Source organism: Ascaphus truei, chromosome 1 (genome assembly GCF_040206685.1).
Source record: "Ascaphus truei isolate aAscTru1 chromosome 1, aAscTru1.hap1, whole genome shotgun sequence".
NCBI classification, from domain to species: Eukaryota; Metazoa; Chordata; class Amphibia; order Anura; family Ascaphidae; genus Ascaphus; species Ascaphus truei.
Window position 1 is genome coordinate 434,048,060 of NC_134483.1, and position 576,716 is coordinate 434,624,775.

A 576,716-nucleotide genomic window follows, 5' to 3' on the forward strand; every position below is an offset into this window, starting at 1 on the left:
TAAATTAAGTGCCGGGGGAGCTGCAGGGCCTCTGTAAACCTTTATTTACCTAGGCTCCGGCGGCTTCCTTCCTGCGTCGCCATGGCAACGCGGCGAGGTCATGTGACGTTGCGTTGCCACGCCGGAGCGCAGGTAAGTGGGGGTTAGGGGGGGTGCGGGAGTGAGGGGACAGCCGGCAGGGGGGCGCAGGGAAAAAAGTTTGCTCCCCCCTGACTTAAACCATACTAATTAACAAATTAATTCATTCGATAATTATAAAGTGGGTGCAAACTGTGAACTGAATGTGAATCAGTGAAGTGAAGAGTACATAAATAAATGTACCCAGAAAATACACTGCCGCCACGTGACCTCTACGCGTTTCGCACGTAGTGCTTCGTCAGAACCCCTAAAGATAGCAGGGTGGAGAATACCTGGTATATGGTCCAATATTGCCTAAAGGGAATGCTAATGATTCAAGAGTGCCAAATTAATAGATTAGTACTGCTAGATGGTATTAATTTGACACTCTTGAATCATTAGCATTCCCTTTAGGCAATATTGGACCATATACCAGGTATTCTCCACCCTGCTATCTTTAGGGGTTCATCTGGGAGTAGGCAACAATTAGCTATGATTTATTCATTAGCTAGTCCTTTCCCATATCACTACTTTGACCAAATTTACTGAGCAATTTCACTGATCTCTGGTGGATTATTCCACCCATGCGGATCTATACCTTATATTCCCCACCACCTCACAAACTGTACTAATGTGTTTGAGTGGTTATATATCTGAGGGGATTTAGGTACCTTGTTTAATTTCTTTTTAATGTCGTTACACCAACACTCAGTAATATATGTTTTAAGTAATAACATTATTAAAGGTTATATTTTAAATTAGTGGTGTGCATTTAAGTGAATTTTCTTTGGGGTACATTTACTTATGTACTCTTCACTTCACTGACCTCTAAATAAGAAGCTTACCCTGACCAGGACTTGGCCAGAAATGTCCTGGAACTCAAATCGGCATGAAGTTCTAGACGCCACCGCTCCCTTCTCTCCTAAGGATTTGATTTTGCTTGACCAGGAGTTAGCTCCAAACATCCTGGAACTAAAATTGGCTTGAAATCCCAGCCTCGACCGCTTTGTTCAATTCTCAGAACCTGGCCACAAAATGTGGGACTTAGAAATATTCCTGACAGACTTTTCTGAAGCTGGTGCTCAGCTAATCGCGCAAGAGCACTTTTGAAAAGCCTACCCGTCTTCTTGCGCCAGAGATCTCAACGTTCATTGGCTTAGGGGTTTCTTATGGTATTTTGGAGTTCATTCATAAAATACTACAGCCAATCCGAGCGCGGGAACTTTCTCAACAGCCAATCAGAGCGATGCCGGTTTGGAAAGCCGGGTAAGCGGGGAATCTGAATCTGCCAAGGGACATGCGCGAGATTGTCACCTTAGTCCTTTGCTATTTAGATGCCACCCTTTGGGTCAGGCTCCTCCAAGTCTGGTGGGGCAAATGGTAGTCCGGACGACTTCCATTCATCCCAGGACGTGGGTACTTGAGCCCTTCCCTGCTACCCAAATGGCTTTCACACTCCTGGCATCCTCTGGTAGCTAAAATGTTCAGCAGACTCACTGGAACCAACTTGGTAGCCCTGGTAGCCTGTTGGATCATTGGTTCTGAAAGTCCCAGCTCATATACAGTGCACAACAGTATATACCACTTTAAACACAATGTTAATAAAAATATACTTTAATATATCCTAAGTCTCTGGGTATGGGGAATGGAATAGAAAGCTGCACTTTATTTTCTACTAGCCTTTATTCCCCACACACTATCTAATAGCCTTGGACTGGACTTTAAGAGTCCCCTCACAAGCTTATACTTAGGTTTGGAGTGCCCATGAACCCCAATACAGGTTTTGGGATACCTGGAAATTAACTGGGTATCCCCCTTAACCTAGGGACACCTCATAGTTACCAGGACACTTCACTATGCTCCATTTACCTTTCTGGGCTGTGCTGATGCAGGGGACCCTAGCGGTGAGCCGCACATGCGTTTTCAAGTGGAAATATTGCTTGGACAATGTGACTACATGTATCTGAGAACCAGGCATGATTCTCGGGTACATTTTTAGGGGAACCGATAACTCCAGACCCCAACTACCTAGGCACATTCTGACAACAATTTCTCCAGAAAAACCCCCTTGACACTCCTGCCCTAGCAATCCCTGCTCCCTGGCATCCCTGGAAAGGTAAAAACACAAAAAATACTTTATTTACGCAAAGTGCAAATGATGCATATACAGTTGCTGGGCTCAAGAGCTGACAACACTGCCGAACCCCCATATACGGGTCATGGGTAACCATTCATGGGCTTGACCTTTATTGAGAGCCTGGTTACCCCTCACCGTCACAAGTTCCCACAAGTAAAAAACGCGAAATAAATCTAGTTTCCACTGGAGCCGCCCCTCTCCTTCTCTTACACCCCCCCTTCTCCTTCCATTCACACACTTCCTCACTGTCTCAATCCCCTCTATTTATTTCCCCCTTCTCACACTTCCCCCTCTTTCTCACTCCCCCTCTCTATCAGTCTCTTACTCCTCTCTTTCTTACTCTTCCTCTCTCTCCTCCCTCTCTCTCCTCCCTCTCTCCTGGGGTTAGCAGCACTGTGGTTACACCAATGAATATTGTAATATTATTTTATTTTTACAATAATATCTGTGTTCGTTCTGCAAACAATGGTTCGAGACAATTAACATACTGTATGGCAAAAAATACAGCATGTATGTAAATAGCAGTTGTTAACATTTTATTTGTGAAAAAGCATTCTCATGTTCAGTTTCCCACACACATCTTCCGGACCCTAAATGCTATTCTGGTGAATTGCCCTAGTTTATTGTGATTCACAAATAGAGCATGAGTAATTTTTACAGCTGTATATCTAGCCATTATCTCAATTGATAACACAAGCAGGTCGTACTTTCCGAAAACAGCATTTTATATGCTGCAAAAACAACTAAAAATAATTTCATTATGGGATCATTTTATCTTTTTTATTATCGTAATGCTACAAGGAACATTCATGACTAAAACATACTTGCTATAATTTCAGGGATAACTCATGTGTGCCGGTGAATTATGCTATGAATTATTTGGGATAAAGTGGGCTCTTAGAATGGCTATTACAACGACCTTTGCAATTTGTTTTTATATTTTGCATCACGTTGTCTGGTAATCATGCCATTACTGAGTCTGCAGACATGACAACCCAGAAGCACCGAGATGTAGTTTATTGCAAGATTATAAATAAAGCTTACGAATGAATATACTTAAAACAGCCCGCAAACATAAAGGGGATTTTTTTATATCTCGCATTCACTACTTCACTACAATTGTCCTTCATCTGTCTTTTTATAAATACTGTAATTTATGTAACTGGAAAGACATTACGTACTAAGGAAGGCACACAATGAGAAAACATAGTGGTTTTATGCATGTGGCTCCCTAATTTCATTATAAATACAGCAGATAAATAAAACATCCCTCTTCTTACCTGCCCTGTCATTTAAAAACAGACTGGTTGGTGCATTTAGTTAGACTCATAATCAACACTGCACAGCACCATTAATCTTTTGGCTTGTTTGGGTGCTTGAGTTGGGTGTGTTCATTTGCTGGTGTGTGCTGTACTATGCTGCCACCTCCAGGCTCTCAGACAAACTTCCCAAATGACTTCAGTTACAAAAGGAATGATAAAAAAACACTTACAGTATGATGAACACATTCACATATCACAGGCAGATCCACACATCTGACTTTCCCCGTAATCACGCCGCAAACTGTGCTTCTACTGCAACTATGGACTATGGGTAAAGACGGGAAAATGAGAGCTTACCGTGTGTCACTGTGTGGCAGGCTTAACCCTTGTCCTCTTGAGGTCAATATTTTGATAAAGCATCAGGCTGCAAAGGGAATCAAAAAGGCTAGGTGATTGCCTCCCACTATATTTATTATTACTTAGTATTTATAACTACTCACAGCAATGTACAATAATATCACGCTGCATTGATACCCTGCTTGACTTACCCATGCCTCGAGCTGCATCTATCCATCACATTTTAATCTGGTCTTTAACTGTGCATGCAATGTCTTATTCATAACAAACAGCCAACATGATAAATATAACAATTCAACAAATCACAACTAGAGACCCAGCCAGATTGCTCCGCTAACATCCACCAAGAGTTCAAGGGATACCCTCAGTTCGTGCTTCTTCCGCCATTCGGCACCTTAGGCCGAATGTCACGGAGCCCCCTTATGAAATGTTACCACCATTCCGGCTGCATAAATGGAGAATGGTACCACCTTCCCCAAATGCCATTCGGAAGTCACCACCATTCCTGTCCCCTAAACTTAGAATGGTACCGCCTTCCACAAATGTCCACATACGAGGTCTGACACCTCCCACCAGGAGCCAATACTCCCCTCCCAACTACTCCCGTCACCAGCAAGGTGATTTAACAGACCTTACACTGGCCTTGCGGGCCGCTACAAGACTCACCGCCTTGTCCAGCGCGCCCTGCCATGCCAAAATCAGAATATCATTCCCGATATCATTCAGATAGCTGAACCTCATCTTCTTTAAACAAGCCTTTCAGTCACCCTTCCAAGTCCTCGTGCCTCATTGCAATACCCCCTAAATCCAGCACTAACGCCACCATCACATTATGGACTTTCTTCCTGGACCTATCTACTGCTGCGCCACCCTTGGCCACCGCATCCTAAGTGACACCTCTGACCACACCAACAACATGGGCCTAAATCTCACCACTAACTGTGATATACCCAGCTGCATGTTCCATATTAAATCCAACGACTAAACCAATGGCAAATTGTTTCCCCTCTCCCCTCCCTCCCCCGCTCCCCCCTGCTCCCACACAGCAAAAATTGCCGCAAAATGATATCAGGGGGAGCCCTTCCCCTCTTCCTACGCAACATCCCAGGAAGCATTTGGTCCCAAATCATGCCAACCCACAGCATCCTGGCCAAATCTGCCCTTACCCCCAACTGCCTTCCTCCTGGCCTATGCTCTGCTCAGTTTCCTGCAGAGTCCACGCACAGCCAAATGTCCAGAGGGGCCTGACCTATACAAAACACAAATAACAAACATCAACCACTAACTCTTTTAACAGTTTACACAGGGTCCAACATAACCTTTAAAACATCACATGACCACCTGTCTAACTCTTTAATAGCTGCCTCCTCTAGGGGGTGATAGTCACAAAAGAAATTAAGGGGTTACTGGTGTTTTAATGGTTGGGCATCAGCCCTTTCTTCCATGTTGGTGAGGAGGAAGAGGAGGAGGACGGCCTTCATCCTGGCAGGGGTAAGTAAAACATTTATTAATTCCAGGGGGAGAAGGGGGGGTGTACCGGGAGGGGTTAACCTCTTCATTACCTTAGCGGCTAGCCACTAAGGTAATGAAGCTACTTTAATTTCATTTTAATGACATAATATTCCGTATCTCCTGTAAATTTAAATGTCCCGGTCACATGGGCCGTGACGCGGGAGAATTAAACTTGTATAGTGTTGCTTCAATACTATGTTATTAAGATACAGTAAATACATAGCGATCGCCTGGTAGAGCTGTGCAGGGAGATGGACCAATTCCTTCTGCCCTCACTGCACAGCTCTTCCAGATTGTGACGGCCCAGTAAAATAAACACAGAGGGACATTCAGAAGCAGGGACCCCCGCTGGGTCAATTGTGATGGGAAATTCCCCCCCCCCCCCCCCGCCTGCACTTCGATGTGATCAGGCCTCACTTGGGCCGCGGTTCACCCGCTCCAAGTACACGACAGGGTGGAGATAAAGCTGACTGCATTTGTATGTCAGATCAGTACAGTATGCACACTGACTTGTCACTCTGACTCTGTCTATATATATATCTATCCCCTGATGTGTTACACTATGTATCTATTTGTTCATTTATTCCACATACTGTATAACCATCCCACGTGACCCACGGAGAAAGAATACCACTCCCATAGCAGACTGATTGAAAAAGCTGCAAGCTGATGTCGGGTTGGACTTTGCATATTATTATTTCTTCACGATTATCCTAAAGCGCCATTTAAAGTCATTTCCGGGTCACTGACTATTCTGATTTCCAAAGAAAATTTGTGGAGTTTATAGGCAGCTAATGGACTTTGTTCAGCACTTGAATTGTCACGTTATAAGTTTGTATAGTTACATTGTATCACAGCTCATTTGCATTACTTTTGTGCACACACAGACACATTAGTGTTCAATTACTGAGAAGAGCGCTTGGCACCAGGTGTGAGTTTATGGTGTAATTGTTCCCAAAGTACTGTCTTAAGAAGATATTGAAATAGGTGTGAGGAGTTATTATGGTATGTGATAATTACAGAAATATTAAGCGATGCTTTTTTCAAATAACATGTACTTCATACTTACGGAAAGTGTCATACTCCTGTAAGTTATATGCACCGTAATGCAATAGCATCAGTAATCTGTCCATATGTGGAACTTGTCTGTTGCTAAGTATTTACAGCTGTCATTCTCACACACTTTGTTACATCTATATCGTTCTCAAAGTATGTGACTAATGAACAATTTTGTGAATAACACAATCACGTATTTTTGTCTTACCTGGTGGAGACTGGCTCAGAGGGGGAGTTGGGTCTGGCACAGTACGCACGGATGGACCTATAATAAGGTGAGATGATACAAACTATTGCTTTAATGTTTACAATGCATTAGTATGTGTTTTGCGTTCACAGGTTGACATACAGTCATATAAGTACAGGCATTGAAATGTGAACTTTAATATTGTACTATGATGTGTTTAAAAGTGTTTGGTATGTTCTGTATAGTTACATGTACAGATGTAGCAAGACTTACAGTTCTCGTAGCCGCAATTTTGACTGTTCCGGTGCGGCTGCACTGTAGCTGCAGCTCTCACGGTCTGAGAACAGTAAGCTGCATAGGAGGATTAACTCGGCGGGTTCCATGCTTCTGAATGTGACCCGCAACGTTAATTCTTTTGACGCATCTGCACGGAGAGAATACACGGCCCCAGAGAAATGGAGACAAAGCTGCAGAAGTCTGCGTAATTCATCTAAAAGCCGAGTATCGGTATTCTCACTGCCATCAAGCAAAGGATTAGCGCAGTGGGGTCCCATTGGAAAGCATGGACCCCCGCAGCGTCAATCTTTCCACCCCGCAAACCTTGCTGTCCTTTTGGCCGCAGAGGAGCCACAAGGACAATAAGTCTTGCTACATACTGTATGTACTAATATTGAGATATACAGTGTATTATAGACAATTAAAATTAGTAATATACACTTACATGGATAAAAACTTTATTGATCCTGATCACGATCGTGACTTCTATGGTGAGGCAACAGTAGGGATGAAGGGGGATGATTTCCGTCTCTGCAAACAAGCCCCGCGCGCTGGGACTGTGTCTCTGGCTATGCTGCGTTTTCAGCTCCACACGGTTGTCAGCGTGATGGCCTGCGTGACGCGCATGCGCGGCGGATAAGGCCCCCAATAGTAGTCCCGAAGATGCCTGCCCGTTTTCAGTCTTAGATCGTGATTTGTGGAAAAAAGCACTTGTGTGAAGACTGGCTGTATGGGAAACAAGCCAGCAACACCCTTCGCGACGCGTTTCGAATACAAAAGTATTCTTCCTCAGGCGATATCCTATATCGATATCGCCTGAGGAAGAATACTTTTGTATTCGAAACGCGTCGCGAAGGGTGTTGCTGGCTTGTTTCCCATACAGCCAGTCTTCACACAAGTGCTTTTTTCCACAAATCACGATCTAAGACTGAAAACGGGCAGGCATCTTCGGGACTACTATTGGGGGCCTTATCCGCCGCGCATGCGCGTCACGCAGGCCATCACGCTGACAACCGTGTGGAGCTGAAAACGCAGCATAGCCAGAGACACAGTCCCAGCGCGCGGGGCTTGTTTGCAGAGACGGAAATCATCCCCCTTCATCCCTACTGTTGCCTCACCATAGAAGTCACGATCGTGATCAGGATCAATAAAGTTTTTATCCATGTAAGTGTATATTACTAATTTTAATTGTCTATAATACACTGTATATCTCAATCTTGGTGCGCTTTTGTGTTTTTCTTTTTCTTGGAACTGGGTATCGCTGTTGGAGTTCTCTGCAGAGATCCACATTGGAGGTGGGGGAAGACACCTTCAACATCAAGAGCTGCAAAAGATTAGAGAGGAACTACTATTCCAATTTCTTAAAGAGCAAGAGCGCGGACTGGACACTCTTTCTGTATGTACTAATATGTTACTGTACATTATATGTTCACAACAGTTATACTGTAGGTAGAATAAGTAAATGTTATAAGAAATATTATTTAAGTTCAATTGTTGGTTGTTACAGTACTCACATTTTGTCAGTCACTTACTGTATTTTACATGTCAATAATGTTTAAACTACGCAAATATTTAACAATAGTGTACTGTATGTGCAATTGTGACATGTGACTAAAGTTGCCACCGTTTGAAAGTATTTGATATGAACATGATCCGAAGATGCTTAAATCCTGAGACTACATGTGACATACATGAGTTGCTTACCTATTAGAGACTGCCTAAGATGCCCAGGACCCCATGAATTTGGACGGAAGGATGGACCCAAAAGAAGGTTACATACATTTTATTCATGTAAGGTTCACAATACAATGGTATGTGTTATGATGTCAAATGTTTACATATACAGTAAATTTATATAAGCATATGTATGTTTTTCCTCATATGTGCTTACCTGGTTCTTCATCTGACATTGGTCGGCCAGTGTCTCTCAGGTTAGTTATGCCTACAATTAATTTGGGGTGCATTACTGCAATCAGAGCAGTGTCATAGGGGGAGTAGAATAGATTCAGTGCTGGCCCTCCACCTTTTCCTCCAGTATGCCTATGTTCCACTGCCATTTTCTCCTTCAATTTCCTTTTGATGTCTGTGTATCTCTTCTTGCAATTAGTCACAGTACATGGCACTGTGCCAACTCTGTTCACAGCATCAGTAATGTTTTGTCATTTTGCATTTGTAATGGCCATGGAACTATTGCTTGCAACCTACCCAAAGTGAAGTTTAGCAGGCTACTATTTTATTGATCAATACAATATTTTCCTGATTGGAAATGTAAGGCTACGTAGCCACTGCTTATCAGCTACTTTTCTGCCCTGTGCAGGTTGGGGAACCTGTAATGTTAGCTCCCCTGAGCCTTGCTGCTGTGCCCTGTCTCCCTCACAGCTCCTCCTGCAGCCCTCTGACCTGTCCCTCTCTCCACTCCTCCCCCATCCCCTACCCTGGCCTCTTGCTACACTCACCTCTGTACCAGCCCTTCTAGTCTGCTCCCCAACACTCCTCCGCTCACCATGACTCCTCACACTGCCTCCACTTCTCACTCCTCCACCGCCCATCATCACTCCTTGCACTCCTGTGCTCATCAGTCCTCCTCCCATCCCTCCTCTCACTCCCTGCACTCCTCACTCCTCCTCTGCCCACCATCACTCCTTGCACTCCTGTGCTCCCCAGTCCTCCTCCCTTCCCTCCTCACTGCCTGCACTCCTCCTCTGCCCACCATCACTCCTTGCACTCCTGTGCTCCCCAGTCCTCCTCCCATCCCTCCTCTCCCTGCACTCCTCCTCTGCCCACCATCACTCCTTGCACTCCTGCGCTCCTCAGTCCTCCTCCGCCTACCATCCCTCCTTACTCCCTGCACTCCTCTGCCCACCATCACTCATTGCACTCCTGTGCTCCCCAGTCCTCCTCCCATCCCTCCTCTCCCTGCACTCCTCCTCTGCCCACCATCACTCCTTGCACTCCTGTGCTCCCCAGTCCTCCTCCCTTCCCTCCTCACTCCCTGCACTCCTCACTCCTCCTCTGCCCACCATTACTCCTTGCACTCCTGTGCTCCCCAGTCCTCCTCCCTTCCCTCCTCACTCCCTGCACTCCTCCTCTGCCCACCATCACTCCTTGCACTCCTGTGCTCCCCAGTCCTCCTCCCTTCCCTCCTCACTCCCTGCACTCCTCCTCTGCCCACCATCACTCCTTGCACTCCTGTGCTCCTCAGTCCTCCTCCGCCTACCATCACTCCTCTCACTTCCTGCACTCCTCACTCCTCCTCCGCCCACCATCACTCCTTGCACTCCTGTGCTCCCTAGTCCCCCTCCCATCCTTCCTCTCACTCCCTGCACTCCTCCTCTGCCCACCATCACTCCCGGCACTCCTGCGTTTCTCACTCGGCCTCCCACTCCCAGCACTCCCATCCATCTTTCACTCTCACCACACAGTACAGAACACAAGCACATAACAAATATGAACATACAGACAAAAGACAAACAAGTTCAACATGACAGAAAAATATGCACACACTCAAGCACACAAGCACACAAGCACACAAGCACCCACACAGACAAACAACAAATATAACAGTACAACTCAATCAGATATCAGTATAAATCAATCAATCCTGCAACGCCCGGCAGCCAATTTGTTCTCTCTAACCTCCCAACAGCAATGGCAATGTGTATGAGGAGATAAAGGCTTAATCTAGTGCGCTGCCTAGGAAATTATCGCGATTTTCGCCTCCATTTAAGAAACATTTTGCGAGGTCAGTACCATTTTGACGGCAACGCGATCGTTATGTAAAGAAATTAGTAAAGTTTTATTGCCACATCGCGTGTTTCTAACGCGCGTCTTAAATATTTTAATGAAACACGAAAATTATGGGGCCTACAGTAAGTGTTTTGGGGAGGTTATAAGAGGAGATAGAGGAGGAGATATTCACAGCAATATTGCTGTCTCTTACAAGTGCACTTTTCATTTATGCTTGCATCAAATTAGTCCGCAAGCTCTGAGGTGCTGCTATTAACCTCTGCTCCTAAAAAATTTTTTATCTCCTCATAGCAGGGAGATCCTCCTCCAGATCAGTTTGGTTTTACAAATACTGGTGATAATTCACAATAGATCCTACTGCATTAAGTTTACAAGCTAAAAATAAATATCAAGCCAATTCCCTATGGGAGATGAGGCAAGTGACATCTTGTTTGTCTTTCCTCTGGGAGAGGAGGATACAAAGCAGTATGATAAAGTCAAAGATGCCTTCAATGAGCATTTTGTGGGAATGTACAGTGTGATTTATGGACATGCCAGTTTTAACATGAGACAACAACTAGGTGAGAGTGTGGAAACATTCATCACGACAGCACACACATTGAACACTGCAGTTTGGCACTCTCTGGGGACAGAAACAGGTTTGCAGTTGGTGTTAGGGCTACTAAACTGTCTGAGAGCCTTGAGCAGGCTTCAGAACTGACTTTAGCCAGACCAACACAACACGGACTACATAACACTGGATGTGGCTTCATTCTGGCAAGTCAAAGAAGGTCTTCCTCTTATAGGTGACCTTTTCTTAAAATTGGAAAGGTTGGCGATTCCAGTCGACTTGAGACAAGAAATATTAGATAAACTCAATGAAGGACACCATGGCATAACTAAATGTAGAGCCCAGGCACAACAAGCAGCTTTTCATCAAAGCTCTTAAATACTGTGCATGTTTGCAAGATATGGAGTTCCAGAATTTGTAGGTTCTGACAATTTTAGTGCTGCATCCTTTCAGGCTTTTGCTAAGGACTTTGATTATGCAAATATCACTTGCAGTCCAGGGTACCCACAATATAAAGTGGCGTTACTTCTTGTTTTTTGGGGGGGGACAAGGTGGGAAGCAAGGGGTCTCAGGGGCGTAACCACAATAATTTCAGTTCCGGTGACACCCTGCTTCCTGAGCCACATATACGTAAGGGGGCTGTCGGTAGCAGCTCTGGCTGGGCACAGAAAATGTCTGTTTGAAGGTCCCGCGGAGCCAATAGAAAGCCGCAACATTTCTGCAGACTAGTTTAGAAGTCAGATTCATAAAAAGCTCAGTATATTTTGACCCCCCACATTTTTTTTATAAGTGAAACTTCTTTTCTGGCACCTAGAGTTTTGTTAGGAAAAATTCCTTGTGTTGTAACAAAATTTCACGATGGAAGCGACTTCACTGCTGGCAGAAGAGGCCATTAGTGATGTCAGGCGTCGGGGGGGGAAGACACTGACTGACACACACTGACACACACACTGACACACACACAATGACTGATACATACACAGAGACACACACACACTGACTGACACTCACATACACACACTGACTGACCCACACACACACACACACACACTGACTGATCCTCACACACGCTGACTGATACTCACACACTGACACACACACTGACACTGAAACACTGACACACACACACTGACTGACCCACACACAAGGAATTCACAGTTACTATAAATATAGACGTGCAAATTGCTAAAACGCGTTCTAAGTCAAACTTCTTTGTGTTTTGACTTTTAATTAAGAACATCACCATCACAAATACAATTTCTGTGACAAAACAGTGACAAAAGACAAAGAAGTTTCACTTAAAATGTGCGTGCTCGGCACACACACACTTTTGTAAAATATTATGTAAGACATGTTTATTTGCTTCCATGGTACAAATATAGCCATGTTTGTTTACAATAATATACATACAATGATGAACAGATCATGTGTTTCCGAAACATCTCTTCCTCTGTAGTGAGGAAACTAACAATAATGTGAACAAATGTTACATAGTTGGAAGTCTATAGCCTGTGTTTCTAGTATGATGGAGTTAGAGGTTCAGTCCAGGCTTTCAGACTGTCCTTACATATCAAAGCACTTTGCAGCCTCCTTTGATTGCTGGAAAATAGACTCCCCTCTTCCTTTAAATGAGTCTATAAATAACTCCGCTTTACACATACTGTGAGGTAGGAAAAGCCAATGTTTTCTAACTCAATAATCTCAATTAACTGTCACGGGAGTAGCATCCTTTTAAGCAAATAAAAATACAGGATTGCCATTTCAGCAGAATTTGCAAAAGTATTTAAGCAAGTGGAAATGAGCATGTGCAAATCTGTGTACTGTACATCACTATGTTGGCATTAGTAGCTACAAATGGGTCCTTTAACCACTTTGCTGCCAAAGGGGCCAGCAACACATTTCTGATCCCACTGCCAGTGAATGGGTTTCTACTTGCAAAAAAATGTTCCCTGTCTGAATCTCCTGACTATGGCCACAATCTTTATTTCGTTACTTATGTAGCCCTGCCCCCCACCACCCCTTGGGCTCCCAGTAGTCACCTTACCTCCGCAGCGGCGGCGAGTGCTGGGGGAGGCATGCGATAGTTGGAGGGGCGAGCACATCGCCAAAGGCTCCCGGCGGGCTCTGGTAAAGGACGTCGCCATCTTTAGGGTGCGTGTGCATGCGTGGTATGCTTGCACATGCGCAGTATGGCCAAAGTAACGGTGGCCATTAGAAGGGAGCTCACGCATGCGCAGAAGGTAGCGCAAGCGGTGGCCAGGCAGGGAAAGACTCCGAAGAACTACAACTTCCATGATGCCTAGGGGCATTGCACCAGGTGACTCACAGCAGCTAATTGGGCATCCGGGATGTCCTGCAAGGAGATAGATACATTTGGCACGCTGGAGAAGCCACGTTAGTTGGGAGCTGGACACCGAAGGGGTAGGGTGTGAGTGTGCAGGTGCCTACGGCATCTGCACTAGGCCAGAGACCCCTGATAGGCCCCAGCTAGGCCCAACTCCCCTCAGTTTATGGCTGCTACAGGGACAGGCCCATAGATAGGGATACTGCCCCTGTAGCTTGTAGTGAGGGACACATCAGCATCCTGGCCCTTGGTGGTCTTGGACCAGACCACCGCACGGAAGAGACTATCCTTGAGGTGGACATCCCACGCGGGGATCACCCCAACGGAGGCGGAAGCTCCGGACTCGCGGATCATCATTGGGTCCTTGTGCCCCACCGCAGGACGCAGCACGCCCAGGTGCGGACGCACCCGGCAGGTACCCCACACACAAGTTCACCAACACACACTATAGTGGCAGTGCTGACCACATATAAGGGTGAGGGGTTATATCCTTGTAGACACCAGGGTGGTTGGGTGCCTGAGGGCCCCGTCGGGTACTGTGGGGACTGTAAATAGGAGTGTGGGATACTTGGCGGGTGGTTACGGCCGTGCGAGGTCTGACGGGTAGGCTGTAACCAGTAGTCATACTCTCGTCCTGCAGTAAAGCTGTAATTTATGTTTTACCCAGTGTGTGTGGTTATTGTATAAGTGTATATACTGTATATAGGTCCTGTAATGGGTAATTCCACACAATAGAATCCGTTACAGGTGGAGACGCTGAAGAACACCGTACCAGTATACACCCCAGGCTCCCTGCAGCGGAGGCTCAGACCTCCTGTGAGCCACAGGTATTGTACCACACACATCCTTCAAGGGGGTGGGGAAAAGTGTGTTACACTTAGATACACACCGTTTCAAAATGCAGCCATAAATAAAAGCTTTGCAAGAGGTAATCACATTGTAAGTAGTTGTTATTTATATGATTTCAGTATAAATATATAAGTATTTCTCCACACATCTGTGACTTGTACCTTGAATTTTTGTTGTATCCTTCTCATATATAAAAATTATATATAGACGGTTCTATAATAATGTTGATGAATTGTTTTAGGGTGTTGGGCCGTTGGGTTTATAGTTTCAGACAACATTCATTTAGCATCTCAAAAGAAAACACTTTACAGTGCATTACATTTCTCAACATTCTTTATAAGGTTGAGAGTGCAAGGGATACAAGGTCTTAGGCCCTGATCCACTACCAAAGGCATGCTAAAGCTTAGCATCCTTTTGTGGATCTGGGCCTTACAGTCCTTCCACTATTTACAGTACAAGCATATGGGCTTCATACATTGACAGACAGTCAAAGAAAAGTTAGCACTCGATCCCTTTCATCAGGAAGGAAAAGGTGGAATCCATATGTCAGAACATCCCCTCTGTTTCTTCCTCCCATCCTACATAGTTTCATAACTCTCCTCCTGCATTCCTTGACTCTTTTCCACTGTCTCAGAGGAGGATGTGTCACTGCTGATCTCCTCTTCTCCCTCTACCACTTGCCCTCTTGACCCTATTCCCTCCCATCTCCTAAAACCTCTTGCTCCTGCTATAATCCCTACGCTCACACACATTTTTAACTCCTCCCTGTACTCTGGTACCTTTCCCTCCTCCTTCAAACATGCAACAGTTACTGCACCGACACACTTTATTCGAGCAAATACCCATTATGTACCTGGCAGATACCTGGAATGCGCCGCTCCTCACCTCTGACAAGCCCCGTTGCGTTTGCCTTCCCAGCCTGGGTTCATGCCTGGCTGACGGGCGGCTGATCTGTTAAATGATAATGATTAGGATTTAATAGGCTGCAATGCTTCGCGTGTCTACCAGATGGCATAAATTCATGAATTGTAATGCAGTATATATATATATATACTGTGCAGTATTGCAGCCAGCGGGAATAAAATGCTTCAATCCCTGCCTGGAAAATACCTCAATGCACTCAGGCAGAAAACAGTCACAAACCTCAATACACCCGGGTATACCCGAATTCGTGGGACTAGCCGAGCTCGAATAAAGTGTGTCGCCAGTGTATACCATTACTCAAAAACAGCAAGCTTGACCCTACCTGTCTTTCTAACTATCAAACTGTCTCCCTCCTGCCTTTTGCCTCTAAACTCCTTGAACATCTTGTATTCTCTCGCTTGCTCCATTTTCTCAACATCTATTCTCTCATAGACGCTCTATAATCTGACTTCCGCACTGCTCACTCAACTGAAACAGCCCTCACTAAAATAACTAATGACCTCAATGCTGCCAAAGAAAGAGGTCATTACACTCTGCTCATACTGTATTACTCAACCTCTCTGCAGCATTTGATACCGTGGATCATCCTCTTCTCCCACATATATCCAACAAGCTCTGAGAAACATCAAACATTACCACATTATATATATAGTGTCAAAAGGAGTGCTAGTTGGCGTGGCTAAATGTATACAACAAAAAACAAACAAAGATGCCCAACACTACTTAAAGTGAAACTGACCTGCCAACTTGGAAAGTGGGGAGGAGCGAGCTTAAACCTTAACTATGCACATCTGGTCTCAGCTGTTTTTGGGAGGTTAGTACACCCTCCCCCCCCCCCCCCCCAATGTTTAAGCTCTTCCCTCCCCACTTTCCAAGTTGGCAGGTCAGTTTCATTTTGCTGGGTGTAACAGGGGACTTATCCCTGTTCACAAATGTGCCTCTAATCCAGCAGTGTGGTGGTTAACTGCTGGTAGCAAATTAACTAACACCACCTGCCTGATTAGAGGTGATAGAAAAAGCCTGCCTTTGAGACAGGAAGTGACTCCTTAGCTCTGACTTAGAGCTGACCTTTGGAGACAGCACATGTCTTGAGCTCTGCCCAGCATAGCTGATTGCAAGACACCAAATAAGACTTCTAAACCTGGATGCTGATATTTTCTGTGCACGCACGGGTGCGTTTCCAGGAGAGCAGAGAAGCTTACTCTACAGCAGCTAACAGATAAGACTTTCAATATTAAGAGACTGCTTATATCTGCTTATTTCATGCTATATGTTTTGGGGCTGCGAGAAATGCTTGACTAAGGGAGATGTGAATTAATTGCATAGTGTTTCACTAGAAATACTCCCAAGTGAATAGAAACTTTGTGTCCCCCCCCCCCCCCCCTCCTTGTTTGGATGTTTTCCTGATGAAAAGGAAAAGGCACAATAAAGCCTATTATAATTTCACCTTATAAAAGCCTCCTAATTGTGTACCTCTGTGAACGTTCCGTCTACATTTGGTGTCAGAAGTGGGATAAGAGGTGTCTTTGAAGTTAAAAAGGACCAGATATTTTTATGTGAATTTTTTTTGTTATGCTTTTTGCTACAAACAGTCTGAGGAAAAAACAAAAAAAAACCTCATGCAGCAGAGATCAGAGTTAAGGGGATACACACCACTGAAACCACACTGCACTGAAACTTACAAAACCACAGATGGACTCTTTGCCCCAACCCCTAGAGGAGAGAGACTGCTGAAGTAGCTAAACCTTATTTTGCCTATCACAAAGTGTAATATGGTCATTGAAATAGGGGTTTTGCCTTTCAGCCATAGTCGGGGTTCAATAAGTGAGTCAGCCCTTAAAAAGGGATAGGTGTTTGTTGTTTTCAAAAGTTTCGCTGAAGCAGTGAATACAGATGGTGACCCACGAGTGCTACTAATTTTGCAAATAAAGGTTGCCACACGGCATAGGGCTACCAGCTGTGAATGGAGTACATGCAGAAAAGTGTGAAAATTGATACAAAACTGTGCTGAAGCAGGGGAATTTTTAGCAAACAAATGCTGAGTGTTGAGTCACCCTGCCGGGAATGAAAGAAATAGTCCACTGCAAAGAATGTTTTTTTTTCTGCAAGTAAAAAAGTCTGCCTATATATATATATATATATTGGGAGCAAACCCCAAAGTGTAAAGTGTGAATGCCATAATACCCAAAGATGAGACTGAAAATTACTGAACTCAGGCAGAAAACCAAATTCTGTTGCTGAAGCGGAGAGATTACACCTAGCAAGTATAAATGGTGTAAAGCAAATAGACTTTTTTTCCCTAGCAACTGCACATCTTGTATACCTGATAAGAGAAAATGCATACACAGTACTGCTGATATTGAAAAAAAAAAAAGAATTACCCAAGAAAGAAAAAGTCTGTGAGAGCTATGACCTCTACAAGCAAAATATACCCATCTGTAGGACTACCACAATTAGGGGTTCTAGCAAATAGTGGCAACAGCTGCAATAGCGCCTCCTGAGGTCAGGAAGAAAATTACACCTGTTAGCCTAAAAATGGAGGACACTGTAATGAACCCTACCCCACGGAAGAGTGGCCCTTCCAGTCCAATAAAGAGGAAGACATCTCTTATGGGGAACCCGAACCGAGTCACACCCACAAAACACCCCAAGAATGGTGGGGGTGCCTGAGCTCGGCACGAACAGAAAAGACCGCTCCCTTTGATGATGAATATGATCAACAGGAGACAGAGCGGGAGCAGCAGATCACCCAATATTTCTGTCAGCTAAAGCAACTGCAAGAAAAGCCTGGCGTATATAATGAAGCTGCTAAAATTTCAAATGAAGATGGAGACCCCAATATCCCTGAAGGGACGGTGTCATCCAAATCAAAAAGGCGGAAAAAGAAAAAGAAAAGCAGTTCTTCACTTACCGTGGAAGGAACAGACACGTCCGCAGATCCTGTGGAGGAAAAGGGGGACCGAGTTGCCCTGCAGCCTAGAGAAAATGGAGAATTCGTCCCGCGGGTAACCGAATATCCAGAGGGCCCAAGGCAGGAATCGTGTACCCCAAAGAAGTGTCTGTCCGTTGCCAACAGTAAGGAACCCTCGGCCAACCATCCAGGGAAGTGGAGTCGGAGCCAGTGAGTGACGATCCCTTGACCAGCCCTGAAGATGCACTGCAAGCTGCCAGGCATGACTGTGATCTGCTCTGTGAAGAATTGGAAAGGGAGAGAGAAAATAATGCTGAGCTACAGAAGACTGTGCTCGCAATTTACTCTGCGGTCAAGACCGAATTGGAGGATCTCAAGACTGAGCTAGATACTGCAAAGGCTACTATTTCTGCCATTGATGAAAAGCAGAGCCAATCTGATAAAATGGTGGCTACTCTAAAGCGGAAGTATGAGGAGGCATTAAAGAAGATGACAGTCTTCCAGAAAGAGGTTCACACTCTTTGTATATAGTTGAATGCCTCACAACAGGAGGTCAACAATGTCCGGACAGAGGTGGATGTATCTCAGAAAGAGGTTCAGACACTCCGCAGAGCACTTGATGCCTCACATCATGAGACCAACAGCTGCCGCACAGACCTGGAAGTTTCCAGAACGGAACTACACAGTCTCACTGAGGAGTTGGACATTGCTAAAGAAACTATTGGTAATCTTGATACAGATCTCAAAGTCTCTCAGAAGGAGGTTCAGACCCTCAACCTAGAGAAGGAAGTCTCACGCCAGGAGAGTGTCATTCTCAAAGCAGATTTGCGTAAATGGAAGGAGGACTGCAAAGAAGCCCTGAAGAATGCAGAGACTGAAAAAAGAGAAAATTCAAGATTAAAAAGAGAAAACTTAAAACTGAAAGAAAATTTTCAGTTGACAGAAGAAGTCAAGGAAAAGTTTGAAGCAGAGCACCGACTGCAGAACCAACTGCAAGGTCTGCATACACACCTCCAGTATGCTGAGGAGAAGCAGCAAACGCTACAGGAAGAAAAACTGCAGGCTACTAAAGAGGTACAAGCGCTGCAGGAACGTCTGAATACCCAGTACGTCCCCACAGAGCAGTATGAGAAGCTAAAGGCCACGCTGCATGTCTTCAGAGCATCATTGGAAGCGGAGATTCGATACCAGGTGACTCTGTATGAGAGGGAGCGTGAGAAGGCTCAGAAACTGGAGCAAGAGCTGGAGAGACAGAGACTGTTCCATTCCCTTGAGTCAGTACACCAAGGAGAAAACAGACGCAGCGGCAACCTTGACGACAAAAATCACAGAGCTCCAGAATATGAAGGAGACTCTGATACAGACTCAGAGGGAGCAAAGTGCGCAAATAGATTCCCTGAGAAGAGACTTGCAAGACGCACTCAAACAGGTTGAGACTCTGCAGGCCAGTAACTTACAGATTCCTCCAATACGGAAAAAGGTATTGGCTCTGCCCAAGCACCAGTATCCCACAGTAACTAATGCCCGTGAGGACAAGGGTACAGTGAGAGTTGGTGACTCCACACAACTTCAAAACAAAATTACGAAGTTTGAGCCACCTAAGAAAGCACTAGCCAAACCTACAGCTGCCCAACAGGCAACAAACAGAGGTAGGAGTGCAGAATCAAAGCCAGAAGAATCCTTAGCTGAGGAAGCTGAAAAAATAGGACGTTCTCTGGAAAAGGAGGTGGAGGTGCAACTCAGTCCCAAAGAAGCTGAACTGGTGACTCCGTGGTGTGGAGAAACTGCAGAAAGACCGCTTCAAGAGCAGAAAATTCTAAGGGCTAGTCCTAACTGCTCTACAACTGTTGCCATACACTTTGTCTACAAAAAGAGGAGTGCCCGACGCAACAGAAATCTCATGACCGCGCACGCGATAAAAAGACTTTATGTGGAAAAAGTCCTCCTCGAGCGACTGAGGAGTGCTGATCTCAAGCACCTTCGGGAGGAGACAAAAATAAACTGGAGAAAGGGCTCCAATCCCAGCGGGACAGAGGGTTCTCTTCCTCCATCCACTCTCATTCAAATCACAGAAAGATCTCGAATGAGAGTGGAAGGATGGGCTTTGGCTGTGGTAAGCCCGAGCTTCCCACAAACAGGGGAGGTATGTAACAGGGGACTTATCCCTGTTCACAAATGTGCCTCTAATCCAGCAGTGTGGTGGTTAACTGCTGGTAGCAAATTAACTAACACCACCTGCCTGATTAGAGGTGGTAGAAAAAGCCTGCCTTTGAGACAGGAAGTGACTCCTTAGCTCTGACTGAGAGCTGACCTGTGGAGACAGCACATGTCTTGAGCTCTGCCCAGCATAGCTGATTGCAAGACACCAAATAAGACTTCTAAACCTGGATGCTGATATTTTCTGTGCACGCACGGGTGCGTTTCCAGGAGAGCAGAGAAGCTTACTCTACAGCAACTAACAGATAAGACTTTCAATATTAAGAGACTGCTTATATCTGCTTATTTCATGCTATATGTTTTGGAGCTGTGAGAAATGCTTGACTAAGGGAGATGTGAATTAATTGCATAGTGTTTCACTAGAAATACTCCCAAGTGAATAGAAGCTTTGTTCCCCCCCCCCCCCCCCCCCTTGTTTGGATGTTTTCCTGATGAAAAGGAAAAGGCACAATAAAGCCTTATTATAATTTCACCTTATAAAAGCCTCCTAATCGTGTACCTCTGTGAACGTTTCGTCTACACTGGGTTACGACAGGTCCAATGCTGATCATTCTTCCTGTAATAATACAGGTAAATAAGAATTTTAACTCCGGAAGTGTTAGGACCTGCTAACGATCATGCCTTGAAGTTGGCTAGCAGGCTTAAGATGCTTTGGCCAAAGGGTTGAACTAAATTACCCTTTTTCAAGAAAATATATAGGTATTGCACTTGTATTTTTGTCACATTGGAAGTAGCTTTGGGCATCTTTGTTTGTTTATTGTTGTATACATTTAGCCATGCCCACTAGCACTCCTTTTGACATACACACATATATATATATAAGCTGTTTTTGGGTGGTTAGTGGCCACTCCCCCACGGTTTAAGCTCGTCCCTCCCCACTTTCCAAGTTGGCAGGTCAGTTTCATTTTGCTGGGTTACGACAGATCCAATGCTGCTCAGTCTTCCTGTAATTATACAGGTAAATAAGAATTTTAACTCACGGAGTGTTAGGACCCGCTAACGGTCATGCCTTGAAGTTGGCTAGCAGGCTTAAGACGCTTTGGCCAAATGGTTGACCTTAATTACCCTTTTTCAAGAGAATATATAGGTATTGCACTGTGTATTTTTGTCAGATTGGAAGTAGCTTTGGCCATCCTCTTCTCCTTCACATTCGCCATACTCTTGGTATTCGTAACAAAGCTCTATCCTGGATCACTAAAATAACTAATGACCTCCATGCTGCCAAAGACAGAGGTCATTACACTCTGCTCATACTACTTGACCTCTCTGTAGCATTTGACACCATGGACCACCCTCTTCTCCTTCACATTCTCCATACTCTTGGTATTCGTAACAAAGCTCCATCCTGGATCTCCTCCTACCTCTCCCATCATACTTTCAGTGTCTCTTCTGCTAACACCTCCTCCTCTATCGATCTCTCCATGGGGGTACCCCATGGCTCTGTCCTGGTACCTCTTCTCTTTTCTTTGTACACACTTTCTCTAGGTGACCAAATCACATCAATTGGGTTTAAATATCACCTCCATGCTGACGACACACAAATTTACCTTTCAACCCCTGACCTTACACCTGCTGTACAGAACAAAGTTTCAGAATGTCTCTCTGCGATATCATTCTGGATAGTCCTCCGCCGACTTAATCTTAACATGGCAAAAACAGAGCTCCTCATACTTCCTCACAAACCTGGCCCTACTGCCTCCTTCCACATTACTGTTGGAAGTACGATCATTCACCCAGTAGCCCAAGCACGCTGCCTAGGGGTCACATTCAACTCCTCTCTCACATTCTCCTCAAACATTCAAAACATTTCTAAAACCTGTCGCTTTTTTCTCCGCATTACAAAGATACTGTACTGACTCAGGCCCTCATTCTCTCCCGTCTCGATTACTGAAACCTCCTGCTGTCCGGCCTTCCTGCCTCTCACCTGTCACCCCTACAATCTATCCTAAACGCTGCTGCCAGAATCACTCTACTCTTTCCTAAATCTGTCTCACCGTCCCCCCTGCTGAAATCACTCTCCTTCGCTTCCTATCAAATCCCGCATCTCGCAATCAATTCTCCTCACATTTAAAGCTTTTTAAGCACTTTTAAAACTTTTAAAGCACCCTGCAGACGCACTTACCAGAATGCCCTCCTATTGTCTCTGTACATTCTTCCTACCTACCAATTAGATTGTAAGCTCTTCGGAGTAGGGACTCCTATTTCTAAATGTTACTTTATGTCTGAAGCACTTATTCTCATGATCTGTTATTTGTATTTATATGATTGTCATGTCTATTACTACTATGAAGCGCTATGTACATTAATAGCGCTATATAAATAAAGACATATATACATACATCAGATAAGTGTTATAAAAAGGCAGTGTATGGGCTTGAAACATTGCTTGCTTTGTGGTATGTTCCTTTTCGGAATAAAGGTAACTTTTTTGCATCACCAAAGCCATGTGTGCTGTTTGATATAAATCTGGGTTAAATTACTAAAATGTGAGTGACACTCTGCTCATGGGATTGAGTGCTGCCTTTTCTTTGACTGTCTCTATATACTGTTTAGTGTGGCCACGCACTATAGGGTTAAGCACCTCTCCGGTTGAAGATATTTTGACTCCATGCTGTGGTATCTTGGGACTGTTCCTTCATTGCTTCATACAGGAAGAGTAACAAATGGACATTCAAGTGAGGCCAAAATCATTTGTTTCATGTTCCTTCATTGCGTTTTGTACCCATTTTAATCCATGTATGTCAGTGAGTGATTTGGGAATTTACTTTTTAGGTGTTAGGAGAAGACTTGCTCTGTAGAGTATTAAAATCATGTGTATCAAAGTGTGTATGAGTAAGTGGTGCAGTTTCCTTGGCTGGCATTCTCAACTGTCCTTTTTCCTTGTGTCTATATCACCTACATAACTTCTTAAGGCTGCGCTTATAGTGCCGGCGATGCGACGTTGCAGCAAAACAAATGTATTGCCGCTGCGTGCGCTTATAGTAGGAGCGACGCAAAGGGGAGACGGCTTGGTCGTGATCGCTGGAAGTCAAGTCAATTAGATTTTTCCAGCGACCACAGTGTGACGTCCCCGCTGGCGATGGCACTATAAGCGCAACCTTAGTTTCACTCCTACACACAACACCAAAACACAATTGTGGGTGAAAATGGCCACTGCCTTTTATTAATCATTTTATACATAAATGAAGAGGATCTTGCCAGCATTATACTGTATCTGCAGAGCTCCACCTAACTAGTACACCAGCCACCAGCTGTACCTGCTCAGTGGGCCAATCTAAATTCCATAGCCAATATTCCATGAGCGTCACCACCATGCCCCTATGTTCACAAATCTAGAATCTCTCAACCATTCCTTACTAGGTTGGATTCTATCCTCTTGTCCCAACAGAATCAAATCCTCTGGTATCCTACATGACATTTTCAGTGACCACGCGTAAGCAAAATAAAACCCAAGGGAAGCCCTAAAGTTCTACTTACTAGAACATTTAGACATTTTAACCCTGGACAATTTCTGGCTGATCTTACCAACTGCCCTTGATACAGAATCAACTTAATACCTGACCCCAATGCTGCACTCGATTACTGTATTTCCAATCAGAGTTCTTAAAAGTCTGTGGTACCCATACTCAGCTACGCAGAATAAGAGTAAGGCGGGCCCATCTGACCTTGGGCTACATCTGACCTTATTGCCCTTTACCATTTTAGGGATGCCTTGTGGAAAAGATACTAAGTAACTGGCACTGCTAAGGATCTTAATAAATACAGATGCCATTTAAATAAATGCACAAGGCAAACAAGACTAGCAAAAGCCCAATATTACTCTGATAACCGTTACAAAAATACATAAAACCCAGCAAACTTTAATGATATATTCCAGGCTTCTATCCATCAATAACCATCTACTATCCAAAAGGATGATACTACTCTGAAAAATCCCACTGACATTGCAAACAATTTAATTGAATATTTTGTGGCGTGTGCTACTTCCCTACTGTCAGAGCTCAACCCTAACTACTATTGTGAAGCTTAATCTTATCATCATCATTTATTTTTTAAGTAAAAACACGCCTCCACTTAAGGGAGCACAGCAATACTTTACAGTTAGTTTAAGAACAAACTAAAATTATACACAATTAATTTTGTTCGACCGGAAAAGTCAAAAGGAAGAAACAAGTTTTACACCATGTCCAAAACAGTGGTAATGCTGATATACTGTACATATTAACTGTGCTCCTTCCTTTATGACGTATGCTGCTGGTAAAAGGATTGGCCTTACATATATGTCATGTTGATATACCCCTTATTTCTGGTGGCAGCGAGTTCCAAACCTCTGAAGCTGTGAGAAACGCCATAGCTCCACCCCATCCCAACAGTGCTTATAATATTTAATTTGTCCCAGTATCTGAAAAGATTACACAGGCACTCCTAATATTAGAACTAAACAGCCAATATGGACATGACCTACTGCAATCAATGTTCCTACGACTCAGTGCCCCATACATTGCTATACCGTTGGCCTCCATAATCAAATCTATTTTGTCTTCAGGCCTTATCTCAAAGACCTAGAAAACTGCCAGACTTGTGTCAATCTTCAAAAGCTGGGACAAAAACAATGACCAATCTACAGACCAATCTCTCTTCTTCCAATACTTACTAAAGTCGTGGAAAAATTTGTCCACTCCCAATTAAGTGATAACTATACCAAGACAAATTTCCTTAGCCAGCTCCAATCTGGTTTTTGCCCTAACCAAACCATGGTAACTACCCTCTTAAAAGTTAAAAGTGGAATGGAACAACTTACTGGAGCGATATTCCTAGATTTTGCAAAGGCTTTTGATACTGTTGATCATGCTATCTTGCTAAACAAACTTCAGTGCTCTGGAATTGGGAAGCATGCTTTAAACTAGTGTGACCATGGCTGGTCCAGGTTATATTTTCTGACCCCTGTCACGTAAATCCTAGTAGCTACAGGCATGGCAGGCTATCCTGTGAGGTTTACCCCCCCCCCCCTCATGCAGCCTCTCTGAGTGAGAGGGGTGGAGGTTAACTGGGTCTGTGTGCAGCCAATCGGTGCAGACCTTGTGCCCTCCCCCTCTATAATTTAGGATGCAACCTCTCCTAGTACAGTCAGTTGGAGTTGAGTCTGAGTCCCTTCCAGCTGGGAGTGAGAAGTGCTCTCAGCCCCTTAGGGGGTTGAGCTGAATAAGATCTACCAGACTGCAAGGCCTCAATTGAAAGAAGGCCAGGCACCATCCAGAGGCCTGGGATCCCATGCTGACAAATGTATTCGCTGTAATACCACCTGCAATGGTTGACTCTCCTGGACCCTCACAGGTATTAAGCACCATGACACCTGTAGCTTTAGCAAGATCTCCGGGGGGATAGCAGTGCTACACTAGTTTCATTCCTACCTATTAGGTAGATCCCAATATGTCTCTGGCTCTTACTCCAATCCCGTAGATGTCACCTTTGAGGTCTCACCAAGTCTCTGTTCTGGGGCCCCTACTCTAGCTTGTAAGGGAGCTTCAATGCATATATATGCGGATGTCACAATCTCATATGCACACAGCCCTAACCTCTCTGACCTTGGACACATACTTTAATTTGTTTTTTGAAAGTTATGTAGCGCACTTTCCCCCACCCTATGGAAGATATGGCGGCTACGGTGTGTGTGGTGCGTTACCTGTGGCTCACAGGAGGCCTGAACCTCCGTCGCTGGGAGCCTGGGGTATACCCGATTCATCTGGTGACAGTGCCTCCATCTGCAAGGGATCCCAACGGGGTGGGATAAGCCCCTTACAGGAACAATACCAATAATACACACACTCAAGTATATACAAACAACCTTTACTGAAGACAATAATATCGGTACCCTGTACCACACAGTAAATAGACGCCAACCTGATACCACCAGTGAGTGTCCCCAAAGTACATTGGGTGCTAGGCACCAACACCCTGATATCCCTTTTCCCCAAAGTCAAGTGTTGGAGATAGCACTATCCCGTGACGTGTTGGTGCCCTTAGTTGGGTACCTGCCCGGGAGCTCCAGCACCTGGGTGATGCAGATTAACACAGAGGATCCGTCTGATCCTTCGTGGTCATCCATGATGGCGTCCGCCTCTGCTTGGGGTTAATTTCGGCGTGGATAATTTCATCGTGCAGTCTCTCACAGGGAGGTAGTCTGGTCCCAGACCACAGGCCGCAATCACTGTGCGGCATCTTCCCTGTGTTCCTGACACTAGACAGTAATTGGGGAAGCGTCCCTATCTAAGGGGCCTTCCCTGAAGCAACCACAAACTATGGTGAATCGGGTTCTAGCAGGGGCCTAAAGGGGGTCTCTGGCCTAGTGCAGGGGCCTACTGACTCCCTGCACCTACACCCTAACCCTCTGGTGTCCCAGCTCCAACTGGCTAGCATGGTGCAAGCGTGCCAAATGTATCTTCTTCTGTCAGGGGAAGGCTGCAGCCCTATTGGTTGTTGTAGCTCACATGTTCGGCTGCCCCTATGCATCATAGGGCTTGTAGTTCCCTAGCGGACCTGTCTGTGCAATGGCCGCCGCAATACTGTAGCACTGCGCATGCGCACCTCTGTAATGGCCGCTGCACTGGCTTCTGCGCATAGGCAATCTTAACAACATGGTGGCGCCCTTCCAAGTGAGCCGCCGGCGACTCGGTCACCTCTCCATACCCCCTCCTTGCTCCAGCAGTCTCCCAACCGTGCCGCCATCTTCCCGACCGCAGCAGAGGTAAGCGGAGCCTACGGGAGCACAACGGGAGCCCAGAGGGGGACATGGGCTATACTTATTTTAAATATTAAAACATTGCCATTAATCCTGCATTACGTACTGTAGTATACAAAGTTAGTACTGTAGCATGCTTGCAATAGGTTCCCCATTCCGCAAAATCTTTACACTGCCACTTACAGTACTATCTAACCACTTGCTACCTAAACATAAATCCATTATGTTAAGGGCGGGAGGGTGTTACCACCTGCTCAGACACATGAATACGAAAACATTTCACATCCTCATATCTCACTTCCCCTTTGTGCTCCACCACTCCCCAGCAGCTTTGTCTGCTTTTAACCCCATGCTTTCCACTTCTCCAGCCACATCTGATCTATAATTTCCCCCCGTAATCATTATCTTTTTTTGCCTGGCTACAGGTCACTGAGACCCAGTCATGTCGCCCTTCTGCTTAAGGCTCCGGAACGTCCTTCCTTTTTATTGGTTCTGTTTACAACATTTGACTCAAATGGTTAGCCAGGGAAGTTGGTGAATTTATTTGATGGTTTTAAAAGAAGAAAAATGACCCACGCTGACATACTGTATGTGTAAGTCTCCTTCTTTCTATTGATCCTGTCTAAGGCTGCGGCCACGCTAGCACTGAGCCTGCTGACCACACGGTGCTTGCCAAGTTTCGTTTTGGCAATTGAAATTGTCCCGCCCCCGCGGTGCGCGGGCTCACACGCTCACCACGCTTGGTGTTTAGATAAACAAAAAAAGAGATTTTGACGCGCGCTCAGCATGCCTGCAAGCTCACACGCTCACCACGCTTGGTGTTTAGATAAACAAAAAAAGAGATTTTGACGCTCGCTCAGCATGCCTGCAACATTGCTTCCCTTTTGCCCTGATACATATGCCCCTACATATTTAGCTTAATGTTTGAGCTCCCTCGTAAAAAACCCTGTATCAACGCAACAAAATGAAGTATAGCAGATAAACAGGATGTGAGTCAGTCACATTGCGGTCATCTAAACCTAACTGATCCCTCTACCGAGTCTACCAGCACACAAATCCTCTGACGCTTTCCCCTGACAACCTCTTCCAGTTCCCAAATCGTCCTTCTAAGCACGATCAAGGATTTTGTGAGCGTGTGACTCATTGCGCGTATTTGTTATATTGATAGACTTGTTATTAATGTATACCCAGCATATTGTACATTAAGCTGTTATGGTCTTCCATACTTTTGTAAATTACCCTATTGTATCCTAATTACTGCACTATTGTGAGATCCAGGCATTTATTGGGAGCAAAGGGAATAGCTACTAATAGCTAGAATTAGAGAAGTATTTAAGCATAGAAAAGAAGCAGACGGCCTGGCAGGTTTTTTTTAATGTTTATGTTTTCTTTTTGTTTGTTTTTTTGTTTTTTTTGCATACAAAAGGTACAAAGCCTTTATTTTCTTCTAAACTCCTGGGAATTAACATATGAGAAGATTAAAAAAGTAAAGATGCACCTCTTCTGGTTCGCGTGTGAGGAGACTGTAATGTCATTTCACAATACAAGCTGAGCAAGTCTTGGGAATAGAAAAAAAACGTGACTGACTCACTTTTATAACATGAATAAACTACAGTAGGCAAGGTCAGCGTGCAGGTACTGCCAGGGTTACAATTAATACTAGGGAAGTATGGGGACCAGATGGTGCAGATTACCAGAAAAAAGCAGCCTGACCCTTCTGCTAGCATGCTTCTACTCTTCTTAAATGTATTATTATTTTTATAGCCATCAAGCATACAGCCTGCACATACTTTTCATAGCAGAATCCAAGAATTGACATATTGAAGTTAGAAAGGGGATAAAAGCACAGAATCATCTGTTCATGTATTTTTGTAAAAAGGTAACATAGTACTTATATTATACAAGCAGAATATTTTCATATTAGGCTTAAAATGCTATATGCTGCTTTTAGGGTTGCCAGGTGGCTTGTCCAAAAATACTAGACACAATGGTGAAAGGTGCGACGCGCGCAAGAATCGTTGGTGGGGAAGAATGTTATTTATAAATTACCTGACCGTTACGTAATTTTTTCTAAATTTCACTCCCAAGTATTCACCAATTTGCACCAATTTATATTCTATTTCGTAAAAAATCTGGGAAGGGGTCTTGGGAGGGAGCGTCTTTCCGAAGATTGTTTTAGGAAATAGAATATGAAATAGTGCAAATTGATGCCTGCTTGGAGTGAAATTTAGAACAAATGACGTAATGGTCAGATCATTTATAAATAACTGACCTGCAGTCATACTGTACATGGCGAGCAATACTGATCTTACTGCTCCTCCCACAAATTCCAAGATTGTTGCACCCCTCCTCATCCTCTCTCTCCCCCCCTGCCTTCTCACCCTCCTACCCCCCTTGTCCTCTCACCCCCTCCCTTCATCCTCTCATCCCCCCAATCCCCCATCCTCTCTCACCCCCTCCCTTCATCCTCTGTTACCGCCATCCCTTCATCCTCTCACCCCTCCCTGTCATTATCTGTACAGTAGCTTTCAAATTTAGACTTCAAAATCCAGCTTTAAATTGAATATTAAATCATGCCATTGAATAAGTAACTTGCTCTGCCTTCTTGGGGATGATCTGTTAGTAACAAGGGTGCTGCAGAGATTGCAATGCTGCTGTGATGAGAGCTGAGTTATGGAGCCTTTCTGAGAATTTACAATGGTGGTTATTTTTAATAGATCTTGAAAATGGGAAGACTGTTAGTATAGTAAAAGAAAAGTATGGGTGAGTGAGCAATTAAACAAAGTTGCCAGTACTGTATGCACTATCTGTCAACACACACACACACACACGCGCGCACACGCACGCACACACACACTTAGACATACAAACACACAGAAATACACGCACACACACACACTGAGATACACACACACTCACACACTCAAACACACACACACTGAGGCACACACAAGGACACAGGACACAGACAAAGACAGACACACACACTGAGATACACACATACACTCACACACCGAGATACACACACACACTGAGACACACTCACACACACATACACACAAACACATAGACAGACACACACATACACAGACAGGACACTGAGACAGACACACACTGGCAGGACACTGAGACACACACACACAGCCTCACCTCTCTGCTGCATGCTTTTCCTCCGCTCTTTGGCCCCACCCCCAGGCTCCTGCCACCTCCTGATTGGCTGAATTACACAGCAGCAACCAATCAGAAGCTGCCCAGCCCCCTAGTAGCAGCAGCCCTGCTCTATCCTATGTTCAGTATTATCTCTCATATTTTACGGGAAAGGGGAACCTAATACCAGCCTGTCCGGTCCAATACCAGACACCTGGCAACCCTAGCTGCTTTATATAATGCACACAGCTTTTGTTTATGTGAAGCAATAAACTAATACAATGTGTAGGGAATTTTAACATGGCTAATATTGTTCTTCCCCAAGCAGCCCTGAAACATACAGTTAAACAGCGCTCACTGACTCACTTTTATAACATGAATAAACTACAGTGGGCAGGGTCGGCGTGCAGGTACTGCCAGGGTTACAATTAATACTAGGGAAGTACGGGGACCAGATGGTGCAGATTACCAGAAAAAAGCAGACTGACCCTTCTGCTAGCATGCTTCTACTCTTCTTAAATGTGTAGTTATTTTTATAGCCATCAAGCATACAGCCTGCACATACTTTTCATAGCAGAATCCAAGAATTGACATATTGAAGTTAGAAAGGGAAAAAACACAGAATCATCTGTTCATGTATTTTTGTAACAGGGTAACTGTGACGGTGAGGGAGAACCCAGGTCAATAATAGAGGTATTATGCCCGGCTGGGTGCCCCTGAGCCATATTGGGGATTGTGAAGTGTCAGCTCTGCAACTCAGTTATGGGATGTGCACTGTATTTTAATGTAGCCATGTGTAAAATTGGTGTACAGATCTCTCTCATACTGAGCAGTAACTCCTGTTAAAAGGGCAGGGTTGCCAGTAGTCATCATGGAGGTTTGCCCTCAACCCCTGTGATGTGTAAGATAGTAGCAAAGGAAGTGACAGCATGCACTGTTAGTTACACAGAGGCGGGTCTTACTGGAACCTATATATTACATCTGACTTCCTAAAGTTAGTGGTTCAGAGTCAGAGTTGGAGTTCAAGGTGTTCATCCTAAGTGTCTGCAGCAGTTCAAGTCTGTCTGTCAGAGTGGCAAAGGGACAATCTGATTACACACTGTGTCCAGGGCTCTGGCACAGCTGGTGGTCTCCATTAGGGGAGAGGTGGAAAGACAACTTGATTAAAGAGTCAGGAGGAACCTTCGGAATGGAGTGCCACTACAAGATGTGCAGCTAAGTGTCGGCCGCTATGATGGGCAGTCTACCACACGACATGCTAATAAAGATGCCCATGAAAAGACCCTTCTTGCCTGTGAGTGGAGTTACTCAGGGAGAAGGTGCACCCAGGAGTTCCCTTTCAGAAACTCCTCCCTGCTATCGTGGGGATCTGGATGAGATGGAGGAGCTGTACCAAACGTGAGTAGGACTCAGCACACTACCTCAGACGCCTGTCATGGTGAAATCCCCATTACCAACAAACGGGAGACTCAGGAGTCCTGTGAGCCAGCAGGTGCACCACACTACACTGACATGTAACGGGGCAGTTTCTCACATAGGGGTAGGATCAGAAGGGCCCTGAGGAAACACCGTTACAATTGGAGGCACTGCTGAGAGACCTATCATCAGGACAAGCTTTTGCTAGGCACACTGGGAAACAGGAGAATGTATGCTGCCAGGAAGTGCTGTGAAAGGGACGGGAGCCTAGGGGTAGTCAGGAGTGTGACGGTCCGCTCGCAAAGTACACCCTAAGGCCTTGAATGGAGTAAAGTGGGTCTGGAGACAGGACTATAGCTGTTCTAGTCACTTTGAGGCAGCTAGTCGTAGGATGCCTGAGGGGATAGCCTGGTTAACATGGGTCAGGAATTCCTGAGAGGGTCTGCGCTAGGTGTAGCCAACAGTAGGTTGACGCCCCAAGTACTGCATGGGAGAAGCCAGAGTACTCTAGCCAGTAACCAGATCACTTACCACAGAGCACATACTGGAGGAAAGCAGATACAGCATGCAGAGAAAGAGTGAGCCTAGCCTCAGGTAGTGCATACATGAGTAAGACACACATGAGATACATGTAGAGGTGCACTGGCATTCTTTATTGCATCGAAATGGTGGCTGCCCAACAAAGAGGAGCACCATGTGCGATTGCAATAACCAAGTAAAGATGGCGACCGCAAGTGATAGTGTTCCGCGCGGTGCGGAGAGTCCAAGATGGCGGCTCGCGCCTGATGGAGAGAGCGCACGTGGAGTGTGTACCACGGAGGTACCACATACAGAAGGGACTTTTGCTAGTCTACTATGGAGTGGCGCTAAAGCAGTGTCTGCGCCGTTTTTGTCCTGCCTAGGAGCCCGGGTGTCACCCTGGAGGAAAGTGTTGAGGACATTGCTATTGTGTGTAACAATGATGGAGTGTCTGATTGCCAGATGGTGATTACCAAACAAGTAACCCCTGCTGCTAATGTGAATGGCCATGTAATCCAAGATGGCGGTTCCCGCTTGCCTGGGAGGCCGCGTGGGCCGTGTGCTGACAATTTTGCAAACCATGAAGTTGCAAGAAGTTGACCGGGAGAGGCGCGAAAGAAAGAACCCCACCCTGATGGGGAAGTGGCGCGAAAGCTGTGGCCGTGCCCTCCTGGACTGTGACAGGCTCAGAGCCATTTCTGGGTCACCAAGTGAATCTGTGGGACCCTCCTCTAATCTCTACCAGGGGGAGGAGTCCTTGTATCTGCCAATGGTGAACGGAGCTGACTGAGGGAGGAGCAATAGATGTGCTTCCTGCCCCTCAGTTGCGAGGAGCTGGTGAACAGGAGAGACTGCTGTGCCAAGTGTCTCCCTTAACCTGTGTGACTAAGAGTGCAATGGACATTGCTGTACACCCCTACCTATTGCCAGGAGGCTTCCTGGTAGTGAAGGCGGGTGACAAAGAGACTTTGCGGTGCCTGTGCATGCAATGCAGGTTACCCGGCGGAGAAGCCAGCACCACTGCAAGATGCCCCCAGTGTGGCATACACTATCTGTGGGCTGTGGAGTCGTTTGTGCCTGGGCACGCCACGGAGGCGGGAGGAGAGACAGCCAAGCTGACAGCTGGAGCCTCGCCCAAAGTGAAAACAGAAACGGCTGATCCCGGAGAATGGGGATCCCTACTGATGATAGCACCGGGAAGGAGTGAAACTGGGGCCTGCAACCACAGCGAGAACCCGGAACCTCGCTGTTGGTCCCCTGCGGAGGTACCCCTACCAGCGTCGGAGTCTGCCTCGTCGGATGAAGAGCAAGCAAGTCCGATATCGGTGGTGATGCGCCTACCGGCGGGCCACTACAGCAGTGCTGAAAAAGAGCCAGCATTTACCTGTGATGTGGAGGAGCCGAGTCTCGAGAGTTCTCGATTACCTGCGCTGATGCGACCGGAGTGGATGAGTCCCACGGCCGTGACGACATCCATTGTGAAAGGAGAAGAGGACCTCATCGCAAGCCAGTGGAGTGGTGAGACACCCTCTTACCTCCCACAGGCTCTGATGGAGGCGACGGAGAAGGAAGACCCAGCCAAGGCCCAAGCAGAGCTGCGGAGCGAACCATCACATCCGGCGCTGGACGTCGAACTGAAGGAAGAAGTTCCGGTGGGGGACCCCACCCAAGATGGCACCTTGTCCCGCGAGATCAATGACGTCACTTCCGGCGGACACAGCGGAGCCGGCTGGAAGCAACCAGCATCATCGCGACCGCCGTGCTGCACCATGTTGTCCGGAAACGAGATGGGCAAGTGTCGGCAGGCCATGAGGAATCCGGGGAACCAGGAGAAGGGTGAGCCTGACCTGCCCAACGCTGGCACCGGCCGGCGTATTGCCAAACTACAGAACGTGGTACCGCATCGCCAGCACCCTTCCCCCTTTGCCCTGCCCCCGGCCATTGCTCAAACCCCTGCCCCTGTCACCTCGTCATCCGGGTCCCTATCTAGCCAAGGGTGGTCTGGGGAGTACATCTGAGGAACGGACTGGGTCAGCTCTGGACTGGGGGGAATGTTTTACCTCTGATGAGGGATCGGGGAGGGAAATTATTCCGTCTGGGATGTCTTCAAAAATGAGTTCTACCGATTTTAATACTAATGTGAGGGGTAGGCCTAAACGTATTGGGTCAGGTTCTAGATCTACGGGAACATCAGGTGTTTCTTCTGGGGGAGAGCCGGAGGAAAGTGAAATAGCTGTTTCAGTGAGGGAGCAGGCTGTAGAGCAGGAAACCAGATGGTGGGCTCCCATGTTTGAGGGGTATGAGGCTTGGCTGGATCGTACTCGATTCATATTGATAAGAGGAGAAGTAGTTGACCACTGGTGGGATACTCGAATATTCCGAGGAGGAACGCCTGGAAGAGTTAAGGAGGCGGTGGTACGAAATTCAAAGGGGCCTAGTTACTCCACGGGGGTCCTCTATTTTATATGATGTGATTGCTCCTGAAGAGCCATTGTCATGCGTACTGCCAGGCAGGGCAGGCAATAAAAAGTTAATTCGTATCAGCAGGGCTGAGAGGGCCATAGTTGCACGCTACAAACGGTCCCATGGTCTAGAATACCCATATGTACCAGAACCTCTTATGCAGGAGATAGACGACAATAGGGATGCATGGTTGAGGGAGACTATAGAGGACTACATCAAGTCTAAGGGCCTCATGCAGTAAGCGACGATTATGTGAAATCGGCAAGCTTATCGATTAGTCATGTTATTGGCGTTTTTCCCTCTCCGTATGCAGTAAGTGCCGAATACATTCAAAATCAAGCCGAAAACAAATCCGCCCACTCTCACGATGATGAGCCGATCACACACAGGTGTATCGGCGTGCGTGGCGGGGTGCTGTTAGGTTGCACAATCACAAATCTTGCTGAATCAGGCGAAACAAGCATGTTTTTGATTGCGCGCCATATTTAAAGGCAACGTGTACTGCTAATCATTCTCTGTGTTGTTGGGAGTGAGAGAGAGAGAGAGACGCACAGAGCTGGACGATTGAAGATTTGCATATTGACTGAGAGACTTGTTGTGTATTGGGAGAGCTTTGTCCTTTGTTGTTTTGTTTACATCTTTGTCTTGTTTTATATGTGGAAGTGGGTCGTGTGATTGCCTGTACATTTCTTGTCTGTTTTTTGTGAGTGCTGGAAGTATGCCCGCAAAGCGTGGGAAGAGTGATGCTGGTGGGAGTGGGAGTGCTACTCGTGCGAGTACGCGTCGGAGTGAACGTTCTGTTCAGGGGAGTGATGTTGCTGGTGCACCGAGTGGTGTTGCTGGGAGTGGGAGTGCTGGTGCTGGGAGTGGGAGTGCTGTTGTTGGGAGTGGGAGTGCTGGTGCTGCGAGTGGTGTTGCTGGGAGTGGGAGTGCTGTTGTTGGGAGTGGGAGTGCTGTTGTTGGGAGTGGGAGTGCTGTTGCTGTGAGTGGGAGTGCTGGTGCTGGGAGTGCTGGTGCTAGGAGTGTGAGTGCTGGTGCTAGGAGTGTGAGTGCTGGTGCTAGGAGTGTGAGTGCTGGTGCTAGGAGTGGGAGTGCTGGTGCTGGGAGTGCTGCTGGTGGCGCAGTTGCTGATGGGGTGTCTGGTGGTGGCGTGCTTGCTGGTGGCCAGCTTTTGGAGGCTCTTCCATTGGAAGAAGGAGAGTCCAGTCAGCACCAGCCAAGCTCTGACCCTAAACCTGCTCGGAAGAAACGTGTGGAGAAGCCACGTAATCCTCGCTTCAATGACCAGGAAAATAGGGCTCTTGTCACTGGCATTCTGGAGCACTATGACAGTCTCTATGGACATTTAGTAGGTAAGTGTACCTTTACATTTATTATTCAAATACATGTGATCCTAGGTCATCTGAGTTTTGTTCATATGCAAATATGGGTACACAATATCTTTCTATGTTCATTAGTGTGGAAACACAGCTTTTTATCATGCCTTACAAGGACAAATAAACACAGGCGGTCAATTTGCCAGAACTGTATACAATATGAATGCAACCTTGCTTACATGTATAGGTTTAGTAGTGAATGCTCATGTGCTTCACATATTACACATAAAACAGCATGTTTGCTATCTCTTGGAACAGCTAGCAGTGTAGGAAACTGGTGCTTATATTATTATTAATTTACCTCATATCTTTTATATGTTTTTCAAGGGCGGACAAGTGCAGCAAGCAAAAAAGAAATGTGGGACACAATAGTCATTGGTGTCAATGCCTGTGGGAATAGTGTCAGGGACAAGTATCATTGTCGGAAAAGATTTGATGATATTAGGTCCAAATTGAAAAAGAAAATACAAGACCAACGCGTGCATGCTACTGGCACTGGAGGTGGGCCCACACCACAACGTCTCATATTGACTCCATTGGAGGAGCTGCTTCGGCCAAAATTACTTACCGTCGTCGTGGAAGGCTTGGCTGGTGACCGTGACATTGGAATTTATCCGTCACAATTTCCAGCAGGTGATAAATATTACTGTACTAGGCGTGTCGTTGCTTACAGTTATTTTGCATATTTACACTGCTTTTTATACTGTCTTCACAATATAAGCATACCTGCATCTATATATGTATATGTCTGATTCTGTATATATATATATCTCAAAATAGACATATATGTAGTAGTCCTACTAAAAGCAGTAACTAATATAGCACGTGCCATTGCGTGCTCATTTACATGTGAATTCCCAAAATGCATAGCTGCAGTGGAAGCAATTGATGGTGGGCGAAGATGGGGAACAACAGGGTAGTACACATGTGTAACACATGTTCATGAGAAATTATTAGTAGCTACAGGTACAGAACAGAAATATGTATCATATTATTGTGTATTTTATTGATTTTACTCCGACAAACATGACATTACTGCCTATTTTAAGCATGCATCAAAGAAATTGCATGTAACGGCCTACAAACATCACTGGCACTAACACATCTATAGTTGCTTATGAAAAGGTCCATTTTTGCTTTATGTCATATACAGACAGCATAATGAGGCACACGTATCATATGTTATGTCATTGTTTTCATAACTTAAACACTGCAGATGACTACTTAGCTCATCTACCATTGTGTTAAAGCAGCTGCAATTAATATCTCATCACAGCATACACTTCAACAGAGGGGGTGGGGTTCAGCACACACACTAATTACAGCCTCATTTCACGGTCAACTTAGTTCACACCATTTTCACCTGTTTCAAGTAATTGAAAGGTGTGGCTGATTAGGCTTTTTGGGGAAGGGAATACCTTTCTTACAACCTGAATAGCACAACTGAAGTTAATCACACTCATTTGAAAGCTTAACTCTAGCTACTAAATGCCCCAACAACTCATTACTTATCAAAGCGTACGTCACACATTAGTTCACTCATATCTATAGTTGAACTACTATCAAAGACACATTATCACACACTGCATGTGTTGTCTTGTTGAGTCACAGCCACATTCAGGTGTGCCACATCTTCGATTAATGTACCACACATATCCTCTACCAAAAACAACACTTTTTGCAATATGACCACCTTCATGATAACCATTGTGAATGGTCATCTCATGATAGTTATGTACATTATGATACTGATATCACTACACAACATATGATTTTTATGTACTAATTTAATCTATTTATCCTCACGCATTACTGCAGAAACATAGTATGTTGTATGTTAGGGAACTCAAAACTTCTAAGTACACAGGCATGTACAGTGTTATTACAACTATTTATGTTCACTTTCACACACATTTTCGGTTAAGGAACTGATGTTGTTAGTTAATCATAAATACAGAACATACAATAAGTGTTTGTTCAATATTTACACATGTAAATGTAAAACTTATGTTATTGTTATATATAGTTGCCCCTGGAGGACATGTGTCACCTGAGATGGAACAAGTGTCTTCACCTGGGTCAGCCAGCTCAACACAACTAGAAGGTGAGTGTATCATTTGCTGGCCATATAATATGTGCTCTTCTATATGTTATGTTGTCATGTTCATTATTTGTTTTGCACATCTTCTTTAAATAGGATTACTTAGTGTCAGTGCAAATTAAGTGTAAGGCAACATGTATTGTGTTAGTGATGTGAACTATCATGTAGGACTTCGGAGTTTAGAGCAACTTTTCATTCATTCATATTTCATACTGAGTCCAAACATTATTCGTAAGTCAAGGTAGTTTTTAATGTGAGGTTATAAAACGTATGCTAACATGTTAGGTGTTACTTAGGACACAGTACAATTACATAGTAACACAGCATACATTAACATGCCATTTAATAATGTGTACATTTCTTTTTAGAACATCATGGTGATGAGGATGATGAGTATGATGAGGATGACGCCGCAGAAGAGACTGAAATACAATCATGTGACCATGAAGAGGTGCCAATAGAAACTGTTGTACCGCCAAATCGTCCATCAACTTCCACATACGATGCAATTGTAGCTTCAGAGGGAAAAATAGTGGACGCAGAAAATCGTCGCCATTCAGACATGATGACAGTGCTGGAAAGGATGATTGGACTGCAGGAAGAAACAGTATCACAATTGGCACATCTCCACAGAGTCTTCATTGAAGTGCCTAAACAGTTGCAAAAAATCCACACCTCATTCGAAGCATTAGTTGTTCAGCAAACACAAGCTAATTACTGGAGAATGACTAATGTACCACAATTCAACACCTCACAGCCAGGATCTGTTCATGCAGGTCAGTTTTCACCACATTCATCTGATATTCATTCACCAGGCCAAAATGTTACCGGTCAAGTAGCAGACATTGCTGTGCAGGTTCCTGACGACATCCTACCGCTGCCATCTGTACAAATTCAGCAGCTGACACCTACAAAGGAGGCCACAAAAAGAAAACACAAGCAGTTACTACTGACCAGTTTTTGGTCAAAAACAAAAAAAGACTCACATGAAACAGACCGACCATCACTTGTGCAGTGTCTACCAACTTGCTCACATGTGTCAGTGGGCACAAGCTCTGTCGGTGAGTCACTTGCCATAAGCCCTGTCCGTGAACAGTCAGTACCCACAAGCCCTGTAGGTGAGTCACTGCCCAAAAGCCCTGTAGGTGAATCGCTGCCCAAAAGCCCTGTAGGTGAATCGCTGCCCAAAAGCCCTGTAGGTGAATCACTGCCCAAAAGCCCTGTAGGTGAGTCACTGGCCACAAGCCCTGTAGGTGAGTCACTGGCCACAAGCCCTGTAGGTGAGTCACTGGCCACAAGCCCTGCCCGTGAAGTGCCAGAGGCCACTCAAAGTGGCTCTGTTGTGCCTAAAGTTGGTGGCAAAAGAAAAAGGAAAATTCAAGAGACAACAAGCAGGCCTGTTACTCGCTCGCAAAAGGAACAAAAAAAATAAATGTTATAATTCAGAAAATATGTCTTTGGCCTTGTTTTGTTGACTTCAGATTATCTAATTACTATTGTATGTATGCTGAAGACTGTGTTGTTTCCAAACTTTCAACTATGTTCTTGTACACGTGAAGTTTTGGAAATGTTAACACTCATAATTAATTGTGTTATAAATATTTATGTTTTAATCGTCTGTTCAGTAATGGTCCACCAGGAGCCAGTTGCTAAGTTTAGAGAAGCTGCCATTGACTTTGCAGCAAAACATTGCATTTGGGTGTGTTAATTGATGTAAGAATTGCATATGCATATTAGTCACATGCAATTATAAAAACACCTAAGTAAGTGCAAACATCTTTCTTGTACGTGTACAGCAGGATTATGTGTAAATTATTACTTACCTTTGCCTTGCTTGGCCATTGTAATTTTGTCCTTTAATCATTTGTGTGTTCGTTTCAATAACATCTCAGAATGTATAATAATATATATACACACACACTGTGTGTGTGTGTGTGTGTGTGTGTGTGTGTGTGTGTGTGTGTGTGTGTGTGTGTATATATATGTGTATATATATGTGTGTATATATATAGTACTATATAGTACTATATAAACTGGTATACATGTATTTTACAAACTAATACACTTCATGCTTCCTTGTGAAAACACTATTTTAATAATACAGGCCTAATGTTTGAGAAATATCCTAAGTATGAGACTCTAACAGTATTGTGCTTAAACAAATGTTTATTACTTAATTCAATCATGTTTCTCACCATTTAAATAGGTTTCATACAAGGTATACTTAATGCCATCAATGTTGTGTGTACTCCTGCAATATTAAAAAAAATAAAATATAATATATAAATATATATATATTTTTATAAGAGAGATATATTTATATATATATATATATATACACACGTATTTAAACTCATGCAGACAGGGAGTTAACCAGACTTTCACATACACACAGAAATGTAAGCGGGGAAAAAACATTTCTTTTTGCAGGTGTGTGTTTTTACTGATATGCCTGGCTAAGAAATATTTTCACACAGTGGTCTTTGTTAGTTTTCAAAAAAACACTATGTGAACGCATTCAAAGTCTAGGGATGTTTTTCACAAACGAGATAAAAGAAGGAGAAATGTTTCTCCCACAGTCCCATATCACGAACCACAACTGTTAACCCAATTAGACAAACAAATCCAATTGGCGTTTGAAATAAGGAGTCAAAGTAGTTAGTTTTGTTGACCTTGACAAGGAAAAACAGGAGTTTGTTAGCCATTCAGCACATTCATTTTGATGAGCAAATAACACAGACCTGCACACAGCTTTTGTGCTACTCAGACATGGCTGATGAATTCGTTAACAATATTAATCCCCTTTTAGGGTATAAGTACATGATCTGTGAAGCCATCTTGAACAGTCGCGGACAGAAAGCAAGCACACGCCAAATCGATGATTTCATTCGAGCAAAATATCCTTATTACCAAGACCGTAAGCATGCACGGAATTTTAATTCCTCAATAAGATTCACTTTATCAAGTAATGACTTTTTTGAACGTGACCAGGATAAGCTACAACACACCTATGGTTTCTGGAAGATTGCCCCGGAAAAACAATTTCTCCTGAAAGACGGCACTTATATTGTCGTGAAAGGCATATTTATTCCTAATGGCAATAGCAATGTATCCGCTACTACTGATCCGTTTGAATCGATACGTGCTGCAATATCTGCAGCCTCCATTCCTGAAACCCACATTGTACAAGAACAAAAGTACTATGATTATGTACCAAGCCTTTCAGCTGAAAATGCATTGGAATGGGAACCCGAAGAAATGAACCTACCTCCCGACCAATTATTTGAAGAAAGCAGTGGCGATTCCTATGAGCGCATCCTGGAGGAGATATGTGTCATACTGGATTCAGCGGTTGGGTTAAGCGTGGATGAAAATGCCTTGCATTTCTGGAGCGACCAGTTGCAGCCAGGCGAAGAGTTAATTCTAGAAGAATGGTAAATATAACAATCGTTATGCGTTGACTCTGCGTTTAAATTTTTTTTTTTTTTGTAACCACCATTTTCACTTTCAATGCGTGGATACAGCGTAACATTGCAGACTGCATAACATGTAGCGATCACAAACAAATTGTTTCCTAATACAATATAGTAGAACCTGAAAGAGTAGTACACATTGCTGACGGAATAAATATACGTACTTTCCTATCCCTTTAAACATTTTAGCAACATTTTTCCATTACTCTAACACATACCTGTTTTGTTATCATGCAACATCTACAACATTGAAAACCGGGTCCACCACGTATGACGTGGGACCCTTGTCATGGGCCAAGGCGTCCTTAAAAAGGATTACTGATGTAAGTCCCGCCCCCAAGCGACGTGCGCGCCTCAAAGCCTATTGGCTGTCATGTTTTGTTATAGTAACGGTAACTGCAGTGTGTGATGTGTGCGGCTCAGTGTTTGTAGGCGTACCCTGGGCGTTAGCCGAATGTTAATTGAGTGGGAGGAGTGTTAGCGTGCGTTTCACGCTGGCTTAACATGACGTCACACGTATTGCATTTGCGCATTGTGTTATCGGCCGTGCTTTCTGTTCAAACACGTCTGTTTAAAAAGAATACAGATGTACTCGTTTAGAACGAATGTAGTTTCGTCTTCATTGTATTTGAAATAAAGATGTTATGTTTACTGGTATTTTCAACATGTATTGAACGCACAACGTACGCTTTGTTTTGCGCATGCGCTAACAGTTAGTGGAGCCAAGCGTGAAGTGCGTGCGCACACAAAGATGTGCGCGCACATCTTTCAGTATACAGGCAACGTTCACTTCTTATACATAGTTATGCCTGCTACAAATTTAAAGAAACATTACATACTGATGAACAGTTTTACTTCTAACATATAAGTGACTGACGTGTGTATCTACACAATCATATAGAGCTGCGTAACGCGTTGTCACGGATGCATATCTAGTAAGGTGCCATCTTTGACCATCATGTGTTTGCTGTATTTCAGAGATGTCGGGGAAGATACAATCGGATCAATGTATGATTTCAGAAGAGTCTACCTTTATATGAGATGATTGTGAGGAGGAGCCACCGACTACTATACTACATATGGAACTAATTTTATATTGCTTGCAGCGCTTATTAACAAACAATTAAAAATGTGATACCCTTATGCCTATATTGCATAAGCACTTAATTAACATAATGATGTTGCAAAAGAGTGCCTCATGAATTTTTATTGAGTGTTCTTTAATGACTACTAACATTTTATGACATGGTGTGTTTTATATATAACAACCATTCCCACTCTGCTAACACATTTGTGTATTCTAATATGTAATGGAACGTATGACTGTCGAAACTATGTAACAATAATAATAATAATATGAGCATGTTCATGTATAGGGCTGCTAGTTGTACGCAGCGATTTACAGACACATGTTTCAGCCTGAGGTCCCTGGCCCGTGGAACGTACAAATGTTTTTTTGCCGCATGAGGCACAGGGAGATAAAGTGACTTGGCCAAGGTCACAAGGAGCCCACACCGGGAATTGAACCAGACTCCCCTGCTTCAAACTATCAGTGCCAGTGTGTGTCTTTACTCAGTGAGCCACTCCTTCTCCCAATGTAAAGGACACTTACAACCAAGTAGCCATTTATTTTTAAAATCTCTTGTTACATGGGTATGTAGATAAAATGGTTTGGGACTGTAGCAAATAATGTTACTGGCCAGATGTTATGGTCCCCTCCAATGCATGATGTTCTGAATATGACATCACCATCATGTTATGAAGTACGTTTCTGTGTATATTTCATTAACCTAACTAACTATAGTTTACTGTGTTTATTAATCGTTTAGAAATACATAGTATAGTCAATATGATGATATAAGCTACCATAATAAAGCTGGTGTTATCATTTGTCGGTGTTATACATGGATCCTACACCAATTGATACACACACAAACAGTTGTCTTAAAAAGTGTGTCTATGCTAGTGATGAATGTGCTCCCGTAAGTAAACAAATAAGTACAGTTATCCCCTTTTCTCCAAACACCTCTATATTACATTAATGGAAATTATAAGGAAACATACATAAAATGTGATGAAATGTGAGTAATCATTTTGTAATACAATGCACATGAAACCTCAAGAGTAGCTAAATGCATATACATGATACAGAAAGTACATATATGTAACATTTGTGTTTAAACCAATATGTTGGGTTTTTAGTTCCAATAATTATAGGAAGATTGAGGTAGCCACATCTTATGAGAGATGTCAGCAAATATACATACCATGATCAGTCATACTGCAAATATACCTATAATGCAAAGGAACAATATATAAATTGCAAACATTGACATGCCATCTTCAGTACCGTAAAGAACACATCAAAGTGTGTATTTGGTGTTAAATGTGCAACACCATGTATATTTAATGACATTCAAAATGTAAATCAGCCTGGTGTACACATCATCTGGATGTACATGTTACACTGCACCAATAACATTGTATGTAAGCATACTAGAAGCATGAATGATTATGGGCATAATATGTGTTTTGTCTTAGCATAAGGAATAACACAATGCTAAAATATTATTGCTTTGTTACCCAAGTTGTATTCACATACACACAACTAAAGTACAATTGAAGAGGGATTATATAACCTGTGCAACAATAACATACCGGTGCCACATCCCTTTGTGCACACAGCAGAGAAAAGAAAGGTGTGCAACCCATATTCATCTGTGTCCTAACAGAAGGTTATATAAAGAAACATTATTGTTAATATAACATAATTAAACTATAAAAGTAGTACTAGGAACATATGAGTTTGTGCTTACAAGAAAAAAATGAATTGATGAGATTCTGTCGTGTCTGGCCACCACTGGCTGTTTGTTCATTTTCAGCAGCTACATGGGTGGGATGCTCGTCTACCAAAGCCTCAGCTAGGTCTGACTGTACATTGTGCCTGAGTGCAACATTGTGCAAAATGCAACAGGCAAGGATAATATCAGACACTTTTTGAGGCTTGTATAGAAGAGCCCCACCAGTTCTGTCCAGACACCTAAACCTGGTCTTGAGTAGGCCAAATGTCCTCTCTATAACAGATCTTGTAGATATATGGGCTGCATTGTACCTCTCCTCTGCTTCAGTTTGAGGGTTTAGCACCGGAGTCAAGAGCCACGGCCTAATTCCGTATCCTGAGTCACCTATAATGAATGGAGCACACATAAGCTGACATTAGTGATCAAATTGTACAATGCCAACATTCCTAAATCAAAATGTGTTTTGTGTTAGAACATGTAAATGTGTACTCACCCAGCAGCCAACCAGGTTCAAAATGACCCTCTTCGAACGCATGGAAGACTGAAGAGTTCCTCAGGATAGAGGAATCGTGACTGGAACCAGGGAACTTGGGTACCACATGCATTATCCTCATCGTGGCATCACATACCACCTGTACATTGAGTGAATGGTAGTGCTTCCGATTGCGGTACACATGCTCACTCTGACTAGGTGCAATCAAAGCAACATGTGTGCAATCGATTGCACCCAGCACAGATGGTATCCCTGCTATATTATAAAAGCCAGTCCTGACTTCCAGCCACTCTGTTGCCTCTGTAGGAAAATGAATATAATTCCTAGCGCGTCTATTGAGTGCATAGAGAAACTGGGTCAAGGCCCGCGAGAATGTAGATTGCGAGACCCCGCCCACTATGCCCACAGTTGTCTGGTATGACGCGGAAGCAAGATAATGTAATGAGCACAGCATTTTAACAAGCCCAGGGACTGCACGACCTCTGGCTGTGAAAAAATCTAAATCCCCCCTTATCTCCTCATAAAGAGATAAGATTGCTGCTGAACTCAAACGATAGCGACTTACAATCTCCTCCTCACTCATCCCATCTAACAGGGTTCTCTCCCTGTACAGACGCGGACGAGGCACAAGTTGTCTCCTCTGTCTTCTCCTCTGATCTCCTGTCCCTCTACCTGTCCCTCGGCCTGTCCCTCTCCCTGTCCCTGTCGTATCCGCGTCACTGTCACTGTCCCTCGGTGTGTCCCTACCTTGCCCTATATCATTCTCTTGATCAGCAAGCATGTCATAGAAAAGAATGTTCCTGCGTCTCCTAAACATTCGCAACATTTTGAAATGAGTAGCTGTGAATGAGCAGGTAATGTGCGTCCTTTAAATAGGTATGTGATGATGTCAGGTGACATAGTAAAATGCAAGGTGTTACATTAACATAATAAAGTACTTCTGTGGCAAGCTGTGTGCACTTGTTGTTCTAAGTATTTGTTGTGTGTATTCTGCAGGGAATGATGATATTTGGCAATGATGTGACGTGAAGCTTTGTACAAAGATTGCTTGCAAATAAATAGTTGCATGTGCAATGCATGTAACACTTGTGAACGCAAGAGTCAGTCATGTAATGAGACAAAAAGGCTGAGATTGACGTGGGAAAAGTTTTGTGTAACATGTGTAATTATCCATGTTATTGTCACATGTTGGCAACAATGAATAGTCGTGTGCATATGCATGCATTTGTGTAAGGAGGATAGTTGCTATAGAATGAGTTTACAAGGTGTCCCAATGATGAATTACTGTACATGTGTGTATAAGTTAGGTTGAAGTGCTTGTAATGCAACGGTTACAATGTAAACATGCAATGTGATTGAGCGTCCAATAAGTGACGTCATGAAAATAGGGAGGACCCAAACGTAGATGTAAACATGAGAATTTAGATGTACATGAAGGTTTAAAGATGCGTGACACATTACAAGCATTGTGTAATGTAAAGGAACATGAATATACGGTGTATGTGTGACATGTGTGACATCATGTAAATAATTGTCGCTGAGTTGAGTAAAATGTGTGATATGATGTGAGGTTCTCCTTTAAGAGTGTAGTATAGTATTTTCCCTTGCCACATCATCACATGATGAGTAATGTGACCCGCAAATGCTGAAAACATGTAAAAGTCGAATGTTATGCAAATAAGACACATCAGCTGTGACACAATGCAGGGAATGCCCCCACACTGTAATGCAAATCCCCCTTGTATTGTGAGCAATGAAACGTAAACAGTACTATACTGTTATACGTCCCCGCTCCATTGACTTCCATTGATGTACAGAAGATTTTTTTTTTCTAAGTGCCGTTCCGGCAGCCTTAGCGATCGTTCTCCCGTCCAAAATGCCAACTTTAGTTGGCGGGAGAAATCGGCCATAACATCTCAATTTCGTAGTGCCGATCAGCCCCGATAAGCTGTTTTTTTTTGTTGAATCCAGCCGATTTAAAAAAGTGGCGATCAGTGTCGAAAACAGGCTTATCGGCAGCCGACTGGCCATAACCAAATTATCGGCTCCGAAACCTGGCGATATGAAGCACTTATCGGCGCTTACTGAATCTCAAACCCAATTTTGGCTATAAAATGGCCATATTTCCCTTATCAACGCTTACTGCATGAGGCCCTAAGTCTGATCATATTGAGCATAGGACAGAGGAAAGGATCTGCTACCTCATGAGGGTATGGAGTGTTGGGCGCAACATATACATGCACAAAATGGAGTACATGCCAGAGAGTGGGCAGCCTAGATGTTACAGCATATCAGTGCAGGATGCTAATGGAAGGGAGGTGAAGAAACCTGATCCCAGGCATTACTACTGAGGCTTAATTCTCCTAAGGAGTAGTTCATTATTGTGATGCTGTGTGCCAAATTCGTCTATATGATTATGTTCGTATGGGAAGATGTATTCCTGGTAATGATGGTACTAATGTATATTGTTTATGTTTTGCAGTTGCCTCTGAAGGAAGGTTCCACAAATTTAGGTCCCAAGCGGGGATGTTGGATTCCACCAGGTGGAGATTGTAGCCAGTGTAAAATTGGTGTTCAGATCTCTCTCATACTGAGCACTAACTCCTGTTAAAAGGGCAGGGTTGCCAGTAGTCATCATGGAGGTTTGCCCTCAACCCCAGTGATGTGTAAGATAGTAGCAAAGGAAGTGACAGCATGCTCTGTGTCCACTGTTAGTGACACAGAGGTGGGTCTTTCTGGAACCTATATATTACACCTCACTTCCTAAAGTTAGTGGTTCACAGTCAGAGTTGGAGTTCAAGGTGTTCATCCTAAGTGTCTGCAGCAGTTCAAGTCTGTCTGTCAGAGTGGCAAAGGGACAATCTGATTACACACTGTGTCCAGGGCTCTGGCACAGCTGGTGGTCTCCCTTAGGGGAGAGGTGGAAAGACAACTTGATTAAAGAGTCAGGAGGAACCTTCGGAATGGAGTGCCACTACAAGATGTGCGGCTAAGTGTCGGCCGCTGTGATGGGCAGTCTACCACACGACATGCTAATAAAGATGCCCATGAAAAGACCCTTCTTGCCTGTGAGTGGAGTTACTCAGGGAGAAGGTGCACCCAGGAGTTCCCTTTCAGAAACTCCTCCCTGCTATCATGGGGATCTGGATGGGATGGAGGCGCTGTACCAAACGTGAGTAGGGCTCAGCACACTACCTCAGACGCCTGTCATGGTGAAAACCCCATTACCAACAAACGGGAGACTCAGGAGTCCTGTGAGCCAGCAGGTGCACCACACTACACTGACATGTAACGGGGGCAGTTTCTCACATAGGGGTAGGATTAGAAGGGCCCTGAGGGAAACACCGTTACAATAATAAAGATGTATGTGTGTGTTTTACTGTTCTAGGAGTGCTAACCAGCGGAGATTCGCAGGGCATGAGTTTCAGGGATGATTTTACTGTAAAGTGTTGTTAGGGCGTGTTTGGGTAGAAGGGGGCCAGACTTGCTGATTACCCCAAAACATGTACTCCGGAATCCTACCAGATTCCTGGGGACATGAAGACACAGACCACCGGACAAAATCACCTCTAGGAAGCAGTTTGCAGCTCATTGCCAGATCTTCTTGCTTCAGCACAGACCAGAACAGTAAGACCAGGGAGGGGAAAATCACATTCCAGGGTCCCCCGGTATATGCCCAACCCCCCAGAACTCAGTATAGGGGTTCAGTGTCTTTCCCACCAGGTCTAAGGTGGCGAGAGGAAAAATGTTTTTAAACGCAGCGCATGAGGAATAAAAGCGGCTGTTTGCTAACTTCTGCTAGGAAGCTCCCAGTGCGCTGAAACTTGCTGTTCGCGTAGTTCAGGGAGAAACATAAAAAAACACACATAGCGTAATTTGTATACGTTTTTATAAAAATTGATGCATCAAAGTCCCCCTCAAATAGTGTATCAAACATGTTAGGCACATTTGGGCTTTCATTCAGACAACAGGTGACCGGGGATTACTCATTTATTCTAGCCCCCACTTAGTATGCGTCTAGTGACTCACTAAAGGCTATAAGGATGTGCAGCTCCGGACTTCTAAGACATCCCGCTGGCTTGGTGCCACGATGTCTGTAAAAGCCCGGAGTTGAAAGGGCTCAGTGTCCCCAAGGTGTTAGTTGGGGCGGGGATCCTCAAGTACCCCCATCCTAGTGTAAAGTCTGGGTAATTTGGCAAATGGTGGCCAGCCAAGACTTTGTGTCGCCAGGGAGAGGGGCTGGGTCTCATATGCTAAGGAGCAAAGGTGCTAAGTTGCCGCATGCTCTTAGCAGAATGAGAAGCCCCCTCTGCCATGTTTCCAAAGTATTGGCAACTCCAGGATAGGTGGGAAAACTTTTTCCCACGGAGGGATTGGCTGCACTGGTTAGAGATAGGGATTTAAACTCTATAAGAATTCATGCAGCCCATCGGGAATAAGATTCATGAAAGGTTCTACAAGATTCATCTAAAGATTGACAAGATTCATGCAAGCACCCTCTAAGATTTCGGAAAGGTTAAAGATTCCAAGTGCCATTACAGCGGCGGCAGAAAGAAAGAAGCAGCTCCGTTGGAGTACACAGCAGTTGCAGGTAGAGCTGCTGACCGCGGACCGTTTCAAGCCATTTTGCGAGCAACGCCCGCTCCTGGGATATTGCTCCGAGAGACTATGGTTTTCAAGATTTCATTTTGGGAACATTATATTTTGTTTGGCCCCGTCCCAGTAAGTGTATTTTGAGTGTAATTGTGTAACATTGTGTGTATGTCCATTTGTGAAATAAATTACAATTTATTTTATCTCCTTGCTTTGCTCAATCATATGATCCCGGTTATAAATGTGTTAAAAGTGCTGGTCTCCCGTGACAGTAACATACAGTAGTACTTATATTATACAAGCAGAATATTTTCATATTAGGTTTAAAATGTTGTATGCTGCTTTATATAATGCATGCAGCTTTTGTTTATGTGAAGCAATAAACTAAAACACAGTGAAGGGAATTTAAACATGGCTAATATTGTTCTTCACCAAGTAGCCCTCAAACATACGGTAAAACAGTGCTAAAAATATCAAAATGATTTTACAGCCAAAAGATTTTTAGCAGTGAACCTAACATACAATGAACCCTAACATGTCCTTTTCGGACCACGAAAGTTTTAAGTACGATGTTAATGTATGATCCATATGTAACCCTTGTCCCACCCCCCCCCCTAGACTCATATGTGGTGTCTAGGGTGCATGAGGGCAGATTACATGCGTAGTGGTAGTGCATACCTGCGTGGAACAGGAGGGCCTGAGCTTCCCGCGTTGTTATTGGGGAGACAGGACCAGGCTTCTGGGGTGGTAGCCTCCATCTTCTCTCAGTGGTGCAGCACCTCCATCTTCTAAACTCCTAGGAATATGGGATAGGACCTGTATAGAAGAACCTCCCTGGTCCAGGGTTGAATGCTCCAGTACTCACACAACAGTCTTTGTATAAAAGTATTGTCTCTTTATTGGTCAGATCAGCGACTCCAAATGTAGTGGCGACCAGCAGCCACAACAACAACAGCAAAGTTCCGTTATTCACTCTCCTCCTCTCCTTCCATCCAAGTCTCTCCCCCGACAGGATGGTCTGGGCTGGGGCATCAATACCCGCAGCCCACCTCAGAGGTTAGCCTCTGGGTGGAGACTGGATTCTCCCCATCACCCCCAGCAGCGGGGTGAGGGGCATTGGTCCACCGGGTCTATCGTGCTATCAGCTCTACTCAAAGTGGCTGAGTCTCTCCGCTCCTCTCTCTGCGCCTGTACGGCTGCACAGGTGAGACCGCACTGTCTCCTCCAACTCCTCGGACAGAACAGCTCTAACAGACCAGGACTAACAGACTTGTCACTTACAGGAGCGGCTGCTAAATCTAGTGTCAGCCCCACCCCTCATGATGTCAGCAGAACCTCCCCTCTGTCTCGTGCCTGCAGCAGAGTCAGGGGCCTGCATCTACCACTCAGGGCAGGGCTAGGAAGGGGGAAAACCCATGATGACTACTGGTGCCTGCCCTTAACAGGACTTACCACAGTAGGAGGAAGATAGGTATAGCCCGTGCTGTTTACAGGGGGCTACACCTACTACTGATTTTAAGTCAAAACCTTACAATTAACTTCTATGAAGGCCTTCCAGGGGCTCCATTATAACTAAAAACCACAAGCCATTAACATAGTAAGTGCATTTAAACTGTGTCAGTAATGACACTCCATCCAAAATATATTTTGCAAAAACTCACAATACTTAACAGGCTGTTTGTTTTATTAAATGTTAATGTGAACGCATATATATTTATATGCAATATTGACCTATTTATTATCAATTGGCATACCCATAAAACATTTGCACATATTGGTATCCAGATCAATATAACTAACCTACTTCCTCCCTCATTTATTAATAGCCAGCTCCTCGTCCTGAAGTCAGCTCTATTAAAATATATTCAGCATGGTTACTATTTTCTTTTTATAACCATAAGACTCCTGGAGTTTTCAGAAATTACAACAAAGTTCTACAAAGTAGAAAAGGTGTTTTATTAAGTATGAGACAAAAGAAAGACTGAACCAAGTGCTGAATGTGCTGGAGAGATGGCACAGTGTGTGAGTAAGGTATAGTGTTTAACCTTTATTCTAGCTGATAGAGGATGATGCAGTATTCTATTATCCACACTGACAGATGATTTATTGGGATAGTTTCTTTTCCAGCAAACTGCTTTAAACCATTATTTCCTCTGAAATATAAAGGCTTTTTTACCAACCTACAGTAAGCACGGTGGGTAAACATTTTTCAAGAAAAATTATATCACAGCTGCAGAATTGTTTAGTGCATAAATTGCAGTTTGCAAATTTATCCAAGGAGATTGGAAAAGTCTAATATGAATTACACAGATTTTAAGCATCAGGTTAACCATTTAGGAGCATGGAAAGTACTGCTTGGCTATGTTATTCAGGCCTTTTTGGCTCCGAAAGCGTACATTATAAATGTGTTCCAGTATTTATAATGAGGTTTCCTAGAAGGTTATTTTATAACTTAGATATATAAAAACTATATTGCCATCATGCACGCTTCTCAAAGTCCTAGTTCAAAGATGTTTTGCTCCCTACCAATACTCGATATATACAGTATGCCCTGATCTTGTGTCTGCAAGTTAGAATATTTGGTAAAAGAATAACAGGAGAGCCTGACTATTGACATATATTCAATTTCATTCTTGGACTATTGATTTTCATAGATAATATAAAAGCGTAGGCCATCTACAGAAGGACAAAGCAGATAATTATATTGGATCTTTTTCTTTATTGCCTCTTATTAGAGGGACATAAGGATCACATTTCCAGACTACTACGTTTTATGGAAAGGAGTTTAAATGCTAAAATGGCCTTTCCCATGAAGTCTTGTAACACAGGCATTAAATGGTCCACCCAGAAGAATGTACTGATATAAACGGAAGGTTCATCTTGCAGATGCTTGAATGCTGATAAAGCTGCCGACAGCTTGGGGCCTGGACTAAAGTTTACACTGCCTCCCCCCAATCTCCCCTCCTCACACTCATTCCTTCCCTCCTCACACTCATTTTCCCCCTCCCCACATGGCAACACACAATTCCCATTCACAATACACACTACAATAACCCTGCACATACTACAATGACAGACACAATACCCCTCCACAACAACACATAATTCCACACAAACCTCCCCTACAATACACATAATAAAATAACCCCACACACACAATAATTACACCCCCCTCCCCCCCAAAAAATAACCCTTCCACAGACAAAATACAATAACTCCCCCCTACACTGAATATAATAACCTCCACCACACACAAAATACAATAACTCCCAACATACACAACCACAAAATACAGTAACCCCCCCCCCCACACACACACACACACAACATACAATAATACCCCCACACACATACAAAATACAGTAACCCCCCCACACAAAAGACAATAACCCGGTCCCCCACACACAACCACAAAATACAGTAAACACACACACACACACACACAGAATACAATAACCCCCACACACATATTAAAAATACAGTAACCCGTCCCCCCACGCACACAATATACAGTAACCCCCACACACACAGAAAATTCAATAACCCCACACACAAGATACAATAACCCCCCCCCCCCATACACACACATGCACAAAATACAATAACCCCTACACACACACACAAAGTTCAGTAACTCCCACACACACAAAATACAATAACCCCTACACACACACACAAAGTTCAGTAACTCCCACACACACAAAATACAATAACCCCCCCCCCCCCACACACAGACAAAATACAATAACTCCCTCCCCCCCCCCACACACACAATAAAATAACTCCCCCTCCCCCTCACACACACACACACAAAATACAATAACTCCCTCCTCCCCCACACACACAAAACACATTATGATGCAGAAGCTGGGCCCAGTTCCGGCACGCACCGAAGGGTAGGAGACAGGCCGTGGACCCGGCAGGGAAAGAGTTGGGGAGAAATGCCGGCTATGCCCCCCACAGCCACCGGGCCTGGGTCAGTTGTCCCAGCCCCTCACACCCCCCCACCCCCCCCCCCACCCCACGCCAATGCTTGCATGGTGATGCTTTCATGTTTGTTAATATTGCAATATGTTGGCAGATAATTTTGAAATTATTGAAACATTTAAAACCAAGTGAGGGATGCTTTTGAAATAGGCTGAATCTCTGTCATGCAGCCACTCTGTTGATTAGTTCAAGCACTAGAGGACCAATGCATAGAAAGTACAGTAAAATGATAGCAACACATGCTGAAATAGATAAATATGTGTTAAGGATGGACACGTCTCGGGTTTGAAATCCCAATTTTGAGGATATGATGTTCGATTGAAATTCCAAGTCGGATTTTTGATCTAATTTTTGAATCCGAGTGAAATTTGAGCCAAAACCCAAGGCAAGCTCATCCTCGTACTCATTTTTTGTTGTTGTTTTCATATATTTTTTTGTGTGTATATAGTAAGTGTATTAGGTAATTTATCAAGTTGTCCTGTTAATCCATATCATTTACCCCATGTAAGTAGCAGACTCACATGGAACAAAAATTATGTCAACATCAGGTTTATTTTTATATATATATATATATATATATATATATATATATATATATATATAATCCAAAAAACAGCCGGCACTCCACTTGAACGTAAACAAAGTTTGATGCTTATCCCATAACACAATAATAGACCCTACGATACCGGTTGAAGCACGACATCAAGGGACAGCACTCAGGTAAGTTGATCACAAATTCTTTATATTGAAAAAGAGACACAAAAACCGACGTTTCGGCACCACCTTGAGAAAGGTCCCACTGGGAGATCGATACGTCGTTTTTTGTGTCTCTTTTTCAATATAAAGAATTTGTGATCAACTTACCTGTGTGCTGTCCCTTGATGTCGGGCTTCAACCGGTATTGTATGGTCTATATATATATTATATATGTAACGGGTTTCCCCCCCCCCCCAATCTCACATTGGCCCGGGTGGTCTAACCATTCCCCATTACGTGTTCGTGTCTGGTGGTGCACCTGTAGGCAACAGGGCTCCTGAGTCTCCCGCTTGATGGTATTAGGGGATGTCATCGGGACAGGTAGCTGAGGTAGTGGGTGCGAGTTCAACTTACATCATGTGCAGCGCCTCCACCTCATCAGGATCTGTGCTTCCGCAGGGAGATGGTCCTGGTGAGGAACTCCTTCTTGGTGGTGACTGCCACTGTTGAGTAATCTCACACTCACACAGTGGGGGTTTCATTAACAAGGTCATCTTTATTGTAGATTGGGATGTAGCAGACTGCCCCATGCAGCTGCCGGCTCTAGCCGCACATCTCTTCGTGCTGTCCCTTTGCCAGGTACGCCCTCCTGTATTGAAGTGGGATTCCCTCTTCTCTTTGAGAGATCACCCCTGTGCCAGGTCCCTGGTCACAGAGTGGCTTATGACAGACTTGATTGGTCAACTTGCACCACTAGTTACTGCACTAGGGTCACAAAGTGTTCCTACAATCCCTTATGCAGGAGAATACAATTTACCAGCTACTTCACATAACTGCTGGAACACACTACTAACTGACAGTGTTGTGCCTTATATACTTCAGGAGGCAGGCGCATCCCTGATGTCACTATCCAGGGACTCAGAGCATACAGCCACTCCCCTCCATACATAGGGCACCTCACCAGGGTGTGAGGGAAAACCTCCATAACTACTGCTGGCATACCTGTACTTATCAGGACTTACTGCCAACAGAGAGGAAAGTAGTATAACCATTATTATGCATGGCTATATACTCCCCCTGGTGAATCCCCACCGTCCCGGCTGGGGCATAAATTTGGTGTACCTTGCGCCAGGAAACACTGTAAAAGAACACACAAATTAAGCGTCAAACATTACCACATTTACATAATAATGTCAGAACATCACGCTCACTGACCAGCAGGGGCGCTAAGGAAAAGATCAGACCACTCTTGTCCGGGACCTAATAATAGTGGCGAGGGTCTGGTTCCTTCACCTCCCGTCCCGCTGCATCGGTGACTGTCACACTATACTCTCGAGGCAGACCTTGCTCATTACAATACACCGCTTTGTGCATGTAAACACTGCGCCCGATTTTCCAAACCCTCATCAGTTGGGAAACCCTCTGCTCAGCCTGAACTCCCTTAATGGCCCCTCCCTTATTAACAATGTAGTACTCTATGTCAGTACGGAGCCACCTCTCTCGATTGTCCTCTATCTCTCGCATCAGAGGTTCGGGGACATAAGGGTACTCAAGCCCATGAGACCGCTTATACTTCGCCATAATGGCTCGTTCAGCTCGGCAGGCCCGGGTCAATTTAGTTTGCCCAGCCCTTCCCGGCAACATCCATGACAGGGGCTCATCTGACTCCACCGGATCCTCCAACCCTTCAGAACCTTTTGGTTTAATAAAACCCCCTTTAATTCGGTTCCACCTCACTCTCAACTCTTTGAGGTATGCCTCATCACTGAACTCCCCGGGCGCCCACCAATGGTCCACTATCCCATCCCTTTCTAAAATGAAACGGGTGCGGTCTATCCATGCGACATAACCCTCATATAGTGGTGCCCACCATCTAGTTTCCCGTACCTCCTCTGAGTTGGATTCTAGTGGCTCTTCCTCTTCAGGCCCGCCCGATGATACCCCTGAAGTACCCTCAGATGGCGTAACCTTTCCCCGAGGCTGTGATCTGTTTCTACCCGTGATACTCAACACACTAGTACAATCACTGGGTACCGACCCTTGTCGGGAAATCCTCCCTCCACCCTCCGATCCATCATCCGAAGTTCCCCAGTCCAGGCTTTCAGTCCGATCCTCGGTAGGACCCCGGGAATCCCTTGACATCCCCAGGCTAGAAGTAGACCCGAATGAACAAGTGACAGGGACAGGGGTTTTAACTAGGGCCTTGGGGCTAACTTTGGGAGTGGACGGGGTTGGGGGACGGGGCCGGACGGTAGGTATTGGCAGGGTTACGACCTGCTCCTCAGCAATACCTGACTCGCTTCCGCCACAAAGTCCGTTCTTTTCTCCGGCAGCTGGGCTTCTCGCTCTCCGGCTCGAGCGCCCATTCCGTCTGTCAGTAGGAGATCGACTTCCACTGCTCGACCGCAGAGACGCGATCATCTCCCACTCGATGCCGCTCTGGTCGTCCGGAACTGCCTCTGGACACGCACGTGCATCTTGGGTTGGGTCCCCAATCGAGACCTCTTCCTCCACGAGGACATCCGGCAACGCCCGTCTGCTACGCGGTCCAGCCTGGCCCTGGATCCGCTCTTCTTTCACCTCCACCCCCTGGGTCTGCGACGAGCACTGGGCTAGCCTACTGCTTCACAGCGTCGGGGTGGATCGACCTCCTTCCGACCCGCTAGTCACCACGGCAGTGGGACTCCGGCGATCGGGTTGTCGCGGTACTGGAGACACTCGACTCCGTGTCTCCACACCACGAGGGATAGCATCTCGCCAAGGTGTACCACTGGTATGGTACTCTGTTAATAAGTCCTGTGTATCCGCCAGCCTGGCACACTCCTCGTCCGAGGACTCCAACTTACAGTTCGGGCGGGGCATTCCAGTAGGAGACCGCCGATGGGCTCCTTTCCGGTCACCCCTCCGATATGCTGGTTTTCTCTGACTTGAGAACCCGGCCTGATTCCTGCTCCGCGGGACCTGAACTCTCACTCCATAGTGCACCCGGAAGCTCCGCTGCCGACATCGGGGTAGAATCGTTCACTCCCACGGCTTGTACTGGCACAAACGTCGTCATGGGCCACATATACTGCAGTCCACAGTGAGGGTATCGAGCCTCGCTGCCCACAGCTCCACCCGGCAGTCTGCACTGCAGGCAGAGACAGACCACTGTCTCCACACCCTCTACGCGGATAATCAGGAAGCCTCCTGGAACCGAATAGGGATGGGTAGAGATCAAGGTACTCTGTTCCACTCTCTCAGAATTTTCAGCCATAGTTACCAACGGAGGCACTCGTCTTAGAGGTCTGTATCGATCAATGGCTCTTCGCAACTGAAGGGCAGGGGCTGGTTGAGCAACCCTTCCTCCTACTTTCTCCATCGGCATCCGGCGGAACTGCAAACCACTCCCCCTGGTTGAAACTAGGGGGATGTCTCGTAGACTTGTAGGCTGACCCAGCACAGGTGCAGAGTGAGTCATAGTCCATGAGGGCGCGGCTCCAGCTTTCGCGCCAGACTCCCCAGCAGGGTGGGGTTTTCTCGTTGCTGCCAATCCTGGCCAACAATTAGCAAACTGCAAAGTTGCAAAACTTTCTGCAGCTGGCCCACGCGGTGTCCAAGGAACGCGGGAACCGCCATTTTGGTTAGTACTGTCTTTCTTCATATTTGAGGTAGCGTCTGGCTGTTTGTGTATTGGTGTATAACAAAGTCCATTTCGTTCCTCCCATCTCGCAAGACTGTCGTCCTCACTAGTCTCGAGGGTACTTTCCCGAGAACATAGACAGGACAAACACGGCGCAGCCACGGCTTTCACGCCATTCCATAACAAGCTCACAAAAGTCTCTTCTGTAGCTTGTTCTTCTTCCTCAGTCCGGCATCCTGGACCTTCTGCTCTTTGCAGATCCTCCATTCTGACGGTTGTTTCTCGATCACTGTATACTGGATTATTATACATGGAGCTCCGCTCTGCGGGGCAGCTACCACATCAGTACAATAAACATGCCTTGTGCACCACCTTGTGTACCTAACGTAGATCTGACTCGTGTTTGCACTACCTCAGGCTAGGCTCACTCTTTCCGTGTCTACTGTAGCTCCTTCCTCCCAGTCTGTGCTCCCTTCGTTAAGTGATCTGGAATGGGCTAGATTACTCTATTTCTTCCATGCAGTACTTGGGCGTCTACCTACTGTTGGCTAGCCTAGTGTAGATCCTCTCCAGAATTCCTGACCTCGTTAACAGGCTATCCCTTCAGGCACCCTACCCCTAGCGCTACCTCAAGGTGACTCGGACAGCTATAGCCCCTCTCCAGACCCACTAACTCCTCTCAGGTTCCCAGGTCTTCCCTGCGGTTCCATCCCAACACAGCACAAAGTGGCAGCATACACTTTCCCTGTTTCCTAGTGTGCCTAGCAAAAGCCTGTCCTGTTGACAGATATATATATCTCAGCAGCGCCTCTAATTGTAACGGGTTTCCCCCCCCCAATCTCACATTGGCCCGGGTGGTCTAACCATTCCCCATTACGTGTTCGTGTCTGGTGGTGCACCTGTAGGCAACAGGGCTCCTGAGTCTCCCGCTTGGTGGTATTAGGGGATGTCATCGGGACAGGTAGCTGAGGTAGTGGGTGTGAGTTCAACTTACATCATGTGCAGCGCCTCCACCTCATCAGGATCTGTGCTTCCGCAGGGAGATGGTCCTGGTGAGGAACTCCTTCTTGGTGGTGACTGCCACTGTTGAGTAATCCCACACTCACACAGTGGGGGTTTCATTAACAAGGTCATCTTTATTGTAGATTGGGATGTAGCAGACTGCCCCATGCAGCTGCCGGCTCTAGCCGCACATCTCTTCGTGCTGTCCCTTTGCCAGGAACGCCCTCCCGTATTGAAGTGGGATTCCCTCTTCTCTTTGAGAGATCACCCCTGTGCCAGGTCCCTGGTCACAGAGTGGCTTATGACAAACTTGATTGGTCAACTTGCACCACTAGTTACTGCACTAGGGTCACAAAGTGTTCCTACAATCCCTTATGCAGGAGAATACAATTTACCAGCTACTTCACATAACTGCTGGAACACACTACTAACTGACAGTGTTGTGCCTTATATACTTCAGGAGGCAGGCGCATCCCTGATGTCACTATCCAGGGACTCAGAGCATACAGCCACTCCCCTCCATACATAGGGCACCTCACCAGGGTGTGAGGGAAAACCTCCATAACTACTGCTGGCATACCTGTACTTATCAGGACTTACTGCCAACAGAGAGGAAAGTAGTATACCATTATTATGCATGGCTATATATATATTAAAATCTGTAAATTTTTGCACCAGTATTCCCCCTAGTTTTGTACCAAGAGGCTTCATTAAAAAAAAATCCCCTTAGTGACTCTGTCAATGTATGTTTAGTAAACCTATCATCCCCAAGATATAGGACCACATTTACTAATCAGTTCCACAAGACTTCTTCCATGGACTGAATGAACTGTGAGGTGTTTTGTGGAGATGGGCGGTGTATTGTGGAATAGCACAGCTCAGTAAACACTGTGTGAGCAATAGTATGAGAAGTCCTTATTTTGTGTTATCCAGTGAATGCAAAACTGAACTGGAGACTGATTTATAAACGTATGCTGTATATGACACGGCTGTGCCATTCGGGGGTTAAATGTTTTTATTGCACCGCTTGTCAGTATGTTAATGAGAGGCAGGCTTAAATCTTTCCCGAGATATATTGATTTCCTTTGCTAGAGTGCTATTAACTGTAGGAGTGCCTCTGTGCTGGATGTCCCCAAGTGCTTCTAACGCCTCCACTACTTATGTAGGAAGAAGCATACTGTATGTCCATTCAAGGACAGAGTGTTGCAATCTGTAGGCTGCATTCAAACAGAGACATTCTGTTTCACAGCACTTTGCTGAATTAAATAAGTCCATCCTAAATGTTTTTACTGTTAAAAGCAACCTGCATGTACAAAAGAGAGATAAAGTCACTACAGTCTTGAAATGAAGAAATGTTGGAACTTGGGTCTCACTGAGAAATGTCTGTATTATTTGTGCAGTTAGTAGTTCATGACTAGCAGACTGCCTAATTTTGCATTTTCTATGCAAATTTGCACTTACATGTTCGCTACACAACTACTGTATAACAAGCCAGAGAAACTCACATGGATGAACTGTGGGTGATTCTAATCTCTTTGATTAATCTTTTAGACAGCTGTCTATTTGTGTTTTATTCCCAACGTGCTTTTTCCTCAATGATTTTGCTTAATCCTTTTCCTTTTTTTTTTATGGTGAATAAATTGGGATAGCATTAGAAGGAAATTGATAATAAAGATCTTATATATTTTGATACAGCATCTTATTCTTCGTCATTCTGAATTTTTAATAACTTGAAGGGTGGAATATGCAGTTTTTTTTAAATCCTTATAGTATGTCCGTAAAAAATTTACTGACTATTTGAAAACATATTTCAATTGTTGGTATACTTTGCAAGGAAACTAGACTGGAATCTGGTTTTATATATATATATATATATATATATATATATATATATATATATATATATATATATATATTCCATACCCCTCTGGCAGAAAAAAGGTTCATATTTAAGTTGTTCATGGCTTTGCATTGGGGCTTTTTGTTGTACGGCATAGTGTGTGTGTGTGTGTGTGTGTGTGTGTGTGTGTGTGTGTGTGTGTGTGTGTGTGTGTGTGTGTGTGTGTGTGTGTGTGTGTGTGTGTGTGTGTGTGTGTGTGTGTGTTTCTGAGCTTGCAGGGATTGTGTGTCCGTCATCCAAACTAACTGAATGTCACAAGGCCTGGTACACTAGTGAACTCAAGGGAATATCATGCTTTTTGATTGTGTCCAAAGGGTCCTAAGCTTTTGAACTCGTTTACTCCTATTCAGATGAAAGTGAGTTGAGGCATGCTAACGCTTAGCACCCTTTTCTGTATCTAGGCCCTTATTCAGCATGCTGTGAATTCACCTCTACGTGTCAGAAAATGTTATGGGGGTTATTCAATAAACCGCTCTAATACCGATCCTGGCACTAGTGCACGGATAGTGAGTGGGTCAAGACCATGGGATTGGGTTCAAAGCATTCCTTGGCTGTACATGCACGTAGCACTATTACATGTAGTTACCATGCACGTAGCACTATTATATGTAGTTACCATGCACATAGCAACATCACATGTAGTTACCATGCACATAGCACCTGCTAGGGAGAGAGATTCCTGTGCATGTACAGTGTGTGTATATACAGGATATATCCAGGAGCTGAAGCAGCTTTTCTGAAATATAAGGACCAGGAGGCCTGAGGAAGCATTGGCGAAACGCGTCTGACGTTTTTTGGTCTCTACAAGCCACCATAGCGAGGAGTTCTGATTTCCCTGGCCCAGCGTCTCACCGTCTGCGCATGCGCATGCACAGCGGAGCAGGGAAGCCTGGAATTGTCTGCACGGGGAAGATAGGCGGCCGGAGGAGGAGGACATAGCCTGTGCACGGGCTCTGGACATCCGCACTGCGGCCACCTGCAACCCAAGCCACAGACAGCACACATCTGCCAAGCGGGAACCAGCCGAGACGGGACACCACAGCCCAGAAAGGGACAAGCTGTGGAGCCTGGCGGCATCTCCTTCCTATGCTCAAATTGATCGGTCGCTTGTAAGTTTTAAATCTCTAGTTTTTATTCGTAAATAAACTGTATTGCACTATTTTTTCCCTTTTATTCTTTTACTAAGGAAGATATTAGGAGGCATTTCCTCGGCCTCAATCCATTTAACTGCACATAGAAGAGAAGACATCTGTTCAAGACACCAACTACAAAAAGAGGAGGAGACATCAAATCAAGTTTTGAGAGTTTTTAATGTGAGTGTGTCCCCAGTCAACAAGTTTGATTTAATATCAGTCATCCCTTGTCTTCATCTCTCACCCCTCCCAACCCCCCCCCCCCCTTCTCTCTACCCTGATGAAAAAGTGTGCAAAACTTTGAGCTGTCTTTTTTCACTGTGGCCCTTCTCTCTCTCCTTTGCCTTGCATATAATACACGCCGTGGAGCCGCAAGCAGAGTGACGCGCCCGAGGACATTTCACCCTTTTTTCTACTCAAATCCACACAGAGGTTGGTGAATAACCTCTGAAAGACTCAGGCAGCGAAATCACTTTGTGGAAAGGACTGGAACCACATATTGAACAGTAGGCAAAATTATTTTATTGGCGCAAACTTTCCCCCTTTTTTCCCTAATACATGTAGTTACCATGCAAATAGCACTATTACATGTAGTTACCATGCACATAGCACTATTACATGTAGTTACCATGCACATAGCACTATTACATGTAGTTACCATGCACATAGCACTATTACATGTAGTTACCATGCACATAGCACTATTACATGTAATTACCATGCATGTAGCACTATTATATGTAGTTACCATGCACGTAGCAACATCCCATTTGGTTACCATGCACATAGCACTATTATATGTAATTACCATGCACATGGCACTATTACATGTAGTTACTATGCACGCAACACTATTACATGTAGTTACCATGCACATAGCACTATTACATGTAGTTACCATGCACGTAGCACTATTACATGTAGTTACCATGCACGTACAGTAGCAACATCACATGTAGTTTCCATGCACATAGCACTATTATATGTAGTTACCATGCACGTAGCACTATTACATGTAGTTACCATGCACGTAGCACTATTACATGTAGTTACCATGCACATAGCACTATTACATGTAGTTACCATGCACATAGCACTATTACATGTAGTTACCATGCACGTAGCACTATTACATGTAGTTACCATGCACGTACAGTAGCAACATCACATGTAGTTTCCATGCACATAGCACTATAACATATAGTTACCATGCACATAGCACTATAACATATAGTTAGCATGCACGGAGCACTATTACATGTAGTTACCATGCACATAGCACCAAGTGCTAAAAGGCTATATGTATAGAAGAAAACAAAAAAGTGTCTTGGCACAAGCCCTAATTAATTTAAATATAAAAAATCTAGTACAATGTCAGTTTCTCTATTCTTCTGCTCAACATCTTCTATCAATATGCAGCCAAATTGCAAGCTGACATCTGGAAAAATTAGAGCAATATACTCACAGAAACAGACGCCAGATGAAAACGTGGGCATTAGCATAATTTTACAAAATGTCCTTGATGCATGGGGTCCGTTAGATTTTAAATGACTGTTTTTACAAAGTAGTGGTTAATCTTTTCAGAATGAATTCAGGGAACATATTAAGCTTCAAGCTGATATAAAAGAACGAAAGAAGGCAACCTGGAGGCTTTCAGAGATACCTCCATATTGAGGCTTAATTAGAAAATGTGGGAATGATAATAAGAAGGATAATGAAGAATGCACAGATGGAAAAAAAAAACAGGAGTTTCTTAGACAAATCATGATTAGTGTCTATCTCTCTCTATTGCAAACCAGACATGAGTACAAATGTGTACAGGACATTTACTGTTAAAGGAATAGGTGATATCACTATGTCTGAAAATACTAACATTTTGTTAGCCAAAGTCTTCCCCCTGTTTCTGCGATGCTGGATTTTCTTGGTTAGCTATAGAAATGCAGTCCCACAGCTGGACATGTCCTCAGGTGCCCACATCGGGCCATATCAAAGGGCAAGTGGTGCAATTCTAGGGCAAGTGGTGCAATTCTGGGGCAAAAAAACTGCATCAAATGTATCAAAGATAATAATTCACTCGAAATGAATAGGCTTTTTTCTTTGCTACATCTGGAGCAGTGTTTTTGTCCCCAGCACTGCACCGTGTTTGCTTGGATACCTAGACCCCAATGTATCCTCAATGGGTTCAGAAAAATGGGGTGTAAGTCTCCCTGCTGTAAAATTCAGCCCATAAAAAAAACTATTTGGGGCACATCTTTCAAGGCAAAACTGGTACAATACAGGGGCAAAATATTTGCTTCCGAGGTACCGTATCAAAGAAAACAATTCTATTGGTTTCAATGGGATTTTTTTCTTTCATATATACGGTTCATGTTTTTTGCTCCACTTTTACCTTAATAATGCTTTTGAGTGTTTCTTTTGCTAAATCTCGTGCTTTTTTTTTTGCACTGGTTTTTGCTCCAGTTTTGCCGTTAAGACTTTACGAAAACGAACCCATGGGTGTAAATATGGACGTATGCTACAGTACTCTATGCACAGAGGGCTGCATCCAAATGTACACCTAAGACATTCGATTTCACAGACTATTTCAAAATGACAATACTCACAGTGGTTCATTGTAAAGTAGTCTCATGAACTGAAGTGCAAATTACTCACCTACAAAATGCATTGGATCGGTCTAAGGTTTTTAACATGTTAATAGGGTTTTGTGGTGTTCACGGTTTTGTTCAGAAAAATGGAAATGTTAAGAAGGTGAATAACATATGTGAAGACTTTAAAATGGTCCGTATATTGCATGCAAGTTCTACAGGGGCTAACTATGCAAACACTCCAAAACTAGTATGCGGGAAACATCATTGTGCAAGTTAATGTAAGTAATGAACCTTTCATGTGAAATGATGTAGTGTCACAACTCATTTACATCCCACTTAAAGTGTAATTAAGATTCTCTGACAGTGTTGCACATAGTTGAAAGAACAAGGATAGCTGTTAAATGAAACCAGAATCCATTTAGTTAACAGTGTGCAAGGAAATCTTTGCAATTTTCACTTGCTAAAATCCCCCTTTCAAATGACCGTTAATCAGAATGCTTTAAAGCTTGAAGTATAATTGCAGCTTTGTTAGGTTTTAAGCTCTACAGAATGTTACATTGCAAAGCTTTCGCAGCCATAGGACAAAGCCAAAGTTACTGTAAGGTAATGCAGACGTTTGGTTATTTTATTCTTCAGCCACATTTGCCAGATTGCGAATTCCCAGAGCATTTTAAGGCTGCGCTTATAGTGCTGGCAACAGCGACGTTGCGCAAAAACAAAGGCACTGCCGCCGTCACGTGCGCTTATAGTGAGCGTAACGCGATGGCTTGGTCGCGATCGCTGGAAGTCTTCTCAATTTGATTTTTCCAGCGACCGCAGCCTGACGTCACCGGCACTATAAGTGTAGCCCAAGGGAGCATCAATATGGTACTGTATTTGTTGTATTGATACAGTATATGAGGCTGCTGAAATCAAGCAGTTACCTAATTGAGGCATGATAATCAATAAGAAAAAGAAGAATTGTTAATGCCATCTATTAGCAAACCTATTTATGGTTTATGCTGTGATTCTTGCTTTTCTTTCTTGTGCTATACTGTATCATACGCTCATAATATATATTTTCTTTAACTGTGCACGCAATGTCTTGTATATAATGTATACCTTGTTCATTTATGTAACTGTACTTGTAACCATGTATTATTTGTTTTACTCTGTGCCCAGGACATCCTTTAAAACGAGAGGTAACTCTCAATGTATTACTTCCTGGTAAAATATTTTATAAATAAATAAATAAATCACTCCTGAGCTAGTACAGTAAGTAATAATAGTAACACAGGAGGGAGAGGAAGTAGGTGGTATGTATGTATGCATATCTTTATATAGCGCCGACAGTGTGCTCAGAGCTTCACAAAGACAATACATTACAGGGAATTATAATAATACAATATGTGCAGCAAAGACAAACAATAGGAATGATTATCTGACTGGTAAAAAAGTGCCCTCAGCATTAAGAAGGTGTGAGGGGGAGTGTATGGGACAAGACTGTGAATGTGAAAATACATCAATCAAATAAAAATCACAATAGTTAATTTATGTCTGGTGATCTGTATAAAGAATGTTGTCAGGGAATAGTGCAAATGTGCATATGTACACACATATACAGACACCATACTGTACATACACAGAAATACATACAGTATACATATACTGTACGATATATATATACACACACACACACACACACACACACACACACACACACACACACACACACACACACACTGGAGAAGCGCAGTGAATATATATATATATATATATATATATATTTGTTTTCCATTTTCTGTTGGGCCGAATCAAATCCCTAGCAGCACGTTTCCATGGGCACCACTATTAGGGTGCGTTTAATGTATTCAGCCAATCCACCTGTAACTGCTTATTGAGCAGCTTGTGGGAGGTTAGTCCCTCACTTCAAGGTATATAATCTCCCATTAAGCTCCCTGTAAATTCACTTTCCTACATGTAAGTATCTTTACTGGTATATACCAGTGTTTAACTGTACTAAGTTACATAAGCTTATGCTTTATTTATTAACCCATTCAGGGTATACTTCACAGAACATTTGTACTGTATGCATTTAGCATAGGGACCTGCTATTGATGCTTACCTTGAGGTTTGTTAGCAGGCTTGTCATTATTTGATCAAAGGATGTAACCAAAAGTCTCCTTTGTCTTACAGACTTAGGTTTCACTATGTATATTTATTTCCCCATTTATTGTTAGCCCAATGGGAGAAGCGCAGGGATTCACTTCACTTTCTGTTTTTTCACATATGTATCACCAGTAGCATGCTCCTTACATGGAGAAGTTCAGTGAATATATAGATGTAGCCAGGTCCCCTCTGCCCCGTGACCCCCCCCCCCCCTCGTTACCTCCGCTGCCGGGGGTCACTCGACAGACCCGACGGCACTTCTGGAGGGTGGGGGCCATGCAGGGAGCGCTTCGGCGCTCCGGAGGTTCCCGACAGCTCCGTGCAGGGCGCCGCCATCTTGGAAGAGTTCGAGCATGCGCAGAGAGAGCTCGGGCGGTCGGATCAGTTGCGCATGCGCGAGGACAAGCGCGCGAACCCTAGCCTACCAGGGAAGGCTCTTGGACGGGACTACGAGTCCCATGAGCCTTAGGGGACCCCACGTGATGCCAGGGAGCCAATAGGGCTGTAGGATCTCCCTGCAGAGGGGATTTAGATACATTTCGCGCGCTGGAGAAGCACGTTAGTCAGGACCAGGAAGAGCTAGGGGAAGGAGGTGAGTGCAGGGGTCTGTGACCCACTGCATTAGGCAAGCAGCCCCCTAGGCCCCAGTTAGGTCCTGAGCCCCTCACAGCTTGTGGTGCTACAGGGACAGGCCCTAGGTTAGGGAGCCTGCCACATTAGTACCAGTGTTAGTTAGGGACACAGCGGACGCTGCGCTCCCCGAGAAGAGGCTTGGGCTCAAGCCTATGCACCAAAGAGACAAGGATTATCTCCAGGGTGGGACCGCCCCTGGCGGACCCTCGTGCAAGGAAGGGCCGGATTGCAGACAGGATCATCAAGCGGCGGATCCTTTTTGAAGTTTATTGCAGGCCCGAGTGCAGGAGCACTCGGCAGGTACCTTTATAAGTGCACCAACAAATCACCTATATATTCTCACATAGTGGCAGCACTGACCACGGGACAAAGGGGTTAGAATGTGGACACGGTGTGGGGGTACATGGTGGTGGGAGCAAGGTACACTCCTAGTGGAGTGAATGACAATTGGGACTACGGTGCATGGTGTGGAGTTACCCCTAGGGGGAGTAGTATTACAATTACACAGTAGTGGTTACTGATAAGCATGTAAAGTGTATGATTATCCTGCATATATATAAACTGGTTATATACATCTCAGTGTATGTACTTATTGTGTATGTGGGTCCTGTGTAGGCAACCTTCTACATTCCTAGAACCCTACACAGGTGGAGGCGCTGCAAACCAGATCGATCCAGAAGACTCACCCCAGGTTCCCAGTAAGCGGAGGCTCAGGTCTCTTGTGAACCTACAGGTATACGCACCACATCTGGTAACACATAGGTCTCCCCTCACACACACTATATCTGTGATTGGGATAAGGGAAGTACCCGTGACATTTGGAGGCACTGCTGAGATCAGACCTGGGGTGCCCTATTCAATTCGGTGTCATAAAAGATCAGCAACATGCCAATTCCCTCAGTCAAGAGGTCCAGGCATTGGCCGTCATGGCCCGGGAACTACCTAGCTACGTAGTGGCAGTAGGGAATGTTCCCCCGCTAGTAGCGGAATGTGACATCCGGGACTCTCTGAGGAAGCTCCTGGGCCTAGATGCAGTATGGTGCCAGGGCAGAGTGTAAGACTCTACTGCTCATTGGAGCAGCATTCTATTCACTGTGGGATGGGACATATGCCAAGAAACGTCCCGGGCACCCTATTAGCCCCCGAGGCCCCGCCAGAGGGCTACCCCCTTGTATACTCGGACTTACCAAAAATACAGGAAATGTTTTCATCAAGGGACACTACCCAGGTTCCAGATGAACCGTCCACCAGCACTTGGCCACCTCCTGCAGCGGTGTCAAGTACCCCAAACCGGGTAGACCCTCCCCCACCCAAAGTTGCTTTTACTCCAAGCGCTCTCACTGGAGCTACTAGTTGGGCTGACAGTCCACCTACTTCACCAGCCCGAGCTCCCAATGGGATGAACTCCCGACCTAGCAGGGACAGCCGGGGAACTAACGAAAGTTCAGTAATGGGGGTGACTTTTTGGTGCAGTTATTTTCATCTGCTAAGCATTTAGTACCAGCTTTTCATTACATGTTTCCACATTATAGTTCAGTAATATGTTCTCCTCTGAGACCAATTTAAATTTAGTAACAGCCTATTTCAGTTTGTTATGTTTGTCTTTAAGGAGTTTTAGTACTATCCCACAGCAGGCAGGACACCACCGCTCCCCTTTTTAACGTATTGTATTGTATTGTATGTCTTTATTTATATAGCGCCATTAATGTACATAGCGCTTCACAGTAGTAATACATGTGGTAATCAAATAAATAACAGATAATATAAATAACAGATCATGGGAATAAGTGCTTTAGACATTAAAGTAACATTAAGGAAGAGGAGTCCCTGCCCCGAGGAGCTTACAGTCTAATTGGTAGGTAGGGAGAACGTACAGAGACAGTAGGAGGGAGTTCTGGTAAGTGCGTCTGCAGGGGGCCAAGCTATATGTATCATGTGTTCAGAATATCTACAGTGCTATTCATATGCTTCTTTAAGCAAGTGTGTCTTAAGGTGGGTCTTAAAGGTGGATAGAGAGGGTGCTAGTTGGGTACTGAGGGGAAGGGCATTCCAGAGGTGTGGGGCAGTCAGTGAGAAAGGTTTACAACGGGAGAGGGCTTTAGATACAAAGGGGGTAGAAAGAAGACATCCTTGAGCAGAATGCAAGAGTCGGGATGGTGCATAGCGAGAAATTAGGGCTGAGATGTAAGGAGGGGCAGAAGAGTGTAAAGCTTTAAAAGTGAGGAGAAGAATGGAGTGTGAGATGCGGGATTTGATCGGAAGCCAGGAGAGGGATTTCATGAGGGGAGGTGCTGAGACAGATCTAGGAAAGAGTAGAGTGATTCTCGCAGCAGCATTTAGGATAGATTGTAGGGGAGACAGATGAGAGGCAGGAAGGCCGGACAGCAGGAAGTTACAGTAATCAAGACGGGAGAGAATAAGGGCCTGAGTCAGAGTTTTAGCAGTCGAGCAACAGAGGAAAGGGCGTTTCTTTGTTATATTGCAGAGGAAAAAGCGACAAGTTTTAGAAATGCTTTGAATGTGAGGGGAGAATGTGAGAGAGGAGTCGAGTGTGGCCCCTAGGCAGCATGCTTGGGCTACTGGGTGAATGATCGTAGTTCCAACAGTAATGTGGAAGGAGGTAGTAGGGCCAGTTTTGGGAGGAAGTATGAGAAGCTCTGTTTTAGCCATGTTGAGTTTAAGGCGACGGAGGGCCATCCAGGATGATATAGCAGAGAGACATTCAGATACTTTGGTTTGTACAGCAGGTGTAAGGTCGGGTGTTGAAAAGTATATTTGTGTGTTGTCAGCATAGAGTTGATATTTAAACCCAAAAGATGTTATTAGGTCACCTAGAGAGAGTGTGTACAGAGAAAAGAGAAGAGGTCCCAGGACAGAGCCCTGGGGTACCCCCACAAAGAGATCAATAGAGGAGGAGGAGGTGCTAGCAGAAGAGACACTGAAAGTACGATGGGAGAGGTAGGATGAGATCCAGGATAGAGCTTTGTTCCGAATACCAAGAGTATGGAGAATATGAAGGAGAAGAGGGTGGTCCATGGTGTCAAATGCTGCAGAGAGGTCGAGTAATATGAGCAGAGTATAATGACATCTGTCTTTGGCAGCATGGAGGTCGTCAGTTATTGTAGTGAGGGCTGTTTCCGTGGAGTGAGCAGTGCGGAAGCCAGATTGTAGAGGTCTAGGAGAGAATAGGTGTTGAGAAAATGGAGCAAGCGAGAGAATACAAGACGTTCAAGGAGTTTAGAGGCAAAAGGCAGGAGGGCGACAAGTCGATAGTTAGAAAGACGGGTTGGGTCAAGCTTGCTGTTTTTGAGTAATGGTATGACTGTTGCATGTTTGAAGGAGGATGGAAAGGTTCCAGAGCAGAGGGAGGAGTTAAAAATGTGTGTGAGCATAGGGATTATAGTAGAAGCAAGAGGTTTTAGGAGATGGGAGGGAATGGGGTCGAGAGGGCAAGTGGTAGAGGGAGAAGAGGCGATCACATCCTCCTCTGAGACAGTGGAAAAAGAGTCAAGGAAGGCAGGAGGAGAGTTAGGAAGAGGTGTAGGATGGGAGGAAGAAACAGAGGGGATGTTCTGCCGTATGGATTCTACCTTTTCCTTAAAATAGTCAGCAAAGTCCTGAGTGGAAATGGAGGAAGGAGAGGCAGCTGAGGGTGGTTTGAGTAGAGTATCAAAGACAGGGAACAGTCGGCGTGGGTTAGACTTGTGCATGTTGATTAGTGCAGAAAAGTAGGCTTGTTTAGCTTGCGAGAGGGCAGAGTTGAAACAGGATAGCATAAATTTGTAGTGAAGGAAGTCTGCAAGAGTGTGAGACTTCCTCCAGAGGCGTTCAGAGGAACGAGTGGAGGAACGCAGCATGCGCGTGTGGGAATTTAGCCAGGGTCTAGGGTTAGAAGGGCGAGGGCGGCAGAGAGAAAGCGGGGCATGTAGATCAAGAGAGGAGGACAAGGCAGAGTTGTAGTTCCTGACCAGGTTGTCAGGGTCTGTAGAAGAGCTGAGAGAGGAGAGGGAGGAGTGTAAAGTGGACTCAAAGTCAGGCAAGTGAATAGAGCGCAGGTTTCTGCAGAACCGGGGGGTAGATGGAGGTGGAGAAGGGGAGAAGCGAGATAGAGAGAATGAGATGAGGTGATGGTCAGAGAGAGGAAAAGGGGAAATGGAGAAATCAGAGAGAGAGAAGTTTTTAGTGAAAACCAGGTCTAAGTAGTGGCCATCCTTGTGGGTGCTGGCTGCAGTCTACTGTTGAAGGCCAAAAGAAGAGGTTAGAGAAAGAAAGCGGGAAACCCAAGGGAGAGAGGGGTCATCAATGTGGCAGTTGAAGTCCCCAAGGAGAAGAACAGGGGAGTCTGAGGAGAGAAAGAAAGAGAGCCAGGATTCAAAGTGAGAGAGAAAGGCAGAAGGGGGATGAGTAGAGGTTGGTGGGCGATAGATGACCGCCACATGGACAGGGAGAGGAGAGAAGATCTGGACAGTGTGAGCCTCAAAGGAGGGGAAAGCAAGAGATGGAGGAATAGGAAAGGTTCGGTAACGGCAGAAAGAGGAGAGCAGGAGCCCCACGCCTCCACCCCTGCCATCAGTGCGCGGAGTGTGGGAGGAGGAAAGGCCACCATAGGAGAGGGCAGCTTCCAGAGCAGTGTCAGACTGAGTGAGCCAGGTCTCAGTTATAGCAAATAGGAGCAGAGAGTGAGAGAGAAAAAAGTCATGTACAGAGAAGAACTTGTTAGAAAGGGAGTTAGCATTCCAAAGGGCACAGGAGAAAAGGAGAGAGGAGGGAGGGTGACAGGGGATGGGTATGAGGTTGGAGGGGTTGACACTAGAAGGAGTAGAGGTTGCAATTGGCAGACGAGGACGAGCGCATGTAGAAATAAGGCAGGGACCAGGATTGGGAGACATATCCCCAGAAGCAAGGAGGAGAAGCATGGATAGAAAGAGGATGTGTGAGGATGATTTATGTATGTCTACTTGTGATTAATACATTTTGTTATTTTGTTTGTTTTGTTGTCATTTTGCTAGAGTACTATCAGGGAATTATTTTTTTCTGTGTTGGTTTTTATATGTGTTGGTGTGTATATATATATATATCTACACACGCAGACACACAATGCCGCCAACAGATTTCCTGGCGCCCAGGACTAAAATTTCACCCCCCGATCTGTGTTGACGGCCTTGCAAGCCCTCCCCTTTCACACCTGTATTTCTCTCCCCCCTCTGTCTCTCACTTTTCCCCCACTCACTCTCTCCCCTCCCATGGCACGTGTAGCAGCGGCCACCGGGGACAAAGCCTTACACCCCCTCTCTCCCCCCCTCCATTGTCACTCAATTACCCCCTCTCACTCAATCCTGCTCCATCAATCCCCCCCCCCTCCTCACTCATTTCCCCCTCCTGCCCTGGCCACACACAATCCCCCTCAATACCGATAGAATTCCCCCTCCCAATACAGAAACAATACCCCCTCCCAATACAGACACAATACCCCCTCCCAAAACAGGCACCACAACTCCCCTGATGCAAACACCACTACACCCCCCCCCCCGATATAAACACGCCTCCCACCAGATATAAACACCATTACCCCCCCCCCAGATAGCACTAGCCCCCTGAAACAATTACAGTACCACCACCCCCCCCAAATATAATTACCACCACCCCCCAAATACAATTACCACCCCCCTGATGCAAACACCACTACCCCCCAGATACCACTTCCCCGATACAATTACCACCACTACCTCCAAATATAATTGCCACAACACCTCCAAATACAATTACCACCACCCCCAAATACAATTACCACCACCCCCTGATGCAAACACCACTACCCCCCAGATACCACTACCCCGATACAATTACCACCACTACCTCCAAATATAATTCTCACAACACCTCCAAATACAATTACCACCACCCCCAAATACAATTACCACCGCTCCAAATACAATTACCAACCCCCCAAACACAATTACCACCGCCCCCAAATACAATTACTACCACCCACCCCCCCATATACAATTACCACCACCCACCCCCCATATACAATTACCACCACGCCCAAATACAATCACCCCACACCCAAACTATAACTACCACCACCCTCCAAATATTATTAGCACCCCCACCCCAATTAATATAATATTGTGTCTGTGTGTGTGTATGTATGTGTGTGTGTCTGTCTGTCTGTCTGTGTGTGTGTGTATATATATGTGTCTGTGTGTGTATATGTGTCTATGTGTGCATATATGTGTGCGTGTGTGCGTGTGTGCGTGTGTGCGTGTGTGCGTGCGTGTGTGCGTGTGTGCGCGTGCGTGTGTGTGTGTTGTATGTGTGTGAATATATTTATCAAAGTTGCACAATGTTAATAAATAATTTATTCTCACCACATGTCTTTTTAATTTTTAAAATATTATATAATATACACACACACAGGTTCCCCAGTTACACACAAACACACAGACCACTTCAAAGTGACACACACACACACACTGACAGCTACCAAGTGACACACACACACAGTGATACCCGCCTCCCAAGTGCGCTTGCTGTCTCCTCTGCCAGAGCAAAAAGCAAGCAACAGCGAGCAGCAGCACAAAAGTGTTTACTATGTCCAAGGCCTAAGGTATGTGCTGCCATTAAGCAAGCACTATTAAGAGTCCCCCCCCCCCCATAAGACCCCCTGCTTCAAATTCCACATGTATTAAAAAAAGGAAAGCAGCAATGCTGTTACACTCTTTCTCTTGCTGCCCCCAGAGACCTGCCGCCCCTAGGCCGCAACTTACCTGCTTAACGAAATTGTGGGTAATCAGCGCATTAATAAAGGCAGTATGCTCGGCTGGTTACCCCTATTTCGTATTGGGGATGAAGGGGTTAATTTTATGTGCACTGTACATGTGTTATTTTTCCCTCTGTCCCTTATTGTCCCCATTTTGCAGGAGTGTATGTGCCTGCAATAGTGTATAACCTAGTACACTGACGTTACTGGCTTTGGACACAAGATGCCGCTGCGAATGCTAAACCACAAGTTAAGTGGATAAGCGTGGTGCAGTCTCTTTGTTCCATTGCCAAGTATAGGTATCCATTACTGAGACTGGAAGCCATAACCGCAGAGTCAATTGAATCAAAGGGCTGCGGTTTCCCGTCTCAAGTGGTACTCGGATACAATGTATCTCCGTCCCGGTTAATGGCGCGTCTTGAAAAGCAACTCGCAATTGGCGTGGGAACTCGGTCAGTTCAAGAAGAAGCAATAACTCGGGAAGGAAAAGGGCCAGCAACCTGAAACTTGGTATGCAGCCCCAGTGTAACACCCGAAGCACCCACATATTGAAAATATATTTGTAGGATAAGGGAAACATGTATTTTTAATAAAGTGTATTTTTGCTGCAGTTTTAAAAGGGCAGACAGGATGATCCTTTTTTCTACTGTCATTGAAATGCACATAGGGACCAAATGTTTTGACACCTATGAGCTAGGACACTTTCCTATGCAAGCTTCTTAGACCACATGCTGAGGCAATGCCATGAGTCTAGGGAAGTGATGCATATAAGAGCCCCAGAGTCAGGATGTGTGAATTAGCCAGGATGGTTGCTAAATAGGAGATCCTGTTAGCCATCTAGGCTAGCTCACACCCTGAGTTTCAATCCCAGTCTGGAAGGCACCAGGTAGAAGGGGGGGTACACATATGCTAAGCACGCAAGGTAGCAATGTCGCACAGGTGCGTGTTAGGAGGATATCCCTATAGTGCCCCGTGACAGAGTGAAGTCAACTCCTATCAGTTACGCCTGGGAGACATATGTCTGAGTGCTTCATCCAGCACTCATAGGGGTTAACTTAGGTAGTCAGGAAGTAAGCTGACACCTGAGAGCCAGAAAGATAGAAAATGATCTTGTTACCAGCAGTAGCTGGCTCTCTCAGACAAGAGCACATGGATAGATGTACTGCTAGCCAGAAGGATACAACACTACTTACTGCAGCCAAAGTAAGATTTGTTTCATTTGTTTTCATGACTGCTTAAAAGACTCTGAAGGTTTGGTTATGGTTTAGCCAGCCAGCCTGCTAGATAGGTCTGCTGTGTTAGTCAGTTTTTCTCCCATCATGGAGCAGAATTTATTTTGTTAAAGGGACAGTGTACCCGCATGTTATGTTACTGTGGAGAAATAAAGCCATTGAACATTTTTCATTATCCTGAAACTACACGTGTGGACTGTTCCCTGACCTCGGCTACAGGCCGTCCTGCCACAAGCCCACTCTCCAAACTGTGGGAAAGTTGGGGATTGGGAATGGGAAAATTCCCACGAGGGGGATTGGGTGTGTATGTTGGAGATAGGCTCTCAAACCCTATATATATGCTGCCCAAGCTATCCCCGTTGTCTTTCGTTTTCATTCTACAATGTGAGCGGACTTCCATCACGCTTCTTACAGCGGATAAGAGCAGCAACGAGTGTGGGACGCAAAGAGTCTTATCACATCAGAACCAAGGACATATCTCTGCGCCAGGACTCCGTTATTGCTGGGGGTATCTATCAGACCCCAGCGGACCAGAAAGAACTTTGCACCGTTCACAGAAGGATTGGGCTGGCAATATGCGCTCTTGCAAAAGCACTGCATTTTGAAGGACAATATTCTGGTGCTTTGCACCTTTCTGGTCATTCTATCCCATTTCTCCTTTCAGTAAGTTTTTTTGTTAAGTATATTCTGAGGTTGTCGTGTGTCTGTCTAGTAAGGAAATAAATGACAATTTCTTTTGCTCAACTTGTGTGCTCAATCTAGTTCCCCAAAAATATAAAATTGTATTACAAGTCAGTCCCCGTGACAGACGGGCCTGTTCGAGGAGTCAGGGTTGTTGGGGTAGGGGGTAGCAGAGGTAATGAAGGGAGTAGTTGCCCCTAGGAAGGGTGGTTAGGCCCTCCTGGGTGGTTTGTGGTAGGGGTTTAACCCCTTGTTTGTCTTAGTAATTAGTAAAGCATTGTATGGAAATGCTTTACTAGCCACTTTGGTAGCCAAGGGGGAAGGTAGTCTGGTTTAATGTTAATCTTAACCCCTTTGGTGCCTGTGGTATACCTTAGTAGCTATAGACATCAAAAGGGGTTAATGTAATGTCTACCATAGGTTTTTGTAATAATAGAACCAAATAATTGACATATTAGTAATGTGATCACGATGCGGTAATTAATGTGCTATTAACAGTCGCATTAATTCCCGCATTGCGTCAAGTAAAAAACTATCACACCCGGGTACATTATTACCGACATCTTGATGACTTAAGTCATAAAATTGTGGTAATAAGAAGTGATACCTTTTTTCCGGGTGCAATATTAACTCAATTTTAACGGAGTTTGATGACTCCCAGCCACGATCTCCCTTTATTCCTATTCCTCTACAAAAAGATGGGCATATATGTGTATAACTAAACAAAAATATGTCTGCAACACAAAAAGTAGGATTTTGGTTGGATAATGTATGGCTCTTTTCCGGTTTTATACAGAATGCCGTGGGGAGGGGGGGGGTCCCAAGTTCTATACTAAGGAACTCAATGAATATCATTGCAAGTATCTGTCTGTACGTTGTAGATTTTTGGAATTGGAACAAATGGTTGCCATTTCATCTCTTAAGAAATAATAGGTTTGCTGCTTTAAGATTACATGTAAATTATGCTCTTTCTAAGGAGTACCTGAGTTTCTGAGGAATTGCCATTATAAAGGGACAGACTGCAACAGAAATGTTGAAATTAAATTCTCCCTGTGCACAGCCACAATTATAATAACCAACACAATTATAAAATATAATGGATAGAGCACAATAGGATCCCTATGAGAACAGCCACTCATGTTCCCTGATGACATCACATAATCTGTAGTGCAGGAAAATAGATAAGAGTAACATTGTGCCTTAGGCAACATGTGCTTTGAGTTACAACGCTTTTCTAAGACAGTTCAATTCCCTGTTCAAGTTCTCACTGTCCTTTACCTCAATGCATATTACATTATATATAGAAAACTTAATTCACACAAGAATCCATGGCATTTACATTCTTCACCTCTAAAACATGCATGCAGTGAACTGGAAATGTATATTTTTAAATTGAATGAGGAAAAAAGAGATTAATTCATCTCAACATTGACAGCATCCACCTTCCTTTTCCAACCCTCTCCCTCCCCCCTCCCTTCCCATCCCCGCTCCACAGTCCACAAACTATGCTGGTACCTAATTCTGTTAGACAAAGGTTGTGGCTAATATGTCTGGATAATGTGTTCAAAGCATTAGCAGTAGCAGTTAGTTGCCAACGAGCATGTAGCCATATTGCAACATTAGCAGCATTATCAATGTCTCTCTGGCTACATGAGAAAGCAGGGGACCATGAATACAGTATATTATAGAACATGCCAAAATATTAAGCTGTCTGGCGGAGCAAGGGGTGCAAAATGCTCATGCAGAGTATACACATTTCTTGCAGTGCTAAGCCGTTTTCAACTGCAATGTAATAGGGCATAGTACTGCATGTACAGTACAAATCAATCTTGAAATAGCCCTAAAGCCAGTGGAGATGGGAGGAGATGCCCACCCTGTGGTTGTGAATGCTTCCGATTGATGCACAATTGTCATAATCCTGCTGCTCAAGGATATTACTGCTTTTTTGTATTTGTGGTTGAAATAATCATGCTACTCTGACCCCCACTACTTACCAGGACTCTGAGATAAACTGGGTGATTTTTTTTAACTCACTGCAAACATCCCACCTTTATTTAGCAAACCTAGTCGGAGCTGCTCAGAAAGTAAGTAAAGCAATTGCAACATTCTAGATCCATTTACTATTGTAGTTTTCCAGATTCAGAGTGCTATGTTCAATGTGCCCCAAATCAGTACTGATTACTTGACCACTTGGCAATGTACGTTGCCACATTTATGGTACTTTGGAGGGGCAGCCATTTATGCTGCTTGTGAAGATCAGTATTCTGCAACCACAAGGTCATATGCAGGATATGAGTATGGCCAGATAGCTGAACTCATCCCTATTTGAAAGCACAGCGAGTCCTTTATTATATTCTTAACTTTATTGAGAAAGTCACAGCAAAATAAAGGGTACATGTAGATGTCACTGAGTGGTGAGAGAGTGCTTCTCTATGTGAAGGTGCTTTTGTATGAAGGGAAGGTCAAACGAATGGCTTTGCAAGGGAGTAAATAGCACAAGTACTCACTCAGCCTGCTTGGATGGAAAAGGAAGTGTGATATTACTGTCACACAGGAAAAAAGTGACAGGACTGTGCTAACTGTGAACACAGACAGGGGAGTAAGGGAAAATTCACTTAGCTACGGGGATTAATGAGGTTGTCAAGGCAACCAGCTATTGACAGTCTGGAGAGGGGAATGTAACTAAAATGTAGCAGTTCCACATACACTGGGAGTTACAGGTGCAGGGAAAGCTTACATCCAAAATGGAGAAGCCTGGCAGTCAAAACTGCAAAGGGAAACAGAAAAATAAACAGTCCTGTTCCAGGACAATCAGTTCTGAAGAAAGGATTTCAATCTGCAGAAGGATACACGTCTGTAGGGCATATCCAAACTGGGCAACTGGTTACAGACCCTACATGCTCAGAGGGCATTCTATTCATTATGAGGCTTTGGCATGTTACTCCATTAACATTATATCTGTCATGGTTAGAGCCCTCAGTTTCCCATCAACATCTATAGTTCATTGGCTGCCACTGTAGTGAAAATGGGCTAATGTTCAAAAACTATGCCCTGATAACAACTACAACTTCTTCTTGGGAGATTCAGTTTGTGTCAAGATGAGTAAAAAACGTGGTTTATGCCACGTGGTCTATATATAGGGTGACCAGGCGTCCCCGTTTTTCCGGGACAGTCCCGGTTTTTCATGTGCTGTCCCGGTTGCCGGTCCGTCCCGGAAATGTCCCGGGTTTTCCGCCATGTTCCTGATTTTTTTTTAATATATATATATGTGTCGGCGGTGCGCGGGGGGCGGCGGCGACTAGGAGAATGCAGCAGCCCGGCGAGTATTTTTTATTATTGCCAGGGGTTGGGCTTCTGTAAAAACATGCTGGGCTGCATGTGATTGGATGGAGGAAGTCGAGGGGCGGGACTTTGGCTCTCCCTGGCTTTTCCTCCCCACTCTACATCCCCCCCAGAACCCGCTCACAGCAGCTTGCGGCACTTCCTGTGCCTGCTGCTATTGGCCGTGCCTCAGTCTGCCGCCTCCGCTAAACCCGCAGCCGCCTGAGGTAGGCATAGGGTGGGAGAGAGTTGGAGATGAAAGATGCAGGGGGGGGGAGATGAAAGATGCAGGGGGGGAGAGATGAAAGATGCAGGGCGGGGGGGAGAGATGAAAGATGCAGGGGGGCAGATGAAAGATGCAGGGGGGAGAGATGAAAGATGCAGGGGGGGGAGAGATGAAAGATGCAGGGGGGGACAGATGAAAGATGCAGGGGGGGGCAGATGAAAGATGCAGGGGGGGGGGAGAGATGAAAGATGCAGGGGGGGGAAGATGAAAGATGCAGGGGGGGACAGATGAAAGATGCAGGGGGGACAGATGAAAGATGCAGGGGGGGGACAGATGAAAGATGCAGGAGGGGAGAGATGAAAGATGCAGGAGGGGAGAGATGAAAGATGCAGGAGGGGAGAGATGAAAGATGCAGGGGGGGAGAGATGAAAGATGCAGGGGGGGAGAGATGGGAGATGCGGGGGGGAGAGATGGGAGATGCAGGGGGGAGAGATGGGAGATGCGGGGGGGGGGAGAGATGGGAGATGCAGGGGGGAGAGATGGGAGATGCAGTGGGGGAGAGATGGGAGATACAGAGGGGGGAAAGATGGGAGATTTTAATTAATGTCACCCCTATACACACAAACACACACTGCAGCCCCCACCTCTGTATACAGAAATGCACACTGCAGCCAAGGTTGCCACCTTCTATTGAAGGCTAACCCCGAGATAATTTTTCTTAGATCTTTTTATTATATATTTATCTTGCCTTTGGCTGTATCCTCCCCTCCAAATTCCGTCAATATGGCTGCGCGACGTCACGTAATGCCCATTGCCCTAACAACGAGATGCTCTGTGACGTCACGTGGCACCAAGTTGTCATGACAACGGGATGCATTATGGGGACGAGGCATCACATTGTCATGGCAACATGTCACCACCTGACGTTAGAGTGTCTCGTTGTCATGGCAACAGGGGGCGTGACGTGATGTACATTGTTTTAGAAATATTTTTTTTTAAGTGTCCCGGTTTTTCATTTTGAAAATCTGGTCACCCTATCTATATAAAAATGTTATCCAGATATATTAAAGGACCTCAGCATGTACCATACAACCTGGAAGAAACATGGGAGTGTGGGATCTGACTACAGCTTTTAAACACATCTAAGATTTCTACAGGTTTCAGGAGGGAAGGACATTTCAGAGAAAGAGAAATGCTACAGGTGATTCTCTGAAGCTGCAGGCGGATGGTGGGGTTAGGGGAATTGGGGGAAATATGGTGGTGAAATCCTGGAACAGCCTCCCAGCAGAGGTGGGAGAGGCTGGGAAAGTAAGGGAATTTTAAGACTGCTTAAGCTATCCAATATATTAAACAAAACCAGGAGCAGAAATACTTAATAACGCAGAAAAGAGTAGTTAAGACATTGGAATAGCAGTGTGTGAATATTACAATTTGTTCTGTACTCACAGGACATCTATCGTTACAGAATCTGCAGAACACATTTTATAAGTGTAGCCAGGTCACCCTTTGCCCCCTGCGACCCCCTCGGGAGCCTCCGTGGGCACAAGCGATGCCGGGTACTGCCGGAGGCCAGCGGCAGACCCGACGGCCATCCCAAGGGTGGGGGCCGTTGCAGGGAGCGGTGCGCTGTCTCCGCGAGCGGGCCGGTTGCCGGGGACGCGATCGGGCTGTTGCTAAGGCCGCGGTCGCGTCTCTAAAGTCCCGGCGGCCGGCGAGGAGAGCGCCGCCATTGCGCTTCAAGTCGCGCATGCGCAGTGATCGCGCGAGGGCAGGAGAGCCCCAGATAGCTTGCGCCTGCGCAGGAAAGGCGCGCACGCGGCCCCAATGCCAGGATAGGCTCTATGGGACTACAACTCCCATGGAGCATAGCGAGGGAGGCACCAGGTGCCTCATGGGAGCCAATAGGGCTGCAGGACTGCCCTGGAGGAAAGGATACATTTCGCGGGCTTGCACCACGCTAGTCAGTCAGCGGAGGGACCCTGTGAGGGAAGGAGGTAGGGTACAGGAGAGAGGGACTCCCCTGTATTAGGCCAGCACCCCCCTTGGTCCAGGATAGCTCAGCTCCCCAGTAAGGTGAGTGTTGCCAGGGGCAGCCCTCAGGTTAGGGACCCTGCCACTTATATTAGTGGGAGCTGAGAGAAGGAAGTCTGCAGTTAGAGAGTTGGAGTCAGGGAGCTGTTAGGGAAGTAGGGTGTAGGGAGCGAGTGCAGCTTCTGCCCCATATAGGTACCTACACTCCAGGTAGACCCCAACTCCCCACTAGTTGGGTGGGTAACTGTTCAGAAGGTGATAGAGAGTTGGAGCTAGGGAGCTGTGAGGGAAGAAGGGTGCGGGGAGTGAGAGCAGCTCCTGCACCCCATAGGTACCCACACCCCAGGTAGGCCCCAACCCCCCGCTAGCGTAGTGGGTTAAGTACTGAGGGAGGCCCAAGATCGGGACGCTGCCCTTAGTGTTGTTAGAGTGCTGCATTGTCAGGGTCACAGCGAGCAGTGCTGTGAGGTCTGATAGGCAGGCACCTTGTTGCGCAGCACGTTGGCTGCAGCCTCCAGTGAGTTACAGCTTGCTGCGGTAGGCGCTGGGACTAGTCAGAGAGTAGTGGGTCTGGAGAAGGGCTATAGCTGTTCTAGTCACCTTGAGGTAGCGCTAGGGGTAGGATGCCTGAAGGGATAGCCTGTTAACGAGGTCAGGAATTCTGGAGAGGATCTGCACTAGGCTAGCCAACAGTAGGTAGACGCCCAAGTACTGCATGGAAGAGTACTCTAGTCCATTCCAGATCACTTACCGAAGGGACTTGGGTAGTTGGGGGAGTGGGACAGGTCATTACCCCTGCAGGCCCTAGGAGTTCCCCAAGCCACTACAGGTTGCTGTACTACAGGGACAGGCCCTAGGTTAGGGTTCCTGTCACGTTAGTACCACTTATATAGATAGGGACACAGCGGCTGCTGCTGTTCCTGTGGAAGCGGTTGGACCCACGTTGGGGTCCTCAGAGACGATTCCAGAGTGGGACCGCCCTAGTGGTCCGCACGTGCAAGGAGTTCGGTTGGAGGATCAGACGGACTCATCACACGTCTGACCCTTTGAGAAGTTTGTTGCTGACCCGAGCACCGGAGTGCTCGGCAGGTATTATACCATCACATGTGCACCAACAGGCCTAGAGGTTCCTAGTGACTGCGCAGTCACCCATTGACTATCTCTGTAGGAGTACGGGACATTGGGTGGGGTTCTTGGGACACTGGGTGGGATCACCTAGTGTTTGGGAATCGTCCTGCGAGACGTCACTGTTAGTGTCTCACCGTGAGAGAGACACAGGTTATCATTATTATTCGTTAGTAAAGTCCTTAGTTATATAATCACTGTGTGTGTGGTTTCTGATTGGGTTCCTATGTAGGGTCATTCTACACTTCCATAGAATCCTACACAGGTGGAGGCGCTGAAAGAAGATCTGTTCCAGAGGATTCACCCCAGGCTCTCATTAGCGGAGGCTCCGACCTCCTGTGAGCCTGCAGGTATACGCACCACACCGGTAACACCGCATGTTCTACTCACCCACACTATATATGAGATTGGGTGGGGTGGAATACCCGTTACATAAGCAATCAGTGCAAAAGAAAGAATAAGTTACATTCACTGAACACCAAAAATAGATGAATTAAACTAAGCTGTGGTGGAAAGCTCATTTTATTAATTTGCATAATTATATAACTTTCAGTCATGAGGAAGAATAAGAGGCTTGTTAGGTATTAAATGCCAAAAGGGATAATCTTTTCCACACGGGTGACACAAAAATAATTTGACAGGAGACTTTTAAGGAGCGGATTCCCAGAGGTTTGAGGAGGGTTTTTCCCAGTCTTCCCCCATAATCGATTTCAGGTTGAACGCCTTGAAATATTCCAGACGATGGCTACGAATGTAAACAAATATAAATTAGGGGTGAACCATAACAAATGTTTAAAAAATAAAACTCTTTAAAGCTGCAAAACAGTACATCTTTTTGTTGTTGTTGTAGGATTGAAGCAGGGAGTCTCCACAGCTGAACCCTGTCTCTGGGGACCCCCTGCTTCAGGAGATACCTCCGTAGAGGGTGCCGGAGCAGGTACATGAAGCACAGATTGTAATGTGATGTGTTCATTCTACACGTAACTTTTTTATCTTATATTTGTGCCAACTCTAAGGCCTTGGGCATATTGCCTCGGGCCGCACTGATCAGTGCTCCTGCTCTGCCTCCCCTGCTCAAACTGGAGCTTTTTTGTGTCCTGGCAGGCGAGGCAGTGAGCGCGCTTTGGGGGCGGTGCATAGGCGGGGCGGAGGCGGGGCGGGAGGCGGATCGGAGGCGGGCGGGAGGCAGGGCTAGTCCCTCGCTCCCATTGGATGTGAGCAGTCACTTGACCGCTCCTCCGCTTCCCTGAGCGGCAAATTTTAAATTTGCCTGTCTCTCCAAAATACCTGAGCCTCCGCACGCATGCGGAAGCGGCTGATAAAGCCACGCTGATGACAGATGCAGGGGGTAAGTGCATCTGCTCAGCGTGGCTCAGCACGGCTCAGCAAGGCTCACCCTACTATGTCCCAGGCCTAAAGTGGCATAAACATGTCTGGCTAACAATTACACCACATGTAGAAAACTCTCTTACATTTGAACCTCCATTTGCACTTCCTTTATGATGATACCTCTCCCTCCAATTGCTTCCCATTTGACAAAAAAAAGAAAAGAAATGGTGCTATTTAAGCACTGATTTTGCCCCAGTTTTGTAGTCCGACTTTAGTAAATGCCCCCTTATACTGTGTCTAATGCCAAATTGTGTAACTGTGGTTACATTACCTGGTTATTAATCAATGACTCTGAAGAAGCGTGCTTCCACACTGGTGAAGCATAGAATAACCACAAGATATTTGCATTACAATACTTTCTATGTAATAGTATTTTACAGAAAAATCAGAAATGTAAGTGTGAAGCCTTTCCATGTGGTGTTAAATTGGTATAAGGCTCTGTTAAATAAAAGACTATCATGCCCACGCCATCCACAGAAAAGGCCAACCCTAAACCAACATTTGCCTCATCCTATGTCCAAGCCTTATAAAGTAACTAGGGGGGGAAAGGGGAGCGGAGGGGGGGGGGGAAGGGGAGCGGAGGGGGGGGGGGAAAGGGGAGCGGAGGGGGGGGGGGAGGGGAGCAGAGGGGGGGGGGAAAGGGGAGCGGAGGGGGGAAAGGGGAGCAGAGGGGGGGGAAAGGGGAGCAGAGGGGGGGAAAGGGGAACAGAGGGGGGGAAAGGGGAGCGGAGGGGGGGGGAAAGGGGAACAGAGGGGGGGAAGGGGAGCGGAGGGGGGGAAAGGGGAGAGGAGGGGGGGAAAGGGGAGCGGAGGGGGGAAGGGGGGGCGTTTTGGGGAGCAGAGGGGGGGGAAGCGGAGGGGGGGGAAGGGGGAGCGGAGGGGGGGAAGGGGGAGCGGAGGGGAGGGGGGGGAAGGGGGAGCGGAGGGGGGGAAGGGGGGGAAGGGGGAGCGGAGGGGGGAAGGGGGGGGAAGGGGGAGCGGAGGGGAGGGGGGGGAAGGGGGAGCGGAGGGGAGCGGAGGGGAGGGGGGGAAGGGGGAGCAGAGGGGGGGGAAAGGTGAGCGGAGGGGGGGAAAGGGGAGTGGAGGGGGGGAAGGGGGAGCGGAGGGGGAGCAGATGGGGGGAAGGGGGGGGAAGGGGGGGAGCGGAGGGGAGGGGGGGGAAGGGGGAGCGGAGGGGAGGGGGGGTAGGGGGAGCAGAGGGGAGGGGGGTAGGGGGAGCGGAGGGGAGGGGGGAGGGGGAGCGGAGGGGGGGGAAAGGGGAGCGGAGGGGGGAAAGGGGAGATGGGCGGGGGGAAAGGGGAGTGGGCGGGGGAAAGGGGAGTGGGCGGGGGGAAAGGGGAGTGGGCGGGGGATAGGGGAGTGGGCGGGGGATAGGGGAGTGGGCGGGGGATAGGGGAGTGGGCGGGGGAAGTGGGCGGGGGATAGGGGAGTGTGCGGGGAAAAAGGGGAGTGGGGGAAAGGGGAGTGGGGGAAAGGGGAGCGGAGGGGGGGGAAAGGGGAGCGGAGGGGGGGAAAGGGGAGCGGAGGGGGGGGGAAAGGGGAGCAGAGGGGGGGGGAAGGGGAGAGGAGGGGGGGGAAAGGGGAGCGGAGGGGGGGAAAGGGGAGCGGAGGGGGGGAAGGGGAGTGGGGGGGAGGGGGAGAGGGGGGGAAGGTGGAGTGGGGGGGAAGGGGGAGTGGGGGGAGTGGGGGGAGGGGGAGTGGGGGGGAGGGGAGTGGGGGGGGAAGAGGGAGTGGGGGGGCGGGGGAGTGGGGGGGAAAGGGGAGCGGAGGGGGGGAAAAGGGGAGTGGAGGGGGGGGGGAAAGGGGAGCGGAGGGGGGGTGGGAAAGGGGAGCGGAGGGGGGGTGGGAAAGGGGAGCGGAGGGGGTGGGAAAGGGGAGCGGAGGGGGGGGAAAGGGGAGCGGAGGGGGGGGAGAAAGGGGAGCGGAGGGGGGGGAAAGGGGAGCGGAGGGGGGGAAAGGGGAGCAGAGGGGGGGAAAGGGGAGCGGAGGGGGGGAAAGGGGAGCAGAGAGGGGAAATTGGAGCAGAGAGGGGGGAAAGGGGAGCAGAGGGGGGGGGGGAAGGGGAGCGGAGGGGGGGAAAGGGGAGCGGAGGGGGGGGAAAGGGGAGCGGAGGGGGGGGATAGGGGAGCGGAGGGGGGGATAGGGGAGCGGAGGGGGGGAAAGGGGAGCGGAGGGGGGGAAAGGGGAGCAGAGAGGGGGGAAAGGGGGGGAGCGGAGGGGGGGAAGGGGTGAGCGAGGGAGCGGGGGGGAAAGGGGGAGCGGGGGGGAAGGGGTAACGGAGGGGGAGTGGAGGGGGGGAAGAGGAGGAAGGGGGAGAGGAGGGAGGGGGGGAAGGGGGAGTGGGGGGGAAGGGGAATGGGGGAAAGGGGGAGTGGGGGGGAAGGGGGAATGGGGGAAAGGGGGAGTGGGGGGGGAAGGGGGAGTGGGGGGGAAAGGGGGAGTGGGGTGGAAGGGGGGAGTGGGGAGAGGGAAGGGGAAGTGGGGGGGGAAGGGGGAGTGGGGGGGGAAGGGGGAGTGGGGGGGAAGGTGGAGTGGGGGGGAAGGGGGAGTGGGGGGGAAGGGGGAGTGGGGGGGGAGGGGGAGTGGGGGGGGAAGGGGGAGTGGGGGGGAGGGGGTGTGGGGGGGGAAGGGGGAGTGGGGGGGAAGGGAGAGAGGGGGGGAAGGGAGAGTGGGGGGGAAGGGGAGTGGGGGGGGGAGTGGGGGGAAGGGAGAGTGGGGGGGGAAGGGGGAGTGGGGGGGAAGGGGGAGTGGGGGGGAAGGGGGAGTGGGGGGGAGGGGGAGTGGGGGGGGAGGGGGAGTGGGGGGAGGGGGAGTGGGGGGGAAGGGGGAGTGGGGGGGAAGGGAGAGAGGGGGGGGAGTAGGGAGAGTGGGGGGGGAAGGGAGAGTGGGGGGGAAGGGAGTGTGGGGGGAAGGGGAGAGTGGGGGGAAGGGGGAGTGGGGGGGAAGGGGGAGTGGGGGGGGAAGGGGGAGTGGGGGGGGAAGGGGGAGTGGGGGGGGAAGGGGGAGTGGGGGGGGAAGGGGGAGTGGGGGGGAAGGGGGAGTGGGGGGGGAAGGGGGAGTGGGCGGGGAAAAAGGGGAGTGGGCGGGGAAAAAGGGGAGTGGGCGGGGAAAAAGGGGAGTGGGTGGGGGAAAGGGAAGTGGGCAGGGGAAAGGAGAGTGTGCGGGGGATAGGGAAGTGGGCGAAAGGGGAGTGGGGGAGAAGGGGAGTGGGGGGGGAAAGGGGAGTGGGGGGGGAAAGGGGAGTGGGGGGAAAGGGGAGAGGGGGGGAAAGGGGAGAGGGGGGGAAAGGGAGAGGGGGGGGGAAAGGGGAGAGGGGGGGGGAAAGGGGAGAGGGGGGGAAAGGGGAAAGGGGGGGGGGAAGGGGAGTGGGCAGGGGAAAGGGGAGTGGGCGGGGAAAAAGGGGAGTGGGCGGGGGATAGGGGAGTGGGGGGGGAAAGGGGAGTGGGGGAAAGGGGAGTGGGGGGGAAAGGGGAGTGGGGGGAGGTGGAGTGGGTTGGGGAAGGGGGAGTGGGGGGGAGGGGGTGTGGGGGGGAAGGGGGAGTGGGGGGGAAGGGGGAGTGGGGGGGAAGGGAGAGAGGGGGGGAAGGGGGAGTGGGGGGGGAAGGGGAGTGGGGGGAAGGGAGAGTGGGGGGGAAGGGGGAGTTGGGGGAAGGGGGAGTGGGGGGGGAAGGGGGAGTGGGGGGGAAGGGGGAGTGGGGGGGAGTGGGGGGGAAGGGGGAGTGGGGGGAGGGGGAGTGGGGGGGAGGGGGAGTGGGGGGAGGGGGAGTGGGGGGGGAGGGGGAGTGGGGGGAAGGGGGAGTGGGGGGGAAGGGGGAGTGGGGGGAAGGGAGAGTGGGGGGGAAGGGGGAGTGGGGGGGAAGGGGGAGTGGGGGGGGAAGGGGGAGTGGGGGGAAGGGAAGTGGGTGGGGGAAAGGAGAGTGTGCGGGGGATAGGGGAGTGGGCAGGGGATAGGGGAGTGGGCGAAAGGGGAGTGGGGGAAAGGGGAGTGGGGGGGGGGAAAGGGGAGTGGGGGGGGGAAGGGGAGTGGGGGGGAAAGGGGAGTGGGGGGGAAAGGGGAGAGGGGGGGGGGAAAGGGGAGTGGGCGGGGAAAAGGGGGAGTGGGCGGGGGAAAGGGGAGTGGGCGGGGGAAAGGAGAGTGTGCGGGGGATAGGGGAGTGGGCGGGGGATAGGGGAGTGGGCGGGGGATAGGGGAGTGGGCGAAAGGGGAGTGGGGGAAAGGGGAGTGGGGGAAAGGGGAGTGAGGGGGGAAAGGGGAGTGGGGGGGAAAGGGGAGTGGGGGGAAAGGGGAGAGGGGGGGGAAAGGGGAGAGGGGGGGAAAGGGGAGAGGGGGGGGAAAGGGGAGAGGGGGGGAAAGGGGAGAGGGGGGGGAAAGGGGAGAGGGGGGGGAAAGGGGAGAGGGGGGGGGAAAGGGGAGTGGGGGGAAAGGGGAGTGGGGGGGGAAGTGGAGTGGGGGGGGGGAAAGTGGAGTGGGGGGGGAAAGGGGAGTGGGGGGGGTTGAGAGCAGGGGGCATATGTATTGTCATAATTTATGTATGTGCATGCCCTCTCCCCCCCCGTCCGGGCGTCCGTTCCCCCGCTGTCTCGGTGGCTGGCTGGCCGCTCCCCCTTCTTGGTTCCCCGATGGCTCAGGGCTCGCTCTTCGCTCCCCCGTTCCCCATTCCCCGTGACTCGGGGCTCGCTCCCCCGTTCCCCGTGACTCAGGGCTCGCTCCCCCGTTCCCCGTGACTCGGGGCTCGCTCCCCCGTTCCCTGTGACTCGGGGCTCGCTCCCCCGTTCCCCGTGACTCGGGGCTCGCTCCCCCGTTCCCGTGACTCGCTCCCCCGTGACTCGCTCCCCCGTGACGCGCTCCCCCGTTCACCGTGACGCGCTCCCCCGTGACGCGCTCCCTTGTGACGCGCTCCCCCATTCCCCGTGACGCGCTCCCCCGTTCCCCGTGACGCGCTCCCCCGTTCCCCGTGATGCGCTCCCCCATTCCCCGTGACGCGCTCCCCCGTTCCCCGTGACGCACTCCCCCGTTCCCCATGACGCGCTCCCTCGTTCCCCGTGACGCGCTCCCCCGTTCCCCGTGACGCGCTCCCCCGTTCCCCGTGACGCGCTCCCCGTTCCCCGTGACGCGCTCCCCGTTCCCCGTGATGCGCTCCCCCGTTCCCCGTGATGCGTTCCCCGTGACGCGCTCCCCGTGACGCGCTCCCCCTGACGCGCTCCCCGTGATGCGCTCCCCGTGACGTGCTCCCCCATTCCCCTTGACGCGCTCCCCTGTTCCCCGTGACGCGCTCCCCCGTTCCCCGTGATGCGCTCCCCCGTTCCCCGTGACTCGCTCCCCCGTTCCCTGTGACGCGCTCCCCCCCCCTGCGATCGCTTGGTCCCCTGATGTGTCGGACTGAGGCGCGTGCAGGCGGCGGCAGGAAGCTCGTGCATGTGTGGGCCTGTGTGGGCCTGTGTGGGCCTGGGGCCTGGCTTGTGTGGGCCTGTGGCGCTAGGCTGAAATAGGTGAGTTACTGGGGCCATCAGTTGAGGCGGGACGCGCAATGGTGTGACTTACCTGGGCGGGCGGACGGGGGGGGGGGCGTGAGTGTGTGTTGTGTGTCCTTTGGCCCGTCACTCCGCCTCAGGCCAATGAGAGGCGGGCGGGGCCGGGCGGGCCAAGGGACCAATCAGATTTCCCCTAGGGACAGAGGCCATGCAGACAGGCATACAGTGCTTTCACAAATATAGTATAAGATGTATTCATACTTACAAGTTGGCGCTTTGTCCTTCACTGATATCCTCCTGAGGTATTGGATACAGAGCCTCGTATACTCTTCCAATACCAGAACCATGAATAGCATAGGAATTCATCATATCAACATCAGGTGGAAAATAATGCCACGGAATAAGAGCTGTGCCATGCCATTTCCCCCAGTTTAATGTCGTATCTGCTTCAAATTTCAATTCTAGTTCTTTCTAATGAAAAAGAAAGTAATTGCAATTGTATGCTACATTATACAGAAAATAAAAATACAATTTGTGAGCTCATTCACATGTCTCAGACAGGCCTGCAACCTGCTTTTCCCCATTATCTATTAGCATACAGTGCTTCCACTGCAGCCAAGGATTCTGGGTAATGACATGCAAATGAGCACTCGCAGTGCTACATTACATTCATTAAATAACTATCAGATGTAGCCAGCCTTATTGTTCCTAGTGATAATACAACACATTTGATTATAGTAGAATATAACAGAGCTTCTAAAGGATCCAATGGCAAAGCTGGTGCCCCCTACAGCTATATATCCCAGCATACTGTATCTCACCAAAAAGAACAATGAAGCTGGCTACAGCTACATTGTAAGCTCTTTGGGGCAGGGACTCCTTTTCCATAATGTTACTTTTATGTCTGAAGCGCTTATTCCCATGATCTGTTATTTGTTTTATGTGTTATTTATATGATTGTCACGTGTATTACTGCTGTGAAGCGATACTGTATGTCCATTAATGGCACTATATAAATAATGCCTAGTCACTTGAGAAAGACCTGTTGGTCGAAACGTTGCGTGGCACAATAAATTAGCTTAATTTAGAAAAACGTAGAGCGTTGGATCCTTCTTTTCCTGAGTATCACCCTGGAATATACCTAACAGATACTCCTTGAACCAGCAGCACCGGTAAACTGTACGTATTTATTCATTGTGGAGTGCAGCATACCCTTTTATTTCACTATATAAATAAAGACATACTGTGCATATAATACATTAGGATGGCTTTTCTGGCACAAAATTGGATCAGGGAAATCTAAATTTACATTTTGCATAATCTGCTCAATCAGTAACAAAAATGATATATTTCCCCCCTGTTTTTGGAGCACAGAAATGGACTGCATTTGCTGTACAGTAAATGAAAGGTACTAAACATTAAATGTTTCTGCGCAGCAAAAAAGAAGAAAGGGCATCAAAATAATCCGCCAAGTTTAACTTGGTGTAAACTCCAAAAAGAATAAAGTTACTATGTGAAAATATATTTGGTGCAGATGGGATGTTTCATTATGCAGTAGGGGTTAAAGAAAGGTATTATTTTCACAGTATGGCTATTATACCTTATATTACAGTGGTAATTTATATTCACTAACACTATAAATAAATAAAAAATCCACATCATTCTGTTTTCATTGGGATTAAATCAATCAGGTATTTAACATGACTCAACGTGTCACAAATCATATAAAACCACAAATTATTCATCTTATTTCTGAAGTCTTCTTACATATGACGCACATTTTCTGAAGGTTTGTAATACTTGTTAGCACTGAAAGTTTGATGCAAAAAATAAATGTTAAATATAATCTTAGTACATAGAGCCCCAAAAACCTTTTCTGTTATTTGGGCTTAAGCTACGTTTATAGTGCCGGCTACGGTCGCTGGAAAAATCTAATTGAGATGACTTCCGGCGATCGCGACCAAGCCGTCACACCCCGCTTACTATAAGCGAACAAGACGGCGGCAATGCATTTGTTTTGACGTGATGTTGCGTCGCTGTCACTATAAGCGCAGCCTCATGCTTACTGATAAAGAAGAAAGAAAAGAAGAAGAAATAGAAGCTGTCCCAACATTCACTCTACAAGACCATGTCTCTCTAGCCTAGAGTCTCCTACAAGAATAGGTTCACAATATTTTTCAACTTTCTCAGTAGTTAATAAAGATTACAATAGCAGCTCAGTAAAGAATTCTTAAAGTTCTTCCATCTACATCTGTGACAGGTGTCCTAGTTCGGTTGGAGTTTTGCAGAAATAAGTGATTGCTACTGTATGTGATAACTTACACAGAATGTATTTTTTAGACAAGTTTTTGACAGCTGCACAGTTAAGAACATAACGAAAGATACTGCAGTTGGGTATTATGTTTCAAATGCAGATCACTCCAGAAAGCATCTCAAAATTCAGGTACTCAAATGAATGTTCAAATCCACTCAAAAACAAAAAAATGATAATGCATTTTAGCACCAGATGAAGGGAATTTAAGAAGGTGACTGGATTTTTGACTCTGAGGAAGACAGCATTGCTCTTCAAAGCTTGCATTTAAAATACATTCTGCTAGCCCAAAAAAAGGTATCACCTATTAATGAAGTACAGTACTCACTCGTGCGCAAAAGCAATTGGGCTTACACAGCTACCAGATCAGATTTCTGATCCACTAACATCTCACTTCATATGTGTTTGCCACTTTTTTTTGCATGAGTCTTACCTACTGTATGTATATGGATACTTTCTCACTACAGTATGTCCTTCTAACCATCCCCAATCATGTTCTCATTCTTTAATACATCTTCTAACCCTCTTCATGTTTCTTTGTGTTCCCCCCATTCTCCTGATCTTAATACTCATTGCTTCTCTGCTTCTCTGCGTACAGTAACTCAACACATTTGATGACCAGTACTGCATGACGCGAGGAAGAGAACAAACCTCTGGAAAGCGTGACTAAAAATACATCCTGTTAATTGAATATGTCATTAAAGTATAATTAAGGAAGGGATCGCCTTAACATAATGTATGTTTTTGTAATGGCTTATTTTTACACAGCCCCACTACAACAATAGCCGCAAAACATCCATGTTTTGCATATGTTTCCTTAATCAGTTGTTTTTAAAGTGTTCTAACCGAAAACACACCTGAATAAATTACCTAAAAAGAATGGACACTGATTACTTGGAGTCATTCAAACTGAGATGCCTATTTCCCTTCCCAAGTCATATTATCAACGAGACACTTGGGATGAATTCAGTGCCTCTGAAAGGGAAATCTAATTCCACTGATCTAATCCTTTAACTCTATAATCAATCCTCCTGCATTGGGGCCCTTATGTTTTGAAGGATGAAGCCAGCTTTAAATGAAAGTGTATTCATATTTTAATATCAGAGATTCCCATGATGGCTGCAATATGTCACTAAACTTTCAATATAAACCTCACCATTGCATAACATTTTTGATATATAAAAAAAAAATGGATGTTAAGAGGACAAGCTGCCACTGAAAAGAAATGGGGGAAAAAAATATGCCTGTGTATTTTGCAAGTTCATTTCTTGTTTTTATCAGGCACAAATTGCAGAAGACCATCAGGAGGCTTCTTTCATGCTAAAGGTTAATGATTTTTAGGGAAACTAAACCGGACTGCAAGATTTTTAAGGATTACATTTTTCTTTCTCCAAAAATGGTTAAAAAAAAAATCTGTGTGTGCTGTGCACGCGCATGTTAAGTGAAACTTCTTTGACTTTTGTCACAGAAATTGTATTGGTGATGTTTTAATTAAAAATCAAAATACAATTTCATTGTCAAAACGATATAAATTTGACTTAGAACGCGCGTGCTCGGCACACATCCTCTGTATTTGCTATTTGCACTAAGCGTGAATTCCTCGTGTGTGCGTGTGACTGTGTGTGTGCGTGTGACTGTGCGTGCGTGCGTGTGTGACAGTGTGAGTGTGTGTGTGACGTATGCGTGTGACAGTGTGAGTGTGTGTGTGACGTATGCGTGTGACAGTGTGTGTGTGTGTGTCTGGGAGTGCGTGTGTGTGTGACACACTGGGTGTGGGTGGCTGGTCTGTGCTCCGTGTCCTATTCTCCTCTGGTGCTGCTGCTGCCTATGTGCGATGCACGCCGGAGACCTCTGCTTGTGCACCGGCCTGAGTATTCTCCTGCGCATGCGTTGAGGGGGACGTCCCTCACTGGCTATGGACAGGGCCTCTGCGCATGCGTTGAGGGGGACGGCTGCCGGTGTGAATGTGTATGCGATGGCAGGCGGCGCCGCTGTCAGCGGGCGTGTGGGGGGAGCGGCGGCCGTTAGGAGCATGACGTCATTTCCGTTTCACATTTTCGTCTCCATTAAGGAGTTTTGTTCCATCAAAATTGACTAGGTGCCACTAAAGAAGTTTTACTTCAAAAACAATAAATTGGCATTGTATATTTTTATATGTGGGCTTTACAGAAAGTATATGGTAATGCTAATGATATATGGTATTGTATTGTATGTCTTTATTTATATAGCGCCATAAATGTACATAGCGCTTCACAGTAGTAATACATGTTGTAATCATATAAATAACAAATAATATAAATAACAGGTCATGGGAATAAGTGCTTCAGACATAAAAGTAACATTAAGGAAGAGGAGTCCCTACTCCGAGGAGCTTACAATCTAATTGGTAGGTAGGGTAACATATAGAGACAGTAGGAGGGAAATTTAGTAAGTGCGTCTGCAGGGGGCCAAGCTTTATGTATCGTGTGTCCAGGATTATCCACAGTGCTATTCATATACTTCTTTAAGCAAATGTGTCTTAAGGTGGGTCTTAAAGGTGGATAGAGAGGGTGCTAGTCGGGTATTGAGGGGAAGGGCATTCCAGAGGTGCGGGGCAGAAAGTGAGAAAGGTTTAAGGCGGGAGAGAGCTTTAGATACAAAGGGGGTAGAAAGAAGACATCCATGAGAAGAACGCAAGAGTCGGGATGGTGCATAGCGAGAAATTAGGGCTGAGATGTAAGGAGGGGCAGAAGAGTGTAAAGCTTTAAAAGTGAGGAGGAGAATTGAGTGTGAGATGCGGGATTTGATCAGAAGCCAGGAGAGGGATTTCAGGAGGGGAGACGCGGAGACAGATTTAGGAAAGAGTAGAGTGATTCTGGCAGCAGGGTTTAGGATAGATTGTAGGGGAGACAGGTGAGAGGCAGGAAGGCCGGACAGCAGGAGGTTGCAGTAGTCGAGACGGGAGAGAATGTGAGAGGAGAATGAGAGAGAGGAATCGAGTGTGACTCCTAGGCAGCGTGCTTGGGCTACTGGGTGAATGATCGTAGTTCCAACAGTAATGTGGAAGGAGGTAACAGGGCCAGGTTTGGGAGGAAGTATAAGGAGCTCTGTTTTTGCCATGTTAAGTTTCAGTCGGCGGATGGCCATCCAGGATGATATTCCAGAGAGGCATTCAGAAACTTTGGTCTGTATAGCAGGTGTAAGGTCAGGGGTTGAAAGGTAAATTTGTGTGTCGTCAGCATAGAGGTGATATTTAAACCTAAAAGATGTGATTAGGTCACCTAGAGAGAGTGTGTAAAGAGAAAAGAGAAGGGGTCCCAGCACAGAGCCCTGGGGTACCCCCACAGAGAGATCAATAGAGGAGGATGAGGTGTTAGCAAGAGAGACACTGAAAGTACGATGGGAGAGGTAAGAGGAGAACCAAGATAGAGCTTTGTTACGAATACCAAGAGTATGGAGAATGTGAAGGAGAAGAGGGTGGTCCACGGTGTCAAATGCTGCAGAGAGGTCGAGTAATATGAGCAGAGGGTTTCCTCCTTTGTGTTGCTTTGCCAGGCCTTTACTGCAGCTGTCTTCAGTTGTTGTTTGTTCGTGGGTCTTTCTGCCTTAAGTTTTGTCTTCAGCAAGTGAAATGCATGCTCGATCGGGTTGAGATCAGGTGATTGACTCGGCTATTGCAGAATATTCCACTTCTTTGCCTTAAAAAAACTCCTGGGTTGCTTTCGCAGTATGTTTTGGGTCATTGTCCATCTGTAAAGTGAAGTGCCGTCCAATCAACATCGCTGAATTTGGCTGAATCTGAGCAGACAATATATCCCTATACACTTCAGAATTCATCCGTCTGCTTCTGTCTTCTGTCACATCATCAATTAACACTAGTGACCCAGTAAGCCATGCATGCCCATGCCATCACTCTGCCTCCACCGTGTTTTACAGATGATGGGGTATGCTTCGGATCATGAGCCATTCCAAGCCTTCTCCATACTTTTTTCTTCCCATCATTCTGGTACAGATTGATCTTAGTTTCATCTGTCCAAAGAATGCTGTTCCAGAACTGGGCTGGCTTTTTTAGATATTGTTTGGCAAAATCTAATCTGGCCTTTCTATTCTTGAGGCTTATAAATGAATTGCACCTTGTGGTGAACCCTCTGTATTTGCTCTCGTGAAGTCTTCTCTTTATGGTAGACTTGGATAATGATATGCCTACCTCCTGGAGAGTGTTCTTCACTTGGCTGGATGTTGTGAAGGCGTTTTTCTTTACCATGGATAGGATCCTACGATCATCCACCACTGTTGTCTTCCGTGGACGTCCAGGCCTTTTTGTGTTGCAGAGCTCACCAGTGCGTTTTTTTTCTCTCAGAATGTACCAAACTGTTGATTTGGCCACTCCTACTTGCTATCTCTCTGATGGATTTTCTTTTTTTTTGCAGCCTAAGGATCCCCTGTTTCACTTGCATTGAGAGCTCCTTTGACCGCATGTTGTGGGTTCACAGCAACAGCTTCCAAATGCGAATGCCAAACCTGGAATCAACTCCAAACCTTTTACCTGCTTAATTGATGATGAAATAACAAAGGAATAGCCCACACCTATCCATGAAACAGCTTTTGAGTCAATTGTCCAATTACTTTTCGTCCCTTGAAAAAGAGGGGGCTACATATTAAAGATATGTATTTCTGAAACCCTTCCTCCAATTTGGATGTGAATACCCTCAAATTAAAGCTGATATACTGCACTTTAGGCCCATATTCATTATTTAACTGTAACTTGAATTTATTTTGGTACACAGCCGAAATAACAAAACTTGTATCAGTGTCCAATTATTTCTGGACCTAACTGTATATAAAAAATACACCCATCCCCAATACATATAAAAAAAATATACCCCAACCCTCCCAAAAAATATAACAAATACACCTCCACCCCCCAATACAAATAAAAAATATACCCACCCACCCCCAATACATATAAAAATATACCCCCACCCCTCAATACATATAAAAATCAGACTTACCTTGGGGATGGTCTCAGGTTGGGCCCAGTGGCTGCGGGATGGGGGGTGGGCAGGTGGCTGCGGGTAGGCCAGTGGCTGCAGGAGGGCCGGTGGCTGCGGGATGGGGCTGGGGGTGGGCCTGTGGCTGCGGGAGGGCCGGTGGCTGCGGGTTGGGGGTGGGGCAGTGGTCATTGCTGCAGGGGCTGGTGGTTGTGGGATGGGGGGCGTTGGCTGTGGGGTGGACGTTGCTGCGAGGTGGGGGGCTGGTGGCTGCAAGGGGGCCATTGATGCGCGGGGGCATTGCTGCAGGGGGTGGTATCTGCGGGATTGGAGGGGTGGTAGCTGCAGGATGGGAGGGGCAGTAGGCTGGTTGCTGTGGGGGGACGTTGCTGCGGGGGGGCATTGCTGCAGGGTGTGGTAGCTGCGGGATGGGGGTGGGGTGGTGGCTACGGGGGGAGGGTTACTGTGTGTAGAAGAGAGAGGAGGAGACAGAGGGGGAGAAAGTGTGGGGGCAAGAGACAGGTGGTGAGAGGGTGGGAGGCAAGAGACGGGAGGGTGAGGGGGGGTGAGGGTTTGGATTGCCAAGAACTTCACAATCAAATTCTGGGTTTCCTTAACCAAAAAAAGGTTGAACACCACGGATCTACACAAATAAGGCTTTCTTTATCAGGCAAACATGGGTATTTTTCCCAAATGTGGCTGTACATGAGATTTCAAGTCCTATTTCAGATGCTTTATCTCAGAACTAATATTATCAACATAAAATGTTTCAGGGTGAGTTGTTTTCATGCAAACAGATGCCAGCCCAATTTCTCACTGTGATTGGGTGGCTGCAGCCTTGCTGAATTCATCTCACTGCCAACACCAAACAATCACAGCTAAACTAATGCTTAGCGTTGAATGTTTGTCAGCAGCAACAGCAATGCATATTGATCAGATATTTGCCCTAAACCTTCTGTCTAATCAAAAAATGAAGTATTAATATTCTTCTGGGCAAAGGGAAACATTATTGCCATATATTAAAGGAATACTTCAGTTGGAGACAAGCGTCATTATATATCCTATAATATCTTATGCAGAATAAATTACTTCATTATTCAAAAGATGATGTGGCCGGAGGGGAAAAGTTCAGATGTTTAAAATGGATCCTGTGCTTTATGTAAGAAAATCCATATGATGTGTCTCAAATCTGTATTCTACAGGCCTTTTGATTAATTTGACTGGACAGAATCTGTGAAACAAATTTACAAGGAATCTGCAGATTTTCTTGTATTATTCAAATAAATGGTTCACAATTAACATGACATACAGTATGTTGCCAGCACTAACATAAATGATTAGATAAATTTACCATCCTCGATTACCATAGCAAAAAAAGAAAAAACATTGATAATAAAGCACTGATTTGCAGTAAGCCAACTGTCAGTAGTGTCAAAACGGCAGCATGTGATAATGAAAATCACTCTGAATAATGTTATCAATGCAATTAAAATTATGACCTTGAAAAATTACTTAGCGTATCAATCCTATCACCTTCCCCATTGGCTTTCAATAAGTTTTTTTTTATATCTGACAACACTTCATTATTCATTCAAACATCATCCCCCATGCTCAATAACCTTTTCCTAATATCCATTTTAATCTGCATCTCTTGGCTGTCGGGAATATCATTCGCAAGACATCTACACATCATTGAAATGGCACGAGAAAATATCAGCAATGCTTCCCGATTGCAGAAATATTTACAGCAATCCTGCAGCACAGCAGAATTCAACACTGCATCTCAAAAAGTGTCAGTGTTGGTACTGTAGCATTATTAAAGCCCTGCAGATGCGTCGTACAGACAAGACAACAGCAGGTGTTAAAGCAGCAAGTTGAACATAGAACTTTCCGTTGTTATCTGGACATGGGTATCTGTATTTCATGCTCAGGTACAGTGTTGTTTCTCTGACTGTAACGAACTATGGAAGTTACTGGGCCTTATGCTGCTGTAAATGTTTCACTTAACATGAAGCAAAAAAGTATGATGATGAACAAATAATACAAGCATTGGCCACCTTGCTGCTCCGCCACACCAATAACACCACCTCAATCCAAGCAATACTAAATAAACACTGGTCTTTTTTTTAATATCGCAGAAATAATAAATGATATAAAAGTAAAGTAAATAAAAAGTCACAACATATTCTGACATTAAGAAGATGGTAAGAAAATATAGGCTCAAATGCATATATCTATAATGCATCTAATAAGTATTTGCCGTTTTTTATGTATGGTATATACTGTACAGTATACTGATTTAAAACGTGTACAATATTGTAACAAAGTCACCCAGATTTGCCAGTAATCCCGTGTTCCAGGCACTCTACAGAAGCTCCTCCCAAATAGTGAAGGCTTACCGTATAAAACATTTCATAAATGTGTTATCATCCTATCCATGGATAACTTCCACACAAAGAAATTAGGGCCAGGTAATTACGATTATCCTTGATGTGCGTGTGGCCTGGACTGACAGTGAGTTTTACCCTTTCCTTTATAAAGCTGCCTGGATAACCTGTTTTCCTTCCTTTCTGTATCTTTCTTCTTCCGTCTATTTTTGTACATACTGTATCCAGTCCACAGTGGCCCACTACAGAACTCAGTCAAGCTGTCCCCAGATTTGGGCTACTTTGTCACCCTAATTACCTCGAGTTGTGATGTTGCCAACAAATTTAAGAGAGTTCTGAAAAATGTGGTATGGTTGGCAATACCAGAATCGCTAACAAAAAATCAGCTGTAGTGCGTCTCTGCTACAGTATATGATCTGTTATATGTGTCAGTTTACATCAGTGTATGTCCACGTCAGCATAGATTTACCTTGTCTCAGGGTGCAGGAGGTAGTTGGCTGAGCGATAATGATGGGCGCCAGAAGCTTTAATGGTACAACATCAATCTTTATTTAGTGTCCCCTGACATGGGCACACTTCACTCACAAATACCATCATATTGACTTAGCAGTGTGGATGAGAAAATGTACAACTATCACTCTTTACAGACTTCTTCTCCAATTGCCCACTCAACAGTCCTTCGGAGGTGCATTTACTCGTTACGGTATTGACTTCTTCACTGCACCAGTCCTCCCTCTTTCCTCCATTTCTATGGGGTCCCGCTTACTTTGGGCCCTTGCTTAGATCCTGGCCTGTTCTGTGCAGGATACTCTAAATCTCCAGCCCTGTTTTGGAACTGCCACTTATTCAGGGACTATTGTATGAACACTGTAGATGGGGATCCGCTTGTAGGGCTGACCCCCTGGCATCCTAGGGCCTTCACTGCATAACCCACTGTCGCCTGTCTGTATTCCCTCTCTGGGACCTGCTTGTCTCTTGTGGCCATTGTATAGAAACCAAACTAATAGGGCACTGTCCCTAGCTAAAACACAATAAAAGCGGGCCTGAAATCTTCTAGAACAGTGGGAACATTTCCTCCCAAACCTCTACTGCCGAAGGCCCTGCTCCTCTCGTGCTGGAACCTAACCTTCCAGAACTCTCTCTCCCTCTTTTCTACCTCTTATGACACAGTACTCCTATGTTACCACAGGGTGAAGCTTGGCATTTACTGGTTACCATTAATCCCTTGGAGTACACTAGTAAACCCACAAAGTGGAGGAGGGGGAGGGATTACAATTGAAAAATATATATTTTTACAGCGACCATTCCAAAATATGAAAAAATATTAAAAGGTGTTATCATCAAAATACTGTAAATAATTAATATATTGCACCTTCTATAAGGAGTAGCCTGGGCATAACTACTAGGTTAATACAGTATAAGGACAACATTAATGCTAACCGGGGTTAACAAATTAGCACTCTGCAAATGTGTTTTTGGCATTACAAGCACAAATGGGATTAATATTTTTAATACCTATCTCCCAAGTACTAAATATTGTCTGTAATTTGAATTGCATATGAGTTTTCCAGTGTATAATATAGTAAATACCTGTGACCTGGTTACATCTCATGACTGGTTATTGCCAGTGGGAAGGAAGTGTTAGAAATTGAATGTGGATGATTATTGTTTCACCCCGTGAAGAAGCAGCACAAGGCACTAATGTCCTTTTGAATTACCTCCCTCAAAGCAACACTTATTCAAAGATGGCAGATTCAAGTTTTAGGTAACGGATGAATCATGAGCGATAATAAATCAGTCTTGTTTATCACGTTCACAGTGAGACAATGCCACGTTAAGGTGTCAGTGCCAATGTACTCCATTGTCTACTAAACATAATGCCTTTTGAGATGTTTTTTGTTTGTAATCATTGTGAATGGTTCTGTGATGCGGTACTCACTTTGAAAGCATTTCCAACTCCTGAGAGTAACAGTACCAGGTGCTGCCCGTGCCTAAAAATAAGGTACAGTAAATGTAGAACTGTGATTAAATGATTGGCAATACACAATGCAGACTATTTAAGATCTTTATCACAATACGCAAAAAGAGACCAATGTGTAAAGTTGCGAAGTGCCCATTTCACATAACGAGTAATGAGACTATGCAACTTGTACTGACTGCCAGGCTATAGAATAGACTGCTAGATTATAGAATAGACTGCCAAACTATAGCATAGACTGCTAGACTATAGAATATAGTGCTAGACTATGGAAATTGCAATAACTAGAGAAGTGCCAACTTGACACTTATACCTCCCAAAACACTCCTCTATACAACACGTGGAGAGTGTTGAACACCTGTGAACACCCCTTAGATGCATGCAAAATCAACTACTTTGAAAGTGCAAATTAGTTCATTTGCTAATTAGCTTCTCTCTCTCTGTCTCTAAACGGGCAAATAAATGTACAGTATAAAACCAAACCAGCCTTGGCTGTTTCTGAATGAAAGTGGTATGGGATAAAAGGCTACACTGAAAATAGTAATATATGTTCTGACTCTAGTGATTTATTTTACTCTAGTTTATTAGAAGATTACCCTGATAATGTTTTAGAGGAATGGAACATGTATTCAAATCTGTTTAAAGTAGATAGAATATGAGAGCTAAGAAGGTTTCAACATAGAATTTACATTTTACCAGCACCCCTCCACAAACTGTGTCACATAAGAGAACGATTATATAGATTATGGGTAATAATAGGTTAGGGACTTTCACAATTTAAGACGAAAATCTCTTTTACTACAGAGAAACAATTTTTTCACAATTTGCTAGGTCAGAAAAAGGCAGCACTTATGCATTAAAGATTTTCTAAAACAATGTTTGAAAGCAAATACAGTAATTAACAGCAAAGTCTTAACATGAAAATATTAGAACAGCAAACAATCAAGTGACCCAAAAAAGCAACGTTTTGGTAAGTCATTCCAAAGATGGAATTGGTTATACATTAGGGTGGGGTACCACACTAAAGATTCTGCAATTGGGGTACATGTTTCAGATAAAAAAAGGAAGGGTCTGTGACTATCAGCAAACCAAATTACACATTTGGTAGAGAAATGTTTAATATTAAAATAATTAGTAGATAGAACACGAGTAAGAAAATAATTCAGTTAGAACATGTGTTATTTCCAATTTGGGAAAAGGATATTAGATTATCATAAACCAAAAGGTTCTCCTAAGCAGTTAGGGGCCAAACGTATCCCTTTTATATTAACTGTTTTGTTTTTTTAAGTGTCTATGGTACAATTGTGAAGGAAAGAGCAATAGTGAATGATAAAACCATGACCAATAAAACATTGTAACAAAATGAAGTCATTTAGAACATGCCCGTTCAGCCCATTGGTTCCAATGTAAAACCTCTTGGATTCTGCAGTTTCCGGAACACAAGTGGCAACAGTGCCTAGATTTTCCAAATCACTGGAATAGATCTTAGGTATATGAGGTCCAATTCCTTTCTTCTTTTTTTAGAAACCCTTGAGATACTAATCTTGCCATTCAGGGTTTGGAAGCTTGCCATCCCTGCTGTTGGCTTCTTCTTTAAAATAGAAGCACTCTTTCATAGCCAAATTTATAGAGCATGAACATGGGTATACAGGTGCAACCAGATGTATTGTCGAGATGTATTTGTTTGTGGCTTCCCCGCTGCCAGTCTAATTGTCCGTCAGGATTAACACAATTAGGGTCCCTGATTCTGAATGTTACTCCTGCTCTGTTAATCCTACCGGGCTGCATGAGTCTGTAAGAGCTGCGCAGTGAGAGCAGACAGAAGCGGTCCCTCTCCCTGCACAGCTCTACCAAGCGATCGCAATGTTTTTCTTTTCTTTTAATAGCAAGAACGAAGAGGCCCTGTCAGACAGTTAACTCCTAGGTGAGGAGATGACAGCAAAATCAAAGTTGCTGCACTCAGACTCCTAATATGTAACAATGGTAGAATAGATTGTAGGTGGCTGAGTAGAGGAGAAAACTCCTAAGTTAATTCGTGTATTCAGAAAAGAGGGTGGTGCATATGGAATAAAATTGTTTGCTGATTGCCCTAGTAGACTACAGAACAATCAGCTATCCCCGTTAAGTATAGAGTGAAAAAGTGGGTCAGGGTTAAAATCACTATTTAAGATAACATAAAGATGCAATTATTTGGTATATACTGTTGAATACAGTCACATAAGATCATACTGTAGACGATCAAAGCTGAGTAATAACAATAATAAGTGTTTGTTCTAGTTTTTACGTAGCGCTTTACAGAGACATTTTGCAGGCACAGGTCCCTGCCCCGTGGAGTTTTCAATCTATGTTTTTGGTGCCTGAGGCACAGGGAGATAATGTGACTTGCTCAAGGTCACAAGGAGCCGACACCAGGTATTGAACCATGTTCCCCTGCTTCAAACTCAGTGCCAGTCAGTGTCCTTACTCACTCAGCCACTCCTTCTCGACAACTAAAATACACTGACAAAATGCAAGTCCAGAGTGATACACTGAAACCAAAATATACAGTGTACATCAGTGTTTTGTAATGAATTTTCTGAGCCAAAACCATATGACACATCACACGTGCCAGCATCTTTACTCACTGAGCCACTCCTTCTGGTCAACCGCAGAAGAAAAGGGGTTAAACACAATGTATGCCTTTAGACCACTGGTAGTGAATAAATCATTGCAATACCACTAATATCCCATGTATGCTTATGGATCATTGTTTGTGAACCATAATAATACCCCACTTGTGCTATTAAAATTCTTAAAACAGCAGAAGGTGTTTAAAGCAGGGTAGTGGTACAGCTCCCTAGGAGTAGTTAATGCTGAAGACTCTACTTATGGAAATAATAAATCATATGCATATCCATTGTTGTAGTCCCTTATGGGAATGAATGAGATGGGACACTGGCTTGCTAAAGTGCTATGTGAACTGATACACAGATGGGGTTCAGGAAGATATTATGCCTTACAAAAGGTATACACAACCCATTTGTGGTAATCCGCTAAGTATGCGCTTGCTTAGTAGATGGGCTTAGGAGGTTAATACGCCTTACAGATGGTATATACAGTATACAACCTATCTGTGGTGATCCGCTAGATTTGCGAACCGCTGACTAGATGGTCTCCCATTGTGTAACTCTATGGGGTCCCTTGTGTATACACAGCAGCGAAGTGTGGTCACAGCATAATGGTGAGGAGAGTTTGGTCGACGGTTCACCAGCACATGTGCAGTGCAGGGTGGAGATAAAGCTGGCTATTGCACATCTGTACAATGTTCATCAATAATGAACTTTGCACATCTAGGAGGTGTTCTAAGATGTTTTTAAAAAATCAGGTCTATGCAGGAAAATTGGCTGGATTAAGTTCCAAGAGCCTGGATGGTCCTTGGATGCAGTAAACAAAGGAAAAAACTGGCGCACAGCCAAGAATGGGTCCCAAGAATGTAATAAAATCTTCTCCTTTATTGAACCATCTAAAAAATGGAGGTGATCAACCTCCTACGCGTTTCATGTGAAAACACTTTATCAATGCTCCTTGATAAAGTTTTCACACGAAACGCGTAGGAGGTTGTTCACCTCCATTTTTTAGATGGTTCAATAAAGAAGAAGATTTTATTACATTCTTGGGACCCATTCTTGGCTGTGCGCCAGTTTTTTCTTTTGTTTGTCTGTGAAGATTTGTTTCATCTCATCCTACTTGGCTGCACGCTCATCAGGATTGGGACAAAAGGGGCATCTGTGAGTATCATTCATTACTCTCTTCAGCACTTATTGTGAGTCCAGGATCTATCCTAATGAGGGTTTGACTGGGTTTCACAGCCCTTGTCTTGCTCTTCAGGGTATATTGGTCTGTTTGGGGACTTTACTACAAGCATCAATCAGAATATCTCCCTGTCCCATCCTATTTATCTGTATATTATCCATACTATTATATTGAAAAGATCCAGCGTTTGAGCGCCTTTGTCACTTTTATCCTTGGATGCAGTAAGGCTTTAGTTGCACAGAATTTATTTCCCCCCCAAAAAAAATTGGAGTGATAACTGGGAGGACATTCTCCTGAATCCAATCAGCTTTTAATTGAGCACAAGGTTAGCATTTTGAGTGTTTGATCTTAAACATGTGCAAATGTATGTGTTACCTCCTATTTTTGGGCTTTAGCGAGTAGTTGGGATGGGTAGCTTCTACAGCATCCCAAGATTAAACGCTTCAGCAGGATACATTTTCTCACCACGTGAGACGAGTTTTGAGTCAAACAAGCCACTGGGTCTCATCAGGGGTATTCAATCTTCTGGATCACTAATACTTTGGTGACAAGTTAACCCATAAACAAATTCAGACATGAGCATGAGCTGCGCCAAAAGTGCGGGAATCCAGGCCACACAGTAGGCCACAAAATGAACACTAACACAGGTGCGATGGGAAAGATCTGTCCCAACTGAGATGATTCCCCTCTGGCCAGTACTTTTGACCATAATATGTAGCTTTCCGTGACCAGCTGAGAAGGATGGCAATGGATAATTAACAGAATAAGGAAAGTTAAGCGGCCATCTTGAAGGCACGCCACGTCTCAAGACCCAATATGTTTTTGTTTCAAATATTTTTATTGATTTTTTTCAGCATATGAATATTGACAAAATACATCTGCAGTCAGGTGCAGAAATTCGGCTAACAGTTTCCCCGCATTGAAGACAGAACAGAATAACATAATTTTAGATATAAATCAAAAAGTTCCAATTACAGAGTGACACATAGCCATGAGTCTAACATTCTTCTATCTCGACTAATGCAGAGTATTACATAGCTTTTGAATAACAGTTGAACTTGGTGTGATAGACAGCAACAACAACAGAAAAATGAAGTTAAAACCAGCAGGGAATGTAGGGGGAGGGGGGTAAGCAGGAGGGAGGAGAAGGATTGTAACACCTATCTACCCAGTCCGCCACCCGGCCCAGACAGCAGTCTCGCAGAGTTCTCTTAGCTGATTCTGGTCAATTTTGTTTTGTTCAACCAGAGCAAATAGAAAAGGAAAAACCCTTATCCATCGCTTCTGGGTCTGACCCATCCGGTCGATTCCTGGTACTTGGGTCTCTCTCTTCTCTTCTTACATTTCAAGCCATGGTTCTCACGTTCTGTAGAAATTATCAGTAGACTGTTTCAGAAAGGCCGTCAATTTCTCCATGGTCATATCCTCATTTATTCGCTTCTCTACTGTATGTCTGGAGGGGGGGGCAAGTTTTTTCCCGGCGGCCGCTATCCAGCACCTGGCTGCCATTAATATAAACAAATTCAGCCATCTCAGGGGATGACATATCCTCAACTGGTTTTGCTAATAGATATATAAAGGGGTCTACAGGGATTGCCATTTCTGTTGTGTCCCTAATTATCTCCTGAACAATAAGCCAAAATTTTGTATGGCGGGGCAGGTCCACCATATGTGAGCCATATCCCCCTTCTGTCCACAACCCCTCCAACACAAATCAGGGACCGCCAGATAGATCTGTCTCAGCCTATCTGGTGTAAGATACCAGTGGAATAGTACTTTATATATCTTTTCTTTTGTCGTGGCGCACATAGATGTTTTGGCTCCGTACTCCCAGATGTCCTCCCATTATAGTTATGATCTGGAGTATCTATTGATGCCTCTATCCCAAGGTATATTCTCATAATTAGTCCCTTCTGATAGATTCCCCTTTGACAGTATGATTCAAAACATCAAATTCCAGGGAAGGCTAGGTTCCGGAATATTCTATGTATGAAATGCCTTAATTGAAGATATTTAAATAAGTGGAGATCTGGGGCCCCATATTTACTACGGAGTTCTTGGAAGCTAAGGAGATTCCCATTGTTCAGGAGGTCTGCAATTGTTCTAATGTTTTGAGTTTGGAACTGATCAAATTGCTTTTGCTTACAGCCCAGGGGAAAGTCCGGGTTTTAAAGACGGGGGTGAGTTGAGAAAGGTGAGGTGAGTTTGTATTTCTCTATTGTTTTGCTCCACATATTCCATGTGCATCTCATTTGGCCCAATTTGAACATTTTGATATCAGCCTGCTGCCTCCCGGTGGTCAATAGAGCCATTGCTAGCGAGGTATCCCTCAAATAGTGGGATTCGATACCCAGCCAGCAAAACAGCCTCGGGCCGGCATTCTAAACCACAGCCTGCCACAACTGGGCTGCTTGATAATATTTTAATATATCCGGGACCCCCATACCTCCTCTTGCTCTAGAGCAGGGGCCTCCAAACCCAGTCCTCAAGGGCCAACAGGCCGGCTTTTATGGATATCCCTGTTTCAGCACAGGTGGCCCAATCAGTTTGGAGACCCCTGCTCTAGAGGCTAGCATAACTGACCTTGCCGTCCAAGGTCTTTTGTCCTACCAATTGAATTGGAATATTTTACTTTGCAGGTTTATATTATTTTCAGACCCTTCCGGTCTTACAGTAATACCAATCTCTGAGTTAAAGACACAGTATGGTTAATGGTGCCCTTACAGTATAGTCAAATTCTGAGTGTTGATTCTCCTGGGTGTTCAGTAAAGTGGTAAAAGTGCCGTTAAAATGAAGATTATCTGTACTTTTAAAATAAGAATATACAAACCTCTACAATAATGGGACAAACTTTATGAACACTAAAAGGTTTATAGTACAATTATTATAATGGTATATGGTTACAGTTCATTCAGGTAAATGGGCTTAAAGTGTCTTCCAGCTAAAAAGCTGTCTTATGGAATCGCACCACTTAGGAAATATGGCCCGGGGTGACATATATGTCCCTTTGTGATATAACTGGTAATCTTCGGTATTTTGAATATCAATGTCTGGGAATATATATATACAATGTAACATCGCCGGAAGACGAGATCAGTGTATCTCGAAAGCTCGCAAGAATAAAAGCATTTAGTTAGCCACAGAACGGTATCGTCTATTCCTTTTTGATTATTAAAGCTCGGCTAACACGGTACTGATACCTCTACATATATATATATAAACACATATATATACACACACACACACACACACACACATATATATATAATCAATATTCCCAGTGGTGGAAAAGGTCAACCCCCATTTTATGGGCTTTGGCTGGTAATTTTAAAAGAACATAACCCTGATAGTTTATTTGATTCCTATGAATATATTTGTGCTTCTGTGTAGGTAATCATGTTAACCGTTCAATGAAAAATCAACAACTATGTTTAGCTTATGCTCTAAAGAGCTGAAATATATTTGCTATGCTTTGATTTGTGGTATGATATCAGTCTGAAGATTTTCCAGAAGCTGCTTCTAAATCCCCAGAGGTTCGCCTTCACTGTATATTTTGTGCATTTTCTGTTTATACTCTAACGCACCAGAAAACTGATATAAATATCCGCCAATAACAATACAGAGACTAGAAACTAGCAGGGTTTTTATAAGAGAAAAAGGGAGGAAATTACCCCCTGAATCAGGGCTCTCTAGAGCATGCAAAAATTAGGCAACTAACATAATATATATATGTAGCCCTGTGTAAAATCGGGTTACATGCTTTCCCATTCTGTGCTGTAATTCCTGTTAAGAGGGCAGGTTGGCCAGAAGTCATCATGGAGGTTTGCCCTCAACCCCTGTGATGTGTAAGGTATAGCAAAGGAAGTGACAGCATGATCTGTGTCCACTGTTAGTGACACAGGGGTGGGTCTTCTGGAAACTATAAATTACGCATCACTTCCTAAAGTTAGGAGTTTAAGCCTATCTGCAGAGTTCAAGTGTTTGGTGCAAGAGCTGTGAGTCTGTGCAGCTCAAGTGGCAGAGTGACAAGCTGACACCACACTGTGTCCAGGGCTCTGGCACAGCTGGTAGTCTCCCTTAGGGGAGAGGTGGCAGAAATATCCCTGACTCTATTACAGAGTCAGGAGGGAACTTCCTAATGATGTTCAGCTATATGATGTGCGGTTAAGTACTGGCCGCTATGATGGGCAGTCTCCCATACAAGATGCAAATAAAGATGCCCTTGATTAAAGGACCCTTCTTGCCTGAGACTGGAGTTATTCAGGAAGAAGATGATCCCAGGAGTTCTCTTCCAGAAACTCCTCCCTACTATCTTGGGGATCTGGAAGGGATGGAGGCGCTGTACCAACTGAGAGTAGAACTCAGCACTACCTCATACGCCTGTCATGGTGAAATCCCCACTACCAATGAGCGGGAGACTCAGGAGTCCTGTGAGCCAGCAGGTGCACCACACTACACTGAGATGTAACTGGGGGCAGATTCAGACCATAGGGGCCCATATGAGATTGGGTAGGGGTCGTACCGTTACATATAATATAATATTTGACAAAGTGCTTGTTGCTCGAAACGCTTCAGAGGTTCTTCTCGAGGTTCCTGTCGTCTCTGTATGCTTCAGTAACAAGAATAAAGTACCCCCTTTTTTAGTGGTGCGGCAGTTATCAGCTTTTTTTGGCAAGCATTTACATGCAGTGCACAGCCGTCCCTTACTACGTGGGAGGGTTTTTATAAGAGCATAAATTGTTTTGCTCTTCCATGTTAAAATGGATAAGAAGTAAAGAGTGACATGTTGTGCTTATATGCATGTCATTACCCAGAATCCCTGGCTGCAGTGGAAGCACTGTTTGCTAAGCGATAATGGGAAAAGACAAGCTTTCAGACCTGTCTAAGACGTGAATGCACCACAAGTGGTATTTTTATATACTGTACCCTTTATTAAACAGATCCCCTTCCTCTTTAGAAAATAAATTGAAGTTTAGGTTTGTAAATAAAATATTGCTGACACTAAACAACAGCCCATAACACTTTCATCCCTTATATCTACTAAACAGTGCTATTCTATTAGACACCTTACGGCTGTAAACCATTTCTACTGAAGATATCTTATGGAATAGCACTGGTTACAGGGCCGTCTTTACGTATGGGGACGCTGGGCAGTTGCCCGGGGGCCTCACAGCATAGGTCCATGCGTGCCCACCAATGCTCTCCCCCCGCCCGGCACCCGACTCGCTCTTAGGGTTGCCAGGTGTCCGGTATTTGGTTCCCCTATGAGAGATAATACCGGACATGGGATAGAGCAGGGCTGCTGCTGTTTGGGGGGCTGGGCAGCTTTTGATTGGTTGCTGCAGTGTAATTCAGCCAATCGGCAGGTGGCAGGAGCCTGGGGGGTGGGGCCAAAGAGCGGTGGGAAAGCATGCAGCATAGAGGTGAGGCTGTGTCTGTGTCTCAGTGTGTGTCTATCTATCTGTGCCCTGTCTGTATATATAGTGTGTGTGTGTGTGTGTGTGTGTGTGTGTGTGTGTGTGTGTGTGTGTGTGTGTGTGTGTGTGTGTGTGTGTGTGTGTGTGTGCGCGCGCGCATGGTGACAGACAGTACATACAGTACTGGCAACTTTGTTTAATTGCTCACTCCCCCTTACTTTTCTTTTACTATACTAACAGTCTTCCCATTTTCAAGATCTATTAAAATTAACCACCATTGTAAATTCTCAGAAAGGCTCCATAACTCAGCTCTCATCACAGCAGCATTGCAATCTCTGCAGCACCCTTCTTACTTACAGATCACCCCCAAGAAGGCAGAGCAGGATACTTATTCAATGGCATGATTTAATATGCAATTTAAAGCTGGATTGTGAAGTCTAAATTTGACAGCTACTGTACTGATAATGACAGGGAGGGGTGAGAGGATGAAGGGATGGGGGGTAACAGAGGATGAAGGGAGGGGATGAGAGAGGATGAAGGGGGGGTGAGAGGACAAGGGTGGTGGGGGGGTGAGAGGACAAGGGTGGTGGGAGGGTGAGAGGACATGGGGGAGAGAGAGAGGTTGAGGAGGGGTGCAACAATCTTGGAATTTGTGGGAGAAGCAGTAAGATCAGTATTGCTCGCCATGTACAGTATGACTGCAGGTCAGTTATTTATAAATGATCTGACCATTACGTAATTTGTTCTAAATTTCACTCCAAGCATGCACCAATTTGCACTATTTCATATTCTATTTCCTAAAACAATCCTCGGAAGGGCTCTCCCTCCCAAGACTCCTCCCCGGATTTTTTACGAAATAGAATAGAAATTGGTGCAAATTGGTGAATACTTGTAGTGAAATTTAGAACAAATGACATAACAGTCAGGTCATTTATAAATAACATTCTTCCCCACCAACGAGTGGGTTGCACCTTTCACCATTGTGTCCAGTATTTTTGGACAAGCCACCTGGCAACCCTACTCGCTCTCCCCCCTCCCAGCACCCCGGCTCAAGTCACAACCGCTCGCAGCCTAGCAGTGCAGCACTTCCGGTGCCTGCTGCTGCTAGTGAGCGCGTGGGAGGCTGGGAGCGACAGTGTAGACAGGGCCCCGTGCACTGCTTTGCCCGGGGGGCCCTAATGTTGTTAAGATGGCCCTGACTGCTTAGTAAATTTGGACCTGGACCAGTGGCGAGTGCTGATCAGGGACGGGCTGGCAAGGGGGGCAGAGGACAAATTGCCCACCAGTGTGGTCGGAATTAACATTTCGGGCCGGTGTCAGAGGGGTGGAGAGGGATTTATGTGCAGCAACTGACTGACTCTGGCCATTAGGTGGCGCTGCAGAGCTCACTTCACAGCACATCCTCCATCAGGGCTGGCTCCTCTCCTGTACAATGTGCTGGCAATGGGAAGGTAAGTGTATATCTCTATGGTGTGTGTGTGTGTATACATGTATGCAGGGATGCCAACAAAAATTGTTGGGCCCAGTACAAACATATGAAACAGGCCCCCCTTTGGTGCACTGGGGGGCGGGTATAAGGAGGGAATGGACTTTGATTGTAAGGAGATATAAGGATGTAATGGGTCAGGGTCCTGAGGAGGTCCTAGGGAGGAGATAACGGGGTACTGGGCCTGTGGAGGGAGGTTTAAGGGGATACTGGGCCTGGGGAGGGGTGATGTAGATTGTACTGGGCCTCTGGAGGGTAATATAAGGGGGTATGGGGCCTGGGGCTACTGGCCTGGGGAGGGGGTACTGGGCACGGGGAGGGAGGTAATAGGGGCACTGGACATATAGAGGGTACTAGGCCTGGGAGGGGGGAATAAGGGTTTTCTGGGCGTGGGGAGGGGGGTAAAGGGATACTGGGGATGTAGGGGGCAATAGGGTACTGGACCTGGAGAGGGGGTAAAGGGGCATACTGGGTTTGGGGGTAATGGGTCAGGAAGCATAGTGGGCTTATCTGGGGCCCTCGGATGGGCTTGCAAGCCCGGTGAAGGCACACAGAATGAGAGCCTGGGGAATCCCCCCTTCCAGATGAGCATCAGCCAGCAAAGGGGAAGAGGAGGGCCCTTATTACCTGCGCAGGTGCAGGCAATAAACTCTAGCATCGCTGGCAGGGCAGCGGGCCCCCTTGACTCACGGGGCATGGGACAGCAGTCCTAGCTGTCTCCATCTGTTGGCGGCCCTGCAAGTATGTGTCTAAGTGATGTGTGTGTATGTGCATATATGATGATTTGTGTGTAAACTTCTGTATCTGCTCTGTGCACCTCCAGGGCAACTCTATCGCGTCTCATCAAAATGACAGGCTCTCAAACTCAACGCGTTTCGTTCCATGGCTTCATCAGGAGTTCCTTACTGTCAGTCATTCATTGTTTATATACCCTTCAAAAAATTGCTTTTTAATTCAGACCTATCTACACTCAATCGGAATTGGTTATATGATTGACAGAAACGGAATAATATGCATAAACTCCTGACGAAGCCATCGGCGAAACGCGTTGAGTTGAAGAACCTGTCATTGTGAGGAGACGCGATAGAGGTGCCCTGGAGGTCCACCGAGCAGCTACAGAATTCAGCCCACGGTGTAATTAAACCCGCGTACCGGCAAATCATGCCTGCATGCCGGGGAGTAATAGGGTACTACCAGTATCTTTGGCCCCCCCACTCCTGCAAACAAATCAACTACATTTTGACCCAAATATCCCACCTAAAACTTACACCCAGAAAGTTTCATGAGTCTGAAGCAAAGGAAAAGTGGAAAAGCAGAGGACACTTGAACTTTTGCGTGTTATGTTACCTGGCCCCTGGCTTATGGTGTTATGTAGCTACCAGGGACCCCACGGTTTCAGGGGTAACCAGATGGGCTTAACATTTATTGTGTAGCCTGGTTACCCCCTACCGTCACCCTCAAAAGCGCTCCCACTTTTCACCTCCGCAGAGGTCCCTCAAATGGACAATATCTTCTCTGCAGGATAAGGGTCAATACACAACTTGCAAGCTGCCCCACTCTTCACCTTCGCAAAGGTCCCTCAAATGAGTTATATGTCTCCTAAATCCATCCCAATATACCACCGTCACGAACAGCACACAAGTGGGCACCTGACTTAGATATGCACCCATGGTTAATACACACGGCTACTCTAGCCAACTCCCCTTGTGCCTGCACAAGGTTCCGCCAAAAAGTTAATATAAACGTCTTCACTCACTTGCAATCATATCTATACACTGCCACCACCTGGGGTATGCAAATAAGATAAGATTAATATTTGCAAGGGCCCCAGGTCCCTGTTTATTATAGAAACTATGCACTTTAACACACACAAATCAGTTGTAGCAAAATGTGTCCACAAATGTAAATACTCTCCTGAGAGCATGCAACAGTTTATTCAGAGCCCAAAGCATTACTTATTAACTGTTTTAATATATATAACAATACAGTGCTTAGGTTACAGAAAAAAGGATTACAAGAAACATACAGTTAAAAATAAATGCAGACCAGCTTCTTAAAATAAAAGGATAAATCATCAAATAGAACTCCGAAATATACATTACCGAAATGTTATAGGTTTTCTCCCAGAGAGGGTACAGAGGATGAGGTCTCATGTGTTTGGTCCCAAATTCAGCTCTGATGAGATCTCATTTTCATAATCTTTGCTCAGACTTAAATATTTTTTCTTCCCATGTAAACCACATAAACTCCGCCCCCCGTCGTAAATCAACTGTGAGATTGACTGTTTTATGACAGAGGAAAAAAAACCTCCTTCCAATGACGTTTGGATCTGTGCCTCAGGATATACATGCATTTATAACGTCACTTCTGTTATACTTACACACACGTGAGCTACATTACTAGATTCGGGCGCTCATGGCAGACGTAAAGAGACTGAACATGACCATCTTAATCCTAAATTTAAACGACAAATTAATATCTGTCCCTTATTACCTTACAGTGTGTGATGTCAGAACGTGCCCCTCAGTGACACAATTATAGATTTGTATCTTTTATTATGCAGAGGAGATGACTTCACATGATATTCGCATTTTTAATAAAGCCACTCTTGGTTTGATACGTTCTTAGCCACGCCTCCTGGCCATCCATAAACTCCCTCCTGAGAATGTTTTGACGTTTAGCTGTAAAACAATCGTGTTTAGAAAAGCTGTCACGGGCCATATTTTATTCCCACTTCTGCCCTTATCTGGAGTCTATCAGCAACATGCAACGCATCTGGCCCGTTTAGGTGAGCCATACAGGAAACCCCAATACATATTGTATTTTTAACGTCAAACTGTAGCTCATTAACCCCTTAAGCACCAGAGGGATTAAAATACCTAATATCTCATGATTTTATCATGACACTCCATATGTGCTTTTGTTACATCAGTCCACAGGCCACATGAATGGCTATATACGGCTTTCTTTTACTCTGTGCCCAGGACATACTTGAAAACGAGAGGTAACTCTCAATGTATTACTTCCTGGTAAAATATTTTATAAATAAATAAATAATATACAACTATAATTGTTTGACATCAGTGGTCCTCAGTATTAGGCACTGGGGTGCTGCTGTAGATGCAGCTAGTAGCAGTTTATTTAGAATACTGTATTAGGTACAAGGTTCTATGCAGCTGTTATGACTATAGTTAGTAGCTGATATACAGTAAGGGTGTGTAACAATTGCACAGTGTGTATAGACTCTGATAACAGCTGGTAGCTGGGATAACATTTTAAGCCCACAGTGGCCACACAGTGTGTGTGCGTGTGTAGGTAACCTATGGCAATTTGGCAATATAAGAAAGGAATACAATGAATGTACAATGTGTATTGACTCTAATAGCAGATTGTAATATTAAGCCTACGATGGCCACACAGTAAATACATTTAACCTATAGCACAGTGTGGCATACAGTGACTGGACAGCTAAAGCCTAGGAACAATGAATTCCCAAATGACTGGTGGTAATCTCGCCCTACATACATACCCCTACACACATGGGTTGGAAACATAGGGAACCCTACTCTTAATGGCTAAGATGTCCCTCAGAATAATGTCCAAATTAACCTGTACGGTGGATGTGGGTAGTTGCTCTGAGTCAGAATCCTCCGGCTTGGAGTATCACCTACGGATAAATCCACTGTCAGTGGTACTGCTGGGCTGGAGGCCAAGGTAGGAATCCTAGCTTTCTGAGTCAGATGTCCACTAGTACATTGGAAAGAACGTGGTTACATGTATATTGACGTCGTGACGCTTCCTCCTGAAGCACGTTTCGATTTCTCTTCTACTGAGGACCTTGCCTAATACTGAGGACCACTCATGTCACACAATTATAGCTGTATATAGACATTCATGTGGCCTGTGGACTGTTGTAACAAAAGCACATATGGTGTATGAGTAATTCCACTTCTGGTGATTAGTGGTCACCTTACTCTCTTGTACGGATTTTGCGCCGTCCGTTTCATTGGGAATTGGATATAGGATCAGTGGAGGTCTAGACTTTAGGGCACCTTCCCTTCCTCCATTTGGTTAATTCCCTTCATCCACTTGTTTGTAGGGGTATGTATTCAGGGTCAGTCTTGTAATTTACGATTCCCCACCCACCGGACATTCGCACATTGGTCTCGCTCACATTATTCTTAGGCCACCATGCCCGTCTAATTGAGCCATAACTTCTGGCCTGTGAGTCGTGTTTGACGATTGTTGTTTAAATGTGCTCCCAATTATTTTATTCTATTATTAATAAATTAATTTAAATATATATTCATCATCACATTTCAATTGTTTGGGACGTACCCAGTCCCATTTACTGTGGACCTGTATTTAGTGCTTTATAGGTTGTGCCGAAAAAGAGGCCAATTCTGTGTGTCATATTAATTCCACCTTTTACATTGGACCATCAGCAATATGCGATCATTGAACATTATTTCATTACTTAGAAGTGCCAGGAGATTGAAGCACTATATCAGATGAACTTTGTGTTCATGTAAGAAAAAATATATTTGTTTCACTGTCCCTAGTAAATATCTAGAGAAAGGAAGGAAAACAGCAATTAGACCAAGCCCTAACCCTGTAAAATGTGAGATAGCCAATCTGGTGGTATCACATGGAAAGCTGCATTGACTTCAATGGGGCTTTATGTGCAACACCGCAAGATTGCCGCTGATATAATCAGGGCCAAAGGCAGTGATAGCAAAATAGTGCAAAAGGAGCAGGAGTAAAAGAAAGGAATAACAAGTGAGAAAAAAACATGGAAGACAGAAATAGAGTAGGAAGCACACGCTGGGGAATGTATGTCTTAATCATAAGCATCTTTTTCCTTAAAACATCAACATTTACAACGGTTGGCTGCCAAAGACTTTGCAGTGTTTGGATAAAGAAGTGTGTATATGTCATTCAGAGTCTTTCTCAGTAGCAAGATTTAAAGACTTCACGCTCGCTTGTACATCAGCCAACTAAAACATGTCTTAATTCAAAATGCTTCCCTCTTGGCTGAGTTTCACTGACAGTGTAAAATAGAGCCATTTTTTTTCTGGCTTACAGTGACGAAGGGTCAGGGCTGTCAAGGCTTAACAGTTTATAGAAACTCTGTACATTTACAGTCATTGTTGTACCTGTTCTATTGCTAAATGTCTAGAGCATTCACAGTCCAGTGCTGTCGGGTTGAAGTCATTGTTTTTATCACTTAAAAATGAAATCCTACATAGACATAAAATGTACTTACGGGCACAGTTCTACTTCCAGATATTGAGTGGTCCTGCTGTTCAGAAAAAAGGATTCAACCACTGCAAACAATAAATAATGGAAGATAGTGTAACAGAGATATGAATTTGATGGTAAGATCAAAACCAAACTTTTGGAGGTGGTGGCCTAAACACCAAGAGAGTATCTTAGTGTGACGGAGATACTGTCCTATTCCTGCCTGTGACCTCTTAGGTCATATTTATTAACTTGCTTGTCTGCTCCTGTCGATATCTCCCATCAATGCGGATATGCTGGAGGTGAATAATATGCCCTGCGATAGATAGATAGATAGATAGATAGATAGATAGATAGATAGATAGATAGATAGATAGATAGATAGATAGATAGATAGATAGATAATGTGCAGCACAAATTACTGCTTTGAAAATCACTACTCAGCTTATTGCAGAACATATCTTTTACTATGTACATCATTTCAATGTGCAGATTTCATGGCATCTTTAAGACCAGAGAAAAGATTATACTGCAGTCACTAAGATCAATATAATAAAGAAAGCATCAAGATGATAATCTTTTAAGTAATGCCAAGCTGATATTCCACTGACTAGCAACAGATTCACTCATGCGTATTTGTGGAGCTTAATGTCTTACTAATGCACATACATTGTATTTGTTCATTCTGTACATGTATCTATAAATGTAAAAGGTCTATTACAGTGCAGGAGACAGATGCTAATAGCTTAGATAATATTATCATATAATTAAAGGTTTGATTAACAATTAAAACAACAACCTTGAAATATTAAATCCTTCAAAGGGCAGATATGTTTAAAAAAAAATTAAAAAAAACCTGCTTATAGGATTGTAAACTTTTACTCCTTTCTAAACCAGTGCAGTTTCCTATCAGATTTACCAAATCATAATATCAGTAATGGTTCAGATGGTTAGCTTGTCTCTTCCAAAAGACAACACCCTATAACAACAGACCTAACCAGGGCCAAGGATACAAGAGAAATATGAATGCTGAGATCATGACACAAAGTAGAGGAAGAAATAAAAAACCCAATGATACAGTATATGAGAAAGAAAAGGAAGTCATGGAATAATTCACAGTGATGCTTACAGAAATATACGGAATTCTTGCCTATGTTCACTTGACAAAAAGAAAACAGAAAACCCTCTCACCTTCAAAGTCCCAAAGTCCATCAAAAGGTTCACCGGGTTCACCAGGAGGTTTTGGAGGATCGTCGAAAAACAGAGCATGTACTTCCATCAGCAGCCCTTCCTCATGTGACTTAAAAGTTATGGTCACTGGCTCATGCAATACTGGCTTGCTGTCCCATGTTGTAGTTATTTTGTAAACCAGCTAGGTAAAAGCAAGGTAAGTAGTTATTTTGTAATTCCTTCTTCACAGAATGTAGTGTCAAAATACAACCAATTTTTTTTACGTTTTACTGAAAACATCATTGTTTTATACACATTATTTAAAAAATTGCTAATTAGAAATCTCTTGTTTTTACCCTACAAGTTGGTCCTGATGTACAACTCCTGCTTTCCAGATGTTCTTTTTCACGATTTATTTTTATACACCAGGCACTGCAGGAACCATGCATTTCTTCATCGACCCAATATTTCAACAGTGCCAGCACCTTTAGGTTGTACCAAAAGATGCTTGGGGAAACCAGTTACTTTGTTAGAATACCGGATTCACCAGCATTCTACCGAAGTGAGCCGAAAACCAAAAAGCTGGTTTGAAATAATGCCAAAAAGCATGCGTCAGAGAGAAGAATAAAATTGACCCGAAAGTCAGCCACTGTACAACACTGGATCATGCTTTTAACATACCTATATGACAAGATACAAAAATCAAGCAGGCATATCGGTAAATAAAAATAATGATAGATAGGCAATCCATAGTAACACTGTTAGTCTAAATAAAAATCCTATTGCAACTATTTAAATTAATCAGAGTACCTGATGTAACCCCCCGGTGTCTGCAAGAAACACAGGCTAACTGCCCCCTAGCAGGTTCCTCTCTACAAGCTATGTGACTGTGGTAAGTCAGTAGGAAGGCTGGAAAGCCCCAACCTCAGCGACAGATCCTATAGTCTGAGGGAAAGAGGAGTTACACTGATGTGGGATTGTAAATTTGGTATGTGTGACCCTTATTCATCTCTAACACAACACCTAGACCAGTGGTTTTGACTTGGCAAACAAATGTTCTGTTTGTATACTGCATCCAAAGGTTGCAATTCCATTGTTGCACCTTTTCTACAAACATTATATTATACTGTATTAAATGTTAAACTATTAACTGTACATATCTTGTCTACTGAAAACGAAGTGAGGTTATTTACTAAATTTTGAAAAACTAGGATAAAACCTCGTCAAAAGAACTGTACCAGTGTAACCCCTCTTTATTTCCCTATACTGTACAGATGCAGCGGCCGTTATTTGAACACTTCACGCGTTGTATACCTCGGAATACCCATGTCATGATGTGGGATTTCTTCCTACCGTACCACCTTTAGACGCGAGTGCAGGCGAGTGCATAAAATGGCATTTTAGAATTCTGGTTTTTAAACACCTGAAATTGACACAGTAGCACAGTGCTGTACACATTACAATTCATTCATTTCATTGCATGTAATTGCACACAATCCATGAAATTCGAACAAATCAACCGCGATAAACACGTGTGCCTGGGGCGATTCGCCGCATTAGTGCCACGTGGAGTACAGCAGCGCACACGAAAACGGCTCCGTGATTTGTTCGAATAATGGCCGCTGCATCTGTATGTATTAATATGTATATACTAGGGCCGGGGCCTGAGTCCACTTCCCCTGTACATGAGAGAGTGTATTCAGCTTGCAAAGAATCAGTCTGGGGTCAGACAGACAATGCAGCAGGACACATAGCTTATAAATAGTACTGCTTTAGATAGGGATCACAGGAATCACATGCAGTTTCCTTCAATGTCAGGCAAAGACTATCTACAGTATAACAACAAACCTCGCTGCACAAATGTCCCACAGAATCACATGTTCAGTCCATGTGGCCATTGAGCTAACTAAAAGGGCCACTGTAGGTGCCAGACTGCATTGGAGCTTGTGTAGTGTTATATAGTTGCAGGCCTGTTACTTTACAATGGGAGTTATGCAGAATGCACTTAGAAAGGACACTGCTCTGTTTGTAGGAGTGATCTCCCAGTTGCTTTCTGGCTTTATGACTCACAGCTTTGAAGGGTCTTATTAAGGGCACAGTTGATGGGATCCGCCGTTACATATTTTTCTGGTGAACCCCTTGGAGATACCTCACGAGCCCCTAAGTGTTCATGAACACTTGTAAGGGAATTACTGACCTAGGAGATTTAATTAAAACAAGTATAACCCCCCTCTGAGGTTACTATATGGGTTTAAGGGGGTAACAGGGACTTGAAGAGTTAACTCTGAGTAATGCCCCATCTAATAGTATGTTTTGAAGTGACCAGGCAGGGAGGGGCCTGGCCACATCCTGCTTCTAGAATATGCAGGATGAATCACTTGGTCTAGGGTGACTCAGCAGAGGCCCAGCTCTGCCCCTTTTCTGCCTAGAGACAGGAAGTGGAAGAGAGGTTATAAATAGGAGGGAGAGAAGCAGAGGAGTCTCACAATGTATATAGCCCTGTAAATAGTTAAGAAAAGGGTAGATTATCCTTTTCTTATTTTCTCAGATAGGGAAGTGCCCTTGTAGTTAGCTCCATTAAGAAGATGAGAGAAATAAGTACAGGCCCCCAGCGGGGAGGCCTGGGTCCCTTAGTGGTTACCCCAAATGGTAACTGTGAGACTCTTAGAAGAGTAGCAACTCATGTCTTAGGAAAAGAAACAGAAAAAACCAGCGCAAACGCATATGGTGAAGTATGTTCAATTTGATTAATATATATTAAAAGGTAAGATTTCTGCGTACATCAATGTGGACAAAAGTAGGCATATCGTGCACTTACGCAGAACCGCAGCAATCGCCGTATCACCAGGATAGGTGGAGTAGCGCTGATTGTCCGCCGTCTTGGGTCGTCACGGGCTGTCTTTAGGAGACCCTCCTTCTGGCTGTGTGGAGTCTGTAGAGACGTCTCGGTACTGTGCCCGTTGGAGCCGCTGTCAAGCTTGTCTCTCCGGAGCTCCGTGTAGTTTTGCGGCTGATTCGCGACTTGCCGTAAGGCAATCACTGCCACAAAGTATACTGATAACGTCACACGAAAAAGTCCGGAAAAAGTCTCTCAAAACCTCATAAGAAGTAAATAGCAGCGATAAATGACTGTAGGGGCTACTTAGTTAGTTGTATCCAACGCGTTTCATAGCAGAAGCTACTTCATCAGGGATCCCTGATACGGCGATTGCTGCGGTTCTGCGGTTCCTGTGCTTCTGGTGGTGCCGGGTAACATGTTAACCTAAGTGCACGATATGCCTACTTTTGTCCACATTGATGTACGCAGATATCTTACCTTTTAATATATATTAATCAAATTGAACATACTTCACCATATGCGTTTGCGCTTGTTTTTTCTGTTTCAGTTCCAGGGGTGTTTGTTCACTCCTTTATCTACAGCTGCAGACCTTAACCTTCAAAGGTTGTGTTATATTTATATCACAGAGGTGTTTATGGGGTATATTCCCTTTTACAATAGAGGGGTTTTTGCGCACTTTAAATTTGTTTTTCTTGTCATGTCTTAGGAAAGCCTCCCGCTGTGAGCCTCTGAGGGGAGTATAAGATGACACCCTTCTCCTGTGAGCATCCCAGGGAAGTGTAAGGTAGGGCCAACAGCGAAGGAACCCCTCCGCCATCCTAGCACTGAGGCGCTACCCAAAGAGGATGGCCAGAGGAAGTTACAGAATCCAAGGTCTCACTGAGCAGATACAGTATAAAGGGGTAGCCCAAGCAGGACCCCAGAAGATATAAAGAGTGTGAGAACCATGTGGAATAAGTTATATGTTGAAGCAACTATTTCAATTGTTATAAGACTGTACCCCCCCCAGGACTGCAGCAATGCATCTGGGGGAGTTGTGTTTCTAAGAACCTGCTAATAAAAACAATCCTGTTCATAGCTACAAAGTTCCTGGTGCCCATCATTTCTCCATCACCACCCAGCTGCATGGGCCCAGCACCCTGTAAAGGTAAAACACTGAGGAAGCCAAGTACATAGACTATCCGATGGAAACTCCTTATGGAGACGGGCAGGAAGGGTTACACAATGATGTACACAAGCAAAACTATCAGAACTGGTGAGAGTTTTCTGTATATTCTGGCCCAGGCCCACTGTGGCAAGTGAGTAGGATCAGCTAGCTAAATGCACACAGAGACAGAGTCCTTCTATTTTCTGTAACTTTTATTGCAGGGGGTATACAGAGGGCATAAAATAGCTGTTATGTTACATTTGTGGGGAGAAGGTGAAAATTAATGCTTTTCTGGGGGGTGGGGGGGGGGGCAGTGAAAGGTTTATCTACTCACTATGTCTGCTGGATGTAAAAGGGAGCATGCTTTCCTGTCCAGGCAGGAACAAGCACTGGACTATACCACTAACAAAGCATAGCAAGGGAGGATAGGCAAACCATCTTACTGGAAAAAGAGGGGCATTGCCAAGGCAACTGGGTGAGAATCAACAAGGGGAAGCAACATTGTTGCAAACTAGGCTGAGGAGCAACACTGCCTCAGAACAGAGAAAACAAACAGACTGGTTCCAGGACACTGTATTTGTATTTTTCTGATATTGAGCACACAGTGTTCTTGCTAGATTGAATTAGTTATTTTGAAGATCGTTTTTAAGCATTGTAGCCACAACAGTGCTTACCTTTCAATGAAATTAGACTCAGAAATTGTACGTTTAAAAAAAAAAAAAAAAAAAAAATTGCATAGCAACAAAGGTTCATTCATATTTACCTGTGTTGCTGGGTGCTTCTCTACTTCTTTTTCTGAAATGACACTGGAAACTTGACTCCTTTATGTGTAAAATGAAAACAAAACATTAATGGCAAAGAATGCAAAATATCATACAATCATGTCTGTGAATGATACATCGGCTCTTCATTTAAATGTGTTGGTCCTAGCAAACATGGGAAACCTGAGAATGAAACACTGTGCATGTATTCCACATATCTCCAATACGTGCTTCTGTCGTCTCATTGTCAGATATTGTCCAGTGATTCAACTGCAGACAAGGATTCTGGGTAAATACATGCCAGGGAGCATACTGAGAGTGTCACTTATTGCATTCGTTTTTAGCTTCATATCTTCATAGCTTCATATCTATGATAAACATGGATGTTTCCTCAAGAGCTTTGCCTGTCACATTACATGTATACCGCAAAGGCCGAAATAAAGAAGAAAATCCACTCAAATAATCTCTAAAGAAATCATGATATCTCAATATGATATTTCCTCATAAAGATGTATTGCATCTTTAAATGTGTATTTCATGAATCATTAATAAACTCTTCCTCATGTTAAAACAGTGCAATATCTGATTTCCTATACTTAGAATGTACTGCTGCATATTATGTTTTGTAGTTTGCAGCAAGATTTTCCAATGAGACCCACAGGCTGAACTTAATGTCCCATGGTGTGTTTTTTTTTCTAAAATAGATTAGATTGTACATGTGAGAAAAATGTCTAATTGTAAAAAATATATATATCCAAGCTTCTTTAATATAAAAAAATAAAGCCATTAGCCTGGTTGACTTGACAGTTCTGTGACATATACAAGTGATTTCTGTATTACTTCAGAAATTGCATTAATATGCAGCTGTTATAGGAAGTCATTTTAAAAAACAGAAATAAATGAAAATGTGCTTTGTTGATCTACTTCTTCCATCTAGTGGCAAGACGAAGTAATAAACAGCAGCTATTATTGTCTAATGTATAGATATAAATTAATTTTGGCCCCTGAAAAGCCAGATAGATGGGAAAAACATTGTTTTTAAGAAGCCGTAGAATCTTTTCCTGGTTAGTTTGAGAGAATTCAAGCTTGTGTTTTCAGTTTTCATTACTGAACATAAGCAGATCAGTACTATAATCAAGTTACAAAAACGATCTTTTGTACTGTGCACTCACTCTTGAATGCCGTTTTAGATCATGCTGTTAACGTTTTAAAGCAGCATTGTTCTTGGGAGTAAAAGATTCATCAATAAAAAATATGAGATCCTTATTTATGGAAGATAAAAACAGGCCAACGTACAGTTAGGTCTGGAAATAATTGGACACTGATAAAAGTTTTGTTATTTTGGCTGTGTACCAAAATAAATTAAAGTTACAGTTAAATAATGAATATGGGGTTAAAGTTCAGTCTATCAGCTTTAATTTGAGGGTATTCACATCCATATTGGAGGAAAGGTTTAGGAATTACATTTCTTTAACATGTAGCTCCCTCTTTTTCAAGGGACCAAAAGTAATTGGACAATTGACTCAAAAGCTGTTTCATGGACAGGTGTGGGCTATTCCTTCATTATTTCATCATCAACTAAGCAGGTAAAACGTTTGGAGTTGATTCCAGGTGTGGCATTCGCATTTGGAAGCTGTTGCTGTGAATCCACAACATGCGGCCAAAAAAGCTCTCAATGCAAGTGAAACAGGGCAATCTTAGGCTGCAAAAAAAAGAAAATCCATCAGAGAGATAGCAGGAATATTAGGAGTGGCCAAATCAACAGTTTGGTACATTGTGAGAAAAAAAGAACGCACTGGTGATCTCTGCAAAACAAAAAGGACTGCACATCCACGGAAGACAACAGGGGTGGATGATCGTAAGATCCTTCCATGGTAAAAAAAAAACCCTTCACAACATCCAGCCAAGTGAAGAACACACTCCAGGAGGTAGGCATATCATTATCCAAGTCTACCATAAAGAGAAGACTTCACGAGAGCAAATACAGAGGGTTCACCACAGGGTGCAAACCATTCATAAGCCTCAAGAATAGAAAGGCCAGATTAGACTTTGCTAAACAATATCTAAAAAAGCCAGCCCTGTTCTGGAACAGCATTCTTTGGACAGATGAAACTAAGATCAACCTGTACCAGAATGATGGGAAGAAAAAAGTATGGAGAAGGCTTGGAACGGCTCATGATCAGAAGCATACCACATCATCTGTAAAACACGGTGGAGGCAGCGTGATGGCATTGGCATGCATGGCTTACAATGGCACTGGGTTACTAGTGTTTATTGATGATGTGACAGAAGCAGCCGGATGAATTCTGAAGTGTATAGGGATATATTGTCTGCTCAGATTCAGCCAAATTCAGCGAAGTTGATTGGACGGCGCTTCACTTTACAGATGGACAATGACCAAAACATACTGCGAAAGCAACCCAGGAGTTTTTTAAGGCAAAGAAGTGGAATATTCTGCAATGGCCGAGTCAATCACCTGATCTCAACCCGATCGAGCATGCATTTCACTTGCTGAAGACAAAACTTAAGGCAGAAAGACCCACAAACAAACAACAACTGAAGATAGCTGCAGTAAAGGCCCGGCAAAGCAACACAAAGGAGGAAACACAGCGTTTGGTGATGTCCATGCGTTCCAGGCTTCAAGCAGTCATTGCCTGCAAAGGATTCTCGACAAAGTATTAAAAATGAACATTTTATTTATGATTGTGTTAATTTGTCCAATTACATTTGAGCCCCTGAAATAAGAGGACTGTGTATGAAAATGGTTGCAATTCCTAAACGTTTCATACGATATTTTTGTTCAACCCCTTGAATTAAAGCTGAAAGTCTGCACTTCTATTGCATCTCGGTTGTTTCATTTCAAATCCATTGTGGTGGCGTACAGAGCCCAAATGATGAAAATTGTATCAGTGTCCAATTATTTCCGGACCTAACTGTATATGCCAATTCCAACAATTCAGTCAAGAAATGCTATGGGGCACATGTATCAGGGCAAAAGTGTCTAAATTCTGGGGCAAAAACTTTGCTCTAGATCATGGGTGGGGAACGTCAGGCCCGAGGGCCGTATAAGGCCCCCAAAATCATTTGGTCTGGCCCTGCTAAGGCAACTGCTATAACCGGGGTCACTCTAATTTTTAAAAAATGGCCGCCACGCGCCCGATCGGGAGGAGGTTGTGTGAGACGCTGGCAGCCCTACACGATCCCCAGCAGTCACTGTACTAGCCCCAGCAGCCACCGTACTTTCCCCCGCACTCCCCCCGCAGCAGTCCCCGCACTTCCCCAGCAGTTCCCCCCACACTTACCCCAGCAGCCGCCCTACACGATCCACCCAGCAGCAGCAGCAACTACCAGAGGTAGGGGGGGGGGGAATCTGTGTGCCTGCATGCCTGCTGTGTGCCTGCATGCCTGCTGTGTTCCTGCCGTGTGCCTGCCTGTCTGTGTCTGTATGGCCCGCGAACGATGTTATAAATATCCAAATGGCCCTTGGCAGAAAAAAGGTTCCCCACCCCTGCTCTAGATGTACAATAGCAAAGAATAGCATTGTATTGATTGAAAATAGACTTTATTCTTTGATAAAAAACACTATGCTAATATTTCCCTCATCATTTCACCACATTTGCCTTAATACATAATGACCTTTATATGGAAAATGTCAACAATGAATGACTTGACTTTCAGTAATGTTTCAATACCCCAAAAGGTAAACAGCCCTTTAATAACTCATAAAAACCCCATAGAAATTACGTCATGCTTCCTATAGTTATTTCTGTACAATGTCCAAGACAAGTAGAAAGCTAGGTCTGTATTTGTTGTCTGGGTCAGCAACTCTGGTCCTGGCTTTCAGACTCCCTCCCTGCAGCAGGCTAAATAAGGCTATGCTTATAGTGCCGGCGACGGTCGCTGTAAAATCAAATAGAGATGACTTCCAGCGATCGCGACCAATCCGTCGCACCATCGCGTCGCGCTTACTATAAGCGCACGCGATGGCGGCAATGAATTAGTTTTGCCGCAATGTCGCGTCGCTGTCACCGTCACTATAAGCGCAGCCTAACTAATCTCAGCTGAACTATGCCTTTAAATATCAGACACTTCCCAGTCTCCAAGGCTAGCTGCAAATCAGAATGCTAACCCACACTCTACCATGCTTTCAGCTCAGCTCTGAATCATTTATGCCTTCTCTCCTGAGGCATCGTTTGCATAGGACTTTACCTGACTGTGTTGCTTTCGGTTACTGGCTTCAGCATGCTGCCTGTCCCCTCCCCCAAGGCTGCCAGGTGTCTCTTTGCACCCGGGTTCTTCCCATTGTTGTCTCCCCTGGCTCTGGCTTCTAGCTCCAGGCATGCAACACCTTGCAGCCATCCTCTCTCTCTCTCTCTCTCTCTCTCTCTCTCTCTCTCTCTCTCTCTCTCTCTCTCTCTCTCTCTCTGGTGGGACCTCTCCCAGGGTACTGTGTTCAATTCTGGAGACCATATCTCCAATAGAAAATAGAAATAAATGAAGAGGGGGAGTGACAGAGTATAGAAATAAATAGAGGGGGAGGTTGGGGAGAGGGAGGAGATGAGGAAGAGAGGGGGACAAGTGAGAGACAGAGGGGGCTAGATAAATACATGGGGTGAGAAGGAAACAGAGAGGGTGAGAGCAAGGTGGTGTGAAAGAGGGGGAGATCACAATGCTGCCGACACGGGGCGGGTGGGGGGCTGTGCAAACTCTAGTACTGGGCCAGGGAAACCTGTAGGAAGCCCTGGCTATGGGCATGCCTTGCTGTCCAGTCACAGTCCTTTTGGACCTCATGAATTCCTATCCCTGATCATAGTGTTACATCCTTTAGTACCAGTTCCACAAAAGGGTGCTAAGTTTTAGCACATCTTTACCCCCAATTCAAATGACTGGGAGCAAAAGTGTGCTAATTCTTAGCACCCTTTTGTGGATCTGGGCCTTCGTTTACCCCGAGGAAGTCCAGTGCTGCAGACAAGGTTCCTCACATGTTTTCTCCACAGCAGGGCTAGAATGCTAAAGAAAAAAGGCGCAGGAAATCTTTTTTTTTTATTTACCCACAATGCCATCTTAAACACAGCAATATTTTGAAAAAATTCCCATGTTTTAATTTCATTTTCATAGCACAATAAAGTAAACATAATAAATAGAAAATTTCAGGATTACGCATGCTTCCCTCCCCACCAAATTATCCACAACATGCTCCCCTCCACATGTTACCCTGCTGCCCAGCCTCTCCACCACATGCTACCCTGCTAAACAGCCTCTCCCACACATGCTACCCTGCTAACCAGCGTCTCCCTCACATGCTTCCCTGCTAACTACCCCCCCCCCCACATGCTCCCTTCCTAACCAGCCTGTCTCCCACATGCTGCACTGCTAACTAGTCTCTCTCCCACATGCTTCCCTGCTAACCAGTCTCACCCCCCACATGTTGCTCTGCTAACCAGCCTCTCCCCCTCAAGCTTCCCTGCTTACCAGCCTCTCCCCCACATGCTCCCCTCCTAACCAGCCTCTCCCCCACATGCTCCCCTCCTAACCAGCCTCTCCCCCACATGCTCCCCTCCTAACCAGCCTCTCCCCCACATACAGCCCTGCTAACTAGCCTCTCCCCCCTAACCAGCCTCTCCTCCACATGAATCCCTGCTAACCAGCCTCTCCCCCACATGCTGCCTGGCTAACCAACTTCTCCCTAACATGCCCCCCTCCTCTTCTGCTTCACCCCTTTTGTCTTTTCTCTCCTCACCTGCTTCTCCCTTGCCCCCCCTTTTTCTCTATATTCCTTCTCTCTCCCTCTCACTTCATCTCTCTCACTCTACCTCCTCCCCCCATGTAGCAGAGGTGCAGAATTCGTACTGGCCCTACCTGGTGCCAGGGGGACCCACCCATACCCGAAGTTGGCCCTGACTATCGGTGGAACCTACAGTAACTTCTGGTTTTGGACCACCAGGGCAGGCAGACCCTCACCACCCGGGATAGCTGTCCCTGTACTTCTACCCTGGTAGCTGAAGAACTGCTGGAACGATATTCCTGTTGATAAAATAAGTACCGGAAAAGCTCAACTCTAGCCCTGGCTTAATAGTAATGTCACTGCCTTTGATATGGGTGAACCCAGTGCCAGCTCTCATTGTGATCTTTGGCGAGTCACTTTACCTCCTTCTCTCAGCCACCAAAACAGTTTTTTTAATATACATATATACAGCTCCGTCTTTAAATAAGCATTCAATCTCCATCTGTCTTTAGGACATAAATATTGTATTAACCTTCGTAAAATAAGGTCAAGAGAGTTTTGTCTCAATATTTAGCCAGTTTAGAATTTCTTGTAATCATACACCGTTCCATTACATATAAAGGCACTTTAACCACATTGGTGCTGTATGAGTAACATATTGCATTTACTGTCCTAACAGTTAACAGGCCCAGTAGAATTTTAAAATGTCATGCGGGGGATTTCTCATGAACTTGTTCAGTGCCAGAGTGGACAGCAAAGCAAATTGTTTAGATTCTAAGTAGTTTAATTGGTCACTTTGCTTTTGATCAGAACTGTCTTTTCTATTTATCACACTTATTTTAAATGTAACACACATGGGTAATGTATGTTGATAGACATGCCCTCCGGCCGATGGCTGTGAACCAAGGAGAGGACTAAGATTATAGTACAATGAGAAAGATGACATCGCGGACAGAGGATTAGAGAGATATAGGCTGATCCACTTTCTGTTACTTTTGCAATTTCCACCGCGTGGCTCATGGTGTTCATCCTGGTGCAGGTGCTGGTGCCTGAGCTTCCCATAGCTGATGTATTGGAATAGAAGAAAACGTGATGACGTAGCACTACATGCAAACAGGAAAATTCAAATTGTCACAGATGTGGTCCCAGACTTAGTGGATATCCAAAATCTGCAAGCTTTATTTGACAAACACCCATAAAAAAGTGTACATGGATCCATCACACACACAAAAATATGTGGAAGAAGACCTGGCTCAAGCAGGGATGCTCGAAAGAGGGACTGAAGCATGGATTAGGGCTGACAAATTGGGAAAGCCCCGTAAGGGAATGTATAAACTCATGGCAACCATGTGGATGGAGAAAGTGCCAGGAAAAGACACTCAGACTGATAGACAGGAAAGGCCCCGTGGGCCCCCAGGTGATAAATGCCTAAAAGGAGGGGGATGAACTCAATGGGATCCTCTGCTTTAATGGAAACAAGCCCAGACGTCAGATATATATACGGAGAGGAAGGGCATTATGCCAAGCACTGTAGAAGGCGAGAGAATTTGCAGCACGTGCTCAAGAGGTTTATTCAATACAAATCTAATCAGGAAAATGACAAAGGGACTTAGTGAAGGAGCATACTGGACCCCATGTGGAGAAAGGCTCTACAAAGGCTATCCCTGCCAAAAGATTAGAACAATCCCACCTCCCTGATAGCCTTCTTAGTCTCTCCACTAGGGTAGAAGCTCACATCAAAGGAAAAAGATAGTGGATTACAAGTGTCTTCAAGTAATGGTATGATAAACATCTGAAACATCTGCCGTTGTAGCCGTTAGATGGGCTGGTGATGTGGGGCCTCAGTGATGTCTAAGGTACCGTTGTCTAAGGTATGTAGTAGTAGAGTTGACATTCCTGTGCAAAGTCACTGGAGTATCGGGACCATTGACTGTGGTTGCGTTGATATGTCCAGAGGTTCGAAGTAAGGACGAGACGGGCTATAATTGGAACAAACACAAATATATTTGGTCAACTAGCAAGATGGTGACAGACAGTTGGGGAGATGATTATGGTAGGACTCTGACCATTCACCCCTTGTGCTTGATGGCATACTGTCGAATGGAGAAGAGAACAAGTACGCTGATGGTCCTCTCCAAGAAAGATTCCCAGGTGTGCTATTAGTGAAGAGTGTCACGGGAGACCAGGTACTTTTTACACCATTTGTAGATTACCGGGATCATTCATTAGGCAAAACGAGATAGTAAAAACAAATTGCATTTATTTTGGTAAACCCACGTACAACAAGAAGAAATACACATGAAACATTTAAACATACACTTAATGTGGGTCTGGGGTAAAAACTAGACTTTTCTAGGTGCAGGGTACCCACTTGGAGCTTACCCTGACCGGGATATACCCTTGGTTGTCCTGGTCCTCTTTTTGGCTTCAATTCCTAGCTGTGACCGTTGCGTTCGATTTTGAGAACTTGGGTGCAAAAGACAGGACTTAGTCTCTGCGAGGCAAACTTTTCAGGCTTCAAAACTAAGCCGGTCGCTCTGCTATTTCGAACAGAGCAACTTTGAAAAGACTGCCGTAGCTTCATCGACTCACTGATTGGTTGGCTGCCTCTCTCTCTCTCGGTCAGTACCTTACATACACTCTGCTGGGCTATCCCCAGAACAGAGGGGGAAGGAGCAGCCAATCAGAGAAGGGGAATCCCTCCCCTCCAGCCAATAGAAAGAGAGGCTCGACCCGTGGCTGAAGTCAGGGGAGTAGGCGTGCCACAGAGACTCGAAAAGCCAGGTGAGCGGGAAATATGATTGCATACAGTATAAGCTTCAGGCGTATTCCACATGGGACAGTGTTGGGACTGACCCTTCATACAGTAAAACGGAAGCCACTGTGGATACTAAGCAAGTCATTTAAACTAAAATGTTAGTTCAGGACATATGAGATACTGATAACTATTAATTAAACCAAGGGTGCGCAAACTGAGGAACGGGAGATTTTTCGGGGGGAAGGGGGCATGGGCGGTTGCAGAGGTCCGGCGCTCTCCTCCAGGCATTTAATTAAATGCCGGGGGATCACGTGAGGCCCCTGCAACACTCCACTTACTGGGATTCTGCCTGCTGTGTGATGCATCGCCATGGCAATGCAGCATCAAATGACACCGCGGAGCCATGTGACGTCACATGACCCCGCAGCGTCATTTGACACGGATACAAGGTGGGGGGGGGGGCGCGTGAGGCGGGGAAGGGAAGACAGGGGGGCGCAGCTTCAAAAGTTTGCGCTCCCCTGCATTAAACCATGAGAATGGAACGTTTTGAATGGTAAAGGTTAATTATGATCAGAAGCAGATCTCACTATGTTTAATATACACGTCTTCCATGTCTAAACTGCGTGATTTTGCTAGGTAGCTATTTTCTGAAAATGAGCAAATCTTGCAAAATTAAGTATTCATTTGCAATTCAATAAACTGCAAGATAAAGACAAAATCTTGCACAGTTTTGTTACGACTTCAGGCAGGTGACAGTGAAATAGGTGCATTTAGTGTGTTTCACACAAGTTACCACTCAGCAACTGTTGTCAGAAGAGTCTGGAGCTTGCTTCTCTCAGCTGGGGGCGCTACGTTGGTTCAGGAGCAGGATTAATGTCCAAAACCCCTTTTTACTTCCCAAACCTATACGTTCACTTCCCTTGTAAAGAAAATGTTGGGACGGTTTAAAACGGATAAAGTACCACTTCTTATTAAGGCATTTGTTTCTAATTAGTAATAAAATAGTTAATAATATTATATCTCCATGCAACATTAAATGAAACAGAGCGGGGAGGGGTATTGAATTCTGCTCGTTGATGGGGTTAAAGGCTTGTAAATTGTAGCCTACACAGCAGAACAATACACGAACACATTAACGCCAGCAAGTAAATGTCCAGATCTCGTTTTATGCATTTCATGAAAAGATGACAAAAGCATGGAAATTCCCTGGACATTTTTGGCAACTCAATTTTTCACCGCCTAAAAAAATTAATCTGTTTATACTTTAATCTGCTGCATGGTATAACCATGATGAATTAGTCACTGAGCCTAGATGACTTTCAAAAGGCTATTTATCTTGACAAAATAACAATACATTTAATTAGATGCAGGTACAGATACTGAATTTAACTAATTTCTTGGCAATTGATTAAAGATACGACTGGCTCTTTTGACAATTATAATGAAGAAATTTATAGCAACTGATTAATACTGCGCTAAGTAGATGTTCAGGAACAATTTGCAGTCGGATACTTTTGATTTAGGATGTACACTGGTGACAGAAGGTCCTACAGAGCAGTCCTTTTTTATTACAATTAATTTGGAGACATTTAGTTTGCTGGTTAATATTTAATCAAGGTATTTCAGGAAAAATAATCTCCTAAAAGAAGGCAGCCTGGGGCCCCTTTGGAGACTGGGCACATGACCGCTGGGGCTAGGCTACCCCCCTACGCCTCACATTTGCCCGTGCTGTCTGGCCATGCTCTGTCCCCTTCTGCTGCCCCCCTTCCCCACCACGTCAGGGAATGATGTGCGGGGAGGGGGAGGATAACTGATCCGCTCCCTGCCAGGAATGTTCCCTCCCACCCGTCCCTTTGTTATGCGTGATACCGTTACGGTTGTATGGTTATACTGTAATATTGTTGATGGTTGTATGTGATCTTTTTTTTTTAAACCAAGAAGAAAATGTAGGAAAGACCTTGATGTCTCGCATGTTTGAGGTGGGCATTTCAAGGCGTGTGGTTGCCTTTGTTGCGGCGGCAGTTGGGGGGGTAAGTGCATTTTAACCTTTCCAGCCGGGGGCTCTATGGTGCAGAAAAGCCCTGTGGTGGCTGAGGGTGGCGAGTGGGCAGGGTTCATTTGTGCGTGATTCCCTGGGACCCAATGTCGCTAACGGCCCAGCTTGGTGGGTCTTGCGGGCCATGGTTTGGGTGCCATCGGCCTTTACGCAGGGTGAGGATGCTGGCTGGTTTGTTAATTACCGGTGTTTATTATTTGTTTTAATAAAAGTCGCGGCCATTGTACCTCCAGACCTTCTTTGTGTGTTTATTTGTTTATACTGTATGTGGGTTGCGGGGAGGGAGCTTCCTTGTAGGCTCCAAGGTCAGGAGTGGCTCAGTGAGTAAAGGCATTGAGTCTGTAAACAATGACACCAAGCTCGAAGCAGGGGAGTCTGCTTCAAAGCTTGGTATTGGCTCATTGTGACCTTGGGCAAGTCACTTTATATCCCTGTGCCTCAGGCACCAAAAACATAGATTGTAAGATCATCTGGTCAGGCTGTGTCTGTAACATTCCTATGTTCGGCGTACCACGCCCTCTACTGTAATTGTGAGGTGCTTTGAGACCCATTAGGAGAAAAACGCCACACATTATGAAAATAAATTATTATTATTAATAATAATAATAATAAAGAAGAAGAACTACAGGTTATCCAAAACAAATATGCAGTGTGCTGGGCATCGTTCATTGACATGGCTTTCCATTAAGACAGGATTACCGATGCAGAGTGAGAAAAGGGAATACCCTTCAGTCCTTTACTGTATAGTACTCTATCTACAAGAACAACAATAATTCTTCTGAAATAATAAATACTTTGAATACAGTGTAGAATAACTATTCAACTAATGACTTTTCATATTTAAGAAAAGGTGAACACAAATGGAGAGAGCCCCATATGCTAGTCCAAATGTAACATTTACACAATATTGTATCTAGTGAGCCTGCTACGTGGTTCAATAGTCATCCAGAATAGCATTAAACACTGATCTAATTACCCATTCAAGCTCTCCGAATGTATGAAACTTGTTAACTAAGGTTCTTAACACAAATTTATTGACCAAAAAGGTTTCTGCTTCCTCATGCATGGCAGATATTTTGACATGCATTAAAGGGGTGAAAGACGTCTGAGATGCTATACAACGTGCCTTCCCTACATTACACCCTTATGCTAAATAGTGTCAAAGTATATACACATTCAGAATGCTCTGTCAAATTAGCATCAACAACTTAATTCAATGTTAGTACAACTGGATCTGCATCAACATATTCTCCTATATTCGTGTTGTGACCACTTTAACTTCACACTTTCTGATTGGACAGTAAATATGTGTGGTACTATAGACCTTAATATAGCATTATATCAAAAGTAAAAACTACAACTCCCAGCGTTCATCCATAAGCAGATTTAAAAAAAAAAAGTCCATGGAAAAAGTCCAAAACAATTAGGCTAATAATTGAATACAAGTATATCCAAGTTTTCTGTAAGTAACCAGCATTTTATATCATAGACTAAATTGGTGCTTAGCCTCAGCCATTCTGGAAGCAGGCAAGTTCAACTTTAACTGGATTTTTTTTTTTAAACAAATAAAATTAAACACTGTTAGATCTTCAAACTTAGTACCAAGACACATTCCATTATTAGACGTTCAAATCCTTATATTATTAAAGCAGCACCATACCTGTTAGACAACTGCTGAGCAGGGCCAGCTAAGCACTCGGTAATAAAACTTAAAATCAGTAGAGCCTTCATTTTAGAAATGTATTTAAAGATATTAAAGTCAGTACAAGTTTATCATATATTTATGCCCCTCTTTACTTTGTTATAGCCAAGTAACTGTTAAGGTATCACACGGTGTCCAACAGAGGTAATGATTAATAACACCTACACCCTTGACTATTTAATCATTGATAGCTGCAGCAAATGGTAATTTGTCCCACCTAGCAATATTTAATGGAGTTGCAGCAAAGTGAAAGCACTCAGCCATGAAACAACTTTTCTACCACGTTTTAATGTTTGTTTATGAATCCAGGATACTCGATTACAGCCCTGCTTCTTAATGGTGCAATCCCACAAAGTCGTCCAGTTGAATGTCTTAGGGCAGGGGAGCGCAAACTTTTGTTGCTGCACCCCCCTGTCTTTCTTGCCCCGGCTTTCGCGCCCCCTGCCTACCTTACATTCACGTCAAATGACGCTGAGGGGTCATGTAATGTCACGTGACCCATGACATCATTTGACGCTTGTCACGTCACATCACATGGCAACATGTCACACAGCCAGCTGAATTCGGGTAAGTGGAGTGTTACAGGGGCTTCACGCGATCCCCCGGCATTTAATTGAAATGCCTTGGAGAAGAGCGCGGGGCCTCTGCAACAACCCACGCCCCCCCCCCCCAGAAAAATCTCCTGACCCACCTGGCGGGGTGGGGGGGGGCGTGTGCACCCCCGGTTTGCACGCCCCTGTCTTAGGGGCCTCTGAATGGGGATGTGGTGGCAATCAAGTGTTATCTTTACCTTTTCCCCCACTCTGTTCCCATCAGAGAACCAATAAAAGTTAGGGTGAGTTACGGAGCGGGGACTCTGACTGTAGACCCTTGCTTAACACCCAGTGACATCACACACCAGAAGAAACCAAACCCACCCAATAAATAATAATAATAATAATAAAATAAATAATACTTCTAGGTATCAGAATTGGGTTAAAAAAAGGAATTATTTACCCAGAGAGTTCTACTCCATTACCTCCAGGGACCTTGCTTTTTTGTTTAATCTTCACAGGCCCTGGCGCATCACTGCTCTTGCACACCAGTGGCCCTACTGAAGTGCCAAGCACTTTTTTGCAACCTCTACAATGGAGTCCCGTTTCCATCAGCCGCGGGGGGTTTGTGATCGCTGCTGGAACGGTTAGCAGAACGGTAAAATTGAAAATGTTGAAACCCAACAAGCACTGTGCTAAACAAAAAATTATCAGGGACGGATTAAACTCAGGTATTCTTTTCCAAGTGTCTGTTTAAAAAAGAAACAACATAAATTGTATATGGAAAAAAAAGTTTTATTTTTTATATTGTGTATTTCATGTTTCAGTTGCCCATGAGGCCTTGATCAAGTACCCTGTATTGCAACCTCTTGCCAGCTTTATTACTTTAACCAAGTCCCATTATACAGCTGCACCCCAGGTGCCAAACATTTAATAGTAATCTCTGCAGGCCAGTCAATTACTGTGCATGCATCAGCCCACTAATAATCCTACCTACAACAAAAAGAAAACTCGCAGCACATTGTACATTCTATCACCTAGTTCTGAAAGCCACATGAACTGAAAAAGTACTTAAATAGTTCAACATTTTCGTCACGGAAGAATCTCCAGGAATCCTTTTACATTGTTTCCATTAAATGTTTTTTTTTTTTTTTTTTAAATCAGCATTTGCCAAATAGAAAAGTTTTTAAATGTTGCAATATGGACAGTTAAATGTTTGCATAATCTATTTAAATGTAGACCCACGGCAGGATTTTTTTTTAAACGTCAAAGACATGACAACAATACTGTGCATTTAAACACCAGAGGCCCTATCTGCCCAAACTGGAGCACAGCGTTAGAATAACTAATAACCAGCAAAGAGAGAAATGCTCTGTCTCACAATTATTCATTCAAAAGTCTGTATTTAATACATATTTAAATTTTGAAGGTGACCAAGAGTGGAAGCAGGACTACTCCGACTGTACTACTAGGGTTGCCAGATGGCTTGTCCAAAAATACTGGACACCCACGCCCCCCGAACACATATAAAAAATACCCCCACGCCCCCCAAATACATTTTAAAAATACCCCCGCCTCCCCCCAAATACATTTAAAAAATACCCCTCACCTCCCCAAATACATTTTTTTTTAAAAAAACACCTCCCCCAAATACATTTAAAAATATACCCCCACCTCCCCCAAAAACATTTAAAAATATACCCCCACCTCCCCCAAATACATTTAAAAATATACCCCCACCTCCCCCAAATACATTTAAAAATATACCCCCACCTCCCCCAAATACATTTAAAATATACGCCCACCTCCCAATACATTTAAAATATACACTCACCTCCCCAATACATTTAAAATATACGCCCACCTCCCAATACATTTAAAATATACCCCCACCTCCTCAATACATTTAAAATATACCCCAACCTCCCCAATACATTTAAAATATACCCCCACCTCCCCAATACATTTAAAATATACCCATACCTCCCCAATACATTTAAAATATACCCCCACTGGACACCCACGCCCCCCGAACACATATAAAAAATACCCCCACGCCCCCCAAATACATTTTAAAAATACCCCCGCCTCCCCCCAAATACATTTAAAAAATACCCCTCACCTCCCCAAATACATTTTTAAAAAAAAACCCACCTCCCCCAAATACATTTAAAAATATACCCCCACCTCCCCAAAAACATTTAAAAATATACCCCCACCTCCCCCAAATACATTTAAAAATATACCCCCACCTCCTCCAAATACATTTAAAAATATACCCCACCTCCCCCAAATACATTTAAAAATATACCCCCACCTCCTCCAAATACATTTAAAAATATACCCCACCTCCCCCAAATACATTTAAAAATATACCCCCACCTCCCCCAAATACATTTTAAAATATACCTCCACCTCCCCCAAATACATTTAAAAATATACTCCCACCTCCCCCCAATACATTTAAAATATACGCCCACCTCCCAATACATTTAAAATATACCCCCACCTCCCCAATACATTTAAAATATACGCCCACCTCCCAATACATTTAAAATATACCCCCACCTCCCCAATACATTTAAAATATACCCCACATCCCCAATACATTTAAAATATACCCATACCTCCCCAATACATTTAAAATATACCCCCACCTCCCCAATACATTTAAAATATACCCCCACCTCCCCAATACATTTAAAATATACCCCAACCTCCCCAATACATTTAAAATATACCCCAACCTCCCCATACATTTAAAATATACCCCACATCTCCAATACATTTAAAATATACTGTGCCCCCACCTCCCCAATACATTTAAAATATACCCCAACCTCCCCAATACATTTAAAATATACCCCAACCTCCCCAATACATTTAAAATATACCCCAACCTCCCCAATACATTTAAAACATACAGTACCCCCACCTCCCAAATACATTTTAAATATACCCCTACCTCCCCAATACATTTAAAATATAGCCCCACCTCCCCAATACATTTAAAATATACACCACCTCCCCAATACATTTAAAATATCTCCCATCATCATGATCTCATCTCCCCAGGCTGGCCCTCATCACCATCTTATCCCCCCCATTATCATCTTATTCCCCCCCCATTATCATCTTATTCCCCCCCATCATCATCTCATTCCCCCCATCATCTCACCCTACCCCCCCATCATCATCTCACTCTGCCCCCCCATAATCTTCTCACCCTGCCCCTCATCCTCATCTCACTCTGCCCCCCCATAATCTTCTCACCCTGCCCCCCCCATACTTTCACCATCTCACCCTGCCCCCCCCATCCTGTCACCATCTCACCCTGCCCCCCTCATCCTGTCACCATCTCACCCTGGCCCCCCCATCCTGTCACCATCTCACCCTGCCCCCCCCCCATCCTCTCAGTATCTCACCCTGCCCCCCCATCCTCTCACCATCTCACCCTACCCCCCCCATCCTGTCACCATCTCCCCCTGGCCCCCCATCCTCATCTCACCCTGCCCCCCCCAATCTGTGTCCTTACCTTATTGCCAGGAAGGACAGCCACACAGACGTCTCTGAGCCGCCGGGGTGTGGGCTCCGCCCCCGCTGTCCTCTGATTGGCTCTCCGCTTCTCCAATCAGGGACAGGCTGCACACAGACACACACAAGTGCTCCTGCCCGCCCCCAGTCTCAGTACTACTCTCTGCACTGCCTGCCCTCGCGCTTGCGTTGTCCTCCGCCACCGCAAAAATGGTAATACCGGACACGTGTCCGGTATTACCTCCGATTTTCTACCAGGCAGGCAACGGAATTACCGGCCTGTCCGGGTAAAAAACGGACACCTGGCAACCCTATGTACTACAGCACCGAAAAAACCTCTACTAAACCATGCGAGTGCATTCTGTTCCTAGACTTTAGTTTATGATACTGATACCTAAACACCTCTGAGTTAGATGTTTTTATGTTTTGCTAAGCTGTGCCACAGCTCATGCAAGGCCAAGGGTCTTACCTTTCTACTTGGTGGACAGCCCCACTTCAGGGGCTGAAGGAGTATCTCATTTTCAGTGGTAATGTCACTGCCATTGAAGCTGGGGAACGTCATTTACGGTGTCAGCTCCAAGCGTTTAACCCTGCTAAGTAAGAGGATCTGCTGTAATGCAGGCTGTTAAACATGCGGCCAAGAGCTGCTCAGCCAACAGACCCTGCGCTCGAACCAGGGGAGAAAGCTGGAACATCCATAACGGGGGGCTGCGTTGGAAGTTGCGTCCGTCCACCATGCCTCTTCTCAGCCCCGCTGGTCCAGCCCTGTCTTCACCCCTCCCCCCCCACTTGGGGGACCAGGCCTCCTCACCTTGCTGGTGTGCATCAGAAGTAGGGCCCCAATGGAACTTTGGCACTAGAAGCTTCCGAAAGGTAAAGTGTGGGGCAGAGGGGTACTGTGTGGGTTTTGTGGGGGAGGGGAGTTTTGTGTGGGTGGGAGCGATTGTGGAGGTGGAGTTTGTGTGGGAATTGTGGGAGAGGGGGGTACTGTGGAGGTGGGTGGTTTTATAGGGGTAGTGTGGGCAGGGTTGCCACCACTCTGGGTTTCACCTCAAGACTATGGGTTTTGGCCATGTATCTCGGGTTACGAGTATATCTAGTAAATGGAAAAATAGGGTAACCCCAATTATCAAGGCCACTACCAGGCACTATGGAGTGTGTTTTAGGAAAGAAGGTTTGACGTCGGTATACAGGTGATGCATGTAATAAGGCAATATTGGGGTATCTCCGATACTAACAAGGGGAGTGGGGTACTGGAAAACCGGTTAGAGGTACAAGGGGACACCTCCCAAGGGGGCGCCCCCAAGTAAATCACGGCCCGGCTACCAATATATCCTCACCTGTCTCCCCTGTGTATCGCGTGGAGGTCCCTTGAAAGCCGTTCCTGTTTGCGGCTGTGTTCATGCTGTTGTGCATTGCTGGTTACTAATAAAGTTTTTTATATTCATACAACTGGCTGAGTGAAGGTGCTGTGAACCTCGGAAGCAATCTCCATTTTTTTCACCTACGAGTATATCTAGTAAACCTCCGGTTGGCGGCGACGGTGTCTCCTGGGATCTCAACCTGCAACTAATGTCAATATGGCTGCACGGCATCAAATGTCGTCGCATTGCCATGCCAACAGGAACGCTACATGATGCCCATTCCCATAACAAGACACTACGTCACGACATCACGCGGCGCCGCGTTGCCATAACGTGATGCCTAGGCGTCATAAGGCGTCCCATTGTCATGGCAACGTGGTGCCATTTTACGCCGCACAGCCATATTTGTCACGATGTGCCCACCACAAACTAGACGAGACCTCCGGTACTGAGATGGGAATAGCGTAAACACCACCGACAGGCATGGGAATCTGATCTGGAGTGTGCGTAGTTGCTCGCGCCGGGTCAGAAGCAGGGAGGGTAGAGGAGTAGTGAATACTTGCCGAGTTGAGGGTAATAGAAGTACAGAACGTTGGAGGTACTAGTCGCTGGGATCGGTGCTGGAGAAGGTAGAATAGTCGAGGTCCGAGAGCCGAGTTCAGGTTGGAGAGTTGCGGAGGGTCGAGGATAGCCAAGGTCGGGGTTCCAGAGAGGCGGTGGTCCAAAGGCAAGCCAAGGTCGGTACACGGGAGATCAAACAAGACAAGGCAGGATATCTAGGAGACAAGAGAGGTAAGCACAGGAACAGGAAGCTTATGCTCAGCCAATGTGCCAGTGGCACTGCTGAGCCTAAATAGGTAAGACAGCCCAATAGGAGCAAGAGGCGGAACCGGGGCGTGTTCGTGCAGAGCCTGTGATAGGCTATGGGTAAGGAAGCCAGATGAGAGTGCTGAGGCAATCAGTGCCTGTTGCCACGGAGCTTGGGTGAGTGGCGCGCGCATCACACGCGTGTGCGCTGCGCACAGGGAGTGTGCGCCGTGATCCAGAGGTGGGAACTCCCACTGTGACCCCAGCCCGCATGCACCCGCGTGAGGACGCCGTCCGGCACGAGGAGCCGCGCGCATGCGCGGAAGAAGCGGGAGTACGCGTGGGAGCGCACGAGTGCTGGGCTCCATCAGCGGCCGTCAGGGCAGGTAGGGGAGTAGTGCGCCTGCGTGTGAAAGTGCGTGGCACCTGGCTCCTGACAATATTGAAGGGAGTTGTAGGGGGAGATGCCGCTTTAGGTAAGTGCAACGTTTAAAATATAACCTTCAGTCTAAGGTGGCAACCGTGATTGTGGGGAAGGGTGATTTTGTGGGGAAGGTTTTTTTTTTGTGTGTGGTATTGTCTGTGTATTGTGGGGGTTATTGTGTGTGCGTGTATTGTGAGGGTGGGGGGAGAGAGGAAGAGATGAGGGAGGGAGACATTGTGGGGAGGGGGAGAGTGAGTGAGAGGGGGAGACAGAGGGAGGGAGAGAGTGTGGGGAAGAGAGGGGGGAAAGAGAGAGGGAAGAAAGAGAGGGGAAAGGGGGGAAAGAGAGAGTGGGGGGAAGAAAGAGTGTGGGGAAGAGAGAGTGTGGGGAAGAGAGTGGGGGAGGGGAGAGGGAGTGTGGAGGGGAGAACATAGAGAGTGGGGAGGGGGGAAGAGAGTGGGGAGGGGGGAAGAGAAAGTGGGGAGAGGGGGAACAGAGAGTGGGGAGGGGGGAACAGAAAGTGGGGGTGGGGAGAGAGAGTGGGGGTGGAGAGAGAGAGAGGAGGGGAGGTGAAGGTGCTCATCTCCAACCAGGAAGGGGACCCGCAGGGCTGAGGTAGGGATGCAGAATAACCAACCACAGCACAGGGACAGAGTCCTGTTAGAGTATCCGTAGCCAGTAAACAGGCAGAGGTCAGAGCTGGTGGCAGTGGTGCAAAGTCCAGTAAACAGGCAAAGGGTCATGGCAGACAGAAAACAGCGAGATTGGGGTCACGGTCCGGGGTCAGCAACAGGGAAATCCACAGACGAATGGGTAAAGCGTGACAGCATAGATAGCAGGAACTGCAACTGTTAGAACCTTGCTCCGCGACTCCCACCAGTAAGTGTAGCCTTATATAGCAGGTTGCCAGTAACCAAAATGGCCAGATTGAGCAGGCAACCTGAAAAACCCGAACTGGCAGGAAAACCCGTCACATATCGAGCAGAATCCTTACAGGGGGGGGGGGGGGGGGCAGAGAGAAGGGAGGGGGAAAAAGAGAGAGGGGGGACAGAGAGAGAGGGGGGGAAAGAGAGAGGGGTGGAAGAGAGGAGCGGGGTGGAGAGAATGAGTCTCCCTTCTCCCCTCTCTCTAGGTCACTTACCAGGATTCCGTTTCCTCTTCTCAAGAGGAAGGGCGAGAGAATGGAGGAGGGGATGGGGGGAGAGAGGTACCAGCGACGTTTACATATTTTTAATAGGAAAAGCTCCAAAAGAAAAAGTGTACGCATACAGTAGGTTATAGTGACTATGTATTTTATTTTTTCCTGGTCTTGCAGTCGGACTTAAGAATTGTCCCCCAAGCTATTCTGAGTTAGACGGGCCTGCGGTAATGAATGCTGTGTGGAAGGAACCATTGAAATTGTCCACGTCTGCAAAATTACATGACCTAATCTGTGACCTCAAACGAAGTAATCTTAGTCTCTAAAACCAACAGTGATAGAGTCTCAATCCCATGGCCATTTTGGAAAATTAAATGTATACTTAATGGATCCAGGTGTGATAAAAAGTTTTCTTCAAGGCAAAAACAAATCTCCACTAATTCAAATTGTATGTTTTTTATTTAGCCTTATATGAAGCAAAATTAAAATTACACAAACTAATACAATTGAACAGTTTTATGAAATCAATTACTGCACTGTAGTCTGTCTGTAGAGACATGTTCAATTACAAAAACATACGCATTAGGTATTTACTCATTATATGGTTACATAGTTTGAGCCTCCGTATTTAAGAAACATGATCATTTTAAATTAGCAGTTGATGTAGAAAATACATACATACGTACTTATTAAATTTCCTATGCACCTAGGGCTGCGTCCACGCTGCCGCTGAGCGCGCTTGGCGCGTTGAGTTCAATGGATGTCAATGTGTCCAGCCACGCACACGAGGTGCGCCCGTGTGCACTCGCGGGTGCTTGGCGAGACAGATGAAATTGATTTACAGGCGCGCTGAAGGCCCACATGACCTTCAGCAACCAATCAGCGCCAGTCACTGCTCGGTCACGCCCCCCCACTCGCGTTTGAAAAAAAATATGCAGAACAGCCGAGTGCTCATGCTTGGAGAGTTGGTGATGTCACCGCTCTCAAGCATGAGCGCGCTCAGCGGCAGCGTGGCCGCAGCCTAAGATCAAGATGAATGGTACACAGAAGTACAATGAAATCTTTAAGAACACCAACTAATAAATGTTCCTTACTTAAAGAAAACTACCGTTTTCACTTTCTTGATAGCAGTAAATGGATAAGAATGACTAACCATTTTAAAAATCACTATCCATGCAACAGCTGAATTGGTGTAATTTTACCTTTATAGTGTACAGGACTTGAACTTAGCTCAGAATAATTCTGTTTTCCATACTACACTTTTTATTTTAAATAAAACCTTAGAGAGACACCTGAGCAAACATAATTGCCCGGTTGTTCAAACATATTACGGTTATCATTCAAGGTGGTGAGAATTTCAAACCTGTTCCCCAACGGTTACTTCAAAGCATGTAAAACTTAAAGTAGACCGAGATACCATGTGTGTATTATACATGATTACATTTCAACTGAGAATGTTATATACTAAAAAGCAGCAGCGTCACCTACTGTAGTGCCGACAAGTATTCTAAAACAAATCTGGGGCAATCACCAACAAGACCCAGGTACATGCTGGGTACATGCTGCAACATTTCAGTGACATTTTTGCAGACAGACTAATGGCCCATCGGATTAACAGCGGGGGTCCCTGGCAGTTCCATTCAAACTGCAGGGGTCCCTGGCAGTCCCATTCAAACTGCAGGGGTCACTGGCAGTCCCAAACTGAATGGGACTGCCAGGGACCCCTGCTGTGTTCATCCGATGGGCCATTGTCTCTGCAGAAATGTCACTGAAATTTTTGCAGCATGTACTGTACCTGGATCTTGTTGGTGATAGCCCCAGATTTCCCAAGGCAAGCTTAAAGCAAGTGTTAGAATACTCGTCGGCGCACCTGTACATAGTGACTTTGTGATTCGTTGCAGAGTAATTGGCAGTGTGACACAGCTCCACAAGAGCAGCAATCACATTCCAGAGCATGGAAACCGTCATTTAAGATATAATTATAAAGTATAGGGCCCAGAATATGGTTAAATTAAGTTGTAAATGATGGTCCAGTGACACTCACTGTAACATAGAAGTGAATGGACATGCCTATGGTAAGAACAGAAGTAATGCATATTTAGGAGTATAGGGAAGCACGTACTACAAACAGTATCAAATGCCAAAAGCGTTTTAGATAAAAGCTGCCATAATTTTGGGAAAACAAACTCCGTTTTCCAAAAAAAAATAATTTAATTTTTTATAATTTTATAATAAATCACCATTTTAGGATATCCTTAAGGAAGGTGCATCAATGCACCAAGAAGTACTGTAACCTTAAAGTATAATTAGTCATTTCCTCAGTATTGATGCCGGAAAAGTATAACGTTACTTTTTTGTTTGAATGAATAGAGGCTTGAAACTCAAAAGGATGAATTGGCAGTAATGAAGCACACAAGGAACAGAGACCATGGGTATATTAACTCTGTTACACCTGTTTATACTTCTGCTTCCCTCCCTGTGCCACCCTCTCTCTGCATGTTTGCTTCTCGACTCTCCTCCGGTCTCCTGTATTTCTAGCGATACGTCCTCTTTCTGAACTTTTACTCTCTTCTTCTACCTCATACAGTAATCGTTCATCCACTTTTCAAATGGTTCTCTTTCTTATGGATCTTCACCCTGTTTGTCTAGTGTCCCAAAATGACACACCCCCTTTCTCTCTGTTCTTCCTACTTCAGCTGTAAAGTTAAATGGGACAAGAAAGCTGACGGCAATGGCCATTCTCACTGTATTTCCTACTGTGAATACACTGTACCACATCTGACAGTTGTCTGGAAACTATCCCATGACAAGTACAATACTACTACGTGTTAAAATGTCAATGCCATACAAAAACTGGAAAACAAATGTCATTCCTATGTGCTTACACCTAGAGAAAGATGATACTCAATTTTAGCATGCAGCTGACTTAGTACAAATAAAGTCAAATGACTGCACTTCTTTATAATCGAATGTCAAAAAGTACATGCTAAAAATCCACGATCTGGAACAACAAAAAAGCAGAAGAAAACAAAAATATGCAGGCACTGTGATTTTTTTGGGATGGACCGAAGAAAAAGCCACTTCTGAGAAAGTAAAAAAAAAATAATCTTCTTACTCGCAACTCTTCTTTTACATTTGCAAAACAAATGTGTTGAATGGAAAGTGTAGCTATGAAATTGTAAATATTATAATGTAGACACTGTAAGGTTGAGTAATCAATTCCTGTACTGCACTGTGAGAGATCTCCCCCCATCATGAACTAGCTAATATAATGAGCTGAGCAGCGCTAGTCCTCTTTATACATCAGGCTTTTGAGGGTTTTTTTTTTAAAAAAAGCAATAAAAACCAACAACATTTTGATTAATCCTATTCCTTGTGGCGAATGAATCACAGTTCTATCCAACATTTATAAATCAACGTAACAATAGCAGGAAAACAGAAAACGAACTATCATTGGATTTCTACAAAATATAATCCTAATATATCACAAATATAATCTTGCTTTAATATACAAGTGCATCTCTGCAACATTAAAAAATTAAGCTTCCGTCACTACATATTTCTGGCAACTCCTGCATTTTCCTGAGTTTATGCATAATGAGCATAATTGCATGGAAATATAAAATGAGGAAGCAGGGCCGTTGAAAAGATCATGATTGCTTTGAATAAATTTATAGCAAATAGCACCTGAAATTATGTATGTTGATATATGTGCTCTTTTCAAGGAAGATAATAAAGTAAAAAGATCTGTCAAGAACATATTCAGTGCTGTAAAATCTTCCCTTCCAACGATGCCTCCCTCTAGTGCAGATTGTGGAGATTCAAAATGGATAGTTTAAACAAAAAGTCATATACAGTAACTCTGGTATAGATAGAGAAGAGCAAAATGGTTTTCTGGCAATATATTAAAGCTCTGCACATTTAATGTAGCTTTGCATGCCTCTTTAAAAAAGAAAATCGACTTGGAAACACAAAAAGCACCTGGGAATTAATTACATACAGTAGTGTTGTTACTTCTCTTCAAGTAAACTAATTTGAATAACCAATTAACTAATTTTGGGGAAGACAAAACACTCGGCCTACCACCCATAAAGTGTAATATTCCCTCTGCATTTCACCATGCTAACATGTCGGGTGTAAACAAGCTACCAGGACAGAGTGGTGATATCGCCCTATAATAATATTTATATACAAAAGGGAGTTGCTCGCTTCCCCCCCCCTGCTTATTACCAATCCATAATGGAACTTGCAATACTGATACAAACAGTAATGTTATTATTTCACAGCAGGTCCAGCAATATAGGGGCATCAGATTGATCCACGAAAAAAAATCTTTTGTCTTCAGCAATGACTTTACAGAGGGATCGATTATTCTCAGACTGCTCACAGCGCTTGTTTTCAACATACAGTTTGTGAGTACCCTGATTTTATCCTTTCAACTTGTATAAAACTTTATATAAGATTACGCTATGTTGGCATCTTTTTCTTTTCATACTGTACCTAATACCCTGGAGTAATTTCTTGACCGTTGCCTATTCGATCCATGATAACCTGAGCATCCACCTCTGGTTCCTAATGCTGAGAAGATTTTGGAGTGTGTGAGTGCTGGTTCACTGGCTCTGTTAAATGTTTTTGTCATACTGTTGTACTATTTTGTGTTATTTTGTCTCCACATCTCTTTCGAGAGCTGCATTCCTGTTTTGCTCTGTACTGTGTTCTTACGACCCTGGAAAGGTCTTTCTGGAGCAGCACCTCGCAATATAAACGGGTTGTATTTTACATTTACCCCATATTCACCGTATCTCAATTTGTGTTTATGTAATCACTTAACAAATGCACTTTAAATATGTTTGCGCTGAAACCCTTGTCTTCACCGTCTTCAGCAATGGGTTTTCTTTTTTTCTCTTATAATAATAATAATAATAATAATGGTTTTTTAAACTCTTTGGAATGCTCTTGTGGGATTTTTACGAGCTGATAATGTTCCTCAGAACCTGATTGAAAATGATTAGAAGACATACAAGAATTGTAAATACAGATCTTAAAAAAAAGGTTACATTTTCCACAGGCTGGATTCGGGCTGCTTCCATTTCTCCCCCATCACTGCACTGAAACTAAAAGGCCTGAAATACTCCAAGCGGTGGCTGTAAAACAAAGAAAAAGCAAAAATCACATTGCGCAATTTGTTACATGGCAGTCGAATACACATTTCCACATACCTGTAATTTAGCTTTCTTGTCAAATGTCGCTGGTTTGTAATATTTGGCATGTTAAAGTCCTTCTGGTGTCAAACATCCAAATTCCCTTACATTTAATTTAAATTAAATGTAATCACTTTCACCCAAAAATATCTTAGAGGGTTATTCCTAACCCTGACCGGCACTATCGCACAGAAACTCCCGTTGACTGTGGCACAATAGCCATTTAATAAATAACTCGCTTAGTGTCTTTTACTAAAACCCAAAAAGCACATACTAGCAACTGAATAATCTCTGTGCATCAGAACTGTAAAATAAGGAGTACATTTGACAGCATGTTAAAGCTGAAGTTTAAAAAATATATATATGTATTTTTTACCATTCAATATGTGCATCAATACAATCTGCACACTGACAAGCAATTAGCTAAATTGCTCGGGGTTATTTAATGCAGTTATTGCTGCAAAACAGTACCCACAATGCAAAGTTCTGTGGGGAAGATCATGTGACCAGGCAGTTACTAGATACAATTGGTGCACTGCTAGAGACGGCAGGGCTCAGAAAGGGGTGTGCCAGAGCCTGTTTCAGAAGACGAAGGGGATGTGACTTTGTAAATGGTTTCTATAGAAACAAAAATGCTTGTTACATTAGAATACATTCAAAATGTCTTTAAAAATTGTAAAATAAAAAAAAATGCTACAAGTATTTTCTCATAGTACAGAACTGATTTAAAAAAAAACACATGTAGGATATTGCTTTAACTGCAGCTTTAAAAGCTAGTTAATAATACAGAGAATACAACATTATAAAACTAATGGAGAGGGCCCCTGTAATATCTCACAATTCTTCTGACTTTAATAAACCTCACTGTTTCCTTCTGCAATGTACAGTATACAGCTGCATCACACACAGTACAGTATAAAAGGCTGCATTTGACCTCTATTGCCTCTGTTGAGCAGTACAGTGATAAGCTGGGACATTTTAAGATGACAAAATCCATTTAAAAGGTTGTAATTGCACATTGGTTTCTGCTGACATTATATACAGCACGTGAACTTTGGTCTTGTGTTTGCAGCCATCAGAGCCTTTCATGCAATTACGTATTATATGTTTTATATACATTGTGATTTTCACCATACCAAAAAAATTGTGACCTCCAGCCTCACATTACGTCTTAAGTAATACATCACACTTTCTTTCCAATATTTGGTATCTAAAACTCTACCATTGCCCAGGGAAGTGACAAAGCTACGAGAAATGACAAAGAAAGATGAAAGAGACCAACTAGAAGAGACTAACCATTCATGACATCTACGAGCCAGAGGCGCCCACCCTCCTATGCAATGTGCTGTGAAGCAGCCTACCCGTGCTGGAGAAGTGGTCAGCTCCATTCAAATGAATGGGCCTAAGATCTTCTCCAGCATAGGGTGAGAGAGCAGTGCCAGAGGAGTTCAAGGGTAATGGGGACAAATGTGGGAAGAGAAAGAGAGGATATATACTTAGAACATAATATAGGTTTTCTTTACATCTTACAGCTCCGGTAAAATGAAGGCCATCACAAGCTTCCCTTTTGGTGCCTTGGATGTCATTGGAGTGTTTCCCTGGAAATTAATTCTTGGTTGTTTGCTACCTTGTATATTTTATGATTGCAACAAACAAATCCTGATTTGCCAAATGCATTCAATGAATTATCAATGAGTAAAAATGAATTGCACCTGGCTAGACAGCTCATCATTATTTCCTATAACAGAGGTGGCCAACTCCAGTCCTCAAGGGCCACCAACAGGCCATTCATTAGAGATATCCCTGCTTCAGCACAGGTGGGTCAATCAGTGGCTCAGTCATTCTGTGCTGAAGCAGGGATATCCTTAAAACATGACTTGTTGGTGGCCCTTGATAGCTGCAGATGGACACCCCTGTCCTATACTGTTATTAGAGTTGCTTTCAATGTAAGCAGAACAAGTGAAGAATAAATCATTCCTTGCATCATAAATCGTGCTCCCCGTTTTCAGTTTTTAATTGTAAAATAAAGTACATGCTCATTTGTATATCCCCGGTCTTCGCTGCTTTTAAATTAAATCATTGATCGAATGTTTATTTGTAGTACAACAACAGGATTGTGACATGAGCCAATAATAGGGCGATATATTACTTTGCCAGATTTGCAGAGTTTTACATAAACTGCTTCAATCGCAGAGCTGCAGGAAACTACCACTGCACTCCACCGTAACTACCCTGCTAAAAATTGCAATGAAATCCAGTGTGGACTGGAACGGGGACAACTCACTGGTGCAGTATTCCTAGATTTTGCAAAGGCTTTTGACACAGTTGATCATGCTATCCTGCTCAACAAACTCCAGAGCTCTGGAATAGGAAAGCTTGCTTTAAACTGGTTTCAGTCCTACCTATCAGGAAGATCCCAACATGTGTCCATCTCAGGCTCTAACTCCAACCCCCTGGATATCACCTGTGGTGTCCCGCAAGGCTCTGTTCTGGGGCCCCTACTCTTCTCAGTGTTCATTAATGATCTTCCCACAGCTTGTAAGGAAGCCTCAATACACATGTATGCAGACGACACAATCCTATATGCACACAGCCATAGCCTCTCTAACCTTCAACACATACTTCAGTCTGACTTTTTGAGACTCGAAAACTGGATTTATTACTCGATATATTACTTTGCCAGATTTGCAGAGTTTTACATAAACTGCTTCAATCGCAGAGCTGCAGGAAACAACAATCGCGTAAGGCATTAAGTGTTTAGCAAAAATGAGAACAAATCTTGGGTGGATTAGTAAATGGGTGTAAATCAGTAAAAACTGAATTCCTTAAATAAATTAAAAAAAATGGTAATTAATCGTTAAAGTTGGTAAATACTGGGGCGTGCGGGTGACGTCATTGTGGATGCACGTTTGCTAGGATAGCTCTGTGCACTCCGCCAATATAATGTAATATTATCCCCGATCGGCACCTTCTCGCGAGCCACAGACCGCAGTGGCAGGCGGGGGAAGCAGAGGAGATGTCCCACTAGAAGGACGGGAAGCCGGGGATTTCTCCCGTTTTGGCCGTATTCAGTCGGCGACGGCTGACAAGGGAAGGAAAAACAAAGGTGGTGCCGATCTGAGTGCACGGGAGCGCACAGCACAAGCACAAGCCCCAGAGAAGCAGACTGCTGGAGCAGAAGGAGAAGTCCTGGAGAGAAAAGCAATGCTGAGAAACTCAGCAAACAGGGCCACTGCAGGAAAAGAATGAGAGAGAGAGAGAGAGAGAGAGGAGAGAGAAGAGAGAGAGAGAGAGTCACTGCAGTGGATGACACAGTGATCACAAAGCAGGATCTGAAGTGTATGCTCAGATATAGGCAAGTGAGTTTCCAATCAGCTCTGGACAGAGCTGTAACAGAATTTAAGGCAGAGGTTGCTTCACTGGCTAAGAGACCCACAGAGCTGGAAAATAAAATGGATGTCGGCTTACAAAACCAGGTAAATACGAATGACGAGGTCCTGCGTCTCAGCAAAGAGATGAGAGCTATGCGAAATGGTATGGATGATCTTGAGAATAGGGAACGAAGGCAGAACCTGCGAATCCGCCATATCCCTGAGTCAGTGTCTGCGGAAGCACTGCAGCCATATCTTAAAAGGCTCTTCCTCTCAGTAGATCCCCAACTACAAGACAAATAACTTATGATGGATAGAGCTCACAATGTTGGGACCGAGATTTGACGATCCTAAAAGAAGCAGAGATGTGATCCTAAGGCTCCACCAATATATCCTGGGAGTACCCCTATAGTCCCACCCCCTCCCAACACTGCCCACAATTTTCAATTTGGCCCAGTATCTGAAGAGGAGATTATACAAGCGCTCCTCAAACTAAAACTAAGCAACCAATGTGGACCTGACTTACTACAATCTAGGTTCCTACGACTTGGTGCCCCAGCCATTGCCAAACCAATTGCGTCCATAGTCAACTCTATCCTGTCTGCAGGCCATATCCCTAAGACCTGGAAAACTGCCAGAGTTGTCCCAATCTTCAAATGTGGGGACAAAAACACTGTCTCAAACTACAGGCCAATCTCACTTCTCCCAATTCTATCCAAAGTCATGGAAAAATGTGTCCACTCCCAATTAAGCGATTTCTATACCAAGACAAATTTCCCTAGCAAATTCCAATCTGGGTTTCGTCCCAAACACTCCACCGTAACTACCCTGCTAAAAGTTTGCAATGAAATCCAGTGTGGAATGGAACGGGGACAACTCACTGGTGCAGTATTCCTAGATTTTGCAAAGGCTTTTGACACAGTTGATCATGCTATCCTGCTCAACAAACTCCAGAGCTCTGGAATAGGGAAGCATGCTTTAAACTGGTTTCAGTCCTACCTATCAGGAAGATCCCAACATGTGTCCATCTCACACTCTAACTCCAACCCCCTGGATATCACCTGTGGTGTCCCGCAAGGCTCTGTTGTGGGGCCCCTACTCTTCTCAGTGTTCATTAATGATCTTCCCACAGCTTGTAAGGAAGCCTCAATACACATGTATGCAGACGACACAATCCTATATGCACACAGCTATAGCCTCTCTAACCTTCAACACATACTTCAGTCTGACTTTTTGAGACTCGAAAACTGGATTTCCCAAAACAAACTGTTTTTAAACACTGACAAGACTGTAACAATGGTATTCGGGACCAAGACTAAATTTTTAAAGCTTCCAGTGACTGAGCTCCTGATTAGAACCAACGCTAACACCACCCTAACCCCTGTCACTAGTTTTAAATACCTGGGCTTATGGTTTGACTCCCACTTAACATTCGGGTTGCACATTGATACCTTGACAACCAAGACCTATGCCAAACTAGGGGCACTTTACAGGAACAAATCCTCCCTAAGTCTCCTGGTCAGAAAGCGTATCGCACAGCAGATGCTAATGCCAATTATTGACTATGGAGACATAGTATACGGCTCGGCACCTCAAACCCACCTTAGCAAACTTGACACCCTCTACAATTCAATTTGTCATTTTGTTCTCCAATGCAACTACAACACACATCATTGCAAGAACTAGATTGGTCATCACTCGAGTCTAGGCGCAAAGTTCACCTTTCCTGTCTTGCCTTTAAATTCTTCATGGGCAAGCTACCCAGCTACCTGAACAAGCTCCTCACCCCTACCACATGCAGCACTTATCACCTGAGATCAGACTCAAAAAGACTGTTCATGGTCCCAAGGCTCAACAAAGTATCCGGACGTTCCTCCTTCTCCTACCGTGCACCCCAAAACTGGAACAACCTACCAGAGACTCTCACATCCACCACCAGTTTAAGTTCTTTCAAATCTAAGGCTGTCTCACATTTTAATCTGGTCTGTAACTGTTTCATACGCCCATAATATATATTTTCTTTAACTGTGCACGCAATGTCTTGTATATAATGTATACCCTGTTCATTTATGTTACTGTATTTGTAACCATGTATTATTTGTTTTACTCTGTGCCCAGGACATACTTGAAAACGAGAGGTAACTCTCAATGTATTACTTCCTGGTAAAATATTTTATAAATAAATAAATAAATAAAATAAATATGACCAAGGAAAAGATTATAAAGGGATGCAGAAATAGAGGCTCAATTGATTTTGAAAACGACTCTATCCAGATCTTCCAGGACCTGTCCAGACTGACAATAGATTGAAGAAGAGGACTGCGCCCGGTAACAGCGATACTAGAAAAAGGGATTCGGTATCGATGGGCCTTCCCGTTCCGTCATGTAGTCAATCATGAGGACAAACAGATCTCACTCCGTTATCCTGAGGAATCTGCTCTTTTTCTATCAGCTTTAAATCTGGCCCCCAAAGATAGATCAGACGAGGAGCTCATGGTGAGAATACGGAGGATGAAAGATCGATCGATCGAGGGAGCGATGGCCCCGACTTGAAAGAGTTAAGACTGACTGTGTCTCTGGAGAGGCCCGCTGGGTCTCCCGGACCCAGATGTGGATAAGTCCACACATCCAGGGCATTCAAACTCTGCAATGACATACAGTGTAGCAAAGAAATTTAGATTGCTAATCAAATAATTTGGTCTGTTGGACACCTGACATTGCTCGCATAAAGGGCAGAGAGATTATTCCTTCTATTCACCTGCACACGTGTCGGTTTCTAGAATCAATAATATTTTTGTATCTCCAAACATCCTAGAAATATTGGTCCACTGAAATATAGGGCCTATTACATGGTTGGACAACGCCCGGTGTCTTTCCTGATTGAATCTTAGCGAATGGTGGATAAATCATTTCATTTGAGGATGAATGATTCTTTACTAAATTATCCGGAGATTAGCACACAAATTGGAGACTCACTTAAAAATTATTTTCGGTCTAACAATGGGTCTGTAGAATCAACAGCAATTCTATGGGAGGCACATTATGCCACAATTAGAGGACAGCTTATTTCAATAGCATGATACAGAAAGAGAATAGAAATGTAAAAACAAAAATATTTAACGGAAAAAAATATAAAAAGTTGGAAAGCTCACATAAAAAAATCTGTCAAAATAAAAATTTGAACCAGGCAAGGGAGGAATTTAAGAGCTTACAATTGGAGGATGTAGAGAAGGCCCTTAAATGGACTAAGCAGACGTATTATGACAAGTGAGATAAGGCAGATCATCTATTCGCAAACAAACTTAAAGGGATCAGGGTGAGGGCCTTGGTTCCCGCAATAAGGTTAAAAAGTGGAGGAGTGACTTACAACCCCTCAAGGATCGAAGAGGAATTTGCTCAATTTTATACGGAACTTTACGATCTAGATAATTTAACCCCGAATGCTAAAGTTCTGGGCTTGACCCAGATTGAGGATTATCTGAGAGACTGTGCCCTCCTGAAATTGACGAAGGAAGATCATAACATTTTAAACGCAAAAATAACTCAGATAGAATTGGGGAGAGCAGTTGGCTCATGAAAACCATCGGAGGCACCGGGCCCAGATGGTTTTTCAAATCTGTATTATAAAACTTTTATAGGAATTTTAGGGCCTTCTCTATTGGATCTATTTAATCATTTTCTCAGCGGAAAACAAATTCCTCCACAGATGACGCAGGCCAATATAATGGTGATCCCAAAAGAGGGAAAGGACCCTTTATGTTGTGGTAGCTACACGCCAATCTCATGCCTTAACACGGATTTGAAAATCTAGAGCAAAATTTTAGCCAACAGGTTAGATCCAATACTCCCAAGACTAATTTACTATGATCAGGTGGGATTTGTGAGCAAACACCTGGTGTGAGACAACACAAGAGAAATTAGTAATGTTATTGACCAGACAAAGAAGTCTAAACTGAAAGCTATGATGCTGAGTCTAGACGTGGAGAAAGCTTTTGATAGGATAATGTGAGATTTCCTAGATTAAACACTAGAGGCATTTGGATTTTCCGTATTTTTCTTACAGGGAGTTTGTGCGCTGATCAGTCGCCAACAGCCACCCTGAAGATTCCAGGTGGGGAGGGGTGTCCTCTTTCCCCCCTTCTTTTCGCTCTGACAATCGAGCCTTTCGCGGCCACTGTCAGAGCATCCCCAAATATACAAGGGGTTAAAATAAACGATGTGTGCTACAAAATATCACTGTTTGCAGATGATGTTATTCTTATTATATCGAACCCATTGACATCCTTCCGAATCTGCAGTCCACCCTTCGGAAGTTTGGTGAGCTCTCTGGGTATTAAGTAAATATGGGAAATTCGGAAGCTTTAAATTTTACCTTAACTGAAAAGGAGGTTGAGGTGCTTAAACGGCATTTTGACTATAAATGGAAAAAGACCCGTTTGAAATATCTAGGAATTTATTTTACCAGAGATTATAATTTATTATATAAATATAATTACCCTGACCTATTCTCCAAAATAAAAAATGATCTACAAGCCTGTAATTTTCATTGTATTTTCTGGATAGAGCGTATAACTGCAGTTAAGATAAATATTCTCCTTAGACTTAGGTACTATTTTCAGACATTACTGATATCTGTCCTGCAATCAAATATAAAAGAAATTCAGAATCAAATTATGCAGTTTATTTGGAAACACAAACAACCAAGAATAGCTAGGTCAATTATGTTGGACACTAAGGAAGGAGGTGGTATGGCCGTTCCAAACATTCTATAAAATATTATATAGCCTCCCATATGTAACAAATGGTTTACTGGCATTCCCCGAGAGGAGTACAGTATATGCCTGGGTGGATCTGGAGAGCTCGCTAAAATGCCCGGTTGGATTGCCTTCTTTATTATGGTCAAATTCTGGGACGGGACCCGGTAGACAGTCGGAGCCGACAGTAATTGGATTTACTTTGAAAATTTGGCAGAAGTACTGTATAAGGTTATGTCGACGCCTTCTAGGCTCGCGCCCCTGTTCGGTAACCCAGGGTTTACACCAGGCTTTCAGGATCAGGGTTTTGAAATTTGGAGACATAGAGGAATTCTGGAGATAGGAGATTTGTTAGAAAAAGACAAGCTAATGTCTTTTGAGGAACTGATGAGAAAGTATTGTCTGCCCTGAGCTGTTTAGGAATATGCAGGTCCGACATTTTGTGTGTCAGGGCTTCTATGATGAGGAATTTCCTAAATATACACGATTTGAAGATCTATGTAAAAAAAATATATCAAAGAGGTTTGATATCTTCTTTGTACCTGGGCTAACCCTAACAAAAGGATACCCCAAACCATAAATACATGTACATGGATCAGTGGGCTCTGGATTTCCAGACTGAAATAACAAGGGAGGACTGGGAAGATATATGGGAGAATGCGGCTTAAACCTCCATATGTACGGTAACAAAATAGAATACAGTTATAGCGCGATCTGCTACAATGCGGATCTGCTTATAACGTGGTTTGAGCGTGGCTCCCGTTTAAAAAAAAATTCATGTTTTTAAAAAAATAATTTTTTTGGGTTGCCGAGAGGAATGTCCGGCTGCACAAACACACACACACACACACACACACACACACACACACACACACACACACACACACACACACACACACACACACACACATATATATACACATATATACATACACAGACACACACACACACATACATACATACATACCATCACCTCAGTCTGTCACTGTTAAACACACACACCTCTCCCTCCCTCCCTGTACCTCCGCTGGGGGGAGGAGAGAAGGGAGCTGGTTCCTGTCCGGCTTCTCCTGACTCTGTGAGATCCTCCCCCCACCCTCCCATCTCGCAGACTCACAGCTTCTGTGCACAGCACACAGATCAGCTGCTGCAGATGCCGGGTAGTGTTGCGTGGGGGGGCTGCCACTGCGATGCCAGCTTCAGGGAGAGCTGGGAGACTTATCCCAGCTCTCCTCCTCCGGCGGACGCGGAATCCCTGATCGTGGCAGCCATTTAAAAAAAATTGCGATCCCGGTTATAACGCAGTCTCATTCTGTGGCCCCCGAGCACCGCGTTATAACGGGGTTCAGCTGTATATATAAAATTTTATTACATTGGTATTACACCCCCAAAAGATTAAAGCAGATGTTCCCAGGGACCTCGGGTAGATGTTGGAGGGGCTGTAGACAAATAGGAGATTTGGCCCATCTCTGGTGGTATTGTCCAGTAATGCAGACGTACTGGAGGACAGTTTTGAAATTAATAAAAGATGTGACTGATCTCAAAATCCCGCTAGATCTAATCATAATTATTCTGGCTAAACCCATGGAAGATGTGAATCATCACACACAGAAATTGATCCTGCATATTCTAACGGCGGCTAGAAGCAGCGGCGTGGAAAAAGACACTCCCGCCTTCCAATAGGAGAGGTTATTAGAAGGTTCAATGGCGTCCAATTAATGGAGAAACTTACCTCATGTTTTAATCATACCACTAGGAAGTATGATAGGGTATGGGATCCTTGGGATGCTGGATAGGGGTGCGCTTCCGGAAGGAGTGCTGAATGTACAATATGCTGTTACCAAATGTTGTATAATACTGTATCTAATGTGACTGTTGTTGTTTGTAAGAAATTTGATACAAAATGGTTGTCCCCCCCTTTTTATTTTTTGTATCCTTCCCATTAATGTGTGAAAAAAATAATAAAAATATAAGTTAAAAAAAAAAAAGTTGGTGAATACTGAAAACGCAGAATACTAAAGAAAAAGAAAACCCCTATCCATTTCAATATTTGATATGGTTGCTCAGTTACATCTAAACCATACGATAGTTTTATGCTTACAAATCAGGTTGGTGCCCTTCTTGCACGGCGTGTTGCGGAACAGGATAAAGTGCTTCATATGTTCTCTCTAGCTCTGACCCATGTATTGCATAAGCATTAAATTTGTCCACAGAAGGAGGGAAATAATCCCACGGAAGAAGTGCACAACCGTTCCATGTGGTATCTGTTCTGGACACTTGTAGAGACAGTGGAAGGGACTCCTGTAAATGAAGTAGAGCAAATAAAAACATCACTTGTGAGCACATTCACAGGTCTGGGACAGGCCCCAAACCTGCCTTTCCCCATTATCTCTTAGCATACAGTGCTTCCACTGCAGCCAGGGATTCTGGGTAATAACATCACTCACAGTGTAAATGAAGTGAAACACCAGGGAATTAAAAGACAGTTATAAATATCACAGACACAGTGCAATGCAGGACGGAGACATAAAATAGAGAACTGCATTATTATTCATTTATAAAATACCCTCAGCGCAGTACAATGAGTATGAAGGACAAAAAATCAATATGACAAAGAAATATTACACGTTAACACTGGAAGAGGCCCATTTATTTAAAATTGCGCATATCCATAATTTTTTTCAGATGTTCAATTATCTCCTGTGACGTAATTCATCAGCAGGTATACAAATTAAATAACAGCTCAAGCACTGTACATTACACAGCTCTTGGAAAGGAACAGTACTACTGTATTCATGGCAACACATTGTCTTGTTCAGATTGTTGTATTACTAAATTTAGACTGTAAGCTCTTTGGGGCGGGGGAAGCCTGTCCTCTGATTTCTGCATTATGCACTTATCCCTATTTGTATTATTCTGTCATTTATTATGTCTCGTGTCATATCTCTGGAAACCGCTGCATACATGGCGGGCGTTGGCGAGTTACAACAATCAAATTAACATTTTGTGAACAAGGCAACATTTTTCAGATGTAACCTGCATTCGCTGAGACAACCTTAAACTAACTTTCAACCAATGCATAGGAGGTTCTCATTATTTATAGGGTTATAAGGATGCACTAAACATTCTCTGTTCAAAGTATCAATTAAGCATAATCATCCTGTGACGAAGCCAAGAGCTGTACAGTGCATGGTCTTAAAATGAGTTCTACATTTGGTAAGTCACCATTAATGATTCATTGGATGAAAAAAGATGGAGCTAAAGTTCTCTGAACTTTATTATCCTTAATCTTCTTCTCCCACATTCCTGTTTTATAGCTGGCAACTGTATTGTGCTGAGCATGCCAGCTTTAATTGGAGCACTCATGTTAGTAAATGGCTGCTTGGCAGGGACACACTGAAAATGGAAGGATCAGAGAAATGAGGGAGGAGGATTCTGCAGGTAGCTCATTTTCAGTCCCGCCGTGCCTGACTGAGGATCTGATTTTCTGCTAGGTTAAATGTTTATGATCCTCATTTTAGGCTGCTCAGCAGGATTTTAGTTTTCAGCACAACCATTACCCACACTTACCTTCCATATATTTCTGCGTTGTGAAAGCAGCAACACCAAATGCTGCCCATGTCTGCAAAAAGAAAAACGCAAAGCAGCATATAAACTCAATCAGTTCTAGTGTAAGCACTTAATCTCTGTCACTGAGAAAAGTGACACGACGGTATGGTTGTTTTCATGCAGTGCACACAGAACATGCAGAAATGTACAAAACCTTTGTAACATCACGGTTCCATTCACAGGACTAAAAGTACTGTATATAACGAAGACTGCAACTTTTAGAACAGTTCTTTCTATACTGTACAAGATTTCTGTGACATTTATGGATAAAGGAGACCACAAAATATAGAGATTTACTAAAATTAGCCCTCTTTAAATATTTTGCTCATCAATACACATTATGTATAAAAATATTTATGTATGTCTAAATTTGTATAGTCAGACAATTTCTTCAAGAACAGTGGAAAGATAATGTTTCAAACTTTGTCTTTCCACTGTTCTAGGCTGTCACATTAAATGGAGGATTGCATTATGAGCTTGTGAGTAGAGATCTACTTTGCACCTCTGTCTTAGAGGAGACCTGTACTTTGAAGAAATAGTTTGGCTACAGTATGTTGTGTTGGCTGCACAAGCAGGATTCTCCTGACCTGAAACTGTTTCCCTGCACTTTGAAATTGTACTAAACTTGTATAGTGCGATCCATTTACACGGACATAATGGGAATCAGCACTTCCAATATAAAAGTAGGCCGGAAAGCCGGACAGTACAGTACAATAGTAAAGATTGGAGAGAATAAGGGCCTAGCTCAAGAGTTTTTGAAGTACGCTTAAGGGAAGGTCGTGTCATTGCAATGTTACAGAGGGGAAAAAAAATCGACAGGTTTAAGTGACAGCATGAATGTGAGGGAGGGGTCAACTGTGACACCTACGCAGTGTGCTTGTGATGGAGCAACCGACATTAATGCAGAAGGGGGAAATGGGGCCAGGCTTGGGTAGAAGTATGAGGACTTTTGTCTGGACAGCAGGTGCAAGGTCTGGGATTGAAAAGTTAATTTGAGTGTCGTTAGCATAGAGGGGTATTTAAACCCAAAAGAAGTGATAAGGTCACCCCGAGAGTCTGCAGAGAGGACTGAGAAGAGGTGTGCCTGGGGAACATCCCACAAAAGAAGGAGTTCTTCGTTAAGGAGACACTGAAAGTATAATGGGAGAAGTAAGAGGAGATCCAGGATAAAGATTTGTTACAGATACTAAGAGAATAGAGAATGTGAAGGAGAAGAGGATGGTTCACAGTATCAAAAGCTGCAGAGAGGTTGAGCAATATAAATCAAGGTATAATGACTATGGTCTTTGCCAGCATCACAGTCATTAGTTATTTTAGGGAGGGCTGTTTCAGCCAGATTGTAGTGGGTCTAGGATAGAATAGGAGTGAATAAGATGAAGCGAGAGACTATAAGACATTCAAGGAGTTTAGAGGAAAAGGGCAGGAGAGAGACAGGGTGATAGTTAGAGAGAAAGGTAGGGTCTAGGGTGTTGTTTTTGAGAATAGGAGTAACTGTTGCAAGCTTAAAGGAGGTGGAAAAGGTACCACAGCAAAGGGGAGAGCTGAAAATGTGGCGAGTGTAGGGATTACAGTGAAAGCATGAGGTTTGAGGAGTTGGCAAGGAAAGGGGTCAAAAGTGCAAGTTGTAGAGGGTGAGGAGGACAGCAACAGACACTTCCTCCTGACAGAGGAGAAAGAATTCCTGGAATCTATGTGCAGCGCAGCAGACACGGTCAGTTATATTCAAGAACAAAATATTATAATTATTAGGAAGGCAGGAGGAGCGTTAGGAAGCAGAGGTGTAGAATATGATCAGGCTACAGAGCGGATGCCTTGATGAATCAAATCAACCTTGAAAAGTCAGTAAAGTCTTGAGGTAAAATAGAGGAAGAAAAACAGTTTACTAATGGAGGTCTAAGGACAGAGTCAAAGACAGAGAAAAGGTGGCATGGATTAGACTTGGAAGTGTTGAGTAGTTAAGAAAAAAAAGCTTTGTTTAGCATTTGAGGGGTTAGAGTTGAAACAAGAAAGGAGGACTTTGTAGTGGACAACGTCAGCGTGTATGAAGGAAATCTCAGAGGAGCAAGTACAGGAGCATGCATGCAGTTTAGCCAGGGTCTGGGGGATCGAGAGGCAAGAGGCAGAGTAGAAGAGGGCCATGCAGATCAAGAAAGGGGAGGGTGGAAGATAGGGCAGAGTTGTAAGTTTTGACAAGATCACTAGAGGAGCAGAGAGAACAGAGGGATTAGTGCAAGTGTCTAGACCTGGCATGTTAATACAACACAGGTTTCTGCAGAAATTAGGGATAGATAGATGTTGAGATACAGAAAATGAGGTAAAAGAGAGGAATGGGGAAAATAGAGAAATCAGAGAGAACAGATTTTTGTAAAAAAAAAAACAGGTCCAGATAGTGGCCAACCTTGTGGGTGCTGGCTGCAGTCCATTGATGAAGGCCAATGGAAGAGGGGTCGTTGAAGTCCCCAATAAGAAGAGGATAGTCAGAGGAGAAAAAGAATTAGAGCCACGATTCAAAAGTCAGAAGACAAGATAGAACGGGAGTGAGTAGAGGTGTGTGGCCGGTAGATGACAGTCACCTGGAAAGAGAGACGAGAAAAAGAAATGGACAGTATGAAGCACAAAGGAAAGAGATGGGAGGGAGGCATCAAAAATGGCTAGCAGCAACAAATGGAGGAGAGGAGAAGGCCCACACCTCCACCCATGCCATCAGTATATATAGAGGTATAATAGTTATTTGTTTTTAATTAGGGGTAAAGACATATCCTTGAAAAATACTGTACCTACATTTGACATACAATCACATATACCATGCTGATTTGGCAAGTGACTAAATGTACATTTCTCTGACGCAAATGGGACCATTATGGGACATGATGTTATTTCTAGTCTCTTGCATCGTTATTACAGAATGTATCTTTTATATTGGTAATTAGTTTTTAAATGCCTTTTTGATGCATGAGTTGTTTTAAATCAATATGTAACTAAAAACAATGTCAATACAGTACAGAGTTAAACTTTTTTCCTGTTTGGGGCCTGAGCCATATCCACCCTGGTAACAAAACGTTCAATAATCCTAATGCCTCAATTCATTCTAACTATATACCCATTGCATGTCATAAAATCTAGTAAGGTACTTCCATTACTTATCTTACTAACCACTATGCCATGCAGGAGTCTTCAAACCTTTTTAAGGAAGAAGATCCATTTTATAATTTAAAAAAAATTGTCCAAAATATTCAGAGAGCTGCAACACATGAATATTACACCCCAACAAACACTGTACGCACAGTAATAGGTATATACTGTATAAGCATTAACATTAACTCCTGCAATGTCCCACGCTGGGCCTCTCTCATGCCGTCGTCACAGAGAGCCCCGGTGTGGGAGGGTATAGGTGGTAGGCCAGCAGCTGGAGAAATGCCCAGCAGCAACAAGAGGCCTGTCCACAACCAGCCGGGACACACCCTCCTTTCCCCCTCCTCCCCCCCCCCCAGCCATCGGCAGCACAGTGAGGGAGAGAGGCAGCATCTGGAGAGCGGCAAATTGCGGACGGAGGAGAGCCGCATGTAGGTGCTGAAAGAACCGCATCCAGCTCATGAGCCGCAGGTTGCCTACCCCTGCACTACGGCATACAAGGGATTAACCCCTCCCATCTCCAACATACAGTTAGTTTTTTCTTAGGGGTATTGAGTTGGGAATAATGTGGGTAGTTGATGGGGCATGTGTCCCAGGGTGGGAGGTCAGGGCCGCCGGGAGAGGTGGAAGATAACTCCTTGATGCATGCCTTCATAGCAACTATGACCAAGAGGTTAATACGTTGCATTTGTTATAATTCAATATACACCTTGCATTTTCAATAGTAAGGATGGAAATAAATGCAAGCCACTCTGTACATGGATCTGATTTGTTTTTCTGCTTTGCCTATTTCTCCGCTGCTTCTTCTCTCAAACATTGTCCCAACATAATTGTTATTGAAATAGGCGAAAAATGGCAATTTTTTATAGGAGGAAGAGGTCCACATTTTTTTTAAGCTGAAGCTGCATTTTCAGAGTATTATAAATAGGACCCTAAGGCCTGGAGAAGAGGAGAATTGTACATTACCGGCCAGTACAGAAAGAATATAGTTTAAAAAAAGGCCTCAGAAAAGAGGAGGTTTGTTGGACTGACTAATGAGGTTCAGGAAGTCAAGATCTATATCAGTGACAGCAGCATTGGTTAAAATACGGCCCACTTCTCCGCCGGTTACTTCAAGTAGTGATATGTTCTAAGAGACCAGCCATTAAGAGCAGAAGGAAGACTGTCAATGGAGTTCATTCACTCTTTGCCAGTTACAGTAGGAGTCTTTCCTATACTCCACTTGCCACTCTTGTCCCTTTACGTACACTGTGTATAATATATGTACATATATACTCTTCTGCTACAATAGCACTTGGTCAGATAGATGCTGCAAACTATACTAATCAGAAGTGCTTAAGAAACCTGAAATAGCAGGTGTACATCAAACCCCTACCTTGCACAGCAATTAATATTTCCATACTATGGATAATAACTAACAAAAACATGTTTTAAAACAAGAGCCATAAAAGACAAGAAGTAAGTAGTACTTACGGACACACTTCAACTTCCAGATACTGCTCCGTATTGCTATTTAAGAAAAATGCTTCCACCACTTAAACAGAAGAGAAAACAAAGACGACAATCACCATGAGTCACCATGTTTACTGGCTGAATCTTATACTATATTAGTGAAAGCACTGTATGTTTGCCTGCCTGCCTGGATGTCCGGTGTCCCTAGCGGCAATGTCATTGGTCCCTTGGGCCGCCCGCCCCCGCACACCTCTCATTGGCCTCACACACTCACACCACCCCCTTGGCCCGCCCCCCACACCTCGCATTGGCCTGAGGCGGAGTGACGGGCCAAAGGTCCACAAAAAAAAAAAAAAAAAAAACACACAGTGTCACACACGCACGCACGCACGCACGCACGCACGCACGCACGCACGCACACACGCACACACACACCTCTCTGTCCTCTCCCCCCCCCCCATCACACTCACCTCCCTCCCACTCCATTCCCTCCCGCTCCACTCACCTCCCTCTCACTCCATTCCCTCCCGCTCCACTCACCTCCCACTCCATTCCCTCCCAGTCCCTCCCCGGCGGGGGGACACGCGCCCACCTAAGAGGCGCCCGGAAGCCGCTCCACTCCCTCCCGCTCCACTCACCTCCCTCTCACTCCATTCCCTCCCGCTCCACTCACCTCCCACTCCATTCCCTCCCAGTCCCTCCCCGGCGGGGGGACACGCGCCCACCTAAGAGGCGCCCGGAAGCCGCTCCACTCACCTCCCGCTCCACTCACCTCCCGCTCCACTCACCTCCCACTCCATTCCCTCCCGCTCCACTCCCTCCCTGGCGGGGGTTGGCACACGCGGCACCTAAGAGGCGCCCGGAAGCCGCTCCACTCCCTCCCGCACTCACCTCCCTCCCCGGCGGGGGCACACGCGGCACCTAAGAGGCGCCCGGAAGCCGCTCCACTCACCTCCCGCTCCACTCACCTCCCACTCCATTCCCTCCCGCTCCACTCCCTCCCTGGCGGGGGTTGGCACACGCGGCACCTAAGAGGCGCCCGGAAGCCGCTCCACTCCCTCCCGCACTCACCTCCCTCCCGCTCTACTCCCTCACTCACCTCCCTCCCGCTCTACTCCCTCCCGCACTCACCTCCCTCCCCGGCGGGGGGACACGCGGCACCTAAGATGGCGGCGCCCCGAAGGAGAGGTGACGTGTGTGTGTGTGTGTGTGTGTGTCACTGTGTGTGTGTGTGTGTGTCACTGTGTGTGTGTCACTGTGTGTGTGTGTGTGTCTCACTGTGTGTGTGTGACACTGTGTGTGTCTCTCACTGTGTGTGTGTGTGTGTGTGTGTGTGTGTGTGTGTGTGTGTGTGTGTGTGTGTGTGTGTGTGTGTGTGTGTGTGTGTGTGACACTGTGTGTGTGTCTCTCACTGTGTGTGTCACTGTGTGTGTGTGTCTGTGTCACATGGGGGGGGCAGGAGGGGAGAGAGAGGGGGGGAGCGGAGAAACATACAGGGGGAGTGGAGAGGAGAGAGCCGGAAATTTTAACCAACCCACCCCCCTCCTGTCCACTCTCCCCCCCCTCCTCCCCCCCTCCTCCTCCCCCCCTCCTCCTCCCGTCCGCTCTCCCCCCCTCCTCCTCCCGTCCGCTCTCCCCCCCCTCCTCCTCCCGTCCGCTCTCCCCCCCCTCCTCCCGTCCGCTCTCTCCCCCCCCTCCTCCTCCCGTCCGCTCTCCCCCACACCTCCTCCCGTCCGCTCTCTCCCCCCCTCCTTCTCACCCCCTCCTCCTCCCGTCCGCTCTCTCCCCCCCCCTCCTCTTCCCGTCCGTTCTCTCCCCCCCCCTCCTCCTCCCCCCCTCCTCCTCCCGTCCGCTCTCTCCCCCCCCCCTCCTCCTCCCGTCCGCTCTCTCCCCCCCTCCTCCTCCCGTCCGCTCTCTCCCCCCCCTCCTCCTCCCGTCCGCTCTCTCCCCCCCCTCCTCCTCCCGTCCGCTCTCCTCCCCCCCTCCTCCTCCCGTCCGCTCTCCCCTCCCCCCCCTCCTCCTCCCGTCCGCTCTCCCCCCCCCTCCTCCCGCCCGCTCTCCCCCCCTCCTCCTCCCGTCCGCTCTCCCCTCCCCCCCCTCCTCCTCCCGTCCGCTCTCCCCCCCTCCTCCCGCCCGCTCTCCCCCCCTCCTCCTCCCGTCCGCTCTCCCCCCCCCTCCTCCTCCCGTCCGCTCTCCCCCCCCCTCCTCCTCCCGTCCGCTCTCCCCCCCCCCTCCTCCTCCCGTCCGCTCTCCCCCCCCCTCCTCCTCCCGTCCGCTCTCCCCCCCCCTCCTCCTCCCGTCCGCTCTCCCCCCCCCTCCTCCTCCTCCCGTCCGCTCTCCCCCCCCCCTCCTCCTCCCGTCCGCTCTCCCCCCCTCCTCCTCCTCCCGTCCGCTCTCCCCCCCTCCTCCTCCTCCCGTCCGCTCTCCCCCCCTCCTCCTCCTCCCGTCCGCTCTCCCGCCCTCCTCCTCCTCCCGTCCGCTCTCCCCCCCTCCTCCTCCTCCCGTCCGCTCTCCCCCCCCTCCTCCTCCTCCCGTCCGCTCTCCCCCCCTCCTCCTCCTCCCGTCCGCTCTCCCCCCCTCCTCCTCCTCCCGTCCGCTCTCCGTCCGCCCTCCCGTCCGCTCTCCGTCCGCCCTCCCGTCCGCTCTCCGTCCGCCCTCCCTCTCCTTCCGTCCGCTCTCCCCCTCCTCCTAGCGGGAAATTTAACTCACGGGCAACGCCGGGTCTCTCAGCTACACACACACACACACACACACACACACACAGACACACGTTTACACACACACGTTTACACACACATGTATACACACGTATATACACACACGTATACACACGTACACACACACGTACACACACACACACGTAGGCGCACGCATACACACACACGTAGACACACGTATACACACACACATGTAGACACACGTACAAACACACACGTGTACACACACGTATTCACACACGTATACACACAGGCACACGTAGACACACACATGTAGACACACACACACACACACACACACACACACACGTACACACACACACACACGTAGACACATACACGTAGACACATACACACACGTAGACACACACGCACGTAGACACACACACATGTACACGGAGACACGTACACACACACATGGAGACATACACACACACACGTAGACATACACACACACACGTATACACACACACGTATACATACACATAATGTATACACACACGTGTATACACACACGTATATACACACACACAAGTGTATACACACACATGTATATACACACACACACACACACACGTGTATACACACACACACACTATCCCCAGCACCACCACATCAGCACACCGCTATCCCATGCCCCCCCAGCACACTGGCATTCTCGGCTCCCCGCCATTCTCAGCCCCCATCAACACCATCAGCACCCACACATCGGCACCTTTGCACCTCCCCCATCGGCACACCCACATCCGCACCCCCACATCAGCACCAAACCCTCCCAAATCAGCACACCGATACAATCACCATCAGTACAGCCACAGCAGCACTACCACCGCACATGGGCCGCGTTGACCACTCCTCACCCAAATGCCACACCCACACCACAAACATCCCGGGCAACGCCGGGGCTCTCAGCTAGTTACATATAAAGAACTGAGTGAAAGCGCATTCTCTCAGACACAAAGAACAAGAGTAATGTTAGGTTAGTGCCATTTTGCAGACCTAATTGTGTGCAGAATCTTCATATTAAACATGTTCAGAATATAGATTCAAAAATAGCATTGGCTCATTTCTTTACATGTAACATAATGAGGTAATATAATGCGAGTTGGCCCAAAATATCATTAGTTTTTTGGCACTTTTAGGGGAACATGGCTTAATGGATTTTTATGCAAACAGGACATTAACTGCTACAAGATGATCCTGTGCAGTGCTTTTTACAGACACAAGCTTTTAACTTTTTATGTTAGACAGATATTTACCACACAGTCATTTACGTTTTGTAGTGTGCAACCAGGCAACCCAACTGAATTTAATCATGTGGAAATGTGTAATCATTTTTTACAGCTTATATGATATTAAAAATGATACTACCGGGGTTATTCATTAAGCAGTGATAGCTCGGATTGGGCACAATCACAGTTTCATAAACAATCCTCTTATAGTGGTTCACTCTCTGGAAACCCAGAACCAACTAAAATGACTTATGTAGCTTTGGAAAAAACATTGAGAGTACAATGTGCAGGATCCTGCACGCTTTTCCCTACGCATAGCTAAAATAGGTTTCCCTCACGTGCTGTGATGAGGTAAGGTGTATACAGTACAACACTACTAACAGTTGAGAATGCTTTTTGTTTGACAATAAAGCAGCAGCTTTTGCATACATTATGTGTGTGTGTGTTTGGATGCTTTCAGGGGGTGTTTTTATTTTTAAAATCTGATGCTTCGAGATGCAAGCGATGTGAGCAGTTGACATATTAAAGGGGCTTATTTCTATATCCAATGAAGCGGCCGATAGGGTCGTTTTCTGCTTAAATCATCCGAAAATGACCCGATATAGAAGACATCAAGTAACCGGGAGGTCAAAATGGATGCCTGCCCAAAGCCCAGTGCAGTCTGAGGTTGTCATGGAAAACTAAAATCCTAGAGACTCACAGAGAAACAAAGATTTTTTTTTTTAACACACAAAACAAACCAATTGAACAAACAAGAATACTCAGGGGAAAGATACTAGCATTATACGTGTTAAACTCATTGGCTTATGGAGGACACAGCTTCTATAAAGTGCTGGTTGATCTGTAAGTGAGATCATGCGGTCACATAAACAAGTACAGATATCCTCGAACAAGTCATTTCAGAACGGCCTGATTTGTGTTCAAACGATAAAGCACAATAATAGAGAGGTATGTGTGGGAGGTATACAATACAGTACATCATATCCAACTTTTAAACATGCGTGAGGTCAACAATCAGTGTAGTAGTTGTTTCTTATTATTGCTATATACCGGAGTACCTCAACCTGTGATCCATAAAGAACGGGTTTAATCTATGTTGTCATGTAGAAGCTGCACATTAGCAGAATATATTTAAAGCTTTATAGACAACACTGGGTTAGGATACAGCAGAGCGAGTAACCTATAGTATTTAGATAGAACCATTTTGTCTTTTAACACTCGCCAGCCGGACTTGGTTATTGGCTCTGCATTGTGAATATGGAAACAGATTGCAAGGCATAAACAATATTTAGTGTAAGTGACAAGATTCTAAAAACAACCGAGGAAGTACAACATAGGTGATGTCTCAAACCTTAAATGACCAAAATGGAGGGATGGTATGTTTAGCCAAAAGAGATCAAGAAAATGTTCAAAATGAGCAACGCTGTTTGGAAAACCAGACCTATAAGAAGCAAATAGTTTCCTAGAAGGCTTGGCAAAATATTTCAGAAAATTGCAATGATTTAAAAATAATAATAATTTGGGAATACAGTATGTCACGTCTCTAATAAACACAATAGTCCTAGTTTCTATGCATTAACATTTATACCAATAGTTTGATTTTAATACAATGTTTTACCAGATATTTTGAGGCATTCCAATGTGTGGATTAACATATGAAACAGTGCACTACATGGTCAAAACTTTGTTAGTTTATGTAAACCGTGAGAAAAATCTCATACCAACCTTCATAGTCCCAAAGTCCAGATAACGGCTGGCCAGCAGCGCCAGGGGGTGCAGGAGGGTCATTAAAAAATGGAGCACTCACATCCATTCGCAGCCCTCCATCCACAGACTTGAGCCAGATTGTCACTGGCTCGTGTGCTACAGGTGCACTGTTCCACTGATGCTCAATTCTAAATTCCATCTAAAAACAACAAATGGTCAGTATCAACGTGTCCATTTTCTATTTGTTGCATTAGAAGTACCCTTATAGCACAGCTTACCAGTGTGATACACTGTCACTGTATAGATTAGGTTGTAGTTACAATGTTGTGCTACTCCACAAGACACCTTCTGGCCCAGGAGTATACTGTTCAGCTCATTCAAATGAATGGGCCTGAAGGCATCTTCTGGCGACGATGTTTTATGGAGTGGCACCAAATGATAAAGGTGGCTCCTTGCATGGCATGAACATTGAGAAGTTGAGTAAGTATGTACGTACAATCAATTTTGTTTTGGTTCAGATTATGACTGTATATGCAAGATGTCACGACAGTGGGCTAAAACAACAGTGTGATCAGGTTAAATAAGGTTCACCTGTGATATTATTATTTTGTGTCCAACCAACTTCTGAAATGCTTATTTACCCAGTTGGATAAAATTATTTGTTTTTGTAGAAAATCCCATCAATGTATAACAGACAGTACAGTTAATAGATATTCTTGAACATAAGCTTGTTGGGCAGCTAAAGCTTTTTAGCTGCCAAGTTTGTAAATGTGGCCTAGTCATTAAACTGTGATGAGTGCAAGTTTGTCTGGTAAAGTAAGTGTGTTATTGCATGCAAGGAAAACGCCGGATTTTTATTGCTACTAAGAATTACATATGCAAACATAGAGCAACTTAAAAAAAAAAAAGATTTTGCAGCCACTCTCTACATTTATCTATCATCAAAAACAAATAGTCGATACTGTTCTGTGGCTAACAAAATGCTTTTATTTGTGTGAGCTTTTGAGATACAGTGATCTCTTCTTTGGGCGATGTGTCAATGGATTAAGCCAACACATGTTTTACTTTCAAACAGAACAGCTAGGAATGTTATCTGTGTGGGTGAAGCCTACCCCCCCCCCCCCCCACCCTGAAATTCCAACAGGAAGTCAGTCTCTGTTTGAGCTGGATTTCTCACACCTGTCATCTCACTTTATAAGGCTTCCATTCCCCACCTGTGTAAAATACTCCCTGCCTTGTCTGCTGTTGGAACCTGTGGATCCTGTTTTGATTGCCTCTGGACTTCTCTGCCTCTCTTCATCCCTGACCCCAGAACTGTTACAAAAACAATTCTGCCTCTCTAAATCCCTGATCCCGGAACTGTGACCAAGACCATTCTGCCTCGACCTCGGTATTGTGACTTCTACTCAGCCACTGCATCTTGCCCTAACACCAGAAGCCAACCCCACTATTCTTACTGATTCTGGATCTAGATTCCAGGTACGGGTTGGTTTAAATCAGGGGTCTACAAACAGCCCTCAAGGGCCAGCAACAGGCCAGCTTTTCAGGATATCTTTGCTTCAGCACAGGTGGCTCAATCAGTGGCTCATTTGAAGACTGAGCCACTGATTGAACCACCTGTGCTAAAGCAGGGATATCTATAAAACCTGGCCTGTTGGTGGCCCTCGAGGACTGAGTTTGGAGACCCCTGGTCTAAACTCCCCACCTCTGCCTAGCGGGTTTGTCTCCCAGACAGTACAAAATGATGTACGCAAACGTAACACATTGCACAGGCCACACAAGGGACCCCGCAGAGGTGGAGAAGGCAGTGTCCCTCCAGAGACTCCATCACCTACACCTTGAAAACCCTCTGTGCCCATGTTTTCTCCACATCCCCTGCTGGTTCATCTTCGGCCCCTGCACCTCCGGCGTCAGTGGCTACATCGATTCCGGTAGTTCTCAAAGAACCAACTATCCCCAACCCTGAACGTTATGCTGGCTCCTAACCCCCCACCTCCCTGGCTACAGGGGGAAGAAACAGGGAAGATGCCAATGCCTAGAGAAGGTTGGAGGAACTGCTCTGGGCACATTAAATTTAATTGCTCCTTCCTTTTGCCGACTGATGTTACCCATCTGTCTCTCCATGCAGGGGTGCTCCACGTCAACTTTGGCACTCGTGGACTCGCATGCCACAGGCTCGTTTGTGGATCAGGCCTACGACATTCGAGCTGGTATTCCACTCAAGAAGAAGTCCTTGCCCATATCCATTGTGACCCTGGATGCAAACCACTGGGTTCTAACATTATCCCTCAGGAGATCTCTCTGCTCACAGCTACAAGTCTTTGCAGCTGGATGTCACTCATTGTCTGTCAACTGATTTCATCCCAAAACTCCCATGGCTGCGGGCTCACAGATCGACTTTGGGTCATGTAACGGCTTGGGCTCCATCCTGTATGTCCAATAGCTTGGTAAGTCCAGGCTCATGGGGGAACCCTCATTGCTCTGAAGCATAGGCATTTTGGGACCTTCCTTCCACCCACCTGGTTTTTCTGGATATCTTCAGTAAAAAGCAGGTGGAGGAGCCATCATTCTTTGGACTGTCCAATTGATCAACTCCTTGGGATTCATGATAATCAGTTAGCTACATTGAACCGGAAGCTAGACACTATCGCCTGTTTGCTGCAGACCCTTTGTGGTCAATTCAGCACATCTAGTCCTGCTCCTAAATCCCTCCCAGATACCCCTTTCTTTTTATTGTGACCCCAAGCTAAAGTTGCCTTCCAGCAGCATAAAAGCATATTTACGGCTCCTGATTGAGTTAAGTTCACCTTTCACTGGTTCCTCTACAGCAGATACCAGGGCCGACAACCTGCAGGGTCTCTCGAAGGGCATACAGGTGGCCCTTCGCATGGTGGCAGAGAAATGCCTGATTCTCGGATACATGTAGGCACATTGTCCTGGCAATATCTCCCCTTGAAAACGCTTGTGCAACTCTCCGCTAGGGTTCCCTGATTCAGCATAGCCCAGAAAGGTAAATGGGGCACAGGGATGAAAGGTGTCCCTGTAACTGAGGGAATTCCTAGGTTAAGGGTGTACCCCAGATAATGCCCCAGTAGCCCAGAACCTGTATTGGGTTCATGGGTGCTCCAAACGTAGATGAGGTTGTGATGGGGCTCTCATAGTCCAAGCTAAGTCCAATAGATAGTGTGTGGGGAATAAAGGCTCATAGAAATAAAAGTACAGCTTTCTATTCTATTGCCCATACCCAGGGACTTAGGGATGTATTAAAGTATGGTTTATTAATACATTGTAATGTACTGTTGTGTACTGTAGCCGTTGGGACATTCGGAACCGATGTTTAAACAGACAGCCAGGGCTAACCCATAGGTGCCAGTAAGTCTGCTGGACAACTAAGTTGAAAGTAGCCAGAGATGCCAAAGGTGTGAAAGACATTTGGGTAGCAGGGAAGGGCTTAAATACCAAGGTCTGGAGGACAATGGCAGTTGCCCGGGCTGCCATTTGTTCTGCCAGGCCTAGTGGAGCCTGACCCAGTGTGTGGCACTGAGACAGCCAGGAACGGAGGTGGCAAACTTGTGCATGCCCCTTTGCAATTTCATATTTCTCGCCGAGTCGGCTTTTCAGACCAGCTTGGCTCTGATAGGCTACTGAGGTTCCCACGCGATGATTGGCATCTGAGTTTCATGAATGATACTCAGAATACTATAAGAATCATCTAAGCCAATGAGATTTGAGATTCCCAGTAGAAAGAGCGCGGTTGGGCTTTTCAAAGTTGCTCTTGCGCGAATAGCAGAGCAACCGGCTTTGATTTCAAGCCAGGAAAGCCTGCCAAACCAAGTTCTCAAAAATGAACGTAGCGGTCAGGGCTGGGATTTGATGCCGATTTCGGCATAATCGCAGTCAAGAAAAGTCCAAGTTCTCAGAAGAGAAGGGAGCGGTGGCGTGTGTGCAGATTTGGGAACCAGGAGATTCCGGGCTAAGTCCCGCTCAGGGTAAAACTCTTATTTAGGGTTCCCTGCACCTAGGAGAGTCTAGTTTTCAGCCCCCAGTAAGTGTGTTTTTGTCTGTATTTTGTGTATCATAGTGTGTAAGCTAATTTGTGCAAATAAATTACAATTTATTTAATTACCTTGTTTTGCTCAGTGAATGATCCCAGTTAAAAAGGTATACACTGCCTTGTCTCCTGTGACAGGCCTTCACCTGAATACCAAGTTGAGCATGAGATCTGACTCACAACGTGTAATATCCGTCTACGCCAGCCTGCCACAAAATTAGTACTGTGCTTTATCGGTCCTTACAGGATTTCCCCAAAGATGAATGAAGTGGCCTTCCAGCTTAAACTTCTCCCACCGCTTAAGATTTCCTCCACCATCCATGTCTTTTTGCTGAAACCTGCCATCCGGAACCGTTTTTCCAGGACTCTACTCCCTCCCGCACCAATTTCCATGGATGGTCAACCGGAGTATGTCTTCCAGAAGATCATGGACTCCTGTATCTCTAGAAGGCCCCTCCAGTACCTGGTCGACTGGAATGGGTACGACCATGAAGAGAGGAGTTGGGTCAAGGCATCCGATGTCCACGCTCCTACCTTGGTCAAGATCTTCCATCAGGCTTTTCCTGCCAAGCTGGCCCCTAGGCATTCCGAGTCTGCCCCTAAAAGGGGGGGATACTGAAACTATCTCCAACATGGATACCTTCTGACTTCGGTGTCTTTACCAACATGGCCGCTGAGGCAGGAAGTCAGCCTCTGGATTGCACACACCTGCCTTCTCCCTTTATAAGGCTTCCATTTCCCTCTCTCTTTGCCTCTGCAAGGTACTCCCTACCTTGTCTCCTGTTGGAACCTCTGGTTGCTGTTTCGCTTGCCTCAGGATTTCTCTGCCTCTCTCCAGCCCTCACCCCATAACTGTGACCATTACCATTTTGCCTCTCTCCAGACCTGACCCCAAAACTGTGACCATGATCATTCTGCCTCAATCTTGGTGGTATTGTGACCTCTACTCAGTCACTGCATCCTTCAGGGATGCCACTATTATTACTGATTCAGGATCTAGATCCCAAGTACAGGTCGGTCTAAACTTCCCATCTCTGCCTACCGGGTCTGTCTCCCAGACAGTACAAAAACTGACGTACGCAAACGTAACAGTGTTTAAAAAGGATCAAACTAAGGTGAATGATGCTTTAAAAAGTATCTTGTTTCTTGGTTGTTTTTATCAACATTTTTAAATCCTGGGAGTTTATAGGAAAGGGCAGGTTTGCGGATCTGTCGGAGACATGTGAATGTGCTCATAAGTGGTATTTTTATTTGCAGTAAAAAACGATTACCAAGTTAATGGGTAGTTAAAATGAACAATTTTAGAGCAGTTATCTCTGCTGTGGTAGTGGATGAAGCAAACACTACATAACAGTGAATAGAGGTCGGCCGCAGACCTATTACATGTGCTAGAAAGGACAATAGAACTTGTTTGATTGTGGGGCATCTGACAAATGGAAAAAGTCACCCACAACATATTTTTTTCCCCATTTATTTGAAAATATGTGTAATCTTCCTGCTCTTGTATAAGAGCTGCGCTTGTGGTTTAGATGTATACACCATGCAGAAAACAACTAGAGGGACTGTATCAGTGATGGATTATGTATGTGTTCCAGACTGATGTGTCTTTGGGGCCCAGTACTACCTCTTGTTGTAGGGGTAATGTAGTGTCTAGCATTTAAAAAGAGTTAATTATTTAAGTGGCTTACTAAAACAATGAATCTCTGGATTCATTTTTCCCTTATGCTTTCAATACCTACTAAAAATAGTATTTAGTTAAGACAGAGGGACATATCCTGAGATTAAAGGGCATTCGAATACATTTTCTATGATTAATTATGTTTTCATATATGTTTGATAGCTTGACATTTTAAGGTCCAAAAGACAAACGGAGAATTTTTTTTTTATTAAATGACAACCTATACAGCGCATATTGCTTTTGCTAGGGGCGCAGCAGCAACTAGACAATTGTAGTGATCAGGACTACCATACACAAAACTAATTAAAAGACAAACCCCAAGAGATGGATGTTCAGGAGTCCATACAAAAACATTTATTTTTTTCTAAAGAAAGGAATATTGCAAGATTTCACAAGAAAGGATAGGATCACAACCAAATACACTTTATTATTTTAAAAAAAAATTGACTGCTTTGTTCCAGCAGCCCCTCTAGCCGCCAAGGTTGATGGGCGGCCATGACTGGGGTGCAAGGCCTCCCTCACCACTGGGGCTGGTCTCTGGCCAGGGTGAGGAGCGAAAGGAACTTAAGCACAGCTGGGAGCGGGCTCATTCATTCTGCTCCCGGCTGCAGAGATTTTTGCATCTTTAACAGAAACTCAGTTTGTTCCAGCTGTAATCAGTCTGTGTAAGCTGCAAATCAGAATGCATACTAAAAACTGATGAGTAGTTGCTGCTATCTGGAGATAGTTGTTGCCGTTATCTTTGAGGTTGCTTCACACATATAGTAGCAAGAAATGTGTGAACAAGGAACACTGCATTTCATTTTACCAAGAGCTGAGAGCTACAGTGACTTTCACAGAGTGTTACAACCTAGCAATATCAAGTGACATAATATTTTATTTTTTGTGCTTGAGATACAAGCATTCAAATGCAAAAAGTAAAAGATCCAGAAAAGGTCCACATACAGTATTCAACTTTAGCACAAAATTCAACCAGTTTCATGGATCACGTTCTTTGAACATTTTATTGTGAGATGCAGAGCACTGAACAGCGCACTAGAAAATCATGAAATGTATTACTTATTATTAAAATAGGAGAGAGAGAGAGAGAGAGAGAGAGAGAGAGAGAGAGAGAGAGAGAAAGAGAGAGAGATCTATATCGCCAGGGCACCCAAAATAGGAGAATGTAAAAAAAATAATACTTAGCTTCCAGCTGGGTGCATGCAGTAGGACAGTAACAGAATCCAGCAAAGGAATGTCCACAGCTCTCACAAAGGTGATGTATCAAAAGGTATACATTTATTTCATCTAGCAAATACAAAAACTAAAATAGGGGTGACTTCTCAGACCGAACGGTCCGTTCTCAAATTGAGGAAGGACTGTTAGGTCTGAAACGTCACCCATATTTTAGTTTTTGTATTTGCTAGATGAAATAAATGTATACCTTTTGATTCATCCCTTTTGTGAGAGCTGTGGACATTCCGTATGTATGTATGCATTGTGATACAATCACTGTCTCTGTATAGGCTGGAGTGTTGCAGCAAGTGTGCTTTCCAGCCTACCGGGAGTTAATCTCCCCTAGAGAAACTAGTTTCAGCTGCAGCTAATCAGGCTGGACTCCTGAATGAACAAGGAACTGTTTTAAGGCAGACACAGAGAGCTGCCATTCTGAGAGCAGCTGCTTTTCCCAAGAGGAAAGAGAGAAAGTGCTCCCCAGCTTAAGAAGAGGCTGGCGAAGTTCCTTAGTCCCGCTGGACGGTGGTTGCGAAGTCTGCTGGGACTGGGTCTTAATCCCAGGAAGAAGGAAGGACGGGAGACTGCACTGAAGCAGTGATCTTCTATGCTTATGTAACCCTCTTACCCACACCCTAAGTGAGATTGAGGTGGGTAGGTGTATCTGACTACTTATCAGTGTGGTGCTGTACCCGTTTGGCAACCAGGAGGGCTGAGCTTCCGCCACGGGGAACCTGGGGTGAATTACTCTTACTACTACTATATGGTGCAGCGCCTCCACCTGCGATGGCTCCCAGCAGAGCGGGAGTTGTTCCTCGCAGGACACATACAAATGAACAAATACACTGGATGTGAAATAGCAAAGGGCTTTACTGAACATAACATATCTTTTAACACTCTAATGTACTGACTTATAACTCTATGATAATATCTTATCACTCCACCCACCGAAGACACAACTAGCCACGCACCTCGCAGGGCCTTGTACCCCACACACATTATTCCCTGAGTCCCAAGAGTTATGCAACCTTAGGCGTGGTCAGTGCCTGTGTGGTACTGGTAATGGTGGTGCACTTGGTGACAGTACCTGCCGAGTGTGTCCACACTCGGTATGATGATTCTTCACAAAGGATCCGCTGATCCTGCGATGAAACCTGCCTCTGCGTGGGGTGATGTCCCGCCAGACGCTCTCACCGTGAAGACTGTCTCTTTCCTGAAGAGGTCTGTTCCCAGACCAAACTTGCCAGGCCACGTGCACACAGCTGTGTCCCTGACTATCTTATAACACACCCGACTGCTGAGGGGATCCGTTCCCTATCTAGGGCATGTCCCTGTCGCAGCTCCAACCTTTCAATGACTCAGGGCCTAACTGGGCCTGGGGTATAGGGCCTAATGTAGGGGCTACTTGCCTCCCTACACACAGAGCTCCTTCTCTAATGTGACAGGTCCCTATCCTACGGCCTGTCCCTGTGACCACCCACCCTCACGAGTGGGGAGTCAGAGCCTCAGCTCTAGCCTGGGGATTTCTGGCCTAGGGCAGAAGCTCGCAGCTCTCTGCCCCCCTTCTTTCCCCCTCTGTATCCTCAGTCTGACTGACTCATGTGCTTCACAACATTGTATCAAATCCCCTGCTGCAGAGAATCTGCAAGTCTCAGTGGCTGGCTGGCTGCAGGTGACAGGGATCATAGGGCATTCCCCAGAGGCTGCTGGGAGATGTAGTCCACTCAGGACCTCTTTCCTATGGCGACCGCGATCTCTACTGCGCATGTGCGAAGCTGTAATGGCCGCCGCTACGCTTAACGGCACCTGCGCAACTTCCCAGAGCTCCTGCACACTTGTAATGGCCACCACTACCCTTGCCAACCTCTGCGCATTGCGTGAACCTCGCGCCACAACCAAGATGGCGGCGCCCACCGGGAGAAGTCGCCGTCCCCTTCCCCCACGGCAACAGGGGTAAGGCAGGGGGCAAAGGGACATCAGGGAAACCGGGAGTGACCCCCTTACACTTATCATTGCAACTACAGAGAAAAAGGATTCTCTGAACTCTCGCTGGGTCCAGAGGGAATTAACTGGAGGCCAAACAGTAACAGACCAAGAGCCAAGTAATATATTCATGTACCTAAGACTTTTCATATGCTGTGCATATGATAGGGCATGTTTTAAGCTGGGAACCAGTTTAGTTGGCCAGCGCCGTTAGAAAGGGCTGGAGTATGTGAGTGGGACTGTGTGTGTTTTAGTGAGGAGAGTGGGGGGATAAGAGCATGAGGTAGAGGGACGGAGTTAGTCGGAAGGGGTAGAGCTAGTCAGAGCCCATAGCGGAGATGTGGGAAAGTATCTGTATCTCTTTCAGTGTGTGTGAGAGTGTGTCAGTGTATTACAGATACACACACAGGGACAGACTCGACGTGTGGGGAGGGGCAGTCAGAACGCGCCCTTCACCACCTAGTGTTGCCAGGTGTCCTGTATTGAACCAGACTGTCCGGTATTTGAACACTTTGTCCAGTAAAAAATTAGGTAATATTGGACATGTATGTGTCCGATATTACCTCTCTGGACATAGCGACCTGAACGTTTTGGGGGGGGGGGGGGGTGGGCGCGAGATTTCTCTGAGCAGGGAGTGAGCAGGGCTGTTGCTAGGGGGCTGGGCAGCATCCTCCATCCTGCTGGGTAATGCAGCCAATCCAGAGGTGGTGTGGCCAAGGAGAGGAGATAACAGCATGGCGCAGAGAATGGAGAGAGGTGTGTGAGCGAGCCCGTCAAGCGCATCGTACCCTTCACCATTGTGTCCAGTAATTTTGGAGAACACCACCTGGCAACCCTATCCCAGCCCCCCAAACAAAACGCAGGCTCCAAAGTATTTTATATTTTTGGTCACCCCTGTATGCATACATACATACATACATACATGCATACATACATACATACAAAAAGGCTAGCACTCCCAGGTCCCTGTAAAATAATAATTGTATTATCGTTTATTTGTAAAGCACCAACATATTCCGCACTGCGGTACAATGGTGCTACAGAGATTTTATAATTACATAAACAGATTTACACAAATAAGGACAAACCGGCACAAACTAATTCAAAGAGGTAATGAGGAATCCTGCTTGTGAGAACTTACAGTCTGACAAAGGTCCCGGGTGAGGACCGAAACGTTGATCTGTGATTCAATACAATTATTCTTCTTGTACTGAGACCTGTGAGTGCAAGCCTTTTCTTCTATATACCATGACACACAACGCGGAGCACCCAGACAGTAAACATAACCTCCTCTGGAAAAAAAAATACATACATACATACAAACAAATGAATGAAATACACATACATAATTTATTCCATTCATGTGAAAATATTAGGTAAGGCAGCCTATGTATGTAAATACTGAAAACATACTGTAGTCATTCATTTAAATGCATTTTTTTAATTAAAAAAATTAAATGTAAAACATAGATTGCTGGTTATTTCTTTCCAAGCGTATATATTTGAAATAGGAGTTCGAACATTTCTAAAATGATCCAAGAGAGTCACCTGAAAGGTGGTATGGTTGGCGTATTGAAGCAGTCTCTGAGAATAATTAAAGAATTTCCAAACATTCATTACAAGCCATTGACTGAATAGAATCCATACATTTAAGACCAGAAGTATAAAATAAATAAATGTTTGAAGCAAGAATAAGTAAATTAGAACTGAATGGAACACACCTATCTGAAGTATCATGCTTACAAATAAAACATGTTGGTTTCCAAATATTATAATTGTTTGGTCAAGAACATATTATATGAAACAGATCCCCGTTCAACAATAATTTGTGGGCAATACTGTACTTTTTTTTAAAGTTCTGTACCAAGAATACAAAGTTATTTTTAACTAGTTCACTAGAAGTAAAGTTAGTATAAAATGTCCTTTAAAAAGGTAAATTCATTTCTTTCTCCAATTTCGTAGCTCACCCTAAATGGCTAATTTCATTATTTTTATTTCTTCCAAACTGGAGTATAATCCAAGGGAAATCGAACTTTAAGTATTCTTTTTTTCCCACTATTGTAAAGAGGAAACTAGGCGTGTGAACATACATTTCCACTTAATTAATTGTATGCATTAAGTCACGATCCATAGAATGTAGAAATGTCATTTTGACGGCTGGGCACAAAACACTCTGGAAGAGTGTCCAAACCAGCAGAGAAATTGATGTTGTAAAACTGTATTTTGTACTGTACCGGTTACTTCCACAGGTTTGTCCCATATTCCCCAGGCAGATAATGTAACCCTGTGCAAGTAATATGTTCCCTGTGCATTGGTACAGGTAGGCACTAACCTTGTACAAAAGTGTGCTTAGCCGCAGGAGAATACACACTTTGAAACCACTTGTATCTCTGAACCTGGACAGACTTGCCCGTTGCTGTCACCAGGCCCGAATAATTTTACGGACTCTTGCAATGTGTTCCCCATACTTGTACTGTATGCCCATGTCTATAATGTGATCCCTATGCTTCTAATGCATTTCTATCTGTCCTGTGAAGTTGCTGTGTCTCCCCAGTGTGTATCCGAAGTCCCCATGTAAGAAATAGGATGTCGCTTTAGCCTTTGTATTGTATTGTATGTCTTTATTTATATAGCGCCATTAGTGTACATAGCGCTTCACAGTAGTAATACATGTGGTAATCAAATAAATAACAGATAATATAAATAACAGATCATGGGAATAAGTGCTTTAGACATAAAAGTAACATTTCGGAAGAGGAGTCCCTGCCCCGAGGAGCTTACAGTCTAATTGGTAGGTAGGGAGAACGTGCAGAGACAGTAGGAGGGAGTTCTGGTAAGTGCGTCTGCAGGGGGCCAAGCATTATGTATCATGTGTCCAGGATTATCCACAGTGCTATTCGTATGCTTCTTTAAGCAAGTGTGTCTTAAGGTGGGTCTTAAAGGTGGATAGAGAGGGTGCTAGTCGGGAACTGAGGGGAAGGGCATTCCAGAGGTGTGGAGCAGTCAGTGAAAAAGGTTTAAGGCGGGAGAGGGCTTTAGATACAAAGGGGGTAGAAAGAAGACATCCTTGAGAAGAACGCAAGAGTCTGGATGGTGCATACCGAGAAATTAGGGCTGAGATGTTAGGGGGGCAGAAGAGTGTAAAGCTTTAAAAGTGAGGAGAAGAATGGAGTGTGAGATGCGGGATTTGATCGGAAGCCAGGAGAGGGATTTCATGAGGGGAGATGCTGAGACAGATCTAGGAAAGAGTAGAGTGATTCTGGCAGCAGCATTTAGGATAGATTGTAGGGGAGACAGGTGAGAGGCAGGAAGGCCGGACAGCAGGAGGTTACAGTAATCAAGACGGGAGAGAATGAGGGCCTGAGTCAGAGTTTTAGCAGTCGAACAACAGAGGAAAGGGCGTATCTTAGTTAAATTGCGGAGGAAAAAGCGACAAGTTTTAGAAATGTTTTGAATGTGAGGGGCGAATGTGATAGAGGAGTCGAATGTGACCCCTAGGCAGCGTGCTTGGGCTACTGGGTGAATGATTGTAGTTCCAACAGTAATGTGGAAGGAGGTAGTAGGGCCAGGTTTGGGAGGAAGTATGAGGAGCTCTGTTTTAGCCATGTTGAGTTTAAGGCGTCGGAGGGCCATCCAGGATGATATAGCAGACATTCAGAAACTTTGGTTTGTACAGCAGGTGTAAGGTCAGGTGTTGAAAAGTATAGTTGTGTGTCGTCGGCATAGAGGTGATAATTAAACCCAAAAGATGTTATTAGGTCACCTAGAGAGAGTGTGTACAGAGAAAAGAGAAGAGGTCCCAGGACAGAGCCCTGGGGTACCCCCACAGAGAGATCAATAGAGGAGGAGGAGGTGTTAGCAGAAGAGACACTAAAAGTACGATGGGAGAGGTAGGATGAGATCCAGGATAGAGCTTTGTTCCGAATACCTAGAGTATGGAGAATGTGGAGGAGAAGAGGGTGGTCCACGGTGTCAAATGCTGCAGAGAGGTCGAGTAATATGAGCAGAGTGTAATGACCTCTGTCTTTGGCAGCATGGAGGTCGTCAGTTATTTTAGTGAGGGCTGTTTCGGTGGAGTGAGCAGTGCGGAAGCCAGATTGTAGAGGGTCTAGGAGAGAATAGGTGTTGATAAAATGGAGCAAGCGAGAGAATACAAGACGTTCAAGTAGTTTAGAGGCAAAAGGCAGGAGGGAGACAGGTCGATAGTTAGAAAGACAGGTAGGGTCAAGCTTGCTGTTTTTGAGTAATGGCATGACTGTCGCATGTTTGAAGGAGGATGGAAAGGTTCCAGAGCAGAGGGAGGAGTTAAAAATGTGTGTAAGCGTAGGGATTATAGTAGGAGCTAGAGGTTTTAGGAGATGGGAGCGAATGGGGTCAAGAGGGCAAGTGGTAGAGGGAGAAGAGGAGATCAACAGCGACACATCCTCCTCTGAGACAGTGGAAAAAGACTCAAGGAAGGCAGGAGGAGAGTTAGGAAAAGGTGTAGGATGGGGGGAAGAAACAGAGGGGATGTTCAAAAGCCGTGTGCAAAACTTTTCACACTTGGGAACCCTTGGTGAATGTGAAAGACTTTCTGTTGCCCCAAACTGCCTAACTTCCTAATTAAGAAAGGAAATATCTGCAATTTGTCCCAGGGCCTCTCTCTGCTCCCTGAGTGCCTGTAACTCAGTCCTGTGTCCCGTGTGATCAGGTTATCTGCGTACTTTCAGCCTGGGTAAACGCAGTGTGTTTCCCCTAACTCAGAGGTCGGCAACCTGCGGCTCTTTCCAGTCCTACATGCGGCTCTCTGCAGGTTGCCGACCCCCAGCTGCTGCCTCTCTCCCTCACTATCCTGGCGGTGGGTGCGGGGGGCCCAGCCGGTGCTGGGCGGGCCTGTTGTTGCCGCCGGGCCCGATGTGTCCCCAGTTGCTTGCCTCTCTCCTGTACTGTCCCATGCCGGTGCGCGCCGGAAGTGTGTGTCACAACTTCCAGCGCCAGCCGATGTCACAGTGTCCGGCTTCGGACAGCACAGGAGAGAGGCAGATATATGTATAGGTATATATATGTATATATATATATATGTATTGGGGGGGTAGTGTGTGTGTGCATTTGGGGGGGAGGGGGGGAGTAGTTTTCATGGGAGACCAGGCATTTACACCTTTTATACCGGGATCATAACACTGAGCAAAACAAATGGTTATTTATTCACTTAAACAGGCAAACACACTATGAGACAAAATGCACGAGAAAGACACACTTACTGGGGGTCTGGGGCAAAGAACTAGTCTTTCCTGGTTGAAATACGCAAAGAAACAACGTTTTTAGTTGACCGAAATGTCCTGGAACTCAAATCGGCTTGAAGTTCCTGACACCACCGCTCTCTTTCTTCCGGAGGTGCTGAAATCCCTTGACCGGGAGTTAGTCCCAAACGTCCTGCAACTGTTTTCAGCTTGCAATCCCAGTCGCGACCGCTACGTTCAATTCTCAGAACTTGGCCCCGATAAGTGGGACTTAGAAAATATTCTGGCTTGAAATTTCTGAAGCCGGCTCGCTGCTATTTCTCCAAGAGCATCAAATTTGCCACTGCTGTTCTTGCGCTTAGAATCTGACCTCCGGATTGGCTGAGGGTTTCTTATAGTATTTCAGAGTTCATTCATGAAATACTACAGCCAATCCGAGAGTGGGAAATTTCCTACCAGCCAATTAGAGCGATGCCAGTCTTCTGAAGCCAGGCAAGCGGATCTTCGGCATCTACCAAGGGCATGCGCCAACCTGGCACCTCAGCCACTTGGCATGCAGAAGCCACCCGCTGGTTTAGGCTCCACTCAGTCTGGGAAGGCAAATGGTAGTCCGAGGACTTGCCATTCATCCCAGGACGTGGGTGCTCAGCCTAAACCCCCTGCCCAAATGCTCTTCACACCTCTGGCATCCTCCAAGGCTTTCATGTCTGATGTCTGGGTAGACACAGTGGCACCAACTTGTCACTCAGGACACAGGATCTGAAAGTCCCAGCTCATTACTGTGCACAAAACATATATGTATTTTAAACACACTGTTTAATAAAACCATACATTTATATACTTTTCCTAAATCTTATGGTTATGGGGAATAGAATAAGAAGTTGCACTTTATTCCTACTAGCCATATTCCCCACACACTATACTGGACTTAGACTTTAAAAATCCTCATAAGTTTATTTATGGTTGGAGCACCCCCAGAACTCCTACACTGGGTTCTGGATGACCTGGGCATTAACTGGGTATCGCCTCTTAAACTAGGGACCCCTTTACCATTCCAGTGATACTTCACATCCCTATGCCCCATTTACCTTTCTGGTCTGTGCTGAAGCAGGGAATCATAGCGGTGAGTCGCGCAAGCGTTTTCAAGGGGAGATTTTACCGGAGCAATGGGTCTCAATGTATCCGAGAAGCCGACCTGATTCCCAGGTACATTTTTGGGGTATCCAGCAACTCTGGAACCCGGCTAGCTAGACACATTCTGACAAGACTTTCTCCGTAACCCCCCCCCCCCAACTTGAAACTCATAGCCTAGCAATCTCTGCTTGCTGGCGCCCCAGGAAAGGTAAAAACACAAAGATTCTTTATTGTCGCCTAATTTTATACAATGCACAAACAATCACTGGGCTCAAGAGCTGACACTACCGAACCCGAATACAAAAGGGATCAGAGGTAACCAAACGGGCTTAACCTTTATTACTGGTTACCCCCTCTGTCACAGTGTGTATTTGGGGGGGGAAGGGGTCTTGTAGGTGTGTATGTATTGTGTATTTGTAAATGACACTGTCTTGCACAGAAAAACAATGGAAAAAAACAAATAAAGGGACTTATTATTGTGAGATGCATTTTATTCTCCCACATATTTTGTCGTATGTTAATGCTTATACAGTATATACCCATTAGCAGTGTTTGACAAACCTATACATTTGCACGCCCCGGGCGAGTGGATTTAACATCGTGGCGAGCTCCTATTGGCTCAAGCAGCACACGTGTGGTACTAGGTGGCGAGTAGATTTTTTTGTTCTGCGAGTAGATTTTTTGGTGATTTGTCGACCACTGCCCATTAGTGTGTGTACAGTATATGTACTATATGTGTTTGTGGGGGTGTAATGTTCATGCATGTGTTGCGGCTCTCTGAATATTTTGGAGAAAGACTTTGTTTATAAAATGTCACTTCTTCCTTGACAGTTTGCAGACCCCTGGCCTAACTCAAAATGAGCCTGCAAGCCTGTTTCAAAGCTGTGCTTACTTGCGCAAAAAGAAACACTTTTTTTCCGTTACTAAAAAGGACTCAAGGAGGTAAACTAGCTTTATTCTATAAATGCCCAAAGATATCCTTCCTCCGTCACTTTTCTTCCAAAGTGTTCTTACATTTTTTCTGCCATACAGTATCTAATTATATTGTTTTCCTAAAGAAAATTACTTATCAAGGCATTTATCTTATGTAACGGACTTTCTGGACTGGCCTGACCCACCCAATCTCATATTGGCCCCTGTGGTCTAACCAGTCCCCATTACAGTGTGATGTCTGGTGGTGCACCTGTTGGCAACAGGACTCCTGAGTCTCCCGCATGATGGTGTGTGGGGATTTGCCAACCCAGACAGGCAGCTGAGGTAGTGTGCTTGAGTCCTACCTAGATCCAGTGCAGCGCCTCCACCTCATCAGGATCCCAGCGTCCGCTTGTGGATGGTCCTGGTGAGGAACTCCTCTGTGGTGCAGCCCCCTGCGTAATCACTCCACACTTACACACGAGGGTTTATTTTATCAGAGTCATCTTTATTGGTACGGTGGGCCAGCTGCCCTCCACAATGGGTGTAATTAGCCCTCCATTGTTCACCGTACTTCCCTTTGAAAGGTATTGTCCTCCTAATGTAGGGATTCCCTATCCCCGTAGGGATATCTACTCTGCGCCAGGTCCCTGGTCACAGTCTCATTAGTCCGGTAGTGTACAAACTCTGAACTCCTCCAACTACTTAGCAACAACTCTGAACTATTAATCCCCAGAAGAACTAACTTTTGATCAGTGCTGTGCCTTATGTATCCTCTGGGGCTGACACAACTCTGACATCACCAACCAGGGAGTCAGAGCCTGTGACCACTCCCATCCATACATAGGGCACCTCACCAGGGTGTGAGGGCAAACCTCCATGATTACTGCTGGCATTCCCATAACTTACCAGGCCTTACTGTCAGCAGGAGAGATGACTGCAGCCATTTTACAGCATGGTTACATTTAGATTACCATTTGTTAAATAAAAAGACAGACATAAGAAATTAGAGGTAAGATTTTTGGTGGCACAACCATTTTGTTTGATATTTTTTCCAGCTGAACTAAGATTTAATTGCATCCACCTCTCTAAATCAGTGTCAACATTATTTAATAAAGATTGATTAGAAATTAAAATTCCTCTATACATAAATATGCCCAGGAAAGTTAGTCCTTCATTCACCCATATGGTACAATGAGGCTCACTCACCGTCTGAGAGCAAATGGTCTTTTTGGATTGAGTGACAACTATTGCTATCCCTAATCCTGGTTAGCAACATATATTGGATATACAAAAAGTGAAACATGCAGGCATATAATACCTTATCGCAATAAATAATCTGAAAACGTTACAGTAAATGTATTTATTTTAAAAACACATTTAATTCATAAGAACTGTCAGGGGTTTAAGAAACATGCCAGTGTGGGGAAGGGATTAAGGGGAGTGCCCATTTGAGCTGTTACATAGCGTGTCTCTCATGGAGCTGCCAGTTGCTCCCCTCCTTCCTCTCGCTCTGATGCAGTCAGAATCGCAGCAGGAAGAGAGCGAGTGAGATGAGCGTCTGATAGCTCCATTTGAGATGGCTCTACAAGTAGCAGCTGCACCTGTGTGAGCCCAGAAACCAGCAAAAAGTAAATCATGTCAAATATTGACTTACCCCCAGTTAATTACGTGGTATTACTATGGTACTAGTACATTGCCCATCTCACGCACATCTTGTTGGTGTGTTCAGCAAGTGCTTGTACAGACAGAATCTCCGCTCCCCACCCCCTCTTAACTTTGTTAGTTGTTCAACAAAAACACTCAAAGATACTTATAAGTTCATTCACTGGACCTGGTTCTCTCTCAATATACCTAAGAATTCTGCTCAGTTTAAATCCAGTGTATGATATAGTCCATGGGTCTGTTAACCCTGGATTTATACTGAACAGGATTCTTAGGTATATTGAGAGAACCAGGTCCAGTGAATGAACTTAGGACTTGAAGCAATATATCTCTTAGTAAAAGATATATATATATATATATATATATATATATATATATATATATATATATATATAAAAGTCTTTTCATATATTGTAAAACACATAGGTGCTCATCATTGAGGTTTTTAATTATAAGTATCTTTGAGTGTTTCTCTTGAAAATGTAATTAAACATTTATTTTCAATATTAGTGGAGGAGAGTGCATCGCTAAGGGTTCTTCTCTCGTGTGTACTCTATGGTTATATAGCCCAGATAGCACCCCTCCAGTATGTTAATACCCAAGCTGAGCGGGGACTCCCACCCCCTTTTTCTAACTTTGTTAGTTTGCTGATAAAGACAGGATACGGTTACAAATCAAAACAATGAATTTTTTTTAACATAAATAAATCCACAAACGGAAATTTGGAGGCATATTGGACAGTTTGAGAGACTGTGAGAGCGAGACCCATTTTACTAGAAATAACTTGTGGAGAGAAACCTGTGCACACAAAGGAGCGGACCTAGGAGATATGCCAATAGGATATGCAGAGCCGGCTTGAAATAAAGCTGGGCTCGGTGATGACGTCGCAGAGATGAGATGCCAGAGAGGAGAAATTGGGTAGAAAGTAAGAGAGTTAGGCCTCGTCCATGGTAAGCGCTTGCTTGCTGAAGCGTGCTAACGCTCGCTCATGCTTGCCACTGAGCCCCTACAGCCGCAATTAGAGCGGCTTTAGTAGGGGGTCTTAGGCAAATTATAAAAATCAAGCGCTTGCCAGAGCGTGATCAGTTCGCCCAATGAGGGCGAACCAGCTCCGTGACCTCACTGGCCCGCCCCCTGACGGCGCACAGGGCAAGCAACCGCAAGGCCAAGGAAAGCACCCGCTTTCCCTGCGCCTCAGCACACAAGCGAAGAGCCTGGCCGAGGCCTCGCACTCTCCCCCGGCAATCAGTTTAACTGTTGTTGGGAAGAGTGTGGGGAATCTGTAAGCACAGGGCTCGGTGTGATGGCATCGCCATCAAGCCGGCCCTGTTTAATTATGCAAAAGTATATTTAAAGAAATCATACCGCACAAGAGGCCTATCCTGACAAGCCAGGTTTGTAAGCAAAAGTGTACTGTCAGGCCCAATCTATAATAATAAAAGAGCCAGTCTATCAGAGCCATAGCTCCAAGACCATGAACCTTTGTATACATACTAAGGAGATACTAGGGGTGTGCAGTAAACTAAAGGTGACAGGCTGCAGTCACCGTGAGAGACCCAGACGACATCTGGAAACTGCGGAAGACTACTTACCAGAGGGATCTCCTTTTAATATCCACCCTGATGTCAGCTGTGTGGTAAATTCGTGTATTGATACACGTACATGCGAATGTTCTTTTATATTGATGTACGCAGAATACTTACCTCTTTTTTAAATTAAACAAGTTTTTGATATACTTCACTATTTGCGTTTTGCGCTTTTTTCTCGTCTTTTATCACTAGGGGTGTGCACCTGGGGGTTATTTTTTATTTTGGGATTTTTTTTCCTCTCCTATTTTCAACTGCCCCACCTCTGATTTGTTGTTCCCTCTCTGCGAGGCTGCTGGCTGGTTCCTCGGTGCGATGCCACCGCTTGGTCATTCCGATGACCTGCAGCCTTCCAGACATTCTTAGGGGGAGAGAATAGGCCGCCGAGGTAGGTGTGTAAGAGACGGGGAGAGGTGGGGGTGTAGGAAAGGAAGGTCACCGAGTAGGAAGGTTAGTGAAGAGGGTGGATGTCACTTATTTGGGTGGGACTCTGTGACTTTGGTATGCAGCCTCACTCACTGGAAAGTGGAATTATTGATCGGGTTATAGAGGGCGCCATTATGGATTGATTCACACAGTTTCAAGCCTGCAATGGAAAAGGTTACTCCAGAGTACTGCAGCCCATGCAAAGCCACATACTTTAGCTAGTAGGAAATAAAGTAGAAAAGCACTCTGTAAAAGATAAAGTCTAAGTAATTAACAAAAAAACACGTTGGGCGCTGCCTGCTGTACTTTGCATAATCAACATAGCATAAACAAAAAATATCTGGACAGATACGTTGAAAAACTGTAATAAATATGTAATATTATCGAGGAGTCGCCAAGCATTTTATTGTTTATGGTACGGTCAGGCCCAACAGGATCAGAACCCACTGTCATGTGTAACCTCACTGCTAAGAGTTCCTGATCCATGCCAAGACAGGTTATTATCTGCTGCCACCAGAGCCTCTAGGGCTGGCTCAACCCATCACTAACCCCAGCCTTTCCCCAGGTTACTAGTAGCATGACACAGTGAGCTATTAAGATATAGGATTTATTATTAACAGGATACAGTAACAAGGAATTCCAACATATAAGTGAAATGGGCAAACGCTCCCAAAAAAGGAGCTAATCACTTCCTTTCAGGATGCTGCTACACCAGCCTGTGTGGTGGGCACTGCCATCCGACGAAGCAGGGTGCCCCAAGCCGCTTGGATCCCTTCCAAGTGAATACCGGGAAGCCGAAGCCTAGCACTACCACATAGCTCTCCTCAGGGAGAGACTGCTGGTATCCCCATGCACACTGGTATAATCCCAAGTGAGCCTCCAATCATAGAGACTCACTTCGGCTACAGTAGGGTCTGCACACCCATACCGCACTGAGGATTTCCTCCGAGAGCTCTCCTGTAGCGTTACAATCCGACACCCGAACGCTCAGCAGATCAGATCAAACCCCTGCTCTGGGTCTGTGCTGCATCTCCTCCCGAGGCTCGGGCAGTCCCGATCAGATCACTGCAGTATAATCCTACGGTCTCATTTGAAAACACTGCAGAACCGTCGCCAGCCAATCAGGGCTAAAACTAGCTCCAAGAAGGGATGAGCGGGTCAGTCAAAACAGACCAATCAAATGAGGGGGGCATGGTTACGGTAGAAAACCGTGCACACGGGGAGTGTCACCGAGAGGAAGAAAATTCGAACTTGGCAAATCCAGTGAGCGCCAACGACGAGGATCCTGCTCAGTCGCACACAGCTGGCTCAGGGCTCCAGGCACCGTGCAGGGTAAAGTTCCGGCTTTGGAATACAAGTCCGCCTCTCTTCCGTTCCCCAACAAAGTACACACAGTAACCATGTTGTTAGCAGTTACAGTGAGGACTGGGAACTGAAGCCCTCATCACCATAGAATTTTCTATTTCATTTTAGTTATATGCGTTTACATAAAACGCAATAAAGAGTTGCAACTAGAAACATATTCCTAGAACAGTATTTGCAGCATGTGCATTTATTAAATTAGACTTATTTAATGTATGTAATGTAACTGTTACATACGCCTATAATATATACTATCTCTAACTGTACATGCAATGTCTTGTATATGTAGCGCACTTTCGTCCACCCCCTGGGAGATACGATGGCTACGGTGTGTGTGGTGCATTACCTGTGGCTCACAGGAGGCCTGAGCCTCCGCCGCTGGGAGCCTGGGGTGTATCCTGAATCGCTGCTCATTAGCGCCTCCACCTGTGCGGGATTCTATAGTGTAGAATTACCCCGCTACAGGACCCACATACAATACACACACACTTGGTAAAAGTTAACTCTTTACGGTATGCGAACAACTACTGGTGTACAGCCTACCCACCAAGCCACACACGGATGTAACCTATTACTGTGTTCCCACAACACTGTGTCCACACCCCGTAGGATATACTGTCCCCAAGGTGCTGGGGTGGTCTTGGACACCGAACCTTCCCAGTGTCCCCAAGACCCAACCCACCCAAATGTGTGAGACAGCGCTGCCCCCACTAAAGTGTTGAGTTAGTGCACTTGCTGGATAAAGGTACCTGCCGGGTGTGTCCACACCCGGACGTGCAGGCGATAAAGATAGGATCCACGGATCCACAAGGTCCTCCACGAAGCCTCTGCGTTGGGTGGTGTCTAGCATGTACGGCGCCGCTATGGAGAGAGTCTCTTGGTGGCAGGTCCCAGAGCACCTGAGGCCAGGATGAGCCGCGTTCTTGCTGTGCCCCTCACTATAATGCTACAGGGGCAGTGTCCCTATCGCAACCACAAGCTGAGGTGAGTCGGGGCCTAGCTGGGGCCTAAGGGGGTCTCTGGCCTAGTGTAGGGGTCACTGACACCCTGCCCATGCACACCCTACCCTTCTGGTGTCCCAGCTCCGACTGCTGGCGTGGTCTAAGTGCGCGAAATGTATCTTTTGATGTCCAGGGGAAAAGCTGTAGCCCTATTGGCTGTGGGGCATCACATGTTCTTCAGCCCTATGGCCTTCTGGGGGCTGTAGTCCCCGCGGAGCATCTCCTCTACTGGCCGCCTACTCTGCGCAATGCCCTGCGCATGCGTGCACACTCTAGACATGGCGGCGCCCTGCTAAGGGCTTCGCCTCCTCTGCTACACTACAACCCGTCTCTGCTCCTGCAGTTCCCCCGCGTGGCGGTACCTGTCCCTGCCTCCCCCGCAACCTCCGGAGGCACTCACGCCACTCCACAGCGTTTTGGGAGGTAAGGGGCCTGTCAGGGGACTCCAGAGGGGGACCCAGGCTAGATATATAATGTATAACCCTGTTCACTTATATAACTATGTATTTGTAACCATGTATTATTTGTCATCTTAACTCTATGCCCAGGACATACTTGAAAACAAGAGGTAACTATTAATGTATTACTTTCTGGTAACATATTTTATAAATAAAATAAAAATTATTTGTAACTGTATGTGAAAGATATTCCAAACAACGTTTTAAAGATTATATGTAGTGCACATACTTGACAGTATTTCAAGTGCAGCAGGTGCAGCAGCAGCAGTAGCAGCAGCAGATCTAGGACAATCCGCACTAGGGCTACAATTATTAGCTTATATACTGTACGCCCCTGTTATATCTCACCCTCGGCAGCGCCTCTGAGTGGATTCAGTCAACTTCAGAGCTGACTCGTCAGTAGAAAAAACTTGCTCCTCGCCGGCTTCCGTCTGTTTTTGCGTGCCAAGTTGGTTTAACTCAATTCGAGTGTTGGAACGCAAATCGCTTCTGTATCACGTGATAACTTCATGCGCACTATTCAAACTGAAAAAATGAAAGCTCCCGCAGCGGTTGGTTGGTAAAAGGACGGTTGCCTTGGTTACCAAGTAAGAGTCTCATGGGTCGGCGCGGGTCACCGGGAGAAGCAGGGGCCTGAAGAGAGCGGTGCCGAGTGCTTCCGGTGACGCAACAGCAGCGCGAGGTGTGTGTGTGTGTGTGTGTGTGTGTGTGTGTGTGTGTGTGTGTGTGTGTGTGTGTGTGTGTGTGTGTGTGTGTGTGTGTGTGTGTCACACATTGGTAGACCTCATTTACGAACACTGTATGTATGTATATACATACACTAAAATCCTGTGTTATTGGGAGACCTCACTTACTTTGTGTAACACACACACACATATGTACATGGCTCTTTGTCACAGAGTAACACATAGTACACAGAACCCCGGCTTAATCAGGGATTAACAAAAATATTAATTTAGGAGCTAGAGTTGTTGAGGTGCCCCTCCCTGCTGGCAGCTCTGTGTGTGTGTGTCAGTGTCTATCTGTGACATACACACACACACACCATTGAGAGCTGGGTGAGCTGAGTCTTGCAGCTCTTACCCATCTCTGATCTCCCCACCACCCCCTTTGCTGCCAGTCTAAGTGCAGAGCTGTCCTGTCCGTCACCGCTGCAACCTATCCTGCTCTGTGGTGTGCTGTTGCCGGTAACGGCAGTGGCTGACAGGTCAGCACTGCTCCATAATAAGGCTGGTATTATGGTCCCTGCTTGGCCGCGTGCGAGCGCACCAACGCGCGCACTCCTGCAGCCCAAGCGATTTGTGAACTTGGCAGCTGTAGATTGTGGACGCGTGGCGGATGCGTCATGAAGCTGGTTCGCCCTCATTTGTTGTATTTTCAAAACGCTGCCACGTCAGCGCGCCTCTTCGCCGGCAGGCGCGCGACCACTGGGGTAACTTGCATAGCCCACTACAGAAAGAGTGCATGCCGGGTGTGTGCACGCAGCGACGCGGGCACCATTATCCCAACCTAACGCGTGCCTGGTATTTTCCCATCCTTGGGACATGTAAAACAATAAATAAATAAGTAGCTCAAATTGCTGTTTCATATATTTAAATGCTTTGAGAAATGTTTCAATATCAAAGTTACTAAATAGTCTTTGTCTTAATGCACATCAAGACTTCGCACCATTAGTAACTTTGGGCCTGTGTCTAACGGTCTAGGATATTTGGGTGATCAAATAACAGCCGGCGCTACGCCGTGACTCGCCTTACTGCCAAAACCTGTCGACGCTAAGGTTAAGTTCCTGAAACCCCTTACCCTAAAACCCCTACCCTATGCACTTACCCCTTAAATTAACCCACTACTGTAAGCACTAAAACCCCTTAATTTAACTCTCTGTCCTAAACAGTAATTAAACTTAGCAGGCGAATTCCACAGGAGAATAAGGCGGAGCACAGCAAGAAACTTGGGGGCTAAACACCAGTAGATGAAGGGTTAAAAATGCTTTATTCCATGGTAGACATCATGGTGTGATGGCAGTTAAAATCTCTAACCTTGGCAGCGGCTGGGTTTCCAGCGGCAGATTGGCTGTGGCCGATCACCGGCGGTGGCGGGACCAAATGTCCCATTCCGTCTGTTTACACTTGCTTCATGTCGCGTAATCGGGGCACGTTTTCTCTGATCATCCTTCAAATACTTAACATATTTTTATCCCCTTGGATTATTACATTTTTAACAAGTTTATAGCAACAGTAAAACATCTGTATTTTTTTACCATTCAGGTCTGAATTGCATTGAAATATTTGAGGCGGTTCTGACAACTTGCTACAGAATGGCGGCAATGGAAATCGAGTTTCTCAGAGATCAGGGTAAGCCAAAGTTTTTGTTGTTTACATTGCTTCTTAATAAATCCGAAACTAGCACTAAATATAACCTCTGATCTCCAAGTCGATGGGGAGCGCAACCATGAAAAAGAAAACATACATCTGATGGTGCAATATGTTCCAGATATTAGGAGGTATCTCCCCAGTGCCCATGAGAATGGTACTCACAGATTCCAAACACTTTAAGTGCACGTAAAGGTACCTTTTTAAAGGGTTTCTCAACGTTAGCCTCAGAACAGGATGGTCAGGAAACACATATGGATGGAACCTTCATAAAATAAAGGACCGGACATAGCATAGACTGATATGACACTTTATAAACATAGAAAAAATGTTGAGATACACTCACGGTGCTAAAACAATTAGGGTAGTTTTATCCAATGATCTACACCGAGGGCTGGAACCCGGAGTGTTTTCTCCCTTCCGCGGTTCAGCTCCGCCGGCGTCTCGCGTCTCCGTGCTTCCCGGTTGTAGTTTCTCGGATGTTTGAGTGGCAGACGGTTCTTTCAGAGAGCGGGCGGCAGTGTGTGTAGTATCTGCTTCCCCATAAACACTCTACGTGTTTCACCCACGACAAGTTTCTTCTGAAGAAGCACTCCGGGTTCCAGCTGTCGGTGTAGATCAAACTACCCTAATTGGTACGGGCAGTGGCCAGGCCGGCTGCAGCTGCCTCGCGGCGCCGAGTGCCCAAGGTGGCAGCGCCCGGAAGGACCCCCTTCCTACCTCGTGGCGCCAAGTGCCTAAGATGGCGGCGCCCGGAAGTAGAGGTAGGGGGGGGGGTGGGTCTGTGTCACTGCCGGGGAGTTGGGCATTGCGCTGTCCCCGGGGGCGGGGCGGGGGGGTGATGATGATGATGATGTGTCCCCCTTCTGCCCGATCACGGTGGCTGCCTCCCTGCCACTGGGCGCCGCCACTGCTCCCTTCACCTCACAGACCTCAGAGGCGCCACAGCTGCACCACCCTCTTCCGCCTCCTTACCGCCCTCAACACACCTCGGCGCGCACTTCACCCTCACCGCGCCCCCTTAACAGGCTGGCGGGGGGAGCAGAGCAGTGGCGGCCGCAGCGGGGCTGACTGTCGTCACTCCCCCCCTCCCCGTACCTCCCACACACCCTGCCGCCTCCCCAAAGGTTCCTCTCCGCGTGAGGTGGGGCGGATGCCCAACCGCTATCTTCATGCCGCCTGAGGTGTGGGGGATGCCGGGACGCTAACAATTTGCATGCCGCTGCCACGTGAGGTATGGAGGGTGTGGTGGGGATGCCGGCCTGCCCTCTAGCTTCATGCCGCCGCATGACATATGGGGGATGCAGGGGGGGAATGCCGGGCCGCCCGCTATCTTCAGCCCGCCGCCTCCGGTATGGGGGGGGGGGGCAGTCACTCACTCCTCACCCACCCAGTCAACCACCCACCCACCCAGTCACTAACGCACTCACCCACCCAGTCACTAACTCACTCAACCACCCACCCAGTCACTAACTCACTCAACAACCCACCCAGTCACTAACTCACCCACCCACTAACTCAACCAGTCACTCACTCCTCACCCACCCAGTCACTAACTCATTCACCCACCCACCCAGTCACTAACTCACCCACCCACCCAGTCACTAACTCACCCACCCAGTCACTAACTCACCCACCCACTAACTCAACCAGTCACTCACTCCTCACCCACCCAGTCACTAACTCATTCACCCACCCACCCAGTCACTAACTCACCCACCCACCCAGTCACTAACTCACCCACCCACCCAGTCACTAACTCAAAGTCACTAACTCACCCACCCACCCAGTCACTAACTCACCCACCCAGTCACTAACTCACCCACCCAGTCACTAACTCACCCACCCAGTCACTAACTCACCCACCCAGTCACTAACTCACCCACCCAGTCACTAACTCACCCACCCAGTCACCAACTCACCCACCCAGTCACCAACTCACCCACCCAGTCACTAACTCACCCACCCAGTCACTAACTCACCCACCCACCCAGTCACTAACTCACCCACCCAGTAACTCACCCACCCAGTCACTAACTCACCCACCCAGTCACTAACTCACCCACCCAGTCACTAACTCCCCCACCCAGTCACTAACTCACCCACCCAGTCACTAACTCACCCAGTCACTAACTCAAGTCACCCACCCACCCAGTCACTAACTCACCCACCCACTAACTCACCCACCCACCCAGTCACTAACTCACCCACCCAGTCACTAACTCACCCACCCACCCAGTCACTAACTCACCCACCCACTAACTCACCCACCCACCCAGACACTAACTCACCCACCCACCCAGACACTAACTCACCCACCCACCCAGTCACTAACTCAAGTCACTAACTCACCCACCCACCCAGTCACTAACTCACCCACCCACCCAGTCACTAACTCACCCACCCACCCAGTCACTAACTCACCCACCCACCCAGTCACTAACTCACCCACCCACCCAGTCACTAACTCACCCACCCACCCAGTCACTAACTCACTCACCCACCCAGTCACTAACTCACTCACCCACCCAGTCACTAACTCACTCACCCACCCAGTCACTAACTCACCCACCCAGTCACTAACTCACTCACTCACCCACCCAGTCACTAACTCACTCACCCACCCACCCAGTCACTAACTCACCCACCCACCCAGTCACTAACTCACCCACCCACTAACTCACCCACCCAGTCACTAACTCACCCACCCACTAACTCACCCACCCAGTCACTAACTCACCCACCCACCCAGTCACTAACTCACCCACCCACCCAGTCACTAACTCACCCACCCACCCAGTCACTAACTCACCCACCCACCCAGTCACTAACTCATCCACTAACTCACCCATCCACTAACTCACCCACCCACCCAGTCACTAACTCACCCACACACCCAGTCACTAACTCACCCACCCACCCAGTCACTAACTCACCCAGTCACTAACTCACCCACTCAGTCACTAACTCACCCACCACCCAGTCACTAACTCACTCACCCACCCAGTCACTAACTCACCCAGTCACTAACTCACCCAGTCACTCACCCACCCACCCAGTCACTAACTCACTCACCCACCCAGTCACTAACTCACTCACCCACCCAGTCACTAACTCACTCACCCACCCAGTCACTAACTCACTCACCCACCCAGTTACTAACTCACTCACCCACCCAGTCACTAACTCACCCACCCACCCAGTCACTAACTCACCCACCCACCCAGTCACTAACTCACCCACCCACCCAGTCACTAACTCACCCACCCACCCAGTCACTAACTCACCCACCCACCCAGTCACTAACTCACCCACCCACCCAGTCACTAACTCACCCACCCACCCAGTCACTAACTCACCCACCCACCCAGTCACTAACTCACCCACCCACCCAGTCACTAACTCACCCACCCAGTCACTAACTCACCCACCCAGTCACTAACTCACCCACCCAGTCACTAACTCACCCACCCAGTCACTAACTCACCCACCCAGTCACTAACTAACCCACCCAGTCACTAACTCACCCACCCAGTCACTAACTCACCCACCCAGTCACTAACTCACCCACCCAGTCACTAACTCACCCACCCAGTCACTAACTCACCCACCCAGTCACTCACCCACCCAGTCACCCACCCACCCAGTCACTAACTCACCCACCCACCCAGTCACTAACTCACCCACCCACTCACTCACCCACCCACTAGCTCACTCACCCACCGACTAGCTCACTCACCCACCCAGTCACTAACTCACCCACCCACCCACCCAGTCACTAACTCACCCACCCAGTCACTCACCCACCCAGTCACTCACCCACCCAGTCACTAACTCACCCACCCAGTCACTAACTCACCCACCCAGTCACTAACTCAACCACCCAGTCACTAACTCACCCACCCAGTCACTAACTCACCCAGTCACTAACTCACCCACCCACCAGTCACTAACTCACCCACCCAGTCACTCACCCGCCCAGTCACTCACCCGCCCAGTTACTCACTCGCCCAGTCACTCACCCGCCCAGTCACTCACCCGCCCAGTCACTCACCCACCCAGTCACTCACCCACCCAGTCACTCACCCACCCAGTCACTCACCCACCCAGTCACTCACCCACCCAGTCACTCACCCACCCAGTCACTCACCCACCCAGTCACTCACCCACCCAGTCACTCACCCACCCAGTCACTCACCCACCCAGTCACTCACCCACCCAGTCACTCACCCACCCAGTCACTCACCCACCCAGTCACTCACCCACCCAGTCACTCACCCACCCCGTCACTCACCCACCCAGTCACCCACCCAGTCACTCACCCACCCAGTCACTCACCCACCCAGTCACTCACCCACCCAGTCACTCACCCACCCAGTCACTCACCCACCCAGTCACTCACCCACCCAGTCACTCACCCACCCAGTCACTCACCCACCCAGTCACTCACCCACCCAGTCACTCACTCACCCACCCAGTCACTCACTCACCCACCCAGTCACTCACTCACCCACCCAGTCACTCACTCACCCACCCAGTCACTCACTCACCCACCCAGTCACTCACTCACCCACCCAGTCACTCACTCACCCACCCAGTCACTCACTCACCCACCCAGTCACTCACCCACCCAGTCACTCACTCACCCAGTCACTCACTCACTCACCCAGTCACTCACTCACCCAGTCACTCACTCACTCACCCAGTCACTCACTCACTCACCCAGTCACTCACTCACTCACCCAGTCACTCACCCAGTCACTCACCCACTCACTCACCCACTCACTCACTCACCCACTCACTCACTCACCCAGTCACTCACTCACCCAGTCACTCACTCACCCAGTCACTCACTCACTCACCCAGTCACTCACTCACTCACCCAGTCACTCACTCACCCACTCACTCACTCACCCAGTCACTCACTCACTCACCCAGTCACTCACTCACTCACCCAGTCACTCACTCACTCACCCAGTCACTCACCCACCCAGTCACTCACTCACCCACCCAGTCACTCACTCACCCACCCAGTCACTCACTCACCCAGTCACTCACTCACCCAGTCACTCACTCACCCACCCAGTCACTCACTCACCCACCCAGTCACTCACTCACCCACCCAGTCACTCACTCACCCACCCAGTCACTCACTCACCCAGTCACTCACTCACCCACCCAGTCACTCACCCACCCAGTCACTCACCCACCCAGTCACTCACCCACCCAGTCACTCACTCACCCACCCAGTCACTCACTCACCCACCCAGTCACTCACCCACCCAGTCACTCACCCACCCAGTCACTCACTCACCCACCCAGTCACTCACTCACCCAGTCACTCACTCACTCACCCAGTCACTCACTCACCCACCCAGTCACTCACCCACCCAGTCACTCACTCACCCACCCAGTCACTCACTCACCCACCCAGTCACTCACTCACCCAGTCACTCACTCACTCACCCAGTCACTCACTCACCCAGTCACTCACTCACTCACCCAGTCACTCACTCACTCACCCAGTCACTCACTCACTCACCCAGTCACTCACTCACTCACCCAGTCACTCACTCACTCACCCAGTCACTCACCCACTCACTCACCCAGTCACTCACTCACCCAGTCACTCACTCACTCACCCAGTCACTCACTCACTCACCCAGTCACTCACTCACCCACTCACTCACTCACCCAGTCACTCACTCACTCACCCAGTCACTCACTCACTCACCCAGTCACTCACTCACCCAGTCACTCACTCACCCACCCAGTCACTCACTCACCCACCCAGTCACTCACTCACCCACCCAGTCACTCACTCACCCAGTCACTCACTCACTCACCCAGTCACTCACTCACCCACCCAGTCACTCACTCACCCACCCAGTCACTCACTCACCCACCCAGTCACTCACTCACCCACCCAGTCACTCACCCACCCAGTCACTCACTCACCCACCCAGTCACTCACCCACCCAGTCACTCACCCACCCAGTCACTCACTCACCCACCCAGTCACTCACTCACCCACCCAGTCACTCACCCACCCAGTCACTCACCCACCCAGTCACTCACTCACCCACCCAGTCACTCACTCACCCAGTCACTCACTCACCCAGTCACTCACTCACCCAGTCACTCACTCACCCACCCAGTCACTCACCCACCCAGTCACTCACTCACCCACCCAGTCACTCACCCACCCAGTCACTCACTCACCCAGTCACTCACCCACCCAGTCACTCACCTACCCACTCACCCACCCACCCACTAACTCACTCACCCACCCACTAACTCACTCACCCACCCATTAACTCACTCACCCACCCATTAACTCACTCACCCACCCATTAACTCACTCACCCACCCATTAACTCACTCACCCACCCACTAACTCACCCACCCACTAACTCACCCACCCACTAACTCACCCACCCACCCACTAACTCACCCACCCACTAACCCACCCACTCACTCACCCACCCACTCACTCACCCACCAAGTCACTAACTCACCCACCCACTAACTCACTCACCCACCCATTAACTCAACCACCCACCCACTAACTCACTAACTCACTCACCCACTAACTCACTCACTCACCCACTAACTCACTCACCCACCCATTAACTCACCCACCCACTAACTCACTCACCCACCCATTAACTCACCCACCCACTAACTCACCCACTCACTCACCCACCCACTAACTCACTAACTCACCCACCCACTAACTCACTCACCCACCCACTAACTCACTCACCCACCCACTAACTCACTCACCCACCCACTAACTCACTCACCCACCCACTAACTCACTCACCCACCCACTAACTCACCCACTCACTAACTCACTCACCCACCCACTAACTCACCCACCCACTAACTCACCCACCCACTAACTCACTCACCCACCCACTAACTCACCCACTAACTCACTCACCCACCCAGTCACTCACTCACCCAGTCACTAACTCACCCACCCAGTCACTAACTCACCCACCCAGTCACTAACTCACCCACCCAGTCACTAACTCACCCACCCAGTCACTAACTCACCCACCCAGTCACTAACTCACCCAGTCACTAACTCACCCACCCAGTCACTAACTCACCCACCCAGTCATTAACTCACTCACCCAGTCACTAACTCACTCACCCACCCACCCAGTCAGTAACTCACTCACCCACCCACCCAGTCAGTAACTCACCCACCCACCCAGTCACTAACTCACCCACCCAGTCACTAACTCACCCACCCAGTCACTAACTCACCCACCCAGTCACTAACTCACCCACCCAGTCACTAACTCACCCAGTCACTAACTCACCCACCCAGTCACTAACTCACCCACCCAGTCATTAACTCACTCACCCAGTCACTAACTCACTCACCCACCCACCCAGTCAGTAACTCACTCACCCACCCACCCAGTCAGTAACTCACCCACCCACCCAGTCACTAACTCGCCCAGTCACTAACTCGCCCAGTCACTAACTCGCCCAGTCACTAACTCGCCCAGTCACTAACTCGCCCAGTCACTAACTCGCCCAGTCACTAACTCGCCCAGTCACTAACTCGCCCAGTCACTAACTCGCCCAGTCACTAACTCGCTCACTCCCTAACTCGCCCACTCCCTAACTTGCCCACTCACTAACTCGCCCACTCACTAACTCGCCCACTCACTAGCCCACTCACTAACTCGCCCACTCACTAACTCGCCCACTCACTAAGTCGCCCACTCACTAAGTCGCCCACTCACTAAGTCACCCACCCACTCATTAAGTCACCCACCCACTCACTAAGTCACCCACCCATTCACTAAGTCACCCACCCACTCACTAAGTCACCCACCCACTCACTAAGTCACCCACCCACTCACTAGGTCACCCACCCACTCACTAAGTCACCCACCCACTCACTAAGTCACCCACCCACTCACTAAGTCACCCACCCACTCACTAAGTCACCCACCCACTCACTAAGTCACCCACCCACTCACTAAGTCACCCACCCACTCACTAAGTCACCCACCCACTCACTAAGTCACCCACCCACTCACTAAGTCACCCACCCACTCACCAAGTCACCCACCCACTCACCAAGTCACCCACCCACTCACCAAGTCACCCACCCACTCACCAAGTCACCCACCCACTCACCAAGTCACCCACCCACTCACCAAGTCACCCACCCACTCACCAAGTCACCCACCCACTCACCCAGTCACCCACCCACTCACCCAGTCACCCACCCACTCACCCAGTCACCCACCCACTCACCCAGTCACCCACCCACTCACCCAGTCACCCACCCACTCACCCAGTCACCCACCCACTCACCCAGTCACCCACCCACTCACCCAGTCACCCACCCAGTCACCCACCCACTCACCCAGTCACCCACCCACTCACCCAGTCACCCACCCAGTCACCCACCCACTCACCCAGTCACCCACCCACTCACCCACTCACCCACCCACTCACCCAGTCACCCACCCACTCACCCAGTCACCCACCCACTCACCCAGTCACCCACCCAGTCACCCACCCACTCACCCAGTCACCCACCCACTCACCCACCCACTCACCCACTCACCCACCCACTCACCCACCCACTCACCCAGTCACCCACCCAGTCACCCAGTGACCCACCCACTCACCCAGTCACCCACCCACTCACCCAGTCACCCACCCACTCACCCAGTCACCCACCCACTCACCAAGTCACCCACCCACTCACTAAGTCACTCACCCACTCACTAAGTCACCCACCCACTCACCAAGTCACCCACCCACTCACCAAGTCACCCACCCACTCACCAAGTCACCCACCCACTCACCAAGTCACCCACCCACTCACCAAGTCACCCACCCACTCACCAAGTCACCCACCCACTCACCAAGTCACCCACCCACTCACCCAGTCACCCACCCACTCACCCAGTCACCCACCCACTCACCCAGTCACCCACCCACTCACCCAGTCACCCACCCACTCACCCAGTCACCCACCCACTCACCCAGTCACCCACCCACTCACCCAGTCACCCACCCACTCACCCAGTCACCCACTCACCCAGTCACCCACCCACTCACCCAGTCACCCACCCAGTCACCCACCCACTCACCCAGTCACCCACCCACTCACCCAGTCACCCAGTCACCCACCCACTCACCCAGTCACCCACCCACTCACCCAGTCACTCACCCAGTCACCCACCCACTCACCCAGTCACCCACCCAGTCACCCACCCACTCACCCAGTCACCCACCCACTCACCCAGTCACCCACCCACTCACCCAGTCACCCACCCACTCACCCACCCACTCACCCAGTCACCCACCCACTCACCCACCCACTCACCCAGTCACCCACCCAGTCACCCACCCACTCACCCACCCACTCACCCAGTCACCCACCCACTCACCCAGTCACCCACCCACTCACCCAGTCACCCACCCACTCACCCAGTCACCCACCCACTCACCCAGTCACCCACCCACTCACCCACTCACCCACCCACTCACCCAGTCACTCACCCAGTCACCCACCCAGTCACCCACCCACTCACCCAGTCACCCACCCACTCACCCAGTCACCCACCCAGTCACCCACCCACTCACCCAGTCACCCACCCAGTCACCCACCCACCCACTCACCCACCCACCCACTCACCCACTCACCCACCCACTCACCCACTCACCCACCCACTCACCCACTCACCCACTCTCTAACTCACCCACTCTCTAACTCACCCACTCTCTAACTCACCCAGTCACCCACTCTCTAACTCACCCAGTCACTAACTCACCCACCCACCCAGTCACTAACTCAAGTCACTAACTCACCCACCCACCCAGTCACTAACTCAAGTGTCACTAATCCCACCCAGTCACTAACTCACCCACCCAGTCACTAACTCACCCACCCAGTCACTAACTCACCCACCCACCCAGTCACTAACTCAACCCAGTCACTAACTCACTCACCCAGTCACTAACTCACTCACCCACCCAGTCACTAACTCACTCACCCACCCACCCAGTCACTAACTCAAGTCACTAACTCACCCACCAACTCACCCAGTCACTAACTCACCCACCAACTCACCCAGTCACTAACTCACCCACCCAGTCACTAACTCACTCACCCACCCACCCAGTCACTAGCTGAGAGACCCCGCTCACTAACTCACTTACCCGCCCTCACTAACTCGCCCGCTCACTCACTCGCCTGCCCGCTCACAAACTCACCCGCCCACTCACAAACTGACTAACTCACCCGCCCAGTCACTAACTCACCCAGTCACAGAGAGAGGGCAATGGGGAGCAGAGATAGGGGGTGAGTGGACAGAGAGGGGGAGCGGGACCATTCAATCCCGGGCAACGCCGGGTATATCAGCTAGTAATATATATAATAACTAAATCACTATACACACACACAAACACACACACACACACACACACACTGGGAAGTAGGACATTAATTTCTGTCAGTGAAATCACAGCAGCTTAAAAACAAAATGTTCTCGTGTCAGAAATAAGCCCATGAATAATCTCCTGTGACTTGTTACATTCTCAAACAGGTTAAAGTGAACTGACAAACATCGCTTTCACTTTTTCTTCATTTTTTTATATAATGACACAAAATATTCAGAGGCATAAACGCACAAAAATAGCAAATTTAATGCAAATTTGTTGTTTGAGTAATGTTGTACTTGTAATATGTTCCTTTTTGCATCCAAACTGGTCAGATTTGGGTAGTGATAGTGAATGTATGTGTAACAATGCGCTCACCACAAACAAGGCGTGACCGCGAGGCCGAGGTGGGGATTTGATTAAACGCCAACTCGGGCGCGTCTGGAATCAGAGATACTCACAGTATGGAACGGTAGAAGGTTGGATAAAGTTATAATTTTCCTCCCTTTTTTTTTTTTTTTTTAAACATAATTGATCATTAAATAGACCTCGCCCATCTTAAACTTAACTGGCATGGAGAGGGGCTTCCGGTGACGTCACGCGACATGGCCGCGTTCTAGGAGAGTCCTATGGACCCCGGAGCATAATTTAAAGAATAAACATTCTCCCCCTTACCTTTCCGGACCCAGCTCCGGCACACTGCAGAGCCCCGGAGAGCCTGATTCGGGCGATCCGACAGGCAGCTCGGGGAGACCCCCCTGTGAGGCGCGGGCCCGACGGCGAGAAGGGGCGGCGTGGCACTGTGAGCCCCGTGAGGTCTGAAGCCGGGGAATCGGCGGCAGAAGGGGACGAAGCTCCCCCTGCACCTGAAGTTAAAGGGACGCTCACAGCAGCCTCCCGCGGCGCGAGCGGTAGGAAAATAAATAAATCCAGGATCTGAGGGGCTGTGAGGGGGGGGGAGCGCTGGGAGGAGGTGAGCGCTGGCATAGTGGCTGAGAGGGAGAGGCGGCCATCTTAATGGGGCCCCACGCGGAGGTACCAGCACCCCACAAAGTGCAGTAACAACAGAGTCCCTGCCTAGGGAAGAATTTCCACTGCTACCAGAAGCACTAAGTCTCATAGCACTGCAGCTGCCCTGACACAACACCACAGAGTAAATAAATAAATAACTTTGTCCCGCTCCCCCATAAGGACCCCCAGGTGCCTGCACCGCCCTTACGTCTCGCCCCCCCTGGACCACCACCTTTCCTCAAACGCTTTTGGCTCCAAGCAAACATACCTAGAAGGGGGAACACCGCGGCAATGCAGTCGCGTCAGAAAAAAGCCTCAACTCCGGCGGTAACTAAATACTTCCCGCCGACACAGAGAAGCCCAGGCGCAACGCCTGACAACCAAGATGGCGCTAACACACGCGGCTCCCCCACCTCTGCAAGCGACCGCCACGACCGTGGAGAGGTAATAACAAAAGCCCTCCCCCCCTCTCCCCTCCCCTTCCCCCCCTTCCCTCCCCCTTTCCCCAAGTGTCCCGCAGTAAGCAGACCAGGCATGAGTGCTCTAGTACTTTGTAAATATTAGCCCTGTTAAATGCTATGTGTGCACTATAGAATACAAATCCTCTGAACGACCAATTTGAACCGGCCCCAGCCCCCCCCTGTCCCCGCGCGCCCCTCCGACACCCCCGTCTGTCCCCCCGCCCTTGCCTCCTCCCCCCCCCTTCATGCGACTACCACGCGCCTGCCTGCGCACCCATCTCCACCCCCCACGACCATAAATCATATTGGTGCCCACCTACCCCACTAGTAGCTAACGAGCGGACACGCGGGCACTTTAGTAAATAACACAACTTGAGGCGCCGCTGCCACCCCCCCCCCCCCCCCCTGCTCCACGCGTGCCCCCAGGCGCGGAAGTATACAAGCTCGGCACAATCTCCCCACCACTAGGCTTAAAAGTAAAAGCTGACATATAAAGGCCGTCCCACCCCGCAATAAAGGCACTACCAGAAACGACATGATGCAGACAGGAGCCACAAACAAGACGCCGGCTAAGAGACCTACAGACAGCCCTCCTCTGTCAGCAAATTAGCTCTTTAGAATAGGCACTGTATAAGATAGCTGTGTGTTCATTATGGTTTATGAATGTTAGAGTTTAAAAAAGTTAAATATGATGTTTATGTCAGAATGTTTATCCAGAGGGACTCGTTGTTATAGCTAATCAGCCATGCTGGGAAACCACTGTTTGCGTTACCTGAATGTATATTTATGCAGAAGATCAACGGTTCCACTCGATCATCACGGGCCACCCCTATCCCACTAAGGAGCACCTATCCTTCCCTCTTTCCCGCCCCCCTTTCCCCCCCGCCCCCCCTCCCTGTCTCTCCTCTTCCCTGTCGACTATATACACACAGGGAAAATGATTCCGAAAAAAAACACTAAGGGGTCCACACCCTCCTGGACGAGACTCCCGGGTCTACCCCCCAAGGACCCTAAGTCCGAATGCCGGTGCGCAAACCCGGCTACACTCTATTGGGGGCGCCCTCAGGCCCCCATCCTCTATCTCTCTGCCTGCTGGTGCTGTCCCAGCAGTCCTTTACCCCTCCCGCTCACCCCTTCCCCCTCCACCCCCCCGACACCGTTGACCCAGGTCCAGACAATAGGCCACCCTCTTCCACTAGAGATGTACTTTCCTACCCCTCAGGCACAGTAATCAGTCACGGTCCCCCGGTTGGGAAAGGGGTGATTCGCAAAGACCCCTTCGGAGATAACAAAAATGGCTAGCCAGGCCCCAATCAAAGTTATCTCCCTTAAAGTTAAAGGACTACAGAGTCACAGGAAGAGAAAGCTAGCTCTCCAGGAGATGAAAAGATCCCAAGGAGATATATCTTTCTCCAGGAGACACACTTCACAGACCACGAGCCGCCTAAAATATTTAATAATACATTCCCGCTGGGCTATTATGCCTCGTTCAGTAGCAAGAAATGAGGGGTAGCCATCTTAATCCGCCAGGGAACTCCATTCAATTTTGTCAAAAAAGTTTCAGACCCAGGGGGTAGATTTTTTGTGGTATATGGCTCACTGGCAGGCACGGCAATTGCCCTGGTCAACCTCTATGCTCCAAACGAGAACCAAGCAGAGTTCTTGAAAACAGTCCTAAACTTAATCGACCCTACCTACCTATCCTCACTGATAGTGGGGGGCGATCTAAACATGGCCTTAAACCCACTGGAGGATAAGACACTCCCTCTTAACCGCCCACATACGGTACTATCCCTAAAGATGGGTACAGCATTTAGAGCAATAATCAAAGAATTTTCCATAGTGGACGTTTGGAGATCCCAACATCAGGGCCAAAGGGACTATACCTTTTACTCCGCACCCCACCAGACCTATTCTCGCATTGATTACCTCTTTACAACCAAGAACGTCTTGGATGCCTCCCAAAAAACGGATATAGGCCCGATCACATGGTCGGATCATGCCCCTATCTCTTTAACTCTCTCAGTTCCGTTCACAAAGTCGAGCGCATTTAACTGGAAACTAAACGATTCATTATTGAATCACCCGGAAATAGAGAGGGAAATCAGGACAGCCCTATCAGAGTACTTCAGGAACAACTCAGGTTCAGTCCCATCCTCGGCAGTACTATGGGAAGCCCATAAGGCAACCATCAGAGGTACTTTTATCTCCATAGCATCCCATAAGAAAAAAACCAAGGCAACATTACTCAAAGACTTGACAGAGAAAATAATCAAACTAGAACAGCAACACAAATCCAACCCCTCGGGGAAAATATACAAAACCTTAACAACCGCCAGAAACGAGTTGAAAAGATCCAACTCGAGGATGTCGAAAAAGCCCTTCGATGGACTAACCAGAGATACTATGATAAGGGCAACAAAGCTGACAGACTATTGGCCAGTAAATTAAGAGGGGTACAAAAGAGGTCCCAAATAACTGCGATCAAGAATAGGTCAGGTCACATATTATATAATGACAGACACATTGCGGAGGAATTTACCAAATTTTATACCAAATTATACAACCTCAGAACCCAAGAGGAAAATAATAGAGCATCAAGGCTTACGGCAGTCTCGAACTATTTAGATAGCTGCAACCTCCCATCCTTGACGGAGAAGGAGAACGAGACACTTAATGGGAAAATTACAAAAGAGGAATTGGCAGATGCGGTAAAAGCTCTAAAACTATCCAAAGCCCCCGGCCCTGATGGATTCACAAACGCCTACTATAAGAGGTTTCTCCCGTCCCTATCTCCTTACTTACTGGACTTGTTCAACTCCTTTATGGAATGTGACCCCATACCAGCATCAATGTCAATGGCTAACCTAGCAATAATCCACAGAGGGGAGAGACCCAATGCAATGTGGGAGTTACCGCCCCATATCGCTGTTGAACAACGACCTAAAACTATATAGCAAAATACTAGCAAACAGATTAAACCCCATCCTACCCAGACTTATCCATAACGATCAAGTGGGATTTGTCTCGGGCCGTCAGGCTTCGGACAACACCCGCAAAATTATAAATATAATAGACCACATTAACCTTACAAACACCAAGGCAGTTCTCCTGAGCTTAGACGCAGAGAAGGCGTTTCACAGAATCAATTGGCTATTCTTAGACAAAACCTTACAAAAATTTGGCTTCAAGGACTCATTCCTAGAGGGGGTCCGAGCACTGTACCAAAATCCATCGCAGCAATCAAACTCCCGGGAGGCACAGCGCAGAGATTTCCAATAACGAATGGTACAAGGCAGGGCTGTCCTTTGTCCCCTCTCCTCTTCGCCCTGACGATCGAACCCCTGGCGGCCAAAATACGCGAGAGCATAAACATTCAGGGCGTACCAATTGGAGATACAAATTACAAAATCTCGCTTTTTGCCGACGATATAATACTGTCACTAATCCACCCTCAAACATCACTTCCCAACCTACATAAAGAATTGGTGGAGTTCGGCAAAATTTCGGACTACAAAATGAATAATGACAAATCAGAAGCCCTACACTTAAATGTAGAGAAGGGGAAGGATCGGTGGTCCATCCGCTCCGGAAAAAAGGTTAGAACTCACCAGCATAGAGGTTAAAAAATACTATTTATTAAGCTACATAAAAAACAAACAGCACAGACAGCGTCAGGACTGGAGCTGGAAGGAGGGAGAGCAGAGCGGTGATCTCCTGTGAGTCGCGTGGACTCCACACCGGGCAGGATTCGGCCAGGGCTAGGGACTGAGTGAGTACCTCGTGTTCCCTATTATACTAGCCCTCTCTTGCTTTACCCGTTACCTTTATTGCAGTCCTTTAACCCGTTACCTGATATCCCGGTGTCAACTCCGTTTATCATTTATTTACTATTTATGTTGCCCTGCTTGGCACCAATTACCTTTGCTCTTGGAGCTCATACACGGTTGTTGCTCTCTACACTTAAATGTACCAAAATCGGAAGTTAATTTACTGAAACTGAACTTTAATTATAGATGGAGTTCCTCATACATTAAATACCTGGGAGTGAATGTATCAGGCAACTACCAATCACTGTACAAATATAATTATCCGGCCCTATTCGGGAAAATCAAAAAAGATCTGGACAAATGGGAAGACTACCAGATCTCGTGGATCGGAAGGATGATCTCGGTAAAAATGAATATACTCCCCAGATTGCTATACTATTTCCAGACACTCCCGATCCATGTTCCCAGCCCTGAACTTAAGAATATCCAGAATAAAATGTTTAACTTCATCTGGAAGGGCAAAAGGCCCAGGGTGGCCAGATCTGTCCTCCTGACGTCAAGAGGAAGAAGGGGCCTGGGTGTCCCAGATATCACAAAGTACTATTTAGCGGCCCAGTTGAGGCAAGTCGTAGTGTGGAACGCAGACCCGGGTCTCTATTGCTGGCGAGATATTGAATCCCACTACGTAAAAACGCCTTCTCTGCAGGCCCTCCTTTGGTGCATAGACAAGGGGGATAAACCACCCCGTAGGTTCGACCTTGGTGCCACCAGACACACCTGGGAAGTTTGGCGGAAATGCAGATCAAAGTTTAAACTAACTGCTCCAGGCTCGTTGCTTACTCCGATCCACAAGAATCCACATTTCCCCCCAGGATGTGAACCAAAACAGTTCGACTACTTCCGTCTGAAGGGGGTTAGGGTGGTTGCCGACCTACTGAGCGATGGAAGGCTGCTCAACTTCCAAGAATTACGAACAAGACACGAGGCCCCAGAACTGAGCCCATTTAAGTATCTCCAAATTAGACATTTTCTCCAAAAATTGTCCCCAAAATTTGAGTATCCTCCCCTCACCAACTTTGAGAGACTCTGCCGAACTAGTACACATCAAACAGCATTGATCTCTAACATATACGCTGGTATGGAGAGAACAGCAGGCCCCTCCACTCACGACTACATGTCCAAGTCGGCGGCGGAACTAAGTATAGACATAGATAGAGAAGACTGGGAGGATATATGGGACGCTGCTTCAGGAACTTCCATCTGTACCACAACAAAAGAGAATATCTACAAAATCATGTTCCACTGGTATCTTACCCCAGTTAGATTGAAGCAAATCTACCCCCTGGCCTCAGATCTATGTTGGAGAGGCTGTGGACAGAGACGAGACATTGCCCACATTTGGTGGTCATGCCCAAAAATCCAAAAATTTTGGCTTTCTATCCAAACTTTAATCCAAGAGGTAACTAGCCTCACATTAGCCCTAGATCCACTGACCTTCCTCCTGGGCAGGCCAATAGAGGAAATTGACCGCCCGGTAGGAAAATTAATCTCCTCCATCCTTACCGCGGCTAGGTGTGCTGTGGCATTCTCCTGGAAAAAGATCTCTCCCCCCTCCATTCAGGCGGTTAAGAGAAGAATAGACGACGTAATGCTTATGGAACGTCTGACAGCGTTTCTCAAACGCAAGACTACAAGTCATTACAAAATCTGGGAGCCCTGGGAGACTCACTGACACCCGAGAGAATCCGATAGGAGAAACTATGACCACTCAGGCCACAACCTGAAGGGACGCCAGGGTCAGCGGCACAGGGGAGGACCCCCCCCCCCCTCTACCCCCCCCCCCCCCCCGCTCTCTTTTTCAGACCTCTCGCTCCCCTGGTCACCCGGTGACCCAGAGGTCGCGCCACTCTTGGCGGTACACACACCCCCCCCCCCCCCCAACATGGAAAATTTGAAAATCAAAGTGTATTAGGATACTGTGATGTGAAATTTGCCTGTAAACTGGCCTGTTTCCTAATAAAAATGTTAAAAAAAAATTAAAAAAAAAAAACCTTAACTGGAATGTAGATTTGATTATATAGCTGATGTGTGGTGCACTCACGAAAATGTGATCCGTGCCATTTGTGCTCAGCAAAGGGGGTCCCACTTCATAGTGGATGAAAAAAGAATCCAAAGGATTTATTAAAGATGGATCAATGTTTCGGTCTGCTTGAGAGCCTTTGTCATATTGAGAGAGGCCCGCAAGTGGACCGAAACATCGATCTATCTTTAATAAATCCTTTTGGATTATTTTTTCATTAAGACCATTTGAGTTCCGACTTCTTATTCTTCTGGATAGTACAGCAGATTTGATTTACATGTTATATACCTTTAGTAAGAATATTCCCAGATTTGGCACTTGCATTTAGAATGGCAAATATTTGACATTTCAAGGTTCATATTTAATGATCTTCATGCATGGCCGTAGGTGATTACTTTATATAGCAGGTGATTTAATCAGACTGGGATCTAGATAGATTTGTGTTCTCCAATAAAGGGTTTACGATTTACTTTCACCAATACATAGGTGAGCTATTAATGAGTTGTGTGTGAATGGTGTTTATTTTCTAAAACAATAAAGGAGAGTAGAATTGTGAGTTCAACTTGTGAGACAAGATAAAGTTTTAAAATTGATATTCGACCAATATTTTGCTTGAATAAATAATACAAGAGCTAATTGTGAGCTTTATGCAGTGTGCACATAGTGGAATTACAAATAACCAGGTAGAAGAACATTGTTCAAGTATAGTGCTCTAGTGACAAAGTTTGTAATAAACAATAATATCTTGATTGAAGGTCATAGGCTGGGTTTAAGGTGTATATATATGAGTGAGGTATATATGGGTGAATATATATGTCTGAGACCTGAATAAATGTCCTGGTGAGTGTGGGTAATGGAGATATATGAGCCTCACCCCCTCACTGCCAATATGGACTGGTACTGACAATTAGTAATAGCACCAATAAAATACCTCTGTGTACTGTTTAAGGTACAGACTCACGTGACCTTGCCCATTGTGCCTTCTGGAATGCGTGCTTCTGCCAGTTGAAATGATTCAGGTAGCCACAAGTGTAAAGATGCAGCGCACAGCAAAGAACTGAATCCACGGGACAGCAGCAGTTTGATAAAAATATTTATTTAATGAAAAAACATGGTGCAGACAGGTATGGGTGCAGGGAAAAAAGCCTCTGTCTCTAACGCGTTTCACGCCTGTGTGGCGCTTCGTCGGAGAGTACTTTCCAGGTCTTTGCTGTGCGCTGCATCTCTACACTTGTGGCTACCTGAATTACAAATAACAAACATTTAATGATAAAGGTTTGCGAATAGATTTAGATAGTGGCATATTCAGGGATGTGGGAAAAAAAGGGATGTGTTAATAGTGCTCATTCTCTAAAAACTACTTAGTGTTACTAATATACAGTGATAAATAACAAAAAACTTATACATATAAGCCAGGCTGCTGAGAAAAAACTGACCTATACAAATCAGATACAATAACATATAACAAATAAATCCGGCGCCTGAAACAATAATTGATTATCAACAATGTGGAATCTGAAAATACAGTATATAAAAGTCCAGTCTTGATGATCCGGTAATCTTCAGATATACCACACGAACAGTCTCGCAACATGTGGAAAAAAAGAACACAAGAAATAGCACTGCGTATAACTGTTGAAACACGACTGGCATAGATAATACTAACATTAACAAACTGACACACTGACAGACTAACAATACATCTAGACAACACCTAATGATAAGCTGAAAAACTATTTATTAAAATAATAAAAAGATGTGTACAGGTATATAGTCAGGAATATACTCTTGTATTGTTCTCTGATTTTTAATAAATATCCCATTTTAATAAAATGTAAAAAAAAAAAAAATGAGAGAGAGAATATATGAGAATGAATATTCTTGTATGCTCAGGTCTGCAACCTCACCTTTCACCATTATCACACAGCACTTCCACTGCTGTAAGGGATTCTGGGAAATGACATGCAAATGATGCCACTTTTTGCTTCAAAACCATTTTAAACATGGTATTGGTATAGCCCACTCGGCCCAACCGAATGGAATATTTTGATGTATATAAAATATTGTCAGTTCACTATATTTTATGCCTACAGTAAAGCCAGCGAAAGCTACTGGCCCATAAGGTATGTTAATGGCTGGTGGGTGAGAGTGTGTCTACAGTAAGCCCACTGATCAAATGTTTCCCCCCTCACCCTGATTAAGTATTCTAGGGCGGGGAAGAGCAGGGTGTGGGTACTTGTATTAAGTGTCGTGCTTCACACCTCTGGTCAGAGTTTCCCGGCCAGAATCCCAAATGGCAGACTTACAAACACCAACCTTGTAGTGTGGGGTTCATGAAATGGGACTCTGACCAGATGATTGTGCACATGTGCTAGCTACCTGGGGGCAGGTACTAGATTGCTTCCCACGTTAGCTGGCAAAAGGTAATTGGACCCAGGTAATTGTTTTCCAATGCCTGAGTCCCAATGTTGGGGATAGAGCCCAAATCACATAAAAACAATTGTAAGCTCTATGCCCATTGTCTTCGTTATTTTACCTGAATGATGCCTGATGAACTGCTAACCCGAATCCTGGTTATTTCATTGTCCCTTCCCTAAGTAAGTGTATATATTCTGTTTGTTATTTGCCCAATATTGCGTGTCCACCTGTGTTTTAAGGAATAACATCTCTTTATTATATCACAGTCGTATTCAATTCAACCCAGTTATTTGGCGTATATTATAACCCTGTAAGCTACCGTGACAGTGGTGTTGGGATGTACTGATTGGGTTAACACTGCACTTTATTATTTCTAAATGTCATGTTGTTTTCATTTGTGGAAACATTTGGTTGATTTCTGACCCCACATCAAGTTACTCACATATTTGCATAGGATATACATGATTTGTGTGCTTTAGACAGCCTCCGCTGTGTATCTAACGTCTGGGATCAGATGCATTGTAAATTCTTCTGTATTTGATACACATTTCAAATGACCTGAAAATTGCAGGGAACTCTTTAGGGATGCCCGGGTAACCCATGGATTCCTAGGAACCCCTGTTGAAAGACACTGCTGTATATATTGACTCTATTTATCTTTCTTTGCCCTGTCACTGGTTGATCTTTCTTTTCCAGTTCTTAGTATACTTATACTTATTTGTTTGGAATAAAAAAAAATCATCTTTTGATTTTGTCTACACTGTCACTTAAAAAAGTTCCATGTGCTTTTTTTTAAATATTGTGAAATGTATGTATTTAAATGTTTCCTTTTTCGTTCAGTATTTTATTTTGTTGACTGGGAAACCAGATGAGAAACTGTAGAAGTTGCTAAAAAAAAAATGGAAAACCTTTTTTATTTAGTATTTATTGTGTTTTTTAGAAATGAAATGATTTGTCACAGTTTCTATATTTTACACACGCTGGGTTCCACACAGACAGATTCAAAACGTGTGACTCGGTGCTGTTTTGGACGTCTGCCATGCTTCTAAGTGGGAGATACACTAAGCTCCCATACAGTTTGCTGCACAGCAATCCCACATTAACTCCCATTCAAGTGAATCCCAGCATCTCATAATGTAAGTGGCCACTTCACATACTGTATGTGAAATGTGCTTTTATGCATCTCTACGCCTTTCACCTTTTGAGATTCGGCAAGAATGGGGAATAGTGACATATGTATATTAATATTGTTGCCATGAGTCATGCATCTAAGTTAGCTGAATACCCAGACATGCATTCTTTTATTTCTTTCAGTCCAAAGACTAAGGGCTGCACTCAAACAATATGAAGATCGAAATCTCCCCGGGCTTCCTATTGTACAGGTATTTTAATTGATTTTGTTATTATAGCAGCAACTCCAAAAAGTGTTGAGAAAATTTCGCCGCGCAAGGACTTACCAACGTCTGCATTTCTCTCCTCTCTGCGGCTCGCTCTCTCCTCTCCCTGCCGTGGACTTTCGAGCGCAGAGGAGGGTCATATAACACACACACACACACCCCCCTACACCACGTGGCATTTGTATTTTTTTTCCTTTAAACATTCAATACTTTATTGCTAACAGACACATACACACCATGTGGGAATTGAACATGAATATGAATACATTTAATATATATAATATACATGCAGGAATCAAACTCGGGACCTTCCATTTGCTAGACCAATTCCTGCTACACCACAGCATTGGTGTTATGTGACAGACTCTATAAATATACTTAACCACTGTAGCACAGGGCAGTGGACTGCACTGTGTACAATATGTTAAGTATGTTTTTAGAGCCGGTGACATCATACAATCACTGTGGCTTAGAGGTATAGAATTGGTAATAGCAGGTCCTGGGTTCGATTCCTGTATGATATGGTATCATTTATAAATTAGAAATTAAATATGAATTGATAAATTATAAATTTTCATTAAAATAAAATAATTTATAAATTATTATTTTATAATATTCCTACTAACCTCACTTAGTATCGGAGCCCTATTCCTAATAACCTCACTTAGTATCTGAGCCCTATTCCTAATAACCTCACTTAGTATCTGAGCCCTATTCCTAATAACCTCACTTAGTATCTGAGCCCTATTCCTAATAACCTCACTTAGTATCGGAGCCCTATTCCTAATAACCTCACTTACAGTAGTATCGGAGCCCTATTCCTAATAACCTCACTTAGTATCGGAGCCCTATTCCTAATAACCTCACTTAGTATCGGAGCCCTATTCCTAATAACCTCACTTAGTATCTGAGCCCTATTACTAATAACCTCACTTAGTATCTGAGCCCTATTACTAATAACCTCACTTAGTAGGAATAGGGCTCAGATTGTAAGGATAGGGAGAGGAGAGCGAGCTGCAGTGAGGAGAGAAATGCAGATGCCGGAAAATCCTCGCGTGGCAAAACGTACGCGATCCCGTAAAAAAAAAAGTGTTTTTTAAATCGGGAGCCACGTTTAGACTGCGGTTTAAGCGGCTTTGCGTTGTAGCGTATTGCGCTATAACGGGGTTGAACTGTATTCATTTGAGATCATGGTATATCTGATCTTTTCATTGAATGTATTTGATGAAATGCTGCTGTTCAATTTTTAAAGCGGCAATCCTCCCCCCAAAATAAAGCCTTGTATGAACCAGGGGTCCCCCGGAGATGAACCGCTGCACTTAACGCTCTGGGTTGCTTGGAGGACTAAGATATATAATGTCTTACTTTTGCGAGTGCTCGAAGAAGAAAATAAAGTATTGTTGGGCGGTCACCCAATGGAAAGCTGCCTGACCTGGTTGCCATATTGCTTATCCCAGACAAAAATCTTGTAAAGGAATTTCAAAATGAAATATCTCTGTGACCTGGGACCCTGTGGTCTTAGTGTCATGGTACAGGTCCACTGTACCCCTTGTTTCAAAAAAGAAGAAAAAAACTAATCTATATAGCTTTCTCTCTCTATCACTCTCTCTCTTTCTATCTCTCTCTATCGTGCTCTCTCTCTCTATCGCGCTCTCTCTCTCTTTCTATCGCTCTCTCTCTCTTTCTCTCGCTCTCTCTCGCTCTCTCGCTCTCTCTATCGCTCGCTCGTGCTCTCTCTCGCGCTATCGCTCTCTCTATCGCTCTCTATCGCGCTCTCTCTCTATCGCGCTCTCTCTCTCTATCGCGCGCTCTCTCTATCGCGCGCTCTCTCTCTATCGCGCACTCTCTCTCTATCGCGCACTCTCTCTCTCTCTATCGCGCTCTCTCTCTATCGCGCTCTCTCTCTATCGCGCTCTCTCTCTCTCTCTATCGCGCGCTCTCTCTCTCTATCGCGCTCTCTCTCTATCGCGCTCTCTCTCTATCGCGCTCTCTCTCTATCGCGCTCTCTCTCTATCGCGCTCTCTCTCGCGCTCTCTCTCTCTATCGCGCGCTCTCTCTCCCTATCGCGCTCTCTCTCTCTATCGCGCTCTCTCTCTCTATCGCGCTCTCTCTCTCTATCGCGCTCTCTCTCTCTCTCTATCGCGCTCTATCTCTCTATCGCGCTCTCTCTATCGCGCTCTCTCTCTCTATCGCGCTCTCTATCGCGCTCTCTCTCTCTATCGCGCGCTCTCTAGCACGTCCTCAAAGTGATGATTTTTTTTTTCTTGTTTGCATGAGGAATAGAAATCACGCTGGTAAACTGTTTTCTGAAATATTGTAGTTAGTTCTGAGTTTAATGTTTGAGTAACACAATTATGTATTTTAAGTCACAGTGGGCAGTTGATTTTATAACACTTTTTTTTTTTAGTATTTGCATATTGTGCAGTAACACCGGGTAAGACACTAGAGTAAATGGACTGTAGGTATTTCCGGTGTTGGCAGGTGTCCTATGGTCTAGCACCTCTTAGTAAATGTGGGCCTTAATATACTAAAGTATATGAAACAAGCAATATTTTACCAAATGGGTCCATCACATCACTGTGCCTCAGTGCTATTGTAAACTAGAAGTGATGTTTGGAATCCGTGAGCAAGCACAGATATGAAGGCTAGTTTGAGTTGCTGGCATACATATGTTGGTGTAAGTTTTAATATGAAGGCGACAGAGAAGCTGCCAATGGCTAAAAATATTTAGTCATGTTTACTAACAGTACTATTCCATAAGACACCTGGCATCCTAATCATTTGATCGGGCCACAGGGTGCCTTATGATTTAGTTCCACTTAGAATATATGGCCCGTTGTCTCTGCATTTGAACATTCTCTTTAATACAAAATGATTCAATTTATCTTTGAGTGGAGAAGAAAAGGCCTGACATAAAGGTGTAATATGTGTAGCCATGTGTAAAATTGGTGTACAGATCTCTCTCATGCTGGCAGTAATCCTGGTAAGAAGGCAGGGTTGCCAGTAACTATCATGGAGGTTTGCCCTCAAAACCTGGTGAAGTGTCATATGTAGCAAAGGAAGTGGCAGCGTGCTTTGTGTCCACTGTTAGTGACACAAAGGTGGGTCTTTTCTGGAGTCTATATAAGACACAGCACTGCCTAAAGTTAGTCTGTCTGTCTTAGGGGTTCTAAGTTGGTCTAAGGCTTGTCTTATGTTCCTGAGTGAAGTGTCTGCAGCAGTTCAAGTCTGTCTGTCAGAGAGTCAAGTGCAAGCTGATTACACACTGTGTCCAGGGATCTGGCACAGCTGGTGGTCTCCCTTAGGGGAGAGGTGGAGAGCGACTAATTAAGAGAGGAGGAACCTTCTGAATGGAGTACATCAAAGAAATGAGCGGCTAAGCGCGACTGCTATGATGGGCAGTCTGCCAGAGGAGATGACATTAAAGATGCCCTGGTTCAAAAGATCCCTCCTGTGTGAGTGTGGAGTTATTTACCAGGAGGATGCACCAAGAAGGAGTTCCCTGTCAGATACTCCTCCCTGCAGCCGTAGGGATCCTGATGGGGTGGAGGCGCTGTACCAAATGTGAGTAGGACTCAGAACACTACCTCAGACGCCTGTCATGGTGATATTCCCCATTACCAACCAGCGGGAGACTCAGGAGTCCTGTTGCCAGCAGGTGCACCACAACACACATACATGTAATTGGGAGCAGATTACACCCACAGGGGCCAATATGAGATTGGGTGGGGGTCTGACCGTTACATATGTATAGTGACGTTGGAAAACCCAGTGAAGAAAATGATATTGTAATGGAACGGACATTACTTTGGGAGTATTACAAAATGCTCTTCTGATGCAAAATGACTTACACATTGTTGAGGGTTCCTTAGTAACTGCAAAAAAAAAAAAAAATATCAGTCCCCCCAAAAATCCGAATCACGTTATTAATAATGCACTCCTGTACACATAGCAAAGTACAACAACTTAAACTGGTGCACATTCTGCCATATGGTTCGTGGCATGTCCATGGCAGCACGACTGAGGAAGGTTCTGGGACCAAAGCATTGGAAATCAGTATGATGTAAGTGTATTAAACAAAAACAATGTTTTTATTTTGCTTAAAAATCATAGGTGTGCTGCATTTTTAGCAGCTATTTGGGAGCTGTTTAGCTCTCACGCTGCATCTCCAGGTTTTAATTGACAGTCTTGGTAGGCTCTGCATCACACTTCTTATTTTATGCAGATTATACATTTAAGTAAATACTTTAAACAATTGTATTTCAACAAGTGAACGCTTTCTTATGCTGTAGGATGGAGACGATGACACTGCAGCATCCCGTTTAACTGAAAAAAGGTAATTATGTAAAGTTAAATGAGGAATATACAACTCATTATCTAGTTAATTAAGGGCATGTTGCCTGAAAGAGCCCAATATTTTCTTTGCTCCTTAGGCCCTGGACATGTTCCCTGCGTGCTTGCGGAAGCGTGCTGACGTGCGCTCCCGCTCAGCACTGAGCCCCTACAGCCACAATTAGAGCGGCTTTAGTAGGGGCTCACCAGCGCTTCCGCGCGCTTGCGGGAAGCGCTGGTCTTAGGGGAATTTAAAATTGCCCCGCTTGCCGGCGAGACAGGCCGGTCACGTGAGCGGTTCGCCCAATGAGGGCGAACCAGCTCCGTGACGTCACTGGCCCGCCCCCGGCCAGTGACGCGCCCGCCCCCTGACGGTCTGTCCCCCTTCTGCCCGATCCCTGCCCCCTTCTGCCCGATCCCTGTCCCCCTTCTGCCCCGATCCATGTCCCCCTTCTGCCCCGATCCATGTCTCCTGTGTGTGTGTGTGTGTGTGTGTGTGTGTGTGTGTGTGTGTGTGTGTGTGTGCCTTTGTGTGTGTGTGCCTTTGTGTGTGTGTGTGTGTGTGTGTGTGTGTGCCTTTGTGTGTGTGTGTGCCTTTGTGTGTGTGTGTGTGTGTGTGTGTATGTATGTGTATGCGTGTGTGCGTGCGTGAATATATTTATCAAAGTTGCACAATGTTAATAAATAATTTATTCTCACAACATGTCTTTTTTTTAAAAATTTAAAATATTATATAATACACACACACACACACACACACACACACACACACACACACACACACACACACACACACACACACACACACACACACACACACACACACGTTCCCCAGTGACACACACACACTGACAGCTACCAAGTGACACACACACACTGACAGCTACCAAGTGACACACACACACTGACAGCTACCAAGTGACACACACACACAGTGATTACCCGCCTCCCAAGCGCTTGCTGTCTCCTCTGTAAGGACAGCAAAAAGCTCCTGGTAGAGCGAGCGGCAGCAAGCGAGAGCGAGCAAGCGCCAGCAAGCGAGAGCGAGCAAGCGCCAAACATGGCCAAGGCCTAAGTGTTTATAGAGGTGCTTTAATGTATTTACAATTTTATTTTAATTAAAAAATCTATATAACTATACAAAAGTGTATATTATTTATGAAATAAGCCTACATTTAGCCTATAATAGTAATAATCCCCTCAGAACAGGGCATTACTGGCCAATAATGCCCTGGCTGGGTTAATGTCCCTCGGCTTCGCCTCGGGCCTTCAACTCTTCCAGCCAGGGCATTATTGGCCAGTAATGCCCTTCGGGGATTATTACTTAAATAACCTGTCAGATCTCCTAGATCGGCGTGTGTTACACCGGGAACAGCTACTTTAATTAAATTATTAACTTTATTGGTAGGATATCCGAGAGGCAGAACTTCTGGTAATGTAGAAATGTATCTGAAGTTAGAGATGTCTTTATCCAAAACACTTTTTATTAATACTGTGGATATATTATCAAATTAGATTTGATGCTTTGAGTTAGACTTTGACTTGGCAAACCACATAAAATTATAAGTGGTCATGTCTCAAATTGTAATTTTCCTTCTTTATCCTAATCCCATGCTTCATTGTGAAATATGGCAGTAGCATTTCTGCCCTGTCAACAGCCTCCTAAAAATGTCCTTTATAATATTGATTCTTAAAACAATCTGTCATTATGTACAAATGAGCTACGAACAAAACATCTTATTTTTTTTTTTTTTAATATATTTTCGGATATTTTGTGGTTTCACATTTTTACAACTTCTAGTATTGGTAGAACTTTATACAAGTACTGTATATGAAAGACACATTTCCAATCATCTTAAAACAAGCACAAAGCCTGCTACTGGTACCTGTTCCATGTACAGCTTTCCAGAAAATGAATAAGCAGCACTGACAATGGAGACTGCCTATCTCAGATCATGAACACAGCAGTTCTGTTTTGTGAGCGTTTATGGCACAATGTTCTTTAGCTACTAACACATTACTTGTATTGTATTGTATGTCTTTATTTATATAGCGCCAAAAGTGTACTCGGCGCTTCATAAAGAATACAGTACAGGGAATTTAAAAAATCAATAAGTGCAGCAAAAATGAGACAATGGAAAAAGAAATCCCTGCCCCGAAGAGCTTACAATCTAAGATCTATTACTTCAACATGTTTTATTGATTAGAATTGTGTGCTGTACATTAAGCAGTAATAGAGTTGTGTTATAGGTGAACATTTATACAAATTGCCATATGAATCAACACCACAATATTAGTCCCGTTCCACAAGAAAACAGCTCTTGTGCGAGGTATACTCTCATATTGGAATCATTTTGTATTTATTTTTCTAGTACTATGGGCTTGCTAATCGGAGAACTTGATAAACACACAGAGGAGATGAGTGAACAGCTTCATTTTTATCAGGTATTATGTCGTCACTTAATTTTAACAGTATGTTAGGATATCACAAGTAATGAGTGACCCAAATAAATTAGTCTACTACATATTCATACAATGCCGGGGGGAGGGAATTCTGTTATCTTAATATTGCTTTGTTTAGATCAAATGTGATTGCCAGTTGTTAAGATGTGAATCTGACTGCTTCTATTGGAATACCATGTACAGCTCCATATGCATTACCAATGGTATACAATAACAAAAAAAACAACTTAACAAATATTGCCTTAAACTTCAAGGATGCTGTGTTCTATAACTAATACATTGATTTTTCAATGGTGTGTGTAAATCTATCTATATATACTGTATCCCTACTTGGGGGGGGGGGGGGGGAGGAGAGAATTAAGTATTACAAAGCAGGCTTAAATACTTTTTGTATACTCTGGGATGTTATCTGAGTTTTTAATTTTTGATTCAAAGTCTGCTTTGTATGATATGTTTTTTGTTCCATGTTTCAAAAGGCACAGATGGGGGAGATGAGGCTGAAGCTTGAAAATATTGTCAAGGAAAATGAAAGGTAAGTCCTATATCCATTCATCAAGCCCTGCTATTATCTTTACATAGGACACCCAGTCTGTCATTTCTTTGGGAAAGCTGCCCTGTGTATGATTTTGTATATGGTTTATGATGCTTATTTAGTCTTCTTGTTTAATGGAAACGGGGGTTTTATCAAAGAGGGAGATTCACTGGTGCATTGTGAGCTGAATTCAGTATAGATATGTATAGCATTTTGGTTACGTAATGTATGAGATTAATTTTACATTTTAATGATTGCTATATTGATGGTGATTTCTCGAATGATGTGATGGTCAACACAGAAAATAACTCTTATTTTGGTACGCTTGGAGTGTTTTCTAGATCAGGGGTCTTCAAGACCCCCAATAGGTGTTTTCAGGATATCCCAACTTCAGCACAGCTTCCCCCTGCGGCCAGCTTCCTGCGCTCCCCCCACGCCAGATTCCCGCACTCCCCCCGAGCGCGCCCCCCGAGCCCACCTCCCATGCCTCCCGAGCCCACCTCCCCTCCCGGGCAGCTGCCGCAGGGATAATGGGGGCAGGAGGGGAAAGAGTCCGGCGGCAACCTGCACCCACCCGGTCAAGGTAAGTCACTGTCACCCACCCAGTCACTGTCACCCACCCAGTCACTGTCACCCACCCAGTCACTGGCACCCACCCAGTCACTGGCACCCACCCACCCAGTCACTGGCACTGTCAGTCACTGTCTCCCACCCACCCAGTCACTGGCACTGTCAGTCACTGTCTCCCACCCACCCAGTCACCCACCCAGTCACTGTCAGTTACAGTCACCCACCCAGTCACTGGCAGTTACAGTCAAACCCACCAAGTAACCCACACACCCACCCAGTAAAGTAAAGTAACCCACCCAGTCACTGTCAGTCACCCACCCACCCAGTCACCCACCCAGTCACTGTCAGTTACCCACACACCCAGTCACCCACCCAGTCACTGTCAGTTACAGTCACCCACACACCCAGTCACCCACCCAGTCACTGTCAGTTACAGTCACCCACACACCCAGTCACCCACCCAGTCACTGTCAGTTACAGTCACCCACACACCCAGTCACTGTCACCCAGTCACTGTCAGTTACTGTCACACACACACCCAGTCACTGTCACCCACCCAGTCACTGTCACCCACCCACCCAGTCACTGTCTCCCACCCAGTCACTGGCATTTTCCCCCCTGTGCAGGACATTCATGCCCGCCTAGTAGTCATTCATTCTACATGCACATCAGAGACTTTCTACTGTACCAGCTTTGTTGTGGACATTTGTAGCACCGGACATTTGGGGTTCACTCCCCCTACACACTACCAGTCACTGGCACTGTCAGTCACCCACCCAGTCACTGTCAGTTACTGTCACCCACACACCCAGTCACTGTCACCCACCCAGTCACTGTCACCCAGTCACTGTCACCCACCCACCCAGTCACTGTCACCCACCCAGTCACTGTCACCCACCCACCCAGTCACTGTCACCCAGTCACTGTCACCCACCCACCCAGTCACTGTCACCCCCCCAGTCACTGTCACCCACCCCCCCAGTCACTGTCACCCAGTCACTGTCACCCACCCACCCAGTCACTGTCACCCACCCAGTCACTGTCACCCACCCAGTCACTGTCACCCACCCAGTCACTGTCACCCACCCAGTCACTGTCACCCAGTCAGTCTCCCACCCACCCAGTCACTGTCACCCAGTCAGTCTCCCACCCACCCAGTCACTGTCACCCAGTCAGTCTCCCACCCAGTCAGTCTCCCACCCAGTCAGTCTCCCACCCACCCAGTCACTGTCACCCAGTCACTGTCACCCAGTCACTGTCACCCAGTCACTGTCACCCAGTCACTGTCACCCAGTCACTGTCACCCAGTCACTGTCACCCACCCAGTCACTGTCACTGTCACCCACCCAGTCACTGTCACCCACCCAGTCACTGTCACTGTCACCCACCCAGTCACTGTCACCCACCCAGTCACTGTCACCCACCCAGTCACTGTCACTGTCAGTCACTGTCTCCCACCCACCCAGTCACTTTCAGTCACCCACCCAATCACTGTCACTCACTGTCTCCCACCCACCCTGTCACTGTCACTCACCCACCCAGTCACTGTCAGTCACCCACCCACCCAGTCACCCACCCAGTCACTCACCCAGTCACTGTCAGTCACCCACCCAGTCACTGTCAGTCACCCACCCACCCAGTCACTGTCAGTCACCCACCCACCCAGTCACCCACCCAGTCACTGTCAGTCACCCACCCAGTCACTGTCAGTCACCCACCCAGTCAGTCACTGTCACCCACCCACCCAATCACTGTCAGTCACTGTCTCCCACCCAGTCACCGTCACCCACCCACCCAGTCACTGTCAGTCACCGTCACCCACCCACCCAGTCACTGTCAGTCACCGTCACCCACCCACCCAGTCACTGTCAGTCACAGTCACCCACCCACCCAGTCACTGTCAGTCACAGTCACCCACCCACCCAGTCACTGTCAGTCACTGTCTCCCACCCAGTCACCGTCACCGTCACCCACCCACCCAGTCACTGTCAGTCACCGTCACCCACCCACCCAGTCACTGTCAGTCACAGTCACCCACCCACCCAGTCACTGTCAGTCACCCACCCACCCAGTCACTGTCAGTCACCGTCACCCACCCACCCAGTCACTGTCAGTCACAGTCACCCACCCACATACCCAGTCACTGCCAGTCACCCACCCACCCACCCAGTCACTGCCAGTCACCCACCCACCCACCCAGTCACTGCCAGTCACCCACCCACCCAGTCACTGTCAAGTCACTGTCAAGTCACTGTCACCCACCCACCCAGTCACTGTCTGTCACCCACCCACCCAGTCAAAGTCACAGTCACCCAGTCACAGTCACCCACCCACCCAGTCACTGTCAGTCACCCATCCACCCAGTCACTGTAACCCACCCAGTCACCGTCACCCACCCACCAAGTCACTGTCACCCACCCACCCAGTCACTGTCAGTCACTGTCACCCACCCACCCAGTCACTGTCAGTCACCGTCACCCACCCAGTCACTGTCAGTCACCCACCCACCCAGTCATTGTCAGTCAAGTCACTGTCAGTCACCCACCCACCCACCCAGTCACTGTCAGTCACCCACCCACCCACCCAGTCACTGTCAGTCACCCACCCACCCACCCAGTCACTGTCAGTCACCCACCCACCCACCCAGTCACTGTCAGTCAAGGTCACTGTCAGTCACCCACCCACCCAGTCACTGTCAGTCACAGTCACCCACCCACCCAATCACTGTCAGTCACAGTCACCCACTCACCCAGTCACTGTCAGTCACAGTCACCCACCCACCCAGTCACTGTCAGTCACCCACCCACCCAGTCACTGTCAGTCACCCACCCACCCACCCAGTCACTGTCAGTCACCCACCCACCCACCCAGTCACTGTCAGTCACCCACCCACCCACCCAGTCACTGTCAGTCACACCCACCCAGTCACTGTCAGTCACCCACCCACCCAGTCACTGTCAGTCACCCACCCACCCAGTCACTGTCAGTCACCCACCCACCCAGTCACTGTCAGTCACCGTCACCCACCCACCCAGTCACTGTCAGTCACCGTCACCCACCCACCCAGTCACAGTCACCCACCCACCCAGTCACTGTCAGTCACCCATCCACCCAGTCACTGTCACCCACCCAGTCACTGTCACCCACCCACCCAGTGACTGTCACCCACCCACCCAGTCACTGTCACCCACCCACCCAGTCACTGTCACCCACCCACCCAGTCACTGTCACCCACCCAGTCACTGTCACCCACCCAGTCACTGTCACCCACCCAGTCACTGTCAGTCACCCAGTCACTGTCAGTCACTGTCACCCACCAAGTCACTGTCAGTCACCGTCACCCACCCACCCAGTCACTGTCAGTCACCGTCACCCACCCAGTCACTGTCAGTCACCGTCACCCACCCACCCAGTCACTGTCAGTCACCGTCACCCACCCACCCAGTCACTGTCAGTCACCGTCACCCACCCACCCAGTCACTGTCAGTCACCGTCACCCACCCAGTCACTGTCAGTCACTGTCACCCACCCACCCAGTCACTGTCACCCAAGTCACTGTCAGTCACCGTCACCCACCCAGTCACTATCAGTCACCCACCCACCCACCCAGTCACTGTCAGTCAAGGTCACTGTCAGTCAAGGTCACTGTCAGTCAAGTCACTGTCAGTCACCCACCCACCCAGTCACTGTCAGTCACCGTCACCCACCCACCCAGTCACTGTCAGTCACCGTCACCCACCCACCCAGTCACTGTCAGTCACCCACCCACCCACAGGTCACTGTCACCCACCCACCCAGTCACTGTCAGTCAAAGGTCACTGTCAGTCACCCACCCACCCAGTCATTGTCACCCACCCACCCAGTCACTGTCACCCACCCACCCAATCACTGTCACCCACCCACCCAGTTACTGACACCCACCCAGTCACTGTCACCCACCCACCCACCCGGTCACTGTCACCCACCCACCCGGTCACTGTCACCCACCCACCCAGTCACTGTCACCCACCCAGTCACTGTCACCCACCCACCCAGTTACTGTCACCCACCCAGTCACTGTCACCCACCCACCCAGTCACTGTCACCCACCCACCCAGTCACTGTCACCAACCCACCCACCCAGTCACTGTCACCCACCCAGTCACTGTCACCCACCCAGTCACTGTCACCCACCCACCCAGTCACTGTCACCCACCCACCCAGTCACTGTCACCCACCTAGTCACTGTCACCCACCCAGTCACTGTCACCCACCCAGTCACTGTCACCCACCCAGTCACTGTCACCCACCCAGTCACTGTCACCCACCCAGTCACTGTCATCCACCCAGTCACTGTCACCCACCCACCCAGTCACTGTCACCCACCCACCCAGTCACTGTCACCCACCCACCCAGTCACTGTCACCCACCCACCCAGTCACTGTCACCCACCCAGTCACTGTCACCCACCCAGTCACTGTTACCCACCCAGTCACTGTCACCCACCCAGTCACTGTCACCCACACAGTCACTGTCACCCACCCAGTCACTGTCACCCACCCAGTCACTGTCACCCACCCAGTCACTGTCACCCACCCAGTCACTGTCACCCACCCACCCAGTCACTGTCACTGTCACCCACCCAGTCACTGTCACCCACCCAGTCACTGTCACCCACCCAGTCACTGTCACCCACCCAGTCACTGTCACCCACCCAGTCACTGTCACCCACCCAGTCACTGTCACCCACCCAGTCACTCACTGTCACCCACCCAGTCACTCACTGTCACCCACCCAGTCACTGTCACCCACCCACCCAGTCACTGTCACCCACCCAGTCACTCACTGTCACCCACCCAGTCACTCACTGTCACCCACCCAGTCACTCACTGTCACCCACCCAGTCACTCACTGTCACCCACCCAGTCACTCACTGTCACCCACCCAGTCACTCACTGTCACCCACCCAGTCACTCACTGTCACCCACCCAGTCACTCACTGTCACCCACCCACCGTCATTCACCCACTGTCATTCAAACTGTCAAAGTCATTGTCAGTCACCGTCACCCACCCACCCAGTCACTGTCAGTCACCGTCACCCACCCACCCAGTCACTGTCAGTCACCGTCACCCACCCACCCAGTTACTGTCACCCACCCAGTCACTGTCACCCACCTACCCACCCAGTCACTGTCACCCACCCAGTCACTGTCACCCACCCACCCACCCAGTCACCCACCCACCCAGTCACTGTCACCCACCCAGTCACTGTCACCCACCCACCCAGTCACTGTCACCCACCCACCCAGTCACTGTCACCCACCCAGTCACTGTCACCCACCCAGTCACTGTCACCCACCCAGTCACTGTCACCCACCCAGTCACTGTCACCCACCCAGTCACTGTCACCCACCCAGTCACTGTCACCCACCCAGTCACTGTCAGCCACCCAGTCACTGTCACTATCAGTCACTGTCAGTCACTGTCACCCACCCACCCAGTCACTGTCACCCACCCACCCAGTCACTGTCACCCACCCACCCAGTCACTGTCACCCACCCACCCACCCAGTCACTGTCACCCACCCAGTCACTGTCACCCACCCAGTCACTGTCACCCACCCAGTCACTGTCACCCACCCAGTCACTGTCACCCACCCAGTCACTGTCACCCAGCCACCCAGTCACTGTCACTATCAGTCACTGTCAGTCACTGTCACCCACCCACCCAGTCACTGTCACCCACCCACCCAGTCACTGTCACCCACCCACCCAGTCACTGTCACCCACCCAGTCACTGTCACCCACCCAGTCACTGTCACCCACCCAGTCACTGTCACCCACCCAGTCACTGTCACCCACCCACCCAGTCACTGTCACCCACCCAGTCACTGTCACCCACCCACCCAGTCACTGTCACCCACCCATCCAGTCACTGTCACCCACCCACCCAGTCACTGTCACCCACCCACCCAGTCACTGTCACCCACCCACCCACCCAGTCACTGTCACTGTCACCCACCCACCGTCACCCACCCAGTCACTGTCACCCACCCATCCAGTCACTGTCACCCACCCACCCACCCAGTCACTGTCACTGTCACCCACCCAGTCACTGTCACCCACCCACCCAGTCACTGTCACTATCAGTCACTGTCACCCACCCATTCAGTGTCACCCACCCAGTCACTCACTGTCACCCACCCAGTCACTCACTGTCACCCACCCAGTCACTCACTGTCACCCACCCAGTCACTCACTGTCACCCACCCAGTCACTCACTGTCACCCACCCAGTCACTCACTGTCACCCACCCAGTCACTCACTGTCACCCACCCACCGTCATTCACCCACTGTCATTCAAACTGTCATTCATACCCACTGTCATTCAAACTGTCATTCACCCACCCACTGTCATTCAAACTGTCATTCAACTGTCATTCAAACTGTCATTCACCCAAACCCACCGTCATTCAAACTGTCATTCAACCACCCACCCACCCACCGTCATTCAAACTGTCATTCAACCACCCACCCACCCACCGTCATTCACCCACCCACCCACCGTCATTCACCCACCCACCCACCCACCGTCATTCACCCACCCACCCACCGTCATTCACCCACCCACCCACCGTCATTCACCCACACACCCACCGTCATCCACCCACCCACCCACACACCCACCGTCATCCACCCACCCACCCACACACCCACCGGCATTCACCCACCCACCGTCATTCACCCACCCACCGTCATTCAACCGTCATTCACCCACCCACCATCATTCACCCACCCACCGTCATTCACCCACCCACCCACCGTCATTAACCCACCCACCCACCGTCATTCACCCACCCACCCACTGTCATTCACCCACCCACCCACTGTCATTCACCCACCCACCGTCATTCAACTGTCATTCACCCACCCACCCACTGTCATTCACCCACCCACTGTCATTCACCCACCCACTGTCATTCACCCACCCACTGTCATTCACCCACCCACCCAGGCGGGCAGTCACATGTCTTTTGTTGAAAATATAAAAATAAACAGGTTGCATTGTAATGTTCTTTCTGTATCACAATAAGAAAACAGTTAATTAAAAGTTTCACGCTAAAAGATATTTTTTCGTGGTAGGTGTGCTATGGGTTCGGGGGGGGGGTACGCTATGGGTTCGGGGGTGGGGTGGGGGCTGCTCCTTTCATTTGTCCCGGGCCCCATGGTTTCTGTTGGCGGCCCTGGGGGGGGGGGGGCAGCCTGATGTGATGAGGGGGAATAATGATGGGGGGCAGCCTGATGTGATGAGGGGGAATAATGATGGGGGGCAGCCTGATGTGATGGGGGGGAATAATGATGGGGGGACAGCCTGATGTGATGACGGTTAATCAACCGTATTTGTAAAAATATATTTATGGCTCTTTGAAAAATTCTAAATCGCCGTGCTACTCATATTTGGCTCTTTTGGACTAAGAGTTTGATGACCCCTGGTCTAAGCAATCGGTTCACTTCTACTACTACTACACATATATAATATTTTGTTCTTATCTAAAGACGTACCATTAGAATAGTGCGGCAACAGAAGATATCCAGCACCATGCCTTCTCATTCTTGTTACACATACAGTACCTGTATATGGCAGTACAATACGCTTTCCCTCATTCTTGTTACACATAGAGTACCTGTATATGGCAATACGCTTTCCCTCATTCTTGTTACACATAGAGTACCTGTATATGGCAGTATAATCCGCTTTCCCTCATTCTTGTTACACATACAGTACCTGTATATGGCAGTACAATACGCTTTCCCTCATTCTTGTTACACATACAGTACCTGTATATGGCAGTACAATACGCTTTCCCTCATTCTTGTTACACATACAGTACCTGTTTATACAGTAGCAATGCAATACTCCCTCTCTCTCCCTCTCTCCTCTCTCTCCATACAGTACCTGTATATGGCAGTACAATTCTCTGTCTCTCTCTCGTTCTTGTTACACATACAGTACCTGTAAAAGTATTATGCTTGGGGAGCTGCATCTTCATTTGACCTTGGCTCTAACTGCATTTTAGAGAGTGCTGTTGTAAACCCAGTTGTGTTTTAGCAGTATCAAGACCTTTTTGTTAGCCTTTTTGTTAGCGTATCATGTAATTCTTGGGAATAAATTATGATTATGGGACATTGGTATGCGTTATAACGCTTTTATACTTGCTAGGTCAACTGATCAGTTCCAAAAAACGTTTCTCTTTTTTTTTTTAATGTAAAAGGAGGGTTAATAATGAGTTGATGGCTGTAATGCAGCATTTCTGTTAACGGTATTCTGGATTTCGTATTGTCACGTCACTGAGTGTTTTATGCATCTAATTTTTTTTAATGCACATAATAAATCTTGTGGTCTTCTGTGACTAGTCCATACCTATTAATACAATCAAAGCCGTTTAATAGACTGTAAAATGTCCTGCATTGTTTTGCACTGCTAACCTCTTTCAACCACTGTTTGCTACTTTTATCTGTGATTAAGCTCAGTTGTTTTATGCTGCAGGTTACTTTGTCTATATCGTATTAATCCTGAATTTCCTACCGCTTTCTTAAAAGAAATGCCATCTGAGGCATAGAAACACATAAATTGGTGGTAGATAAGGATCATTTGGACAATGTAATCTGACCATTTTACTAAACTGCTTTAAAGCCTCTGTTCATATTAGATTTCTGATTTTATTTGTATTTATTTCTATTTGGCGAAATGTGTGTATCACAAGCATTTGTTACCCCTTCAATGCATGGTCTCTTAAGCTGCGTCCCCGCTAGCGCTGAGCGGGCGGCGCTTGCGGCGGTTACTTACATATATAGCTATATGTAAGTCCCCGCGCTCGTGCGCGGCATACACGTTCACATGCGCTCGGCGCTTAAGTAAACAAAAAAAGATACTTTCCTGCACGCTCAACTATCCGCAATGCGCACCCCCTCCCCCCCGCGCGTACATGCAGGACACCCAGCATTCATGCTTGGAGCGCTCTCCGACGGACGTGTCCCCCCCCCTGCATGGTCTCCCTCCTCCCCCACCCCTGCCCCCCCGCGTGCCAAACACTCCATGAGACTTCCCTGAGAGGGAAGACAGAAGAAATGGCTAAAGAACAGGTGTTAACAATGCCACAAAGGCCGACGGGACTAACCTGGCAACAAAAGAAAACAATAAAAAGTCTCTTTATGGAACCAAGACAAATTATTATTATTAAAAAAAAAAAAAAAAAGTGACTGAAATTAAAAAGCTGTAGCTGTGCTGGGGGAGAGGGTAAATGATCTGGAGACAGATGCATGGATTGCATCACAGGCCCAGGCACACATGTTGCACAAGAGGAAAGCATGCAGAGCATGCGCCTATACATTGAAGATCTGTATAATAGAGGGAGATGCTCTAATATAAGAATCCATGCAATACCAGAGACAATTGAGACAGCGAAGCTGGAACCCTACTGTCTGTGCAAAAGCTATTCTCCCACGTGGCAGGCAAATCCACAGCATACTTAGGAAAGATGGGCAGGGCACTCAGAGCACCTGAGAGAGACAGTAATAAAATTGCACCTTCACAGACAAAGACTTGGTAATGCAAAAAGCTAGAAGTATTAACACAATAGAGCTTGAAGGGGTGCAGTTATAGCTATACAATGATCTTGCTACACAGGCTACCACTTGCCTGCAGAAAGCTAACATCTATACATATACATATATATATAGGATCAAAAGGAATTTTTGGTATGTTTGTCCCATAGCTTCCTATCTATCGTATGTTTCCGTATAAAGGTTCAGCCATACAAGATGTCTATAACTCATTATGATTTCATCAGTAGATATCATGTGCCAGATATATAGCCTACCAGGTACAACACCTAGTGCCTGACTTGCTTAGAGAAATTGTGGATGGCGTATAGGAGGCGGTGGAGCAGACAGTGAGAAAGGAGAGGGTGGTTGTTATAGGAAGGGTGAGGGAGGGCCAAGAGCAGGGTTTGGGGGGATATATTGGGGGTCACACAGTTGATGGGGAGATGTGGGGGTTAGACAGGTGATGCGGATATTAGAGATTTCCTACTAAGTAATTGTGGTGCATCAGGGAAAAGCTGCCATCCTTAAATATGGATGATTTCAGTGACTTTTTCAAGAGACTAAACCCCCCAGGCCCAAAGAACCGGACGGAACCAGGGCCCCTGAAAAGCACCAGGCCACAGCAGCCACAACCATTACAGAGGAGACAACAATGGGACACAGTGGATAAGAAAAAGAAGGTAAATAAAAGTGGCCACCAGGAAGTGAAAAGAAATAAAAAGCAAGAAGAAGCTGAGCGGCAGTCATGAAAACGTATACGTTCTTATTGTTAGGCCAGTAGGGTGGCAGCATTATGAAGCGATGGAGGGACTGCCAAGGGGAAAGTACGTCTTACCAGGGCATTACTACTACTACCACTACCAGTTAAAGTACAATCAAATGTTTAGCAGGCAAGAGACTAATGTGAGAATAACATTAATTATGTCTGTTATGTTAGTGTTAAAAGTTTGACACATTTATTACCAGAAATTGCACTGTGTCTGTCTAGAAATGTATAGCTGTTAAGATGAGCATAAGCAACTACAGGCATACCCCGCTTTAAGGACACTCATTTTAAGTACACTCGCGAGTAAGTACATATCGCCCAGTAGGCAAATGGCAGCTCACGCATGCGCCTGTCAGCACGTCCTGAACAGCAATACTGGCTCCCTAACTATACCGAAGCTGTGCGCAAGCGGGGAAACTATAGAGCCTGTTACAAATGCCTTATTTACATCAGTTATGCACGTATATGACGATTGCAGTACAGTTCATGCATCGATAAGTGGGGAAAAGGGTAGTGCTTCACTTTAAGTACATTTTCGCTTTACATGCATGCTCCGGTCCCATTGCGTACGTTAATGCGGGGTATGCCTGTAGTTCATTTTTTGTTAACAAGTTAATGGTAAGGGCCATGAATTTATAACTATTGGTTAAATAAAAGGCCTGAATACACACACACACCAAAAGAAATATAGGTAAAAAGAAAGGTAAAATCAACATATGGACATTAGGTTATGGGTAAAATGCTAAGTAGATATATATACATAAAGTATAACTTTCTTATCTTTGTTTTATATAGCACCATTAATGTACATAGCTCTTCCCTGCAGTAATACACATAATATAAATAACACATAATGGGAAGAAGCGCTTCAGACATTAAAGTAACATTTAGGAAAAGGAGTCACTGCCTCAATGAGCTTACAATCTAATTGGTAAGTAGGAGGAACGTACAGAGACAGTAGGAAGGTGTTCTGGTAAGTGCGTCTGCAGGGGGTTAAAGTTATAAGAGAAAGGGACCAGAGTGGACAGAACAGACACATATCCTCCTGCAGAGCACATGCCGCCAGACTGTTTGGGCAGGAACACACACCCCTTAGATTAATTCACCATAAGTGTATATAGTCTTTTGCGAGTCGCGCTGTCGGCTACTAGTTTTCGCAGAGGTGCCGACCATTCCAGGTGAGCTAAGGTATCTACTCGCAGGCAAAGGAGGATCACAGGAAAGATCCCAAGATTTTGTTTAGTTTTTTTTATTTAAGTAAACAAATGTTGCATGAGAAGCTGTATTAGAGATTCCACCAGGAGGCGCTGGTTCGCACATTCGGCTTACCGGGCAAAGGAGAGGGAAAAAATAAGATAAATATGGCACTTGCTTCATGCACACTTAATGTTAAAGGTTTAAACTCGCCGGTTAAAAGCTGAAAAGCTATGAAGAAGTTTAGAAATCTTAGGTGATGTTATATTTATGCATAAACGCATTTCAAAAGGGACAGAGAACCTACTGTAGAATGCTAAATAGGGGATTCACACAAGTATTATTTAGCTCATCCAGAACCAAGAAAAATAGGGTGGGTATACTGTCTGGCAAAAACTTCCCATTACAAGACATTAGTATAAAACAAGATTACAGTAGAGGTCAGGTATATCCTGGTCAAAAGAACGCTCAAAGGAAAAAAATAAACCACACTGGCAAACATATATGCCCCAAACACAGGACAGACTGATTTCCTAGAGCAGGGATGAGCAAACTTTTTATGCCGAGCCCCCCTTTTTAGCCATGAAATTTCTCGGGGCCCCCCCTGCCTGATGTAATCAAAATCACATGGAAAAAAAACGGTATACATTGTAAATACAAATATGTCTAAGGCCGCGCGTATAGTGCCCGCGACGGAGACGGGTGACGTCACCCGTCACCAGTAGCGAAAGTTGTATTTCGCTTTATGGCGGCGCGGGCGACCAGGCTATTGATTGGTTCAGGGGCTGTCACATGAGGCGACAGCCCCATAAAAATCAAATATTGCCAGCTTCAAAAAATCGCGTCGCCCCGTCGCGCTTACTATAAGCGCACGCGGCGCCGACAATGCATTTATATTCGGACGACGTCGTGTCGCTGGCACTATAAGCGCAGTATAAATACTTACATACTTCAACAGCTCGCTCTTGCAAAATTAGGCTACGTCCACGCTGCCGCTGAGGGCGGTGACATCACCAACTCTCCAAGCATGAGCACAGGGTGTTCTGCATAATTTTGCAAGCACGAGTGGGGAAGTGTTTACACTTTTTTTTCCCCATTATTTCTGTACATTCATAGTATGATTGATATAGTGGCAGCCTACCCTTCCACTTGCAGAGGATCGCAGCGAAGCAGGTTGCCAGCGGAGGAGAGCAGGAACAGAGCACTATTGCAGGGCAGACACCGGAAGGAGGGGCGTTTGACATCAAAGCACTCGCGCGTGCTCCTCCCCCCGTACCTCCGAATCACGTGGCCGCCACCTGCACTATCCTGTTCGGCCGCCCGCGCACATCTTCGGCTGGCCGCCCGCGCACATCTTTTTCTCACGCGCCCCGCCTAAATCTTGCGTCCGAGGAGCCCCCCCCCAGTTTGTTCACCGCTGCATTCAATCACAACACCCACACACACATAATCACAACACCCACAGCACACATACTCAATCACCACACACACACACTCAACCCCTCACGCACACACTCAAACCCGCACACACTCAACACCACACATACTCAACCCCACACACACACACACACTCAATCCCACACACACTCAATCACACACACACACACACACACACACACACACACACACACACACACACACACACACACACACACACACACACACACACACACACACACACACACACACACACACACACTCAACCCCCCCACACCCACACACACACTCAACCCCACACACATACACTCAACCCCACACACATACACTCAACCCCACACACATACACTCAACCCCACACATATACACTCAACCCCACACATATACACTCAACTCCACACACACAACACAACCACACACACACAACACAACCACATACACCTGGTGGATGGGGGGAGGGAGTAACTAAGCCTGCTCAGGTCCCCCCATGTGCTGCTGAAAACGGGCGGCTAACAGACAGGAGGAGGAGGGCTTGTCTGTGTGCAGGGAAGGCCCCGCAGCAAGGCCCCGCCCCCTCTGCAGGCAGACACAGCAGAGAACTGGAAGCAGCCTCAGCACGGAGCTTCTGGCCTCACGTGCACAGCTCTGCCCGCCCTCAGGTTTCCCCGCACGCAGCTTGCGCCCCCCCTAAATAATCTTGCGCCCCCCAGTTTGCGCACCGCTGTCCTAGAGAACATATTGTCAATCAATATATGCAGAGAAGGGACCCTATACATGGGAGGAGACTTCAATGTAGACTTTAACCCAATGCTAGAAACCTACAGATAAGAGGTATACAATAACCTGCAGGAAGCAGACTAAACTCGTCACTAAATTGTTAAACCAACATGTGTTGATGGACACATGGAGATTATTACATCCATTGGGGAAAGACAACACATTTTGCTTGCACGCACACGATAGTTATTCCAGGATCAATTACTTTTTCATAGATGAACTTAACACGGGCAAAATACGAAAAGTAGAAATCTAAGATATAATGTGGCCGGACAATGCCTGTGTAGCCAGGTCCCTTGTTAATAGCGGGGCCGTGTGCGAGCAGCGCGCGTCTCCCTCTCTCATGCGGCCAGTTGCCAGGGACGCGAGCGGGCCGGTTGCCGGGGACGCGATCGGGCCGTTGCCGCGGTCGCGTTGCGAAGGTCCCGGCAGCTTGCGGAGCAGGGCGCCGCCATTACTAAGTGCGTTGCGCATGCGCAAGGGCACAGAAGCGCCGGGAGGAATGCAGGAAGGTTGCGCATGCGCAGAGCAGGGCAGTCCACCCCCAGGGTGCACAGGGGCAGAGCCACATGACCCCAGGGAGACAATAGGGCTGCAGCATCTCCCTGCAAGGAGATTGATACATTTTCGCGCGCTGAGCCACGCTAGTCAGTGCAGGACCGGGAGAGCTAGGGGAAGGAGGTGAGTGCAGGGGTCTGTGACCCGCTGCAATAGGCCAGAAAACCCCTAGGCCCCAGATAGGTCCTGACCTCTCCCAGCGTGTGGTGCATAGGGACTGGCCCTAAGTTAGGGACTATCCCCTTATTGTCAGTGATAGATAGGGAAACGGCGGACGCTGCGCTCCCTGAACGGAGGCTTGGGCTCAGGCCTACACCCCAGAGACAGAGACTATCTCCAGGGTGGGATCGCCCCTGGGAACCCCGTGCAAGGAGACCCGGGATCAGAAAGCATCACCAAGCGACTGATCCTTTGCGAAGTTGTTTGCTGGCCCGAGTGCAGGAGCGCTCGGCAGGTACCTCATAAGTGCACCAACCTATACCATTCTAATATTATCTATTCACATAGTGGCAGCACTGACCACGGGGAAACAAGGGGTAGGCTGTGGACACGGTGTGGGGATACACAGTGGTGGGCGGGTATACTCCTAGTGGAGTAAGAGACACTGAGAGGACTGAGTTACCTGGGGGAGATAACCCCTAGAGGGGGAGTGTTATTAGTGTATGTTATAAGAGTGTGTTATTGCCTGCATATATATTCTGCGTTACAGTAAACTGGTTATATATATTCCTGAGTACGTGGTTATTGTATATGTGGGTCCTGTGTAGCCAAACTTCTATATATCCCTAGAACCCTACACAGGTGGAGGCGCTGAAACCAAGAACGATCCAGAGGATTCACCCCAGGCTCTCACTGGTGGAGGCTCAGACCTCCTGTGAGCCTGACAGGTATAACGCACCACACCTGGTAACATATAGGTTCCCCCTTACATTTATATATATATATATATATATATATATATATATATATATATATATACACACGATTGGGTGGGGTGGAACAACCCTTACACCTGAATAGAGGAAGCCCTCAAAAACTATATTACCAGCAACCCTCTGGGAATCGCATAAAAGTGTAATTAGGGGAGTATTCATTCAACAGGTTTCCTTTAGGAAAAAAGTGAGAGAAAAAGAATTCTTAACATTAAGCAAAAGCATTCAAGAGCTAGAAGTTAAAGGCAGCGCTCAGGACAGGAAGACATTGACAGAACCAATTGCAGCGAGAGGAAAATTTAATCTGCCAACACAAAAAAAAAAAATCACTGCTTTGGTTAAAACACAAATATGAGAGAGGGCACCAGGTGGACAGCCTACTATCTAGTCCAGAGGAGCGCAAACTTTTAGTGCTGCGCCCCCTGTCTCTCTCTCCCTGGCTCTTGCGCCCCACCCCCTCCTACATTCATCCGCGTCAGGTGAACCTGTGGGATCATGTGACGTCACGCGACCCGCGGTGTCTTTTGACGCGTGTGACGTCACGTCAGATGACGACGCGTCGCAGAGCGTCTGAATCCCGGTAAGTAAACAGTTGCAGGGGCCTCACGTGATCCCCCGGCATTTCATTTAAATGCCTGGGGGAAGAGCGCGGGTCCTCTGCAATTGCCCGCGCCCCCCCAACAAAATCTCTCTCTCCCCCCTTGGGGGTCGCGCCCCCCACTTTGTGCACTGCTGGTCTAGTCAATGAAAAAAACAAAGTAAATACAATATTTATAGCATCCAAAGAGAGGATGGTAGCATAACACATGACCCAAGAATCATTAGAGAAGAGTTTAGACAATATTAAAGCCTCATGACACAAATAGAGACCAGCATTGATAACTTCCTAAGAGTTACGAAGATTAAAACAATTCCAACGCGAGACAAAAACATGATGCACATGTTACATGGGAAGAATTTTAAAAAGTAATTAGACATTTGCCTAACGATAATAATCCTGGCCCAGATGGGCTACCCCACACATTGTAAAACTTCCGCCCAATTCACCATACTCTATATGCATTTTTGCTGTGAGGGCCTGTTAGCTTCAAGCTGTTATCACTTCAGCTCAGGACTTCTTTGATATGAGACCACACAAGTCTTCCCAAAGGCGGCAGCCAAAGGGTGTCAGCCATTTGCTACCGTTCGCTGATGTTAGAGATGCTCTGTTATAATTCCCATAATCATTTATTATCACTAACAGTCCATGAAATGTCTGTACCTTATGTTTCCAGTTACCCTTCCTTGTAGAATGTAGGCTCCTAGGGGCAGAACTCTCCTTACCTACTGTAACAATGTAAGTTTATGTTTATTTTATTGTTTTTGTCCTCCAACCCTATTGTACAGTACGGGATATGTTGGCACGTTATACTAATAATAATTCTGGCTTTTCCTGTCTCTTGTGTAACAAAATAATTGTGTTTAATTGTAGTTGTTCTTAAAATGACTAAACTATTGTGATCCCCCTTTTAAGTGGAGTCCTGTGTTTACTTAAAAAGATATGATGGTGATTATTAACTCCGAGAACCAGGGAACCTGAAACAATATATGTCAGAAACCCGAATCCAGGAAAAGATAAACTAAATTGTGGAAGCTATAGACCAATTTCACTTATAAATGTAGATGTCAAAATACTTGCAAAAATATTAGCAAACAGACTGAGTGTGTACCTACCAGAATTCTTGAACCTAGACCAGACGGAAATTATACCCAAAAGATGAGCAAAAGATACTAGAAGAATTATTCATATTCTGAATCATATTAAAACAAAACAAACACTTACGATGACGCTGTGCATTAATGCAGAAAAGGCGTTTGATAGGATTCAATGGAGGTTTATGTTCGTTCAGTTTGCTAGAACGCATGGGAACTGGGGAAATGTTCAGACAGTATGTTAAAGCCTTATATAGTAACCCCTCAGGGAAAGTTAAGGTAAATGGCCAAGTGTCAGAGACACTCAAAATACTTAACGGCATGTGACAAATAGCACTATATGCGGACGATATTCTACTAATCATAACGAACCCAATAATATCATTGGCAAATATAATGAAGTCCTGGAGACGTATGGGCAAGCCTCTAACGTTAAAATGAATGTGTCAAAAACAGAAGCATTAAATGTAAGCCTCCAAGAAGCGCTAGCAACTCAAATGAAAACAAGCTTCCCCTTTGAGTGGAACAATAGAAGTGTACGATATTTGGGAACATATATAATCCCAAGCGTAGGCGACCTATTCCAGGCCAACTATATATTGTTGGTAAAAACGATAGAAAATTACCTCAAGCTATAGAATGTGTATCACTTCCGGGATAGGCAGGATCAACGGCATCAAAATGAATGTACTACCAGACTGATGTACATATTCCAAATTATCCTGATAAGACTCCCCAAGCATTATATTGCAGCTCTCCAAAGCAAAATTGGAAAGTTTGTCTGGGAATATAAGAAACGAGAACAAGCTTAAAGACATTACATAGACATAAATCATAGGGAGGGCTAGGCCTACCGAACATTAATAAGTACTACCTGGCCGAACAAGTAAGCGCACTCTGAATTTGAATGGTACCACTGCTCTAAGAGTAAACTCTGGGTACAAACAGAAAAGGAGTACTGCAGAGAGAGATGCAAGGGCTGCCCCATGGCTAAATAAAATAGACAGCCCAAATTACCTATACAAGCACCCAACTATCAAAGCGGCCCTCAAAGCATGGAACGAAATATCCAGGGATCATAAAATTACTACATTTCAATCAACCCTGACCCTGATCTGTGGGAACTCGGCATTGCCACCAGGGATGGAAACGCAAAATTTGAAAAATGGACCCAAGCAGGAATAAATAACTTTACAGATATGATAGACATAGTCAAAGTCAGAACTTACCAACAGTTTGTAGATAAAAACACTAATTCAAGGAAGTTGAAAGATGGCAATACGTACAAATATTACACTATGTGAACGCAAAAAAATAAAACTGCCTTTAAGGGTTCCAGTCCAGGCTTTGGCTTGAACCCTCCCATAGCTTGCTGCTGTGGACATTTTGGTTGCTGGCAGCCTGCTTTATTGGCTGCACCTGTTCCAGGGCTTAAATAGCAGCCAGTGACTCCCAGCCCCTGCCCGTGCATTGTATGCATTTAGTTGTGTTCCTGGCCACCCTGGGCTCTAGTTCCTGTGCCTTCTAGTTCCTGTGCCTTCCCCGTACCTAAGCCTTCTGTGTGGCTTGCTTTTTGCTGACTTGCCTTTTCCCTGTGGCTTCCCCGTTCCTGAGCCTTCTGTGTGGCTCTGCCTATCCTGTGGCTTCCCCGTTCCTGAGCCTTCTGTGTGGCTTGCTTTTTGCTGACTTGCCTTTTCCCTGTGGCTTCCCCGTTCCTGAGCCTTCTGTGTGGCGTGCCTATCCTGTGGCTTCCCTGTTCCTGAGCCTTCTGTGTGGCGTGCCTATCCTGTGGCTTCCCCGTTCCTGAGCCTTCTGTGTGGCGTGCCTATCCTGTGGCTTCCCCGTTCCTGAGCCTTCTGTGTGGCGTGCCTATCCTGTGGCTTCCCCGTTCCTGAGCCTTCTGTGTGGCGTGCCTATCCTGTGGCTTCCCCGTTCCTGAGCCTTCTGTGTGGCGTGCCTATCCTGTGGCTTCCCCGTTCCTGAGCCTTCTGTGTGGCGTGCCTATCCTGTGGCTTCCCCGTTCCTGAGCCTTCTGTGTGACGTGCCTATCCTGTGGCTTCCCCGTTCATGAGCCTTCTGTGTGGCGTGCCTATCCTGTGGCTTCCCCGTTCCTGAGCTTCTGTGTGGCTTGCCTACCCTGTGGCTTCCCCGTTCCTGAGCTTCTGTGTGGCGTGCCTATCCTGTGGCTTCCCCGTTCCTGAGCCTTCTGTGTGGCGTGCCTATCCTGTGGCTTCCCCGTTCCTGAGCCTTCTGTGTGGCGTGCCTATCCTGTGGCTTCCCCGTTCCTGAGCCTTCAGTGTGGCGTGCCTATCCTGTGGCTTCCCCGTTCCTGAGCCTTCTGTGTGGCGTGCCTATCCTGTGGCTTCCCCGTTCCTGAGCCTTCTGTGTGGCGTGCCTATCCTGTGGCTTCCCCGTTCCTGAGCCTTCTGTGTGGCGTGCCTATCCTGTGGCTTCCCCGTTCCTGAGCCTTCTGTGTGGCGTGCCTATCCTGTGGCTTCCCCGTTCCTGAGCCTTCTGTGTGGCGTGCCTATCCTGTGGCTTCCCCGTTCCTGAACCTTCTGTGTGGCGTGCCTATCCTGTGGCTTCCCCGTTCCTGAGCCTTCTGTGTGGCGTGCCTATCCTGTGGCTTCCCTGTTCCTGAGCCTTCTGTGTGGCGTGCCTATCCTGTGGCTTCCCTGTTCCTGAGCCTTCTGTGTGGCGTGCCTATCCTGTGGCTTCCCTGTTCATTGGATTTCCCTGTTGCTTACCCCGGACCGTGCCCCCGAACTCACTGCCTTCCGCCTGCACTGATCCCTGCCTGTCTCCTGGACTTTGCAACTCTGTCGCCAGCCCTGACCCCTGCTTCCATACCGACTACGGATACTCTTACAGGACTCTGTCCCAGGGCCCTGGTCGGTTTATTTGCATCCCTACCTCAGCCCTGCGGGTGCGCTTCCTGTTTGGAGATGAGCACCGTCACACCGCCATCATAACAAAAAACCCCTTTGAAGCAGTGTTTCGGATTTTGGGGCAAACCGGACATAACATCTCATACATATATAGAACTCTGATAGAAGAGGAGCTAGAGTCCAAACCAGGATTTGCATGGGCCTGGGAAAGGGAATTTGGTAAGGAGTTCCCCATTAATGAATGGTCACAAATGTCGAAAGCTTGCACCTCCTCCATTTTCAACAAAAGTTCTTGAACACGTACAAAATAATGTACTGTGTATACTACACTCCCCACAGAGACTACGGGGATATTTCTCCAGAGCTTACAAGAAATATTGGAGAGGCTATGGAGAAGTAGGAACAATTACCCACATTTGGTGGAAATGTAAAATAATCAGGACTTTGAGTATGATCATAGAACAGATCAACAAGATCACCAAGGGGAAGATACCTCAAGACCTGAGTATTCAACTATTAAATAGAGAAGGGATTAAGAGTTATAAACTTCGGAAATCTCTAGTAATAGAACGCCGCCAGAGGTGCCATTGCAGCCAATTGGAAGCAGAAGGCAGCTCAACAAAAGACTATTGGATTACCAGGGTTTGGGAACTAATGAGAATGGAAAAGGTCTCTTATACAATCAAAGATACATTGTCAAAATTTTATGGGACCTGGACCCCATTGAACGTATATAGATGGCACATATGAAACAAGGAAACATGGCAGGGGGGTGGACTTAAAAGGTACATTGATCCCGCAAGAGTGGCCAATAACAACAGAACAAAAACGTAAACAAAAGTGAACCTACTGTAACTACCAAGTGTTCCACAGAACAGATTGATGCAACACGATAATCATAGAATTTCAGCACAAATATTACTATTTCTATTATTATTTTGTTAATATTATTTTATTATTTAGGCTAAGTTAATGTTTGTATCACTATTATTGTTGTCATTGCTTATATTGATAAATTTAACTGAAACAAGGTGTTATCACTATACAAGTTTGAAATACTCAAGCAAAATAATGTAAGCATGACATGGGAAAAATAGGCACAGTTATAAGTTGTTTATTGAAACACACAAAAGAAATACTGTATGATAACTGAATGTAAAAACAATGAAAATAAAGAATTTTAAGTACAATACATCGAACACATGCAGCGCAGGCGCACCTCGATCAGAGATACATAAGACCCTTTAAAACCAACAAAAACATGCATACTGTATAATTATAAAATCAGTGGATTTATGATTGACTGGATTTATGAATAACACTATCATATTCAGTCTCTATTCACTGTTCCCTTTCTAGAAAAGTTTTCTTTCAAGGATGTCACATCTTCCTTTAAAAAAATGTTTTAATTCAGTAACTATAAAAGTTTATTGACAAGAAGTACTAGGAGCAGCTTAAAAAAGCTTCCATGCCATATGTTCTATTGGTTTGGATACCTACAATCCTAAAATACATTTTTCACCTTGAACTGTGCATTATGATGTCACCGATGAGGCTACGTGACCTCACAATGCTACAGTAGGGTCAGCTGTCTACCTAGCCAAAGGCTGAAAGTATTTTGTGGGAAGTAGCTTAGGAAACTTAAGGCATAGATTATTTTATTTTTTATATACTCCTTTTTTATTTATTTTAACAAAAATCAATGGGGGAAAGGAACGGCAACATTTTTGACATTATTGAACTTAGTGGAGCATTAGATGTATATTGTGATAAAGAGAGTTATACAATAAGCCATTAAAATACCTTCATTATACAGGTGAGTGAGGTCTACTATTATTGCTATTACATGATTGCAAGGAGCTACCACTGGGCTTCCTACAGAAGAATATTGGTTTGGTTAAAGAGCGGCTGGTTGGTTGGACGCTATCATAAATCAGACCGTATTGCCACACCTTCTGTGAATTTGAGCATAATTTTTTGATTATACTTGTCAGCTTCTCTATTTACCAGATCATTTTTTAAATTTGTGTAAGGGATGGGAGGTTTGGATTCACCCTGAAAGCGGCTATAGGGCATCTCATAATGTGGGCTATTCATTTATTTGAATGTCTGTCAATATCATTTAGAGGCCTGTCCAAAGGCATGGCCGTGCGTCCAGGGGGGAATGGGAAGCCCAGGATCCTCTGCAAGAAGTTGTGGGACTTTTTCCACAACTTGACCACCCCAGGGCCTCCACATATGACTGATTGTAGCCCACTGACAACAACCCTTTGGTCAAAGGGGGGAAACCTCTGGGAACATTCTTGACAAGCGTACCGGTGTTAGGTACTAACTGTACAGTACCTTATATGCATTTTCTTTAATTTGGATGCATATGGAATTTGTAACCGCCGATTCAAAAATTGCACCGCAAGCCTCCATCTATATTTTGGTTGAGGTCTGCATCCCATTGTGACCTGAAAAGGAAACTTTTCCCAGGGGTCATGTGAAAGATTGAGATTATGCCTTTCTGTGTTGGGGCACCGAGGCATCGTGTCTCAAAAGGGGTTGTGACGGCAGAGGACACAATTGATGGGCAAAGCCTTTTATCTGAAGGTAGAAAAAGATTTAGCTCCTGGGGACCTTGTGGGATTCCATAAGTGCAACAAAAGGTTACGGCGTAGTGTTACTCATGTCCCTTATACTGCGGATACCTTTTGACCGCCATTCCCAAAATGTTGTGTGACACAGACCGGCGGAGAACTCTGGGTTGGAGAATATGCAGATCATAGAGGAGTTCTTGGTGAAGAGTTTGAACCTTTTTTTTCCGGTTTCACAAAGTCACAGCGTGGGAAATCATGGGTATGATGCTGGTGCCCCTTTTTTGGATTGCGCTTGGCAGCTATAAGAATGTGCCACGGTCTAATGGGGTCAGATGACCTACTTCCGCTTTCACCCATCTTTTTGTGGTGGTGTTTGAGTGCTAGTCTAGAATTTGGCTGAATTGTGCTGCTCTCTAGTATAACAGGTACAGTAGGTCCAAGCCTCTGGCTCCTCTGGAGTGGCATATGATTGTTTTACCTACACGGGGTGTTTTTCTATTCCATTTAAAGGATTTTATATGGGATTGCAGGTCCGTTGTAGTTCCCAAAGGACTGGAATGGGGAATGTGTGGAAACGATAAAGGATTCTTGGTAAGAGTTTCATCTTTACTGCGTTAATTCTTCCTATCCAAGAAATATTAAACTTGGGCGATCTCACAAGATCTGCTTTTAAGGTTTTGATTCGACTTAGGAGATTTGTCTGGTACAGTGTGTCATAGTCATCTGTCAAGAATGTGCCTGGTTACTTAAGGCAGGGGTGCACAAACTTTTCTGTTCGCGCCACCCCCCCCCCCCCCTCGCCACCTCCTTAACTGTTCTCTGGTTTCGGCGACGTCATGGGATGTGGCATTGCCATGGCAATGCATTGCTATTTTACCCCGTGGCATCATTTGACACCTCATTGTCATGGTGACCCGTCACGAAGAGCCGACTGAGAGCAGGTAAGAGAAGTTACAGAGGCCTCACGCCTCCCTCAGCATTTAATTTAAATGACATGGGGAAATTGAATTTCATTTAAATGCCACCCCATAAAAATCCCGTGGCGCCCCCCTGTCACCCCTGTCTTAAGGCATCGCTGCACTATTTAAGGTGATTAGTGTGAGCTCCTTTAGACAGGCTTATATTCAGGGCCTTATTGTTGTTTATTTTGAAACCCGAGAACCTACTAAATGCTGAAGAGTACCTGGAATAAATTTGGTAGGAATTTGAACAGTTTGGTGATCTTTACGAGGGCGTCATCAGCAAAGAGTGAGATTTTGCAGTTTTTCAGCTACTGACATCCCATTAATATTGGGGTTGGATCGAATATGGAAGGACAGTGGTTCTAGGCATATTGTAAACTGTGGAGGGGGAATCCCTGTTTTGTGCCACCTTTTAATCGGGAATGCATCCGTGACTGTTCCGACATATAGTACTCTAGCTGAGGGGGTAGTGCATAGTGCTAGAATGGAGCATAGAAATGTCCCTCAGAATCTAAATATTTTAAGGGTCACCATCATGTATTTCCAGTCCAGTCTGTCAAATGCCTTTTCGGTTTCTAGGGAGAGCATAAGTGCTGGGGTGTTTATCTGTTTTGCATGGGTCATGACCCGTCTAGTATTTTCTGCAACTTGCCTGCTGGGGACGAATCTTAGGCTAAGGCCCCGCTCCATCAGTCAGCGCGCCCGCACTGCAGACAGGCGGGGCGCTGACAGACACAGACCGCGATATGCGGTCTGTAGGGAGCGGGAGGTGGGCGGGAGTGGGAGGGGGGGCGTGGCTTGAGCGGAGGGACCCGCTACTCCCCCCTCCTCCCTCCCTCCATGCGCTCGGGCTGCAGGAGGGAGCTGCTGCGGGTTGCTGTAAGGTAAGCAGCTCCCTCCCCCTTCTGCCACAAAACACACACGCACACCCTTGAGTAGGAAGCTGCCTGATGACAGCTTCCGCCATCGCCCCCGCCCCCGCCGCTGATTAGCTCATCAGCGCACCACATGACGCGTCACCGCTCGGGATCACAATTTTCTTGAATCCCCTGCCGGCTGACGCGTCACAGTGCGTAGTGAGCTGTCAGCGAGGGGGGACTGGGACCGGCTAGGGAGGATTCCCCTGCTGGTGGGGAACGCTCGCGCGGCCGTCCGCGCCGCCGTGCGCAGCGGGTCCCAGTCCTTACTTGGTTGGGGTGGACCAGTCCAGGTATAACCTCATGTGGGTGATTTTCTAAGACTTGAGAGAAAATGTTGTTATTGACATTAATAACACAGTATAGGTCTGTAGCTGGGACAACATGCGGGTCCTTGTCTGCTTCAGGGATGAGGCATATATGGGTTTTTAACATACTGCTAGGAAATTCTGCCCGTCTAGTACTGAGTTGAAGAGTTTTAGCATGTGAGGCGTGAGAAGGTGCCAATTTGGCATAGATTATTTTTAATAGTAATATAACCGTGAAACAAATGTAACTTTCCTAAAGTAACAGGTTATCCATGAATCTATAAAAATGTAAAATAAAATAAATGGTTTCAAATTAATTAAACATAAAATGGTCTTAGAAATTAAATTAGCCACATTTGGTATGAGAGGAACCCGTGACTATACGTTGAACTTTTCAAAAATGTAAGTAATTGTTTATGAAAAAGTGGGTTGCCTATACTAACAGTATTTAAAATGGATACGTGCACAGGCTTCATGCAAGATAATACATCTTGGTCATCAAAGGACCCTGCATTTCTACACGTTTCAAATAACATTTACTTGAGATACTTTCATTGTTGTGTTTTAAAATTTTTTTTTATTATTATTGACAACACAATGCATATGTACTGTCAATAAAAGTATAAAGTATGGTAGATTGAAAAACAGCTATTTAGATTATTTCTATATATAAAAAATAGATACGTGCAGTTTAGCAGAACAATTGATAACTGCTCAAAACCATCCTGCTATTACCTAAGAATCGCAGTGGATTTTCATGAAACCTGTTCTAGAAAAGAATCCAATGTAATTTAATGGACATGGGCACACGGAGTTGAATGAAGAAATGTTTTTTTATTGTGCCATTAACAACGTTTTGGCCTGCTGGCCTTTCTCAAGTAAAGCCACTTTACTTGAGAAAGGCCAGCAGGCGGAAATGTTGTTAATTGCACAATAAAAAAAAATTCTTAATTCAAATCTGTGTGTCCTTGACCATTAAATTACATTGGATTCTCTGGACGAAATACAGGTCTTCCCTAGGACTAAAGGAGTACCGGTAAATGTATCAATTCTTTATTTGAAAAATTTGGGTTGCAGCAAGAATTCATACATCCTTTGCTAGAAAAGAATCGTACAGGTTTTCCAGTCATATATTGTATAAATCTGATAATGTGAGTTAGTGCTAATAAACGATTTAACGGTCTGTGTGATGCCGCAGATATTATATCAGAGACATTTCTCATTTAGATCCATAAAACCTGTATGAAGTTTACCTTCCAGTGTCACAAAATACTACATTTTCTGTGAGGCACTAAATTATACGATAAAGAGGTTAGATTTAATGCATTTATTTTAAATAGGCTTCATGAACAATTAAAAGAATCTGTGGAGAAGCAGCTGGAATCTCTCCCTGCTGGCACTGGTTTGGCCAATGATGTATTTACAGAACAAGAACTGATTAAAAACTTGCAGGAGCAATTGCAACTTGCAAATCAAGTAAGTTGGTTGAAAATGTTGTTTTCATTGGGATTTGTTAATCCTTTTTTTTCTAAAATCTATTAATTTGTTTTTATTATGGAACAATGTATGATATTAAACCTATAAAATATTTCTGTATGCCACAAAACCAAATAAGTCTGGAATTTTGAACTAAAAAATGGTGTTTAATGACTTTGAGAAAGCTGTGCCAGCAGAGCTGCAACTTGTACCAAACTACAGTATGCAGATGTACATTAACTTCAGAAACATCTGTAACCTATCAAATTAGTTAATGTTTGGCATTAGAATTTCTATTCCATGTAGAGTGCACAAAGCACAGCAATGTACTGCTCAGTCTTTCATCCTTTGACGTTGCCTAAAATAAGTTTTGTTAAAGCAACATTGCCCCCTGCTTGATTTTAAAGTACTTGTCATTTTTATCTAGGCTTTTTGAGTGTTATGCTTATTATATTTATATTTGCTTTAATTTCCTTTTTTAGAAGTATTGGCTTGCTGCCTTTGTTTTTTAGTATTAGATTATTTATAAATGTAGCCTTCCTTTGGGGACTACTATTGCAGTTAATTGGTTACCGGCCTTAATGGGTTAACTGTGTGGGCTCATGCCAGTTTACCCCCCTCCCCACCATGTGATATAGGATGACTATGCAGAAGGGATTGCATTTCCCTTGTACATCTTGTGACTGTGATGTTACTAAAGGGAGATAGAAGGGTACAGTATATATATAGCTCCACCTAATGTTCTAGAAACAGGTTCTTCAGAGTTCTGACTGGGGTCCTCACCGTGAATCCTATAAATAGGTTTGTGTATAGCTAAGTATATTAAGAACTTTCCTGTCACCGTTTGTTGTTTTCAGTTTGGAACGGGCCCTTTAAATCAGCGCCAGTAGTAAGGTTCCAAGATTGTTCTCATTATTGAAAAGGAGGAAGCATGCTTTTAGTAAGTTCTTAGCATAGTAAGCGTTGTAAGTATGAACTGGCCCAACCAGAAGGTTTTTAGTGCAATCTTGATCAAATAGGTATGGAAGAAGTATGCAGTACATGGGCTGGTTACTAATTCCAGTGAGGCCCATTACTGACTTTGTAGGAGACTCCCTACTCCCTTTACTATGGGTAACAAGTTTAAGTACTTTTCCAGCATAGGAGTGAGAGCTACCAAGGGGATGAAGTCAAGAATTATATTATTTGCCACAAATTTCTGTCAACTAACCAGTACGTCAGTGTCTTTGAAGCATTGTTGACTGATATCCAACTAAGCAAACTTTCTGTTAGAAAAGGGATGGGTGCCAGAAACTTTTATAATCTGTTTATTCATGCCCAGCCTGCACCTACCCATCACCCTGAAAAGATGTGAGAGACTGTGCTCTGCCAATGTATATAGTAGAACTGATGTGCCCACCTTTAGTCAGTGTAAGGAGGGTTACATAAAGAACACCGAACATTAGATAACACATTCTTACATTTCATTTTAAAACGGATTTCTGTTGGTCACAACTTGGTATGTTTCCTTGAGCAACCAATTATTAGTAGGGATTGGCATAGAAATGTTGCGTCATTGACACTTCAAGCAGATAGAAAAGATTTATTTTTTTCTTCAGATTTTTGTAAAACCTGTTTTGTTTATATTACCAGGAAAAGGAAAATGCCTTAGAACTGTGGCAGACCACTGCACAGGAAATGGATCGCCTGCAGCAGCTGTACCAGGAGAACATGACTCAGGCACATATTCATGTTGCAGAGAGACAAAAGCAAAAGGTAGTGCTCATATCCTATTTTATATTCATTGGGCTGGAAAGATCTTGCTCTTTTGATCATAGAGCCAATTGACTGTTTTGTGATTCTTTCTTAATAGGTTTCCTCATTGATGCAGAACATTAAAAAAATGGTAACTGGAACCATTCCCCCCCCCCCCCCCCCCATTCTCTCTTCTTCAGCAAGTAATGAATAAAATCAAGTGACAAGGCTCAGGTTCTCCTAATAGACCTGTATTGGCCCAGAAAGACCGTTTGCGAACTTAAAGCGTTTGTCAGTGCAGAAGCCGTTGATTCTTCTGACATTTTCAACATTATTGACTTGGGGTCCACTTTGCTTCCGCAATCTTCAATTTCACAGATTGACTGAGTGGAACATGTAAGGATGTCATATCAATACTTTTGCATTCCAGAAAGCCAGTGACTTCTAGCATCTATTATCGTATATGGAGGACATTTATAAGTTTGTGTAAATTATGAAAGGTGGACCCCTTGCACCGGAAGTCCCTAATATACTGAATTTCTTTCAGCAGGGATTCCAGAAGGGTTTTAAACCAGCATCGCCTAGGGTCCTAAGTATCTGCGTTAGGCGCATCATATCATAGGCAGATTTACTTAAATCCTATTGTCTCTAGATTTATTAAAGCAGTGTCTAGGATTAGGCCTACTTTTAGGATCCCTGTTTCTTCATGGGATCTGAATCTGGTGCTACAGCAACTCGCTGCTTCTTCCTTCTTTGAACCGATTCACTAGCTCCCTGTGAGATTACTCATAATTACAGTAGTTGTTCTAACAGCAATTACTACAGCACGTTGGAGAACTCGATATATTATCGTGTTGCAAATTTTTTTTCAGATACACCAGTTTAAGATAGTCTTAAGGACTGTCCCACAGTTTCAAACCATAGTAGTGTCAGACTTTATATTAATCAGGACAGTATAGTTCCATCATTCTGTCCAAAAGTGTCAGAGGCACAATCTGGATGTAGTTAGGGCTCTAACAACATATGTACAAAGGACTGATAGTATTAGGAAGACCTCTATGTTGTTTCTCCTTTTTGATGTACCCAGAAAGGGTCAGGCAGCTTCCTTTGACTTCATATCTAGATAGGTTAATGCAGCTGTGTTCAAGGCATATAGAATGGGAGGAGAGGATCCTTCTGTAGTGTTGAAGGCCCACTCTACTAGGGCCATTGCAACTTCATGGGCAGAAAAAGCTCATGTCTCTGCCCAGGAAATTTGTAACGCAGCTATTTAATCTTCTTTACACACATTTGCTAACCATTACTGCCTGGATGTTCATTCATCAGCGGATGCGAAATTTGGAAGAAGGGTGTTTGAAGCAGTTGTTCCAACTGTGAAAAGAAGTACTCCCTCCCAACTTTCTTATAATTGCTCTGGTACATCCCATGAGTAATGGCTGCCGTAGAGGACGTGGAAGAAAAGAGGAAATGTGCCTTCCGATATTTCGGTTTCTTCAAGTTCTCTGACGGTGTACTTCCCCACCCCCCTTGACGTCTTATGTTTGGCATATTAATATGTTTTGTGCTATCTTATAAGAGAGTTTTGACAAGTTAACTGACCTACTGTGGGTAACGACTCCTCATATAGTGGTCACAAGAAGTACTTGTCCTACATGCTGTAAGGAGGAGGAGCTATGCCATGAATAATTGCTGCATAGAGGACTTGAAGATTCCGAAATATCGGAAGGTACTTTTCCTGCATGTTGCACCTCCGCTGGTAATCTTGTAAAGTAAAAGGCAATAAAACGTGAACAAATGTTTTATTTTATTTGAAGTTGGTGTCTCTCTTTTGCCTAGATACTTTTTGAAGTGAAACTTCTTTGCTGGCACCTACAGAGTTTTGATAGGAAAAACACCTTGTATTGTAACAAAATTCCATGACGGAAGTGGCGTCACTGCTGGCAGAAGAGGCCATTAGTGATGGCGGGGGGGTGGGAGAGGAAAGACACTAACTGACACACACGCTGACTGACACACACACACACACACACTGACTCACACACAAGGAATTCACAGTTACTATAAATATAGAAGTGCAAATAGCTAAAACACGCTTTCTAAGTCAAACTTCTTTGCGTTTTGGCACTGAAATTGTGTTTTGATTTTTAATTAAAAACATCACCATTACAAATACAATTTCTGTGACAAAAGACAACGAAGTTTCACTTAAAATGTGCCTTCTCAGCACACACTTTTTTTAAAATTTGTGTTAGTACAAAGACGGTTGTGGGGTCACCCTCTCGGAAGCTGCATCATCTCTCAATGATTATTGATTCACTCGTACTTTGTGACATCATAAAAAAACTTGGGCAAGAAATAAAAAGCCAAACTGTTTAGCAGAAATGTCAGAAGTTGAACCTTTGAACTAGTGTCTCCTTTATCTGTATGTGGAGGAGTGAAAATGAGTGTAAAAAAGCACTAGTTAAACATAAAGTGTTAATATTTGGATTAAAGTGTCAATCGTGATTAATGTGTACATATATAACCAATGAATGTACCACAAAATGAACAGTGCAATAATACAATATAATATGTCCAATTACACGTCAGTCCATATGCTGCCTAAAAAGTCTGGCTGGTTTTCTTAGGAAACCAGATAGTGGAAACTAGGGGGGAAAAGGACTTTTATGGCGCTTGGACAGTTGATACATATACTGAATACTCTGAAATCAAACCCATCCAGATGAATGTCCTTTGGAAATAAGCTCTGCTTTTGAAAATCAGCTCTGCCATTGGAATTTTCTCAATGCTGATTGTTGTACTGTCAAGGATAGTACTGTATGCAGGTCGAACCAAAAAAAGAGAGTGGCACGATAGTGCATTACCCTTACATAACTGTGTATGTCATTGATAGTGAAACTCAGACTATGGATGGATATGAAAATCCTCGTAGGAGACCAAAAATGATGATCACAGACTTATTTTAATGATACTCCTTATAAAAGAATTGGCTACAACAAAAGAAAAAAAACAGATATTGTTTGGCTCGGTGTTCTTTTCCGTCGCTTGTTTAAAATTGAAATCCTAATTACTAGAAGTAACTGTATGTGTATCTCACATTCGATCCTAGGGTTATTATATATCTATAATACCCAACTATATAGAAAAAACATCATGTGTCTCAGGAATATGTCCTCCATCTAAAAGGATGGTAATGACCAGGAGACACTTGAATTGAGCAATGACTTTCAATGTCTCTTTTTCCTGTTTAACAAAAAATGTATTTATACTGTAAAATAGTTTAATTGTTTAGCTCTTTTGAGTGGCTGATGGGTCGTGGTGCTTGAGCGCCGCGGTCATGTAACCGGAGTGTCCATTTTGGAGGAAACGGAAGAGGAGGGATCCTCCTTCATTTTCTCACTGGTTAGATCACTTCCTGCACTCCATGGGAACGCAGGTCGGGATCGAACCCGGATTATGACAGCACTTTGAGGATGATGTACAGTAGTCACTATGTCAAGGGGCTCCGGGAGTGCCAGTCCACATAATGTAAAAAGGGTTAAAAGGATATATGGCCTCTGTAACCTCAGCTGTCTGTTTCTTTTATCATGGTAAATGACTGAAGGACGTCTAAAAATAGTAATAGGCATTTGTTCAAAGTTCCAGTGATCTGTACATTTTATTTCTTCTGTTTTTTTCCCTTTTTAATCTGAATGTTAAAGATTTACGTTCAAAAGGTGAAAACATATGTTATGTATATCACCACAGTTGCAAACATGACATATCAAAAGACTCTGATTTATTAAAGAGCACTTACCTTGGTGCACAAACAATATACAAACACACAATACCTAAATATACTGTACATCATGCCTTTCATTCCTCGTTTTAGGAGCAGTTAGCCAATCTTCAGCAACTGACTAAACAACTTCACGGAGCCCATGTAACAGTGGAAATGGTAAGGAAAAGATCTTCATGTATAATAACAAATAACTACTCGACGTAGCTTTTGTGGCAGTGATGTGTGAGAAATGTGTTGCAATTATTACTGCTTTATTGTACGGAATAGTCCTTTAATACAATAACTTGCAGAACCGTCTCAGTAAATGAAACACCATTGAATGAGATGTAATTTTTTTTTTCTTTTATAGAAGATTAAGGGCGGAAAATTGCCACTCATTTATTTATGTATAATTTTATTTATATAGCCCCAAAGTTTTACAGGTAAATGATAACGGAAGGCGGCCCTGGCCCAAAGAGATTCCAATCTAAGCATTACCTTCTTAAATATGGTATACAGAAGAAAGAGAGAACACCGGCGTAGTAAAGGCATTACCTGCCGGATAAGTCCCTATAGCATGCACTCAATGTCTGTGCAGGGGGGAAAGTACCTCCATATAGTTAAGAGACAACCGAAGAGAGTAGTGATACTGGTCCGTTATGTATTGTATAGTTGTAAAGTTTAAACACTATTTATTATACTGCATTAAAATAATAGGACCAGATTAAGAGCAGTGAGAACAATAAAATCGTATTAAATAATAGCAGTAAATGCTAATAGATGATCAAGTCAGTAGGTGACCAGTACAAGTAAGTTAGGTCAGTAGATACCACAGTTTTCCTCTAGTGAGGTCACGTAAGCTACACTCAGCTAAGGGTATGGTGACCCTATATGCCAAAGAATTTAATTCAACAGGTAGCCATCTATGGTTTATTTGCCATATCACCGCAGGGTCAGCCTAGATTGGTGTGTAAGGATTTGTACCTTTCTCTCCCTCCCCTGTGTGTAGTTAAATTGCTACAAGGGTCAGTTACAAGCGGGGTCTCTATACAGACACCCACCTGCTACATTATATGCTGATATACTCTATCATGTATTTATGTGATTCAATAATCACAGGGCTTGCAGTGATTTAGGGAAAATGTTTTTCTCTGTTGAATTGGCACTACACTGTCACTGACTGTTTGTAAGTGGTTGCTGCCTATATACTTTAAGGCATTACACCTCAGCCAAATTCTTTGGCATATAGGGTTACCATACCCTTAGCTGAGTGTGGCTTGTGTGACCTCACTAGACGCAAACTGTGGTATCTACTGACCTAACTTACTTGTACTGGTCACCCACTGACTCGATCATCTATTAGCATTTAATGCTATTATTTAATACGATTTTATTGTTCTCACTCATTCAAGCTAGTCCTATTATTTTAATGCAGTATAATAAATAGTGTTTTAAACTTTACGACTATACAATACATAACGGACCAGTATCACTACTCTATTCGGTTGTCTCTTAACTATATGTAGGTGCTTTTCCCCCCTACACAGACATTGAGTGCATGCTATAGGTACTTATCCGTCAGGTAGTGCCTTTACTCCGCCGTTCTCTCTTTTTTCTGTATATGATTTATTGCCCTGGTGTACCTGTCGGGATCTTTGACCAGTCATACTCGGTAGAGCGGGTTCCACTCACCCTTTTGTTGTAATCGCTTCTTAAATATGGTCCTGACTCTTACCAGAAAATACATTTGTGTTGTGCCATTGCACCTATAGGTGAAATTCTTCATTATATACACATCAATTCTGCTTAATAAAAGCATGCTGTTTGGGCTTCTCAATGTTACATGGAGTAAGTCACTTCTCTGGGCAGTGCACTGTGTGAGTAATGTGTTACCATGTATTCTGTACTGGATAGAATTCAAGATGGATATTCTGTGAAATGACAGTTGATACTGTTTATACTGTGAAACTGAAGCATAACTCCATATGAACTAACTTTGGGAGGGAAAGCTTTGTAAATGTTTAATCAGCTGTGCATTTTTTATTGGCAGGGAGAAATTAATAAAAAAATAGTCTGCTGCTTTATATTTTTCAATCTTTTAAAGTAAATTCTGTGAAAGCAGAAAGTTTATTGGGTTTCTTACATAAACATTAGGTCAGGTAAAATCAGGGCTGGCTTGACGGCAGTGCCGTCAATGCCGTCAATGTCACTGCACAGTTACAGACAGGGCCGCAGACAGATTTCCTTGGGCCCAATACTAGAGTTTTGACCGGGGCCTCTTTCCCCCCTTGTCGACTGTCTTGCGAGCCCCTCCATTTCTCACCTTGCAAGCCCCCTCTATTTCCCCCCTCTCTTCCTCCTTCACTCCCTCTCACCTCTCACTCTCCCCCACTCACTTAATCCCTCCCCCCGCCTCATGTATTTCTCTCCCCTGCATCTCACTCCTACTCCCTCTTTTCCTCACTCACTCCTCTCACTCTCGCCCCCCTCCATTAATTACCCCACTCTCACTCAGCCCCCCTTCCTACACTCATACCCTCCCTCACACAATCCCCTCCACAAAACACATACCAAAAAAAGCCCACCCCCAATACAAAAACTTTCCCACCACCCAAATATATATAAATATATATATATATATATATATATATATATATATATATATATATATATAAATCCCTACCCAAATACATTTAAAAAAATAGCCCACAAATACATGCAAACCCTTCCACACCCAAAAATACATACAAAAAAACCCACCCTCCCCCCACATACATACCAAACTCCCCACCCCCAAAATATATACCAACTACCCCACAACCCAAAAACATGTAACCCCCAAATACATATTTAAAGAAAAACACCCTTTTAATACATATAAAACCCCTCCCGCCCCCAAATACATATAAAAGAAAAACACCCACACAATACATATAAACCCCCCACCCCAAATACATATTAAACACCCCTCCCTCAAATACATATAAAAAAACACCCCCCAAATACATATAACCCCCCATTCCCCAAATACATTTTAAACCCCACCCCCAAATACATACATACATACATACATACATACATACATACATACATACATACATACATACATACATTCATACATACCAAAAGAGAAGCAGCTGACACTCCAACAATCCCAAATATTTCTAGGTGCATGATCCATAAGCATCAATAGAACAACATGTTTCCCATAAGAGAAATCAAGAAACGGCACTCAAAAGGTAAACATGAAAAACCTATTAGTGAATACATAGCACACTTAAATACAACGTTTCGATCCAGGAAGGACCTTCCTCGGGTGTGCTGGAGAACAATGATACCCAGAAGTCATTTATACCCAAAGTTCACCAAGTGCAATCAATTAGAGTGAGCTAATTGTTCAATCAGAGAGACCCATGTCGGCAGGCATAATCACAGGCATGCGGTGGCCATTTTGAGCAGCTGGGGCAAGTCGGCTTCTTATCTGGCATAAACAGTGTGAGCGCATGCGCGTGGCAGGGCGTCCATCTCAAGTAGGAGTGTAGTGGTGTCCTCCGTTGCCGGGTAGCGCTAGCTCCGTGTCCAGTCACTATGACAACCGGATTCTAAAGGCATCGCGCATGCGCTAGCCACAGCGCAGTCAATCAGGTCCCGCCGTCTCAGCGCCATCAGCGTGAGTGCCCGCAGTAGCATCGAGTTTCCCTGCAGAGCATACAAGTGGGGAAAATACCAGTGAATGAGAAGTTTGGGAAATAAAAACAAGGGATCTCAGATGTGTTGGTAACTAATATCTAGAGAGCACTGGTGTTCACAAAAGGGGTCAGTGACATAAAGTCACACAGCCAGGTGACATGAAACTAAGCTTTGGGGATAATCTGCTTGTTCCTGGATAGGAACCACATAGCGCATTCAAAACATCCTCTAAACAGGAAAATGTATAGCACATAATCAAATGCTAAATAAGACAATACAGTATTGTAAACCCCAAGCAATGGGGTCAGTGGGTGACCAGTACAAGTAACTGAATCCCAAAAGTGCCAAGTGAGAGACACATACTGTAGCAAGCAATCAAGCATGGTGTAAACTGAGAGCAGCAGAGAATAGTCACAAAAAGCACCCAAGCTTGAAATCCTCATTAAGGCCCCGAGGGGCCATGGTGTTTAATTCAAAGATCATCCTCATTTCCAATTGGAGCAACAGTTTGCCTCTGTCGCCACCCCGGGGGCGCGCCTGCGCCTGGGGTATTGGCATACATCCAAGTGTTGCCAAACTGCTTCAATTGTTTGAAATGTCTCGCTACTGGTTGAAGCTTCAGGTCATCACTATTGTCAGTGTCCAGTAAGGTTTTCCTGATGGTCGAGCGGTGCAGGCAAATGCGTACTTTAAGCATACGTGTTATTTTGCCCGCAGCTCTTCCCCCCCCCCCCTCTCCCTGTCGGCGGCCCTGCTTACAGAGGCCTCATGCTCTCCCCACAACAATTAAACTGATTGCTGGGGGAGAGTGTGGGGCCTCTGTAACTCTCACATTCTACAGCGACATGTCCTTATACAGGGTCCTGTCATCATGGCTCCGTGACATCAAATGGTGACGCGTTGCCATGACAACGGAACGTCGCATGACGTCACGTTGTCATGGCAACATAACGCTATTATCCCCTCCAAAACCGAAGTAACGGGGTTTCTCAGAGGTGAATTGATGGTCATAGCTCTGAACACTCCTACTGTGTCTGAGATATAGACACAATATAGCTGCCAGGCTCTTGTTCTCCAGCGGCCAATAGAGATGACTTAACAGCTTCCTACTGGATGACGCTGGTGTTTATATTTGGTTTAATTTTACTAATCTTCAGCACATATTACAGGGAAGTCCTTGGTGGGAATTCACTCGGAAGAAACTCCCCAGTTAAAAACAGAAATCTATATACAGCTCAACCCCATTATAGCGTGATCCGCTACAACGTGGATCAGCTTATAACACGGTCTGAGCGTGGCTCCCGATTTTTCCAGCTCTCCAGGTTTTTTTTTTTAATACCATGCAATGCTTTATTGCTAACGAACACGTGGAGACACATACATACACACCCCTCTCCCCCTACACCATGTGGGAACTAATGATCTTTCATATGCTGGTGCAATGCTCTGGTGGCTACACCACAGGGTTGGTGTGATGAATCTGACTATAAACAATCTTAACATCTACTGCACAGTGCAGTCGATGTTAAGTTTGTTTATAGAGTCAGATTCATCACACCTACCCTGTGGTATAGCAGCTAGAGAATTGCACTAGCATATGAATGGGTTCAATTCCCACATGTGTATTATATAAAATGTATTCACTGTTGGGCTGTCATTGGTCAGGGAAGTGTCATGTCACCCTCCTCTGCGCTCGAAAGTCAAATTGAAAGCTTGGGAGAGCGTATGTAATACGTGGACGCATGATGAAGCTGGGAGAGGAGAGAGCTGCAGATACCGGGTAAGTCCTCGCAGAATCCGTCTTCCTAATCGCGGCGGCCATTTCACGATCCCGGTTATAACGCGGCCTCATTATGTGGACCCCGAGCACCCCGTTATAACGGGGTTCAGCTGTAGTTATATTTTAAGGGGAAAGCTGCTTTTGAGGTGCTGTCCCAAATAGCCGGCCATCAAAAATAATTGAAGAGGAGGGCTTGATACTCTCAGATCCTAACAGGCTGTGCGGAAGCTCTACTATTGTCAATTTGTTCAAAAAATAACTAATGACGTCTGTACCAGCTTGTTGTGATATGTTATGCTGTACTCTACCCTCTGAAAAACCCAATAAAAATAATTGAAGCCACTTATCAGGCCTTACTTTGACATAATAAATCACCCACTAAAGTAAAGATTTGTATACTTTCTAAAGTAAATGTTTTTTCACTGTACTTCTGTTCATCAGCTACTTATGTTCATCAGCTACTTATGTTTATCAGCTACTTATGTTTATCTATTTGACAATGAATTATTGCTTTGCCAAAACCAAAATATAAGCATTATCTAACTGTGCAATTGCAGACTCTTATTACAAAGAGATTAGGTAAAGATTGTAAAAAAACAAAAAAACAAAAACAAATGTAAAGCTCCCGTTTACCATAAAAAGCTTAAAAACTATTTAAATGTGTTCTTGTTTTTATTTAATTTTTAAGTGTTTGTTACTTGGTTGATGATGTTGAAGAACCTTGAATTATATTTAACATATTAAACATACCATTAGTTCATTTTGCTCCTCAAAGAGATTACCACATTAAGGGCAGGCTAAAACCCAATTAAGAAAAACTGTAATCTGTATGATTTCATTTAGGGTAATATGTCTGTGCACTTAATATATTAAGGGCCTAACTATTATTAAAATAATGAAGCTAGACCATCCCAAGTAATGGACATGGTGGTTCTCATCTCTGCTGCTGTGTTCAGTGCTCTGCATATCTCTGCTGTCCACCTGTCACTTCTTGTGATGTCTTTTATTACTGCCTGAGAGATGACCATGTTGAAATAAGTGGGATTATTGGAAAAGAGTGTGATTTTAATGTAAAGTTTACATTTGAGACTGCGCTTCAGTAGTGGTAACGTAAGGCCGCTGCATGTTATGAACTTTTACAAAAAACAAACTTCAATGTGCATTATTTATTTATTTTTAACAAGAAGGTGCTTGAGATTTTGTGGGTATTTCATGCCTAGGGTTGCCAGGTAGATTCTCCAAAAATACTGGCTACAGTGGTGAAAGGTGCGACGCGCTAGAGACACACACACACTCCCCTCTCACCGCTCCATGTTGTTTCCTCCTCTCCTTGGCCCCACACCCCGGCTTCTGACACCTCCTTCCTGATTGGCTGCTGCTGGGTAATGTAGCCAATCGGGATGGAGAAAGCTGCCCAGCCCCCTAGCAACAGCCCAGATCAGGGAAATCCCGCGACCACCCAAGCCGATCGGGTCACTATGACCAGAGAGGTAATACCGGACACATGGAAGTCCAGTATTACCTCTAATTTTTTACTGGACAAAGTGTTCAAATACAGGACAGTCCTGTTCAAAACTGGACACCTGGCAACCCTAAGCATGCCTTCAGATGAGGGGTAAAATGCACTAGAACGATATACAGGCATACCCCACATTAACATACACAATGGGACCGGAGCATGTATGCAAAGTGAAAATGTACTTAAAGTGAAGCACTACCTTTTTCCCACTTATCGATGCATGTTCTGTACAGCAATCATCATATACGTGCATGTAAATAACGCATTTGTAACAGGCTCTATAGTTTCCCCGCTTGCGCACAGCTTCGGTGCAGGTAGGGAGCCGGTATTACTGTTCATGGATGTGCTGACAGGCGCATGCGTGAGCTGCCGTTTGCCTATTGGGCGATATGTACTTCTCTCGCGAGTGTACTTAAAGTGAGTGTCCTTAAAGTGGGGTATGCCTGTAACATGTACAAAAAATTATTATTACTTTAGAGCTGCTTTTTCTTATGTAGTTGGTAATTTTTAGAGCCAAAGCTCAATTTAAAATCTTCCACAGTAATACAATGTATGTTCTAATATATATTGCTTATTGAGTTTGATTTAAAAGCGTGATCTATCATTTAATGTTATGTTGCTGTACCGATTTGTATAAGATTTATTACATGTTCCCCACTGGCACTGATCAATGAAATGTTTTGGGAAGCAGCATTTTAGAATGAGTTGGGACCAGAAGTAACTAACAATGGAATCCCTGCTGCACTGCCAGGCAGGGCCGATGTTAGTATGTGCAGAGCCCAAGGCGGCCCGTTGGCAGAGGGGCCCCTCCGGTTGATGTGGTGGGAGTACTTACCTTGAAGAGTGGCATTCCTCCTGCAACGTTGCGGCATCATGACCTAGGGTCACAAAAGTTTAGATTTAATCTCAACATACAAAGCACCAATTTTTCTCGTGCAACTCCATACTAAATATCTGAAGCAAACAATGTCTTTCAAACCATACTATTTATTTCTTGTTTTCTTTTTACATTTCTTAAGACGAACCAGCAGTTCCTACACACAGTAAATGAACAACATTTGGGAATGGACCAGCTTCGAAAACAGCTGAGGTATGTATTGATATGTATTGTAATGACTTCCCTAAGCACATTCTGGCAGCGTTCTGTTCTTTTACATCACAATGTTCATCGTTAATGGTTGAGTTCGCCAGACTTATCTCTCACAGATAGTTTGCTACCATACATTTTATCTATATATATATATATATATATATATATATATATATATATATATATATATATATATATATATATATGTATGTATGTATGTATGTAAGTATATATATATACAGTTAGGGACTGCGCCTCGGTGTAGTGTGACAGCAATGAATATGTTAAAATACAAAAAAATATATAATAAAAAATATATATTAAAAACCTACATGTCTCCTCGCTGTTTCTCTGGGTGCATTTTTACACTCATATCGATTGGATATATTCACATATATGGATATGGTTTCCCTTTTTCTCTATTCATTCTATATACCATAGATTATATTATTATTCATTAGTTACATGTATCTAACACATACTGTGGTATTCCCATTATTATTTTCACTGTTATTAACATTTTCATATATATTTTTTATTTTAATTTTTAATTTTTCTTTTTCTTGGTTTAAATTCATTTTATGTTGTATTCATATTTTATTTTATTATTAATAACCTCAATAGTATAGACCTCTCTATAATATCAAGTCCATTCTCCTCAAGCTAATATTTATAACATCATTAATGGTTTTCTTCACTGTTTACTCAGTTGATTTCAGATATCTATATATATATTATGGTCTGTTTACTTCGGAAACACAATAATAAATGCTAGCTAATAATATCATGTATTATACATTAGTTATACGTTTATTTGCGTAAAATTAAGATTTTTATTGTTTTTAACATATAGCTGCTTATGTTTTCAAATGCATGTGGTATTAGATTCATTTTTATCTTGTTAATTGTTTACACATGACTTTCTAATCACTCTTTGCTTAGCCAATTGGACTCGTGGGTGTACAGTATATATATGTGATTAGCACACCCAGAGTCCATCCCCTGATGAGAACAGTTTAGCTGTTGAAACGCGTAGGGCCAGGTGTGCTGTGGATCCTTTCAGCGTCGCTTCAAAGTCCTGCTCGACATCTTCCTGCTCGACATGTTTGTTCACTGTTTGGCGTCATCTGTCTGTTCCGCTGCATACAGTGTCCCCGGGAACCTAGATCATCTGGAGGTGTGTTCCCGGGGAAAGGAAACTGTGGAGAGCCTGACGTCGTGGGTTCCTGCTGGCAGAGATACACGAGGGCTATACCGGAAGCGGTGGAGTCACGGAGCAGTGTAGCAGAGCAGCGGCGCTTCCAGATCCTTTGGAGCATGAGTATTAACTCATAATATGCTTTTTTATCCTTTATGTTTGTGAGTTTATTTTATGAGCCTTTATTGGGAATTAAATACTTTTTTGCACAGTAATGCACTAGGATTGGGCGCTTTTTTCTTCTATTTTATATATATATATATATATATATATATATATATATATATACACAGTGGTTGACAAATCACCAAAAAAACTACTCGCCACACAAAAAAATGTACTCGCCATCTAGTACCAAACGTGTGCTGCTTGGGCCAAAATTTACTCGGTGGATTGTCGAACACTGTATGTGTGTATATATATATATATATATATATATATATATATATATATATATATATATATATATATATATATATATATATATATATATATATATATATATATATATATATATATATATATAATCTGGGCAAAATGTATGGTAGCAAACTATCTGTGAGGATAAGTCTGGAGAACACAACCAATAACGATGTACATTGTGATGTAAAAGAACAGAACGTTGCCAGAATGTGCTTAGGGAAGTACATATATATATATATTTGAAGCAGTTCTACAAAGACATATATCATCCGTTCATTGTGATTTTCTACAACCTCTTTAATTCCTCTTGTTTTGCTGCATTCTCATTTTTTACCTATTTGCCTCAAACTAATAAAATCATATGTTTATATATTGAGTGATGTATGTGTTTTGGGCCTTTCACACTGTGGCTGAACTTAAACACCAATTCTAAAACAGCATTAAAAGGAATTTGATTGTATGACTGTACGCACTGAATGTGTGTTCCAAAATGTGATTGTACCATTATGGTGACACCACTAATTATGTAGCACTAATAAATAGACTGACTCAGATAAAGAAATGGTTAAAATAAAAAATACATATATATATATTTTTGTTTAGAGAAGTATAAATGTTGTGCGCCTCATACTTCCTGCAACCAATAATGGAGATATATATATATATATATATATATATATATATATATATATATATATATACACTATTGTGTCCATTATTGATATATAATGGATATATATATATATATATATATATATATATATATATATATATATATATATATATATATATATATATATATATATATATTATACATACACACACTCTATTACGTCCATTATTGGTTGCAGGAGGAATAGTAGCACAAAACTATTTAAGGGAATAGTAATGTGCGGAGTATGAGGCGCACAACATTCATACTTCTCTAAACAAAAATACAGTAAGATGCAACTCCATCAACATGTGTAGGTCTTCCACATCTATGTTATCATTATGTATGATTATGTTGTAATTCATCATTTAAGCCTTTAGGTGTGAGAAGAACAAGTTGCAACTCTAAGAATACAAATGGTCTGTGTGCGAAGCCCTGCAGATTTGCAGACCTGAGGCTCTGTAGAACTAAGGCATTTACATTTTTAGCTAGGATCAGACGGATAGTAATTTTTAAAACATATATATTTTTTGTCATTTATTAAAAATGTAAATACAATAATTATTAAAATAATAATTAGGAACATATTAGGTAATGCAGAAATTACATGTATAATGAGTCTGTGGGTTAAAGAAAAAGGTAATTAACAATATGTTATAAAAATGTTTACTAATCATATAAATATAAAATGTATAGGATATTAAAGGAGGGGCACAAACAGATAAAGAGAGATAGTCCTTGCTCAACTTGGTATAAACTGAAATATTTATTTACGTACTAGAGGGGTGCTATGAGGGAATAGTAGACTACATATATACAGATTCTTGAAAGTCCCTCTTTAAGCACTCAACCTCTACTGATATAACTTAAAATATAATGTTTTATTTGGGAAGAAAAAGAAATAACGTACTACTAAAACCTAATGAAAATGCTAGGAGATCTATAGGCGAACTAATGTGTGTGGCCTGCCTATGGGGTTAATGATCGCATGGTGTCCAATTTTGCCGTCTAGGGATGATGGTGGGTATCTATTCAAATGTTGAAAAGTCCCTCATGTGGTAAATTTATAGTCAAACTAACCTCAGATCCTAAATGTCTCATATGTTGAGATTTCCCTCTAGATATGTATGATGTTGCTGTCAAATAAAACTGTTGCCTATATATAGATATATTATATCCATAGTATGTATATGGTGCTCCAATATCTATGAATATATATATACAGAGGTTATCAGCTAAGAAAGTGTATACATAATAAATGTAAAAATGATACCTTCAAGAATCTGTATATTAAAGGAAGGGGACATGTAGTGGAAAGATTGGTGAGAAAAAAAGTGGAATTGGTTATCTGTAGTAATACAAATATTTCATAAAAATGGGTACAGTACTAATTTTGTCAAATTAGAATGCACACAATTTGCACAAATGTATTATTAAAGATATTTGTTTGTTGGGCTGCTTTCACATATGTATATATTGTACTGTACTTATAGGGAACTTCTACCTTCAATTTTTGTTCACAATTTAGGTGTTATATTTATTAGCAAGAACCATGTACAGTAAATGCATTTTGAAAACGAGTGTGTGTACAGTATGAGTGATTGCTTAATTCAATCCAATGCTTGTTAACAGGCAAGCAAAACTGGACTTAAGAGTAGCAACTATGAAAGTTGAAGAAATGACCAAACTAACAGAAAATATTCAAGAGCAGATGCAAAGAAAGGTAAAATGGCCTCAAATGTCATTAACTGTTGTGTATTATTTTTCTTCCATTTCATAGATACTAATTGTGTTCAATACTGATCATGCGTTCCACGTTGCATTTTCAAGACCTCAACATTCTGAACAGCAATGTGCAAATATATTTAACACCTAGGAACTTAAAACGGCAATTCATTAGAAACATACACACTTTCATATACCTGTATGGCGGGTCCCAGGAGCAAAATCACCCCCACCCTGGGAGACTATCATTCAGCAGATATTTCACCAATTTATACCATGGCTCTTGGCAACATTGTTGGTGAGCCAGTGAATAAGGGAAATATTCAGCTCTGTAACAACATTGTCCTTTTTCATTAGCTTTCCAGCAGTGATCTTTAAATAATGCAGACATCTTCCTCGTTCAATATATAACATTTTATAAGTGTTAAGGTTAAACTGTTCAATCATGTTAGAAGTCCTCAGAACCCCACAACAGGTCAGGTTTTAAGGATATCCCTGCCTCAGCACTGGTGACTCAATCAGCTTGATTGAGCCACCTGTGCTGAAGTTGGGATATCCTTTAAACCTGTCCTGTTGGGGAATCTTGAGTGCTGGAGTTGAGCACTCCTGTTATAAGTCATAATTTAGACACTTGTGACAGAGGAATAACAAGTTGCAGCTGCAAGGAGTGGAAATGGTGTGTGTGTGTGACATCCTTTATCTGGTCTCTTTAGGAAGAAGATGTGTTAGCTGCTCAGGGTAGTGAGGAGGCATCAGACAAACGAGTGCAACAACTTCAGTCTGCCCTAACACAATTAGAAACCAGGTAATAAAGCCCAAACGTTTATGGTTGCTATCTGTAAACATGCTAATTCCCTTAATAACTATTACAGTTTCTTATAAAGTATGTATTGCCTGTGTATGTAATGCATAACGTTGATATATTGTGACGTAAGACCACCACTTTCCATTTTCTACTTCATGACAAATGCATGAAAAAGAAGGACAATTAAATATCCAACTTAGGTCATCGTGCTAGTGACACTGCAGGGATGTGATCAGGAAGAAGCAACATCAATTCTGCCAGCTGCCTTCCTTATGCTGCCTGCTGCGTCTTGATCCTAAAACCCCTGTTTATGTTCTCTCTCTCTCTCTCTCTCTCTCTCTCTCTCTCTCTCTCTCTCTCTCTCTCTCTCTCTCTCTCTCTCTCTCTTTTCAGTTGAGTACGACTCTCTGTCACTCTATGGATCAGTGTGCTCCATGTCTTCCGATCTCTCATGGCTTCTTTCAATTCTGCTATATTCAGTCCAGTATCTTTCTTGTTGGTATCTAGCCATCGAGTTCTTGGGCGGCCTCTTCCTCTTTTACCACCTGTCATTCCAAGCATGACGTCCTTCTCAAGCGACTTGCTTCGCATGATGTGACCAAAGTAGGAGAGCGTTTGCTTTGTTATTTTGGCCTCCAATGAGATTATCGGTTTGGTCCATTCCAGGACTGCTTGGTTCGTTATTCTGGCTGTCCAGGTAATGTCTTTACTCTTCCAGATGTTGTTCATACTGATCATCGCATTTCTTCCAAGTGCCAACCATCTCTTAATCTCAGGGGTTCAGTCGCCATCGCCAATTTTGGAGCCAAGGAAGATGAAATTTTTAACCACTTCAATTTCCTCATTATTGTGTGCCCTTTCCGATCTTGAGCCAATCCGTGTCTCTGTATGTCGTTCGAACTGTAGCTTCTTGATCTTGACTTGGGCAATTCTGCTGGTATGCCGTCGATTCCTGGTGCTTTTCCATTGGCTAATTGATTCGTCACCCATACGACTTCTTCCTCCATTATATCTGGCTTCAGTTCCAGTGTCTCATTCTCCTCCGTCGGATGGTTCTGATGTTCACTTTCATACAACGTCTGTGTATACCTTCCACCGATCTCGTATTGCTTGCTGGTCATGCAATTCCTGGCCATTGCTCCCACGAACTATTGCCCTCCGAGCCTTTGAATGTTGGCCGTGCCCTCTTCACGTGTGTGTAGAGTTCTCACGTATGACCTTTCCTGTTCGCTTCCTCCATCTTCTGGCACTGTTCATTCCAGTAGTTCTCTTTGTCCTTTCTAGCCTCTCTTTGGAATTGGAATTGTGGCTGCCATTTGTTTGGTGTTACAGAATCTGAGTTTGACTGTGGCTACCAGCAGTTGGTGATCTGATCCACAATTAGCACCAGGGTATGTCTTCACAGCCAAGATCGAACTCTGCCACATCTTCTGACACAAGATGTAGTTGATTTGCTTTCTGTATTCTCCACCTGGTGATGTCCAGGTGTACAGCCACCATTTGGGTTGTTCAAACCAAGTGTTGGTAATTGTTAGGCGATGTTCTTGACAGAATTGAACCAGTCGGTCTCCTGCCTCGTTCCGCACTCCTAAACCGAATCTTCCAGCGTTTTCGGGTTCTGCCATAGTTCCCACTTAGTTGAAATCGCCAATAATGGGGATAATTACCTTATTGGGTGTTTGGCTTAGTGCATCTTGAAATTCGCCATAGAACTCTTCTGCTTCCTCTTCATATGCGTCTGTTGTTGGGGAGTATATTTACAGAATCGTAACGTCATGAGGTTTCCCTCTGATTCGGATGGCCATTATTCGGTCGCTGAGTGTCTGATAACTCTTGGTGGCTTTGGAAATTTTCTTGTTCACGATAAAGCCCACTCCTCGCCGTCTGGTGGAGTCGTTGCCAGAATAATACACCGTGTGCTCGCCGGAATTGAAGAAGCCTGCGTTCAGACCGTTCACATGCCACGTTCCAATCTTGTATGGTTTTGTACAACGCAGAGTAGTTGTTTCACTGCGAGCCACAACCTCACATTCATATTTTTATTATTCTTAATATAGTTAAGGCGTTGTAGCACTTTTCAGCCACACCATTTTAGGGAACGCCCCAGTTCAAACATCCTCTAAACACGTTCCAATCTTGTATGGTTTTGTACAACGCAGAGTAGTTGTTTCGCTGCGGGCCACATCCGCAGATCGGCGTCCCAACGGATTTATCCTATCCATGTCATCACTGCTCCAGCTACTCCGACCTCCTCCTTGCTTTTCCCCAATCACATTTTGGGTACCTTCCAGCTTAGGGGTCTCACTTTCCAATACCATGTTGGAATCAATGTTGTCATTGATCCATAGAATATTTGTTGGCAAAAAACTGGGGTAGGGTTCCAGGTCTTTCCCCAGGCCAGAGCCGTTTAGCCAGCATACTACAGTATACCGTTGCCACCCCCAACACCACGATGAGGAGAACGGTTGGACTTTGAAGAGGGACAATACGTACAGTCCATATATAATGATGGCACAGAGGAATGAGTGCATAGTGGTGTCCTTTAGGTACCCATAAAGTATGGCACAGTTTAAAATCCTCTCCACAATGTACAATATATTTAGTAGTAGGAGGACAAGGTAACTAAACTTGGGGCTGAAGCCCATTACCTGTCGGTCTCCTTCATCGGACAGTTCAGTCACTCCATGGCGTGCACTGCGTAGGCCGTGATAATCAGTGTGACGATCAGGGCTAATCTGGCCTGTAATAAAGGGGTTATACCCGGCTAGTTACCCCTAATTCATGGGGGAATTGACAGGGTTAATGCATCATGTACTATGTATGTGTATTACAAAGCCCTTTTATTCCCTGTGAATTCAATTCCCAAGTCTAGTTAAGCAGGCAAATGAGGTAAAGTGTTTTGTGATCTATGGGTAAGCACTGTGATGTTATTTGGGAGTCAGCCCTGTAAAGTGTTCATTGGATTATGTGACTGTATGTACTAATTTCTCAGATAGCAGACTGGTAAAGGGATTTGCATGTTAATACATTTGTATGGAGGGGCCTCTGATTTAATCAAGTGAGGTTCCTGCAGATACATGTGTATTGAGGATGGGCCAGATAACATTAAGTATCTGCCATCAACCCCTCCTATGGGTTAGACAATGCCCAGCCATTCAGCCCTAGACTTGGTGTTGCCAGGGGGGTGGGGGCACTCCTGCTTCCTCCCAGAGTTCTTTGCCTGTTCTTTGATAAAGCGTGGGATACCACGGGAAACGCGTCAGAGTGTTCTTTTTGGCTGTTACTATGCCCTAAAATAAATTTTTGCACCTAGGATAGTTTGTGGTTTGCAGTTTGTGGTTTCCAATCTTCAGCAGCAGCAGCAGATGCACCGCTGTTTTTCCTGTACTCTCTGTTTGTTATAGGACTTCAAACCCTATAAAGAGGCAGGGTGCCTCAACCCCAGGAGTGAGAGTGGTAGAGTGACTTCGCTGTTCGTAGTTGGTGGTTCGTGACTAATTCAGCAAGGGAGAATTGCTATCCAGTGTTATTCTTGGATACTTCACCCTGTTATTTTACTGGAAGTGTTTTTTTTCAAGTGTTATTTGTGTTACAGTGTTGTGTTTGCCCGAAAGGGAATAAATCTTCAGTTTATTTTATCATTTTGTCCTGTTCAATCAGTGCCCAGTATATTTGGCGTGAATTGGGTCTGGTCTACCGTGACAATTAGGAAAACAGATGTGGAACCGGAGCACAGCAAAAAAATCCAAAGATCTAGGGCAACTCCAGATAAAATAGTTTATTGTAAAGCTCTGATGGAATACAGATGGATAACGGACCATGCGTTATCCATCTGTATTCCATCAGAACTTTACAATAAACTATTTTATGTGGAGTTGCCCTGGATCTTTGGATTTTTTTTTGTAAAACCAAGATTAAAATAAATCAATGAAAACTGATTACCTGGAGAGTTATTTATCTGATCCTACAGAGGCTACTAATTAATGATTACAAGGTGGTCACTGCATCCAAGAGTCACACGTTTGAAACTAGGGATACCATACAGTATGAACTAGTTTGAAAGTAATGCAGACACAAATATTGATTTTATAAACCGATTAGTTATTCTTTATCACCTAGAGACTTCAGCAATACTGTCAGTCAAAACCCCTTTTATACATATTCACAGATCTATTTAGTCAGTGAAATACACATCGGCTCACAAGCAATACTTGCAGACCCACCCAGCCACATTAGAAAACACAAGAAATACATTGGACACAATATTTTCTGCGATCATTGTGTCAACCTCAACACTTAAATGATGAATTATTTAATCTCAAACGCTAAGGATTCAATAAGCTCTGGTGCAGGTTATCGCCCTGTGATCTCACATGAACTGCCACTAACTTGACTGGCCGTTAACATGGGATCATGGTGCAGTAACCTGCATCAGAGCTTAGTGAATCTCCACCAAATGACTATATTTGAGATCATGCAATATTTTGGTGGATATATAGCTCTCCCTAACAGGACTCCTGCATTTGTGATAGTGAAAGAAAACCGGTTTGGTGAACTGGGCACTCGCATGCTCTCCTGTCTTAATTCTTGCACTGATATATATATGTATTTATAAACTGTATGGGTCTTTTGTGTACAGGTTTAGAGCAGCAACTCAAGATGCAGGACAATTAAGGGACGAAAGAATAGGATTAGAAAAGCATATTGCAGAACTACAGGCAAACTGCTCAGAAGTGGAGCTAGAGAAATATGAAGCCGTTTCGAGAGTTCGAGATAGTATGCAGATTTTAGAAGAGGCTACACTACAGAAGGACCAGGTAAAAGGAATTTTATACCTTTATGGCGACATCATAATATTCAAGATTGTTCCAGTGACATGAGTGCGATCTCACCTTTTCACAATGAGAAAACATCAAATGTTTAATTTGTCTGAAAGAAGGGTGCATGGAGTGTCGACCCTTGTGATGGTTCAGGGAACATCAGAAGAATACCCGAAGGCAGTGGTTCCCAACTCCAGTCCTCAAGGACCAGTAACAGTGCACGTTTTAAGGCTGTCCTCTCATTAGCACAGTTTGCCCAATCATTTTGACTGAACCACCAGTGCTCAAGCAGGGGTATCCTTAAAGCCTGCACTGGTAGTGGTCTTTGAGGACTGGAATTAGGAACCTCTGCTCTAAGGGTTAAAATGTATAATGTTTTTATATCAATTTCTCGTATATTTTGTATCTTCTATTACAAAGTTGTCACTGTTAGGCTGTACTGTACTGTACATAAAGATCTTTTATTATTATTTTTATTTGTGCAAATTGGCTGTTGTACAGTTTTTCCTTTGACTTTTTTGTTTGAAAATGAAACACTAAATGTATCTTTCATTTGATTTTTGTGTAATATTTTTCTGGTGTCACCGCATACTAGCTAAGTATTTTTGGTGTAGACCTATTTCTGGACTACTGTATTAACAATCTCTAGGGTTTTCAACAAAAATGTTCTTGTTTTTTTAATGATTTTGTTTGAAGAATCTAGTGTGAGTTTGGGGACCTATATGTTGTCTTCTGCTGATGCAAAGTAATTTTCACAGTTATTCGATTGTCTGAAAGCTGCTTTATAGTTTAACACTGATCAATACAACTTTACAACTTCTGCAGCATTATTTACGCTTATGTTTGATTTTGTCCATTTATTACACTTTTCAGGCCAAACTTGTGGAGCTTTTCAGGGTTCCACTATTAATTATTTTTACGAGGATATGCTGACAGATGTCATAGGAACGGTCTATATAATTTTAGCCACACAATATTTGCTTCTCTGAGTTTATGGTCAGTGGGGAGCTCTGTAAAATACATTTGAGCTGCAATGAAACACGACTTTTATCCATATGTAAACTTAAATGGTGTCATAGTTACAGTAAGTAGGTGTTTAAACATGTCTATTTATACATTTACTTCATATCATACAGAATAAAAAAATGTTTTGCTATATTTTTCAAGTCTAAAATGTTTTTACTGATTTACAGAAATATTCCATAGCAGAGTTCCTTTATTATGAGCGTTCCTTAAAGAATAGGTTCACTATGCATTAAGTGCACATACTGTAGTGTTAAAATATATATTAAAAACTCTGTGAGCCTTATTGCTAGACCTGTTGTTCAATCATCTATTTAAGTATAGACTTTGAGTCGCTTTGTTTGTACATTAACTGATGCATGCTGACACACTGGAGTAAATTAAATAATTGAGTCGCCTAGCATGGGATACCATGTTAGTGTCAGTCCAATTTATATAATTGCTGTCAAGTCGGGAGTTAAACGCAAGCCTTTTGGCTCTCAAGCAACAGGAAATTATGTCAACTTGTTTAAAGCAGGTCAGAAATTAGAAGCTTCATGCTGAAGTTCTACAAACAAGTTAGATGGTATGCCTAATTAACATACATATATACAGTACAGTACATCTTCCATAAACAATAAATAAAATAATAGTTTGTACATGTGTTAATTTGCACAAATTTAAACAATCACACACACACACAGTCACACGCATACGCACAATCACACACAATCACACGCACAATCACACACACACAATCACACACACACACTCTCACACACACAATCACACACACACACACACGGCTGCCTAAAGTATACCTGATGCAAATCAGGATAACACAGATACAAGGGAAAAGGGGTTGACCGGGCGCTTCTCAAAAAATAAAAAATAAAGTGAACTGTCAAGTGAATTTCTAAAAACTACAATAATAGTGACCACAATAATAATGTGATAATAAAATACTTCAAATCAGTGCAAATCCATCACTTCAAAAACAGACAAAAAAAGTGACAATAGTGAATATATATATATGAAGTAAATAGCTGCTCTACACCCTTGATTAGGACTGTTCGCTGCCCAGTTGTAATGTTTTCTTCCAGGTAAGGGGGGAGCGCTTGGTGGATGAGTGAGATATATAAAGAAAAAAAGGGGGCAGACAAAACCAATAATAGTGTAGTCTGTGATAAAAATATTCCAATCTATTAATTCAGTGTTGGTCTCACTCACAATATTCTTCTGATGTAATGTAGCATATCAGAGATTCATCTCTCTGATGGGAGCACTTTTGTGTGTCCCTCGGTAGGAGTTTGTGTTGTAATACGCCCTCTGTTGAAAGCCACTTGTTCTCATCAGATAACTGTCATAAATAAGAAGAGATATCGCAATTGTGCAATATATTATCTTTACAATATCACACTAAGTAACAAGTAAACAATTGCACTCACATTTGATAATGTTAAAAAATACGTAGGAGAGAACTGCTGAAGAGATCACTGGTCTGCTGCACGTCTCACGGATAAACCTACACGCCATTTAAAATTGAACTGATAATGTTTCGCGTGTCTGATTGTGTCCGTCATTAATGATAAATCACTCAACCCTTTCATTTTGATACATTTCAGGAATAATCAAAAATGTATAACAGAAAGAGAGAGGTAGACATTATTCCCTACAGAATTGTTTTGTTTTTTTATTGTAACAGCCAAATTTGCCAGTATGTGTTGGTAAAAGTCTTGTGGCGTTTATGGCAAAAAGCTGTAGGAGTTCAGTATTCCCTGTATACAGGCATATCCCGCATTAACGTACGCAATGGGTCCAGAACATGTATGTATGTATGTATGTATGTATGTATGTATGTATGTATGTATGTATGTCCCTTCTCGTGCTGCCCTGACCCTCCTCGCGCTGCCCTGACCCTCCTCGCGCTGCCCTGACCCCTCCCCTCTCATGCTGCCCTGACCCTCCTCTCTCATGCTGCCCTGACCCTCCCCTCTCGCCCTGCCCAGAACACCCCCCCCCTTCCACAGCTGCACCAAGCCTGCCCACACTGGCACCCACCCTGCTCCCCCACTGCTGCTGCGGAGTTACCCCTTCCCGCCACCACAGTTCCCCTGCCCTACGCCCGTGTTACGCACCCTCCTATGCGCCCTACGCATAGGACGGGGGGTGCTTGATGATGAGGGGGACTGCTGAAAGGGACTGAGGGAGATCAAGGGTGCTGGGGGGAGATGATGATGATGGGGGATTAAATGAGATGGTGATGAGGGGGGTTAAATGAGATGATGATGGGGTGAGGTGATGATGAGGGTAGTGGTGGTGGCGTGAGAGGTGGATGAAGAGGGGGGTGAGTGGAGGAGGGGGATAAGGGGGGTGAGAGGATGAGCGGGGTTGCGGTCGGAGAATTTATAAACTTGTTCAAACAGTGTGTGTTTTTTTAAATTTTCGCATGCGCAACATAATACCTGCATTTTTACATGGTGTGGCTATTTTCACTTCTAATTCGCCACACATGTGGCTACATTGAAAAATAGGTTGCCCACCCCTGCTCTATAGTCTCCCCGCTTGCGCACAGCATCGGTACAGATAGGGAGCCAGTATTGCTGTTCAGGACGTGCTGACAGGCGCATGCGTGAGCTGTCGTTTGCCTATTGGGCAATGTGTCCTTAAAGTGAGTTTCCTTAAAAGGTATGCCTGTAACCTGTGTTTTTTTTTTTTTTTTTAACTTTCTGAAGGCACTATTAAGAGAAAAGCAAAGAGAGGAAGAGATTGAAAATATGAAAGTGGCAATAGCGAAGCTGATTCAAGAAGCCGCGGCAAGAACTCGGAGAGAGGTATGAAAGTCTTACCATGGTAACCTCAGACTGCACTGGACCCCCATGAGAGCTCCATTTTGACCTTGCAGACACTTAATATTTCAAACGCTTACCTCCTTAATGGGGTCACAGATTTTAAAAATAAAAATGGCGTCAGAAAAGGTGTCTTGAAGGAGAAAAAAAAGGCGAATAGCGCAGACTGCTGCTATTAGCTTTGCTTCACACCCTAATTTCCTTGCAATCCTACTGTAGTCCTCATGACATTTTCAGGTAAATTGATTGGAGGTTACACCATTGCATTTGGGATACAACCCCTGTTAAATGTTCAGTGTCAAACCATGATGCATAATGATGCAGCTGTGATCAACTTCTGAGGCATCATGCTTTGATTTTGAATTTAACGGTAGAAAGGCCCATAGTTACTAAGCGGTACTATTCCACAAGACAACTTCCACCGCCCATTAAAGTGAATAAACCTTGAGGTGTTTTCCGACCCCAGAAAGTTCCTTATGGAACAGCACTACTTAGTAAATAAGTCTGAAGTCTTAGAATTAGGGTTGCCAGCTGTCTTCTCCAAAAACACAATGGTGAAAGGTGCGAAGCGCTTGAGAAAATTTGGAGTGAGGTCTGCGGAGAGGACGCGCTCCCCAGAATTTGTTTTACGAAATAGTATATGAAAATGACGTTTACCGGTCAGATAATTTATAAATAATATCTGTAGTCATACAGGCCCACGGCGAGCAATACTGATCTAAAAACGCACTATAAAACTACAATTTCAAATGTTATTTATTTATTTTTTCAAATATTTTTATTAGGCATTGATACAACAGTTGATTGTCAGATACATTTCACAGCCTAATACATTAACATTTTAACTTTTTTGGGGGGGGGGGAAGAAAGACAACCTTGGCTGTCATTGAAAGGGGAGTCCTCGTAGAGAGAGGACAGAGAGGGAGGGGTGGGGTGGGGAGGGGGAGGGTGTTCCCGCCCTGGGATCCACATTCCCTAGCCTGTCAGTATTAGGTGCAAGAGCTTAGGTGACCGAGCTTGATCTCTAAGGAGGTGTCTGTGTGGTCCTTTCATCTCGTAAGGAGTATCCAGGGCTCCCATACCATATCTTATAGAATGCAAAGAGCCTTTGTCTGAGCATTGCCGTCAACTTCTCCATAAGCATCACTTCACTGATCCTTTTTTTGATAGACCTTTTGGATGGGGTGGTTTGTTTTTTCCAGGATGCCGCTATCTCACATCTAGCCGCAGTGAGAATAAAGGAGATTAATTTCCTAGTTGGATGGCCAACTCCGGGTATTGGCCTTGCAAGTAAGAAGGTCAGCGGTTCTATAGGTAATTCCAGGTCGGTGACCTCTTTTATCAAATTGTGGACCTTAGTCCAATATTTTATCATTTCCGGACAGGTCCACCAGATGTGGGCCATGTCCCCTCTAAGTCCGCAGCCTCTCCAGCTAAGTCCGACGCCAGGGGACATATCTGATTTAATCGCACAGGAGTGATTACCAGTGATAGAGAATTTTATAAATATTTTCCTTGGTTGTGGTGCATAAGGATGTTCCCGAGGCTGCCAGCCAAATTTCATCCCAAATCTCTCTCTCTATTGTGATATTCAAGTCAGCTGCCCATTTGAGCATATAGTCGTGGTTTTGGGGGGCCACCGAGTGTTCTAAATCGGCGTATATTTCAGAGATTAGTCCCTTTTGGTAGGTGTTTGCTTTGCAGAGCCGCTCAAATTTAGTGAGAGGGGGGAATTCTGGAGCTGGGCATATTTTTTGGGCAAAGTGTCGAATTTGTAGATATTTAAATGTGTCCAGTTCTCTGATCTTATATTTGGCTCGTACTTCTTGGTAGCTCAGGAGCCTTCCGAGGCTTAGGAGATCCGCAATCGCCCCAATCCCTTTCGATTTTAATTGTTCATAAAGCTTAGATCTGCATCCCGGGGGGGAATTTGGGATTATTGGGTATGGGCGTGAGCTGTGGGCTAGATGAGCAAAGCCCAAATCTGGTCTTATATTTTGACCATACCTCCCAGGTGAGTATTGTTGCTTTTAATTTTAAGTAATGTGCTTGTCTATCTCCCCTGTCTAGACTCCAGAGGCAGGCCTGCAGAGAAGGCATTCTGGCATACTTGAACTCTATTTCAATCCAGCAACATTTGGCCGGGTCCGTGTTCCATATGACAGCTTGTTTCAATTGTGCTGCTATGTAATATTTGTAGATGTCTGGGACAGCCATACCCCCTCTTCCTCTTGATGCCAACAGGACCGATCTTGCTACTCTGGGTCTTTTAACCTGCCAGATAAAGTTAAACATTCTGTTTTGTATGTTTTTTAGTTCAGTTCCAGGTACATGGACTGGGAGTGTCTGAAATAGTATAATAGTCTAGGGAGTATGTTCATCTTAATGGATGTCATTCTCCCAATCCATGAGATCTGGTAACCTTCCCACTGATAAAAAGTCTTTTTTGATTGTTTCCCAAAGAGCTGCGTAGTTATCTTGGTAATATATAAAGAGCACCATCGGTAACTAAAATTCAATTTGAGTAGTTTCATTTCAACTTCTGGTAAGCTGATATTTAGGGCTTCAGACTTTCCACTGTTTATTTTGTATCCTGATACTTTGCCAAAGTCCGACAGTTCTCTTTGAAGGTTCGGAAGAGAAGTTTGGGGTTTGGACAAGGTAAGAATGATATCATCAGCGAACAGGGATATTTTATAATTTGTTCCTCCATTGTCAACGCCCTGAATGTTCATATTATTACGAATTTTGGTCGCAAGTGGCTCAATCATGAGGGCAAAGAGAAGAGGCGATAAGGGGCTGCCCTGTTTTGTGCCGTTTTTGATTTGGAATCTCTCGCCTGTTCCGCCTGGGAGTTTGACCGCAGCGGAAGGGTTCTGGTAGAGAGCCCGGACACCTTCCAGGAAAGTATCTTTAAAGCCAAATTTTTTCAAGGCATTGTCTAGGAATAACCAGTCTATCCTATCGAATGCCTTCTCTGCATCTAGGCTCAGTAGCATCGCTTTTGTGTTGGACATGTGGACATGATCGATTATATTTATTATTTTGTGGGTATTGTCCGCGGCTTGACGCCCCGAGACAAACCCAACTTGGTCCGAATGAATTAGTCTGGGTAAGATGGGGTTCAACCTGTTCGCAAGAATCTTACTGTATAGTTTGAGGTCGTTGTTCAGTAGGGATATGGGCCTATAGCTTCCGCACTGGGTCGGATATTTCCCGTCCTTATGGATTATTGCTAAATTAGCTGAGGACATTGAGGCCGGGATTGGATTCCCTTCCATAAAGGAGTTATATAGGTCTAGTAGGTGGGGTGATAATATAGGTAGGAATTTCTTGTAGTAAAAATTTGTATAGCCGTCAGGTCCCGGCGCTTTAGATGTTTTGGATGCCTTTACTGCCGCTGTCAGTTCCTCTAGTGTGATTTTCCCATTCAGCATATTATTTTCCTCCTCTGTTAGGGAGGGTAGGTTACAATCGTCAAGGTAGTCTACGATTGACGCCAAATCGGCTGAGTTTGGATTAGCGGAGCAGGTTCTTAAATTGTATAATTTGGTGTAAAATTTGGTAAATTCTTCTGCAATTTTTTTCTCGTTGTAAATGATCTCACCAGACCTATTCTTAATCGCTGTAATTTTGATCTTTTTTGTATGCCTCTTAGCTTGCTAGCAAGAAGTCTGTCGGCTTTGTTCCCCTTATCGTAGTACCTCTGACCTGTCCATTTGAGAGCTTTTTCTACGTTTTCTAGTTGGATGTCCTTCAATTTGCTTCTGGCAGCTGTCAGTAGCTTATAGATTTTCCTGGAGGGGTTTAGTTTATGTTGCTGCTCGAATTTTATAATTTTGTCTGTAAGCTCTTTGATTAGTTTTACTTTGACTTTCTTCCTATGTGATGCTATTGAGATAAAGTTACCTCTGATAGCCGCCTTATGGGCTTCCCATAGGATAGCTGGGGATTCGACCGTGCCAAGATTCAGTCTAAAGTAATCCTTAAGGGCTATTTTGATCTCCCTTTCTACCTCTTTATTGTTTAATAAAGAGTCATTTAGCTTTCAGCTGTATGAGAATGTTTTTACAAATGGGGTCGTGAGGTTCAGAAAAATGGGGGCATGATCAGACCACGTAATTGGGCCTATGTCAGTGTTGGCCGTTGCTTCTAGGATGTTCTTGGTAGCCAGGAAGTAGTCAATATGGGAATAGGTCTGGTGAGGGGCCGAGAAGAAGGGGTAGTCTCTTTGTCCCTGATGCTGTGCTCTCCAAATATCCACCAAAGAAAATTCCTTTATAATATCTCTAAAAAAAATTGGGTTGAGTGTGGGCGTCCTGGGGTAGATGACTTGTCTTCTGCTGGATTTAGTGCCATATTTAGTGCCATATTTAAGTCTCCTGCTATTATTAGGGATGACAATTATTCAGACTCAACCTCTTCTAATACTTTTTTAAGAAAGTTCGGCTGGTTCTCGTTGGGGGCATAGAGATTAATCAGGGCGATCGCGGATCCTGATAGTGAGCCATACACCACAATGAATCTACCCTCTGGGTCAGTTGTTATTTTTGTTAAATTAAATGGAGTGCCCTGCCGGATTAAAATGGCAACTCCCCTTTTTTTACTACTAAATGACGAGTAATAACTCATAGGGAATGTATTTTCGAAGGTTTTGGGTGGCTCCTGTGATGTGAAGTGCGTCTCCTGGAGAAAAACAATATCACCGTTTAGTTTTTTCAATTCTTCTGGGACAGTACCAGCAGGGTTAGAAGGAGCAAGAAAGCAGACCTTGTTAAGGTCTTTAAGGTTCAAGACCGGTCTTGACTAAGGACCGTTTAGTAGGGTTTAAGACCCTGGGGGGGAGTATGTCCGGTGTCGCCCGTCGACAGGTCAGGGAGAGGTGGGGGCCCAGTGGTTATCTGAGATCCCTTTCGTTCTCCCCAATCTCGTACGGGTCGTGTGGGGTAGAGTGGGGAGGGAGGGGGGAGGAGGGTGAGTATGCGGGGGACCTTTGACAGGGGGGGCAGGGCATCCTGAATTACTATCCCATTACGACTTGGTCCTCTGTTAATCTCCAGGTATAAATAGTCCCTTAGGTGATTGGCAAAATTGATGCTTTACTTGAGATTGTATGCGAGTACAGGGGTATATTCTGATGTTAAACTGGTATTTGGGTAGAGAAGGGAGGGAGGGGTGGGGGGGGGGTGGGGAAGGTAAAGAGGGCAGGGGGGTGGAGGAAGGGGGGAGGTAGGGGTGAGGTAGGGGGGGGGAGAACATTCAAGAGACAGCCAGTAATAAGTTGTGGAGGGGTGTTCACCGCAGACACAATTTTCCAACGTCACATTTATAAACAAGTATTATGCTGCCTGGGGGGGGTGGGTTCGAGGGTGAGGGGGGTGGGGGCAAGGGTGGGGGGGGGGAAGAGTTGAGAGAAGGAACCCAGCATGTGTGTTTTTGTAAGCTTCCTCCTTATACATATAAATGTATATATGCCCCCTCGGCGTGGCATAATCACAAGTTCTCAGTTTTGTTATACAAGTATTTCACTAAATCTGGTTCCGGTAACAGTTATTAAACACATTCCAACTGCAGGGGAAATATTCTAAACTAGCATGTACTTCTTAAGCACTTGAGGGGAAGGGGGTAAGGGGAGGGCGAGGAAGGGTGAGGGAGGGAGGGCGAGGGGGGGAGGGGAGCATATAGATCATTGGGAGCAAAGGGAGATTTCTGTTTGTGTACATTCGGCCGCAGCCTTAGCTTCTTCAACAGTGAGTTGTAACAGTGTGAGCTTGGAACCGGGAGGGGGGGGGATAGGATGGGGGAGAGGAGGGGGGAAGCGGGGAGAGGGTAGGGGGGGAGAGGAGGGGGGAAGGCTACACAAGGGCCAGTTCACATTAGGCAGGGCATCGTAATATCTGCACATCATAATCATGAGAATTTTACATTATCAAGCATATATTCTTTAACCTTTGCATCCTGACACATTGGGAGGGGGAGGGAAGGACGGATGGGAGGGGGTGGAAGGAAGGATGGGAGGGGGGGGAAGGAAGGAAGGATGGGAGGGGGGAAGGGTTGCATTAGGGGGGCGGGGGTTGCAGTTTTCATAATAGGCTGGAAGAGATACATGTTTAAACTTATATTGCGATTTATACATTGACTAGCATTGATTCTTTAACCCTTGATTCCTAACACCTTGGGAGGGGGAAGGGGACAGGAATAGGGGTGGGTATGCTTTAAGAGCGGCATTTGTATAATTTCTTAGGCATGTATTCAGTTCTAGACCTTGTATGCTTGAATGAGGGGGGGGGGAGGGTGAAGAGTAGAAAGGTAGGTGGGGGGGATAGGGGGTGAAGGGGAGGGGGGATAGGGGGGTGAAGGGGAGGGGGGATAGGGGGGTGAAGGGGAGGGGGGATGGGGGTGAAGGGAAGGGGGGGATAGGGGGGTGAAGGGGAGGGGGGATAGGGGGGTGAAGGGGAGGGGGGATGGGGGTGAAGGGAAGGGGGGGATAGGGGGGTGAAGGGGAGGGGGGTGGAGGGGGGAAGGGGGAGGGAGGTGAAGGGGAGGGAGGAGGGGGTTAAGGGGAGGGGGGAGGGTTGTGGTGTACGTGATTGACTGCGGGGGGTGCATATTTATAAAGGGATTTTAACTGTGAGGAAGGGGTGGGCACACAGATTTACCTTCTAGGGCGAGACTATTTCTATGCAAGGCGAACAAATACAACAGGGAATAAGGGACAGAACCACTGCTCTTAAAACAGTCTCTGGGGTAGGCCCCAGACTCGGAGGTCCTTTGAGTATGGGGTCTACTCAGGTTTAATCCTCCTTTTACAGGCCCATTAGGTAGTAGGGCCTGAGTCCCCCCTCTCCATGCCCCCCAATATCCCTCTACAGACCGTGGGATGAGGCAAGGATGCCTTCTCCAATCGAGCAGGCTTCTCTTCGTGTGTCCTTGTTCAAAATGTGGGGTGGGGGGTCGGGTTGGATCGATCAGCCTGGACTCCAACAATCTTCCCGCCATCACTCTCCATCCGCGGCCTCCAGGTGCCCAAGTGAGAGGGCCTCTCTCCTCCAGCGGCGACTCTTAGGATCCGGCGCTCATAGGGAAGGTGATCCCGTGGTTAAGTGGGCTTCCTGTCTCGTTATCCAGGTACGGGGATACAAGGTGGGCCTGATGTTGTTGTGGTTCTCTGGGGCGGCTCCTTGCGGCTTTCATGCAGGGGTCTGTGTGCAACTGTAGAGCGCGGGTAAGTGGCAACGGCCAACTAGGGATGTCGGGCACAGTCAAGTGAGGTTTGGCGTGAAGGGTTCACTTACTTCTGCTTTGTGTCTGTGCAGCGATTCTCCGGGAGGAGTGGATCAGTCTGTCTCCCTCCTCGAGGTCTTCCGAGAATCGTTCGGGCTCCGTCCACGAGGGAGGGGGGGGAGAGTCCCAGAGCTCTGGCAAATGAAGACATTTCTTCCGCTCGTCGCAGGACTAGGTACTTTCCGTTTTTGGAAGCGATGAGTTTAAACGGAAATCCCCAGCGGTAGCGGACTCCGTTCTCCCGCAGAAATAAGGTAAGTGGTTTGATCTCGCGCCTCCTGTTTACCGTAATTTTGGATAGGTCGCTGAATACCTGGAAGACTTCATTTTGGAAGACAACAGTGTCCAGTGTTCGGCAGGCATTCAGGACCTTTTCCTTTGTCGTATAGCTGTGGAATCTAACTATTAGATCCCGGCGTCTATTTGGGTCATCCGACCTGGGTCCTAAGGCCTGGTGCGCCCGGTCGATTTCTAGGTCCCTTTGATCCATTTCGCTGCAGACTGTGGTGACGAGTTTTGTCAGGTAGGGCCGCAGGTGGTCCTGGACGTTCCGAATGCGGAGGTTCTGCCTCCTGTCCCGGTTCTCAGTTCCTCCATGTAGGATCTTGAGATCGGGTCTTCTGGGTTGGGGTCTTTCCTTGGTTGCGGGGGCCTGCTCGGCTCGGTGGGAGAGCCTCGTGTGCCGGCGCCATCTTGCATCCCGGCTCTTACTTCGGGGCTTTTCTGCGAGGGGGGAAAGTATTTCGCCACTCCGTGGTTTGTGGGCTTTTTTAGTCTCGACTGCATCGTCCCCTTGTTCCTCCGTCTGGTGTTAGTTGTGAGAGTGGGGAAAACTCAGGAAAAAGTTGTCAATTATTGCGGTTGTTAGAGCGGGTCCCCGGAGCTCTCTCAGCAGTCAACCATGCCGGATGACGTCACCAGAAGTCCGTTCAAATGTTATTTTTAATGTTTTAATATTAATGAAAACTTTACACTAACAGTAGAAGCAACTGTCTCCGACTACGGCAATGACAATTGCAGTACATTTTACTGTACTTTGTATCTAACTCTGTTGCTTTTAATAATTTTTCGTTTTTTAAACCGTATCTTTGAATTCTGTACAAGTGAAAGGTATGTTAAAAAATACACAAAGTTCACTTCTCACTGATTCAGCACAAATCCGGTTCCATCCATCAGTCCACACATCCCCCATGACACTAAAAATTCTCTCCACACATGCATTTGACACAGAAATCGACAAAACATATTGTACAAGTTTCAACAGATTTGGAGCCGATTCCTTGCTCAAGAACGAACACCACTTGTCAAGAGATGTTGTTCCCTGAAGTAAAGCGAACACTATATCCAAAACACCGATTCGGCATGAAGAGCATCTGGGGGGAGTTCTTTTCCAGGGCGACAACATCCAAATTTCAATCACTTCATCAAGAGATCGTAATTTCTTTACATTAGCAAGGCTGAAAGAACAATATGATGAATTGTTAAAAGCAAACCACTTCTCCAGGTAATTGAGGGCTCTTGTGTAAACTTGCAGTATCTGTAGTGAATTTGTTGACCAAATGAGCAAACAAATAGTCTTTGCGCAATGCAAATTTGGCTTTCATGCCAAAAAAAACGTCATTGATTCTCCCCACCCTCCCTCTCAAAGAATCTGTGAACTTTTCCATGATCAAGTAAAGGCCACAAGAAACTGTTGACCGGTTCTACAGCTTGAGCAATGTTTCTTGAAAAGATGTCAAAGGACATGATTTTCAAAGCATTTTGGCACAGTTGTGTAAAATATGGTTGTTGCAGTGAGCTGCAATAATATTTTTCGTTTCTTGACTAGCTAATTTCTGGAAAACTGAATAATTGTTGTCACAGTTAACTGAAGCTTTGTCTCCTCCATACATGGAATACTCGAGTAAAAAAATAAATAAATAAAGAATCATGTAACCAAAGCCAATTTTAAAGCAGCCAAGTAGCTGCTATATAATGAGTGTCCTTCACACACATGGTGTACAAAAAACCCCAATAACTCTGCAGAGTCCCATAAGATGTTAACAGTTTGGACACATATTCTCACAAAGTGCAACATTTCTGGGTCCATGGCCCTTTCCTCAGGCTTGTATCGTACATCCTATGCATTCCTTAAATACCAGTTTTGTAATCCCACGAGGTCTCAGCATAGGCAAGGAGCAAATAAGAGCCATTTTAGTGACGCAACATCACTTCTGGTTCAGGTTCGACATTAATTGGCATCCCCAGATACAATTCCCACCCAATGACACAAATGGGTGGAATTCCGCACCGGGGCTTGGTGCAGCTGGATATTTATGGCCCGGTTGTCACTTCCTGGTCCATACAAGATGTGACGGGAGAAAAAACAAACAAAAAAACACACCTTTAGGCAAACCTAGGCTCAGTGACTGCAAATGTGGGTTACCAACATAAATGCCAGCATTATTTATTAAACCAACCACCTTAAATACTATAATGCTAAATTAAAAAAAAAGAGTTAAAAACACCTCATCCTAGTTTTTAAGCACATGTTGACCTTTTTCTCTACACCATTTGTATACTAAATGGTTTATAAAAAACAAACAATAATCTATCCACATTTTTATTCATGTATATACTATTCTACATATTTCAATCTAACCAAACCATTTATGCACATTAAGCCGTGTACTGTATTTTATGAGACACATCAGTTTAAGCTGTACAGCCATTATGTGAGTAAACACTAATAAACACCTAAAGGATATACAGGCATACCCCGCATTAACGTACGCAATGGGACCGGAGCATGTATGTAAAGCGAAAACGTACTTAAAGTGAAGCACTATCTTTTTCCCACTTATCGATGCATGTACTGTACTGCAATCGTCATATATGTGCATAACTGATGTAATAAACACATTTGTAACAGGCTCTATAGTCTCCTCGCTTGCGCACAGCTTCGGTACAGGTAGGGAGCCTGTATTGCTGTTCAGGACGTGATGACAGGCGCATGCGTCAGCTGCCGTTTACCTATTGGGCGATATGTCCTTACTCGCGAGTGTACTTAAAGTGAGAGTCCTTAAACCGGGGTATGCCTGTACAGTTGCATGCTTAGGTCATCAGCTATACTTCGCTAATGGTTCATAGTCATCTTCTCTGTGTACTTTAAAAAAAAATAAAACAGGATTTCAACCTATGCATAGGGTGCATATAATAAAACAGATGCTGGTATCTTCTCTTCTTAATTCTCAATGTGGCATAGAGATTAATCAACCAGGAGTAACTATATTGATGCATGTGTCAGGCTTTCTGGCACTGAGAACAAAAGATGGGCATATATTGCAAAGGAGTCCAAATCAGATTCAAAGAAAAGGATGTTTAACTTTACTGATGTACTGACTTTTGATGCCTAGCAGTAGGGGCACAGGATCTGAGCCCCAACCTGAACCCAGGTGAGGGCTTTCCCTTGTATTATATCTCAAATCTTACATTTGAGTCCATATTTTTTTTTTCTCATTCTGCTCCATACGCAAAAACATTTGTCAATGACAATCCTTTCTCCTTAAGCACACGACACCACTGATCTTTAATGGACTACGAGTCTTCAAATGCATCTTCATACAAATCTAAGATTTTAAAGCACATACCTTCTTGTGGGGTGAACGCATTTACAGCCACAGGGGGAAAAAATAACACTGCGTTTTCCTTTGTTGGATACATCTGTAGCAACCGAAATGCCGGACCATTCTTCAAATCATTCAACACAAGCTCCATTGAGAGAGGATACAGAACCATGTTAACAGCACAAGGTTTTGTGCGCACAGCAGTCATTTTCTTGACAATTTCAGAGTCATAAAATACTTGCTTCATAACCTTAATTGCACAGTCTTGGGCAAGAAAAGAAATGTGATGCTTCACTCCATGATAAATATGGGTCAACGCGGCAACACTTGCTTTTTCATTCTGTGAACCGTCTTTCGTGACCAAGAAAGAAGGAAGTCTCTGGGAAGCAGCAGCTGCGTGAACATTTTTGAGATGTTTCTGGGACGCAGCATGTTGTGCTAATGCCATCGTATGCGACGGTGAAGGATGAAATGCGCAATTTACGTCTGGCCTTAGTTTGGTCATTTTAGCATTTGACAACCCAAGAAAGTTGGTGTTCCCACTCAAAATTATACAGACACTACTTTTGGGGAGCTGTTTTCAGAGGTAGATGCAGTTCCTTCTGTTCACTTTCATTGCAAGCGTGATCAAAAGTAGTGATGTCTTCTTCTTTGCTTATACTGTACCATACTTTATTTAAGTTAGCTAGAAAGCAGTGATAGTCAGAGACTGGACTGCTTTAAAATCCACTTTTTTTTTTTTTTTTTTACACTTTGATGGTGTTTTAAAGGAGTTTTTTTCACCAGCACAATGACCTCAGTCACAGATGAAACCTCTTTGGAGATGGTTGAAGTGTCTGAGGATGGGAAGATAACAACATACTTTTGAGGTAACGAGATTGGGTGCAAGGTGTCTTGGATGTGCCCACAATGTGTTGAGATAGGACAGAAATGAGAAGGATTACTGGTGCCCAATACTGCACATACATATACCTTCCCTGTCTCTTAAAATACTGATTACAGTTCTTGTTTTAAGTTACTGACATATGTTTGAGCATAAATGTATAGTCCTGATGACCTATTGTTAGCAGTTTTTGTACATTTACTCCCTTACCTGTTAGAAGTTGTTGAGATGCTTGTGATTAGGATTATCCCTGGACTGTAGTCCCATTATAGTCAATGTGGTTGAAGAATGGGACAACAGCATTTATTACTACTAGGGGTTTTAGAGTCAGGGGGTTACATTTTTAGGGTAAGGGGACCGGGGTAAGGTTTTTAGGGTAACGAGTTTTCAAACTAAGGTTAGGGTTTATCTTGGCGGTAAAGCATCCGTCGGCGAAATGTCCCTCCGGTGAAGTGAGTGGCAGCTAAATGCCAGCGACGACATGATTACGACCAAACATCCTAAACTGCTGTGGTTGACAGTGAAGGGTTAGCATGTTATGCATGTAGTAAAAAGGTTTAGAGGAATCAACATCACCAAATGGTAATGAATAGAAGGAATATGCAGTGTTGTATAAACAGCTAAGGAAGCCAAAAGTCCCTCAAAGTAAACACTAGGAAAAATATTGGTGTTCCACACTCAAAGTAGACAATACTATATGAGATACAGAATTTGAGCAATATTATATTACTCGTAGTATCATATATATACAAATATGAAAAATAAGCAATAAATGTAGAGCTTGATATACAAGTGAAAACATTGATTTAATAGAATAAAAAGTACTTATCCACAGCTCTCAATGTCTAGCACACAATTATTTTTTTTAACATTTGAAGTGAAGACCACTTATGCAGTTGTAAAAGAGATTACTACCACACACCTCCTCCTCATCTCACACCACCACCCTCATCTCACACCACCACCCTCCTCCTCCCTATCATCATCATCTCACACCACCATCCGCCTCCTCACACCAGCACGACTAGTCATCTACTACTGCTGCTACTCCTCATCATCTCAAACCAACATCCTCTTCATCCTCCTCGCGCCACCGCTACTACTAGTCTACTACTCCTCCTCCCACACCCACCACACACCTCCTCATCTCACACCACCCTCATCTCACACCACCATCCTCCTCCTACCAGCGCGACTAGTCTACTATTACACCTCCTCCTCCTCTCACACCCACCACCCTCCTCCTCATAATCATCTAGCAAGCATCCTCATCCTCTCCCTCCTCCCCTCCCCTGTTATAGTGTCTTACCTGTGGAAGTCCTCCTGGCAGACAGTGGCACCAGAAGCCATCACAGCAGTCTCATGTCGCCTTGTACTACCGGGGTGTGAGCTTCACCCCTGCTGTCCTCTGACTCAGACCCGCTCTCCACATCATCAGATGCCGTCACGCCACCCTCCTCCACTCTTACCTGCACTGCGACTGCTCTCTCTGCTGTGTGCTGTGTCGAGTGCTTCTCACTCTGCTCCCGGCCCGCCACTGCCGCCCACCCTGCTAGCACATCTCACTCGGCTCCCGGCAACCGCCCCCCTCTGCATTTGCACGTCCACTCTGCTCCCGTACGCTCTCCGCACTTGAGTTGCCCGCCGTCATCGACACCAGCTGTACATCTAGAGAAGTAATACCGGACACATACATGTCTGGTATTACCTCTCATTTTTTACCGGACGCAGTGGCAAAGTACCGGTCAGTTCACTTAAAAAACGGACACCTGGCAACCCTACCTGGAATGCTTTTTAGCTGAATTTGGGGTTTTGCAGTTTGTGTGATTACACGGTTGCTTATTTTATGGATGCTAAGAAGAATCAATTCATAATTTTACAAAGCGTTTCTTTTTGGAAGGAAACATGCTTTAATACTGTGAATAAACGAGATCATTGTGTGCAAGGGTACATAATTTCCCCTCCTAAACCCTGGACACTGACTTGGTAAAGCACTGTGGACATTCCACACGTTGTCAAATGATCTCTACTTGCACCATACAGTTGTGTGAAAAAGAAAGTACACCCTCTTTGAATTCTATGGTTTTACATAGCAGGACATAATAACAATCATCTGTTCCTTAGCAGGTCTAAAGATTAGGTAAATACAACCTCAGATGAACAACAACACATGACATATTACACTGTGTCAATTATTTATTTAACAAAAATAAAGCCAAAATGGAGAAGCTATGTGTGAAAAACTAAGTACACCCTTACTGCTTCCATAGGAATTAAGATGCTAAGTAGCAGACAGGTGCTGCTAATCAAATGCCCTTGATTAATTGATCATCAGCAAGTGTGACCACCTCTATAAAAGCCAAAGTTTTAGCAGTTTGCTGGTCTGGAGCATTCAGGTGTGTGTTAACACAATGCCAAGGAAGAAAGACATCAGCAATGATCTTAGAAAAGCAATTGTTGCTGCCCATCAATATGGGAAGGGTTATAAGGCCATTTCCAAACAATTTAAAGTACATCATTCTTCAGTGAGAAAGATTATTCAAAAGTGGAAAACATTCAAAACAGTTGCCAATCTTCCCAGGAGTGGACGTCCCAGCAAATTCACCCCAAGGTCAGACTGTGCAATGCTTAGAGAAATTGCAAAAAAAACAAGAGTTGCATCTCAGACTCTACAGGCCTCAGTTAGTATGTTAAATGTTAAAGTTCATGACAGTACAATTAGAAAAAGACTGAACAAATATGGTTTGTTTGGAAGGGTTGCCAGGAGAAAGCTTCTTTTCTCTAAAAAGAACAAGGCAGCATGGCTTAGGTTTGCAAAGTTGCATCTGAACAAACCACAAGACTTCTGGAACAATGTCCTTTGGACAGATGAGACCAAAGTGGAGATGTTTGGCCATAATGCACAGCGCCATGTTTGGCAAAACCAAACACAGCATATCAGCACAAACACCTCATACCAACTGTCAAGCACGGTGGTGGAGGGGTGATGATTTGGGCTTGTTTTGCAGCCACAGGACTTGGGAACCATGCAGTCATTGAGTCGACCATGAACTCCTCTGTATACCAAAGTATTCTAGAGTCAAATGTGAGGCCATCTGTCCGACAGCTAAAGCTTGGTAGAAATTGGGTCATGCAACAGGACAATGATCCCAAGCACACCAGCAAATCTACAACAGAATGGCTGAAAAAGAAAAGAATCAAGGTGTTGTAATGGCCCAGTCAAAGTCCAGACCTCAACCTGATTGAAATGTTGTGGTGGGACGTTGAGAGAGAGAGCTGTGCATAAACAAATGCCTGCAAACCTCAATGAACTGAAGCAATGTTGTAAAGAAGAGTGGGACAAAATTCCTCCACAACGATGTGAGAGACTGATAAAGTCATACAGAAAATGATTACTTCAAATTATTGCTGCTAAAGGTGGTTCTACAAGCTATTGAATCATAAGGTATACTTCGTTTTTCACACATGGCTTCTCCATTTTGGCTTTATTTTTGTTAAATAAACCATGACACAGTGCAATATGTCATTTGTTGTTGTTCATCTGAGGTTGTATTTACCTAATCTTTAGACCTGCTAAGGAACAGATGATTGTTATTATGTCATGATATGTAATACCATAGAATTCAACGAGGATGTACTTTCTTTTTCACACAACTGTATATTTGTCTGTGAGTACTTATGTTTTATAATCACAATACAGGGAAACAGGAACCCCCGCTCAGTTTAGGATAAATGTATAGGGAGAAGGTGCTCCTCTGGGTTGAGAAGTATATGATAAACTATAACAACACAAGTAAACCCAGTTGTTGGCACTCGTTCCCCCTAATGGATGTATTATCACATTATTAAAAAACACATTTATTAGCATAATCTTCTAAAATATATATTGAATAAAACAACGACACATAACTGGATCCCTCAATACCCGTGTTGGTGTTAGGATCTATAAGTTATAAAGGAGTATTGGTTATATATAATGTCCAATCTCCTTAGGTTTGATAACCAACAAGACAGAGTCTAATACCCCATCAATTCAAACAGGGATTATAGTGTAGTAACACCGTGCATATACATCTTGATGTACAGATTCAGTATAATCGTATCAAAGTATGGGAGAAAGAGTGGCTCAGTGAGTAAAGACACTGACTGACACTGAGTTTGAAACAGGGGAGCCTGGTTCAATTCCTGGTGTCTGCTCCCTGTGACCTTGGGCGAGTCACTTTATCTCCCTGTGCCTCAGGCACCAAAAACACAGATTGTAAGCTCCACAGGGCAGGGACCTGTGCCTGCAAAATGTCTCTGTAAAGCACTACGTAAAAAACTAGCAGCGCTATACAAGAACATGCTATTATTATTATTGACTTCCAATAGTCAGGAAACTTGATAAGTATAAGTACTGGATCCAGCTAGATTGTATTTAGGGGATTTCCACTAAGACCTGCAATCAGTGTGCATGATGTTAAATGGATAGTGGTGTCCTATTAATGAAGCTGATATAGCAGAATTATATTACTATCAGTAGACCTATAATGTAAATCCATATAATTGATGTATATACTGTAGCAAAGAGGAATCTTATAGTGTTGGATGGTCTTTGATCAAGGTGATCTCGCATTAGTGAATGATTCAGGGTAATGACCCATAGCATGTAACCGTCATGAGGTTACTCAGGTTCAGTGCCCTAAGATGAACTGGTATAACCTATTCGGATAGAATCATATAGGGAGTGATACTTATCAAGCAATTTTGGGGCACATTTATCAAGTTATTGCACCCATTCCAGCGTGAACTCCCATTGATTTCACGGGAGTTAATACTGGGACAGGTATGTTTACCCATACAGGCATATGATAAATTTGCCCATTTGTGTGTGCATCTTTATACCTTGCCAGTTGGTTCAAGTTCAAGATTGTAGGCTACACATAAAATAAATGGATTAAGAAATGGATTCAGTGATTAGCACAGAGATTACTTGTCTTTTAGATGTTTCTTCTTAAACCTCAGCTTAGCATGTTTCTCAGCCAACATCTGTAAACACCAATGCTTGATTCACTTAATAAAATAAAACATTGATGATATTTGTGAGAACTGACTACATAGAGATGATGCCCCTTATTTTACTATACATTATTTTATAATATTCCTTTGACCTGCATTTTAGAAATGGTTTGATACATGTAAACACCTTTGGGATTACTACTTTCACTTGGGGGGTTAAGGGCCCTAGAGGGTTAACTTTATGGGTAGCTACAGTGTAACGTCCCTCACTGATCACCTAGCCACATTCGCCTTTTAGAAGGTATCTAGCACTGGATATAGGATACCAAGTAGAATCTAAAACACTCCCCCTGTAGACATGGTGACTAGTGATGTCACTACTACGTATATATAGTGGGGGTAGACCATTCTAGGTCTATATACCAGGAGGAGACAAATATGGGGATCTCACTGTACATAATGCGAGTTCTGTTTGTGTCAAACTATGTGTGTTATTTTTCTGTTAGGGAAAGTGTTACTTTTAGAAAATAGTGCCCCTCTATATGGTCCTAAGGTGTGTCCAACCCACAAGAGAGGATGTACATGGTACTCCAAAGAAGGTTCCACAAGTGTGGGCCTCAGAGTGTCACCCAAGAGCTGCTAAAGTGATAGGTACCCCTGCACCCCGTGGGTGGGAATCCAATGAGCTCGGTCAGGGTGACATGGTATGGATCCTTAAGCAAGAGGACACCTTGCCAATGGGTCCTGTGGAATGTAGGAAAGTCCGTATTCTAGGCAAGGGATTGCCATATACATGACAACAAGGTAACAAACAATGTGCCTGTTTGGGAATGCTGCATGGGCACTCAAGGATGAAATGTGTCTGATGTTCAATGTAAATAAAGAAAGAGAAAAGTTCATATCTATGATTACTTCATCTTGCTTACCATACCAAGCTGCACAGATGCCAGCACCCAGAGAAAAAGGTTACAATAGAGACACTGAGCATCACTTATACTGAATTAATACACTTTTATGCGACACTTTGTTTGGCTGCAGAAAGATGTTACATACAGTGTTGTATATGGAAGGTGCAACAGGTTCTCTGACTCTGGTCTTGTGTAATTCCAGTATAGCTTTCTAAGTTGCACTGCTGTTTTAGACTGTGTGAAATGAGTGCAGACGTGTAACCAGGAAGACATACTGTAAATTTTGGGGAAATAAACATTGACTTTTATTTGGCCTGTATCATCAAACAATACAGCTCTAAGGAAGCACATAAAATAAACAAAACAGGCCTATCACTTTGTAAGGGCTGACTCACACTTCCTATCTGCAGCGCTGCGAGGATAGGCCTCTTACAAGCCTCTGACCCAAATTCCAATGAATTTCAAATTCCCTGTTATCAGGGGCTCTTTCTCTCAGTCCGGGTCAGGGTTGCTGTCCGTGGCGTGCAGCCTCTGGCGTGTTCCAGTGACTGCTTCATCCTGGAATAGAAGGTCTGGTTCCCTGGGATCCCTCTCTGACAGCACCACTTCCTTAGTGCTAGAGAGATCCCCTGCAGTTTAAGCAGGATGCTTTCTACCTGACTACTGAGCCAGGTGGAGACTGACTAATTGTTTGTAGTTGCAATTAACCTGCTCCCTGCTGGACTCATCAGTAAGATCCAGGCTTTCTATTTGGAGCCCTTTTAGACAAGGGTTAAGGCCCTGTCACAGCCGGTAAATTGGGTTTAGCAAGAGGCAGCTGCAGCATGAATAAGCAGCATAGTATCAAAAGGGTCTTGCTCTCACACTAGCACAATGATTTGCACACATGCCTTGAGTGTATAAGATTTGATGGATGTGTAGATAATTTAATGCTTATGTCTGCTTTTGTCCTATTAAATATTCAACTGGTATTTAAACCTATGAAAGGCTGCAAACACTATTTGTTGGCATTGAGAAAACTTTAGGCTGAGTGCTGGACAAATGAACTAAAGATTATTCTGCTTCACTAACCCATTGGCACCAGACATACGCATTGTGTGGTGGTTATTCAAGATTCATGAACACCAAGTGAAGAATACTGTAGACCTTTAGACACCCAACAACAGTTGCAAACGTGAAGGTGGTAATATGTACCATTGTATAACTTGGCTCACAGCCTGGCACTAGAATGCTTACTGCATAATACACCTTTGTTACAATTGCCTTTTTATGGTGATGTCATATTATATAACCCGTAAATGTTAAACAGAAGTTATCACATCGAAAGAACATTATTTCAGTCATCAAATTATAACAAATGTTTTATCACAGATGTATTGATGCATGAACGTTTTAGACATGAAAAGTTTAAACTGTATCTACGAATGCCTTTTAAGTTGATACAACATAGTGTCACAACAGCCAAAAACTCAAGTTTTGTTCTGGAGCAATAGAGCTACTGGATATCACAGTGTGCTGCACATTAGTTTTTCTTTTATACTGTAATAGAAAGTGTTCATGAAACAGCAATTTGTCAATAAAATAAAAATACTCTGCTACCTAATCATTTTTGTTATTGCTTTGTTATGTCACCTGTCCCTTTATTCCCATTAGCTTGGAAACCTTCTCTTGCTATCAGGGTAAAGTTTTGAACATGGACAGAACTTTATATTGCGCTTTGTACAGTATTAAGCACTTTGTGTCGGTTTAGTGGCTGGTCATTTCCAACAAGCTATTCTTTGTGTGTCTTCAATAAACTCCACTCCATATGATGTGCCTTTGTCCTTTGTGGTAGTAAGGCGAACTTGTAGAATCTCTGGTAGCACTGTTGAAAATACCAAGTATTTGTGGTATGCAAATATTTTTGTTATTTTTTGCTTGATCCAAGTCTGGTGTCGAGCTTTCTGATCATGTTAGACACGGTTTCCCTTTTTGCACAACTATCCTAAAATAGAAAGTGGAAAAAACACAGACGCGGAGATTCATCACACTCTGATACAGGGTATCGCACACCAATGCTGCCTTCACTGGCATTCAAGTCCATGGCAGCTAATGCTGGACCGGGGTACGATACCCCGCATCAGAGCTTGATGAACCCCAGCGATAAATTCAAAACACAGTCTAAAAGAAACACATAGTGCAAGTAATACAATTATCCTTTACATTGCTGGGGTCATATCCGTCACTTTACGTCATGTGATCATTCCTTGCTTCTCCGTCAGAGCGGTCAGCCTGATCTGCCCCTTACCAAATGTGCCTACCTGGTACGTCATAAGGGCACTTGAGCAGTTAAAGGTTGCAAGCTCAGTTTTTCCCTTTATCCTATGTAGTTTAAGATAGTTTTTACTTTTTTTTTTGTTTCAAAGTTTTTTATTAGGCATTTAAACATTTCACAGTGTTCAAGTCATAAACATTAATACAGCCTAATACAGATTTTCCTCCTTTTTATCAATAAAAGAAACCAGAAGGAAAGGGAAAGACTCAACGCTCCCCTGACCCTCCAGGGGCTATGCAGAGAGCGCGAGTGTTGAAACAGAAAAAGAGGGAGAGAGAGGAGAGGGCGGGAGGGGAAGGAGAGGGGGGGGCCCGTTGCTTCCCGTGTCCTCAGTCTCTATCGCTAAAGCCTCTAAGCTATTTTTCTTCTTTTCTTCTCTTATGTGGTTTAATGACGTTGGGGTGCCATTTGGGTCAGCCATAGGTCCCATGTCTTATTAAAGGAGTCAGTAGATCTTTTTAAAAAAGCTGACAATTTCTCCATATTCATCACCTCTTGCACCCTATTTTTTACCGTTTGTTTGGAGGGGGAGACACCTTCTTCCAGGCGGCCGCCACCGCACATCTAGCCGCTGTGAGAATGAAGGAGATTAATTTACCTGCTGGTCGGTCCAAGGTTTCTAAGGGCCTGGCCAGCAGGCAGGTCAACGGGTCAATAGGGATTTTGAGGTCTGTGACCTCTTCAATTAATTTTTGTATAGTTTCCCAGTATTTCTGAATTTCCGGACATGTCCACCAAATATGGGCCATGTCCCCCTTTTGACCGCAGCCTCTCCAGCATAGATCGGACGCCTGGGGGTAGATTTGATTTATTCTAACTGGGGTAAGATACCAGCGAAACAGTATTTTATATATATTTTCTTTGATTGTGGTACATATGGAAGTTCCTGCAGCTGTTTCCCAGATACTTTCCCAGTCCTCTCGGTCTATAACTATATCCAATTCTGCTGCCCAATGCAGCATATAGTCGTGTGTGGGGGCTTCTACGGCCCTCTCCAGTTCTGCGTTAATTTGTGTTATGAGACCTTTCTGGTGGCCTGTATCTCTACAGAGCCGCTCAAAACCAGTGAGAGGGGGAAATTCCAACGTTGGGGATAGTGTTTGAACAAAGTGCCGAATTTGTAGGTACTTGAAGACATTCAGCCCTACTATTTCATATTTGGTTTGTAAGTTTTGATAACTCAGGAATAGTTTTTACTTTTTAATGTAATTGACTTCCTTGGAAAGATTCAATCACACAAAGTAAATGTCTTACCTTTTTCTATCTTGTGAATGTATGTTTTTGCTTTTTTCGGGGAACTCTGCATTTGATCATATCAGCTATTTAAGGTAAACTGGCTAATGATAATATCCTGCACTCTGCAAACGGAGAACAAAGCAAAAATAACAATTTAGCAGTGGCTTTGAGGATTGATCATCCATCTTCTAAAAATACATTGAATACAGATTGTAAAAACACTCAAGCATTTGTTTACCTAGGAAATGTTAAGTTCCAAACATTATTTGAAACGACTTTTTATTTTTTGTCAATTAAACATGCCACTCTCCTTAGTTCGATTTCATCTTAGGAGGGACTACTCCTTTAAAGAGACATCGGAATGACCGTGGATTGCATAATAAGGCTTGCTATCGGGCTGCTTCACCAAACCTGTCTAGCTGGGGTCGAAAGCTTTGGGCTGAGCATATTTAGTTTGTGTGGATGGCTTAATTTTTATGTGAAAATGTGTCATTTTGTTTCTTTCAGGTAGAGAATGCAAGAAAACTTTATAATGTACAAATTTCACGGTTAACTGAAGACCTTTCTGCGCTTCAAATGGTATGTAGTCATCTGCATTGAGTGCACTAACCTTTATTAACTGCAATATATAAATACACCCTTGTAAAGCAGAATGTACGTTTGCACAGCTATTGTTTGACTTGTATTTATTCTGCTCTTCAGAGTAATTTCTCAGGATTCCTTGTTATTTACGACGAAAAAAAAAATGCTTGCAATTTTGTCTTTTTGCCTGTATACAGTACAATAAAATACGCCAAATGTTACCCCTTCCGTGCAAGAGAAGTTGGAATGCATAGGCCTTTATTCTTTAACCAGCCACAGCACTGATCTGGGAATATCGCACACAAAAGCCCTATTGACTTCAGTGGGACTTTCTGTGTGATGCACTATTATTGTTTATAGAATACCGTAAGTTCCTTAGTATTATAATATTATCAGTGGTTTTGTCCGGATATACATATATTGTGTGTGTGTGTGTGTGTGTGTGTGTGTGTGTGTGTGTGTGTGTGTACAGTATGTATATATATATATATATATATATATATATATATATATATATATATATATATATATATATGTATATATGTTCTTCAGTATTCGGTGATACCTTTTTTATTGGACTAACAATTTATGTCATAGGACAAGCTTTCAAGAGTATAACTCTCGAAAGCTTGTCCTATGACATAAATTGTTAGTCCAATAAAAAAGGTATCACCGAATACTGAAGATATGAGAAAAAATCACTGGCACTCCAATAGAAATTCAATAATGAGTAGGTGCATGTCCCATATAAATAATAAAAGTATACATTACCGCATAGCAGCAAAAAGGAGACAGCACTCAGGTGAATGAAAATGAATGTATTAAATACAGAACATAGCTCCAACGTTTCGATAACACCCTGAGGAAGATCCCCCTGTGGGATCGAAACGTTGGAGCTATGTGCTGTATTTAATACATTCATTTTCATTCACCTGAGTGCTGTCACCTTTTTGCGGTAATGTATACTTTTATATATATATATATATATATATATATATATATATACAATATGGCCAAAAATGTATGAAACCCCTTATAATATTTCCATAAATTAGGCCTATTTACCAATGCAATATACTGTATGTTTCTTAGTGGTATAACTCTACGTTTTCAGCTCAAATAGCTACTTCTGCAATATGATGCAACTTCAGGTTATAGCTTCATACAGTATAGTGAACATTAAAGGCAAACAGGGCCTTGGGTGCTTAGAGGATACTTTTCTAAATGGCTGTAAAATCAGTGTTTAAAGGTATATAATGTTTTGATCTAGCTTAGTTTGTATACGGTTAGACCACCTAATTAACTACAGAGGTTCATGTTAGTCTACATAATCAGAACCCCTTAACATGGCTATTCTGATACTAGAAGACTCATACTAATTTAAACCTAGGCTGAAAATATCTATCTTACCTTCATGTGATGTGTAACCGGCTTTTGCATAAACGCCCTTTACTTTGTAAAACATCCTATGAACAAGGGAAGATATGGGCAGGTTTGATTAATTAGCTCTTCTGGTGGCAAAATGGAATCATAAATCACAGATGCACAACTCATGTCTGTGGCGAAAATAACAATATCTATATCATTTTTCTTTTGGTATGGGCTCATTAATATAGGAGTACATTATTTTTAACACGTTCAGGTTTTGTTTTAGAGGGTGTGGCCTGTCATTATTGGACAGTGAGCCCCAGACCTGTTCTCCCACTTTTGTGACAAGAGCCTTTTGCGAAAAGGTCGTTTCTACTTCCTGAGAATAAAGACACTTTCACTGTATTTTATAATTAAGAGTCAAACTGAAGCTACAATTTATGAAGCAAATAATTACATTTTGGAACATGGAGTAGCCAACAATACAAATGAACATCCACTAAGCACTTCTTCCTCAAGCACTAGTATTGTGCTGCTGTCGGAGCTATTTCACAATTATAATTCCCCCTAAGTGACCAACTGTCCCTTTTTAGGAGGTAATATTCTGTAAGTACAGGAAGCCAACTGTTTCTACAGAGTTTAGAAACCTTACAAATACCCTGGCGTCTCATTACAGATCAGAGCTTGATAAACATCTGAATACATAGAGAAGGGGAGGCCAACTCCAGTCCTCAAGGGCCACCAACTGCTCAGGTTTTTAGGCTATCCCTGCTTCAGCACAGGTGGCTCAATGAATCAGAATGGCTGCACCACCTGTGCTGAAACAGAAATATCCTGAAGACCTGGCCAGTCGGTGGTCTTGAGAACTAAAATTCTCCACCCCAGACATCGGGTATATTTAACATATGGGCTTTTCACTGATTCTGTAGCATTTCCTATTATCAGTTTGATATATTTATTATAAATAATTGTACTCACCATAATTTTGTTTTGCACATTATTTTATTAGTTTTTGGAATTATCCCCAACTGTGGCAGTGTCTGGAGATCAGTTAGAAGTATCACATATTCTCATTTGAGTTAATTGGACCTGTTTATGCCCTCACACGTACACAGTGTTATGCGAGCTCAAATTCAGAGGTGTGCAGAAAGACCTAAGAAGAGGTTTTTCAAAGATACAAATTTAATACATAAGAGTGAACAGTTCTGTAACAGATAATCTTTTGAAGCATCTGTTCCATTAAATCTATTCCCATGTGGATATATATTTTTTTATTCATCTGAGCTTAACTGTGGTACAAAATTGGAATTATTTTTTTATTTTATTTTTCCTTTTGGATTTACTTTTCTTTCTTTTTTTTTATTGCAACACAATTTTAGGCACAATGTGCAATTGATTTTATTTTCTCAGATTTTAACATTTAAAGGATTTTGGACATATTTCTTTTCCCCCTCTAAACGTTTAGAAAGTCTAATGGAAATAGAACAGCGGTGGTCAACTCCAGTACTCGAGAGCCACCAACAGGTCAGGTTTTCAGGATATCCCTGATTCAGTACAGGTGTCTGAGTCTTCGAATGAGCCACTAGTTTAACCACCTATGCTGAAGCAGGGATATCCTGAAAACCTGATCTGTAGGTGGCCCTTGATGACTGGAGTTGCCCACCCCTGGAGTAGAAGGTTTGTAATGCAACTCATAATTTTATCCTTTGCACAGCTACCTAGCAACGAGTTAATCCAATGAGTATAATAATTATAAAGATCCAGGGCCACAAGTACATATGTAGCAGATGTTATTACTCCCGTTAAATGTGATGCTTTAACGTTGCCGTGTTAATAATGCAAGTTTTACTGTGAGCGCTGTTGAAAACCATGGTACCGCGCTATTTCTGACGTTAATGTGGTAATGCCGCTGGCTTTATCTGTTCACTGAACGTGTGGGGGGAAAAGGCTCCAGTGAAGGTCCTAGCTGTAGCTGCTGCATTTTGAAATAATGTGAAGCTCTCCCTGTGGCAAGTGTCACGGGCAATGTCCTGGTCATTCCCTGTCTGCAGGAAATCTTTGACTACATTTATACATACAGTAGCTGAATGATACATTTTGATTTCAGAGACATTATTTGTAAGTTTGTTAGAGTTGACCATAGGTTTTAATTACATCAACTTTGAAGCCTAATAGTTTGTATTCTATTTTTTTTTTAACAATTATGTAAATATACTTGCTCCTGTAGCTATAGTATATATAACGTATTGTAAGATGACGGATATATTACATTTCTATAGCTTTGTGAACCTTTACGAATACGAGTCGTCTACCTAAGTTTGTTGGGAAGGAGAATATTTAAATGCTGTGACATGTCCAAGAACGTATCGCAAACTTCTTGCACAGAAGATAAACCATGCATCCTGTTGTAACATTATTAATATCAGGACAAACCAACAAATATTGTTACTTATGTTATCAGTAGAAACATGTACAAATTGGTTAACATTGGTTAAATTGCTTTACTCGTTGCTGTGTGTTTTTTTTTTTTTAAACCTTTTTTTTTTCATTTGTAATAAAGGATTATGGAGATAAACAGAGCCAAATTGACCGTGCCTTGCGAGAGAAACGTGCAGCAGAGGAAGAACTTGAAAAGGTCGGTGTTACAAGCCTTATTCTATCGAGAACAGCAGCAGCACAAATGGGGAGTGATCGCACTTTATAGAATAAGGCTCTGTGTGTTTTTAGAGAAATGTGCATTCTAACAAATTGGTCAATAAGCACATCTCGCACAATGCAACTTTTGCTTTTCTTTCTCAAGTTTATTTCTATTATTTAACCATTTATGTGAATATTTGGTCGTTTAAAGCAGCAGTCCACGCGGCGGTTTTTTTTTTATTACTACAGTATTATTTTAGGGTTTGTTTCCCCTTTAATATGTGCATCGATGCAATCCACACAATAAGTAATTAGTTACGTTGCCGATCGATCCGTTCTCCTCTGATCGATCAACGAAGATTCAGCTGGGGGGTTCACTAAATGGCTGTCGGTGCAGAAACAAAAAATGCTTGTTACAGTGTAATACATTAAAAATGTAATTCAGAGTTGTTTTAAAAAAAAATGCTAGAAGTATTTTCTTATAGTTCCGAACTGATTTATTGGGGTAAAAAAACATGCTTGCCTGAACTGCATCTTAACAAAACTTTTAAGGCTCTAAAAAAAACAAACAAAAAACACACATTGTCTAGAGATCCTCCTCCTGTTTCCTTACTGGTTAGACCGCATCATGGCCCCATGGGAAAGCAGGAAGCAATGTAAGCTAAAGAAAACCACCCTCCCTGGGATGACGTTGTCACTATGTCAAGGGACCCACAAAATGCCAGTCCCCATTATATAGTGACTACGTTCTGGGGCACCCAAAGGATTAAATATTAGTGGTTTATTTATTTAGCACCATCACACAAGCTCCCGTTGAAGTCTACTGGAGTTCCTACAGTATGCATTTGTCCCCTGATTGGCAATATTGTAATTTAAAGCAGTAGTTCAAGCAATATCCTGCATGTGTGTTTTTTTTTTAATAAATGAGTTCTGTACTATGAGAAAATACTTGTAGCATTTAAAAAAAAAAAAAAGAATGTTTTAAAGACTTTTTTAATGTTTCTAATGTAGGAAGCATTTTCAAAGTGACAGCCCCCTTCCCCTTCTGTTAGTCTCTGGCTCTTGAGCCCTGCCCTCTCTCTCTAGCAGTGAACCAATTGTATCTAGTAACTGCCCAGTCAATCATATCCTAGGAACTACATTGCCCAAAATGATGTGCAAGAACTGAATTAAATAACCCTGAGCAAGCGATCGATTACAGGAGAACAGATCGATCTGCAGCTTAGCTAATCACTTTTCAGTGTGCAGATTGTATTGATGCACATATTGAATGGGAAAAAAAAAAAATATATATATATATTTTTTTTTTTAAACGGCAGCTTGAACTGCAGCTTTAAGAGAGCCCCCTAGGCACTAAGGCCTAAGCCATTACATATATGTTGGCATTATCTCAATTTGGAACTCAAATCGGCCTATATCTTTACACCTCTTTTTCGACAATAACACCGGATTGACATGAGAATAGAGAAAAGATAATGTTATTTATTATAAAATGAGAGAAAATTTCTACATTTAGTAGTATAGTGGATTCATTTAAGAAGTACATCAAGGAAGGGTGACAATACCATTTACAGGTATTGTAAAGGAATTGTTTCCCCCCTAGTGAAATAAAAGTAATGCTATACTGGACCAGATGTTTGCACTGAAAAAGGTCAACCAACCCGTGCAACATTTATTACGTACAGTAACACACTGAAACTGATGGCTATACATTTCTTTTTCATCTTGGTGTAATTAAGAAATATGTATCTTTTTTTTTTTTTGTTTTCTTCCAAAGAGCTATAGTTCTTTATCAAGAACGGCCTCTACTGCCACAGCTGTTTATTCATGTACCTTTATACAATTCATGTACTGTACCGTATACAATTGTTTTGTTTTTGTTTTTTTCTGTGATATAAGTGCTCGGTTTTTATCATGCAAGTGTACATTTTCAATTCTTCATGGTAATCTAGTGCCTACTTGATGATATCTTCTGTTGAAGGTGTATCGAGAAGGCAGGGGAAATGAAGGAGATTATAGAAAACTGGAGGCACTACACCAGCGTTGTCTGATTGCAGAACGTACTAAAGATGACCTCCAAATAAGTCTGCATGCTGCGCAAAATAAAATGAGACAACTGGAGCTTAAGTAAGCAAACGTTTGTAACCATCACTTTCAGCTATAAATAGTCAAGCAGCTTAGATTCCTTCTTTAAGAGATTGCTATGTAGGTTAACATTCTTTAGGGAATCGTACATCATAGGAGGTAAGGCCCATAAGTCCATGTGTTATTATGTTTTCTAGCAACTTCCTAAATTATACAATTATTATATGGAGGTCATTTGCTCCATCCAATGTCTCCAACTAGTTCTTTATCAGGTTGATGGAAAACTGATATAGATTAGCTGTATAAAAGTTGTCAGTACAGTAGCTTTATAGCCAGTGACTTTGGCCCCACAATTTAGTTGTAGATGCCTTCTTTGTTTGCCGATATAATGCATGTAATATATGTCTGTTAACTTAGTCTTTATACCATCTTTTCCCGTCTGCTCCTAATAAAAACAAAAATTAGGCTCTTTAGTACACACACAGGGACATTTCTGTATTTAATTGTAAGTGCAAATTACAGCATCCAAAGCGTAAACTTGCCCATACCTTAAAAGCGTGTCTGACATTTTCTTTCCTCACTCCTCATTCATTCCCTCTAAATTTGACGTTTTGCAAACATGCCAAATTAACAACATTAATTAATCTATCAATCAAGATAGGCCAGAAACGTGTTTAGGAGATTCTTCAATGATGAACAAGCATTTAAATAAGGTATATGGCCCATCTTTACTAAGCGGTGCTATTCCACTTGCTGAAAGACGCAATATGGCCCATTGAAATGAATAGAAAATATTAGAAATGTTGCACACCAACGTTGAAAAAGGAATAAAGTGGATTCTTGGACCAGTGCACCTAGTTGATGGGAAGACTTGTTGCTTTCCTGTAGTACATTCCAAGGCAAGAAGAACATGTAGGCATTTCAGATTGACCTGTATGCCTTTTATATAAATATTTCTCTGCAGTGTCTGTTCATGTTGAATAGATCCCTAAATGGCAAAGTAAGCTTATTCTTCCTCGGTTTCACTGTGTAACATTTTCTTTACCACCATTAATGTGCTAAGTCCTAGCAGGTTTAAGCTACCCTGAAGAAATATAACCTTTTATTAGACTGTAATTTCCACCCTGTTTCTTTATGGCTCCCATCCCTTTTTTTATGTGAGCGTTTCTTTCCATGCTTTGTGTTCTTATTCTTTTATGAGCACTCTTATCTTTTCAGCTGCATAAATCTATATGTAATGCCTGCTTTAGAAAAGTTGTGATTACAACGGTAATCCTCCAAAGGGCATTTTTTCTTCTTCTAGAATTTATACTACCTAAAGAGCTACTGTACTGCACATTGCTCAAGTTTGATACAAATCAGAGCTGCCACGTAAGCTATTCTATATTCTGAATTAGTAACTGAAATCTATTATATTTATATTTTGCTTTTACTTCCAGTCACTTCTGGTCAATAAATGCTTTGTAGTTGGTTCATACGGTATGTACCAAAGTTGCTGCCAGAGCTTGTTTCCTGACTGCTGCTGTAACTAAAAGAAGCAGTCCCATGTAACACAGGCTAAACAAAGCTCAAAACAGCTGATCAATGCAACAGGCTTCCATAGTTAAAGTTAATCATCCTTAAAATAAATCTTTATCGTGTTTCCTATGAGAAATAGATACTTTTGGTCATATGAAATTGAGGCTTACCTGTTACGGGAGACCAAGCCATTTTACACCTTTTTATCCGGATCATACATTGAACAAAACAAGATAATGAAATAAATTGTAGTTTATTCACTTAAAATACGCAAACATACAATGATACACAAAATACAGGCAAAAAACACACTACTTGGGACTGGGGTACAAAAACTATACTTTTCTAGGTGTAGGGGCTTATCAATCCAAAGCTTACCTTAACAAAAGTCTTGGAACTGAAATTAACCTGCAGTTCCAACCGTCACAGCTCCCCTCTCTCTCCAAAGGGCTGGAATTCACTTGGTGCTTAGAATCTTAGAAAACATTGAGAACCTCAGACAACTGAAAATCTGAGTTGCGCAGGGGTTTATAATACCTCTGGTGTTTCATTCCCAAATTGCTATGGCCCAATCAAAAAGCCTGGGAAATTTCTCAGCAGCTAATCAGAGCAGGGCTCGTCTGGCTTATGATGTCAGAGAAAGGGGCATGACTATCTGCTGGGAAAGGTCCGCAGAGTCTGACAGAACCCATATGGCTGTTGGGGCCTTTTCCTCTCCCCTCCTTGCTACCAAATGGTCTTGACACCTCCATATCCTGGAATCCTTTTGCAGACAGAAGGCGGGGTAGATATCATGTCTCCTATGCAATTGCTTTAGGCTGACCCCATGGATTTTTATACATATAGTATAACATCCTCTGAACCATACTTTAATAAAGTATAAACCTTGGGGAACCTTATATACGTGTGGGAAATTAGTTGGGGATATCTGGGCTCGAAAACCAGGAGTCTGGGGGAAACGGTGCAGCCCCAATGTGATTCACCCCGCAAACCCATAAATAGTGCCTGCCCGCCGGGGAGAATCAGGGGACCACCAGTAGCTGGGCCCTCCCCGAACTCCTGCAAACAAAAAGAATACATTTTCGCCCCAATATCCCGCCTAAAACTTACACTCCCAAAGTCTGGAGTTTCTACGACACAGGAACCCCAAATGCTCCTAAACAGGTCAGGTTTTTCTATACTTTACAGGGAACTTCCATAACCCACAAACCCAATATAGGTTCTGGGACACCTTTGCACTAACTGGGGCACCCCTATGTTACCTATGGATCCCCGCAGCTACAGGAACACTTTCCATTCCTGTGCCTCATTTTACTGTGCACAAAGCATACATGTACTTAACACTCTTTGTGTTAATAAAATATACACTTTAACAATCCTAAGTCTTTCTTATATGGGAAATAGAATAAAAAGCTGCACTCACTTTTCACCAGCCATATCCCCATACACTGTTGCATAGACTTCGTACGGATTCTAAGTACCCCCCACAACCTTAGATGATTGGAATACTGTACCTCAGAACTCCTATACCGGTTCTGGGTGACCTGGGCATTTACTCGGTGTCCCCATTAACCTAGGGACCCCTTCACTGTTTCAGGGACAGCTCACATCCCTATGCTCTTTTTACCTTTCTGGTCGGTGCTGAAGCAGGGAACCAACCCATGAACCTCTATATAGGTTCTGGGTGACTTGGGCATTTACTGGGTATCCCCATTAACCTAGGGACTCCTTGACTGTTTCAGGGACACCTCACATCCCTATGCCCCTTTTACCTTTCTGGTCGGTGCTGAAGCAGGGAACCCCTGGTGGTAAGTCGCAAAAGCGTTTTCAAGGGGAGAGATTACCGAGACCATGTGTCTACATGTATCCAGGATTCCTGGGTACATTTTTAGGGGAACCAGCAACTCTGGGCCCTGGCTAGATAGATACAGTCTGACAACACTTTCTCTGCAAAAAAAAGCCCTTGAAACTCATACCACAGCAATCTCTGCTCGCTGGCACTCCTGCAAAGCTAAAAACACATTAAATACTTTATTACCGCACAATTGTAGGTTATGCATATACAACAGTGGGTCCAAGAGCTGACTCTTCTTGAACCCTCATTACGGATCAGGGGTAACCAAACGGGCTTAAACCTTTATTTGGAGCCTGTTTACCCCCCTACCGTCACATTACCAAATACCAATAATTTTATACTTCTATCAGTTGGTGAGCAATTTAATCAAAATTTACTTAATGTGGCTGCCCCATAAAGCAGACACAAATATATATTTTTAAACAACTTATTAATACAATCGGCTTCCTATAAATATTCCACACAGCATCTCGTAAGGTAAAAGAAAATCACTTATTTGCTTCAAGGTGCAATCCCACGTAGTCTGCCAGTGGAATTTCTTCATGACCTCTAAATAGGGAAGTGTTTGTCAATCAAGTTTTTTCTTGACTCTTATCCCACACTGTCCTTGTCAGAGAACCAATAAAGTTGTGGGGAGCGGGGACTCTGGCTGTACAAACACTGATTACTCGGTGACATCCCACAAATAGAAGTAACCAGAGGAAATCAAACCCCTCCCAAGTCTAAGGCCCCGTTCACACTGCGCACTTCGCAACGCTGCGTGCGACTGCGCGCCTCCGTCTGCTGGGTGATGTGTGATCATCCCCAGCAGACGGATGATCCGATACATGGCAGCATGCGGGGGGGGGGGTGCAGCGGGCAACGGGGGGAGGGCGCAGCGGGGACCGGGGGGGGTGTGCAGCAGGGACCGTGGGGGTGCGCAGCAGGGACCGGGTTGTGTGTCCGTGTCCCCAAAGCTATTTTTTTTTATTTCCCCCGTCCCGTCTGCCGTCCCCACAATTTCAGCAGCCAATCAATGTAAAACGTCTGGACATTGATTGGCTGCTGAAACTGACGTCACGCTGCTGCAGCCGGAGATCACAGATTAAGAAGACTCCCGCTACTGCAGCAGCGTCGACGCCGTACTTTGCAGCCAATGGTAGTTTCAAGACTGAACACTACCATTGGCCGCCAGTGGTCGGTGATGAACGTTTGTGCGCGCGCACGTCGCGAAGTGCGCAGTGTGAACGGGGCCTAACTTAAAAATTCATGTAAAATACATATAGGTGTCAGATTTGGGTACATAAGATATCAATCACTAAGATGAGACCCCTTCTACATATTGTATGAAATACAGCTTCTGTAATTGTTATATATATTTCTTTTTTCCAGCACTGATGAGGAACTGTCACAATGCCGTGAAACCATACAGAAAATGAATAGGACTTTGGAGAGTGAAAGAGAAAGTTGTAGTTCTGTCAGTGAAGAAAGACTTAAACTTTTGCAGGAGAACGAGCAATTGCACAAAGAGATGGAGGAGTGGAGAAAGACAGCGATGGAGGCACAACATAAAGTCAAATTTCAGGTGTTAACGCTGCTGTTTATTAAAATACATGTAGTTATGAAAGCATATGCAATAAGTGTGTAGAACAGGAGCGGGCAAAATAGAAAAGAGATGTTGCCAAAGGGGACGAGAAAGATGAAGTTTAAAAGGGAGGAGAAGTGGGGATGGGATAATGCAGTGTCATTTTAAACCTCTTTAAATGTAAGTAACAATGATGGGTTTTAATTTGTGTCATTTATTTTTAAATATTACTTGGGAATGTTCTCTTCCCTAAGACCAAGGCTTATGATTTTTTTAATCGGATGCATTTTTTAATACCACAATGCTGTAAACTATAAGCATGAAATTTGGGCTTGTATTTGTGAAGCCGCAATGTGGGGTATAGTACCCGATCTGGCGTTGACAGACATTCAAGGCGATGTCCTATAATGCTGCTTTGTGAAACCTAGCCCTAGAACCATATTTGCAGTACAAATATTAGCAAAGTTTGTATTTCATAAACTGTTCAGATGAAAAGCTATAAAAAGCTTAATATTTTAGTTAATTAGCTAAGATTTGTGGTGGCAAAATAGCAAGAATTATGGCACACTTGGTAGAATTCATGTGCAAAGCAAAAGGATTTTCACAAAATAGAACATAGCTATGAGAATTTACATTTTTATTCATGTACATTGTTGCAGTGTAGCAATTAGCGGACTAAGCACTTTCCATAAATTACAATAAAAATACAATATGAAGCTGTACAAATCACCCAGACAGATGGCAAATGTGGGAGATTTAGATGTGAACAAAGCTGGCACTTGTATGGTACTTCCGAAGAGCAATTATTATTAATAGTAATCTGATTATAATAAATGTTTTTCTCAAATTTGTGCTGACTTTGTTCACATCTTCTCTATCCATTCAGCAACTAGTGAGCTTACTGTGCACCTGTGGCAGTATATCATGGATTTGTGAGTGCTCCTTAACATAAACTTTTGGTACTTCAATGGGGCATTAAACTGTGTTAAGATTAGGGTTTACCGGACTACCATGGATTGTTCAGTCACTAGACAGAACGCAGGTGTTTAATAGACTGTGGAGAACCGTTTTGTTCTCCAATGCAACTACAACACACATCACTGCGAAATGCTGAAAGAACTAGATTGGTCATCTATGGTGCAAAGTTCACCTTTCCTGTCTTGCCTTCAAATACTTTCTGGGCAAGCTACCCATCTATCTGAACAAGCTCCTCACCCCTTCCACATGCAGCACTTATCATCTGAGATTCGACTCCAAAAGACTGTTCGTGGTCCCAAGGCTCAACAAAGTATCCGGCCACTCCTCCTTCTCTTACCATGCACCATAAAACTGGAACAACCTACCGGAGACTCTCACATCCACCACCAGTTTAAGTTCTTGTATATAATGTATACCCTGTTCACTTATGTAACTGTATTTGTAACCATGTATTATTTGTCTTGACTCTATGCCCAGGACATACTAGAAAACGAGAGGTAACTCTCAATGTTTTACTTCCTGGTAAAATATTTTATAAATAAAATAAATAATAATAGACAGAAGTTTATTTAGCCAGAGCGAAAAGCAAAACATAATTCAACAGGTACAGAAATACTTAAACCACAACAGGGGTACGGGAAGACACCTAAGTGAATGGTGCTGCTGAAACAAGCTTACCCTCTATGTTCCTCTGGGATCCTTTATGGGTGAAGTCACAAAGGCTAGGACAACAGTGGGGTCCACACATTTGTTTCAGTGATCAAGACTAACACACCGTACAGGGTCTAGACACCGTCCACTGTACTGACACCAACTCTGCAAAACAAGTCACCAACACAAACTTCTGTAGAACTCTGGTCGGCGGCAGGGGTTATTCTTTTTCCCCACTCAGAGAGCCACCGATCAGTCTGGTGGAAAAAATTACCATTTTCTCTCCCGGTGGGGGGCTGATTAGCCAAGCCTCTGTACACGGACCAGGTACAATAATGTGATAACTGGATGCAGTGGACCAAGAAACATCGGGTGACGTGCCCAAACAGGATCAGGCCTATCTCCAGCATAGGCCACGGGATACAGGTCCAGGAATACAGTAGGGTAATGGGGAACAGAAATGTCACAGTACACGTATATTCAATACCTTACAATGATGACTGGGAGTCCTTTTTGCAAGGCAATGGGGGACATACTGCAAGTGCAAGATTAACCCCCACCTGTCCTTGAACACCCAGGTAAAGCAGTATTGCTGCTTTCATACATTAAAACACCACATACATTAGAGTACATAGAATCACATGGGTAAAGCAGTATCACTGCTTTCACATATGTAACACATAATACAAGGTACAGGAAATCAATAAACAGCATAGTTTAGTATGTGCTCTTAAAGAATTCACTTTAAATGTACACTATACATATACATAAAATGGAACATTTATTTACAAATTAATAAAACATATCACTATTCTTATAGTTTTTCCAGTAATTAAAAAGTGAACAGGTGGAGGTGTTGGGTTTCTATTAAACCACATATGATCTTAGTTTAATGTTTGTCGCTCAGAGTACTTTAAGTGCTAATGTCTAACGATAAAAAGCTGAATATGCGTAGGAGTAAATAACGTACAGGACTTGTAGTTGATCAACTCCTCCTTCATTATTTTTTCTACATAATACCAAGTACACTGAAATAAAAGGCAAACCCCAGAGGCCCAACCTTAACGCCATGGTTGCCCACAGTAATCCCGATGAGAATAGGCAGCAGTGCAGACTCCCTGTGAATTTTAGGAAGCCTTGCTGCCTATTTCGTCACAAACCAAAATCAGTAAAAGAAGCATTGCACTGTGAGTTTATGGGCAGGATAGGTTAGGTGTTGTGATGGGGGTAGCTTCATTATATTCTGTATGCTTCAAACAATTACAGAAATGTACATACATGCAATTAAATAAGTGCCTTGCAGGAGGCTCATTTTCCATTTCTGATTACCCCAAAAAGTAATACCAGTTTGTTGTTTGTTTTTTCCTGGGGGTACTCTCAACATCAAAATATGATGGGTTTCTAATACTGTATTTTATTTAAAACAGCTAAGCACAATGGCACACGAGTTTTCAGTGAAGGAACAAGGGTTTGAAGTTCAGTTGCAAGAGATGGAAGATGGCAATCGAAATTCCATAAACGAATTAAGGAGGCTACTGACAGCACAGCAAAAAGCAACCAACAGATGGAAAGATGAGGCCAAGAAACTAACAGAGAGTTTGGAGACCAGACTGGGGAATCTACGGTATGTACTGGTGATAGCTACCTGTGTTAGGGAAAGGTGAGGAGAATCGGAAAGAGAAAGCATGTTATGTTTTGACAGAATGATCATTTATTATTCTGTTTCAGATTAATTATGCACTTTCGTGGTTATACTCACATTTGAAAATATATATTTAGAGTTTGTGAATAACCAGCTACAAATATAACAATTTTAGCACATTATTTCTGCTTATTCACCTTATTTCAGTTGGTTATAACTTGTTTCACAAATGATTTGCCATCGGAGAATTAGATTTTGACTGTTTTTTGTTTCATTCTATAATTCAGATACTGACATTGAAAACCTGAATGTGTTTTATTTACATAGCATATGATGATACAAAGCACAAGGTCAAACACAATATAAATTATGTAGAACCGGTTAAATTATTTCTTGTGTCTTTTTTGCAGTACTTTTTCATTGGGTGACTGATGTTGCATCTGATTTAGGATAAATAAAACAACCCCATTCAGGAATGCAATGCAATGCAGGCCTCTGCATTACGGAAGATGCAAAATAGTGCTAGCAGGGGTTCTCAGCACAGTCCTCAAGACCCACCCCTCCCCCCCAACAAGTCAGGTTTTAAGGATATCCCTGCTTCAGCACAGGTTGCTCAATCAGTGACTTAGTCGAAGATCCTTCATTGCAGGACTGAGCCACTGCTTGAGCCACCTGTGCTAAAGCAGGGATATCCTGAAATCCTAACCTGTTGGGGAGTCTTGAAGACTGGAGTTGACAACCTTTGTGCTAGAGTGACGGTAACTATGGTCTTGCCTTCTCCTACATAAATAATTAGGAGCAGGCTATCTTGTAGGACAGGAGAGCGCAATCTTTTTACCCTGTGCCCCCCTAATGGCAGTTCCTCTCTCTCCGCACCCCCCCTCCCCCTTGCCTCCGGCTTCGGCGTCGCAACGTGGCATCACATGACCTCGCGGCGTCAAATGATGCTACATTGCGGCGCGTCTACAGAAGCAAGGTAAGTGCAGTTTACTGAGGCCTTCTCCGCTTCCCCGGCACTTAATTTAAGTGCCTTAGGGAAGCGCACGGGGCCTCTGTAAACTCCACAGCCAATCGGGGCACGCCCCCCAGTTTGTGCACCGCTGTTGTAGGATATACCAGTTACAGAGAATGTCTGCGGTCCAGGGGGCTCTTTAGCACAATAGCTTAGCAAATCTAATATCTGGTATTCTTTGTGTTTTCTTGTATACTACAGACTGCAGATACTTGTATTCCTTCTTTACTGCCTACTGTTACCATGGCAAATATGTTTCTCCTTTACTTCACACAAACTGTTATTTGTTTCTTACCATACATATTTGTTCTTCATTTATAACCCAAACTCCATCAGCTTTACAGACCTTTTAATTGATGGTTTTTATTTTAATAATTGTATTATATATATTATTATTTTTTTCTTTTGTTTGGCGCTGATAGTGTATACCGCGTTATACATAGAATTTTTGTAGACACAAGTCCCTGCACCGCAGAGCTTCCAATCTATTTTTTTAATGTTGCTCAGTAAGATTCTCATTTTTTTTCTTTGACACATAAATAAATGTTTCAGGACTCGCTTCTTAATGGTATAAATGGTGTGTTGGACCAGGCTATTTTGCCATCCCCAGAAATCCAGTATTTGGTGCTTTGTTCCCCCTCATTGTTCTTTTTATTGATTTTCCAACATTGATGGTAAACATGAGAGATTTAACACATCTTTACAATTTTCCATGCTTAAATTATACATAAAAAAAGAAAGTAAAAAGGTATAAATCAGATGCTCAAGCTTAACTAAAAAATACACAATTTTGAAATGAAATAATTAACTTACAGAATGTACAAAACATAACTTTAGTCTGACACATATTACAGGCGTTCGGTGCGGATATACTGTTCTCCTTTCCTGAACCTTTTAACCTGTTTATTTTCTCCCTCTGTTTGTGCAAGAGACTCCAGGTTGTGTGCGAAAGCCTGATATATTTGGTCTTTTTCACTCTGTGGTAGGGAGTCAATAAAGGGTTCCCATTTTGTAAAACAATTCTCAGTTTTTTGTTCCTCATTGGTCTCCGTTTCCATTTTATCTAAGGTCACTGTGAGGTTTGTTTTAACCGTTTCCAAGTTTGGAGGGTCACACATTGCACCCTTATAGACTTTCTAGCTGCAGGAGTATAATGCGCAAACAATATTAAAGTCCCCAGCGCTAAAGTCCAAGATACCGTGATCTTCAGATAGTCTCTGATCTTAAAGATGATAGCTGGGCTCCGTTGAAAATGTTCCAGATGGGATGTGTCTTTGGAATAGACAGATGCACGTCTGAAATACAGATGAGAGGCACACCTGATTGCGCAGCGTTTTCTAGCAATCAGATCCCTATCTAAGACAGTGAAGATTCCTACTCACATGATGAACGCCAATATATTCAGTGGAGAGAATCTGTGCTTGTTCCCCTTCTTTCAGCTCCTCTCACAACCCCACGTGCAGGCAGCTTACTGGAGGTGGCCTCAATCCACAATGGCGTCGGGGGTGGCTCCGTTAAGAACCCCCACCGAAGAGGGAAGAAATGGGCACAATATGGTGTAGTTTGACACTTTTAATTGGTTAAAACACTAAAAAAACAATGTAAAATACACTCACATGGTGCAATAACGATTGGTATTGCTAAAATTGCCGTCCGCAGCTTGCAAATCCTGCCCTTAGAATGCACAGAGTCCCTGCATGCAGACACGCTGGTAGACTGAGCGTGGGACGTCACCGCTGCTGGGAACTCCCTTGCAAAAGCTACGGTTGCTGGGATGGCTCAAACGACTAGGCTCCTCCTCCCTACGCGTTTCGTGACACGTGGTCACTTCGTGACGAAGTGACCACGTGTCACGAAACGCGTAGGGAGGAGGAGCCTAGTCGTTTGAGCCATCCCAGCAACCGTAGCTTTTGCAAGGGAGTTCCCAGCAGCGGTGACGTCACACGCTCAGTCTACCAGCGTGTCTGCATGCAGGGACTCTGTGCATTCTAAGGGCAGGATTTGCAAGCTGCGGACGGCAATTTTAGCAATACCAATCGTTATTGCACCATGTGAGTGTATTTTACATTGTTTTTTTAGTGTTTTAACCAATTAAAAGTGTCAAACTACACCATATTGTGCCCATTTCTTCCCTCTTCGGTGGGGGTTCTTAACGGAGCCACCCCCGACGCCATTGTGGATTGAGGCCACCTCCAGTAAGCTGCCTGCACGTGGGGTTGTGAGAGGAGCTGAAAGAAGGGGAACAAGCACAGATTCTCTCCACTGAATATATTGGCGTTCATCATGTGAGTAGGAATCTTCACTGTCTAAGATAGGGATCTGATTGCTAGAAAACGCTGCGCAATCAGGTGTGCCTCTCATCTGTATTTCAGACGTGCATCTGTCTATTCCAAAGACACATCCCATCTGGAACATTTTCAACGGAGCCCAGCTATCATCTTTAAGATCAGAGACTATCTGAAGATCACGGTATCTTGGACTTTAGCGCTGGGGACTTTAATATTGTTTGCGCACTAATTGTTTTCAGGTTTGGAATAACCTGACATTATTGTCACCTAGCTGCTTGCTCTTACAGCAATTGTCAGACTGTTTGTTGTTTTAGCACATATTATCCAATAGCACATTAATTATCACATCTTAATTTAGTGTAGGTAAGCGCTTTTGGAGGGGTTATTTTCTTTGTTCTGCAGGAGTATAATGTCGGCAATACTTGGGATTCCTGAGTCCCCATGAACTTTTTTCCACCCCTCCATGTTCCCAAATAAAACTGATAGATGTTCCTTCACAGTTACCACTTTTGTCATGTCGTGTGTGTGTGTGTGTGTATGTATATATATATATATATATATATATATGTATATATATATATGTATATATATATGTATATATATATATATATGTATATATATATATATGTGTATATATATATATATATATATATGTATATATATATATATATATATATATATGTATATATATATATATATATATATATATATATATATATATATATATATATATAGGTATGTATATATATATATATATATATATATATATATATATATATATACAGTGGTTGACAAATCACCAAAAAATCTACTCGCCACACAAAAAAATCTACTCGCCACCTAGTACCAAACGTATGCTGCTTGGGCCAATACGCGCTCGCCACGATGTTAAATCCACTTGCCCAGGGCGAGCAAATGTATAGGTTTGTCGAACACTGTATATATATATATATATATATATATATATATATATATATATATATATATATATATATATATATATATATATATATATATATATAAATTAGAACCTGGTCCCAAAAATCAGATATACATGGGCATTCCCATAGGCAGTGTTTTTGATCCATGTTAATAAGCAGACATTTATTTGCCTCTTTCTATCTGTTTATATTGGATGTCAAACTCATAATACGCTCTATGTAGTAATGTAAATTATAATTCCCTCCATGTCTCTGATATTATTATTTTCCTGGTTCTACCCAATCCTACCAGCAAAAAGTCAATCTTAGTTATTTTTGGCAAGTCTTTGTTCCACTTGGCTGCCACTTTTTGCAATTGCTTGCCATGGTCTTTATCTCGGATCCAATCATATAATTCAGAAATGTAAAATGTAAAAATATTTGCAGTCCTGAAGTAGCTATCAAACATGTTGTTTTCTAATAACTCTTTCTTATAGTTCTCTAGGCTCTTACAGTAATGTATGATCTGCATGTAGAAGAAGTAGTGAGATTGTGGGAATTACTTCTTAACTCTCAGCTCTTCAAATGACAAAGTGTTCCCTTTCTATATGAACCAGCTGTCCTATATTATTTATTCCCTTGGTTTCCCACGTCTTAAACATATTTTGTGATCGACCTGGTTCAAATTTCATGTTACCTTGTATAGGCAGAAATTTGGATATTTTGTAGGACATTCCATAATTTTATGTCTGTAAGGCGAACCAGGATAAGCAGCATCTGCAATGGGTATATAATACTAGCGAAGCTGATCATCTTAACAAGTTGTCATCTACCCGATAAGTTCAATGGGAGGCCTTGACTACTTTCTAGCTATTTAATCACTTTGGTTGAGATTGATTTAAAATTGCTTGCGTACAATTGCTCTAGGTCGGGGTCTATATTAACCCCCAAGTATTTGATTGACTGCCTTGTCTTTTTACAGGGGAGGTCTTCCACCCACCTAACATTATTGTTGCGAGACAGCACTAGAATCTCAGTTTTGGAGGCATCAACTATAAACCCCATACATTTTTCATATTTTTTAAGTGTCTCATATATATTTTTAACCGGTGTTTCCGGATTAGAGACAAACATCAGACGTTCATCCGCAAAACAGCCAACTTTACTTCGTTACTTCCTATTTCAAAGCCTTTATAGTTTACCATGTCCCAAAGGTACATACAGTAGCCAATGGTTCCATTGCTATGTTGAATAGCAATGGCGAAAGGGACACCCTTGCCTTGTTCCTCTGTATAAATTGAATTCCTGGGAGAGTATTCCTGCTGCCATGATCTGTGCCTTTGGACCCTCATACATAGTTTTAATCATGTTAAGAAACATGCCTGATATTCCCATTCTTTGAAGTATATCAAATAAAAATTCCCATCTAACATTATCAAAGGCTTTTTCTACGTCTACCGAAGTAATTACATTGTTCCTAATACAGTATCTTGTGGATTTGATTTGGTCCAATAAAGGGCTCCTAATAATTTTCTTATGTTCTTCACTGAAGATCTACCTTTTACAAACCCTGGCTGATCTTTATGGTTCAAACCTGGTAATACTGCTGTGAGCTTCTCTGCCAGAATTTTTTAGAGAATTTTTACATCCTGATTTAATAAGGATATGGGTCGATATGAAGCTGGCACAAGCGGTTCTTTACCTTCTTTATGTAAAATTCTGATGAAAGCTGTTTTCCTTGTTACCAAATATTCCCCTCTGTCTACTATCTCTTTGAAGGCGTTTTGCAGGGATAGTCCTACCTCTGGCCCCAAGATCTTATAGAATTCGGCCGTAAAGCCATAAGTTTCTTTATGACAGCCTCTATTTCTTCCCTGGTAATCGGAGCATTACGTTCTTGTTGCTCTTCATTCATTATTTTTAGGAACTATAATCCCTGTAAAAACTTGTCTTGAGCTACATCACCTTGCTCACTGGTATTATACAGTTTTTGATAAAAGTCCCTAAACACTGTACATATTTCTTCAGGAGTTGATGTTCGTTCACCTGAAGCTTTACGTATCCTACTTATGTGTTTTGGCTGTGTAGCTCGTCTAACTAGATTTCCTAATAATTTACCTGCTTTGTTACCGTACTTATAAAGGTTAAGGTTTCTAAATTGGAGCTTTTTGTTCTTCTGTGTAGCCATATTTCGCATACATTCTTTGCTTCCATGTATTTGTCCCTGTTTTCTGGGGTGGGATTTTGATTGAAGTGACAAAACACCCTGTTCAAGCATTTGGTGCTTTAATGCACGCACACACTGCAAGAATCACATGTTGCTATTTAGGATGTTTTTGGTAATGCTACTTACCAAGCCCTAATGTTTCATACTGTACTCTATATATTCAGTGTAAGAAGATGCCTTATTTCTCAAAATAATGGTAACTGCATATTAAGTGATCATGAGAGAACGCTTAGATATAAAAGTGCAGAATGTAGTGCTGCGCTTGTTAAAAACTTTGGGAGATTGTATATTTGATCCCGTCCAATCTGATGTGACATTGTTTAAAATAATTCAAAATTGAGCTGTGGAGGAAATGATAGAAAGGTGTGCGCGGGGCGTCATGCGAGAACTAAACTGCATGTAGACCACCGCGCACATGACCAGGGCAGGCGTGACAAATACAAAAGTATGTCTCGCCAAGCATGGACACAACAATTTAGTTTAATTGTTGTGATTGCGCACTCGCGTGCACTCAGCCTGGACGAGGCCTTATGCTGGGGCCATGATGCCGCAGACCGTGCGGAGATGTCTGCACGCTGAGTGATCAGATTGCCTTAAGACAGTGATCGCGTCCATGTGGCGTGCGGGCGGAACGCGTTGCACAAAAAATCAGTTGAAACTGATTTCTTGGCGCGACAGGCCGGTCACGTGAGCGGTTCGCCCAATGAGGGCGAACTAGCTCCGTAACGCACGGCCCGTCCACCATGACCTGGGAAAGTACCCACTTCATGCGGGTCACTTCACAGCCTCCGCACGGGCGAAGGAACAATGGCCCCAGCCTTAGGCTACGCTTATAGTGCCTGCGACTCGACGGTCACTGGAAAATCAAATAGAGATGACTTCCAGCGATCGCGACCGCTCCGTCGCGCTTACTATAAACGCACGCGATAGCGGCAATGCATTTGTTTTGCCGCAACGTCGCGTTGCTGTCGCCGGCGCAGCCTTAGAATGACAAGCTACAAGGAGCACGGGTAAACTACAATTACAATATGATATTGGCTGTCGCTAAGACCATTTTGCACTGGAGCCAAATAACTTTCCCTGTGCTCTCAAAGTGCAGTGTGTACCTGGTATTAGAATTGAAATGGACAAATGATCTTAACAATTTGAAACCCTTTCAAATACTGTAGACATTTGTATTAAATACCAGCAGAAGTTAGTAGATTGGTTGCTTGTAAAACTAAAAAGTGGGGGGAAATGTATAACGTTATGCATTATTTTCCTGGTTAAATTGCCCTAAAATGTTCGTATGACCTTACAAGCAGCATAAGTACTCTGTGAAGCAGCCACCTGTGATCTTATGGCTTCAGAAGCAGCTGTAATTACTAAGGTGCCCTCATGCTGCACACAGTGATGGCTGTTATATAAAGCTTCTAATTTACGCCTATTACAGTATAAGGTGTTTTACAATTCAGGAACATTTACATGAGTTTAATGTTAGCCATATGAGGACAGTGGTACTCTTATTGAATATGTGACCAAGATATAGCGGGATCGCCTAAAAAAAAAAAAAGACACAAATGCTTGTGTTTATTTATGAAAGCTTCAGAGGAAAGAAAAAATATATTAATTAGTTATAATACTGTACTGTGATATTTTACTGATCTGTTTTGCCTTCCAACAAAGGTGGAGTAAATATTAAATATTATGCCACACGTGCACAATTGTTAAGCCCGTTTTAATTGTATTTACAAATATGCCTTGCGTGCAGATTTCTTATATTCTGTATGCCCTTTTGCTGACATTTTTGCTGAGACTTGAAGCTCATCAAAGTGCTTTGCTTTTTAAAGGTATGCTAATTAAAAGCTTGTTCAGCAAAATTGAATGTTGCAGTGTTATTTATACTGATTGTAAACGGGTTGAGCAAATGGTGCCCCTTAACAGTTCTTATACTTGAAAGAATAAGATTTCTGAAATAGGTGTTCTGTATTTAAACATCTGGGTTCTTAAAATCACCAGAAATGAGATGGCATCTGCCTTTTTTTTTTTTTTGCATTTAGTTGGAAATGGTACAGTATATGAATATTTTTGCCCTTTGTATTCTGACAGAAGATCTGTAAACCTTTCAGAGACTGAGCTGGAATACTGCCCAGACTTTTAAATTGGTATGGGAGAAGTCGTCACTTTAAAGTGTTCAGCAGCTTAATAGAACATGTATCTTAGCAATATTCATACAGAGAAAGAGACAGGCAACACATTCTAATGTCATTGGGTTTTTGTGGCATCTGTTTTTTTGGCATTTTGCTAATTGAGACCCCCCCTTTTTTTTTTAAAGCACAACATGAAGATTACATGTACATTTTACTGTATAACAGTTTTATTTTAGCAATGAGTCCTTAACAGATTGAGACATATTTACTAAGTAGTACTATTCTTTAAAGCGGCAAATTCAAGCTTTTTTAAAATGTATTTTTTTACATTGGATTGAAACTGGGTCTCCACAGCTGAACCCTATTAATTTCAGCTCCAGGAACCCCCTGCTGCCGGTGTACTGCATAGGGGTGCCGGTAGACGCTCTGCTCGGCTACCATGGTTCACATTATGGCTGCTTTCAAAGCTCCTGTGCCCAGCCAGCCAATAGGAAGCCGTGACATCATCAGGTTCAACTTCCTATTGGCCCTGACACGGGAGTATTACATTTTAAAACCCAGTTAGCTGAGCTAGTGCGGCTACCGGCACCTACAGCGGTAAATATCTCTGGAAGCAGGGGTTCCTGAAATGAATGGAGTTCAGCTCCGGAGACCCACCATTTCAAACCAGTGTCTTCTTTAAGACTTCTTCCAGTGCCAGAAGCTGTCGTATGGACTAACACACTCTTGGTAAATATGGCTGTAAGAGAAGTGTGCAGAGGTATGCTAATGGAGACTGTTTAATGTGAAATTAACATAAGGCTTTATTGCCTGTTCCTTTAAACAACACAGCAAATACAAATATTCATAAAACAACAAACATCTATCCCTGTGTGAGGGCTAACTCACTCCCTAGTCCCTATCTGTAAGACTGGGGGGGAAAGCCCCTCGCCAGCATACCACCCCCAAAGTCTCAGCGGTACCTTAAAGCAGATGGCCCTTCAGGTCAGTGGTGTCTTGGTGTGTTTGAGCGTCCAGCCTCTGGCAGGTTCCTGGGTCCTCTGTGTCCAGGAAATGAGGTCTGGTCCCCTTGTGTCTTACTTTCAATACACAGTTCTTCTGTGCACTCGACCTCTTCTCTCCTTCTGTCTGCCCAGTTGTAACTGAGCTAAGGAAAATCTCTCTTGGTCTGTTTCAGCAGTAATTTTAAACCTGTACTAATTAGGCAGGTGGAGTCTGGTCAATTACCTGGCTGCACTTAACCATCTCTCTGCTGGGTTTAGAGGCAGTTTCTTCAACAAGGATAAGTTCCTGTTACATACCTCCCCTGTTTGTAGGACGCTCGGGGTTACCACGGCCGAAGCCCATCCTTCCACTCTCACTCGATGTCTCTGCGGCTCAAATTAGAGTGGATGGAGTATGAGAACCCTCCGTCCCGCTGGGATTTGAGCCCTTTCCCCAGGTTAGTAATGTCTCCTCATGAAGGTGCTTGAGCTCAGGACTCCTCAGTTGCTCGAAGAGGACTTTACCAAAGCACAGTCTTTCTTCTGACCACTTGGTCACGAATTTTCCGTTGCGTCTTTTCTTCCCTGAGTTTAGGGTGACCACTTGCAGCGGGTTCTGTAGCCATATTCACAGGTGGTTCAAGCTGGGTGGAGTTTTTATCCATACCTATTGACTCCCATGGCATCTCAGCTTGGTACTTACCTTGTGTTGGTATTGCGCTTCTCAGTCGTAATTCAGTTCTTCTTTCCTGAATTGTGTGGAAAGCCGATCGTAGTACTGAGATGGCATTGTGGGTGCGCTTATAGCAACGCACAGCTTGTTTGGTTGTGATGTAGAACCTATATCTGGATTGAATCACACCTGCAGCTTCCTTCATTTTTTTGTAGCACTTTTTCTGCAGATACTTTCTAACATTTGAATGGAGCAAAATTACACACTGCTTCAAATGTTCATAATCCTTTTTTTTTGTTGCCTTCTCCATATGGATTGGAGAAGGCAGGCTGCTTTATTCTGGTGATTTTAGCCGACAAGTTTTCATTCCTCTGTAGGCAGCCTTTATGGTGAGTGCTGTAGAGCGTTTGCGCAGATGCCTTTCTCTTTCCAACCTTGCTTGGACAAGAGCTTTGTAGTACTTCTGAATGACTCTGCTGCTTTTCTCCCTTTTTAAACAAGTTTAGCTCATCAGCCAGATAATCCTTTTTCTGGAGCTTGCTCTGAGTGTGCATCAATGCATCCTTCACTACATTTTGGAGTTCTGTGGATTTCTTTGCTAGAGCCGCTGCTGCTTACCTCAGTTTCTGGACCTTCTTGTGCTCCCTCTTGTACAGAGTCAACTGGCCTCTAAGCTTGGCCTCCAGCGATGCTCTGGTGATGTTCAGGGTAGCCTTCAGTTCCACATGCTGCTCTGCAGGGACACACTGGGTAATCAGGCGTACCTGCAGCACTTGTACTTTTTTTAGCAGGCTGCAGATTTTCTTTCTGCAGAGATTGCTGCTTCTCTTTGGCAATCTGTAGATACGCACGCAGCTCTTGCAGATGGCTCTACAATATATGCTCTGCACGTGTACGTCGCTCCAATGCTTCTAACTTTTGATCTTCCAATAGTTTCTTTATTTTTTTCAAGCTTGTGCAGCTTGTGCAGCTTTTCATTCTTTTCATTGACGTGGTCAATCAAATCAGAATTTTTTTCTTTCAGCCTTGTATTTTCTCTTTTTACAGTCTCTATAATATTCAGGGCCTCCTTGCAGTCCTCCTTCCATCTACACACTTCTAAGTTGAGACTCCCAGTCTCCTGGTGTGAGACTTCTATCTCTAGGTTGAGGGTGTAAAGCTCCATCTGAGAGACTTTAAGATCCATACTAAGACTGAGGATAGCTTTTTGAGAGATGTCCAGCTCCTCAGTGAGACTGTGAAGTTCCTTTTTAGAGACTTCCAGTTCTGTGAGGCAACTGCTGATCTCTTTATGTGAGGCATCCAGAGCTATGCTGCGATATGTCCACCTCTGTCCAGATACTGTTGACCTCCTGGCGAGAAACACCCAGCTCTATCTTGAGTGTATGGACCTCTTTCTGGAAGATCTCCCGCTCGGTAACTAGGCTGTGAAACTCTTTCTGGGAGACTTCCAGCCCGGCACGGATACTGCGAATCTCTGTTCGAGAGACTTCGAGGTCCGTACTGAGGCGGTCAACCTCCTTCGAGAGCCTCCGAGCTCTGCACTGAGACTGAGAGACTCCTTCTGAGATAGTCCAAGCTCTACACTGAGACGGAGGGCCTTTGTTTTTTGTTTTTTAAACCTCCTCCTGTTTCTGTTGCAAGTCAGCAATAACTTCGTCCGAGCGGGTCTTTTTATTGACCATGGCGGTAATAATAGTTTTCGCTGTTTTCAACTCAGTCATCTAGTCCTCTAAGTCACTACTTAAGCGACGCTCTGTGTTCATCACTGTCCCACAGTCAAAGGTGATTGAGAACAGATCACTCTGTAGCTTGGAATTAGCTTCTATCTCCTGTTTCAATCGTTTACAGAGGAGATCAGAGTCCTACCTGGTATTTTTTAGGGCATCTTCAGGGCTGGTCAAGGGATCGTCATTCATTGATTCCGGCTCCGCTTCCCTGGTATAGTTTGAGGGTTTCTCACTGTCTGCACCAGACAGACACTTCTTTGGGGTACATGAGTTCTGCCTTGGGCCCTCTGGATATTTGGTCATCCGTGGGACAAATTCTCCATTTCCTCTAGGCTGCAGGGCATCTCGGGGCCCCCCTTTTCCTACGCGGGATCTGCGGACGTTTCTGTTCCTTCCATGGTAATTGGAGAACCTTTTTACTGCCTTTTTGCTTTGGAAGACTCCGTTCCATCAGGGGTACTGGGGTCTCTTTCTAGGTTTGAGATTTTAGCAGTTTCACAGCATCTACCATGCTTTTCTTGCAATTGCATTAGCTGGCAGGAATATTCGGAGTCAGAGACCTGTTTGTTCGGTGCGTACCGAGTTTAAGCACCTCCACCATCCTAGGGGTGTTTTGTGGGTGCGTCTCGTTTCGGGTTCCTATAAGAGATATCTTTATCAGTATCCTCACAGGACTGGAAGGGCCACTCTCCCGTGGTGTAGGGTTCATTACAGGAATGCCGCATCTTGTCCTCCATTTTGATAGTATCAGGTGTATTTTTCTTCCTGATCTCGGGAGGTGCTATTGCAACCGTTTCACTGTATTCGCTAGAACCCCAGCTGGTAGTCCCCAGCTGGTAGACTTTGCTTGCTCTCAGGCGTCTGAAGACTTTTTCTTATTTACCTTATCAGATTCTGAGACATCAGCAGTACTATGCACACAGTCTTTCTCATTAGTGATACCGAATGTGCACTTGTTAAAAAAAAACTTCTGTATTTTCCTTGTGACCACAGGGCATTGCTTGCTGCTGCAGTTCCTTGGCTCGTTGAAAAACAAATTCCTCTGGCTGCTGCCCTTTTTCTGGGGCCACATAGGGATCATCCTCAACATTAGAATAAGGTCTGAAGGGACACTGCTCCATGTGGCTGGGCTCTTTACACCAGGAACACATTGCTTCCCCATTCTGGCAGAGTCTGTATTTGACTTCAGCTGGGCGGCCATTTTAAAGACCATGGGTTTTTTCTCTCACACAAGTGGTGGGGTAGACTCTCTGGTTACAGCATCAGTCCCTTGTGTGGGTCACAGTCACCTGTTGCAGTCTTCCCAGTCAAACTATGGCGTTGTTGCTTTCTCCAGTGCAGTGTTGTTTCCCTGCCTAGATGTGTAGCCCTTTAATTCTGGTGACTGCTGCATGTGATTCTTTGTTTTGTTTCTCAGGCTGTTGCAAGAACTGTATGCAGGCAAAAGCATAAAAAAAATTCACAAGCAGTCTCCGGGGCCCCTTTGAAATTCAAGGGCCATATGTAAGATATCATATGTAAGAGATGTGTGCAGAGGTATGCTAATGGAGACTGTTTAGGGTGAAATTAACATAAGGCTTTATTGCCTGTTCCTTTAAATAACACAGCAAACAAAAATATTCATAAAACAACAAACATTTATCCCTGCGTGAGGGCTAATTCACTCCCCAGTCCCTATCTGTAAGACGGGGGGAAAGCCCCTTACCAGCATACCACCTCCAAAGTGTCAGTACCTTTATAGCAGGTGGCCCTTCAGGTCAGTCGTGTCCAGGTGCCTTGGTGTGTTTTGAGGGCCCAGCCTCTGGCAGGTTCCTCGGTCCTCTGTATCCAGGAAAAGAGGTCTGGTCCCCTTGTGTCTTGCTTTCAATACACAGTCGTCCTGTGCACTCAAGACTTCTTCTCTCCTTCTGTCTGCCCAGTTGTAACTGAGCTAAGGAAAATCTCTCTTGGTCTGTTTCAGCAGAAGTTTTCAACCAGTCCTAATTAGGCAGGTGGCTTGTCACGGTAGCTTATGACAGGCTGTAATTTACACCAAAACTATATATAAATATATATATACCTGGGTTTGAACTGGGACGAGACTTAGATATGATAAAATATAATTTATTCCTTGATAAAGGTGAACACAACAGATTATACAAATAACAGGCAAAATATAGACACTTACTTAAAGATTAGGACAGAAGGCCATCAGGATACAGACTGGGCCACTTCTCCCATATATCAGTTGACATCACAGCAAGACAGGCAGGTCATACAGCAAAACCTGGATCATCCCAAGACCTTGCATAAAGACACAGGCCTGATGACATGCAGACATGAAGATCATGAAGAACATTTGCATGAAGAACTTTGCATGAGGAACCATGGGTAAAAGGTAGTTCTGACTTATATATCATTTTAACCTCTTCTTTCCCAGTTACGGCGCCGTGCCGTCTAGCAAAAGTCCCTTTGAAGCTTTTGAAGCTGACTGGGGACTTCCATTGTTCAGTGTGAAAAGTTACACTTAACTGGTTAGTTCCTTTTGGTCAGTTGGGCCAAGCATAAGCAATTAGCAATTTAGCATTTGATGACCAGGCAATGTGAATCCTAGCCTTTCCTGCTCATTATCATAACAGGGGGTTTCAGTTTCTCAGAACTCAACCAAAATGTCATATTTACTGCAAATCATTGCCTAACTTCCGTTCTGTATTACATACAAGCAGGTGAGACATATTAATACATTCCGTCACACCTGATGCTCGCAGAGAGACCAAACATTACAGTGTAATATGAAAATTAATAGAGATATTAATATCTGGCATTTCACAGCAGTTACATATACAGTGTTTAGACTCCCAAAGATATGCTAAATCCCACTAATACTAATATGTAATTCTTAGCTTGGTCAGCCAAGGACATATCACAATATTCTTATATTTAATAAGGACACCCATTCAGATATCCTCCTTGGGGTAGCCCCACCCTGGCCCCATCAATAAAACCTTTTGAAGCAGGCTTAAATTCTAGCATCCAGCTGGCCCATTCACACCTTCCTTTTGATAGGCACTTCCAGAGAGGAAGCTTGCATATCAAACGTGAATAGACTCAATGAGTCACAGCATTTGGCTATGGACATTTTAAAAACTGCAAAAAGTCACTTTATCAAAAATATATGTCCCTCTTATGACAAAGTTATATTTTTAATATGTGGGTACTTGGGGGGTTCCCCGGAGGCTGCACCCCCAGATTCAGGGAGCTGGCGCACTCCGTTCCCAAATTACCAGTTTTCAGGGAACCGTTTAGTCAGCACTGCATATAATATTAACCCCTTAAGTCCCAGTGGGTGTGTTATGCAGACACTGATTAAACCAGAAACAATAAAACATGGGGGAACAGGGGAATAAGCATTTTCATGTTATAACAAGGGTTAAATCACATTTCTGGGCCTCAGCCCAGTTAACCCCTTGTCTCCCTGGCGAGGTTAGAGGGTGGCCAAATGGGGGGGTAACCCCGTTAATCCCGGGCCAAACCCTCACTATTGTCACATGGAGTCTGGTCAAGTGCCTGGCGGCACTTAACCAGCTCTCGGCTGGATTTAGAGGCAGTTTCTTCAACAGGGATAAGTCCCTTTTACAATGGCACTTTAATAAATGCTTTCAATTGGAATATGCAAAACTGAAATATTTTTAAATTTTTAAATAAAAAATAATTTTTGTTGCTTCTGATATAACTAGAACTTTACATAAAGCAATGTATTCTCAACCAGTATTAGATATGACAATTTAAAAAAAACAATCTCTTCACATGTTGCCAGTAAGATTATTCGTGCAGTCACCTAAGCACCGTACATTATAACCAGATGGGAGTGAATTTAGAAAATGCATTTACTTGCAGTGTTGGAAGCTCTAATTGTGTATTATATTCAAATAGACTTACACGCTGTCTACCTTTGTACACTGGATTGCTAAAGCCATGCTTGCTTATACAAAGAAGTTTAATGATGGCTTTCTAGGGTTGTTGTAATGAATACAGCATGCATAAAACGTGTGCAAAAGTGTTTTTATAATTTTCATTTAACACGAGAGAAAATACATTTATAAAGAACTGTGTAGAAATTGAGTTTGTTAGACAATACCCAGCTGTCTGTTTTATAAGTTTTGAAATAACATCTGGTATTTAAACAATCTTTAGTTTCCCTTGTGGTTTTTTTTTTTTTAAATGAAATGTGTTATTTAGTTAGGTTGTAACTGTAAACTATTAAAAGGCACCAGTGCTTCATAGATATTTAGGTAGGGTGACCATATTTGTCCTGGCAAAAACCGGGACAAATGTCACGCATGCGCGTGGAGCGCTTGCCGACTGCGCTTGCCCAGTTGCTTATGTGCATGTGCGGTCGGCGCTTGCCAACGGGATAGAATACCGGGACATCTGGTCACCCTATATTTAAGCCCATATTTACCAAGCAGTGCTATTCAATTAGACACCTCCTTCCATTGAATGAGCTCTAAGGTGTCTTTGCTGCTGATTTTGAATAGAACTGCTTAGTAAATATGGGATTGGGAACCAACCCGATTTAATGGTCTAGGAGGTTAAGCAAACTCGGGTTCTGGAAGATAATTAATGCAGCTGAATAGTTCATATTAATGAATGGAGGGCAGGAGGAGACATCTTAAGGGGATATGTTAGGCAAATGCCCTTACCCGTGTCTCCAGATACAGTATGTCGGTGTAAAATAAATAAATATATTGGTTTTAGTTATCTCTTGCTTGTGAGTTTTCCCATTTTTTTTTATGGAGCAGCAGTCACCTTGATCTATTTTTGTTCCGTTTAGTAAATATAAGCCCTAATGCTTTCCTGCAATTGGTCTTGAATGTTGTGAGCAGATCATAAATGGGTTATTGGAATATAAATATGATGGTATAGAGCAGGGGTGTTCCACTCCAGTCCTCAAGACCCCCCCAACAGGTCAGGTTTTAAGTATAACCATGCTTCAGCACAAGTAGCTCAATTGAAGACTGAGCCACCTGTGCTGAAGAAGCCTCTTCAACTGAGTCACTGATTGAGCCACCTGTGCCGATGCAGGAATATCCTTAAAACCTGACCTGTTGGGGGGGACTTAAGGACTGGAGTTGGGACCCCCTGGCTTACACTATATAACATAGAAGAATGCACCCTTAAAGGCAGGCTACACTTTTTATAGAAGATATAGAATCTTAACATTTTCAAAAATTCTAGCTGTAGAAAATTAAATGAAAGCTAAAATAAACTTATTTTGTTCATAGAAGCCTGGTTGCAGCCATCTTTGATTTGTGATTCTATTTGAGACTGAAAGGCTCGCATTCATTGAGATTCCCTGGTAATCTCTCTTCAATCCCTTTTTACAACAAACTGAATACCTGATTTGTGTTCTCGTGGAGTTTCTTGGTCTCATTGTCAGGCTGTCTCAGCATCGCAGAATTACAATTCATGTTCGCCAATTTATATAAATGACAAACTCTGAGGAAATAGTGGAGTGTCGTGTTTTTGTCTTAAACTTTGGAGGAAAGAGCATTTATAGCGTTATAATAAGTACAGTACTTTTAAAAGGCACCACATCAATTCAGGCTTGTTTTAAAAACAATATAATATTATTTTAAATATTCCCGGGATGTTATGTGTACATTGCTTGGCAGCAGTCTCTGCTTTTCTGATCATAATAAAAACAAAACATTAAATATTTTTTTCTGTTGGTTGAGTGAGACAGCTGCAGGTACTGGCACTGCATAGAAATGTATAATTGCTAAGAGTAACTAAAGCATATTGCAGGGTTTTCAATAAAACAGAACACATCTGGTGTACACGCCTGTTATTTTCTTATCTGAGCATCATGAATAATGTACTAGCTACAGCATGAAGATCCTTGGCCTCTTCTCCAAGCGTGTGCACATTTTATTTCCGACTACGTTTCTCAGTGTTAAATATCTATTTAAGCAAAAGTTGTTATTCAGTAGAATCCAAAGTTTTGGGGCTGTAGGTTGATCTTTGCCTTTAATAGGTAAATCTTACTTGTTCTCCATCAAGAAGCATGATGTTTCTATCAACAAACTAACTTTGCTGATATCTATTTCTCAAACACTTTGCTTTGATTTGTAATGTGTTGCAGGCCTCTCCGACTGCATAAAGGATAATAATTGACCACTAGGGAAATAAAAATATATTCGGTTTACAACCCATGAAATCTTGGTTTATAACTCGTAAAAGAGTCATTTCAGAAAACAGTTTAAACACCCACAGTCACAAACCTTAAATACTCTAATACCATACACATCAAACCCAGCACTAGAGAAAACGTCTTTTTCATCAACTGCCATTTTGTCCTTGTTATACTCGCCAGAAGTCTGTTTCATGGTTCATTCCTCACCGTCCAATTTTAAAAACACGTTGAACCTGCTTAAAAAGAATAGATAAATCAGAGCAGAGAGAAAACATGCATAAATAAAAAAAAAGTAGCATTACCATAAAGTAGAACAAGGATGTACATTTATGAAATCTTTGCTTTTGATGTTCATAATTGTGTAGACATTTATTGCAATTGTAATTATTGAACAGGTACATTAACTTTTGCATTTTTTGTACATATGTTTTTTTGTTTGATATTGGACTTCAACATTATCCTTCTGTTTGATTGATCATTGGCAGGATTGGGTAAATGAACCACTATGTGTATATGTGTATAAAGCTTTCCGGTTAGCTAACTTAGCATAGCGAAGGATCATACCATGTTACAGATAAACTATTTGTCATAAACCTCTCCTTTTTAGCTAATTTTGAGGCTTTTCAACACCAACTAAACCTACATAAAATGGAATTCTACTATATCACATTTGAAATCAACATCCACAGCATCAGAATAAAACCACTACATTGAAAACAAAGAGCAATGTGATGCCTCCTTAGAGGAAGATATGACAAAATGTCACCTTTATTTTCCCTTTTCAAATCTGAGCTTGCACTTTATGTATACAATTCTTCAACATTTCCCCATATTTTTGTACAGGGATAACAAATGTTTTTGTGCACAAACAACTCTACGATTCAGCCATGATTACTCATTATACTATTGTATTCTTCAATGTGGTATGCATCACTCTCTTCCTTTAAGTCTGAGATTCTCACTTATTAGTGTCATAGCTGCACCGTTGTACTTTAAGGGAAGCCTGTCACATCGAGCGATATCTGACTTAATTTGTCCCAATTTTGGGTTGATTGGCATTTGTGGGTAACCTGGCCTCAGATGTGATTGTTGATCATGTATTCTACTTCCATTCATTACCCACTTTGGTTGTAGGAGGGATTGCCACTTTCATAAAGGTAAAATAATTTGTTCTCCAGTATTTATAGGTTTAAAATGAATTGTTCCTATCAGTTGCCAAATAAGTGGTATGATGGCCAAATAGTGTTCTCTCACGTGTGGTTTATTTCCCAATATTTAGCACTCGTATGTGCCATACGGTAGCTCTAGCTCACCAACTGTGAAGCTTAATCAATAGTACCTTTAAGCATAAATACTAGTATATGATGCGATTACAAATGACAAATTTTATTTTGACTTCTGCATGTTTCAATCCACTCTACACTTGGGTAACCACCTATTTGTAATAACCAGAGACCAGATCCAGCAGTGTGCCAGTTTTGGAACTTTCATTCCCCATATGGTTAAGGTCAGTGGCCTGTGTTTGTATAGGAAGTGTGTAACGTGGTGTGGCTGAGCCAGGATCTGTAAATTAGGATGCAGAGGTAATACGATTTCTGATATATTACGCATATATTTCAGTAAATATGGCTGAAGGAGTACCAATGCTTTCCAGAACTCAGACATTTCCTCCCTCCCAGTAACCGTAAAGAATTTTGGAAACAACCCAGAGAGAGCTTAAATTGAATTATTGCAGAGATGTCGATTCATGTTGATAATCGTTTGCTACACACCGTATAATGTAACCAAGCGTGTAATTGGCATACAGTCTACACAAAAAGATGAAATAAATTGGTTTACAATACCTACGTAAGCATATGATTATCTTTTAATATTTTTAAATGTTTGTGTCGTCAGTGAGAAAATCTGGTTCAAATCCAATCGCCACTTCTTTTTTTACTTTGATCAAATCACCCTATCCACTTTTGCCCTTGTCACCAAACTTTAGATCAGGCCTGCACAACATATGGCCCACGGGCCGCATGCGGCCCGCCCGGCCTCTCTGTGCGGCCCGCGATGAGATTTAAAAAAAAAAAAAAAACTTAAAAAAAATAAATGGCGGCGATTCCCCGCGGTCCCGGGGGTGATGTGAGGTGCATTGAGGTGAGGTGCAGGGGAGGTGCAGGAAGGTTGATGTGAGGTGCAGGGGTGATTGGAGGTGCAGGGGGGGTCATTGGAGGTGCAGGGGGGGGTCATTGGAGGTGCAGGGGGGGGTCATTGGAGGTGCAGGGGGGGTCATTGGAGGTGCAATGGGGGAGAGTGATGTGAGGTGCAGGGGGGAGAGTGATGTGAGGTGCAGGGGGAGAGAGTGATGTGAGGTGCAGGGGGGAGAGTGATGTGAGGTGCAGGGGGAGAGAGTGATGTGAGGTGCGGGGGGAGAGAGTGATGTGAGGTGCAGGGGGGGAGAGTGATGTGAGGTGCAGGGGGAGAGAGTGATGTGAGGTGCAGGGGGGGAGAGTGATGTGAGGTGCAGGGGGGAGAGTGATGTGAGGTGCAGGGGGAGAGTGATGTGAGGTGCAGGGGGGAGAGTGATGTGAGGTGCAGGGGGGGAGAGTGGTGTGAGGTGCAGGGGGGGAGAGTGGTGTGAGGTGCAGGGGGGAGAGTGGTGTGAGGTGCAGGGGGGGAGATTGATGTGAGGTGCAGGGGGGAGAGTGATGTGAGATGCAGGGGGGGAGAGTGGTGTGAGGTGCAGGGGGGGGAGAGTGGTGTGAGGTGCAGGGGGGGAGAGTGGTGTGAGGTGCGGGGGGGAGAGTGGTGTGAGGTGCAGGGGGGAGAATGGTGTGAGGTGCAGGGGGGAGAATGATGTGAGGTGCAGGGGGGGAGAATGATGTGAGGTGCAGGGGGGGAGAAGGATGTGAGGTGCAGGGGGGGAGAAGGATGTGAGGTGCAGGGGGGGAGAAGGATGTGAGGTGCAGGGGGGGAGAAGGATGTGAGGTGCAGGGGGGGAGAAGGATGTGAGGTGCAGGGGGGGAGAAGGATGTGAGGTGCAGGGGGGGAGAAGGATGTGAGGTGCAGGGGGGAGAAGGATGTGAGGTGCAGGGGGGGTGGGATGTGTGTGGTGTGCAGTGGGGTATTGTGTGTTTGTGGAGAGGGAGTATTATGTGAGGGGGAGAGATGGGGGTATGAGAGATAGATGGGGAGTATCGCAAAGGTTGATAGTGAGGGGTTCTGGGGGAGATATGAGGATGATGATGAGAGGTGCTGGAGGAGAGATGATGATGATGATGATGATGATGATGATGATTTTACCCGTGCGGCCCAAATTTTTTTTCCTTGGAGCATTTAGGCCCTTCTCGCTTTACGAGTTGTGCAGGCCTGCTTTAGATGACAAGGATTCACAATGTTTTGTACAATGCCACGTACTTTGATTCATTTTTGCAGTAAAAGACATAAACAGGGGTGATAGTATGCATGTCCTTTACTTTTAAAATAATACTTAAAGCAGCAATTATTTCTGGATTTTTTTTATTATAATTTTTTGCAGAAACTGAACCATTGTGTCTTGTGGAGTTGAGCTGCATTATTTTTTGCTCCTGCAAACACTTGATTTCCTGGATTATTAACTTTTTTACATGCTATTAAAATCAAAGATGGCTCTAGTGTTGTCCAAATATGCTGCAATATGCCCCCACCCCCTCTGAGATTTAAAAAATAAATAAAAGGTTTAGCTACAGAAGAGCCCTCGGTTCCCGTTCCAAATTCTTTTATTTATTTATTTTATCCTACCTGGAATATTTTTGGGAAATACGTGACGTGCTGATGACGCCCCCGTGTGGGCGCAACCCGAAGGCGGGACTGGAGGACTTGGTATAAACTTCCGCTCGTGATGCGCGCGCCCGTAGTCCAACGGCTGATAGATGGCCCAGGTGAAGTGCTGCGGGGGAAGCGGAGCACCCGATCGCGGGCCAAGGTAAAGAGGGGGCGCGCTGAGGGTAGTGATACTCACGGATCCTTCCAGGCCCCCAGATAGGGACAGTTTCACTGTAGCTTTATCAGCGTTAGGCATCAGGACAAGACGCGGCGCAGGGAATTGTGGCCTGTAATCTGGAACCAGACCACCACCGATAAGAGACTCTTAAAGGTGAGACCCTCCACTGAGAGATCACCCCACGCAGGCGGACACCTTCGCGGACGGACCGGACAGACCTACGTCGGTGGATCAGACAGATCCCTTGAGTTATTCGGCAGTACCCAGGTACTGGAGTGCCTAGGAAGGTATCACATCTAAGTGCACCAACGGTCCGCAGGGGTAGCGCTACTCCCTGCATTTTGGGTGGGGGCTGCCATGTGGAAAGGACACCAGGGATTTTGGTGCCACGCACCCTATGTACTTTGGGGACACTGGCCCTGTGTTATTCTATGTGATATACTGTGTGGTACAGGTGCCGTATCCTATGTTTAGTAAACCAGTTGTTATATACCTGGTGTGTGTGTGTGTGTGTGTGTGTATGTGTGTATATATATATATACACAGTGGTTGACAAATCCCCAAAAAATCTACTCGCCACACAAAAAAATCTACTCGCCACCTAGTACCAAACGTGTGCTGCTTGGGCCAATATTTACTCGCCCGGGGGTTAAATCCACTCGCCCGGGGCGAGCAAATGTATAGGTTTGTCGAACACTGTATATATATATATATATATCTGTGTGTGTGTGTGTGTATATTTATATATGTAACTCAACCCCCTTATAGCGCTGTGCTTGGGGTCCAAATAATCACATCGCGTTATAAGCGGATCGCGTTAGAAATAATGTACAATTGTATGCATTGCACAATAAAGTAAAGATACCAATAATCATGTTGTAAAGTTTTCATAAATACGAAAATTGGGAGCCACGCTTGCATCGGGTTGTAAGTGGATTCGCGTTGTAACGGGGTTGAGCTGTGTGTGTGTGTGTGTGTGTGTGTGTGTGTATATATGTATATATATATATATATATATATATATATATCTTGAGAGAGGTAATTCTACTGTGTTAGGATCTCTCCCAGGTAGAGGCGCTCTGTAACCACGAACACGATAACCCCAGGCTCCCAGCAGCAGAGGATCAGGCCTTCTGTTAGCCACTCGGGTAACACTCCACAGGTATGAAGAAAGAAATAGGGGGGCGCAAACAAGAGTCAGATGCAATAATTAACCGTAATACACACTCCTAGTTCATAAAAGGTACACACAAATACTGTTTTTGGGGTGATTGGTGCTTTAAAATACATCACACTTCATTTATTTATTGCCAATTATTTATAAACAAAATAAACTACTAATAAACTACTAATCACTCGGGCCTCATCAGAGAGACAGGCTGTATAGGTCCTTAGGGACTACACCGTTCATTAATAAAATCAGATTCCTCTTCACTTCCATAGTACTCCGTATTCTAAGCTTCCATGAAGACATCAACATAGTTTCAATGTGTTCAACAGTTTTAGGTCATTCTTGATCCCATATAGAGCTCTGTTTACATATATTGATGTTATTATTTAATATGTATAGAAATATCAGAAAAACTATTGGTTTTATAGAAGGAAACCGCAGTGCTGAAAAGACAGCAAAATATAAAATGCAATCTCGCCAGAAGGCTACAGCAGAATAAAGAAGGGCTTGTTAAAGGGCAACATTACCAAATGAATATGTACTTTAGTGTTATGTAGGTGGGCTGCATCTTTATGAAACTACACATAGCTGTATCTAAAATCGTTAGGGTAATGGCTTGTATTTGCTAAGAGGTTCTCTTCCATAAGACCCGTTTACCATGCTGGCTCACGAAAGTGAATAGGCCATATTTACTATGCAGTACTAATCCATAGGACCTTTTTACGGTGACGGAAGACCTCCTGCAGGTAATTCACTTTAATAGGCCATAAGGGGCGATTATTTACTATGCATTGGCAGAAGGTGTCTTATTGAGTAGCACTGCTGAGTAAATATGGTGTGTCATAAGCTACTAAGGATAATGGCAACAGGTTGAGGTCATCATTGCAGATGTTCCCGGTTTCCAGTAGTCTATTTTTGGATAGGTAATTATTTCATAAGTTCCCCTGGTCTGAGGCTCGATGTATTATAATGGGGGAAGCTTTATACGTATTAAATACAGGAAAGTATGTAATTCAACTTTTAATAAGACTTACGGTACATTATATCTGTAGCATTTTAACTTCTCAACATTTTATGGTGTACTTTTGACCTGAAGAGCAGCTATGAATAACATACATTTGCTTTTTTTTCTATACACTTACAAAGCATTAAGTTAAGGTTATCTCTGTTTTCACTTTATAAAGCCATTTCAAGTATTCATTATTTTGTAACTCATTTAAGCAAAATGGACTGGGCATGATGAAATTGATGTCTGCTTCCTGTCACATAGCAATTGAAATTACTTCTTATGGAGTAAATGGCTTTTATTGCACTATTGTTGCTTTGCTAATAGTGATGGCAATTATAGTGACCACTAACAATCTACAAACGTTGTCATCTCGAGCTGAAAGTGGATTGTTAAATTCCTTTTTCTTAAACTTGTGTCTACGCACAATACATATGAATAAGGAAATGTAGAGTGACCTTTCAAAATAGAAGCCAGCAACAACCTGAGTTACACAGTTAACTTTTTAATTTTTTTATTATTACATCTGATAAGCATATGTCGACTCAGAAGCCATATGTGAAAATAATTAGTTGCTATATTACAAAGAATAAACTTTGTAAGTGGCTGTCTGTTTAACAGCCAGTATATACCCTTCTCTCGCCCTATAACACCTCCTTAAAGCGAACTGTAAAAGATTAAACAGTTGTAGTTTTTAATAAAGTAATACCAGCATCCATTTAACATGAAATGATCCTGAAATAAGGATCTTAAGAAACCATCAAACTATAAAGAAAGTACTGTAATTTGCTAAACCGTTTAACATTCAACTTTGTGTGGGCGACCAATAATACCATATTTTATTTTATTTGAATCCGTGTTATGCATTTCCCTTTTGAGTCTCTCCAGATTCTAGCTCACCATTCAGTAATGGTGGACGAGGTTGTTCTTTTCCAACAAATGCTAAGCATCATCTATCTGCCATCACAAAATGTACAGTCAGTTTGGATTATGGAGAAAAGATTCCCAGTCTTGTTAGTCCTAGCAGTCCAACAATATAGGGGTAGGGGAATATCCGCACCATTCATTTCTTTATTTGGTTGGGAAACCTGTTTACAGAAAATTTGGATCCTGGAGGAGAACCATCAAATATGTGCCATAGAGCCAATGCCACATTCCTTTTCCAGCATAAATGGGAAGATAAGTCAAAAATAGCATGACGTTGTGATGGTGTATGATAGAATATATAATTGTATAGGTATTTTCTTCAATAAACATGGCTAACACGGTCTTGGAGGCTGCCTCCCAGATGGACCTCTACCAATCTTCTGTTAACTCTGTCCAACTCTTCCCATTTACACGTTATATAGTAGATGAGGTTTAAAAAAGACATCTAGTTCAACCTACAGTATGCTAAATTTAGACTAGGAAAATTAACCGTATATGAGCTCAAAGAGCGTAGACAACGGTGCCAGGCAGGGCAAAGTCAATATAAATTGAATTAAATGGAGTTGACACCGGGTATATAAAGTCGGGTAGGACTGTATGTAGGAGCAAGGTAAGTAACGGGTAACGCAAGAGAGGGCTAGTAACGGGAGGGTGAAGAGGTACTCACTCAGTCCCTGGCCCTGGCTGACCGCCCGGTGTGGAGTCCACGCGACTCACAAGATCACCGCTCTGCTTTCCTCCTTCCAGCTCCAGTCCTGTGTAGATGCGTCTCCCTCTGTGTGTGCGGCTGCTTCCGCTTCCGGTGGTGAACGCTGATCCTCGCAACAGTAACGAAGAAGGTAAAGGATCCGTGGTCCATCCGCTCCAGGAGAAAAAGGTAAGAACTCACCAACAAAAAAAAGTTAAAAGCTAATTTATTGGGCTACATAAAACAAAAAATAGACAGTAACAAACTCTCCCACGCGTTTCACGCCCACTTGAGAAAGCGCCATAGTGGGCGTGAAACGCGTGGGAGAGTTTGTTACTGTCTATTTTTTGTTTTATGTAGCCCAATAAATTAGCTTTTAACTTTTTTTTGTTGGTGAGTTCTTACCTTTTTCTCCTGGAGCGGATGGACCACGGATCCTTTACCTTCTTCGTTGCTAAATTTAGACAACAGATACTTTATCCTATAATTATACTTACAGTATATTGATCCAGAGGAAGGCAAACAAAAAACTCCAGTGAAATATCATCTGACGATATTTCAGAAGGGGAAAAAATAAATTCCTTTCTGACTCCAAATATTGGCAATCAGATTACTCTCTAGACTCCTTCCCATGTTTACTTATTTGGTATATCCCTGTATACCTTTCCTTTCTAAAAAAGATGTCCAACTTTTCTTTTTTTTTTGAAGATAGCTATTGTATCTGCCATCACAGTCTCCATGGGCAGTGAATTCCACATTTTAACTGCCCTTTCTGTAAAGAACACTTTTCTTTGTTGCTGGTGATACCTCCTTTCCTCCAACTTTAGGGAATGACCCCGTTCCCCTTGTACTGCCCTTGGGATGAATTGTTCTTTTGAAAGCTCCTTGTATTGTCCCCGAATATATTTGTACAGGTAAACCCCGTTATAGCGCAGTCCTCGGGGTCCACCCCGAGACCACCGCGTTAGTAACAGGGTCGCGCTAATTTAAAAAAAATGGCCGCCGCGCGCCTGATCGGGAGGGAGTGAGGAGGGAAGGAAGGAAGAGGCCTGCACAACATGCGGCCCGTCTGGCCTCTCTGTGGGGCCCGCAATGACTCTGGCCGGGTGCCAGTTAATTAAATAAATTTTAAAAAAAAGTTTAAAAACGGCGGCGATTCATCCCTCTCCCTCCCAGCCCCCTCCCTCTCCCTCCCAGCCCCCGGCAGCCGTGTGTTTTTTTTTCTTCCGGAGAGGTCAGACCATGAGGGGCGGGGCTTAGGCTTAGTACCGGGGAGAGAGTATGTGCTGAGCTGATCTAAGGTGGTGTGTGTGTGTGTGTGTGTGTGTGTGTGTGTGTGTGTGTGTGTGTGTGTGTGTGTGTGTGTGTGTGTGAAAAACGGGCTGGTGGGGGGTGGGCTGCTGACATGTGAGGGGGGAGTGGGCTGCTGCTGACATGTGAGGGGGGGTGGGCTGCTGCTGACATGTGAGGGGGGGGTGGGCTGCTGCTGACATGTGAGGGGGGGTGGGCTGCTGCTGACATGTGAGGGGATGTGGGCTGCTGCTGACATGTGAGGGGGGGGGGTGGGCTGCTGCTGACATGTGAGGGGGTGGGCTGCTGCTGACATGCTTGCTGCTGACATGTGAGGGGGGGGTGGGCTGCTGCTGACATGTGAGGGGGGGGTGGGCTGCTGACATGTGAGGGGGGGTGGGCTGCTGACATGTGAGGGGGTGGGTTGCTGACATGGAGGGGTGGGCTGCTGACATGTGAGGGGGGGTGGGCTGCTGACATGTGATGGGGGGGTGGGCTGCTGACATGTGAGGGGGGGTGGGCTGCTGACATGTGAGGGGGCATGGGCTGCTGCTGACATGTGAGGGGGGGTGGGCTGCTGACATGTGAGGGGGGGTGGGCTGCTGACATGTGAGGGGGGGTGGGCTGCTGACATGTGAGGGGGGTGGGCTGCTGACATGTGAGCGGGCGTGGGCTGCTGCTGACATGTGAGGGGGGTGGGCTGCTGCTGACATGTGAGGGGGGGTGGGCTGCTGACATGTGAGGGGAGGGGTGGGCTGCTGACATGTGAGTGTATTGTGAGAGCTGTGTGCTGTGAGAGCTGTGTGCTGTGAGAGCTGTGTGCAGTGAGAGTGTGCTGTGAGTGCTGGGAGTGTCTGGTGTGCGTGCAGTGGGAGTGTGTTCGTGCAGTGGGAGTGTGTTCGTGCAGTGGGAGCGTGTGCGTGCAGTGGGAGCGTGCGCGTGCAGTGGGAGTGTGTGTAGTGTAGAGTGTGTGCAGTGAGTGTGCAGTGAGTGCTGGGAGTGTGTGCAGTGTGCTGTGAGCAGTGTGTGCAGTGAGAGTGTGTGCAGTGAGCAGTGTGCTGGGAGTGTCTGGTGTGCGCAGTGGGAGTGTGCAGTGAGCAGAGTGTGCAGTGAGAGTGTGTGCTGTGTCCAGTGTGTGCAGTGAGCAGTGTGTGCAGTAAGAGTGTGTAGTGTGTGCGTGCAGTGGGAGTGTGTGCGTGCAGTGGGAGTGTGTGCATGCAGTGGGAGTGTGTGCGTGCAGTGTAGAGTGCATGCAGTGAGAGAGTGAGCTGTGCGCAGTGAGAGTGTGCGCAGTGAGAGTGTGCGCAGTGAGAGTGTGCGCAGTGAGAGTGTGCGCAGTGAGAGTGTGCGCAGTGAGAGTGTGCGCAGTGAGAGTGTGCGCAGTCAGCAGTGTGCACAGTGAGCAGTGTGCACAGTGAGCAGTGAGCAGTGTGCGCAGTGAGCAGTGTGCGCAGTGAGCAGTGTGTGCAGTGAACCGTGTGTACAGTGAGCAGTGTGTGCAGTGAACAGTGTGTACAGTGAGCAGTGTGTGCAGTAAGAGTGTGCAGTTTTTTTTTAAAACGGGAGCCACGTGAAAACCGCGTTATAACCGATTCGCGTTATAACGGGGTTTACCTGTTTATAGTTATCATATCCCCTCTTTTCTAATGTAAACAAATCTAATTTAACTAGCCTCTCCATAAATCAGATTATCCATCCCCTTTATTAATTTGGTGGCTGTTCTCTGCACTGTCTAGTTCCATAATGTCTTTTCGAAGGAGTGGTGCCCCAAATTGTACTCCATATTCAAGGTGTGGCCTTACTAATGCTTTATAAAGGGGCATAATTATGTCTACTTCCGTTCCATGCATCCCCCAGTTAATACAAGATATGATCTTGTTTGTCTTTGCAGCTACTGCATGACTGGGCACTAATGCGAATCCTGCTGTCTACAAGCACCCCTAAATCCTTCTCCATCAAGGATTCTAATTATTTATCCCCATTTAATTTGTAAGGTGCCTGTTTATTCTGGTTTCCCAAATCCATAATCTTATATTTATCTGTATTAAACCTCATCTTTCCAGTCTATCCAAGTCTTTCTGGAGAGAAATTATATCCTGCTCTGATTCTACAACATTACACAATTTAGTGCCATCAGCAAAGATAGAGACTTTGCTCTCTACGCCAACCTCAAGGTAATTAATAAACAAGTTAAAAAGCAGGGCTCCAAGTACCGATCCCCGAGATACTCCACATACAACTTTAACCCAACCTGAAAAAGTTCAATTTACTACAACTCTCTGTTCTCTATCCTTCAACCAGTTTTCAATGCAGATACAAATATTTGTACCGAGACCAAGTTGCTTTATTTTGTACACAAAACTCGTGTGGTACGTATCAAAAGCCTTTTCAAAATCGAAGTAGACCACGTCAACTGCATTACCGTGGTCTAAATTCCTACTTACCTCCACAAAGAAACTTATAAGGTTAATTTGACACGACCTATCCTTCATAAATGCATGCTGACTATTACTATTTTTTTTACAATTAAGTATTCCTGAATATTATCGCAAGTAGCTTCAGCACTATTGATAATTGGCTTACAGGTCTGTAATTCCCCGGTTGTGATCTAGCTCTCTTTTTAAATGTAGGCGTCACGGCTGCTTTATGCCAATCTTGTGGTACTGAGCCTATGGAATTATTAAATGTAATGGTTTGGCTATTACTGAACTTTGGCCTGGATTCATCAAATTTCGATAACCTAATAATGCAAATTCATCTCCAAAAAACATGAGGTTTTTTTTATGGTGGAATACATCAATTTTGTATCATGAACAATATGACACCTTATTTTAGGTGCATTAAAAATATAGATTCTAAAAAAAAGAATATCGCTCGTTTAAGTAACAAAAACCATATTTATCACATTTTGATAGTTTTAGAAATGTTAATACAGGTAAACCCCGTTATAACGCGGTCCTCGGGGTCCACCCCGAGACCACCGCGTTAGTAACGGGGTCGCGGGGAAAAAAATGGCCGCCGCATCAGCGCATATTCACCCCGCGAGACAGGAGATGGGAGCAGGGATGTCCCTCCGGTCCCCGTTTCCCCCTGTCACCGCGTAACAGGCCGCGGGACAGGAGATGGGAGCGGGGATGTCCCTCCGGTCCCCGCGTCCCCCTGTCACCGCATGACAGGCCGCGGGACAGGAGATGGGAGCGGGGATGTCCCTCCGGTCCCCGCTTCCCCCTGTCACCGCGTGACAGGAGATGGGAGGGGGGATGCCCCTCCGGTCCCGGTTTCACCCTGTCACCGCGTGACAGGAGATGGGAGGGGGGATGCCCCTCCGGTCCCGGTTTCACCCTGTCACCGCGTGACAGGAGATGGGAGGGGGGATGCCCCTCCGGTCCCGGCTTCACCCTGTCACCGCGTGACAGGAGATGGGAGGGGGGATGCCCCTCCGGTCCCGGTTTCACCCTGTCACCGCGTGACAGGAGATGGGACGGGGGATGCCCCTCCGGTCCCGGCTTCACCCTGTCACCGCGTGACAGGAGATGGGAGGGGGGATGCCCCTCCGGTCCCGGCTTCACCCTGTCACCGCGTGACAGGAGATGGGAGGGGGGATGCCCCTCCGGTCCCCGCTTCACCTTCTCCCCACCGTTGTCCCCGCTGCCTGCGCAGGAGGAGGGGTGGGGCGGGAACGGGTGTTGGTGCTAGTGTGTGAGTGTGAGAGAGTGTGTGTAAGTGTGTGTAAGTGTCTGTGAGTGTGTGTGTAAGTGTTTGTAAGTGTGTGAGAGTGTGTGTCAGTGTGAGCAGTGTGTGTGCAGTGTGCAGTGTGCAGTGTGAGCAATGAGCAGTGTGTCAGTGTGTGCAGTGTGAGCAATGAGCAGTGTGTCAGTGTGAGCAATGAGCAGTGTGTATGCAGTGTGTGCAGTGTGAGCAATGAGCAGTGTGTCAGTGTGTCAGTGTGTGCAGTGTGAGCAATGAGCAGTGTGTGTGCAGTGTGAGCAATGAGCAGTGTGTGTGCAGTGTGAGCAATGAGCAGTGTGTGCAGTATGAGCAATGAGCAGTGTGTGTGCAGTGTGTGCAGTGTGAGCAATGAGCAGTGTGTGTGCAGTGTGCACAGTGTGAGCAATGAGCAGTGTGTTAGTGTGTGCAGTGTGAGCAATGAGCAGTGTGTGTGCAGTGTGTACAGTGTGTGCAGTGTGTGCAGTGTGTGCAGTGTACAAAAAAAAATTAAATTTAAATTTTTTTTTTTTTTTTTTTAATCGGGAGCCACGGGAAAACCGCGTTATAACCGAATCGCGGTATAACGAGGCGCGTTATAACGGGGTTTACCTGTACTTACATTAGCTGCACTTTTTTATCCCTTACTCCAGGCTGGCACTAAACAGACCTTTGCGCCTCTAACAGACGATCGCACAGTGTTGTAGCATGGGGTCTCCGGAGCAGAACCACATTAATTTCAGCCCCGGGGACCCCCTGCTTCCCGTGTATGGGATGCCGGTATCTCCATGCATTGTTTAAATCTCCCGTGTCACGTGACTGAGACATTTAAACTTTGCGGAGAGGTCTGCGACTTTGTCTCCATCTTACCATTCTCGCAATTTTATAAACAAAATAAGTAAACTTATAATTCCACTAAGCACCTTATTTTAGGATCGCAGAAATATTGAGGAGTTCCTACTTATTCTTTCACTATTAACGCACCCTACATGTTTTTTTTTTTAAACAATTCCATAATATCTCCACTTTATTGAAATTGGATGAATCCGGGCCCTGGCTGTTTAAGAACTTTTGGGAGTATGCCATCGGGGCCAGGTGCTTTATTTACTTGAATCTTATCACGCCGCCTATGAACTGCTTCCTCAGTTAACCAATTGTTTGTTAATATAGAGGTTGTGGCTTCCTCCTGCATCACTATTATTACAATTGATTCTTCCCTGGTAAATACAGAGGCAAATAATTTGTTTAATTCCTCTGCGTTTTCCTTATCTCCAATAATTTGCATGCCCATCTCACACTGAAAGGGTCTTATATTTTCTTTTCTATTTTTGTTTGTTATTAAAGAACTTAAAGAACTTTTTGTGGTTGATCTTACTTTCTATTGCAATCCTTTTTTCATTTTCAATTTTCGCTAATTTGATTGCACTTTTGCAACATTCCTTGTAATTCTATATGATGCCGCCGTCCCTTCTGACTTTAAGAATCTAAATCCCTGCCTCTTTTCCGTTTCCTCCCCTACCTGTTTATTTAGCCACATTGGTTTTGACTTATTTCTTTTATACTTATTACCCAAGGGTATACACTGATAAGTGTGCTTTTCTAACAATGTTTTAAAGACTGCCCATTTATCTTTCGCATTTTTCGTTTAAAAAAAATCATCCCAATTTATTCTTTGTAGATTAGTCCTCAGTTTATTAAAATCTGTCTTTCTAAAATTTTAAGTCTTTGTTTAACCCATATAACATGTTTTTTTTAATATATTTTTTTTCAAATTAGTCCATGTTATGATCACTGTTACTCAAATGTTCCCGGACTTGAATATTTGTTATTATGTCTGCATTGCTTGATGTTACCAACCTCTCCTGGTTGGTTCCTCAATAATTTGGTTCATGTAATTGTCTTTAAGCACCCCCAAAAACCTGTTTCCTTTCGTTGTAATGCTAATCTCATTGTCTCAGACTGTCTGGATAATTAAAATCGCCCATTATGCTTTCATGACCTCGTTTTGATGCCTTCTCCATTTGCAAAAGTATTTTGGCTTCCTCTATCTCACAGATATTTAGTGGTTTATAGCATATCCCTATAAACATTTTCTTTGTACTTTTACCTCCACTGCTAATTTCTATCCACAAGGTCTCTAAATTTTCATAATTCCCTTCATAAACATCTTCCCTTATACCTGTAATAGATTGTAGATCCGGTTTAACATATAAACATACCCCACTTACTCTTCTATTTGCTCCATCCTCCTTGACTTGTGGTGTATTGATACTGTAGAGGGGATATTGTCAATTTGACGGACCTTTGCGGAGGTGAAGAGTGGGTGCGCTTTCGAGTGTCAGTATTAACCCTTGTCCCGTATGCAGGTCACGTGCTAGCAGGGTGTCGTAGATGACAAACGGTGGCAGGCGTTAGATAACAATTAGTATTTTTGTTAATATCAGAGCTTTTTAGTGGTTTGTGTTTATGCCTGCGGGATAAACTAAACATTAAAAAGTGACTGACCTGTGTGAGTCTTGCGAGAGATCACAGCTCAGTAACCCAAAGCTATTACTCAGCGCTATTTTTATAAAACATACAAGAACAGTTTTGCCCCCCCCCCCCCCCCTCTTGTTTTTCTTTTGCTATCTTTTTATTTTGAGTAAAGTGTAGTGAATATGGCTGCTTTATACCGACGCGAGACAAAAGAGGAGCTGATGGCTCTGTGTGAGGAGCATGATCTCCAAGGTCTGGGTAAAAATAAAGAAGAGCTCATACAAATCTTGCTGGAGAAGGATAGAGAGCAAGATGCTACACTGTGCCAGGACGACCACAGCAGCGGCACTGAGGGTGGCTTAGCCCTGGAAATTGCCCACAGGTCAAGGAACCCAGGACTATCATATTCTGAGGACTCCAGCAGTTCTCAGCCTGCCAGTGCCTTGGATGTGTACTTGCAAACTACTCTCAAGTACCTGGGACTAGTAGATGACGCAATACGTTTGCAGCTCATCGTCCAGTTCCAAGAACGCGAAGAACAGAAAGACAAGCTTCATAACGTGCTGCAGAGCGCGATGCAGCGATGTATGATGCAGAGCGCGACGCAGCGAGGTATGCTGCCGAACGCAAATCTGAAAGAGAAAGACGAGCTGCAGAATGTGAGGCAACGAGATATGCTGCAGAACGGGAGGGTGCGAGATACGCGGCGGACCTAAGGCACCAGCTGGAACTTGCCAAGCTCCAGAGAGAATCGCCAGCACCTAGCAGCAGAGATTCCAGCCCTTCCAAACCACGGATGGAGCATTTCCCAAACCTGGCGAAAGATGGGGATCTGGACACTTTCCTGCATGGTTTTGAACAAACCTGCAGGCAGCATCAGTTGCCGCATGCTCAGTGGGCAGCATATCTTACACCCACCCTGAATGAAAGAGCCATGAATGTCGTCGCAGATCTGCCGATCTGCACCTTGACCAAGATTACGAGGCCATCAAAGCTGCATTGTTGCACCGTTTCAACGTGTCCCCTGAAATCCACAGGCAAAAGTTGAGCCCTTCAGCACGAGGGTCGCAGCGGCTTTTCTGAGCTGGTGGGGCATCTGGCATCTTTGTGCAAGCAGTGGGTTGGAGAGCTGGAAGTTGAAAGCTTTGAGGGGTTTTTGGATCTTGTGGTTCATGAGCATATTTTAACCTTGTGCCCACCTGAAGTGAGAAAGTGGGTTAAAGCTGCAGTTCAGTCTTTTTTTTTTAATTTAATTTTTTACTTCAATAGTTTTATGTGGGCAATCTCTAATTACCTAAAGAACTGCATAGCTGCCGGTTAATTTGTTCTCCGTCTATTGATCGACAAAGTTTGGCGACATCTTTAAATATGGGGAATGTAAATCGTTGCTATAGGAACAAGCATGCTTGTTAAAATAGAATACAAAAAAATTGGTCCTTCAAAATTGTTTTTTTTAGAACCGAAAATGCTAAAAGTATTTTTTCCTACTACAGAACTGATTTATTTTAAAAAAAAACACACATGCAGGATATTGCCTGAACTGCAGCTTTAAGGACCGAGATTCTGCTTGCAGATTCATATGTGGCTAACCGGAATCCAGCGGTTAACAAGGGGGTCCCAGGATGGAAGGGGGGTAAATCCAGTGAAACCCCACAACGACTGCCTTTTAAGCCTTCTGGGGCTTCATCTGGGGGGGTGGGGGATTCGCCCACCTGGGCAGGGAGATACCCGCAAGTGTTTTACCTGTCAAAAGCAGGGGCACATCAGACTCGACTGCCCAGACAGGACGAAGCCTGCCGCTGCTTCTGGAGAGGATCACCCCTCAGGAGTGCGCCTAGGTGCCTGTGTTGGTATCTGGGCCGTGAGAAAACAGATGTGCCCACTTGATGCCCATTCTGGTGGGTCAGAAACTCACCCAAGGACTTAGAGACTCTGGCGCTACACTTACCCTGGTTTGGCCAGGACAGGTGCGACCGGAGGAAATCATTCCTGGGAGGATTCTGCATATGAGGTTGGTGGGAGGGGTCCGCCACGTTTTGCCGGTGGCAAAGGTATACTTGAATAGGGGTACTGGGCAGGGTGTGCGGGAGGTGGGAGTAATGGATGATATTCCCGCTAATGTGTTGCTAGGTAATGATCTTGGAAAGATGGTTACCCACTATGAGACCGCTGTGACCCAACCAGTTCAGGGATCCGCCGAACAATTCCAGGTACTAACGCGCACTAGGTACCGGGGAAGGGTGACTGACAGGGGTTGCACCAGAGTGGGTGGGGAGCCTCTCGTTACAATCCATCCACACCAGCCAGACAGTCCACAGGGGAACTAGAGAGCGAGTCTGGGAGAGACATATACAGCAAGACCGCAAGGCACAGGGACAGTCCGCCTAGGGAAGAGAGAGCGAGGCTGGGAGAGATACATACAAGACAGCAAGGCACAGGTACAGTCGGCCGAGGGAAGAGAGAGCGAAGCTGGGGCAGAGATATACAGCAGGACAGCGAGGCACAGGGGTCGTCCACAGATGGAAGAGGGAGTGAGGCTGGGAGAGATGTCTACCACAAGAGAAAGCAAGACAGTGAGGCACAGGGACAGTCTGCAGAGAGGAGAGAGCGAGATGGGGAGAGAGATATTCAGCCAGAGAAGGCAAGACAGCGAGGCAGAGGGACCCTGAGGAAATGTTAAAGGTTTTATTTGCGTGAGCACGGAACTGGCGTGTGAGCCAGCCCCTTCGCTCATTTTAAGGAGGGAGGTGTGATGATAATATCATGAGAATATTATGTAGTTAATCCATTTGGCGCTTGAGGGGTTAATGAGCTACACTTCTTTTAACAAAATGCTGAGTTTGAAACCGGTCAGGACTGTTTCTTTGAGCTGCTCTGAACTTCAAAGGAGCTTACTTGGGGCGGGGGTCCATGTGGATGGCCACTCAAGGTGTCAATTGTTTTAATCAAGGTCTATAGACATGGTCCGGGGAGAGCAGCTTCAAAGTATTCTGTAAAAGGGGTGGGTTACTGCCGGGGCCTTGAGAAAGAATGTATTTAAGTCTGGGACAAGTTGTTAAACGTCAGATTTCACCAGGGGCATGCTTGGAAAAGCATGGGGGACCTCATGTTCTGAACCAGCGCCTCTCTGGGGAAAATCCATAGCATTTGGTAACGTATAGGATTTTCTGTTTTACCTCTTTTGTTTTAAGAAGCTGTTCTGCCTTATATTGTAACTGTATGTTTATTTTGTAATACTTTTTTGTAACCTAAGCACTGTATTTTTATATATATTAAAATATTTAATAAGTAATGCTATGGGCTCTGAATGAACTGGTACACGCTCTGGAGATAATAATTTACTAATTCAGGCACATGTTGCTGCAACTGATTTTGGTGTGTTAAAGTGCATAATTTTTCCTATAATAAACAGAGACCTGAGTCCCTGGCAAATATTTTAGTCTGAGATCTTTTATCATATTTGCATACCCCAGGTGGTGGAAGTGGATAGTTATGATTTGCAATTGAGTAGAGGTTAATATTAACTCGCTGGTTCCTTGCAAAGGAGGAAGGGTTGCTGACTAGAGTAGCCGTGTGTATTTACCCTGGTTGCATGTCTAAGTCACGTGCTCACTTGTGTGCTGTACGTGGCAGAGGTATATTGGGACGGTTTGAGGAGAGATACAACTCATTTGAGGGATCTTTGCGGGGGTGAAGAGTGGGGCAGCTTGCGGGTGGTGTATTGATATTTGATACTGTAGAGGGGATATTGTCCATTTGACGGACCTTTGCGGAGGTGAAGAGTGGGTGCGCTTGCGAGCGTCAGTATTAACCCTTGTCCCGTATGCAGGTCGCGTGCTAGCAGGGTGTCGTACGTGACACTCCTGAAAAAGGAAATAACCCTCTGAATTAACTGCCCAGTCTTTAATTTCATCCCATCATGTTTCAGTAATGTCTATGATATCATACTCTTTGTAGCTATTAATTCAAGCTCCTCAATTTAATCTGTCAGGCTTCTTGCATTAGCAAGCATACATTTAAGTTTTTTTCCCAGTCTGTACTACCGGTATTATCTTATCTGCTCCTGCCTTTTTACTCCAATTGGATTTAGTCTTTAGAAGTTTTCTAGTATTATCTGTATTTAATATGGGTGTCTCCCTGCCCACAATCCCACTTGCCTCCATTCTACCCCCATGACCCCTTGCTATTTCCCCATCCCTATCAATTCTATTTAGTTCATTATCTGTTTCTTATCCCTCACCTTAGTTTAAAATCTCTAACCTTTTTAACAGTCGTCGTCCCCAGCACAAAAGATACCTCTTTATTGAGGAGCAATCCATCTCTACCATAAAGATTGCACCTCTCAGAAAAGGTGTCCAAGGGCTCTAAAAAAAAACAAACTCTCCTTCCTACACCACTTTCTTAGCCCTACATTAACCTCTCTAATCTCCGACTGTCTCTCTCAGGTAGCACATGGCACTGGTAGTATTTATGAAAATACTACCTTAGAGGTCCTTGCCTTAAGCTTGTGGTCTAGATCCCTGAAATCATTCTTTAGGACCCTCCATCTTTCTCTAACTTTGTCATTGATGCCAACGTGTACCAAGACCTGCCGGGTCAGTTCAAGCTCTTCCCAACAATCTGTCTACCCGACCCCGAAATGTGCTGAACTCGAGCCCCTGAGAGAAAAAACTGTTTGGTACATGTGATCCTTGAATAATTATTGCATATTAACAAACCCATTTTATAAACCATTTCTTTTTTTATGTTTCTTTTATTTGCAGACATGAACTAAATCGACAAAAACAGCACAATCAAGAGTTACTCTCCCAAATGGAAACTGCCCACGGAAGATATGTTGAGGTTAGAAAATAAGCCTTCAGGGAGATATTTCCTATGACCACAAGCTAGACCTGTTATTGCATTTAACCAGACTTTATTCTGTTGAGTAATATTTTTCTATGAGATATAAAATCATTTTTTATGAATGCTCACTAATCTGTTTTAAATGACGTGTTGTTATTAGAACTTCACTCAAAAGGTTTCCAGTTTTAAACCATATTCATAATTGCAATATATTGCATTTGTATTTCTATTTATACGCAAAAAAAAGAGCATATATTGTCATACTTATGACACCGATGTGTCAGCATGGTCTCTTCAATTCTTAAACACACTGTTTAAATGTTTAAAAGGACAGTCTAGCTTAAGACCGTGGTCAACAATTTGTTGTGGCATGTTTTATTTATTTGATTTTAAATATTTTTGAACTTTGCAATTTCTCTCTTATAAACAAATGCTTTGGATGGTTTTGAAAAATGTTTTATGGAAAAAAAAAAATTATATATATATATGTAACGGTTGTACCCCCACCCAATCTCATATTGGCCCCTATGTGAGGATACTGTCCCATGTCACATGTAATGTAGTCTGGTGCACCTGCTGGCTTACAGGACTCCTGAGTCTCCCGCTTGATGGTATAGGGGAATTCACCAGGCCTGGCTCGTGAGGTAGTGCTGAGATCTACTCACTTTTGGTACAGCGCCTCCATCTCTTCCAGGTCCCCACGACAGCAGGGAGGAGTCTCTAGAAGAGAACCCCTGGGTGCAACTTCTCCCTGAATGACTCCAGTCTCAGGCAAGAAGGTTCTTTCAATCATGACAATCTTTATTGATATCTTCCATGACAGACTGCCCATCACAACGGCCGGTCTTTAGCCGCACATCATATTCAGGGTTGCCCACCTGAAGGAGGTCCCTGGACACCACTCCTAGTCAGGGCCCTAGAAGCTGTCCTTGCTCTTCCCTTACTCTCTAATAGAGTAAGGGGAATAGTCTGCCCACCTCTCCCCTAAGTGAGGGCCACAATCCTTGCCAGAGCCCTGGCACAATGTGGGGTCAGACAGTCACACACTGCAGCTCTACTCTGCATCACATCACACTGTCACCACTTGAACAGACTGCCAACTGACATACTAACTTTAGGAAGTGATGCGTAATATATAGCTCCAGTAGGCACCACCCCTATGTCACTGTAAGTGGACACAGAGCATGCTGTCACTTCCTTTGCTACACACTACACCTCACAGGGGATGAGGGCAAACCTCATGATTACTCCTGGCAAACCTGCCCTCTTAACAGGGATTACTGCTCAGGAGGAGAGCAGCATGTAACCCCACAATTACACAGGGCTACACACATATATATATATATATATATATATATATATATATATATATATATATATATATATATATATATATATATATATACATACAATTACACAGGGCTATATATATATATATATATATATATATATATATATATATATATATATTCATGTAGAGGTATCAGTACCGTGTTAGCCGAGCTTCAATAATCAAAAAATAAATAGATGATACCGTTCTGTGGCTAACGAAATGCTTTTATTTGTGCGAGCTTTCGAGATACACTGATCTCTTCTTCCGGCGATGTTACAATGAATGAAGCAAGGATAACTTAAAAACAGTGTCTCTTGGAATGTTATCTGTGCTTCTCCTTCCCCCGGTGTGGATGTGTTTTATGGCTAGAGGTGTCAAAGGGTAACTGAAAGCAAGTGAAGAAAGAGTGTGTATGTGTATCAGTGTGAATAAAAATGAATGGAGAGCCCACAGTATAAACAGTGCTCTACACAAGGTGTGTGTGGAGTGAGAGGGATATAAATGGTGTGGGTGGGTGTGGAAATGTGAGAGTTTGTAGCATAACTAAAAGTGTGTGTGGATACTATGTGGTCCCTATTGGTGTATATGGATGGAAAAATAAGGAGTATTAGTATGTGTGAGAGACAGCTGTGTGTGCATACATATAGCACAGTATGTACAGACATGGCCTTTAGCGCTCATGGGTCGAGTTTTTCCATCCATATACACCAATAGGGACCACATAGTATCCACACACACTTTTAGTTGTGCTACAAACTCTCACATTTCCACACCCACCCACACCATTTATATCCCTCTCACTCCACACACACCTTGTGTAGAGCACTGTTTATACTGTGGGCTCTCCATTCATTTTTATTCACACTGATACACATACACACTCTTTCTTCACTTGCTTTCAGTTACCCTTTGACACCTCTAGCCATAAAACACATCCACACCGGGGGAAGGAGAAGCACAGATAACATTCCAAGAGACACTGTTTTTAAGTTATCCTTGCTTCATTCATTGTAACATCGCCGGAAGAAGAGATCAGTGTATCTCGAAAGCTCGCACAAATAAAAGCATTTCGTTAGCCACAGAACGGTATCATCTATTTATTTTTGGATTATATATATATATATATATATATATATATATATATATATATATATATATATATAATCAAACACACACTAAAGGATGTCGCTCACACTATATACAGTATACAGACAAAGGCTAAAAAGACCAGATCCAAGAATATAATAATAATAATAACATCATAATTAATTCAAACTAGAACCAACAATAATATAAATAAGCTAAGGAACTGGTGGTGCTAACTAATATATGAACACACAAAAGACTAACAAGATCCCTAAGATAGCCCTCAAATAAACCTACTTATCGAAGAAACATGAAACAAAACAGGGTACAATAGTCAATATAGAAAAAGGGAAAATAGTTTTAATTAAATGCAGAAGATCACGCTAACATTAAAAACATACAAACACTGATGGCAGCAAATCTCAATAATTAAAATTGATGAATCAGACTGCTCTCCTTGGTAAAGGTCCTAAAATAAGCAGGTGCAGAGGGTAACAGCAATAACACATAAACCAAGTGACCCCAAGAGGTAGGGTCAGAAAAGCACCACCGTTATTGCACTAATACGTCATAGGACGTCGCAGGAGTGACGTCACGGAGGGAGCTGCAGACGGCTTCACCATACTCTCCACACACAGGCACGGCTTGTATACGGGCGGGTATTGTAACCTGGACGAGAGTTTACCCCGCTTTTGGGTGTTTGGCCACAGCAGAGATTCAGTTGGCTGTTGCACCTCCATGTGCTGTTTCAAGCTATGTGTATAATATGGTTACAAGTGTGCTGGTTTCCCGGTCACTGCAACTATCAGTGGACACGGAGACATCAGGAAGGGTATACTACACTTGCTCCTTAATGGACACATATTCCATCACGGGGGTTTTTGAAGCTGTACACTAATGCCTATATTTGGTTATACATCTTGAGGCTATCAGGTTCATGGTATTACCCCTCCGTGTTTGTCCCTGTTTGTACATAACAGCACTTCCACATAATATACACTTCCTAGATGGTGCCTAGCTTATACAGTTATTGCTACTGTTACTATATATGATACTAAAACCATTCTGTCTGCTGCCTTTGGAGGACCATGGTTAACATTAATTAATATGCACAAATACTTGTACTGACTATGGGTTCCTCTAACTCCCGCAAGAGGACTATTCATTTTTAAATTTTGAGTGTCTAATATTTGGATGTATTAAAGTTTTATTATTTTCATTTTAAACCCTCTCCTTCTGACCCAATATACCAAGTAGCAGCATAATATAGGTCATTATGCCACTTACCTAACAATACACTGTATTAGGCAATGAGTGCAATAACGGGGGTGCTTTTCTGACTGTACCTCTTGAGGTCACTTGGTTTATGAATCTCAATAATTAGCAAGTTTTTTTTTTGCATACAAATATTCAAAACATCTGTAAACAAATGACTGTAAAACTCCACTAATAGATCAAAATAATAAACCAACCGATAAACAATAACTAAAATAGTTAAATAAAAATTGGGAGGTACAAAATAAAGTATAAAGACAGAGAACTCCCTAAATACCTCTATCAACTAAAAACTAAGAAAATAATAATCTAAGATCAACAGAAATATACTGTATATAACAAAAAGGAGAGAGAATAAACTTATATGTACTAAAAAATACACACATGAAAAAATGTAACCAGAGGGGAGAAAAAAGAATGCATAAAACTCATACCCAATACAAAACAGTCACATGAAAAAGAAAAATTACCTTAAATAGTACAAAATGTATACATAGGTGCCTGAAAACATCCATGTGAATGGCACTGGGGGATACAAAAAATGCTGCTCCCATGCAAAAGCTAGACACATACCAGCAAGTGCCACAAAACAGAAGGATGAACCAGTCTTGCTAGTTAAAAAGCCCCTGTTTAAAGGCAAAGAAATACTCAGCTCAGAATGGTGAAGCTCAGTCCATATAGAGCCAGAGTTATGCAACTGTCCTTCGCATAACTTTGCATTATGTAACAGCCACAGGTTGTGCACCAAATAATTCACTTCTTGCAGAATAAATAATGGGGAGCTGCCATCAGGAACACTCTATGCGTTTCACCCTTTAGGTGGGCTTCATCCCGGAGTGGTAAAAGTTAGTTGAGAGGTAGTCAAATTTATACTGAGGCTAGTGTGTGCCAGCGTCGCCTCCCTGAGCTCCCAACCAATTGCAGAGACGAACAGGATCATCGACGTCACTAGCACAGCTGATTGCTATTCTAGCAGAGTTGAAGGTAAGGAGCGTTAGGAGGATAGGGTAAAATAGTCTATATAGAAAAATGGAAAATAGTTTTAATTAAATGCAGAAGATCACGCTAACATTAAAAACATACAAACACTGATAGCAGCAAATCTCAATAATTAGCAAGATTTTTTTTTGCTTTGTATGCATTAGGCATCTCTGTTTGTGCCTCATTTTCATGTGTAGGACAGACCATGGAATAATACTATGTTGGTGTGCATGCGCGTACTGATATGTACAATTGCAATAGTGTGGTTACGACAGCTACTTGAAACGCTACCTGGCACACATGCGCTGTTATACCCGACCGCTATGGTGGGTTACTATAGTGATTGGGGATGCCATTTCGCACTTTCAATGACCGGGATGTACCCGCAAAAGTCCTGGAACTCAATTCGGAAAATGGGGTTTCCCTGCGAGGGATAACTGGGGCTCAAGGGAATAGGATAGACTGGGGATATGAAGAAAACTTTGTGAGGCACTGATGAGAATCCTTCAATAGTAGATAAAGATTTCTTAAAAGACCTGACCTTTAGAAAGTATATGAGATATAAGCATTTGTAAGTCTTGTGGAGGCTGGCACTGGACTAGACTATGTCTAGAGAATGGGTGAGTTATTTTGTCCCAGTACATAGAGAGACCTCCAAATATTCAAGAATGTCCAATATAAATGAGATTGTACTCACAATAGGTAGCTTGTTGTGTCCATAAACTTCAAACTTGCAGGGCATCGATCCAGGTGTGCGTCATGCAGGATAAGTAGACAGAAAAAATTGGCAAGCAGCCAAAAAGCACAGCACCACGAACATAAGCCAATAAAAGAGGATGAACTAAATAAACGATTTATTTCACAGATGGAAGTTCACACTGATAAAGCTCTTTTGAGCGAAACATATCAAAGTGTGGTGACTAATCATAAACACTTGGTTTATGTATACTTGGCGAACCCGGAAGTAACTCCGTATTTCGTGCCGTATACAAAGACGCGATGACATCAGCAGCGTCATCACATCAACCTCAGCTCTAAAAACAACAATAACGTTATATAGACGAAAAGAGCCAGAAAAATTAAGACAATCTTAAAGAATAATAAAAACAGTGTGGAACAGCTGATAAAGACATCCACAATGGATTCAGTTCACACAATGTAATTGAAAAAATCCACATATAAACTGGTACTGTATGTAGTGTTTAGGAGTAACTTAAATCCTACAGATATTCTGAACTATAAACTCACATGCTGGAATACTGTAAGTCAGACAAATGAGTACCTTTAGTAAATTAATTGCAATAGGGTGTCATTTGAAATGTGTTAATCCAGGAACTTGTACATATAAGTCTATATTCATGCATAAACATGTAATATTAAAGAAGACATTTTATATAAATATATAAACTATGTAACTGGATTACACACCAAACAATGTCATATAAAGTACCTATGCAAAATGGACTAGAAACATTTGTAGTTTCTATAAGCAGTATTATTTTTAACCATTATTATTTCACATGAACAACTAAACTGATATATAACTGATATATTAGTACAGGTGTAGTTCCCCGCAAAGGAAATCAGCCAGTCCACAGTGTGCAAAAAGTGTTCTGCAACATACCACCAGATAACCTGGGAAAAAAGATATACAATATTAAATGAATACTTAATATGGGGATATTGAACAATGCATACCTGGAATAATTGAGTTGAAGCATGAGTAGAGAGAAACAATGGGGGGGGGGGGTGTGTTAGTTCTCTCTCTTTTACTGGCATTTGTTCGCGGGGCGGTGCTTTTTAGCTGCTTGACAATTTTTTCTCTGGAACTCAATTCAGCATGCAGTTCCTGGCGTCACCACTCTATTCCACTCCTGGAGGTGCTGAAATCCCTTGACCGGGAGCGAGTACCAAACGCCCAGGTACTCTTTTCGGCGCGTAGTTCCAGTTGCGACCGCTGCGTCTCTTTTCAGAACTTGGCCCCTGAAAAGTGGGACTTAGAAAATTTCTTGCCTTGAAATTTCTGAAGTCGGCTCGTGTATATTTCTCTCAGAGCATCTTTTGGTGATTTCAAATCTGCCGCTGCTGTCTTGGCGCTTAGAATCTGACAACCTGATTGGCTGCTAGGTTTCTTATAGGATTTTAAGTCCCAGTCACAAAATGCTATAGCCAATCAGCGCATGGGAATATTTCTACCAGCCTATCACAGATTTGCCGGTACTCTGAAGCCGGGCGAGCACTGATTTCAATTCTGTTAAGAGGCATGCGCCAACCTAATATGCCAGTTAGCATATTTAACCCCCCGTTGTGCCAGGCTACTTAGAGTCTGGGTATGGGCAAATGGTTGCCGAATAGCCCTTATTCATGTCAGGACGTGGATACTTGAGCGTAACTCCGGTACTCCGCCCGCCCTAACACCTTGGCATCTCTGAGACTTTCAAGTCCGGGACCCGACCAGACACAGTGGCACCAAGCGTGGTCGCCATCTGGTCTCTCGGAACATGTTAATAAAAAATCATACAAAATTCTTCTAAGTTGCTCATCCCCTAGGATCTATTGAAAAGACGTTCATTTTCAGAGCTCCTACACCCGAGTTGGACCTAGACCTTGTCGCCATTGGCATGCAAAGTGTGGCAAATTTAATATTGAATCTAGTCTACCCCTACCTCCCCCCCCCCAAGAACTCCGTTCTGTGTCCTGCACAGCCCAGCTGTGCGAGGACCCCATGCGTAGAAGCAATCCACCATCACTCTGCCTCTCTCACCTTCACGGCACCGCATTAGGAGGGGGTCGGGGGGGGGGGTATGGAAGCCGATTGACCAGTTGCGCAAGAGCTGTGGAGGGGAACCCAGGAATCACTCCATCAAAGCATCACTCCATTTCAAGAACTTGCCCGCTGCTGCTCCGTTCCTCCAACTGAGACCAATCTTCTGACTATCAGGTGAGTGCGGCAGCGGCTCCATTAATCCCCCCCACACGCGCTCCGCTCAGCTGATTGAACATTTGTAGCGCTGGTTCCCCTGGCCTGTCTCCCCTCCTGGCTATGCTAAACCACTGGCACCCCCCCCCCCCCACGTGCTGCGCTCCGCTGATTTGGTAGCGCTGGTTCCCCCTGGCTATCTCCCCTCCTGGCTCAGCTAAACCGCCACCAACCCCCCTCCCCCCCACGCACTCCACTCAGCTGATTTGTAGTGCTAGTCCCCCTAGCCTGTCTCACCTCCTGGCTCTGCTAAACAGCCGGCAACCGCCCCCCCGCCCCACCCCCCTGCGCTGTGTACAGGTGATTGAATATTTGTAATTGTTGCACTGGTTCCCTCTGGCCGGCCTATGTCCCCTCCTGGTCTCTTTCCCCCATCCTGGCCTCTTTCCCCCCATCCTGGTCTCTCTCCCCCCCTCCTGGTCTCTCTCTCGCCCCTCCTGGTCTCTCTCTCGCCCCTCCTGGTCTCTCTCTCCCCGCTCCTGGTCTCTCTCTTCCCCCTCCCTGGTCTATCTCTCCCTCCCCCTCCCTGGTCTATCTCTCCCTCCCCCTCCCTGGTCTATCTCTCCCTCCCCCTCCCTGGTCTATCTCTCCCTCCCCCTCCCTGGTCTATCTCTCCCTCCCCCTCCCTGGTCTATCTCTCCCTCCCCCTCCCTGGTCTATCTCTCCCTCCCCCTCCCTGGTCTATCTCTCCCTCCCCCTCCCTGGTCTATCTCTCCCTCCCCCTCCCTGGTCTATCTCTCCCTCCCCCTCCCTGGTCTCTCTCTCCCTCCCCCTCCCTGGTCTCTCTCTCCCTCCCCCTCCCTGGTCTCTCTCTCCCTCCCCCTCCCTGGTCTCCCTCCCCCTCCCTGGTCTATCTCTCCCTCCCCCTCCCTGGTCTCTCTCTCCCTCCCCCTCCCTGGTCTCTCTCTCCCTCCCCCTCCCTGGTCTCTCTCTCCCTCCCCCTCCCTGGTCTCTCTCTCCCTCCCCCTCCCTGGTCTCTCTCTCCCTCCCCCTCCCTGGTCTCTCTCTCCCTCCCCCTCCCTGGTCTCTCTCTCCCTCCCCCTCCCTGGTCTCTCTCTCCCTCCCCCTCCCTGGTCTCTCTCCCTCCCCCTCCCTGGTCTATCTCCCTCCCCCTCCCTGGTCTATCTCTCCCCCCCCCCTCCCTGGTCTCTCTCCCTCCCCCTCCCTGGTCTCTCTCCCCCCCCCCTCCCTGGTCTCTCTCCCTCCCCCCTCCCTGGTCTCTCTCCCTTCCCCCTCCCTGGTCTATCTCTCCCTCCCCCTCCCTGGTCTATCTCTCCCTCCCCCTCCCTGGTCTATCTCTCCCTCCCCCTCCCTGGTCTATCTCTCCCTCCCCCTCCCTGGTCTATCTCTCCCTCCCCCTCCCTGGTCTCTCTCTCCCTCCCCCTCCCTGGTCTCTCTCTCCCTCCCCCTCCCTGGTCTCCCTACCCCTCCCTGGTCTCTCTCTCTCTCCCCCTCCCTGGTCTCTCTCTCCCTCCCCCTCCCTGGTCTCTCTCTCCCTCCCCCTCCCTGGTCTCTCTCTCCCTCCCCCTCCCTGGTCTCTCTCTCCCTCCCCCACCCTGGTCTCTCTCTCCCTCCCCCACCCTGGTCTCTCCCTCCCCCACCCTGGTCTCTCCCTCCCCCACCCTGGTCTCTCTCTCCCTCCCCCACCCTGGTCTCTCTCTCCCTCCCCCACCCTGGTCTCTCTCTCCCTCCCCCACCCTGGTCTCTCTCTCCCTCCCCCACCCTGGTCTCTCTCTCCCTCCCCCACCCTGGTCTCTCTCTCCCTCCCCCACCCTGGTCTCTCTCCCTCCCCCACCCTGGTCTCTCTCTCCCTCCCCCACCCTGGTCTCTCTCTCCCTCCCCCACCCTGGTCTCTCTCTCCCTCCCCCACCCTGGTCTCTCTCTCCCTCCCCCACCCTGGTCTCTCTCTCCCTCCCCCACCCTGGTCTCTCTCTCCCTCCCCCACCCTGGTCTCTCTCTCCCTCCCCCACCCTGGTCTCTCTCTCCCTCCCCCACCCTGGTCTCTCTCTCCCTCCCCCACCCTGGTCTCTCCCTCCCCCACCCTGGTCTCTCTCTCCCTCCCCCACCCTGGTCTCTCCCTCCCCCACCCTGGTCTCTCTCTCCCTCCCCCACCCTGGTCTCTCTCTCCCTCCCCCACTCTGGTCTCTCTCTCCCTCCCCCACCCTGGTCTCTCTCTCCCTCCCCCACCCTGGTCTCTCTCTCCCTCCCCCACCCTGGTCTCTCTCTCCCTCCCCCACCCTGGTCTCTCTCTCCCTCCCCCACCCTGGTCTCTCTCTCCCTCCCCCACCCTGGTCTCTCTCTCCCTCCCCCACCCTGTTCTCTCTCTCCCTCCCCCACCCTGGTCTCTCTCTCCCTCCCCCACCCTGGTCTCTCTCTCCCTCCCCCTCCCTGGTCTCTCTCTCCCTCCCCCTCCCTGGTCTCTCTCTCCCTCCCCCCTCCCTGGTCTCTCTCCCTCCCCCCTCCCTGGTCTCTCTCCCTCCCCCCTCCCTGGTCTCTCTCCCTCCCCCCTCCCTGGTCTCTTTCCCCCCCCCCCCTCTGGTCTCTCCCCCCTCCCCCCCCCCCCGTTCAACTGAAATACAGATCTCAAATTGTTGATGTCAATTTTGGAGGCTGAGCTAAGATGTGCATTGAGTTCAGATATTCAGCCAAAGTTTCTGCAACTTGTAAGAAATAAGAATTGTCAAATTTTGCATTACATTATCTTACATTTTCAATTTGAACCATTTTCATCGTTTGCGCCTGACACAGTTGTAACTGAGCAGTCAAAGTGTTCATGTTTTGAATAAACTTGTTCAAATAGTGTTTTTTACATTTTCGCATGCGCAACAAAATACCTACATTTTTACATGGTGTGGCTATTTTCACTTCTAATTTGCCACACCTGTGGCTACATTGAAAAATAGGTTGCCCACCCCTCTCCTAGACCTTCCTACAAGAAGTTTTAATAAAAGTTGCTTCAAATAATGCTTAGGTTTATTTTCAGGGTTGCTTCAATTGTACCGAAGCTGGACGTAGAAATAATTTTACTCCTGCAACCTTATACATATTTGGAGACAGCCCGAACCCCTATACCGGCTTTGGGCATATACCGCGGGAGACTCCCCCTAGACCAGGGACCACTGACTATACACGGGATACACAAATCCTTTTTACCTTTCTGGTCTGTGCTGAAGCAGGGACTCCTGGCAGTGAACTGCAACAACGTTTTCATGGTAGGATTTTGGCCGAAGCATTGTGCTTCAAGGTATTCGAGAATCTGACCTGATTCCCGGCTACCTTTTTGGGGTATCCAGTAACTCTGCAACCCAGCTACATAGCCACAATCTGAAAAGACTTAATCCGCAAAACCCACCCTGACGCTCATAGCCTAACAATCGCTGCTTGCTGGCACTCCTGGAAAGGCAAAAACATAAAAATTCTGTGTCGCATATTTTCATACAAAACATAGCAATACATACGACAGCCAAGTCCAAGAGCTGACACTCTAGGACCCCACAATGTGACACATGGGCAACCAAGTGGGCTTGACCTTTATTAATGAGCTGGGTTACCACCTCACCGTCACAGCCATCGTTAGCCAGAAAAGGTGGAAGAACAGTAGATATTCGGCTCACAGGAAACAAAGTAAAACATTTGATTATGGTGCCTTTTTGTCAGGAAGCCAAGTGCATTAGAAAAATAAAAAAGTTGTTAAATCGTTTTTCCCAAGGTCGGACATGAACAGATTAAAAAAACTAAATGTATGAATAGGTGCTTGAGACTTTATTCTGCACCATTTGTTATTTTAATAAAAAGGTTTAGAATGTATGAAATGCATATTTGTCAGTTTGCAGTTAAATCATCCAAAAGTAATTGCCCAAATGTAGAGCGTGCTTTGATATCATGCGGTACTAGACATCTTGTTTTATTAGAAACGCATTCATGGCGAAGCTTATGAATCTGCTGCTACATTTTTCTTAATTTATTTTATTCTTCAATCTTACAAATTCAGTTAAGTGACAAAGAATAAAAACGCTTGGAATAATAAGAAATGAAAAGAACACATGACAAATGGTAATGTTTCTGTGGCATTTTGAATTTACTATAGTGTGCACTGCAGGGCCACTGACAGACTTCCCTGGGCCCAGGGCTAAAGGTTTGGCCTGGACCCCTATGTCACACCTCACAAGCCCCCTCTCCACATGTATTTCTCTCCCCCGTCTCATTCTTACCCGCCTCTCTTTCTCACTCACACCCCTCCCCACCCTCAAACACTCCCTCTCGCCTCTCACTCTCCCTCCTCCTCCACCAATTACCCCCCTCTCACTCAATCCCGCTCCCTCAATCCCCCCTCCTTCAGACTCATTCCCTACCCCATTGACCACACACACAAACACAATCCCCACCACAATAATTACTCCCCCACAAAATACATACAACCCACCCCCAGATACATACAAAAAAAACAACCCCCCAAATAAATACTAAAAAAAAACCAAACCCCGAATACATAGAACCTCTTTCGAATACCTACAAACATCTCCAAATACATACAAAAAAACCCCACCCCCCACATACATCCAAAAAAAAACACCCCCACAATGCATACATCCAAAAAAAGACAACCCTCATCCCCCAAATACATACATTCACCCTACTTTTCATCTGTGGAACCTCAGGGGGGTCCCTCAAATGTCACCCTATTTAAAATAAATAATGAGCCTAGAAAAGGTAGGCTGGCTTCTGCTGCCAGGACATATTTCAAACGGGTTCCCACAGCCCTTTAAAGAATGAAAAACTGATGAGTTTTTTGTAGGGGAAACGCTGACAAAACTCCTAATAAAGATAAATGAAGTAAAATCTATACTACAACAAATATTCCAGATTTGAATATGAAAATGTGTCAGAATAAGCATTTACCTGCTCCCATTTTTTTTTTTACAGCCCCATCACTATTGAAAAACCAACCAGCCCCAGACAACTCTTGTGATTTCCCGCCTAAAATTAGACCTGTTATACACACTGCTCTTTTACTTTCTTTATTATTAGTTTGGAGTGAGGAGAGGGATCTGGAACAAAATTTGAGCTTGTGAAATAGGTGAATGATTGTAGTAAAAATACAGATGGTATTAAATATGAACCCATCAAAACCAGTTGTGTAACATAACAGGTCTTATGATTTGCAATTATCACTTTGATAGACATGCTTTCTAAAATGGGCCCCCACACCCCAAATACATACAACCCCCACCCCCAAAAAAATACATACAAACCCTCCAAGTACATACAAAAAACACCCCCAAATACATACAAAAAATCCCACCCCCTCCCAAATACATACACCTCTCCCCAAATACATACAAAATAACCCCCCCAAAATACATACAAAACCCCCACCCACAATACATACATACAAAACCCCCACCCCCCAAATACTTACAAAAAACACTCTTACCTTGGGGATGGTCTCAGGCCTCTGGTGCTGCGGACCTCCTGGCGGGTACCCTACCTCCCACGGTGTGTTGGCCTCCCTCACTCTCCCGTGCCAAGTCTTTCTCTCATGCTGGTGTGTGCCAGAAACTGAGCCCCAAGAGAGAGGAACGGCGTGGGAGAGTGAGGGAAGTGTGCTGTGGAGAGGCGGGGTCCGTTGGTAACCAGAGGATTGGCAGCCGGACAAAGATGTTGGGCCTGAGTGGGCCGGCCTTATGGCAAGGTGAGCACCTTCCGGGCCCCCGCATCCTCTCCTTCCTCTCTCGTTGGCACCGGGATCCAACGTCTACCCGACTGGAGGAGGGAGTGTGGGCCTCCTACCCTCCCCGTCCAACTCCCTCCTCCGGTCGGAAGGATTCCGACCCCGACACAAGGAGGGAGAGGGAGCGTGGGGCCCTCGGACTGGCAGAGAGGTAAGGGTGGAGGAAGAGGCTGGTGTGTCCATGTGTGTCTGACCTTTTCCGGAGCAGGCCACCTACTGTAGTGTTGCGTCACATCACATGCCACCACGGCGTCGCAACGCTGCCGGAGGGGGGCTGCTCAGCAAAGTCAGTCCTTTCATTTTGTTTTAAGGGGGGCGTGGGGGGGCTCTGGTGTCAGTGTGCCACCTTGGGCCCTGCAAAGCCTAAGGCCGGGCCCAACTTCCAGTGCCGCCCGGGCCCCCAGCAGCCACCGGGCCCGCGACACTTGTTCCGGCTCTCCCCCGCTCCCCCTGTCAGCGGCTCGGGAGCATTGTCTTTGGTTCATCTAACTATATATTCTTTTTATTAAACAGTCTGAAAAATTGATAGTAGACTATGAAGAGAAAACCAACAGACTTCAGAAACGCCTGGACCAAGCAGAGCAGCGAGCAGCATCAGCATCTAAACAGGTATAATAATACCTGGCTGTATAAAGCCCACTATGATAATTACCTAAAAGTTTCTCGTTATACTTGCATGAATGAAAATGGGATTTTGGACATTTATTGCAGCTATTCCAAAAAATAATAACAGTGAAGTAAAAGGTCGTGTAAATTTTAGGAGCTAGATATAAATTACCAGGGAATGCAATTCAAAATAACCTTTATCCCCTCAGTGAATGAAAGGTCTAGACTAGTTCTGCATTGAAACTGCCCCTGCCATCATGCGTTTGAGAATCTGGCTTGTACTGTAGTATGCATTTTTTTCATGATTATAGTTTGGTAAACTAAATGTACCTGCTTGAAATAACACTGTGGAAGATAATGGGGTTATTCAGTAAACTGTGAAGTGGCAATCAGGGCCCTATCAAATGGACACCCATTGAATTTTGTGATGGATTCCTTGAGATGATGCCCCAATCAGCACTTTGCCGTTTAATGAATAACCCCCAGGGTGGAGGAAACTGAACTAGCAAATGCATGTATCCACTTTCTGAAGGCAAATCCAAAAATTTAGTTACAGCTGAGATTTTGGATTTTCACAGAGCTATTCTTCGGGACTTCCAATGCCTGACATAATAATAATAATAGTTTGTTCTTGTATAGCGCTGCTAGTTTTACGTAGCGCTTTACAAAGACATTTTTGCAGACACGGTCCCTGCTCAGATGAGCTTACAATCTATGTTATTGTCACGGGAGACCAGGCAATTACACCCTTATACTGGGATCATATCACTGGGCAAAACCAAGAATTAAATCAAATTGTCATTTATTACATTGAAACAGACGTACACACAGTGAATTACAATAAACATGAGGAAACACACTTACTGAGGGTCTGGGCTATAAAACTTACCTTTCCTAGTTGAAATAGCACAGAAAACAAAGTCTTTACAAAGTCTTTCAGATGACCGGGACTAAGCCTGAAAAGTCCTGGAACTGAAATCTTTCCCCTCTGGAGGTGCTGAAATCCCTTGACCGGGCGTGAATGCCAAATGTCCTGGTACTCTTCTCGACATGCAGTTCCAGCCGTGACCGCTATGAAGTATTTTGGGAACTTGGCCCCGCAAAGGAAAAGTGGGACTTCGGAATTTTTCTAAGCCGGCTCACTGACATCTCTCACAGAGCATCTTTGAATTTACCGCTGCTGTTTTGGCGCTTAGAACCTCCTGACCTGTTTGGCTGCTGGGTTTCTTATAGGATTTCAGTCCCATTCACAGAATCAAATGGTTGGAGGGGAAATGGGAAAGGGGAAAATCCTGCTCAGCTCAAATCAAAGTTACTTCCTAGAGAGGTGCTATCAGGGTTAATATATATGTGTAGGGAGGGGAAAGAAACCAGAACCCTATGTGATGCACTCAACTCTACTAATATGAAAATAATAAAGTTTTATTAATATCTATTAAGGTAAACATAGAAAAAAGTTTAAAACCTAAACAGTGTACTTGAGAGATCCTAGGTGTGGATCTATCTTAATGGTCAGATGGCAGTGGTAATCACCTTTAAATAGCCATATAAGCTAGACTGGACTTGCAGTCAGATACAGATATAAAACACATCGCACTTGAACCTGATAGCTCAAAAAATGGACACTTAGTGAATTCCCTCAGGATAATAGTACACAAAGTGTTAATCCTAAAGTGCCATGAGGTGCAGTGATACACGGAGAGGAACACTGAAAACTTTGGGCACTGTGTAACAATGTCAGTGTATTACACATAGCATTGGTGCCTGCACAAATGAAGTCAGTTGTGTCCCCCAGCAGGAGAAAAAAACCCCACCCTTGTAAACAAACGATGGGGATTAGCGTGGGTATGCAGTAAGTGTCAGTAAGTACACAACCTTGATGGCCAGTATGGTGTACCAGCCGGGCATAATCAAAACCCCAGGCTGCTTACATTGACCCAAACGCTATAATCCCAGCAAACACTTCCTGTAGTGTGTTGATAACACTGCATCCACTCGTGTTAACCTGTGAGCAACCTGGGTTAGATAAATCTAATCTTCCCTGTCACTTGCTAGTGGGATCCACATCTGTGGCCCACATCAAAGTTTAAACTGCCAAGTTACTAGTCTAGCTGACCGGAGAACATACTCCTGTGAGTATGTGGTACACTGAACGTCGCTATGACGTCATCCCGACGCGCGTTTCGTTCCAAAGCAAGGGAACTTCTTCGGGGGGAGGAGGCACCCTGAACTGACCTGCTTCTTATACCCTGCAGTTGCCATGGTGATCCGATGACGTGGTTTAGTGGGAGTGAACCCTCCTACCAGTCAGAGCGGTCCCTGCTGCTTCAATGCTAAGCAGTTGCTTATTTCAAAGGAAACCTCGTATAAAATACAATACAGTAGGGGTTAAAATAAACTATATATTACACACACAAAGACTGTTGTTTATTTATAGGGATGAGATTAAATGACACTTCATGTTGACACGATCAAAAGGTAAGTCAATGTATCATATGCATAATGCATATATTCTATTAGGCAGTGAAAATTAACCCCGTGGTAAGTATAAAGTGGAGTTAATCCTGTCCTGATTTCTCATGGAAAGCTTAATGCTTAATGACACAAATGGTGGAATATTTTCATAGGAATGCACAAAAGTTGAAATCTTCATTTAACCCATGTGGGGATTGTGTTCCTAAAATAAAAATCCACCTTGCCTCTTTTCTTAATAAGGCATTGTCAATATCACCTCCTCGGAGCCCAAGTGATATATGTTCTATACCTTGAAAGAGGACCGATGTAATGTCCCCTTGGTGTATCAAATTGATATGGCGTGCCAACGGTGTGTCAACTTCATTCCTAATGGTGCTGGCATGTTCAAGAATTCGGCGGCGTAGTTGGCGTGACGTCTTGCCAACATACATCATGCCGCATTTACAAGTCGCCAAATAAATAACTGCAGATGTTTTACAATTAAAGAATTCCTTAATCGTATATGTTTTGGACCCATTGGAATTTCTAAACGTTTTCTGGGGGTTAATAAAGCTGCAGGCTTTACATGCCCCGCATTTAAAGGTACCCTTTGTAGTGTTTGAAAGCCAAGTTGTACTTGTCGGTGTTTTGTAATGGCTGTGTACAAGAGTATCAGACAGGTTCTTAGATCTCCTGTAGGTGATGGAGGGGGTGTCGGAAAGCACTGTCCTATATATCTCATCCTCCAACAGGATGTGCCAATGTTTATTAATTATTCCTTTTATCTCCCTCCACTGCTTGCTATATGTGCCGATTATTCTTAGTGTACTTAATTCATTTTCTAGTTGTTTTTTCCCATACAGCAGCATATTGCGGTCTGAATACTTAGCACGTTTGTACGCTTTGTTGATGCAGCTTTTACTATAACCCCTGTTGATAAACTTTTGACTCATGATGTTACATTGGATCTCAAAATCACTATTAGTTGAACAATTTCTTTTAGCTCTTAAAAATTGTCCCACAGGGATCCCCTCTATCTGTGGTCTGGGATGGTGGCTAGTAAATAATAACAAATTATTTGTAGCTGTGACTTTGGTATGGACCGTAGATTGTAAAGCCCCTGTCTCATCCTTGAAAATTTCCAGGTCCAGAAAGGTAATTCTGTCCTGGTTTATCTCACTCGTGAGACGTAGATTATGGTTATTCTGATTCAAGGCCGTCACAAAATTGTTGAATTCCGCCACTGTCCCATTCCACAGACACAGCACGTCGTCAATGTAGCGAGACCACAATTCGACGTGCTGTGTATGTATGTTCATCTCCTGGGTAAAGACTCTCGTCTCCTCCCACCAACCAAGGTAAATGTTGGCATATGTAGGGGCACATGTGGTGCCCATCGCCGTACCTTGAAGTTGGTGGTAGAAGGTGCCCTTGAACAGAAAATAATTATGTTTCAGAACATAATTAAGAAGCTCAATGAATTTGTTATGTTTCGAACATTCAGAGCTGCGGGCTCTCAAGAAGTGTGACACTGATCCAATTCCCACCTGATGTTGTATGCTGGTATACAGAGATTCCACATCTAATGATGCCAAAAATGTGTTTTTGGATATCTGTATACCATCTATTTTCCTTAAGATGTCTGATGTGTCTATTGTGTGGGTAGGTAGACTGGTCACATAAGGTCTTAAAACCTCGTCCAGATAAATACTTGCATGCTCATTGAGAGAATCAATACCGGAGACAATTGGTCTTCCAGGGGGGTTCTTTGCGTTCTTATGTAACTTGGGAATGCTATAAAATGTGGCTATTTTAGGTTTGTCAACCAACATGTATTTAAATTCCTGTGACGAGATTACCTGATTATCCAAACCTTTCTGTAAGATCTTCCTCAGGTTCTGGAAATATGTAACTAGGATCATGTGGTAGAACTTCGTAACATTTTTTATCACTTAATAGCCTAACATTTTCTAAGACATACTTGTCTTCTTCTAAGATTACAATATTCCCCCCTTTGTCAGCGGGTTTAATTATGATCCCTTTTAATTCTGCTAGTTCCTTCAGGGCACATTTTTCATTTTGTGTGAGGTTTTCTTGTCCCCCTCTTTTAGACATTGTTTGAAAGTCTTTAGTGACTAATTTGAGAAACATGTTGATGTTTGTATCTGCACTTATTGATGGTGAAAATTTACTCTTGGGTTCACAGAATACCTCAACCAAATCAGAGCGTGGGAATATTTCTACCAGCCTATCAGCGATTTGCTGGTACCCTGAAGCTGGGTGGGCTCGGATTTCAATTCTGCAAAGGGAATGCGCCAACTTGGCACCTCTGCCACTTAGCATATTGAATCCACCCGCTGGGCCAGGGTCCTCAGAGTCTGGGGCCGGGCAAATGGTCGCCGGATAGCCCTTATTCATGCCAGGACATGGGTACTAGAGTATAACTCCGTTACTCCGCCCGCCATAACACCTTGGCATCTCTGAGACTTTCAAGTCTGGGACCCTAGCGAGACTGCCTGCGGGGGGGGCGCGGGGTTTACCGAGGCCCTGCGCGCTTCCCGAAGGCACTTAAATTAAGTGCCGGGGGAGCTCCAGGGCCTCTGTAAGCCTTTACTTACCTTGGCTCCGGCGGCTTCCTTCCCGTGTCGCCATGGCAACGTGGCGTCAAATGATGTCACGTTGCTAAGGGAACGTGGTCATGACGCCGGAGCGGAGGTTAGTGGGGGTGAGGGGGGAGACGCGGGAGTGAGGAGACCGTCGGCAGGGGGGCGCAGGGAAAAAAGTTTGCGCCCCCCCTGGTCTACATGTACCCGGGAATCTGACTAGACTCCCGAATACATTTTTGGGGTGGCCAGTAACTCTGGACCCCGACTAGCTAGACACAATCCAATAACTCTTTGACCGCAAAATCCACCCTGAAACATATAGCCTGAGAATCTCCACTGGTTAACACTCCTGGAAAGGCAAAAGGCACCAATTCTTCGTCATACCATTACATTCATTGCTGGTACAATACACAGGTTGAAGAGCTGACACTAAAACAGGGCTTAGAGGTAACCAGACGGGCATGATACCTTTATTTATGGCCTGGTTACCCCATCACTGTCACGTATTGCAGCCTCTGGATCAGTGCACAGCTTGTTCAGATACTTTGGGTTATTCGGTGAAGTGCGATTTTGCTGGTCTAGCAATATCACATGGAAACTCCCACTGATGTCAAAATAAAAGAAACATCAGAGTTCTTTGTTCTGGTAACCAGAGTCTGGTAGGATTGTAGCAGCACTATAAAAATTTCCATTTATTGCAGACTGTAGATTACCCAGAAATGCCTTAATCTATTTTACTACTTTATAAAAAGGAAAGTTTAGTGACTACCTCCTATACTTAGTAGCTGCACACAACAGATATTTTGGCTCTTTACCTCAGAACCACAATAATAACAGACAAAATACCTGAGCGCTCTCAGAATGGTCAAGCAGATGGCACTCTTCATTAAGTACCTTGAATTTCTACTGAATAGCCATTCAAATATAATGTATACATTTGTTAACATTACATTGGGCTATTTCAAGACCAACCACTTAACTAAGCTACCGGTAACACAGATGAGTATTTACAGAAATGGGCCTACAAAATAGTAATGTGGTTTTTGTTTTATTATGATTTGGTTTGTCCTCATTTCAAACCGTTCTAACTACATATTTTGTATTATTCCTATTCTTTGCAGCTCGGTGTCATTGCATCCCAGAGGAGAACAGCAACCCACCTGGTGGACATGGAAAATCGTTAAACAATAAATAAAATCAATAAGCATAATTCATTATACGGATAATATAATGTGCACTGCGGACATGGAATTACAATTTGCATCAATGATTTTCATGCTCTTTGATATTTGTGGAGAGCAATTAAGTGGCATTTTCACTTGGTTTGTAAATTAATTTAAAAGGCTAAATATTGCAACGATAATGACTTTGCAATTAAGACAAATGAAGAGGTTAGTGTCTATATCAAGATTTGAATACTGTATATAAAGGCTATTTTTTAATTTTATTTTAAGTATTACAACCATTAATATAATAAAATCTATATCTTGTAACGTAAAGCTATTTTCTTCATGTAAACAAACTGTAAAGGTTTTCTTTTAGTTTTTTTGTAAAACTGGTGTTGCTTAATTTACCCTTTCATATTTTTCCTGTAAATACCAAATAAAGTCTACCTATTTTAGATTTTCTAAGTCATTTATATTTTTATATTTTACATTTAATAACTTCACCAAATAATGCAAGGAAAACCTATTTACCTGTTTTATTTTTTTAGACAATGTTCACAATGTCGTTTTCCTGTAGTTTACATACTGTACGATTTCATGATGACGTCTGTCTGTGCTTGACTGCTTTGTCATACAAAATAAAATAATTATCTTCACCAATGCTATACCATAAGTTTTTTTTAAATTACTTTCGTCTGTTTATTTTTAGCATTCTTGCTGATCATGTAATTTCCTGGAAGTATACCGTAAATATCACAATGTGTTGCTTCTGTTACGCCTGGTTCCATATGTATACTCAGGGAAAACATACAGGCAATTAACTTTTTTTTACATCTTAAATGATTTCATTAACACAACAAACTAGAAAGTACCATGGATTTGTGACATGAGAACAAGGTGGTATTTAACCATTGGTACGATCACATGTAGGTGGGAGGGCCAGTAAACATGCCCTTGTAAACTTTTCATTGTCTTTAAATCACCCATTGCAACTTCCATTTATGCTTTAAGACTTTTTTTTTTTTTTTTTTAAAGCTTGTAGAGTTTCTTGTACAGTATTTTGACCTTGTGTTTGCTCAGCTGCTTGTCTGTTACTATTTGGATGGTGTGGGAAGGAGCAGGAAACAGCTGAGGTCGGCTGTGGCAACAACCAACCAGAGGTAAATGGTAATTGTATTAGGGGGGAGGTAAGTGGTCATTGTATGGGGGGGGGAATGGTAATTGTGTTGGAGGGGTAGTGGTGGTCATTGTATTGGGGGGTAAGTGGTAATTATATTTGGGGGGTGGTGGTAATTATATTTGGGTGGTGGTGGTAATTGTATTTGGGGGGTGGTGGTAGTAATTGTATTGGGTAAGTGGTAGTAATTTTATTTGAGGGAGTGCTGTTAATTGTATTTGTGGTAGGTGTGTAGTGGCGTCTGTATTGGGAAGGGGTATTTGTGGGTGTGTCTGGGGGGGTGCGGCATGTGTGTACGTACGTGTGTACAAGGCTGTTCATAATCTTTTGAAATAAATCTACCATTGCTCATACAGTCTAGCAGGAAACCTCTGAGATGGAAAGAGTTAGTGGTCTGCCAGTGTATAACTGATGTGGTAATATATTTTGCCTAACACCTTTGAAGCCTTGTATTTCAGCTAAGGGATTCATCTGTTCATAAATCACCAAGTTGCCCAAACACTGACAAATCAGGCATGAATAGACCCTTTTAAAAATAAATACTTTTCTCAATGAAATCATTGACATGTTTTTGTGTTTTCATTTATTTTATTACACTGTAGGATTAGTTAATGTTTTTCAAAGTATATAATGGAGGATGTAGACCTTTAGTCCAGCTTGTTAATTTTGGAATAGGTATTTTCTTAAAAAGTAGGTTGGTCAAGCATCTTGGGCAAAGCATATTTGTTCCCTTTCTCTAATACACCAGGCAATAATTCATAACATCTTAAATGGTTAACTTCATATGCCACCGTTTTGTCAACATGTATAAAAGTCTAACAAGTCTAGAATATAAATCTGGTAAAAGGGAGAACTCTGGCGCATGAACCAATAGTCATGACTAAGATATCAAAAATACAAGAACTAAATGTCCACAGAAACAGAGCAAATAGAAAAATAGCAATAACAATTAAAATATATATCGGCTGAACCTTGATTAAGCTAAGCCGTGCATAGACATATGAGCCTCTAAAATTCCCTTAGAGGTAGGATATCCAGATTACTCTATAGGAGGAAAACGAGATACAGTAGATAGATTTATGTTCTCCTGTCCAATTTCAGACAGTGATGGTTCAAATTTAAAACATAGATCTTTTGATTTAAGATGTTGATACATCTAACGCATGTATGGTAATTCCCTATGCAATTCATCTTTTATTTTTAAACCTAATCACATTTTATACTGTGGTCCTTTTTAGCTATTCATTATTTTTAGTAACAGATTGCACCAACTTTATTTTCTGACAGGGTATTCATTATTTTGTGTTGTAGATTTAACTTTGTCATAAGATCTTCATTAGAAAAAATAATCCATAGAACCAGGCAGTACAGAGTACACCAACCCCTCATACCACAACTTGATGATCAGTGTACATGTGAAGAATGGACAAGTATTGTAATCCTCCTTCCTTTAACGGACACTCAGTTATATCCATAGGTATGAAGACACTGCTTTAAAAAAGAAAAAATAAGCTTCAAGTGTAAAGAGAGAGCATTTTATAGAAAGTTACATTTTAAACACCGAGTTACATGCCACTTTGGTATTGAACAAAGAAGACATCGGACAGCAACAATCTTTAACAAATGTATGAAATAAAAATATGCTTCAATGCAGGAGACATTCGCCAGATTTATGACTCTTTGCTTTTCTTGAGGCCAGCAAGTCTCCCACTATCATTTTGTCCCAGGAAATGTACAATCTACTATAACTTGTGTATTAGTCATTTATACGGTAAGTTTACACTCTAAACACATTTTCTTTGGAGCTCTTTTTTCAAAATTAACACTTAATATAAATACATTGGTGATTAACATTTTTTTTAAATTAAAATAACAAGCGATAGTCGTGTGTTCACTCCAGCTAGGGCACAAAATGTCATGAAAATGAGTATGCTATAATAGACTAAAGTCAACCTGAACTGGAGATGAGGTGGCAATCTCCGCACCATCTTTGTTTTGCCCCCAGTCTTAAACATCGTCCTGATACCATCCCTTGCTTGCTTTAAAAAAAAAAAATCATGGCAAAATTAAAGAAACCAACTTCACGTTGAATCTATTAGCACAGACTGGCATTACCAAAAGAAGCACAATGGTTACATCCTTGGTTCAATCATACCGTCACTCTGTGTAGAGGACATACAGTATGTCATTAAGATTAACTAATACATCGGCAAGGGTTTGAGAAAATAAATAACATTTGCTCAGGCCAGTTGAAAAATGTTTCAAGTGGGGTGAAACAAGTGCTAATTAATTATTCAACGTGAAATAAGTGATTAAAAAAAAAATGAAGTTAAATATGAAGTGAAATTGGTGCAGCTCACAGAAAGACACAGTATTCACTTACCTTGAGAAATATGAAGGAAACAAAACCTAGGGCGCAAACACGATCACAATAAATGTTGAAATTTCTTTCCAAAAATAGTGAATTAATGCGATATATAAATAAACAAATCACTTACATGAGTTAAGTGCAAAGAGGCTATGTCGGGGGGGAATCTTCAGATTTGCAGAAAAATAACTACATGCTTTCACAAAGAAAAAAAATAGGGAAAATATAATAGTGTGAGAGTATAAACTCAAATTATATTAAAATACAATAAGTACAACTCACAAACTAACAGTATTTTGGAGCCTTAAGGTATGACAACCTTGGAATACCCTCAGGGTATGCGCCTTCCAGTTTTAGGTGCTCTCCTCTCTCTCCCTTCCGGTAATATGTCCCAAATAAGTTCTGACTGTAGTAGTTAAACTTTTTCTCCTTTGCATTCCTGGCGAGACACCGGAAGGCTCTGGCAAGTTGCGAAACACGTCTCGGGGTAAGCTTCCTGACGGAGGTTCCCTCACCTACGACTTTAGGTTGGTCCCCCAGTGGGATGAGCTTGTATGTGTCTTATGAGGTTTGTGGAAACTTTCCAATAAAATTCACTTTTGTTCAACTCTGCAGTTCTGTATAGTGTACTGATCCCTGGTGTAATTGTCCAGGTCGGCAATGGTAGGAAGAAATTCCATGAGTCGGTGCTCAGCAATAAGACACTATAATGTGATCATGTCTTAAGGGGTGCTAATGATTAGCATAGGGAAAAACTTTGATCCAGCCTCGTGAGACTCATTAAGTCCTGTGTGCCTTATAACCTCCTATATGGGGACATATGGTGTGTGAGGTCCAATGAATGAGTGGTGTTGGTAATTGAAATCAAATCAATCCTCTGTATAAACACCACTATGATATTTCGTCACCCTGGACAATGGCATTCATATCACAGTCATAATCCCAAAATCCGTTGAATGAAGGAGAGGAGTACTCACAGTTCTGAAGCGGTTAATCCGTTGGCGTGCGTCACGCTTGATGTGCAAGGCAGCAAGATGATTTCACGAAGAAATGAAGCAGAGCACAGCAATAAAGGTTAGGGGCTCGACACCAGCAAATATGGGGTTAAAAACACTTTAATCCATGGTAGACATTGTGGTGAACTAACAGGTCGGCACTCTTACGCGTTTCGGGCAGCAGCCCTTTGTCAGTGTTTCTTACAGCTGTTATAGACGTCCCCCCGCCTCCAGCTGATGCGTGACGCATCGCTGGAATGGCACAAAACCGGCTACAGCAAACCCGATTTGGCTCGGAGCCAAACATCACTGGACCTGAGGGTCGTGTACAACTTGCCAGTAAATACAAAGTTCCAGGGATCTAGTCCCAGTGATCGGGGCTCAGTAGCAAACAGGACATATATATGTAGTCAAAAAGTGATAAACACTAGTAAAGGAGACAGAGCTATAATGAAAGCTACGTGAGACTTAATAAACACTTGTAATGACTAACTCATAAGTGATGTGCATTCAGCATATGAAGGTATGTGTGAGGTGGTGACTGACCTATATATATGCCATAATGGTCATGCCTACCCTCTCAGTAAACAAACCATACATAGCATAATAGCAGACATAAGGAATCAAATAAGTACTCACTCGTGTAGCAGCTCACCCTTACTGAATGCGTGCATCACGCCGATGTAGCAGAGAAAACTGTCCCATGGGGTCCAAAAAACGGAGCACCGCTGTAGAAAAATGGGGGCTACAAACCAGTAACGATGGTTAAAAAGACTTTATTAGGTGGTAAGTGAGGGGTACAGGACTACTCTGACGCGTTTCAGGAACAAGTCCCTTTGTCAAAGTAAATAGCCAGAGTACTGAGCTGTTAATTTCACCACAATGTCTACCATGGATTAAAGTGTTTTTAACCCCATATTTGCTAGTGCCTAGACCCTAACCTTTATTGCTGTGCTCCGCTTCATTTCTTCGTGAAATCTTCTTGCTAATTGTCCTGGTCTCCCGTGACAGGCTTTATCAATCCTGATGCATTTATGTATTTTCTTATTACGTAGCAATTCTTTACCCACTTCTCCACCCCACCCCCTTTATTTTCTGTACCCCATCATATTTCTTTAAATATAAAAAAATGTTTATTCCTACATAAGTAATAGTTATCACCGCCCCTTGAGTATAACATATTGCTGGATAAAAGACACTGGGGCACATGCATTACAGGCACAATCACACCCATTCAGGCGCTGAGTCCCATTGTCTTGGATCGTAGTTACCACCGGAACAGATGCGATAACCCGTACTAGCACTTGATGCATGTGCCCCAGTGTTGGACTGAGATATCAAGGGCCCAAAGGGGGAAACAGATTGTAGGGGGGTCACAATAAGGACAAAAGTGACACAAAAAATGCACAATAGGGCTTGCATTCACGCAGGCGTATGTAGTTTTAGACATGCATTTGAAAGATGTAAATAATACTGTTGCTTATATACTGGCATAGAATTTTGTTCGGTTAATAATAATTCCTAGACATGGTTTTCAGATCTTAGATTGGAGTGGGAATTACCCACTTACCAGAAGCCTTTTGCTATAGTGGTGAGACATACTACAGCAACCCATGCTACCTGGTTACCTATGGCAGAGAGGCATGGCCAAACTGGCCCAGTTTATACTCAACTAGTTTACGGCGGTTCCCAACTCTAGATCTGATCACTCAGCTTGATGGTTACAAAACATTGCAATTTCTAAGCCATTTGTTGCTGTTACTCAGATAAGTTTTTGTACCTACATTTTAAACGAGCATAAAAAGTGGTAGAAGTGAAATGGTTTCTTGCTTTCAATTTATTGTAGTATATACAGCATGTTTGTACTGTAGTTGCTACTGCATCTTTAGACTTTGCATTACCTCCCAATGTCCTACAGATATTGGGCAAATGAGAACTGTATTCATATTTAAATAGTGTCATTAATCTATCTTTCCTCATCATTTACATCTTTCAACAGTGCTAAGTGCTCTCCAGGAGCAACGCAAAGAGAATTCAAAGTGACTCATAAGAGACATGAAAATTGCTTTGTAGACCCGCCTGAAAGAGAAACGCTTAATGACACCCAAAACAATAGAACGCAACAGAAAATAAGGACAACTTACTCAACAGTAGCAAAATGTACAGCATTTATTCACATACGGACAAGAAGGCACAATTCTACGCATTATATGAGCAGAGAAATAAAGCTGGCTTCAACTAGCTTATAAATACTTAATTAAAAGGGGGGTGGGGGAACAGTAAGAGGAAGAAAGTAGGAAAGGCAGAGTAAATAAATACAGGGAGTGGCCATTTCATATAAATGTCATACTTTTCTGTCTCTAGATTGTAGAAAAGGATTCTTCATACACCGTTCTGTGAAATGACGGACACATTAACACAGCACTCCGGCTTAGGTGCAGCTCTACAGAATAAACTAGTGGTAACGATGTGTTTTAAATGTTGGCCGCCCTCTCCTTTTATTTATTTAAATCTATAGATTTCAAACGATTGTGATAGATTTAATAGACATGGAGGCAGTGGAAAACACACCACCTTAACTTCAGGGTGTAGTGCAGGGGCTGAGCCACCCGTGTTGAAGCTGGGACATCCTAAAAACCTGACCTGTTGGGGGGGGTCTTGAGGACTGGAGTGGAGAACCCCTGGCGTAGTGTTTGCAGACATTTCCAAACATGATCGAAGAAGTATTGTTCGAGGCATTAATTACAAAATGTTAACTCATTAAACATGTCACCGCCAACAGTTCTCGGTTACTTCTTGTACCTTTGGGTGGTAGACGTGAGGTGACACCCATTTCCCTCTGCAAATATGTAGGTTTTATAGGCATGCTACCAGACAGAGAACACATCCTTGGACACATGTACTGCATGGAAGAAAACTCAGGCCTAAATACACTAAAGGTTGATAAATGGAAAACAATGTTTAAATCCAACTTTTTATTTTTTTTTACTCAACCTTTTCGCTAAAGCCATATTGCCAGCTGTACAGCAGTCGTCATAATAGGCTTTCTACTGCAGCAACCGGTTTAATGCGGCTTATGCAAATTAATCATAAAACGCTAAATTACTTATTCACATAAGTACTACACTCTGATACATGATATCAGACTACCGGCAAAAACGATCGCTAATTTTTAATACCTACCCTAGGCTGGTTTTAAGCTTATCCTGCCTACGTATATAATGGCTTCTATGTACATAGGCAAAATATCCTAAACAAGTTTTGAATAGGTGATAATAAAAAACAATCATGTATTTGTACCAACAACATGCCTTCATTGGCACTAAAGGGATTGATTAGCAATTAATGTTTATTGTAATTATTGTTTTAAATGTTTTATGTTAAATGACCAAATCCTTTTTTGATGCTATAGATGTAAGTAGAAGGGGGGGAGGAAGAGGGATTGGTGGGGGTAGTAGGTGCCTTGGGAATGTCTGTTTGTTAGGCCCACCAGGGTTCAGGGAGATGGGGGTTCACCTGGAAAAAATACCATATTGTGTTTTTATACGTTTCATCACAAGTGAATATTATTGACGATTTAGCAACCTTCAGCAAACCTAGGCTTTCGAGGCCTGTGTTCAATTCCATGACACACAAAAGGCGTGAGACCTGCACTAGTGGATTGCCGTGTGACTAGCAGGGCCATGTTCTCAGGCATGTATAATCTTACACATACCTGCTTACTTCATGAGGCAATGGAAACTGGGATACTCAATGTCATCCTGCCATTTTGGAAGCATCTTAGTAGCAGACGGAGTATGACAGGACATGTACATAGTAACATATAGTTATGTAGCTGGTAATTTCTGTCCAGTGACTAAATAGGGGAAACGGAGCCTCCCGTAATATTTACACATTCCAACTTCTGCGATTATTGGGCCTTTTAGGATCATGTTAAGTTTTTCTATTTATTCTTTTTAAGGTACTCTATGGAAACTTAAAGTTTGAAATAAAGAAAACACATAAGGCATAGGTTTTATAACTCAAATTCACAGTTGTGCAAATGAACGGTGTAAGTCATAAAGTGTCAAAACAGCCTGCAAGTTACATGGCTTTAAAAAAAAAAATAGATTTTTTTAAATTTGATAATGGATTTGTTTCGCTTTTTCCTTTAACAGTCAGACTGAGCACTAGCGCAAACCATCAGTCTGGTACCAAAGTCCCTACTTACTATAGCGCCTATACACAAAAACAAAATGTATTTTTTACAAATAAATGGGCGGAAAAAGAACTTATCTAAAGTATCGCCACAACTCAAATTATCTGACCAAAAAAAAAAAAGACTCAAAGTCTTAAGGAGATCGGAGTATCTTTCAAAAATCTTTTCTCTCTTTAAAAAACATTAGACACAGAAAACAAGGTAATTCAACCGGAGAACATACACACACATTAGTTGTGTCCCATTTTAGGTCCTGGAAAATGTTATGGCTTGTAAATCACGATGGCAGTCACACCCCTTGGCTTCACGGTAAGGCTGGTAACACAGTGGGGTTGTGTGCTAAGGGCCCGGCTGCAAGACAGGGACAAAAACTGCAGACAAGCAACCTTTTGCCTTTATCTAAATGTGGTGCAATTTGTCTGCACTGGTTTTGTCCCAGTTTCGGCAAACCGGGAGATGTTTGTAAACAAGACTCCACGGATTTGCCAGGCAAGTCAACAGCGTCGGTGACTCCGTACGTTTCAACCTGAAAGACTTAATTGTGTGAAACACGGAATTGACAGTTGACACCACCATACAGCAAAATGCTTGGTCTGAATCCACCTGGATTGATGGAAAATAAGCTTTTAATTAGTCTTATTTTTGGTAATACCAGCACAGCCAGGATGGTATTTGTTTAGGCAGCTTCATACACAAGTGCCAACACAAGCATTACATTGTGGCAGGGCATGTATTACCTGCAAATGCCATTTGCAGATCAAAGAAATATGGCTTCCCTAGTTCGTCCAAATCTGATATCTATTTATACGTTTGTTGGGTTTCACTGCATAACAGATTCCCAGTTCACTGAACTTCCACGATATTAGCAATTAAATGAACGTATCTTGTACATATACTAGATTATGATACAGCGCCATAGCATATTTGATTTCTAATAACCGATTTCAACTTTAAATCACATTCACTTTTTGGGTTTGTTTCTCTATTTATTTGCTGGTTGTCAGAGGGGAATCCTCTCAATTTCACGTTCAGCCTCCTGCTCCTATGCAGCACAGAAAAGCCGGCGTGTGTGTACATATGTATATATACACACATCACATGTATGCATGTAAGATACAAGTAAAGAAAGGGCAGAGGATTAGAGAGCAGATATCAAAAAAAATCTATTTCTGCATATATTTTAGTTTAATACTTCACTTTAAATCTTAGAAATGTGACAAAACTGATTCATCACAGTCATTAGCATTGTACTCAGAGGAGAAACCAACAGGGATTACAGCTAACCCCCTTCATTGCCAGAGGCCAGCAAAGCATTGCACAGCAAAGATTTATCAGCTAATTTGGCAGTGAAGGGATTAAAACGTTAACTGTTATTGCTGATCGCATTCAACTCAACTACGGTCATTCGAACTATGGATATATATATATATATATATATATATATATATATATATATATATATAAAAAACTACAAATAATGACCCTGGAATGCACAAAGAGTTCAGTAGTGTACCATACTGATAATGGTTGTGTCTCCCCAATCTGCCTTTTACAGAATATTCCATGTGTAGCCTTTATGTATACTGCATACAAGATCATTTCTTTCTGCATTTTGTATACGTGTTTGGTTTCTTTTCGGGTGCATTCCGGCAGCACCTAAACCTCAAATAACATCATTTGAGTGCTATAAACACAGAGTTTATGCTGTCAGAGCCACACACAAGCTTAAAATGTACAGTACAGTACTGAGCTGCAGCTTCACTTTCCCACTGCAGGGCTATACATTTAGATCCATCTTACAGCAGTATTTCATGTTTGGTGCCTATCCACCTACAATCTGTCAAGCTCCAACACTGGGCATGACAACGCGTGTCCAGCCATCAACTTCTACAAAGAGAATAAAGGCCCTCCCTCTCCCCAAACAAATAATTAGAGCCGACCTATAATAACAATCTGTACCTACCCCTGCTTATATCCACCAGACATGACAACAGCTTGTATGCTGGGGATACCTTAAGTTATGTATTAACTTTGGAGAAGGCGCTCTGGGGAGTCTAGAAGAGATATTCCATTTATTTACACCGTGCGGAATATTGGTTTCCAGTGAAGGAGGCTGCGTCCCACTCCTCTCTTCCAAACATGAAATGCAGCGTTAAGTGTAAATCTTCTCGTACAACCATTTGAAGCCAACAATAAACTGTTCCTTTATAAAGTGACATGTTTCTGGTTCTATCCTATTGAATACCCAATAAGTTAAGCCTTTGTCCAAACAGCTTAGCAGGCAACAAACGTTACTTAAGACCTGGAGTAGAGAACAAGACGCAGTGCAAGGAAATGTAATGGGCCAGAAGTGCAGGATGGTGTACCCAAAAAAACAACTTTTGTGTATTAGTCCAAAATGTATAGCTTGTGCTTCCAAGGGGCAAATGAAAACACTTCCAGTGCAGCCTACCCCCTTGTAAACCTGCAGAAAGGACACGGTGTCCAACAACAACAAAAACGGCTACATAAACAGTTTGTGTTCCTTCAACAAAGCGGTGAAGAAAAGATTGGGGGTAAAAAGAAAATCATAGACTTTCAAGTGCAAGTAAACACATTGGAACTGCAAGTTCATAGATAGGCTGACGACTGTTTCCTATTCTCCCGTGCACACACAAATAATGCAAGAGCAGGGTTTGCAAGCAGTCACTCCACTGGCTACAGTGCTGAGGACTCAACACTAGGCTGTCCAGTCAAGATGCTAGGATGCTTCTCCTAATTTCTGTCTCGTATCCTCTACTGATGCTGCTGCTTGATGCTAGCCTTTGCAGTCGGCACTTCTTCTCTGTGGATTCTGTTTCAGAGTCACTCATCTCAGCATCCGGGACGTATCCATCGTTCTCACTATCTGCCTTTAGTTTGTCCTTTGTCCTGTCTTTAGGCGAGACCCGGCCCAGGTACTGACCGTTTGAGTTCTGCTGACAGGCCTCCCCCTTTCCTTGCTGCTGTCTCTCCCCTTTCTTTGGAATTCTGAATCCCCCCCAGTTTTTAACAGGGCTCGTAGGCACTTTGACCGAAGTCTGGTTACAATGTATTTTTATCAGGGAGCCGCTGTATTTAGGCAAGCTGTCCCCAGGGGGCCTTTTTGTTACTGCCGCAGACTTCCCACCACACTGACCGAGGGCCCTCTTGTTTTCAGCCTGTCTATCGGACAGCTCCGCAGGCCTCAGAGGCTTGTGCTGTTTGGGAGGCTTCTCCTTTAATTCTGCCTTAACAATGTCACACACTGGGCGGCTGTCGCGTCTTTTCCTGTGCTCTGGCATGCTTGCCCCATTTTTCTGCTGCACTGGTGTTATCCTCGCAATGGCTTTTTCGTAAGTAAAGGGACAGTCTGAGGCCTGTACTTCCCTTTTCCTATTTGGAAAGTTGGGCCGCATGTGCAGCGATTTCCCAGCACTCCCCGAGTCATCCCTCTCCCGGCTTTTCTTGAGGGCCGCTTTCATGGAGCGGCCCAGCGAGGAGCCCAGCTGTTTTCTGAAGAACGCAGAGTGCCACTTCAAATCTTCTATCTTTGGGGCATCTGGATCAGATGGCTCAGAGTTGAACAGCAACATGCTCTCCAGAGAAGCAGATTGGACACCTGATTAAGAAAATATATATAGAAAAGAAATCAATCATTTTAAGAACTTATTACTGTGAGGCAGGCCTTTTCCGTTAAAACTGTGATACTCTAGACCAGGGGTACGTGGGATTTTTCTGGGGGGGGGGGGTGATTTTAGGGGGAAGTTACAATGGTTAAAGCAAGAAAAGTTTTACTTTAAAACAGCCTTGCTTTAACCAATGTAACATCGCCCGAAAGAAGAGATCAGGGTATCTCGAAAGCTCGCACAAATAAAAGCATTTTGTTAGCCACAGAAAGGTATTGAGTATTTGTTTTTGATTATTAAGCTCGGCTAACACGGTACAGATACCTCTACAACATTTATGTAAATGTTTGTGTATCCTCCGTTGGGGGAAGAAGGATTCTGTGTGCTATTTGTGTAGCTGCACAAGTTAATGGGAGTTCCTGTTGAGAATGATATATGGCGTTACCGCATTGTTTAGACAGGGCTTAAGTAGCCCTCGGATTAGGGTTAATCTCAGCATAACAACTCCATACATTAGAATTCTCAGTGGGGACTACGCAATCGCAGCTATGCAAATTACATACAGAGTTCCTATTCCTGGTCAGAAAATGCAATAACTATGCACCCATTGAACAATTAGCTATACTACCTTTGTACTTTTCCTAAAAATCACTAACAAATTATTGCTAATATTACTTCACTGTTCTTTTTCCAACACTAGTCCCCACCACCTTTGAGCATTTTCATAAGCATTTTTTTTCACTGTCCAGATAAAACAGAAACATACCAGCACTTCTTTCCTGATCCACAAGCTTTGTATAAAGATTAAATATCTGCTCCTGAACTTTACAAACCGAGCGCTTCATCTTTTCCCGTCTGGTCACCATGTAAGTAAGATTGCGCACCTGAAGCAGAAGGATAAGAGAGGAATTGATCAACAAACATCAGCTTTGAATTTGCTCGAACGAGAGTGGTCCATAATGCAGAGTCACTAGGAATACGTGATCCGAGACTTGCCCCACAGACATTATTGGGGTTAATGCACATATGTTAGAACATTTGGTGTTAGCAGCTGATGAATATTCTAAGCGGGCGCAACACGGTAGTATCATCTTGCACATGTGGTCTGTGGAAACAAACTGCCTCCCTAATAGTCACAGGCCACCCCATAATAGTATCAATGAGATCATCAACTGAGAATATGGAGGCATGAGCCGTCTGGAGAACCAGACTGCATAAGATATTACATCACATTAAAATTATACAGAGCTAAAGCTACTATACAACTAATTACTATGATCACAGCAACAGATCTTCTTCCAGCACTATTTCTACAGTCAGTGCAGTTTTAGTTTGCCAAAGGAAGGAAAAAATGAATGAGTCAATGTGACCCAATTCCCTACATTGTCACAGCAGTCAAGGGCACCAGAATTGCTGCTGGGAGCAGCGGTCATTGTGTGATCAGAATCTTGTGTGTGAGATCAGAATTTCATTTCAAGGTTCTCAAACACATAACCACTTTGATATCTCAGGAGGAAGCCGATTAAGAGAATTGTTGTTTTCCTAGGAACTGAAAACCCAACTGCTACTACTCACATGAAAAATATTCAACATCAAAATAAACTCTGCACTTACTTTATTGCAAGTCAGAGGTTAGACAGCTCTCTCTGGCTTCCTCCCAGTAATGTCACTTCTATTTATAGCTCACTCCTTCATTCTCTAACCTATATATAGCTCACTCCTTCATTCTCTAACCTATATATAGCTCACTCCTTCATTCTCTAACCTATATATAGCTCACTCGTTCATGTCTCTAACCTATTTATAGCTCACGCGAGCTGTAGGGGAGAGTAGACAGGGGGGTGCATGAAGGAAACTTTGCACACCCCTGCTCTAACCTATTTATAGCTCACGCCTTCATGTCTCAAACCTAAAATAGCTCACTCATTTTCTCTAACATACATATATACATATATATATATACATATACATATATATATATATCTCGCTCCCTCATGTCACATGATCTCAGACACCAGCAGCGTCAAGGTAAATTGATGTTGCAGAGGCCTCATGCAATCCCCCGGCATTTATTTTAAATGCCATGGGAAGAGCGCGGGGCCTCTGCAGCCACCGAGCCCCCCCCAGAAAAATCTCCTTCACTCTCCTATTGATTCTTCTACCAGATTTGTTTTCCGCAGTAAGTGTTGACTACTTCTTACAGAGACTGGGTTCTCGGTGCTTTCTTTATTTACAAAGTAAATAAACTAAGCATGTTTTTAATGATGCTTTATGGACTGGAAAAGTTAGTATGTTAAGAAACTCAAAGCAGCAGCCTAAGCTGCAGTTTGTTTTTTTTATCATAATTGTTTCCCTTTAATTTATGCATCAATATAATTCACACAATGATCAGCTAATTTGCTGATCGGCGATGATTCGGCTCGGGGGTTCACTAAATGGCTGTCAGTGCAGCAGAAGAGGACCAAAGATGCAAAGTTCTGTGGGGAAGAACATGTCACCAGGCAGTCACTAGATACTATTGGTGCACTGCTAGCAAGACGGCACAGCTCAAAATAGGTGTGCCCGAGCCAGTTTCAGAAGGGGATGTGATTTTGTGAATGGTTGCTATAGAAACAAAAAATGCTTGTTACATTGTAATACATTAAAAACGTCTTCAAAGTGTTTTTTTTTTTTTTTTTTTAAATGCTACATGTATTTTCTCTAAGTACAGATCTGTTTAAAATAAATAATACGTGGTATATTGCTTGGTCTGCAGCTTTAAGAGATATTTGTGCATACATGTTTGCACACTCACTCTTTATACACTTGTTGAAAGGCCGACTCAGGTTTGGAAGCTGTCGAGACATTCTAGCCCTCCAGATGTGTTTTTGTTTCATTAAATCAGTGTCACAGAATGTGCTTTAACATGATCTAAAATTTCTTTACTGTGTTCTGCATTTGAAAAAGCCCTCCACTTCGGTCTGTCTAATCCAAGAGTGTTTTCAGTCATATTACACATCAGATAAATGTGTGCAGATGTGTGTATGTACACACACACACACACACACACACACACACCACAATATCTGTGTGTGTGTGTGTGTGTGTGTGTGGGGTGGGGTGTGTTTCCAAAACACTTCTTACCCTCTCCAGATCCTGGCGCAGATGAGTGAAGAGCTGCAGCCTGCGGATCAGCACGTCTTGCTCCCGCTTTGCCAGGTTGTCTTCCTCATCCTTCTTTGGGGTGATGAGTGGCTTGTTGAAGTTGGCTTTCCTTTTCAGCTTCCAATACTGGTAGATGAACCCAGCCACATCAAGGGGTATCTGCAGGGCCTGGCCCAACTCCTGGGCAGTGACCAACGTAAAGAACTCATCTTCAAGTTGTTGGAGCTTCAGTTTGCGCTGGTTCCCACGCTGTGCCTCTTGCTGCGAGGCATCCAGGCCCTGGAAATTATCCAGGTAAGCCAGAGACGTCTCTCGGTTAGCTTTGGTTCCACTCTTGCCGACGTGGTCATCTGCGAGTTTCTTGCCGGAGCCGTGCTTTGGGCAGTAGGACTTGAACTTCACCTCGTCCTCGTCGGTAAGGATGGTCTTCATCTCCAGGCCGCGATCAAAGGCGCACGTCACGTGGAAGGCCGTGCGGCAATTCTTAATGGAACACTGAATCGGAAATACAACAAAAAATGGATTCAATTGCTCGTCAACTGTGGACAACAACGACGACGACAACAACAACGGGCTACAGTTGATGGTTAAATAACAATATAGGCAAGTTCCTTAATAGGTGCTACCCTGGCTCAAAATGAAATGTAAAAAAGGGTAACTGTCCAAAGAAGAACAAAGAGATCCAATTGTAGTTGCACTCCAACTCATGATTAGTTATCAAGCGGATTCATTTGAAAACTAATAAGTACCATCAAAGTGTAATAAACATAATATATCCGCTGCTTTTTTCCTCTCAATCTCTTACAATTAACTATGATGAACAACAGTAATGAGATTTGAGAAGGAATGAATTCATTGGTATTTCTATTTCGCCCAATACTGATATTAATGTGGATGTGAAAAATCTTTGTTTTTTTTTAAACTTCAAAAACTTTTAAAAGAAGAAATGCACGTTTGGTGGGACATGATCTCTTTACAAAAATACATTGATCAACAAATTATCCCACGAGGCCTGAGAATTCTCAAGCTACCAGCTTTTGACACAAATGAGAATTTTCTTAATGAGGTGAATGATACTCTTACGAAATGCTCCCTTTCAATAATTAAACATTTAGTTAAATTGAGGGAAAATAGGCTTGCAGTTTTAGAAACTGAAATTGAACATATCTAGACCGATCTTAAACCACGATGTGAGAAACCAAAATTTGCTAATCTTCAAACCACGATTAATAAAAGAGTAATTGAATTTGAAAAAGAACTAGAAATCGAATAGTTCTGCTCTGCCAAACCACTATAACCCTCTCACATCAAACCTTCTCAACTCCAATTAGAAGCACATTAAATCACCTGCATAGTTACCCACTTTAAACATAACCATAATATATCACACACTTCCTGTGGCAACTCAATGTACCGAGATTCAGCCGGCTTCGGGACACATCAACATGGCAACGCAGCATCAAATGATGTCATGGGGTCACGCGACGTCACATGACCGCGCAGCGTAATTTCACGCTACGTTGCATCAAATGACGCAGCAGGTCACTAAGGTAAGGGGGAGCGCGAGCACCAGGGGAGAGCAGGCACGGGGGCGCAGAAACAAAAAGTTTGCGCACCCCTATACTACCCGATTAGCCCCTCTAACTATGGTAATTTTAAGTACAAAAGATCTTGTTGCATTATGTGCCTACAAATCAATCCAGTGAAAAGGTTTTATTGTCTCTCTAAAGGCACCAGTTATTTGGTAAAGGCGCATATTGAATATACAACTACCCATGTTATTTACATGTTTTGTCCCATGTGGGACTCAGCATATTGGGAGACTATACATCCTCTCACTGTTAGGTTCTTAGAATATGGGAGGAATGTCATTAAGGGACTCTCCACACACTGTGTCTTGACACTTCAGCTTGCATCACAACAAGATCACAAACATGTATACCTTGGGCAAACTTGCCCCTGCTGGTTTCAAAGAGCACATTCACATCAGCACACTGGTTTCATGTGGAAGAAAGTACCCGCAACACACATACAGACAACTGTTACACAGTAAGTAATAAGATGTCAAAATTGCTCACAATTGCAAAAGTGAAATTATACCAAAAATATATAGAGCAATCAGGGTAATACAGGCAGTCTCCCAAACATTCCCAAATGGAAAAGCTCCCCAATAAACTAGGAGACAGGGGACATATTCATACATACATCAGATGTACTTTCCCCGGGGCAGCAGCATTAAAAGCAAAATGTCACAGTGGCCTGCAGGGGAGGGTGTACTCCCGAATCGGACCCTCACAGGAGGTATTAATAATCTTCTGCTGGCTGAGGCTAAAGTTGGGATTCTCCAGAGAAAGTCTCGTCTTCCCTTCTCATCATCATCACCCGGCATCGGTTCCTTGTGATGATGCGTCGCCATGACAACACGATAGAGATGAGGAGCAGAAGGTGAGAGGTCAAGTACCGGCACCAATTTTTTGTTTTTGTTTTACAAATTAAGTAGTGTGTATGTGTGTATGTGTGTATACACACACACACACACACACACACACACACACACACACACACACACACACACACACACACAACCCTTATCTCACTGCCCAAAAATGTCAAGAAAGTGGGAACGGCTGTTCAATTATACATATGGTGGCATACTATGAAAACTTCAACAATAAACTTGATTACAGTGGGAAAGATTTTCCAACATGCAAATATGGCCGGCATAGCAAGTAAGGCCTCAAACATGAAAGATATGGAAAGTGATGGCCCTCGTGTGGAGATCCTGAACTTGCACACCACATGCCTTTATAGTGTGGAAGAGACCATGGAAAATGTGGTGGCTGGAGACCAGTGGAAAGCTTCAAAACACCCTCTCGGTATCCGCAGCTGTGAAACCAATGGCAGCAGAGGCTTTGTTTAGCCATCACAGGTGTAATGCACTGGCAGTCCTCCAGGCCCGTATCAGCAGCTGAACACGCATGCACAATTGCTACAACTTGTTGCCCACATACGCATATCTATACCCTGCACTCTATGCAAGTCATCCTCACCACTTCAGGAACCACCCAAATAATAACATCTATTTAAATGAACAAAGACTAAGTAGTTTAAAGAGAGGTTTTCACACATACTGCTTTTGAGTATTATTCTCAACATAAGTTTAACCAGAGAGATCATAAATTTGGTAATGAGGTCATTAAAAGACACGGTACACGGATTCCTTCGATGACACCAGAGTGTAAGCATAGGACTAGTATATGTATATTATTCCAGCTGCCATACTAGAACATAAAACCCACAACATGTAATAAAACAATAAGGGCAATAATTGTTAAATAAAGAGCTTCATGTATTCTCTATTGATTCATTGAAAATGACAATTTAGATAAAACAAGTGTTAAATAAATAATAATTGAATTAATCTGCAGCTGCTGGGCATTTTCTTGTATACCAGGTATTTAGAATCTAGGGCAATTAACCGTGCACGTTTAGCCAGGACCTTTAGCTGCCAGGACAGTTTGCCGCCACGGGTAATGTATCCCCCCTAACCCTAAAAAACTCAACCCCTAATCCCAACGCCAATTGTCCTAGCTCATGGCCGAAACGGCCACGGCCAATAGTCCTGTTCCAAGGTATTTACCCGTCAGATTTAACATTGCAGAGCTAGGGCATGTTTGATTATGTGCCTCATATTTCTAATGGAACATTTCACTGGTGACTTGAACGTGGGCCAGCTTCTCTATACAAAGGAGCAGTATTGTATACAGAACACTGCTGGTTTTTGCCCTTCAGTTTATTTGCAATGGGATCCAGCATTAAAAGCAGCAAAACAAGATATACATATTATATATTATATATAAAATATATTTTTTTTAAATAAATCAGTTCTGTAGTGTTAGATTAAAAAGAAAATGCAGTTGGTGTTATCCAACACCTGCCATTTTGATGATTTTTTTTTAATGCATCAATCATTTGATTGCTACAGCAATCATTAAAAAAGTCATATCTACTTCCTCTCTTGAAACAGGCTGACACACCTTTTTGAGCTCTGTCCTTTGGTAACGAAGTATCACAAATAGATCTGTTGCTGTGTTCCATACAGCAGACTGTCTATTGCTCTGAAAGCTGTAACAATGTGTTATACTTCGTAATAAAATGTTACAAATCAGCTGCTGCCTTTCAGACAGCAACACAAAATTAGATGGCGGCCATTTCATTAGGCACACAATCAGGATTTTTACACATTTTATAACAGGAGCACCAAACAATTGCCAGCTTGGGTAAGAATGTAGAATTATACATTGTCACATGCATTACATATAAAATAAGACAAAAAGGGGGGGAGGAAGGGCGGGGTGGGAGGAGAGAATGTAGTATTGCTGCTTTAAATGTGAGAAAATTATTAATACACGTTTCTTAGGCCACGCTTATAGTCACCCGTCACCACTAGCGAAAGTTGTAATTCAATTTGTAGCGCCGTCGGGAGTGACAGGGTCATTGATTGGTTTACAGACAGTCACATGTGGCGACAGTCTGGAAAAAATCAAACGTAACTCGCTTCCAAATTTTTGGTCACGACGTCGCCCCGTCGCGCTTACTATAAGCGCTGGCGACGGAGTCAATTGTTTTGGGGCGACTTTGCATCGCCGTCGCGGGCACTATAAGCGCAGCCTTAGAACATTAATGCCGATCTTCAGCTCAACTGGAGACGCAAACTGTGGCACCTTCCATGACAGCACTGCACCGTAAAAAAACCCTCTCCATTAATCATTCCCAAATCACCCAATGCAATAGGAAACGCACTCCTTGTATCAATCTAATGCCAAATTAACCACAGGTGAAGCCTAACCTATATTATTCAAAAGCTACAATACCACCCTGCCCTCATCCAAGCCATTAGATAAGGTGAGGGGCAGGGAGGGAGCCGTCCCTGTGTAAACTCCTGCTCACAACCCAGTGACCTCACACAGAAGGCAGCAGAGGAAATCAAAACCCCTCCCACGACTGAGTTTCCCATGTTTGCAAGTTACAAACATTATTTTACCTTTTTGCTGCAAAACAATGTGTTGCAGGCCCCTCTGGCAGCAAAGGGGTAGAAAATACTCAGAGGTGTTTGATTGTGGTTAAAGAAAATAACATTTTACAGCAGAGGTTCTCAACTCCAGCCCCTTCCCCCCCAACAGGTCAGGCTTTAAGGATATCCCTGCTTCAGCTGTGGTGGACGCTGCAGGGACAAGAGCTGCCCCACAATTGGGCTGGGCCCACGGCGAGGGGGGGGGGCTGCCGCGTTGCGCCGACAAACTCCTGCTCTCAAGAAAATTGAGATCAGGAGTCGCGATAGAGTGCAAGGCCACGCCCCTCGGCGGTTCAGCCAATGAGGGCGAACCAGCCGGGTGACGTCATGGCCGCGCTCCCGTCACGCCCCCTCCCTCACCCCCCCGTCTTTCCATCTGCAGCTCTCTGCAGACCGGGGAATTCGGCTGCACGCGCCGCCAGCCTGGCAGGCACGCGTGCAGCACAGCCATAGCCTTACATTGATCACTGGCATTCATACACTTTGGTCCTAGGAGGGATAGCACCTTTAAGAACAGCTAACACAAACAGGTTGCGCTTTTTTGTTTTTTGTTTTTTACACCTTGCCCTGTGATCCCAAATTGGTCCAGGTAACAGTTTAATTATAATAACTAATCCATTAAGAATGACAATATATTGCCATGTCAAGCAGTAATGGTGGATGTGAGATAAAGTTTACACCAGGCTAAGCAGAGCAAATCTGCCGTCATGGCAACAACGAGTCAACATAAATGTAATGCGCAAACACAACTTTTTAGCATTTCACCGTTTTATTTTGAGAAAGGGGAACACACTTTGTTTCATGTCAAACAAGCAGAGGCTGTATTGGGAGCAGTTTTCAAAATGGAGAGATAAACGCTCCATTGCAGGAGGCTGAAAGTGCCGCTTTCTACTTATACAAGACCCAAAGAAACAGCCTGTATGACGCCGAGCTCCGAACCCCAATAAGTAGGGAGATCAGAAGCTATTTCACATAAATGCAGCACACTGCTCCATCATATACCAATTTGTATTGACACATTTCTCCCCGTTTGATCTGAATGAATGACTGGAGTTGCATCATTACAGCATGTCAGTGTAAGAGAGACACAGACCAGCACAATGATTGAGCTACTGAATTAACTCGCCGGTCTATTTACAGTAGAAAGGGCTGAAGCACCCTGCAAATTAGTGGTTCTTGCAGATACAGGTAGTCCTCGCTATGAACGTTTCACTTTACGACGGATGGCATATCTGACGCTTTACAATGCAACCCTATGGGCCGTTTTCCGACGCCTGAATGCGTTATCCGATGCTCACGTTACAACGGGTTCACTAACCAACGCTACTTCCACAATGGATTCCGTTGGATAACCGAGGACTGCCTATAATGGGTGCCAAATAACCTGGACACCTATTATTAGCAGCCCAGACGGCTAGTGGCAGCCCCCTAACTTAAACAGGATGAGCTGACTGGGTGAAAACGTCACTCATGGGAATTAAAACGTCTTGTCCCAAATGCATGTGCCTGCTCTGAGCTGTGCCTCATGGCGGCTACCTAACCCCAGAGACAAACAGACCACGGCGGCAGGAGCAGGATACTTATACATTTGTTTGTAGGGATGCCAAATGGCTTTCGTCTGGGTTTTCCTGCTCAGGTTGACTCAGCAACCAGATGAGACAAAAAATGTACAAGACAGATCGTTAGTAACGGACTCTACAGCATCCAAGACTCAGCTACCCTGTAACCGGAAATCAATAAAGTGAAGGGAAAGGGACACATACAGTACATAAAAGAAAAAACAGAAGCAAAAAAACAGACAAGCACAATACAACAGAAATTATTGGAAAATGAACAGAAGACCGAAGGGGGTACAGGACAGATCAATACTACATGCCACAGATGGCTGCTATCACCTGGGAGATGCCAAACAATGAAACCAAAGAAACGTCTAATTTATTATCCCGCAGCAATTAAATGGACTGATCGCTGTGACGTGCTGATTGCCTATCTGGGCATTTGGATTTGTTTATTTTGGGGAGTAGGACAAGACAAAAAGCTCAACTCTCGGCATTCTCCCCAGGTTGGTGTCCACCCGCCATTGTTGCTTCCTGCAGCGCATGTCCTATTCTGCATCACTTTCATACTCGTGCATAATCATTTAACTCCCTCATCCAGATTATTCATTTTATTTTGCATATTATGACGCAGGATGTTGCATTCATGTAAAATAGCTTATGGTGTCACTAAACAGCATTAGGAAAAGGAAGTGAACAGCTTAGCCCATTTCATAGCTCTATGTGCATGTAATTCTCACACATACAGGACTGTGCAAAGTACCAGAAGTTCTGCCTCTCGGATATCCTACCAATAAAGTTAATAATTTAATTAAAGTAGCTGTTCCCGGTGTAACACACGCCGATCTAGGAGATCTGACAGGTTATTTAAGTAATAATCCCCGAAGAACAGGGCATTACTGGCCATTACTGGCCAACGGACCAATCCCCTGCCCTTTCTCAGCGCTGTTCCTACCTATGGACCAATCCCCTGCCCTGTCTCTGACCAAAAAGAAAAGCTGATTGGCTGGAAATAAAACAGATTGAAATAAACACCTTCAAGATGCAAAAAGTCCGGACATTACTGAATGAATAATGCCCGGAATTTTAACCAATCAGAGAGCAGGGATTTCAGTAATGCCTGGAATTTTGCAGCTTTAACCTATAATTAAGTAATAATCCCCTCAAAACAGGGCATTACTGGCTAATAATGCCCTGGCTGGAAGAGTTGAAGGCCCGAGGCGAAGCCGAGGGACTTTAACCCAGCCAGGGCATTATTGGCCAGTAATGCCCTGTTCTGAGTGGATTATTACTATTATAGGCTAAATGTAGGCTTATTTCATCAATAATAGACACTTGTGTAGTTATATAAAAAAAAATTATTATAATAAAATGGTAAATACATGAAACCACCTCTATAAACACTTAGGCCTTGGCCATGTTTGGCGCTTGCTCGCTCTCGCTCGCTCTACCAGGAGCTTTTTGCTGTCCTTACAGAGGAGACAGCAAGCGCTTGGGAGGCGGGTATCACTGTGTGTGTGTGTCACTTGGTAGCTGTCAGTGTGTGTGTGTCACTGGGGAAAGTGTGTGTGTGTGTCACTGGGGAAAGTGTGTGTGTGTGTGTAGGTGTGTAGGTGTGTAGGTGTGTAGGTGTGTAGGTGTGTGTGTGTGTGTGTGTGTGTGTGTGTGTGTGTGTGTGTGTGTGTGTGTGTGTGTGTGTGTGTGTGTGTTATATAATATTTTACAAATTAAAAAAAAGTCATGTTGTGAGAATAAATTATTTATTAACCTTGTGCAACTTTGATAAATATATTCACGCACGCACACACGCATACACATGCATACACACACAAAGGCACACACACACACACATGCATACACACACATGCATACACACACACACGCACACATCCCCACATGCATACACACACATATACACACACACACACACACACACACACACACACACACACACACACAATGTACAAACACACACATACACACAGGAGACATGGATCGGGGCAGAAGGGGGACATGGATCGGGGCAGAAGGGGGACATGGATCGGGGCAGAAGGGGGACATGGATCGGGGCAGAAGGGGGACAGGGATCGGGGCAGAAGGGGGACAGGGATCGGGGCAGAAGGGGGACAGGGATCGGGGCAGAAGGGGGACAGGGATCGGGGCAGAAGGGGGACAGGGATCGGGGCAGAAGGGGGACATGGATCGGGGCAGAAGGGGGACAGGGATCGGGGCAGAAGGGGGACAGGGATCGGGGCAGAAGGGGGACAGGGATCGGTGCAGAAGGGGGACAGGGATCGGGGCAGAAGGGGGACAGGGATCGGGGCAGAAGGGGGACAGGGATCGGGGCAGAAGGGGGACAGGGATCGGGGCAGAAGGGGGACAGGGATCGGGCAGAAGGGGGACAGGGATCGGGCAGAAGGGGGACAGGGATCGGGCAGAAGGGGGACAGGGATCGGGCAGAAGGGGGACAGGGATCGGGCAGAAGGGGGCAGGGATCGGGCAGAAGGGGGACAGACCGTCAGGGGACGGGCCAGGGGCCGGCAAGTCACTGGCCGGGGGCGGGCCGCTCACGTGACCGGCCTGTCTCGCCGGCAAGCGGGGGAATTTTAAATTCCCCTAAGACCTGCGCTTCCGCGCGGAGCCCCTACTAAAGCCGCTCTAATTGCGGCTGTAGGGGCTCAGTGCTGAGCGGGACCGCGCGTCAGCACGCTTCCACAAGCACGCAGGGAACATGTCCGGGGCCTTACACTGCCGCCCCCTCTGTATACACACACACACACACACACACACACACAATGCTGCTACACACAAACTCTGCTGCTACTACGACACCCATAAAACACAACCACACACACACAAAACAAACTGCTGCTACATACAAACACAGCACACCACACACACAACCGCTGCTGTTGCTGACACACTAACGCTGCTGCTGCTACTGACACTGACACAAACACACACAAACACTGCTGCTGCTGCCACACTCACACTGCTGCTGACACACTGACACATATACTGCTGCTGCTGACACACTGACACATACAAACACTGCTGCTGACACAAACACACACACAAACACTGCTGCTGACACACACACTGCTGCAGACACACTGACTGACAAACACACACACAAACTGTAGCCACAAACTGCAGAGAGCCACTCACTTGCTTTGCAGCTAAAGTACACACTTCTTATCTCCCTCCTCACTGAATCGGTCGGCTCTGTTCCGGAGCGAGGGTGAGGAGTCACTGCCTGCTTCTTCCTACGGACCAATCCCCTGCCCTTTCTCAGCGCTGTTCCTACCTATGGACCAATCCCCTGCCCTGTCTCTGACCAAAAAGAAAAGCTGATTGGCTGGAAATAAAACAGATTGAAATAAACACCTTCAAGATGCAAAAAGTCCGGACATTACTGAATGAATAATGCCCGGAATTTTAACCAATCAGAGAGCAGGGATTTCAGTAATGCCCGGAATTTTGCAGCTTTAACCTATAATTAAGTAATAATCCCCTCAGAACAGGGCATTACTGGCTAATAATGCCCTGGCTGGAAGAGTTGAAGGCCCGAGGCGAAGCCGAGGGACTTTAACCCAGCCAGGGCATTATTGGCCAGTAATACCCTGTTCTGAGTGGATTATTACTATTATAGGCTAAATGTAGGCTTATTTCATCAATAATAGACACTTGTGTAGTTATATAAAAAAAAATTATTAAAATAAACTGGTAAATACATGAAACCACCTCTATATACGCTTACACTGCAGATATCTATATCCACACACTGCTGCCCCCTCTGTGTACACACACACACACAACAGCACACCACACACAACACAGCACCTCTACGCACACACAAGCACACCACACACACACAAGCACACACAAGCACACCGGAGCTCTAGACACACTACACAGCACCTCCTCTACATTCACAACACAGCACCTCTGCACACACACACAAACTGCTGCTACACACACATGCTACACCCATAAACACTGCTGCTGACACTGACACTGACACACACACACTGGAGCTCTAAACACACACACACACACACACACACCTCTACACAGATATACAACACAACAGCACACCACACACAACACAGCACCTATACGCACACACAAGCACACCACACACACACAAGCACACCGGAGCTCTAGACACACAACACAGCACTTCCTCTACACTCACAACACAGCACCTCTACACACACACACACACACACAAACTACTGCTACACATACAACAGCACAACATACTCACACAAACACACACACTGCAGCCACAATAAAAAATGCAACCATTTACTAAACGTTGCACTCTCCCCCTCCCCCCCACCTCTACACATAACACAGCACCTCTACACATACCACACACACACACACACACACACACACTGCACCTCTATACACAACACAGCACCTTTACACACACACAACACAGCACCTTTACACACACACAACACAGCACCTTTCCACACACAACACAGCACCTTTACACACACACAACACAGCACCTTTACACACACAACACAGCACCTTTACACACACAACACAGCACCTTTACACACACAACACAGCACCTTTACACACAACACAGCACCTTTACACACACAACACAGCACCTTTACACACACAACACAGCACCTTTACACACACAACACAGCACCTTTACACACACAACACAGCACCTCTACACACACAACACAGCACCTCTACACACAACACTGCACCTCTACACACAACACTGCACCTCTACACACAACACTGCACCTCTACACACAACACTGCACCTCTACACACACACACACACACACACAAACTGCTGCTACACACACCTGCTACACCCATAAACACTGCCGCTGACACACACACACTGGAGCTCTAATCACACATGCACACGCACAGCACCTCTACACAGTTATACAACAGCACAGCACTGACACACACACAAATTCCAGCCACAAAGAAACTGCAGACAGCCACTTACTTCTTTGCTTTGCAGTCTCCCCCCCCTCCACCCCCCACCCAATTCAACTGAATCTGCCAGAAAATCTCAGTCAGCTCGGGAGGGGGAGGAGTCAACCCGTGGCTGATACTTTTTGACCAATCCCCTGTCCTGTCTCAGAGCAGTTACTTCAATCAGACTGCCCTGTCTCAGCTGTTCTGAAAGCTGATTGGCTGGAAATAAACACATTGAAAACTACACATTCTGCTGCTTAAATTCCGGGCATTACTGATTGGATAATGCCTGGAATTTTAACCAATTAGAGAGCAGGGTTTTCAATAATGCCTTGAATTTTACTGCTTTAGCCTATAATAAACATTACGCTTTAGTTTCACCCCACCCTGTAATGCTTTGCTGTCTCTTGTCCCCTCTTCCCCACCATAGGCTTTTATAGTAGCCGCGTCTGTGCGAGTGCTACAGCTCGTGCGACACATGTTTTGTGTGTATAGAGTTCAGTGCTGTGAGCGACAGGTGGGCGATGACATGCATGGGTAGGCGCGGCCATGATGGCTTCACGGTTTCCCAGACGGGCTCTGACTCCTATTAATATAAAACTGGTTTATTATTGTGTGCATTTAATTTTGTAATAAAAATCAGTACTCTTATTTCTTTAGTATGTATACCTTCCAAACAGCACAACACCCCACTGAACCCCAATACCGGGAGGCAAGACGTTCCTATACTTGATACCAGCCACGTTTAGTAACCTTCATCTTTGTTACATGTACAACTTATTTATTTTGTACAAGTTATTTATTTAGTTATAATAGTTATTTAGTTGTCAAGTTATTGTACAAGTTATTTATTTAGTCATCTATCACTATTCTGTTGGTACCTATGAAAGCTTAACAGCCTATTGGTTACTGGAGTGTGACGTCAAGTGGTAACGCGAAAAGACACTATTCAGAGTCTTTCCTCTGATCTGCCGGCTCTGCGCTCACTGAGTTACTGTGTCTGCTCCTCTCTGCGCACACTACCTGAGTTACTGTGTCTGCTCCTCTCTGTGCACACTACCTGAGTTACTGTGTCTGCTCCTCTCTGTGCACACTACCTGAGTTACTGTGTCTGCTCCTCTCTGCGCACACTACCTGAGTTACTGTGTCTGCTCCTCTCTGTGCACACTACCTGAGTTACTGTGTCTGCTCCTCTCTGTGCACACTACCTGAGTTACTGTGTCTGCTCCTCTCTGCGCTCACTACCTGAGTTACTGTGTCTGCTCCTCTCTGTGCACACTACCTGAGTTACTGTGTCTGCTCCTCTCTGCGCTCACTACCTGAGTTACTGTGTCTGCTCCTCTCTGTGCACACTACCTGAGTTACTGTGTCTGCTCCTCCATGTGCACAGTACCTGAGTTACTGTGTCTGCTCCTCTCTGTGCACACTACCTGAGTTACTGTGTCTGCTCCTCTATGTGCACACTATCTGAGTTACTGTGTCTGCTCTCTGCGCTCACTACCTGAGTTACTGTGTCTGCTCCTCTCTGTGCACACTACCTGAGTTACTGTGTCTGCTCCTCTCTGTGCTCACTACCTGAGTTACTGTGTCTGCTCCTCTCTGTGCAATTACTGTGTCTGCTCCTCCAAGTGCACAGTACCTGAGTTACTGTGTCTGCTCCTCTCTGTGCACACTACCTGAGTTACTGTGTCTGCTCCTCTATGTGCACACTACCTGAGTTACTGTGTCTGCTCCTCTCTGTGCACACTACCTGAGTTACTGTGTCTGCTCCTCTCTGTGCACACTACACTCCCTCCTCTCCTCTCCATCTCTCTCCTCCCTTTGCCGTCTCGGTTTCCTCCTCCTACTTACCCTGTGGTCTCTCCTCCACTCTCTTTTCACTCCCTCCTGCCCCATATGCACACTGCTCTCCATTCCATTCACAGAGGGGGAGATATGTGTAATCTCATTGGCTGTCCTTGGGTGAGTGACAGGCTGTTCAGACTATCACAAAGGGATGTGCTTGTGTGTATCTATGTATATAACAGATTGTATAATCTCCACACCACACTGTTAGCACCGCTGGCGGCAAAGGAGTTCACCCTTTAAGTGCACCATGACGTACCCTGAACATCTTAAGGGCTGGTACTTTAAGGGCCCTGAGATGTACAGGGCACATCATCCTAGATATGCTTGTTTTTTAGGTTGAGATGGCGTTCACCGCACTGTAGTATTCTCCGCTTCCATTCACTGCCCATAACCACACGATCGCTACAGCCTGCCATCATGTAGCCAAAATCCGGAAGAGACAAGGGGTTAAAAGGCAAAATTCATAGGGAGGGGCCAATGAGAGCACTAAATATTTGTGTACAACAACTCTGGGTTTGAACTGACCCACACCCAGGGTTGCCACCTTCTACTGAAGGCCAACCCAGAAAAAAAAACTCCCTTACTTGGTGTGGCAGAGTCTCCCGGCATCAGCTGCAATTCCTCCACCCCACCCCCCAACTGCAGTGAACATGGCTGCGTGAAATGATGCCGTGTTGCCATGGCAACCGGACGCTAAGTGACACGACGCTACGTGGCGCCGCATAGCGTCACAATGTTACGCATCATTCAGCTGCCATGGCAACGTGGTGTCATTTGCCGCCGTGCAGCTATGATCACTGCAGTTGGAGGGGGAATTGCAGGGGAATAACGGAGAATGCCGGAAACGCCGCCGCACCACGCCGCCCCCCGGAGATTGACAACGGCAACCTCTAGACCTAAAGAGCCCGAAACATGGAGTCTCCAGGTCAAACCCGGAGAGGTGGCAACCCTGCCCACCACAAAACTAAAAAGGGTAGATTGTTCAACATCTCATCTTATAATCTCTGTTGGCGTCTGCATGCTTTCCAATAAGCGCTGTGCCTGCTGTGATTGTACCAGTCTCATTTTGTATGCAAAAGGGACTTCCCACAAGTGAAGGAAATGCCTCTTAACCCCTTCAGTGCCAGAATATCCAGGCAACTCCATGGCCACGGACCCTCTGCCACTGATGGATCACGTGACTGCTCTTTGCAGCTCTCACCTGATCCCTTCCGGGTTCCGACCCTTCAGTGTAAAATCGCAGATCGATCTCGGACAGCCACTGGAAAACAAGCAAATGACCGTGACGTGCAGCGCAAGGGACTCTGGTGTGGCACTTTCCATTACTTGCGCTGTACGTCATTAATGCACTGAAGGGGTTTACGCAGCATGCCGCTCTGCTCTCCATAACAAATACAGGTCTCCTTTTTTTTTCACCATTGTCAAGTCCTTCTGCTGCAGATTTTAGCAACCCTGACGTTTCAAAATTGTATTGTTGAGTTCTGGAAATATTAGCTGCCAAGAATGTTTCTCACTGGGAGGATGAAATGGCCACTCACACGCAGACAGAGATTACCATGGTAACAGTGTAATCCAGTAAAATAATAAAACAGGTGAAAATGAAAAATATCATCGAGGGGGAAAAAATGACCAGTTTGGTTTTTGTGGAGATTGCAGTCTCTAAATGAAAGCTGCAGGAGAGCTTCCTTTTGTTACAGGGCGGCAGCCTGTACTGTGTGACCTTTGGGTTGTATCTCTATGTGAGCAATACAACGTACACATGAAGTTCAAAACGAAAGTAGCGAAATGTGCTCTTCTTGACTGGGAAACCAGAGACAATGGTGAGAATATCCGGTTACTCGCTAAATAATGTAAGAGAACAACAAATACCAGGGGTCACATTGGGTACCTGCTGTGATCTGAAACGGATCACCCTTGGTAAGCAGAGCGGGTAAATACACAAACTGTGCGGTGATCAGCCACAACAAGTGCTTTCCAAGGAATGGTTTCTGTTGAGCCCAAAAAGCTGAACAGCTACAACTGTACCTCTGTATTATCTTATTTTGTTCTTTGTATTGGTCTCTTTCCTACAACATATTCACAGTCCACAAGCTAATTTCCCTGCACAACCCCATCTCTCCTACTGATACTCCCCATAACTCTCACTTTATCCCACTGCCCATCTTCCTAGCTCCATACTTGTACCTCACTCCTTCCTATTACACCTCATCCCCTCTGCTCACTTGTCCCTAGGAACACCATCCTTCTCCTCACCTCCCCAGCCTTTCATCACCATGGCGGGGGGTTTCCTGCGAGTCTGGAGGTGGCAGTAACTAAAACCCATGACATGCTCAACTACTTTTTCTACAATGGCCGGAACCAGGGGGGAAAAAAAAAATGTATGAGGGCCCACAAGGGCGATGTGATGTAGCCTTAGATAAATAATTCTAAAGACATTTAAAAAAAAAAAAAAAACAACACATTACAAACATACAGTAACGTTTGCATCAAATATTTTATCTACTTAAAAAAAAATAAAAAAAATCCTTGTGTTTTTCCCCACTGCTTGTACAACAATAACAAATTATTAGGAGCAGCTGGTCAGAGGACCACTCTGGGGGTGAGGGGACATACTTGTGCAGCGGAGGGGTTACCGAGCCTGAGACATGCACTGGCTGGTGGGGAGTAGAGGACTACATTCCGAATTTTCTCCCCTCTATATAGAAAACAAAAAGGACTAGAGAGGCACCGAGTACCCGGAAATGACCCAGTACCTGGCGCTTTTTCAGCTACCCGGATCTCACCCGGAACCAGCAGCAGGGGCCTGGGATCGGCGCCGGGTAATTTCAGAGCAGCTGAAAAAGACTTCAATAGTTGTCTGCAGCGGAGGGTGGTTAGGACTGCGGCGACATCGTTGGAGCAGTAGCAGATGTCCTGGTGGCGGCGACAGCAGCAGAAGTCCTGGTTAAGCCGGCGGGAGCAGCGAAATACAGCACACAGCTGATGCTGGTGGGGGCCGGGTAACCATGTGACCAGTGCAGGAGCGTTCCTATTGGAAAGCCAGCTCTTCCCCAGCTGTCCAATAGGAACGCTCCTGCTCCGATCACATGGTTCCCCGGCTTCCACAGGCATCAGCTGTGTGCTGTGATCCGCTGCTCCCACCGGCTGAACCAGGACTTCTGCTGCTGTCGCCGCCACCAGGACGTCTGCTACTGCTCCAACGATGTCAGCGCACTCCTCACCCTCCGCCGCGGTCTTGCACACCTTCCGCCGCTGGCTGCAGGTAAGCCAATGCTACCTGGACGGGTATCCGGCCTGCATATTGGCCCATATACCCGGTAATCCTCAGGGCTCGGTACAACACTACAAAGAACTTTAATTATTACAAAAAGAGCATTAGTTCTCAATCTTAAGGTTTAAAATACAGTGACACATTCCTTTAATGCAAAGGTTTTCTACCCAAGAGCTATGCTAAATCCTTTTGCTACTTGTTTTTGTGCGCTTTCATTCAATTGCAAGGTTCCAATTTTCTTTTTCCTTTAGTTTACAAGTTGCATTCCTCTGTAATCTTGTAATATTTGTGCTGCTCTACAATTGTGTGAGACGCCTGGCTTTAAAGGTAAATTAGAGACAGGGCTTAACCCATTGACTGGTTATAGGCTCCTCTGGCAGCCAAGGCAATAAACATGTGAGAGAGCAGTGTGGTGTTTTACCTGTATGGAGGCTCCGGTCTTCTCATTGCACAAGCTGCAGACCAAAGCCCAACGACTGCTGGGGATGTGAGACACCTTAGTTATGGGCTCCATCTTCTCAGGGCTGCCTATGCTCACCTGGGAAACAAGAAACCACACTGACTGGAGCAATGATCTAATGCAAATAACAAAACAATGATGCCGATTTGTACTGTAGCATAGAGCAGAAAGTATTTTAGGCATGTTTAGAGTATTTTGTGTGTCATACAAACACACAAAAAAATAACTGGTTTTCACAGAGAAATGAAGTAGAGCTCAGGTTAGTTGGTTTTATATCAATTTCAACCTATTTCAAGAAACATGAAGGAACAACGTTTCAGGTCCACACAGGACCTCCTCCTCTTCTCCTCCAGACCTCTCCAACAAATCCAATACGCTGCACTGCGTACACTTCTCAATCTCGCGCACCACCCCTCTCCTTTCCCAACTCCACTGGCTACCCATTCAACAATGTTTGCTCTTCAAATCTTTCTATGGTCTTGCCCCCCTCATCTCTCGCTACACCCATTCCCGTCCTCTTTGCTCCATAAATCCCCCCCTCAATTCCATTTGCCTTACTCGCCCCCTTCAACTGGAACAAGCTTGCCCACCACATCCAATCTATCCCCTCCCTATCTTCAGAAGCCAACTCAAAACTTCTCTTCTCCATCGCATTCCATGATCCCCCACTGACCCCACCCTCCCCAACACCCATGATCTCCAATACCCTCACCCCTTCCTAAATGCTTTACAAAACCCTACAAAGTCACCCACCTGATGGATCCAATTGTCTCCACTGTCAGACCCATCACCGTGCCACTGACGAGACTAAAATCGAGAGACCTGCCCACCAACCAAGCAAGCTTTCAATGCACCTTACCAATAGCCCAACCATAATGTTCCCACCACAAAATATCTCAATTTCTCTATGCTCATCACATGAAATGTAACATATGTAACCCCACTATTGGTTTTACTAACTAATGTACAGTGCCCTGGATAAAGGCACTATATAAAGGTTATAGATAAATAAATGTTCCTTGAAATAAATTGAAATTTATGTTAAACCAACTTTAAGTGCATCTTAATTTCTCTGGTGAAACCACTTAATTTTGCTATTTTTGCATATACAGTACATTGTGATGGCTACACATTTTCATTTTTTTCCCCCTGTTGAAGTCTTCCCCCCCCCCCCCCATACTTTTTTTTTCATTTTGTTATACAAAGAGAAACGATTAGTTTTTTTTTTTAAATGACAAAAGACGACATACAGTTGTATAAGACTTGCTGTCCCAGGCACTGCAGACGAACAAGCAGAAGTCCTCGGCGCTGGGCAGCGATTTTTGGGTATAATAACAGCCAAAGGTTGGACATTACTTCTGACACCACATCTGAAGCAGTGCAAATCATTCCCACAGCCAACACAACACATCCCTTAGGTTGCGCTTATAGTGCCGCCGACAGCGACGTCGCGTCAAAACAAATGCACTGCTGCCGTTGCGATCGCTGGAAACAATCTCAATTTGATTTTTCCAGCAACCGCAGCCTGACGTCAGCGTCGCGTTGCCGCCACTATAAGCGTGGCCCAATACTGTGACTCAGACTATCACAGAGTTCCCATAGGATTCAGTGGTAGTGATGGTACAGAATATCACAGCATAACGCACCACAAGCTTCCCTACCTGTGAACTGGTTTTCAGGTTGATATACAGCGAGTCCTCGCTATCAGACGTCCTGCTTACCGACGCCGCATAATGCGTCTGACGAACGCATTATCCGACGCCGGACCCGCTTATACGACGGTCACCGACGCCGATTAACATTGACCCGCAATCAGACAATCCGCTAACCGACAGCGGTTTGCGGGACGCATTCCATGGATAAGCGAGAACCGCCTGTAGGCACAATCATTTTCTGCAAAATTTTGCCAATAAAAAATTATACATATTTTTCCCCTCAGTTTTGGAATACATATATTTATTTTTTTAAAGAACATTTCACAAGAGGAATAAGACACATCAAACAATGTAAACACATCAAGGGAATTGGAGAAACTCTTTCAGACTCCTGTCTCGCTGCATCAGTACTACGACGAATAACAAGGTCTTGTGAAGGGATATAAATAAATAAAAAAAAGTGACAGAAATTAGGAGTCCTGCAAGATGGCCTGCGGCAACCTTTTCTTTTAAAATGGTTTGTCTGGTGTAAAGAAAGGTGAGTAAGTGGCAGCGAAACAGCTGAATGAGCCAGTGAAAATGCTTGAACATGTATTCATTCTCCTACCACCGGGCTACATCCCCGAGTTCACGGCCTACCTCAGGAATCCACAGCGCACAGCTCACATGGACCCACTTAGTGCCGCTGCGTGTCGGCTTCATTGCTCCCACTTTCTTAGGACACAGCAAACACTTGGGCTGGACACCCAGGGCGCATGTCCGGCACAACCAGCTTCCTTCTGGCACGTTCAATATGCCGTAACAAGCCTGGGAAACAGAAGGTTTAAAGGGAACACATCACAAACTGCTTCTTAGGAGCTACATTTAGCCTCGAGTTTAAGGCCTCCCACTCACAACTTTTGACATCTCCCTACACGCAAAATGTAAAGAAAAGAGCATGTCCTTCTGCTGCTTGGTGATCAGCCTCAAAATTACAAGTAAACAAAGCCTGCATTTCTGTTTAAATCACAGAGGTTGCTCACACAGTCTTGTAGCATTAGACACACCCAATATTTACATCCTTCATGCACAAAAACGATGTAACCTAAGCATCTGCATAAGACTACTTGATTGTTAAAGGATACATTTAATATTGTGTACACACACACACACACACACACACACACACACACACACACACACACACACGAAAATCTCTAGTGAATCTTAACTTTCTTTTGTTAAACTGTATTCCTCCCCGTGATCTAGAGTTATATTTATTACACAATGCTTTGTCTCGAGACCTTCTAGCACCGGAACCAACCTTACAGACACTTTACATATATGAGCCATCATTATTATTTTTTTTGGCAACATCAAGTTTCAGAGGATGATTCTACATGGGCAAAAATGCTGTTTTCAGCCAAAACTCAAATTTCTTTAGAAAACAGCCCGATCGGCGGCTTCAGCACAAAGAATCAGTCCCTAAATGTGTGTTGTATGATTTTAAAAATCACTCAGCGCTTTAAACACCAGGCACATCATTCTAACCAATGCATCTTCTTATTCAGACACTGCCCTGATATCCGTTTATCTTTCTCCATTCAAGCTCTCAAACATACAGCAGCCCGGCCTGTTTTGTCAACATGATTTACCTATTGCAGAGGAGAAAAAAAAAAAACCTTTCATAAAAGCAGCTACATATAACCTGTCCAACATAAAAAAAAAAAGCAATATACTGCAGTGTCTAAAATAAGCATCAGAGCAGCCACTCAGCTACTCCACGGAAAAGTAAGACATTTATTATGTGCATAGACCGTTTACTTTTAAAAGGACTGCAGTGTGTAGAACAGAGCACAGCCAGCGACTTTCAGCTTTGAAAGGAAGAATAACAAATCCCAGGCAAACTCCACAATTGGCAGATCGGCTGTTTAATGCACGCTTCCACAGTACAGGGACTACATGAACGCACCTACGCGTTTCATGCCGAAGCACTTTATCAAGGTGACACCCGGCATGAAACGCGTAGGTAAGTTCACGTAGTCCCTGTACTGTGGGAAGCGTGCATTAAACAGCCGATCTGCCAATTGTGGAGTTTGCCTGGGGTTTGTTCTTCTTCCTTTCAAAGCTGAAAGTGGCTGGCTGTGCTCTGTTCTACACACTGCAGTCCCGGATTTCTACTAATGACAGACTGCACGCTGTGGGTGCTGAGAGTGTTCCTGCCATGCAACAGGCCAAAGTGCCATGTAATTACTCCTGCTTCAAGTGGCCATTGCTACATATACTGAGGAATATATTTGGGTGTATTCTCGTGCCATTATTTGGGGTAGTCAAGCGGACACCACTAGGCACATACCCTTCTCGGTCTCTTCCAAACGTTTATTATCTGGATTGAACACTACACTCACATCTTGACATTAACTGGATGTATCTACAAGTTTACCACAAAGCCATACCTGATTTTTTGAGCACCACTACAACCACTGTCTACTTTTAAAAGGAGCAGTGACTGTTACTTTAAGAGCCTTAGCATCACAGGATGACATTTAGATGGTCAAGAAACGTCTCTTACGGGGGAGCAGGGGTTAATATTCATGACACCTGTGCGCGCACACTGGGGACTCGCAATGCAGTTATAAGAAGCACTGTGGATAAGCCCAGACCTTCCCCCTCTATCCCACGGTCTACACACGGAATACCTGGTGTACACAGATGTTGCATTTGTCGCAGAAAACCATTTCGTTGCCGTCCTCTCCATCCGGAGACTGGCAAACATCGCACACCACGTCCTCGTCGTACTCTATGCCCAGGCCTTCCTCTGTCTCGATTGCGTGACTCATGTTGTCGTAGCACCTCTGCTCTAGCTCCTCCATCGCTCGCTCCACGGTGTACTCGTTTAACTCCGCCATTCCTAGGAGCGCAGAAAAGAGCGTCAACGTAAAGGCTGCCTTGCAAGGGCCAACAAGGAGGAGAACCCCCACGGTGAGCTGGTACAATAAGCCGTCACTTGAAAGGTGCCGTCTCACAAGGCAAAGTATATATTGGAGCTGCATACTACTATTCTGCTACCGTTTTACTTTACAATTCAACGTATTGTAAACTGACATGTTTAATAGCTTTGCTTGCCAAACAGTGAGGAACAATAACTAGTTGCACAGATTACAGATCTATTTTTTATATTGTCCACAATGTCCCAGCACTCAAAATATGCAGATAACATGGTAAGTAAATAACGCTATAAATAACCACAGTGCTACAAAGTTATGGGGGGAGGCGGGGATAGAGGAAGAGAAAGGGGGGAAGGAAGAAGAGAGGAAGGGGAGGGAAGAGGAAGGGAAGGGGAGGGAAGAGAAAGATGAGCAGGAGAGGACAAGAGATTCTGTATTTTTTGCTTCTTGTTTATTCATATGTTTATATCCCCTCTTTTGTGTGCTTTCTGTCAAACCGTCTATGTATATTGGTTCCCGTTCCGGGACACTGATACACACAGGCAGCGGCTGCACTTGATCATGCGCGCCTTAGCGGAGTTCCCTCAGTGCTGCAGACGTCGTGTGTGGGAAGAGCGCGTGCACACACAAACACACAACCACAAACACACAACCACAAACACACAACCACAAACACACAACCACAAACACACAACCACCCCCCACATAAAGTACAAGATATAAGAGCAAATGTGGGACCTTGCTTACCCATCTCTTTGAACTCTTCATTAATTAGCTCCAACCAAACAACATCCATCTCATTCAGGTCATAGCGGCACACTCCTTCTGCCAGAGTCCGGATGTCAACATATCCCAGCTCCGGGGGCTCTGATCCCGACGAATGGATGTACTTCCGAGGTCTGGTATACGTGACCGCTTTATCCTTCTCAGCTGTCACCCTGAAGAGGAGGGAAATATAAACTTTTAATCAGTGGTCTAAAATAAATTATAAAATAAATAAGTTAGTGGTACTCTGCCTGACTGCATGAAACCCATTACCCCATCCCAGGCCAGAAGACCACATGACGGATTGGGGTATTGGTCACGTGGTCGTGTCCGGCCCCCAGTGATGCAGTGGAGCCCTCTTCTACCCTCCTGACAAGCAAAATTCATATGACGTTCCGTGGATTCATAAAAGCCCCTAAGGGCCCAGCCCCTGTCGGAAAGGGACCTTTCGACACCACCACTGCCTTCCAGCCACCGGACACTGCGCCCCTGAGGTATGTGCTTTTTAGGGTAAGGTTAGGGGGTTACGGTTAGGAGTTTTAGGGTAAGGGGTTACGGTTTTTAGGGTAAAGATTAGTTCTGGCATTAGGGGTTTTAGGTTAAGGGGTTAACGGTTTAGGGCAAGGAGTTATGTTTAGGAGTTTTTAGGGTAAGGTTAGGATTCTGGTATTCGTTACCTTGGCTGCGGAATGCCTGCAGCGAAAGGTCTTAGACCGGCCCCCGTGACGTTTAGGGATCGTCATAAAGAGCACACACGAAGAGTTAAAAATTGGTGCGGTCTCTTGACCTTTTTATAAACATTTGTTCAATACTCAGCAGTCATACACTAACAGAAATGGGGGAGAGCATCCTACCCCTCCTTATTGCAACATTAACTGTACTCAATGTCAAGTAAACGGCCAACAGCGCACCAGGGGTCAGTAAAATATGTAAACATTTATTGCATAATAATGCACATAGTTCAGAATGGACATAAAAACAAAGGTATCAAATACCATAGACATGAAAATAAATATAAACACACTGATAAATATAGGAAAATTAAATTAATTACTGTAATGAAACCAACATAAAGGCAACAATTAAACACACAAAAAAAGCCACCAACAACAGAAGACTCAAGTGTGTTAAATGTAAGCAACCTAAATAACTAAAATGCATAGTGCAGAAAATACCACAAAGGGGGGTGCGTGCTAACCAGGAGTTTCAGAGCAAAGCTGCTGTGTGGATGTGCTGGTGCGTCCAAACTGCACTCTGACTGCTGGTGTACCGCCAGTCCGAACTTCCCAAGTGCGCCACAGCAACCAATGGGAAAGCGTGCTGAACAGCCTCACGTGAACTCCACGCGTTTTCGCAACTGTGCACGCAGTCCGGACGCATCAGCACATCCACACAGCAGCTTTGCTCTGAAACTCCTGGTTAGTACGCAACCCCCTTTGTGGCATTTTCTGCACTATGCATTTTAGTTATTTACAGTAGGTTGCTTACATTTAACGCACTTAAGCCTTCTGTTGTGTTAGTGGCTTTTGTTATTCATGTAGTTTTTGCTTTTATGTTGGTTTCATTACAGTAGTTTAATTTTCCTATATTTATTATACTGTGTTTATATTTATTTTCATGTCTATAGTATTTGATACCTTTGTTTTTATGTCCATTCTGGACTATGTGCATTATTATGCAATAAATGTACATATTTTACTGACCCCCGGTGCACTGTTAGCATTTTTTGTTGTTGTTTGTAGGCGAGACCTCCCCCGGGAGATCTCATACAGGAGCTTTTGTGAGCATCTCCAGGCGTATAGCTGCAAGGGGCTCAGATATTACGACATACACCACAGAAGACAGCTCGAGCGCGCATTTCTTGCTTTTTGCCTTACTCAATGTCACATTATGCCTCACTGTGCATCTTCAAAGGCCTATTAACAGCAAGTCAACTTTTCATCCATAAAGAGCATTGCGTGAACAAGAACGGTCGTTGGTGATAATTGCATGCAACTGATATGCAAATAAGGCGTTACAAAAACAGGGCATATGCACAAATGTCTGTTACGGGCAATGCAGGGACTTGACGATATGTTAGTTAGGTCAGACCTAAACTTGGCGTTACTTACATCTAACGTTCAACACCAGCTAGGCATGAGTTAACTAACAGAGGACAGAGTATAACACTGGAAATAACGCCGTCTCAAGTTGAGTTAATTACCTATTTGAGGGTCTTGGTCACAATAATGACAAGGCACACTTAACACCATGTTAATGGAAGAGAACACATTCGCTCGTTCTTAATGTCGCGTTACTGTAGCATAACGGCGCGATAGAACGTCTCGTTAGTGCATGTAACTAGCTTTGTGGATATGCGGCAACATCAGGGAAAAGAACACCCATACCCGTTTTAGGCAACGCGCGGAGTTCTGATTTAACAAAGCTTTGTGTATCTAGCAGGGGGACAGCAAACATGGATAAACAAGGGAAAGTGGAGCGGGGGAAATCTAGCAAGACAAATACACAAGCTTGTGAGCCCTATTGAAAGACCAACACAGAACATTCACTTGGTGTTATCCTAATGTAGACAAATGACCGGATATCCATGTGCACACCTTAAAGCTGCAGTTCAAGCAATATCCTGCATGTGTGTGTTTTATTTTGTTTTGGTTTTTTTAAATAAAATCAGTTCTCTACTATGAGAAAATACTAGAATTTTTTTTAAAACAATTGTTAATTACATTTTTAATGTATCCTAATATAGCAAGCATTTTTGTTTCTATAGAAACCATTTACAAAGTCACACCCCCTTCCTCTTCTGGGACAGGCTCTGGTTCTTGAGCCCTGCCCTCTCTAGCAGTGCACCAATTGTACCTAGTGCCTGCCTGGTCACATTATCTTCCCCACAGAACTTTGCATCGTGGGTACTGTTTCGCAGCAATAACCGAATTAAATAACCCTGAGCAAAGTGATCGATTACAAGAGAATGGATCAATGCAACATAGCTAATCGCTCGTCAGTGTGCAGATTGTATTGATGCACATATTGAAATGGGGGGGGGGCATCAAAGCATCAAAAATGTGCCTCAGCAGGATGGCCGGCAGCATATAAACTCCTACCACATACAGTATAGACATTGTGTTATGTGTAGTGTAGCAGAAGTCCCATCAGTGCAGTGCTTAAAGACTTATGATAATAAGAAATTATTTATATACCACTTCCCTGCAAGAGGATGCTTACAAATGCTTAGTAATGCACGGTGTGCTCTGTAGGAGTTACACGTTATCTGCTCTTGTTCGTCAATCCCTCAATCTGAGCCATTTCCACCGTGACTCTGCATTAAACTGCACAAGTTACCCAAAATAAGCTCAAATCTACTAAGCTTCTCTTTACGGCTTCCTCTTCTCTAGAGAACTTATTGTAGTAACGGTCTAAAAAGTGAATTCCTTGTTCTGTCAGATGGTTACAGGGGGGGGGGGGGAGGAGATGGGGAAGTGATTAGCTGCAGGTAAACAGCTGGGGCATCACCACAGGAATCCCCTACACACTTCTGAATGTGAAAAGTATGCAGCCAAGCACGCTGATTTCCTTCCCACACATCACCGCAAACCGCTGCTTCAAGTCATCACTTCACAGTTTGCAGTCACTCAAAGTACATCCAACGTTGATCCACTGCTAGAAGTGAGACGCTGGCTTTCACCTTACAGACACAGCTGGCGAGTAACAATTTGAAGCCAATTTACGAGGGCTGACTATAACTAGTAGGCAGAGGCAAGTTGCTACCTGAATGTGCTTTCTTTGTTTGCCAAGGATAGGAACGGATAAACAAATAAATCTGTCACATAAATGCTTTCAGCTTTTTGAATGGAGAAATCTCCTATGTAATAACATTGAAGACATGACAACACACAACATTACACTACATCTGTGAGAGCTCGTTTATGTACATTTATTTAATAAATACAGTATGTACCCTTGTACATACTGTACTTGGGAAGGATACATGACTGTCCTTTGAGCCATCTCTCCCCCAAAAAACATTCCCAGATATGAAAGGAAAGCAAAGCTTGTGTGTACAGTACGTATATATATATACACATATATATATATATATACACACACACGTATATATGTATATATGTGTGGTGTATATGTGTGGTGTAGTGTATAGTGTGTATGTGTGGCGGTTGCGGGTGCGCGCGGCGTGTGTATATATGTATATATGTGTGGTGTGGTATAGTGTGTATATGTATTGTGTGGTGTGTGGTGTGTGGTGTGTATGTGTGGTGTGTGTATGTGTGGTGTGGTGTGTATATGTATGTATTTTTGTGTGTATGTGTATGTGTGGTGTGGTGTAGTGTAGTGTATATGGGTGTGTGTATATGTATGTGTGGTGTTTTGTGTGTATATGAGTGTGTGGCGTGCGAGTGTGTGGTGTGCGAGTGTGTGGCGTGCGAGTGTGTGGCGTGCGAGTGTGTGGTGTGCGAGTGTGTGGGGCGCGAGTGTGTGGGGGGCGCGAGTGTGTGGGGGGCGCGAGTGTGTGGGGGGCGCGAGTGTGTGGCGGGCGCGAGTGTGTGGCGGGCGCGAGTGTGTGGCGGGCGCGAGTGTGTGGCGGGCGCGAGTGTGTGGCGGGCGCGAGTGTGTGGCGGGCGCGAGTGTGTGGCGGGCGCGAGTGTGTGGCGGTCGCGGGTGTGTGGCGGTCGCGGGTGTGTGGCGGTCGCGGGTGTGTGGCGGTCGCGGGTGTGTGGCGGTCGCGGGTGTGTGGCGGTCGCGGGTGTGTGGCGGTCGCGGGTGTGTGGCGGTCGCGGGTGTGTGGCGGTCGCGGGTGTGTGGCGGTCGCGGGTGTGTGGCGGTCGCGGTTGTGTGGCGGTCGCGGGTGTGTGGCGGTCGCGGGTGTGTGGCGGTCGCGGGTGTGTGGCGGTCGCGGGTGTGTGGCGGTCGCGGGTGTGTGGCGGTCGCGGGTGTGTGGCGGTCGCGTGTATATATGTATATATGTGTGGTGTGGTATAGTGTGTATATGTATGTGTGGTGTGTGGTGTGTATGTGTGGTGTGGTGTGTATATGTATGTGTGGTGTGTGTGTATGTGTGGTGTAGTGTATATGGGTGTGTGGTGTGTATGTGTGGTGTGGTGTGTGTGTGTATATGTATGTGTGGTGTGTGTATATGTATGTGTGGTGTGTGTATGTGTATGTGTATGTGTATGTGTGGTGTGGTGTGGTGTGGTGTGTATATGTGTGTGGTGTGTATATGTGTGGTGTTTGGTGTGTATATGTATGTGGGGTGTGAGTGTGTGGGGTGTGAATGTGTGGGGTGTGAGTGTGTGGGGTGTGAGTGTGTGGGGTGTGAGTGTGTGGGGTGTGAGTGGGTGTGTGCGCGCGTGGGTGTGCGCGCGCGTGTGTGTGTGTGTGCGCGCGTGGGTGTGTGCGCGTGGGTGTGCGCGCGTGGTGTGTGTGTGGGGTGTGCGCGCGCACGTGTTTAAAAACAAGTAAACAGCATTTTTTATTTAAGGAGTATACGGAGTACTGCACATCACATGGCATAGCCCAATTACCATCAACACAAAGATGACTTTACTAAAGAGAGAGGTATATTAAACCTGCATCACACACATATACATGACAGATAGGAAGCAGAATTTTGTTCACATTTAGCGGGACATGGCATAAAAGTGTTAATATTCCATTGTAAGGCATTGTCTTTGAAAAGCGCCTAAATAATGTGTACTCAGTTTTGTGATATTAACACCACTTATTCACAGTAGTTTAAAAAAATATATATAATAATAAATATAACACACACACACACACACACACACACCTGTAAGATATGTAACAGGAGCTAAAGGACAAATCAGTGTTGGCCATGTCTAACTACGTCAATTGGCTTCAAAACACTAACCGTCTGTAATAAAAAGAATGACTGTTCTCATCACAAAAGTTTGCTGTAACATTTCGGTACTGAATAACTGTAGCAGAAGTTGCACTGGATTTAAATGCTATACAAATAGGCTATACTGCTTCATTATAAGTGAAACCGGTAGTTCAACGGATTTGCTGAGGCCTGTGTCACTTTAGCCACCAGGAGACACTCTGGTGTCTTTCTTCTTGTAGAACAGGCAAGGAGCAGCAGAAGCTACAGCCCACACTTCTAGAGAACTAATGAGTAACTGGATTTGTGTAGTTTCTGCCTCATCATGCACAATAAATGGGGCCTATGCAGAGAGCAGCGCTATTTCGAAATTCGCCATTTTTTGGAGAAAATCGCGCAGAAAGCAGCAGAAAATGGCGAGTTCCGAAAAACGCGCCAATTTTTCTTTTCTATTTGTAAAACTCGCCTCGCGGCTGGCGAGAACCTCAATCTCGCCAGTTTTAAAAATATCCTAATGCAGAGAGGCGCGAACGGCATCTAGCGGCTGTTCGCGCCAATAAAATGGCGCGATTGTCTCCTTTTTGCCTCGCCAGAAAAAATTGGCAAGAAGCTGCCGCTCGCGGCCATTGCAATGGGAAAAAAAAGGCGCGAATTTGTTTTTACACGTTTCTGAAGCGCGCATCTCGCCAATTTAAACTCGCCACACACATCCATGTTAAACATAGCAGAATTCGCACTTTTCTGCATATGGAGAATAAAACTCTCCAAAAAAGCTACTTTTTAATAAATTCGCCAATTTTAAAATTCGCTGCTCTCTGCATAGGCCCCTAAATGGCAGCATTTTATGATTTCCCTTGTGTAATGTCTACAAACCACACAAACATGCTCTTTATATCCAAGATCCCAGAAGAATGCTCAACCATTCTTACCTGGCCACAGGCTCAGGGATAGCCTCGGGGTTTACTGGCACTTGTACACCCTTCTCCCAGTCCTGTCTCCAGGAGTCAGCCAGCACGTAGTATTCCTCAGGGTTCAGCTGGTAGGAATCATGCACTTTCATGGCCGTGATTAGGTCTGTTCTGAACACCTGCAAAGCAACAGCAAATGGCTAAACACCAATACATCCCAGTACCATGCTGACAATGCCACCAGGATGGACATTAAGTGTAAAGGCCAACCACCACTGACCCTGAAAAATGAATTGACTGCACGGAATTAGAAGGGGATTCATTCGGTCAAACGGCACAGAGTCTGCCACAACTTCAGGAGGATGAAGGACTTGTGAGAATAAAGAGACATTTCATTTCAGAAGTGATGCAAAATCTTGGATTCAGCACCACCGAAAAAAATGTAAGCACTTCATTATTTAAATTTCTACACTTCACCACAAAAACAGCAACGTATAGAAGAATGCTAGAATAAAAACTTGCCACCTGGATGAATGGATGGACAGAAGCCTGTGCAGCTGCATTAATACATTAATGAACTCATGCGTGAATAAGCCTGTTTTGACTGACAATGGGAGTTTCTGCAGGATAAACTAATGACTGAATCGGAAGCCTGGCCCTGCTGAATGAATGTATGGAATGAATGCATACAAACCTGCAACAGCTGAATGAATCAACAAATTAAATCAGCTACTGTAAATTAATTAACCCCTTTGATACAGCAGGACACAGTCACTAAGGCATGGGGACTGGCACGCCTGAGACCCATGACGAAATGACTATACAGTAGGTGCAACTGAGGATTTTTTTTTGCAGCTTCGACCACGTCTTGCGTTCTCATGGAGCGCAGGAAGAGATCGGAGATCTGACTCAAAGGGTTAATAAACAAAAGCTGCCTTAAATGTTAAATTACGAATCTGTGGAAGCACAATTAGTTACCAAAATACTCTACAGCCGAGCAGGGAATATAATAGGTGATATGTACTGTCACAAACTGGAGCATTGCTCCAAAAGCTGTGCCAATTGTGTAATTTGAACACTGCGAGACTATGCATCAATGCATCGCTCTACTTTTTCCCCACTTATGCCATGGAGTGTTTTGGGGAGTGGTTATGGAAAAAAGAGTCAGAGTAATATTATAACGAGATGTACCACAAGTGGCGCCTTTAACTGGGGCCGTTTTTCTCTCTCTGTCATCAAGCTCAGGTTGCGTCCACAGTGGTTTCGACGTTGCTCGCGCTAAATTCAAACAAATGGAGGCCAATGCCCACGTGCAGATTGCGTGAGCGCCGAGGTCAGGCCGAAGCGTGGCGAGACAAACAGGTCTGTCTTTGCCATGCGACAGTCAGGTCACCACGGGAGTGGTTCGCCCAATGAGGGCAAACCTGCTCCGTAACATCACGCCCCCCCCCCCCCCCGCCACCTCTGCCTGCAGGACAGAAATCTCTCCTGCTACAGGCGTGCGTGACCCGCGCAAACACCCGTGCGCACGCATACACTATGTACGCGGATGTCGCTGATCGCAAATTGGCACAGATGAAAATTTGCATTTTTTTTTTAAAGGCAAATTGACCCTTTTTGATGCATATCCCTGAACATCTGTTACTGAAGCAACACGAACGTGCCAATTGGATTCATTGTACATAATGTAGGAAAAAAATCAAAGCTGTAATTTAGTCTGAAAGTTAAAAGATAAGGTGGCCTAACCACTGTGATGTGTCATGCGGACATCCAGCATAAATAGCCCTACGAACAACAAAAACAAACTTTCCTGTGTCGGCAAGACATCGTGAAAACACCTTTTCCATTTGGGATGCATTGAACCACTAAGACTACAGAATGTACCTCAGAGTGTTTTTGGTCTTCGTGCCTGGAGCTTTTCCCATGTCGAGACTTTGAATGCTGGGACCAGGAGGTAGAGAGACCTGAAAAGAGAAAATGACAGGTCGGCCCATTTCAAGGTGCGCAATACTCAAACCAAACCAGCCGTGTCCGAGAGGCGCAGTCCCACACAGCCAGCACAAAGCAACCTAACCACTCTAAATTACTCAACACATTGTAACCATGCCGAGAGCAAAAATGTTTGACTTTTTGTTTCTTGGGAAATTAATTACAACTTGTATTTCTTTACTCTTACCCTGTGGTCAGAAGAGAGCCAACACATAAGGGAAGGGAGAGAGGGGGCTTTGTCTGTGTAACCTCTTGTTGAACGTACAGGGACACACCATGTTTACAAATCACTTAAAAAAAATATTTAAAAACACTTGCAGGTGTCATTTTTTTTTAGTAAAAAAGGGCATTTACTAAATATAACCAGTCTTTTTACAGCGGCTTCTTTTTTGGGGGTGGGGGATTGGTTTGTTTTTACATTTGTGACTCAGAGGTAGCGGGGAGGGGTGGAATTTAACTGCATTTCTCTCGTTTCCAGGGACCCCCGGTTGCCAATAAATAAACTGTAAATACTTGCCCGGGAGAACACTATGGCAGCCGAGTCAGCCTGGGGCTCCCATTTGGTGACCTCGGCATCCATATTTGTAGTTTTTTTGCAAGAACCTGGCAAAATGTAAATATACTGGTAACGGTGAGAGCCTGTGAGCTTGGAGGGGAGGGGGGGATGGGCTGCGTTGCTAATTTGAGCCAAGATTTTTTTACTCTGCTAAAACAGGGATGGGGAGGGGGTTGGGGGACACAGATGCATGGAATATATGTGGGAGGAGAATTAATTGAAGCGTGCCACTTAGGAAACCTATTAAGCTTATACAGGTTGGGTTCACAAAAGCAGTTCCATAAAAACAAAATGTTACAAAAAAATTAAAATTACTCTGTCAACAAAACTATTTATGACTAAAAATGTACTTGAAGTAGAATGTGATGTTCTATCTCCAAACGAAGACATAATGTGAAGCTGCAGGGCATAGGCATGCTGGAGTATTGTTATATGCAGACTTTAACTAGGGTGACCAGATTTTCAAAAGTAGAAACCAGGACACATTAAAAAGAATAATTTACAAAACAAATTCCAGCAAATGAAAATACATATTATAAATGGTGTGTCTAATAATGTCCCCACTTATGTTGTATTATTGATTTAGTTCAGTCTCCTAACATCTGGGGCATGCTCACATCATGTAAAATAAAAGGTTCAAGGGGCGTAAAAGGTTAAATAAATACAATACAGACTCATGTTAAACTTCTAACGTATCTAAATTTAAAAAAAAATAATAATATATATTTATATCCCTACATTAAATGAAACCTCCATTGTTCTTTCTGGTGTTCCTGAATTTCTGCCGATTCTGGGACAAGGATAGGAGACGTCATGGTACAGGATTGTTCAAGGTAAGCCGGAGAGGCCCAGAACCTGTGCAATGTGCATGTGTGACGACTCAGGAGATTTCTTCCTCTCCTTGTCCCTCTCTCTCATCTCCTGTTACCCTTTCTTCTCCTTCCCACTCCTCTCCATCTTCTACCTCTCCCCTTGCCGCAGCGCGTTCCCCGCAGGTCTCGCATACCCACGCGCTCCCTTAGCCCCTGCTTTGATCCTCCCCGCTCCCTCTCCCCCGCGGTAGCTCCTTTACCTTCCCCTGTGGTGCCATCCGTCCCATTGCCTCCTCCTTGCGTGGTGGCCGCGGCGCGGCGTTCCGCGCGCCTTGTGACGCGTCTGGTGCGTGCACCCCCTCAGCCCACGGAGGACGCGCATTCATGCTCCTCTCTGCCTTTGCATCGCGCGCGTTCCCCTCCTCTTGGCTCCGTCCCCCTCCTGCGGTCTTCCCCTGCTCCGTGCGGGCCGCGCCTGTGTTGCAGCCTGTGCGCGCGCATCCCCAGCTTACAGGGGCTGCGCGCACAGAATCTTCTTATCAGGTTCCCCCTGTCTCCGCCTCCCAAGCTGTACAGGCCATTCCCCTGACTGCCCCTTCTGTCTCCTCCTCTTCTCTCCCTGACCTATCTCCAGCTTCTCCCAATTCTCTCTCTACTCCTCCCCTCTCTGTCATTGGTGCACCTTCCTTTATAATCCCTGTCTGTCCACCTCTTCCTCGCTCTGCATAGTTCCTGTTTCCCTGTGTGTACCTGACCTATGTTGTGCTCCCTCTGTGCTCCTGTGATTACCTGCTCCTGTGTTACTTTGGATTTCCCTGGCTTGACCCCTGCTTACCCTGGACTACTCTGCTCTCTGGTATCCCTTTGAACCCTGCTACGCATACGACTCCGGTGACCTCTGGCTTCCTAGGACCTGGCTTGCCCTCTGACGACTCTACCCTCTGGATCCCCGAACATTGGCAAACGGACACGACTATTCTCACGGACATTCCCCAAGCGTTGCAAGTATACACTAACAACTCTTCCAACAGGCCCAGCAGCGCTCTACCACACTCCGGGCTTGCTCCCACTGCTGTGGGTGTGTGGTATCATACCGTTCCCACCTCAGTACTGGGGTCTAGCTTGGTCTGCAGGCATACAGGCGTGACAGCATGTCAAAAATATACACACAGGCACACATGCTTGCGTTCATGGTCCAGTGATTATGCAAGTGACCCCTACTGATAGGAACTGTTCTGTTAATGAAACCGATGAATAATGGAGGTCAATTTCATGGTCAACAGCGACATCGATAGGAGTTTCTTTGTCTGCCGATACTGCAAGACCCCTTTGCGGACATCGCATAACAATCAACCTGATTGGCTGGGACTGTTCTTGAGGTGTGCTGTAGGTGTGGTGCATTAGGGAAATAATAATTATTATAGCTTTCAGTCTGTTGAGTGCGTACACATGCATACAGATGCAGCCACAAGTATTAGAACACTTGTACCTGGGAAATTCTGGGAGATTCTGGGGCAGTCTCACAGTAAATGTCACAACTTTGCTGCAACATTTCTGTGAGATTCATAATGGCCCATCGGATTAACACAGCGGGGGGTCCTTGCAGTCCCATTCAGTTTGAGAGGACAGAGGAGAGAAGGAGAGGGGAGGGGAGAGAGGGAGAAAGGAAGAGGAGGGGGAGAGGAGAGAGACTGAGGGAGAGGAGAGAGGAGGAGGAGAGGGGAGAGGAGGAGAGGAGAGAGGAGAGGAGAGAGAGGAGGTGAGAGGAGGAGATAGAAGGAGTGGAGAAGGAGGGAGAGGCGAGAGGAGGAGGGGAGGAGGGGAGGAGGGAGAGGAGGAGGGGAGGGGGAGAGGAGAGAGAAGGGGGAGAGGAGAGAGAAGGGGGAGAGGAGAGAGAAGGGGGAGAGGAGAGAGAAGGGGGAGAGGAGAGAGAAGGGGGAGAGGAGAGAGAAGGGGGTGAGGAGAGAGAAGGGGGAGAAAAGAGAGGGGGAGAGAGAAATCGATTGATCAGTGGGGGATGATGTGAGATGCAGGGAAGGGGGTGATGTTTAAACCAAAATCATTACAAAATATATGCACATTGTTTATTCAAAAGTATGAGTTAATTATTATGTATTACCCCCACTGCTTTACACGTCTATTTTGTGATTTACCCCTGTTGAACATGTGTCATCCAGATAGGGGTTCCCCGAAATTTTACAAAATACTTAAAAGGTTCCTCCAAAAAAAAGGTTGGGAGTCACTGATCTAAGGCCTGGATTATAGTCCGTGTGCTCGCACGCATCACAGCGTGGGCGCCTCTCGCCCGAGCGATGTGTGAATAGGCCTGGAAGCGATTGGGGAGGCGTGGCGGACGTGTCACGAGTCTGGTTTCCCGTGATTGGCTGAGCCGCTCACGTGACGCGGCCGTCGCTTGAAAAGACAAACAACTTGGCCTTTTCAAACTGCGGTCACTACTTATTTCTGACTGTGACTATAAGGTATCTATGGAGAGAGGTTTGGTACCATCACTCACTAATATTAGGTACATTATACACCAGGTATCTTAGGGCTTTTTAGTAGACGAGTATAGCCCATAGACACCACTCCAAATAGTTTAAGTCTACTTTAGGGCATTATAGCTACAATCACCAACCCGCCTGTCAGCTCCACGTGGCCCCAGACATTAGGGGTTAATAGGTCATTAGGTTCCAACCTTGTTACTAGCACTTAGGCTCTGATTATACTTTTTTCTGACCATCATATGGAGACAGGTCATTTGTGGCTCAGCTTTCCCTTCCCCCTGCCTGTGTCAACTGAGTTTGTCCTTTATTTAGCTCATAAGCATTGATTTCTGTACTAAGCACAGTAACCATGTGTGCTTAACCTAGCAGGACAAGGGTTTTATCACAATATCCACCTTCATTTGGTGTATTATTGCCATCAGGTGGATTTTGTGTGTTCATTGTTCATTACGTGTCCCATTTATTTTATCGGTCCAAGGACCTTTTAAAATTGGCCATTTTAATTTTGCCACTTTTCTCTCATGTGTCAGGGACTTGCATACTAATTTTAATCTTTGCTTCTGTGTTTACACAGTCCATTACGATATAAATGTGTTAACTTTTGTGGCAAGCGAGTGCATGTTAAATGGGCTTCTCTTCTTTGCCTTTTCCCCTCCTCTAAAGAGCAAGGCTTGGATTATCTGTATTTGTGGATCATTTCCCTAGTGCACCCACTGTATACGGAGGCTGAGCGGGTTTCTTCCCCCACGCAATAAAAAAAATTTAGAAAGAGGGAGATTCCTCTTAAAATAAATTTATTTTCTTTAGAAAGTTGAACTATAAAAGTGTCTCATTAAAAAATTGTGGTGTTGAGATTTTTTATTTTATTTACAAATTAGTGGTACCCCATACCTCCTAGTGCTTTGATCTCTTCACCTAGGGTGTCCACAGACCACACACAATGTCATTGCAAGGGTGAAGGTTATGCAGAATTCTCTATTCCAGCATCGCCTCTCAAAATTTAGCTCATAAGTATCCATGAGTTAAAATGCAGTAAACAAAACATTGAATTAAAGTGCTGGAAAGTGTGGAAGAGGACTGTCGTTAGCAGCCGAATGTTAGAAACATGCACTTAAATAAATGGCATACAACTGTGGGAAAGGAATCAAGAGCAAGGTGAAATTGTTGGTCCGAAAGGAGTTTCTTCGGGTAATACCCAGCATAACATGCTCCATACTTCGAGTTCTCTGAAGCTTCTGAATTATCTTGGCATTTAGGGCTCAAGTTTCACATCCGCACGGGCAGAATACACTGGTCAAACACGTTCCAGGCACAGGGGAAGGATCCCTTGTAATAGTCTGGTTTCTTCCAAATTCACTCAAATCTCATTGTTATTTGCCGGCCAAGGTAGACAGTCTTCAACTTCTATTCCATTTATTTCAATTTGTGCAGAGTTGACACATTTGCTGAATATAACTTTGGTGTTGACGTGATTCATACAGAGGCTCACATTCTAACTTGCTTTGTCGAGTTCTCCGATTTGTTGCTGGATGTCTTCTGGACTTGTGGCAAAAACAACCATGTAATATGCAAATCGCAGGTGACTCTTATTCCTTGTAGAATTTGATTACGTTTTCTTCCCAATGCAATGTCTTGAACAATTCAAGCTTTGGGGACATACTCCCTTTCTAATTAGTGTCTTGCTTGTATCTTCATGTAATCCAATGGCTGATGTGGCTCTCATAAATGTACGTTTTTTTCAACACGGTCTTCCTTAACGCATTCAGAAAGGCGGAGGTGTAGACACTACACCAGAGTATGGACTTTAATAGAGTTGACTAAACAATGGATCGTTTGCATCTATACACAAAGATTCGGTCCCTACACTTGCAGAAAATCTATACTGCAAACATACTTTGACTGTACCGACAGCATGCCTTCAGGGTACAAGCAAATCTAAACCCCAGCAATGGATCCCACGAGCCTGCCACTGAAGTGGTGAATACAAGATGTGATTGTGATACTGGTTTCCTTTTAAAGATGGTTACTTAAATAGGTATGATACAAACGAGCTAAGCTGCAATGCAGATGGTATCTCAGATTAGTTATTACTACAGCTAATGGGAAGTGCTTATAAACCGAGTTAAACTTTCTGCTATAACCAGAGCAGCGATCAGCTCAAAGTTGCCACTGCGCAGCACTTTTTGTAGGTTAGCTGGTCCTCCCCACTCACCCATGGGTTGCCATGCCCCTCTCACACCATATATATCTCATAGGACAGTCTGTGTGAGGTAATAAATAGCAAAAAGGCCCAGGAGAGAGAAATCTGAAGCAGCAGAGAAAGGGAAAGAGAGAAAGGCTGAGTCCATACAGACTTCAGCCGTGCGGAGGCTGAGGGAAAGCAGGTGCTTTCCCTGGCCTTAGTTTGCGCGCCGTCCGGGGGCGTGCCAGTGACATCACGGAGCTGGTTCACCCTCATTGGGCGAACCGCTCATGTGACCGGCCCTGCGCTCCTGTGAGCGCTCAAACTAAAAAAATATTGTCTGCTACGCTTCTGCACGCCTGCGGATAAGCACCGACCATGAACTCAGCCTACGGATGGCAAACAGAAGTTGCATGGGGATGGGTAAAATTTTTTTAAAAATAAAGTGTTTTAAAATTTGCAATTTAATACCTTTTGTTTCATCTTCAGCAGTATTACTGCTTACTCGTCACCGGGAACAACAGTATTATAAATAAGGTTGCGAGCCCCAGAAACACCACACGTCAAAGCGACTTGTCCCTCATTGATTAGCTCGCTGGTAATCAGGCAGCCGGAAGGCATTTTTAACTAAGCACTGAGAAAAAAATAGCAAAACGTTCCTGAGCCAGGAAGGACCCCAGTTAGAAGAAATCAGCTGGTCTGTCCATGACATCCCCTATGTTTAGGTAAAGCTGATCAGAAACTCTCCCCTCAGAATAAAACAAGAAATACCCAGTGTATGTAGGACAACTTTCAGAACTTTCCAAACTAAATGTTTTCTTAAAGAAGCAAAAATGTGAAATCATGTTTGTTTTTTGTTGTTTTTTTAAATAAAATCAGTTCTGTAGTACGAGTGTTTTTTTGTTTTTTTTATCATTCAACGCTTCATGCGATTTTTAATGAGCTTTAATATAGGGTCTGAGTATCCTTTGATTTCTATAGCAGGTTTTAGCTCACCTCCCCAGCAATGCAAGATCTTTGCAACACTTTCCTGTTTGTGATCATTTGTTGCCATTGTTCCCAGCAGTTAGAGTTGTAAACTGTAACAACAGATAATGTTACCTTAGTAATAACCGGATACATTGTAGCTGCTGACTTACATTGACTGAAGGATTGGTTGAAACTGAAAGGCAGCCATTTACTTACGCACACAATCAGGATTTATAACAGCAGCACCAAACAATTGCGAGCTTAGGTAAGAATATAGAATTATATACAGTCACATGCTTTACATATATATTTAAAAAAATAAAAAGGTGGTGGTGGGAGGAGGGGCTGGTGTAGTATTGCAGCTTTAAGGTCATTTGCATGACTGCCAACTAATTATAGGTCAGCCAAGTGACAATAATCCCATTTACTAGCCTGGTGGCAAATTAATTGTGACAGAGTAGGATGTGAAGAGATCAGCATGTGTCCTTGTCACACAGGTTAGGTGGCAGGTGGCAGCCTGGAATCCACGGGGAAGCGTATTATACCAGCAGGTCCAGACTGATTTGTGATGCAGCATTTCCTGAGGACAGGAATGTTGACACCGTTATCTAAAGACAGGTCCACCCGGCAGTGACGGGGTTACTATGTAAACACTGAACAAATCAGGAATGAGGACAGATTGTTAAACCCAACGTTACTATTTTAGGTAACTGGATGTTATTTGCCCTGATTTAATGGAGCGATGTGTATCTCGGCCTAAATGCCCCAAGCGCATACACATACTACTTCTTAAGTACTGCAAATGTTGGATGAGCTTGCCATATACTCTAGACATCAATAAACCTTGCATGGCAATCAGCTCACAAACACTGACACCGCGGTACCCACCGAAACATTGGAGAGGGGGAAGAGGGGGAGATTTTTTTCTGTTACTTTATAATGTAAATACCAATGCAAAAGGGCTGACTAAGCCACGACTTGGGATTTCCAAATGATTCATCCCCTAACGCACTTATCCCAGCTGACGTCTGTTATGCCACGTTAACCTGTGTAGTGGTCCATCATGTGTGATTTCTCACAGAACCGTAGGTATTCAATTAATTATTTCTCTTTCTGAACAGACCACCTCAGTATAGGCGTTTGATGCAATAGGGCTTATTGTTGCTCAGTCTTGTAGTTTCTCAGCTGGCTGTCAGCAGAGGGTTATGGGATAACCAGAGCCCTGTCCCTATGGGCACACATTCTGCTAAATAATACAGCTGGCTCACACGGCTGTACAGGTCTACATGTTACCGTTTATTTTACATAAAGAAAAAATAAACGTTTTTCGGCCATAACTGGCTTCATTAGAGTAATATTACCCGGATGAAGGCATACATGGCCGAAACGTTGTTTTTTTTCTTTATGTAAAATAAACACTTTTTTTGTATAGAAAATACATCTTGGAGCGCCTGGCGATCTTTCCAGCTAGATCTAATGAGGACAGGTGGCTTCTTATCGCTGGGCACACCTGGTAACCTCTAATATATTTATTGCGGTACTGAATAATGCTTTACTTTTTGATAGACATGTCTACAGTTTGACATCTCCCTACTCCGGTTGCAGAAATACACACTAGAATTAAAATCAGCAACGTCATTATCTAGCCATGTTTTGGACTTGCACAATAAAACTGTAATGAAAATCCGATTTCCTATCCTTCGGCTACACTTATAGTGCCGGCGACGGCACGCTGCGGTCGCTGGAAAAATCGAATTGAGATGACTTCCAGCGATTGCGACCAAGCCGTCCTGTCGCGCTTACTATAAGGCCACGCGACGGCGGCAATGCATTTGTTTTGACACGACATCGCGCCGCTGTCGCTATAAGCGCAGTCTTAGGAGTGGCTCAGACAAATGACACTTCTAGTCTTATTCTCATTTCTCCCGATGCTGCACGGATTGCGCTCCCGTCATATACAGGACTGACTTATACAGAAAAAGTTGAAATATGTATGAGTGCTCAGCAAAAAGTGACCAGACCTGTGTCTGCTTCTGGATATACACCACCTCCTCCTCCGCTGCCGTCATTTCAGATGAAGAAATGTAAAGTAATTGCCCTATTAGGCACGATATACACTAAAGCTCTCAGTGCTTGATAACATCAATAACCCTATAAGAAAACCCTTGTAAAAGGCATCACACACGCCTGGTGGTGACGTGCAAAGTGACAAATGACAAGGATCTCTCTTCATGTTACCGCTCATACTGAGGACGCCTGCGGCACAACCTATTGATTACAAGCTACACATGTCACTAGATGATGTTTAACATTGCAACAACAAAATAATCTGCATTCAACTCACACGGCCATATACTAAATGTCAAAATAGCACTAAAAGGAAACAAACACAATATTGTGAGGTATCCAGTCCCCTCAAGACAGGCCCACACTGAAATAAAAGTATGAGAAAAACTGAAGACAGATTCAGAGATCTCAGGTGGGAGCAAAATGTTGCCCAACTTCCCCATTGTGTTAACATTCAGCCACTAACACCGTTTTCCCTGGAGAGGCCAAGAGCCATCAGAGCTCAGTTCCTTGCATTTCCAAACAGCAGCCTGGCAGAAAGGAACAGCACAGATCTGTGAACAGGTGAGTAGCCTATCAGATGTCCTAAAAGCTAATGACAGCTTCTGTCAAGATAATCCCTCAAGTGGCAGACCTGCTAGGAAATGGGGCGTGGAGGACAATTAACTCTTTCCTGGCACATGGCTGGTGGATTAAAGCGAGATGTGTGCGACTCGCCACTGGTCAGAAGGGCAGACCGGCAGTGTGTTATTCTGCCAAGTTAATGCCACCCTGGTACCTCAGTTTCACTGTTAATTGAGAAGTGGGTGACAGAGGCAGTGTAGTGAGACTGGTGTTAAAAACAAGGCAACATTAATTATAGATTTCAACTCTGCAGTGGTGTATTCTGTGACAGAGGCAGCATAACAAGGTGAAGTGTTTTGTTGTATGAATAGTTTAGTCACTCCTGAGGCAGTGGCCCAACTACTTCTGCATTAGTCACATTACTGGTGAATTAGTCACACTTTGCAGTTTTTGTTTTTTTAGATAAGTTTCCTATTGTCTGTGGTTTCTTCTTTTAGCAAATCTTTCATAACTAGATGTAGTCAGAGGTCACACTGCAAATAACCCAGGAATTAAGAACCAGACAAAATTATATATATACACATACGTGTGTACACACACACACAATCTACTTGCTTTTTTATTTTGTAATACTTTGTTTAAATATTAGCTACTGTTCGGATGGCTATGGAAATATATACCAAACTATAACATATCTAATGCACTTTAAGCGGACATATAAATGAAGCTACCATTTACAATACAAATGCAGAAACGTGGTGCCAAGTGGCGAGACTTCTATAAAAATCCCAAACACGGCACGGTCTGGAAGAAGAGTCTGCACCAGCGACACCTTCCTTCTCACGGCAGCCAGGCGGCCCAACCTGCAAAAACCTAATCTTATGCATGCGGCAGCTGTTTAGCCGAGTCCTGACTCAGGAGATATTGTAGTCCTGTTACCAAAATAAGCAGAGTCCTCCATGCAAATGAAGCGCAGTTATAGGTATTCCCGGGTTTTAATGGAGTCCGTCATTGCAATGCATTGCTTTACATACTGCTGCACACCTCTCTGCCAGGTACGTTCGTAAGGACTCTATTGAGGTATAGGATTGTCAGATATGTTTCAGGCATTTATTTTAAATTCTCCAGGGATGGAGAAATGGACATAATGCGGCCACAATCAGCCTAGCAGCTCAAACATTACATTTTTGATGTTCCAAAAACATTTTGCCATGTCATTTGTATTTGTATCTCGTACTCATATTACCCTCCTGGTACAAACGCCGGTGGAAATCATATTGTACATAACCACCCAAGTAGTAGCTTTTATTGATAACACAAACATTAGCTTTTATTGATAACACAAACAATCTGTGTATACTTTAAAATATTTATATATGAGAGCAAGAGCCCTTAGTTAGCATTTTAGTTCGTGAAGTTACTGAATTGTGCTCCAAAAGGCATTAAAAATATATATATATATATATATATATATATATATATATATATATATATATATATATATTTATATATATGTGTGTGTTAATAAAATGGCACCCTCTTTTTCTTGTTTGTCAATTTCTCCTTTCAAGTCATTGAGATGTAGCAGGACTTATCTCCAGCCCCTGGGAAGCTGCGTGACCGTTACTGCCCTGGCGCCGAAGGATTATAGCTGTAGAGGTTCTGATCCGGATGCATGGACCCCCCCAAGGCAGCACTATCTCCGGAGACAGCGAATCCTTATACGTCTGTATTGTACACTTTAAATTACCATCAGGTAGCAAAGCCATTATTTCCCATGGATGAAATTGTAGCTATTTAGTTCTGTGCCTAAAAACAAACAAGTACTACATAAAACATTAACTAGGAAAAACAAAACACTACTACATATTGTCCCTTTATATAAACGCACAGAACGGGTCCATGCAGCTTGAAAGCCATAGAAACCAGTGACGTGAGCCACTATCTTGTTCTTAAGACCCGTTTCTAGACAGGGAGCACAGCAGGAGTTTGATGACCAGTGAGTATATGGTCAATCAAATGCCGACTAAACTCCTGCAATGCCAATATATTTAAAGTCATCATCATATAACAAGTTCAGCATTGAAAGGTGCAACAGCCACTGAGACATAGATATAGCATGCACACATATTATCCCATGTTCATACAAAAAGGAGTGGTTGCGATTGGTTGATACATTAATCTATAGAGGTATTTAACCATCACCATGCAACCACATGACCATGCCCTGAAGAAGTGTCATCTGACACGAAACGCGTAGGTGGTGACGACATACGCAGCGACGTTGCTTCCGTGACGACGGACTTCCGTCCTGCTGCCCCAGGACACCACGAGGACGCTAGTAGGGGATTTTTTGAGATAAAAGGCAACTGAGTGCTCTCTACCCCATTACCAACTAGGGTGTTCCCTCAAAGTACTTTGGGTGTTAGTACCCTGCCCTCTGTGGGTGTCACGGGCGTTTTCTGATCTATTAGATCGCTTTTGAATGTAGTGTCATAGACTCTCACTGCAATACAATGTATTGTAGCATTTTCTGTGTTTTTTACTATAAAGAAATGTGCATTAATCTCGGTTCTCTGGTTCTCTTTTTCATGCGCTACTATTTTTGTGCTTATATGCAACAGCCACGTTGTAGTATAATAAAGTATGGCTGCTGGAGGAGACAGGCCTCTCTGACCGGGCACATCAAGAGAGTCTTGTGTAAAGATGCACAACGGCAATTCCTATTTAAAAAAAAAAAAAAGTCCTTGGTAACCAATATGCCAACGAAGCACAAACACCCTCCACTAAAGGGGACACTTTGGACATGCATGTCTGCTGACCCGTAGCGCTGACGCATGGCTCGTCCATCGTACCAGCCCTGGAATGCAGCCATCAGTACAAGGTTCTGTGTAAGCATGGTAACCCGGAGCCTTATTAAAAAGAGAGGTCACTTATGAGATCCCTTCTTAAAAAGGGTCTCAAACATCTCTGCTTGTTCGGGTTATCAAGACTGTGCTTTGGTTCTCATGTACCAAGTGAAGATGCCCGTTTCCTCATTGCAGCTCTAGCAAGGAGAGCTTGAAACGTTAGAAGGAAACATGCTGTATTTTGCGTGTGGTCCCAAGTGAACCTACCTGCACACACAGTGCAGTTGTGTTAATGTTTGGATCTAAGTGCATGAGGAAGCCAGTTTATTTAAATGTACTAGTAGCAGGTAAAAGAGACTATTTAGGTGCAGATCATTTTTCTGTGTTTTGAATGCTGGAATAATAAGCCCTTGCTTTAAAAAGCAGCAATCCACAATGCTTGCAATGTATTCATTTTTTATTAATTTTTTTATTTTTTATTTTTAACAAAATTGTAAAAATAAAATAAAAAATCACTTACCTGATACTGGAGGTCCTCACAGTACTGGTTCCGGGGAAAAAAAATATTTGCCTGTGGGTTCACTCCAGTGGCCAATAATAAGCTGCAACGTCATCGGGAGATGACATTGCTGCTTTCCATCGGTGACCCGATGGGCCTCTTCAGAACCCTTATAAATGCTCTCTGTACAGTGTATAACCCCAAGGCTGGCCCGTTAATGGCCCCATTTTTGCTAATTTCTAGGGGTAAAATCGCATGCAATGTTCTCCGAGCGCAAGATGAAGGTGTGGACCTGCCACACACGGCAACCAAAGCATTGCACAGAATCGCTGACATTCACACTTTTCTGGTGTTGTTCAGCCCCTTGTACCTTCTGCCTTATCAGCTACTATATCACTACTTAGAACCCACTGCACTGCCCAAGCACATGGTGTCTCATCAGGGAAAAAGAAATAATAAGATGCAAAACACTTACTGCCATTGTCATCCGAATCGTCACTGCTGCTGGGGAGCCGCACTCGTTTCATGGTTTGCACAGGAATACAGCAGACAGCCTGCAAAGCAAACACACAGCACTTAACTCCACATACAGCCCATACCAACTTGCGTAGGGTGCGAGATGTGCTACATGGCCTCCTCAGTGCTGGACATGCCAGTAATACCGTGCAGTCAATGATTGCTACCTGATACCAAAAGAAGAGAGACTGGCTTTACCAACCCACTTGCTGGTACAGCCGAGTCCTGAGAGAGAAGACCCATGTTCGCTATCCAATTTAACAAATATATTGCATGTATCATAATAATAATTTTAAAAAAAAGTCAAATGTTTCAGTTTTATTTTATTATTAATTTTCCATAAAAATCACTAGATTACACCTAATTTTTCATTACTATTTATATACACTAGCAAAAGGAAAGTCAAGTCAACTTATTTAAAAGCATGTATTTGCAGATTAAGAAGTGCAAATGCATTATCTGTGCGGCAACATTATTAAGAATATCATACCTATGTTTAAAAGTAGCATATATAATTGTATTTATTATTATTTTCTGCATCCCCACAGTTTGAGCCCCCGTATGTGGGAGGGCAGAAACCTGCGTCTGAGATGGCCCGGCTTATGAGAGAAGGAATAATGGTGCTATCATTTCTTTATATTACAGTATGCCCGATTGGTGCTTGTCCAAGAACGTACGCTTATTGAGAAAGAACCATGTCAGTTGAAGAAAACCTTTAAAGCAATCCAAGGGCTTAATCAAGTTGAAAAGGTCTACGAGGGCAGCAGCGTGAAACTCTGAAAGCAAGCCTAGCGGAACCTGGAACTCTGAAAGCAAGCCTAGCGGAACCTGGAACTCTGAAAGCAAGCCTAGCGGAACGTGGAACTCTGAAAGCAAGCCTAGCGGAACCTGGAACTCTGAAAGCAAGCCTAGCGGAACGTGGAACTCTGAAAGCAAGCCTAGCGGAACGTGGAACTCTGAAAGCAAGCCTAGCGGAACCTGGAACTCTGAAAGCAAGCCTAGCGGAACCTGGAACTCTGAAAGCAAGCCTAGCGGAACCTGGAACTCTGAAAGCAAGCCTAGCGGAACCTGGAACTCTGAAAGCAAGCCTAGCGGAACCTGGAACTCTGAAAGCAAGCCTAGCGGAACCTGGAACTCTGAAAGCAAGCCTAGCGGAACCTGGAACTCTGAAAGCAAGCCTAGCGGAACCTGGAACTCTGAAAGCAAGCCTAGCGGAACCTGGAACTCTGAAAGCAAGCCTAGCGGAACCTGGAACTCTGAAAGCAAGCCTAGCGGAACCTGGAACTCTGAAAGCAAGCCTAGCGGAACCTGGAACTCTGAAAGCAAGCCTAGCGGAACCTGGAACTCTGAAAGCAAGCCTAGCGGAACCTGGAACTCTGAAAGCAAGCCTAGCGGAACCTGATGAGCAAAAACAGGCAAGTGAACCTGACTACAATGCCCTCTGTGTAGGCAGTACAACACACGGTGGCTAATAACAAATGCTGGTTTTGCGGAGGGGCCAATTTTAGACTGTTGAAATCTATGGTCTATGGTGAGTTTACACTATGATGGTAGGATATCAGAGGAATAACTATAAACACAATAAATTTAACATGTGGATGCTTCAAAAGGATAAACCAACCGACACATTTTTGGACGTGTTCTACTTTTGAATTCTTAGGCTGCGTTTATAGTAGGCGCTCGCAACGGAGCACATGGCGTCGCACGCACTGTCGTTCGACCGATCTCTGCACTGTGATCCGAGACATCACGTAACTGGTTTGCCCTCATTGGCTGAACCACTCGCGTGACCCGGCCGTCATGCGACCAAAAAATAAAAAAATTCTGGCAGCTCACAATTCTGCCGTGTGGTCGCTCTCCATCGCTTGCGCTCCCTATGGCCGGCCCTGTAGTGCGGTCGCACACACTATAAACTTGGGCCCACTGGATAAATAGCACCACAATAAAAAGGAAGGAAAAAAGTGTAACTTTAATAACTTGAAATGGACTTATGTTATGTGCAGGGATTTTAAATACTTATGTGCCTGAATAGAAACGTGTGTCACATAAGTCAAGCCTGTTCCTTTTTGTCATCTTCGCCTGCTTCATAAGGTCGATAGATAGATATGTTCTTATGGGGGGGGGGGAATTGTGTGTCTTTGCAATATGCATTTTTGTTATGTTTAATACCATTGTGGGTCTATTTATGGAAGTGCTAATTACTGTATATGCGAGTTTTCTGATTGCATGATTTATGAAAACATTATTTTTAGATATTTATTATACTTTAGTTTAATTATTACGTTCGTGTTGGCAAGTGCTAGATAGCTAGTCCTTTTGTTCTTTTTAGTAGGTTTATTTCCTGCACCCCCTTTACCAATTGAAAAAAAAAAAATCTCAAAGTCCTAAAAACTCCATACATGCTATCAGAAATATCAATATTTCTCTCTACGTCTTATAGTACAAGAGAACAGGAAACTAGTCTTCATTGCAGGTTAGATTACAAATGTAAATATCCTAACTAGAATGTCATCGTTTGGCACAAGAGATTGAGTCATGGTGGGCAAGGACAGTACAACAGGGAACCAAAGTCCGGTACAGATATGAAAGTGAGCCACTACTAGGAGGTAATGAGTACCACCACGTTCTTAATTATAAGCCCACAATACACACCTGCACAAAAACAAGTGAACAGAGAGTCCAAGTTATTTTACTGGGAAACTGGAACTTGTAGACATCGCTCCACTATGTTATTATCTAACCCTTGGAAAAGTATATGTGGACCACTATTTTTGTCCAGTGGGCTCCAAAGGATTGGAATAATATTTGCCATGCTGCCAGACAGCACTGCTTTTACTCACAAACTTACAGTTCTACAGAGAGGACATGTGCTGTAAAGGAGTACTCCCCCGGCATGGGTGTTATTCATAAACAAGAGTCCAAAATCCAAAATGAATATGGCTTCCATGTCCCGCTCACTTAGTGACTTTACCAGACCTCAAAGAACCTTATCGGAAATTTAAAGACCCTTTTTCTGCATGGAAAACAGCTCTGTGCTGCCTGGGAGAGCTGGGAAAGGGAGAATTATAAAAGGAGTCGCCAATACTTTTAAATAAAAATAAATGTTAAAAAAAAAATAATAATATATAATCTGCTTTAAAGGGCATCACATGAAAGTCACTGATAGGAGTGCATATTACACACAAAAAAGCAGTCTGTTTCATAAATGATATATAAACCTTTCTGCCACAAGGTCCCCAAGAGCTCCGTTCATTATTTATCAGATTGAGATCAGGCACAGCACCACTGCAGAATACATGGCACCTTTACATTCATCTTCCATAAATCTCTCATACTGTAGGTTTGGCAAGGTTACCAAGCGGAGCAAACGTCTTTGTTTACACGATCATTGTTCCCTTAAACGCAACGACTTACAGTTCAAATGCTTCCTGCGAAAGGTGCGGTCCCATCTAGGTAAAATAAAGCAATACTGTACTAGTGACATGTTTGTGAGGATCGGCGCAAGGTCCCGTCATGCATCTCGCGATGCGCGTCAGCCACAACCTGCGCCCAGGTGCCACGTTGCTAGAAGGGGAGACACCGCAGGGATCGTCACCAGACTCTGCCCCGTGATGCATCCCGCGACGTCACGGGTGACACACTTCAGCCGCCGTGCCGCTAGGAAGACACAGACACCGCAGGGACCGCCTCCACAATGACGTGCAGACGTCGAGCGGACACAGGCACTCAAGGGGTTAATTCAACCCATTATCCCACCGCTCCTACTGACTCCGCCCCTGCCTATCAGTACACAGCATACCTATGATGCTCACTCCCTGCAGCCTCCTCATTGGCTCTGTGCTTTATATGCTCAGTCAGCCCCTTGGCAAATTGGCTGAGCAACTTTTCATTTGTGTGCTTCCGCTTCCTGTTGCCTTGCCCGGTCTTGTTTTGCTCCTTGTATTTTGACCTCAGCTTGCACCCGGACTCCTGACTTCTCGGACCCCTGGACCACGGACTTGACTATTCTACTCTCTCTACCCCTGGACCCCGACACAGCATCTACGACTATCCGCTCTCTCCACTCCTTGACCACCGCAAGTACCTCGACCAATCTGACCTCTCCTACCCTGACCCGCTACACGACTACCACGCTGCCCTCCAGATGTGTCTGCTCGGTTGTTGGTCGGTGGCTATCAATATCCTCACCTCAGCCTCGCGGTCCCGCCTTGTTTGTGGTGAGCACTCCGTGACAATGTTTAAGTGGCAAGTATGGGAGATTTTGCATTATTATTATTAACAAAAAATCAGACTCAAGTATATTTTAATTATTTTTTAACTTGGTTTATAGCATGGGATGGGTCCGATTTCCTCTACTTCACAGATTTCCCCGATACTCATTACTGGCCCATCGGGACCTGGTGAAATCCAGTAGGCACCTGGCCCAAACCCAGTGGCGTGCGCGCTGTCCCTCTGGTGCACATGGAGCGGGACATTGATGATTTCTGGGTAATGTCACTGGGTTTCACTCAAGTAATTCAGGGACTACAAATCCCAAAAGCACCTACCAGGTGAAAAATCTATGTACCCTGGGGAGATAGGTACAGCCCACCCACCTCCATCACACTCTACCCCCAATGTCACCTACTCACGCCACACCCTCTCCCCCCCACTGCACAGCTTAAATATAGGTCTTTATTATTCCCCCATAGTGGGCCCTTCATGCACCAGGGCAACACTGCCAGCCTGCGGGTGTAGTTGCAATGGGTTTTTTATTTATTTATTTACATGAGCGGGGTCAAATAACTACTCCTGCAACAGGGCCCATCTGAAAAAGATTGTGTAGTCATGCTCTCCCTCCTTCCTCACTTCAGCATGATTATCGCTATGTGACAAACAGTATGTGCACAGTCCTGTTCCCTTATCTACATTGGCTTATTGAGGACAGGGTGAGCCAAGAAAAGAGTAAACACTTCCCCTTTCAGAGTCCCCAATGAAAACTTGCTTGATTTCCAAAGATGACAATTTTTGTAACTATATAAAATGTTTTAAATCAGCCATACGCAATCTCTCCTTGAACCAAATGGCAACCATCTTTTTTTTTATCCCCCAAAAATCCAAGGCAGATATTGCTAGAGTGCTACACCATACAACAGAAACACGTTTTTCAAAGTATAATAATAGAAGGGATAGGACTTCTACAGTAGCAGGTTATGTTCAGAGGAAACGTCTCCATCCTCTCACTGGGAACACACTGATAATTAAACATCTGAGATTTTGTTCCGTGACCCCAATATGCAGTGTCACCATTATCCATCATTACAACCAACAAGAAGATTAGGAAGACCGACTCACTTCAGGTGTCAATAGGCACAACCTTAACCGGCCAAGCCCCAAACCATCATGGGTTTATTCAGCAAACCATGAATGGGTTTATTCCCCAGAGTAGCTTTTTAAAACCATTTTCAAACTACTATATCAGTCCGTACAGTCACCACACTTTAGGTATACAGTGTACATTCTAGGGTTAAATGTGTTGTGCAGAGAGCCAGAAAAACTCAGCCTTAAGTCCGGGGGGAAATAAACTTCTTTCTTTATTATCACAAAGCACAGCTGCATAATCCCCCAACATCAAATGCTGGGGGCCATTAAAAACAGGAGAAATAGCCCGACATGTTTCTCTCTCAATGCTTTTTTTTCAGGGCAATGTAAACACCATGAGTCCCTTCACTTCCTCATACACCCCTAATTTACCCCATGTGCTAGGATCAGCCAACCCTGAAATCGTACAAATCGTCCAAAAAAATAACGTTTTTATATTGCAATGTTTGAGGCACATTTGTATAAACACTACTTAAAAAGACGCGTTGATAAATAATACTCCACTCACAAAAAAAGTTAATTTATTCCCCTATTCAGACCTCTTGGTTCTCAGTGTAGCAAAGACTGCTGTCCTTTAAGCTTCCCTCAACTTCACACAGAAAACCAACGGCAGGAAATTCAGTTTTGAGTGCTAAGAGTTTCCACTCTAAACATGTGAATCATATCCATACAGGGGAGTATTTAAAAGTAAGACGCAACAGCTCTGTGAATAGTGGATTTTTGTTGCAGAGAGAAGTTTTACAGCACAGATTCCTACCTAGGTGTTACCATGAAAAAATGTGGGTAAAAGCTCGGCAGAGGGCATCGGACAGGGAAAATCGTATTTACAGAAGTAAAAAAATGTAAGAGATGTGTGTAGACTTCTTTTTTGGAGAAGGGTGTGAAATGCCACAGGATATGGATTTCCTTTCACAAAAGATGAAAAGGGATGGTTTAAATGTGGTACTTGTACTATGGTGCAAATGTATTATTCGTACCTCTTATTTCACAACTGTATCCAAGCTAAAAACATTTTCTATTAATTCCTTTATTAATAGCCTAGCAAAATATGTATTTTATGAAGCGAACTGTAAGTGTGGTATATATGTTCAAAAATCACAAATATGTTGTTTCAAGTCGCATATAGTACGAGATAGATATATATATATATATATATATATATATCTCATACTATATGCGTCTTGAAACATCATATTTGTGAACATATACAGGCAGTTAAGAAAAACCGTATGCTCCAGCAGCGCATGACGTGGATAAACATAAAAGGATATAAAACCCCTTTCCTCATTTGCAGTAATTGAACTAGAGAAGATAGGCCCCAGAGGAGGAGATGGATTCACAAGACTTCTACAGAGAGAAGCTTATTGGACTGCAGTCTTGGTTACAGTGGAACCAATAAGTCTGAATAGGGGGAAAAAATGGTATAAAGTTGTTTTTACAAGTAGAGTAGTATTTACAACAGCCTCCTTTTAAGTAGTGTTTATATTTTTGAACAATTTGTACATTTGTATAGAGTTTCTTGTATTGCAATGTGTTTCTAGGCACGATTCCAGGATTGGCTGATCCTATCACATGGGGTAAATTAGGGGTATATAATGAAGTGAAGGGACTCCTGGTGTTTACATAGCCCTTAAGAAAGCCCAGAGGGAGAAACATGGCGGACTATTTCTCCTGTTTTTATTATCTCCCAGCATTTTATGTTGAGGGATTATGCAACTGTGGTTTGTGATAAGAAAGAAATGTATGTATTTTATCCCTGACTTGGGGCAGAGTTTTTCTGGTTCTCTCTCTGCTGCCGCTACGAGTTAACAATGGTGAGCTCTGACACGAGCAGACTTCAAGGATTTTCCTGGATTTTCCTGGAGCTCCCTTCATTCAAGGTCCTTTTTTATTTTTATGATTTGTTCTATGTTGTGATACCTTTTCAAGCACACTTGAACAAAGCTGTGTACACCCTCATTTCACCTATGAAGAACTCTATTGTTGATCTGCTTAAAGGTATCACAACCAACAATGAATCTGCTCTTCTACCGCACCTACCTACTAGAACTGTGAGCTCTCTTTGATTGAAATTATTCTAGCTTTCTGATGTTGCTGCAAAGCATTGTGGGGTGTGACTCTGGAAGCTCCTGTGGTAATTGACAGCTATACCACACCATAATGCCTACAAAAACTATGCAGTTTGGTGTCCTACCCTGAATTTCTACTCATCCAGGACAAAAGGGCTAGTTGATTTTTCCATTACGGTGGATAGTATATATATAAAAAAACAAAAAACTTTAAAGCGTGGAAAAACCCCTCTATTGTATTTTAGTTAGGAGCGTTTGCCAGTCACTGTAAATTGTTAGCTTAGCTTTGTTCCAAAGTAATTATGCTGCCATGACTGGTCAAAAAGGAAAATTTGATGTAATATATTTGAGGCAGGGCTTGAAAAATCCATTTGTCCAAAGTGGAAAATAAGGGGTGACAAGTGCTGCTGGAAAGATCACATCTTTAGAACAACAGCATCAGAGATGTCAATCAGTCCTCTCCTGGAGCCCCACAATACCATGCACAGCATTGATTAACAGCTCTGCCACCACTGGAGTTCTTCTGAACCCATGGTCTTTCTTGCCCAGGGTCCCGCAGTGGACGAGTCCCATTCTTAAGCCATAATTTCCAGGGGAAAAACAAAAACACATCACTGTAAACGTTGTGACAATCTCCTTACGTCACTATTCTTGGATTCACCTTTGTGAACAGGATGGGTGTAATTATTTAATGACCTAACACATCAATCAACATTAAAACTGCCAAGTTTAGCATTCCCAATATAGCATGCAAAAAAATGTATCATAGAAAAAAAGATTCTACAAACATTCAATTACAATGTGGCTCCCAATTACATTAAAACAATAGAACAATAAATGCAAATGACCAAACCGATTACAAAAGGAAACAACTCGACATCTACTTCCTATCAAGAGAAGGAACCCGATTCCAAATGGACTTAGGATCAAAAACCAATAATTCACATTACGCTGAAGAACTTTGCAAACGCATAAGCGAGAAACTGAGAAATGAGCCGATCCATCAACTAGATTGAAAGAAACATTAAAATGCCAAAAATGCACACTATTCCAAAGCCTGCAAATAAAAAAAAAGTATTGCACATACTAATCACCTAGGAAAATATATGCAAACTCTGCACAAGAAACTACAATGCCTGTGATGGTGAGAGGGTAACAAGGCCATCAATAAAGGTATTATGCCCGGCTGGTTACCTCCTATCCATATTTGGGGTTTAGAGTGTCAGCTCTTGAACCTGTTTGTTGTACATGAAATGTATGTGATTCTGCGACAAAGAATGTATGTGTTTTACCTTTCCAGGGGTGCCAGCAAGCAGAGATTGCTAGGCTATGAGTTTCAGGGGGGATTTTACGGAGAAAGTCTTTTCAGATTGTGCTAGATAGTCGGGGTCCAGAGTTGCTGGGCGCCCCAACAATGTACCCGAGTCAGGTCGGGCAGCCCGGATACATGTAGGCACAAGGCTCCGGTCAAAATCCTGCTCTGGAAACGCTTTTGCGACTCACCGCTAGGACTCCCTGCTTCAACACGGACTGGAAAGGTAAGTGGGGCATAGGGGTGTAAGGTATCCCCAGAACGGTACCGGGTTCCCCCCAGTAACAGAGGTATCCCCAGTTCAATGCCCGGTTACCCAGAACCAGTAGAGAGTTCTGGGGGTACTCCAACCATATATAAGGTTGCAAGGGTTTTTATGAAACCTAAGTCCGGTTTTCAAAGGGATTGAGATTCAGCCCTGAGAATGAACCTAAGCGTTTTTTCACTTAGAAAAAATATGGGAAAGTATATTTTGTTTCATAATGTTTTAATAGTACATGTGCTTGTGTACGGTAGTATGAGCTGGGGACTTCCAGGTCCATGGTTCCAAGACACCATTTGGCTACCAAGCTTGGTGCCACCACGTCTGCACGGGTCCCGGACATGAAAGCCTCAGAGGTTGCCATGGTGTGAAAGCCATTTGGGCAGCAGAGTTAGCCTCAAGTACAGTGACGTAGAACAAAGTTCAGTAATAGTGCTATAATGACCATAGGTAGAAAGTCTTGACATAATCAGTAAGTTTCTTGATTGAAGAGAGGAATCAAACAGGTAAAGTCATAATCAAGTGAGTACTTGGGTATATAGGTGGGCGTATTGCATAGACCTATGTGTAAAGTCCTGGTTAGTGCTGTGAATGGAGAATGATTAGCTCCACCACATCACTCCCAATGAGGACAAGGTCTAAAAACACGAGCAAACACCTATTGTATACCTCCCAATAGTATGATAATAAATTGGTAACTCACATAAGACGTTCCTGAGTTCTTCTGGTGGGCGTGCATCTGCGGTATTTAGTCCAGTATTCTCCACGAGGCGCGGTGATGCGGAGCACAGCCAAGCAGTAAGGATGTAACAGGATTCCAGCAGTAATGTTAAAAACACTTCTTTATTGGGGCATCATGGTGCAGACAGACAAGGAGAAAAGATCTTACTCTTACACCCTAAGAAGAGAGTTGCGGGCATTGGGCTTCCGGAATATATTAGTCTGAATATTACAATTAATGTCAACATATAAACTAATATCTGGATATTACGTCATTTCCGGTATCCGGTGCAGCTTACGTCACTTCCGGTTTCCGGAAATGGCTGCGATATGCAATTTCCGGCAGGCAGTATGATCTATAAGAAGGGGGGCCCAGTATACCATCTCCACTCTCTGACGAAGCGCCGAATAGGCGTGAAACGCGTAAGAGTAAGATCTTTTTTCCATGTCTGTCTGCACCATGATGCCCCAATAAAGAAGTGTTTTTAACATTACTGCTGGAATCCTGTTACATCCTTACTGCTTAGCCTCAAGTACTCACGTCCTGGGATGAATGGAAGTCATCGGACTACCATTTCCCCATCCAGACATTGAGGAGCCTAACTCCGTGGGTGGCTCCCGACTGACAGGTGGCAGAGGTGCCAGGTTGGCGCATGCCCTTGTCAGAATCCTAATCTGTGCTTGTCCGGTTTAGTTAGACTGGCAACGCTCTGATAGGCTGGTAGGATTTCTCCCACGCACGGAGTGGCTGGAGTATTTCATGAATGAAGCTGAAATACTATAAGAAAGCCAGCAGCCAATCCGGTCGAGAGATTCACTTAGATTCTAAGCGCCAAGACAGTAGCGGCAAATTCTAAATCACCAAAAGATGCTATGAGAGAAATAGCAGAGAGCTGGTTTCAGAAATTTCAATGCGAGAAATTTTCTAAGCCCCACTTTTCGGGGCCAAGTTCTGAGAATAGAATGTAGCGGTCACAAACCGAAATGAGTACCGGGACGTTTTGTACTATCTCCCGGTCAATTAAATGCCGGGGGATCGCGTGAGGCCTCTGCAACTTCCCTCGTCTTCGGCGACGTGTCGCCATGGCAGCGCGGCGTTGTGACCCCCGTGGCGTCATTTCACGTCGGACACAAGGTAAGGAGGGGGGGCGCGAGCAGGCAGGTGGTGGAGACAAATATTTGCGCACCCTTGGTATATATGATTCAATGCAGCAAATGTGACCATGGATGCCACATTTGTGGGACCAGTCAAAAACATCAAACCAGAATGAAACTACACAGCCACACACCATGAACAAGGGAGATACTGCACTCCAGTGGTACACCACTTCTCACAGCCAGACCATCCCATAAAATGACTTAAACATGAAAATCCGCACAGGAATGTTTACAAGAACTCAACAGAAAATAAAAAACAAAATGTAAAAAAAATAAAAAAAAAATAAAAAAAATTAAGATTCTTACACTAGCAGATTTTTTTTGTAATGTTTCTCTCTGCATCTCTGTTCATTTTACTATATTTCCCCTTCTCCATCACACTGCTGATGGATCCTATTTCTCACTATGCCTTTCATCCATTTAGTGCCCTGTCTATTTATTATGCCCTCTGTCATTCCTTCTCTATCTAATCTGCCTTACATTGTTATCTTGGATTTTACAACTGCGTTTAAACTCATGAAATATTTTTTAAATCAGTATTTCTGACCTGAGGAAGTGAACTCAAATATATATATATATATATATATATATATATATATATATATATATATATATATATAAAAAAACACATCTCATCACCGAATACCAAAGTACTCATTTATTCAACAATATAATAACATTAGGGAACTATTAAAATGTATATTAAACAATGGTGCAACATTTCTTAATATCCATTACTCGGGACACAAACTAAACAGTAATTCTAGGTCCCCCAAAGCAATCAGTAAAAACTTAGCACTCTTATTTGTACAAGAGAGATGGCCCAAACTGTCTTAATATCTGCAGCCCTCTTGAGTTAACGACACATCAGTATATGTAATATCTGGTCACCACGAGGTCTGCAATTTCATTCCCATAATCCTTTACAGCAAGCCACACAGGCTCCAGTATGCAGCTTCCCTCGTGTTGCTCTTCACACAAAGTAGCTCCTCTCTGTAAAGGGACGAGCGCTGTGCAGAGAAGGTGAGGGGGGGGGGGGGGGGAGGCGGCGGAAGATGCTGTGTGCCTGGATAAGTGGAGGGACTATGGGGTGGTTATTTTTCCCCAGAATTGCTCCAAGTTTGCCTTGTTACATTTGTCCCATTGTTATTACAGGCTGTCCTCGTTTTACAACGCTTCGTTTTACAACGAATGGCTTATCCAACGCTATGCCATGCATACCTATGTTCATTTTTACAACGCCAAAACGGCTTATCCAACACACTTATGACACTTTGCAAAGTTGATTGTGTATATAATATATATATTATACTATATATTATATTTTTATATTATATGTATATAATAAAGTATATGCACTATATAATTTATGTGTGTGCTGCATATCTTATTGCCTGCGTAAAATATTTTGTGTCTTTTAGCATTAAAAATGCCTTCAGGAACGGAACCTTTCATTTAAACAGTGTTCCTATGGGGAAATGTGTTTCACTTTACAACGTTTCGCTATCCAACGCCATTTTGAGTAACGCATTGTGTCGGATAACCGAGGACTGCCTGTATATTTGTTATACAACAGGTTAAAAGTGAATAATTAAATCTTTTTTATTTATGACTAAATATATTATTCCTTAATCTCTGTAATCCTACACAATCTTAACAATCAGTTTGAAACTAGTACAAAATAAAAAGGAAAATAAACTTTTGGAAGAGGAAAACAGTACACCTGCATAACTGCGGTCCACCAAAAAGAAATAAAGGATTTCATGTCCTGTATTAGAATATTGCATCAAGCGCTCTCATATCTACGCCTACAACCACTACTTACAGCTCTTCCCCAACTGTTCCCTGAAGTCCCCTAACTAATCCTATAGAAACTCTCCAATCCCCTCACTGAAGCAACTAGTGCATATATTGAGGTAAGACAATATGTGGCCGTGAAAACATAGCTCCCAAAGTCTCCTTTACACCGCAACAATCCATGAAGGGGAGTAAAAGGATGTGCCAGGGCCTTCTCTCAGGCCTGCGTTGCTGGGAGTCTCTATATCTGGGCACAGAGGTGACTACTTCAAAGCATGAAAGGGAAAAATCAGTATTTGCAACAGAAAACCTTTTGTCAAAGCGCTGAGGGAGGCGCAAAACGCGTTATAGTTTCACTCCCTCCAGGTTTGTTATGGATGTGCATTAAATAAAGATTTTTTTCAGACTTTTTTTGCACTCCAGCCCTTCTTTAGACTTGCCAGGCACCACCCTATTTCCCCATTTGTACAACAGAAAATCCACCTGATACGGTCATTGCAGAGTCCTGGGCCCCGCCAACCATGTGTCCCCCCCAAGAAGACAAAGTAAGAACAGCTGTAGCAGCTAGAGAAGCAGAAGCGCTGGTGTTACAGCCTCAGCAGGTAACAACTATCCTTGCATTTTGTATCATACACTAGGCCAGTGCTTTTCAACAGGGGTTCCTAGGAACCCTCGAGTTTCCTGGACATCCCAAAAAGGTTCCCCGAGATTTTCAGGTCCTTTAAAAACTGTACCAAATAAAGGAGAATTTACAATACAGTAGAGTCTCAGTTATATGACTTTCGGTTAACCTACACTCTCTTTTATCGAACATCCCCTCCCCCCTTCTCACATACCCGGTTTACCGGCAGCGGCAGAAGAGGACCGAGGACCAGCATCTCAGCGGAGCAGGGCAGAAGGAGGTGGTGGGAGCAGCAGCAGGAGAAGAGCATTGGCACCATGTGAGACGCATAGGAGGCCGGCCGAGGAGGAGCACACCCCAGCGGCCCGACCCGGAAGTCAGTAAAGAAGTCGGTAAACACTTCCGGGTCAGAACTCTGGGGTGTGCTCCTCCCCGGCCGGCTGCCTATGATTCTCACGTGGTGCCAATGCTCTTCTCCTGCTGCAGCTCCCGCCGCCTCCTCCTCCTCCGCTGAGATGCTGGTCCTCGGTCCTCCTCTTCTGCCACCGATTAGTGAGAGGGGGAGGGGAGAAGGGGGCCTGCAGATAATAGTCGGATAATTTCCGGATTAGCCGTCATTTTCGGTTATCCAACACGGTATTGGTCCCTTTTAGGTCAGATTACCGAGACTCTACAGTACATCTGTTCTCAGGCGCGCTACTAGAAAGCATTGGGGTTCATTACAGTGCATCTGATCCGAGACACTATTAGAGAGGGTTGGAGTTGTGCAGAATTGCACCATACAATTATAGGGTTCTCTAACAAACAAAACAAAACAAAAGTTGGAAACCACCACACTAGGCTATTAAGTCATGCCCTTTAGGTATTGATGTTTACATCCTGAATCTAGCATTTTAGGTAAAAGTGTTGAAATTTTAAACTGCATTCATAAAAGGGTAGCAGACAGGTTGCGGACAAATCTTAGACTGTAGATCAGATAAAAAAAATAAAAAATAAAACACTGCTGTAGATACATGCCCTTTTTTTTCCGCCCTTCAGTAGCACGAGAAATAGAACTTGACTCAAGGCAGCATTTGCGCAACAGACTTCCAATTTGGCTACTTCCAAAGACTTGCGGTCTCCGGAGTAGCGTGAATAAGCGGAAAGCCGCAGCTCCAAAGATAATGCTGCGGGGGTTCATGCTTCCCGATCGGACCCCTCACTTCGAGAATTCGAGAGAAGTAGATGACACGGCCCCGTGGCTTTTCCCAGTGCTGAAAACAGCAAGTCTTGCTACATCTGTTTGTCACATAAGGCTGCGCTTATAGGTGACGGCGAGGCAAAACAAATGCATTGTCGCCGTCGCATGCGCTTATAGTGCACGCAACGGCGTCAAAGTGACAGTGCTACCAGAAATATGGTAGTCACCGACATTTGATTTTTTCGGTGACGGTCTCCCCTTGCGGCCAATCGGGAGCTTCTCCGTGCCTCTGCCCTCCCCTTTTATGACGTCATCCAGCGACGTCACCTAAAACTTCCAAATACAACTCGTCGCGAAGGCGACGGCATCGGCCGCGTCGCTGGCGGTATAAGCGCAGCCTTAGGGACACGAGTTTCCACTTTTATGGAGTGAGGAATGGCGATCATGCGTCATGAGGTTTTTTCTGCTATAAAAAAGATGAATTCAATTTAATGCCACCTAGTTACAACCTCTTAGCTGAGCTGATGGCAAGATAAAGGATGGGTCTGTTGCAGGTCATTCACTTTTCTGCCACAGATCCTGCGTGTCACTGCCAGCATCTCCTGTTCAGCCTTGTCCTTTTTATTAATCAATCTCTGTACAATCAAGTTGGTGTGTCTGCGAAACAAGGTTTGTGCACCTAGACTCCAAGAGGGCACATGCAATGTTGGCGCCGTTATAAGAAACTAGAAAACCTGGGGGAAGTTTAACACGGGGGTCAGCTTTTTTTCTATAGATTTGCTCGTGTTTCCAACAATCACAGTATACTTCTTGGTGAAGCCAGAGATACAAAGAGCAGCTTGCCAGAGAGCGGGAATTGGCGATTTGGCTCACACACAGTTTCAGGCTTGTGACGGATTAAACCGAACTAGTGTTGGGCGATATACCAATATATTGCGATAACCGGTAATCTCCCATATCGGCACACCGGAGAGATTACCGGTTATCGCGATATTTCTGGATGCTGGCACAGCGAGAGCAGCTTTGCAGCTACCAATATGCCGTCTCTCTGCCTATCCTGTGGACTCGGGCAATGAGGTTTGGGAATTAAGGTTTCTTTGTTCTAATAAATCTAAAGAAAATGTAGTTATTTTGAGAACAAATTTTATTTAGATTAACTAGAATTTATTGTAACAAATGTATTGCGATATATATTGTTATCAGGATACATTTCTTAATATCATTATCGTGCGGAAAATTTTGGTATCACCCAACCGTAAATCGAACCGCGAAAAGTTCCGGATAATAGGAAAAACTATAGGATAGTTTCAAAGGGCACTTTCCTTTAGGACACACAGAACTAATAGCAGCAGCATGTCCACAAGGTTATATGTAGGCGACTGACACCTAATAAGAAATATATTTATGGGCTGAAGGAGAAGCTCCTGGTAACGTCACTTCCTTAGAAGTGTCAACTCCTTGTGACCTTGGTCAAGTCAATTTATCTCCCTGTGCTGCAGGCATTAAAAGTAGGATTGTGAGATCTACAGGGGAGGGACTTATTGTGATTGCAAAAAATCCTATGCACACCATCAGAGCTATAAACAAAAACAACAACAACTCAAATACATATTGTGCATTGTCAAAGGTGCCACTTAGCACTGAAATGACATAGGTTTTTGCATTAAATATTTTTCTCTATATAACTTTGGTGTGCTGGACTGTTTTACAGGTGTATTGTCTTCAGTGACCAGAACAGAACGTATTATCTTCAATCTTCTTAACAAGATGATTTTTTATTAAGAGCTGACAATTTTTAAAAAGCCAGACCGTCAATTAAAAAAAAAAAACACACTTTTGTTGAACTGTTGCCAACATTAGCCACCTGACACAAACAGAACAATAAATCCTCTCAAGATAAATTCTAATCACACAGAACCAGAGAAAAATAGAAACATCTTCATGTTTTGCAGAAAATAAGCAAGAAAGTGCACCTTAACAAGCGACAGAATCTTCTTCAGGAAGCTAATTACATTGATAAATTGTTTAGATGTTTTGCCAGCTGTAGTGAACTGACCCTTAAATAGATATGTATACATCAGTAACCAAATAGAGCACTAAACGTTCAGACTCATACTTTAAAATCTACAATTACATAGTTTGGGGACAATGCAATGCAATCCCGACTGCAAAACCAGGTCAAAAAAGCTCCATATTACTTTAGATATCATGTGCATTGTTTTGATAAATCTGGTTGGTGCTATGGTTCAAACGTACTTTGCCGGTGGGACACGGAAATATATAAGACGTGTGCTAAAAAGTCAAGTCAAGTGAAATCAAGTCTAGGAGTCTATAGTAAATAACCCCTTTAATGTTCTCATTTACACATCTAAATATGTGCATCTTGCACAATGTCACAGACTAGCACGAGCACGGGGGAAGAGATGTGGTGGGAGCGTGGGTTTGTGCGTGTGTGTGCGTTCTAGGGAAGCTTCCGAAACAGGCACCAATAATTATTATTAGACACTTCTGCCCTCCCAGGTATTTTCCACGAAAGCGCCAATGTCACTGGCACTGAACGGAGTCGGTCTATTTTGGGCTAAAGTTATATCAAATTAATGTTTCGTTTCTGCTGTATTGTACCTTCCTCTCGTCCTGCAAATCACTTTTCTGCACCTAACATTTTGATTTGTAAGTGGCATGTGGGGGGGGGAGGGGAGGGGGGATAAAAAGGCTCCAATGCAAGTCATTGCAGACACCCTCTGGTAACTAAGGGGTTAAAGTTAAGAGCACTCTGCTAATAACTTTAGATGGAGACAATGACACTGACTTTAGCGGAGACTGGTTCCACTCCTTGTAGGCATATCCCCTGAATTCCCTGCGCCTCCGGCACAAACATTACATTCTAGGCTCTACAGGGAATGTGCCTGGAAAATTTGACGTGCCGCCCGAAATTGTAATTATGAAGCGCTGTGTGCCCAATTGGGAGAAAAGCACGATATGAAATATTTTATGGGGGGGGAAACATTTGGTAAACAACGGGTCCGTGCTGTGAGCGACAGGTGGGCATGGCTATGAAGTCACACCCCCGGCTTCACACAACCTGCACATCAATACCAGTCCCACTTTGCTTTTTTTAATCCGACTGGCATTTTTAAAACAAAAAGTATTGTTGTGATGATCAGAACACAAGTATAGCGGCCAACAACCACGGTGAGATAAACTAAATATAGTATATGAACATCTCAAATAACTATTTTAGTATAATTAGAATACAGATACCCTAAATGTTATGTTCACTAAAATACAGTAAAAAAAAGTCCACATTTTAAATAAATGTCATTTTAAGTTGTCAAGTAAGACTTTGTATAAATCGTTAATTCAATATCACACTGACTGTACAATATCGCTGTATCATTATGTTTGGTACACTAACGTGCCCTGCTCCTCCTGCCCCGGGACCCCCTCCCTATCCTGCTCTGTGATTGGCTAAAGAGCGCCACGTGGCGCGGCAGCAACACGAAAACATAAATTCACACGTATCTGCAGTGACCTGCCGCGCCACCACTCACCGCCGTGCGCACAGGCGGAAGTATAGCACGCCCGGCCTAGACACAGCTAATTCTAATCGACGCGCGCACTATATTATGACGTAAGAGATCCCTACTATTGAGATATACACGTACATACATACAGCCAAATAGATTATCCTAAATGCTACGCGGGGAGATAATTGTTAACATGGTGATTTAAATGATGTGCATCTATTTTACATATGAAAATGTTAATATGTCCCCAGGTATCTCCCCACGTGGAGTACAGTGTAATCTTTTAGGAGGTATATTAGTACATATTTGCTCCAGCAAAACGCCGTTTTTGCCTACCTGAGAGGTGATTTCTGTCAGTTTCCAGTTGGTATTATATCAAATCGTGCACATGCAAATGAGATGTTTGTACCATGCAATATGTACGCTTTCACCTTTATTGGTGAAAATTGCATGCTTTTTTCCGGGTGATTTTGCATTGGCAACATAGGCGTCTAATGAACCGGTCTCTGAAAGTCACATTCGCTTAATGTGTGAAAATTACTACATTACTATCATTCAATATTAACCAGTTTGTTTTTTCTAATTTTATCTGGTAATTCTTGTTCTACCCAACTACCACTTTAAACAAAGTATGCTGCCAGCATTAGCCAAACAAAAACAACTTACATACAGCCACATTACCAAAGAGATTAGGTCAAAATCGTGAGGGAAAAAAAGAAACCGTTTGCTCACTACAGACAAGAACAGTTCAAAAAAAGTAGTGCAAAATACTGGTTATACAATACATGTCATTTACCAATTAAACATGGACTGAAGTGAACTAATGGCCAGGGTGAGCAGGGACTTCCCCTTTAAAAGACAAGAAACTAGTCTGACATCCTGGGAAAACCCCATCAAGCAGCCCTTGACCACATACTACGCTGCAGCAGTCAGGCAAAAAACAGCAATACTACACCCTCCCCCTGCTTATTTGTATATGCAAAGCATGTGACAACGCATAGTTCTACTGTACATTCTTACCTAACCTGCCAATCGCTTGGTGCTCCTGTTATAAATGTGTACAAATCCTGATGTTGTGCCTAACATAATGGCCGCCTTTCAGTTTCAATCAATCCTTCAGTCAGTGTAACTCAGCAGCTACTACTAATTTCACCAAGGTAACATTATCTATTGTTACAGTTTAGAGCTCAAACAGTTGGCACATTGTGTTAATTTCTTGCCAAACAGGAAAGTGTTGCAAAGATCTTGCACTGCTGGGGAGGTGCTCAAACCTGCTATAGAAATCAAGGAATGCTTTAAAACTCATTAAACATTGCAACAAGAGTTCAATAATAAATAAATAAATAAATTAAAAAGAAAGTAACTTATCTAATACTACAGAACTGATTTAAAAAAAAAAAAAAACCCTACAAGATTTCACGTTTTGCTGCTTTCATACAGCGTCCCGAGGTTGGACAGTTTGGGACACATCAGAATAGGACAAAAAGTATAAAGCACCAATCCCAGTTAAAGGTATACCGAGTTTCAATACAATAAAAGCTTTTATGACATCCTTTCTTCATTTTGTAATGCTTGCCTGGACATTTAAGATAAGAACACTGTATGACATACTTCCAAGCTGAGGTCCAAAAGCCTAGTTGCAAAGCACACTACAAAATCCACAGGATATACACAATCTATTCCGCTTTCGTTTTTTTCCCCTAGAGAAATTAAATTGTAGGGAATAAAGTTGAAGTGGTTAGAGTTAAGCCTTAATGAAGTTCTGGTACGTTTATTAAGAGTCCCTGCCTTCCCCCCACCACAAGAAAACATTTTATGGAGGCTATAACCGTGATGTTTGTGATATGTAATAGACAATATGCATAATAAATAAAATTAGAATAGTCAGGGTCAGAGAAAAGAAAAAATGATGGATCACAAGTGCTGCTGAAAAGATGGAGGCGGATGAAGAACCGTGTTTGACAGCTTTGGTTCCATCACCTCGGCTTCCCAAATTCGCTCCCCACAACGCCTTGCACAGCGCTATACACGGCACTGTGGGGTGCTGGCCTCTGTAGTGGTTGAGGAGCCTTTTGCGATGTACCAGTTGAGGCAAGTTACTCTTTTTTTTTTTTGAGCCCTGAAAATTGGGCGGATGCTTTACAATATATTGCAGCCTAAACAAAAAATGAAGTCTGAAGATACACGTGGTAGAAATGAACCAGTGACACTGCTAGGGTCTGTACTACTAGCACAAGCTGACACACAGCATCAGCACTCAGCAGCTGACAGCACTGAGCACATGCTGTACATACAACAGGAAATGTTATGGCAGATGTACCTTCCAGGCACGGAGTTTAAAAGGTGCTCTCTCACACGAGTTCCTCACTTCCGTGTGTGTAATCAGTGGTCAGTGTCATACTACTGGGGAGTATGGATTACCACTACCTTTTCATGTATTGTTGCAAACCCAGAGTGTTACTCCGTTATTTATTGTACACACTTAGAGATGTACTTTCATTTGAGAGAAAAATGTAATTATTATTGTAGACGGTCCTTTTCCACATTAAAGCTGCAATCCCGCCCAGACGTTTAACACCTATAATATTAGTTTCTAACCCACAAAGCGATGTCCTTTAAAATGAAAAAAAAAAAAAAGTGTGTTTCTAGTGTTCAAAATAATACAATTACTTAAGCTCCAGCTTTTGATGTTAAACAGACTGCAGTGGGCACTGAAGGTTACATTTTAAATTCCCGGACACTTAATATTTCAGAACGCTTACATTTCCTTAAAACGCATCAGATTAAAAAAATTCAAAGAACAACATTGTAAAAGCGCACGGTCCCAAAGTGTGTAAAAAAAAAAAAGCCGATTAGCACGGCTAAATCTGTCCAAAGAGCAACGTCCCAGTGTTAACACATTTACATTTGATTTTTCTATAGTCAGGCCCAATAACAATACTTTTTGCAATTCATGTTGACAACTGGGTATAGGGCCCATCTAGTTAATGCTGCCAGTGAGGCCTGCAACACATGGCAGAGCAATTTCAGGGCACCTATCCTTGAAGAAACAATCAACAAGGGGCTGTGTGAATCTGCTTGTGAAAATCATGAGCCATCTGGTTACCCGACCTCCATGTAATCCCCCTTAGGTCTCACAAATCTTCTGAGTACACAGATCAAAGTGGATCTGCCATTCTCACAGGCATCAGGGCTGCCAATTTTAAGATTAAGCCAAATTAATGTGAAAAATATCCCCCAAACAGCCCCCTGCATCAATAATCCTTGTTAGCATATGATCTGGCTGGAATACAGCAGTAAGGGTGTTTGGCTGCCTTAAATATTCCAACCCACGGCACAGGCCCGGAGAGCCAAAACTCCTGTAGTGTTTTGACACATGGAAAAAAAAAACCCATTAAAAGCAGCAATCCCCTCTAAGATAAGATGTTTACTATCTTTTTACCATGGCAAAATCATTGTGCTGCTGTATTTAGCTGCACCGCCCTTCTAAAAAATGGTGTGATTTCATTCTGGAGATATCACTTCGTGAAAATTTGCCTCCCAGGGAAATTAAAATGTCAGCTGCCATCCACACGTCAAAATGGGAGGCGGACATGGGAACAGCTGATGCCAGCGATTTAATAAACTTGTGAAAACTCAGCAAAATGTCACTCCCCATACTGTTATACTACCCGTGTTATACTTTCTAACAGGGTTTCTCGCCATTCTTATAATGCAGCTCTCTGTGGATAACTGCTTGGATCTATGAAAGCATTCCCGCGTGTGGAAGAAAGCCCAAATATTTGCATCGTGAGGATGATGTTAGCGTTTATATCAGGGGTCTCAAACTCAGGCCTCAAGATCCACCAACAGTCCAGCTTTTATGTCTATCCCTGCTTCAGCACAGACAGACCTGTGCTGAAGCAGGGATATCCATAAAAGCTGGCCTGTTGGTGGATCTTCAGGACTGAGTTTGCGACCCCTGATTTTTATAGACAACAAAAAAAACCATTGCTAGGTTAGGTGACACTGTCAATATAATTGTATCTGTATGTTTATTCATGATTCTGATTAACATCTGTAATGCAGTAATTGGCCAGAACCTGTTTTTAAGTATTTGGCAGTTTCACTGAAACCCAATGGCTGAGCAGAACAGTAGTAGGTAACTTGCACAGGTCTTTCTAGATCTACAGCACGCTGACGGCAACCTCCTGGTTAATAGGTTACATCCTGGTCACAGACAAAAAAAAAAAAAAAACAGAGCCACAAAAAGTATTTATTAATATTTGTTTTAAAAAATATATATGTTAATGTTTCCATGGTAACTAAATGCTTTGGCGTGTTTTTACAAGCAAGCGCTAGATATGAAGAGCCACATCTCTATTTATTGGGTGAAAACAATACATTTATTTGAAGATTGACGTTTCGGGTCCCAATGGGAACTTTATTATTTATTTGATAATAACCTTGATAAAAGTTCCTGTTGAGACCAAAATGTTCATCTTCAAATAAAATGGATTCTTTCCACCCACTTAAGTGGAAAGATATCTACATTACGCCACCCGTGCACCTCGCTATTACTTTTGCATACCTACCCACGACAATTACAAATGTTATATATTACAGAAATATATACACGATCCAGACTGCTCCCACACTCACGTTTGATATAAACTAATTATGCCAGAGAGAAGGAAAGAATAACAACAGATGAGGTAAAAATTCCCAGATGCACAAGGGAAACAAAACAAAAAATTATCCATTTTTACACAGGAAGCAAAATCTTTATTTGAACGGTGACTGAAAGTTTCAAAGAAAGCAAAATTACATTCCTAAAAAAAATAATGTTGCCCATAGAAGGCTGCCCCTTTAAGAGTCAATACATACAACTCCTGCACACTAGCAGTGCTACAGACAGGAAGCAGAGTGAGCCAGGGGACTCCTGCCAATAGCTCAGATAAAGCTGAGCTATTAAATGTCACCCAATGGGAGTGATCACATACATACACGTGCTCCTATCCCTTTATACACCTTGTCACAGTTTAAGCCCACTTTGTGCCACAATGGAGGCGTTAATAATGCTTCCAGTTGCATAGAAACGTTAAGAGTTGGAGGGTGACCATAAAAATGGATATACAATTAACCACAGTGCTTGGCTTAATGATGCAAATCAAACACCCTTCTCAGCACTGAAACCCCAAAGCCATCTGTAATGCTGCGCCTACTAGCAGAGGAGTTAAACAAAATGTATACAGGTAGTCCTCGTTTTACAACGCTTCCCTTTACAACGAATGGCTTATCCAACGCTATGCAATGCATACCTATATTCATTTTTACAACGCCAAAATGGCTTATCCAACGCTCTTACGATGCTTTGCAACGTTGTGTATGTGTATATATATTATATACTGTATACTATATACTGTACAGGCAGTCCTCAGTTATCCGACACAATGCGTTACTCAAAATGGCGTTGTAAAGCGAAACGTTGTAAAGTGAAACACATTTTCCCATAGGAACACTGTTTAAATGAAAGGTTCTGTTCCTGAAGGCATTTTTAACACTAAAATACACCAAATATTTTATGCAGGCAATAAGATATGCAGCACACACATAAATTATATAGTGTATATACTGTATTATATATATAATATAACATAATAAATAATATAATATAGTATAATATATATATACGCTCTTACGACGCTTTGCAACGTTGTTTATGTGAATGTGTGTGTGTGTATATATATATATATATATATATATATATATATACACACACATATATATATATATACACACACATATATATACACACACACACACACACACACATATTCACATAAACAACGTTGCAAAGCGTCGTAAGAGCGTATATATATATATATTATTTATTATGTTATATTATATATATATATATATAATACAGTATATACACTATATAATTTATGTGTGTGCTGCATATCATATTGCCTGCATAAAATATTTGGTGTATTTTAGTGTTAAAAATGCCTTCAGGAACAGAACCTTTCATTTAAACAGTGTTCCTATGGGGAAATGTGTTTCACTTTACAACGCCATTTTGAGTAACGCATTGTGTCGGATAACTGAGGACTGCCTGTACAGTACCTGGCATCAGTGCGGTTTACATGGGATCAGCTGGTAAAGAGCACATTCCTCAAATTACATAACCTCCAACAGTACCTTTATAGCAGGTACACAACATGTGCCTTCTGTAAGACCAACATGTGCGTTCTGTAAGACCAACATGTGCGTTCTGTAAGTCCAACATGTGCGTTCTGTACCTTCTTGCGTATGATAAGATAGGTTAGGGGACTTACATTAAAAGCTTGGAAGTGACTCCATCCAGCACAGGTAGAGAAAATAAAGTGGTATCTGCTGTATTTGTATGTGCAAAAAAATAAAATGTTGGAAGGATCTGAAACAGCCCTGTGTGGGGTGGTATAAAAAGGATCAGATTGCAGGGGGTAATAACACCAGCAGCTGTGTGCGGGAGAGGGGCACTGATGTATCCCGGGGAAGCAGTGCTGGATTAAGACTTTGCAAGGTGCTATATAAAAATAAAAACAAATTACAAGTATTGTGGGCAGGGTAACTAATATAAACCATTCTCGGTACTCCACACAATTGAAAGGCAATGTGAGTTCCTACAACTTAAATGAACCAGGGACTGTGAATATGAAGTTGAAGCAAAGAACTAAACCATTATGTTCTTCCACAAAATGTTGTGGAGTCACTGTTGTTCGTCTTTTCTTTACATGACATAGGTTGCTTTTAACGTACATTAAACTTTTGTTACTAAACATTCAACCCACTATTGATTTTATCACAAATTAAATTTTTGGCGTGACTAGACCCTTTGGTTTTACAGGGCCCCTCAAATTTAATTTGGAGGCCTTCAAATTGCTAGGCCCCAATCTGTAGCTTATTTAATTTACACGTAAATCCACCACTGCAGAGAAGGCATGAACAGAACACATTGTTTTCTTCAAATTAGTTTCTCACCACCCACTTCTAGACAGTTCTGGAAAGCAGATCACTTGTGGCTTTCACAGGAGTCTGCACACTGGCACTGCCAGCTAAACACCACCTCTGCAGTCACAGGAGTCTGCACACTGGCACTGCCAGCTAAACACCACCTCTGCAGTCACAGGAGTCTGCACACTGGCACTGCCAGCTAAACACCACCTCTGCAGTAACAGGCATACAAATGAGCTTCAATTCATCATCATCCTCCAGACTTGTATTGCCTTAGGCCCGTAATATAGTGGGCACACGCGCAGCACTTATAGTTGGCTGTGGTTAGCCTGCCATTGTATACTAGGGCTGTGATTGCATACACAGCAGTGAGCGTGGAGCCGGGCGATCGGGGGGAAGACTGTGAAAACTATGTTTTCGCGCCGCTACCGCTCAGTGTCTGCAATGTAAGTGTATGTGTGGGTGTATGTGTGGGTGGATGGGGGTTGCATCACACAGGATTTCTTCAGAAGGCTAATTATTTCTATTTAGGAATAATTTCTATCCCTGTTATAAGAACAGTTTTGTGACCTAATTACTTCAACAGATAGTAAAACATTGGGTGCTGTGAATAGAAACTTCTGCCAAATATTGTGCGTGTGCGTGCGTTTACCTGCCCCGTCGCTAACAGCAGTACGAACCGTAAACACAAAAAGTGTGCGTCATGTACAGAAGCGTTCAAACAGGCTAACGCGCGCCTACTATATTACGGGCCTTAGGGTGTGCATTCGGCCTTTTGACAAGTTCAAATCTGAATAAGACAGTGAGGGGGGGGGTTATATTTGAATTAAGTACATGTGGCATCAGGTAAATCGCATAGAAAACAAAACAAAACTAAACTAATAACTAAATGCATTCCAAAGGGAAACTCATCTCAAAAGTAATTGTCCTTATAGTAGAATATTAACCCGAGTGTAACCAACTAACTACAGATTATGACAGCGGTGCGCAAAGTGGGTGGGGGGTGCAGGCAGTTGCAAAGACCCTGCGCTCTTCGCCAAGGCATTTAAATTAAATGCCAGGGGATCGCGGGAGGCCCCTGCGACGCTAAAACGTACCTGGACCCTGCTGGCGTCACTCGTGTACATGGCAACACAGCGTTAAGTGACCCCGCGGGTAAGGAGTGGGGGCTCAGAACGGAGAGGAGCAGGCAAGGTGGGGGCGCAGCAAAAAAAAAAAAAAAAAAAAGTTTGCACACCCCTTGATTAGGACATGTTCAGGCAGCCACTACTCTAATACAATTCATACTGGTCCAATAAAAAGGTATCATACCACCTACTCCCTCTCCTCCTTTGTTACTACTATTCATGAGATTCTGTGCCAAAGTCTCCCTCACTTAGCCCCAGGTGACAATATTTTCGCCACCCACAAGTGAATTGAGCAACATTCCTGTCTGGGTCACACACTTTGCGGTGTCAGGGGGACGTGCAACACACTGCATCCTATTATGTGTCCGCAATGTAGGGCGGCTCCCCTAGAAACAGTTACAATAAACCAATTGTCGGCGACACAAAACACCTAACGGGTCTAAACGGAAAACATAATAAAATGTCACTAGTAAAAGTTTGCTGAGTGCAAGCACGTGTTGCATTTCTGCTCGCCCCCCCCCCCCCCCCAGGCTGCAAGGATCATCAGATTGACTACTTTCCCCACCCACCCAATGGAGGCAAACATGTTTATAGTTTTCCCCCAAATTACTGTGAATCCCTTTCCCACAAGTCATGTTAAATCCATAAGATCACACCCCAGCTGCCGAAGCAGTTGCTAGCTGCTCTCGCAGTTAAGAGGTTAATATGAAGATGGAACCCAATCGCTGCCATATGCTAGCATGATGCTTCTGGCAGCAAAAAGGGGCTGGCATTGGGATCCCACTGTGTATGGTGGTGTGGCAGCCCGTGCACCTGCCCCGCTAAAAAGGCCGCCACGCCTCCTCTTGTTTGGAGCTCAGGCCACCCCCGAACGCAGCGTTCCAATCAGGTTCCGAATCCCAGGGCAACGTTCGAATCCGAACTGTCACAGGATCGTAAACGTTCCATCCGCTGCGCTACAGCGACGAGGAACACGTGTACATGAGCAGCTTGCAGGAGCGCCCAGCCCGCATGTGCCCCCCTAATCGGGAGCGCCCAGCCCGCATGTGCCACACAATCCACTAACCAGGAGCGCCCAGCCCGTTCAACCGCGAGAAAATCCACCGCAGAAAAAAAAAAAACACCAAAGCAAATATTTTAAGTGTCGCCCATTCAATAAATCACTGTGCAGGGACCTCCCCTGTGTGAAGCTTTTCGGCTGTGGTGTGCTCCCAGGCACGGTGAGGAAGCGGGCAACGCAAACACACCCCCACCCTCCCCTCGGAAACGGTCTCATTAATGGTTGTTTTAATTGGATTGACAGCCCCGTCCGTGATTTTACCCTTCACCCCAAACACATGAAACCAGCAATCCCACCAAAAGTCTGCACGTAGTGGCCACCTTTTCCCACCAACAGGCCAAAGGGTCACACAAACTAACGCAGGCTCAAACTATTAACCTCTCCCCTGCCACATGAGCGGTACAGCGCATGAACCACCAATCCCCCCCACCCCCACACCCGGCAGGGAAGAGGTCAGCAGCACCGCTCATCACATGCACATATAACTCACCAGCACACCTACACTTCTCATTACTGTCACACACCGGCGGGTGTGTATACACACTGCCCCCTCCCCCAACCATTCACCACTCCGTGATGGGACAGCAAAAAAAGAGCAACACCACCCCCCCCAGCCTGTTACAGTATCAAGAACCAAATCTTTTGGCGCCATATTAATGACGTACTCGGTTATTTTTCCACCAGGCAGCGACCTTGGCAGCGTTGAAATCAGCCCCCCCCACCCCCCTCAAACTCCCCGATCTCCAGCGGAGAGAAAGCTGCTAGTGTAACAGGGAAATGCAACAAGCCTGGCGAGCCCGCCCGCCCGCCTCCCGATCCCCGCGGAGGGTGACACGGGGGAGCCTGGGTGACTGTACCTGCTCGGGTAGTCCTGGCCGCCAGCCGCCGGAGTTTGGTATTTCCTCACACCCCCCGCCCGCCCCCACTCCGTGGTCAGATGGAGGGTCTGTGTTCCCAAGGTGCAGCCCAGCGGTAGCAGCAGGCTGGGGCTCCCGCACTCCCTCGCACACACATGCACTTTGTGACTGACGTTATTTACTTGTTATGGAGGAAGGACTCTGAATCAAACTCATTTGTGGGTCACTGCTGCCACAGGGGGGAGCACTTTGATCTCCTGCCAACATAGGAAAGAGAAAAAAAAAAAAGGGGGGGGGGAGAGGAGGGAAGGAGTGTGTTTTTCAAATATTTCTAAACTCTTCAGTGCAACAATTTGCCATCTAAATAAATATGTTAGCAATAAATAAAAATAAAATACTAAATAAATATGTATATATAATAAAAAAAAGTGTGTGTGTGTGTGTATATGTATGTGTGTATATATATATATATGTGTGTGTATATATATATATATATGTGTGTGTGTGTGTGTATATATATATACATATATATCTCTTGCTGCTGCAGCAGCAGCAGCAGTAAACAACTCCATTGAGTGATGGAGGAGGGGTGGACCTACGGCCTGTGTGCTGCCCATCGGGCTCAGAGCTAGGAACCTCCCCCTGGGTACAAAAGGGACTGCAGATCCAAATTTAAGAGAGATCCCCTTCCTCAGTGGAGTGGGAACAGCTACCCCATATTCCACCAGGGGATATGGAGCAAAGGATAGACCTTTGGGGCCTCAAGCTCCATGGGTTGATTCCAGGGACCAGAGAGAGAGAGAGAGAGGGGGGGGGGGGAAAGAATGAGAGTGTGCACATGTTGGTATGCTGTATGAAGAATAAAGAACTGTTCATGTTTTATACTCCTGCCTGAGGCTGCAGTTTCTTTGGGGAGAAAGTGAGTGTTTTCCACAGGGGACTGCATCTATCCCTATAGCTAGGCCTTGTGGGAATGGAGACGCTGCAACAACGAGTGTAGAGCTGGGAAGATCCCTAAAGCCTGTCTTGTTCGTCCGCAACTACCATCAGCGGACACTCAGTATCTTGTAAACCTAGCAAGTGAGCAGCACAACAACACTAGATAACAGTGAAATCTCCCAGAGGCTGGGGGAACACCTGTTACATATATATATTCAAAAGCGAATAGACAATACCGTTCTGTGGCAAACTTTTTATTTGTGCAAGCTTTCGAGATACACTGATCTCTTCCACCGGTGTTACAATGAATAAACCAAGACAGCTTTTTAAAACGGTGCATCTTGGAATGTATCTGTGACTGAAGCCTATCCCTCCCCCTTTGCAGTATGCGATTTATGACTTAAAGTGTTAAATGGTGCCTGAATTTTAGTGATGTATGTGCGTGTAAATATAAATTTATAAAGCGCCCACAGTGTATACAGTGCTTTACAAAAAGTGTGTGTGTGGAGTGGGAGTGTATACCAATAGTGTGGGTAGGTGTAGAAATGTAAGTGGGTGTTGTTACTATTAGTGTGTGTAGATACTATGCGGTCCCTATAGGGATAGAATTACATTGTACATTTGTATGTGTAAGAGACAGCTGTGTGTGCATTCATATAGCACAGTATGTATAGGCATGGCCTTTAGCTCTCATGGGAAGAGAATTCTCTTGTGTTAGAGTAGTGACTCGTGAAACTGCGGTCTCGGTTTAGGCCACTGCTAAGTGTCCAGAACAGATGCATAAATTTGTATTCATGCAAGTCTCTCTTTCGGTGTTCTAAGATTACCTTTGAGTATGGCCACCTTCAGATCGTTCATCTTATAGTCAGAGAAATGTTCACCAACAGTACTGTCTCTTGTTCCACATGTAATGCTGTGGCGATGCAGATTAATGCTCTTGTTTAGCCCCTGTCCCGTCTCACCTATGTAGTAGCAGCCCCCTGGGCATTTTATGTACATGATAAGGTACATGACATTGCTGGAGGAACAGGTGAACCTTCCACTGATTTTGTATTACAGATGCCAGTGTGGTATTTCCAAATGTGAAGTAGTTATGGGTCAGAATAAATTCAATACATTTAGTCACTGTGTTTGTGAGTGGCTCGTGCGGTCCCAGAAAGTATCTGCAGGCTGAAATCCCATCTTTGTGGGGGATATTTGTGTAAAGTGATTCCACATCCATGGTTGCTAGTAGTGTTCCTGTTGGGAGGGGGCCAATGGCATTAAGTTTGTTAAGCAGTTCGGTGGTGTCCTGGATATAGCTGGGTGTGTTCCTGACAAGTGGTTTTCGAATGCCCTCCACCCAGCCAGAAATATTCTCAGTAAGTGTGCCAGATCCAGAGATAATAGGGCGCCCAGGGTTACCCTCTTTGTGAATTTTAGGGAGCATGTAGAATGTGACAGGTTTTGGGTTAGCTGGTATTGGGTCCAAAATTGGTTCTCTTGTGTGAATCTGGAGTGTTTTAATGATCCTGTTGAGTTCTCTCATGTATTTTTTAGTTGGATCCTCCTGCAGTTTGGTGTAATACTTTGCATCAGAGAGTTGCCTGTGCGCTTTCCGCAGGTAGTCTGTGGTGTTCATTATGACCACTGCTCCTCCCTTGTCTGCAGGTTTGATTGTTATGTTGTGGTTGGCCTTTAGCGATTCTATCTCCTCTCGATCAGTGTCAGATTATATGTTTGTGTCCTTACTTTGTCCAGGATGGTGGTTTTGGCTCTGTGTCTAAAGCTTTCGATGTACCGGTCCAGTTTGGGGTTGCGCCCAGTTTGTGGGATTCTGTTGGATTTTTGCTTCTCCCTGCTCATGTGCAGCGGCCCTCCTTCTGCAGTGTTGGCACGATCTTGGTCGTGTCTGTCATGAAGAACTCCTTAAGACGCAGTCTTCTGAAGAATTCTACCAGGTCACTGCACGCCATCGGAACCCGCTGCAGATGTCGTGAGGAGGGGTTGGGGGGTAGAGGGAGTGTTTTTGGGGGGCGACTGACTTTGGCGGGGCGACTGACTTTGGGGGGGTGCGAGTTTGTTTTTTCCCAGTTTTTCGGGCCCCGTGTATGTATGTATGTATGTATGTAGTGAGAAAAAAATTGTGAATCCCAATGATAACGAAAATGTCATCGTTTTTCCATGTTAAAGCTGCAGACCAAGCAATATCCTACAAGTGTTTTTTTCTTTTTTAATAAATCAATTTTGTACTATGAGAAAACACTTGTAGCATTTTTTTTAAACAACGCTGAATTAAAAATGTTATGTATCTAATGTAACAAGCCTTTTTGTTTATATAGCAACCATTTACAAAGTCGCAGATACTGAGTCAATACTCCTCTGCAGTCATTTAGTGAACCCCCAAGCTGAATCTTCGCTGATCGATCACAGGAAAATAGATCAATCAGCAACTTAGCCAATTACGTATGATTGTGTGGATTGTATTGATGCACATATTATAGGAAAAAATAAATGAAATGTAAAAAAAGACGGCAGCATTGACTACTGCTTTAGGCTAAGGCCCCGTTGCCCGCACGGCCGCCTTGCTTGCCGGTGGCGCGTGGAAGTCACTGCACCGCGATTTGCGGTCTGCAGATAACTTTTTTCTGCGGCGCGGGGGGCATGTCCAAAATGGTTCGGGGCGGGGCCATGACAGGGGGCGCGGGCCAAAACACAAGCACAACAAAGCAGGCAGGCAAATTAACAGACACACCCTTTTTTTTTAGTTATCTCCCTCTCTCAGCCCACCCCTTGGGTTTCTTATAGAAACCACCTCCCTCTTCTCCCCCTCCCACCCCCCCCGTGCATCTGCTGCTGCTTCCCGTCTCTGTGTTTGGGGGTTGCTGACTTGGTCCCTCCCGGAGCCCCCCCACCGCCCCCTACTGGAGCTGCAGTGGGCAGCCTGCGAAATGGGCACCAGAGAGGGGGGGGAAGTGGAAAGGAGAGCGAGCTATGCACGGCTGCCATACACACTCACAGACTTCCCTCCCAAGCCGCCTCCCTCCTGTAGCTCCAGACAGCTCCCCTCCTCTCCCTCCTCATTAACTCACCTCGACACCACGTGACGCGTCACCACTGCAAAACACCAGAGCCTTGTAGCTCTGGCCGGCTGACGCGTCACAGCACGTAGTGAGCCACATCGGAAGGAGGCAGCGGAGACAACCAGGCTGGAGGTAAGGGGCTGGTGGCCCACGCGTGCCGCCGACCGCAGCGGGTCCTCAGCCTTAACCTTCTTCAATCAAAATCATTTTTTTCTTAAATATGCAATAGGGTTTATATTAACCAATTCCATGTCTTTTGAAACAAAATTATGTGTGAATTAGACAATCAATGTGTAATTAATAGTCATGGTATGTGAAAAGGGAAGTGAAATCCGGGGTTTATCAGCTAAATTAAAGGTGATAATTAGAATCAGGTGTTCAAATAATTGGGTAGATCTTCAGGAGTGAGTTTGCGAGGCCCCACTATATAGAGATCAGAAACTTTGTAAATTTGATCTTTACTATCTTTACCATAAAACAATGTGTGGAAATGTGTCATGCCACAATCAAAATAAATCTCTGAGGACCTCAGAAAATAAGTTATTGATGATCATCAGTCTAGAAAGAGTCACAAAACCATTTCTAAGGATTTGGGGCTCCACCAATCCACTGTCAGACAAATTGAGAAAGTTCAAGACCTCAGTCACTCTACCCAGGAGCGGTCGTCCTACCAAAATCTCTTCAAGAACAAACCAGCATATCTTCCACGAGGTCACAAAGAACCCCAGAGTAACATCCAAGGATCTGCAGGCCACTCTCGCCTTGGCTAATGTGAGTGTTCCTGACTCAACTATCGGAAAAAGACTGAACAAGAAGGGTGTTCACGGAAGGATAGCCAGGAGGCAACAACTTCTTTCTAAAAAGAATATTACTGTCATCTGAAGCTCAACAAAGAGCACATAGATTATCCACTAGACTTCGGGAACAATGTTCTCTTGACAAACGAGTCAAAGGTAGACCTTTTTGGTCTCAATGAAAAACGTTATATTCGGCGAAAACAAAAACTGCATTCGAACAGAAAAACCTCATGCCAACCGTCAAGCATGGTGGTGAGCGTGTGATGGTTTAGGGCTGCTTTGCTGCCTCAGGACCTGGATGGCTTGCTATAATTTAACACAACCATGAATTATGCATTGTATCAGAAGATTCTAGAGGAGAATGTCAGGCCATCCATCTGTTAGCTGAAGCTGAACCGAAAGTGTGTCATGCAGCAAGACAATGATCCTAAACATACAAGCATATCTACAAAATAATGGCTGCAGAAGAAGAAATTCTGAGTCTTAGAATGGCCTAGTCAAAGTCCGGACCTAAACCCCATTGAAATGGTTTAGCAGGACCTGAAGCGAGCTGTCCATGCAAGGAAGGCCTCAAATGTCACTGAGTAGAAGCAGTTCTGTACAGAGGAATGTGCTGAAATTCCTCAAAACTGATGTGAGAGACTGACCAGCAGTTACAGGAAACACTTAGTTGAAGTAATTGCTGCTCAAGGGGGTGCCACAGGAACTGAATCTAAAGGTTCACATACTTTTTCACACATGGATGTTGAATCATTTGTGAATAAATAAATGTTGCAAAAGTATCATGTTTTTGTGTAATTTGTTTGATCAGGTTATCTTTATCTAGTTTTAGGTTTGAAATATGTTTGTGTTTTTGCGTATGTACAGTGTGTATATGTGTCCTGTGTGTTTAAGGAAATGCCTTTTAAAAATAACATTGCTATTATAAATAATTGTACATGTTAAATGTAGTTGGCCAATATCTATGTATAATTGTGTGTGCATACAATTTGTGATATGTAATATGATTGTGCTCTAACAATAAGCAGTCATCTGTATTTTCCTTAACCTGTTTTTAGTTACGGTCGATTATTAAGGTAGTACACATTTATTTTAAATTCTTAGGCATTTGTGCCTCAAAAATGTATCTGATCATATTTGTCTCTGGTATATGTAAAAAATGCACCATAATAAAGATTGCATCAATTACTGAATAAAATTGCATCAACGTATCTGAATTGTGCATTGAAAAAGTTCTGGTATTTACAGCTGGTTCCCAAAAAGAACTTGCTGGGGTTTTGTGTGTTTTGTTAACCTATTTCCAGCTGCCGCCTAATGCATTACAAGTGTCTTTGCTTTATGCTTTTCAATGGGAAGTTGTAAAAACTCTTGTGTGGAGTAAAAGGTGAAGAGCCCATATTTGTATTATAATCTCTGGGCATAGGGCCGCAATTGACATGGAGGGGATTTTCTGAAAAGGTACTGGGCGGACATCAAAGATGACTGCACATATATGCCCAGTCAAAACTCCAACAGACACAAACGTGTCTCCTAGCAACAGCAAAAAGTAAATGCTGGAAACTCACAGGGCCTATGTACTTCGATTTTGTTACATTATTTTGTAAGTCAAAATTTTCAGTGCTAAAAAGTAATACAAACCTCTTAAAATGTGCACCGTGACGACGTCATACATATGATGCATCATTTGTGGTTTAAAATATTTTTTTTTCACATTCCTCATGTTGAGTACTTTATTGATACAATTTAAATTACAACAGAATTGTGTGCATTTTATTATTTTTAACTACTCTTAGTAAATATACATTATTAGTGTAATATTGGAGACACCGTCCCTCAAAGTACATAGGGGCCCTTGGGCATCCAACCAACCCGGTGTCCACAAGGTAAATTCCCCCATCCAATGTGTGGTACAGCGCTGCCCACTAAAGTGTTGTTGGTGCACGTGAGGAGTAGGTACCTGCCAGGTATGTCCACACCCGGGCGCGCAGATGCTGTACCTGATGATGGGATCCATGGATCCGTTGCCATAACCCGCAAAGTCTCTGCCTCTACGTTGGGTGGTATCCTGCCTGGACTGTGCCACCTTTGATGAGAGTCTCTATGTGACAGGTGATCTGGTCCCAAATCACCTATGGACAGGATGCAGCCGCTCCTGTCTGTATCCCTCACTCTGAAGCTACAGGGCAGTGTCCCTAAACTATGGCTGGTCCCTGCAGCAACCACAAGCTGAGGGGAGTCGGGGCCAAGCTGGGGCTTAATGGGGTCTCTGGCCTAGTGTAGGTGTCACAGGCACCTGCACACACACACCCTACCCTGATGGCGTCCCAGCTCCGACTGGTGTGGCTTGCAGTGCGCCAAATGTATCCATCTCTGAGCAGGGGATTCTGGCAGTTCTATTGGCTAAGCGTAGCCAGGTGATCTTGCAACCCCAGGGACTGCTGGGTGTTGTAGTTCCCCTCGGAGCCCTGTGTCCTTCCACTGCGCCTGCGCGCATCTGTAATGGCCACCGCAATTTCCTTGCGCAAGCCTCCGCGCATGTGCGCACCCACCCAACATGGCGGCGCCCTGCCATGGGAGCCTCCGACGACTCGGTCGCCTTCCTGACTGCATCTCTCCCCCTCTGCACCTCGCCGTCACCCGCCAGATGCACGCGCTCTGGCACGAAGGTAAAGGGACCCAAGGGGGGGCCCTGCTATACTTGTGTTTAACTCCAATGAAGGAAACAGTTACTTCCCATTACAATATAGCCATGCATAATAATGGTATATTGCTTTCCTCTCTGTTGGCAGTAAGTCCTGATAAGTACAGGTATGCCAGCAGTAGTTATGGAGGTTTTCCCTCACACCATGGTGAGGTGCCCTATGTATGAAGGGGCGTGGCTGTATGCTCTGAGTCCCTGGATAGTGACACCAGGGATGCGCCTGCCTCCTGAAGTATATAAGGCACAACACTGTCAGTTAGGAGAGTCGTTCCAGCAGTTATGTGAAGTTGCTGGTAAATTGTATTCTCCTGCATAAGGGATTGTAGGAACACTTTGTGACCCTAGTGCAGTAACTAGCGGTCCGGGTTGACCAATCAGCCTGTCTAAGCCACTCTGTGTCCAGGGACCTGGCGCAGAGAGGATCTCCATAGGAGAAGAGGGAATCCCACTTCAATTTGGGAGGGCGTACCTGGCGAAGGGACAGCACGGAGAGATGTGTGGCTAGAGCCGGCAGCTGCATGGGGCAGTCTGCTACATCCCAATCTACAATAAAGATGACCTTGTTAACGATACCCCCACTGTGTGAGTGTGAAGTTACTCAGCAGTGGATGGCACCAACCAGAAGGAGTTCCTCACCAGGACCATCTCCCTGCGGAAGCACAGATCCTGATGAGGTGGAGGCGCTGCACATGATGTAAGTTGAACTCGCACCCACTACCTCAGCTACTGTCACGGTTGTGCTCGCCACAAACCTGGGTCGGACCGCGAGGCTGAGGTGGGGTTGTAAAAGCACCGACCTTAGACCGCGCAGGCTGATCCGGATTGCGCAGTTCGTTGTCGTACATCGCAGGATCTGGATAGGAGAAGACAGCGTCGTCGTTGTACAAGCTAGGGTCAGGGCTGGAGATATCAGGATAAACATTGTTCAAGCAAGAGTTCGGCAACATGTAGTCAGGAGAGCCCCGCTTCAGCTTAGGAGCGCGGGGTTGGGCTCTGCGCGAGCGACGGCCATGGCCCATGGTGCTGGTCACAGGTGATGGTAAGCAGACCAGAATAGCACACCGCTTTGCTCCACGGGAGAACCAGTGCTATAGCGCAAGAGTCCTGAGGGAATCCTCTCTAACAGCGCAGGAACCAGGACACGGCCTCTCTAGATTAGGGAAAGAGTAGGCCCCAGGAACCAGGAAGCTATAGAAAGACAGGGAAACCACCGCTGCAGTGCAGGAATCCAAGAAGCTGAAGGACGCAGGGCGGAACCTCCGCTTCAGCACAGGAGAACAAGCGGGAGCTTGAAGGAAGCTGAAGGACGCAGGACGGAACCTCCGTATCAGCATGGGAGAACAAGCGAGGGCTTGTTGGAAAAACAATAGTGACATCCAGTAAGGACTATGCTCGGCAGGGAGCATTGTGGGAACATAGTACTTAAGGGCCAGCGGACCAATCCTCGGCGGGGGATGTGAACGTACAGCTCCAATGAGTGCATACAAGGCTGAATTGCAGTGATAGGTTGCACAGCTGCAGTAGATACCAGAGGGAGTGTGTGGCAGTATAGCTTTGGTGAGTGAATCCAGGCTGCAGTAATATCAGGTGACGTGTTCCAGAACTGCACCGGTCTGCAAGGTAAGGCAACCAGTAAACCGCGGAGCGGATTCCTTACAGTACCCCCCCATTCACGCGAGACCTCCGGGCGAACATGAGCACTCATAGAGTTGGAGGACCGGGAATTGTTGCTGAACCGTCTAGGATTGGGAGTAGAGTCGTGGTCCTGAGACTCAAGGTTAGTCCTTAGTGTACCCCCACCCCCCCGGTGAAAACTGCGGCCAGACAGGGCCATCCATGGGTCTCGGGGACATCGAGTTGTTCCTGAAGTTTTTTAGGTGGAAAGGGGATCCGTAAAGGAGCAGCTCCTTGGTGAGTACAGTTCTAGGAAATGAGAGCGGTAGAAGAAACATCCTTGGTACATGGCTCGCCCCGCAAAATGACTTGGAAATCCAGGGCTGTGAAGACCCAGAGGGTTCCAGAGTGAAAACGGCAGAAGAACCCCTACAAGAAGCCCAGTCTTTAGTAGAGGAACCAGAAACTAGGATAAGCGGCCTTGATAGCTGATCGAATACGCCAGGGGGAACTTTGGAACAGAAAAAGTCTTGGCTGACTACTGTATGTTGGGATTTGCGAGGGATTCCTCCTCTAGACGGCTCCCAGGTAATGGTTAGTAAGGGTATTGGCTGGGTGGAAGCATCTCCCGGTATTGGTATGGAAGGTGACAAGGCAAGCAGTAAACCAGGCATAGGGAGCGAAATCTTGGAATACATACCGAGTATCTCCAACTGAGAGGAAATAACCGGGGCAACCGAAAATTCCGAGGGACAAAACCATGGTTTAGCAGGGGAAGAGAAGCAAACAATAGTGGAGCTCTCAAATACTGGGAAATCCTCAGTGGGAGATAGTATTGTCAGGGAACCAGGAATAGGTCTTGGGATCTTCCTATCAGGAGCTTGAGAAAAGGGCAGAGCTAGGGTAGTGGCGGGAGGGAAGCTAACATCGGAAGCTGAAGTCTGTACCTCAGTGACAGGGACCTGAGAGACAACAAGCGGCAAGTGGACACCCTGGAAACTCTTAATGACAGACACCTTAGGCGCACAGGGAGTCTTATCTGAAACTGCAAGGGCCCTACCCACGGGGGTACCTAACCTGACAAAAACATGAATAGGTGTGGCTTCTAGTGCAAAGTTTCTGATCACAGGACTCCTAACCGGTAGAGAGGGTGTCTGGGTTTGAATGGTGAAAAAATCAGATGTATTGATAAGTGACTTAGGATCAATTACTGCGGTATTAGATTTGCTGGACATGTGAAAAAAAACCTTTAAGACAGGAGCTTTAATTTCTTCCCAGAGTAACCCAATGGTTGCTGGGGCAAATTTAGACACAGTACTGAGGGACAGAGTTTCAGCAAATGCAGGACAGCTAAATAGCTCAGATTTAAACCCCAGGACTTGTAAAATAGGCATGATGGTCTTAGACAATACAAAGGGAGTGACCCCAGATATGCTGATCTCTGTAGAATTAACCTGGAGAGAGAAATCAGGGAGACTCTCAGCCAGAATAACCATCGTAAGAAGAGATTCAGAATCTGAAGGAGAATCACTACCTCTCAGAGTCTCAAAACCAGTAAGACACAATTCAGTGAAAGGGGAAACAGTGTGTGGGCTTCTTACTAGTCTATATGAAAAAGCGTCACCTTTGGGCGAAAACCGTGCGTCTGCAAACATTCCTGGGAACACAATATGAACCCCAGGAGGGACATACAGACTACTGTATGCTTTAAACCCTAAGCTTAAAGAGGAGGAGAACTCAGACAGTACCCGGGGGTTAATTATAAGTGTACTGGTCTCTGAAGTAGGTATTTGGTAAGGAATGTCTGGGAAACCAGAAATTACTGCAGACTCCCTAATATGGGACTATGCACTGAAGCAGGGATCACCGCTATGTGGGCGACAGGCTGGTTCAGTGAAATACCCGGGAGAAGGAACTCTGCGACCAAGCTTAGGGAAAAACCTGACTCCTGACTACATTTATCAAGAACCAGAACTTTAGCCGAAGTCTCCGGAGGCGAAACTGCTGAAACTTGAGCTGAAGCAGGGGATTTATAGCAAAGAATATCTAAGGACTCCGTACGGTTATGGGAATCCCTCAATGCAACCTCTGCTGTCTGACTTGTGGATTCATTCTCTGAGGCTAAAACGAAGGCATTAACATGGAGGCAGCAAGAATTTACAGGGGTTAATGCAAACAGTGCCTGAGAGTAAAACACAGGAAATCTTCTCTTTGTACTAGGAGAGACAAGGAATCTCTCCTCTAGAGCTAGGGGCGTAACCATGGCTGGCAGAGAACAGGGAATTATCAAAGGAGACTCAGAGAGCTGCCCCTCAGGGGTTAATACAGAAATGACCCTGGGGACAGAACTTAGGGATTCTTTCTCTGACGGGGAAAGCGCACAGGACTGCCTATCAGAGGTTAAAGCTGGAAAACCCTCCAAACCTAGAGAGAGGGCTTCTGAGCTAGAAATAGGAGAACTAAGAAACTTATTCTCTGAAACTAGATCCTTAGTGTTGGGTAAAGAAACATATGTATCCTCCAGGGAAACCTCACAGGACTGATCGGCAGGGGTTAACGTAGACATATCATTGGTGTCAGGGAACCCGGGCATACAATCAGAGCTAGGGACTGTGGCAGTTACTACGTTGGAAGATATTGTTAATGGTTCCGTTTGGTCATCTCCCGGAGAGGGAGATACGTCCCCCGGTTTAGCGACAGGACTGGCAGCCGAGGGAAACCGCCAAAGGATGGCGTTAGCGGCCAAGAGGCGATCCTGTTTTAACAAGCAATCATCCAATACGCAGGAAAGTAAATGCAGCGTGTCGTGAGCGAGAGCCACCATGACGGAAGGGTCCGGGAGTACTACGGAAATGTCCAATGATAAAGCCAGGGCATTGAGTGTACTACAGGCGTTGACCAGTTCCACAGGACTCACCTTATCCCCAGTTAAAGGGGAATCAGGGGAGAAAACACTGTTTTCACTGGCCAGAACACTGGCCAGATACTGTTTTAAGTCTCTGAGGCAGTAAGCCTTACGAACCAAATCATTACGGCATTTCTTTTGCAAGGGAGTTAAGCCCTCCGACATAAACGGATCTTCCATCAGGGGTATTATATCGCACAAATAATCATTCTCAAACTGGGACTGGTCTACAGACCGGGACAGGTTTTTAGGAGAAAACTTACCAACCCACACCTCAGCGGGGTCCGAGTTTGTGGGGCCAAGCATACTGTCACGGTTGTGCTCGCCACAAACCTGGGTCGGACCGCGAGGCTGAGGTGGGGTTGTAAAAGCACCGACCTTAGACCGCGCAGGCTGATCCGGATTGCGCAGTTCGTTGTCGTACATCGCAGGATCAGGATAGGAGAAGACAGCGTCGTCGTTGTACAAGCTAGGGTCAGGGCTGGAGATATCAGGATAAACATTGTTCAAGCAAGAGTTCGGCAACATGTAGTCAGGAGAGCCCCGCTTCAGCTTAGGAGCGCGGGGTTGGGCTCTGCGCGAGCGACGGCCATGGCCCATGGTGCTGGTCACAGGTGATGGTAAGCAGACCAGCGTAGCACACCGCTTTGCTCCACGGGCGAACCAGTGCTATAGCGCAAGAGTCCTGAGCGGCCTGTAGAATCCTCTGTAACTGCGCAGGAACCAGGACACGGCCTCTCTAGATTAGGGAAAGAGTAGGCCCCAGGAACCAGGAAGCTATAGAAAGACAGGGAAACCACCGCTGCAGTGCAGGAATCCAAGAAGCTGAAGGACGCAGGACGGAACCTCCGTATCAGCATGGGAGAACAAGCGAGGGCTTGTGGCAGAACGATAGTGACATCCAGTAAGGACTATGCTCGGCAGGGAGCATTGTGGGAACATAGTACTTAAGGGCCAGTGGACCAATCCTCGGCAGGGGGTGTGAACGTACAGCTCCAATGAGTGCATACAAGGCTGAATTGCAGTGATAGGTTGCACAGCTGCAGTAGATACCAGAGGGAGTGTGTGGCAGTATAGCTTTGGTGAGTGAATCCAGGCTGCAGTAATATCAGGTGACGTGTTCCAGAACTGCACTGGTCTGCAAGGTAAGGCAACCAGTAAACCGCGGAGCGGATTCCTTACAGCTACCTGTCCTGCTGGAAATCCCCTACTAACATCAAGCGGGAGACTCAGGAGTTCTGTTGCCTACAGGTGCACCATCACACACACGTAATGGGGGTTGGTTGTTAGAGTACCCGGGCCAATGTGAGATTAGGGGGGGGGAAACCCGTTACAACAATATTTGCACCAAATTTCTCCTCCCTAATTCCTGCTTTTGGCACTCTCCAAATACCTTTTTTACATACGTGGGCAAAAAGAATAAGGCATAGTAAAAATAATGGCGCTATTACGTTAATTATGTGCAAAGGTTGAATTCTCAGTGTTATTAAAGAGTCAAAATAGTATACTGGTGCATAGGTTCAAAAATAGGGCAACAAATTCAGCAAAATATTGATAGCAGTTTTATCAAAGAAAAAAAAATGTAATTTCTTTTAGTAAGATTCATTTTCCCTCATAAATCTGACCTGCCCCAGTTTTGTACTCTGTGGTCTTTTATAAATAGATCATTTGAATATTCTAGCGATACGACAGCATGAGTTTCTTATCCATTTTTTATCATTCCAATTTTATGAGGAGCCACATTTATTTCCAGCCAAGTTTAAGAAAATTTTAAAAAGTCTGTTTATCTTTTTTTCATGTACATCTACTGCATATTTGTTGTTGAATCATCTGTTGCAGTTTGTTGTTCCCATTATTGCACCACTTCTGTTTCACCAAGCTGATCATAACTGCCACAATATTTTCAGCGCCATCTTGTACTCCAGTTGTGATCTACAGGCATATCCTGGTTTAAGGACACTCACTTTAAGTACACTCGCAGTAAGGACATATCGCCCAATAGGCAAACGGCAGCTCGCGCATGCGCCTGTCAGCACGTCCTGAACAGCAATACCGGCTCCCTACCTGTACCGAAGCTGTGCGCAAGCGGGGAGACTATAGAGCCTGTTACAAATGCATTATTTACATCAGTTATGCACGTATATGACGATTGCAGTACAGTACATGCATCGATAAGTGGAAAAAAGGTAGTGCTTCACTTTAAGTACATTTTCACTTTACATGCATGCTCCGGTCCCATTGCGTACATTAATGCGGGGTATGCCTTTATTGTACAACTGAATAAATGCTTTGCAAACCATCATGTTGTACAACAGACATTGTTTTTCAGATGTAGTTAACCGTTCCTGTTTCTTCCTGAATTCACACCTTTTTAATGTTGATTTTTAAACAAATTTTGTCTCTTGTTTTTTTCCACTGTTTCATCATTAGTTAGTCATGTTTTTACGTATCAGACAAGCCATCTAAACTCAAGTTTTATATGGTTCTGCAAATGTCAGCAAACTATGCATGTAAGATCTTGGCGGAGAACAATGGAGTCACCACAGCAGTATGTTTGTTAAAGGGGTGTGGTTGTGGAAAACATCTCTTAAGCTGCAGAGGGAGACCAATTACCGTATTGGCCTTGCTGTAGGTAAGCCAAATGTAGCACATTACATTACTGCTTTGTTAGTACCATTTTCTGTTATCAAAATCAGTATGCAAAAAACTGAGCTGGCTTGTCACTACAGGCAGTCCTCGTTTTACAACGCTTCGTTTTACAACGAATGGCTTATCCAACGCTATGCCATGCATACCTATGTTCATTTTTACAACGCCAAAACGGCTTATCTAATGCTCTTACGACGCTTTGCAAAGTTGTTTATGTGTATGTAATATATATTATATAATATTATATTATACTATATAGTATATTATATTATTATATTATATAATATTATATGTATATACACTATATAATTTATGTGTGTGCTGCATATCTTATTGCCTGCGTAAAATATTTGGTGTATTTTAGTATTAAAAATGCTTTCAGGAACGGAACCTTTAATTTAAACAGTGTTCCTATGGGGAAACGTGTTTCGCTTAAAGACGTTTCGCTATCCAACGCCATTTTGACTAACGCATTGTGTCGGATAACCGAGGACTGCCTGTACTGCTTTAAAGATCCAATCCAAGGGGGTTATTTTTTGTTTGCAAATGGTTTATTTATTTCTTTAACATAGAATTGAAGCAGGGGATCTCCGGAGCTGAACTCCATTAGTTTCAGCTCCGGGGACCCCCTGCTTCTCTAGATACAGACCTCCATAGGCGGTGCTGGTAGCAGTAGAGTTTCAAAGCTTCTGCACCCAGCGGGCCAATAGGAGGCCGTTGGGTCATCTGGTGAGGCTTCCTATTGGCCCACGTGACCGGGGCCTTTAAACATTGTCGAGTTATCAGCACTCCCCTCTGAGGTCTGTGTCTCGGGAAGCAGGGGGTCCCCAGAGCTGAAATGAATGGAGTTCATCTCCAGAGACCCCCTGCTTCTAACCTATGTTACAAAATTGCAAAACATATTGCCCGCTTGGATTGCTCTTTTAAAGATTCCACTTAGTAACCACGTCACATTGACTGCAAAGAACTATGGGGTGCAGGTATCCCATTGTGAAAATGCATTGCTTATCTGAATGGTGTCAAATAGGTTAATGGTGCACATATATTCCTGAGATGATGAAATCCAGTTCTCACCATCTGCTAATCAGTGTATTTATTCATTGTAATATTGATACTTTATGCATTTACAGTACTGTGTAACCCGGGTCTCCCTGGTCCCAAGTAAGCCCCTCACCACCCGGCGTGGGTGCGCTAGGCAGAGGAGGCTGGGGGCAGGTGCAGGCAGTTAGCAGAGGTGATCGGATCGCCGGAGACTCCTGGCGGCTCCCTTTGCAGGGCGCCGCCATCTTGAGTATGGTTGCACTTGCGCAGAGAGTAGCTATAGGGTGGCCATTATCAGAAAGGCTCCACGGGGATTACAAGCCAAATCATGCACAGGGGCTGCAGGAGCCATGTGACGCTACACAGCCAATAGGGCTGCCTGGATCACCTGCTCTGAGAAATTATACATTTTGCGTGCATGAGAAGCCCACCAGTCGGAGCTGGGGCAAGGTTAGGGTAGGTTGTTTCGGTGCAGGCTGTCTGTGACCCCTGCACTAGGCCAGAAACCACCTAGGCCCCAGTTAGACCCCGACTCACTGTGATAGCTTGTGGCTGCTTCAGGGACCCCCATAGATGGAGACCCTGTCCTGTAGCACTAGCGTGAGGAAAAGCCAGGACGCAGCTGCGGCCTGGGTCCTTGGTGATCTAGGACCGGATCATCATCATCATAAGTACAGTGACACTCTTCATTGTGGAACCGTCCACGTGGGACACCACCCAACGTAGAGGCGGAGGCTTCATGGATGACATTGCTGGATCAGTGGATCCTACCTTACCCTATCAGTGCTACCGGGTGTTGGAGCACCCGGCAGGTACCTCACCTCACTAAGTGCACCAACTGTACACCTTCAGTTCTAGTGGGCAGCGCTGTCTCACACATTTGGGTGGGTTAGCTCTTGTGGACACCGGGGAAGTTAGGTGACCAGGAGCACCTCAGTACTTTTAGGAGACATTCCATTGGGGTGTGAGAGTTGGGTTGACGGGCATTGTGGGGACATGGCTGTGCGAGGCCTTCATTGGTGTGGTACTGTTATTCTGTTTGGGTGCCTATAGTAAAACTGTTATCTTTCACAACGTGTATATTTTTATTTGGGTCCTGTACGGCGTCATGCCACATAGTAGGATCCCACTACAGGTGGAGGAGCTTGCACCTGACGTATCAGGCCCACCCCAGGCTCCCAGCAGCGAAGGATCAGCCCTCCTGTGATCCACAGGTAACGCAGCACACACACGGTAGCAGCCATATCTCCCAGGGGATGGGGGAACATATGCTACAACTGTATTACAAATGCAGACATGCCCCACAATGTTGGCTTTGGGGTAGTTGCCCTGGTGAGAGTGGTTAGGCCCCCAAGGGGGGTGGTGACAGAAGTTAACCCCTTGTTTGGCTTAGCGTTTAGTAAGTGCCATGCCACTTAGGTAGCCAATGGGTTAGGTAGTGTATTTTAGTTAAATATGAACCTCTTAGCAGCCCTTAGTGCTCAGCGTGTCATGGAAACCCATGGCTTGTACTTGTACTCCTAACTAATTTATTATGTTGTATCACCTATTCCATGCTAGTTTAGCTTATCTTGACAATGTATATGGGGATTATATACATACGCAAGATAGGGCTAACAAACACCAGTCTGGGGTAGGATATAAAACATTTCAGTCATTTTTTGGCATCAAAATTAAGACATTTGAGGTATTTACTCATTTTGGTGCTGGTCCTGACATTTTAAAAAATAAATTATTTTAGTGGTAACAAGTTAATAACTTTTACCTTAAAAATAACACTTCCCCCCTATAATACAGCAATTTTGGCCGCATTAATTTAATGAATTTGATGATTCTAGACCTTTACGTGTCATTCAACAGGAGATTGTGTAGGCAAACACCGTCCTTCTGTCCACCTTACCTTAATATTAATTGGCTCTCTAACATTGGCCCGGATTCATCAAATTTCGATAACCTAAAAATACGAGTTTATCTCCAAAAAACGTGAGTTATTTTTATGGTGCCATAACATCATTGTTGTATCGCCAACAATTTGACACCTTATTTTGGGTGCGTTAAAAACAAACAGAGAGAATATCGCACGTTTAAGTAAAAAATAGTATTCATCACATTTCAATATTTTTAGAAACGCTTTTAACACTTGTATTAGCTCCACTTTTTATCACCTACTCTAGGCTGGTGCTAAACAGACCAGCGCGCCACTAACAGGCGATAATAGAGACTTTTATTATTATTTTAATAACACAGTATTGAAGCAGGAGGTCTCCAGAGCAGAACTGCATAGATTTTAGCCCCGGGGACCCCCTGCCTCCCGAGTAACAGGCTTCTCCGGTTCCTCCCTGCATTGTTTAAATCTCCCGCGTCACGTGACCGGGACATTTAAACTTTGCGGAGAGGTCCGCGACTTTGTCTCCATCTTACCATTCTCGCAACTTTATAGACAAATTAAGTAAACTTACTATTCCACTTCACGCCGTATTTAGGTTTGTTGAAATATTGATGTATCCCTACTTATTCTTTTGCTGTAACACACCTCTACATTTTTTTTTTACAATTCAATAATATCTTCACTTTATGGAAATTTGATGCCTCCAGGACATTGTTTGATAAGTACTCCCCTATTCAGAGGCCCCCTGTGACGGTAGTGGTAAATATGGCTGCCGTTAATAAAGGTTAAGTCTGCCATTACCCCTACCTGTCAGTAATACATTGGCATTGTATTATATGTTATGTATGTGTATGTCTTTGATTGGTTCCAGCACCACAGGAATCAGGGGTTAATATGTTTGCAGGAGAATAGTTGCAACTTGGTCTGTGACCTTTCCCTGTATCCTTGTTATGTTGCAGATGTTATGTTGCAGTTCTACCCACCAATCAGCGCCTGGGCATGTAGGCAGCACCTGGCCCTGAGTGTTGCAATATTATGTTTTAAGTGAATAAAAAGGTGGGGAGGGAGACACTTAGGAGACAGAGCCTGCAGAGAGTTACAGAGGTGTTGCTGTGACAGGGAGAAACTGCAGGGTCCTCTCCAGTGCTGGTCTCAGGCCTGAAAACCAGTCCTGTAGGCACTGGGCAAGAAGAGACAACAGGGGAAATCTCTGGAAGGAGGTCCCTGCAACTAGATATGCAGGGTTTTCCCCAGGTGGGTAAGTGGGATGTTTGTGTGTTTTGTATAGTTGTGGCTATGCTTTTCCAATAAATTAGTTTTATAAACTCTCGGGTTCTGTATGGCGATATTGATCCCTGGTATTATTCCTGGTCTCCTGTGACACCCCCAATGAAAATATTTTTTTTCCTAGAGTTGAAAGCCACCAAAACAGAAAGATATTTGCTTTAACCCTTTGGGTGCACCAAGATGTAGTCACTTCATCATGGAGACTGACACTCCAGGGGTCCTATGACATAGTGATGGTGTCATCCACAATGAATGCATTTCTTTTCAGGTTAGATCATGTCCTATATTCCCCTAGAGCAGTGGTAAGCAACCGGCGGCTCTCGAGCCGCATGCGGCTCTTTCAGCACCTCCGGCACGTACCAGCTTGAGAGAGGCCCGGAGTGGGACAGTGTAGGAGGGGACAGTCAGCAGCTGGGGAAATGCTGGGTGGTAACAACAGGCCCGACCAGCGCTGGCCTGCCCCCCCCCCCCCTCTCCTCCACAGCCAGGAGCAGCACAGTGAGGGAGAGAGGCAGCAGTTGGGGAGCAACGACCTAGTATTGTGTGTGCATGTATTGTTTTGGGGGTGGGGACGGTAGGGTGTGTGTCTATTTGTGGAGGGTAGTGTGTGTGTATTTGGGGAGGTAGTGTGTGTGTGTATTTGAGGGGGTAGTGTGTGTGTATTGGGAATGTAGTGTGTGTGCATGTATTTGGGGGGTAGTGAATGTGTATGTATGTATGTATTGTGTATTTGAAAATGACAAACTGTTTTGCATGGAAAAACAATGGGGGGAAAACTAAATAAAGGGACTTATTCTTGTGAGATGCATTTTATTCCCCCACATATGTTTTCTTTCCCCTAATTCTGATTAAAGTAAGTTTGTTGTATGTGTAACGGTTTTTCTGGCCCGGCCTGACCCACCCAATCTCACATTGGCCCCTGTGGTCTAACCGGTCCCCATTACAGTGTAGGTATGTCTGGTGGTGCACCTGTTGGCTACAGGACTCCTGAGTCTCCCGCATGATGGTGTGTGGGGAGGACCCGTCCAGACAGGCAGCTGAGGTAGTGTGCTGAGTCTCACCTAGTTCCAGTGCAGCGCCTCCACCTCACCAGGGTCCCTGCGTCCGCAAGGGGATGATCCTGGCGAGGAACTCCTCCGTGGTGCTCCTCTCTGTACACTCATTCCAGATAGATACACGAGAGGGTTTCTGGCTGAACTCATCTTTATTGACACGGCAGGGCAGCTGCCCTCCACAAGGAGTATCTTCAGCCGCTCATCTCGCCAGTGCTCCCTTTAGATAGGTATATCACCTAGATCAGGGATTCACTATTCCCGCAGGAATCACTGTCCTGTGCCAGGTCCCTGGACACAGCCTCCCATGGAGTTACTATATCATAACTGACAGAACTCTTCCTCAACTGGACTTGAACTAGACAGCAACTCAGGTAGAACTTTCCAGCAACTCACTTTGCAACACAGTGCTGTGCCTTATGTAAGCTTCTGAGGCTGACACACCTCTGACATCACTAACCATGGAGTCAGAGCATGTGACCAGTCCCAGCCATACACAGAGCACCCCACCAGGGTGTGAGGGAAAACCTCCATGATTACTGCTGGCATGCCCACACTTACCAGGCCTTACTGCCAGCAGGAGAGATGACTGTAGGCATTTTACATGACCGCTACATATGTTAATGCTTATACAGCAAATACCTATTAGTGTGTGTACAGTATATGTATGTGTTTCTGGGGGTGTAATGTTCATGCATGTGTTGCGGCTCTCGGAATATTATGGACAATGACATGGACAATGACTTTTATAGAATGGCTCTTCATTATCTGAAGTGAAGGGAGATGGTAGAGGATCTGAGGGAAGATGATCTAATGATAGAGGATTTGAGGGTAGAGGATCTGAGGGTAGAGGATTTAATTAGAGTATCTGAGGGTAGAGGATCTGAGGGTAGAGGATCTAATGATAGAGGATTTGAGGGTAGAGGATCTGAGGGTAGAGGATCTGAGGGTAGAGGATTTGAGGGTAGAGGATCTGAGGGTAGAGGATCTGAGGGTAGGGGATCTGAGGGTAGGGGATCTGAGGGTAGAGGAGTACTCCTCTTCTGTTTCCGGGTTAAGGGCTGCCACAATCATGAAACCACATTGTGGTGGAGTGGTCGTAGCACCGGCCTCTCCGGCACTCAAAGGGTTAAACATCATAACATTTGTTCAATTAAGCCAACTCCATTATTAAGTTGTTTACAAAATGCTGTTTTTCCTAAACTAGGAGGGATTGCACCGTTAAAACAACAATAACATAATTTAGCACTTTACAGTAAACAGAACAAAAATGCAGCAACATTGTTCTCAAAGATCATTAATTACGTTCTTATTATAAAACTAGAATTAGTAACTGGGCTGTTCGCATTTAAAAAATGACAAATGATTTCCGGGACGCTTTGATTTCTTTTTTTAGACTTCACCAGTTTTTTAGTTTCTGATGCCGTGAAATCTGCATACTTCCCCACTGACTCACTCAGCCTCACCTACTCCTCCCAGTATTTTGGTAACTAATCCTAATGGCATGACATACTTATAATAATACAGAGAAGCATCCCAGCATGTTACAGTGACTAACTGAATAAGTCACCTCTTATCTCAATGCTACAGTCAGGGTCTGATTCAAAACCTTCTCCTTTCCAATTTGAGCCTGAGTCCTCGGTTCTAGGTAATATACCACATGTGGCGTTAAGTCAGACAATGGGAGTCAGACTACAATAATGTTTATAATACATCTGGAACCTACGGCAGATGGAAGCGCTGCACTGCTAGGGAACCACATGGGGTATGTACCCCAGAAACCTGTCCTGTGTTCCCACTACCATTGGCGGACGACTCAGCCCTCCTGCTTACCAACAGGTAGCATGCACCACACACGCTGTAATGGCAGAATCTCCCATCGGGTGGGGGAAACACTGTTACAGTTATGACATAATTGTAGCCTGGACTATACATTTGTTCTTTGCCCATGTTTCTTCATGCCTACAACCATTTTTTAAATACATTAGCCTTTACAGGCAGCTACTGCCTGACATTGAGTACTATTGCTAAGCCTGCTGTCTAGAAGAACTCCTAAATCCTTCTCCATCAATAATTTACTTAATTGTGACCAATTTTGTCTGTAGGTAGCATGTTTATTCAAATGCATAATAATATATTTATCTCTAGTAACCCTCATCTGTCATTTACCCACCCAAGTTACCTGATCCAATTTATCCAAATTCTTCTGTGGAGAAATTAGTACATCCTTCTCTGATTTTAGTACCTCACATCTATACATAGTAGATGAAGTTGAAAAAAAACCATATGTCTATCATGTTGAACCTATGCTAAATTTAGACGACAGATTCTTCTCCTATATTTGTATTTACATAGTTACATAGTTACATAGTAGATGAGGTTGAAAAAAGACATAGGTCCATCAAGTTCAACCTATGCTAAATTTAGACAACAGATACTTTATCCTATATCTATACTTACTTATTGATCCAGAGGAAGGCAAACAAAAAACCCCATTAAGGGGAAAAATTAATTCCTTCCTGACTCCAAGAATTGGCAATCGGATTAATCCCTGGATCAACATCCTTCCATGTATACTTATTTGGTATATCCCTGTATACCTTTCCCATCTAAAAAGATGTCCAACCTTTTTTTTGAACAAATCTATTGTATCTGCCATCACAGTCTCCATGGGTAATGAATTCCACATTTTAACTGCCCTTACTGTAAAGAAACCGTCCTTTGTTGCTGGTGAAATTTCCTTTCCTCCAACCTTAAGGGATGGCCCCGAGTCCTTAGTACTGCCCGTGGGATGAATAGTTCTTTTGAAAGCTCCTTGTATTGTCCCCGAATATATTTGTATATAGTTATCATATCCCCTCTTAGACCCCTCTTTTCTAATGTAAATAAATCTAATTTAGCTAGCCTCTCCTCATAAGTTAGATTGTCCATCCCCTTTATTAATTTGGCGGCTCTTCTCTGCATTCTCTCTAGTTCCATAATGTCTTTTCTTAGGATTGGTGCCAAAAATTGTACTCCTTATTCAAGGTGGGGTATTACTAGTGCTTTGTAAAGGGGCATAATTATGTTTACTTCCCTTCCATCCATTGCCCGTTTGATGCAAGATAAGATCTTGTTTGCCTTTGCAGCTACTGCATGACATTGGGCAGTCTACAAGCACTCCTAAATCCTTCACCATCAAGGATTCCCCCAATATATCTACATTTAATTTGTAAGTCGCCTTTTTATTCTTGCATCCCAAATTCATAACCTTACATTTATCTGTATTAAACCTCATTTGCCATTTACCTGCCCAGGTTTTCAGTCTCTCCAAGTCCTTCTGAAGAGAAATTACATCCTGCTCTGATTCTATTACCTTACACAATTTAGTATCATCAACAAAGATGGAGACTTTGCTCTCGATCCCAACCTCAAGGTCATTAATAAACAAGTTAAAAAGCAGGGGTCCCAGTACCGATCCCTGAGGTACTCCACTCACGACTTTAGCCCAACCTGAAAAAGTTCAATTTATGACAACCCTCTGTTGTCTGTCCTTTAACCAGTTTTCAATCCAGGTGCATATTTACAGTATTTTGATCCAGAGGAAGGTAAACAAACCCCTCAGTGAAACATCATCCAATGATGTCTAATAAGGGGAAAATTAATTATTTCCTTACTCCAATAATGCTGATCAGATTTCTCCCTGGATCAACATCCTTTCCATGTTTACTTACAGTATATACAACTGTATACCTTTCCTTTCTAAAAAGATGTCCCACCTTTTTTTTTTAAAGTTATCTACTGTATCTACCATCACAGACTCCATGAGTAATGAATTCCACATTTTAACAGCCTTTACTGTAAGGAACCATTTCATTTGTTGCTGGTTAAATCTCCTTTCCTCCAACCTTAAGGAATGACACCTTGTCCTTGGTACTACCCTTGGGATGAATAGTTGTTTTGAAAACTCCTTGTTCTGATCCTGAAAATATTTTTATATCATTTAGTGTCGTCCTCAATGTTAATAAACAAATGAAAAAGCAGGGGCCCCAGTACTGAACCTTGAGGTACTCCACTTACTTTGGTCTAATCTGAAATGTTCAATTTCTGATAACTCTTGTGTATCCTTCAATCAGATTTCAATCCAGTTGCAAATATTTTCACGCAAACCAATTTCCTTTATTTGTGGCACCTTTATCAACTGCATAGCAATTCTCTAAAATGTCCTACTAATGGCCTCAAAAAAACAAATAAGGTTATTTTGTCACAACCTCATCTCTCATAAATCCATGCTGACTTTTACTAATAATTTTGCTATAAAAAATGTATTCCTTAATATTATCCCTTAATATACGTTCAAGGAGCGTCCCCAGTATTGATGTAAGGAATAATCATTCCCTGATTCTGACCTATCTTCCTTTTTAAATATAGGCACCACATCTGCTTTACGCCAATCTTGTGGTACTGAGCCTGTGGAAATGGAGTCCTTGAATATTAAATGTAATAGTTTGGCTATAACAGAATTTAGCTCCTTAAGAACCCTTGGGTGCATCGCGGTCAGGTGCTTTAATTACCTAAATGTTATATAGCCGCTCTGTTTTGTAATGTAGCACACTTTCCCCCACCCCTTGGGAGATATAGGGGCTAGTGTGTATGTGCTGCTTTACCTGGGGCTCACAGGAGGTCTGAGCCTCCGCTACTGGGAGCCTGGGGTGTACCTGATCCATCGGTCGACAGCGCCTCCACCTGTGCGGGATCCTAACTGAGTGGGATAACCCCGTGCAGGACAATATAATAAAAACACACCAGTATAATATAACAGGTTTACTAGACACATAGAATAATAACAACACTACAGAACACCCAAGACTCGCAGGACCCTAGTAGGGTTTACCCCAATGTGCTGAGGTGCCCCATGGCAACCAACCACCCTGGAGGCCACAGAGTCAAACACCCACCCAAGTGTGTGAGACAGCGCTGCTGTACTAGCCCATGTATTGTTGGTGCACTTGATGAGATGAGGTACCTGCCGGGTGGTTCCACACCCGGGCGCGCTGATGTCGCAAGATGGGCCCGGGCCTAGGGCGGCAGAATTTGGGGGCAGCAGATTTCCCTACAGCATCCTGACGTCACAGTCCTCAGGGGGGGAAGACACGACTGATTCCATTTGGTTAGGGTGACCAGATTTTCAAATGTAAAAACCGGGACACATTTAAAAATATTTATAAAACAAATTGAATCACAAACTATGCCCCACCTTTTGGTTTCTTCCCTCTCCCCCGTTCTCTCTACTCCCTCTCCCCTCTATCCCCTCCTCCCTCTCCCCTCTATCCTCTCCTCCCTCCCCCATCCTCCCTACTCCTTCTCCCCTCCATCCTCTCCTCCCCCTCCCCCATCCTCTATCCTCCCTCTATCCCACACATCCTCTCTCCATCCTCTTTCCTCCATCCTCTCCGATATCCTCTTCCCCATCCTCTCACCCATCCTCTCTCCTCCCTCCCCTCCATTCTCTCTCTCCCCCCATCCTCTCTCCTCCACATCCTCTCTCCTTCATCCTCTCTCTCTCCTTCCTCTCCCCATCTTTCTCCTCTCCCCCGATTCCTACTTCTCCCCCATCCTCTCTCCTCCATTCTCTCCCATCCACTTCCCAAATCCTCTCCCCCATTCTCTCTCTCCATTCTGCCTCTATCCTCTTTTCCCCATCCCCCCATCCTCTATCTCCCCCATCCTCTCTACACCTCCATTCTCTCTCCCTCCCCCCTCCTGTCCTCCCTACCCCATCCACTCTCTCCTCCCTCCCCATCTTCTCTCGCCTCCCTCCCCACCCTCTCTCTCCTACCATATATACACACAAACACTACACCATATACACACATACCAAACATGCAACATTAGTGTAACACACACATACCATATACAAATACAAATTTATATTCAACATATACAAACACTCTAAATACAGTATACATTAACATAATGCATGAAACACATATACATTACAAATACACACTTACCAGAAAACACACACACACACACACACACTTACCAACACAGACACACACACTTACCAACACAGATGCAAACACACAGACACACACACATACAAAAACATACTTACCAACACACACACCAACACTGCAAGGGTGGTGCCATGTTGTGTATGTGTGTTTGGGTGTGCGCGCTGCAGGGGGTACCATGTTGTGTGTGTGTGTACTGCAGGGGAGATGCCATGTTGTGTGTTTGTGTTGCAGGGGGAGTGCAATGTTGTGTGTGTGTGTGTGTGTGTGTGGCCGGGGGGGGAGGGTGTGTGTGCTGCAGGGAGGTTACCGTGTTGTGTGTGCTGCAGGGGGGGTGCGATGCGTGTGCACAGCAGGGGGGTGCCATGTTGTGTGTGTGTACTGCACCGGGGAGGGAGGGGAGGTAAGGTGCCATGTTGTGTGTGTGTGCTGCAGGGGGAGCGCCATGCTGTGTGTGTGCTGCAGGTGGGGTGCAGTGTTGTGTGTGTGTGCAGCAGGGGGGATGCGATCTGTGTGTGCGGCAGGGGGGCTGCAATGTGTGTGTGCTGCAGGGGGGGGTGCCATGTAGTGTTTGTGTGTGTGTGTTGCAGGAGGCATGCCATGTTGTGTGTTTGCTGCTGGGAGGTGCCATGTTGATGGTGTGTGTGTGCTGCAAGGGGGGTGCCATGTATGTGATGCATGGGGGGTGCCAGATTGTGTGAGTGCTGCGTGGGGGGTGCCATGTTGTGTGTGTGCTGCACGGGGAGGGGGGGGGCGTGTGTGTTTTGCAGGGGCTACCATGTTGTGTGTGTGCTGCAGTGGGGGTGCCATGTGTGTGATACATGGGGGGGGGGTGCCATGTTGTGTGAATGCTGCGTGGGGGGGTGCCATGTTGTGTGTGTGCTGTACTGGAAGGGGGGCCGCATGTGTGTGTGTTGCAGGGGCTACCATGTTGTGTGTGCTGCAGTGGAAGTGCCATGTTGTTTGTGTGTGCTGCAGGTGGGGTGCAGTTCTGTGTGTGTGTGTGTGCTGCAGGGAGGATGCAATGTGTGTATGCTGCAGGGGGGATGCCATGTAGTGTTTGTGTGTGTGCAGCAGGAGGGATGCCATGTGTGTGTGTGGCAGGCGGGCTGCAATGTGTGTGTGCGGCAGGAGGGATGCCATGGTATGTGTGTGCTTCAGGGAGGTGCCATGTTGTGTGTGTGTGTGCTGCGGGGGGGGGGGGCATTTTGTGTGTTCTGCAAGGGGGGGTGCCATGTGTGTATGTGTGTGATGCAGGGGGGGTGCCATGTTGTGTGTGCTGTGCGGGGGGGGCATGTATGTGTGTGTGTGGCAAGGGGGTGCTATGTTTCTGTGTGCACTGCATGGGTGGGGGTGCCATTTTGTGTGTGTGCTGAGTGGGGGTGTGTGCCATATTGTGTGTGCTGCGCAGTGTGGGTTCCATTTTGTTTGTGTGGGCTGTGCGGGGGGAGGGGAATCCATTTTGTGTGTGCCGCAGTGGGTTCTACATGGTGTGTGCTGCAGGGGGATGATTACATTTGATGTATTGAGGAGAGGGCGGTATTATGTGTATTGCGGAGAGGGTGAGATGAAAAATGTAGGGTCAGCCAAAAGATATGGGCCTACGGGTGGTAAAATTGTAAATGTGCCACTGGTTACATTCCTTATAATTCTGATGTGATACTGTACATACAAATATAGGATAGGTATCTGTCGTCTACATTTAACATAGGTTGACCTTGATGGACATATGTCTTTTTTCCACCTCATCTACTATGTATGCCTCTGTCCCTCCTGACTTCAACAAGCTGAATGCCTGCCTCTTCCTTTCCATTTATTCCCCTACCTGTTTATTTAGCCACATTGGTTTAGATTTGTTTCTTTTATATTTATTACCCAAGGGTATATAGTCTGATAGTTGTACTTGCCTAACAATGATTAAAAGACTGCCCATTTATCTTCTGTATTTTATTCTGCAAGTAATCCCAATTTATATCTTGCCGAATCTTCCTTGGTTTACTAATACCCATGTTTCTAAATTGTCAAGAGTCTTTGTTCATATCATATCATTCTGTTTTTGAATTTTTTTTTTTTTGCAAATGAGACCATGTTATGCTCACCTTTTCCCAAATCTTCCCTCGTGTGAATATGTGTTATTACTTCTACACGGTTGGATATTGCTAGGTCCAGTAACGCCTCTTTCCTAGTTGGTTTGTCAATAAATTGTGTCTAATCTTATTACTCCAGTCGATGTTCGGATAATTAAAATCACCCTAAATGAAAACATGAACCTATGAACTTAATTAATTCGCTTTCAAATGAAAAGCAAACTCTATAAACTCTCGATTATCCTATTTTATTGCTTCCATTTTCCCAAGGTTTTGAACTGTTTATGTGCAACTAGCACATCGTATTGTATATTGATGAGAATGTATTTCTTGGTCCATGTCAATCTCCAGAGAAGTGTAAGTACTCCACAGACACTGCAGCTATTTCTGTTTGTGACCATTTGCATTGTGCACTTCACAGTGAGTTATTCCCTGCTATTATTTTACGTGATTTATCAGTGGAACCTCATACCTTTCATATTCAATATCTTTCTTATTTGACGCCTCACTGTTATTGGGCATCTTGAAAAAGTACTTAACTGGTTCATGTGTCACCGAAATGTGTTTTGTGCATTTGAATAATTCTTTTCTGCACCAATTCCTCTCTCTCTTGTGGTTTGTCCTGGACCCATCTGTCGTTTGAATTTAAATTGCTCCATTGGGTGGCATTATCTCTAATTTTGGATATACAGTACTTGCCAATATTTTGCAGATGACACTCAGGGTTTTTTTCCTCCTGATATTTTAGACACAATGCTGGTCTTACATCCCTACTTTTTAGTTATTAGTTACTGGATGCATTATTTTTCACTCAAATAATTTGAACCATCTTAACTTAACTTTTGTTCTTTCCTTCAACTTTGCATGGGATTTTTTTTCCGCAGATGAAAGGGTCGCACTATCCTGTTCATGAGATGCAACTCTAGGGACTGAAGCACAATTAGTGGTGCTTGGAATAAGCAAAGCTACATGGCGAGCTAACACCCGCACTCTTATTCCAACCAGTAAACACACCAGACACTTACTTTTTTGGAAGAACAAGGTCACAACTTTATTCATTTAAATTTTTTTTGTCTATTACTTACATTTTTATTAATCGTTTTACTGGGTGTTTTTTTGTGGGGGGAGATACACCAACGAAAAAGGAGTGGCGTAGATTGGTACATATAATTGAGTGAAATCACAGGAGAGGGAGGTAGGGGAGGAGGGAAGGATACAGATGTTGTACATATACAATATATTAAACATCAGTTTTAACATAGTATAGATCACAACGTTCTGAATATTTTAATCAAAATATGGAGATATACCGCATGTCGGAACCAAGGGGCCCAAGTCAACGAAAGCTGTGAGGTGGAACCATTTAGATAGGTAGAGAGTTGTTCCATGTATACTATATGCCAAATGGCATTAGTTATTTGATGTAGAGAGGGAGGGGCAGGTTGTTTCCAATTCTTAGCAATAGTGCACCTACTGGCATTTAAAATTTGGGGAAAGATTTTGGCTTCATTTTTATTTTGGTTATCTATAGGTTTCCCTAACAAAGTATATAGTGGATCATGGGGAATATTGACCTGCAGCTTTATTCATTTATAACACCCAATATTACATTCTTAACCCACCTCCTGCCATGTTGCCTATCCATATTTCAGAGCCCAAACGGCGTAGCTATGCCTGGTGACTCTCGCCACTACCATAACCCGATAGCAGAATAAATAACCGGGCGCAACAGAGGGAATACTCTAACCCAGGGGCCCCTGCTCTCCCTGCTCGGCCCCGGCGTCAAACGACGCGCGGGGTCATGTGACGGCACTTTCCCATGGTCACGTGACCCCTGTGGCGTCATTGGACGCCGGTTTACCATGATGACACGTCGCTGGAAGGGAAGTGTGTTATAGAGGCCTCGCGCGGACACCCGGCATTTAATTTAAATGCCTGGGGGGAGAGCGTGGGACCTCTATAACTGCTTCCCCCCGAAAATCTGCGCGCCCCCCAGTTTGCACACCCCTGCTCTAACCAACAAACCTCATTAATTCTTGGCCTCCCCAGCCTGGCAGGCCAAACCCGCCACGAGCAAGGACATTTAAAACCTAGGTGCCGCCATGGCTAAAACTTTTTCAATGCTCCCCTGTAAATCCATATTAAAAATGACATTCACAATATCAGAGAGATGAACCCCATCCTTCCAAAATAAATCAGGTATTGCTTCCTGCAAATCACCATGCTTTATTGAAAATCCTCCCAAATACTTTGTAAATTTACCCATGGCCTTTTACGCCGGCAATTATCAATTGTCCTGGGAAACCTCGCCGCACGCCAAAAGAGCCTCAGTACCATTTCAGACCAGATCAGTAAAAAAGGCCAGCAGTGCCAATTCCAGGTTTGCAACATGCCTCTTCATTTCCCACACCAATTCCACTGACCTCTTTAGTGCTCTGACCACCTGCCTCTCTGGGAAAGGGAGAAACGGGCACTGTAGTGTGATTAACGAGAGCCACCGCTGGTGACGGTGAAGGGGTTAACCAGGCTCACTATTAAAGGTTCAGCCCACTTGGTTACCCCTGATCTGTGTGTTGAGGTCCTAGAGTGTCAGCTCTACTTTAGCGAGTCCGCTTGCTATCGGAGATGAGCATCGTTATAGTTGTAGGCCCAGCAGGCCCCATACACCCTATAGTTGTAGGCCCAGCAGGCCAAGCCCCTTACACCCTACATGCTTCCCAAATAGTATCCAAGTATTTAAATAATGAGAGGCACTTACTCCAATCCTTTTTCCCTATGGCACTTTCCAAAATAATGAAACCCTGTAGCCAATTATCAAATGTCTTTTGAACAACTTGAAGAGGGAAGAGCCAGAAGTCACAGACAGTACCCCAGGGTCCGCAGCATCATTCTGCCAAATTGGGCTCAGCCAGAGACGCCATTTTAAAATGTCCTGCTTCCCCGATGCCACCGGACATCTTGTCGTCGCAGGACACCAGAGACGCCATTGTCAAATGCCTCAGCCGCCGGGCATCTTGATTGCCTGCCAATGGCGTCTCTGGCTGGGCAGCAAGATTTACGATGGCGACATGTTCCTACGGCGAGGTGTGTGGTGGTAGAGTGCAAGCACCAAATTGGTCGCAGAGATACGACTGTGGCCAAAAAGTCCCATTCCGTGTTCTTCATGCAGGGAGGTAATTGACTTTTCTCTCAATCTTCTAGTGTAAACTTTCACTGAAGAACTCAGATGTTAAAGTCTGTTAGTATTGAGAACCTCAAGCTGCGTTTATAGTGCTGTTGCCACTGGCGAAAGTTGAACTTTAGGTTTAAGCGATGTCGCTGGCGACAAGGCCAGTGACGTCACCAAGGGGGAGGGCAGTGCTCTGTGATTGGTTTAAAGACAGTCACGTGGCGACTGTCTCAAAAAATTTTTTTCGCTGGCTTCCAAATTTTTGGTCGCTCCGTCGCGCTTACTATAAGCGCATGCAACGGAGTCAATGGATTTGTTTTGGAGCGACGTCGCGTCGCCGTCGTCAGGCACTACACTACCGACACACTTTATTGAAGTGTGGTCGGTACCGCAAGCCGAGAAATCTCCCGGCTTGCTAGTGGCCGCCCCTCGGCGTGCCGCGCGTCATAGACGCGCGGTCACGCGTCATCGGGAGCGTGCGCCCCCTGCACGCGTGTCCAGGGGCTCCCCGAGGGAGCCCTGGTGTCCCGCGATCGCGGGACAGCGGCAGGGGGTTCCGGGGGACCCGGCGGACCCGGCAGCGGTAGGGAGAGCGCCCCGATCGGAGGGCGCTCTTCCGCTGCTTCGGCGCGCGCCCGTCACACTCGGGCGCGCGCCAGGCTACTGCTGCGGCACAGAACGGGCAAATGCTCGAATAAACTGTTCCGCAGCAGTATAAGCGCAGCCTTAGTGGGACTATCGCTACTTTCCCATCTCCACTGTCAAGTGGTTGCACAGGGGTTTGATAACAGTGGTCGACATGGTGCGCAGTCTGCTCACACATTATCTTCCACCAAAGCCGCTTGCAGTGACAAGATACAGGAATCAAGACAACTGCAGAGTTTGATGGCTGCAGGCCAGGATGTTATTTACTGACCTACCTTGGAGCTACTGCTACTTACAGTAGCATTATACAGGGAGGTACCACGTGGAGGCAAGCAGTCAACTATCGCTCCATGTAGGGCACATGTGGCCATTTTTAAGGTGAAGAAGGTATGCCACCCCAGCATCCCAGATACACCCCTGTGAACAAACCTCACCCCTCCCCTTCCCCCCAAAGAAAAGACATCATTACGCTGGTTATAAAACAACACCAATTGTATCGAGGGAAAAACTGTGTAAACGTGTCATATTTATTTTGTATGACATAGTCCTATATCTTTCCATTAACAAATATAGTGGAAGCTATGTGACAAAGGCATGGGGTAAAGAAGCCTCAAGGGGAAGTGAGAAAGAGAAAAGGAAATTATTATCTCTGACAAGTAGGAAATAAAGTGAATCTCTAACCTCATCCTCATTTTGTGAGCTTGTTTGCCCAGTCCCTGGGAGATTATGGTGTGGCTTCTGCTATTCAATTGGTTCTCCTCTATCTTCAGGGCTCATGCCCTTTGTTCTTATCATGTCTCATTAAAGGGACAATCCCTTCTAGGACCAGTGGCATGTTTAAGGGGTCTCATCTGGGTAATTGATACCCTTTTTTCTACCCAGATTAACACCTTTTACATTTATTTTTAATTTATGTTTTAAAGTTAGACTTGGGAGGGTTTTGATTTCCCATGGTTCCTCCTATTTGTTTGATGTCACTGTAAGTGCATGTACATAGGGCTGCCATATGCCTGTATTTTCCCGGACATGTCAAGCTTTTTGATTGAAGGTCGCCGCCTGGGGGGAATAATGAAATAACTAAAAACGTCTGGGAACGCCGACCACGCTTGAGTTCACGCTTGAGTTCACGCAAAAGTAAACTGCGCCTGGTCGGCGTACATCGTTTGCATATGCACGGTTGGCTTTTTTTTCAATACAGGCGTATGGTACACCCAGAGTCCACGCTCCCCACAACTTTATTCGCTCTCTGGTAGGGACAGGGTGGGATATGGGTAAAGAAAACACTTGATTGACAACTACTGTACTTCCCCTTTCAGAGGCACTTAGCAAATTCAACTGGCTGACTACGTGGGATTGTGCTTTTTATTAATGGGAGATGCACTTGAAGGAAATTTCCATCACCATGTGAACACAGGCCAAGGAAATGTTCCTCAGCCGGTAGTCTGACTCATGTCACATTATTATCGAACTGGTAAAGTTTTGGAAAAGTCATGTTTTGTGCATTGTATCACCTTGTTAACCTAACCCCTTTTTTTAATAGGGTTATTTCCAGTTTAAACTGTACCTTCCTTTAATATCCATATTTCCCTCACACCAATGTATACCACTGGGAGATCTCTCACTTTTCCCCACCACACTCACTTTTTGGCTGTTGAAAAATACAGAAATGGCTGTCATTGTGACTTTACTGAAGAATGTCTAATGACTCAACCCAAGATAGTGATCCGATCTTTTAATGATCCCCTACCAAATGTCGTATGTGTTGTGTATCCCATGGAGTTTACTGTTTTGCTCACCTGAGATCCATATTTAAAATGAAATAAATAAGAAACATCATGAACTTAGATTTTATTTCAAGCTCTGGAGCTTTAATACACTTTAGAACATATCTACTAAGCAGTGCAGAGCCATTTGAATAAATATTGATATATACTCTGCAGGAAGTAATGAATAACATGTACAGTGTGTGACGGTGAGGGGCTAACCAGGCTCACAATAAAGGTTTAAGCCCGTCCGGTTACCTCTGATCCACGTATTGGGGTTCGATAGTGTCAGCTCTTGAGTCCAGTGATTGTAAATGCATTGCTGTAAATTATGCGACAATAAAGAATGTTTGTGTTGTTACCTTTCTAGAAGTGCCAGCAAGCAGAGGTTGCTAGGCTATGAGTTTCAATGTGGGTTTTGCGGAGAAAGTCTTGTCAGATTGTGCATAGGTAGTTGGGGTCCAGAGTTGCTGAATACCCCAGGTCAGGTCAGAATCCCGGATACATATAGGAAAAATGCTCCGGTCAAAATCCCTCCTTGAAAAGTTACGCGACTGACCGCCAGGCTTCCCTGCTTCAGCACAGACCAGAAAGGTAAATGGGGCATAGGGATGTGGGGTGTCCCTGAACATGTCAAGGGGTCCCTACGTTAAAGGGGATGCCCAGTTAATGCCCAGATCACCCAGAACCTATATAGGGGTTCTGGGGTGCTCCAATATACATAAAGTTGTTATAAGTGTGTGGGGAATATGGCTAGTAATAATATACGTACAAACTCTTATTCTATTCCCCATAACCAAGAGACTTAGAAAGTTTAAAGCATATAGTTTATTAAACATTGTGTTTTAAAAGTTATATGCTTGTGCACTGTAGTATGAGCTGGGACTTTCAGATCCAAAGTTCCGAGAGACCATTTGGCTACCAACCTTGGTGCCAGCAAGTCTCTTCAGACTCCGGACATGAAAGCCTCAGAGGCTGACAGGTGGGAAAGCTATTTTGGGTACTGGAGTTAGCCTCAAGTACTCATGTCCTGGGGTGAATGGAAGTCATCGGACCACCATTTGCCCCAACCCAGGCTTTGAGGAGCCTAACTCCGCAGGTGGTTTCTGCATGACAAGTGGCACGGGAAATTGTGGCGCATGCCCTTGTCAGATTCTGAATCCACGCTTGCGCGGCTTCAGTAGACTGGCACCGCTCTGATTGTCCGGTAAGAAAATTCCCACGCTCGGATTGGCTGCAGTATTTCATGAATGAACTCAGAAATACTATAAGAATCCATCAGCTAATCCGGACATCGGATTCTAAGCGCCAGAACAGCAGCGGCAAATCTGAAACGGCCAAAAGATGCTCTGACAGAAATAGAAAAGACACCGGCTTCAGAAATCCGAGGTGAAATATATAAGTCCAGCTTTTTGCGACCAAGTTCTGAGAATTGAACGTAGCGGTGGCGGCCAGGATTGCTAGCCAGTTTTAGTTCCAGGACGATCGGAGCGAACTCCTGATGAACTTATTTCAGCACCTCCGGAGCAGATACAGCAGTGGCGTCAGGAACTTCATGCCGATATGAGTTCTAGGACAGTTTGGGCTAAGTCAAGGTGAACTAAACACTCTTGTATTTCGTTCTATTTTAGTTTGGAAAGTCTATTTTTTTGCCTAGGTCCCAGGTAAGTGTGTCTTGTCTTATGTAGTTTGTGTTCCATTGTGTGTATGACTTTTCATGCGAATACATTTATAATTTATTTCACTTGTCTTGTTTTGCGCAATGTATGATCCAGAAAAAGAGGTGTAAATGTCTGGTCTCCCGTGACACAGAGCAAATCAGATCCTCCAATAATCAAATATGAACTCTCTACTCCCTGAATATGATTCAGCTTAGTGCAGCTCAGATTTGTTTTAAAATAGTAATGTTAGCACAGAAGTCGACAGTGTTTCAATTGTCAGCAACATACCCTTTTTAATTTGTTTCACAGTGTTACTTTAGCCACTGCCTTACCAAGGGTTGCATACTCTGAGTTGGTGGATAACCATTCTGGTCACACTGAATTCTGGGGGTCTCCTGCCAGTGAAAATGCTCAAAAGTGCTGCTCACATCACAAAATAATAGTGTGATGTTCTCTGACACAAAGGAATGACAGGATAACGTCACAGCAAAGACCTTAGCATAAAAGGAGGACTTCTTCTTTTACACATTGAACCCATTTAGGCATAGATGAACTAAACTCCATTAACTCAGGGCAAATAACGTGACATTACTAAAACAGGAACGGTCGTTATTTCCACGGAGGTTAAACCAATATCCACGAATTATATGCAAAAATAACATGTCAAATAGAATAACGAAGCTTAGTACAGGTCTGGGCCTTAGTGCTCAAAGGGCATCAACTATATTTTAAAATAAAAAGACAGTATTGAATTTGTTTTGAACAAAGCCCCTGAAAACGTTCTATACATTTTTTTTTTTTTTCAACCAAAAAAGTTTTTATTGAGTGCATGGTACAATTCTCACATTTTCTACCAACCCATTGTCGTATATAACAGTACACATGCCAACTCATTTTATATTTAGACACACAAAAGATGTATTGGGGTGACATACGTTCTATACATTTTTTTTGTATAACATACTGTAGTCTTGCAATGTACTGTAGGCTCTCCCAGCACTGAAAGGGTTAACTTGTTGTATGCTACCAATAAAAATGGAAATAATGTTCAAGAAAAATAAACCAGGCACGTAATACTTGTTTTTATTTCAACAGCTACTTAACACTCCAATAAAATAGCATACAACTACTCTGCAAATGTTTAGCACGACTCGTTACTGGGAGGGTGTTGCTCCTGTCCTCTTATCACATTTTTTGTCCTCTCTTGAACATAAGAATTGATTTGAATTGTTAGCTCATGTGCTGTGAACTGTATTTATGATTTGATGTCTGGTCTACTTACAGTGACATTGAATTAACATATAAAATCAGACCTTATGTTTGCATGTAAGTGGCTTCCCTATGACTCATTGTATTTGCTGACAAATGTCACCCACTTACTGATCAATAAATATAAAATACAGAGCTCGGAAAATGTTCCTCATGGAAATTATATTAGAAGACAGTGAAACAAAGCTGTCTTTCAAATCCTCCTCCATTTCACAGTGTCAGTTCTATTTAATTCCGAAATGCGTATCCGTGTGGGAAGGGCCCTTTTCCCACTGGTTTGCATATCGCTGTATTCTAAAAGACCTTCTCGTATGTTCAAACCAACGCGACAAGGGCTTTTTTTGGAAGCAATTTCATTCTACTTCGGCAAATCTGTGCGATACGGGGAAAAAGTTTTAATTTAGCAAGTTTGGGTAATTCACAGGTATTCGAGTACCTCTTTAAAGTCCCAAATGCTAAACCAGTTGTCAATACCTGCAACATTTTTCTCTTCACCTCAAGGCTGGCGAGATTGCATTTAATAAAGGCCGGTTAAACTCAGAGTAGCTTGGGGGCCATTCTTAAATTCAACTGCAAGACTCGGGCGGCTCCATCAGAGGAGCGAGAGGAAAAACAGGAAATAAATAGTAACTGTGACGGCAAAGGGGCCGAGGGACCAGTAACATAAAGGTTAAGCGCAGTCCCTGGCCCCTGCTGTCCTTCCCTGGGGCTCATCTGGCCACCACACCCTTGGGGTACCCTGTTATGACATGCCTGGTAGCATTCTATGTAAAAAATGTCTTCTTAATTTCTGCGTAAAACTGTATTCAAAGTATAAAAATGTGCTTAGTGTAAGAGTAAAGCAGATTCAGCATCTCTGGACACGCAGGGCTGAAAACCTTTCCTCAGCCTGCATGTCCAGAGAAAATGGCTGCTACTGGGTCTGATGGGAGAGCAAAGGGGCAGAGACACGGGAAATTGTGTTCAGGGATGAAGATCGGACCGGGGGGAGGGGGGAGCATCCGCTCGAAGACCAGAGCCATTTGCGCCTTCCCAACCAAAGCGGCGCAAGCCCAGCTGGAGATATCTCTCGACCGGGGGAAGACATTGCCAAGTCCCTCTGATAGGTGCTTCTCTCATTGGCCCATTTGAATTTCCCTCCACAAAGCCCTTTAACTCTGCAAACCGGCCCCCAGCCCTGATTGGTCCATGGAGGTGAGCCCTCGCTTTCTGATTGGTCTGTGAGGTGAATCCACACTCTGATTGGTCACCAGCCCCTCTACCATGCTTTCCTATGGCAAATGTTGTGCAGGTGATCTAAGCGTTGTCTACTGAGACTTTGCCGGAGACACCTGAAGGAGGATCGGCGAGCCCTAGTTAAGGATCGGCGAGCCCATGTTAAAATGCTTTGTGCTATGAGACTGTAGCTGAGCTGGAGAAGCGGAGAGCAGGAGTTTCAGCTCTGCTGCAAATTACACCACAGAGGTAAGGTCCCTATCGAATCGGAGAGCGGAGATGCTCAGCACTTAGTCAGCTAGGATTGCCCCTGTATGCCCCATTTTTGTGAGTATATCTCTGATTGTGTGTTTTGTGCTGTACTGTGTGCTCCGGCTGGAATAAAAATTATTTATTGAACTGCTTTGTCCTGCCTGGTGCCTTCATCCCTGGTTTAAGTTCTGGTCTCTCGTGACAGTAACTATAACCTATGCATTTTTTATTGAGCTTTCCTTATTAGAAATATTTAAACGTATTTCTCTCTCACCACCATACCTTGCTCGCCTCCCCGTCCACTCGAACTCTCCCACCATCTCCTTTCTCTCTCCCATACCCTTTCTCTCCTCTTCTCCTCTCTCTCCCCATCCTCAATTTCTCTCCCCCATCCCATCTCTATCTTTCCCTCCACCTCCTCTCTTGGAGTTGCGTTCTCCTGCTGATGCGATGCATTGCAATGACAGCACGTTGTCACATTTCGCCGTGACATCATGACGCTGCAGGAGGAGGGGGCCCGCTGCCACCATGCTGCCTTGGGCTCCGCCCTGCATGGAAAGGTTGCTTGGGCCGTGTGTTTGTCAGCCCTACCTTAATAGATGCGAGATTAGCTGTTTCAGCTCTGTTTGGCAGGGACTCTCTAATTCCATTTGTTTAATTACCTTTGTCATGCACTTTCCCTGAATTGCCTATCTAAATAAGTACAGTATATTACTGCAAACATTACTGGGTAATTATGCCTTCGCTGGAGGAGTTGAAGGCTCATTGCAAAGCCGGGGGTCTTTAACCCAGACAGGGTAGTAGTGGCCAGTAACGCCCCTTTTCAGTGTCGATTATTACTATAATAGGTTAAATGGACCGTAGGTGTTTGGAAAACAAATACACAGTCCCGCTCAAATTGGCTCGCAATTTATTAATGAAATTCTACATTTTGATCCTAAGTCTAATAACAAAGGAACAATTTAATTGCATCTTTTGATTAAACCATGTTTCAAGCCTGCTAACTCAGTCACGGTAAACTCCAAACATAGCAGGTACCTACACTAAATAAATACAAATTCTTATTGTCCAATGGACTAAAGTTAATGAACTATGTGAAAGTGCCCAGAGGGTTAAATAGATGAAACATAATGCTTTTTGCGATTTAGTGCAATTAAAAACTGACATAGGCCAGTAACAACATTCACTAAACATTATGGAGGAAAACTGTGGGTGCACAAATTCCTTAGTAAAAAATAATAATACATACACATATTTCTCTTACTTCTGTCAGTCATAGACACTCACCACCTCTTCATTAGACTTCAGACTGCCACTTAGGGGTATTACACCTATTTTCTAATTGAGGTATGTGTATGTGTGTGCACCCCATGTTTATTTACTCTGGTTGGGGCCATTTTATATTCTGTTCAGGGTAGTACAGCCCTTTTGTGTCTCCATATATATATGTTTGTATAATTTTGTAACTATTAATACTCATGTTTATGGTGATCCATGTGCTCCCCTCTCTGCCCGAGTGAGCGGGCACCTCACAGATACTCTCTGACTGTAACCCTTAGTCGACCCGCTTGCTCACTTAACCCTCCGGGTCCCTCCTCCCACATGATGGCCTGTGCTGCAGCTCTGATAGGTAAGGGGTTATAACACACAGGACGTTATTGACTATTCATAGCCTATAATATGTATTAACAAATGTTACTATGCAATTGTAACACAGTTCCCCCCCTCCCCCCAATCGCAGATAGGGACCATGTGGGGAAATCTACATATGTTACCAGTGTGGTGCAATACCTGATAGGCTCACAGGAGGCCTGAACCTCCGCCACTGGGAGCCTGGGGTGTATCCTGGAATGTACTGCGTACAGCGCCTCCACCTATGCAGGGATTCTAGTGTGTAGAATAACCCCTTACACAGGAACCACATTCAGTAAGTACTTACACCAGGGTATGGATAAAACAGTTTACTATATGCACTAAAACATAACACATCACAAGACATCAACAATAGCAACACAGCAGTGTCACCCTTTCAACTTGGCCTCACTGGGCCGCAACCCCCCAGCATATACCCAAGTGTCCCAAATGTTCCACAACCCCACCCAAGTGTGAGACAGCGCTGCCCACTAGATGGTGTATAGTTGGTGCACTTGGTGTATACCTGCCCGGGGCTCCTGCACCAGGGTACAGCAGAATAACGATAAGACGATCTGTCTGCGTCCAGCGCTGAATCTGCAGCAATGGTGTCCTCTTCCAATTCAGAGGTTCCCCCTCTGGATGATCTCTCCGTCAGATAGTCTCTATCGTGAGTGAGGTAGGTCTGGTCCCAGGCCACACTTATCAGTGGCTCGAAGCACTGCAGTGTCCTTGAATGTAACAAATAAGTGCACCTACCTAGGGCCTGCCTGTCACAACCACAATCTGGGTTATGTCTCTACCTGGGGCCTGGGGGAGGACGGGAGGGGGGGTAACCTGCCCTAGTATGCAGGGGCTACTGCTCCCTACACACACCCTTCCCCAACCTGCTCCCAGCTCTGACTAACTCATGTGCCTCACTCTCTGCTTCCTGACTTTGCACACAACAATGTATCCAAATGCAGCATGAGAATCTGTCAGCCTTAGTGGCTTTCTGGCTGCATGTGATCTGGGTGAAAGGGCAGTCCCCAGAGGCTGCTGGGAGTTGAATGCACACAAAATGGCGGCGCCGGACTGCAGATGCCGCCAAGGGCCCCAGGCGACGCGCTCACCCCTGCAGCTCCCTGACACAGCGCAGGGGTCCCCCCGCTAAGCGGAGGTAAGGGGGGACCAGGGGGAACCCTGCTACACTATATAATAATCATTTACATGTTTATTATATACTGTAGTGCTGACAGTGTATGCAGCCGTCCGGCCTCTCCCGATGACGTCTCCACCGTATTTCTCCTGAGTCTCAAAACGCGTAGGACTTGTGGCACAGTGGGGACACCGTACCTGGAGGAATACTGTGGTGACGTCATCGGGAGTGGCCAGTAGCTGCGAGATGGAGGAATCGGAGCCATGCGACCTACCAGATGGATGGAAAGACCATTGACTGAACCCGAACCAGAGCGCGAGTGCAAATCACTAAACTAAGGCTTTTGTCCTAGTTACTTTTTGTAAGTAGGATTTCAATTTTTCCATTCGGCGGAGGAGCGAAGTTTCAAACCTACATGCACTATTCCTATTCACATGCATTGGAGACCTTGCATATATGTGTTAAAGTGCATGTTTTATGTTAGATTGTGATATACAGTCTTTTTACTGTCTCAATTGGGAGTATTCCATTTCTATATTTTTGTAGCATTGTTAGGCTTTGTCCCCGCTGGCGCTGAGCGCGCTCATGCTTGGACGCTGCAGGGGAAGTGCGCGCGCGCATCGCATGAGCGGAGACTTGCATATATATATATATATATATATATATATATGCAAGTCACCTCGCCAAGCGCCGCCTGCTCAGCGCTAGCGGGGATGCAGCCTTATCCTCTGTCGTTATCCTTGATCATCAGCTATCATTATCTATATCCAAAGGATAATACTTTATGGTGGCACGCTTTGCTGTTCTTTTGTCTCCCATTTCTTGAGGTATCAAGTTCTACAGCTGATCCAAAGGAATTCAGATACTCCTATACCGCAAAATAACTTTAAAAGAACTTTTGTACGCTGTTGTCCAAGCGCCAGAAAGGTCTGTCTTTTGCCGTTATCTGAATACAGCGTTGGGACTCCATCTACAATCTATTATTCTTCAATCCTTATTGTAGCTTCTGAGTCTTCTGGTAAACAATGTCCTGTGTTCTATCTTTGACTGGGAAGCTCTTTGACCAATGTGTCCCTTTTATATTGGCCTCATACGGCACATCACATGCAATAGCTCGTCATGGCACAGACCCACTGACCTGCAATAGCTCGTCATGGCACAGACCCACTGACCTGCAATAGCTCGTCATGGCACAGACCCACTGACCTGCAATAGCTCGTCATGGCACAGACCCACTGACCTGCAATAGCTCGTCATGGCACAGACCCACTGACCTGCAATAGCTCGTCATGGCACAGACCCACTGACCTGCAATAGCTTGTCATGGCACATACCCACTGACCTAACCACTACTGAGGCCAGATAAATAAGGATAATCCCGCCTGAAGTAGATGATAAAAAATACTATATTTTTGGAAGCAGCTCAATATCATGTAATTAAGATCATTACCAGGCAGATCACATCTCCGACATTTGTAAGTTAGAAAAAAACATATTGATTATAATACAGTTTTCTTTCTTTTTTTAACCAATATTGCAAAATTATATTCTGTATTAAAAAGACTTTTGGTGTCTTTAAATGATTTATTCACAAATCTTCTTCAGGAATAATAACATTCAACATATTATCCCAGCTATTTTCTCCACTAATAGCTTATAAAATGTGCCAACTGAGCCATTCTTACACTCAATCATTTTAGCAATAATTTCAGATTTATATTTAATTTATGTCATTTCTTTACTGAAGACAGACCTAAACTATCTAATCTAACTTTAATATTTTGGAAGGATTCCAGTAACAATGTACATGGTTTAATAATATCACATAAAAATATTTAAAAAAATGATTTCAATAAAATCCAATTAATTGTGTTACCACCAATTCTCAACACAGCTTTAGCTCATAATAAACCTGTAATAGAAAAAGCGTCACAATGTATTTTAATGTAACATACACCAGCATAAAATAGATGAATTCATAATTGGATGATGTTTAATCTTATTAAAAACTTTTGCATTGTGAGGTATTAAAAAAAAAAAACCTTTTGAGCAACAGCAGGAATTCATGTTTTAGTGAATGTAAATATAGAAAATCTAATATACAGTACTAACATTCACCTTGTGAGAGAGTACAGCACAGAGGTAAACCTGTGCTAAAGCAAAGCAAGCACAAACTCCCAAATCCATTCTCATTCACTGTACGTCTGTGTCCTTTGATGTCATAACCAAGTGATATCTATTGTCAGAGAAAAACAAATAGAACAGAAGTGGACTGTCTGTGCAGCACAGAATTATTTCATTATCTGCTGTCAATATTTTTATTTAAAAGTTGTACTGAGAGCAATTACGACTGCCTACGCATTTCAATGAGTCTGTGACAAAGGTGGGAGTTAAATGCTGGGCTGAAAAGTGTGTGGAGACCAGGATGCCTACGGGGGCTTATTTATCCCATCAATGCATCAAATAGGCAAAGGAGATCTAGTCTCTGAAGTGAGGGATGCTGGTTGGTGACAGTACTAAAACTGACTCTAGGAAATATCACTATATCTGAATGCCTTAGCTCTAAAAACTATATGCAAAGAGTCACTGTTGTACTTCCATTACTGTACTTCACTATGTGATCTACTGTGCCATAACAAACTGTTGTCCCATTATGTTTCTGTGCTGATTGGGCTTTGTAGGCCCCATAATTAGTGGAAGATGTCTGTGCCAGTGCAAATCTGCTATGTGCACATTGTACAACTCGAAGACCTAAGACTGCCACATGGGTGCCATATTAGTTATATTTAGGATTTATAGCACAATAGCCTCAGAGAACTATTTTAGCTGTGATTGTCACAGATCTGTGAAAAGGCATGTAGCTGGGTTCCTGCTCACCTCCGTGGCGGGTGGGGTGAAGGCTGCAGGGCCACTGGATCGCTGGAGCTCCACGGAGTACATGACGGCACTTGGGGCCGCCATTTTGAATATCGTGCATGCGCGATCAGAGTGGTGCGCATGCGCAGTACAGTCATCTTAGGAATGGCTCCGCAAGGGACTACATGTCCCAGGAGCCTCCAGGAGTAGGGAGAGATACAGTTTGGCACAGAATAGAGCTGCGCACCAGTCAGAGCAGGACAGCAAGGGAGAAGGTAGTGTCTGTGGTTCCCGGACTAGGCCAGATTCCCGCACAAGTCCCTGTTAGGCCCCGACCCTCTGTAGATTGTTGTGCTGTAGGGAAGGCCCCCCACATAGAGATAATCTCCTTAGCACACAGCAGCATTCGTGCACCTGTGAGCGGACGCCACGTAGTGACTTGCGACCTGCGGTCTGTGACCAGGTCACAGGCTCCGATTGACTTTAAGGGAGATGCTCCAGCTGGAGCCCCCTCAGGAGGCGGTCACCTCCGACAAAGAGAGAGAGAGAGGAATTGGTAGACCCCGTGTCGCGGGCTCACAGTGTGGTCCTGCGGATCCACCATCTCCAGATAGTCCTGGTCTGGCCAAAGGCCAGGAGAGGTTCCCACATGCACCAACGGCCTTACACAGGGGGTAGCTCTACTCCACACACACACACTCTTTGGGTGGGCCGTGTCGATGGACACCAAGGTGGTTAAGTGTCCAGGCACCGTCTGTACTTTGGGGGAACCCTACCGGGGGTGGGGGGGTGAACATTGTGTGGGTCATTGTATTATGGTTATTGTGTTGGGGTACTGTATATGGTTATTATTATCATTAGGGTGTGTGTGTGTTAGTAAACTGTTATACTACACCTGTGTGTGTGTATTTCTCGCTACTGTATTTGGGGCCTGTGAGGGGTTATCCAGCTATGCTAGGATCCCTCGCAGGTGGAGGCGCTGTATCCAGATAGGCGAGCTCACCCCAGACTCCCAGCGGTGGAGGCTTAGGCCTTCGGTGAGCCACAGGTAAAGACAGCACGTGTAGGGGGCTACAGGCATCTAGGCCCTCTCACTAAACTCTTGGTACATGTGTAAGTTCTTTGCTGTTAACCCCCCCTTGGTCAGTGAAGGGGTTAATAATCAGTTGCTCTAAAGCCATATAGTAGAGAATGGATGTTAAATAGAATGCAGAAGAAATTGGCTGGAAGAACACCAGATTCTCTGCCTCAGAATGAGTGTCCAGAGTAAACAATATCTGATATATATTCAAAGATATCAAATTACCCTGAGAGAGAAATGGATGAGTAGGACACACAGAGCTCCCGACAGGCATGGAGAGCTGGGACAAGTGTCCTAGATCCAGCGGCTCCGGGGACCTCGGCTGGTGTAGACAGAAGTTGGGTGAGAATGGAAATCGGGCCTAACTTCCACAAACGTCCTGATAATGGGCGGAAAGTTATTAACCCTTTTGCTGCTGAAAGCTGTCGCCATTCTTACACAACTGTGCCCACGAGATTATTTGTGGTAATTATCACATGGTTGCAGCCGACCCCTAGTGAAGTGAATTGAACTGTAGTGGGCTTCAGTTCCATGTCGTTCACATTCACAATCTGCTCCTAACCAATTAGCAAAACTAGTATGAACTTCCTTGTACGTTATATGGTGGTGTGTCAGCCCTCATGATGCACAGGGTATGTCGATAAGACAGCGTAAGGGTTAATTGAAGTAGCAGTGAAGGAGTAGAACTGAAATCACCCCATGGGGCCTATTCATTAAACTGCAAATCTGTCTTTGCAATTCTGTGTGATATGCAAATGAACCAAACTCGCAAATGTAGGTATCCACGCGCTATTCAATAGGATGTGAGATTGCATAGCGCAGAGAAAATCCCAGCCAGATATCTCACCTCCCTCAGGCATGCGATGAGGAGAGAGAAAAAGAGAGGGACACACACACAATTAGTGTGGAAATTAAAGGCAAATAAGATGACTTTTGAAGTAATCTGTCTACCGAGAAAAATCCTGATGAAAACAGCAAAAATGCTCAATTGTTATCACGCTGCATTCTGTTTTTGACAGTTTGCATTAGCAAACTCATAGTTATATGAATAGAGCCCTATTTGTGTCCCTTTTGCTTTGCAGCTACTTGATACTGACATATTTGCATTATATGAAATATTAGTAAAGCTGGAAAAATTTGCAATGATAAGTACTAACAAACATTGTACTTTTAATAAATCGTCAATCAGATCACCATTTGTACATGTAACCTCTCTTTACTTTCTTAGATTTCTTAGTGTACAGATACAAGAAGCAAAGAAGTCCAGAGCAACATCCAATGTGACAAAAATACACAGTGAAATACCATATATATCTCTTGAAAAAAAGGGTAATTTAGTTAACCCTTTAGCCAAAGCGTATAAGCCTGCGAGCCACATTCAAGGCATGACCATAATATTGCAGGTCCTAACACTAACTGATTAAAATGCTTATTTACCTCTATAATTAGGAGAAGGATGGTCCTGGCATTGAACCTGTCGCAACCAGCTGCATGAAAAGAAAACCTGCTTACTTGGACAGTGGGGAAGAGCGAGCTTTAAACCCTGGGTGGGAGGAGCCACTAACCTCCAAAACAGCTGAGACCAGCTGGACAAAGTAAACAAACACACAGATAGCCAGCCAGCTCTGGGTATCAGTATCCAATCAGTTGGTATTTAGGACCTGCAATATTATGGTCATGCCTTGAAAGTGGCTCACAGGCTTTTACGCTTTGGCCAAAAATAACCCTTTTTTCAAGAGAAATATAGGTATTTCACTGTGTATTTTTGTCACATTGGATGTTGCTCTGGACTTCTTTGTTTCTTGTTTTATATGTAGCCCTAGTAAGAAATGGGGCTATAGTTCTATCCTCCTCCTGTGTGTAAACTCTGCTAAGGGCAGATTGCCAGGAGTTGTCATGGGTTTTCCTTGCTTATGACACTGGGTTGTGTAAGTGAAGGGAGGTCACGTGACCCTGTGTCCAATCAAGAGACACAGGGGCGGTGCCTACTGGAGGCTTCATAGAGCAGTGTCACTTCCTATTTAGTTGGCTCTGAGGTCTGTCTGAGTGAGTTAGTGTTAGGAGTGAGCAGCTCATGAGTAGAGCTGCTATAGCTATAGTTAGTGAGGTGGACCAAGTACCTCTCATCCTGCTTAGGGGGTGAGGGAAGAGCTTGCCCCACTCTGGATGCCCTTGATCCAGAGTGGCGGCAGGGACCATCACAAGGGAGAACAGTAGTGGACTGTGCATCACTATACCTGTCGGCTTCTGCTGCTGCCCAAGAGAATAAAGAGACTGTTGCTTTAAAGATAATCCTTGTGTGAGACTGGAATCTCTCTATCTCTCATTTTATATTGAGCTTGCTGGATTTTCCATTTACATCTCTCTTTATTCACTAATCATCAATACAGGAGGCATATAAAGATGATCGTGGGAATAACAGATCTATATATACACTGCCCCCACATCACATATGGATGAATGCACTGAAGGAGTGATTTTGAAGAAAGGGGAGATCCCTGCTGCCAAGAACACATCACGGAGCAATGCAGACGTCCTTGGCTCCGCCCCACGCCTGGAGGGACTGAAGAAACCTTGAGATGTCAGAGGAAGGGCAAGAGGGAACATCCAGGAGGCGGACCTACACGCATTGGAAGGCTGGAGGTCGCCCTATGATGACGTCACAGATGTCACAGGACCAGCAAGAAGGCAAGAATATTCTAATGGAGGACAATCATGGACAATTGTGGACACATGGGGGAGGGTGTATATAAGACACTGTGTTATGGTGGTTTTAATCATGCCATTAGCATTTGAGAAAGGCCATAGGGGCCGAAACGTCATCATACTGGCTTAATAAATTATTTTTTTACAAGCAGAAATCCGTAGTGCCCAGGCTCTTCCTCCCCATACCAGAAAGACAGGATATTTTCAAAGTGTATATTTTTATTAAACAATGTGTTTTAAAACATATAGACTTGTGCACAGTATAATTAGCTGGGCCTTTCCGTACCGATGTTCTGAGTGAGTCACTGGGCTAACAGCCTGGTGCCAGCGAGTCTACCCAGACATCGGACATGAAAGCCACCAGAGGTTGCCAGGTACGTGTTACTTTATCAGGCTAGTAAAAGTCCGCTCCCGTGCGCTCTCCTGCCAAACTCCTCAGAACCGGTACCACTTCTCTATGTGTCTCCAGCTGTCTCCCTTTCACATTCTCTTCCTACTCCTTCTCTCTTGGTAACTCCTCCTGTGATATCATCCTCCCTTATAGCCAATCACAAAAAATCCCTTCCTTTATTCACAGTCATTGGCCAGGGGGCATGTCCATCATTATATATTACAAGAGTCTGTTGAAGGGGGGTTACATACACATTTAGTTCATTCTGAACTCTAACAATTTGCTTGCAGTGAAGGAGATCATTAGACAAATACTACATTCAAAAGTTAAGATTACTGTATGTAGCACCCTTTCCCCCCACTCTAAGGAAGATTGTGTCGCTACTGATGTATTCTGGTGCTGGTGTGTACCTGTGAGATGGAACAGGAGGCCGGAGATCTTCGCGGTGGTATAGGGAGAGATCAGAAGAGGCTATACGGATGGTTCATCGTCAGTGGCAGCGCCTCCAGCCCAAGAGAATCCTGGTGCGGCCAGGATGGACCTCAGGGGCACTTCCTCTTTGTGTAATCATATTTCAATTAGCACACCAGAGCTGGTATAACTGGGGTTTGTTTGGTACAAGCAGGATAACACAGGATACAGTCCCTGAAGGCAGTAACCAGGCTTGAGGCCTTGAATACCCTTCCTCAGCAAACCTTACCCCCTAATAGGGCAAGGCCTCAGCCTACTCCTCCTTGGAAGAGGCTCTCTGCTGCATCCTCATAGCATGGAGGGCAGCCCAGAACCCCTCCCTTAAACCAGTTCTATAACCTATAGAGGGAAAAAACCCTCCTTCCTTGTGGAGTGGCTTGTAAGCCGGCCTACCCACAATCATAGACCCCCCTTACAATAACAGGCTATTCCTGAACTTTATTGATAATACACACAGAGCAATATAACAGAACCTGCAGGAATTACTCCCAACACTGCCCACTCTTTACTGGGACTTACAGTGTTAGTGGGGTCAGAGAATTAGTATCCCAAGGGGACTTGGCTACATGTACAAAAAATATCACTGAGCAGTTGCATAGGAAAACAATGTTATTATTGATTATGCACATAGTCAAAGTGAGAGGCAGCCAGATGTATACAGAATATGCATTCAGTTTTTACAAACATACTACTGTATGGGCCTAGGTGACAAGTTGTTCTCTCACTTCATAAATGGTTTCACACAACACTAGTATTTAAGAAAAAGAAACAAAGTGTATACTGCTCTGTTAGTTAATATGCACAACTACATAGTTTTGTTTCCAAATTAAGGCTTAAAAATGTGACATTACAAGACTAATTTACAAAGAGAACAGAAACCCAATGGGTTCTTCACAGCTATTTTCACTATGAGTCACACATACTTTTTGCTTAATGGCATTGCAAGCTGGTGTGATAAGCTAAATGTTTGGTTTAATTATATACTTAATTCAAATTTTATTTCCAATGAATGGGAGTTGTTAAAGTAGTTCATTCATAAATCCCCCATACTATTGTTCCTACTGTGATAACGGTTTATGTACTGTGTATCCAGAAAACCTCTCATTCTGGTGATTCTCAAAACTGACTTGCTCTCCTGTTGCTGGGGAATGTACAGTAGTCGCTTGTTTTGCTCTCACTCCACTGATCGATGTCTGGTCACCCAAAGCTCCAATCTGGCACTGCCTAGTTGTAACCAATCAAGGTAATAGAAGAGCATTTTCATTCAACATTTTGCAGAAAAGTCCAACTTTGTTCTGCATTTGGAAAGCAATCTTATACAACAAGCCCTTTATGGTTGTTATTATTATTGTAACCCATCGACCCCCACCCAATCGCGCAATCAGGTCCCCTAAGGTGTTCTGTGGTCTGGTTACATGTCTCGGTGTGGTGCATACCTGCTGGCAACAGGAGGGCCTGAGTTTCCCGCGATGACATGGGGGACAACTGGAACAGGTTACTGGGGTGAATGCCTTCGTTTTTCTTCTAATGGTGCAGCGCCTCCATCTGTAGTAAGCCCCAGGGATACCACAGAATCCCCTCCCAGGGATGAGAGATTCCAGTCTCACACAATAGCTCTTTTTCCAATTAGCAGCAGCTCTTTATTTCTCTTACTCTTTGCAGCATACAATCAGGTATCGCATAGGAGCCAGCAGCCAGCTGTACTCCTATAGGATGTCCCTGCCTCCACTCTGGACCGAGGGCCCTCCAGAGTGGGGCTAGCTCTTCCCATATCCCCTAAACAGGGTAAGAGGTATTTGGTCCACCTCATTATCAGCTCTACTCATAGGCTGCTCACTCTCCTCTTCTCTCTAACTAACTACTAGACTTCTGTGTCCACTAAATAGGAAGTGACACTGCTCTTTGTAGGTTCCAGTAGGCACCGCCCCTGTGTCTCTTGATAGGACACAGGGTCAAGTGACCTACCTTCGCTGACTCAGTACAGTGTCAGAAGTAGGGAAATCCATGATTACTCCTGGCACCTGCCCTTAACAGGGATTACACACAGGAGGAGGATAGAAAATTAGCCCCTAATCTTACCAGGGCTACATTATCATGATAATTACATTTTTTCAACAACCACACAAGTTGTTAAAGTTTATTTTGCCACAATACTATGACCTGGTTGCTTTAATCTATTATGTTTATTTGTTTAGATGATCTATGTGTAACTGGTACCACTTTTGACATAGCATGGGATGCCCGTGACTATTCCTATGGGTTTCAGCTGTCTGCGTAAGAACAAAGGCTGGAGGACTAAACATACAATATCAACCATATACATATATACACATAAATCTAATCCTCAAATCAGGGCAGTGACCAACACAGAAACGTGCATGAGCTAATAAATCAGATGATGTCTCCACACAGTCCACACAGTCTCCGGCTTTTGATGCCCCCATTGTTAAGTCTGCAGTCGGTGCTGCTGTGCTGCTTTGCAGTGATCGCCATTTTTGAGGGGTTAAAGGGACCTTGGAGAAGATACAGCCATATAATTACTGTTGTGATAAGTCTAAATTGTAATATGTATGTATTTAAATGTGAGACTATAGCTTTAAACCGCCTGTTTTCGGTAATATATTTGGATTGTATACACTTCTACCCAAGGGTTCATTATGGTAGTCAAAGGAGGGACAGCAAGGGAGAAGGTAGCGTCCGTGTGTCTGTGGCTCCCAGACAAGGCCAGACTCCCCCAGAGGTCCCAGTTAGGCCCTGATCCTCAATAGTTTGTGTGTGCTGTAGTGAAGGCCCCAGATAGGGACACTTCCCCTTAGTGTTAGTGTTCCAGCGGTGACCGGATGGCCACGCGGTGATATGCGGCCTGGGGTCTGGGACCAGACTATAGGCACCTCATAGACTCTAATGGTGAGACCCTCAAGCGGGAGCTCGCCCAACGCGGTGGACCGGATAAGGCGAGAGGAGGAATTTGCAGGCCCCACGTCGTGGGACCAGACTGATCCCTTGCTGACAGTGACACCTGGGTACAGGAGTGCCCAGGGAGGTATCCCAAGTGCACCAACGATCAAACACAGGGGTAGCGCTACTCCACACACTTTGGGTGGGCATTGCTCTGTGGACACCAGGGAGGATAGGTGCCCAGAGCACTTCAGTTCTTTAGGGGAACCCCACCGGGGTGTGGACAGTGTGTTGGGTCATTGCATTGTGGGGAGATTGTGTTATAGTGTTATTATTATGTGTACGTGTGTTAGTAAACTGTTATACCATACCTGTGTGTGCGTATTTCTCACTACTGTATTGGTTCCTGTGAGGGGTTATCCTACAGAGCTAGGATCCCTCCCAGGTGCAGGCGCTGTACCGAGGAGAACGAGAGCTCACCCCAGGCTCCCAGCAGCGGAGGCTCAGGCCTTCTGTGAGCCACAGGTAACGGCAGCACACGTAGTTCCCTTAGACACGGGGCAAGAACCATCAGCTGTGTTAGTCCAATATGATGACCTAACTAGAGATTGGACTTCTCCCTTGTTATGTCTGCTGCTCAGGGAGCTGCAGGAATTTGTTCTCATGCAGATAATGTGCTAGTTCCTGTCCCAGTTCAGCCACATTCTTTCCTGCTGATGCCCATACATATTTTTTTGCGGCTGCCGGGCGTGCTGCAGAGAGGTGTCGGGTGCCGCCGGAATGGCCAGCGCACCCAGCACAGGAGGCTGATACAGCTGCGAGCATGGAGAGGGAGCTCCATTGAGCTGGAGTCTTCGTGGCACCCCCGGCTAGCGGGGTGGATCCCAGAATATTCTGGGGTGGCCAGATCAGGTGGCGCAGCTCAGCCAATATGGCTGCTAGGATTCCCTTGCAACAGTTAGATACATTTGGCGCATGGAGCATGAGGGAGGAGTTGGAGCCAGGACAGAAAAGGGGAAGGTATGGTCTGAGTGTCAGTGGCACTCAGACTAGGCCAGATTACCCGCCTCCCTTAGGTCCCAGTTAGGCCCCAAATCAAAGTAAACTAACTCGCAGTCAAGGGATTTCAGCACCTCCGGAAGAAAGAGAGCGGTGGCGTCAGGAACTTCAAGCCGATTTGAGTTTCAGGACATTTTAGGCCTGGTCCCGGTCAACTAAAAACGTTGTTTCTTTGCTTATTTCAACCAGGAAAGGCTAGTACTTTGCCCAGACCCCCAGTAAGTGTGTCTTTCTCGTTTAGTTTCTCAAGGATTTGGGAATCAGAACAAGTGCCAAACTAGACATTGGGTGCCATTATTTATGAATTTGAATAAGTTGCTGCAGTATTTCCAGGGGTAAATGACTTTGGGCCACCTATTTCACAGTGGTTATCCGCAGAAGGAGATTTCCTATGTAACAGATACCAAACTGGGCATAAGTGCCAATATTTACCAATTTAAATAAGCATCGGTAGTGGGTTTTAAGAGTTAAATTAGTTTGGGCCACTTATTTCACCAGTGTTTTCAAACCTTGTTTTTGGTTAAGGAACCTGTAACAGGGTCAAGCCTGTTTACAAAAGCTAGAGCTGTTGGGTGTCGGCGAGGAAGTGGTTAATCCGTGTCTGGAGGAAGGTACTGTAAGAATACTAACAAGCCCACCTGAGACTAGAAAAGGGTTTAAAAGGCAGGAAAGGGAACTTGGGAGTGCAACATGGAAGATAAGAGAGCACAGCTTGAGACAATGCTATCACTGATCTTGAGATAGCAAACGCTATGGTTACTGCAATGGAGCAGAAGCAGAGTCACTGAAAAAATGATGCTAACCTGAAGCAGAAGTATGAGGAGGCCCAACGCAGAGACTGTAGACTTTCAGAATAAGACCCAAAGTATGTCAGAAGGAGTTTCTCAGTCTTGGCACAGAGCTGGAGATCTCTCAAAAGGAGATTTGGCGTCTCAGAAAGATTCACACTCTTAACAGAGGTCAGCGGTCTCAGCAAAGAGCTTGAAGTCTCTTGCCAGGAGGTACGCGGTCTCAGCATAGAGGTGTGTCAATTGAAGAAAGCCTATCAAAAGATCCTTAGTGTTTTAGAGACTGCAAAAAGAGAGAATAGAAACCTGAAAAATAGGTTTCAGATCAGACTGATCAAGTCAGTGAAAGAAATAAGAAGCTTCACAGAGGAAAAAAGGTGAAGAAACATAAGGAACAAGAAAAGTTAGAAGTGAAGTTAGCACTGAAAGAAGCAAAGGGCGCTTTGCAGCAGGAAAAGAGCAAATCCCTATATCTTCAGTTACAACTTTCTCCGATCAGAGCGGACCCTGAAAGAAAGAAGAGAAGCATTCTGAAATTTCAGAAATAATATAGAGCTCTTATCCAAGGAATAGTGGAGAGATAAATCTATCTGTGCCAATGCTCAACAATGGACGTCATACAGGCTGCCTACAGAGGAACGAACGCTTGTCAGCTTTATCCCCAGAAAAAATGCAAGAATAAAGCAGTCTGCCTTCTTCATTCAATATGGAGAATGCAATGACTAAGGAAGATTCATAAACATTTGAAGCAATGTGTAATTGAAGTACAGTCAAATGTTAGAAATTATCAGCAGCAAAGATGCTACAGGAAGGTGAAGGAAGCTGCTTGTGTGATTCAGTCCGGATATAGATCCTACATCATAACCAAGCAAGCTATGTATTGCTATAAGCCAACCGCAATGCAGTCTCAGTGTTACAATCAGATTTCCAGCAAATCCAGGAAAGAAGAACAAATTACGATTGAGAAGTGCAATGCAAATCCAGTCATGTTACCAGGCACATGTTGTCCGAAAAAGGTTCCTCCCCATGAAAGCAGTCGTAATACAGATTCAGTCTATGATAAATACAGATGCAGCCATTATTTTAACAAATCATGCGGTGTATACCTCGGAATACCCATGTCATGGCGCAGGATTTCTTCCAACCGTACCGCCTTAAGACGTGAGTGCAGAAAATGGCATTTTAGTGGTGTGGCTTTTAAACACCTGAAATTGACACAGTAGCACAGTACTGTACACATTACAATTCATTCATTTCATTGCATTTAATTGCACACAATCCATGAAATTCAAATAAAGCAACCGCGATAAACACGTGTGCCTGGGGCGAGTACAGAAGCGCATACGAAAACGACGCAGCGATTTCTTATAATAACGGCCGCTGCATCTGTATGAGGCACAACTATATCTGGAATCACGCACATAAAGAGGCAACATTGTTTGTCCAACTATCTTTGCATGGAAATAAAGTAAGGTACCAAGGGAAAGAGGCACAAAACCACAGGTTTGCCAACTGCAAAAGAGGGAACCTGGGTAACTGTCAGGTGTGATGAGAACTACAATGAGATTGACATCCTGGAGTTTAAGGATCCTGAGCCAGACTAATGATCTTTCTACTAATAAGGGGGTTGTGCTATTTGCAGATAAGTCCATCATGGATAATGAAGCTGTAGGCCAGGTCCCCTTGTACTAAAAGAGCTTCAAGAAGGTGCTACTGTAGCAGAGATACCCACGAGACGTCACTTAGGAGTTCACCACCCACTGGAAAGACTGACTGAAGAAAAAGTGTTGAGTTTCAATACTGGTCTCGAACCATACTATTTCTTACCGCTCTTTGCCTTGAGATAAAAGCAAGGGAGAACCCGATTCAGGGGTGTCATCGGAAGTCAAAGAAACTGTCCGACACTGTGAAAGACATTTAAGGAATGAAGGTGAAGTTTGAGGAAGGATGGACTGGAAATCAAGAAAGGGAAAAGAATTGTTGAATATCGAGAACACAGGTTAGAAGGACTTTGACACCGGTGTTCTCTTCAACCATGCCTACACATCGTGGCCACAAACTATTTATGCCTCTTCCTGAGTACCAGATAATTCCCCGAAAGGGATAACCAAACTTACTGGTAGGCGTGAAGATGGGTTTAGGAAAAGACCTTACACTAGGAAAAACCATATCCATAGATCCCATCAGAAGTCGAAAAGTGTGGCAAACACAGAAAAGAGTGAAGAGAAGAATGGAGCTTTGATGGACTGGAAGTCAAAGAACATAAAGGGAAGACTCCAATCCCAGGTTAACTGGGTGCTATCTGTCCACCCGTCCTCTTTCAAAGTACAATTATGTCTCGAGAGGGAGTGGAGGGACAGGCTTCGTCCGCGACTAGCCCTAGCTACCCAGAAACAAGGGGAGTAAAACAGGGTAAGCCTGTTTACAATAGCTAAAGCTGTTGGGTGTCAGCCAGACAGTGGTCAATCTCTGCCTGGAGGAAGGCAGGGCTACTAACAAGCCCAGCTGAGTCTAGAAAGGGGTTTAAAAGGCAGGAAAGTGAACGATTTCCCTGTCTCTCTATGATCTGTGTCCAGACCACACGTGCATGTCCTTGACCCCAGGAACACCAGGGCATGGAGGCCACATCCCCATGTTCTTTATGCCAAGTGACATTACATCTATATAGACATCTATGGCCTTCAATACGCTGGGGAAACTGCACCGCGAGGCGAGCGCATCAGGCTCAGTGACCGTGAGTGCATTTCAAATATTTGCATATGGGTTGTGTAGGGACCAGTGTGGCTGCCAGTTAACATCAGGGGCTGTTGCAAGAGGGGTTATAGCTAGTGACTTGTTTCATTGGCAGGGTTCCCACTACTACTCTCCCTCCCTCTTAGACTTAGATATTACTATTCTTATTCTCCTCTGGAATATGGGATTTAAATACAGCCATTGAACTTTTCATATGCTCAGTGATACTCCCCTACCAGGTTATTGCAGCACCGGTGACATGACTCGTCCTATTCACGAAACTGAACTTCGGCCTAGGGAAGCCCTATCCTGTATATTGCTCACCTACTTTTTGCTGCACATTGGCTGAGGAAGTTTATTGAACTTTGGCAAAATAAAGGCCTACATTTATTTTCCCAACTTTTTACCACAGAATAAATAAAGAATGAGAATATTTACTACAAGAGCCTTTTGACTCAAATAGGAAAAAGAAGAAAAATGCACCTTTTAATCCTTTGTGTGCATATTTCACTTAACAACTACCCTCAATTCCTCACACAACAATGTAATGAAAATTTTCTGGGCCCGTGGATATAACAAACCTAATACTGGTCAGTCCCTAACGTTTAATATTGTGCGTATGACACATTGTGCCACTATAGCTCCCAAGTAAATGTAACTTTATATTTGAAGTGCTTATATTTCCCACCACAAAAGTGTATTGCCATAAGAGATGTGCAAACTTTTCACAAAGGTTTGCGAACGCAGAGAAATTTGCCATTTTTTGTAAAGATTTTTTTTTTTTGTGGAAAAAAACAGCAACATTGTGCAAAAACAATTGGCAGACGTTACATGACCTATGTGCAGATCACTAAAGTCATGAAAATAAAATTGCCCAGTTTTCAGCATTTAAAGCCCCCTGCGTAAAATTGTGTGAAATTGCACGAATTCTGGAAAGTTCTCACAAAAAATAGTGAAACGGCAAGTTGACATATAGTTTTGATTCCCATGTAACTTTAAAACAATGTTTTCAAAAATCTAATGTACTGTACTAGCGAAATGGAATAAACATCAAATAAAAAACACTTGGACATCATTTAAAAATCAAGCACCCCGGGGCCTTTTATAGTTTTATAACAACATTATTCTCAACATTTCATGTCTGTTACAGTATATATACGTTCTCATTAGAAAATGATTCAGATTGCACATTAAACAAACATAGAGAAACAATACTCTCTTGTAAATTAAGCAGGAAAGTTCCCTTTAAATTGCACGTAGTAATAATCTTCTTAACAGTACAGTAGTTTATTTTTTGCACTGATCACTGTAGTTTCCTTTATGCGTCTCTTACATGTTTAAAATAGCCATGCTTTCCAAAGCCTTTATATTCATTTCTGGAAGCCTCCCATTTCTGGAAGCCTTGAACACTATAAAAGTACATTATTTTGTGTAGAGTTGAAATCATTATGTACACACTTCCAAGGAGAGGCTTTTTATTAATAGCACTTCCTTATGTCTGCGAGACAAATCTTCATGGGCTTTACACACAGCAAAGCTCTTATGTTAAACAAAGAAGAAATATAATGGTTAGCGGCTGAGAAAGCCCTCACTTGATCACAAGGTGAACTTAGCAAATCGGCCCTTTTATAGAAGTTCACTTAAATATGTCAGAGGTGATGCGTCAAGTTCAAAAAGTGTGTATTTGCAGTGAGTTGAAGGTAATAGCATTTGAAAAATGTCAACGTATGAAGATTATTAGCTCAAGTTTGGTTGATTTATGACCATATTTAGTAAGTTGTGCTATGCCTGAGGCATCTTTAGTGTTCTGTATTTTCAGTATTTACCAATGTTAATTGATACATTACCAGTATTTTTAATTAAAGGAATTCAGTTTTTTCTGATATAGACTCGTTTATCAGTTTTCTCAGTATTTTTTCTGGGTACTTATTTTTGTTAAACACTAATCCCTTACACAATTGTTGTGTGTCCTGCAGCTCTGAGATTGACGCAGTTCCTTTAAATGATTGCCTCCCGTCACAATCTGGTTGCTAGTTTTAGGTAGCGCTTTACAGAGGCATTTTGCAGACACAGTCCCTGCCCCGTGGAGCTTAAAATCTATGTTTTTTGGTGCCTGAGGCACAGGGAGATAAAGGGACTTGCCCAAGGTCACAAGGAGCCGACAACGGGAATTGAACCAGGCTCCCCTGCTACAAACTCAGTGCCTGTCAGTGTCTTTACTCACTGAACCTCTTCTACTCCCTTAATATGAGATATATGAAATATGAGAAACGTTTTCAGATTGTAAGAAGCAAGAAAGTTAACACCACCTTAATGTTCGCAGATCTTTTGATGCAGAGGTGCACAATTTGATAAATCTCCTTATAGTATGTATGTCATGTAACTTCTTCCTAATTCCTCTTGTGACCCAATTCGCAAGCGGATGCAGACAGAGCAGAAACTGAAGTGAAGTTCTCGATACATTTTATTCCCAGTTTCCAATGACATTTTCTCGTGAAAAATATGAATTGTAATGATGTTAATAAACTTTAATTGAAAAAAAAATGTATACGTTAGAGGAGGACATTTTTGAGCCTCCTGCCAAGAATGTATTAGGCATTATTCAGTCACGCTTAACTGGTTTCTGGATAATGCTTCAAATAGTTTGGTTGTTATCAGGTATAAGGGGTGGGTTGCATAGCTGCTGTACGTGTATGGCTTCCAAATTCCATAGCACTGAACATCGGACGATTATAGTCATGTGGCATTGTCACGGGAGACCAGGTTATTTACACCTTTTTACCGGGATCATTCATTGAGCAAAACAAGGTAATGAAATAAATTATTATTACAAAGTTGATCTAAGAAAGATCAGAACGATATCCCCTGTCTCAATCACTCAATGCTGGATAATGGTAGAGAGACATTAGTGGTCTCACAGATTATTGCTGTAGGTCGGTCTGTTGACCCTTAGAGAACCAGGAAGATCAAATAATAAACTAATAAAGTTTTATTTCATAATCACAAATAGAAATTTAGTGTAATGAAATAAATTGTAATTTATTCGGCATAAATTCGCTTACACACAATGGAACACAAAATACAGAGAAAATATACACTTACTGGGGGTCTGGGGTTGAAAACTAAACTTTCCTGGGTGCAGGAAACTCTATGGGAGAGTTTTATCCTGACCGGGACTTAGCCTGGAATCTCCTGGAACCCAAATCGGCATAAAATTCCAATCACCCCCGCTACGTTCTGTTCTGAGAACTTGGTCCCTTCTGACCACGAGTCAGCCCCAATATTCTGGAACTCAAATTGGCATAAAATCCCAGCCGCGACCGCTACATTTGTTTCTGAGATCTTGGTCCTAAAAAGCTGGACTTAGACTCTGGCTGAGAGGCTTTTCAGGCTCAAAATCGAAGCTGGTTGTTCTGCTATTCACACAGAAGCAACTTTAAAAAGCCCGCCTGCGCTCTTCCGATAGGGAACTCCAAATTTGATTGGCTCACAGGTTCTTATAGTATTTTCAGTTTCATTCACAAAGCTGAGCAGCCAATCAACGCGTGGGAACATTCCCAAGCAGCCAATCAGGGCCAAGCCGGCTAGAAATCCGAAATAGCCACAGTTTATTAAAACAATATGTTCTGTTTGTGCCACTACTATACATTTTATATGTGTGTATGGTTTGGTTTTCCTTACTGCACTCCAAAAATTAGAGTGCTGGCTTATTCCGTTCACGAGTTAGCTTATTTAATTGAACGGTCTATGATGTGGTTTGCGGTTTTAATCCTGTTCCCACGTCAATTGACTTTCCCTCTTTTAAGTATGAAGCTAACAAGGTAGCGGATACATTTTGACAGGAACCACTTCAGCTAGACCGCAAACCACTTACTCAATTAACCTTGCGGTTGTGAGGTCGAGAGCTTAGAAATGGATACCTATACTTTCAGCGCGGCCACCCATACATAGCCACGCATCTTCAATCAGCGCTTGGTTTAGCGCTCACAGCTCCCTCTTGTGTCTCAAAACCAATTGGCATAGTGTAACGGATCGGGGGACACGCTCCTCTCAGCGGGTCCCCGTCACCTCTAGCCCCATGGCAGCCTCCTGTCCTGTTTCCCCGCTCTTTCTAGAGCTTACCTCCTCCACGCCGAGCCATTCCTCCGCGGCGCACGCCGCATCTGCATGCACGCGATCGAGGGGCGCACGCACGCAGCCTTACTGAAGGCACGCGCACCCGATCCTCTTACCTGCCCTCCCGTGCTGCTGGCGCCGCCCCTCATCGGCTGCAGGCTATTACCAGGTATCACTCCCCTCTCTCCCTTCCTGCTTACCTGGACCTATCACTGCAACCACTCAGCCAGGACTCAGCTCCACCCCTTGCTACCATTGGTCCTCCTTCCCTTATAACCCCAGTCTGCCCTCTCCGTCGTTGCTCAGCATAGCTTCTCTGTGGCTCCTGTGTGCAGTGACTTTGCCAAGCTCTCTGTTTCTGTTCCTTGTTCCTGTCCCTGCCTCTGTTTGGATTCCCTTGGTTTGATCTCGGCTCGGCTTTACTACGTGTACCTCTCTACTCCTGGACTCTGCTTTGGACCTCACTACGCTGCTTTCTCCTGCCCCGGACCCTAGGCTCTTGGACAATAACCCTCCGACTTCTGGCACCACGGACTCTGCAAGTATATCATTAACCCTTTTCTCACCAGGCCCGGCAACGCAACTTACCACACTCCGGGCACTCCCTCACTGCTGTGGGTGCGTGTTATACCCTTACCCACCTCAGTACTGGGGACTGGCCAGGTCTGCGGGCATACAGGCGTTACACACAGTTTGTATACTGCAGCTAAGAAATGAGCTGCAAAATGGGGACAAGAAAGATGGTGTAGGGGCAAACATATCAGTGTGGTGCGCACACAGTTAACCCCTTCAGTCCCAATGCGATTTAGGGTTAATCAGCCGGGTATAATTCCTTTATTAATGGTCTGATTAACCCTACTATCGCCACACCCGTTCACTGGTGACGCGGGAGCTTTAAAAGCACAGGAGATACCGGCACCCCATAACGGGGCCTGTATCTCATGAAGTAGGGGGTCCTCAAGGCTGAAACCAATGCGCTTCAGCTCAGGAGACCCCTTACACATGTACACTATCATTAAAATGTATATGTATACAGTGCGGTCGCATGTACAGTAAGAGCCATGCATGGAGACACAGCGTCTCCATGCAGTTCTTACAAGCGGCTTTTTTTCCTATCAGCTATCGCGCTTTAAAAGTTTAAGCACAATAGCAGGGGGGGGGGAAGCTTGCGTGATCGGACATATTTTTGCTCGGGCGGACCAAAATGTCCTGAACTTGTTAGTGAATCCCGCTTTTGGCTTCACTTTTTATCGGCCGGGCAATTTTTTTTCAATCGTTCGCAAAAATGCGCTGCTTACTGCATAGCCCCCCCAGTGTCTGCTAGTGTTAGAGAAGTCTGGATTGAGGATATGAAATCAGCACTACAGGTTGCATCGCTTGCTTTTTTCTTTTTTTATGTTATAGGATTGAAGCAGGGGGTCTCCGGAGCTGAACCTCGTTAATTCTAGCACCAGAGAGCACCTGCTTCTGAGATACTTACCTCTGTAGAGGACACCGGTATCTCGGGGGATCTTCACGCCTCCAGTCAAGCGGACCAATAGGAAGCCACAATGGATTATGTCACAGATTCCCATTGGATCACTTGACACGGGACATTTAAAATGTTGCCATTATGTTAGGCACACTATTTGCCTGGCTGCAGACATACCAGCACCTCTGTTGAGGTAAGTATCTCTGGAAGCAGGGGGTACCCAGAGCTGAAATTAATGGGGTTCAACTCTGGAGACCCTCTGCTTTAATCCTATCACACAAAAAAAAGCAAGCAATGCAATCTGTAGTGCTGCTGTAACAGGTAATCATGTAATTGTTAGGCACTGGTTTTAGAGCATTCACTCTGCATAGAGTGCATTGCAGTTCCTCTGTGATCTACAAGCCTTCTAGTAATACATTGATGTGCATCTATCACAGTACAGGCAATTAGTTTCTCCTCTCTGTCAAAGTTAATAATGTCAACTAATTATACCATGCAGTGTAATGCAAACTTTGTTGATTGCTAGTTTAACTGCTGCTAGCAAGATGTTGATTGCATAGTCTAACTTTCTCTCTCTCTCAGATGTTGCCATTAACCCATTCATGTGTATCCTGAATCTTTGTGTTATCTGTTAGGTCTTGATTGGATCATTATAGGTTTACTATCAGCTAATGTTGACATTTCTGCTACACTGGGGAGACTTCAAACGTTAGGCTCTTCAAATAAACAGTTTTTAAGTGGACATTTATTTTGCAATATTTCAAACATAGGCAAATTTATCCCCTGATTGGGTTTGACGAGTAATGTTTGGGATCTGTGTCCTGCAAAGGGCGTGCATGAGAGTTATTTATACATAACCCACTTTAGGAATGTAAAAGGTAGGATGCAAATAACATCATGGCCTATATTCACTAAGCAGTGCTATTCCATAAAATGCCTTCTGGTGGTAGAAGACACCTGACAGCCTATATACTTGTACATGTTCACTTGCGGGGGAGGCACGGTGCCTTCTGCCATTGGAAGTCTCTTATGAAATAATATTGCTTAGTAAATGTGGGCCAACATGTGTACAATATGTATTATTGTATCCCTCGCTTGTTATGCAGTACAGTATGTAATAATAAGTGTACTTTTGCAGACTCCTTTAACAGTAAGCAGCAAAGGAACATACTGATTCATCATCCAGACGCTTATCCTTTGGACTAATAAAGATGATATATACATATATGCAGTGCTTGACAAATCACCCAAAAATCTACTCGCCGAACCAAAAAAGTCTACTCGCCACCTAGTCCCGCCCCCAACCCCGCTTTAAAATAAAATATATAAATAAAATAAATGTAATAAATTCTAGTAAGAACAACATTCGTTTTAGACATAAGTTTATTTATTGTATTATATTATACTACAATTAGTCCTTGTTACGTGTGTGTGTGTGTGTGTGTGTGTGTGTGTGTGTGTGTGTGTGTGTGTGTGTGTGTGTGTGTGTGTGTGTGTGTGTGTGTGTGTGTGTGTATGTTGGATTTAGGAAAAAAAAAAGCCAGATGTGAATGACAAGTTTCCTGAACCCCATAACTAGTTCCTGGACGCCCCCGCGTCACAATATCTAAAGCAGCAATCCCGCTTGGGATCTTACCTGATCCGCAGTCCCTCAAAGTCCAGGTACCCTCATTCCTGCAATGTTATACATTGGAGGGGAGGTGTTCCTTACCTGTCTTCTGGTTTAGGGGGGATTCCAATGTCTTCCGTGTGAAGCTCGAGAGTTAGATCTGGAAGAAAGCAGTATAGGTTATTTTGGCGTAGGTATAGGGCAGTTAAGATATATAGGGTAAATAAGAGAAACAGAGTGTGAGAGAGAGAGAGTGTGGATGAGAGAGAGACAGAGAGAGAGTGGGTTAGAGAGAGAGAGACAGAGACAGAGAGAGAGAGAGACAGAGAGAGAGAGAGAGATACACACACACACACACACACAGAGCGGCGCGCACACACAGAGAGCGAGAGAGAGAGACACAGATACAGAGAGAGAGAGAGAGACACAGATACAGAGAGAGAGAGAGAGACAGAGAGAGAGAGAGAGAGAGAGACACACACACACAGAGAGAGAGAGAGACAGAGAGAGAGACACAGAGAGAGAGAGAGACACAGAGAGAGAGAGAGAGAGAGAGAGAGAGAGAGAGAGAGAAAGAGAGACACAGAGAAAGAGAGACACAGAGAAAGAGAGACAAAGAAAGAGAGACACAGAGAAAGAGAGACAGAGAGAACACACACAGAGAGAGAATGAGATACAAAGACAGAGAGAGGGCGACAGATAGAGGGAGAGATAACACAAAGAAAAGTGCTTAGGCGCTACGTGCAATAAAATAAAATACTAACAATAATAACACAATGTGTACAGGGCAGCCAGGAACACTAGCAGAACAACACCAGAGAGAACACAAAGAACATATACAGACCAGCGCCCAAAAAGAGTCCAAAGTCCCTAATAGAGTCATAACAGATGGAAGGGAAGATAATCCAAATGCTCCAATCACTGGAAGATCTCCAATTCGGGGGTCCGTGACATAGGGACAGAAATAAAGAAAAATAATAGTGTAATACGTAATGTTAAAATGGGACAAACAACATGAAACACTTAACAGAAGACAAAAATAAAACAATCAAGCTGAAAGAAAAATAACTATTTAATAAAACAAACGGAGCCTGCTGCAGCGGGTCATCAAGGGGTTAAAACCCAAAACCCTACTTACAGCAGGACTGGAATAAACAAGCATGTGTGACCAAGTGGGGCAGACGCCTGCAGCAGTGGGGGTCCTCATGGACTCCCTGATGTGTAGTTTCTTGAGGGAAACTTGGTCACACATGCTTGTTTATTCCAGTCCTGCTGTAAGTAGGGTTTGGGGTTTTAACCCCTTGATGACCCGCTGCAGCAGGCTCCATTTGTTTTATTAAATAGTTATTTTTCTTTCAGCTTGATTGTTTTATATTTGTCTTCTGTTAAGTGTTTCATGTTGTTTGTCCCATTTTAACATTACGTATTACACTATTATTTTTCTTTGTTTCTGTCCCTATGTCACGGACCCCCGGATTGGAGATCTTCCAGTGATTGGAGCATTTGGATTATCTTCCCTTCCATCTGTTTGGACTCTATTAGGGACTTTGGACTCTTTTTGGGCGCTGGTCTGTATATGTTCTCAGAGAGAGGGAGAGGGCGACAGAGAGAGGGAGAGGGCGACAGAGAGAGGGAGAGGGCAACAGATAGAGGGAGAGGGCAACAGAGAGAGGGAGAGGGTGACAGAGAGAGGGTGAGGGCGACAGAGAGAGGGTGAGGGCGACAGAGAGAGGGAGAGGGCAACAGAGAGAGGGAGAGGGCGACAGGGAGAGGGTGAGGGTGACAGGGAGAGGGCGACAGGGATAGGGTGAGGGCAACAGGGATAGGGTGAGGGTGACAGGGAAAGGGTGAGGGTGACAAGGAGAGGGTGAGGGTGACACAGGGAGAGGGTGACACAGGGAGAGGGTGAGGTTGACACAGGGAGAGGGTGACGGGAGAGGGTGAGGGCGACAGGGAAAGGGTGAGGGTAACAAAGGGAGAGGGTGAGGGTGACACAGGGAGAGGGTGACACAGGGAGAGGGTGACACAGGGAGAGGGTGACACAGGGAGAGGGTGACACAGGGAGAGGGTGACACAGGGAGATGGTGGCACAGGGAGAGGGTGAGGTTGACACGGAGAGGGCGACAGGGAGAGGGTGAGGGCGACAGGGTGAGGGCGACAGGGAGAGGGCGAGGGCGACAGGGAAAGGTTGAGGGTGACACAGGGGAGGGTGAGGGCGACAGGGAAAGGGTGAGGGTGACACAGGGGAGGGTGAGGGTGACACAGGGAGAAGGTGACACAGGGAGAGGGTGACACAGGGAGAGGGTGACACAGGGAGAGGGTGACACAGGGAGAGGGTGAGGTTGACACAGGGAGAGGGTGAGAGGGAGAGAGGGTGACACACTCACAGACACAAGAACTAAAATAAGAGCGCATGAAATGAAACCAAGAGAAGCCCAAATTAATACATATACTTTATATCATAAAAAGTATTTCATCATATAAACACACATACACAATACATATACTTTATATCATAAAAAGTATTTCATCATATAAACACATCATATAAACACACATATAACAGAAACATATAAATCAAAACTGTCTACAATGACACTATAGATAATGCAATTGAGCCCAAGGCACGTGGAGTAAAAGGGTGTAAACACCCAAATTCACAAATACCCTAGTTGTAACTGGAAGGGAGAAGGTGCTGGGAATGCTAGATGGAAAAAACAGACCTTAGGCACTCTATTTTTCCCGTGTACTCCTCGTAGTAGTGCTGGGCTCAGGCAGCAACACAGTCAGACCGTCGTCACGGCCGTGCGTTTCTGCGTAATGACGTCACCAACGCATTTCGTGTCACAGGACACTTCATCAGTGGGTGGTCATAAACTCTCATAGAGGCATTTAAATACCTCCAATGGTTGTTACATCCACCAATGAGAAACCTTGTCTGATTATAGCAATTCAACCCTCCAATCAGGGACAACTTGACATAATAGTACACAATAAATATTACAAAAACGAAAACCATCAACATAAAAACATACCTATAGTATAATAATGAAATGTAATAATAACTTAATAAATTAAATACATAACCTAGCTAAAGATATTATAGATTAAATATAATCATTTTATAAAACATCACAGCTTTCTGAAAATACAATTTGGTCAGGGCTGTGACACACAGGACCCAATGTATTACACCCTTAGTCTTATCCATATTATAATAATATAAAAGACAAGAGATAGATATTAATTAATTTAGTCCATAAACAAATACATCTTCGCAGCTTGTCATATTTTCCCCTAGGGGTCAGAGTAAAACTCGCAGGAACCCTAGAAGTAGATGAGGATGCAGAGAACCCCATACTATAATTAATATTAAGAAGAAAAACATATGGACATATAAAAGTAGTTTCAAGGGGTATATATAAATACACATAAGCCCCAATAGACGCATAAAATTACATAAACTAAAAACACACAATAAAAATGAATGCATCATAGACTAATTCCTAATGATGAATAGATGCCCTAGCAGGAGATGTTATATAATGAATGTAATTATTTAAATATTAAAACATCGCAACCTGCTCACAGACACACACACTCACTCACAGACACACACACTCACTCACTCACAGACACACACACTCACACACACACACACACTCACAGACACTCACACACACGATCACAGACACTCACACACACACTCAAAGACACACACACACACTCCCAGACACTCCCACACACACACACACACACAGTCACTCAGTCAGTCACACACACACACACACACAGTCACTGTCTCAAACTGTAACACACACACACTAACCCACTGTCACTCACACACACACACTTAGGCCTCGTTCAGGGTGCTGGCTTCGGGGGCAGGGCGTGCTGACGTGTGTGCTGCCGTGAGCAACAAAGTATTCAATTTAATTACTTGTTGTCAGGGTAGCTACTGCCCTGCCTCCGAAGCCAGGAGTTGCTGCTGACGACAGCTTCAGTAAACGAAAATTTCGTTTCTTGGAGCTGAAGCAGCGTCACAGGGACCAAGGCAGCCAATGAAATCATTCTTCAGAATGATTTCATGACTGCAGCTTGGATACTTTACCCTGCCGTCTGTAGCCCCGCCCCCTCTCCAACGCTGAAAAGTCTGCTGGGGGATAATCACATGTTGCCCAGCAAACTCCCAGCACTGCCTGCCTCCCGCCCTCCCTCCGAGTCCTCAGCTGGCAACCTGAACGAGCCCTTACCCGCAAGGCAGGGAGTCACACATGGCAGCAGTGGGGCCTCCACACGGCAGTGGGCCCTCCACATGGCAGGAGGGCCTCTGCAAGGCAGGGGGGGTCGCACATGGCAGCGGGGACCTCCGCACGGCAGCAGGGGCCTCCGCACGGCAGGAGGGCCTCTGCAAGACAGGGGGGGCTGCCCCCCGTCCAGAGGCGGACACCGCCGCAGCACCCCCCCCCGAAGCGGAAGCGGACGCCGCCGCACCCCCCCCCCCCAAGCGGATGCCGCTGCAGCACACCGCCCACCCTCCAGCGGATGCTGCCGCAGCACCCCCCCCCCACCTCCCCATCCCCCTCAAGCGGATGCCGCCGCAGCACCCCCCCTCCAGCGGCCGCCGCACCACCTTCAGGGGCGGACACGGCCGCTGCCTACCTCCCGCCCTGGGCAGCAAGCGGGGACCACCCCAGGCTACCTCCCGCCCCGGGCAGCAAGCGGGGATCGGGGGCAGGGGGGGGATGAGATCGGGAGGCAGGAGGGGGAGGAGATCTAGGGAAGGGGCTAACCCAGATCTGCTTGCCGGCCCTCATCCCCGCATCAACCCAATCAGGAAGGGGGATTATTTATTTATTTATTTAAAAAAAAAAAGAATCATTTGACGCGAGCAGGGGAATTCATAGAGCCGCAGCACTGCTCGCCAGCGGCCTAAATCCACTCGCCACGGGCGTGTGGTTATGCCTATTTGTCGAACACTGCATGTATGTATGTGTAGCCAGGACCCCTCTGGCTCCTCGGTCCTCCGGTTCCCCCTCCCTTACCCTCATCCCGGTGGAGGCAACTGCGGGGGTGTCCGTGTCGCCGAGGGCTCCTGACGGCATCCGCTACAGTGCGCCTCCATGTTCAAAGTGCCTTCTCATGTGCAGAAGGTGTCTGGCGGCCATGTTAGGGTTGGCGCGCAGAGTCGCGCATGTACAAGGCATTGCGCATGTACAAGTTGTCGTGCATGTGCAGACGCCTCAGTGGCAGCCATTACAGGTAGAGCAGGAGCCATTGAGAGCCAGGAGAGCAATGGCGGCCATTATAGCGTTGCACATGCGCAGTTGTGATCGTGCACACGGCCCCAATTTTAAAGAGGTCCACAAGGGACTATATTACCCAGAAGCCTCTGGGGACTCCCTTTTTACCCCTATCACATGCCAACAGACATGCCACTGGGGGTTACAGATTCTCCTGCTCACAGGATATGGATATGACTCACTCACACCATGCCAGTCAGTAGGAGCTGGGACACGGACAGGGGAGGGTGTACATGTGCAGGGAGCAAGTGGCACCTGCACTAGGCCAGAGAACTCCCCTAGGCCCAAGCTAGGCCCCTACTTATATTAGATTGTGGCTGCTGTAGTGAAGGCCCTTTCAGTTATGGACCTTACCCTTTAGTAGTGTGTTAAGTTCAGGGATACAGCTGCAGTACTGCGCGCCCCTGACAAGTGTTGTCTGCAACCAGACCTACCTCACTAAAGATAAGAGACTATCTGTATGGTGAGATCACCCAGAGGGAGACCATCCTATTTGGAAGAGGACGACATTGCTGAGAATTCCACGCTGGATGCAGATGGATCCTCTTGCTGTTGTTCTGCTATACTCGGGTGCAGGAGCCCTGGGCAGGTATACACCAAGTGCACCAACTATACACCTCATCTAGTGGGCAGCGCTGTCTCACACTTGGGTGGGGTTGTGGGACTCTTGGGACACTTGCATATGGGGTGTGGATTTATGGCCCTAGGAGGTCAGTATTATAGAGTGACACTATTGTAATGTTGTTGATGTAATTGTGTTGTACTTATCTTCATATAGTAAACTGTTTAACAATAGACTGGTGTATGTGGTTACTATATGTGGGTCCTGTGTCAGGGGTTATTCTATACTCTAGGATCCTGCACAGGTGGAGGCGCTGTTATATTGTGAGTATCGTTCCAGGATACACCCCAGGTTCCCATCAGCGGAGGCTCAGGCCTCCTGTGAGCCTGACAGGTATTGCACCACATCTGGTAATACATGTAGATATCCCCACATGGTCCCTATCTGCGATTGGGGGGAGAGTGTGTTACATTTGGAGGCGCTGCTGAGATTCAGACCTGTGATGCCCTATTCAGTAATCAAAATTGTTCAATAGAATTCCCCACTATGTTACTACCCACAAGCCATGAGATCCATGCCTGGGCCGTCAGGGTTTGGGGGCTGCTGAGTCATGTGGTGGCAGTGGGGAATGTTCCCGCTCATGTGGAGGGGAGTGCAATTCAGGGATCCCTAAAGGAACTCCTGGGCCTAGATCATGAGCTGGTGGTAGGAGAAAAGTATGACTCCACTGGTTACTGGACTACCATACTAATGTTGGCAGATCAGGAAATATGCTGGAAAAAGGCCCCTCGGATTTTATTAGCCCCAAATGCCCAACCAGAAGGCTACACGAAAAGCCATAGTGTAGTTAACGGAACTGTGATCAAAATGGAGACTCCCTCATGGACTCCCAATGGAGAATGCTAACAGTGAGTCCCACCTAAGATGGCGTCTCCCGCCAAGTCAGGAGAGTGCACGTGCTGCTAACTGTCAGTCTGCACAAAAATGTGTTGCAGAAATCTGTCCGTGTCTGGTGCGAAAACCAGAGGCCCGCCCCCGTGATGTGAATGGCTCAGCGCAGAGCCAGAACCACTCCTTGATAGAATGTGCCCCTCCTCTGAATTCCACCAAGGGGAGGGAGCACAGTGAGCTTCAATCAGCAACTTCTGTTCCCCCTAAGAAAGGTACAGGATGCAGCGGACCACACCCTCAATTGTATAGAGCCTGGCGAGCACAAGAAATAGACGTACCCTTTCTTTTGTGTCTGTGCTTACAAAAAGGCTTGAATATATATGATACTATGGACGTTAACCTAATTCAGTTACACATGGATATCCAGGTGACAAAGGTGGATGAGGAGATGTGCGTACAATGCGTCAGTACCAAGTGTGACTGCCCAGGTGGCGAATTGACCTGGGAACCCAAGTATGCCTGCTGGGGGGCACGGTTCCTGAAGTCCCTGCTGCTGCGACCTGCGGAACCTGCAAAGAAATATGCGACCGACCCCAATACTGGAGCGGTCGGTGCGGCTAACCAACAAACCTCAATCACGGAGGCTTCAGAGGGCCCGTGCACCCTAAGCTTGGTTCCAGATCCAGTTCCAGACTCAGTTCCAGATCCGGTTCCAGACTCGGTTCCAGATCCGGAACCACAGATGTCGGAACCCCAGGGTAAGGTGACTGCAGTGCTACATATATATTATTTTTATTTCCTTCTGCTCGAGATAATGATGGAAAACAAAATGATTGCTGTTTAGTGAAGGGGTTGATCCTGCTTCTTTAAACCTCTAGAAAGGAAGCATTTGCCTTCGATAGGAGAACTATAAATAGAGACCATTTTTATCAAACTGCCTAAATAAATTATTATTTAGCGGTTTGCCGACTATTACTATTCTGATTATTAACTTCCCACTTACACTTTCTGATGGCATATAGTAACATCATTAGAAACATTATCTTAAATGCTTATGGTTTGGTAATGAAAAAAGTACTTTATTTCATTTTTAAGTCTTTTTATTGATACCAGAAATACTCATTCTGAACTAAATACAATCTTCATGAATCCAATGAGCGTCCTCCACAGGCACAATAGATACCGAACACTTGACATTGTAATGTGAATCGTAATGTCATATGATTCAACATAATCCGTACAAAATATATATATTTTTTGTAAAGATGTCACATTCCCCTGTCACACACAGCATGAGTATTTCCTCCATTAGATATTCCGGTCAAATGTTTTCTGATGCAGAGACTATTAAAATGGTTGTGATATATTATTTAACTGCTGATCACTGCAACTTAGAAATGACTTGTGCATTCCTGCAAGTTCTGTTATACTCGGTTGCCCCATTTAAGTTTGCCACATTGGGTTGCCCCATTTAAGTTTTTAGAATACGGAAGCCTGAAACCCAGTATGAAATGTGTAATATCAGAATGAGTGATTATTAATGATTAAAATGCTTCACGCTGAAAGGTATCTCCGTGCACCGCTATATTCTTTGTTTTTTTATCCTCTCTGCCGGGCGGGAAGAGAAATGCACTGAACTAACACGTAGTGGCGGGAGAAGAAGTGATGCCTATAGGGGGCGTGATGGTATTATGAGATGACCAGGCAGTGTCCTAACTATTACGGATTTATGACCGATTTCATTACAGTAATTTTTAGGCTCAGGTATTTCACGTAAAAGCACGAACATACGGCATAATTATGCGTCCCGACAGACCATTCCAGGATTATGGACAAGTCAATGAAATAAGGGACAAGCCTGTATATGGACATCTGGCAATCCTACTGTATGTTATATCTGTAATTGGGCCTTCTGAAACAATGTTGCTGAACACGTGTTAAATTATGAAACGGCTGACAGAAATGGTAACTGGTGTAACATAAATGCAAAAAAGGAAAAGTGCAAAAAAACTCTCATACTGTAGTATAGTATTTTAGAAGAGAATTAATAGTTTTGTAAATCATGCACATAGGTATAAAATCTGTATATATAATTCCTCCAGGATTGAGCAGAGCCTCACGTCGGTGTCCTGTCTGGAACACTGTAGCTGCCAAAGGTGAATGATTCACTTGCAGTCACAGAGGCAACAGTGTTCAAATCTCTTGCCCAAACAACCGCCTGTACTCTTGACCAAGGGTAGTGTCATGATCCTCACCACACCACTCAATACTGGAGTGATGATTCGTAGATGCCTCAGAAAGCCCACCATGGGACATGCACAGATGACGTCACTGCGGATCCACTAAATGTAGAGTCCAATGGATGTCTCAGACAAATCGTTCTTGGTATGTCATTGGTTAGAAAATGTAACAGACATGTCCAAAATAGTATCCAATGCGTTTCGTGACTCTAGTGCCACTTAATCAGGGATACATAATGGATATTCAATCAATGTTACATACCCATCTTTAATCAACAATTGTCCAAAAGACATCATGCGATCTCATAGGCAATGTACAGGCATATACAGTATAGTATATACACACAAACACACACACACACACACACATCACTAAATTACTACATATATCAAGAATAAAAGCTATAATTTGATTTATATAGTGTCAACAATGCACACAGAGCTCTACAGAATCACAATGTAAGATAAATAATGGTGATACGTGCAACAGGTAAATGACGACTTAAGGCAAAGGGAGAGCCTGCCCCGACAGGCTTAACATCTAAGTAAATATTTTCAGTCCCCTCCAGGAATAACAAAATGGCAGTTTCAAATACCTGACATCACGCAAGCCAATAGAAAGCCGCATCGTCCTCTGTTTCAGCTTCCTATTGGCCAACATGATGTGGGGGATATAAAAACCAGGATATAAAAACCATGATGTGGGGGATATAAAAACCAGGTGTGGATATGAAAACACCCACCTAGGCCGCGAAGCCGGGTTCGGGTTGCGCAGCTCGTAGTCGTGGGTTGCCGGGTCCGGGTAGGAGAGTGTAGGATCGGTGGCGGTACTTGCCGCATCTGAATTGGAGAAGTTGAGAGTAGTCAGAGTCCGAAGCCAGGGTCGAGGATAGGAGAGAGTAGAAGTCCGATGGGCGAGCCGAAGTCCAAGGGTGCCAGAGGTCAGGAGTCCAGATACAATGCTGGGGTCTAGGTAAAAGGAGACAATAAAGACACTGCGAAGTGGCTTGTAGCAAGCACAACCATAGACGGACTATGCTCAGCAATCAGCCCAGGGCTGATTGGCACTATATACCAGCGAGAGCCAATAGGAGATCCTCCAACAGGTGAGATCAGATGTAAGTGGAGAGCTGATAGGCGGAGGCTGGATGCAGAGCAGGTGCGGAGGGTTCCAGGCAATTAGAGGGAGTATGGGTGAACGTGCGTGCTCGTGCATCTGCGCTGCATGCCAAAGTTGGGAGGATGTGCCAGAGTAGCTGTGCAGAGATGCCAGCATGTGCGGCGGTCTGCCCCGGCGGCGTGCGCGTCCTGGGGGCAGTATGTGTGCCGCTGCCGGTCAGAAGGGAACGGTGATCCAGGAGCGGGGTCTGCGCGCCCCCGGGACGGAGGTTGCGTGTGCGCGAGGAGCGCGAGAGAGAGACGCCGCGGGAGGTTCCAAACTTAGTTAAATACATTTTAAATAAGGGGTATCAGGAGGTTTAAAGGGGGAACTTCACGAGTGTGTGACTACACCTCCCCACTGGTGATTTGTGTACATTTTCTATCTTTCTTTAGGATCAAAGTGTAGGATTGTTGTCTGCTGTTGCACTAAAAGGGATGATTTTCCTGTCTCTCCCATGTTCATTTGTTATAATTATCGAGAAAGTCAAAAAGCTGACGTTAGAATTACAAAAATGTTGCTTGGCCAGTTCTCCTGGTTAGTTACCCTGCCAAGTTTATATCCTTATGAAGCCTTCATCTTTCATGCAAATATCATTGTTGAATAAGCACTCCTTTGCTGTGATTCTGCCAGGGGAAAGATTAATGGAAATAATGTTCATTGTTTTGATAACAGTAATGAAGTATCTCTCCGTGAAACTATCGTACAAATGTGAATATGGAAATTGCAGCATGCCACTATGTAAAAATGATAGAGTTTTAAATATAGACTTGTTACAATTTACTTTATAGGCATTTATTATTTTAAATTATCATCACATATCTTGTCATCGACTGTAGCTTGTGGAGTTCAGAAAAACGGGATTCTCCTCCTGTCCAATGCAGGTGTTTCTATGTTTGGGTTCAAAAATTAAGGGCGTGAGTCAATCTATAGGATGTTTTGGGTCTATTTGTTTACAAAGGTGCAATATTTTCAGGGGACATCATGATGGCTGATGCAGATGTAGCACCTTTTCCCCCATCCTATGTGAGATTGTGTCACTACCGGTGTATTCTGGTGCTGGTGCGTACCTGTGAGGTGGAGCAGGAGACTGGAGATCTCCGCGGTAGTATAGGGAGTACAGGCTATAGAGATGGATCATCGTCAGTGGCAGCGCCTCAAGCCCAAGAGGATCCTGGTGTGGCCAGGATGGAACTCAGGGGCACTTCTTCTTTGGGTGGTCATATTTCAATTAGCATACCAGAGATGGTATAACTGGTATAACTGGGGGTTATTGAAGATAACAGGATATACAGGATACATTACAGGTCATTTCTCTGAAGGCAGCAACAAGGCTTGAGGCCCAGAGCACCCCTCCAACCCCTTACCCCCTAACAGGGCAAGGCCTCAGCCTACAACCTTTCAGGTGAGACTCACTGCTGCATCCTCATAGCATGGAGCGTAGCCCAGAACTCCTCACAGAAACACTTACTCTAACTACAGAGGAAAACCCCCCTCCTTCCTTGGGGAGTGGCTTGTAAGCCGGCCTACCTACAGTAATAGACCCCCCTTACACCTATCAAGAATAACACACATATAATCACAGTACATGAATAGCTGATACTCAGTAATTATACACCGGTGGCCTGGCCACTCTCCACGTTCGAGTAATGTCACTTCCCACCACCGCGTGTACCCCACACCGTGTCCACTGTATAGACTCAGTCCCTTGGTCACTCAACCCAGTGTCCCCAAAGAACCCTCCCCCAAGGCAGGATCAGCGCCTGAAGTACCGGTGTTGGTGCACTTATTAAATACCTTCCGGCCACTCCAGCAGCCGGTAACAAACTTCAAAAAGGATCCGCCGATCCAGCGTAGTCTCCCACGAGTTTGGTAATGCAGCTTGAGCCCAAACTACTGAACACACAGCAGCGCAGGAAGAACACTGTGTCCCTGTCTGCTAATACAGTAAGGGGATAGGATGTCCCTCTCTAGGGCTGTTCCCTGCAGTACCACAAGCTGGTGGTGACTCAGGCCTGAGGGGGAAATCTGGCCTACGCAGGTGGGTCACTGACCCCCTGCACACACACAACCTCTCCCCTTGCTTCTCTGTCACCCTCTGCTAGCGTGGTCTCTCCCCCACGCTTCCTTTTCCTGCCTGCCAGCCAATCCTCCACTCCTATTCGCTCCCTGGCATCATGTGGCTCTGCTGAGGCTCATGGGCATTATAGTTTTACTTCAGCTTTACTACTGTCTATTGGCCAGCCGTTTTCGCGCTTACACTGCGCATGCGCAAACTCTCCGTGCCTCCTGTCGCGCATGAGTATTGCGCAATGCCAATTACAACATGGCGGCACCCTGTGCTATCGGGCCGCCTCGGAACCTCCGGACGCTCCCTACACAGCCCCCTCGTGATCGCGCCCCACAGCGAAGTTACAGAGGGGAACCCGGAACACCACTACACATGTATATGCATTTTTTAAGATCCCCGCATAGACTAACTTGTGGAAGTTTGTTTTACACAGGTTTTGATACAAAATAGTGCTGCCGGCGATCTCCCCTCTTCATTGGCTCCCTGCCACACCATGTGACGCGGCTGTATGGAACACAATTCTGTTGTAGCCCCTGCTGGCTGACGCGTCACAGTTTGCAGTGAACCAGGGAGCGAGGAGGCCCTATGGACTGCCAGGTAGAAGGTAAGGGGCTGGTGGAAGGTGCGCACGTGACCGCGCGCGCCGCCGACTGCAGCGGGGACCTAGCCTCATAGGGGCCAGAGAATCAGTAGTCCAAGGGGACTTGGCTACACAGACATTGTGGAGAGAGCAGAAGAATTGGGATCCAATAGGTTTGAACATATTCAGAATGAATCTACAGCTCCCATTCTGATTGGAAATACTTCATTTACAGAACCATGGGAAACTAGCTATTTTTGTCGTGAAAAGTGTTTTCACAAACGACAAAAAATCTGTGAGGGAAAGGTCATATCGGAGACATATTGCTTAGCAAAACATGCAGGGCTGGGTGCTAAATGGGCTGTAGCTCTGTCTCAAGACTGTGGGAAGGTGGACAGGGAAGGAATGTCTGAGGGAGGGATTTAGGCAGTGGCGGAAAAGGAAGATGATGCTGATGAAGATGAGGAGCATGACGTTGATAGTGTCTGTGGTGTACAAACTGTACAAGCAGGGGAGGAAAGCACCCCTTTAGTCTTACGGTAATATCAGAGAAGATCCAGTAATGATGTGATCCTTGGTTCTAGAACAATTGTTAGTGTTGTTGGTGGTAGCCACATTGAAGAAGGTGAGTGCTCCTCCTAGTAGCAGTAAGCCGTAAAGCAGAATTAACATGCCTATATATTGTATATATTTTTTATTTCTTTTTGAAGCACAATCCCACCACTGCAGCTTTAGGCTACGGCCCCAGTGAACACTTTGCGCGTGCGACGGAGTGCCTAGCAACCGAGCGTTCTGAAGGACTTCAGATCAATCACGACGGGCAGACGAGGTGGGGGCATGGCAGGGGCGTTGCCATGACATCACGTGACTGGTTCGCCCTCATTGGCTGAACCGCCGCCGTGACGTGGTCATCGGTCGGCCACCGCACCAAAAATCTTGTCTTTTGGGAAAGGTGGTCGCGCACCGCACTTTCTGCAGGCGCGCACAGGTAGTGACTGGGGCCGGCCCCATAGAGGTCCGTATCTGTTTCGTGCCACGCATGCCATAGCGCGCGCAGCCGCAGCAGTGGGGACGAGGCCTTAGAAAGAGCACATTCTGTTTGTTTCTAGGGAGGTGACACAGATGTACAATTGGCTACTCGATCTGAATGACCTTTATCAGGGATGCAGATCCGCACAGGTTGGGTGTACATGCAGATAGTAATGATGAGCGCCAGAAACTTTAAAATTTCGAACAGGACAGGTTTTATTTATAGTTCACTATTTACAGCTTCTTCTCCAGGTGTATTACTACATCCCTAGTGAGGCACATCCCTTGAACAGTTGAATAGTTGCATGAATATACATTAATGATAACGCTCCTTGGTGTACTTTATGACAGTTTCGCTCAGGGTTCCTGCTTGGGCGACCCTACATCTTCCTTCAGAAGGTAACTGTTACTTTGTACTCTGTCTTGCTCCATCCCCCCTCTATAGTGTTTCCTGACTGGGGTGACAGAGATAATCTTCCACTTGAACGGCCCACATTATTCCCTTGCTCACCACAGGGATATGCCTAAGGGCTTCCAGTTCAGAATAGACCCAGGGCTACAGGTTGGTGTAAACCCTAAGGGACTCAGGCCTCCCATCTGTGAGTCTGTACTTAGGATCCTTTATCTCTAGGAAAAATGACTACACTTCCCTATCTTAATACACAAAGGAGTAATCCCCGTTCAGCTAGAGATAAGATGGGGGAGGAGGGGAGGTGCTGCTCTGGTGCTACTGAACCAGAATCGATTAACCAAGTTATGGGCACTCACCCTCCCTACCGGGTGATAGGATGATAGTATTAAAATAACTATTATAATAATAATTAAAACATATAAAAGTAAAAAAAACGGCGATTGACACTAAAGTGACCCTAGGACAGCAGCAAGGTAGGTGCTGGGGTCTAAAAGGTATGTGGCGAACTGTGGAGTATCAATGAATCCGCAATATCCACAGGCAAATAGAAATGGTATAGAAAAGTGGCCAGGTCTCCCTCAGGGTTCCCCTTTACCTCCCGATAGAGCCTCGGAGAGGCGCGGGAGCACCCGGCAAGCGCCGGTAGCTGCGGGAGTACTGCGGCTGGTCAGGATGGCGAGCAGGTCGCCGGAGGTTCGCGGGGGTTCCCTTAGCAGGGCGCCGCCATGTTTGGTTGCGTGCGCATATGCAGTGAACCTTGCGCATGCACAGAGAGGCCCTGAGGTGCGGCAGCCATTAGAGAGAGGTGCGCATGCACAGTGGACAGCACGAGTGGCGGCCATGTTAGGAAGAAGCTCCGCAGGGGAACTACAACCCCCAGAAGCCACCGGGGCTGAAGGTCCCGTGGTACACAATAGACATTAGGGCTGCAGCATTGTTCATGCATCAAAGAAATACATTTGGCGTGCTGGGACCGCACGCTCAGTCGGAGATGAGGAGCAGAACAAGTAGGTAGTGTCTCAGGAGTCAGTGGCTCTGAGGCCAGGCCTAGTTTGCCACCCTTAGGCCCCAGATAGGCCCTGAGACCCAAACAGCTTGTGGGTGCTTAGGGACAGGCCCCTTTCAGATAGGGACATTGCCCCATTAGAGTATAACGACAGGGATTCAGCGGAGACGCCGCACAGTCATTGTGGCCAGTGGTTTGGGCCCAGATCACCCCTGCAATATAAAGAGACTATCTTCATGGTGGTACACTCCAGCCGGGGTCAACCCCACATAGAGGTGGACGCCATTGCTGATGGCGACAATGTGGGACCCGACGGACTCCTTCATCAGTTGGTGGTACCGGTTGCTGGAGCACCTGGCGGGTAGCATACAGTCAACAAGTGCACCAACGATACACTCTTACTGTGGGCAGCGCTGTCACACACACTTGGGGTGGGATAGACAATTGGGAATGGACACTGGTACACTGGTGCCCCCTGCACCTGAGTATTGTGGAGTTACTGCATATCTGTGTACACATATGTATGGTGTAGCTGTATTACTCGCCTTGGTTATAAGTTGCATGTTCAGTAAACTTGTCACTACATACTGCGTGTGTATTTATTGCATTGGGTCCTGTGAGGGGGTTATCTGGCGCTGCCTGGATCCTTCACAGGTGGAGGCACTGTCACAGGAACCAACCAGGTACATCCCAGGCTCCCAGCAGCTGATGTTCAGGAATCCTGTGAGCCAACAGGTAAAATGCACCACATAACACTCAGTAGCAGTCTCATCCAACAGAGGGTGGGGGAAACAGCGCTACACAATGAATAAACCCAGATAAAGTGCATTTAGAGGGGGGATTGATCCAACTTTATAGATATGCACCTTGCTATAATAGTTATTATAAGTGATAATATTCCGGAGAGAAATATTAACTCCAGAAAGGTAATGATAAAAACTACCCCCACCCCATCCCCCAATACATACTTACACCACTACCCCCAATACATACTAACAACACTACCCCACAAGTACATACTTACACCACTACCCCCCCCAAATATATACTTACAACACTACCCCACAAATACATATATAGCGATGGCTAGTCCAGCTATCTCTCTACCTTCACTGTCATGTAAGTTCTAGTAAGACACAGACAGTGACAGGCTATCCTATGAGGGTTTCCCCCTCCTCATGCTGACTTCCTCAGTGACAGGAGTGATGGTGCATACACTGGCGACACACTTTATTCGAGCTCGGCTAGTCCCACGAATTCGGGTATACCCGGGTGTATTGAGGTTTGTGACTGTTTTCTGCCCGAGTGCATTGAGGTATTTTCCAAGCATGGATTGAAGCATTTTATTCCCGCTGGCTGCAATACTGCACAGTATATATATACATACTGCATTACAATTCATGAATTTATGCCATCTGGTAGACACGCGAAGCATTTCAGCCTATTAAATCCTAATCATTATCATTTAACAGATCAGCCGCCCGTCAGCCAGGCATGAACCCAGGCTGGGAAGGCAAACGCAACGGGGCTTGTCAGAGGTGAGGAGTGGCGCATTCCAGGTATCTGCCAGGTACATACTGGGTATTTGCTCGAATAACGTGTGTCGGTGCAGTATATTGGGCCCTTCCTCTTTGAGCTACAGGAAGGAAGTCCCTAAATTATAGTATGAAGTTCAGCCCTTAGGGGTGGGTCCTTCAGTTAGTGATTGGGATTCCAGACTATCCCTTCATGGGTACTGTGGGCAGCGCTGTCATACACACTTGGGGTACAACCTCCAAATTTAGGGCGGTCCTGCCCTTAAGTACAGCTAGAAGACAGGCACCCCGTTGTCAAAGCTACAACAGGATGTATCACCTCCTGCTGTCACTCAAGTGCAGCACCAAAGGTAAAGGGGAAAACCCCATAGCAACTACTGGCAAGCCTGTAAATACCAGGTTTACTGCCAGACCATTGGGTAGAATAGTAGCCAGGGGGTACCCCGCTACACATACTTACAACACTACCCCCCCCAAATATATACAACACTACCCCCAACACATAATTAAAACACTACCCCCCATACATATTTACAACACTACACCCAATACATAATTACAACACTACCCCCCAAATACATACTTACAACACTACCCCCAAATATATACAACACTACTCCCAATACATACTTACAACACTACCACCCCAAATACAGTACATACGTACAACACTACCCCCCAAATACATACTTACAACACTCCCCCCAAATATATACTAACAACACTACCCCCAAATATATACAACACTACCCCCAATACATACTTACAACACTACCACCCCAAATACATAGTTACAACACTACCCCCAAAATACATACCTACAACACTACCGCCACTCTCTCCCCCCTCCATACATGGTGTTCATGATTGATCCAGCTTGCAATCAGGTATTTTTACAATGTTAGTTGTAGAGGGTTAACTTTTTCACTGTGCTTATTTGTGTGATATTAGATTCACCCACGAAACTCATGATGACCTTTTATGGGTGGTGATTAGTCATTCCCTACTCACCTGTACAGGTATACCCCGGTTTAAGGACACTCACTTTAAGTACACTCGCGAGTAAGGACATAGCGCCCAATAGGCAAACAGCAGCTCACACATGCGCCTGTCAGCACGTCCTGAACAGCAATACCGGCTCCCTACCTGTACCGAAGCTGTGTGCAAGCGGGGAGACTATAGAGCCTGTTACAAATGCGTTATTTAAATCAGTTATGCACGTGTAGCCATGCATAATAATGACTGCATACATCCTCCCTGTTGGCAGTAAGTCCTGGTAAATACAGGCCTGCCAACAGTAGTTATGGAGGTTTTCCCTCACACCCTAGTGTGGTGCCCTGTGTAAGGAGGGGAGTGGCTGTATGCTCTGAGTCCCTGGATAGTGACCTCAGAGATGCGCCTGCCCCCTGAGGTATAAAGGGCACAACACTGACAGTTAGTGTTGTTGTTGGTTGAGCAATAGTAACCAGAAGGTACAGAGATTGGAGAATCGCTTTTGTGACCCTAGTGCAGTAACTAGCGGTAGCAGAGTGATCAGTTAAGTTTTGTCTACGCCATACTGTGTCCAGGGACCTGGCGCAGCGGTGATCTCCCTAGGAGAACGGGGATCCCACTTCAATACGGGAGGGCGTACCTGGCAAGGGACAGCACGGAGAGATGTGCGGCTAGAGCCGGCAGCTGCATGGGGCAGTCTGCTACATTCCTGTATTCAATAAAGATGTCCTTGAGAAAAAGAACCCCACTGTGTGAGTGTGAGATTACTCAACAGTGGATGGCACCAAGAAGGAGTTCCTCACCAGGACCATCTCCCTGCGGAAGCACAGATCCTGATGAGGTGGAGGCGCTGCACATGATGTAAGTTGGACTCGTACCCACTACCTCAGCTACCTGTCCTGATGACATCCCCTAATAACACCAAGCGGGAGACTCAAGAGTCCTGTTACTTGCAGGTGCACCACCACACACGCCTTGTAATGGGAACTGGTTAGACTACAGGGGCCAATGTGAGATTGGGTGGGTCAGGCCAGGGGGATACACCCGTTACAATTGGAGGCGCTGCTGAGATACCTGTTAACAGGACAGGCTTTTGCTAGGCACACATTAGGAAACAGGGAGAGTGTCTGCTGCCACTTTGTGCTGCGTGGGACGGAACCAGGGGTAGTCAGGGAGATGCTGGAGCTGCATGCCGCAAAGACGCCTTGGGATCCGTTAGGGGTTAGTGAGTCTGGAGCAGGGGGCTATTGCTGTCCTAGTCGCCTTGAGGTAGCGCTAGCGGGGGACGCCTAAGGGGTAAACTGGTAACTGAGAGCAGGAATTCTGGAAGGGTCCGCACTAGGCTAGCCAAAAGTAGGTCGACGCCCAAAGTACTGCATGGAAGAGCCAGAGTACTCTAGTCTCCATTCCAGATCACTTACCAAGGAGCACAGACTGGAGGAACGTGTTACAGTAGACACAGAAAGAGTGAGCCTAGCCTGAGGTAGTGCAAACACGAGTTGGATATACGTTAGGTACACCAGGTGGTGCACAAGGCATGTTTATTGTACAGATGTGGTAGCTGCCCCGCAGAGCGGAGCTCCATGTACAAAAACCCCGTGTTCAACGATCACGAGCAATCTGTCGGAATGGAGGATCTGCACAGAGCAGAAGGTCCAGGATGGCGGAGAGAGAGAACCACAAGAATGGAGGATCTGCACAGAGCAGAAGGTCCAGGATTGCGGTCAGAGGAAGAACACGCATATGAACTGTGCGTGGGTGAAGAACAGGCTACAGAAGAGACTTTTGTGGGCTTGTTGTGGAATGGCGTGAAAGCCGTGGCTGCGCCGTGTTTGTCCTGCCTATGTTCTTGGGAAGATACCCCCGAGAATAGTGAGGACGACAGTCTTGCGAGATGGTATACACAGGTGAAGAAAATTCTTAACCCTATAGGTGCTCAGTAGAAAGTTGCGGGTGGTGCTGTAAGCCTTAAAGGGATAGTCACATTGAAATCATACCACACAGCTGTATAGAAACAGCATAAATATATAACCTGATGTCTCTCCCAGCGGCTGGCTCAGAAAGAGCTCCAAAGCGTCGAGATAGAAAGACTCACGGTTGATGAATGTGGTGTGAAGGATAGAATGATGATGATCCTCTGTGCCTTCAATCCGTTGTTAGCGTACCCCGAAGTGATGGTCCCAGCATCCGTAAGGAGCGTGGATGTATCCGCCGCCAACCCTCCTGCACCAAGCTGGTCGCAGGGGGCGGTCACGTGACCGGCGGCTCAGGCGTCGCTGCAAGATGACGAGGAGAGGCGTGGGATCAGCTTGTAGGCACAGCACCAGCCCGGCGTGCCTGCGGTGTTAGTAGACAGAGAAAATCTTCCCCCAACGGGACAGGTAGACAGCAGCACAGCTCACCTTTATCAATGACTCTATTTTATTTCTATTAACGCACAACTATTTTTTGTTTGATTCACAATATTTTCTTCAAAAACAGGGCACCGCTATGGGGACTTCTTTTGCACCCTCATATGCGAATCTTTTTATGGGCTTATGGGAACTCACTTATATCTACAGTAGCACTAATCCATTTCGTTCACATATTGTGTTTTATAAAAGATTTATTGACGATCTGATTTTCATTTGGGATGGGGACCTATCCACTTTTAACAATTTTTTTGATTACGTCAGTTGCAATGATATCAATCTCCAATTCACTTTTCTAACAGACACCAATATTATTAACTATCTAGATGTGACAATCCATGGTGACCCTATCTCAGGTATCCAAACTGATATCTACACTAAGCCTCATGCAAAGAATCCCTATCTACACGCGACCAGCAGTCACCCTAAGACACTTATTCGAGGTATACCAAAGGGCCAATTTCTGCGGTACAAACGCATTTGTTCCGATCAAGATACCTTCTTGATGCACTCCGAAACATTAAAGACTGAGTTTTTGTCTAGGGGGTATTGTGATAAGGACGTCAGTCTGGCATTTGAGAACGCCAATCTCTCAGACCGTGATATTCTGATTAAACAAAAGACACAACATAAAGAACAAGAATTTACAAACAATCCATTGTTTATCACAAAATACAGCAGGCAAGCATCCCAAATTAGAAAGATTGTATCCAAACATTGGGAGGTTCTCAAACTAGATCCAGACCTAAGAGCTTGCACTAGTTCCGGACCTAAATTTGCTTTTAAAAAAGCTAACACACTTGCTTCAAGTATATCTAAGAGCCTCTTTCAGTCCGCCAAACTATCTCACCTACAAAATATACCTAAAGGTTTCCACAAATGTGGCCTTTGTAAATGTTGCAAATATGCATTACCCATGAAACGCATACAAACCATTTTCCCCAAGAGAAAACACAGGATAAATACGTTTATCAACTGCCATACAAGCTATGTCATTTACGTTATCATTTGCGGTTGCAGCAACAAGTATGTTGGCAGAACAATCAGACCCTTACACATTAGAATCTCCGAACATTTGAGACTCATTACCAAAAAAGACCTACTTCATCCAGTATCGAAACATTTCTGTACATGTCCGAAAGGTGGACTAAAAAACTTTAAATTTCATGGAGTAGAGCATATTCCCATTCATGCTAGAGGAGGCAATAGGCTTAATAGTCTTAACAGAAAAGAAATGTCATGGATTTTTTGTCTCAATACACTACAACCCCATGGGCTAAATATTGAATGGGAACTAAAACATTTCCTAGATGTTTAAGGATAGTTTATGGTCTTTACTGTTTGCCTCCTTGTTCCCCCCTTTCCCCCTCCCCTCCCCCCCCCCTTCCCCCCCCCTCCCCCTCCCCCTCCCTTCTCTTCCTCATCCATTTGCTTTTCAGGTGTATTCAACATTATATTTGTACCTGTTAGACGTATTTCAACACGTGCTTTGTTTTTAATTATGCATTTGACATGTGAATTGTATGACAGATCAAATCACTTATATAATCTCATACTGATATCTATGCCTGCATATGCAATCATACTGTACATTATTGTTTATTGCATGAAATCTGATGTGCCTATTCCTGTCATGCTATTGTATTGTGTTTTTATCTTTGTGTTCCTTGTGGTGATTTTGTCAATCAGGTAACCTGCTGTCCACCTGATTGGGGTGGTTAGACAGGTGTACCAGCTTGCACTCACTATTTAAGGAGGATCTTTTCAGCTGCCAGGTCACTCTTTGATAAAGGTCCCACGGACCGAAATGCATCAGAGGACCTGTCAGCACGATGTCTGATTAAAGTCTACTTTTAATTCAACCCAGCCTCTCTCTTTCTATTGCTGTGCTGCTGTCTACCTGTCCCGTTGGGGGAAGATTTTCTCTGTCTTGCGAGATGGGAAGAGCGAAATGGACTTTGTTATACACCTATTAACAAACAGCCCGACGCTGCCTTAAATGAAAGAAAAGACAATGCTTACCAAGATGGCGGTTCCCGCGTTCCCGGGACGCCGCGTGGGCATGCTGCAGAAAGTCTTGCAACTTTGCAGTCTGCTAAATGTTGGCCAGGATTGGCGCCAACAAGAAAACTCCACCCCGAAGGGAAGTTTGGCGCGAAAGCTGGAGCCGCGCCCTCATGGACTATGACTCACTCCGCACCTGGGCTGGGTCAGCCTACAAGTCTACGAGACATCCCCCTAGTTTCAACCAGGGGGAGTGGTTTGCGGTTCCACCGGATGTTGATAGAGAAAATGGGAGGAAGTGTTGCTACATCAGCGCATGCCTTTCAGTTGCGAAGAGCCATTGACCAGTATAGACCTCTGAGACGAGTGCCTCCGCTGGTAAAGATGGCTGAAGCTGCTGACAAAGTGGACCAAGGTCCTGTGATTTCCACTCACCCTTATTCGGCTCCAGGAGGCTTCCTGGTGATACGGGTGGAGGGTGTGGAGACTGTGGCGTGTCTTTGCCTGCAGTGCAGACTGCCGGGCGGAGCCGTGGGCAGCGAGGCCCGATGCCCCCACTGCGGACTGCAGTACATGTGGCCAATGACCACATTCGTACCGGTGCAAGCTGTGGGAGTGGCCGGAAATGTCCCGATGCCAATAGAAAAACAGCCGGGAGCGCTCTGGAACAAGAGTGTCAGTTCCGCGGAGTCGGAGCCAGCATTGGTGCTTCCGATGGAGAAACTCAGCCATCGGAGAGGTGATCACCGAGGAGCTCATCGTCGGTCACCTACTGGGCTGCCTCGGCCGAACTGTAAACTGGAATCCTCGGACGAGGAGTGTGCAAGGCTGGCAAGTAAGGCCGTTCCAAAACGGGACTGTCATACCATTGGTACACCATGGAGGGATGCAATTCCTCGTGGTGTGGAGACACGGAGTCGAGTGTCTCCAGTACCGCGACCACCCGATCGCCGGAGTCCCACTGCTGTGGTGACTAGTGGATCGGACGGAGGTCGATCCACCGCTACCCTGCGAGGTATTAAGACACCGTGCCTGTCGCAGGCCTTGGGATTGGAAGATCCGGAAGAGCGAGTCCAGAGCCAGACTGGATCGCGCAGTAGACAGGCGTTGGCGGATGTCCTCGTGGAGGAAGAGATCCCGCTTGGGGATCCACCCCAAGATGGCGTCGCAGCACGTGCGTGTGCGGAAGTGGTTCCGGCGGACCAGGGAGGCCCCGAGTGGGAGATGGTGCCGCCTCTGCGGTCAAGCAGCGGGAAACGATCCCCTACTACCAGGGGGAACGGACGTTTGAACTGCAACCCCAGAAGCTCAGCTGTTGAAGACAAAGATGGACTTTGTGGCGATGTTACAACAGGTATCGCCGGAGAGCAGGTCGAAACCCTGTCAGTGCCAACTGTTCGGTCCCGTCCCCAAACCCCGTCCACACCCAAGGTTAACCCCAAGGCCCTAGTTAAAGCCCCTGTGCCCGTCACTATTTTATTTGGGTCCAGTTCCAGCTTAGGGTTGTCTGGGGAGTCACGGGGTCCTTCCGATGATCGGACTGGAAGCCTGGACTTGGGTACGTCGGATGATGGGTCGGAGGGAGGAGGGAGCATGTCCCGACAAGTGTCGGTGTCCAGTGATTGCCCTAGTGGGCTTAGTATCACAGTACGAAACACCTCTCAGTATAAAAGAGTTAATGAGAGATCTGAGGGTACATCTGGGGTGTCTTCTGGTGGGCCTGATGAGGAGTCCATAGAAGAGAGTATAGATCCTAGCTCCGAGGAACAGAAGGAGACTAGGTGGTGGGCCCCATTGTACGAGGGCTATGTATCATGGTTCGACCGCACCCGCTTTATTTTAGAGAGGGAGGGGGTGGTTGATCACTGGTGGGCTGCCGGTGACTTTGATGATGAGTCATACCTTAGGGCTCTAAGGGTAAGGTGGGATCGGATCCAGGCAGGCCTTATTATCCCCAAGGGGTCCGCAGGGTTGGATGATCCGGTAGAAACCGATGAGCCCCTATCATGGGTGTTGCCCGGGGCGGCTGGTCAAAACAGTTTAACCAGGGTTTGCCGAGCTGAACGGGCAATTACGGGCAAATATAGGAAGTCCCATGGGCTTGATTACCCATATGTCCCTGAACCTCTAATGCGAGAGATAGAGGAGAATAGGGAAAGATGGCTCAAGAATGATATACAGTATTATATCGTGGAGAAAGGGGGAGCTATTAAAGGGATACAGGCCGAGCAGAGGGTAGCTCAACTGATGCGGGTATGGAAGATAGGGCGCAGTGTATATATGCACAAGGTGGTATACTGCAATGAGCGAGGAGTACCCCGAGAATACAACGTGACTGTACATGATGCTGCGGGGCGAGAGGTGAAGAAGCCAGATCCTCGGCATTATTATTGAGTATCCAATAGAGTGGTCTGTTGTTTTCTTTAACGCTCCCTGCTGGTCAGTGAGTGTACTGGGCTTACATTATTATGTTCATGTAATGATGTTTGCTATGTTATTTGTGTGTTCTTTTGCTGTGTTTCCTGGCGCAAGGTACACCAAATTTAGGTCCCAGCCGGGACGGTGGGTATCAACCAGGGGAAGTATGTAGCCATGCATAATAATGACTGCATACATCCTCCCTGTTGGCAGTAAGTCCTGGTAAATACAGGCCTGCCAACAGTAGTTATGGAGGTTTTCCCTCACACCCTAGTGTGGTGCCCTGTGTAAGGAGGGGAGTGGCTGTATGCTCTGAGTCCCTGGATAGTGACCTCAGAGATGCGCCTGCCCCCTGAGGTATAAAGGGCACAACACTGACAGTTAGTGTTGTTGTTGGTTGAGCTATAGTAACCAGAAGATACAGAGATTGGAGAATCGCTTTTGTGACCCTAGTGCAGTAACTAGCGGTAGCAGAGTGATCAATTAAGTTTTGTCTACGCCATACTGTGTCCAGGGACCTGGCGCAGCGGTGATCTCCCTAGGAGAACGGGGATCCCACTTCAATACGGGAGGGCGTACCTGGCAAAGGGACAGCACGGAGAGATGTGCGGCTAGAGCCGGCAGCTGCATGGGGCAGTCTGCTACATTCCTGTATTCAATAAAGATGTCCTTGAGAAAAAGAACCCCACTGTGTGAGTGTGAGATTACTCAACAGTGGATGGCACCAAGAAGGAGTTCCTCACCAGGACCATCTCCCTGCGGAAGCACAGATCCTGATGAGGTGGAGGCGCTGCACATGATGTAAGTTGGACTCGTACCCACTACCTCAGCTACCTGTCCTGATGACATCCCCTAATAACACCAAGCGGGAGACTCAAGAGTCCTGTTACTTGCAGGTGCACCACCACACACGCCTTGTAATGGGAACTGGTTAGACTACAGGGGCCAATGTGAGATTGGGTGGGTCAGGCCAGGGGGATACACCCGTTACACACGTATATGACGATTGCAGTACAGTACATGCATCGACAAGTGGGAAAAAGGTAGTGCTTCACTTTAAGTACATTTTCGCTTTACATACAGTACATGCTCCGGTCCCATTGCGTACGTTAATGCGGGGTATGCCTGTATTATGTAAAGCAGTTCACTTAAACTTATACAGTATGAACTGAAAGCAGTTCATACTGTATAAGGAGCAATGCATTCACACCACTTTATCTTTACAAAGATGAGTGTATTTGACCGAAATATCGATCTGTGTGGATTAGAATTTATTTTTTGTATGAAGACCTCTGGAGTGCTGGTTCCTTAATTTTTTTTTCCCTGCATCGAATTGGTGTCAGGAGTCTCCAGAGCTAATACCCATTAATATCAGCACCGGAGGCCCCCGGCATGAATCCCATGCAATTAAAATGCATTTACAGGCAACTTCATTATCTTAGCGGCTAACCACTAAGGCAATGAAGGGGTTAACTACCAGTGCCATGTTTATTGCGGGTAGAGGGGGTGGGTGAAGGTAGTATTTGGCCCTTGGTGGGTGTTTAGACCTTGCGATGGATTGCGGGTGGAGTTAACCCCTTCATTAACTTCATCAATAATAAAGGGGTTAACCCCTCCCGCTACCACCCGGTAGGCCTAAACATCCATCCTTGGGGCTACTACCCCCTTCACCCAATCCCTCTACCCACAATAAACAAAAATACAAACAACAACCCTACTAACCACCTCCTCTACCCCCAACCCCCGTCCCCCCCCCAACACATACAGTACAGTAATGGGCAAAATAACTATTATCCAGCTATGAATAATAGCTCATTTTCCCATTCAAAATAAAACATTAGCCTGCCAGCATAAAAAAATAAAATAAAACTTTCAACAGCCCTGCCATCATGAAGGGCATCCTCGTCAGCATACTGAAGGTCCATGTCCTTCATTGCCAGCGAGTACAGTACATGAAAAAATACTATCTAATGGCCCCTAACCCCTTAATCATCTTAGCGATTAATAACCGCTATAATAATTAAGAGCTTAACCCCCGGCCCCACTAACCAACCAGGAGGCCTAACACCCATCTTGGACCCACTATACCCACCCTCTACCCATTGATTGGCACAGTGGTATATCATACCCATATAATAAGGGCATGATAAGCCACTACAGCACTCAATGGTTAACCTAATACAAATCATTAAGGCCAAAAATACACAATAATCAACGAAATACACAAGCACCTAAACACCCCAACAATAAAAGAATTAAAAATGATCTATCACCAAAACGGCAAAAGAATAAAAATTATGTTATTACAAAACATAAGAATTAAATTAAATAAACACCTATTCAACCAATTCAAGAAATAAAAGCACTAGCCAACAAATCAATTAAATCAATAAAAACGCAAGCCAACAAATCAATTAAATAAATAAAACTACTAGCGAACAAAACAATTAATTATTTTAAAACGCTAACCAATCCAAAAATGTACTAAAAACAAGCCATCCAAATTCCAAACAATTTAATCCAAACAATAAACAGAAATATAAAAAATAACAATCAATAGAAAACAAGCATTTGCCAAAAATGCATTGCCTGTCATTGCCTGCATTCTTTTATTATTGTGTATTTTGGGCCTTAGTGATTTGTATTAGGTTGACCATTGAGTGCTGTAGAAGCTTATCATGCACATACTGTATGGGTATGATATACCACTGTGCCAATCAATGGGTAGAGAGTGGGTAGAGTGGATGGGGGATGGGTGGTTAGGCCTCCTGGGTGGTTTGCAGGGGCGAGTGGGATAACCCCTTAATTACTATAGCGGTTGTTAATCGCTAAGGTGATTAAGGGGTTAGGGGCCATTAGATTGTATTTTTTCATGTACTCTTGCTGGCAATGGAGAACATCAACCTGGACTATGCTGACGAGGACACCCTTATGATGGCAGGGGAAGTAGAAATTTTTATTTACTTTATTTATGCGGGCTGGCTAATGTTTGATTTTATAAAGGGCAAATGAGCTATTATCCATATCTGGATAATAGTTGATTTGCCCATTACTGTACTATATGTGCTGTGGGAAGATGTTGGGGTAGAGGGGATGGGTAGTAGGGCTGTTGTGTTTATTTTGGTTTCTTGGGGGTAGAGGGATTGGGTGAAGGGGGTAGTAGCCCCAAGGGTGGATGTTTTGAGCCTTCCGGGGGGTAGCGGGACTTGTTAACCCCTTCATTAATATAGCAGTTCCCACCGCTATGGTAGCGATCGGGCTAACTCCTCCCACAACCTTCGAGGCAGGCCTAAGCACCCACTCTCGGACTACTACCCCCTTCATCCACCCCCTCTGCCCCAAGAAACAGGCTATTAAGGTTTAACCCCTTCATTTCCTTAGCAACTAGCCGCTAAAGCAGGGGTGGGGAACCTTTTTTCTGCCAAGGGCCATTTTGATATTTATAAAATCATTCGAGGGCCATACAAAATGATCAACTTAAAAATTGGCCTGCTATATTTGTCAAACATTTAATTAACTCACCACTAATGTGATGGCTGGAACTGCTTCTCTTTGGGTGACTGACTAACTCTTGGGTGGTTGGTGACTATGACTGACTGTTGGTTGGTGTCTCTATACACACACACACACACACACACACACACACGGAGAAATCGGGCAGGGGGTAGGGAAATCAGACTCTCAGACTCTCAGACCCACTCTCAGACTCTCAGACCCACACTCAGACTCTCAGACCCACACTCAGACTCTCAGACCCACTCACAGACTCTCAGACACACTCACAGACTCTCAGACCCACTCCCACTCTCACTCTCAGACCCACTCTCAGACTCAGACCCACTCTCAGACTTAGACCCACTCTCAGACTCGAGGCAGCCAATCAGGAAAGGGGGAGGTTTTTTTCCCCTCCTTTCTTGCAGGCACAGCGTGAGCGCGCGAAAAGCCCCCTGACTCACGGGGGCCGGACAAAATCATTTTGCGGGCCTTATACAGCCCACGGGCCGGACGTTCCCCACCCCTGCGCTAAGGTAATGAAGCTGTTTCAATATACATTTTAATACTAGTGTAGATGAGCAGGAGGGCTCCAGGGCAGAACCGCATTGCTTCCTGAGATACAAGCTCCGTTATGGGGTGCCGGTATCTTCTATGCATTTTATTCCCACGGTCAAGTGACGCAAGACATTTAAATGTATAGGATATACCGGCACCCCATACCGGGGCCTGTATCTCAGGAAGCAGGGGGTCCCCGGACCTGAAATCAACGCGGTTCTGCACCCGGATACCTCCTGCTCATCTAAACATATTAAAATTTATATTAAAATCTTGCGATCGCTGGTGAGATATGCGCTGGCCAGAGTGCTGCAGGTCACTGGGTGAGCCCTTAAGAGAGAGGCGATCATCACGTCCCCGGCTAAGTGCCCGTTTAGGGAATTTTGCTATCACAGGTAATTGAGGTTTTCTGAATACCGTGATAGCAACGAGCAAAGAACTGGCGGTGTAACCAGCCCAGCGAGTTTTTGTATGAAGCCTTATAGAATAGGTCCCTTATATGTTTTTTTCACCAAAAGAAGAAAGACTAAGACATATGACGTGATAAGTACTTCTAAAGTGCTCTGTGTAAACAGTGCAGAAATGCACCTTGGCCAGGCTGGTTTAAACATTGTGCCACCTCTTAGCCTAATGGCCGAGGAAGGTGCTCAGTGGAGGAAACACAAAAAGAAGTCTGTGCTGTAATGTGTTCTCTGCTGGTGCCATCTGTGCTCATTGATGCATCAGGGCACCGTTCCTGTGCATCACCACCCATAGGTATAGCTTCCACAGACCCCCCCATGTTGACAATGCCAGGGGTGCTAGAACAAACCTAACCAGGCTCCATTCAGAGTGTGCTTCTTGGCCAGGCCAGAGGATCAAGTGCGTGCCACTTACCCTGGATCTTAGCCAAAAGTCTGCTCCAATGCTGTTAAAGAAACACAAACACTGCTCATTCTAGCTTCATTTTCAGCATTCAGCTGGCTGCTTATCCAGTGACCCTGAACTTTCTTATGGGAAGTTTGATCATGACTGTAGATTATGAATTTACTGTGTCTGAGGAAACATTTTCTTTTTATTTGCTTTCTTCTTTTGAATGTTTGACTAAAGAGCTGGCAGAAGATGATCTGTGTATCACAAACCTCCTGCTATTCACTTCTGCTCTCCATTTTTTGTTCTTCATCTAATGTGCATAAATAGTTTCCAGTACTGCATCACACTGGAAACACAAACAGCTTTGCATATAAAATAACTCCGGGGGGAATTCAGTGACATTTCCCCATCAGTAATTTTAGCTGCTAGGGAAGCTTTTTATTCTCTGCCTGCAAATAGTCACACCAGATTTATAGATCAAACATTAAACATTGTATCTATCAAATCATCAACATTGCAGGAAGACATCCCAGCTACATCAGGCGTAACTCTGGCTATATGACAAACAAGGATATTTAAGTATTAAGGGGTAGATCCGCAGTGGGCTGTTCCTTTCTTATCATTACATTATCGCCATTTAATGTATCGTTATTCATAACGCGTTTCCCCAAAGCGGCTAAGCGTTGTGTTGTCCTCAACTGAAAAATAGCAGATCGATAAATGTTAACGGTCTGGCTTACTGATATGCAGACCGCATGGTAATGAGCAGTTTACCTAATGTTAGTGCATGGGAATAACGTTACGATATTTAGTTCACACTCACCTGCCGTTATTCACATCCAGACCAGGATTATCCTACGGTTATGTCTGGGAATAGCCTAAAAGCAATTTATAGGACTTAAACCTTTCTTTAAGAAAAGTAATGTGTCGTACAAAGATAAATATTAGGGATCATATAAATGTCGGAAACACATCATAAACTATTTTTTGATTTTTAGGGATTAAAGTGATATGTTTGTATTAACTAATATGGTATACAGGCAGTCCTCAGTTATACGACACAATGCGTTACTCAAAATGGCGTTGGATAGCGAAACGTTGTAAAGCAAAATACGTTTTACCATAGGAACACTGTTTAAATGAAAGGTTCCGTTCCTGAAGGCATTTTTAACACTAAAATAGACCAAATATTCTACGCAGGCAATAAGATATGCAGCACACACAAATTATATATATATATATATATATATATATATATTATATTAATATAATATATTATATATTATAATAAATTATAATATTATAGAATATATATATATTCTATACACATAAACAACTTTGCAAAGCGTCGTAAGAGCGTTGGATAAGCCGTTTTGGCGTTGTAAAAATGAATATTGGTAGGCATTGCATAGCGTTGGATAAGCCATTCGTTGTAAAACGAAGTGTTGTAAAACGAGGACTGCCTGTATAATGTAAGAATGACTGTATAAATGATGGGTGTACAATAATGTATATCCATGCATACTTCAACAATATTAATATTTAATTTTTATTCATGTACAATTAAAATAAATGAAGGAAGGACACAATAAATAATAGAAAAAGTCAACATGTTAAAATTTTTAATTTCTCTATATTATAACTAGACTAGCATTAGCTTTTGGTAATGTACATGAGTAATGTGTCTTTATCGCATGCGTTAAAAATGTGCATTAAAGTTTCACCAATGCGCATGTTCAGTGTATTGAAGAACGTATCTGTGAGACAAGAAAATTCCCATTAACAGCGCTGCTACTTTTACGAGCGGACATTATTTTTGCATCTCATTAACTTTCAGGATACCTGTTAAAATGGAAAAAAATAATAATAATGTACGTTCCCAATTTTGGTAACGAGCGTTATTAGCACAAAAATGGGGGACATCTGTGGATCTACTCCTAAGTGTGCTTCCTCCCAATTATTGTTTCACAGGGTAAGAGGTGGAAATAGGGGGGGGTGAAGGGGTGGGACGCAGCCTGATGTGCTGTGTCAGTGTGTGTAAGTATGCTGTCAATTTGTGCTGTGTGTCAATGTGTGTTGTGTGTCTGTCAGTGCTGTGCGGTGTGTTTGTCAGTGTGCTGTGATCCCGTGTACTAAGCTGTGCGGTGCTGTGTCGCTGTGCGTTAGTGAGTGGTGGGGGGTGGGGACGGGGGGACACAGATGGAAGAACTTGCCGCACATGCAAAAAACCCTAGTTACTCCTCTGCATTGGGCATTTTATTATTAGTCAATGCCTTTATTTCTGTATATGCTTGGATGTTAATGTGGGAGAATTCTCCCAAACTCATTAACCAAGAAATATTCTGTATAATATTGTCCAGATTGTGTCTATATAACTGCAAATGGTTACATGTATGTAACACCTACTAAACTTAGGGCTCTGTTTATGAAAGTCTACTGCCTGGAGAAAATAAGCACCACTATCATTAGAAAATGTATTTCACTTACAGCAATTGGCCTTTTCTATAATAAGTCTGCTCTGAATGTTTTTGTGGATTACGATATGTAGGTAAAACTACGAGAGCTATAAAGACACGCATCCTGGAACACCTTAATAATAGAAGAAGAAGCATCATGACGCACGGTGTATCCAAACATTTTGCAACACATCACCAATCAGATCCAAGGGGATTGAAATACACAGGGACCACACATGTTTTACAGCATTGGAGGGGGAGAGACAGAAACTTGGATCTAAGTAGACATGAAATGTTTTTGATCCACAAGTTAAAAACTTTAGCACCATATGGATTGAATGGGGATATTCTGCAATATCATCCTGGATGGCCCTCCGCCAACTTAAACTTAACATGGCAAAAACAGAGCTCCTCATACTTCCCTCCAAACCTGGCCTTACTACCTCAATCCACATTACTGTTGGAACTACGATCATTCTCGCCTATCCCTTTACCCTGATGTAATCTCCACACGGAACCACTCCAAAAAAGAAGGATCACTAGCCACAGTTTGGGAAATATTCCTTTTTGAATAAGAACACGGTGAGTAGGAAATTCAAAGTAGACAAGTTTTTTTCTTTGTTAATCATCTTTTCCACATGTTTTTGCACTATTGTTTCTTTTTTTGGGTGATCTTTTTTTGCTCCCCCTGGATGTTGGAGAATACGTTGCTTTAGAGGGAACGTTTGGAAACAAGTTCCCAGCGGAGGGTTTGAGCATTAATTTGATCACCTTAGCACTAATGTTTTTGACACACACCACATTTTAATTCTTGTAAGTTCTAAAATCACAAACTGTTTATGTCACATTGATAGTGTCTTAAATCACATATTTTTCTGAATACTGTTTTAGTTGCACATGCACATGTATTTGTGGCAGTGCCATTCTAAACCTCTCTCTGGGTATCTTTTCTATGATAAGTCTGCTTCAACTTTTTGTTTCCAGATTTGCAACAGGAAAATTACTGTACATATTGTAGACACACTGTAGAGCTAAATCTTTGTATGCATTGCATATTTCTCTGCTGTAGTTGGGTTAAACATATAACTGTGCTTTTTCTTTTGAAAGCCTCACAGTAGTTTGGTGGTGTATGAAAAACCATACAATGTCTTCTTATTATTACACAAGCTAACTTTAAAGCTGTCCAGAGGGATATTTCCATCCAATCCATTGAAGTGATTTCCAAGCTGGACATAGCCAAGGATAGGTTCCGTAATTCAAGGTTTTATTCTGCGCACCATATCACAGCGTAATGGGAAAAATGTCAACACGCTTTATAAATAAGTGCTGCAAATCCAGAGCTGAACTTTTCCCTAATAACTGAAAATAAATATGTCAGCCTATCTGAAGCTTGACCAATAAACTTTGGTAGCTATGTATAAAGAATATTTAAAAAAGAAACAAAAGACTGCATTGCATCAATAAATCAAATTTTTACCTTAAATTATTAGTGGCGTGTGTTAGCATGTAATTATACACATTTGTACAAATGTTCTTATTCTGTCATGTTGATATACATTAATGCCTTAAGAGTTGCTTGTATTGGTCTTTTTACATCAGAAAAAGTTAACCGAGAATGTTGACTCATTAATGGCTCCCAATAGTGGTGCATGCTCAGGGCAACCAACACTTTTCCTGGGGCCCAGGATTATAGCTTCAACAACCCCGACCCCCCCTGGTCAGTGGCAGCTCACCCCCCCCCCCCACCCCTCATCCCTTCCATCCCATTTCAGCGGCCTGTCACGGGGGACTAAGTACTTACACATTTATACCAAGATCATATCACTGAGCAAAGCCAATAAGTAAAATAAATTGGGATTTATTCCGTAGAAACAGGCAAACACACATTGGATTACCATAGGCAGAAGAAAAATACAGTTACTGGGGGTTTGGGGTTCAAACACTGACTTTCCTGATTGAAATAAAGTCTTTAGATAGTCTGTTGGTTGACCGGGTCTTAGCCCGAAAAGTTCTGGAGCTCAAATCGGGATGAGACTCCAGCAACTCCTGCATTTTCCACTCCAAATGGTATTGAAAGTGTGACTTCTGAAGCTTTTCTGCTTAAAGTCCTGTAGCTGTTTCCTTGCTGTCTCCGCAAGGCTTCTTTGTGTCGGTCCGACCCCTCCGTGAAGGTTACACACTTTGGACCTTGGAAATCTTGGAACACACATAGAATCTCTGGGAAAACAACTGCTCTCTGGGCTGGCTACTAACTTTTTTTTATAACATTTGCAAAGTCAGTCCCACCGCATTACAGCCAACACACAAGCATAGGAACTTAATCTCTAGCCACTCACACACTTTGCTAGGTTTGTGAAACCTGGCACCTGAACTTCAGCATGGCAAAGGAGCATGTGTGAAAAACGCCATCTTGCCTATTTGTTATGCTGCCCCCAGGTGCCTCTCAGTCTAGGGAGGTGACTGCTTGACCAGATGGCCTGCCATACTCCCAGAATTTGGACACTTAACTCAGCTATCCTGTTTAGATGGCTTTCACACCCCTGGCAGGTAGTGTGACTTTGATCTACGGACCTGGGATTTAACTCACTGGCACCAAAGCCCCAGGTAGCCAGGAGCCCCCCTCTGTCCCTAGGATTAAAGACCCTGCCTGGTTTAATGTATAAAGGTTAAACATATTTTAAAACACTGCTGCTTAATAAAATATACTTTCATACATTCTGCTGCTAAAATGTGTTACAGTCCTTTGGTGTATGAAATAGAGTGTAAACTAAACTATTCCCTTTACACTAGTGGCAAAGTGAAAATCCAAGCGGTCACTGCTAACACTCCGCAGTCTCAGCCAAGCATGGTTGTATCAAAAAACTTTATTGGTTCATAAACATCAACATAGAAGAACCTCTCTAACGCGTTTCATCCCGTGGCAGGGACTTTATCAAAGAGATAGATTCCCATCACAAAGATAGGTCTAAATAGACAGTGCTAAGATCCCATTGGTCTAGAAGTAAATTAGCACAGATGCTGGATAATGATACTAATTAATAAGGAAAGAAAAAGATAAAAAAGCGGGACAGACTTGTCTAGATAAAGTTATCAGTTGTGAATACAAAACTAACTAAAAAAACTTTCTACCAGCGCTTGATCCAAGTGATAGACTAATTGGTGTGATAACAACAATTGTGTGATTACAATGTGATTACATATGCAGCCAAGGGGGCAATAAACAATGGATTGTTCAAATCCAATACCATACACATACAAATACAAAAAATGTCCCCGGCGCAAAGTGTGGTGATGATAATTACAGTACCATATCGAAAGACAGTCCTGTTTGAAAAGTCAGTCCTGGTAGTAGAATGATTCATCAACAGTGTGAGGTAGATTTTCCTCTAGGCGTATTCCCTTGTGTTGTCTGCAATAACAGATGAAGAAAACACACCATTGCGCAGTATACAGACTCAATTGCCCCAACCTGAAGAGGAAAATCCCTACTTACAGGATATTTTCTTGTTCATTCGAGGGAGAGAATCTGTTCTTTAGCTCTCTTCCTCCACCTTGATCTCCACGGGCCCCTCGTGGTTCCTAAGGTGGCTCTCTTCAACTCGGTCTGCGTCGTGCCAGTAGCAGCATACACCGCAACAACCGTGGTTGGAGAAAATTGAAAGACAGCCTAGTGTACTCCGCAAATTTTATTTAACAATGTTAAAAAGCAGCGATGTTACACTCACATTTTGCGAGGGCAAACATGCCGCTCAAGAATGCCGTCCGCAGCCTGTGTCCACTCGATGGTGTGTTGTTCACGACGTCGCGCGCCAACCGATGACGTCAGCGGCGCAGCGCCCGAAGTTCTCCCCACACCACGAGATGCAACGCAGGTGACAGCTTACAACGTGCACTGTACTAGGCTCCTCCTCTCTACGCGTTTCGTGACGCTACGTCACTTCCTCAGGAGATGAAGGAGTCCAGTACACTGGTGCCTTAAGTACATGCACTGAAACTTGTATCTGCCCACCCATGCAACTTCAGCACAGTTGGCTCAATTAGTGGCTCAATGAACTTAAAGTGATTTGTTACCGGCGCTAACCACACCCAATCTGTGATAAAATAGTGCACAAAATTAAAATTCAAAATAAAATGTGTCAAGGTGATCACTGATCAAATTCTCAACCTTCCAGGAATGTGTACAGATTCCTTTCAATAGTAGCTTGTCCGGGATGGGAAGGGAGCGAAGATAGCAGGGATACACCATGAAAAATAAAAAATAAATGCATACAATAGTGTAATAAGTTCTTTTCAATCTGGATAAAACATGTATGTCTTGGCTCTATAGCAATGCCTACTTACAGCAGGTCAAAAGGTAAAAAGCATTGATCTACACAGCAGGTAGAAAGGTGTCAGGATCTTCAGGAACAACAGCCCAGGTTTACAGCATAAGAAATCAGCACCTCAGCTCAGACGTCAGTAGATGTGAGTGGATCAGAGACATGCAAAAGAAAGGCAGACCATAGTGTCGATCGTGCATAAAATTTATATAAACAAACAACAAATTTTAGGAATTGTACTCACATTGTGTACATAATCATAGTTCACATAAGGCTTTACTTGAGGCAAATGGAGTTGCTCCTGAGGAAGTTGTCTAGTACGACGAAACGCGTAGAGCCACTTTCATTGCTGCAGCTGCTCTTTCTACTGAAGGCTTTAGAGTTGCTGAGTTCCCCCACCGTTTGCCTCCAAGACCGGATGCCGTCACCCCAACAGCGGATGTGACGTCAGACGCCATCTCCCACCCGGTCTGTTGTGAGTCTAAGGAGAAGATCCCCGGTGAGCTGCTCCACACTGAACCAGCACTCCATTTGCCTCAAGTAAAGCCTTATGTGAACTATGATTATGTACACAATGTGAGTACAATTCCTAAAATTTGTTGTTTGTTTATATAAATTTTATGCACGATCGACACTATGGTCTGCCTTTCTTTTGCATGTCTCTGATCCACTCACATCTACTGACGTCTGAGCTGAGGTGCTGATTTCTTATGCTGTAAACCTGGGCTGTTGTTCCTGAAGATCCTGACACCTTTCTACCTGCTGTGTAGATCAATGCTTTTTACCTTTTGACCTGCTGTAAGTAGGCATTGCTATAGAGCCAAGACATACATGTTTTATCCAGATTGAAAAGAACTTATTACACTATTGTATGCATTTATTTTTTATTTTTCATGGTGTATCCCTGCTATCTTCGCTCCCTTCCCATCCCGGACAAGCTCAATTAGTGGCTCAGTCATACTGAGCCACTAATTGAGCCAGCTGTGCTGAAGTAGGGATATCCAGAAAACCTGGCCTGTTTGCGGCCCATGAGGACTGGAGTTGTGCAGGCCTGGTTTAGAACAATAAATAACAAAGCTTGTGTTGCAATTGAGATAATTCTTAAGATAATATGTCTTAGCATTATTGTTATAAGGAACAGCCTTGATGGGATGTGCATACAGTATTTGCACAAAGAACAATTTCCACAGATAAAGAACCCTTTGGGTATACCCCTCACCTGGGGAAAAGTGGACGGAGAATCAAAAATACTTGGGGATAAGTGAGAAGCCAATGTCTTGGCTTTACAATAAGTAAACTTAGGTCCCCCCTGAATTATAGCTGAAATATCCTTGTCCAACAACAGGGTATGCCAATGTTTTGAAATAATATCACGGATAGATCTAGATTGACGACTATATGTAGTCATAAAATAAGGGCTCTGTTTATCTTTATCATATGTTGTCCGAGATCTAGTCTTACGGAATCTTGGCCCTTTGTTCATTAATAACGCATTCCTATCCATAGAGACTGCGTGATTAAATGCTGTTTCAACATCAATTTCTGTGAAGCCTCTAGCTATAAATCTATCCGCCGTATCATTAGATTGAGATAAAAATATATCATTATCTGAGCAAAGTTTCCTCAGTCTCATAAACTGAATACTCCTTACCAATGAGCGTGGCTCTGGGCACATAAGAGCGTGTTTGGAGAATTAGCCTTCCTATACATCTCTGTTTGAATGACCATGTCATTATCAATGTACAGGAGTAAATCCAGGTAATGAATATGGTGCATATTGTGCTCAAGAGTAAACCGGATATTTAAATCATTCGTGTTCAATTGTTTGCTAAAATAAATAAGCATGTGTTCATCACCACCCCAAATCATAATACGGTCATCAATATATATTTTAAAGAATACAATGTTATCCCGAAATAAATTGTTACTGTGATAGATATAATGTGCTTCCCAAAAACCCATGAATAAATTTGCATTTAAGGTGCAAAACTCGTGCCCATTGCCGTGCCTAATTTCTGTAAGTAAAATTGTGCAACAAATAAAAAATAATTGAGTGAGTAAAAATAAGATAGATTCTAATAAAAAAAGTGCAATGTGAAAGTGACACCCTTTACACTAGCCTGTATCCCTTACACACAGCAAACTGGACCTTTAAACATTTTAATTTTACTTCTAAAACTCTCACAGTTTTATCTTTATTAAATCCTGCTCAGTTTTAGAAATGACTGTAGCATCCCTGAACCCCTATACCAGAGCCCGGCAACCATACTGTACTAACATGCTTGATATACTTTATTAAAAATATCCTAAGTCCTTTTGGTGGGAGGGATGGAGGGGAAACCAAGCTGTTTTTCTTCCTCAGCCACATCCCTGACACTCTGCAAACAGACTTCTTATTTTAATAAAACTCTCTCAGCCTTTTCCTTGGCTGGAGTTTCCCCTAAACTCCTTATACCAGAGTTAGGGTAACCTGTGCAAGAACTGGGAAGCCCCATCTGTTATATTAGGGACCCCTTGACTGTTTCAGGGACCCTTTTCATCCCGGTGCCTCCTTTTACCTTTTCTGGTCTATGCTGAAGCAGGATCTCCTAGTGGTGAGTCACAAGAACGCTTTCATGGTAGAGTTTTGACCGGAGCACTGTGCTTCAATGTAGCCGGGAATCTAACCTGATCCTTGGGTACGTTTTTTGGGGTCTCCAGTAACTTTGGGACCCCGCTAAATAGACACAATCTGAAAGACGTTTCTCCATCAAACCTACCCTGAGACTCACAGCCTGGTCGTCTCCACTTGCTAGCACTCCTGGAAAGGGTAAAACATAAAAAATTGCAATTGTCGCATATTTTATTACATGGTACAGTAATGCATGCACCATACACGGGTCAAAGAGCTGACACTGTAGGACGCCCAAAACACAGTTCAGGGACAACCAAGTGGGCTTAACCTTTATTATAAAGCCTGGTTACGCCGTCACCGTCACACAGCCTTGAAAGCCCTCCCCTTTCACACGTGTATGTCTCTCCCCCCTCTGTCTCACTCTTCTCCACTCATTCCCGCCCTCCCGCTCTTACACCCCCTCTCTCCTCTCTCTCCCCTCCGCTATCACTCAATTACACCCTCTCACTCAATACCATTTCTTCAATCCCCACCTCTTCATACTCATTTCCCCCTTGTCCCCTGGCCACACGCACAATTCCACCCAATACCAATACAATTCCCCATCCCACACTGGCCACACAACCCCCCAATACAAAACTACCCCCCCAAATACAGTCATCACTATCCCCCCAAATACAGACACCCCTACACACACCCCAAGATACCAACACCAGTACCCCCCAGGTACAATTACCACTATCCCCCCAGATACAATTACCACTACCTCCCCAATACAATTAACACTTCCCCCCCAGATACAATTACCCCTACCCTCCCAAATACAATCACCACTTACCTTTGGTTGCTGCCGCCATCACGCCCTGGCTCTCCCCAGCTGCCTCTGGCTGAGCCAAACTTGTAGCGCCGGCCTTGCCCCCCACTGACACCGGGCCTGGGACTCTTGTCACGGCTCTCCCCCTGTAGGCGGTACCGCTTATAATTATTTTATATATATCATTTACAGATGCTGCTGAGTTTATACAGTATATGTCTTTATTTATATAGCGCCATTAATGTACATAGCACTTCACAGCAGTAATACCTGTGACAATCATATAAATAACAGATAATACAAATAACAGATCATGGGAACAAGTGATTCAGACATAAAAGTAACATTTAGTAAAAGGAGTCCCTTCTCCGAAGAGCTTACAATCTAATTGATTGGTAGGAAGAACGTACGGAGACAGTAGGAGGGCATTCTGGTAAGTGCGTCTGCAAGAGGCCAAGATTTATGTATGAGGTGGATAGAGGTGGATAGAGAGGGTGCTAGTCTGATATTGATCGGATGTTCTACCGCCTATCCTGTAACCATTACCTTGTTCCCCTGATCGAAGGTCGGTGTTGAGAGACACCCATGTCGCTCGTGAGTGCTAGTTGCGGACACTGTTGCGGCAACCCATGACATTGTGATACATGATAAGCTTAAAAGGTCTGCTTTTATGTACGTGTCATACTTCCCTTTATCCAAATATATACTATTTTTTTTAACATACTACACTATGAGAGTTGTGCACTTGTCCTTTTTCTGTTTCCTATAGCTTTCGAGAGGATGAGCCATCCTTATGGATAGCAGCCGACTCTCTCACTTTTAGCCCTGAAGGGATGAGGTGTTGTACACATTTAATATTTAGAGTTGTTACTTTTTTATACCACTGTTCACTACTCACTATTATTGTATTAGCTATACTTCAAGAGCTGATATAATCTTATCACTATTGTAATATATCACGTCTGGTTGTACACAGATTTTTTCACTTACCCGTTACCACCGTCACTTATGGAAGTGACATTTATTTCACTATACAATTGGTGCACTGCTACATTTTTTGTTCAATTCTGTTTGCATTTTTTGTGATTACATTTCTGTGTGCCACTTTAATGACAAAATTGCGTTTAGCACCACTGTGTATGAAAGCCCCTGTACGCGTCATTCACAATATGCAAATTTGACAAAGAAAGAATAAGAAATCTAGGGTGGAAATTATGACTTTATTGGCTATCTGGTGCTATTAAAGAATGCAAGCTTTCAGAACCATGTAGACAATATGTTCCGGTCCCCTTACGTAGAATTCAAATAGACTTCAATAGTCAAAGAAACTTCATAGCGCTTTACTTACAAATCATGTATGCTAATTGTGAACAGTCAGAGAGTACACAACACTTCAGGCCCATCACTGCTGGACCTTTCATCAGGTAAGTTAACCCTCTTTCACAAGTGGTGTGTGTGTGTGTATATATATATATATATATATATATATATATATATATATATATATATATATATGTGTGTGTGTGTGTGTGTGTGTGTGTATGTATATATAGATATATAGATATACACACAACACTTATGATTAAAATAAACACAGGTGTGATCAGAAAGGCCGACAAACGCCCCACGTGACGTGGGTGAAAAGCGCACACCGCGTGCATACATCATAGGACAATGGACCAAATCCCATGGACTGCAAGCAAGTGAAAAAACATGATTGCTTAAAGTGTAAGTATCACACAGTGCACAACAGTTTCACCAAACTCAATTAAGTCTATACAATAATAATGACAGTAGAATCAGTGCCAAACTATCTAGCTCAAAGCAGTAATATAATTGAATAAAGTGCAATTGCACGATAGACCACTATATATGATCAAGTGTATATGTATATAAACACATCCCTTAAAAAAAAAATCAACATCACAAATAGAACAATTTTATACAAATATAATAAAAAGGATCAGTATCCTACAATCTCATCAAAAAGGGAAAAACATGCGTTTCTATGACAATATCGATGTGCGCAATGAAAATTACACTCTCCTACCAGAAAACATATATAACCTCACTACAGTATTATTTATATGAAACATTTGAGATTTAATGACGCATTCATCCTCTAGGGCTAAGGGTGTCTAATGTAGAAATCCACCTGTTCTCTTTCTGTAGGAGGACAGGTTCTCTGTCTCCGCCTCTTTTAAGTGGAATAACATTATCTATAATCTGATATCTTCATATATATGAAACTGGCTGTCAGAACCAACCAGAGACAAGCTGCTTTTCAAACCAGCTAATAATTGTAAGAGGAAAGCAGCCAAAACTCCTATCAAAACTTCTGGTCGACCGAGTTCAACTTCTGTGATAGGCCAACTGGGACTCATGTAGGCTCTGGTTCCAGGACAGTTGTGCCCGCTCTTACCCTTCCCCCCCCCCCTTGTCAGTGGCCCAGGCTGCTAGCATAAAACCCTGTCTGGTCTTAACATTTAGGTGTAGCCCTTGTACCCCTCCCCCTTAAGTGAGATTGGGGTCATCTTCTCCTCTGGCTACTCCGTTTGTGTGGTGGTGCAGAACCTGCGTGGCAACAGGAGGGCTGAGTGCTCCGCGATATTGTGGAGAGAACAGGACAGGTTTACAGGGCACTGTAGTCATGGGTGCAGCGTCTCCAGTCAGCATGAGTCCTATGAATGGAAGGAGAGTCCATACTGACACCTTGTTCTTGATTCTCAGACAATCATCACAAGAAGTTATGATGCAACTAGTTCTTTATTCCTTTACTCAAAAGTCAGCAGACAATACATTCCTCCTTTAGAGATAAGGCCTTGAAGGCCCCATCCAGACTATTGTCCCTGATAGTCTCAAGATATACTTCCACACTCCCACTCCTCAGGGGGAGGGAAACAGAACTAACTCACTTTTGAGAAAGTGCCAGAATAAACCCTGAGGAGATGTTTGTAACCCCGCCCCATAACAGAGCAGGTCTGAATACTGATTGGTTCATCTGTTGTATGTGATGACCTATCAGTATCCTTCCCTCAGGCTGACACTTTCTGGTTGTTGCTAGGCCCGTCCTTAGATACAGCCAATGCATCTACGGCTGCAAAAGCACACAGGGCCTTTCTGAAGAATTTAGCCCAACCACTGCCTGCACCTAACAGGGCTTATACTGATACAGTGGGGCTCAGGAAAATAAGTAGCGGCTGGGAGGCTATGCTACATTGGTAAAACCTTTGTTAGGTAATTGCCAGCAAATTTATTTTATTTATTTATAAAGTGTTTTACCAGGAAGTAATAGATTGAGAGTTACCGCTCGTTTTCAAGTATGTCCTGAGCACAGAGTTATGTTGATGAATACATAGTTACAAATACATGGTTACATCAAATAAACAGGGTTATACATTATATTTGAAGACATTTCATGAACAGTTACAGATAATATATGATTATAGGCGTATTAAATGTTTGCATGATTCCAGCATTTTAACTTTTTAACATTTATAAATAACGCCCTCTGCACGTAGTCTATAAGGTATGTTCCCTAATATGTGATAACTTTTATTGCCATATTGGCTAACATATAAAAACAAAAGAAATAAGATTTGGAAGGGAAACCTGGGTGATTTATATTCCACTGACTTGCATTGGGTTGAGTGAGTTTTTTTTCAGGGAGAAAATAAAGAGTCTCTGTTTTTCAGCCAATTAAAAGGGAGTCTCCCACATAAAAAGGGAGAGTTGGCCAGTATTTGTGTTGTCATTATACAATTGCAGTGAACAGCCATTAACAAGCATTAGTGGCTATCACACTTAATTCATATGAATTAAAATACAATTGTGCTATACTTTCACACAGTTTAATTGATTTTGGTGAACCCCATTGAATTAATATGTGCAGCTTGGCTTCCCATCTTTCTATAAATAGATGCACAAATAAAATTTTATGAGTTGCAATCAATTTGTTCCTTGTTGGCTGTGTTAGATAATGCAGTACTACAGTTCTGTTCTGTCTGTTTGATAACGCACGATCACAGTTCTTACTTCCCAAACAGCCTGCTATGTTTCTAAAACTGTGAGTATGCATTATGGTTCTGGCAACCCACCAAAATGTCAATAAACTGCAAGCTTGTAAAAACACTAACCTAAGTTTAACAAATGACTCAGTGTTAAAGGGAACTAGAACAAACAAAAATGACACAAGTATGAATTCCTGTTGAGTTTTGCAAGTCCTCATCTTAGCCATCTGTTCAAGTAGCGTGGAATCCCTTTTATAGTTCATTGCCAAGTTGGGAAATTCAGGACTAGATGACATATAATGAATTAGCGTGTCAAAAGTGCTTGCTCCCAGGACATTCCCATTGTTGTTTATATGACCGTTAGATGTTTATTGTAGAAATGCATTTCAATGATACCGCACTAAACTATTACCCCCAAAATTATCCAAAGAGGCAAGATGCTCTAATAGTTGAAATATGTAGATATAGCCATGGCTGGTCCAGCTATCTCTCTACCTTCCCTGTCACATAAGTCCTAATAAGATGTAGACATGACAGGCTATCCTATGGGGGTTTCCCCCTTCTCATGCTGACTTCCTGAGTGACCGGAGTTGAGTGACCGGAGTGGAGATAACACAGGGATCTGTGATAGCCAATGGTGGTACAGATTGTGACAGCGAAGGGATTAACCAGGCTCCCTAATAAAGGTTCAGCCCGCTTGGTTACCCCTTATCCGTGTGTTGAGGTCCTAAAGTGTCAGCTCTTTGACTCAGATGTCAAAAATGCATTACTGTGACTGTGTGCAAATTATGCGACATTAAAGATTTAGTTGTGTGTTTTGCCTTTCTCGGGGTGCTGGGACCAGGAGATTTCTAGTCTGTAATTTTCAGGGTGGGTTTGGCAGAGAAAGACTTTACAGAATGTGTCTATGTATCGGGGTTCCGGAGCTCTGGGATACCCCAAAAGTTGGATCGAGGGATCGAGTGAGATTTTTGGATACAGCCAAGCACATTGCTCCGGGCAAACTCTGACTCTGAAAACGTTCTAACGACTCACCGGCAGGATTCCTGCTGCAGCATCATCCAGACAAGGTAAACAGGCATGAAGGGGTTAATGTATACCTGCAACCATGCAGGGGGTCCTTAGTATAAAGTGGGAGCCTTAGTATAAGGAGGGGTGCCCAGATACATGCCCTGGTCCCCTCAACCTAGTACACGGGTTCAGTGGATGCTCCAGCTATATGATAAAGCTGAGAGTAGTTTTTGTTTATGTAAAAATGTAAAAGTTAGTTCTAGAGTGTGCCAAGTATGAGGCTAGTGAGTGTAGGCAATATATACCCTCACTCCATCCCTGACACCAGAACAGAGATTTACACATCTTTATCACACAAAATATAGGACACAGTATATTTTATTAAAGAGTTATATTTAATAGGTATATGTACTGATAACCTGTGAATGAACTGTGGGATTTCCAAGTCATGGACTCCGAGGGACCAGATGGCTACCAAGCTTGGTGCCTGTGGGTCTGTGTAAAGCCTCAGGGATGCCAAGGTGTTAGACCAGGAGGGGAAATGCAGTCATGCTTGAGTACCCGCATCCTGGGCTAACCAGGCTATCCGGTCACCACTTGCCAGAACCCAGACTCTGTGGAGCCCGGTATGCAGAGAGGCAGAGCTGCCAGGTTGGCGCATGCCCCTTTGCAGAATGAAAAAAGGTGCCCATCCGGCTTTACAATACCGGAAAATCGGTAATTGGCTGGCAGGGAAATTCTCACGCTCGGATAGGCTGTAGAGGTTTGTGAATGGGACACTGAAACCCGTAAGGAGCCTTGCAGCCAATCAGGAGGGCAGATTCCAAGCGCCAAACCAACAGCGGCAAATTCAAAGATGCTCTGTGCTGAATAGACGCGCTTTTTGATAACTTAGCGGTCGCGGCTGGCATTGCATACCGAAATCAGTTCCAGGATTTTGTGAGTACCTCCTGGTCATTGGAAAGGACTCCTACAGAGGTAATTTTTGTGAATTTCAAATTACAATTTTATTTGTTAGCCACGTTCCTAGTAAGTGTGTTAACTGTAAATTGTGTTACATTGTGTGTATGTCTTTTCCTGAAATAAATTACAATTTATTTTACCTCCTTGCTTTGCTCAATCAAATGATCCTGGTATAAAAAGTTGTTGATAAACCTGGCCTCCCGTGACACAGATACTGGGCCCTCCTTTCCTTGAGCTTCATGAAGGAAGTTCCTAAATTATAGATTGAAGTTCCGACCCTTAGGGATGAAACCTTCAGTTGGTTTCCAGCCTGCCCCTGCATTGGGTAAGAGAGTGTTGGAGACATCTCCTCCTAGCTGTGAGGGAGACATGCTCAGCCTCATTGGCTGAGGGCAACAAGCTACTCTACCAGGCCTCAATATTACCGGCAGGCCAGTAACATCCAGAAGCCAGGGATCTATCCTATCCACTGAAGCATACGCTGTAATGCCACCGGCAGTGGCTGCTACAATAAAGATCATCCTCATTGATACTTCTGGCTCGGCGGCAGTCTGTTGGACAGAGGTATTGGAGGGAAAGGTTGTCATGGTGGGACTGCCTTCAGCTCTGCTGAACCCACTATGTCTGGAGGCGCTGACGCCAAGAGGAGAAGAACCAGCGGATCCCCAAAAAGACTGTCCTGTTCCCCCACACTATCGTGGGCAACTCATCTCTCCTCTTCCCTCGCAGGTCACGAGCACTGCATCAGCAGTAGCCTACCCAAATTCTCCCAGTAGGGTGGGGGGAGGGACATGTGCTACATAGAAAATTGAGAAGATAAGATATTTTATAATATGCCATAATGAGCTTATTTATCAAAGTATCCCGGCTTCAAAAACCAGGGCAATACTGCAAAAACCGCAACCTACTGTACTGATCATGAATAAAAGCCCATTACTTTAAATTGGCCATATTTTCTATAATGAATCAAGTCCAGTTTTCCAGACATGAGACTTTAACTTCCATCAACAGATATGTTAGGCACTCCAAAAGATCTATGCTGGCAAGGTACAGTATCACAAGATTTTACTAAAGGTAACTGATACTAAAGAGCCCTTTAGAATGCAATAATGCTGCTTGCTTGTAAACTTTAGCTATTTTACATTGCAACTGATAGGCAGCTGAAACTGAATGAATTAAAATAAAAATATCAATACTATTGCTAAAATGTTGGTAATATATTTTAGAGGAGATATGCAGCCTGCTTACACAGAACTTTGAATGAAAGAGGAATTAATTGATGTAACAAACATAATGTATGTGACATCTATTTATATCATAGCACATTCCATAGTCCTGATGTCAGGGTCTTTCCATTGTAAAATGTCAATTACGTACATTGTAAAAGGGACCAGATCATTTACTTTCAGAGGAGCTGGGAGGGAGAGGGGCTAAGCTGTAAAATAAACAGAGAGGCAGGGAGAAACATTACAAAAAATGATGATACTGTGCAAAAAACCCTATATCAGCATTAAGTCTTAGTGTCCAAGCACAATAACATTTTGAGTTCAAATGTTTTCCATTCTTGAGTGCATTTAAACATTCCTGTAAGGATCTGGATTTTTAAGTGAATTGTGGAATGATCTGGCTGTGAGAAGTGGTGTCCCACTGGAGTGCAATATCTTCATTCTTCATGGTGTGTTATTGTGTCTGTGTAGGTTCGTTCTGGTTTGACGTTTTTGGCTGTTTTCATCAATGTAGCATCCTTGGTCACCTTGGTCTCATTTGTATGTATGTATGTCTTTATTTATATAGTGCCATCGCTTCACATTAGCTATACACTTGATAATCATATAAATAACAAATAATATTAATAACACATCATGAGAATAAGTGCTTCAGACATAGAAGTAACATTAAGGAAGAGGAGTCCCTGCTCCGTAGAGCTTACAATCTAATTGGTAGGGAGAACGTACAGAGACAGTAGGAGGGCATTCTGGTAAGTGCAGAAAAGGGAGAAGGGGGGATCCTCAGGCGCGCTGCTCCACTCGTGACTCACCTCTGAGAGACTTGGGCTGCGTAATCACACTCTGTGAAGGACTGAAAACAAAGACTATACAGTAGGACTTTGGGCGCAGTTTATTCTATTTTTTTCTATTCTGGTATGTGCGTCTGCAGGGGGCCACGCTTTATGTATCGTGTATAGTATTAGCCACAGTGCTACTCATATGCTTCTTTAAGCAAGTGTGTCTTAATGTGGTTCTTAAAGGTGGGTAGAGAGGATGCTAATCGGATATTGAGGGGAAGATTTGGTGCATTGAATCATATATACCACATTCCTGGTTGGCCAGCAGAATCATCCATAGCGTGAAACGTATTGAGGGGGAGGCTGTGGTGTAACCTGGGTTCTCCGTGTATGCTGTCAGAATAAAGTTTTTTCAATTACATACCGGAAGTTGCCTGGATCTTTGCCGCTGCAGTGGTGCCGGATTCTCCTGCATTCCTGTTCTAGTTGAGTATTTAGTGCAGATGTGATTGTTTTGGCAATAATCTTTGCATTGTATCCCTTCTGTCTGATTCAGTTTGGGTTGTGAGGTGTGTGTTCCAGTCTTTAGTGTCAGGGCATATGTAGTGATATCTGATAGCCTGGCTGTGTATGACAGCTTGTTTTGTATGAGTGGGATGGAAGCTGGTGTTATGGAGGTAACTACATCTGCCTGTGGGTTTCTTGTATACAGATGTGTGTAGTTAAGTTAATTTGTTAAGTGGAATGTTTTAGGTGCCTCTGAATAGGGAAGTGATTGTCAATCACATGAATGAGATCCCTTAAAGATGTCAATTTAATTAGTTATCTTTAGTTTTAGGAGGGATTGCCCCTTTAACAGACTGTATAACAAGATCTACACTCTTTGTAATATGTTTATAGTGCTTTGGCAACAAGGGTTAATAATACATTTTCTTTAAATGTTCAGTGCATTAAAGACAGGTTTTATGTTTTCATAACAAACATGCACCATAATGCATAAGATGCTGTTGTATGAGGACTATGCATAGAAAATATATCCATCTACTGTACAATGAAAATTGTTAAAAGTTATACTAAACATTTGAAAAGTTCCTTTTGGTGACTTCCATCCATTTTTTTAACTAGATAGATCAGTGAATGATAATATTACATCATAAATGGCACACATGCTTATTCTGTAGATAAATCAATTTACGAAGAGACTCTTGAGATAACTCATTAGAAGTCTTGCCATTATCCAGACACCAATCAGTATTCCTTAATTTATTAGCTACATATACAGTTACCAATGTTGATGAGAATACATACTTTATGCATCAATAGTACCTTGATACATCACCCACATAGTACTTACAATGTACTCAGTGCTGTAAGTAGGCCCATGTGATCGCTTGAATAGCAATCTCATGACCTTGACCCACCCCTAAAAGTAGGAATGGTTGAAGAGGTCCGGCTCTTTACGATCTACTATGTCCATGGCCATCAGGGAGCTGCAGCCATAATCTTCTGTTTACAGGCTACAAATGGCCATTCCGTCAAAATCACAAGGGCTATGAACAGCATTAGGGCAGTGAAGGAGATTTAGAGCAAGAATACCTGTGCCTGTCTCTGATTTAATGGAGTGATCGTCTGTCACAGAATCTTCTCCAGAACATAAAAAAGAATGAATTATTCAGTGAATGAGAGCTGGCTCACACTTGGTCCTTTGTAGCTTATCACTGCCATAGCTGAACAAGAGAGAACAACTTCCTCTTCCATTCAGGGTATTGGAGTGGTGGGGGGGGGGGGGGGGGGGAGAGGTGACGCTATCACTGTAACAGCTGCAACATCAATCATATAACCCTATAGCCAAAATGTCTTTGGCACTTTGTGCCGCTAGACATTTTGGCACTGAAACGGTATACAACAAGAAAGATATATGTAAGGCACCACCACCCTGTGCAGGGAAAGATCTAGCAGAAGAAAAAGATAGTGATGTTATAGGAGTAAAACCTGTGGAGTAGAAGCAACATGTCACATTTAGGAGTACAGTTATCTTCTAGTGTTGCCCTGATTTTTATTGAGTAAAGCATAGTATTCATGTAATATATGACCAGTCACGCTTCCGTAATCTAGCCCACAAAAAGTCAATGTAGACTCAAAGGGACGTGTCATCATCAATTTGTGAGGTAAAGGCTACAAGTGATATGTAAATAACATACCCTTCTAACATTGAGCACTGGAGTTAACTAGGCAATGGGGGATATTCTAGTATCTCTGATTTTGTCATTGCCAAACCGCGCAGTTTGGTATGTTCAGAAGTCGTGGAAGGAAATGTGACAAAAAAAACGATTCTCTTTTGCAAATCAAATAATTTAAACTGCGTCTTTGAAAAATGCCAAACCGCATCATTTAACAGTCATATTCGTGTGAGTTATTTTTTTGTTTTGAAGCGGAGTGAACATAAGCTCATGAGACAACGCATCATATGATGTTGATCTCTCTGTAGGGGTAACTCTCGTTTCTATTTACACACTCTCTCTATGTGACTTTATCACATCTCTTTGGTTCAAATATCACCTCTATGCTGATGAAACAAATGTACCTTTCAACACCTGACCTTACACCTGCTGTACAGACCAAGTCTCTGAATGTCTGTCTGCTATATCATCCTGGATGGCCCTCCGCCGACTCAAATTTAACATGTCAAAGACGGAGCTCCTCATACTTCTCCCAAACCTGGCCCTCTTGCCCCCCTCTACATTACTGTTGGCAGTACTATCATACACCCAGTATCACAAGCACACTGCCTTGGTGTCACATTTGACTCCTCCATCACATTCACAATGTAGCAAAAACCTAATTATCTCCCGTCTCAACTATTGTAACCTTCTACTCTCCGGCCTTCCTGCCTCTGACTTGTCTCCCCTACAAATCTACCCTAAACGCTGCTGCTAGAATCACTTTACTCTCTTCTAAATTTGTCTCAGCGTATCACCTGCTGAAATCCCTTTCCTGGCTTCCTATTAAATCCTGTATTACTTAAAAAATTCCCCCCTCACCTTTAAGGCTATAACACTCTTCTGCCCGTCCTTACATCTCAGCCCTAATTTCTCGCTATACGCCTATCCGACTCTTGCTTTCTGCTCTAGGCTGTCTTCTGTCTACCCATTTTGTATCTAAAGCCTTTCTCACTCACCTCCCCACACCCAGTGCCATCTTAACGCATGGGCACGCTGGGTAGTTGCCCGGGGGCCCCACGAGCATCGGGGCCCCTTGCTAATCTATGCACAGACCAACATTTAACACTAATGTTCCGCCTCGACATTCAAATCTCCCGCTAACTCGGTAGAAGGAGAAAAATTACGACTTGTAGCGGGGAGTTGGCATGTCTGCATTCGCGAGAGAAATGTTGCCGTTTTTATTGCTTGCAATGTTATGGAAACAGAATATTGTAATGGATTCGCGGAAGGCAATTAACGGTTTTGTTGGAGGTACCAATAAACATAAGTTTATTTTATTGATAATTTACATTTTTATTCCTGTGAGTGGTTGTGTAGGCAGAGCCCAGTGCCCTGCTTTGCCCGGGGGCCTGTAATGCTGTTAAGACGGCCCTGCCCACACCCCTGGAATGTCCTTCCTCCCAACATCTGACTAGCACCTCTCTATCCACCTTTTGGACCTTTCTTAAAATCACCTCTTTAACAAATCATATGGGTTCTGCTGGCTGATAATATACATCTCATATGCACTGACCGTGGCCCCTTGCAGACACACTTACCATAACATGGAATATAAAAAAACTACTCTCCGCTCCAAAAATAGCAATGATGGGAACTCACAAAACATAGCAAGGAGACCCAAAATAATGTCCATATGTGATATCCATGTATAGAAAAAACAGATGATAGGGGCGCCCCTACATCTACATACTGTGAATATATCTCCAAAAATAGATGTAAAAAAATATATAAATATAACATATATTTTATACCAATTGGGTATAAACAAATACAACCGTGTAATTGTGACAAAATCGCTGAGAAAGTCCCCAAAAGTTCCAAAGATGTGGAAAAAATGGATCCAGCCGTTGCTCAGTACATGGAAAGAGATAAATAAAACAACATAGTGTGATATTGTTAAGAGACAATGCAACTAATAATAATAAGATGGGGAAAATAACCATAAAAATAAAATAAACAAAAAAAAATACTATAGAATGATGAAACAAGCACTAAAAAATACTAAATAAAATACTAATTTATTAAAAAGACAAAATCTAAGAACAAAAAATCATTAAAAGACTAAGAGATCCACTTGTCCTGCATCTGGCAACTATAAGAATCCTACTTACAAACTGCAAGTAGGTCAAGCGCATGTGGATAGAAACTGGATGGCCGCTCCTCCGCTTCAGATATGCTGTAGGAATGTCCTCTCCTTATCCTACCCAGACCTGCTGTGTGTTTGGAATGGATCTCCGTCTGCTGGGGAGTTGTTTGAAAGCCTCCAGACCTTTCCTACTCAAGACCTCGGCTCCACTGCCAGCAAACTGCTCCGCCTCTCCTTCTCTCGCGAGATTTCGCCATCGGAGGGAGCTGATGCTGGTGTAGCTCCTGTGATCCTCGATTGTAGAGGATGTGGGAATAAGCACTTGAACGCTTGAACGCCGAGACGCAGGGTGTGTGACATAGGTGGTATGGATTTACATCGGTAGCATATAGCAGGTAAAAAACAGATGATAGATAGTGTCACGGTGTGATGGTAGAAAAAGGAAAAAACTGGAGGGGAAAGATGGACACTGTAGGAGAACTGGTGGGGAAAGTGAAGCAATCAATAAACAGTACCTCTACATCCCCGATCCACTGTAACGTTCTCGGTCCTCACTTTTGCATCCCCTTATGTCCAGAGGTATAATTGTAAATACCTGAATCCTTTGATTGTAGCCATGGAGATCCCGAGTGCTGGAGCCAAAGTAGTGACTAAGGCTTCAGTCCATCCAGGAAAACTCTTGGTTAATGCTCAATCTCCCGCTGAACATGGAGGTGCCCGTCTTCCGTCTGCGTTCTCGCGTGAATCCAAGGTACCTGCGATTGGTGATTGGAGTGTCGCATAAATGGGGTTTATTTGGATAAAACCTTGGAAATACAAAAAAACACAAAATACAGAAATATACACCTTACTGGTGTCTGGGGGTTGAGATATAGCCTTTCCTAGGTGCAGAGCGCTGCTTGCAAGGGCTTACCCTGATTGGAACCTTGTTCCGGACGTCCTGGACAGAGATTCAGCTGAAACTCCTGACCGAGACCCAGTCCCGATAGTCCTGGAACTGTTTTCGGCAGCTACGTTCTCAGATGAG

At 44.6% G+C, this 576,716-nt stretch overlaps 3 protein-coding genes and 2 long non-coding RNA genes across 12 annotated transcripts; 1 reads left to right on the forward strand and 4 right to left on the reverse strand.

Moving 5' to 3' along the window:
- Positions 1 to 40,398: 40,398 nt before the first annotated feature.
- LOC142503198 (uncharacterized) lies at positions 40,399 to 44,788 on the reverse strand. Its single transcript, XR_012803958.1, has 5 exons — positions 44,497 to 44,788; positions 44,339 to 44,405; positions 43,948 to 43,973; positions 41,476 to 41,630; positions 40,399 to 40,458 (listed from the first exon to the last, which is right to left on the reverse strand). It is a non-coding gene; the product is annotated as an uncharacterized LOC142503198 (long non-coding RNA).
- Positions 44,789 to 83,169: 38,381 nt separating this feature from the next.
- Positions 83,170 to 193,360, reverse strand: C1H4orf33 (chromosome 1 C4orf33 homolog). Of its 3 annotated transcripts, none has more exons than XM_075615398.1 (12): positions 193,267 to 193,360; positions 170,250 to 170,430; positions 164,597 to 164,657; positions 159,953 to 160,004; positions 158,484 to 158,683; positions 148,114 to 148,200; positions 123,018 to 123,075; positions 118,290 to 118,470; positions 117,124 to 117,184; positions 101,124 to 101,175; positions 89,782 to 89,987; positions 83,170 to 83,400 (listed from the first exon to the last, which is right to left on the reverse strand). In XM_075615398.1, exons 2-12 carry the CDS (start codon positions 170,428 to 170,430, stop codon positions 83,304 to 83,306), a joined length of 1,236 nt encoding a protein of 411 aa, XP_075471513.1. In that variant the 5' UTR covers positions 193,267 to 193,360; the 3' UTR covers positions 83,170 to 83,303. The 3 variants fall into 3 exon arrangements, with proteins under 3 accessions (XP_075471513.1, XP_075471521.1, XP_075471528.1); XM_075615406.1 differs by lacking the exon at positions 193,267 to 193,360 and adding an exon at positions 193,148 to 193,224; XM_075615413.1 differs by lacking the exon at positions 148,114 to 148,200.
- Positions 143,497 to 144,744, reverse strand: LOC142471521 (uncharacterized). Its single transcript, XR_012789486.1, has 2 exons — positions 144,336 to 144,744; positions 143,497 to 144,286 (listed from the first exon to the last, which is right to left on the reverse strand). It is a non-coding gene; the product is annotated as an uncharacterized LOC142471521 (long non-coding RNA).
- Positions 193,361 to 193,395: 35 nt separating the features above from the next.
- On the forward strand, positions 193,396 to 373,062 carry SCLT1 (sodium channel and clathrin linker 1). 4 transcript variants are annotated; one of them, XM_075615377.1, is made up of 22 exons: positions 193,396 to 193,505; positions 195,183 to 195,269; positions 216,767 to 216,834; positions 221,142 to 221,185; positions 223,554 to 223,626; positions 224,121 to 224,176; positions 250,685 to 250,820; positions 252,453 to 252,575; positions 256,426 to 256,491; positions 264,323 to 264,393; positions 268,299 to 268,389; positions 269,105 to 269,196; positions 273,836 to 274,013; positions 277,754 to 277,852; positions 299,603 to 299,674; positions 303,606 to 303,680; positions 305,664 to 305,809; positions 310,512 to 310,704; positions 313,761 to 313,957; positions 352,105 to 352,183; positions 366,086 to 366,181; positions 372,360 to 373,062. In XM_075615377.1, exons 2-22 carry the CDS (start codon positions 195,233 to 195,235, stop codon positions 372,420 to 372,422), a joined length of 2,055 nt encoding a protein of 684 aa, XP_075471492.1. In that variant the 5' UTR covers positions 193,396 to 193,505; positions 195,183 to 195,232; the 3' UTR covers positions 372,423 to 373,062. The 4 variants fall into 4 exon arrangements, 3 of the variants coding, with proteins under 3 accessions (XP_075471492.1, XP_075471483.1, XP_075471499.1); XR_012803959.1 differs by lacking the exon at positions 372,360 to 373,062 and adding an exon at positions 356,700 to 356,864 and having other exon boundaries at positions 193,431 to 193,600; XM_075615368.1 differs by having other exon boundaries at positions 193,432 to 193,600.
- A 6,032-nt stretch (positions 373,063 to 379,094) lies between these two features.
- On the reverse strand, positions 379,095 to 460,935 carry JADE1 (jade family PHD finger 1). Of its 3 annotated transcripts, none has more exons than XM_075615354.1 (11): positions 460,733 to 460,935; positions 432,662 to 432,740; positions 419,080 to 419,159; positions 417,217 to 417,374; positions 410,419 to 410,609; positions 409,423 to 409,634; positions 407,384 to 407,551; positions 405,051 to 405,167; positions 387,892 to 388,407; positions 385,535 to 385,652; positions 379,095 to 384,761 (listed from the first exon to the last, which is right to left on the reverse strand). In XM_075615354.1, exons 2-11 carry the CDS (start codon positions 432,711 to 432,713, stop codon positions 383,875 to 383,877), a joined length of 2,499 nt encoding a protein of 832 aa, XP_075471469.1. In that variant the 5' UTR covers positions 432,714 to 432,740; positions 460,733 to 460,935; the 3' UTR covers positions 379,095 to 383,874. The 3 variants fall into 3 exon arrangements, with proteins under 3 accessions (XP_075471469.1, XP_075471450.1, XP_075471459.1); XM_075615335.1 differs by lacking the exon at positions 460,733 to 460,935 and adding an exon at positions 460,366 to 460,452; XM_075615344.1 differs by lacking the exon at positions 460,733 to 460,935 and adding an exon at positions 426,235 to 426,317.
- Between the last annotated feature and the right edge of the window lie 115,781 nt (positions 460,936 to 576,716).

Bases quoted from the DNA above. Each gene is read 5' to 3' on its own strand.
- C1H4orf33 (XM_075615398.1), bottom strand. From the start codon at position 170,430: ATGGAATTTAGAATTGAGCATCAGTGGAACAGTGCACCTGTAGCACAC. The intron at 160,005-164,596 runs GTAAGTACTACT...TTCTTTTTGCAG, and splicing joins CTGGAAGTTGAAGTGTGTCC to ACATGGGCAGCATTTGGTGT. The intron at 123,076-148,113 runs GTAACCTTTTTT...TTACACATAAAG, and splicing joins GAATCCAGCCTGTGGAAAAT to GAGTCAAGTTTCCAGTGTCA.
- SCLT1 (XM_075615377.1), top strand. From the start codon at position 195,233: ATGGCGGCAATGGAAATCGAGTTTCTCAGAGATCAGG. The intron at 221,186-223,553 runs GTAATTATGTAA...TTATTTTTCTAG, and splicing joins TCCCGTTTAACTGAAAAAAG to TACTATGGGCTTGCTAATCG. The intron at 303,681-305,663 runs GTCGGTGTTACA...CTTCTGTTGAAG, and splicing joins CAGAGGAAGAACTTGAAAAG to GTGTATCGAGAAGGCAGGGG.
- JADE1 (XM_075615335.1), bottom strand. From the start codon at position 460,386: ATGAGAAGTGTAGGTGTGCTG. The intron at 432,741-460,365 runs GTGAGTTATATG...TTTGCTTTGCAG, and splicing joins TGAGAAGTGTAGGTGTGCTG to GCTGTCTGCTGTATTCCTGT. The intron at 407,552-409,422 runs GTATTCCGTGTG...TCTGTTTCCCAG, and splicing joins GCAACATCTGTGTACACCAG to GCTTGTTACGGCATATTGAA.